The sequence below is a fragment of the Nesoenas mayeri genome, assembly GCF_963082525.1.
Source record: "Nesoenas mayeri genome assembly, chromosome: Z".
In the NCBI taxonomy this organism is placed as follows: Eukaryota; Metazoa; Chordata; class Aves; order Columbiformes; family Columbidae; genus Nesoenas; species Nesoenas mayeri.
Genome location: NC_137542.1, coordinates 40,911,258 through 41,346,526, shown reverse-complemented (window position 1 = coordinate 41,346,526; position 435,269 = coordinate 40,911,258). Strand labels below are relative to the sequence as shown.

The following is a 435,269-nucleotide window of genomic DNA, read 5'->3' as shown; positions in this document are numbered from 1 at the left end:
AACTACACTACTATACAACGCACACTGGGTTTAAAGTATTTGTATAATTTTTGTGCTGTTTATTACTTTATCACGGAAATGTAGGTGTGAACATAAAGAAATGTATGAGACTAAAAGATGGCAATCCTGAGAAAACAGCTGCTCGACATCACAGGTTATGGGCAGATGGACAAGGAGTCTGATGTTTTGCCCACTTGCCAACTCAGCATCAGGAATTTTTAAAAAATAAAATAAAATAAAAGAGAAAAATTAGAAATTGCTGTTATTCTGACACCAAACAGCTAAATAGTTTTACGGGATCTTCATGAATATTGAACTGTCGCTTGTTGTCTTTTGTAACAGATTGTGTTTAAAGCAAATAAAAATTTCAATTTAATTAAATACTATAGTAATAAAAAAGTCTGATACCACGATGCATTTCATACATGCAGAAAAACACAAGAAACCCATAACATATTAGATTAGAGTTACAGACAAATATTCTTTCTCAAGGGGTTGCCAGTTGCTGGTATTTAGGAGGAAGTGTAAACAAGAGGATGTAAGCAGAGCAACCATGTTCCAATGCACAGCTTCTTAAGCTACAATTTTCTTTTAGATCACAGTGTTTAAAAAACTCTAGTGCAGTGTGCAGTTTTCTACCTCTGTTTAAGCCATTTGTGGCTTTTTTTTTCAAAATATCCTATAGAAATAATTTTCTTTATTATCTGTTCATCAGATAAGAAAGAATTACTTTCTTTTGAACTTCATCCATATGCATCTTGAGACAAGTTGAGAACTATATACAGTTAGAAGCTAATTTGCATAATACTACACACACAGCAGAGAAAAACGTCAAAAGCTGTTTGATTGGAGAAGAAAGTGGGGTTTTATGATGTAATTGACATTTGGATACTTTTCAACAAACTTATATTTGGGATAAAATCTTAATTTAGATAGAAATACTGAATTCCATATACGAAATCATCAATGACATGGGTTTATGGCAAATGCACATGCAAACAGCCTGATTCAGTCTTGGTTCTGCCATATTCAAACATAACCTGTTTTATTGGGCAGATATGTTGTCAGTGAAGCTGCTCTCCTACCTAAATAGGGTATTTTATGATTAGGTCTACAGTTTGGTAATTTAACTGGCCTTGACTGGTAGGCAACAGTATGAGAGTAAAAAATCTCTCCTTGTTAGTTTTCTGATTAGATGTTTTTAAGCTTTACTGAAGAAGCAGCTTGACTTTTGAGAAGAAAATATCCCTTGTTATTTTTTTGTAGTGTGTTTGCTTTTGTTATTGTTTTTGTTTTTCCAAAGCTTTCAGGTATTTGTTAAAGATGAAAAAAAAAGATAGCCTGTACGGTAGTCACTGCAGTTTAGCGTAGACAGAGGCAAACTATTTTGGAAATCAAATTGCTAATTTAGTTTAGAAAATGCAATTACTAATTCCATATGAAGAACTTTAGAAGTATATTAGCAGATGCAGTTAAAAGCCAAATTAACAACTTTATTTCTATCAGGCTGCAGATGCTAATCCTTTTCTCTCTTCCCTATCCCAGTCTTCCTGATCTGCATACATTCCTCTGCTCAGCCACATATGTGATTTCCTCTACCTCATCCTTACCTGACCTGAGCCAGGGCTCACTGTCTAATTCCAGAAGCAGAGAGGCTGAGTCCTAAAAGTATCCAAAGGAGAGAAAAAGGATGAGGAAAATGAATGTGCTTTTGCTTCAGCACATTCTATCAGTCCCTAGACATACCTTCCTCCAGCCTCTCCCCTTTGCTCCTGTAATGTCAAATCCTACACATTAAATCTGTAGCTTATGCTAAACCGAAGCTGATGAGCATCAGTACTTTAAACCTGAATGGTTTGAATGATGGTGGCATTGAAGTATTGTTTCAGACCTTACTGCAAAATTGTCTCCTGAGAAACTCAGCAAGCTCCTGAACACATGCAGAGTTCTGTGGTGCAACACCTCAGCACCCACCAGGCAGAGCACTTCATGGCTCAACTAGGTGAAACAATAGCAGCTGTCTAGTAAAAATACCTGAAAAAATCAGTTTAGAATCCTGGGTCTGTCTTTTACTCTCACATGCATCTTCCTCTGTATGATCATGCTTTAATTTTTGCTGGCTTCCCAATTACCAGAGAATTTTCAGTCATGTTATAATAATCTGTTTGCCGACCAACGTGACCCTAGAAATACCAGAGGATTTGCTCCTTAAATAGTTAAACTCTTGTCCAATTTAGTTAAGCTCTAAGTCTCAAGAGTCCTTTTCTTTTTCTTCTTGTTTTTGCTCCAACTTTTCTGTTGTATTGCTAGTCTATAATGTAGTCAGCACATTTTCATAATTTTGAATGCTTCTTTTCTGTCTACCCTTATCTAATTTCTTTGTTTACGGCTCATTGCCTAAAATTCCTGGATGTGACATGCAACTTATCTGCTTTATACTGCTGATACTCATGTTGAAAAACCTCAAAGTTATTCTTAGGGGACAGATACTGCAGCATTATGTTACTTCAAGAATGATAAAAACTTTAAATTCAATTACATGCCTGGAGGGGAAATATAAATGTAGGAAGGAGAGAGAAGGAAAGTTCCTCATTATCACTCCTTCAAAATGCTGAAGTAAAATGGGAGTCATTGCAAAATCCAACATGAAAAAAAAAATCTCCTGGATTTATTAAAGAATTCTATTATACACAAGTCAGTAATGCAGAGAAGTTATTGTAGAGATATACTCAGAATAAAAGAATGAAAAGAGATGTCTGTGGAGGATAAAAGTAATAAACTGAGAAAAAAATACCCAGTAATCTCAGGCTTTTGACCAACAATATGGTTCCATGATCCCCAGCAAGGCGTTATTAATCCCTTCCTGTTAACCTAGAATTTGTTACAGGTCCTTAATGAGTTAGACACAAATTAGTATCTTTTTCTGAACCGTTGTAAATATTGGGAAAAAGAAGTGCTGTTTACCATTTTACTCATCCTTTGCCTACATACTACCAGTATTATTGTAAAGAAATACAGTAAAAAGTTGAAATAACTATACAAACTGTGTATTAAAGCACTGCAGCTTTTGTATCAGAAACAATACTGTTACTATCACTATTAAGAAAATTACTCTGGTTCTTTTATTACATATCTAGCTAATTGCATCATAAAACTTAGGCATGTTACAGGAATAAAACAAAGAGCATGCAAGTACAGAGCTGAGCAAACAGTGGAACTGTCTTTTGACCTCTGTCATACACATTCTACTCATGCAAAGCTCTCTTTGTCTCAATATTTCTAACTATAAATGGCGATATCAATACCTTTCTTGAGGGGTATTAGAAGGCATAGATTGTTAATATTTATAAAACATTTTCAAATTGTTGTATGGAAAAGCTAAAAAATGCAACTAATACTGTGCAGAATAGGATATTTTAATTATTCTAAAATTGGCCATAGAAATCTAATTTTCATATTCTTTCTACAGATTTTCATTATTACTTGCTATTTCCTCTTCTCTACTATTCTTTTTTCTCCCACCATGATTTTGTACTTCATATTTTGAATTTCAATGTCTGTTGCTATGACAACACCACGATCTGACTCGTGCTGCCTTCAGACCCTTTTCAAATCCATGCTGCACTATTTAAAATTAAACATTTTGCCTTTAAGGTGCCTGGAGATTTCCTTAGAATAACCTGACAGGGTTTTCCCAGTCATAAGCTTTAGTACCGGCCATTGCATTTCTATATTTCTGTACTTTGAATAATTGCCTTTCTAGGGCATGGTGGCTAAAGAGAAAGTGGTGGGATTAACAGGAGACATATTTGTCTGTCTATCCATATATATATACACATATTTGTATGTATATACATATACAAATAGGCAGGTACAGGTATATGTACTCATACACAATTTGTTTTTCAGTTGTTTGTAAGCTAGAATCTGCCACAGAAATTCTCAGACAAGTAAAAGAAGCCTGCAAGTTCTGTTTGATTTTAAAATAGCAAAACACAGCAGACATAAGGAAAGATTACCAATTATGTGAGTGAATTCAAGTCATAGTTTTATTCTTAAAAGGAGCTGATGATCCTTACTAGTGCCAGCATACAAAAACCAAGCACATAATGGAGGAGCGACTCATAATCTAAAGCTAAGGGCAAGCATTCAAATCTCTGATTTCCTAAGACTATTTAAATTCCTGATAAATTTATTGCTGTTATGATTAGTTGAAGTCATAGCCTGCAACCCAGTAGGTGGTAACAGATATACTGCTCAAGTACTGGAATGAACACACAGTAATCTATATGTGGGATCTAAATGATGCCCTGAATCAACTAGTGATAAGGGAAAGGACAGAAGTCCCAAAAATAAGTTCCTGAATACTTAGACCAATTTAAAAAGTAACTGGAGAGCTTATGCAAAGACATTAGAAACACTGGGCCCCCATTCCTAATATTACAAGCTTTGTTTTTCTGTTGCACATCAGATGGCATCACCGACTGACATACTGTTTTCATTTTCCGACCTCTAGCTGTATGGAGCAAGCATTGCTAATCCATAAAGTTATGGTCCTGACTCATTTAGAAAGAAAAAAAAAAAAAGGTGCAATCTGCTGTGAAAATTTGTTTCAAATTCTCCTTCAGTTGCTGTCTGAAGAGCTCATTATTGCTCTTAAGCTTGAGGAATAATAATGTCTCATCTAAATGTCTCTCCTTCAAAGTGGCAGGATTTATATCTTGCAGCTTACTTCCTGGACTGGGGAAAAGTGTGAATGTTAATGATTCACACAGTACAGAAGCCACCTCAAAAGAGTACAGTAATGTTAAGGCAAATTAATTTTGCAACTGTAAGAAAGCATGACAGCCATATGGTGATCTGCCTAAGTAAGTGCACACTGAGCTTTGTGTTGTTATTTTTCCTCAGACTGTAGATTTGTGATGCAAAATCTTTGGATACAATACTTTAAATCAGTACTGCACCTTCTGCCACCCTTCCACTACCATATTCCCTCCCTAGACCTAAGAAAGAAGTCGCACACACCTAGTTTGTGGAATTAAATTGATTTTATTTTAACATTTGTCTGGTGCCAAGGGTAATTTCAGTATTAAAACCTCTATAAATCTTTTCCTGACTTTCTATTTTCTATACTTTCAAGGTTTTTTTCTGAGTTGGGTATAAGTTGTCCCACATTTTAAAATGTTTGTTTTGCTGCCTGGGTAGAGCTCAAGGAAAGATCCGAAGTATTATTGTTGCCCTGATGTCAGAAACATCTTACTAAAATCCTGTGTCTTTTCATAATGGAACTCTCCTGTCTGGCAATATCTTGTGGTACCTATTAGTAAGTGTGCCTGGAGGGACACCATGTCATTGCAAACTACAGAGCAGGAGAATTTAAGAAGGGACAACACTGGAGTTCCCAAGGCAAAAAATGTCAATTTTGTCATTATTTATTTTGAAGCTCAGAACTTGCTTTAGAAGGTCTCTAAAATGGAATTTCTTCTTATCAGAAGCTGCTTTAGAAGTTTGGAGCTCAGTCCCCTGGAGTACTTTGCATATCATTACTCTTCTTGAAACTGTGTGTATTTCACAACTAAAATTTTATTTTAAGTGTTACACAGCACACCAACAATAACTGGGTACAAAGAGCTACCTCTCACGCAGTTTCTCTCAGAGTTTACCCTAGGCCACTTTCCAACTAAATAAGAGCTCACAGATCCTTGCCTGGAAAGACCAGCTAGTCAGGTCTGTGAATAAGCACACATACATTAACAAGCAAGTTCTCTCAGAAAGTTAGTTGAGGAAGAAAAAAAGAGTGAAAAGGGATCAATAGCTTTCTCAGATTTTAGCACAATACAATACAAAATTGAGTTGATTAGCTCATGTCCCTGGAACTTAAATTGGTGCTTCCTGGCATATCTAACATGTTGTGCCACTGGTTGTTCAATGAGTATTTAGCATGTTATACCATGTTTATACAGTTTAGATAGCCCCTGGCAGGCCTTCACAATCTTTTAAGGATGAGTGAGTACATGCACTCATTTTCATGAGACCTTTGGTCAGTGAATCACGCTGAAACAAGCTGTAGGATTTGCAAACAACTTTTGTGCAACAGCAATCATTATTCTACATAGTGGGAAGGTTTTCCTGTGAGGTACTGATACCCTGCATATTGAAGCCAATGTATATCGACATCAATGGAGTGGGGGCATATCCAACAGCCAACACAATGAATTCCACAGCTTACAGCCATACACACCAACAGAAAAACAAGCAGATAACTGTCTTGCAGCTTTGAACATCTGCAGGTGAAGCTGTAATAAATTGATTCATGGTTTTTACTTTTTTGTCCTTTTCTAATCAGCTACAGTGAATCAACTGTGCCCTCTAGAATCCAGAGCAAGATATGACAAGCTTCTGACTTGATCCAACTTCATTACTTAAATACAAAAGTCAGCAAAAATATTTTAAGGGAAAAGTTTATCGAAATAGTTTGATTTGTTCCATAAATGTTAACCTCATCTCTATTTTATTCATATTGTATGGAATTATAAATAGTGGTTTTTGTAAAACAAAAGATTTTCCATGCTCTAATATATACTCTAGGATTATGATGATACAATTTTAGTAGAAACTGCACTAAGTTCAGAGAATGAAATCTTGATAACTTATCAGCATTTCTCACTTACTGTTAAATACTAAATCATAGAAGTTGCTTGGCTAGTTTATATTAAATAGCTGAAACAGTGTTTGTGCTTAGCTAAAAAATAATATTTTTCCTTTATAAGAAATACTCTTTTGATCTGATTTATTATGATCCTTTTAGATAATTAGGCTACCACCTTTAAAGATACATTCAGTTTGTTTCATCTGGCTCTTTTTATGTGATATATAAATGCAACAACATGCCTAACTTGGAAAAGAGTGAGTTTAGCAACACTGGTCTTGCTGCATTATGATGAGTTTACTTTTTGTGGAAGACTAACTGGATCTTCAAATGAGTATACAATCCAAGATTTCTATTGGCATCACTTCTTTTGATGTAGCCCAAGATACAGTTGGCTTTCCCAGCTGTAAGTGCACATTGTCATTTCATGTCCAGCTTTTCATCCACCAGTACCGCCAAGTCCTTCTCCGCAGGGCTGCTCTCAACCCCTTCATCCCCCAGCCTGTATTGATACTGGGGGTTGCCCCAACCCTGGTGCAGGACCTTGCACTTGGTCTTGTTGAACCTCATGACATTCACATGGACCCACTTCTCAAGCTTGTCCAGGTCCCTCTGGATGGCATCCCATCCCTCAGGTATGTCAACCGTACCACTGAGCTTGGTGTCATCTGCAAGCTTGCTGAGGGTGCACTTGATCCCACTGTCTATGTCCTAGATGAAGATACTAAACAGTACTGGTCCCAATACTGCTTCCTTAGTGTACATGATGTGGCAACTTGAATGAGTTTATTTTAAGAAAGTTTTTTTTTATGCAATTAAATTAAAATTTACTAAGGTCACTAAGTTCTTCCCTGCAATGTTGTTTTTCTTGCATTACAGAAATAATTTCGAAACTTCAAATATAAACAGTAAAAACTGTGTCTTTTCTGGATTTTACCCACTCTTCAGCTTTTTAAAACAATAGCACTATCTAAAAATGTTTCTGACATTCATCTTGAAATGACATGTGAATATTTCAGCATGCAGTTTCAAATCTGCATACGGTGAGCTGTTACAAGATGGCACTACGGAGAATCCGGTGTAATTTTGGCTACAGAGTCATATTCATCCCTAAATCTAAATTCACTTGATAGCTTAGAGATGTAGCTGTTGTAAAATTCAGGAATAAATTCTTTGTTGCTTTCATCTTGAATCTTATAACTTACTTGGCACAAATTGGCTTCTGTACATAATGGATGTTGAGTCCCACCAGCGAGCAAGTTGAAAATTTCATTATCTGTTGTGAAAGTCTGTGACATTTCTCCAGAAGACCTGTAAAGGTTTGTGGTGTATTCACCTGGGTTTTGTTTTGTCTTTCTTTTTCTACCCATGGAAGAAACTGTTAGACAGCTACAATTGAAAATTATTATCTGGTAAACTGGATTTAAAATGATCAGACTCATTTGTATTTTACCTAACTAACTGTAACTTAACAAATTGAGAGTGAGTAAGGATTTTATGGGCAATAAGATCATGAAACTGTAAAATGGTCACCAGCTTAGGTGACTATCAAAAGTCCAACTGTTCACCTACTAAATTGCTTATTTTCATTTAATTGGTAGCCATTCTTTCAATTTTCATGTAAAGTCTTCCACACTTTTATTGAGAAAAGGGAAGATGAAATTTAGCTTAAATGAAATTTAGCTTAAATGAAATTTAGCTTAGAATCCACTTCTTATTTTACTAGGATAAATGCCCCACATTCCAGCTCTGTATTTAAATTTTTAAATTTTCTTCTCAAGCTCCTAGGTAATAGCTATGAATTTGGACATAAATCTCTGATTAAGACTGCCTAAATCAAGCAATGCTTTCTAGAATACTTTTAAGATTGTAATGCCTACCAATAAAATCTCCGGCATTTATGTAGCACTGATCGTCTCCCAGAAATGAAAAATGCTATAAAAACTGCACACTTAGTCTGCTGTTCTTGACTCACAGTAATAGCAAAACAGTCCGGACCTGTGGGTGAAGTCACTTATGATAAGCACTGAAGGTTACTTTCGCAGCTACTAAATCCTAAGGCTACAAAACTCTTTGGATATGCCTGTGCCAGTATACTCCCTGGCATATTTCCTAACATGGCCCAAAATTATCTTTGAGCATGATTTGGGAATCAGAATTTATGGGTGTCTTCCCTCCTCTGACAGGCAGTTTGCTTGTAGTCTGTCTTTTGGAGACCCACCTAGACACTTTACTAGAATAGCTGCAGTCATTTTGTATCAGTTGGCCATGACTTTAAGGAACTCCTCCCTGGAACATCCAATCTACTGGTGTGGATGAAGCCTCTGAGTATACTTGGTATTGGCTGTAGTAGCCCTTAGTGGTGTTTCAGGGTACATTTAAATCTGTAGGGCAGGAGAAAGGGAAGGCAGTTTCTCATTCACCGGTTTCTACAAAAAGGGACACTGATTTGTACATGCTGAAGGACCTTAAACTTAACCCTTGTCAAAATTATCTCTACAGAGTAGTATAAAAGCACATCTGAACTATTAATTCCCTAAATATCCTGGGTTGTGAGGCCCTTAAGATTTACCTATGTTGACCTCTCTCATTATTTGTTGGTACTGCAGCTGCTGAAGCACATCAGCATCTCAGATCACTCAGACAGCAGAAATCATCTTTGACTGCATACTCATATATTAAATACTACATGAAACCTTAGTAACGCACAAACTGTATGATGCTCAGGATCCCTGATGTATTACAGGCTTTCTACTTAGGGCAGATAATACTAATAGCAATGACAGAGTTGATCGTAAGCTGTTTTGCTTGGACGAAGCTGAGTCAACAGTGTTTACCTTCTATCCCTCATTTGTTAATGAGGCTTTTGAGTCACAGTCCCGATGCACTGCTCCAGCAGCCAGTGGCTGAACTACATAAATGCTCTTTTCCCATGGCCACATCCTGGGACTTTTAAGAAAGGCATGACAGCACTAGAAGTATCTGGTCAGGGGAAGTCTAAGATTTCTTTATGCTACCAGATTAGCCAAGGCCATCTTAACAGAGAAGGATCCAATTCCAGAAGTCTTTCTTGTGTTACACCTGAGGGAATGAACTCTGTATTAATTAATTATTTACTCCATTCTTGCATATGGCTGCTTTTAAACAAACAGTTGAGTGACACGAAGCAGTAATGCTTCAAGAAAATAAGTGAAGAATTTGCATACATTTGTTCGAAATTGTGAAGAGTGAATAAGGATTTTATGGGCAATAAGATCATGAAACTGTAAAATGGTCACCAGCTTAGGTGACTATCAAAAGTCCAACTGTTCAATGCTTTTAACAAGCATTCCAAATTGGAAACTGGTTAGTATGGCTTTTAATACTGGATCTCTTGGAAAAGAGAATCCTGTAATGGCAATAAGCTGTCATGCCAAATTGTTATGTGTCATTTTAAAAACCATACCCTTGAACTATATATCTCTTTGAATTTTGCACTACAGTACATGACCAGAAATATATTAGAGACAAAATGTCACTTCCAAAATCTCTGATACCATTTTATTTAATTCTTATTTTATTCCTCTTATCTCTGAAGAGAAGAACCTTTCTTGTTTCTCATGCAGCCAATTCCAGCAAGGAATATCATAGTCTGATATGAATTCTGAATATTTTAAGGGAAATTGGAAAGGTAAGGAAGAGCAAAGAATTAGTAGCAGTCAATGATATAAGAGTATTTTTCTGATGTATTTTATTTGCTTTTTGACTATGTGCGTTGATGGCATAACGTACCCAGAGCTATGCTGTTGTTTTGCTGACATAACTTCTCCAGCCACCGACATGTGACGAAAGTATCATTCTAAGGAAATTTTTTTTTTTTTCTGCTTAATTTTCTGCTTTATTGTATTTTTTTTTTTAAACCTTTTGCTTCACTTCTTCCAAACTTGATATTTGTACTAAATACCCACTATTTGTGTGCGTGTGTGGTTTTTTGGTTTTTGGGTTTTTTTTTGCTTGCACTCTGATTATACTGTTGGTTCACTGTTTTACTGTAACTAACAATATTTTATGGTAGCTAGAGGATTTTTAGATTGACTGTCATTCCTGATTTTTTTTTTTTTTTAAGAAAGTACTTTTCATCTATTGTTATCAGAATTGGTGCTGGTTTTATAGTGCAAAATTTATGTATCTCTGATTGATAGATTCAGGATAGCATACCTCATGTTACACTTTAGAAATCAAACTATAATTTTTTTCCTTGGATACCACCTGTTATCTGACAGATTTATATCTCTGCTGTTGTTGATCTCTGCGGAAGGATGCATCCTACTGAAATAAATATATAATCTTCGTGCTGTTCCACAGAACCATCATATGAACAAGATGCTGTATATTATAACAGTTTTATAAGCATTAGAAATATCAGGAAGAAATTTTGCTATAGAACATATTATGCATCATGTGCTTCACCAGCATCCAGTGCTTAGTCTTGTAACCTGATGTACAAGAACCTCCCATACAGGAATTCTGACCAAGCAATTTTCTATCTATCTTAAAATGGTGTATTTTAAAACAAAAAGTGAGCATAAGTGCTCTAAATCTCACACGAACTGCAGCTTACAAGGTCTTTGAAGAAACTTGCAAGGCAAGACCTTTTGGAAATCTGTATGTTACTGGATTTTTTTGAACCTAGAGAATATATTCGAGATTAGTGTTCAGGAGATGCTAGAAAATCTGGCCTTTGTTTCTGTGGTTTTTAGTAAGTTTATTACTTTATGAAGAGAGAATGCAGTCCTTGAATCCAAATGCATGAACACCCTCAGTAATACTATGGAGATCCCCTTTCAGACATGCCGAGGATAACCAAAAGTATCCATGGCCACAGAATCTTTAAAAAGCAAGGACAACTAGATGGCAAAAAATATAACTGAAAAAAGCTCAGTATATCTGGTCTTTTTTAGCCCATTAACTCACTGAAGGAATATTGTGCAAAATTACACTGCACAAACATGTAAATATTCTGTAGAAGCACTGGAGAGAAAGAGGATGCAGTTGGCTGCATTTTCTTTATCAAAATGACTTCTAGTAAGAATTGCCTGATTTATGACTTAATTGTTCATAAAAATTAAATTACGCATTAGCAGACTTAGAACAGGATTTCTTTGTATATCAGCTGTGCATAAAATCTTACAGCACTTTGATTATAAATAATTTTTTAAAAGTTTGTGTTGTTCCAGTTTTATGGAATAATAGGACAAGTGAAGCTTTGATACAGATATACTATGAGTATCCCTTTAATTTACTTGATTTGTTTGTACCCTCTCCATTCAAATGGTTTCAAAGAGCAAGTGCCGTGAGGTTGGAAATTATATGCTCTAGGTAACAGGCACCAGATCCAAATTTTAAGTACAAAATGTAGACTGAGCCTTAATAACACAGTTGTGTGCCACACCTTAATGGTGTGGTCTGTTACAGAAGGTTTGTGAAAAACTTTATACTACTTTATTTAAAATATAAAATGTTTAAACATAAAATACTTAAAATATCTTACTGCTATGTAGAGTAGGGATGTCAGGGCATTAGTAATAGAAGCCTAAAAAGATTCAGCTTTTCTGTTCACTTTCAGATAGCATTTAAAGATGGAGCTGAAAGAAAAGAATGAAAGAACATGAAATTTTGTTTGTATGCTATTTATTTTAAACTATTATTGAATGATTCCTCAAACTTACTAGTAGACAAGAAGATCAAGTTACGTGGAGTAGTTTTTATTTATCTTCCAGCTAGGAAAACAAGGGCACTGGCATTCTGAACTTCCCCTCATCTATTTCATTTGGCCTGCCTTTCAGATTTTCTGGGGTGAGAGTAAATGTTCATTATTGTGCCTGTTTAGTGCGTGTTTCCTCTGTTAAAGCCAGCCAGGCTACTTTGTCAGTTTGGCTAAGTAATGGAGACTCTACAAGCTTAAACCCAACAACTTAGACTTCTTTCTTTCATGGTAGTTATTTACTGATCGCTAAACAAGGCTAAGATCCCAAAGAGTTTACGAAGGTTTATGAATTCAGGGTCCATTTAAACTTTTAAAATATAAACTCTAAATGTAAGAGTAGCTTTCAACTAAAAAGCTAACAAAGCAGGAGTCAAAACTGGATCCACACATGGTGAGCTGCCTATTTCTGTGTCTCAAATATGTGAATTCAATTTCAAAGGAACACATGGTTTCAGCAAAATGTGATTTCTTGATATTTATACACACATTAAGGAGGATGTGAAAGACAGTCAAGAATGCTGCATCATTGTGATTTAGATAAACAATTCAGTTTTTAATATTCCACTATTTTGTCTTTTGTTCTACACCTCATCACAATGGCATTTTTGTTTGGCAAATGGGCTTGGTCATCTTTTTTGGAAAAGCAGGTAATTTCTACCAGTAGGAGTGTGAGATGTAGGTGCAAAGGAGATACTGACGGAATATCTTTTCAGATATTCTGTTCATTGTTTTCCGTATATCAGAATACATAGAACAATTACAATAAGTACAGCAGGTGTCACTAGTGAAGCTTGTGGCCTAAAACCCACAACAATTTGCATTATAGTGGAGATTAGGGTTTCTGCTGAGGTTTCTCAAACCTCCTCGTCCCCTCTGCCCAACGTGAAAAATCAGATCTGAATACTTGCTACAGAATTATATTTAAAAGAATTAAGCCTTTTGTTACACTTAACTGACTAAGAGAGATTTCTGAAATACACAGGCATGCTGATGCTCATCCAGTATGTGTGTCAACTTCTTAGCAAACATCAGTCAGCAGCTGAAATTCATGTCTACATCTCTAAAGCATTTAAATTTATCTAGAGCAGAGGATTTCTAAAATTCTTTTGAAATCTAAAGCCTATTGTCAGGGCAACAAAGAGAAATTATGAGAACTTACAACTCTATTATGGTAATTGTGCCTTGAAGACTAAATGATGTGCTGTATACTGTCACATGGTATCTTCTGGGACCCATCTGTTTGTACTTGGCATGGATGATGAGTTCAGATAATTCATCGTTTGGTTCCACACACATTCTTCTCTCAGCCTTTACTATTACAGCTGATCTTACGTCTCATTCTAGCCTCGCTTCTGGAAAGATGCCCAGTGATTCAGGTGAAGTTAATATACTGTCCTAAATTAGGAATACTGCTTGATATCTTTCAAAAATTGAACATTTCTCCAGTGAAGTGAGACAGGCTTACTTTACCATTATCTGCTTATAAAATCTGCTTTGACATCTGTAATTATGTTCTTCCTAGGTTACAGTTGTACTTGTTGTCCATGTGAGTCCTGTCAATGTGGGAAAGAAAAACATAAAAATGGAAGGCCACTAAACTCAGCAACTACCAGATGCCAGCTACAGAAGTGCTCATTACATTTACTGAGTAACTATGCATAGTCGTGAACTCCAGGTAGCTTTTAAGGCAGATCAATTAAATTCTCTTTCTCTACAATAATATTTAAAATATTTCTAACTTTAAAATTTAATCCCATATATAAATGCAAGGGAAACATAAAAGACTCAAATATATAAATTAAAATATAGCTTCCCATTATTAAGCCTTATCTACCTTGTGCCTGATCCACTTAATGCCTTATCAATTTGCCTTCATTTTGAAATGAAGCTTTGTAAAAACTACAAGACTACTAAAGAGGTACTTTTATTTAATAAACTAGTAATTTAACCTCCTTTGCCTTTGTTATTTGTTTCATAGGTATGAGAAACTACAAAATATTAAGATTGTCAAGTACTTTCTGGGAAAAATGATGTCCCAGGTTTACATATTTGTAAAAAACCCCACAAAATTGTGCAAAATTAAGGATAGATTTTTTAAATGTATGTAAACATCATTAAAAATATTTCCCTGTATTTGTTCTACAGAGATCTTCAGAACAGCTCTTCTGTCTGCTAAAGAATTTTTTTCACAGTAAGAAAAAGGAAATTTATTGGTAAAGAACCATAATCCTATATCTCTAAGAATCATTAGTCTCTGTTTTATTAAAAGCTTTCTGTGAAGCAAGAGGATACAGTCTATTAGGGCACTATGAAACCTGCAGAATTTGCCGATTGACTTTTAAGGGATGATACAGCAACCAGAGCAGAGAAAAAAATCAGACAATAGGAGCAATGTCAACAGAATTAGAAAGGCAGCTTTCTAAAGGCAAAACCAAACTGCAGATGTGAATTTTTAATCTAGTTTCTATACTTAATAAATACTGTAAGCAATCTTTTATTTGTTTAACTAAGACTGTTGAAATTGAAAAAGATAGTACTGTAGTTAGGCCTTATTTAGTCTTAGGTGGGATTAATATTCTTCAGATAATTCAGCTGGCAAATTTTAGGTTTCATTCATATAACTCATATTTGATTGATGCAATTAACTTTTTCTTGAGATTCTTTTAATAACATTCATTTTACATACTACTATTACCAAAAAATCAGTTGATTCTGATAGGATCCTACACATTTCAAAGAAAGTATCAAACTGACTTGAGAGGGGCAGAAAGAATACTACAGCAAATCTATTGAATTACAAGATCAGCTGTAACATGAGACAAAACTATGGCCACTGTCATGTCTCAGTGGAAGGAATTAAGATAGGTAGAGCTCTTTAAAGCTTTTCCTGTATTAATCATAAAAAATGTATTAAAAAAAATTGCCATTGATTTGTAGTCAAGTACTCAACTACTGGAATTGCCAGAATTCGGATTGCCCACTTACCTTTATTTCTCCATCTTCTGTCATGTATTATAAACCTGGGTTTAATTAACTGATCATAGACAGTCTGCTCTCCACTCTTCCTCTCCCTATAGGATGCTTGTCTCCTGCTGTGCACAATATATAGTTAATGCTCACTGAACGAGTAACTATTCATGATTTTGTTTCTGTTATTGTTCAGTGTATGGTCCCATGCCAGAATTCTAAGTTTTGCTCTGAACACAGAATTTTTAATTTCCTCCTGGGCTTTTCTGTGGTGCTCATCACTACAGTGTCTGAGTGCTTTATGAATCTTAATGAATTTATCTTCACTGCAGTTCTGTGCACTGAAGAAGAATTATTATTCTAACTTGACAGAGAGAGAACTGAGAAAGAATAAATTAGAAAATATCCACTATTTTTGGCTGTCAATTTGAGGTACTTATGAGGTGATTTTTCAGATGGTTTAGTACTACATGATACAGGATACATTCAATGTCTGTTGCCTATTTTGCAGGTGTAGGTAACAAATATTTTCAAACCACAGCAAGGGCCTAGAGTTGCAAGAAAGGAATATAGTTAGTGACCACTTGGAAAAGTTCTGTTTAAGTGATTTGGCTGTGAGAGATCCATGAGACTGGGAGCAATGCAGTTATTCAGGGCACCACTCCATCTCACTGAATTTTCAGATCATCCTTTCTTTTCATCTAGTTTGTACTGCATCCACCACTGCACGTCTTCCAACTTCTGTAAAAGTAGTGTAGGGATTATATAGCATCCCACTCTATAATTCTGATTTTGTCCCCAGCACAAGACTAACCAGAGAACACTAAATGAGGAACAAATCTTGTGTGAAATAAATTTCCAAATTATAATGCAAAGACAAAAGATGGATTAATTAAGTTTGTGTAGGAAACTTCAGTAAAGCTTTATGCTATGTTTTTGCATGTGACCTCCTGTTTTGTGTTTTTTGTTGTTGTTGTTTGTTTTTTGTTGGGTTGGTTGATTGGTTGGTGTTGGTTTTGGCTTGGTTTGCTTTAAAAAGAAAGGAAAACTGTGAACTATATGTCATCACACAGATAATCACCTGGCTCATGCTGAGCCTTTAGACAGCTCAGAACTGAGCTGGGGCAATAGTCTCTTTAAACAGTAAAGAGGATTTGTGAAGGATTTGCTGATAGCCCAGGAACAGTAAGATTTGGGAATTATAAGTTTAATCTAATTTCTAAAGGAGATTGTGCTACTGTGAGCTCATACTCCTTTTGCAAATTTGACTCTTTCTGGTGCTTTCCCTCGAGTCTAAGACAGATCCAGTTCTGTTGCTTTATTCCCATTTTGAGTTCTCACTTCCTCTAGGTTCCACTTTCTCCCTGTTCATCACAGTTCTTACAATTTTATTCAATCTGCTCTCTCCTCTAGGGTCCCTAATGAAGCCTTAGGCTTCACAGAAAGACCTCAGAAAGAATAGCTTTCGAAATATACTTTAGTGCAGTATTACCATAGTGTTGCTTTTAAATGATACCTGTATGCTCACAAATCCATTTGTTATACTCCTGTTTAATTTATTACATCTAAAAATACTATTGTTTCTATGTTATTTTAGCTTAAACCTTATTCCTTCTATTGATAAATAAGCTGGAAAAAAAGAAAATTAAAAAAAAAAAAAAGAAAGGAAAGAAAGATGAAAGATCCGTAAGATTACTAACTGAAGAAATTGTCTCTGGCTGTGAAACAAATTTCTTGTGTGTCCTGGATAAATAGTGTAAGTTCAGTGTCACTTTCTAGCTCATGGATAGAAGACAGCAATATTTTCATTTTTTAATCCACTATTTTCTTTAGCCATGTGTAACATGGATATGTTTAATGTTATTACTATGGTTAATTCCAATACTTCCACAGGGGCAGAGGCTGAAGGTTTTTTTTCTCCTTGGCAGTGCTTTTGTAACAGGATCCTGATCTCAGTTAGGGCCCTGGAAATCTATTATTGTCCCAGCAAATAACAGTAGAGTGGCAGTAGTTATTATATATCACATAAAGCATATATGGCACTGTGTGAAAGATTAGCTATAGCAAAATTGCCTTTTTATCCTGCACAGGACAATATGCAATGATTCAGCTAAAAGCCTGTTTGCTAAGTCAGTCACGATATAAGTGGATTTAATAATTTATTGCATTTATTTTAGATGGATAATGTTGTCTTTATTTTAGAAAGAGAACATACCTGACTCTGGCTTTGACAGTCATAATAATATATCCATCAGCAGGCATATGAAAAAATAAGACTGCTGAAGAACAAGAAAATTAGAAGCTTGCTCAAAGGAAGAAAATGGTTTAGGGAAAAGAAAAAAGAGCAGAAGGTACAGAGGAAAATTAGTCTCCTGAAATAGCGTAAATAAGACTTTAAGTTATATGTGGAATAAAAGAAGTGCATAATAATTAGGATATGTGTGTACATGTATATGTTGTTACTGTGTCTTGCAGATATTTGTTACAGATATTATAATCACTGAGTTCTTTAGTAAAATTCACTGATAAATTCCACAGTCACCATTGTAGCACCAGTTCATTCCAGTTTCAATAAGTCAATGGTTTTGCATGGCAGTGGGCATAACAACAGCTGCACAATGATAAAACATTATAAATCATTTAGAAGAAGAGCAGGACAGGAAGACATGTCAGGGAATTAATGCATGCAGTGAAAACAGGCACCCAGGAAAGTTTCTTTTTAACTATTTTTTCAGTGATATGTTTTTGATTTTATTTTACTGGAGGATGGGAGCTGATTACACCAACTCACACATACTAAGAAACAAACTATGGGAGATGCTTCCCCTCAGGCTGCAGCAATTCTATCTTATCATCATTGGCTGTCTGGATGTATTTTATCTTTCAACATAAGCAGTTAAACTCAATAATCCAATTACTGTAGCAAAGTAGGATGCAAGAATCCTCCACAGCAGAAAAAAAAGGCAAAACTAAATTAAATATATTTTGAGATACAAAAATATCTTTTAAAATCTTCTTTATGCAGTGTTACAATTTCTGCATAGATTTTTGTTATTAAATAAACAAGTGAATAATCATTAAATGATTCGCAGTTATTCCACCCTGAAGGATATTTGATGGAATTCTGTGTCATGGTTCTGATCAATACAAGTATCAGGTAATGACAGTTAGGGGAGTCTGTGAAGAAATTCAGGTAGAAACATTTTCAGGACAACAGCATGCACTCATCTTGTATCTGCAGCTTTTTCTGCACAGGCAGTGTGATCAAGCATCTCATTAAGAGCTTGGTAGAGATTGTGGCGTGGTTGAGAGTAAATTGATTTAAGTTCAGTCTGGATATTAATACTAAGATGCTGAGACTGAGGAAAGCAACCAGAGGATATGGAAAACATATCAGCCTTTTTATTGAGGATGTGCGTCCATCAGTTGTTGCTTGGCTGAGTTCTAAACTAGAGGGCATCTTACTAGATTTTCTATAGCTTTTACATCATCATGCAGCTGCATTTTATTTATTTTTACCTGGATAAGGTTACAATATTACAGCAGACTCTTCAGTTTTGGAACTGATAGAGAACTGAGCTGCTCATTTGTAGAGCACAGCATCTTTCTATGAACATTTCCCACAAGGTTTTTGTGCTTGTCTTCTGCAAGTGTGCTGATTTGAGCTGATAATACGGAACACTGAAGCTTTAATAGCATGGGATCTGACATCTGTTAGACAAGAAGTAAAGAGACTGGGAGGCAGTTCAGGCACAGGACCTGTGGACAAATCACCTCGAAAATAAGACTAGTTACTTATTGTGGCATTTAAACAACTTTACAGTCTTTAAATGGAAGGCCTTATGAATTTTCTAGGTTTCATTTTCTTATCAATAAAGGGCTGATCATAACAATATTTTCTATGGAGCTACATGATTATGTCATTCAGTGAGCTCTCCTGTACCTCCCTCATCTGAACAAGGTCTGTTTTGGGTGGAGAGCGGGCAACAACAGACTTACAGGCAGACACTTTGGCACTTTTGGCAGCATACTGATAAAAGGTCAGACCAGGGTATCAGGTCTCTGATGGTGAGGCTAGGATAGGGAAAACAATGTGTAAATGTATTGAGATATGTTTAACAAAAGCTGTGGTACATTTAGGAATTTGCTACTTTTAGTTCGGAGCTGTTACATCCAAATCCTTCCTTGGTCAAATACTAATGATACGCATCACAGCAAACAGTATTAAGGAATAAATCTGGTTGAATATGTATCTGTTTTTCCACGGTGAGTTTTCAGTTTCATGAGTTCCTTAGCCTGCCTCCCCACTTAGCTGCAGGAATGCCAGCATGTCTATGAAAAGTTTGTAAACAAATATGGGTCTAAAATAACTGTACAGCTGTCATCTCAGCAACATTCATTACTAATTTCTTTCATATTCCAGTATTTAAACCAGAGGCAAACATTTTTATCTGCATTGTTAGATTTTTTAGAATACCTCATTTCTATGTGTTAATGATAATTTTTTTCAAATAACTAGTCAAAAGAAAAATACAGGGATATCATGTCCATGAAAATATTAGAAACATTAAACATCCCATTAGAAAATATACAGTTCCTTTTCAAACTTATTAACGCTAAAAAGGAAGAAGGAAACTTCACTGTATCAATAACATAGAAAAATGCTGATTGCTGACTTGACGTATTTTCTTTCCCATACCTGAAAGCTGGTATCTCAGTCTTTATGTGACTGTCCTGAGAGCACAGCAAACAGAGGCAGCAGTTTGCACAGCAGCCTCTGGATTCTGCTTTGGTAGCTTCCAGACCTTTCAGTGATGAGGTCCAGGATCAGTGGGAAACATCCAGGAACCTCGGAGAAACTTGAGGGTGCCTGCTGCTGCAAGGTAGGGGTGAGGTGAGGAGAACCACAAGGCTGTGCTCCTATGGAAGCTGTAGCAGCTTCTAACAGACATGATAGCTGCCCTTGACCCAGGGTGCCTGGAGCCTTTGTTGCATCTGCTCTCCATTAGAGAGGGCCAAGTGCCCTTGAGCCAGTGTTTAAGAGAGGCCAGGCCCAGAGCACAGACAACAGTGGCAGCACTTTGCACAAAAGCATGCAAAGAAGGGCCTTACCTGAATTTGTATCTGCATAAACCGTTTCTGGTATGGTGGTGACAAGCCACAAGTTAGTCTCCCCAGCAGATGTTGGAGCTGCTACCCCAGCCATGATAGAGGCTTCCACACAGCCAGAACTCTGGGTGGTGGACGCAGCCCTCCAAGCCCCAGGCTGCAGGGAGCACCTGGTGCTGCGCTCTGATGCCAGAAGCAATGGCCCTCTGTCCTTCAGTGCTCTCTTAGAGGAACTGAGCTGCCAAGTGGAGGAGTTACAGGATGAAGTGAGCAGGCTACACAGTGTCACAGAAGACAAAAGGGAGATAGATAGGATTTTTTCAGAGATGCAACAGTTTGAAGATCCTCAGACTCCACCCGCAGCAGAGATGTAGACAGTGACTAACATTAACACGAAGGTAAGTGCAGCCTCTGGAGAAGATGAAGCTCGTGATTTCTGCCTCCCACAGGCATATTCCCACCTTACCTAAGGGCTTATAGCAACAAAACACAGTCACCATCCTCAAAGTGGAAAAGGAGCCTGATGTACCTTCAAGGAAAGGATCTGAGCCCTAAATTAGGCAAGACCACCAAGAAGAAGTGGTGAGTGACTGTAATGGGCAACTCCATGCTGTGGGAGACAAAGTCACCCATCTGCTGACCTGACCTGTCATTGAGAGTTTTGCAGCCTGCTAAGGGCCTGGATCCAGGATGTTGTGGTGGAACTGTGGAAGCTTGTCTGACCAAATGACTACTGCTTGCTCTTTTTCTTCCATATGGACACCAGTGACACTTACAGGGCAAACAACAAATGTATGAGGCCCTTTACAAACAGGAGCAGACTCACACTGGCAGGACTTTGTCCTCATGGGGAATTTCAATCACCCGGATATCTGCTGGAGGGACAACACATCAGGGTATAAACAATTCAGGAGTTTCCTGGAGTATATCAACGACAACATCATGACCCAAGTGACAGAGGAGCCAGTTAGGAGAAGCACTCTGCCGCGCCTCATACAGTGATGAGGAGCTCATGGAGGCTGTGAAGGCCAAAGGCAGCTTTGGCTACAGTGACCATGAGATAGCAGAACTCAGAATCCTGAGAGGAGGCATGAGGGCAAAAAACAAGATCACATCACTGGACTTCAAGAGAACAGACTTTGAGATCCTGGAGAGAAAAGACATCCAAGAAAGCAGGTTAATATTCAAAGATCACCTCCGAGCTCAAGAGCAGTCTATCCCAACAAGTAGGAAATCAGGTGGCCTACACGGATGAACAAGGAACTGGTAAAACTCAAACACAAAAAGGAAGCATGCATAGGGTGGAAACAGAGGGAGGTAATGTGAGATGAATACAGAATCATTGTCTGAGCATCCAGGGATGAGCTTAGAAAACCTAAGGTCCAAATGGAATTGAATCTGACTAGGGATACGAAAGGGAGCAGAAGGGCTTCTGTAAGTATACAAGCAACAAAGGAAAGGCTAGAGCACACTGCTGAGGGAGGTAGGTGAGCTGGTGACATAGGAAAAGGAAAAGGCTGAGATACTGGATGCCTTCTTTGCCTCAGTCTTTACTAGCAAGACTGGCCTTCATGAATCACAGGTCCCAGAGACCAGAGAAAAAGTCTGGAACAAGAAAGTTGTGGAAGATCCTCTTCCTTGGTGGAAGAGAACCAGGTCAGGGAATATTTAAGCAAATTGGACTTACGTAAGTGCATGGACTCTGATGGGATATACCACAAGTGGCTGATATCACTGTGAGGTCACTCTCAATGATCTTTCATCAGTCCTGGTGACTGGGAGAAGTGCCTGAGGACTCGAGGAAAGCAAACATCACTCCTCTCTTCAAGAAGGACAAGAAGTATAACCCAGGGAACTACAGAATGGTCAGCTTTGCCTTGATCCCTGGGAAGGTGACAGAGCAGCTAATCCTGGAAACCATTTTCAGGCACAGGATGGACAAGAAATTTCATCAAGAGTAGTCAGCATGGATTCACTAAGGGCAAGTCATACTTTACCAACCTGATTACTTTCTATAATGAAATTAATGGCTTGGTAGATTATGAGAGAGCAGTGGGCATTGTCTGTTTTGTCTTCAGCAAAGCTTTGACGATGCCTCCTGTAAGATCCTCACAAAGAAGCTGTTGAGGTACAGACTGGATGAGCAGACAGTGAGGTGGACTGAAAACAGGATGAATGGCCAGGCCCAGAGGGTGGTGGTAAGTGGCACAAAGTCTAGTTGGAGGCCTCACTAATTTTGTACCCCATGGGTCAATACTGGGTCCAGTCTTGTTGAACATCTTTATTAATGAGCTGTATGGTAGGGTAGAGTGTACCCTCAACAAGTTTGCTGATGTCACCAAATTGAGAGCAGGCTCTGATATGCCAGAAGGTTGTGCTACCATTCAGAGGAACCTGGACAAGCTGGAGAAATGGGCTGACAAGAACCTCATGCAGTTCAACAAGGACAAGTGCAAAGTCCTGCACCTAAGAAGAAACAACCCCAGGCACCAGTAGATGCTGGGAGATGCCTGGGTGGAAATAAGCTTTTCAGAGAAGGACTTGAAGGATCCTGGTGGACAGCAAGAGTTGAACATGCACCAGCAATGTGTCCTTGCTGCAAAGAAGAAGAATGGCATCCTGGGCTACATTAGAAGTGTTACCAGCAGATTGAGGGACATGATCCTTCTTCTCAGCACTGGTGAGGCCACATCTGGTGTACTGTGCCCAGTACTTGGCTCCCCACTACTAGATAGACATGGACAGGCTGGAGAGAGTCCTGCAAAAGGTCATGAAAATTATGCACAGGAGCATCTCTGGTTTTAGGAACAGCTGAGAGAGCTGGGACTGTTCAGCCTGGAGAAGAGAAGGCTCAGGAGGACTTCATCAATATATTATATAACAATGTATTATATAACAATACCTGAAGAGAGGGTGCAAAGAGGATAGAGCCATGCTCTTTTCTCTAGTGCCCAGTGACAAGACAAGAGGCAACAAGCACCAACTGTGAAGGTGACCAAGCACTGGCACAGGTTGCCAGGTGGTAGAGTGTCCGTCCTTGGAGGTATTCCAAAGCCATCTGGACATGGTCCTGGGCAACCAGCTCTAGGCAGCCCTGCTTGAGCGGGAAGGGTTGGAACAGGTGACCTCCAGAAGCCCGTGTCAACCTCAGCGGTTCTATGGTAAGACAAGGAATATATTGCACTGTATTTTCTGATTACTTTTCATAGCTTATATTTATTTTACAATGCATTATTATACATCAGGTACACAGAGAACTTCTATAGTTTTTCCTTACCCTGACAAGACACATTTTTCTTGTCTGTTTCTTGGAGCAGAAACTAGTGCACGGTACTATATGTTTTAAAGTACTTTGCAGTTCTTAAAATGAGCATAACAGGCAGGCAATTTAGAAAAAAAAAAAAAAAAAAAGTAATTCAGCAGTGCCATCTTTTAGTTCTTGAACATTTCCCTGTGACTGGTGTCTGGGCTTATGCTAGGTGAATGGGGCTGGTTATCTAGTGACAATATGAAAATGTTCAGCTAGATGTGAGGGAAGATTGCTGTGGTATGGTTATGAAGCTCAAGAAAGGACTACTCTTGTTGGAAGTCAGAAAGAGAATGCCAAGAGAGTTCAGTATAGGAAAAAAATGTTACAGGTCAATGTATTACTCTTTAAGTTCAGCGGATGAGTCCGGAGTGACGGATTAAGATCGACTGGTTGAAACCTGCTACATTTCACATTTATTGCAAATGGTGACACAAGATGGCCAGTCTGGCAGTTTTCCATTCTTCAGAAACAAAGATCTTCTGAATGAAAAAGAAATAGTTGGTTCTATTATAAAATCTTCTCACACTGAGTGTTTTTTGCTTTAAGATGCTGTGTTCTGGCCATCTGGCTGCCTCTCACTTCCTTTGGCTCTGTTATTGAAGCAAACAAGATAGACTGTTGAAAAGACCAATACTATTTAGTACATTATTGAATGCTGAAGACGTTCATACTCTATTTTCTCACTTTTCTGATAAGCTTTGTTGGAAATTAAAAATGGTGGAAGTTATTGCATATGAATTTATCCGTGTTCATTTACTGTGAGTGGAGTTTTCAAAATTTCACCATGTGCGAGCCTGAGTCTCTTTTCCAAAAATGATCTCATATTAAAACCAGATTGCCAAAGTTCTGAATATCCCAGATCCAAAAGAATATTTAAGCTTCTAATCCCTGTTTAAAGCCTCAATTTCTATCAACTTCCTTAGCCAGGTAGTAGGATCCTAAATATTCTGTTGGTTTTGTGACTAGTTATCTAATGACAGAAATAGGCAGTAAGTCCTACTTTGAGAAGAATCTATGTAAAGTATGTACCTAAATCTATAACTGCTCACCTGTTAGTGAAACATGTTGGAATGATTCATCTAAGAGATTAAAATCTGTTGTCGTAATCTATTTGGAAAATATTGATTGTTCAGAAAGGAATAGGTACTATATGACAAAATTGACATCAGTTGTTTCAAGTCATTTGCACCTGGAAGCAAGTTACCTTGGATGCATATGGATTATTTTCTAATTGGTAAAGCACAAACCAGTGTCTTTTATAGATCATATAAATGCTATATATCACTAAATGTCAGTAAAGTTCTGGGCAAGCAGCTCATTGCAGAACAACATGTAGTGTATAGGACTAAAAAAAAAAAATCAAAAAAACCAACCAACCAACCAACCAACCAATCAAAAAAACCCACACAAACAAACAAAAAGAACCTCGTGCACAACCAACCAACCAACCAACAAACAAATAAACAAAACCAAACAAAACAACAACAACAACAAACAAATAAAAAAACAACTCACAAAACAAACTCAGCTACCAGTCTGAGTAATATATGTTATGGGACTTTCCTACTGGTAGATTACGTTTGAAAACTTCAAAAATCTTAAAGAATAAAGTCTTGAACTTAATCTGAGATGAGGGCAGAGTATTCTGTATCAGACCTTATTTTGTAATGTGATATGTTTATTTGTGATGAAATATGAGTTTGGAACTGAATAGTTGCATATTATCTTTGATTATCCTTGCATAAAACCAGAAGTCTGTCCCACAACATATACTTCAGACTTCACAAATAGTTTTCTAGGTGTTCGTGGCTTCCATGCTAAGGCACTTCAGCCCAAAACTGTAGCCTTCCAAATTCCAGGTGAGCTACAGTCTATCACGATTTAAATTTAATGTCAATAAAGGTTGCAGTTGCTGATGCCAGCATGCACTGGGTACCTAACATTGATTTCTGAGTATTCTCCTCATATAGTTCAGCTTTCTCAGTGCTGACCAGCTCTCTGCCTACCAACTGCCAGAACTCCCTCCAGATCCATGGCCCAAACCTCTCAGGGGTGGTGATTGATCAAGTTATTGCTACAGCAAACACAGTCACAGCCTAAAAGCGATGCAAGCTTTAAGCACAGCAAAAGGGGCAGCAAAAGCTACTAAAATTACTGCAAGTTTGTGTTATACTTTGATGATGAAGATATGTACGCTTATGAGGGAGATGCTTGTCTGGATCTCCCTCAGACAGAAGAGACAGCCGATGCTGTCAAAGACTAGAGCATTTCCAGTAGGCTTTCAAAAAGAACACTCCTAATGAAGAAAGAGTAGGATGTATCTCCAGGTTTTCTGTCCACCTCTTATTCACTTAGATCCATGATAATACGTTTATCGAAATAATTAATTAAAAGCATACTATTCAATTGTAATTACATGAATTGCTTTGCAATTCAACTTAAGGAGCAACTTGAATTAGTCTTTCTTATCTGAAAGCTAGTAAAGCTAAGAAGCACTGTCCAGTGGGCACTGGCTATTGTATGTATTTAAAATTAAAGATCTCAAACATAAATGGCATTTGGGGCCCATGGTTTATGCTGTCGATCTTTCTAAAAGGTTACTGACACAGGCATCTTGCTCACTCAGAGCCTGCAAATTAGTCTCCAGGCAGTTTTTATACTGGTTTAACAAGTAATAAGATCTATGATACTTGAAAATTTAAAACATCTTTTTATTCAATTCAATTCTAAGGGAAAAAATCCTTTCTTTACTAAAGCAGTATAAAAGCAGGCTGGATACATTGGGATTTCACTCTGGTTCTGTCAAAAATTTTACCATACTGTCAAACAGCTACCTGTTAGGAAAAGAAATGGTGAACGTAATTTCTAAAAAAAAATTTTTTGATTTAAGAAATTGTAACCTCTATGTCAAGTCTTGGCCATCATTAACCAGCTGAAATGTTAAGCTTGTCTTAGTTTGCCGTGGTTTTAGTTAAAACAGGACCAGTTCTCTTTTAGTGAAGCTTCCTTTCAGTTAAGTTTATTCAAAGGAACTGCACCTTTCTGAAGCTGACTGCATGTTTTTCAGACAGTGTCCACTCCAGAGCTGATAACACCTGACGTTTAGAGTTTTACTGAGCTAACGGTAGGAATGCAGTGTGAAAAGGTCCTTGCTTATACCTATTGCTATAGCAGCCAAGGTCACTGATAGACCTCTTATGTCCCACAAGTCAGGGGTTTTAAAAGAGATGTACTTGCAGGGAGGGGACAGACAGAACAGGTCACCCAAATTGATCAATGAGATATTCCATGCCATACACACCATACACGGTTTAAAGCTGAGGAATCATGCAGGTCTCATTCTCTCTGTTCATGGTTGTCATCTGAAGAGGACCCCGCCTGCTGACCTCCTTGTGATCCTGATTCTGATTCCAATCCATACATTCCTAGATCCAGTTCCTGTCTAATGTGGAGTCCAGTCCAGGACTTCCTGGTGTCTGTCCTACAGCCTCTGGGGTGACACCAGCACACAATTCTGTGACCATCCAGGAAACCCAATGTTTCCTTTGAATATATTGCATTATTTCTCTTAGTATTATTAGTAAAGCTGTTTTAATTTTCTGACCCATAAGTCTCTCTCCTGTTCTCTTCTGTGGGAACTGTGGGTGTCAATAGAGAGTGTCTGTCACTCTGTTGTTGCCCTGCTTTAAACGGTGACATAGACCTACAGTACAACATCAGCCTCTAGCAAATGATTCTCTTACTGGCTATATGGGTCTGTCATCAACATGTAACAAATGCAAAAGAAAAGAGTTGGATTTTTCAAAAGCCATTTAAAATAGGTGTCCTTTGCAAACCTACAGTTTTTTTCACACCTATTAGATTACTTGGGTTAACTCTTTGCCAAGATTTGCTTAGTGAGACGAGCTGGCTACAAAAGGGTTACTGCATCCTTTGTACCCACTTGGAAGGATATGTCATCAGCTGCTCTATCATTTAAGTTACTAAAAACCAGGAATGGCTTCAATTTAGGCCAATTAACATAACATATTCAAATGAAGGCATAAGTAATCTATCCACAAGTTTAAGGACAGAACAGCCAAAAGTCTGTCCAGAATCTTACATCTTTCCAATCTTACATGTTTCCAAGCAGATGCATGTTCTCTTGCTTTCTAAAAGCATTTGTACACAGGTGTAGCTGTACTTCTAGTTATGAGCAGAAATGAAAGACAGGATCAGTTTCAATATCTCACTACCACTTTTTGGTCAGTGGTATTGAAAACTGCCACGATCATCAAGCTGGTCATATCAAGGCATATCAAGGATAAGAGGGTTATTAGGGGCAGTCAGCATGGCTTTACCAAGGGTAAATCATGCTTGACCAACCTCATAGCCTTTTATGAGAATGTAACAAGGTGGATGGATGATGGCAGAGCGGTGGTTGTGGTCTACCTTGACTTCAGTAAAGCCTTTGACACAGTCTCCCACAGCATCCTAGTTGCTAAGTTGAGGAGGTGTGGTCTAGACAATAGAGTAGTGAGGTGGGTTACAAACTGGCTTAAGGAGAGAAGCCAGAGAGTGGTAGTCAATGGTGCGGAGTCTAGTTGGAGGCCAGTATCTAGTGGAGTGCCTCAGGGGTCAGTACTGGGGCCAGTATTATTCAATATATTCATTAACAATTTAGACGAGGGAATAGAGTGTACTATCAGCAAGTTAGCTGATGACACTAAGCTGGGAGGAGTGGCTGACACGCCAGAAGGCTGTGCTGCCATCCAGCGAGACCTGGACAGGCTGGAGAGTTGGGCGGGGAATAACCTAATGAAATTTAACAAGGAAAAGTGTAGAGTCCTGCATCTGGGCAGGAACAACCCCAGGTTCCAGTATAGGTTGGGAAATTACATATTAGAGAGCAGTGTAGGGGAAAGGGACCTGGGGGTCCTGGTGGACAACAGGATGACCATGAGCCAGCACTGTGCCCTTGTGGCCAGGAAGGCCAATGGCATCCTGGGGTGTATTAGAAGGGGGGTGGTTAGCAGATCAAGAGAGGTCCTCCTTCCCCTCTACTCTGCCCTGATGAGACCACATCTGGAATACTGTGTCCAGTTCTGGGCCCCTCAGTTCCAGAAGGACAGGGAACTGCTGGAGAGGGTTCAGTGTAGGGCAACAAAGATGATTAAGGGAGTGGAGTACCTCCCTTATGAGGAAAGGCTGAGGGAGCTGGGTCTCTTTAGTTTGGAGAAGAGGAGACTGAGGGGTGACCTTATTAATGTTTATAAATATATAAAGGGTGAGTGCCACGAGGATGGAGCCAGGCTCTTCTCAGTGGCAAACAATGATAGGACAAGGGGTAATGGGATCAAGCTGGAACACAAGAGGTTCCACTTAAATTTGAGAAAAATCTTCTTCTCAGTGAGGGTGACAGAACACTGGAACAGGCTGCCCAGGGGGGTTGAGGAGTCTCCTTCTCTGGAGACATTCAAGACCCATCTGGACATGTTCCTGTGTGACCTCACCTAGGCGTTCCTGCTCCAGCAGGGGGATTGGACTAGATGATCTTTTGAGGTCCCTTCCAAACCCAAACATACTGTGATACTGTGATACTGTGATACTGTGATAACTGAGAACTGTTCTTACTAATTTTATGGAAGTTTCCATGGATTACTCTGAAGACATCTAAAAGCAAATTGCCAGTGGGCTAGGAAAATGAAGGTCTCTTGCTTCTTCAAGGATTGTTTCAGTAAAGGTCTATGAAGAGGAAAACATTGTCCCTGAAACACAAATTCATTAACTATTAAAGATAGGTGTTTTATTTTCTGCAAATTGAGTTCTAGCAAACCTTATTGCAATGTTTTAAAATGCTATTTCCCCACCTGTCTAACTGATCTTGTGCTAAAGATTATGTCCAGTAGCAGTCAGAAAACAAAAGTTTTTGAGCTTCAGTTACTCTATAAGCCAAATGGAAGGTTTGGCTGACAAAGGTGGGCTGTATTGTGGTCCTGACTTGTGAACAGCTGACTGTGAAGTATGTTGACTTTGCCACACAGAAGTGACTTACCAGAGATTTGGTGACAATTAACTGCAAGCTGGTAAAATCATAGATGACCACAGCTGTTTAATCACATTTCAGAGTTCTGAGTGTTTTCCATCTCAGGGATGCTTAATTTATCTTAAGTGCATTTCCCACTATCAACAGAACTCTTTAATGTTAAAATTAAACACAACTGATACACTAGTTGACAATTTCAAAGGAAGGATGAGTAAATTTAGAGACTGAGCTCCTCTTTTGTCTAAAATAGAGACAAAATACAGCTATCCCAATTTGCTTAGGTATAACAGGAAGAATTAAATTACTTTTCAACAGTTTTTATTCTAGGAAAATATGCTTATCAGAAAAGCATCTGGTTTGTAGTTCTTGACATATATGCCAATCTATCGGGAGAGTCTTTAACCGTCTATTCTAAGCAAAGACATTCACTCCCTTTAGTGCGTTAAAGAAAAGTTGGAGCAGGTACTCAAAGAGCTGTAAATATGAAAGCTCCTTTTGAACTGCTGAAGAGCTGATGAAGACGCTGAATTGTTTTTGTATGAGGCTTATGAGTAGACCCTGTCTAACACCAGGCCACAAAGGTGGAGACACAGGCACCATGAGCAACATGGATTTGCCCATTTTCTAAACGTATTCAGTTATTGGACCCAAGAAAGAGGGATCAGGCAATTCCTAAAAAGAGCTGAGAAATTTGAGCTGGAAGGGATTAATAGTATTTTCTGGCTACCTCTTCATTTTGTCCCAGAAGAGAGAGACCTAAAGGCGAAGGACTGTGGCTACCTGAGACTTACTTGACTGTAGATTACTTTGCTTACATTTGCTGTGCAGTTTTCATTTGAAGAAAGAAATGGAGGGAAGGGCCTGAATACATTTTGGGGGCTTCTGTTAATTACTGTTGCAGTGATAATGCCTAGAAATTTAAAGATTTTTCAGGGAACATTTTCTTCTCCATTAATTAGAAGTTGAACTTCTTCTCTGGAGACATTCAAAACGCGCCTGGACACATTGCTGTGTAACCTCATCTAGGTGTTCCTGCTCCAGCGGTGAGATTGAACTAGATGATCTTCTGAGGTCCCTTCCAATCCCTAACATTCTGTGATTCTGTGAACATTTGATACAAAATTCTTTAACGTGGTCTTCCCATGCGCAATATATCCCCAACCCCAAAAAGGTTACACTGGCAATCCATGAGAACTTTAAGAAAAAAATTAGAAATTCATCTTACTGGAGAGTTTTGTTGATTGTCTGTCACTTTGTGTAGCCAGTGAGTCCTTGCAGATCACAGAAAATGTCTAAAAAGAAAATCAGTCATTAATGCAATGGTCCCTGTATTCTTTACTATCATCACTGCTCTGCATAGTGTCTTTCACTTCCAGCACGTCCTTTCTATCTGCTCAGTATTGTGATCCTCTATAGACCTGGAAAGGCTTTGAGATGGGCAATATTTCTAAATAACTGTTTGTTTGGACCATGTTAATTTCCAAATATCATTTTTCGACTAGTGAGATGACCCAGCTTCCTCCAGAGCATGATCCTTCAGTATGTTTGACACAGGAACACAGACATAGCCTTTCCAGAGCTGACAATAAGATAATATAAAGAACTGTCACTATTGTTATTTTACTAGAAACAGGGAGAACAGGGTATTTTAGTTATAGTATGACTTCTTAGTCACTTCTGCCCTTCAGGGCAGCTACAGTACTTTAAAATTACTCCTTTTCTTCCACCTTTCATTATTGCAAAAGAGTTTTTCTAAAGTCTAGAACTTATACCTTTCTAAGACAGCTTATAAAAACTGTGAGGTTACAATGTGTAGTAAATTTATCTTACATAAGTCATGTCATCCTCCTTGCCAAACTGCCACATTAGCATATCTGTGTCCTGCCTTGCAAAAACTCCCTAAGTTCTTTCTTTACTAGGTAAGGATTAACCATACTCTCTGTGTTGCTTGTTCTTCTTCCTGGACAAGTTAAGAGCACACTTTTCAATTGCTTTCTGAGCTGTGTGCCTTAGTTTTGGTTGTGGTGTTTAGTCAAATTAGCAACTGTACCCTCTTGTCTTTGGCCTTTGTCAGGTCCTGCTCTTCAGTCTCAACAAGGACAGGCAAATGAGCCTCCCCCAAAGCCATGTAAAGTTTCTGCCAGGTACCAATTCACTCCTCCTACTTCTTTTTTTTTTTTTTTTAAATCCCTGTCACAGGCGAATCAGCATGCAGTATGAAGGAAGGTTCTTACTACTGCGGTGCAGCAATGTATTGCAGTACAGGTCTAGAATAACTGGGTTCTTGGCATATATCTCTTTTCTTTTTCTCTCTGATGCTGAGGATGAAACACTTTGGAAAATCCAATGGAGTCTAATAAGGCTGGCAAAAGAAAGTTAAGACTGTTCTTCAATGAGTGTTAACTTTTAAATCTGTTACTATGTATTTATGCTCTTCACTAGCTATCTGGTTTTTGCAACTATTTCAGGTAGGATATTGATCTAGTGGACCTTCAGTCTGACTGAAGAGACGTCTGCTGTGACATTTATATTTACATAGAAAATGCAAACCCAAATTATTCAGGAAAAAAAAAATAACAGAGCAAACCCCCAAAAAACTGTGATGAGTCTTCCTTTTATTACTTTTCATTTGAAAATTCGGTGCAGGTGAAGCTGAAATAAGAATAATTTCAAGTGCAAATGAACTCAGGGCAATTTCTTCATTTCCCTCTACCCCAAAATATTCTGAGAAGTTGTCAGGACTACAGAAAATTAAGTGCAAGTTCAAATCTTCATTTATTAATCAGTGGTAGATTTATAGCGTGTGTCCTACTGTAAGCTGTGTGTTTTCATGGTGCTTATTCCTTTGTCTCCACCCTGTGTGAATCCACCAATTGTGTAAACACAGCTAGCTGGGGAAGTAGGACAGCATGTACAGGCACTAATCTGAATCCCAAAATCTCTATTTTCCCAAGGTTTTGGTCAGATTAGTTCCCTGGTTTTACCCACAGAATGTTTGCACAGGCAGTTGTGCTGGCAAAAATAAGGATGTCGATGGAGAGGGATTCTGTGGGGCAGAAGTAGGGCTGAGTCAGTGTACTGGTTTTGGCTGGGTTAGAGTTAAGAAATGAGGAGCAGCTAAGTCAAAAGTAGAATCATATCACTGCTGACTGTAGACCTTTATTTTCAGGAAGGAGACCTTATAGCGAAATATGTGCAGCCTATGGAATTTCAATCATAGCAGTGGCTCTGATGCTGAAATTGAGTTTATAGGATCTATTGGCTTTTCCTCATATCAAACCTCATTAAGGATAATACAATGATTAATTTTTCAAGACAACAGCAGCCTTCTCTCACAATACCTTCAATTTGAAAGCTTTGCTCATAGATATGCTGTGACATGCTACAACATCAGTGCTGGCAAAAATATAAAAATGATGCCCACTGTTGTTGGATTTGATACAGATGTCAATTCTTTTAACTGGGCAACCAATCTGCATTGTTCACGGTGGGAGTAAGCAGGGCATTCTGAATGTTTACATCCTGCATTGGCTATCATGGTGATCCAATGGTTACCCAATTATCATTCAGTAACTTTAAACATCTGATAAAAAAAAAATCAGACATCTAACCTTCACCTTTTTTAACTTCCCAACACCCTAAATTAAATTGGCATATTCTTCTGGCAACTGAAAATCAGCCTGAAGGCTTAATGAACAGAGATAATTTTATCTACCAATAATGCATGTGAACAAATGATTCTACATGTATCCTGTTCCTATTTATCACATTATAGTTTAGTTTTCCACCTCTCTTTCCTGCTAGTGCTCTAAAGAAGTCCATTCCTGTACTAATAAAGGTGAAAGCATAAATGTAAGAATCAGTTGTTAAGAGTTTAATGAAATTTCTGCAAACCCGACAAAAGACCAGATTTAAACACAATGACAACACCTCACGTCTATTTTATACTATGCCAGTTCAAAATTAATATGAGAAAAAACAATGTATAATATGTAAAAATATTATTACAGTCAGTGTAATATCCACTGTTATGTTTATTTTGCATTTTATTCAAATAATTTCTACACTTTTGACCCAAGCACCTAGACAAAAGCCTGGAGTATTGCCAGTTGTTCTGATTACGAAAAAGAATGCTGGTGCCCTTCTAACAATTCTGTGTATTTTATTCAAAAGTTTTATTCCATGACTATAAGGTGTATCTGGCATCTTACTCACAGCCCATAACAATAGTGTTGGCATCTCCTGTTTTTGCAGTGTGTTGCTATGGAATCTCTCCCCGCACCTGGTGTGTGAAAACCCTGATGCAGGAAACCCTATGGCACTGTGATGCAGATAGTGCTGAGCATTCCAGCAGACCCCAGGCTCAGGATGTCCTGCTACCATGGCCCCAAAGGCAGCTGTTCACTTTTACTGATTTAGCTTGCTATTGAAATGTAGGTTACAGAGCATTGTTTGCCATGAAGAGATGAAAAGTATGCTACATACTGTGGTTGCTGAGCTGTGAGCTATATGAGATCCTTGATGAGTGTAAAGAATATCCTGAGAAAGGGCACAGTTGTCTGATCCCCACATCATGAGGATCACACTTGACTGATCTTTTTACTTCTAGCAGCAGAGAGAAAAAGGAATAACATAGAAAGAGTTATAGTAGTGGAACAGACAAAATGTGCTCAGAAAAAACCCTGAAATTAACCTATGCAAATAACTGTAAACTGAGTCTGGAATGCCCTTGCTTCCATTTGTTTCTCACTTAGACAAGATTGAGTGTAAGCAGCTGTTCCGTACAATGGAAATAGCTTGTAACAGTTACTGGCACATTTAGGGCAAAAACATTTCTAAATCAGCCTCTTAAATTTAAAAATTTTAAAGGAGAAAAAACTGTTTCTCTGTTGGGTGTGCTGTCTTGTGAAGGGGAAGTCATCCATTCAAGTGCCTGTTCAAAATCAGGCAATTAATGAATTTGATCTCTGTAGCCTCCAGTGAGGATCAACATCTGCCAGTTTTGCAGAATATGCCAGTGTGGGCTTCCCATTGTCTTGTCTGCTGAGGCTTTCCAGCTATATATGATATACTTGCATTTGGGAGCTCTTGCAACTGGAAAATTTCAATTTCAGTTAGCATTTTTTTTTTAATATATAGATATTAAAAAACCAAACCAAAACAAACAAACAAAAAAAACCAACCCAAAAAAACCCCAACCCAAACAAACAAACAAAAAGGTTCAACAGCTTTATCAGGAAGGGCTGTAAAATGGTTAATTGCAACAGAGCAACTAATTGACACAGTCCAAGTAGTGACTGGTGAAGCAGAGCTGGCCCACAGGCTGCTTGTATCCAGACTCATCTCAAGGACACCTGAGTGCCTGCTGGCCCAGTCACAGAAACGGAACAGTAACAGTAACTTCCCCCAAATAACCTTATTGTAAGTGTATTCAGTCATCCCTGAAAATGCAAACCCAAGCTTTTTATTTAAACTCTAAGATAAATATTCAAGTAAATATTTGTCATTTGCTTTTAAATTCTGTCTGACGTTTTCCTCGAAGTAATATACAAAAAAGGAATGATTGCCTCTATATTTGGAGCTGAAAAGACAGTCTTGCTTGTTACAGGATATAATGCTGAAATACAAAGAGAATGGTCTGATTTCAGTCAAATGACATTTTAATTATTTAGTCTGTTTAATCTATTATTGAAAAACTCTCATAATGAAGTTCTAGAAAACCTTCCTATATTAAACCGAGGGGTTTTTTTTCTGGCATCATATCAGAGGTTTCCAATATTCTTAATTAATCATAGCTAGGTTATATGCTTGTCGAGGGTTTAGATAGCGGGGTGACAATAAAACCCTGGCAGATGTATTGTTGACCCCCTCTCCTCCCTCACTTCCCCCTTTTACCCCTCCCTCTCCCCCCTTCCACTCAGGACAGGTGACTGGGAGGGAAAGAAGGACAGAGAGAAGAGAGTTGGAAAAAAATTAAAGATGTTTTACTAATGCTACTAATAAGAATAGAGAAAATAATACAAAATATACAAAACCAATCTTGAAAGTCTCAGCAACTGCAGAGCCGGCACCAAAAGTCCTGGATTAGACTCTGCAGCCAACCAGAGCTGGATTCAGTCTGTCACTAGGCCTCAGTTCGCAGGGACGACTAGCAAGGTCCTCTCCTAATGTCGGCCATAAGCAGAAGAAAAGAGGAAAAAGGGACGAGATCCTTGTGATCTCCCACTTTCATATGAAGTATTCACGTGAATGGAATGTTATACACAGTTGGTCAGTTTCTTGGTCACTTGTTTCTCGTCGCCCCTCTCACGAGATGTCCATCCATGCTTATCAATAAGTTTGCATTCCATTGCTAGGTTTACCAAAACATGTGTCTGGTTCTCCAGGAAAATGCAGTTAATATGAAGGCTTTAGCTGACAGGCAAAATTCACTGAAAGAGAAACTTGTTTTTAACAAAACCAGGACAATGCTCTATAAAATTATCAATATATGAAGTTCAATATTTTGTTTGACTTAGTAAGAATAGTTCACCAGAGAAAACCAAAGGTTTTCAAAACAGGTTAAGCTACCAAAAAAAAAAAAAAACCAAAACAAAACACTGATTTATTTTTTAAACCAGACCATAATTCTAAGATTTCTTCAGCACTTTATATAATTAGAATATTAGTATGCATATGTAAGATTTTATTTGAAAGTTAATCATCCCAAACCCACTTCTTATGGGAAAAAAAAAAATATATATATATATATATATCAATATTTACTGATTGTGCACCTATGAATTCTGTAAGGATTTGGAGGCCTCTAACTCTGACAAGGTTATTAGAAAGGAAGCTGATCCTTTAAATTCCAGCAAGCATATATTCTCATTCAGTCAAGGTCACTTATCAATCAAATGAATGTCATTTCATAAACACTCCTGAACAACTCTGTTCTATTATCTAAATGGGAAGGAAAGGTGTTAATGGGTATCTAAGGGATGAAATCAATTTAGCTTGGAGGCACTCAGCTGTTAGAACAGTTGTGAACATGTCTGGCTGCTAATATATGCTGATTAGTATTGATATCATACAATGTCTGAAACGCGGCTGGCATGACATTTCTAAACCAATGAATGGTAATTACAACTCTGTTTTCTTTATTCTCGTATTTGAGTAATTGCTTCTGGCTATGTGGACTATCAGGTCTCCGGCACTCCAGCACACAACAACAAAAGCTCAAACACTTTGACAATATCTGCACAAGAAAACAAGATATCTGCTAATTGGTGAGAATCAGTCCTTAAACTGTACAGAAGAAGACTGGGAATAATTGTAATTGAGTTTCCATGGAGGTAACCTTCCCTTCTGTATTTTTTAACATGGAAAATGTATACATCACATTTTTTCTCAGCCTAAGGCAGCTTGCACATGCATTCATCCTCTGGAAACCTACTCCAAAGAAAAAGTCTTTGCATATTCTGGTTTTTTTTAAATTAATCCAGCAATTTTGTATATGTAGTCAGAAGAATACACTTATGGGCTTGCTACTGGTACAAAACCATGCAGTAACCAAGACTAAAGCGGGTGGATTTCATTTGCAAACAGTTAAGGCCACTATTTATTTTTGCTGAACATAATGCAGATGAAAAAAATATTACTAATTAATTTACATTCAAAATACTGAAAATATACAGATTTAAGGGAATGGTGTAGGTAATTAAGTCATGCTTCTTATTCTAAATAATAAACATAATTATTCCTTTATTGTCTTTCTCTTTACAGTGAAACTGTTGAAACTCTAGAGCTTAGGAAAGACAGTGAAAACAGAACAGAAAATGAGATTTTAAGTAAATCAAGCAAAATAAAATTAAAGCAGGAAGAGATATTAAAAAAAAAAATCAATGTATGAAAAGCAACCTCATACTCTTATGCCAATATGGTAAGTTTTAGTAACATAATTCATGCATTATAAGATTTTAAAATTTAAATTTTTCAAAGATAATTAAGTAGAATCATAGAATCATTATGTTTGGAAAAGATCCTTAAGGTCATCAAGTCCAACCATTAATCTAATACTGTCAAGTCCACCACTAAAACATCACCCTAAGAAACTCGTCTACACTTCTTTTAAACACCTCCAAGTATGGTGACTCAACCACTTTCATCAGCAGTCTGTTGCAATGCTTGACAACCCCTTCTGTCAGGAAATTTTTTCTGCTATCCAATCTAAACCTCCCATGGTGCAACTTGTGGTTGTTTCCTCTCATTCTATTGCTTCTTACCTAGGAGAAGAGACCAATACCCACATCACTACAACATCTTTCAGATAGTTGTAGACAGTGAGGTCTCCCCTCAGCCTCCTTTTCTCCAGGCTAAACAGCTCCAGTTCCCTCAGCCGCTCCTCATCAGAATTGTGCTCCAGACCCCTCACCAGATTCACTGCCCTTCTCTGAACTCTCTCCAGCACCTCAACACCTTTCTTGTAGTGAGGGGCCCAAAACTGAACACAGTATTCAAGGTGGGACCTCACAAGTGCTGAGTACAGTGGCACAATCACTTTGCTAGTCCAGCTGGCCACACTATTCCTGACACAAGCCAGGATGCTGTTGGCCTTTTTGACCACCTGGACACGCTGCTGGCTCATGTTCAGCTGGCTGTTGACCAATACCCCCAGATCCTTTTCCTCCAGGCAACTTTCCAGCCACTCTTCCCCAAGGCTGTGGTGTTTTATGAGGTTGGTTTTATCCAGGTGCAGGACCCAGCACTTGGGCTTGTTGAGCCAATTTTCTTCATGCAGTTAGAAACCTTTCCTCTTCATAGCTATTATGGTTGTTATTTGGACTTAGTTTGAGAACAAGAAGATAACACCGCAGCACAGAACTAATGCTTTCAATTGCTCTGATCTGAGAGCCAAGGACACTCTGAGCGCTCTGCCCACAGGTGTGAGGCACGAGGAAGCGTGGCATGGATGGGGCAGAGTTTGACTGACATTCAGGCTGGTCAATAAGAGTATTCCATCCCATTAGCATCATGCTTCATATTTAAGGAGAATCAGGATCTTCTGGTCACTCTCTTGCTTCTTGGCCTTCTTTGCTCTTTTTGTTGGAGCTGGAGAAGTTCTGTTCAGGACATTTGGTTTGATCTTTTGCTGTTTTGCAGAAGTCTCTGAGCCTTTCTGCCTTTTCCCCTTTTTCCTCTCTTTGGGATCAGCTGTTTGGGACTACGTGCTGCTTCCTGGGACTGACTGCTGTGGATGGAGTTTGTGAGCAATTACCTTGAATATCTTTTATTTTATATTCAATTTCTATTTTATATATATATTTACTAGTAGTGTATTAGTAGTTTTTATTTTATTAGACTGTGTTTATCTCAGTGCAAGTTTCTCCCTTCCCTTTTGTTTCTCTGCCCTATTTGGGGGATGAGGAGGGAGGTGAGTGAGCAGCTATCATGGTTACATTGCTAGCTCAGGTTAAACCATGACACACCTAAAACACTACCTTCACTTCATGGATGTTATAAGTGGAATGAGCCCTTGACCTTTGTAAGTTGAAGTATGCCATAAAAAGTCTGGTGATTGCTCGGGTCAAAATTATCTTGTTGATTACATAGAGTTGAACTGCATTTTGCTTTTAATTTTTATTTTAAGTATTTCTTCTCACTCTGTGTAGACTATCAAATTTCATAGAGACATAGCAACATGATGTTTTGAGAATACTAATACTAGCTCTTTTGTGACTTTTTTTTCAAAACCTCAATAATTACAGACACTTGACTTTTTTTTTTTTTTTTTTTATTTTCCCAGTCTCAGAGACAATTACTTCCTGAGACATTGAGTTCCATTGCAGGAACATTTATATGGTAAGAGTGAGATTTTAAGAACGCAGCTCTATGTTTTACATTTTACTGATAGGTGGGTATCTGTTCTGCCTCCCTGAAGACCATGCAAAAGAGTAGGGAAAAAGAGATTCCAAACAAATCTTGTGGGACACATTGCCCTGGCTGACTGAGGTAGAATTACAGTTCCTAGTGAGGTAAATGGGTCCTGTATTTAAATGTCTTAATTACCAACTGCTTGACAATATATTTCTTAAATTTGGCAGATTTGTGGGGCTTACTTTCATTTTGCCAGGTGTTTATATTCTGTCTTTGAAGTTTTAACTCCAGTCTTACATTTACAGAGGCATTTGACTCTATCCTGTTTCACATTAAAATAAAACTTGAAACAACTCCCCCTGGGTCATAACTAGAAGAATGAGAGTGAACTAGTGGTTAAGTCTGACCTAAGAGCAAGGAAATGACCTTCCTTCCATTGTAGAGGCAAAGGATAAACAGTGTGCAGTTACACTGCCTTGCTACCTTTCACTCCTTCCCATTGAGAATGTATTCAGAAATAACTTGTGTAGAAAGAAAAAATTTCTCTGAAGAGCAGTCTGGCTAAAGAGGTTTTGAAAAACAGGAAGAAAAAGTAAAAACCAAGCAAACAAAACTAGAACATCTGCTTTAAATTCTGGGAACTTTTATTAAGCACATAAACCAGAAAGTCTGAGTAAGTAAGATGTTCTCCAGTACGATGAAGGTATGCTTGGAAAGATAGGAACTCACTGAGGAAGCGCAGAACACTGACACTTAGGCTTCTGGTGAAATAAGAGTGCAAACAGATCTGCTTCATGGTTGTGGTGGAGCTTGTGTGTGCACAGGATCCCCTGCCCTGCACCTGCAGCCTTCCCGCATACATCTACTTTTCCTCTTACTTCGCTATAGAGAGGAGATAAATGAAGAGGTAATTACATTTATACAGTAGTTACATTTATACAGTCCTAAGTTTACCCTCGGGCCTTTGAAGGCAACTGCCAGGCTGATGGCCCCCAGTGAAAATGAGTTTGACGTCCCTGAGATAGACAGTGAAAACATACATTCTCCTTACATGATGAAAGTCCTCCTTTTGAAATCACAATGTAGGCTAATTTCATTTTTTATTGTCTCTGTACTAGAGAGTGCTTCATCAGACAAGGGAACCCAGCCAACTTATTCTATAACAGTTATGTGAGCCAGTCTGCGAAGCACAGGGTCTGCCAGACTTTTAACATTTTTTGTGTTTAATTTTCTCTTTTCAACTTAAAGAAAGTCAAGTCAAAAAACAGTGGATCTGGCTGACTTAAAAAACAACAAAACCCAACCAACCAAACAAACAAAACCCAAATACCCCCACCAAAATAGCCATAATTTTATTCAATACAGGTTTTATATTTTGTTTGTAATATAATGAAGGAAAACTAACACAGCTGTGAGTGGAGTCACGTTGCATGATTTCTTGTGTGGACCAGAGTATCCCCTGAGTTTCACGTAAAGGCCCTAACACATTAATTTTCGATTGGTTTGGAGTGGGGGGGGTCTTGGTTTTCTGTGTTTAGTTTGGTGGTTAGTTTGGTGTTGGTTGGTTTGTTTGTTTTGTTGGTTGTTTTTTGTTTGGTTTGGTCTCCACTTTGTGAGGTTTATCGTTTGAGTTGGGTTTTTGTTGGATGTGCTTGTTTGTTTGGCTGGGTTGGGGTTTGTATGGGTTTTCTTTTTCGCTTGTGATTTCTGCTTATATGACCTTCTTGGAACACACCTGCATTTTAAATACTGTATGGCATATTCATTTTTGGAATACTAGTCCACCATATTTTCTTCTGAAGTGACATTCACAGTTCAAAGTTTCTGAAAATCATTCCACCATCACTTGTCTTTACTTTAAAATGGTGAATTATTTGATTCCTTCTCAGTATCAGTACAAGTGCTTATTTTTGATAACTTAACAAGTACTTGAGCAGTAAGGCTCACATATATTTTTTAAACAGCCCAGTGCCCAAATCAGTTTAGAAGTGGTGTTGCTGGCCACTGTTGGGAATGCCAAACAAATTACAGCCAAGTTTAAATACATATTTGCAGTCACAGCCAAACAGTGCTGAGGTGATAGTGTGTTGATCTTCTACTTCTGCACATGATGAAATAGGTAAAATTTTACTCCAGGTCTTCATTTTGCTGTTCAAGTTGATAGACCATTCATGCACTCTCTGAAAACTCAAAACAGATACTAGTATTCATATTAAGTTGGAAAGAGCTCTCTTACAAGGGAATTATTCTTTTCAAACTTTACATAGAAGGCTGAAAATCCAAGACAGATTCATTGTAAAGAGTGGATTCAATAATATTAAATTTCATGTTTATATTGAATATTAATGGAGTTTTTTAGGAATTAACTTAGAATTAGCTCACCCAATCACACTTCAGGTAGCCTGTGCAGTTGCTGATCCATAATGGTGGGATTCCTCTCAGCCATCCATTGTTGTGTGTTCTGAGTGATTCTAGGTCATTGATTTGCATAATGGAGATGTTATTATTTCCCTAGCTAGAAGGAAAACATGCATCTCTAAACTGATCACTATGATCTCACGACTCTGACTGGCTCTGAGGCACAATTTGAAAGCTTTTTGTTTGTTTGTATAGTCATACATTCCCTGTTACAGCTTTCCAGGAAGGTAAGGGTAACAAATGTTTGCATGAAAATAAGGAGATAGTTGAAAAGTGGAAAAAATTATTGATGTGAAAATTGAAAGAGAGTGACTAAGATTGGAAGCAACTCCTTTTAATACACCCTTTATCCCTTCTTTTTGTCCAGTTCACTTCCTACCGAATTCTGTTTTTATGGGTGAGTGCAGGAGTTCCCTGCAGGGAACTCTTGCTTAACACAGTTCTTCCTGTAAGAATCCCAGACTCACGATAAAATAACAATTGTCTCTAATAAACTCTCATTGAATTTTCTTTTCATATTTGATTCTGACATTTCCTTCTTAGTTGCACTTAGATGCTAATATATTATGCATCTTTTATTTTCAAAATAGTACACTTACATCAATGTTAGCATCAAGCCTGAAATGCATAGAATTAAGATTAACTTAATATATTCGTAACAGTCTAGACAGTAGCTTTAAGACAGAAACTGGAAAAGGTGCAGGAGAGGCCTACTAAAATGATCAAGGAAATGAAGGATCCCTATTACAAGAGGTTTCCGGAAGAGCATAATTTTTGCAGACAGAAGACCAAATAGTTACAAAATGCTCATAAGTACATTTAGACTGTCAACTAAAGGACTGTTTCTGCCTATTAAAAGCATTTTGCAAGAGCTTTTTGGAAGGAATAGCAAGCGTTTGGGCTTCTGTATGAAAGTGTTGGTATAGCATGCTTGTCTGAAATAGATGAGGACTGCATATGATGAAATTATTTAAACGCGTATCTTAAGTTCAAATCTGTCAGAACTGCTAACAGAGTAAGGAGAACACTGAAAAACTTGTCTGTTGCTGGTATTTTAAAACAATTTTATTTCCTACTGGCAGGAAGCAAGTATGTGAGGAAGAAAACCTAGCAGAGGTTTGTCAAGCAGAGAAGACCAAACTAAGTTGATACGTCTCTACTGACACACAGTCTCAGTGGGTAAAGGCAATGCAGCATATTTAGCATATTTGAACAAAACTTATGTAACTATATAGCACAGACAATTCATGCAAACAGCAAGAAAATACCGTCTTGCTAGCAGTATAGAATAAAAGAGTACATTTTTTTTGTATCAGACAAACTCACAGCAATGATTGTGTTGATACAAGGACTCAATATGAAAACAAGTGTAATTCATGTATTTAGTAATGACCTACAAGATTATGTAAATTGAACAATATTTAACTTTGGTAATGAGAAAAAGACAACAGTACAGCAAATACAACATGTTTAATATACACATAGTTTTATTTTTCTCATCTGGTTCTGTTCTATGCACTAGGCAAAGGTTAAATATAAACCATCTTGCTATAATTATTATTTTTCTTTGTAAAGTTAGATTTATAAAAAGTATGAGTACTTATCAAAGCTGTGCTAAACAAAGACTCCTACTAGTAAGAAAGGGCAACTAGTTTTTCCTTAGCTCTTTTTGCTGAACAGTTTTTCATATTTTCAGTTTTAAAAAAATGAGGAAGAAAAGCTAGATGGAGTTTCCATGTTTCTGCTTGAGATAGTTCTATGCAGGAATAGCTTCAGAACAAAGCTTAGAATCGAGAATTAATTAAAAATCAAAGCAAAGCACTGAGAGAGAAAATTTTCTGGTTTAGCTATATAAATATATGTGTATATATATACATTTGATAGCTTTTGCTGCCTGCTGTTTTATCTTTAGAAGGGAAAACTGAACCAATAAATATATTTGAAGAGTGTTTCTGAAATCTACATGGACAATCTTCATGTGACGTTGTGTTTGGACCAACAAGAATGAAAATAAATTCTGTGAAAGAACTGAGTCAGTTCTGACTGAAAACTAAATCCCCTGAAATGATTTCATTCTACAGAAACGTAGGCTAGAACCTCCTTATTTGGTGAAGATACTTACAACTATCTTGTCATGTCCATAAGCAGAAAATAGTCCCTGCTAGATAATGAATGTAGCAGTTAATCAGCTTTTCTTCTCCATATAGCTCTACCTACATGCCTAGCCTAACTCAAATCAACTTTGAAAAGTCATTCATATAATAAACATGTAGTGTATCCAAAGTAATATTTTCTATAGGACATCATACATTAATGACAAATTCTGGGCCACCTTCATCTAGCTGAACTCAAAGAAGTTTCTCAAATTGTTCTTTAATTGACTTTGATACTGTCTTGCTTATAAGACCTGTTGCTGGAGTATGTTGTGAAAACAGAACAAGCTTGAAGTCTGAACATTATCAGAAAAAGTTAAAAAAGCTCATCCATTACTAATGATTCTTGTTGAAGTGGCAACTTAGGTACAGAACAGTACTTAAGCAACAACACACGTATAAGATGAAAAATGCTGGAAAGAGAAAGATAACTTTTTTCACCTTTTCAAGGAAACAGTCTTTAGGGGTGTCATGACTTAATTCCAGCCTGTAACTAAGCACCATGGAGCCACTCACTTGTTTCCCCGTCATGGAACCGGGGAGAGAATAAGAAAGGTGAAAGTGAGATAACTCATGGGTCAAGATAAAGACAGTTTAATAAATAAAGCAAAAGCCACCCACACAATCAAAGCAAAACAAGGGATTCGTTCACCACTTCCCATCAGCTGTCTCCCAGAAAGCCAGGTTCCATCACACATAGCGGTTACTTGGGAAGACAAACACCATTGCTCCAAACATCCACCCCTTCCTTCTTCTTCCCTCAGCTTCATATGCTGAGCATGATGTCATATGGTGTGGAATATTCCTTTGGTCAGTTGGGCTCAGATGTCCCACCTGTACCCTCTCTCAAATTCTTGTGCATCCCCAGCCTGCTCACTGGTGGGGTGGTGTGAGGAGCAGAAAAGGCCTTGACTCTGTGTAAGCCCTGCTCAGCAACAACTAAAACATCTCTGTGCTATCAACACTGTTTTTAGCACAAATCCAAAACATAGCCCCATAGTAGCTACCATGAAAAAAAATTAACTCTATCCCAGCTAAAACAGCACAAGGAGATAGAAAAGAGCATACTGTAAATAGTTTATTACTTGATGCTGCTGTGTGATGCAAAAGAGCACTGATGCTCATGAGTCAGCAGTCAGCCAACAGTGCCAAATAGTTTACTGTAGGCCAATCAGTTTCTCCATTTGGAGACATTAACCTTTAGAAATACTGATGAAGAGAAACAGAGGTCAGTATATAATCTGCGGTTTGCAAAATGCAGGGTAGACTGAATAGGACAAGATACTGTCTTCAGGATTTTTCATTTCTGGAAAAGAAACAAACCAGCATTAATTACTGAATTTTCAATAAATGAAAAAAAAATGGAAATTTTGGAATGTTTTTAAGTTGGAAATTTAAGTAAAAGCCTCAATATTTAGATTGGTACGTTTACATTCTCTTTCCTCTTCACTTCAAAATTATTTACTTAGAATCTTTCCTCCTTTGTATCAACTGTCATTTCTACCCTGAGCTAAAACGCACTGGTGCTTCTAGAGCTAGACTCCAACCCAGTGTTTGGCAGACAGATACTCAGTTGGCACCTAATCCCATCATATTGAGTTTTCAGTCCCTCAAAGCATAACTTCTGACTTTTGGTCATGAGTGGAATCTAAATATTAACAATGCTAAGCTTCTTTGTACTGCATCACACATATACTAGTAGGATTTAAATACCGGATGCTCCTCTGCTTTCTCTCATTTGAGGCCCAATGACATAAGTGTACTACTCACAGCATGCTGATTTCTGTAAATTCCATTCTACAGGTTCCTAATCCTCTACATGCAATGAACAGGATAACTAAGGCACTTAATTCTAATTATCAATTCCATTGGAAAAAATGCTAGAGTCTTTAGATAATTTCATAAATTTTGCTTTAGCACTTTCAGGCTATTAGTTCAAGAAATAGCTTTTGACATTCGTGCAAACAACATTTTAATATTCTTTGGAAATGTGATATATCAAAAGGTTTATACTAATTTCCTGTATCATAACTTCAAACTAGCTGTAACTTTTGAATACTTATCTTCTGCTAAGTTTTGTTTTTTCAGGTACTAATCTTGGAATTAGGAATACTTCCATTTTTATCTCTGTTTTTAACATCTCTTGTTTCTTAAAGGGACCCCACAGAAAAGGTAATAATTCATTATACTAATATATGTTACAGATGGTCCATAACTTACCAGCTCTCATCCAGCATGTAAGTCCACTGTCCTGGGCAACTCCATATAGCAAGCAAACCACATTGCTAATTTTGTGACCCACAGAATCAGTTTGTCATCTTTCATCAAAAGTATCCTATCTTCTTCACATTTTGCTGTGACTTTACTTGCTTTACACAATGCTAAAGGCAGATGAATGCAGTGGCTGGCCAGTCCTGCCCACTGATTCTTCTCTTCATCTCTGTAAAACCATCACAACTTTCAAACTTAATACTCCTCTTTAACCTTTTCATGCCCTTTTCATGTCTTCCCACACTATCATGTACTATCTTGTGTCCTTCCACATGATGATGTGTTTGTTCTTCAAGAGTGTAATTCCTCATACGAGAACGGTTAATTCTTAGGTTACTATTTAGGCTCAATCTCTTCCTGAAACCAAAGACCTGAGATCTAAAGGACAAGTGAGCAGTATCTACTGCCAAATGACTGACAGAGAGACGGAATGCTTATCAAAGTGGGAAGGACTGTGTATTTTTATTTTTTTTTAATTGTAGCATAACATGGATGTTTTAAAAAATATTTCTTAGGGTACTAACTAGTTAGAACGGAGGAAATTATTCATAGCTGTTACACTGAGTCAAGCACAGTGACTATGTGAATTGCTTTGCTCAAGTTAGTAATGTTAGCTGGAGTGTATCTGTTATATTAACTGTATTGTACGATAGCCATTAATGATGAATTTGTAATAAACATTTTGCAATTGTAGTAAAATGTACATACCACCTACATACACAGCACACGTGGGGGGTGTTATGATTCCTTGGCTGTTATGTATTTTGTGAGAGAGTTTCACTGCTGGTGTAGCAGCAGCACCTGTTGCTGCTGGCACCTCTTACTGAGCTCCTCCACCTTCTGCTGTTGTGTACCTGCACTTTCACCAGTATGCAGGTGATATCTGAGAGAACTGCAAAGGCACAACATTTATGTTATACCTTTCATGTTTAATCTTAGTAGGTCACTGTCGCGTAGGTTCAGCCGTTTGATACCAGTAAGTTCTCCACTCTTTGAGAACAGCTATTTTGCAACTGTGCAATGCCGGTTATGACAGCAGTATTACTGCACATTTTCCTATTAAAATTTCCCATATTAAATGAAGTGGAAAATAATATTACAATTGCTTGGATACAGGTATTGGGCTTGGGTTCTTTCAGAAGAATAACAACTGCATGAACAGAAGAGGTCGCTTTTGCATGCCTCTGAAATGCTATCCTTCTCTTTCTGGAAGGAGGAAAAAGGAGGAAATTCCTTGCCTCGGTAGATCAATACTTCTGCAGCTTGGTTTTTGAAAACTTGCTGTTGGTGGGTTACAGATTGCTATGGGTAGTACTCTTCTGATAAAGTTTTCTGTTCTCTAACATCTTCTAAGGAAAAGGTCATTACAAAAAATTACCATACAAGGAATCATCTCAGATAAGGAATGTATCTCAGTCCTGCAACATGGAGGTTGGGGCGGGGGGGCAAGAGGAGGCAGCAGGGAGAGAGAAGAAATTGTTGTTTTCTTGTTTGGGTTTTTTGGTTTTTTTGTGTTATATTTTTAATTTTCAAATTTCTGGTTAATTATTTTTCAGGAATTTAGCACAGATGCTGTTGTAATAAGTTACTCTGCAAACTTCTGAAAAAAATTGGTGCTGATTTGAGTATTTTAAGAAAACACAGGTAGATAACCAATCCAGGGTTTCCTGGAGTCACCCCAAAGCATTTTATTTTAATTTAAAATAATTCAAATTGCCTAAACTTTTCTACTGATACTTTTTTTTAATCCGTCATCAATTAAAGATGTTGCTACTCAATGTGCAAACCCCCTCAAATTTGTAGGGTATTATAACCTTCAGTATGGTTACCGCCTGGGAATAAGGCTCAATGTTATTATAAGCTGGTACCTATATATTTTATGTTCTCTTACAGTTTTTAAATTGCCAATGCCTCATCTAAATGTCTCATACACAGAATATGGCTTTAACCTTGAGCTGACTGTATCTGAAGCAGTTGCTGTCATTGAATTTTAAGTAAACACAGAATTCGTGTTTATGGATAAGCTTATGGTGCAAATTGTCATCTCTCTAAAATGCTAAGCAGCATTTTTTCAAGATGAACCTGACAGCTTTTATGCAACAAACTCACAGAAAAATACATTTTAAGTTAATTACTCACAAATCTCTGATCCATTTCGGTGAGATCAAAATTCAGTCCCAGATGCATGTATATGATCTTTCATATAGTTCAAAGCCAACCTTTTCAACTTTGAGGTTTCTCCCTACATATTCTTATGTAGCCAGTAACAAAGCTGTTTGAGAGTTTCTAAATATAAAGGCTTTTTCCTTTTAAACACCAAAAGTCTCTTTTCTTGCATGCAATAACACCCTATTAGATGTATGCAAAAATGCAGAGATAAAGCTAAAAATAAGTAGTTGCCTATAGTGCTAATGACCCTTGTTGAATTTTACGTGTCTCATATGCACAGAATGCAGTGCCAGCATACAAAAAACAGGTTTCAATCTTCTAAGCTTACCATTGGCCGAGGATTTTAAAATTTTTCTCAGTAACTCAGTGGAAGTCAAATCTCTGCTGACAATCTTTGATGATAACACAGCAGGAGATGCTAAACTTGAGTTGAAATCACTTTCCTGGCCAAATGTTTGCATTCAATGTGAAGTACTTAGATTTCTGGTTGGTGCGTCAAGCTCACATACTGAGCAGAAACCAATTCACAGATCTGCAGTTTAAGAAAAAACAATGTTTTGCACCTTCCTTTCACAGCCAGAGGCAAACCTTGCTGGAAAGGCCCATGCAATGACATCTTGCTAGGAACACTCTGCAATTGCAAAGTTTGGGGCACACTTAGCATTGCTTTTTGACCATTCAGCTTTTCGCATGTGTGATATACTCCTGAAGCCTCTGTGGCCTGCCATCAAAAAATAGTTTGCACTGCAGGAGGAAAAGAGTGCAACTGAACCAACCATCAAAGCTGGTTCACATTGCAAAGAAGAAAGTACTTCAAACTATACAGCTAACTGTAATGACATCTCAGGAAAAAAAAAAATAAAATGCTGTATGCACAGGTCTGCAACCGAGTTAACAAGCATCTATGGTCAATGGGGTCTGGATTTAGAGTGAGACTCAAGTTTTGGGTTCTCAGCCTTCATCCACCTTTCTCTTGTTATCTAGGGGGAGACTAAGCTTTTTTAAAAAGCTGTAATAGAGGAGCAGACAATTCAGTAGTTGGAAAGGGGGTTGCTTGCTTTTCTTGTGTGTAGGTCCCTACTGTAATTCACTGTAAGTTACTGAGTTTAGCAGAAAATATGATAGCAGGCCCTGGCCTATGGTGTTAACTCCTATAATTTCTGAAGCTATAAATGAAATGAGATCATCCTATTCAGTTATTTTCAGCTGCTATGTTCACTAACGACTCTCCTATCCCTGGTAATTAGTCCCTTCAAAATGCCATATAGAATAATCAGGAGATGGACTACAAATAATAAATGCATGTTAAGCAAATAACCTTATTGATTTTTTTGAAAGCACTGTGACTCAGCAAGATGACAGAAGCAGCAAGTATATAACCTACCAAAGAATAATGCAAATTATAATGGGATCCTGGTTTAATGAGAATTTTGGAGTGGTTCCATGTGTAAAACAAAGTGGCTTTGAATGTCTAAGGTTGTCTTTCATTTAAACACAAACTAGGATAGAGCAAAGTTTTTGGAAAACCCGGAGAAAATGGAGACAGACTGAAACTAAAGGATTTATACACAAATCCTTCCTTGCCTTTTTCACTGTCGTGGCAAGGCAGTCCTCTCATTCAGGCTCATCTTGAGGTGAAAAACTCTTACTGTCCTCCTGAGTTGGCATAGACTTTCAGAACTCTGTGGAAAGTTGGTGTTTCTGTCTGTCCTTTGTCACCGCTCTCTGCCTGGCCTTGCCCTGTAGGCTATCATCGTCTTCTCCTGTCCCAGCCCATGCTGCAGAGACCCTGAGGGAGAGTATAATCTTCTCCCTCCAGGCACAGAGCAGCCTTGGGCAGAGCAAAGAGATTACCTTCTTCTTTGCTGCCCAGCCACCTCGTTGAACACACCCAGCTGTCAAGAATTTATATAGCAGACTCTGTGTGAAAAAGCAGCTCTACAGCTATGCAAAGCCTTAAAAAAAAAAAAAAAAAAAAAAAAAAAAAAAAAAAAGCTTGCCTGCCACCAGAGCAAATATTATAGTTGTGAGGACTGCAAAACAGAAACAGTAATGTACTTAACTACAACTTGCTTGATTTGCAGATTGTCTTCTCTGGGTATGAGAGACTAAAGGGTATGAGTACTAAAGCCACTGAAGAAATATTCATGAAAGAGTATATATTGTAAGATGATACCTTTTGGGCTGCAAGGAGATGCTGGTCTCTTCTCCCTGAAATCCAGTGACAGAACACCTGGGAATGGTTGTAAGCTATGCCCAGGGAGGTTTAGACTAGACATTAAGAAGCATTTAGTTACTGAGAGGTTAGTCAAATACTGGACCTGGCTTCCTAGAAAGGTGGTCGAGGCCCCAGGCCTGACAGTATTTAAGAGGCATTTGGACAAAGCCCTAAATTACATGCTGTGGCTTTTGGTCAGCCCTGAAGTGGTAAGGAACTTGGGCTAGATTATTGCTGTATGTCCCTTGCAACTGAAGTATTCTATTCTATTCTGTTCTGTTCTTTCTGTTCTAGGCTATTCCTATCCTATCCTATCCTATCCTATCCTATCCTATCCTATCCTATCCTATGCCATTCTATCCTATCCCATTCTATCCTATATGGGTATTTATGCTAGTTTCACACATTATTTCCACAAAATATATAAAGCAGCCTCTAATTTCTAACAGAGAAAGCAAAAGGTTCTCCATCAAGTATTGGACTGGGTGATGCTCAAGTACTGGTGGAGGGGGCTGCAGGTGTGGCCTCTTTGAGAAGAAGACGGTGCTACCCTGTGCCTGACACAGCAGATTCCATCCAGCTCCAGTGTACCCATTGTAGGGCTCAGTTGAGCCCCTTAGCCAAGGTGGTGGTGGCTCTGTGATAACATACTTAAAAAGGGGAAAAAACACTGCACAGCAGCTGTGAGAGAGAGGAGTGAGAAAAATGTGGGAGAAAAAGCCCACAGACACCAGAGGTTCCCCTGCAGTCTTTGTAGAAAACCATGCTAATGCAGGTTGTCCACCTACAGCCCATAGAGGTCCACAGTGGAACACATATCCACACTGCAGCAGATGGAGATGCCCTGAAGGAAGCTGCAGCCCACACTCCTGGCAGGGTCTGTTGTTTGTGAGGGACCCATCCTGGAGTAGCCCATTGCTGAAGGACTGCACCCTGTGGAGAAGTTCTTGAAGAACTGCAATCCATGGCAAGAACCCACTTTGAAGAAGTTCCTGAAGGATTGTATCCTGTGGGAGGAACTCCATCCTGGAGTTTGAGGAGGAAGGAGTGGCAGAGAGGAACAGTTATGGACTGACCACAGGCCCTATTCCGTGTACCACTGTTCTGCTTGGTGCGGAGGAGGCGGAAGAGTTGGGAATGAAAGAGTGAAGCTGAGCCTGGGAAGAAGGGTTGGAGGGAGGTGGTTTTAGTTTTCTCTTTGTTTCTCACCATCTTATTCTATTTGTTAAATCAGCAATAAACTAATTTTCCCAAGTCCAGTCAGTTTTGCCCATGATGGTGACTGTTAAGTGATTTCCCTGTCTTTAATCTTAACCCACAAGCTTTGCCATCTAATTTTCTCCCCCATCGAACTGAGAAGAGGGAGTGAGAGAGCAGCCACATGGGCATCAGGCAGTCAGCTAAGGTCAAACCACCACAATTACTCTCCACAAGTCCAGACTAGAACCTTTTTTTCCAGATATTTACTCCTATGAATAAGTTGCCTTTGCTTTTTACTTGACCCTTGGAGAGCTGAGGAGCAAGTAACATGATAAAGGCAACATCCTATTTGCACTTCCTGTTGATGTGGGCTGCAAGGACAGATGATTTGTGTGGCCACAAGTACTATTTTCAGATCTTGTGAGCAATATAATACTTGTGAAACAAAAGCTGGGAAATACTTATACAACACTGTAGAAGTAAAAAAAAAAAAGGCGAGGGAGATGGCAAATTATAGTAATGACTTTAAAACACTGTCACATTGAATGCAGTGCAGATGAGGAAAGAGGATGGGTTTATAATTTTCGATCTGCATACTAATTAAGACTTGATCTTTTATATTCTGGAGCCTTGCGTGGTGATAGATCACAAGCTGTATGTCAAGAAATAATATATAATTGTCTGAAGAACCAAAATAAATCTCTTCAAACTGGAAGCTGTTTCCTTTTCATCTCCAAATTATTTCACACATTTTGCATCATGAAGCCTTCAGAACATTTAATCCTATTGAAGTTGAATAATTTCAGACATTTTAAGACACTCCAGCATTTTAGGATTTGTCTCAGAGACAGTGTTACTCAGGGAAGCACAATGGTTCCAAGCACTTCTTCCCCGCTTCCCCTACGTGAGGTTCTAGTATTAAGGCATGGAACTTAATTCATTCGCAGCCCCCATTATGGGGGAAATGAGGTAAGTAAGGAGATTATAGGAAATGACTGGTAAGTTTTATATCCTATTTATTTTTCTGCAACAGCTTTCCTATGTGACAATAGACTGTCTTATCCTGCCTGGGCCTCATATTCCCCTTCTGTGCATATAGATAACAGCTTTTTTTTACTCTTCATGGTAACGTGAATCTGAATTCATTGGTCTTTAGAAGTTGCTTTCTCCTAGAAGACACTTTTGCTGTGTACAGCTCCCTCAGTAAACAGGGAAAAGACTTACATTGCTATATTTCCTTCTTTGCTGCAGTTTTTAAGCCAATGCTATTTCAATGTTGGCTAAGACTTCCTTTCCAAGACAGTAGCAAAGCCCCTGTCCTGCTCTCACCTGTAGCTGTGACCGTCAGTGTCAACATCAAGGCTGTTCCTTAAGAATAGCATTTGAGAACTGTGAACTGCAAGAAAGGGAAGGGGAGACTTATCTTTTTCATTAACTTCCAAAAAGATAAGTATTAGGTAACTGCTGGTTACTGCGGTACTGAGGAACTCATTTTCCAGTTCACCTATGCTGTTTCTAAATGTGCCCCATTGATGTGTATGAAAATTCTTAACAAATAAATATGGAAAGTGTGTTATATTAGGAACAAGCATAACAAATGATCATCAAACAACTGATTGCAACAGCTGATTCAGGTAGAAACATTTAAATGCCTTGGCTGGCAAGAGATCCAGGTTTTAATGCTTGATGGCTTCCTGGAGTGGTGCGCCTGTAAGTGGTGTGCCAGCTGAAATGAGCATGAGCAAACTCAAATAGTTGTATTTCACTGTTCTCTCACATTCAGGTCAAAGCCTTCATCTGCAGCCTCTGATTTTAATTATATTAAAATAACTAGAGAATTTTATATTTTTTTTTAATCTTGAAATACTATTCCTCTTAGAAAAAAAATGCTTTGAATGTGAATTACAGAGGAAAGCTGAGATTACTTTGTGCATGACCTACTACTGCATCTGAAGACTTAAATAATTGTAGGTAGGAGTAATTGACTTTTCACCAGCACCGATTCCCAAAGGGAAGGGCTTACCTAGCAAACACCGCCCAACTTGTACTGTACTATGTATCCCACCATAGTACTGACAATCCTGTATGAACAAGTATATAGACACTTTTAAAACAACGCAGAAAACAATAAAATTAGGTAGACCAAGTGCATCTTTCCTTTGATCTTAAGTCTATGATCCATTTTTCTTCCTATCAAAACCATAGCTTCACCAATCTGTTCCTACTAGTCCATCCATGATTCCTATGTCCTTCAACGTAACTACGCTTCATGCAATTAATAGATCTTAATTTTACACAGATAACTGCTAGCACCTACTTCAAGCCCCAGCACAGAAAGTGTCATGATACTCCTGTGACACCTGTTAAAATTTTTTGCTTTTCAAAGACCTGTCACTGCACAAAACATTCTGGGAGAGTGTAAGGCACCACAGGGCAACTTTAACTCTACGTTAATGTGACAACCTTGAAGTGCTCCCCCCATCCTTAGCAGAACAAAGGGCTATGTTATGCCTTAAAAGTCTGGTTTTTGTTACTTTGGGAAGAAAAGATAGATGACACCTCATCTTTCCCAAGGCTTTATGGCCATGGAGCAGACACCTTCTAAGATAAAGGCAATTAACAGTGTTGCTGTGAAAGGCCTCATGGCCTAATTGGGATGATAAAGATGAACCATCTCTTGGACAACCAACTACCAGAAGAAACCACGAACCAACAACTACCCCTGATGGGCAAAACAACTCACTTCTGGTCAGTACTGTGGACTTTCCCCTAGTTTGAAGACCCCAGTCTCATTTCCAGAAGAGTCTTCCTAATTAGCATGAAGAGCGAACAGAGGGAGGAGATGAACCACCCCCTCCTATCGCACATGTAAATGAACTGGGTTATAAAGCAACCTCATGCATTATATGAGTTGGTGGCGTGTGAATCTTCAACATGTCCCCCCGCTTCAGAAGTTGTCACGGGACTGATGTACCTGTGGAGTGGTGATATCTTACTCTCTCTCTCTCTCTCTTTCTCTCTTTCTGATATCTTAGTTTTCCTTCTCTCTCTCTTCCTTTTTCTTGAACATATAAAAGTAAAATAATTGTAAGTTCTGCTGCTGAAGTCTTGTTAAGTTTTGCATTATAGTTACTAATTGTTGCCAATCCACTATTTTAGAAGGGCTTTTGCTGTCAATGTATTGATAAGTTTTGTGTTATTATAATATACTTTTGCCAAGTCACTAATCGCTGTAATTTGTATTCCACGATGTGCTTTTAGTAAATTCAGACTGATTGTCTGTCATTCACTTCGCATTGTTGCACAAAATTACCCAGAGTTAACTCACACCTGATCTCATCTGTTGAGTCAGGGCACGTATCGTGTTCAGAGTTAACTCATCCTTCATCCCATCTGTTGGAACGGGACAGTTAATATTATTGAAAAGTGACTAGCTTATTTTAAACAGCCAAATTATGACCAAAGCATTTATTTGAGTAAAGAACTTCATTCTGAATATTTAACAGCAAACATAATCATAACCAATTCAGGTTTACTTCAGTGTACAAAGTGAAAAATAAGGCACAGAATAATCCACAGAGAACTGAGATCTTTAATTGATGAATATTAGGCACCACTGCCCAAATGAACTGCTGCTGAGTATTTCTCAATCCGTAAAGGAGTATTGTATGTGACAAGCAATTTCTGCAACTACTTCTAAGTGATACCACTTTGTAGCAAGACAGTTTGCAGGTTTTTTAAGAAAAGCTGAGTAAATATTAAATTTCAGAAGTGTAGCTATGTCATTGTGCAAAGTTATGTAGCATATGCCCTAGTTCTTGCAGCCACTGACATGCAGTTGTTGTACTACTGATTTCCTATAGTGGTGTGATGCTTACTGCAATTACTGTGACCATGCCACACTGTCCTTTGTTTGTAGTGCAAAACGCAACCACCTGTCTCTGAATCCTCTCAATGTACTAGCCTGCAGGCTAGACAGTGTCATGCACTGCACACACAGGTAGAAGAGGAATATACTGTACTTTATGGATTGCAACAATAGTATTAGGAGATGTAGACTTCACTAAAGAAAAAGTAAACACCACCCATCAGGGTTCAGGTTCCTTTATATGGGTGAAAATATTGGATACATTCATACAATGAAAGAACAGTTTCATGCTAAGGGAGAACACTCATGGTTTGAAACATTCTCTCTCTCTCTTTGGAAACACATCCATAGGAAAAGTTAAAATATCCACATAAAATGTGCAAAGCTTATTTTATGCATGTTTTAATTCAATCAATTTTGTTCCCTCCCATACCTCAGCCATGGGACGGCACGGAGCCTGAACAGGCTTTTGCACCCAGAAATGTGTTTCTTTTTCTAGCTAGGCTAGCTGATCCCATAATACATATCATATGTATTTCCCTGCTGTGGTGACAGATGGAAGACGTGTATTTCATTCAATATGGGTTAACTCTTTAGGAATATGCCCTATCTTACTAAAATGTGAAAAATGTAGAAATGTAAATTATCCTAACAGCAGCATTCATATAACCTGTCAAGGGGTCCCTCTTCTTCCTAGGCATTTTATATTTGCCTGTCAGATATTTATTTAATTTTAGGGATACGCATTTTGGAAGACTACAAATGTTTAACACAGCTGCTCTTATGGGAGCAAGATGATGAAATTTTGAGAGGTTACTAAGAGATGCAGTTTCTCTGAAATGTGGTGCTGCAGCTGCTGTTCCCAGATAAAGGACCAGTTTGCCTGTAGGTTTTTGCTCTCAGTAGTTAATATAAATTTTGGCAAAGGCCTCAATTTCTTTTCAAAGACAGAGACTGCGGGGAGTTGGCACTGCCTAAAAATGTTACTACAAAACCAAATACTACCTTTTCAAAAAACCTTTTAGCCATGCTTGACTGTATTTTTTTTTTATATGTATACATCTGCCAAGGTTATAAGTCTATACCATCAGTCTAATATATAGGCACTAACTAGGCAGAACAGAACAATACGGCAGTGGGAGTCATCTATTTTCAGCCATTCTGCTGTTTAGCTGCTTGAAATAGAAACATTTATGGGCAGTACAGAAGGATGAAGAAGTGTCCAGACAGGGAAGGAAGAGAATTTGACATGAATGACATTACTAATTTATAAATTTATCATAAAGATTTCTTACAAATTTTGGTTGAAGGTGATTCTTCAAACATCTCAAGGGCTTTCTTACTTGTTATCTTGGGGGCTGGCAAGACAAAATCCTCTTTCACTTGTCCCACATTTCTATAAAAAAAAAAAACAACAGAGAATCTTATTTTAGGAGAGGTTGTTCTCAGAAGGCTTTAGCACTTACTCGTATACCTAGATATTCTATACCTAGACAGATTGTATTCTCTCTCTGTGTGTGCCTGCAATCTAATTTTCCTAGAGTTTAATTTTCCTGCTCCTCTTCCTTACAGGTATGTGGGAGAATGGGGAGTGGCGTGGGTGGGATGTTGTTTGTTTTTACTTGGAGGTACATGTATGATTCCTGTTTGGGAACCATCTCTCAAAACAAATGTGTATATTTTGTTTGTTTGTTTGTTTGTCTTGGGTTCATTTGTTGGTTGGTTTTTTTTGCTGTTTTGTTTTTTAATTTCTCTCTTTTAACACTTTAAAATTACTGTGATTCATTTTATTATAAATCCCTTCCAACATCACTCTCCCAACACAGACTAAATGAAGTAAAATCTGCTGACAAGCCTTGATTAGAAATAATGATCCCAGTTAAAATCAGGAACTGCTTAAAATGTCTTGTTTATGTGCATTAAGGAATTTCACATACAGCTTCTACTTTCTTTTAATTTGTGTCCTTGAAATTACTGCGACCCATTTGGCCAAAAAACACAGATTAAAAATCCTGCAAAAAAAAAAAATTGCTCAGTTTCTGTAACCAGTTTCTGTAACAGTTCTGGTGTCTTGCCACATATTCAGGTGAAAAATTGGAGCATTGCTCCACACTTGCCAAAGGCTTCCACTGCTCAGTCCTACCAGTCACTTGGACTGGAACATCAAAAGTTGCAGATATGATGCTATCGCATCACTCCTTTGCACAGCACTGCTTACAGGAACTCCTAGCTTCAACTATTAGGTTTAGGGACTATATATACTCAGATAAAGTAAGTAAGCCTCTAAGTCTGGAAAACAGCTACTGATAAATGGTATGTCTGCATGGCTTAGTGCAGAATATCACTCTGCCCACCCTGGCGTGTGCTGGGGAAAGGGAGGAGGCACAGCTCCAGTCCTGCAGCAAGCAGCCCCTTGGTGACAGGCGGGGCAGACATGCAACTCTCTGCTGCTCCCTGCCACGGCCGAGGGGTAGTCAGCTGCTGCCTGCAAAAGCTACAAAGCCTGTCTGAAGGTGAACTCTGCTGATGTGACATAAACTTGACTGATACAGATTTGATCACACTTCATATTCTTTTTCAGCTGCCAGAGTCCTAAAAAGCTATTCTATTGCCCCTTTCCTGACATGCAGTATTGGAATGTGACAACAGGGACATGTTCAGCACATGCTACTACATCAAATGCATGCAAACAGTCAGTTATCTTAAAAGTAGCATAACCAGACACAGGACAGAAAGTAAACTTCTGACATAGATAATAAGGGAGGAACAGAAGATGCCGCATCTTTTAGAGGAAGTAAAAGGTCACATGCTTAGCCTTTCCCCCTTTAAGGGATTAAAGTACCTCTGTCAGGTTACCAAATTCTGCCATAAAAGATATACAACTATAGAACTGCATTCATGAGCACAAGGGTTTATCTCTGGTTATGATGAGGAGACCATTTATGAATCCAGTAGTGACTGGATTCCCCAATTTCACCTTTCTTCTGAACTTGCATACCTCATAACCCAATTTCAGAATCACAACTCTGCTTTGGAGAGCTATCATAAATAATAAAAAGTGACCATTTTATCAGAAACTAACTTCTCAAGTTGGTAACAAGCCAGGAGTATTGTAGTTGTGATGTCCACTTATGACTTTCACTGAACCTCAGGAGCATTGTGGAGTCTTTAATCAAAGAAATAAACAGATCTTCATACACCCATATAACTCAGTAAAACAGATGAACTGGGATGGTGAAAAAAGCATCTACACATAATACAGACAGGATTTCCATGAAAATAAGAATAGCCCAAGTATTCAATTTAAGATAGCTTTTATTTTGATTTGACTTGGTTTGTTTGGTTATTTACATAAGGTTTTCATATTATACTCTTGTAAAGAAGAGATTTGCTATGAGGCAACTGTAATGGTTCTGTGAACTACTGAAAGAAATCCAGAGGGAGTACTTAGTAAGTTAACAATTTTATTTTCTCCTAAGGTGGTAGCCTCTTCAAAGTTGCATGTAATTTTGACTTAAACATGGTACCTCATAGCTAGTCTTTAAATACCTGGATACAAAATTATTTTTAGTACTGTCACTTCAACGTCTTCTCAAAAACTGGAAAAAAGATATTAAATGTAAGCAATACAGCACTGACATTTTTAGCATCACCACTTCATTATAGGATAAATCTTAGTTGTCAAATGATTGAAAAAACAAAACACCCTGAAATGAAGAATTTCTTAGTAAAGTGTTGCTGGAGACTGGAATGCAGGTGCTGTAATGCCTGTGACTAGGTTATTACTACACATTCACTAGAGAATCTTCATGCTGAGAGAGAAGAAAAAATTGTAGCAGGTCAGAAGACTGTGAAACATGTGCCCTCTCTTTTCCGACCCTCCCTTTAATTATTGACAACCTGTCACTTAGGTGCCATGGTACAATGAATAATAAAACAAGATCCAAGCTGCAGGTCTCACTAGGATTTATTCTTCCAAATCAAACACCGCCATCTTCAGACAGACCATGTTTCCTGTTTACCAGTTCGAGAGTTGTTTGATTATTGAGTAGATCATCACCTCAAACAAACATAAAACTTGTTACTTTTATGCTCTGCCAGATAAAGGATTGATACCTTGCATAAGATGCAATGAGATCTTGAGAGGTTGCCTTCTACCCTGAGGTATATGGTTACTCCTACGTAAACACACCTAGCTGTTCTGTTGGGCTAAACATTAATGAAAATATCAAGCTATTCCCCTTGTTTTAATGAGAGATAAGCAGTTAAGATTATAGCCATATTTGAGAATTCTTAACTGATAAACAGTTCTGAGCATACATATTGCATATTGTCAAACACACAGGTCATTGTAGAAGCAGAATGTAAACTAGTATAAGTAAGTGGGTTGAACTTATGTGTAGTATTTACCCCAGCAAACAAATGAATTGTACAGTATAGACTACCCAAGTATTCAGCAGAGCCGCAACATTAACTTTTCTTTTGCTCTTATAGTACCCTGAAATTGAGATGACCTACTGCTGCTATAAGTTTCTCCCATGTCTGGCAGAGCCAAGGCCACACAGTTCTGAGATGGACCCACCGCTGGCCAAGTCTGAGCCCATCAGTGATGGTGGTAGCATCTCTTGGATAATGTAGTTAAGAAAGGGAAAAACCTGGAAACAGGAGTGGAAAGAGGAGTGAGATGTGAGATATGAGATGCAGACACCCAGGTCAATGAAGAAGGGCAGGAGGTGCTCCAGGTGCCAGAGCAGAGATTCTCCTGCAGCCTGTGGTGCAGACCATGATGAGGCTGGCTGTTCCCTGCAGCCCATGGAGGTCCATGGTGGAGCAGATACCCACCTGCAGCCCCTGGAGGACCCCACCCCAGAGCAGGTGAATGCCCAAAGGAGGTTGTGACCCGGTGGAAAGCTCATGCTGGAGTGGGCTTCTGGCAAGACCTGTGGCCCCGTGGAGAGAACTCCATGCAGGAGCAGATTTGCTGGCAGGACTCATGAACCTGTGAGGGACTCACTCTGGAACAGTCAGTTCCTGAAGGACTGCACCCCATGGAAGGGACCCATGCTGAAGCAGTTAATGAAGAACTACAGCCTATGGGAAGGACTCATGTTGGAGAAGTTAATGGAAAACTGTCTGCCATAGGAGGAACCCCACAGTGGAGCAGGAAAAGAGTGTGAGGAGTCCTCCCCCTCAGGAGGAAAGAGCAGCAGAAAAAAACGTGAACTAACCACAACCCCCATTCCCCATCCCCCTGTGCCATACTGGGGGAGGAGGTAGAGAATTTGTGAGTAAAGCTGAGCCCAGAAGAAGGGAGGGGTGGGGGAAAGGTGTTTTAAGATTTGGGTTGCTTTCTCACTACCTGACTCTGATTTGATTGGCAATAAATTAAATTAATTTCCCTGAATTGAGTCTGTTTGGCCCATGACAGTAACTGGTGAGTAATCTTTCCCTGTCCTGATCTCAACCCATGGGCCTTTTGTTGTATTTTGTCTCCCCATCCAGCTGAGGAAGGAAGTGATAAAGCAGATTTGGTGGGCGCCTGGCATCCAGCCAGGGTCAACCCACCACAGGATGGGATTTACATGGGGTGCAAGTTGGCTGGAGGAGCTACACAGGAATCTTTAAAAGGCACAACATAGGCAGGACTTTTAAAAGAAGACTTTCCTTGTCCCCCCACATCCTTTACCTCTGTCTCTTGGTGTGGCTGCAGTCCAGGGAGTTATTTGCTGCTCCAGAGTATCTTCTTCTCATCCAAGAGAGATTTTATGACACATTCAAGCAAAGAATCTGTCCAAAACACAGGTTTGTTTGTTTGTTTTTGGTTTTGTTTGGTTTTGAGTTTTTGTTTGTTTTTGTTTGGTTTTTGGTTTGGGTTTTTATTTGTTTTTTGTTGTTGGTGGTGGTTTTTTTTTTTTTTTTCTGATAGTATGACAAGTAATAACAGGACTGAGTGTTGGTGACCAAATAACACCCAAAGGCATCTAGCAGTCCAACACAAATCTGCAGCTTCCATTTATATAAAATTTGTCTGTACTTTTGTATCTCTCCGAAGACAGTTTTCTATCATCTGTTTACCTGAATATTATGGTCTTTATATGCGAAGCAGGCACTCAGGCTTCAGGCCTTTACTGTCCCACATGAACAACTCGTGCTGTATATTCTTCATTTTCAGAGCTGGTCTGCATATCCTTGTTGTATCAACATCATATATGTAGTGTGTACACGTCATTAATGCTTTAAAATTGCACATCTTGCTTATTTAGTCTGTTCCCAACTGCTTATCAGTCGTATGTGCAAGCACCCAAATGTGGCAATTGAGAGCGACTCATATGGAGATGCAGACAGAGATGCACAGACACAGAGTTCTTGTTAGCAACCAGAGCAGAGCCAGGCAGAGCTAAGCCCAGCGGAATTCAGCCTTCTTTGATTAGCCTTTCTCAGTTTATAGCTTTACAGATTTGGGCCTGGACCAAGAGGTTAAACAGGATGCTTTTTTCAAAAAATGTTATTCCAAACACACAGGCCCAGGCCCAGCATTCACACATCATACATACAGGGGTGGTTTTCTGACCCAAGATATCATTCTCACTGGCCTGGGCTATCAATCCTTACACTCATAAAAAACATACTTCTGTATAACCTGTTCAAGGATCTTTATGTTTTGACTAATTGCTGTAATTTAATCAAGTTAGTATCTTTTGTCCAGATGGTCATGTTAGTATTGATCTTCCTTTACCATACAGGTGGCTGGAGCTGTACGCCCTGCCGTTCCCACACGCAAACACATTACTTGCACAGCAATGATAATTAGATTTCTTGGTTTTCAGGTTTTTTCAGTGTTTTTTTGGCTTGCACTGAGCAAAAAGAAATTGCAAAGCATTTGACATGCTAAAAGGAAGCGAATAAGGCTCCCAGAACTTTGCAAACTAAGTTGCAGGTCTGGTATGAACTAACCATAAAAGGAGGAAACTGGGAGCTTAATTAATCATGCATAAATTTAATCTGAAAACAAGTACATGATATCAAATCATGAAAGTTGTGAGACTGTAGCATAGCTTTTCCATGGGTGTAGTCAGACCAAGAAAGATAATTATCTTTAAAATAGGGTTTGCTAAATGACATTAATAGGATTGTGCAATGTAGCTGCTCATGATGGCAGAATATGAATTGATTCTGGATGTATGTCTCAGCCTTATATTTTTATATACATTCTGAAAAGATGAAACTTGTTTAAATATATGTATATAATCAGAAAACAGGATATAGTCTTCAGTCTCTCATGTTAACACTAGACATCTTAGAACATAGATATCGTCATTATGCCTTTCACACAGAGATCACTGGTTCATCAGGCATTATGTCTTGCTGTTTTCAGATGTACAAATGTTCATTTGTAGGATGAGTTACTACTTTCAATTACAAACATTCCACTGTATCACACCACAGATTTCAAGTTCTTCAGAGCTTGAGGTACACAAAAAGTGCCTGGGAAAATGAGGCTTATATTTCTCTTCAGTTTTCTATGAGCACAATTCTAAGCAGACACATAACTTACTGTCGTGATAAAAATGTTGTAAGTTATCCATATTGTAATTATTATATATACATACTTATTTGGATGAAAAAGTTAAAACATATTATTGTAAAAATATGAATGAAAAGAGAATATACCAATAAAGCTCAGGTCTCTGTTTTGTATTTACTTTTATGCTGTTTCTAAGCCCAAGGTGGGAATTCTGCTACTTCCTTCCATTTATTTCTTAATGGCATTCCTAATGCATCATTTAACAGCTAATCTGTTCTTTAAAAGCCTGTTCTCATGAACTGGTAATTGTACAAACTGTTGGTGGGATCAACCAGCAACAAGCTATGACAATATGGCCAAAAATTTCTTATAGATCCAGCTTCCTGAAGGCCAGTCCTGAAATCCAGATGAACATGTACTTGTAGGTATCAGGGTGAGATACAATACCATAGCTGTTCTCTAAATTATTATTTCTAGTGTTCTTTTGTGGCTAAAAGATTAAACATCATCCTACTCTTGGGTCATCAGTCTATGTGGCCTATTTAAATATGCACAGAGATAACATTGAAAAATGTTCACAGTCTATTGCTATATAGGCATAATAAACTTTTAATATCATCAATTGAGAGTATTTTACTGCTTAATTCCTTCAGGTGTGTCAAACTCATTCTCACCAGGGGCCACATCAGCCTGGCGGTTGCCACTGTCCCAGATTGCATTAGACGTAGTAGTTTCAAGGCTTCCAACATTACTGGTTTTATGACTCCTAATTTCATGAAATATAAGCAGTGATAATGAAGAAATGAACTGTTAGTAATATATTCCTTCTGATGCTAATGCAGTGAAGATTTCACAGCTCATCAAGATATTTGGTCATGTAGTCGTTCATCCTGCCTCTATGGCAAGTCGGTACCGTGCTTCCCTTGCATGGAGCAATAGTGACATCCAGTGTTAAAACCTTTCTTGCACTGTCAAGAAGCGCCCTGTATTTCCTACATTTCTCACTTACCATTCAACGTTGCTGTTTAAAATTTGTTCAGCTCTTGCAGGCTATCAGAAAAAAGTATACCACCTCGAAAATAGCCTAATGCCTCCCTGGATATCTGTATATTTGTATTTAAAAAGTCTTGCCTAGATTACTAAAAACAAGCTAAAGCTTATGTTTGGTACTTAGGACCATTTGCCTTTTGAAATTACATGTTGGTTAGATTGAATTTCTTTCACAGTTCAGAAATTGTCGCAAATAGTATTTTGAGAGAAATGTATTTCAAGTTCAGATGGAAGAGTGAAAGCAATTTGGCATTCTCCAGCTGCCTATGAATATTCCAAATCCTTGGGGAACCCTGAAGACCTACTTGATAGAGAGGTGGATGACTAGACACAAATACGTGAGTTTAAGTAACAAAGATAATTGAAAATAACGACGATAAAGGGTGTGGATAAAGGTGACATCTGGCCACAGCAGGTGAGTCCCTGTCCTCCCCTGCCACCCTCATTGGGAACCCTTTTGGCCTCCATGGCACTCTGATAGCATCATTGTCTTGTAACTTGCCCACTTACAGTGTTCGAAAATGTTATTACATAAGGCAACTTCAGAACTATTATTATTTCTTGGATGGATTATGTCTGCTAACTCTTGTGTGACAGTGGCCCAGCTGTACAAAATGTTTCATTCTGAGATAACAGTGGCATAAATCCACTAAGAAAAACTGGGAGGTGAAATAACATACTGAACATATTTATGGCAAACATAGTTGTTGTGTTTTAATCCTGGCCAGCAAATAATCACCACACAGCCACTCAGTCATTTCTCTGCTCAGCACCAACTGATGCACAGCCCATGCTTTAGGAGCAGCCACTCACCAAAGTCTTCCTTGGTTTTATTACTGAGCATGGTGCCATGTGGTATGGAATACCCCTTCGGTCAGTTGGGGTCAGTTGTCCTGGCTGTGTCCCCTCCCAACTTCTTGGGGACCCCCAGCCTGCTTGTGGTACGAGAAGCAGAAAAGGCCTTGGCTGTTTCCAGCAAAAAACCCCAACACCAAGCCTCATACAAGCTACTATAAAGAAATGTGACTCTATCCCAGCCAAAACCAACATGATAGTGAAATAAATAGGATTTTACACATGGCTACATATTGATAGGTAAAAAAAACCAATTGCTGACACTCCATACATTACAGAGGGTCATTCAGCTGTGTAAACACAGGATGCTGTGGAGCAGCTAGTGCTCCTGCAGGCTGAAGCTATGCCCTCCATCGCATTCCCCAGCCATCTGAGGACAGCTCAGCCACTGGGTACACCTAAGAAAGTGCTACAGCTATTTCTGGGCAGTTGAATCCCGCCCTCTGATGTTGCATCCAGGAGACCTTTTCAAAGCATTTATCAGATGACCAAAACCACGGTTCTACATATTAACAATAGAATTGGCTAAATCCTGATCCTGATAGAGTGGTATCAATAGAGTGGTATCACTCTATATTAAAATATCAGTATAATCTGCAGAGAAGGCAGAACAATGAGCAGCAGCAAGTAGAAATTAGAATCTACTTATTACTTTAAAAATTTGGTAAGGAAGGTCAAAATCTTTAGGAGATCCTTGCTTTTAAGACTTACAAAAAGAAGATTATGATAATGTGCTACTATCATAATCAAAAGCCACTCAACCAATTGAATAGCTGGTGGTTTTCAATCTGACATCTTCAAGAGCAAAAAATTATTAGCATATACAATTTATAGGAGTTAATTTCCAAAGAGATTTCTCTCAAGAAGAATCTGAGGGAGCCAGAAAATTGAAGGACATTAAAACCAAGAATCGGCCTTTTCACAGATGAAGAGAATAAATTTGTCTATAGAAAAGAAATACTAACTACAAAACTGTATTTAATTTTCTACTGGGGAACAGAAGCAATTGATATTTCTTATGATTTTTTGTGACTATTCTGCCATCATTTGTCATCACATCAGAAATAGTTGTCCTATCTGTAATTTTACTGTCAGTGAATTTACATTTTACTCCCATTGTGGATTGATCGCAGCCAGCAATCATTCTTAACTACTGTAATAAAAATGTTGGGCAGTAATTTTAAAACCAGAGTTTCTTTTACTAGCTGAAGTAACTTCAAAAAGTTCAAGTCCAATGCATCTACTATTGGCAGAATTTATATCACATTAATTGAACAACCATAAACTCTGATGGGATAACCTGTCCCTTTTTTGAACATTGCCATAACCTCCATGTTCTTTCAATCTTCTACAAGTTACACTTGCTCTGTCTGATTTTAGGCAAAGGGCTTCATAGGTGGAAAAGCTTCTAGGAAAACCAGAAAATGTCCCTCTCCCAACTACTCCTATTCAAAGTCCTGAGAAGGCTGCTGAGTAAGAAAGTCATCCTTGGTGATTAATAGGCTCAGAAATAGTTCATCCTGTGCAGCTGAGATGAACATACTGTATTTTATTTAAATTTTCACATATATTATCCATACACTGGGTAACTAGCACACATATTCAAGCATGCACCTGGGAATTCTTACATTGCCTATTCAAATACAGTGTCTAGTTAATCATGTACTTTTCATGCATTTTACCTGACATATTTATACTGTTCAGCATTTTTAAGAGAATGCAAACAAATCATCATGCACGCTTTCTTTTATGCACCCATAATGAAATTTTGTATTTTGTAAGGTGGATCTACACTTAAACTTGGCACCACAGCCACATCAACTGCAAGAAAGGAGGTGAGGTCAGAAGGTGAGGAATACTCTTTCCTTACTTATAACAAGAAAATATTTAACTAGGACAGCAGAAATGATGTTCTGGCATAGCTCTAGTAAAATTGAGTATAAGCATTCAACAGCTTTTACAGATAAGTTCAAATTTGCAACATCTAAGAACAAGCTATGAACACTGCCTCAGTTTCCTAAACTTCATTCAAAATTGAGATAACACAAAATCATAGAATCATTTTGTTTGGAAAAGATCCTTAAGAACAGCAAGTCTAATGGTAAACCTAATACTATGAAGTCCACTGCTAAACCACGAACCTAAGTGCCATATATCCATATCTTTTAAATAACTCCAGTGATGGTGACTCAACCACTTCCCTGGGCAGCCTGTTCCAAGCCCTGAAAACCCCTTCCATAAAGACATTTTTTCTAATTTTTCTAAACCTTCCCTGGTGCATCTTGAGGTTGTTTCATCCTATTGTTTCTTACTTAGGAGAAGAGATCAACACGCGCACCACTACAACCTCCTTTCAGGTAGTTGTAGAGAGTGATAAGGTCTCCCTTCAGCCTTCTTTTCTCCAGTATAAACAACCCCAGTTTCCTCACCCACTCATAAGACCCAACTTCAGATCCTTCACCAGCTTTGTTGCTCTTCTCTGAACTGAACACAGTATTTGAGGTGCAGCCTCACCAGTGCCAAGTACAGGGGTACTATCACTGCCCTAGTCCTGCTGGCCACACCATTTGTGATACAAGCCAGGATGTTGTTGGCCTTTTTGGCCACCTGGGCACACTGCTGGCTCATAATCAGCACTCCTACGTTCTTTTCCACCAGGCAGCTTTCTAGTTACTCTTCTCCAAGCCAGCAGTGTTGCACGGGGTTGTCGTGACCCAAGTGCGGGATCCAGCCTTGTTGATCCTCATACAATTGGCCTCAGCGCATTGATCCAGCCAGTCCAGATCCCTCTGTAAAGCCTTCCTACCCTCCTGCAGATTAACACTCCCACCCAATTTGATGTCATCTGCTAACTTACTAAGGGTGCACTCAATTCACTCATTGAGATAATTGATAAAGATAATAAACAGAACTGGTCCCAATACTGAGTCCTGGGGAACACTGCTTGTGACTGGCTGCCAACTGGATTTGGCTCCATTCACCACAACTCTTTGGGCCTGGCCATCCAGCCAGTTCCTTACCCAGTGAAGAGTACACCCATCCATGCCATGAGCTGCCAGTTTCTCTAGGAGAATGCTTTGGAAAACGGTGTCAAAGGCTTTGCTAATGTACAACATCCACAGCTTTTCCTTCATCCACCTTGTCACAGAAGGACAGAAGGAGATCAGGTTAGTCAAGCAGGACCTGCCTTTCATAAACCCATGCTAACAGGGCCTGATCGCTTGTTTGCCCTGTACATGCTGCAGAATGGCACACAAGATGATCTCCTCCACAATCTTCCTTAGCACTGAGGTCAGACTCACAGGCCTGTAGTTCCCTGGATCCTCCTTCCAGGTCTTGTAGATGAGGATCACATTTGCTAACCTTCAGTCAGCTAGGACCTCCTCAGTTAGCCAGGACTGCTGATAAATGATGTAAAGTGGTTTGGGGAGCAACTCTGCCCTCAGAACCCTTGGGTGGATCCCACCTGGCCCCATAGACTTGTGTGTGTCTAAGTGGTGTAGCAGATTGCTAACCATTTTCCCTTGGATTATGGAGTCTTCACTGCTCCCCACCCCTGTTCAGGGGTCTGGGTACTCTAATAATTATTGATCTTAACACTAAAGACTGAGGCAAAAGAGACATTTAGTACCTCATGCTTTTCCTCATCCTTTGTCACTATGTGTTCCTCCCACATGCATTAAAGGATGAAGATTCTCCTTAGTGCTCCTTCTGTTGCTCATGTATTAATAGAAACATCTTTTATTGTCTTCTACAGCAGTAGCCAGATTAAATTCTAGTTGGGATTTGGCTGCTCTAATTTTCTCTCTGTATAACCTCATGACATAACCTTCTGAGTTGCATGCCCCTTCTTCCAAAGGCCACAAACTCTCCTTTTGTTCTTGAGTTCCAGCCACAGCTTTCTGTTCAGCCAGGCAGGTCTTCTTCCAAGCTAGCTCAACTTTTGACACATGGGGACAGCGTGCTCCTGTGCTTTTAAGATTTATTTCTTGAAGAGTGACCAGCCTTTCTGGACTCCTTCGCCCCTCAGGACTGCCTCCCAAGGGACTCTGCCAAACAGCCTCCTAAACAGGCCAAAGTCTGCCCTCTGGAAGTCCAAGGCAGCAGTTCTGCTGATCCCTCCCTTACATCTCTGATAATTGAAAATGCTATCATTTCAAGATTGCTATGCCCAAGACAGCTTCCAACCACCACATCAGGGCCAAGTCCTTCTCTATTTGCAAAGATATAAAGCCTGACCTAAGATTATTTTTCTCTAAACATTATTGTATCTGTTTCTCATGCTTGCTCAATGGACAGTTAAAACTCATTTATTGTATAGAGCAAACAAATCACATGTGGTACACTGAATCAGCAGAAGCTGTTCTGCAGATATTTATGGTTCTAACATCTGCAAATAAAACTGCCAGTGGAACAGCTCTGCTGTCATCTTTAATGCCAAAATCTTGGTACCAGCGAAGTGACAGAGCACTACAGGAATGAGTGGCGTATGAAAACTGACCATTTATGGTCTTAGTTTTCCTTCTTTCATTCTGCAATCTTTATAGCAACAAAAAACCCCTCAGGAACGGAGGCCCAAAGACCAAATTAGGAAAGATGTGTCCTTGTCTACGTTCCATACAAGTCAGCTTATTTCAAAGGAAGGTAGCAGAGATGGATCATCTAAAGGTATATATTAGAGTAATGGGAAGAATTCCTTGTATGAGATGTATGTGTGTCCATGGTGTATTTATATCTCAAAATAACAGGGCAATGTACATCAGACTATCGGACACAAACCTGATGTAAAGAAGTCAGATGTCACAATGACTATTTGGAAGCTGCACAGCCAGGTTTAAAGAGGAGATTTATTTCTAACTTTTGACATTGCAACCATTTATTCTGAATATAGTTTGGTTTGAAGGTTTGACTTCGACTTTCATCTTCTTTTCAAGTTGTCTTTGTTCCTTATTATTGAAATATATTTATGAAATCTGAGTGAGAAAAAGGCCTTGCCAAAATTTTGCAAAAATTTGCTGTAGTTTGTACTGATGGATCTCAGTGAGTAATAAATTCAGATAAAATATTGTATTACTCTACTTTTGTTGATTGGTATATTTAGCATTTTTCTCACAGCAAACATGTTTTTACTGAGCTATTGAATACTAATATTACAGGTAACAAACAAACAAACAAAATAGCATAATGGGTATTTTAATTCTAACGTAACTTATTCCTGGGCAAAAGGCCAAAAGATCTGGTTCAATGCATATAATACTGTGCATTTCCTCTGTTGCCCTTTGCTAATTGTTGTAGTACTGCACCACATACACTCTAGCTTTAACTTGCCTTTCCCACCACAAACACCTTTTGCTGGAGACAAAATTCCACATGTATTTAAACCTATATGTCATTTTTCCTTAATAATTTCAAATTGAATGCTGAAACATTGAAATGGGTTTTGCTAGGCATTGAGGAGAGTGTTAATCAAAGTATTACAGCCAATATTTGCAAAGATTTATACACATCAGGCATCTGCAGCAAGGTACAACACACTGCAGTTAGAAGTGAGCCTCTTCATGAACAGGGCATACGGGGACATGAACCCATATGGGCCCTGTTTCTGGCCAGACAATTATTTAAAAACAGCAGAAAGCAGCTATTTTCAGGAGCGCATTGGTGGGAAGGAGGTGTTTGTGGTGAATACTTGTGGGAATTCTTTCAGTGGTCTCAAAGTTTGTGTTACTCTGCCACTGCAAAAACCCAGCCACAGCCCTGCACAGCTGGGTACAGACACAAATCAGTGGACAGGAGCCCTCCCACCTTTCCCTATAAATTGTGATCAAAAAAAGTTTATTTCATGTATTAAAAGATACATTGTATATATACTATACATAAAGTGTACACACATATACTGGCTCCACTTTATACACCTGGATTTTTACGCGCAGTGTATGTAAATAAAGCACGTACACTGACATCTGGACATACAGAGGCACACACGTACGCCCACACGCGCAGTGTGTGTGCGCACGGGGGCTGCGCCTGCCGGGGAGCTGTTACCGGCGCCCCGCAACTGCCCGCTCGGCCGTTGCCGGGGAGGCCGCGGCCGTTGCCTCGGCCGCCGCAACGTCCCGCAAGGCCGCTCCTGGCGCCGCCGGCTCCCAGCGCGGCCGCCAGCAGCAATCCGGCCCGGCGGCGGCCTGGCGGCGGAGCACCGCCCCCGCACCTCCCCCGGGGGAGGTCAGGCCGGCGGTAGCGGAAGCTTCTCCCTCCCGGCTCCGCGTCCCGGAACCAGCCCCGCCGCCGCGTCCCGTCCTGGCTCGGCCCCGCCACCTGCCGCCCGCGCCGGCAGCATGACAGCGCGCGCCGCCGCCTCCCGCAGGTGACACCCCGCGGGCCCTTCCGCCTCGCCGTCTCCTATATGGGCCACCTGCTCTCGAAGGAGTCGAGCAGCCTGAGCCAGGACCGCCGCTGCCGCCGGGGGAGGACGGTGCCGCCGCGCAGCCGGAGCTGCTTCCTGCGCGGGCCCTGCATGCTCTGCTTCATCGTGCACAGCGCCAGCCCTCCCGTCCCAGAGCAGCCCCTACCCGCCAGGGACCCCCTGCTGCCACCGTCGCCTTACGCGGCTCTCGCCACAGCGGAGCAGCGCGCCGCCCGCCGCCTCCTCCGCCTGCCACCCGCCGCCTGGGAGCCGCGGGGCCGCTGCCAGCGCTTCCTCCTCTCGGGCCTGCTGCCCTCGCCCGTGCGGGGCCTCCTGGGGCCGGCCAGGCCGCCCGGCGAGGTCGCCTCCGAGATGGTGTGCAAGCGCAAGGGGGCCGGCCTGCCTGCCAGCCCGCCCTGCAAGCAGCCCCGCTGCGCGGCCGCCGCCGCCGCGGCGGAGCCCGAGGCCGCCGCTTGCCAGTGTCCGGGGGATGCGCAGCCCTGCTCTCTGCCCGCCGCCGACGGCTGCGCAGCGGGCGGGGGGGGCGCGCCGGCCCGGGGTGCAGACGGAGACAGCGGCGGCGGGGGGCAGCCCGTCTCGCAGCCGCCGCCCCCCGCGCCGGAGGAGGAGGGGGAGAAGGAGGAGAGGGGCTGCGAGGAGCCGCTGGAGCACCCTGGAGACTGCTGCCGAGAGCCGCTGCCGCCGCCGGCCCCGGACATTAACCAGTTGCCGCCCTCCATCCTGCTCAAGGTGGGTCAAGGCGGGCGGGCGTACTCCCTCCCCGCGGGGAGGCGGGGCGCGGTGGCCCGGGGCTGGGGCTGGGCCTGCCGCTGGGGAGGGCGCGGGGGCGCTGCGGCCTCGGCCGCGGCGGCCAGTTCTGCGCCGCTCCGCCCTGCCCCGCCCCGCCCCGGGGAGGTCTGGCCACCTCCAGCCCGGCAGGTGGCCGCATCTCCTCGCGCACCGCCGCCTGCGGGGCCGCGGGGTGGCCGCCGAGGAGCGCGATGCCCCGGCCACCGCGGGTGTGTGAGCACACCGGGAAAATACATAGGGTCGTGTGTGTGTTTTTTCTTTTAGTTTGAGTATTGTCTTTCCTCTTCGTTTTGGTTTGTCGTTGTGAACGGCATTGTGAGTCATTAACTGAAGACAAGCTCCAGAAGCTGCCTGTAATTTTGATTAGTACCGGTAAACTTCCTAATGTATCCTTCACAGGTAGCTTCTTCCATCGCTGATGGAATATTCAGCAAGGAGGACAATCACTATATTTAGTGCTTCTGTGTAGGTCAGAACAACATAGACAAGTTTTCAGTATTGATTGGGGAAAAATTGTATTACTGTGTATTTTGAGTCAATTTCAGCTTTACCGGTTCCACAGCCAGCCTGAATATCTGTAGCCTTCTTGAATTACATGCTTTCATAAGCTCTTACTCTGTATCTTCAAAGAACAGTCCTTTTCTCTTTTTTTTGTTCCCTTGATTGTCTTTTGGTTCCTTTAGTAATGTTCTCTTTGAGAATGACTTTCCATTTTTAAGCTACTCTGTTCATCTAGCTCTGAATTTCTTTAGCTAAACCGTAGCTAAGAAGATGAGTCTGGCTTGAACTGAAGCATGTGATGTTTTCCATAGTCTGATGCAAGTGTGTCTTTAAATTCTGGGGAATAGGGTTTTAGTATTACAGCAGTTTACTCTGGGCACAGATGGCTAAACTTAAAGCAAGGCATGGTAATGAAGGAGCTTGAGACAGATGACTCTTCCTGTTCTTCATGCGGTGCTAGTTGTACACGCCAATGTAGAAAGTACTTCTGTTACTCTTTTGTTATTAAACAATAACAATCTACTAACCTGTGTCTTGCACATAAGATTAATTCTGTTGGTTTCTTTGTTGTTGTGGGGGGGGTTTTTTGGGGGGGGTACACATGAATATGTTAGTAAGGGTACCTCATATTCCATAGATGCACTATTCAAATTCTTTTTTGACAAATATTTAAAACTCATGAACTATCATATCTGAATTAATCTCTTCTGTGATTGCAGAATTGAAGCTTTGTTTTTTAATTTCTTCTAAAAATAATCCATTTACTGCTATTATTGGATGGCATTTTTTTTATTTTTAATATTCTGTTGTCTTCGGATATGGAATCAGACTGAGTTGATTAGTATGACTTCAGTGCTTTTTCTGAGCAGTGGTATGAGCACTCTTCTGTGGTTACTTCAGTACTCCCTCAGTTTCACTTTTCTGAAAATACCAGTCTGTAACCCTGCTATAAACTGGTTCTTTTATTAGTTATGCCCATCTCACCTCTGGACTAGTTTAAATGTTTTTTTTTTATATGGTTTTCTATTTTACCTTGACACAGTAGCTTATCTGTATTTTAAAGGGCTTTTTGTTGTGTTCCTCGATTCCCCCAATTATTTTATCTCTTTGGTCTCACTATAGTCCAGCTCCTTCTGCAATGTTTTTGAAAAAGCCTGCCCTTAATTCCAGCAACTGGAACCAGTGCACTCACCTGTTTGGTGTGGGGTTGTTGTGTTGTTTTTTCTGTGGTGTTTTTTTTTTTATTATGTGGTGTTCCCCAGCTCTCACCATGCTAAAATTGCCCTTCAGTCCTTAGCTAGGCTTATGGGTTAGGTGGGTTTGTTTGTGGGGTTTTTTTGTTTGGTTTTCTTTGGCTGCTTGCATGGCTTCCTTTTCTGTTACGGGATTTTTAACTTAAGGTCTCTGACCAGGCTTCTTGCTAATTGGATTATACAGGTCTTCAAAGGCCTTCGTATGCTGGGTTTTGATACAGGTAGAACATCCCAAATATAATCTTTTCTCCGAAGGAGCCAATTTATTATGAGAGAGTGAGAGACAAATATACCTGAGGTCTTTACAAAACTTTTCACAGTAAGTAGTGGCGACACAAACCTTAATACAATGACAAGAGATTCCATCCTCAGAAGTCTCAGAAGTCAGATCCCGTGTGGGTTTTTTGTTTGTTTGGTATTTGTTTTTCTTTTTTGTTTTGTTAGCGCACAAGTGGCTCTCATCCTGTCTATACCTGGGCTGGAGACAAACCCAAAGAAGTATTTTAGGAACTCGTGAGTAATAGCTACTCAGCTAGAGGTGGCTGCCATGGGCTGCTCAGGTGCTGTTCTGTTGATAGGTGTCCCTTAAGTGAAGAATACCAGGCTGGATGGGAGGGCTTTTCAGACTGAACTTGACCCGCAGATCAGGGCTTCGGTCCTACTGAATCAGGAAGTTCACAGTGCAATTAGTTGCCAGTCGATCCTGTTCCCTTGGCAAGACCTGTGATTCCACAGATCAAACAAGCTTACAGGTTGTTTCGCTTTTCATTTGGTCACTGAAACATGTATCAGAAAAAGGTTTTATACAGTGCCCAAAATTTCATCTTAAAGCTTCGTAGATGAGGTCGATTAGCTTTTATTAAAGGGTAGTTTAAATCCGTTCTATGTAAAATTGGAGGGAACTAAGGAATTATAGTTCAGTCAGCTCGACTGTAACCTAGACAGATGTGTGAATGGAATAAAATAAGGGAGCTGTTTGTAAGCATGTGATGCAGAAGATTACAAAATCTTGTGCTATGTATCACTAAGTTTTCAAAACTTTGTACCATAAATCACAAATGTGTGCCTATTGCCATTTCACTGCTATTTGTTATAGAAAGCACAAATCTTCCTGTTGTACCTGTTACGTCTTAGCAGTGCTGCTGTTTAAAAAAAGTTAACTGATATGAAATAGTCTGCAGACTGAGTGAACTTAGTAATGCTGATTCAAACACTACACATCTTCTTTTGAGTTGTGTTAACAGAAACTGTGCATGTACAACATGGAAAAGAAGCTCTCTGCTGCGCTTGGTGCTTTTAAAGTCTCTGTTAGAGTTCCAAATTAGGTTGTGGGCACTGGTGTCCTTAAAAAACCCACAGACAGATTGGATAGGTGTCACAGGAGAGCCTAGAGGTTGGGGAAACATGGCCTATGTTGGTAGTTGCAAGATTCTCTTCAAATTGAATGACACTTCTATTCAGAAAGAAGACTGAGATGCAGTCTTTTGTTATGAGAAAATTGAGATAAAGTTTGTCTGTATTCTGACCTTTGTCAAATAAAAAGTTACATCAAATTAAGCTTATTATTTTTTTGAGGGAAAGTTAGGTGAGATACTTGGAAAATGATACAGTGTGTGAACATTAAGATTTGGCAAAGGTTATTTCCTGTCTCTGAGGTTGTGTGAGTAGCTGGGAGTTTTATTTATTCTTTTTTAGACAGTAATGGGGATGTGCTTATCAGGGATGTTTTAGCTATGCTTGAACTTGCTTTAAAACAGAGAAGGGTCTAGAATAGATGACTTTATAAAGCATGAACATATGCTGCTCTGTCTGCGGCAGAGACTGCCAGTTTTAGCTTAGTGCCGTATGAAGGGAAGTGGTTTTGTGTGTGGATATAATGTGTGTATATATTTTATTTAACTTAATTTTTCATAAATGTATTATTTGAGGCTTTACTGGTTCCTTTTCTTGCATCTTTACTCATATTTTTCTCATTCTTTCTTTGCTGTAATAAATTCCATGTTTGCATGTGATAATGTTGATCCTAAATGCAGTGCTGCTAGCAGTGTGCTATTAGCACTGCATTAAAGATTATCAGAGTGATCTGAAGTGGGTTTGATAGGCCAGATTTAGACCTTTAGTTTTGCTTTCTGACTTTTGAATGCTAGCATTCATTTTAAATAAACTTATAACTGAAATACGTGTGTTATAATTGCACTTTTTTTTTTTTTTCTATTCTAGCCAGGGGACAGGGGCAATCAAAATGCATCATTTGGATGAGACTTCATCCACAAGTTCATGGAATCATTGCTGTAATACTATATTTCTTTCCTTCTTATGCCGCTGTTCCCATCCATTTATCCTGTCTAGAGTTTTTGTTGAGCCTTACTTTTAGCTAAAACACTGAGAAAAATAGAAAGGGTTTTGAAACTTTGTGGTTGATGCAGGGAAGTGAACGTTCTACTCTTGCAATCTTTATTATTCTGCTCAACTCCTTTTTCTTTAGCAATGGATAACATAACTAATGTGTATATATATATATATACACGCTTTTTTTCCTTGTTTATATGAAGCTTGCTGTCACCCTGTGATTGCAGTAGGGAAATGAACTAGTTTTAATTTCACTGTGCTGTTGATGAGCTTCTGGAAGTGCAGCTGAGAGCCCCAGTTGTGAAGAAAAGGTGTGCTAGCAGACTAGTAACAAAAGCAAAGATAGTATATGGACGTTATTCCAGTGGTACAGTTCTAGAAGATGTCCTGTTACTTCTTGTGATTTGTTACAGAATTATAAAAATAAATAGGCATTTTACTTTCCACAGGTGTGTGTGAGATGGTGGCTTTCGTGTAAGCATGTAGATTTTCACATTACAGAATGAGTTGAGTGATGGAGGGGACAAATGTCTTGGAATGAAATTTCTGCTTTTCCTGAAGGCAGATGGATGCCTTGACACTCCCTTCACCCATGGCTGATTTCTGGTGATGTTGTTTAGATGTTGCTTGGCTTGGTCTGTATCCCTGAAACAATGTATTATTGCTTGGAGAAAACAGATTACAAGTTGTGCAGTGTTTGAATGAGAAGTAAATTAAATGTAACTCTTTCATTTCCTTTCATTTCTTTCATTTGTTTCTTTTGTTCAGGCTACCTGACCTGTGTTTGATACTTCACAAATTTGGTATGTTTTAGTGTTTCTGTTTTTAAACTATTGTGGTGATTCAGAAGCAACACAGGTGTCTTGCAGTGAGGACAGTTGGATATCTGGGAGTAAAACTTTATCAGCCTCTTCCAGTAAAGATAGTCTGCTTATTCATCAGAACCCTTTCTTTCCATTAGTAGGAAAGGTATGGTATCAGAGTCTCCTGTCACTTCTTATAGACAGAAACTAAAGTTGTGTTTTGCATTACAGCTAAGGCAATCTGTTAGCAAGTGGCTACTTAGGGCACTGTCTGTCTCCCTTTTGTAAGCTCTGGCTGTATATTCCTGCAGCTGATTTTGAGCTCTGCGGAGTGATCATGTGATAACAGAGTGAGTTGATTCGGATGGCTAATCTGACACCACTCTGACTTGCAAAACTTCTCCTCAGGATCTGCTGCCTGAAGAGACCTTCTCGGGTACAGTCACTATATCCAGTGCAATAATTAAGGTAACCAGGAATGGGGATGAGTAAAATATTCCTATGAATGGCAGCTTGCCATAAGAATCCTGGCTGTGATATGAAATCACACCATCACTTTTCATGGCTGACACATTTTTGTTAATCACAAGAGCTTTTTTAACTTGATTCCCTTTGTGGGTGTACTGAGGCTCCTTTCAGAGATATGTGCCTTGAGTGCTTCCATCTTTTTCCTGTACTCAGGTGCTCATTAATCATTCATGTTTCCCTTATTCAGTTGAGGTTATGTGTTGATGAAGTGATGAAACCTCTTAAAAACTAAGCAAATATTTCTTTGTCCTTCTGTCTTCCTTTCTTCTGTTGATAGCTAATTCTTTAATTTTCTGAAATAAAACAAAACATCCTTTCATAAACATAAAATCACTTGAGGCTTAGCTTCTGTATGTTTGAAATTAACAATTACTGTGTTTTACAGTTCAGAGCAAAGTGCATTTACTAAGCATATTTCTTTTATTGGATGGTACTTTAGAATTGTTTTTGATACTGAAACTTCAATTAGTTGCTGAAAAAATGTGCACCCAGTTGATGAAACAAATTAGCAGTTTTCCAAGAGTGAATGTGTCAAGTTCATTAGACACCAGGAGATGTGTAAGTTTACATTACATGTAAGGAACATTAAAATGTTCTTTATATGTACTGTCGTTAGTGCTTTGGTGTGAAAACAAATCTAGGTGATGTAATGAAAACGATTTCATAAATATCTGTTCTTCTTGGATACAAAATAAGCTCTGTAAAGAGAAGAAAAGACTTCATTCACAGAAATCTTTACTCTTCTAGTTAGACTGAAAGATCTTTCAAACGCAAACAATAGACATAAATAAGGGATACATGGTTCACCTTTTATCATCTGCCCTGGGGCCTATGGTCTATTGTTAGGGAACAGACTGCCTCAGCTTACTGAGTTATTTGGTATCCTGCTTCTTAAAGAACTTGCTTAGAAGCTGCTTATATAGACTTCATGTTCATAAGGCTCTTTTTCTTAAAGTTAGTATCTTTAAAGAATGGTATCACCAATCAACTGAATTTTCTTTCCTCTGTTCCTCAGGCAAATGTTTCTTAAGTCTGTGCAATCAATAATTCTGACTTCTTGATTGTGGTTTTTAAAATCCTTTTATTATTTATTTAGGAGAGTTCTCATAAGTTAAAATATTTCTTGTATTATGCTTATGTTTGCTTCATATTTGATTTGTGTGATGTGAGTTTTTGATTTTGGAAAACTTGGTGCTGAGGATGTTGTGTCAGCACATACATGCACAGTTTTCTAGTGTTGTACGTGTTTTTGTAGTAACATTCATGGGTGTGACTGACTTTTCATGATTTTGTTTGATTAGAAGAACAGTTAGGTATCTGCTTTTCTTGACTGAACTTTGAGGAGCTTGGCTTAAGACAAAAGTTATCAAGTGTTTACAGATAAATTAAGTTTACGACATGGATTTACGATATTTAAATCTTATGTTTAATCTTATAAGAAAAGATACTTATAGGGGTCTGTGTATGGTTGTTCGTGGGGAGGGGAAACAGTGGGGTGGTTTTAAGGGCGCGATGTCTGAAGCCCATTGCATGGGACTTGATGGTAAAGGAGTCAATTACACAGAAAAAACCCTTTTATTTCTAGCTTCTCTCATTGGACCCTTGAATAATATTAACCAGCAGCTGCTTCTTCCCTTTCGCATCAATTGTCTTACAAAATCCTTGTTCCAGGAGGTTGAAGAAAACCCCCAAACTTGGTCAGGCACTGTTTTTTGACAGGCTGAATTGTGCTGTGCGAGGACTTAATTTGGCTGTATTAAAATCAATCAGACCATCACCTGATCCAGAATTGTGGATTGCCAAAAGTGTGTACAAATACACTGAAGGTAGTACTGTGGAATTAGTTGTGTTTTGTTGCTTAAAGGTAAAACAACATGTTTGCATGGACAGTCTCCTGTAAGGGATTTGTGTGGTTGTATCTATCAAGGACATAAAATTGGACTGTTTGAATTGAGTTCAGCAGATTGAATGTGGTCTGACTGAAAGCTAGCTATATCTGTTAGTTGACTTTTGCTGTCCTGGGCATTGCATTTTTAGTTTTTCTTTTCACTATAGACTTTAATGGGTTTGTGAGCCCTTACTCTGAAGCAAAAGCTTGACATTGAAGAGCTGACTGTGTCTGGCAGGCATGATAAGGCCATCAGTATTGAACATTATGAGTGTTGGTCCTTAAACAGGATGTAGCCTGAAGGCCCAGAAGGTCTTTTGCATTCATTGAAGGCGAAGAAAAACCCACTAATCTTAACTATCACTTGAAAGGTTGAAGCAGGAGGCACTGACTTCTGTTTTAGGAAATGGAGCTGAAAGAGAGTGAGATGAGAGAGCAAGGAGCACAAGTAGGGGGTTTTGTTTCCTTGTTTTGTAGAACTCCGCTTCCTCTACCCCTGCCTCTTGCCAACAGAGGCAAAGTGTGAAATGCATCTAGAAAATACTATTAAACTTGTGTTCTTTTTTCTGTTGAGAGTGCAGAAGCATATTTCTGTGTCTCTGGTGCCTGGAAGGAGGATTAGACAGGGATTTGAGGAGGAAAAAGTGAGTATTGGACATGGAGGTGTACATGCTTGACTACAATTTTCAAGAATTAAATGTGCTAACTAGTGGACCCAACACCTGGAGAAAGTAATCTGTCATAAGCAGGAGTTAAATGGACAGACTTAGGGTAGGAGTGGTTTTAGCTCTCAGCTGTATTTATACAACCTTGGGAATTAGAAAAAAAAAAAAAAATTCAGGACAAGTAACTTACCATAGTATCAGTATATATCTAGAGAATGGAACTGAATTAAAGGGTGGTGAAGGTCATAAAAGTTGTAGCATTTTATGCATTAATGCAGTTGAGATAATCCGTTAATGTAAGGGTGATGTGCCACCAAAACTGAAAATGTATAGGCTTTGCTACTAAATTCTGTTTAGTGTACTTCAATACATCTTCTTTTAACAACTGCAAGCTCTGAAGAGAAACTGATGTTTTACATCACATTCTTCAGACTCCGTTTATATTTGGAATTTTATAGTCACTGGAGACAACAAAAACAGTGAGGCCTTGTCTTTGAACATGTACCACTTGTGTAACTTCTGTGGCTATGCCTGTCTATGCTGAAACTGCAATGACTTTCTCAGCAGCTGCTTTTCCCTCAGTAGCTTCGCTCTATTTCTCAAGAAGCTGATTTGCAACACCTGTACGCTCCTTACTTGTCTCTGCAATTACAGCATGGACTAAAACATAACCACAAATGCTTTCAGACATTCTTCCAGAGTAATATGTCTGTGCAGAAATACTGTTTGTGTCAACAACTGAATCAAACTTGCTTCTTGTTTTGTGTCTCATGCAGTAGCAAACCAGTAGTAGTAGGTTTTCTGTGATTTGTGAGGACTTTCAGCTTTTGCTAGGATGGTAGTTGGAACAGAAACTATTTAAGGGCTTTCATATTCCTAGTGGCAGCTGGATTAGCAACAGTCTTTGTTATTCTGCGTTTGCTATGTTCTTGTTTTAAGAACTGCACACTCTTGTTTCTTGAAGTGAAGGTGGTATTTCCACAAATACGCATGTATATTTCCCACTGCACCAAAAGATTAGTTAAAATATTTTATGATGCTGACCTTGGCATCCCTTCTTAATATTAACTGGAGTCAGTCTGGTGTCCATCTAAACACAACGTGGATCATATTGCTTTGTTACCTTCTGAGGTTTTTGTAACTGTTAAAGATTAGGTTGTCTGTTCATGCTGGTAGTAGGATCTCAAGTTTCCTACTACTTTTAGTAACTTAGAAGTGCTGAGAATCATCACACTGCCATATTTTTCTAATGCCTAGAATTACAATTTTGCAGTAGGACCATCAAAGGCCAAATTACCTCTTACTATTTAGTGCTTTTCCCCTGCTTGACTTGGGGTGATATTATTTTTTTTGGGTGCTGATCACAGCCACATCCGTGCATGGATTCACTAGTACAGACAAAGAACTGCAGGGAGGAAGCAGGCATTGATTGCTTCCTACACACTTACCTGCCTATGTTCAACTGATTCCCTAAAAAACATCCACTGACTCTGCTATTGGTTGAGTAAACAGGGTGCAAGCAGAATCCTTCCGCCCCTGTGAGTCTTACATAAGATATTGCGAGTTTTTCATGGCTAGAAGAAGGAGAGTGATAAGTCTTGCAAGCATTTACAGAAGGTGGTGAATTTGATTATTAGGTTTTTTTTTTTCCTTCCGTTATTATATTTTGCTTATTATATATTTATTTTAGAAGAGTCAGCCAACTCTCTTTTGCTGGTGGGCATTATAGGCATATACATACTTAAAAGCTAAGCAATCTCCTAGACAAGAGGGCAGTAATGTTTGTTATTGTTGACAGTTGATTGTCTAGTGCGTTCTAAAGGCTACCAGTGGTGGAAATTCTGTAAGTTAACAGGTATTACATTACATTACATTATCCTTAGTTTGAGACTAACTGTCCTACCCATTAGGAAGAAGACGAAAGTGGTGTTCTCTCTAGTTTGTTTACCTCTTTTCCCTCCCTTTTCCATGATTAAACAGCGCTGGTACTTTCTTTGAATGTTTCATATGTTCTAGACCTCAGTGCTTTCATGTGGACACTCTCCCAGTATTTTCAGATTTTCTTGAGCACATTGGCTGTAGTGCTTCTACTTAGTACTTTATGTCCTCATCAGTTGAGTGGGAGAACTGTTCCACCTTTTGCAGTTTATTCTTGTGTAGATAGCCTAATGCCACAATTGCCTTTTTTCATTATAGGATGACGTGTAGATTAAAGTTTACTTGTGGTTACAGAGTACCTTCATATGTAACTCTTGACAGACCACATATTTATATTTCTTAACAACAGTGCTTCTGAGGAAGTGCTAAATATAACAAATATAACAGCAATTTAAGGGCCTGCCATAAAGTTACAGTTTATTCTTCTTTTTTTCTTTTTTTTTTGCAGGCCGCTATTGTGCTCAAAACCTTGGGGTATAAAAAGCTAATTCTCTGCTTAGTTTCTTTGTATGACACTGATCCACTCTGCTGATCTGGTCTACCATCTCATGCCCTCTTCCCACAAGACTGGTGTTCTAGTACCTTTATGACTCTTATTTTTAATTCAGTTAAGAAATAAGAGGAAAGGTTTTCTATCTGAATCAGAATGGGAATGAAAACACCTTTTAAATGGCTTGCAAATAACATTGAGCTAATATTTGTATTAGAAATTCTTACGTATGCCATCTCAGAAGCACATTTGAAATCTGGTCTGAGAAATGAGTGCTTAAGTAGGATGCATTCTAGTTTTGGTTGTGCTGATGTGTCTTACTAATATTGTCAGATGTTGTGGGGTGCAGGATTTTTGGTATTGTCCTTGACTAATAAAGTTGGGGACAAGTTCTACAAGTGTGTGTTGCAATGCATGCTAATACTTTTTTGTCTTTTACAAGATGAGTTAATAATAAAATATTTCTGTCTGTAGAACAGGATTGCTTCTGACAAATAATATTTTTTTTCTTCTTTACAGATATTTTCCAGTTTATCTCTGAATGAACGTTGCCTTTCAGCGTCATTAGTCTGTAAATACTGGCGTGACCTCTGTTTAGATTTTCAGTTTTGGAAGCAACTGGATCTCAGTAGTCGTCAACAGGTATGAAGGTGTCATTGTGGAGAAATTGTGTTTTGATGACTCAGAATTTGTTCTCAGAAGTTATACTCTTGACAAAGGTAAACAAAGGAAACCCATAAAATGGTGATACCTGTGCTTTCAAGGATTTTTCTACTAGAGGCTGGACCCTTAGATTGACTCCTTTGAATGTAGCTTCTTGTGACTGAGGTCATTTGTTAAACAGTATGAGGACAAGTGCTGTTTGAAATGGATTGTGGGTTAGCTGCCTCAGGTCTGCATCAGGTAGTGGTAGTTCCATTCATAAGAACTATCAGATCTCATTAATTGAAAGATGTACATGAGCTTTTCTGAGAATGCTGTAGTTTGAAGAATGGTCACCTAACTGGTAACAAATTGTCTTTAATTTTTTTTAACTGATGTGCCTCTTACTCCTTGTATTTTTTAGGCCTTTGGCTGATCCTAGAATTACATATGCATGAGATTCATGGACTTCATTTAGTGAGATCCTTACAGAGCTCAGCTGTAGATTATTCAGGGTAACTTTACTCCTTGGAAAACTTTTTTGAGGATGTCCATGTTGTTTGGCACCCTCTTTAGGTTTCTTATTACTTAGTTACTTGTGGAGGTTTATAAAACAATTTCTTGGGAGTTTCGTGAATGTATAGGGTGAAGGAGAATAACCATTGGAGGGTCCCATTTGAAGCAGCAGCAACATGAACTTATCTACATTGGATATAAAATATGTACATGGGATGTTATATTCAGATCACCAATTCATAAGAAAGCATTCAAGTTCTCTTCCTTCTAGAGTTACTAGTTTAAGGTATTTCTGAAACATTATGGAAAAATTATGTAACAGATTGTCTAATTTTTCTCAAGTGGCACCAAAGCGTGCTCAGACCAAAGGTCCATCTTTTTGCTCTGTAGGTACGAGGTGTCAAATCAGCCTTCTTTGTCTTGAGGTGTAGGCTTATTTCTAGTACAAAGTTTTTTTAGTGGTGTTACCTATGAGATAGGTTTCTTAAGGCAGTGCCACAACTGATAAACTTTAGTGAGACCTCAACCTATCTTGCCAATTTTTTGTTAAGTTCCTAAGCTGGTATTAAGCACACATGTTATCCTTCTCTGTTTGTAGGGAGAGTTTGATGGTTTTGATATATGTGGTTATTGTTGAGGTATGGGGTTTTTGTGTTGTTTGTGTTTTGAGAGGTGTTGTTTGTTTAGGCATTGTTTGTGGGTCTTTTTTTGCATTTTGTTTTTTTTATTTTGTCATGTTTTCTAGCTAGCAGCTGCCTGATGAAATAGCAAGAAAAAAGACTTGCTACTAATGGAAAACAGATTGAATGCAGCAAAGAAAGTGTTTGTTTCACAACTGTGAAAGAGAGAAGCAAGAGATTCGTGTTGCTCTCTTGCCCTCTCCAGGCTTAAAGCTAAATCTCATCTATGCTAAGTGGTGCATAAGTATTTCTGAATGCTCTTGTTAGAAAGGCTTTCATCATATGTCACTTCAGGTTTCTTGAAACTGAGCTTTTAAAGTGAGGGAGTTCTGTGCATTGTGTTTTCTTACCTGCTTTGGCTTTGTTTGTTTTAACTTAAAAGGTTGAGCATGAAGAATATCTTACATTTCTTATGCTCTTTGTAGGACTGGCTTCTCTTTAAATTATTGGCATGTTAGCTACTCTGTTTACCTGAAAATAAGACAGCGTCGTATATTAATTTTTGCTCCAAAACTTTTTTACTTTTTTACATGTGTAGCTGCCTGCACACTATTTAAATTGACTTTTTAGTGAACTGTAACTAGGGCTTATTTTTGAAGCTAGACTTACATTTTCAGCATCTTCAAAAATCATGCTAGGGCTTATTTTTGGGGTAGGTCTTATTTTCAGGGAATGGGGTAACTGCAGTGTGTACAGGTACAAAGTAAATAGGACCTTTTTCAATTCAAAGAAGCTCTGCAAAAATAGTATGTGTACCTTATTCCGTGGTCTCTCATAAACTAACACTTAAAATATGCAAGTATTCTGTTCTAAAACTGAGCAAATAACAGGAGGAAACTTCTGGGGTTTAATTAGCTTTTTTTTTCTGTTACAGTATTCTTTCCTTCTCATCCGTTTCATTCACCTTAGGTTACTGTTTTCCATTATTAAGAAGCCCATTGTTACCTGCATCACTTTGGTGTTTCTTTGCTGGCACATCTTTTTGGATGATTTCCAAAGCCTTAGTAGAAACCTGTTGCATTTCAAAGACTTAAAAACCTTCTATAGAAGGTTTTTGCTGCTATAGAAGGGCAAGCAAATCCTTTTCTTCTAAAGGATGGCAAATTCTTTGTCTAAAATATGAAGAGGACCACTAACTATTATTAAGTGTTGGAGAAGAATTCTTCAAAGATAACTTTAAAACTGATTATACCAGTATGTTCTTATCTTGGAAAACAAGTATTTTCATTCTCCCAATAGCATATAGAAATGCATCTTACAAATAGTAGTTTTTGTGCTAAATTAAAGATATTTATGAAAATAATTCAATTTGAATATTTGGATTTTTTTTCTTTTACAGGTCACTGATGAGCTGTTGGAAAAGATAGCATCAAGAAGCCAGAATATTACTGAAATCAATATTTCTGATTGTCGCAATGTGTCTGATAAAGGAGTACGCATATTAGCAATTAAATGTCCTGGACTCCTAAGGTATACTGCCTACAGATGTAAACAGCTTTCTGACACCTCTATTATTGCAGTTGCCTCTCAGTGTCCTCTTCTTCAGAAAGTGCATGTAGGCAATCAAGACAGACTCACTGATGAAGGCCTAAAGCAGGTAACAATCCATTCCACAAATTTCTTTTGGAAATGTATCTTTCAACTTCTTAGCAAGTACTAAAAGGGACATGGAAGAAGTTAACCTCTTATTGGATTTAATTAAAATCAGATGGCTTCTTCTACTTTAAAAGCTGTTTTATGGAGGTATTTTCTTAGTGCAGTAAATTCTAGTCTCTAATGACTAGACATAAATCTTATTTTTTATATTTTTTAAAAATATCCAGGGATTAAATTATCCCTTTTATGATGAAATCTCTGATTTGATATCCTTCACCTCTGCTGACTGAGTTTTCCTAAACATAGTTGCTATTTGGAACCAGTGTTTAAGTAACTCTTTTTTGCGTCATGAAAGCTGAAGGTGACCAACATCTTAATTTGTTTGGCATGCAGGAAGGTTTTATCAACTCTCTTTCTTCTGTTAAATGAGCATTTAGGGTAAGCTGTGCAGTATTTAGGTTAAATCAAATATGCTCTCAGTGGTCTATCATACAGGCATTGTTAGCTACTTACATATATGCCCATAAAATAATTTAGTTCTTATGTGCTGCTCTTAGCTCTATTTTGTTGACTGTACTTAGCAAATTCATTTTGTCATGTATATAGTTATAATCTATCTTTTCTGTATATAGTACTTATAAAACCTGTAAAGAAAGATGATTTTTAAGGGGGAGCAGAGAAGCAGAAAGAAAATTCCCAACTCTCCAGTTCAGTCAAACCCTGTGTGTGGTGTGTTGTTGTTGTTGTTTTCCCTTTATTCTTAAATACTTTAATTAATTGCAGCTGGGCTCAAAATGCAGAGAATTGAAAGACATTCATTTTGGGCAATGTTACAAGATCTCAGATGAAGGAATGATGATTATAGCTAAAGGCTGTCTGAAGTTGCAAAGAATTTATATGCAAGAAAACAAATTAGTAAGTACCTGTCACGATTTTTTATTTCTCCACAGTGTTTCCATTGTCAGAGTTTTCCCTTGCTTTGTATCTGCTTAAAACTTTCTTCTGAATAGCTGCTTTTTGGCAGTGAATTGCTTAAAAATGTTCTCTAGCTGTGAAAACTTAGATTCTACAGAGATAGTTCAGAACATGAGTCAAAGTACAAGTTAAGCTAAGGCTATTACACGTATACATTAACTTTTGATTTTAACATGACATGCCAGGATTAATTGTTCGGGAGAGGCCTGATTTGTGTACAAAAATACTTAGTCTATACAGAATGTATCTTGCGTTTATGCCAGTATGTTTTTCTACAGTAAAACATGCAAACTTACCTGAACTAAAAGCTGTATGGAGGTTGGGTTCTTGACTACAAATAATACACTCACATAATCTTTTATTGAAATCTGTCACTTTCTCATCAGGATGCAGTAGTTTGCCTGTGGAAGTTGTTGAGGAGTAATAAAACTATCTTATGTCCTCATTATAAGCACTCTATGAAATGATGGTTTCTAATATCGAAAGCTAGTGTCTACTAAATGGTATAGTAGAGCACTGGCTTTTTTAATGTATTTTTTCTTGCAAGTAAGTAGAAAAATTTGCTTGCAGCTGAGTTCTTAACTGTCAGCTAATATCAGGGTTATAACCTTTAGTTTGAAAATTGCTGAACTGGAACAAATAAATGGTGTTTGTAAGAAAACAGCATACCTTGTATTCAGAGTCATTTGACGTTTGGCTTAAAATAGACATATGAATACTAATGCCTAAGATGGTTCATTTGAGAATGGTTTCTATTGAAAAAAAAAAAAAAAGGCACCAATTATTTGCTTTGATCACAATTGTAGGAAGTTGAGAAATAGGAGATAATGGCCAAAACTGACACCACAGAATAGTTTAAATGCAGAAAAAAGGGTGTGTCCCCTCCTCTTGTATCAAAACAAAATCTTTAGTACTGTGAAAATTAGTCCTTGTGATACTTACCTTAACACATGAAAAAATATTTAATTAAAAAAAAAAAAAGTAAGTTCTGAGAGGCCTGAAAGGAAAGCAGACTCCTGCAAAAATTAACTGGAGAAAGGCAAGGAAATTCAAACTATTACTTACCCTTGAATGAAGGAATAAAAACTCATTATACATATTCAAGGCTTGCATAATTATACATAAATGATTACTTAATTGTACATGAAGATTATTGTGTGTATAAATACCTGCGTAAGTGTATGATAATTGGAAAATATGCAGGCAAGGTGTTAATTTGGCCTTTTAGTTACATCTTCTTGCCATTAAAGTTTTTATTCTCATTATAGTCTGAAATGCTTCCTAAGAGGTTGACATTCCAATTGTTAGCTCTTGAAAGTTCTCTGTTTTTATTATCTGAAATGTCATCTAAGTTCTTAGTTGAAATTGGGCATGGGAAGTATCTTATTGTTTTTAAGACAATCAGGACAGATTTCACTTTTATTTTGTTTCGTTACCTTCATTATTGGAAATGTAACATTAATTTGTCATTTGAAATAAGACAAAAATATGTACTCTCAAATAGGAAACTTCTTTTAATTCTTTTGTCACTTAAAAATTGTCAAGTGGCTTATCAAAACTAATGCTTTGCCCAGTTCTTCATGCCTATATTTTTTTCAATGTCTTAATTTTATTTAGAGCTGCTCCCCAACCTTATTTTTTCAGGAAAAAATAAACTTGTGGCAAAGTTAATTTAGCTTGCTGAAGTCCACATTCAGCTCCTTAAATCTGGGTCTAGAATTGCAAACATGAATGAATTGTAAAGCTGTTATGAACTCCAGGGTGTTCCACCTTTAGAATAAAGTAAGACTTGAATTATTCCACTAGATGACAATGCTACAGAAATTGACGTTCTTTTCCCCTTGCTACAGGCAATAGACTTTCAAATCCTACTGGAAGTGTAATTTTTTTGTGATGAGTCAAGGCAACTTGAGTCATGCAAGTCTCATGCAGCTGTAAAATAAAAAATTTTACCTTAAACCCCCCAAAACCATGAAAACCCAACCAACCCAAAAATTCAACCACTACCCACTCCCCCACTTCCCCCCCCCCTCTCCCCAAACGAAACACAGGAAATGTTTAATGCTGTAGAGTTAACTTAAAAGAGAGTAGTGGTTTAATGCTTCGTGGCAAATGATAATGCATTGTTTGATTTGTCATATTTTGTGGGTTACTTTTCTTTTTAAGACTGCCTCTAAAATGAAACCACTTTTAATAGTTATTGTGACACATCTTAAGTTACTGCTGTTTTGGTGAAAAACGTGTTTTGAGGAAAGGTGTGTGTGTTCGTTTTCAAAATAAGTAAGTATTCATTCTCTGAAATGAAAATACTCTGTGGCAAGAAAACTGTACTTGACATATGAGGGCTTAGTTTGTGTCTTTGAACTTCATAGATTGTCAATTTGCTATAGGAACAAGACTTCTTCTGGCTTTCCCCCCTTTTTAAAAAGCTTCTGTAAGTTCTGTTTAAATACTGTAAATTGAATTTGTGTGTTGTGTTTGTTTTCTGGTTTCTTTCTTTTTCAGGGGTGTTCAAAATCACGTGACTCTTACAGGGATTTCTATTAGTTTCACAATGTGTAGTCCATTATAGATGGTGTGTAATGGCTTGGGTTTTCATGTAGGCTTGTCTCAGACTAATGGATTTCATACTTCAAAAATATATCTCTACAGAGGCAACCAGCAGCTAAATAATGCCTTTGTGAGTATTACTTTACAGTGAAATGTGTATCAGGCCATGCAGTTCTGTTGCTTCATCTGTTGCTAAGTAACGCCATTGTCAGACTGCTGAGCAGAAATAGAGAAAGAAGAATTTATGTTCTGATTGTTTAATACATTTGGCATTGCACAGAAAAACAGACCTTTTCCTTTCTTTGAAATGCTGATTATGTTATATTAATAAGTGAAAGCTGGAAGTAATAAACGGGCGCGAAGGATGTGTGAGGAAAAAGTTAACATCACAATGCTAGCTTCACAACACAAGGTGGTTGTTTGTGTGACTGTTTATGATCTGTATCTCTTCAAAATATGTTTATTTTTCCTCTGGCATTTGAATGGAATAGTAATTATGTACAAAGCCTCTTTTTTGAAGCATTGGAAACGTAGAGGAAAAAAAATTATAGAATTTCAGGATTTAGGAACAGTGCAAGTGTGTTGAGTTGTGTTTCCTTATCTGTCCTCAGGCAGTCTGACACATTCAAATAATCTCGCAGAAATTCAGTGTAAATGGAAAGGCAGATCATAGCTCTGTCCAGACAAAATTAGGAAATTTCCTAGCTTCTTGGTTGAATTTTATTGGACTTTTTCTTTTTTTTTTTTTTTTTTTTTTATGGTCATGGCTGGAATTGGATGCTATATAACTCTCATTTTTGCATCATATGATTGATTAATGTGAATGAAGCTGGCAGGAGATGAACTGTTTAACTTCTTGCTAACCCCTTTTTTGTCCTTCCACCCCAGACAGTCAGTTACATAGTTTCAGCTGAAAAATGGGAGAACTCCACACTAACATGCAGTATTCTAAGTGAGCAATGGGGCAGGGCTGTACTTAACCTGAATTGTCAAGGAAAATTAACCCTCTTCATTGGAGCCTTTCCTAGAAGAATTGAGCCCTAAAAGGTTTTAAAGGTATTGTGATGTCTTTGCAGAGAGTTACAGAGTAAGTTTGTGACTACAGTGCACCCAAAGAGAAGGATTGCCCCCAGGAGCAACTTTCTGCAAGCAGTGTGTAAAGTCTCGGTTTTGTCATTGTGAATAGATCTAGATATGGGAGCTCCATTTTAGAACTGGGAAACACCTTCACTTAACCATGTTGATTTTACACACTATTTTTTTTAATTGTCTTTCCTTAAGTTAGTGACTTAGTGGCTAAAATTATATTATAAAGGTTGCTGAAACTTAGCATTAGGGAGTTACAGATTTGTACCTCCCTGTTCTACTGAGAGTGTAAATGTTTTTTCATGGTCAATTAGATATGGATGAAAAGTAGCTTTTAAAGGTGAAGGTAGATGGAGTTTTAGGTCCTATAACAGGATGACAGCATTCCTACCTCTATGCTTTCTTCCCTTCCTCTCTTTTCTCCTTTTCAAGGTTGTAGAGTGGTGGATGGGAAGTAACACTGCAACTAAACTATTAGAGTTGGAACACTGATAGGATTTTTCCTGTTGCAGTAAAATGATCTTGTGAAGTAGATGGCTTGAAGACAAAAGAAAAGGATCGTTTTCCCACACTTCTTTGTGAATACTTCCCCCAAATACTTCTAACTAGCTTATTTAATAAGACTTTCCCCCCCCCCCCCCCTTTTTTTTTTAAATTGAAATCTCATGTTCTCCAGGAGACTGGTGCTGGTTTTGTAAGTAGACACAGCGTGCAGATATAGGACTATTTACTTGCTAAATGTATGTATACATATTAGGATGATGCCGATGCTGAGATTGATATCTCTACTGTATATCGTAGATTTAGACAATGACAGTTCATCTTCTGTCAAGTATTAAATTAGAGCTTTTTAAGACAAGAATTACAGGTGAGGTTGTTGGTAGTGTTCACTAGGAATGATAAGGTCCTTCTTGTATTTTATTGTATGAAACAAATTTTGTGGGATCAAAAACTTCTAATGTACAATAAAAATAAGGTTCAGTGCTTTAAAAATGCATTGAGTACCTGTACTGAAACTAAACTGAGATATGGGAAAACATGCTTTTGTAAGAACTGTTTGAGACATCTGTTCAGTATTAGAAGCTGCGTCGGAAAATTAGCCTTTCAATAAGCTTCCTTCCTGAAATGTTCACTTTTTTTCATTTTCATAACAAAATAAAACAGTTGAATAATTTGTTCAGAAGTCTAACTGATACAGCCTTATTTTTCAGTTTGAATTTTTTTAGTTCGTTTAGAACTTTTGCATTTTTGACTTGTCATTTTCTGTCATGCAGTACTTAAGGTAAAACATTCAAGCTGAGTTTAATGTTAATAGGAGGAAAAAAAATTGAGGTTGCATTCTTGTGCATAAATGTATGTTTGCTGTGGACGCATTTGGACCACTATGCAGGTGTCAGGCTTTTCCATGTCAGTGTTTATGTAAATGATGTGTCACTAAGCACAGTGCTCCGCCGTTACCAGCAGGTGGCGCTATTGACCGTGCAGTGGCGGCAGCACCTCCACGTCCTGGCTGGGGAGTCCCCAGCGCGCAGCAGGTGACACCCGCACTGGTGCCGGTCACACGCATCGTGCTCTCTCTTCGACTCACCTGCCACGGTCGCTGTCTGAGTAGTTCTTGAATGTCTTCAGACTGTTAGTATAACAAAGCCCATCCGATTAAACTGCGTTTTATGTGCATTCTTAATGAAGCATTTGAAGAGGTTTGCTTTGTGTAGTTCATTACATATTAAGAAAAAGGAAGGAGAAAACTGTTAGAATTTTGGGACATCGTGGGATATTTCATGTTCTTTTAAAATAGAATGATTTCAAAGAACATACAATGGAAATATGTGTATCTTGGAATGGGTTTCCCAGAGAGATGGTGGATGCCCCATCCCTGGAGACATTCCAGGCCAGGCTGGACAGGGCTCTGAGCAACCTGAGCTGGTTGAAGATATCCCAGCTCACTGCAGGGAGGTTGGGCTAGATGACCTTTGATGGTCCCTTCCAAGGCAAACCGTTCTCTGATTCTGTGATCTCTACTAGGTATACTGAGTATAAAATGAGTTGAAATTAACTGCTACTGGAGGCCCTGAGTGAAACACTGCAGAAAACCAGCTATTGTCCCTTGATTTGCTTTTCACTCGTTCATAGATAAGACCACCTTCTGCAATGATAATTCAGTTTTGGACTTCTGGCTTCTAACAACCTGAAATATCCTGTGGTACTAGAATATGTCTTCTGGGGATGTGTTTTTAAGTGTACACCCTGGCAAACTTTGCTTTTTGAAGCAAATTATTTTATGTGCATGCTTCTGTAATAGTGTGGATTTTCTTATTTGTGATGTTAATTTCATTTTTAATTCTGTAAAACAAAAGTACTTTACGTTTCTCTTCAGTTATATTTCAAGGCTATGCATCAGAAGCAAACTAATTTCTGTTAAGCCACTGGTGTCAGATGAAGTAGGAGCCATTTAAAGTAATAATTTTCAGCTTAATGCTTAACACCATATTTCGAGCTTTAAGTGCAGTTTCTTAAGTTATACTAAAAGTATTTTTGGATTTTATATTGTTCAAAGGCATCTCTGCAGGAGGAGATTTTACTCGAGAGTTAAAAGTTATGGTGGTATGCTGTGTTTTGGTTTTTGTGGTTTGTTTTGTTTTGGTTGGTTGGTTGTTTTTGTTTTTGTTTTTTTTTTTTAAATCTTCAGTAATGCTTTTGTCTTTTTGTAGTTTTTCTGTTCCACATCCTCCTCTCTCCAAATACTTGTCTTCAGTGGGGAAACTTCGTGTATTTAAAGAGGTGAAAGAACATTTCATTTTTACATCCATTCAGTGTTTGTGAAACTCTTTAGACTGACAGCATTGGAAACTGAAGTCCTCTTTTTGTCCACTAAACAGGTACAGCGTGAGCAGCAGCAGCAGTGCAAGCTTCACCCTACTGCCCCACCAAAGTGCTGCAAACCCTGACCTAGAGAGACACCTCTAGCAAGGGTTAAGAGGCTTGTTCAGTCTCCATGCTCACTCAGTCGTTACTGTGGCTGCCAACTGGAGTACCCATTTGTGATAGTGGATAGATATCCACATCACAAAAGCACCAAGAACTGGACTGAAAGCACCAGCCTGTTTTGTAAAAACTACTGACCATCTCTCAAATGATTTAACTTCAGTTACCACAGACCTGGGCCACTGGTAGGATTGAATGGCTCCATGTCCCATTGCCAATTCCCCTAGTTCAGTCTCTTTATAAATACTAGGGTAGCTTCTTTATACTATATACTGTGCAGAAACAAAATGTGTGTATGGACTGTAATGTTCTTGTAAAATTAGTGTGGTATACCCCTTTCAAATGCTTGGCTGTGCATGTAAATACTTACTAAGTTCAGCTATGTGGTTTCACTAGTCTGTGCTTTTTTTCTTTTTATCAAGTACTACATTTATTGAGCTTTTTAACGAACTATTTAATTTTGTGGGTTGACTTGTCATGTATAGTGTGAGTGTATGTGTGTATATATATGTTTTAAAAGCAACTAAGAACTGGAGTTGTAATGTGTATTTTTGCATTAGTTATGTTTTTGGTCTCTTGTTAGGTTACATGTGTTAGATTAATGGCTCTACCTACTCTACAGTTTAGAAAACTTTCAGTTGCTGTATTGATATAAAATTAGGTATTATACCACATACAATAATTCTTTAGGCAGTAATTTGTTACCTCTTTTTACGAATATTTTGTGTATAAAAATTTGTAGTATATGCACTGTAAATTAGCATAATGACGAAGAACTGAGAAATGGAATAAAATAGGAGTGGAAAAGTTGCTGATACAGAACTTTTTTCTACTTTTTGGTCAACATTACAACATGATAATTCATTTGATACTTGCAGATGTTATGTTTTGCATACTATTTTATAAAAGGTTAAATACGTTTATGTGTACATTCAATTCATGTCTGCTAATGCCTGCACATTAACAACTGGCATGTTCGTGAACTTGTACATCAAATTTACAAAGTACTAAAATCAAATAATATTCTTGATATTGAAGATTTGGTTACTAAAAATTTAAATGGATGGCGGTAATTTGAAAAACCTACGAACAAAGTGCAGCAAGATGGGCGCTTTAACTATAAGTCAATTTTTATGCTTTCTGTCTCCTTATTGAAAGAGCCATTGTATATTGTAATTGAAATAGATAACAAAGGCAATGGCAGTACAGAAATTAATAGCATGCATAGGGTATTTCTGTATTTCTATAGCATGCAATGTTTTGTTTTTATTAAGCGCTCTGTTAAACTGCAAATAGAAAGTTAAAATGTAATTAGTAGTCAGCTCAGAAGATGCCTGTGCAATTTCTTTACTGTTTGTGGTATTTTGTCTAATTTGACCTGTTAGCATTTTATGTAAAAAGAACAAATATAAGTAAAAGCAAACTAATAGAAAGTTGCAATAGCACATTATCTTCAAAAGAGGCTTTTACTGAAGCTATAAAACCTCTGTAATAATATGTAACTGCTATACTAAAAAAGCTGTATGCAGTGAAATTATTTTTTTCCTCGGAATTCGCGTAATTAATAAACTTTACAAGAAACACTATACTTGAATCTGCTTGCTGAAATATTTAGTTGTTATTGAACTAAGCAAAATGTTAGTTTGATTGTGTAGGGTAGATTTATATAAATTTCAATGGACATAATAATCTGGATTAAACCAGTGCAGGCACTTTTGTGTGTGTATTGTGGTAGGGTTTTTTTGCACTGTTGTTGTTGAACATGTTATTTGAACTTCTAATCTAATTTAAAAGCTTGGTGACCAGGGAGTGGTAGCTGGATATGGAGTCTTTTTGATTGTTTGAAACATCCATCTTTAATTGCCATTTGGGTCAATGGTCCAAGTATTATTGCACTACCTTAGTCACAAACAAAAATGAAAAAACTTTCAACTAAAATATATGTTTTAACAGAATGTGTGCTGCTAGATATTAAAGTCACCTAAACTGAGTTGTAACAAAAATCTTCAATCTCTGTAGGGTTTAGAGGGAGCTGGGGAGGGGCTTTATTTTTTTCTTTTTAATCTAGTGATATCTTGTGGCAATGAGACCAGTGATAAACTCTAGATGAATCAATTGTAGTCCTTCATTTGTTAGGCTGGTATCTTGACCCATGTTGTACTTTCTAAAAATCTTCAGCCCTTCACTTAGGAATAGCAATAAATCACGACTGATATTATTGCACCTAGTGAGCTGTGATACTTCTTACTGAAAGAGATCACAAACGTGATGCTGTGAAGCAAATCCTTAAAACTGTCAGTATCATTATTTTAAAATGGTGGGTATGTGCATCCATCAAAGATAATACAAATACTTTTTTATTTGTATAGGACAAAGACAAGATTATGTAAAAATAATGAATGACAGTCATGCATCTTTGTTTATATCATCTGTTCCAGCAAATTGCAGTAGAACTTTTTATGAAGCTAGAAAAATGAACTTGTCAAATTTCTGAAGCTGGATGAAAGCACTTTGTTTCTTAAAGAACATGACTGTAACTTTACATAGCTTATACTTTTAAGCGTGAGAGATCAAACCTTGTATGCTGTTAGGTGTAATGCAATTAAGTTCTAGAAATGTCTGTGTTCCCTCTCGTCATGCTGGTATAGTGACCAGTATCTGAGAACCAAACGTATTTGTGTTCTGTCACGGATATTGTGAGGTGCTTTTCCAGTGTTCAGCAAAATATTACATTGTTGGCACATGTCACAGAGTGAACTGACTGAGCATGGAAAATGAACTGCTTTAACTATCCTAACTAGTGTCTTTCTTGAGTCAAGGTTGAATTGTTGTAGCTTCTGAACTGCAACATCAGTGCACTAGATTGCATAAATTTTTGGATTTACACTTAGCTGAAGGTCTTTAATTGTAATTTTATTATCCATATCTAAACCTGATTTTGTACTCTTTCATCATCCTAGAAACTCCAGCCTTATTTACATAGAATTTGCTATGGTCTTTCTGCTGTCATTGTTCTTTTTATCTAGAATGCTAGTGCTTAAGAAACTGTGTTTGTCTGCGTTTTGGACATAGGTGCTAGCTTGGTGTTCTTTTTTCCTTCTGTTTTGCATATTTATTTATTTATTTTCCCCATATTAACCACTTGAAAGTTCTGCTGTCTGAGGCTTTCCTAAAGCTTGTCTTGCTGGTGTGGTCTTCTAACACCAACTTGTGACCATCTTCTTGCTGCATGGCATCCTAATGTTTTTTTATCTGTGTGGAGTTTGTACCTTCCTCTGACACTATGCAGAAGTTGTTTTTTAAAAAATACAAAATTATTTTTAAACCTTTTAAGTTTTTCAAGGGTTGAGGGTTATATATTCATGTTTGTCTGGGACTTGAATGCATGAGTGTAACTAGACTGACCGTCAGAATGATTTTTTGAGTGTACTGGTTTTGGCTGGGTTAGAGTTAAATTTCTTTGTAGCAGTGCATATGGTGCTAGGTTTTGGTTTTGTGCTGAAAATGGTGTTGAGAACTGAGCAGTATCAAGGCCTTTTCTGCTCCTCACACCACCTCACCTGTGAGGAGGCTGGGGGTGCACAAGAATTTGGGAGGGGGCACAGGCGGGACATCTGAGCCCAGCTGGCCAAGGGGATATTCCATTTCATGTGATGTTATGCTCAGTATATGAAGCTGAGGGAATAAGAAGAAAGGGGTTTGGAGTGACGGTGCTTGTCTTCCTAAGTAACTGTTAGGTGTGATGGAGCCTGGCTGTCCTTGAGATAGCTGAACACCTGTGTGCTGATGGGAAGGAGTGAATGAATTCCTTGTTTTGCTTCACTTGTATATGCAGCTTTAGCTTTACCTGTTAAACTGTATTTATTGTGGCCCGTGAGGGTTCTTAAGTGTTACCCTTATGATAGTCTTCCTCATCCCCCTGTGGGAAGTGCACAAGTGGCGGGATGAGGCTGAGCTGCTTGCTACAGCTAAACGACAGCAGTGGAAAACACTGGTTTGGTGTGCTGTCTCCTACCAGTTTGGTAAAATTATAAGAATGCTTTAAGAATGTTTCATGTCTAAATTATGAAAATGTAAATTAGAAAAAAATCTAGGTTACAAAATGATGGTGAAAAAGATCAAATATGAATGGGAAATAATTTTTTTTCCTTCTTAAATACAGAGAAAACATCTGAGCTCTGTGTAAGCTGAAATGGAAAACAGTAGTATCATTTTGAAAGGTGAGCAAAAAATGGTTGCTACTGTTATTCAACTAGTACTTAAATGTTATAGGACAGCTCGGTATTTGGTAGGCTAATCAAGAAATAAGAATGTTTGTTTCTTTTAGGCTTCAGAGTGGTTAATTGAGAATGAAACAAACACTTGCAAATAAATGCTCTGAAATGAACTTGCCTTACTGATAAGGGCTAAAAAAAAAAAGGCTAGCGAGCTTGTATAACTTTATATTCCAGCTCTTAGGAGGTGAATGCTGTATTGGGTAGAAGAGTAACTCTTAGCTCATTAGCTTCTTCTGTGCCATTTGTGAAAAGCAATAGCAAGCTATAGCTAAGTTCTGCAAAATGGGATTTGTTGCAAGGAATCAGTTCCACTGTGTGCTGCCACTTTCTTTCCATGTGCTGTCTCCACTGTTCTGACCTGGGTGATCTCAGCCTGCAGAGTGTTAAAAATGAGTATTTTTCTGCTGGGTTGGTAAGCTGAGCTTGCTGTGCAATGAGCTTGAGAAGGTAATAGGTCTGTCAAGCAGCATGGCTGATGTAAGGGCAGGAGCTGCTTGAGGGTGAGCAGGAGTGGGCAGCAGTGAACTGTTGAGATATCTTTACTGCTTCACCAACCAATAGCATGAATTCTGGAAACTTCCTCATCTTTCCTCCCGAAAGAAAAAAAGTGTTGTTGTTAAATGTAAGGCAATGGACCTGCTTTTATGTGAGTCAATGTGCAATTGCAGCTGCAGTTTTCCAGAAGACTTCCCTCTGAATGCTTCCAAGGATTTTTTTACATTTTTTACAGCAATGAACGTATGTTCAAACAGTGCTGCTGTTAAAGGCATAGCTATGCTTCCACTGTTGCCTCCCTTATTAGCACAAATGTCACATGCCCAAAGGATTTGTTTCTAGGCCTTGTGTGTTTAGAGGTGTTATGCTTCTGATGTATTGTCATTTTACAGTAGAAGTAGGGTTGGCCAGTTTACTGCAGTCAGGTTTTGCAACAAAGAATGTATTTGTTACAAAGGAGGTATTTACTTTGTACAGAGTGTCAGCTTTTCTCGCAACTCTTTGAATTTGTGCAGTGCTCTTTAATTGTGTTTCTAAATCTATTCTTCTTTGGAGACATTTTATAGTTTTGGAAAGAGACTATTAGAAAAGCAATTTTATAGTTGTCTTTAAAATAATTGTAATACTTTTTAATACTTGGGTTTGCTATTTAAAATATGTGAAAATTAAAGTTCTGGGTTGCATTGCAGTTCTCTTTTTTTTTTCTTGGAGGCTAGTGATAGCTCTTAATCTTGTGCACCCTCTTGAAAATACTAAGGACTGTAAGTATATAGAGAATACCTGCACTGTATAACATGAATAAAGTTTGTGATGGTATTCTTGAAATTGGATTATTTCAACACATACTACATAAGTCTACTTAAATACATTTGTTTCATGAAAATGTGAATTTCTAGATTCAAATAGTGTGAATTTCTGTGGTTTTAGGCATTTCTGAAAATACCTTAATGGTGGATGCTTTAGATATTTGTATTTTAGAGACATCAGAACAGCTGTATGTAGTAGCATTTCCTTCCATTTATAGTATTGCCCTCAGAATATCTTAGAAAATTTCTTTTTCCTTTCGTCTCACTTGGGAAAAGTGTTTCAAATAAACTTCTGGAAGGCTTGCTACAGCTGATTTTGTTTTTTTCATTTGTGACACTAGTCCTCAGTGAAATAACGTGAAATGGATGGAACTCTGGTAGTTGTAGAGATTGTGGTTGTTTTTTACCTTGTTGGGAATAAAAGAAATTTGGACAGTGAAAGAGGCTACTTTGATACTTGTGCCATTATACAAACTGAAAACAAAGAACATAACCATACTTTGGAGGAAGTTTTGTTTTTTTTTTTGGGACAAGGTAGCAACGTTCTTGTGATTGTATCTGGTAGGGCTGTGATGTCTCTACCGCTGTCCTCCACATTCCTCATTTCTGTTGTGGATAGAGTTACCTGGAAATCCAAAATGAGGGTAATTCCAGTGTTTTCATTGCAGGAATGACATTTCAGATAACATGGCAGTAGCTTACTTGTTGGTTTCAGGCAGATGACAATTAAGCTGCATTACTGTAAAGGACTGTGGGTAACATATACTCATGTAGGTAATTGTTTTCCTTTCCCATAAAGCACTCTCTCCTTGGACTGAAAAGAATATATAAACAAGGGATATCCTATATTGACATGGTGAGATACTGCTGGGTTTTATTTTCATTTGTTTCTGCTTTTACATGGGCGTCAATGGGTTCTTGGACTGTAGGAACAAGTCTAATAGATCTGTGAATCTACACCTTCCCTAAAATAAAACCTGGGTAAGGTGATACAAAAAAAGTTGCTGTGTTGGTTTTTTCCTCTTCCCGCCCCCCCCCCCCCCCCCCGCCCCCCCCAGTTACTTGAAATTTGCTAGTAATTTGCTCTGATTCTATGAAGATGATGATAGTATAGTTTGTACATCAAACTAGACACAAGTAGAAGATAGAAACAAATACTTCCACCTTCTATTCTCAAACTATTTTTAAGGAAAATTCCAAGTATATTTTATATAAGTCTTATGACAAGAAATAACTAAATCTGGATACGTATTTAGATTACTTTGATCAATTTTAAGGTATTTACTTAGTAATGCATAAAGAAGAGGTATGTTGTGATACTAGTTTCATTATTTGTAAGATGTAGATATTTTTACGTGTGCACAACAGTTTCTACTTGTCATTTAGTACTGGCTTTTCAGTTCGAAGATGAACAAGGTTATAGAAGTACTAAAGCATATTAAGCGTATTAAAGGTACACTAAAACAACTGGAAAATTGGTGTTTATTATAGTATAAGTATTTTTGATCCGAAGAGTGTATTTCAGTCAGTTTACATTCAGATTTTACTAGCTGCGCAGAAATTTTTGTAGTACAGTGTATATACATAAATACTCCGCCTTTTCAGCATGTTATTTGAAGAACAAGTATTCAAACATTTCATTCTATAATATTATTAGTTGTATATTTTTAAAGCAAATTTGCAAACAAAAATGTAATTGTTTTGTCCAGTAGTTGAAAAGAAATTTTAATAGATTCTTCTTGAATTAAACATGCTGTATATCTTTCTGTAGCTGGTATTTGTGGGAAATGCTGCTATGAAAGAAGATAAATTTCAATGCATAATAAAAGGCAACAGGCAGATCGAAGATTTAGATATCTTGGCTTAAGACTTTGTGCCTGAAATAAATTGTTCCTTTTATCTGGTAACTCTGTTAATGATGTCATTCTTTATGTATCGAATCTGCCGTCCTGGAATCATTGGTATGCTATGTCTGTGTTTACTAGGACAACTGACTTCTGCAATAGTTAGTGTTCATCATAGTAGGGTGTAATCCTCTTCCATCTGTCTAATTCTCCAGGAATATTTCTTTATGACAAATTTGACTATCTTAAAGTAACATTCAATTTCTCTGATTTCTGGAAGTTGAAATTAGATTTTACTTTTTTTTTTTTTTTTTTTTTTTTTTTTTTTTTTTTTTTTTTAAGTGAGCACTGCAAATTCTTTGCTGAACTGCATGGAAAGGGGACATAATGATTACTTTTATTACTGGTTAACCTGTTTGTAGTTGTATTCAGAAGGCATATGACTGTGGTTTTCTTAATTTAAGCTTGTCATGCAGAAAAGTTGGGCTCACAAGTGTAAGGAGTAACTGCTAGTCTCTTATACACCACAAAATCAGGATTTTTGTAAAAGCAGCTGTTGATTTGGAACACAAACGTTATTGAAAAGCTACCAATTAATTTAATATAGCTGTCTGTACAGTTTGTATTACCTACATAAATATAGCACAATAATTTCTGTTTTATAGCTTTATGTTTTCAGTTGTATATAACATTCCCTCCTTGATTACTTCAGACAGAAGTTTCCCTTCTAGCTAGAGACTATGAATGCGAGCAAATATTTTGCTTAAAAAGTTCAAATATTTCACAAAAAAGTAAGAAATCTGTATAAATGTCTGTTCATGAATTCTCAAAATTCAGTTTTTATGTACTGATTAGGAGTGGAAAACACCACAATAATGAGGGATGTGTTTTTGTTCTTTTATTGTCCTCTGAAAAATAGAACTTGTCTGTGTTCAAGCCAAGGATCAAAAATAAACTAACATTATTATTTTCTGCTTAAACATAGTGTCTATGTTAAAGATAGTCCATTTTGAGATAGATTACTTAGCTAAATGGATATAGAGAATTGTGGCATGACATGGCATACGATGAACATTTTGTTTGGGGTCTGAAAAGATATGGTAAGGCTACCTGAAATTTCTTTCCCTAGATGTTAGGGTCTGCTACAAGTGTAGGATCAAGCAGGCAGTTGTGGTTTTGTGTTGGCTTTTTTGTTTGTTTGCTTTTGCTCATCCTCTTTTTGTTCCTTGGTGGTTTTATGTGAGGAACATGGAAAAATAAGGAAACGGGGAGACTGTTTGTGCTCTCATGTAGAAAATGGATGTAACAGTTTAAAAAGAGGTCTCACACTTCTCTGAGACGCTTTCCATCCATGTAGCAAAAAGTAGTGGAGAGAATATGCTGAACAAGTCACAAATTCTTTTTTTTTTTTTTTTTTTTGGCAGCTTTAACTAAGATGACTAGCTTTTGTGTTGGTAAACATTAAGAATAAAGTTGCTTGGTGGTGGGGTCTGTTTGTTTGTTTCGGGGGTTTAGGTTGTGTGTTTGTTTTGTGGTTGTGTGGGGTTTTTTGTGGTGGGTTTTTTTTGTTTTTGTTGTTTTTTTGTGTTTGGGTTCTTTTTGTTTGTTTTGTTTTTTTAATTAATGATAAGTTGCAGAATATAGCTAAGGCTTTAAAAAGAATGAGAAAAGGTTTGGAAAAGCCTTGCTGGTCAAGTCCTTGAGATGAATAAACTAGACTTACTTTCCCAGAGGTCATATGTTCTGTGACATTAAGAAGAGACTTTATAAGGGGTTCTCTAAACTTCTTAATAGGTTTCTTGTTTGTTTGTTTCCAATGAATCCTCCTAAACTTGAGGCTAGACCTAATCAGAGGAGAGGTCAGTCATTAGTGCCACTGCTCTCCAAATCTGTCCACTCTTACAGCTTTTCTCTGCCAGAAAAGAATGGGAAGTGATGGTTGAACTGCTCCAAAAGCAAGTGGCGGGGAGGGGAGACATGTTTAAGTCATACTGTAATTAGTATTATTTCTGATAGTACATGTAAGCTACTTTTATCACAGGGAATTACTAATTCCTACTGCTCATGATGTTGTCTTAATAAATGTATTACTGAAGTAATACATGATTGTGGAATAAGAGGTGTAGATTATGAGCATCAGACTACCTTGGGAAAATTCTGAGTATGTTACATGGTGTATAGTTTCCTCCAAATGAATACGTAGGGGTGAATCACATCTGAAAACACTGAGTCTGCTGATAGGAATTATGAAAAATGGTTTTGGATTCATCTTGATAAGTGAAGTCTCAGACAGCTATGGAGTACAATGTGAAAAATCACTGCTGAGCTGGAGTGTTTTGCCATAGGTAGACTTCTACCAGATAGGTTGCAGGTTTAAATTGACAAAGATATTTTCCTGTTTTATCCTATACTAGCATGTCTCTTTTATGAGAAATTTCCAATTTCAATTATTCAAAACTGTCTTTAAAAAAGACAAATGTGTTAAGTAGAGTAAAGGCCAAGAAATGGGTAGTAGAGAGGTACCTGCTTAGTGATGGTGCCTCATTTATAACTTTTGGAACTTTTAAGTTAATTTACATGTGCTCTGATGTCTTTATGAAGTCCACTCTATTATATCAATACTGTGATTTTAATCAACTAAACCAAAACTTTTTATCAGTCAGTTTTAAAACTATTTCTGTATGAATCTGTGAGCAAGCAAGTGCCAGAATCAGTTCTTAGACTTTTCGTATGTGAATTACAGAGATAGCGAAGCTTTAAATTGCTCACTACCCGGTAACTTCTATTTTTACAGTCCTTGAATTACTCTTGGAATTGAAGGCATTTTGTCATGCAGTATTTGTATTGTTGCTTGTTTTCCTGCTTCTAAATACAAACTTAATATTATGTAAATAAGTTCAGTGTAGACTTACAAAGTGCTTAGATTTGCTATTTCAAAATTTACTTAGTTGAAGTAAATTGTTTGCATCTGCTTAGGTTGAAGAACTCTCCTATGTCAAAATTGTCACAATTCTGTGTTGTTGTTGTTGGGTTTTTTTGTTGCATTTGTTTTTGTATTTTTAAAAGGCCCAACACACAACATTATTTGATGAATCTCAATAGTCATTGATAATGTGTGAATTCTTATGATGAATTGAGGCTGACAATTTAGCCTCAATATTCTGTTCCTATTTTTACAAATGAGGTTTTTTCTGGCCACTATGGATTGCTCAAGATGAGGGTGAAAACAAGGAATTTACCTAATTATTGTATATTTCAGGGGGACTGTTTACTATTGTAGTCAAAATTGGACTGTGGAGTGGCTTTAGAGTGTCTTATCTTTTTCAGAACTGTCTTTGCTCCCTATCCAAGCAAACAAACAGAATTCCCAGGCTTCTGATGAAGGGAAAAATTGGACTCTTGTTGATAATTTTGTTTTGACAGTAGCAGCATTAAATACTGACCTTAATAAAAAAAAAAAAAAAAAGTAAACTCTTCTATGAAGTGTGGTATTTTAAAAAAATTATTTATATATTTTTGTATGGCCACATTTTTTTTTACCATTTCTCCTCTGAAAGCTAAATGATTTTTGCAGAGCTGTTCTCTTTGTTATTGAATCTAATCTAATTGTTAAAAAACCAGCATGCCTATTTTTTAGTAACTAACTTTTTACTGTATAGTGCAAGTGGTCTGTATCAAAAATGTTTATTGAAAGTTTCATTTGTTTTTAATTATTGTTTTGTCTTGCAAACTTTGAAGAAGATAGAGGGCTTCTGCCTGCAGCCTTAATTCCTCTTCAAATTTAAGTAATAGATAAATACAGTGTGGGGGACAGGGAAGCAGCAGAGTCTGCCTCGCACACAAACCTTGCTCCTGCCATCCGTTATACCTCAGGTACGCTCAAGGCAAATCCTGTGGGCCTGCGTATAAATAGAAGCAGCAGCTTCATGTTTGTTGGTTGTGGAATGAGAATGTGATCTATTCCAGAAACACAAAATTGCCTAGTTTAAAAGGAAGGATTTTGGTAATCAAGTAATTTTTTGGTAGTTTAGTTATTTTATTTATTTTATATTATCATCTTGGCTTTTTTGGGAAGTAGAAAAGTTTGGGTTGATACATTTTACTCATTTTAAAACCGAGTGCAGAAGTAGCTGACAATCCAGAAATGAGCAGGGGGATATTTGACAATACTGATTTGTATCTCAGGCTTGTTGTGCTCTTTTCTTCCTCAAATTGTTGATTTATTGCTTTCAACCAACATCAACAGCTGTGTTACACAGTTAGCTCCAGGTCCCTTTAAATTATACATGTCTGAATGTTCTTTTTTCTTCTGGCACATAATATATAGATATGCTCCAGTGCAGCTAAAAATTTCAGTATGTTTTGCTTTGGGAGAAAGTTCATTGCATAAGAAAAGTAACATTTGCAAATGTCAGAAGTACTAATTAGCTAATGATAGTTTAAAAGTGGCTGGTGATGGAGTAAAGAAACTGGTGGAGTTAGAAACTGATCTGGAGTGAAATTACACAGGTGCTTTTTTTAATTTATTTTTTGCTTATGCATAGAAAAGAGACTTTTTATACCCAACAAATGCTTGGTTTGCATGTTCTGGAAAAATGAAGAAACAGAGGGCTGGCTTGCTCCACCTGAGGGGGTCTGATATCAGGGAGGGAGACAGTAAGCAAGTGTCAGGCAGCAGGATGTGCAGCTGTGTGCAGGCAGAGTCTGGGCAGGCTGGCTGGTTGGAGGCTGCTCCCTTAGAATCATAAAACCATAGAATGTCCTGAGTTGGAAGGGTCCCACAAGGATCATTGAGTCCACCTCCTGTTCCTGCATATGACAACCCCACAGTTCACACTATGTGTCTGAGGGCGTGTCCAGTCTCTTCTTGAACATTGTCAGGCTTGTGGCCGTGACACCTCCCTGGGGAGCCTGTTCCAGTGCTCCACCACCCTCCGGGGGAAGAACCTTTTCCTAATGTCCAACCTAAACCTCTCCTGGCACATCTTCGCTCTAGTTCTGTCATTGGTCACCAAAGAGAACAGCGCCCATAATTTTCACCTTGTTATTATTCAGTGTTATTGAGATCCTTTTAAGTTGACAGATGTGGTATTTTTTTTCCCTCAAGCATTCCTTCTGTTGAGCTCTTTTCTCTTTGCCTGGTACGCTTTCACAGTTTATTTTCAGTTTTCACTTACTGGCACTAAGTTTGCTCAAGGTCAGTTTGGCTTGCTTTAATCCTGTCTGATGCCATTAAGAATGGTACACCCCCTCCACCCAGGACAAAACAAACAAAAAAAAAACAGAACCAAAAATTCAAAAAGATCACTGTTTCTCATCAGAACAAGAGTCTTAAGACTAATATGAAGAGGGAGAAGAAGTTACCAGCAAGGGTCCCTGAGTTAAGGGCACCCAGCTGACAGCAGGATCTGTCCAGCTTTGCAGAAAGCAGTTGTTCACTAGGATTTGATCTGTAGAGGACAAGCTGGTGTGTGTGTGTGGGGGGGGGGTTCTGCGTTGGGTGTTTTCTTCCTTCCCCCGCTTCCTGCCCTTGCTCCTGGTAAAAAGCAGAACATAAATAAAGCAGGTGCAAACACATCGTCTGCACTACTGTTATTGAGTGCATGCTGTTAGTACAGCACTGTGCATGTAGGCCTAGCTTACGTGTCAGACAGGCTTAGACTTGGCATTATGCTGACCTTGTTCAGATGCCCTCCATTTAATCTAAAGTAAAGATTAGCCTGAAATAAATTGCATATTGATACATCTTTATGTTCAGTCACTGTAAATGTACTTTGATGTCTAGGCTACAGAATCTGTACACTGTTCGTTACCTTGACAGGGAAAACATGTCTCACATTGCAGTTAGTCATCTGTTCCTGTGCAAGTTATAATTTTAGTGAACTTCTCAACTGTTTGTGGAAAAGTATCTAGCACTCTCTAAATGCCTGCTATCTTTCTAATTATTGCTTTGATTATTTGATTATCTTTAAAGATTGCTAAACTTAGGGTTTTTTTTCCTTTTCCCATTGTCTGAGGTTTTGTGTGTTGTGGGTTTTTTTTTTGTTTTTTTGTTTTGTTTTGTTTTTGTTGTTTTTTTTTTTTTCTTTAATTCCAGAATAGTTGAAGTATTTGCCTTCTAGGCTATGTTTAAAGGTTTACATAGGTTGCCATAAGCAAAGATGTCACTTCAGCTTGCTTCATGTACATTTGGTTATGTTCCTTTCAGATAAGCCACAAAGTATTGCAGATACTTTTTTTTTTTTTTTTTCCCCCTTGGGTCTTTAAAATCTTTTTTTCTGCCTCATGATTTTCCTTTAAAGGCTGTGGCTTTGCATATTAATTCAAATCAGAGATCAGTTCCACTTTAATTCTCGTAAATTATATAGTTGCCCTCCCTCTTTTATTTTGTTATGAATATCTACCTTGGATCCATTATATTCATCCAGTAACCCACGTTTTTGGTTAAAAAAAAACATTTGCAACAAAGATGTTGTAGGGATAGACCATGACATATAGGCTTAAATTGTCAGGCAAAATGTGATTATTTATTTGAAAATGCTGAATTTTGTCAAAAACCATGGTTATATGAAACCCACTGAGAATCATTGTCTGTCTTCCTCTTAAAGTAACCACCTTCCTTAAATACTGTCACATGATTGCAGTGCTTTAGCATTCCCAATTAGTAACTTGCACTAAGTCTGACAAATCCGTCTGCTCCTGTGTCTTGCTTTACCTGTTATGTGTTCTGTCTGATCTTTCAAGGACAGACTTCAGTAAATCATGATTATGTTAATACAGTCACTGAGAGCTTTTGGATGGAAAAGGGCTGAGCAGGCACCTCATTTTCTAGGCAGTCTTTCACTTAATTTCAGGATTATTCTAGGATGCATGTTGGGATGCCAGCAGGTTATGACACACTATTGCTGTGCATGATTATCTTGCTACATAACGTTCAGCAGGCATTGACAGATACACTGTTTCACCTTCTCAAACAACAAGTTAAATTTTAGAGTTTGATTATTATTTTTAAGAGGAAATAATTGGAAAAATGAAGGGTTTTTTTAACAGAACTTAGTTAAAATTTAAGAAGTGACTGGAGGTACTGCTTCTGGATCATGTAAGTGTTAATTAGACCTACAGCTCTTCAGAATATCTGATTTCGGTTTTGGAAATTGAGCAGTTTACACTATTGGGTTCACAAACTTATGCTTAGGTCCTCAAAAAGCTATTTCCAAAGACTTTCAGTAGGCTCAGTTTGTGTTCATTTTAAAATACGAGTTTGAAACACTATGTGGAAATCAATACTCTTTTATTTAGAGTGTCAAATTATATAATCTTTAAGAACAGATTCTGATCTGTGTCATACAAATCTGTATTTACATAGTAGTCGAAAAATAACATATCATTTGTGATGTGTGTTTTAGTCCTTCAGCTGGCCTTCTAGACTGAAATAAGTTTTTATATCTTTAAAACATACGTTACCACACTGAAATTCAAACAATACCATCAAAATTCTTGTAATTAAAAGCTAAAACAAAATAAATTTTATCTTATTTTGTGTAGTACTACCTGTGTATTTTTCATCCTTTTTTTAACATATTCTCCAACAAGACCTGATTTTAAATCCTCCTCTACTTCTCTTTATCTGCTGTTAAAGTGCACAATAGTGCACAATAGTGCACAATGAACCGTCAAACACTTTCTGTTGATATAACAAATATCATATCCTTCCCCTCTCACTTTCTCTGCTGTTTCAGTGCTACCAGCAAGCTGGCCTTTAGTGACCTCCTACAACATCACTCAGAAAACTTTACTAATAATAGTTGGAAAAAAAAAAAGTGCTTCTGCGTTAAACTAGAGGACTGGCTTTTCTGTTCCAGGGAAAGAGGATTTAAACAAACTTTCCATAACATTTGTTGGACGTGTATTTTATAGTAACCACCGTGAAGTTCAGTGCATTTAAGGAGACGATGAAACTGAGATGAAAAGATATACATTCATGAAGGCTCAGCTTCACAGCTGGTGTATAATCCTTTCTGTTGTTACTGGTGCCCTGGCCCCGGTACCCAGCAGAACAAAGGCAGCTGAATTGTAAATGGTGGGAGCTGGGGAGCCTTTCGCTGGCAGCACTTCTCATGGCCATAGGCCTTGTCAGGGCGCAGTGTGATACCCTTTATTCTGGGTGACAGATGCGAGGTGGGTTCCGCGAGGGGGAAGTCATTACTAGCGTGAGGGCAGTGTCAGATCAAAAGTAAGCAGCGATCAAACAAGGTGGAGGCCTGCGGAAGAGGCTTTCTGTCTGGCCCGAGCACCTGCCCGACCGCTGAGGGAATAGTTCTTGTGTGTCAAGGCGCATTGATGCCCTTTGATGTACAGTGAATGAGCGAAGATGGAAACTGAAGTGGAGAGGGAAGAGTTTTATTTCCCGTTTCCTCGGGACAATTAAAGGTGCTTTGCTATGTAATGCTGACACAGACTTTACAGCCAAGAAAAGCTCTGAAAGACCCCTGTTTGAAGCTAAATGTTCAGGACTTGGGTATTCTGTTTCCAGCTCTGTGTCTTACTGATGAATTTTTCAATGATGTTGCATTTCGATGACTGAGGAGAAAACTGACATTAATATTTTATTTTAGTTTCTTGAAGAAAATGATAAATTGTTATAATGCTATTACTTTTTCTAAGCTGTTTAATGAATTACTGCATACAAGAGATTAATACCTTGTGGATTTGTGCAGAACTGCAGGATTTAGATTTTTTTTTTCTTTGTTAGTATGCGTATTAAGGCATGTCTACGGCTCAGTTTTTGCATTCTGTTCAGAATTTCAGAAATCTATCAAAATTCCTTTAAACAGGAATGGAAATGTAGAAGCATGTGCTGCAAGTATACACATCATTATTTTTATGTATGGAGACTTTTACTGCCATTCAGAATATAAGGTCTAGCTAGCTATAAAATAACTATAAGTGGTTACCTATTAATATTTCAAATGTGATGATAATCTGCCATACTTGGTGTTCCACAAATAATGTTCCATTTGTGAAATATTTATATATATACACACCTGCAAAACGTAAGTGATTTTATAGCTTTAATGTTTTTTCATGGTGTTTCATGACATAATTTTGTAAATGACTGTGGTTTTTTAAGCAAAAATGTACTGGAGCTTAACCTAACTTACTCGTGTCTGCATCCTTTTTATTCTATTAAATTTACTTGACAATACCTTTTGCTATTGTGGGGTATCTTTACACAGCAAAAGTAATAACAAAAAACGTTTACTTTATTAGGGGGCATAATTGTCACATTTCAATTATAAATTTGTTTTTCAACTCTAAAGAAGTATCCATATACAACTTGTAGAGTGTGTATTATTGACAATAAATTTTAATCAAATCAACTATTCAAAATTATTCTCTAGTTTATTTAACAATTATGTAATCCTTTTTGCTGCTAACTATAAATTTCCAGTGTTTTCTAAAAGACATTCCCAAGAGATTCCCAACTTTTTTATTTTCCCCTCTTTTCCTAATGAGTTTGTGTTGTGGTGTTCCTTGTTAAATTTGGAAGTATGACTATTTATATGTTGTCAGGTATTTCAGAGGATAAACTGGTCCATTATTATCTCCCTTGATAACGTAGTATAAAACCAAAATGAAACTGCTTAAAAGACTCTAGAAGTTTTATCAGCTGGAAAAGCTTCACGTAGTTCAGTATTGAATAAGCAAAATTGAAATGTCTGTGCAAGTCTGTAAACATTGGAAAGATAGTGCAGAATTAAACAGTAATATTTGCACTGTTGCAATGCATTAAAAAATACTGGTGTTCTGAGATAGTTCTCTACATTTGTGATGGGCCTTTAGATTGCATAATACTTCAGGTTTCATGCAATTTCTCACGTTTTATATAAATTGAATCTTCCATTTCAAGTTACTGTGTGGTTTAAAATCAAAATAATTTTGGCAGATAAAATAATTGCAATCAGTGACTAGTATTCAAATCCCTTTGGGAGAAGAGCAGAGCATATTAGGTTGGTTTTTTATTTTCATCTCCGAGCTACAGAGAAATAACTGCAAATCCAACAAAAAATAAAATTCAAAATGCATTTTTGTATTCAAAGTGGAAGTTGCGTATGGTTTTCATCCTGTTGTAATCTAGGTAAATAGGAATGAATTTGCTATGCATGGGTGACTTTATGCCATTGTTATTATTAAATAGTGGCATTCATAATCTTAAAGTTCCTGTGAGCAGTAAAGTACAATACAACTTCAGCTGTGGTGCTGAGTCTTCATAGTAATCATTTTGGCTTAAAAATTTACAAAACCTCTCTTACATTTTGCCTATAAATTTTGTTCCTTTAACAGATTTATCATTCAACATCTAGCTTTCTGTCTGGATTTGCAAGCAATGGAGGAAAAAAAACAAAACAAAACAAACCTTGATACCCTTCTGAAGGAAATGGGCTGCTTGTCTTTTATTTTTATTTGTTCCTTTGCATCTCTGAAGACTCTACTAGAGTTACTAAATGATATACCCATTTTTAAGTTTTGTAGCTCTAGCTTTAGACTCTAATTAAAAACCAAAACAAACAAACTAAAACAAAAATCACAAAGGAAAAACAACATCAAACCAGAATCCAAAACAAACCAAAAAAACACTTCCCCCCCCCACCAAACAAATACCCAAAACAAACAACAAAAAAGCTACAACCAAAACCCCCTGCACCTCCTCCCCCCGCCCCCCATGGCCAAAAATGCAGACACCATAAATTGCCCAAATTTTATAGGTAATGGAGCCTCATGTTTTAGGCTTTGTCTATATGTAAGTTACATCTCATAATGCACTTTAGAATTGTAGAGATATTTTTCATGCATCTAGGAGTTCAGGTCTTTTTCACATTGAGTATTTATTCTGAATTGTTGTTCCACTTCTCTCCACTGGTGGGGTTTGGTTTTCTTTTTTTAAAAATTTTTTCCATATGAAAAGTCTTCTTTTGAAAAGTAATGTGAGCCTGTGCATCTACTTTTTAATCCACAGTAATATACATTTTGTTTCACATGCTCATCCAGCTTACGTCTAAAAGCATAATGACTTGTGACAATAAATGCATGATTAGTTGCAGGGAATATGGAGCTCTCCCAGCTTTACGTTCTTCTTTTGTGTAGTGACTCCCTCTTCATTTGTTTCAAATTTGGATGCCCTGATTTTTTGGTAACATTTCTACCTTGTTTAGGAAGGTAGAATTGAAGCTTCTTTCCATGTTTGCTTTTGAAACCTCTTTTCTCTAATGTGTAAAGAATTTGCTTTATATAGATTTACTTTACTGTTGGATCACATTTTTCCCCCTACATAGCTAAATAAATCTTTCTGAATCTTAGAAGGAATACTGAAATCATCTGAGCTTCTGTGGGAAGTTACTGTAAGAGAAATTTGTGTAGATGTAAAGCTCAGCAAAATATGACTAAAGGGTAGATGGATACTTTTGTTATATAAATGCAAGCTAATCAGAACATTAGACCTCAGAAAGAATAAGTAAGTCAATTAGCCAAATGATCAAATGAATAAAGAGCCCTCCATGACTGTCCAAGTCCCGAAACAGTGGTTTCTTGTTTTAGTGTGCTTTAAGTAGAGAGAATACCACATCACAGTGTTTCAGCTAATAGAGGTAGAGGTCTTTGAAGCTTAGAGGAGAGGAAATGAAGGGGAAGATAGGTTTAGAACACTGAATAAAAATACTTCTAGATACCACTGTATGAGAGAAGTCACTTAAAAGACAATAACTATTGAATTATGTACTAAAAGGTAGAAATCAACTGTATTCTTAAGTTTGCAGGTCTGAATCCTGAAGAGTCATCTAGTAGTAATATCTCACCTATACATTCCATATTTTTTGAAGGCATTAGTTGGCTTTTAATCTGGTATAAATCTTGTTTATACCGCTTACTGTTGAAGAGTGTTGCTGTGGTACAGGAACAACAGCAATAGTAGTCAAAATAGTAATTCTGTTCTACACCAGCTGGCTATGTAGCACAAAACTTGTCATAATGGCATTGGAATGTTATGTGTGATCTTAATCTGACGTTGGTATGTATGGAATCATTCATCAGTAATATGAGCATAAATTGTTTTACTTAGTAAATGAATTCAGAGGCTGTGCATACTGGTGTATGTTTAGTTTTGCATTCTTTTGAAGCTGGTATGAAGTGATTTCCTAGTAAGTTCATGGTGCATATTGTGTTTAACCCTTTGGAGCTATCTGATAAATGTATCAGAGTTTAAGAACATAAATTAAGTTATTAATTTGGTCTGATTGATTACTTTAGATGTCCTGAGAAATATTTTGCTGTGCCCATTGGATTTGCCTTTAAGAATTGTTTTTCATAAGGCTTCTCAGTATGTGTAAGATCATAATCATACTTCCAGTTTGTTTTTTCCTTTTAGCAAGAACTAGAGCATATCTTGTGCCAAGCATTGCTGAGTTAATGCTGAAAGTATAACTCTGTGTATGTGTGTTGGATACTTTAGGTACTTACTTCAATAAGCATTCTATGTTAGTGCTACAATTCATTTCATGAAACAAGGTACATTTATGTCACAGGACACTGTGACACTCTGTTAAAGCTCAAGTCCAGAATTAATGGTAATGGCTCATCTTAGGTTTTGAAGTATTTGAGGAAGATATTCAACAAAGGCTTCAACTGAAAACCAGTGTCATATTCTACTGATTTCAGTGTTTTGTGGGTTGGAGGTGTTTTGTTGTTTTTTTTTTTTTTACTTGGTGTGTGTTTTTTTGTTTTATTTTTTTCCTTAAAGCTACTATACTGGGTCAGAGTGCTTTATTCATTGTTGCTGTAAGGCATTTACACAAGGTATGGTCTTGTAAAGTAGGACAGAGCTTGATGCTAAGTGTTCTAACCTATTAAAAAACATCCATGAAATTTCAAGTGTGACAAAAATAACATGGGCATTTGGCATATGAGAAATACTGCAGATATTCAAATGAACATCTTCAATCTACAAACATGTTTTCAATGTGTTGGTGCTTTATGTGCTGACTAACGTTAAGGATACTTCTGTTTCACATACATTGTGCAGGGTGTACCGATGTATTGTAGTGGATGAAATAGTGTGTGTTACAGTGAAATGAACCTATCAGTAAATTTCTGTTGATGATTGCATTAGTAATGTATGTAGCCTGTACACATTTTTGAGGATTCAGTTAAAATGATTATTCTAACATAATTTCAGCAGGTTAGGAAAGGCTGCTAGACTAACTGTTTTATGAACAGTGGGTACAACAGTGGTAGTACTTCCAGCATAAGGAATGTATTTGCAGTTAGAAAAAAAGGCTGCAAACTGCCCTTATGAACTCCACTGCAACTGCAGTATATCTTAAAAATCCCTCTTGAGCCTTCTGTAGTTCTGTGCATAAAACAACTTTGAAATCCTGAAAAAGATTATTAGCATGTTTTGCACATTTTTGAATACTCTTTCACAGATGGTGCTGTATCGGTTTGCAAGAAGATGTCACTTAGGCAGTAAGATAAGACCCTTGAGGTGCACCAAAGTATTGACTACCACTTCAGTTTCTTATCTGTTTGCTAGCATGCAGAGAATGAACAGGAGGGGAGGGGTGGGAAAAGGAAAGCTTGGACAGTTTCCAAGGCCCTAGTGTATGTGGCATGAGAAGCTACAATTACAGGCTGCGAGGCTGACTTTTATTGGGCAGGCTTTTCTGGTGGGCTCAGAGCCCCCCTCCACCCTTTCCCAGGTGGTAGCTGGCTTTCATAGCCAGAACTGCTTGACATTCTCAGACATGGCTAAATGGGACCTCCGCCCCGGGGTTCACATGCTGCCAGCTGAAAGTAACAAATGAGAACAGATGACAAAACAGAAGTGCATAGTAAGAGAGAGAAAGAAGAAAAGCAAAAACAAAAGGTAGGAATAAGAAAGAAAAGGGAAATCATAGCAGATGAAGGGATGGCGAGGAAATGAAATGGTGGTAAATAATGAGCTCTGGGACATTGTATCTGTATGCTAGACACTCTTTTTTTTTTTTTTTTTTTTTCCCCAACAAGGAACGTCTTAGAGTTTGCATTTAATATTTTGATGGTCTTTGTACAGTGCTAGTGTGCTTTGTGATGATCAAAGTTATCTAGATGGTGAAATTTGAGGGGTATTTAATGGTATTTCTTCTCAAGGCCATGTGGTTCTTGACCCTCTTGTAATAATTTTGCAGGATAGCCTTGTTATGTTCGTTTTTGAAATAAGTTTCTTCAAATATTGTTTTAGCCTTCTTTCTTGCTTCTGTACACTATGAGGTGGCAAAATTCTCTGTAGACATCCCCTTGATTTGCAAAACAGATATTAGTGAGCATCATGAAAAATAATTTATGAAAAAGAGGAATTCAATTGAAATTAAAAAAGAGAGCAATAAATCCGAAAATGAACTGAAAGAAATTCAGCATTTAGCACAAATTTTAAATTACTTGGTTTTACATTACGTGTAAGTCTCTGTCTACTGTTCTGAATGGAAAGGATTCCTCTGTTTTTTAGATTAAATAATTTTTCACATAGCAAAACTTCATTGTGGTTAAAGATGCTGCTAATTCTTCTCGTGTGCGTAAACTGTATAATATATAATGTTCTATTAGTAATAAATCAAATCAGAAAGTTGCCACATATTTCAAGTTTGACAACTGATCTCATCTAATTGAATTTGATTCTTAAGATGAATAACCTGCTTTGATATAGCTTAAATATTCAATATCATAAATATCTCATAGGATTTTTTTTTTTTTATGAGGCAAAGGTATTTTGAGTCTCAGATGGCATCTGAGCATGGGGTATACAAAGTGGTGTGGGTACAGTCTGCGGTGGCTAATTTGAACCTGGTAATTTTTGTCCCTTATATTTAAGAGTATCTTGTAATATTGATTTCAACATGAACTGGGTTTATTACACGAAACTGATAAATGTGGAAGAGTTTAAAATAATGTAGAAGTAGTTACATAAACTTCTAAAATGTAAAAGTCAGTAGGTATTAAATAAACAAAAATGTAATGCATAACTTGACTTAGTTATGTTTTTTTCTTTAATGCCTGATGAATACAATCTGCACGTGCTTTGACAGTGATGTGACCCTCCATTAGCGTCTCAATTTGTAAGCCCATATACAAATCTTCGATGGTTTAAAAAACTCAGAAGATAACTAATGTATATTATTCTCATCCACTGTCCTTTTTTCTACATCAGGCTTGATGACCAATCTTATACTGGTTAGTCTAGCACTGCTGAAACACAAATAAAGACATTTTTAAGGATTGATTGAAAACGGCAAACCAGGAAGCTGAAATGTGAAGACAGTTGGGAATATGCAAATTAATAATTTTAAATTTACTTTGAGCATGAGTTAAGTAACATGAAGGATGGAACAATCGTGTTGCAACTAGTAGCACTCAAAAAAAAAAAAAAGTTAAAAAAAAAAGGTAGTTGTGTGTGGGAGGTGTGTGTGATCTGGCAGATGAATTTAAAAGTTGACTTGCTCTTCAGATTCTGTCAATTCTAATACTACTTTTTCTTCGTCCATTTTTCTATTTTTACTCTTGAAAAAAATGTAATAAACCTTATAGCAAAGTATTATGATAGAACATTGGTCATATAGCACTCAAGTTATTTCTGGGGTGCTGATTTCTGCTGCCTTGTGTAACACTAGCTTGTCATCTCATTAATATGTCTAATTACTATTACAAATTAGTACAAGTCATTTTCATACTGTCAGAAAAGCTTTTATAGAAGTTAAAAGTATTACCAAAGCATGTTTGTTTCTCATCTATGATTTAGCAGGAGAGGATTGGAACAAGGTCTTCCATTACAATTTCATTTCATTTACTGTACATTCACTTTCATATTCCTGGATTATCATTATATTTCTTATTTTCAGGACATATGAATGAATTGTTTATGCGAAATGGAGAACGTTTAAGAAAATATTTGATGTAGTAGTCATGCCTCCTCTCCTGCTATCATTTTTTGTGACAAACAAAGCTTTTTCTTGAACATGTTAGTAAGGTCACACTTGGCATGTTGTTCATTCGTAATGATTTGATCTTTATCCCCAGACTTTTACTTTCATTATTGTTCTATAGTTTTGATATTAAGTTTGAATTTGATAGCAATATATAATCACCTACGTTACTTATTAGGATTTTTTCTTGTCTGTTTCCCTGGAACTCACAGTGTGTATGCATTTCATACCTTTTGTTTTCTCCTGTAACTGTATTCTACACTTAAACAATTGTGGCTGTATATAACAAAGACACAGTTTTTTTAATTCTGATAAGCCTAATGAACGTAAATAACTAACTTGAAGGAATAAATATTTCACTTCTTTAATCACATCACAAATATCTACAAAGGAAAAAACAAGTACATTAAATCCTTCAAAGTGGATGTATGTTACTCTCTTTATTATAATTGCCAGTTCAGGAACATTAATTTGAAGCTGAATGCAAAAGTACATTAACTGCGTAGCAAAGCAATAATGGATAGAAATGTCCTGTGCTCACTTTTCAGCGCACTTTCTGTATTTTTTACTTCTTCTTGAGAAGGTGTTTAACTATTTGAAAAATTAAAATATTCTTTAAACCTCTTTAAGTGTAGCCTTTTGGGTCCAAGCTTTTATTAAGGAAATAGTGGTCAGTTTTAACTAGAAAATTCTTTTTATTTATCATTCAAGAAATTACTATTCTAAACAGTTTGATTGCTTTTTTTTTTCCAGAGACTCTAAAGGCTGTGCTAAGTTTACGGAGATGCTTGTTTTTAAAATTTAAATGTTGTTTTTCATTTAATATTTTTATTTGAGTGTATTTCTACATACCAATAAAAAAGGTTCTAGTTAGTGTTCAGTTTTTCATTTTAATTTTTTTTTAAAAATTATCTTAATGCATACATTAATGCTATTGTGTTCACTGACTTTGCCCATGAGAAAAAAAAATGTGTGGGTTAATACAATCTTATATGACAATATGGTTATGTGGCAACAACTTTGGGTTTTCTTTTTGTTTTTAATTGGAATATTGGAGGTCAAAGTAATTGAAAGGCTACATTTTGCTCAGTATGCTTATTCATACGTTTTGTGAAGTGATGAAAATTATGATGTCATAATCTATGAACTTCTAATACCGGTGATTATTGACTGGTATTTTAAATATTGGTATATGTAACAGCATCTGTTCAGTAAAGTGTTCTGCTTTTTGGCTCGTATGAAAAATGACCAAAATTATAGCTATATGCTATTAGAATAACTGTCTTAAAACAAATTAAATATTTGACAAGAAACACTGCGGTTTACAATCTGTGTATAATATTTGCAGTAAAATCTAAAAAAAAAAAAAAAAAACAAAACTCTCTTATTTCAAAATATTTTATATATGTTTGCATTTAAGTACTTAATTTAAGAATCTTCTCATTTATAAAAGGTGATATGCATGTGCCAGTGATTTTGCATAACAGAAGATATACAGTTTATAGTATTAAATGCATAAATTAATGTAAATTTGTTTATACAGAAGCTATTTAGCATTTGCAGACACAGTTAAGGTTATTTCTAAGTGTTATGCAGGTTTTATTAAAGACAGGAAAAAAAACTCTATGTAGTATTGTGAATGCATTATTGAATCCCTGACAACTCTAAGTTCAATATCTAGGCATGTACATGAAATGGGGCAGAGGGATGTGTATATACTTTAATTTTAAGCTTTGTGCATTTGGCAAATTCTGAGAAAAAGTACTTGTAAATGAATGCAAGGAGTTGACAATTAGTTTCTGATGAATTATTATAAAGAAATTGTTTTCGGATAAGTACAAGTCATGTGTCCATATGTGCATGCAATTTAATAAATGAAAACAAGTTGTAGGCATGGTATACCCTTTCTCAGTGAGATATCTTTTAATCACTGTAGATTCCCTGTGTAACAAAATATTTTTAAATTAATGGAAGTAGTACATTCTAAATAATAAAAAAATGAATAAAAAAGCAGCTAATTAGTCAGTATGTAGTACTATTCAGTTAATATTAAACATTATTTTTCTTTCAAAATTTCTCCAACTATTTTGAACAGTAATAGAATAAAAACGTAATAATATAAGCTTAGTATATTTGATTTCGTCCCTGACATTTGACTGTGACTAACCATTATGTGGTTTTTCTTCAGAATGATAATTTAATATATAATAAATGCAATCTATTAAAAATAGTAATAATTTTAATTATTATCAACAATACGGTTGCTTTGTAGAATAGAGTCATTGCTCTACTTTGAAATTGCAGAAGTACTTTCATACTGACCATTTGTATACACTGTTGTCACACAGTTTGCTTCTTAATAGTGCATATTCTGTGATGTTAATTTAAATTGTAGTGTTTATGAATTATTAGAAATTGGTATATGCTATGGCAGGTACCAATAGAAAGAATATCAGAATATTTTCTATCTCCTAAGTTGCATAAATAATCTTGAAGGACAGTATGCAAACAATTTTAGGTCTAATGCTCTATTGCTTTGTATTAAATGTTAGCTGTTTGTGCTAAAGTGTCTAATGTAAAATTGTTATAGCTGTAAAACATTTTGTGTGGTCATTAGTTAGTAATGTAATTGTTGTGAAGAACAGTTAAGGTGTTTTAATGAGAGAAACAATAGCATGATACCTTTAGTGGTTTCCTGAATCTTGAGAACATTAGCAAAGAAAGACCATTTCTTTTTCCTGTAAGTGTAATAGAAAATTGTTTTGTTCCTGTGATAAGATAGATTAGATTCTTGCTGCTGTGAATATTAAAGCAGTGTTATTTTGTGTAGCTGGTTTTAGGTATTCCTTTTTATTTGTGCTCTAGTGTAGCATCTCACTTTACGTTCACACTTCTGTGAAGGTTATTTACAATATATGTTTACTTTTGTTTAAGGTAAAAGTGACTCAATCTAGCTGAAAAGAACTAATTAATACTAAAGGTCAAGCTGTACAAGATAAAATATATCTTTACATGATTATCACATAGTACGTTTTTTTCGCAGTAGGTAAGTGTTTTGATTGTACAAGTCCCTTTTTTTCCCTATTCTTGGTTAGTGTTACACTTTATGATGGATGTAGTACTGAAAGGACTTCCATTTGCTCTACTTGTAGCTCAAATAAAGCAAAACAGATTGCCACCTTACTGTCCACCATTTTATCTCAATATATGCATAATAATAAATTAGAGAAAAAGAAAAAAGGCACATAAAAGAAAGCACCTCATCACAAGAAAAGGGCTTCTTTTTGCAGAGGGACTAATCAAATGACACTGATAAAAAGAGGTCTTTGAATCTTTATTATCTGATGTAGATGGCTGAGCTCCCAAATTTTGTACTTACGAGCCACATTTTTCAATGCAGTTTGTCAAACTAGAGTGTGATTAATCTATCTGGCATTCTGAATTGATATCGGGAAACCTTGTCAGAATGTATATAATGATGTATGACTTTCTAGTCTTTTGATAGTAATGTTATATTTACAACAACAGAATTTAAACATGCATCATTTTGTCCTTGAGCTTATTCTGTTCCCTTGATTTGTGAAAATGTGGCTCTTGATAAAAACAGCACTTTGCTGGAAAAATGTAGCTCATTTTAGCATTTGGCACTCATTAAGAGTGCATGTTGTTGCACACCAACTCATGTGTTAACAGTTTTTTGAAATTTCCTTAAAATTATTTTTTTCTGTATGTATCGCTTGAAAGAAAAAATATTTTAAAGTAACATTCATACTTTCAGATATTACCTAACATATCAAAATACTATTTTACAATTGTATTGGTCAGTCTTGTTCTGAAGACAAGCTTAGGACTGAAGGGACATAGGCAATATATAGACAACATATTTATTTGACTTGGAAGTCAAAGTGATTTTTTTCACTGCCGGCAGGAGCTGGCTAAAATCCTGCAGAATGTTGAGGCAGAGGAAATGTTTGTTCTTTTTCTCTGAAAAGCTTTTCTAGGTACTGTAACAGTAGAGTTTTCCAAGTAGGATGAGCTTTCCTTGTTGTCTTGGGTAAGTCACCTAACTCCTATGTGCATAGATTTCCTCATTGACACAACATTGCTAATAACAGCTACCTCATTAATTGTTTGAAGAACTGTTAGTATTTTCAATCTGCTTTAAGATTGAGACTTAAACTTCAGGGAATGTATTATGCGAATGGTTCAGGTTTGACTCTTGAAAATATATTCATTTTGCTGGGAGTCAGATTAGCTGTTAAACTATATGCTAAAAAATGTGTGGCAATAATTTACACTAAGGATAAAGAACCTACTCATACAAGTCCTAGCGTTGTCTGACAAAGTCACGTAGGTTGGAGTGGACTTCTAGAAGTTATCTAGTCCAGCCTCCTGGTCAAAGCTAGAGCAGGTTGCTCAGGTCTTGTCCAGGTGAGTTTTGAACATCTGCAAGGATAGAGATTTCACAGGCCCTCCAGGCAACCTGTTCCAGTGTCTGACTACCCTCCTGACATTTTAGTCCTGCTGGCATAGGCTGCTGCTCATTCCAGTGAGGCAAATACTTGGAATATCCGTTCATCTGGTCAGTAGTGATATTTTGTTGGAGAAATTACAGTCAGACTGTAGTACTTGATAAACTGAATAATTTTCCCGAAAAACAGGAAATGATTTTGAAATCAAAAGCATGGGTTTTATTTCTTCCAGACTTTGCATGTAAGTGGGCAAGAGCTCTGCATATCAGTGATTAAATAATTATTAACAAGAATGATAAACTGGACTGAGTTTTTTATATATTTTAAAATATTAACCTGTATTTATGTATATAATCAGTATATTGAGAAATATTTTAGGAAAGTAGCATGAAAGATGATGTAGTGATAAATGGAATGGAAAAAAGTAGTTGGAACTTGTAAGAATGTGATTGCCCGTTCACGTACTATGGCGTGTTATAGTCATGGAATCATGTCTGAATAGTTCATCTGGCGTTTTTGGGAATGTTGGTTACAATAAAGGCAAGTGGGTGAGAAATTTCTTGTGCTTTTTTAAGGCTAGTAAGCAAAAGATACTGGCCTTTTTCAATGGATCACTATGATACAGTAATGTCAACAATTTAGAGAAAGTTCAGTGATACTGCCCTGTTTGGACGACCTTGTTTGCTGGAGAAATAGTGTTGTAAAGAGCAGGAAACAACTAAGAAGGTAAGAAACTCTGAAAGTTCTCCATTTAGGTCCGGTATTGATTATAGGTCTTTTTAGTAAATGAAGCTTTTTGCATAGGCAGTAGCTTGTTTTCTGTCCATAAATTTATTGGATAATATTGCTATTTTGCTGTATGAATTTACAGTGAGAGGAATGGCATTTCTGAAGAAGGTTGATGCTATCTTTGTGTCTCTATATATGTGTAGGTGCCAGAAAGGAAAGTATAGCCTTTTGGCAGTGGGAGTTAATCTACGTGCAGATTATACTTTTAATGAATTTAATGATATTATTGCACAAATTTTCTTCCGCTCGCCATTATTTTTTTTCACTGAATGAACTGTTCTGTTTTTTGACAGTTTTAATATGAAATACAGGAAAGAGTGAACTTAAACCAGCTGAACATTAGAAAGGATGTGTACTGGAGAATATGTCATTCTATTTGCAGTTGACAAGCAGCTTTGTAAGGACATTGACCTGAAAAGAAATGGTAGGGAACTCAGATGCTCTTAAATATATAACAATTTTTAATGTAAAATAAGACACTCAGTTACAGCTTGCTGGAATTTAGAATTAGAATGTGTTTAATTATTTTATTGTATTTCTATGTATCTGACAAAGGAAAAATGAAGGGAAAATTATGTGAGTAGGTGCTTCTGCTATGGTTAGAGTAAGCTGTTAAGCTCAGTTCTCTGGATGGAGCATGTTTGTAATTATAAAATTGCAATGGTAGACAATTTTTTTTATGCTGTTGGAATAGATATAGGAATTTTTAATCTCTTCTTCTCTAACAACTGATATTCTGATTTTAAAGGAAAACTGTTACACTGGTCATTACTCTTTTATTTTCTGTATAGATAAAACTGTCATTTTGTGAGTAACCCTCAGTAGTTTTGGTTAAGTGAGATTTATTTAACGTTGTTCATTCATACCACTTTAGCTGGTGGTTCTAAATTTATTTTTTTTATAACTTTTAGCTTATTCCAGTTAGGCCGCAGTGTATAAAGTGTGTCTCTTTAGATATACTGCCATTCTGTAGAAGTGTTTTATGTAATAAAAACGTAATTAAAAAAAAAGTCTCAACGAATTAAAAGAATTTAAGGTCTTCCTTCCAGGAACTGCAGTCCAGTAATTTTGAAAATCCTCTTTTTAATGCATTTGAGTTGTTGGAAAAGGACAGTATCTTGTCTCTAGCTTATTGGCCAGAATGCTTTGAATTATAATACCTAGCTCTTACATAACTCTCTGCATTTTTAAAGTACTCTATAAATATGGAGTAGTTAATCCCCTTGAACTGTATCAATATTGAACAATGGAAAGCGTCATGAAACTCAGCCATTTTTTTGAGATACCTCAGATTCTCAGGCCCACAAGAATGAAAGCTTCTTTTGCCTTTTCACAGGATGTTTTTCTAATTGTATTTTGATGGCAAATGTCTGTAATGTGATCTCTTTCAGAATATCATAAACACATTTATATTCTAAGAATTCATTTACTTCCACTTCTTTTACAACGAGGGGATTGCATATATACTTGTAACTATAGAACTAACTGTAACAGAATAATGGCAGGGACTTGAATAGTACCTACTAGAACATTGGTTCAAATTAAAATAATGTAACAGATTTTGTCCTTTTAAGTCCTGTATGAGAAGACCACTAATACATGGAGATCTGTTTGTGCTCTGGTGCTGAAATTGTGGTGGCTTAAAAGTCGTGTTTACTAAGCAAGAGTGAAATGTGCCTATTTATGGTTAATGTGGTCGTCACTGAATGCTCTGTGTTTTTTATGGAAACTACCAAATAGTGTAGCTAGAATTGAATGCAAGTGTGTTCCCTGTAACTTTGGAGAGATGGTGTAGCATGATATAATGGTGATTCAGGATCAGGGGGTCGAACACAGTGATTACCTCTTGGTCCTGTCTGGAGACTGTCTTTGTAGTCTGCAGTACACTTCAGGAGCTAACCCTGGGGTTTCAGATGGACATTCAGAGCTGAAGAACCACTGTCAATAATATTGGTATTAACTGCTTAAAAAAAGCAATGTGCAGTCAGTGTATCTTCTGCCTCGTTAGGAATATTGGACTAGAAATATCATTCAAAAGGCTTTTTCCTGTCAATAAAAGATGCAGTTGTTTATTTTGATCATGTCACATCTGAATCATTCTGCCATTGTATAACTTTGTTTCCAAATTACCTTAGCTCATCTGAAAATTCGACATATCTGCGCCACAAGTTTCTTTGTCCACATTGTGTCCACATTGAATTCCTTTTTTTAGTTCTAAAGTGTTACTCTGTCTGGGTGCTTGCTGCTACCCTTTCTCCCCTACTTCTACCACCTTCTCAACCTCGAGTGCAGTGTGGTGAACAAACCAGGGAGAAAAATATTCTGTCACAGGAGTGAAGAAGTGTAGATGTACTGCTCCCAACTTTCCCAAGGCCTTTAAAAACATATTAAAGAACTCCAGAATTAGGAAACACATTTAAAGGACAGAAGCAACAGAAAATAAACAAGATGAAGTGTGATGTAATGAATAAATAGTACAACTTCGATTAATTCAAAGTTTTATCTGCTTAGAATTGATTTTGTGAAGCTAAAACTAATCATTTTAGTTTCAGAAAACTGTAACTTAGGGTTTCTTCTCTCCTTGAAAGCAGCTTTCTTAGTCCAAAGCTTTCAACAGTGTTCTATCAACATATGTGTCTTTAATACTAATTGTATTGTTATGCTCAGGAAGATTTAAAGGGTGAAGGAGAGATGAAAGTACTCTATTAAATAAAATATTCACAGTGGAAGATCTTAGAACAAAGGTATGTTTCAAAAAGCATTGTTACTGAGGTTTCTAAACATTTTCTGAATATATCTTTTTTGTTGTTTTGCTTAAAATAAAACTTACATCAGTTCTTTCTATATTGAGAATAACTGACTGTCTTATGTTTTGCCTCTGCTCTGCAGCAGAAGTTGTTATGGTAAAGTTTGCATTAAGCTCTGCACATGTCTTTAATTAAACATATCACATATAATAAGGCACTATGTAAAGCAGAGATTAAAGAAAGTAAAATAACTTGCCAGGCTACCACGGTATAAACATGAGAAAGATATGGAAAGTACTAGAAGTGGAAAAATTACTAGTATAAACTCGTAGAAGACAATTTCTTCAACAAACTGTGTTTTTCAAAGTATCATTTAGCTTTTTAATCAGTTCTTCAAAAATGACACTTATTAATTTCTAACATTGAAGGTGAACACTTCAACTGTCAGCGATTATTTGGCAACACAATGAAACACAATGAGCATCTCTGAAGAATTCTTTTACATTTCACTTTACAGTATTCTCAGGAAGACCAGACAGGCATAGCCGGGAAAACATTTAAAATAATGTTGGGAAAAATTATGCAGCTGTTAAGCCAAGCTGTTTTATTTGTATGAAGAGTGATACTACTTATATTAATGTTCTGCAACATACTTCATGTAAAGTTGAGAAATAACAATGTAATATTCTTTACAGTCTTACAGCAATGCTTAAAACGACTGTACACTTAGGATGTGTGATGTGTTTGTAATTTGGTCCTATCATTAGTGGCAAAGTTGCCAGGTCAAAAATTAGGAAAATGTGGTTTAAGGTTGTTTGTGTAATCTTAGCCTTCTTGACATGTCTGCTATGACACATTGGTTAATTTAATCAGTCATATTTTCCATTTCTTACTGCAGAACTTAATTTTATTTAAACACAAAATGGATGTTGCTTATATTAGTGGGAATTTAGATAATATTTTCTTTTCAATTATTTTTTGAATTGTGACCACTGGTCATATTTTAGTGTTTGCTCCCCAGTTCCTACGCTGTTCTGAAGACAGAACTTCTTCTTCTGTTCACTCACAGATGTCAGTGCCTCACAAATATTAACCAACTAATTAAAAAAAAAATGCTGTTGAGTTTAGGAGTAAGTGGGGAGAGGGTTAAGTGTAAAGGATCCAGCAGTTTGGGTAACCAGGTTGGTAACAACCATGACAATGAAGTTTCAGATTCTGTAGCAGTTGGGAGAAGAGAGTGTGAAAAATCTGCTGCTGAAGGATGAGGATGAAGTTTTTTAAGCAGAGAATTGGGTTTTTTGTGATATTAATGATTTAATATTTTAAAGGGGGAGGACAGTGTAAAACAAACAAAAGCTAGATGTGTTCCAATTTATGATTATTTCAGGGTAGTCTAACTTTCAGATGATCTTCAACAGAATTAGGAAACTATCATTGTAAATGCTTCAAGAACCAACAGTTGCATATTGTTAATATGCTGTAGGCTGGGATTCTGGGGTTCATAAATAGGTCCAGGATGGGACCAAGACTTAAATTATTTTTTTTTTTTTCTTCATGTTCATGCCAAGAGCATTTTGTGAGATTGAATGCTTCATGAAGAGGAGGCAGTTGCTGTTATAAGAGAGAAGAACTGTTTTACTACTGTGTCAGTTTAGGGGAAATAGTTTAAATGTTGATTTATTGTTGTAGAGTGTTTTGGCTGAATATTACAAGGTGTTTTAAAATAGTTACAAAAATCTAACTATAATCTAACTTATTTCCAGAATGACAAATTATGTTTTCCTATAAGAAAACTATTTTTTTTTAGGGAAATAATAGGTAGTCTAGGACAATGGATTGATTGTCCTTGCCTTATTGTGTTCACCTAAGTTGTGTTGTTGTTGTTGTTTTGGTTTTTGTTTTGGTTTTTGTTTTGGTTTTTTGTTTTGGTTTTTTGTTTTGGTTTTTTGTTTTGGTTTTTTGTTTTGGTTTTTTGTTTTGGTTTTTTGTTTTGGTTTTTTGTTTTGGTTTTTTGTTTTGGTTTTTTGTTTTGTTTGTTTGGGGTTTTGCAAACAAACAACAGAGTATCGGTAATTCAGGTAAATTGTATTTGATACATAACTCAAAAGATTCTAAATACTTGTTTTTCTCACAATCCTAAGAACCAAATGATTTCTCTTCTCTTCTCTTCCTGTTTTCATTCTTGACAAAAACCCCTGTAGTTTTATAGGGAGAGAGAAGTATGTCCCAAAAATGGGTTGCCACCATTTTGGATAGCTTAAAATAGCTTTAAACATTCAGTTTTATAAGCACAGCTGTGATAGGAAAGAGCTGTTTTCTCTTTAGAAGCATTGCAGAGTTGAGTGCACTTCAGAGAGCGTGTATTACAGTTCTTTAGTTCTTCCCCCCAACTGTTTTTGGCAGCGAGGTTCCACATCAGCCTAAATGGATTTTAGGTTTATGGTTCCAAAACAATGCATGAGATAGAAAATGGCTCTTAACTTCATATGCATAAGACAGGATGACATGGTTCAGAACAAACACTCAAATGTTAATAGGAGCTTCCAGAAATACAAGATACTTGACAAAAGGTATAGTTGAAGATATGGTGATGATAAGCTGATGATAATGTTTGATAATATAGTAAAAGTGCGTGACAGGTGTTACTGAACTACATGCTTAGAATTACCTATGACAAGAGGTATAATGTTCAATATTAGCATGCCCACAAATCTTTACTGTAATTATTCAAAACTATGTATTTCCTCTATTAGAGCTTTATTTTGGCATAGACATAACTCTTCAAACCCTCGTGTTATCTGCTAGGGTTTGAGCAAACAAATTTTGACACAAATCAGAAAACCATGACAGTTGAGTTACAAGCTGTTAAAGGTTCCAGATCAATTGTATAGTTTATTGCCTTAAACTCTTCTAAACAGATAAATATCAGAAAAATCCCTGAAATTAATCATTATGAATACTGCAGAAATGTAGGTGATTTAAGAATAGTAGATATTGAGGATCTTAAGGTATTTCAGAACTAGAAAGGATGTTGTAGTAATACTTTTATGGAAACCATGAATGCTAAATAATTCATATTTTAGGAATGTTAATTTGAATATTTTCAAAGATTGTAATAGAAACATTAGTTCAATTTTAGGGCCCAGAGGAAAGCATGGAAACTAAAAGATTAGTAGGCCATTTTCATCTCTCAGTCTTACAAATATTGTGTGCAGTAACCAGGTCTAATGTTTGAATACACTTAATGGAAAGGGTGAGTTTGACTGACTGCCAGTGCATTGCTGCTGCACTCTGCTCTTGGGGTTTAGCTGGGATGGAGTTAAGTTTCTTCCTTGGATCCCATATGGTGCTGAGCTTTGCATTTGTGGATGAACAGTATGCATAACACGGAAGTGTGTGGCTGTGACTGAACAAGTGCTTGCACAGCATCAAGGGTTTAATGTCCAACCATGTCCCTTCCAAAAGTCAGTAAGCTGGGGCTTTGATTTATTTTGGACAATTTCTAACCAAAATTCCAGCATCCCTTATTGTCTTTATTTTTTTTTAATTTTATTTTAAATTCTGAATAGGTGGTATCTGGTGCTAAGTTTTTAAATGATTTTAACATAAAGATTAATTTGATTCTTTTCACTTAGGGAAGCATATTAAAAAATGGGAACCAGATGAAAAGTAGTTTTCACATTATAGAAAAATTGTTCGGTTGATTTTTTTTTTTTTTTTCCTACTGCAAAGAATGTGTAACCTGCATGCAAGTTTTTAAAATTTTCACTCTGAAGGACTGACAGAAAAATTCTGTGAGTTTTCCAGTATGTTAGAACCTGGCTAGGATTTTTTTTTTCAGAAAGACTGAGGTGTAGTACATTGAACTTCTTGATGCTTTCTTTGAACTCCAGCTTTCTTTTAAAAATGCTCTCTCTTCATTTGGTACTATACAGCCATGAGAGAATGCACAAGGAAAAAATAATTCAGTGTATTTTTTGCTTTTAATAAAGTTCCGTAAATGAAGACATAGTCATAATGGACATCTTGTAACTTCAGTGGGAAGGAGGGCAATCAGGTCATGAAGGTAGTGGTACTTGCTAAGAGGGTTTCAGGTTGGATCAGTTTAACAAAGTGATCAACTCAGCATGCACAATTTTTATATGTAGAAGTGCTAGGCCTAGGCAGGAATAATAGAGTATAGTTTCTGGTTTCTGACAACTTGACCAGGATGGTGGCACTGCTGTAATATACTGAAAGAGATAATAAGAATAAGTATTATATAATGATCTTGAAGTATGGTAGTCATGGAATACAACATTTATGGGAGTATTTCACACTGAGGTGCAACTGAAGTGAGATTTATAGGCTCTCAGTGATATGTGAAAATTGTTTATGGAGTGTGTAAGAGGAGATATAACCAATGCCATAGTGCTGAGTAGTCCACAGGAACTGGTACAAAATCTCGCAATATGAACACCTGTCAGTAAAAGTGGCCATTACATACTGTTAATCACTATAAAAATGTAGGGCAAAAATAACCCCAAACCAACAGCAGAACCACCCTCCTGATACACACCTCTTAGTGTGCACAACTTCAAGGAAATAAGTGAAACGAAACATCGCATTGAAAGTAAGATAAAATGTGCAATAAAGAAAACTAAATCCATGTAGTCAGTGGAACATATTTAAGGAAGAAGAGGAAGCATACAATAAGAAAGACTTCAAAAATGGCAAAAAGTTAAATAGCATGTTCAAATATTGGTGAGAGAAATCATTTGTGGCAAGAATGCATGCGTTAAAAGTTGCAGTAACAGAGGAAGGAAACAGCATCATAAGATTTGGCAGATAAAATTTAAATACGTGGTTAAGCTATAAAAAGCAATGTGAAGAACAACTAGCAGAAGGAGGATACTGTTAAGGAACCTTTTGGCAGTTGACTGGGATGTGGGAACATCGTTGGAGAGGTTGTAGGGCCAGCTTGTACAGATGGTGAATGAATTTCTTACAATGCCGTTCACTGTGAATGACTCTCGAGGCCAATGCCTCCCTTCATAGAGAGCTTATCAGAGATTGTGTTTGAAATTGAAATGCCTACAGAAGTGTGGAGCATGTGCACATATGTTGACATTTGTAGTGAAATGAACAACTTGCTGGACTAGCTGACATTCACTGCAGAGTTCTTAAGAAACTCAAGCACGAAATATCTGAATTACTATTGGACATGTATAACTTCTTGCTTAGGGGCTGCCTGATCACCTGAGGACTACAGGGTGACAAATGCAACATTAGGTGTTTTGCTTGTTTGTTATTATTATTTTAACATTTCTGTTCATGACCTAGGGAATTATACATGACAATAAGCCGTGCAAGTGTATTGGACAAAGTAGCTGAAATGGTAGTAGAAAGTGGAATTTGTGGATACTTGAGTAAGATCCATTTGGGAAGAGTGTTTAAAAAGGAGAATAATTTTGAAAGGATTAAAAATCAGAGAAAAAAATGTTTTGGTTGATGTAGCCCTTTTGAATTTCCAGAAGATTTTTTTATAGCCTCCCATTAGAAGCTATTCAAGAGACTAAGCGTTAGTAGAATAAGAAGAAATGTTGTTGACTGACTAAATAACACTTTAAAACATAGGAAATAGAAAGGTAGGGGTAATGAATTGTCAGTGAAGTTTAAAAACTGAAGTTACACAAATTATTGAGCTTTGTATAACTTTTAAAATGTTGATTTTTAAGCAATAATTATTTAACATTTTGCTGTCATCCTCGTTAAGTAGAATGTAGAGGCCCTAAGAGCTGGAATTTATCTTATTAAAGAGACCAGAAAATCATCTGTCTGTTTTGTATGAAATTAAATATGTTGATTTATTGTCATATTTATCTAAAGAGGAATAGCATTACACTACTATTATGTAAACAAGGAAGTAATTTTTATGCCTTTGTTTTACAAGGCTAATTATGTGTGGAAGAATAAGTTGTTTATTGGTGATATTGCTCTTTAGTATGCTGTTGTATATTTAATGTTAGTTTCATTAAATGCTTTTTTAAGTTTATTTCCTTTTGTGTGAAGATATCATGTTAAGGCATACTGGCAAATAATTTAGTCAATTTTATTTTATTCAATAAAATAACTTAGCATATATTTATAGAGAATAGATGTTACCTAATGAAGAAAGTTTAATGGGGGCAATTACTTAGAAGTTGTGAATAAAAAATGTTTCTTTAAGTCTTTAATAACTTCAACTTATGCATGTCAGATTTTTTGCTTGAATTTTTCTGATGTCTCTCTTCCATTTTTGCTGCATTTTCTCTAAAATAAAAAGATAAGTGAACATATGGTAATACACATGAAGAGATTTTATTTACATTATAGCAAGGTGTTGAATAATACATTATTTATTATGAAATAATTAAAAAGACAGGTGTTCTATTTGCCCAAATATATGCTGACTTCAAAAATGCACTGAAATTATTAAGGACATTTGAGAGTTGTGTGTTTTCCTCATTAGTTAGTAAGCTTCTCACAGTATTAGGATCTTTACTAATAACTTTAATACTTTTTCAGTTTAGGGTAATATGCAACAACACTGTAGCATCAGCTACTCAGACACTTTGTTATTGGAAGATCATAGAATGGTTTGGGTTGGAAGGATCATTCAAAGGTTGTCTAGTCCAAACCCCTGTAACAATGAGCAGGGACATCTTCAACTAGATCAGGTTGCTCAGAGCCCCATCCAGCCTGGCCTGGAATGTTTCCAGGGATGGTGTATCTACCACCTCTCTGGAAAACCTGTGCCAGTGTTTCACCACCCTCATTGTAAAAAATTTCTTCCTCATATCTGGCCTGAATCTCTTGTCCTTTAGTTTAAAACCACTGCCCCTTATTACCCCGTATCCTATCGTAACAGGCCCTGTGAAAAAGGAAAAGGTCTGTTCTGAAATTTCTTGTCCTATTTAAGTATTAAAAGGCTACAGTTGGGTAAGCAGGAAGCAATGCACCAAAAAAAAAAAAATTCTTAGTGATTCTTGTATTTTTCACATACGAGAAGTTTGTGTTCAAAATATGAATATGTACAGAATTTAGTACAAAATACAATTGCATATTTTGGGTGAAAAACATTTTGTTTCTCAGAAACAATCTAGCTCTTGAGAAGAGGCTCTAAATCAAGTTTTCTGCATTCAGAAGCTCTGCAGAAGACTGTGATGCACTCTTCTGTTGCCTAAGAAAATTACCTAGCAGTGGACATTTTGGAAGAAAATCACTGTAGGCTTGTCACATAAACTCTTCCAGTGATTTCAAGAACAGGGGAAAGAAATTGTGCTTTTTTCGAAAGAAAGGCTTGGATGGTATTTCTAGTTCTTTGCTGTTGGTTAATGATGGGGGAAGGTAGTTCAGTCCTTCCCTGGGGCTTTATGCTGTCTTTTGCAAGTAAGAAGAGAGGTTTGTGTCCTTCTGCCTTGTATCTGCAGCAGTGAAAGGCAATATGATTGATTTGTTTGCAACAGTATGTCTTTCTGAAGTGGAAGGTTTCTCATATTTTTGTCAAAGGCATCTATTTCAGTATCCATTCAAATCTAATTACAGGGGGGGAATAGTGTCACTTCAAAATTGGCACTGATGTTGATCAGTCCCAGTAAACAGAAAATTAGTGTCAGGTTTCTGAGAGATCTGGTTGCGGTTCTAGCAGGCACAGTACAATGTGGTCCTATGTAGATATTGTCAGTGCAGTACTAGTTCTGTAACTATTTGTGCCTTTGAGTTTCATATTTTTAGCCATACTAGTTACCTACCAGCACTTGAGAGATGTAAATGTAGAGGGAAAGAATGGTTTCAGTTGCTACAAAGAAGGACAACTAGGACAAGATGCACAAAAGGTAAGTGACTTGATCTTCAAAGCCATAGAGCAAACAAGCAATGTTGTATTGATAGTAAATGTGTTTTTACTCTGTGTGCTGGTTTGACTGAAAATGAGTTAATTTTCTTCATGCAGTTAGAAACGTTTCTTTTTCATAGCTAGCATGGCCATTATTAGGACTTAGTTTGAAAACAAGAAGGTAACACACCGGACAGAGTCTCTCTCATGTTCTTCTTTGCTCTTTTTGTTGGAGCGGGGGGAGTTCTGTTTGGGACATTTAGTTTGGCCTTTTGCTGTTTTGCAGAGGCCTCTGGGCCTTTCTGCCTTTTTTTTTTTTTCTTTTTTCTTTCTCCAGGATCAGCTGTTTGGGGGCAGTTACAGTTTCCTGAGACTGGCTGCTCACTGTGAATGGAGTTTGTGAGCAGTTACCTTGAGTATCTTATATTTTATATTCTATTTCTATTTTATAAATATATTTACTATTGGTGTATTAGTATTTTGTTATTTAATTAAACTGCTTATTTCAATCCAAGTTTATCCCCTTTCAATTTGCTCCCTTATTGGGGGATATGTGGAGATGTTAGGAACAGGAGACGGTGGTGAGCAAGCGGCTATCGTGGTTGTATTGCTAGCTCAGGTTAAACTATGATACTCCCTTATTTTTGCATAACTTAGATAGAGATTTTAGATGAACTGTTTGGTTTGTTCTAGCCTGTGCTTTAAAGTCTGTGTGCCTGCTGGAGTTTCTTTTTAGCACTGTTTTACATAGCATGCACAGAGACAACAGGTTCCTTGAAATTGTAATCCCATTAGAAAGAGTGAGATCCTTTGAGGAACTTGGATTTGGAAAATTAATACAAAGCAAAACATAGTCATAGGGTATGCTGGCCTGTGTGAAAATGTGTGTCTTCCTTGGCTAATGCATATGTATGATGTATTTTATAATGTAGTGTATTTATTATATTTTTATAGTTCAAGATGTTATGTAGTAGGACAACAGATTTTCTTAGGCTGAGGTTTCGTGTATAGTTTTATATATAGCTTTGCAATGCTTTGTATAACTTCATATACTCAGGTATTCAGAAGTGCTAAAGGGGCACAGGTAAGCTTTACTGAAATGTGAAGAATTATTACTACCTTGAAAGACCAGGTTTTTTTAATATTAGGAGTTTTCATAGTTTTGCATGTAACTCCACTTTCTTCTTCTGTACTTTAGCTTCTGAAGATATGGCTTCAGCCATTAGAATAGCCTAATAGATGCATGTGAAATTGTAGTTTGTAACTGAAAATTGTTATCAATAGGATGCTGTGATTTGAACTAAGAAGTGTTAAAGCAAAGCAATACTTCAGTGGTAAAAGCAAAAGAGAGGTATTAAAGAGATTTGCAGTCTTTCGTGACATTTATTCAGATCAGGTCTGTCACATGAAGCGTTTGAATCTGTGTAATGGAATAATACTGCACTTACAGTAAAAACTGGAGATTAGCTAATGAAAATCAGACCTAGGTTGTATGATTTTAGCATTATAAACCTATAAATATAACTTCGCTATTTGTGTAGTAGAATCCAGAAGTATGTCTCAAGGCATGAGTTTGAACCTTGACTTCCTGGAATCTGAGAAGCAGTAATTTAGAAGTAGTCACTATTAAGAAGTCTATATCTACTTGCCACCTTCAGATACATCATATAATATCGTTATTTCGCTTCTACCTAGCTGTATTTGGCAGCCAGCCAGGGTCAGTGTCCGCAGTCTGTTTTGCTTTTAACAATTCAGTGTGCTATCCTTTGCATTGTCTGTAGCCGGTACAAATCAGTAGTTTGCATTTGGTGCCTGAACCTGTCGAACCTAAGTTGGAGGCTGCCCTCCTTTTGGCTCAACTTTTAGTGAATGAAGTTGGTCTGCGGAGGAATTCCCTTTTTCTGGCAATTCTCTCAACTTTGTGAATTATCAATGAGAGCTCCTTTTAGAGTATTTGGACCTGTGACATTAGTGAACCTGGCAATGAGAAAGCTTTCTGATCTTATACTGATTTGCTTCCAGAGTACCCTGTCCTGAAGTGTACTGTCAGCATGACCTGATTAACTGGGTTCCCATATGAATTGAGACATGCTGGTTTCAGAGACTGAAAGTAACACAAGCATTTCTGTCATGCCTAAAACCCAAATGCTCTTTTCTGGCTCCTTTCAAAGACCTGGTTATCATTGCATCATGTGATGCACCTGAACCCAATGTTAGCGAAAAACAGGTCAGGCATACTTCAGTAGCTCAGCAGGACAGACTGTGATCAGGTGTGTCTAGAATATATGTATTGATTACAATTTCTTTCTTAATTTTTTTCGTTTTAATTTTGTCTGTTGGGACAACCAAGGATCACCAGCACATGGTACTATTCAGAATCTGTGGTATTCTCTGGCTGTTCATGATGCTGGATATGTTTAAACTAGGTTTGGATATTATTTTCCAGTAACTTAGAAATCATGTTTTTTGCTAAAGCTGTCACAGCACCTCATAAGCAGAAAGATTAAAAATACTTGTTGTTAGAATGCAGTATTTTAGTCTTGTAAGTTATTGATCTGTAAACACTTTCAATCTATTGTAAGATCGCTGTTGGCAGAGTGAGGAAAAAATTAAGAAACTGCATTTGCAAAAGTCGTCTTTATAATGACAGGCAATTTAGTTTGAGGTAACTGGAGCAGTGAAGAATACAATCAATCATATTAGCAAGTATCTTTACAAATTTTATTAGTGTCTGACATGTTATACAGATCATCAAGGTCATTTCATTGTGAAGCTGAGATATTGTTTTTGTATTCTTACAGCAACAAGAGTGCTTTCAATAAACTGCATGTCCAGTTCCCCAGTGTTCCTGCAGTGCAGTGAAGCAATGAGACAGGAAATAAAAACAGCAGTCACTTTTTCCTGTTTGTGTATGGCACATTTTCAGGCTAACAGGCTAACTTGGAGGGAAAAGAGCTGTTTTAGTAACAGTGACTGCCACTGTTAAATCTTCCTGTCTTTCCTGTCCCTGTTAAATGACATTCTCCCAGTAAAGCACATTCCTTGGCCCTTGGGTTAAATATATTTGCACAGGACACTTACTGGATCTATGCCTTATGAGAAGATGACCCCCAGACTTTGTAGCATGTGGAAAAAAAATGTGCATCCCTGAGATAAGATCTCATAAAAATAAAACACCCAGCTGAAAACACAAAAGGTTCCTTAGTATAGATGCAATTCTCATTTTGGTAATATTTTGCAATGTATAGCAAGGATATTGTCCTTTTCATTCAAAAAGCAAAGTCTGTTCTTACTTCACTCCCTTAAAAGCATTTACCAAATAAGATTTTGATGTTGTAACATATGCATTCTGGGGAGATACCAAACTTAGTACTCAACCAACTATACACTTTTATTTTTGAAACAACTATTTTCCACTGGTTAGTTACTAATTTGTAATGTCTATAGTCACTCTGCTGGAAAAGACTCCTAACCTGGTACGTGTGGCTTGTGTTTGTGTTTGGTGTTTTTTGTTTTGTGATGGGGGTTGTTTGGTTGGTTTTATTTTGTTTTGGGTTGGGGTTTTTTGGGGGGAATTTCTCATTAAATTTCGAGGTTCCAAAAGTCTGTGAGACTTGGCTGATTATTTTAGCTAGTGAAGGAGCATAAGGAAACATATGCAAGAGACCTGTTGCATCCCAGGGTCTCATTACTTGCTACCATAGCTAATGATATGATTTAGGGCTGTTTGGAAGTAAATGTTTCAATGCAAAACATAGTTATATTGCGTACACTATTAATACTGGAAAGTTGAAATGCTGTGAAATTTGTAACTTTATTTGAATTACTAGTCTTTGTTATCAGTCTTTCCACAAAAGATTTGTTGTTGTTCTTAGCTAAGATATTTTTTCCTATGTTCTCTCCTCCTGGTGTGTATCTCAGTTGAGAAGTCACATCCCAGCTTTATCTTTGATAAACTGTGCTCTTTTGAAGTGTCTCATGCCATTCCATGATTTTGGTACCTCTTTTCTATGTTTGTCTGGTCTGAATATGAGTGAACAGAGCTGTAAAGAACTTCTACATACTTTTACTGAATAAATGGCAGAATTCTGTTCCTTCTCTCTTCTAGGAAAACCTTCCCTGATGCATTTTAGGGCAGTTTGTCTTTTTCATGGCTGAATCTAATTGGCGCTTGTACTAATCTGTAACCAGGCAGAATAGGAAGTGTTTTCTCCTCTGGTATGTTTCTAGCTGATAAGATCTGACTCTGTAACACAAGTTCTAGTGATTTTTATTTCTTTATTACATAAAACCTCTTCAGTTTCAGCCTGTTTGCTTTACTCCAGTCTTCAAACTCATCCAGTCCTTCATGAACAGGCTCATCTCATCTGTGTTGATTGTATGTCCAACTTCACAAGTAAAGTTCATTGCATTATGTTTTTTGGGGATTGCATATTATTCTTAGTAACACTATTTAATACCTGTTATTTTACAAGCTCTGCTTATAGCTGTTCAACCCACCCACATCAATTTTTCTCCTTTAAATCCAGTTCATTGCTATCTCTATTTTAGCCACTTCATTTCATGTCTTACAATTCTTATATTGATTTCCACCTTCCTTTGTTTAATAACTTATTTTGTGATATTATGTGAAGGGCCAACATAATATCACAAAGGCCAACATAAATTGTTGTTGCTGCATTTTCATCCAAGAAAACTCCCCCAAAGAGTTGTAAAAAACATAGATGCTAAGTTGTCAGTAGCCTTCTTTAGGTAATTGTGTGGTTTAGATTTTTCATTTACCTCTGCATCCGTTTTCTTTCCTTAATATTTATTCTGGTAATTGCTTGAATAATTTATCCTAAGGAGGTCAGAAGGAAGAGGAATTGAGTTAATGAGTTTGCCAAGCCAGACACGGTGTCTGCAAGTCTCTTCAAGTCTCATCTCAAGGTGATGAGACAAAGCTTATGGTCAAACCATCTAAGGATAAAGGAACAATGTAGGTAATTATTTTTATGGTTGTCCAGCTGGCCATTCCTTTTTTTCTGAAGAATGAGCTTGCCAAGGACAACCTTAAGAAGCCTGAGCCCTCATTTGTATTCTGCTGGTTCTGTAGATGTATGAGGATTGGAGAGTGAAGTTGGGGATGGAGAAAGACAAGAAACAAAAATAAATTTTGAACACCTTTCCAGATATTGCATTTGAGAATTGAAAGAAGATAATTCTTCTGTGTAAAGGAATTTTACTTCCCTAAGTTTCCTGCAGCACACACTTCAGGCATGGTTTCCAGAAATACCTCTAAAATAAAGAAATTATTAGCAAGTACAGTGTCAAGCAGCTTGCACTGGATGCCTCCTTGAAGAGAGGCCACCAGCAGAAATAAGCTTGGCCAATTATACCCCCACAATCCAAGCCCCCAACCCTCATGTGTTCTCTGGGCCAACTGCAAAATTAGATTCTGGGATCTCCCTGTTATTTATTTGATCTTTTCGTTTTTGTCAGGCAGGCTGTCAATTCAAGTTCTGATCTTCAGTCACTGTTTTGCTACCACAGCTGGAGAAAATAAGTTCTTTATAATAGCCAAAACATTATTCTGTCAGATGCCATTCTGTTTCTTTACTTATCTCCAAGGATGCAGCTCCCCTTATCTTGTAGATTGAAGATTCTTTGACTTTTTTTACTTAATGAAGCAGAAAGTTCAAAGGTTCACAGCTTGTTGAAGTTATGCTAAGGAACGCTTACTTACACTGAGTGCATTCTGTATAAGCAATTTTTAAACAAGTTCTACAAGAAGAGGTATACCCAATAATTCAATAAACTAAGGCAGTCTATTCCCTAACATCGTTTATACTTAAGGGTGGAGAGAACTTCCTTCTTGCTGTCTGTATCTCTTGCTTCACCCCTTCATCCTACTCTGCCCAAAAAATTGCTGATGCAGTACAACTGGAAGTCATTAAACAGTGTGCTTGGGCACTACTGATGATTATTTGAGAGATTACCTAATTGATTGCCTTTCTTGAATTTGGAGATGTTGAAGATGCATTGATTATGCAAAGCATTTGATATTGTACTGTTTGCTGTTTTCACAGAATTGCAGCTGGTTTGTGAAGGAAAAAATGTAGAAGGGTGGCAATAGTTTTTCTGTTTTTCAGTAACATAACATCTCATCTTCCCTTATCATTTTTTATAGCTTGTTTTATAGCTCTAGCATAAAAAATTACTTTTCTGCTTGTAATTGTCATATTTACCAGTAGGGAAGGGTGGGGCTAAGGTGTAGGGTGTTATATTGTCAAAGATTGGGGAAAAAAAATGAAAAAAAGCATTATTTCTTTCAAAAAGTCTTGTTGACTAGCTTGACTAGAAAAAAATACTTGATATATCTGTTACTGTATGTGTCTGTTGAGAATGGGGTTTATTTGTTTGAAGGTGTGTCAGTTTTGTGGTGGTTTTGCATTTTGTTCTTTTTTTTTTTTTAACCTTTAACTTTCTTGAACCAAAGTCAGAATTTCTGATAATACTGTGTGCTTGTTTTGGCTGGGATAGAGTTAAATTTCTTCATAGTAGCTTGTATGGAGCTATGTTTTGGATTTTTCTGCTGAACACAGTGTTCATAGCACAGAGATGTTTTAGTTCTTGCTGAGCAGGGCTTGAATGGAGCCAAGGCCTTTTCTACTTCTCACATGACCCCACCAGCAAGGAGACTGGGCATGCACAAGAAATTGGGAGAGGACACAGGTGGGACAGGTGACCCCAGCTGACCAAAAGGATATTCCATTCCATATGGTATCATGCTTGGCAATAACATTGGGGGGAAAGGAAGTTGGCCAGGTTGCCATTGCGTGGGCATGTCGGTCAGTCGGTCACAAGCAATTGTTTTGGGTTTTTTTTCATAATTTGTTTTATTGGTTTGGGTTTGTTTCTGTATTTATTGGTTTTTGTTTGCTTCTTCCTTTTCTTTTTTAAATATTAAACTGTCTTAAACTGTCTTTAATCAACCCACAAATTTTCTCACTTCTCCCATTCAGATTGCATCCCCCATCGCACTGGATTGAGTGAGTGGCTGTCCTTAGCTGTGTACCAGGGTTAAAACAAGACATACTGAATTAGTAATTTAAGTAAAGTTGAATGGCCTTCAGTTTTGGGGTATTTTAATTTTTTTCTGCTTGCTTGATTTTTTTTTTTTTTCTTGTCTTTTTAAAACTGAATTGCTGAACTTCAGCACCCCCTTGTGCTGGACCTGCCATTATCACACAGCACACAGGGGGCTTCACACAAGCCTGTCAGCTTGTGAATCCATGTGATGACAGGTTCTCCCGTTTCAGCCTCTACGTGGAGGTCTGCTTATTCAGGATTGTAGCCTGCTTCCAATCATAACTAATAGAGCAGTCCCACTTGCATTTCTCATCAGCAACATGCTGTTCTTGAATGCATGTGTGCAGTGATTGAAGTAATGTGGACATGTCTTTTGGATGGCTTTAGACAACATGTAAAGTTAAAAAATCGAATCTAACTCATGTTCACGTTCACATCTTATCACCTGCTTGCTTCTAATACCTTTTGTAATGTCTGCACCATAATTTTCTGGGCCTGTTTCATGTTCTGCCTTGACATAGTGACAGAGAGAAACATCCCTAATTTTTAGTTTCTGTACCTGTGTGCTTCTCTTGAGGCTGTAGATTCCTACTCTTCCACTTTCTGCTGTGCCAGGAAGGGCCCTTATGGGATGATTCATCTTCCTATTTTAGCTTTTGGCCTTGGAAATGTAAAATTGTTTCATCCAGAAGACAAAAAGGCAAATGACTATCATTAATATGTTGAAGTGCCTCCCTGACTGTATTTTATTTGTGCTTACTCTGTCTGCATGCAGACAGCCTCTTCAGACTTAACTCTGATAGATGAACATTAGTGATGTAAATTACATGAAACTGGTAGACTACTGTACATATGATTTTCTTACCAAATAACACTTTTTTGCCCATTTTTCAGAAAGGAAAAAATCAAGACTGCTCTATCATGAGAACAAATAAAGCAAAACAAAAAAATCCACCTATTTTTGTGTTTTGACAAACTACTTGGTGCAAAGGTCTGTTTAAAACAAAAAACAAATCCCAAACCAACCCAAACAAACAAAACCACAAACAAACAAAAACACCACGAAAAAGCAAAACAAAAAAAGCCCAACCTCAAAGAAAGAAGTCTATTGTGAAGAGTGGGTAGATTATCTGTAACCAGCTATAGGCACCTTTCCTTTAGTACTTTTTGGATGTTATTAATTTTCCTTGCTATTGTGATTATGACGAAGAAAAGGGTTGGTTTTTTTTTTTTTGTTTGGGGATTTTTTGGAAGTTTTTACTGCAAATATTAAAAAAATACAGCTCATTTTCTATTTTAATATTTTCAATTTTTTCTCACAAGTTATAATAGTGTATATTTGTGGCTGAAGAAATAAAGATTTATAAGGAATAAAGCATGTAATGTGCAGAACTTCCACTTAAGAGTTTTCTTTTCTGGGCTAGAGGTGATTGTTAGCTGAAAATCTATAAATTAGATTTCTACTGAAGTATATTCTAGAGTGTATGTATGTATTCTATGTGACAGTAATTTTAATTTTAACTCTTTTGAAGCAAACTGTGTTGCTTGGGTCTAAATCCTTGTGTATGTGCATATTAAAGCTCTGTTTCTGCTATGTTAATTTTTTTTATTGTTGCTGTGTTTGGAGGTCGCTCCTAACAGTTGCTGCTGATATCAAACTGTGATTGTAATGAAGTAGTCAATCACAGTAGTGAATGCTGAAGATTACCATTTTAATGAATAATTTTCCTGCAGCTTTTCATTGTAGGCCAGTACCATTCATGTAATAACTCTCACAGGGTGTAGCATGTTTACTACTTACCATAAAATTTCCTGAAGGAACTCTGTACCAATTTGTAAATGTAGGGATAAGACTCTAAAGCTCCTGTTAAGGGAATCATGATGTCCAGCATGTTATGCTAGCATCTTTGCTGAGCAGACCATATGTCTGCTGGCTGTGGTGCTAAGTAGATCACCAAGCATGAAAACAGACATATTTCATACAAGTGGAAAACTTCAAGCTGTTAAATCACATCTTCTTTCTGTTAGTCTTTCCATGCAAATTAAATTACTTGTGCAGTTCACTGAGAAAGAAATTACAAAGGAATAATCTCTTTGTATTGCTTATAATTATGAAGTGTGGTTCTGTTGTGTGAAGATCACTTAGAAATCAAACCAAAACCATTTTAGTTTCTGTGTAGTGTCTCACTATAACGGACAGTAAGCTCATGCTACATTTCCTGATTTCATCTGAACTTGTGATTGCTGTCTGTTCTGAGTACAGATGTTTTGAAAAAAATGTCTACTTCAGTTAGGACTGGGATTCTGCCCTTATGTGTTTTGTTTTGTTTTGTTTTTTAATAGGCTTAGAATGGTATGCAATATTGTAGATTTTTTTTATTAATGAACCTTGAAGTCTTGTAGTACTCAGATTGAGCAGGATCAATAAACATTACTACTGAATGCCTAATACCCTGTCTGTTAGCTAGTAATAAAGACATAATACCATGTCCATTAACCTGTATTAGAATAAACTTTTTTCCCCTACACATACAATTAATCTTTTCTTCTTTCTAGAGGACTTCTTGTAGTGAGAATGTAATTTCATTTTAACACTTTAAAAAAACAGAAGAAAATCTGCAAGGCTGGTTGCATTTTTTCAATTCTCTGTCCTCCCTAAGAGACACATTAAAATAAATACAGCTAGTAACCTTGTTTGTATCTGAAATTTAAGTGGTACGGTGTGTGTTGTTTTATTGTTTGTTTTAAGCATATTGACATATATTGTATAATAAGTGTGTTACCAAAGGAAGCTTGACAATAAGTCAGATTGGTTGAACAAGGTGTAACTATTTCAAGAAGCTCTTGTGGTATCTCAGTGAATGGTCTTGTCTATTAAAAGATTTTTATTGTTTTGTGACCTTTGCTGTAGAATGTTTTTAGATATTACATACAGAGTCCTTCAATATTTTTCAATAAAATATCTTCTCCCTTTTCTGCTTGTGGAATAAAGATATTAAAGTCTAGAAGAGTAAAAACAATAGTGAAATTACTTTCTTTGACCTATGAAGTTATAACCATAGTTATTCTACTGTCTTCATGTTAACTTTTATTTATACAACATATAGAAAATCCTCTCTTTTTACTTCTTCTTCTGTCTCCTGTGTGACATGGGTGGTCTTTCGCCAGTTAAGTAGCCTGTGCTTCATGTTGAAGAGCATAATTTGCCACATAACGCTTTCTAACATATGGTGACCATACTATTCAAATAGAATCCACATAATCAGAATTGAACAGTTCCCTGGGTGAAACTTATTTTGGTGGATTGGGCAGGCAAAACTTTCATACCCATGACCTATACTGGAAAATTTTGGGAAATCTTGTCTTTCTGTGCTTGAAAAAGAGGAGAAGGTCATGAATCTATAAACAGTGTATATGAAATGCCATAGGGCAGAAATTCTTGAAAGTGGGTTACAAGAAAGGTTTTGATATTTGTGCCCATTTTCAGTTTCTGCAGTAACAATCTTTAGATACTTGCCAGTGGCAGCCTTGACTCTGTATTACAGCTGATGATATCAGCTTTGTGGTGGCATACTGTATTTCCATTGTGTAGATTTGAGTATGGCAAGTATGAGTAGGTTTAACTTAAAAACGCAAAGATTAGTTGCATGTAAACTAATCTTCCAGCACCTCCAGCCTTGAAGTTGTGGAAAACAGATAGATGTGCCAGAATACATAATGTTAATGGGAATGTGTTGCATAGGTGAAGTGAAATGAAAGTTAATTTCTTTACAAAACGATTTTGAATGGGAGTTAGATCAGTTCTGTGATGGTGAACAATAAAACTGTTGAGTAAACGGGGTTTTTGAGTTGTTTTTCTACTCATGATACAGAATAGGAAATATGCTTGTATAGCTATGGGGCATTAAAAAGGGAGATAATGCAAAGTCATCTTCTGTTACAGAAAATATGAGTATTTGATTCATACACTCCTTACACAAGGAGGACAGATTAAGTGGCTAGATCAGTAAACCATGGACCTATTTTGCAGTTATATGGAAATATTTTTCTTCTTTTACATTCAGAATGATACTAAATGAAAATCCTTGCTATGTGTTTCTTAGCACATGGACACGTCAGTCTTTTTGATTCGTATTATGAATAAAAAAAGAGGGTCAGAATATTTTTTTATAAATTATGATGCATTATTCTGGTTTAAAAATGTGCTGAACAGCACTTAGTTTTCCCATAACCTTTTGTGAATATACGGTATTCCTAATGTGTGGTTCTCATTACATGATTTCTAATAAAGTGGCACTCTCTGTCTGCAAATAAGTATATTTTTGTGTTCTGAAATTTTAATGTTTATCGTGTTATGTATATATGCTCTTTGATGAAAGGTACTGAGTTTTGTTTTGGGTGCATTTTCTCATTCCAGAGTAAACACATTTTGATAATAAACTTTGTCTTTTGGTAGGAAGACAATATTGTATAAGCTGAAGAATTGGTTTTTGCATTTTACAACAAATAAATTAGCATGTGTTGATAGCCTTGATCAATATAAGTACATTCAGACTGTACTTCATTAAATTGTGAGTTAATGGGAATCAAGAGGTAATTTATATTGAGATAATTTATATTTGCTTCCTAACCCAGACATTTAAAGTAGTTTGAAGCTAGCAATTGTCTATAGTTATTTATTATTTCAAACTTAATATGTTCCAAGTGTGTTGCTTTGTTTATTATTAATTAATTCAAAGGATAAAATAGGTCAAAATAGAAAGAGGAACTCATCTGTTTTGATGGCTGTGTAAAGAGAATAAGATATACTCTGTGCCACAGAAATGAAAGTGCTTTGTACTTGCTTTGTACTGTCCTTAGCTGAGCTACTTAAGAGTTCTGTGTAAAAACTATGTTAGATGAAGTAGGAAGAATTTGTATAGGCTTGCACTGTTATCAAGCTAAAGGAGGAACACTGTTCTTTATAGTCGGTTGTCCAGTCTTCTTAAAAATGAGGAAGAAAGTTTAAATCCAAATACATTCTAAAAGAATACCTGATAAAATTATGATTCCCTTAGGTATTCAAGTGAGTATGCTGCAAAACCGTTCGGATTTTTTTTTTTTTTTTTAATATTTATGGTATTTTAAAGTAGTTAATGTTACTATAATGTAGTTGATGAGGCCAGCTGGTAAATCCAACGTAAAATAAAATACTTTCAACTCTTTATATTAGTCCTTACACTCTTGTCTGTCTTCTACAATTCTGTTGTGGGCAGACAGTAAGTCCTGAGCTAATGTGTAAGGATGAAAGAGAGCGGTGCCATCCTCTTGACTCTTATGTGTGAGGATGGGGTAGCAAACTGTTGCACAGAGTGCATTTTGATGAGGTCTGAGGTAGCCAGGGGTGCACAGGGTAGAAACTCCAGGCAGATGTCACATTCTCATCTCGAAGTGAGACAGATACAGAGTCAGTGCTTCACAGACAGGAGGCAGCCAAGTGCATAAAGACTACTGCCAGACCCAGTTCTGTACTTTGAGATGCTGCTTCAGGCAGGTAAGGCCTCCTCTGAGTACATGCTTTAATTGTTCTATGACTTGTATGCTGTGAGTCGTTGATTCTGATGGCATAGTTCGTGTCATAAGTTCACCTAAAAATACAGTCTTGGTTTCTATTAGTATATTTCGTGTTTGTATCTCAGTTTAAATGGTGAGACCCATTACAAGAAACAGGTTTCTGAAATAAATTAACATTTGGAAGTCGATGTTAAAAGAATGTAGGAGAGTTTTTGTTTTGTTTTCCTGGTTTGTAAAAAGTCACTTAGATCTATGGATTAACAGTCATCTCAGTTAATAATGAAACAAGTTTTACTGCCATTAGTAATAAGCAGTGTTCTATTTTCTGAAAGACTGCACATTTGTTTCATGTAAATATCTTTTTATAATGAAAAGAAACCAGTCAAATCTTATAAACCCAGATTGTGAAAAGACTGAAGATCTACCCTAAACTTTACTAATATATGTTAAGAAAGGGGCATCACTTCCTTTTCAGTTAGATTGTTTCCTTCAAAGATGAAGGGATAGAAATATTTGTATTTCTGTATTTTGGGTGCTCATAGAAATTGACAGCACTTCTTAAATCTTCCCATACTGCTACAAGTTAAAGCTGACAGTTGTTGAATTTCTTTTGTGATTAAGCAAATGGTTACATTTATCCATATGTGTTACTAAATGTCAAGAAATGTATAGCTTGTCCAGTGGTAGTTAGTTAAAATGAGCCTTGCCTTGCTGCTGTTCACTAATGAAATTTGGGTGTCCTGAAAACTTGAGCACGATGACAGATTATCTGTGCCTTATTTTTGGCAATGTTCTGTAATTGCAATAAGGAGTCATGAATTAGATGCATCTCTGCCAATAATAATTACTTTGTCTTGGCTGTTATGAAAAATATCATTTACATTGATGCTTGTGGAAAGTAGGCAATGTATCACTACTATTGAACAAGGAAAGTCTTTTCCAGTTTAAGTTGGAAATAAATCTTCTAAACAAACTTCATTTTTAACCTTTTATGCATTTTGTTTTCTAAGAGAGGAAAAGCAAAAGCAGCCCTTTATTAGGATTTGTGTGTGTTTACAATATATGTTTGTGCTGTATTCTCATTCAGTTTAAAATAATTTGGTTGCATATTCATGGTCAGTAACATAGTGTGATCTATTTCTAATAAATTGTTATTAAAATAAGGTTAGGGACTGATGCTGGTGAATGCCTGGGCCTATTTGATGAAACCTTAGCGTTAAATCTGTAAGTAAATACCTTGAGTATTGCAGCCTCATGTAGAAGTTTTAAAAATAAATTGAATTTATATTTTAATTCAGAGATGGTTAAATTGAAAAAATTTACTTGTTATTTCTTGTGCATTGGACTAGGAAGGTATATGTAATCTTAAATACTTGTAAGTTTTTTAGTTTAGTACTGTGAAATTTACTAGTATTTAACTTCTAGTGTAATATGGTGATCCCCGTTTGACCCTGTGTTAAAAAGTAATTTTGAAAGTGTTAGTCTAAAGAGAGACAATGTCATCTTTCCCTGTGTGGCAAATACGGATCATCTGACCATAATTCTTTGCAATGACTAGCCTTTATTTCCATCTTCACCCTTTGACAAAGTGCAATACATTCAACAACTTTTACCTTGCGTCTTGGCAAGCTGTTGGTGGAAGGGGTAGCAATGCAAATTTTAAGCTAAGCAGGAAGAATCTATGTGAAAACACACACCTGTCGTCAGTCAGTTTCTCTCAAAAGTATTTAATTCCTGGGATTTTTTTTTTTATTTTTTTTTTACATTTGTTTTTTTTTTTTATTTAGTAATATTTAGTGTCTTTTCTGCTGATAGAACAGTGGTAGCCTGGCTGCCTTTGTTTACACTAGATAGAGATATTTCTGTAGACAAGCAATTTCTTTTTGGTTTTTTTTTTTAATATATCAGGATATATACCTTTGATCTGTGTCATGTGCCTGTATCTTCTGAAATGGATACATTTTAGGAGTTTTGGTAAATGGAAGAAAAACGAAGCTATGTCTGAATTTAACCCAAATGCACATAATGGTCGTTTATGGCATGCAGGGATTTGGGGGAAAATAGAGAAGGGAAAATGCACATTGTTTGAGTGTCTGATATAAAACACAGTACTGGAGTACTTCATGCAGCACAGATCTCTGAGTAGGTTGTATGTGTGCCTTAGTCTGTAGTATAGAACAATGCACAGGTAAGGCAAGAAAGTTTTAGGACTGAATTAGCAGATTGGCCTTTTTGTAAACTGATCTCTTTTCAGACATAAACCTGAAATTTAGTAAGTCCTCCCTGACCCTTCACTTCTTCCTATGCTGCCCAAAAATAAGTATGATTAAGATTTGTGGAGTAAGGAAGTGTGGGAGAAAAGGGGATTTTCTACCATTAGTGCTGACTCCTGCAGGGGATACTTACATGTTACATTTATGGCAGACTGACTCGCTGCTTACATGAGAGCATATTTTTTCTTTGACAGAATAAAATTGGACGTGAGGCGGCAATGTGCGCTTGCAGCCAAGAAGGCCAGTTATATCTTGAGCTGCATCAGAAGGAGTGTGGCCAGCAGGTCGAGGGAGGGGATTCTGCCCCTCTGCTCCACTCTGGTGAGACCCCACCTGGAGCTCTGGAACCCTCAGCACAGGAAAGACATGGGCCTGTTGGAGAGGGGCCAGAGGGGGCCACAAAAATAATCAGAGGACTGAACAGCTCTGCTGTGAGGACGGGCTGAGGGAGTTGGGGTTGTTCAGCCTGGAGAAGAGAAGGCTCCAGGGAGACCTTATTTTGGCCTTTCAGTACTTCAGAGGGGCGTAAAAGAAAGATGAGGACAGACTTTTTGCAGGGCCTGATATGATAGGACAAGGAGTGATGGTTTTAAACTAAAAGAGGAGAGATTCTTGGTACATTTTCTACAATGAGGGTGGTGAAACACTGGCCCAGGTTTCCCAGAGAGGCGGTGGATGCCCCATCCCTGGTGACATTCCAGGGCAGGCTGAGCAACCTGATCTGTTGAAGATGTCCCTGCTCACTGCAGGGGAGTTGGACTGGATAATCTGTGAAGGTCCCTTCCAACCCAAATTATCCTATTATTCTATGATCCTTCTATGTGTCTTTCTCCTGAGGAATATTTTACATATTTTTCAAACTTATGTATCATATGTGGAAAAAATTGTGCATTAATATATACTGACATTGCAGTGCACCTGTTTAAATAAGAGAACATGGTGTTCATGCTATGTCACTTACTATTTATATTCCTATGACTTTTTTAGTCATTTCTGTTGTAGTTTCTGTAAGTCTTTACTAATTGCAAGGCTTTTTAATTGGAATTTAACTGGCTTGCATTGTTGTACCTCAAACTTTCCTTTTGAGCTACTGTCGTTGCTTCAGAACTCTTCCTCTTTGGTCCTTCTGTTATTGAATAGAATGTAAAATAAACTAATACTTTTAGAATCTAATTCAGAGTAGTGAAAATATTGAATTTCTGTAAAAGAATGCAGAACTGGAATTCATATATTATAGTCTGCAATACATAAAAAGAAAATTATTAAACCGTATTTCACTTATCATAGATCTTCTTAATAGGAGCGAAATCCATGCCATTAGTTCCAGACCGGCGTCTTTCCCATTCACTATGCTTTAGTGCATGACTTATAAATCTGTCCTCATCATCCTATATTACTTTTTCAAAGCAAGAGTAACATCAAGTAAGACAGGATGAATGAAAGTCAATGAAGGTCGACTAGACAATCCAATTATTATAGATTCTTGGAAGAACGGTATTGTGATCTATAAAGGAATTGGGTGTGAATTTCTCTATCTTTGACAAGGGTCATTTCTGTAGAGATGTGGTATATTTTGTGTGGTAATCTGTTTTTAAATTATGCTCATCTAATCTGTTTGTGCAGTGTGTCTGAATGTCAGTTAGTTTTCAAAGCCGCATTTATAACACACACTTCAGGTACCTGTTCCATCTCCTGAGTGGTGAAGGCCTTTGATGAAAATGTAACACACAGTTAGGTATAGCATTATGAAGAGAACAGTGTTAAGATTTCATAATCATTGCGTATGTGCCATTGCTAATTTTCCATGCATTTTTTAATCTGTCACTTGTCTTTCATTCATTCTGCAAAACAGGCCATCTCTTGGGAGCATAAAACACATCCATACAGTAAAATAGATTACTGCTTCTGGCACCTACTTGTAGTAGAAATAGTGAGCTGGCTTGCATGTTTTGAGTTTAAATATAAGAGCTCAGGTATGTATATACACCGTCTGTGCCAGGCACTGCAGATGATAATATAAAAGGAAGCCTAATTAAGCAGAATAGTTGTTTTCAGTCTTAGAAGCTTACTTGGGCTTTAATTTAACTTTGTTGCTTCTGTTTGAGATCTCTCTGAAGCTTACGTTCTTTTTCTTCCCACATAGAAATAAGTATAATACTTCTTCATACAAACTTTTTTTTAAATTATGTTTTTGAGCTACATATGAATAAGTACAGATAGAATTCAGTTACCCAGTTATTCTAACTGAAGATTAGGTAGTTGTACTTGCCTGTAATGCTACACATATGTTTATAAATAAATTCCAAACTACTACATGTTCTTACTATCCCCCAGCCCTGTAAAAAGGAGAACAAGACCTAATACAAATGTTGGTAGATATGTTGTTTACAGGTGGTTTGATCTGATATTTCTATACATGGTGTCCAATATTCATTTTATGAGATGCCATCTGTGTGTGTGTGTGTATGTGTAGAAATGTATATGTATATTTTCCTTCACAACTAGTACAGTCACAGGAATGTGATCATGTGTTTAGAGTAGCTAAGCAAACAGAATATAGATTGGCTTTCATTACAGACTGTCTGCATGGGAATCATGTTATTTAAATATCTATTCCTATAAATGACATGGGGTCTGAGAAATAAATTATATATTCTTAGACACTGGTTTAATAAAGAACACTGTCTCTGAAATTACAGTGTTGATGGAGAATATTTTTACAATGTTTCCCAGTAAAACTTGAAGTCAGCTTCTGCAGGTGCTGGAGTTTTGTTGGCTGACAGCAAAGGACGGGATCTGTTATTGGACTGAGATTAAAGACAGCAGCAGGTTCAATGCATTACTATTTTGTGTTTAGGTCAGGATTTAAGAACAGAAATTGCTGTTTGCAGTAGCAAAATGCCTATCTAAAGTGGTGGTTTCCACCACAGTAGTTATAAAGCATATTCAGGGAATGTCATGCAACTTTTGACAGATTGTAAATAATTTTTCTAGACCTGGAAAATCATGAGACTTACATGGCATACAGAGGTAATGAAGGATCTTTTTCTGACTAGACAGATGCTGCACATCTAGCAAACACTGAAAAGGTTCAATGCTGATCCCTAAACTATTTAGTATATATAATCATAATCTACAGTTACTAAATTTTACCAAAACAATTTTTTCACAAATTTAGTTTAGAACGCAGAAAATGTCATAATATGAACAGAAGATATTTTAAGACATAGTAATTTTAATATTTGCATTCAAAACTTCATTTTTTTTGAAGTCTTCATGCACCTAAATGTCAGCTCTGCATAAGAAATTATTTTATTTTAAATTTTTAAGCTCTATAATGCATTTGTGATGTTCAGCATTTTTATTACTGATTTTTTTATTACTGCATTTTTTTCTAGTTAGAGCAAACCTGTTTGCAATAGAGGATCATACTCTGCTCCTCTGTAGAGAGAGAAAGGAAGGCAAGATTGTAAGAGAGTCCTTCTCTTAGATCATTACATTAGCTGCAACAGAGGGTTTAGTTTAGCTTCTCCAGAGGAGATAATTTTTTTTTTTTGTCCCCCTTCTGTGGTGCTGGTAGAAGGCTAAATAGTGAAAATTTCTAAGTGTTTTACTTCTGATGGTACTTATCAAACATTTTTAGTAGTCCATATCATAAAGTTCCCAAAAAGTTGGTGTGGCTGTCCTCAGCTGAGAGGAGTGTGCAAAAATAAAAATGTAAGACTGTGTCAGATAAAAATCAAAGAAGAAATTTCTTACTACGCTGTTTTGTTTTGTTTTTTGTTTGAGTAGGCAGACCTGAGACATGGGTCCATGCAGATACAACATGATCACTACTCAATTTGTGATTGAATCTGTTTAGTTGGCCCTTTTCCCCTTCCTTTTGTCCTGTTTTCAGATTTATTGGCTTCTAAATCCATAATCCCAGAAGGCTTGACTTTTCTTTGGCAGATGTGCAACATTAGAAGTCTTTGCTCACTGAGAAACTGTTGCTTTGAAAATAGAACCATATTCCATAAACTCAAACCAATACAGCTTTTCTGTGTCACTGTACCTATAATCTTACCTCTCTTATCTGTGGTTTATGTTTTAAGAAATTATTTTGCCAGAGTCTTCATCAAGGTTGTCATATGCTGCCAGTGTGCAGTTAAGAGACATGTTAAGTCAGGTAAGTTGAAGCTGTGGATAAAGGTGATTCCACAGCAGGAATAATGTTCCTGTGTATGTATTCACCTGAGGCTCAGTTGTGAACTAGAGCCTTCAAAATTTGTTTTGCTTCTGAATTCTGTGATAACAAGAAGACATCCTTACAATCACACAATGTCCTTGGGATTCAGGATTTACGATTTCAGACACAGTGAGACATTCCTGAGCTGTTTGGCTGAAAAGTGCAGGTTTTGTCCCAGAATCAATATAGAGTTTTGCCTTACTGTCATTTGCACTGGGAATATATACTTCTCCAGAAAAATAACAAACCAAACTTGTCTAAAGGAAGATATGTAAATGTCTTATATGTGCCCATGTCAATATTCTTCACAAAGTCTACAAAACGTTGTCCTTTTGAATATTTAGTCTACTTACAAATCATTACATTTATGTGATGGATTATTTTTCATAGTTATTACATTTAATTAGACAAACTTAATAATAAAGAAAAATCATAGTTGTGGAAATAAATCAGAATAATAAGCTAGGTAACATCTCCGTTCAATTGATGACTGACACAATGGTATATTATCATGAGATACAAGTCTGATGTGGGAAACAAATGTAATAAAATCATAAATTGCATTATTTTAGGAAAAATGCTTAAAAAAGGAATTTAAACTTAAGATACTGCACAATTCAAATTCTCTGCAGGGTCAATTATGGGTGTATCTTGAGTCTGCAGGATGGCAATAGCATAAATTCGTTAGTATTTTCATGTTTGTGTATAGTTTCTGAAAACAGCGGATAGAGTGGTCTATTGAGTTATTTGCAGATGAACAGGACAATGATAATTGTATTTGTAACCATCATTCTCTCTTCCATTTCCTCTCTTCCCCCAAGAAGATGATCCCCCTCTGCCAAAGATTATCTTTTTTTTCTTCCTTTTCATGCACGTACATAGATGTGCGTACATACGCAATGTTTCCTCTCAAACTCTTGAAATAAATTATAGTAGTGATAATAATTATAAAAGTATTAATGAGCAGCTTGCCAATGTTACACAGAAACTGGTTAGACTGTATTAAGTATTTGCTCATATCACCTATTCAATTATTTCCTGTATATCTTTTCTATAGGTGACAGATCAGTCAGTGAAAGCTTTTGCTGAACATTGTCCTGAGCTGCAGTATGTTGGTTTTATGGGCTGCTCTGTTACATCGAAAGGAGTCATTCACCTCACCAATGTAAGTGTTGTAACTACTTTTATCTCATCATTACTATGTTTGACTATTACCACACCACAGATACCAGCCAGGATAAGTTTATACATATGATGAGTAACACTGTCATGGATAGAAATGTGACAAGATGAATGAACTTTGCATTACTTGAATAGACACATTCGGGTTTCACTGTGTAAAAACACTGCAGCAAAAATGTATTCAAGGTATGATACTTTTTCTCAGAAATAACAACGCTGCTCAGCTCAGAAGTCTTTAAAATGCCTAGTTGCATCAGATTCCCTTGCAAACAAACCAGAATTCTGTAAGTGAAAGTACAAAATTCTTAATGCAGGAGATTGAGACAGACCCCTTACTGCAACTGTATGTCTCCTTTGCACAGACATTTTCCACCTGTCCATCTTTATATTTTAATACAGATAGTGTGACAAATACATTTTATTTCCTTTCCTTTTTCTTTTACGTAAGATGAGTGATGTGTGGAAGAACTAACTTGAATGATCCTGCAGAAAATAACGGAAGCTTTCAATAAACTGAATGACTTAGATGACGAGGATGAACAGCATGTTAATTAAAATTCATAGGTGAAAGTAAATTCAGAGGTCATATAACATCAATGAGAACAGAGGAAATATGCATCTGGAATAGACAGACTATTGTCATTTTACTTGGAAAAGACCTTTAAGAACATGGAGTCCAACCAGTAACCTGACACTGCCAAGTCCACCTCTAACCATGTACCTAAGAACCTCGTCTGTATGCCTTTTAAACACTTCCAGGGATGGTGACTCAGCCACTTCCCTGGGCAGCCTGTTCCAATGCCTGGCGCCTTCTTCCATCAATAAATTGTTTCTAATGTCCAATCTAAACCTCCCCTGGTGTGACTTGAGGCCATTTCCTACTGAGAGAAAAAACCAACACCCTCCATGCTACAACCTGCTTCCAGATAGTTGTAGACAGCGATAAGGTCTCCTCTTGGCCTCCTTTTCTCCAGGCTAAACAGCCTCAGCTCCGTCAACTGCTCCTCATCAGACTTGTGCTCCAGACCCCTCAGCACTTCTTCATCCTCCTTTGCACTCTCTGGAGCACCTCAATGTCTTTCTTGCAGTGAGGGGCCCAAAACTGAACACAGTATTCAAGGTGCGGCCTCACCAGTGCCGAGTACCAGGGGACGATCACTTCTGTAGTCCTGCTGGCCGCACTATTCCTGATACAAGCCAGGATACTGTTGGCCTTTTTGGCCACTTGGGCACACTGCTGGCTCATGTTCAGCTGGCTGTCAATCAACACCCCCAACTCCCTCTCTGCCAGGCTGCTTTCCAGCCACTCTTCCCTGAGCCTGTAGCGCTGCCTGGGGTTGTTGTGACCCAAGTGCAGGACCCAGCACTTGGCCTTGTTCAACCTCATAGAATTGGCCTCTGCACAATGATCTAGCCTGTCCACATCCCTCATAAATAATAAAATAGTATTTATAGCTGAGAATTCTTGAAAAATTTGAAATGGGAAAATTGAACTTATTATAGCTGGTAAAGATGACTGTAGAAATGTGTATTGAATATGGTAAGTTCTGGTAAACATAAAAGTGGTTAAAGGGATTTTGAAGTAGCAAGTGGAAAGCATATTTAATGAAAATAGAGTGTGCTGGAAGAAAATACAGGGTTTTTTCTGCAGCTGTGCAGCCCTCTTATTGTCATGCAAAACCATTCAGCATATCTGTAAAACATTTTCATCAGTTTAGGTCAACTGAGTAGCTGAAGATACAGAAGAATTGAAAACATTTTGGAACATATTCAAAAAGAAATAACACAGAGAAATTAATTTGCATGGTGAAGATACAACACCTCAAAGGATGTAATTTGGAAAGGACTGTCTATGTATATTGAAATCATGTAAAAGGAGCATATATCTGTGGATGAGAGAACTAATACAATAACTTTCATGTCCTGTGAAAACTATATATGTATAACTATAGGTTAGATTTAGATATGCAACATAAATATAGGAGGTACATAATTTAGAAATCTGAGATAGGCAAGTTATGTAGCCCAAGGCTTTGTGGGAAGTTCCCACACAGATCACTTTTCATTATTCTGGCCTAGATTTATTAGTAATGGATGACTTATCCTTCAACGAAGTGATTTTATAATCCCATGTATTTGATAATAGTCAAGATCTTGATTTTTCTTATAATATTTAGTTCTGATTTTCATGTAGTTTAATGATAATGATTAGAAAACCCGACTTAAATAGGAGTGACACTGTTTTACATAGTCCTTTGAAAATATCTTTGAAAACTTTGAAAACTTCATCTGGTATAAGTAATTGGTGCATATGCTTTTTGTGGGGACTTGAAGACTTACTTAGTCCACTTTCCTTCCCTCAGGCTGTATCTATAGAAACCTTCTGTAAGCTTTGCACCATTGCAAACACAGTGATGTGACAATACTGAAAATTACATTTTTTTTAAATTCTCAGAAATAATTGAGGAACTTGTGTTTTTGTCCTTGAGAAAGGAATTCATTACTTAAAACATTCCTGTGAAGGTGCTGATTATTTACCATATATGTAGTATTGACTACTTTTTACTTTATTTATCCCACTTTTCATGATTCTGTCTTGTGCCTTCTCAAAGTTTTCTTTTTTGAAGTATATTGAAAATTTTTAGGGACAGGTATCCTGGGAAGAGTATAAGGATGCTGCCCAGTTGTGTAGGGATGGGGTCAGGAAGGCCAAGGCTCAGCTGGAACTGAACTTGCAAGGGACACAAAGAATAACAAAAAGGGCTTCTACAGGTATGTCAACCAGAAAAGTGAGGTCAAAGAAAGCGTACTCCCACTGATGGACACGACTGGCAAACAGTGAGTGAGGTACTTAACAAATTTTTGCCTCAGTCTTCACTGCAATTTCTCTTCCCACACCTCTCAAGTGAATGAACTACAAGATGGGGACTAAGGGAGCAAATTCCCCCCTACTGTAAGAGAATATCAGGTTCAAGACCACCTGAGGAACCTGAACATATATTAGTCAATGGGACTTGATGAGATGCATCACGGAGTCCTGAGGAAATTGGCCGAGGTGGTTGCCAAGCCACTCTCCATGAGATTTGAGAAGTCATGGCAGTCAGGTCAAGTACCTCATGAATAGAAAAACAAACTCTGCACGCATTCTCAAAAAAGGTAGGAAGGAGGACCCTGGGAACTATTGGCCTGTCAGCGTCGCCTCTGTGCCTGGGAAGATTATGGAACAGAGCCCTCTAGAAGCTAATGCTAAGACACATGGAGGACAAGGAGGTGATTTGAAACAGGCAGCACAGCTTCACCAAGGGAAGTCCCACCTGAACAACATAGTGGCTTTCAAGAATGGAGTGACTACATCAGCAGACAAGGGAAGAACTATGGATGTCAGCTGTCTGGACTTCTATAAAGCCTTTGACATGGTCCCCACAACATCCTTCTCTCTACATTGGAGAGATACGGATTTGATGGGTGGACTGTTTGGTGGATGAGGAATTGGTTAGATGTTTGCATCCAGAGAGTAGTGGTCAACACCTCAGTGTCCAGGTGAGACAAGTGGCGTGGTTCAGGGGTCCGTATTAGGACAGTGGAATCGAGTATACTCTCAGTAGGTTTGCAGGTGACACCAAACTGAGTGCTGCAATTATTTTGGAGATTATGGAGATTATTTTGCCTCTTCCCCACTGGTGAGACCTCACCTGTCCAGGTCTGGAGCCCTCAGTACAGGAAAGACATAAACCTGTATTGACCAGGTCCAGAAGTGGGACAGAAAGATGATCAGTAGGCTGGAACACCTCTCGTCTGAGGACAGGCTGAAAGAGTTGGGTTTGTTCAGCTGGGAGAAGAGAAGGCTCCAGAGAGACCTTATTGCAGCCTTTCAGTACTTCAAAGGGGCCTTTAAGAAAGATGAGAACAGGCTTCTTCACAGGGCCTGATATGATAGGAGGAGGAGAAATACTTTTAAGCTGAAAGTGAAGTGATTCAGCCTAGATACAAGGAAGAATTTTCCTACGATGAGGGTGGTGAAACACTGGCCCAGGTTGCCCAGAGAGGTGGTGGATGCCCCATCCCTGGAGACATTCAAGGCCACGCTGGACGAGGCTCTGAGCAACCTGATCTAGTTGAAGATGTCCCGGCTAATGGCAGGGTTGTTGGACTAGGTGACCTTTAAAGGTCCCTTCCCACCAAGCGTATTCTATAGTATGAGTTCTGTAAGATTTGCTAAGTATTCTTTCACGTGAGTGACTATCTGTGCACAATAGCAAGGTACTTTTTAGATTTATTACTACTTTAGATTGAAGTATATATGCATGTATTATAGGCAAGTGGGATGATGCCATATATTGAACGAGAAGAGAGCATGTAAGAGATTTTCCCAGTAATGCAGAGACTGGGATATTGTATTGGAATTAAGGCTTCTTTACCGTGAAGCTATTGAGAAGTGAAATCCGGTTAATCTTGCTGCAGTGACTTTAGTAGTGTTTCCACCTGCCTCCTCTGGCAGGGGTTACTGATTTGTAGTACAGCAGGCAATTTTAACTAAAACTCTTGAATTGCACTGAAGCATCCAGCATAGGTAGATGTTCCATTTCTACAGATTTTTTTGAGGAAATAAGTTCCCAATGGGAGTTAAAACAACTCTCTAGGGAATAGTAACGTTAACTGGTGCATCTGTCTTTTCCACAGTTCATCAGTTGATGACATCTCTTTTTGGTTTATCCATCATGTATTTCTTATTGTCAGTAGTACTTCGTACGTGCTTGCTAATAATTCCAGTCCCATGTGCTTAGAGAATGTGGAATCTGTTCCGTGCAGTACATGGCTCGTGAGCGTGTCCTGCAAGGCTGTGCAGAATTCCGAATTACAGTGCTGCTGAACTGCAGAGCTGTTTTAATAGCTAATCCTGAGGTATGGCAGTTAAAATGTTTTGTATTATAGTAAAATAAGAAACATTCAGGATTTATTTTCAATATTTTTCTATTGAACATAGTTACATTTATAAGATGGCTTCTTGAGCAAAATGATATCACACAAGTGTCTTTTTTCCCTGAGTTATTATAAATTAGAAAAAATGCTCCTAAGGTAAATAATTGTTATTGGACAAGATTAAGTCACTGCGTGTTAACACACGTCGAAAGAGAAAGGGGAAGAGGGAGAGTGTGTATATACAATTCACAGACTTCCAGTTGGAACCAGTGGTTTGTTCTGATGACCTAAAATATTTCATTTTGCTTTGTAGCTCTAGTGTGTGAAACATTGTCACAAAACATCTGAATGATGATCTTTTTTTCTCACTTGTTATTATCTTTCCCTGCATGATTTGTTTTTCTTGTTTTCTCTCTTTTTCCCATCCTCTCTCAAAAGTTTATTGTAGGTTATTTTTTTACTTTTCACTTTCTTCTTTTCCTGTAAGCACAAAAATCCATACAAAGGTGCAAGGTATCTGTGTATGTTAGGTAATTGCATTAAAGACTAAACAACTAAGTGGATATTTTTTATTCATTAAGTGTGAGTAAGAAACTCTATATGCTAACTAGTGGAGATTTTTTTTTTAAATTTTATATCTTTTGCCCCAAAAGTGGTGGTATTTTCTTCTCCTCTTATGGTAATTGCTTCTCTAATTGTTTCACTTCTAATAGAATTTTAACAGCTGGCATCAGCAAATCTTGACATTTAGTCAGAGCTTTATTTGCAAGCCACTTCTTTGGCTTCTTTCTCAGAGTTCTGACTTATACTGCTACAAAGCAATTATTCTTCATATAACTCTGTGCTTCTACAGCACATACTTCTGACAGACTATGTTTGGTAAAGTTCATTACAGGTATTTTTGTCTAAACTTGTGAATCCTAGGACGTCTTAATAGGAAAAAGTTCTAACTTATTCTTCTAATCACAAATACATGACGTCAGCTTATATCCAAAAACTTCTGGAATAATGTGATCTTTCTTTGTCTTATATTTTTTAGTCAAGAGTCATGTCCAATCTAATTGAGTCATACCTGTGTCTGAGTTGGTGTCCAATATGAAGTAAATCAAAATTCAGATTTTTAGAGCCAGTATTTTTGGGAATCATTCACTGCAGACATTATCAGCTTGACAGATATAGAATGATAATCCACACATTACAAGATTGATTTTGCAGGATCCTTTTCTAAACTAAGGTACTGTATGGTCCCTTTTTTTTAGTAACTGATTTGTTTTGACATGAAGTGCTCTGCTTTATGTTCTTGTTATGGTAATATTTTAGCATACCATCTAATCTTAAAGCTACTTAAGAGTAACTAACACAGAGTAAACTATAACTCAGTGATAATGTAATTCAGCAGTTACTTTTAGAGTTTATAAACTGGAAATAAGTCCTGTAATGTGGGTACTATACGTGCAGTTTATGTGTGTATGCAAGTAGCTCCTCTGCAGTAGGTCTTAATGTTAGAAAGGAAGGCAATGTATTTATTTTTGTAGCATAGCTTGTAAAAGCATGCATGCAGTAAATCAAAATACAAATTATTATTATCAGTCATCTTGAAAGGAGTAGAAGTTTGAATACAAATGTCATTCACTTTCCTATTGTGTCTTGCTGTGGTACATTACGAAACAAAGGAATCTATTGTATAAATTTGTTTCCTTAATGAACATAAATGTCTTCTCCTCCTTCTTTCTTCTATTTTTTCTGAGGCATGTTTTGTGGTGAGGTGGTATTGTTGTTTTTTGTGTGTGTGTGGTTGGTTGGTTGTTTTTTTTACAAATATTTACACTCTCCAAAACAAACTTTCTCTGTCTTGGTGGTTTTTGGTTGGTTGATTGGTTGGTTTTTTTGTTTGTTTGGGTTTGTTTTGGTTTTTGTTTTTGTTTTTTAAATGAGCAGTGCAAATTAAATCTCTGTGCTTATAACACTGGCTTTGAATGAGTATTTTGTATTTAAGCAATGGGAGCTTAATGTTCTGAAATATCTAACTTTAAGAAATTGAAGTAAGGTTGTGAATGTGCAGAACATTAAATCAGTCTATGGGAAAATAGTCTCTACTGTAACTATTCAATCATTTTCCAAGTCCTTAGACCATGTATGATTAGTGTTTCAGGAACACAGTATATCTCATAGTTCAGTTACTTCAGGTCTTAAGTAAAAGTTAATGTCTGTAACTTAACAAAAATAGTTTATAGATTCTATTGACATAATAATAAAAATAATGTGATTTTCAGTTTTTCCAGGTTGCTATTTTTAATCATAGATTTGCTTTGAGGGCCTTAAATCAGAAAGCAGTTTACTCTCTGACGGTACATATACACAGAGAGCGTCAAGAAAATTCAGCTTGATTAGCAAAATATGTGAATTTAAAACTCATTAAGTCCATATAAGTACTTTCCTTCAGAAATAATTTGACTTTTATTCTGGAGAGGTTTGATCTTACGTGAATTGCTTAGTGGTGGACTTGGTTTTATGTTTGGACTCAATAATCTTACAGGTGTTTTCCAATCTAAATGATTCTGTAGTTCTACGATTTTTAAGGAAGCATCTTTACAGAAATTGTGGAAGTGTGCAGGGAACAAAAAAAAGGGGGTGGGGAAGGAATAACTGCATACTCAGTATATTTGTAGTCCCCTATAATAACACCTAATTATTCACAGGAGTTGATACACCCAAACTGAAAAATTTCTTGTGATCCCAATGGTAATAGTTATTTTTTAATAATCTAAAGCATATGAAATTTATCCTAAACTTGAACAGTCTCAAATCAGACTTTTTTTCTCTCTCTTTTTTCGTTTTGTTAAATTTTTTTTCAAGTACACTAGCTTCTTGATTAGCATTGCATGTATTTTAATATTACAAGCTCTAGTAATCAAGATATAATTCTTATGAACTCTGTAATACTCAGGCACACAAATACTATGATAATTTCTGAATCTTTAAGTATATCAGCCTCCACAAAATTTCATTTAAACCAACCAACAGAAGTATCAAATGAAAATGATTTTATCATAATTTAAAATATTTGAGATCCAAAAGAGTGGGTACTTTCTTAAAAATGTTAGGATTAAAATTTTTTATTTTAATATCTTTTTCAAAGAATGGAAGCTCTGTGTTTCAGACTTCCTTTTTTTAAAAAAACATTTTGTCATCTAAGTGGTTCTTTTGCATCTGACATTAACAGAGGAATAATTCCTTGTCAGTACATTTTAAGAGGCAGTCTCTTCACAAAACCTTACATATTGGTTTATCAACTCTCTGCTAGTGGGACTGAGAGGAAGGGACCAACATTCTTTTCCCTGCTCATCTCATTCATCTTACTAGACACCCCCTGAAATTTGAAAACTATTATTATATTTTCGTGTACAATTTTAACACTGAGTCAACATTGAGTAATTTCAGCAAGCTTGTGTATATACGTAGCACACAAAATTGATTTGACTGTTCTTGCTTTCTCTTAATTATTCTATTTTATTTTCTACTTCAGATTTTTAAGCTCTCTACTCTTTGCATTGTCTATTTTATTGTCTAATTAAATGTTCATTTTTCAGTTCAAAGTTTAGATTCTGTGCATGTTTAGCATTCTTTGTAGAGCTGTAAAATTAAGAGTTGAATAGAAGTGTGAATATATGTACGAGAATGGCCCTGAAATTGATCAATAAAACATTATTGTTGCATGAAGAAAATTGGTTTCGACTGAAAGAAAAAGAAAAAACCAAAAACAAAAGCAAAAACAAAGAGAAAAACATTTTTTTTCCTGGTACCCTGAGACTGAGTATCTAAGTCACAGAATACCCTTTTCCTGTGGAAAAATGCTAATTAAAGGTATGCTATTTTAATCTGAAGTTTTATGCATGCACTGAAGATTCAAGCGACCCAACTCTCCAACTGTCTGCTTCAAAGAAGTTTAATTTTTGTTTTTATATCATACTACTTTTAGATGTGAGGGAGGATTAGAGGTAGAATATAAAACCTATGTATTTTGTCTTGTCTTTTTTTTACTAATACAAGTGATTAAGAAAGAATTCAGCATTGTAGCATTAACCCTTTACAATTACTTTTGGAGGTAAAATATAAAATAGGACATCTTTCAGTAAAGTATCCATCCCATTTTTTTAATGAAAAATTGTTACATATACATTTACAACAATTCTCTGACAGGTAATAAGATGTTCATACCTCTGATTTAAACAGGCAAAAAGGGATATTCATTTCATCTGTCATGTTCAGGTCGATGCAAAATCTTGTCAGAAGGTCCAGTACTCAAGAGTACTGCAACTCTTGAAAGCTCATCTGAAATGGCAATAATGGGGTTGTATAGATCACATTATACTTGAGGAGTTTGTATCAATCTGAAGCAGTCTCTTCAAACTTTTCTAAGTGAGGTTTTCTGGATTGAGTACATAGTCCCTGATAAAAAGAAGAATTAACCTGCCAAGTATGTCAGGTGCCAGTTCTGTTGTTTAAAATTAATGAATGTGACAGTAAAAGGGGCAAGTGATGGTTCATGTTCTCCTGTGGTAGTAGAGGATAAATTCTACCTTGGAACCCCTATTAATTTGGTCAGTAGGAATACTAGGAATTAAGTTTAGATTTTGAGTCTACCCATGCAATGTAAAAGTCTTTTTTTCCGGGGAAGCCACAAATTCTTTCTGCTGCATTCATCTTTGCCTCAGAGGGGCAGTGTGCTGGTTTTGACTGGACTAGAGTTAGTTTTCTTCACAGTAGCTTGCATGAGGCTGTTTTGGATTTGTGCTGAACACAGTGTTGATAGCACAGGGATGTTTTAGTTCTTGCTGAGCAGGGCTTGCACAGAGACAAGGCCTTTTCTGTGCCTCCCACAGCTCCTCCAGCGAGGAAGCTGGGGGTGCACAAAAAGTTGTGAGGAGATACAGCTGGGACAGCTGACCCCAACTGACCAAAGGGATATTCCGTACCATATGATGTAATGCTCAGCAATAAAATTAGGGGGAAGGTTGGTGGGGTGGCCACTGCTTGGGCACTGACTCATCGTCAGTTGGTTGGTGGTGAGCAATTGTTTTCATTTGTATCACTTGTCTTTCTTGGGTCCGTATTTTCCTCACTTTTCATTGTTTTCCTTTTCATGATTGTTATTAGTACATTTTAATTATTAAGCTATTCTTAACCAACGAGTTTTCTCACTTTTACTCTTCCAATTCTCTTCCTGTTCTCCTGCTGGAGAGCATAAATCAGTGGGTGCATGATGCTTAGTTTATGGCTGGGGTTAAACCATGACAAGTAGATACTGTTACCTCTTACCTAATTTGGAGCTGCATTAGTTAGACACTTTTCAAGAAACACCTGCCTCCATACACTGTTTTATCTTTGATGTAAGTTTTTACTCTGTAAGTAATAATCATGACCAAAAAGTCACCAGTATTGTCACCTGCTCATAAGAAGAGTGTTGTCATGAAGGAAGGCATGTTTTAGTTAATAATTCTGGTTTTTATAATGGGAAGATATTCTGCTTGTCTTTGAGGTCTTCTGGTGAATATTTGTTTACTGTCATAGAGCATATGCGTTGTTGAATTGTCCAGTAAGTTTATTTCCTGTGTCATAGTAATTGGCCATGCTGTTGCCAACATAGTATATAGGCTGAAGTATCTAATATGAATAGGTGTACAAAGGTAAGGAAAACTCAAGTTGCTCTGTGCTTCCCTTTCTTGACAGAAGAAATGCAGAAAAAAATAAAGGATTGACTGTGAGCTTTTTTTGATGCATTGTAGTAGGTCTTTTAAACTTCCTGCTGGAGCAGTATGTGTAAAATGCACCGAGACAGAGCTTGTAAAATCTGTCCGTTTTACCAACACAATATGAGTCATTATGTACTTTTCTCCATAGTAGGCAAGTAAGATTATCTGAAGTACAATGGGATTACAACAAGCACCTCCACAGTACACCTGTGGTAGTATCCTGATAATAGGAATGTTATTGTCCTGCTTCATGTAGACATACTATTGGAGTTTAACTCCAGCCAGCAAATAGGACCATGCAGCCACATGGCCACTGCAACCCCCCTTTGAGAGGAATGGAGGAGAGATTGAAAAGGGAAAGAAACCCCAAAATGCAGCAAAGCTCATGGGTTGGGATAAGAACAATTTAATAGGGCAGCAAAGGAAGAGAAAATAATAATAATAACAGCTGTAATAATAGAATATACAAACCAAGTGATGCGCAATGCAATTGTTCACTGCCTGTGACACCAATAGCTTGTCCATTCCCGAGCAGCCAGTATTTGCCCCCTGGCCAGCTCCAGTTTATGTCGTGAGCATGATATATGGTAAAGAACATCCCTTTGGCCAGCTTGGGTCAGCTCTCCTGGCTTTGCTCCCTCTCAGCTTCTTGTGCAACTATCACATCATGGGAAGCTGAAAGGTCTTTGACTACCTGACAACAACCAAGACATGGCACTATACCAGCTACTACAAAGAAAATTAACTCTGACCCAGCTGAAACCAGGACTCATACCCGGCAGTTGTTTCTCTCAGGTCAGGTCCCATAATTTTATACTTGTTCTGCAGAATTTATGGAAGCATATGTGGTTTATCTTCAGCTTTAGTTAGAAGAATGTTAAAAACTTCTGGAACAAAACAGCAGAATATTAGTTTCTGTAGAAACCTACATACATACATTTTTTTCTTTTTTTCTTTTTTTTTTCTTAAATACATTCACTTAATAATTAACTACTGAGGTGGACCGGTTATATGATCTCAGTTGTATGCCTTTGCTTAATCAAATCCTTAGTGACTTAAATCACTGAATAGGATTATTTTTTCCTCTCTTACAGGGAAGGTAAATTTAATTAAAGTGTCAGTAATACTTAATGCGATTATTTTTCCAGAGTATAACAGAGATTATTTCAGACAGCTTAAAAAGCAAACAGCACTTGGAGGTTATTGTTGACTAAATGATCTGTTATTTAAGGACACTGCAGAAACCTGTAAAATTTTTCTTCTTTGAAACCATAGCTCATAAAAGTAAAAAGGATTTTTTTGCTTTTGAAGGACATTATAATGATTAACAACAGTAATAAGTCAGATTAATCAGTGCATAAATCTTAATCATGTAGTTCTGTGTCTCCAGCTTCTGTTGTTTAGAATATCCAGGTTATTACTGATGACTGTGCAGGTGACCCTACAGTATAAATACTGTATTTTCCAGAGAGTTTGTAATATTTACCTAGTCTGAAAGCCTTAGACTGTGGAGTCTCTAATAACATGCATTTGAATCTAAGCACAAATGTGCTATCTCCTCTTCCTTCCATGCCTTGTTTTCTTATAATTGAGTGAGTTGCTATGATACCTTGGTGTCTTACACTCCTTACATTTAAAATGAGGAAGGCGTAGGCCCCAATTGTAGATGTATCGGACCATGAGTGAAAGTTTCTTGATTTCATGGAGTAACTGAGTGGCTGAATTCCAGTGAATATCTGTTTCCTTTTTGTGAAAAATAGAGTAATCTCAATTTTCTTGACTAGCTCAGACATACTATGCATGATTCCAAAAAGTTTAACAGTTTTTATAACAGTTATGCATGTGAAGAAATTTCAGATTATTTCTTTCTATCATATTTGTCTCAATAGCTAAGAAATCTTTCCAACTTGGATCTCCGTCATATCACAGAACTGGACAATGAAACGGTGATGGAAATAGTAAAGAGATGCAAAAACCTTAATTCCCTCAATCTGTGTCTGAACTGGATCATTAATGACAGGTATGATATGGCATCTAAAACCAGTATAAAGCAATTTAACTAGTTATATAGTTGAGGATAAATCCTTATGGCTTGGGGGTTGGAGGAAGTCAATAAAAGCAAACAGTGTTTTCTGAGTGTTTGTTTTTTCCTTGCTTTGGGTAAATCATCTAGATGCATATTTTGCAGAGTGTTTTTATACTTCTGTGGTGGAGAGTTTAGTTATAACTGGATGGCGGCACCGATCTATTTCATGTAGATTTCATGAGAGTATGCTGTTTACCATATGTAATTGAAATGTACAATTGCAATTATGACTCCAGTAAGTAGCTAGGATTTATATGCATAAAAACAGTTAAGCATATTTTTGACTGCATAAGGAAATATTAACTGCTTGTGGGTTAAGTAGTGGAATTAATGTTTTTTCTAGAAAGCAACAAATCCATCATTTTTTGGCAAATAGACTCGCCAGAATGAGACAGAAAGAATAACTGGGGTATTAACTTAGGCTTTTCTTTATGACCAGAATAACTCCTATCTTGCTGTATTCTGTCCTTTTGATCAAGTAATTTATTTAAACATTAAGTGCACACAAATGATATATAGTTATATTACGGATCAGGTGAAAAATTAAAATATTGATAATTTTTAAAGTGGAAGTTTCCTCTTAAATGAGAAAATTGAGCACAGCCACAACCTCAAGGTGCATAGGAAAGAACATTTTGAATTACTTTTAACATATTATATTTCTTCCTCATGATTACAGATTATTTTTCCAACATACTTTTTTTCAAGGTTTTCTGAAGTCTAAGAATGTACTAAAGTGTAAATGAGTTTATACTTCGGTGAATGTGTAATGTTCTAAAAATATGAAAATTTAAATGTGTTGAATAGGAAGTACCATAAGTACCACTGAAGTTTTACTAGAACTCCTTTTAACCTTTAAGACTGTTTTTTGGTTATGTAGGTTTAGGTCAGACCCTTAGTATAACGTCCTTGGTTTTGAAAGCATAGAGTTGCTCCAGATCTTGCTGTCTGTAGGACCTTATTTGGTTATGCAGAATAAGGCTACTGTAACAGAAAATTTTAGAATAAGTCAAGAAAAAATACTAAGAAGAAAAATATAAATTTAGGACAGGCACTTTTCACGTTTTAATTAAAGCACTTAGAAATGGTACAACTTTCTGCATGAATGGTTTGAGTAGGACAATCAGCTAAGTATCATCCAAACTTATGTCAAACTGTTCGTCAAATTACTTTTACTAGAATTATGAGAATAAGAAATATATATTTTAATTATATGCATATGACTCTAAAACTTAATATTGAATATAGTTAGAATTATGGGGCTTAACAGGAAAAGGAAGCCTTTTCCAGCAATGACAGCCTGCTGTTATATGTAAACTTTTAGGTCATTGACTTTTGTCTCTGTAGTTCTTCCCATTTTGTGTTTGTGTCTGATCATACCTTTCAGTACTTTTTCAACCTGTGACTGATAACTGAAACTTGACCACAAATTTAACTATTTAAATTAGCTTCTAGCTAAAAGCAAAGAAAGAAAAATTTAGAAAAGGGTTACTGCCTTTTAAAAATCTTATTCATGGGTAGTCACTTGGCAATTCAAGTATTTATCATATTTTACAAGCAAGATGAAGCTCCCAATATTAGTCTTAACTGAATAACGTAATTTCCCCTACTCCTCCTAAATGCTGAATTAAGAATTTCTGAAACTCATGTAAAAGGAATGTGATACAACCAGTGAGCTTTAATCAATGCAGGCACCAGTTCAGCCGAGTATTCACTTTGAGGATATTCACTTTGAGGTTATGAGTGATCCTTCAGGGCTGTTCAGGTGCTTGCCTTGGATAAAAACCCCAGTTAACTTAAACTAAATAAATCAGTGTATGAATGATTTAAAGCAAGATGAGCTCTTTTTTTTTTTTTTTTTTTTTAATGCTTTTTATTTTATGCTATTTGATGGCTCCTAGTCAGAGGGGATGTTGGAAGAGATTCTGCATTTTGATGCCTTTGAGTAACTCTTTTGTTTATCATTGTTTCCAACACATATCAGATAGTAACAGTCTAATGTTTCACCTGACTCCTGTTTTTAAGATAGAGAGATCAGTTTCACCACCTAACCCTAAGACCCTCTAAGCCCCCCCACCTCCTGTTGTCAAGCCTGCTTGCTTGTGAGATCCAGATACACAGGGCTTGTATTCTAGGTTTTTTTCAGACTTAACAAGATACTTTTTTGTCCTCCTAGAATGATGAAAATTGGGTGGGATTTTTTTTTCTTGGACAGCTGTTTTCCTCCATTCATCGTGCAGAATTGAGGGTAAAAGGAAACAAGAATGTTTAGTATAGCCTAAAGATGTATCCTATGAATTATCTTCTAAAGGTAGTTGATTACTGGTAGGTTTTACAGCAAAAGTAAATTACTGGTTTTAAAACTATTTTAGATTTCTTTATTTCCAGAAATGCAGAAAAAAAATCTTTCCTTAAGCAAAGCTGTGGCATCAGAACATTTGTAACTCTCTCTTGCTTGTCATGGTCTGTGACCATTGCATTTCTTGCTAAATAACTGGAAGGAACTGAAACAGAGTGCAAGATCTCTGTATGGCAGGCACTTGCTAAGATTTTGGGTACTGTGATTCTTTTGCACATGCAAACAAGAGTTATTATTTCTCTGATTTGATTAAAGCCATTTTTGTTAGTTTTGAAAGTATGCATCTAAGAGGGTTGTGTAAGGCAGTAAAAAATAATTTATTTTTACCTAAGGCAAAAATATGTTCAGTATGTTCAGCTGAGGTACTCTTAATGTAAGTTTTAAATTGAAAGGAAAATGGATCTCTTAGTGACTTGTAAAAAAGTCTGAAACTTGAGAATTAAGCAAGATTTAAAAAGACCTATTTAAGATATTTAGCATAATGATTTATTCTGTAATTATTACAGCTCTCTAAAAAGCTTCATATACTATGTATCAAGTTGGTTAAACGTGTTATACTAACAGTCCTACTACTTCTTTCAAATATGAACAAAATAAAACAGCAAATGCTTTTTGTATGCGTCATGAGCAGATAATCTCAAGTTTTTGCAATTGTAAAGGAGTAAATATGAGTTCTCCATACACGATGAGGTGAATAATATACTCCGAGACTTGTTTTAAGTAATCTTATCACGTTGAAGTTGTCTTAATGATCACTATATGTTTTCTTTTGAATTTCAATTGATGCAATAAAAGTAGAGATATCTAGAAATAAATCTAATGAAGGATTCAGGAAAATGTAGTATGGCATTCTGGCAAACTTTTCAGAGGTGTGTGATTTTTTCTAATAGTTTGAGGAACATCTGCCATGTATTATATCAGTAAATGATCAAGGATCAAGCAGCAGTTAATCTAACATTTTTTGGTAAACCTTATCACTATGTACCTTAAGTTGCAATTCACTTCATGTTCTGTATTACATAATTCTCCTGGAGATAGACATTTAAAAGCTGTGCATTGACTGAAGTCTTCAGAGTATTTCTGCTTGCTTAAGTCATCCCTCTTATTGAAATACTCCCTTAGTAATATTTGTGGAGAAGGTATTTCCCAGCCCCTGTTGTATCTGAGGTTCTTCTAATCCACATCATTGTGCAGGGAATAGTGCAGATAAGATAAGGAACTTGATCTAGAGCTACAGTGAGATTTTTTGGTGCCATAGCACTGCCAGTCATCTGGGTTAAGGTTCTACCTGCATAACAAAATTAATGATTGGTTGTGCAGTCACAAGACAATAATTTCCCAACTATTCAAGAACTTTGGTCTTGCCTCTGTAAGTAGTGCAAAGTGTTCTTGTAACAATGCCTCAAGAAAGCTGTATCTTTTCACATAATTTATCACACACTGATTATAGGTGACTTTGCTAGCGGGTGCTGAGATTTGCAGAGCATCTGGAGGTTGCTGGGAGTAAGCTATGGTTGTGACTTGGAGGCAGATAGGCAGCGTCTTCATGGTACAGTAAAACAGTGAATAATGTTAGTTGATGACCTTGTAGTGGTATTGCTTACTGCTATCAGACTTCTGATTAGTGATGTGAGGGAAGATGAGCATTATGTGTACCTACCTGAGCTTCCAGCACAGATTGGAAGCCTGGCTTGGGTCTAATTGTACCAGTTCTGAGAAAGCTGCTGTCCTTCTGTAGTGCTTTCATGAAATATCACTGTGAATAAAACAGAGTAAATGCCTCCTGTACTGTAATGATTAAGACTTGTTGAGACTTCTGTTTGGAGTCCAAGATGGAGGAAATTGGAAATACAGTTCTTTGACAGGAGATAGTATTCAGGGAGTCAAGATACAGAAAAAATTTAGAGCAAACATGGTGAATGGTTGGAAACCATAAGCCTGCAAACAAAAATGTTTGTGTAGCAGAATAGTTAAGAGAAATGAAAATTTCTCTTCTGAAGAGGCTCAGTCAGCTTGATTCTGCTGGGTCACTAATACAGCATCATTTTCTCAGAATTTGTGTATCTTACCTCTTGACATACAACATATGGGGTTTCTACATTGTTATTTAGCAGAATAAATTGTTTAATGGGGTCTTCCATATGCTAAAAGTGTATAAAAAAAAATTGTGTTGACTGCCTACCATGAGCTAATGTGAACGCATGTAATCAACCTTGGGAGCATCTGCTGTGCTCTAGGTGTGTTGTGGGTAGAGGATTGAACAGTTTCAGCTGGGGTGCTGAAGATTGTTTCAGCAGGTTATTAGCTAACTATGTTTAGTCCCAGATCTGCTGGTGTATGTGAATGCCTCAGCATTTTATTAGCAGACGCGATCATCAAGATAATATCTCAGTTCTCACAGTATATTTTTAATAAAATGCAGGATTAATGAATGCTAGGATTGTTTTCAAGAAAAATAATAAAATTAATCTTGTCTTTCTGAAAGTATAGGTCTCTGCATATTTGATGTGGAAATTATTTTAATAAAGTTATTTCTAAAATAAAATCTATAAAGCTTTCACCTTGCCTATGTTTTTGCACAGGCAAAAGTGTTCATTTTATCTGTAGCGACTACAAATGCTAATATAGTATTTTAGTATTCATCACCTTTGATCTGACTGAAGTGGAAATGTGGCTCAGGAGCACTGATACTTACTCCTGTCATTTTGTATAATCTGGACTTGGGGATATAGCAGAGTCTTCCAGAAAAGTAACTGTACATTCATATGATATTTGTCGTGAATCATTCTGGGTGAATACTAGCATTTCTTAATTCTAATTTTATTTCATGTTTTCAATGATATCTGAAAGATTATCTCCTTTGAGTTCTCTGCATATTTATCAGATGTTTAGTCAGCTGCATTAAAAACCTGAACTCCATAAAAAGTTATATAACGTAACACAAAATAATTTTACTATTAAAATTACTTATTCTTTTGAATGTGATACTTTTTAATGAAATTTGTAAGAAAATTTGCTTCACCCTGCAGATGCATTTTTTAAGCTGATTTGAGGCTGTCAGATTTTTTTAAATTTCAAAAGAAAGCATAGATGTTGGACAAAGAAAGATAATTGCCATCCTTTGGTGAATTATCTACTTAAAGTCTGGGTTGTCTCTTCTTTTTTTTTTTTTTTTTTTTTTTGTTGAAGTGATTATGAGAAAATGTATGAAAAAATAATCCTTTGTGGTTAGTCCATAGTGGTGGGTTAATGTTGGCTAGCTGCCAGATGGTTAGCCATGTGCTCTGTCATTGCTCCTCACCACTAACAGCACAGGAGAAAATAAGATGGAAAAGCTCAGTGTCAAGATGAAGGGAGATCACTCACTAGTTTCTGTCACAGGCAAAACAGACTTGGGTAGGGGCAGATTAATTTATTGCCAATTAAAAACATATCAGGGAAGTGAGGAAAAAAAGGGCAAAAATAAACCACCTTCCCTCACCCTCCCATTCTTCCCAGTCTTAACTTCAGTCCTTTCATTACCAGCTCATCTACCTCCTCCTCCTGAAGCAGTGCCGGATGGTGGGAAGCAGGAATTGCACTCAGTTCATCTCTGCCTCTCCATCCTCACACTTCTGCTCCAGCATAGGCTCTTGTACAGGATTTATGTTGCAAGGTTTTGGAATGGGGCTCCAGGGGTGGCTTTTGTGAGAAAATACCAGAAGTGACTCCTATGTTGGACAAAGCCAGTGCCAGCCAGCTCGAAAATGAAGAGGAGATGAGGAATGAGAATGTGTGAGAAACAGACAGCAAGGTCAGTGAAAGAGGAAGAGGTGCTCCAGACATTGGATCAGAGATTCCTCTACAGCCTGTAGTTACATAGGCTGTCCGCCTGCAGCCTGTGGAGGTCTGTGGTGGAGCAGATATCCACCTGCAGCCTGTGGAGGTCCATGGTGGAGCAGGTATCCACCTGCAGCCCGTGGAGGTCCATGGTGGAGCAGGTATCCACCTGCAGCCCGTGGAGGTCCATGGTGGAGCAGGTATCCACCTGCAGCCCGTGGAGGGCCCCATGAAAGAGCAGATGGATGTGCTCTGATGGAACTGTGACCCCACAGAGGGACCATGCTGGAGCAGGCTCGTGGCAGGAACTGTGGCCAGTGGTGAGGAGTGTGGACACTGAAGCGCGTTTTCTGACAGGACTATAGAGGGGACCCAGGCTGGAGCAGTCCATTCCTAAAGGATTGCATCCAGTGGAAAGGTCCTATGCTAGATTAGTTCTTGAAGAACTGCAGCCTGTGGGAAGGACCCACATTAGGGAAGGTCATGGTAACTGTCTCCTGTGGGAGGCAGCCCACACTGAAGCAGGGGAAGAGCGATAGGCAGAAGGAACAACAGAGACAAAGCATTATGAACTGATTGCAACCCCCACTCCCCATTGCACTGTGCCATTTAAGAGGATAAAAGACATGGGAGTGAAGATGAGCCCAGTGAAAAGGGGGGATGAGGTGTTTTTAAATTTGTTCTTGTTTCTCATTATACTGCTCTGCTTAATTGGCAATAAATTAAGTTGGTTTCTCCAAGTCAAGTCTCTTTTGCTCCTGATTGTAATTGATGAGCCATCTCCCTGTCCTTATCTCAACCTATGAGCTTATTTCATTTTATTTTCTCCCCTTGTCCTGAGGAGGGGGAGTGAGAGAGCGGCTGGGTGTGCACCTGGTGTCCAGCCAAGGTTGACGCACCACAGCTCTCCATAGCTACTGTCCTTCACAAACTGCTCCTTGGTGAGTCTTGCCCATGGTCTGCAGTTCAAGAACTGCTTTAATGTGAGTCTCTTCCATGAGGTACAGTCCGTAAGGAATAGACTGCTTCTAGCATGGGTCCCCCACCGACCACGTTTTCCTCCATGGGCTTCTCTCCATGAACTGCAGCTTCCCTCAGGGCATCTCCATCTGCTGCAGCCTGAGGCCCTCCATGGGCTGCAGGTGGGTATCTGCTCCAGTGTGGTCCTCCATGGGCTGCAGGGGGACAACCTGCTTCACAACAGTCTCCTCCATGGGCTGCATGGGAATCTGCTCTGGTACCCAGAACAGCTTCTCCTCCTCCATCTTCACTGGCCTGGGCATCTGCAGGGCTGTGTCTCTCACATTGTCCTGAGTCCTGTCTCTCACACTCAGCTGTGCAGCATTTTTTCTTTTTTCTTAAATATACTTTCCCAGAGATACCATAACTTGGCCTGACATAGCTCTACTAAAATATTTTATGTAATTTCTTTGACCCTAAACATACAAACAAACTAACAAAAATACTATTGTGTCTGTTAGCTATCTCTAGTATTTATATTTTGCCATAAATAACTCTAGTTTAATTCGTGTCCTAGGTTAGTCTTCTCTAACAGTCAAACATGCACCTAGCCACTCATTTGCTTCTTAGCAGGACTAGAATGGGGGAGGAAAAAATGAAAATAAAAAGCTCATGGGTTGAGATAAAGACAGGGAGACCACTTACCAGTTAATACCAAGGGTAAAACAGATTTGACTTTGAGAAAATTAATTCTAATTTATTTCTATTTAAAATAGATCCATGTAGTAAGAAACAAAAAAAGGAAAATATTTAACCACCACTATTCCTACCTCTTTCCCTTCATATCATCACTCCAGAGTCCTCTACTGCCCTAAGCAGTGCAGGGGTATGGAGAAAGAGGTGTTACAATCAGTACATAGTGATTTCTCAATGCTGTACCTTCCTCTCACACGTTTCCTCTGCTCTGGTCTGGGCTCCTTCACAGGCTGTAGTTTAATTATCTACTCCAGTGCAATGCACCTCTACTTCCTTCTTCCCTGACCTTGGTGTTCATACTGCTTTTTCTTGTGCTCTTTCTTTTCTTTCCTCCTCTCTGTGTATGGTGGGTTTTTGGCTTGTTTTTGCCCTTTTAAAAATATATTTTCCCAGAGGTGCCACCGTTGTGGCTGAGGGGCTCAGCTGTGCCTGGGTGTGCTGGAGCCGGCTACCTAGGGCAGCCCTGACCTCTCCTCACCGAGAGCATTGTGCAGCCCTCAGTGTCAGCACCTGGGCATCTGCACCCACTACAGTGGTTTTCATTTTCCAACAAGGAAAAGTTACTGGGGGTCAAGTTTTTTCCCTAACCAATTAAAATCTGAAGTTGTATGATCCTTCTTACAATGGTGATCAAAACAGGTATTCTGTGATATTTCGCCAGAACACAGGTAGCATCAATGCTGCAAAGTTTCAACCGGTAGACTTGGGAGTTGCCACACATATCTTATTTCAGTCAAGTGATATCTTACATAATTTACTTTTTGCTTCCCATTGTGTAAGAATGACATCTTAGATGCCCAGGAATGCAAAACGAACTTTCTGTGGAATCTAGCAGTAGCCACATATTTGTGCTATTCTGAATAACTTTGGTGTTACTTTTCAGTCCAGTCTGCAAGTTGTTTGAAAAAAAAAATTGGGGTATGATTCAACACATCTCACAGCAGTAATGCACCAAATCTCTGTCCTTATCAGAGTTAGTAGTCCTTTCAGGTTCTAGTTGTAAGCCCTGAGCTCACTTTATAAAGGCTTCTGAGAAGAATTTCTTTGGCATTGCTATCGAGTAAATTATTTTTTATATTTGATTGGAATAGGTCACTTTCATACTGCCTGCAAAGTTTAACTAATGATAAAAATCAGAATGCATTTTCTATAATTAAGCACAACTGTCCATTCATTGAGGTTTTAGCCTGCTAATTCTACTTCCCTCTATGATTGTTATTAAAATAGTTTTTTTTAAGAATCCTTTTCTGATGGAAATGGATGTTATCAGAAAGAGTAAAACTTTCAAGCTATTGTCATGATTTACCAACCTCTTGTATTTCTTTACATGCTTGAAAAGTGGGAAAAATAGTCCACTGTTATCATAGTAAATGATAAATGAAGCTCTGTAAATAGTGAAAATATGAGGAGGGTGATTAAGTCTGACAATTCTCATGTAAAAAACTTGAGATGATAAATATCTCCTGTGATCAGTTATTAATTTAGTGCAAGGGACTAGTATCAGCCTAAACAATTTTATGAATTGTGGCATAAAAAAAAATTGTGAGATAGGTATGCACTTGTTAAACCGAAGGAGAAATTGCTTAGACTTGATTGGTAATAATTAAAAATGGCAGACTTGACACAAATGTGGCTTGACTATTTTCTGTATGACATCCCTTACAGAAATTGAGATGGTGTGATGCTCCCTGAAGGCAGAGAAATGACAGTGTGCTATAAATCTGAGTCCTTAGTGCATCATGAAAACTGAAAGTTTTTGTATATATGTCATTTCTGTACAGATAAAATATTAGCAGTGTTATAATTTGAAGTAGTACAGAGAAATAAAAAAATCCAACCTACTAATGCTCAGGAAAGAAGATGTAGTCCTCATTGTGATTACCTTTGCATTCTAAGGTTACAACTTATAATTTACCATGTAGTCAGAATAGACATGGTACCTGGGAAGAAAAAAAAAAAAAGAGAAAAAGGGATGGCTGTCTCAGTGATTTACTGCACTACTATATTGTTTAGAGTCTGTCAGTATATCCATTATAAATACCGTTTCAAAGGAGCATAACCATGTTTTAAATATGCATTAGGTTGCTCCTTGCTGCATGGGTTATAAACTCAAAATTAAAACACTTTTGAAACTTTTGGGTGGGTTTTTTGTATGTAGGTGGGCATAAGTCCCATGTTATTGGTGGGACCATGCCATCATAGAACAGGAAATGTATCAAATGCTATATGCTAATTGTCTTAAATCCTAGTTAGGTTAAATCAATGATCTCCCTTTTTTCTCTTGTTAAAATCAAAGGCAGCTAGTATGTGTTGAATTTTCTGTGATGTTAAATGTAGTTATTTTTGTGTGCTTAGAATTCTAGATTGACCAGTAAGTACTGACTTATAAAGGAGATGAAAAATTAATGTACCTTTGAGAAGTTTTAGTAAGCTTGAAGAGGAAGATGGTGATGAAATTGAAGTTGAGATGACAGAATGAATGAGTAGGTAGTTCTGGAATTGGCAGTAATAATGCAGTGAGGAAAATAAGCAGTAACTTAAATGGAAAGTGATGATCTTGGTGATGTCTGCATGGCATATGCCGTGAACAACGAGTGACTTTGGCTTGGAGTCTCACTGACTCCTCTGCAAACCCTGTGATCATGATTTACTGTGGTGAAGTGGTCTGAGACTTCCCTCAGTTCATACGTCTACTTTTCAGACCCATGGAGTGAGGAGGAAACTGGGACATACCCACTTCTGTGTGCCAGAAGGGAACTCGGATGTAGCCAGCTTGTACACCTTACCTTTGAGGGACAGAATGTTTCCATGCCTTGCAATTCTGATAGACACAGAGAAAACAGGAAACACCCTACCTGTTCATTATATGTAGCCTGAATCTTTCACTGGTAGCCATGTTGAAAATCTGTGTAACATTCTCTAGCATTGTAAGCAATCTGTAGTATTGTGTCCATTTCTGGGCTTCTCAGTACAAGACAGACATGGACATACTGCAAAGAGTCCTGCAGAGGGCCACAAATGTGAAGAAGGGTCTGGAGCATCTCTCCTGTGAGGAAAAGCTAAGAGAGCTGGGACTGTTCATCCTGGTGAAGAGAAGGCTTAGGGGAATCTCATCAATTTATTAATATATCAATACTTGAAGTGAGGGTGCAAAGACAGAGCCAGGTTCTTTTCAGTGTTGCCTAGTGACAGAACTAGAGGCAATGGGCATGAACTGGAACACAGGAGCTCCCTCCTGAACATCAAGAAAGAACTTTTGCCCTGTAAGGGTGACCAAGCACTGGCACAGGATGTCCAGAGAGGCTGTGAAGTCTTCATCCTCGGAGACAAAGGCTACAGGTGGCTTTACTTGAGCAGGGGAGTTGGACCAAATGACCTCCAGAGGTCTCTGCAGACCTTATCCTTTCTGTGATTCTCATACTAACACTTGCTGTTAGAGAGAGTTTGCATTTTGATTATTCAGTTAAGAAAACTGGAGGTAAAATAAGTGAGGTTCACCACAGCAGCCATCTTCCTTGCTGACTCCTGATTTTTCAGTTTGTCAGCATGTGTTTGGACAGACCATTATCTCCTGATTCTGGAAAATGCATTGGCCAAGCAGAACCTAAAGAAGGTCCCCAAGGAATGTGAGACATGGTGACATTATCATAATTGATGTTATTACTTCCAGTGAAGAGTGAGAAAAATTTGTTTTCTGCTCTTATCATTTCAGTCTCCCCCAGTACCAATTACCTCCTCCTACTCTTTCTTATTTCTTATTTTTCCTATTATTCCCCTTCTGATTTTGTCTAGAAGAGTCGAATTTATCTAGCCAATGGCATTTAGCAGGTGATTGTGAATCTGTGGTAGTTTGAGGGTTAAGAACAATGCCCAAAATTGTGTAATGGAACAGGTTTGCAGGTTGTAGTCAATACAGACTGTTAAGTAGTCTGCTACTGTTGCAGCACAATTGAAAGCATTATTTCCAAAGGCAGAGACTGTTTTCTGTACATGGTGTCATCCCTCCTTTCCCCTCCCCAACCCACAGCAAAACTTCCCTACTTTTTCTTGCTTTCAAACAAAAATACAAACACCTCCTCAAAAAACAAAGCAGGACTAGGATCTTGGTACTATCATTAGTGTCTAATCTTAAGTAGCTGTTGTTTTTAACAAAAGCGGACAGCTAATAATATCTTTATATGACCTAAAAGATTGCAGGAAAAGCAGTTTGTTTATAAATTCTGTTTCTAAAGGGGTAGAGGTAAAATAAAATTAGTTTACAAGTACTTGGTACTTTATATTTCAGATTTTCATTTTTTATTGATGAGTTTAAAACGTTTTTAGAGGTTGTTACTGCCATTCACATGATCACTCAATATTTCTGATGAATATCCCATCTATATTTACATAAACTTTTCACTTTTACACAGGGAAAGAGCCATCTTTGCTTTTCTGGGTCTATATAATTCTTTACAATAATACTTCCATTTTCATCGTGAAATGAGATCATGTTACCTCTTGAGATGCTGCAACAATCTGGATTTCCCAAGACCTGCCAGCTTGTAGAGGCTTTTTCTAGCTCTTTGAAGCATATGGATCTCTAATAAAGGAAAATTTCCCCTAATAGAGAGGAACAGCACTGCCAGTAGTGTTTTCCTAGCATCTTTTTTAAGTTTCCTGCAGTGCAGTTAGAGGGAAAACAAGCTATAATGAAATATTAGCCTATTTGGAAAACTTTAAATTGTGTGGCTAGTAAAATAAATAGATTTCTCTTTTCTTCACCTTTAGGACAAGAGTCTTCACAGATAGATGTGACAGGTCATTAATGTTTAATATTTTAAGTCCATTCCTACAAAATGAACTAATATACTTTAAAATTAATGTTCTATAGAAGTCATCAAAACAACAAGCCATATACAATAGTCTGGCATCATGTACAGAAAGTTGTGTATTAATATAGACTTTGCACTTGTTGTCTGCGATTAGTGAAATTAAAGTCTTGGAACAGTTTCTGATATAACTTGATATTTTTTCAATTTCATTTGTCTTTGGTAATTTTTCCTTCAAAATGTATATATTTTAAAGTTTATGCTTTTTTTTTTTCATTGTTCTATTTAATATTTTTATCGTATGCAAATGTACACATACATCTGTAGTATGGTGTGTATGTAACAAAGAGAACTTTGAACACAGTATGCAATGTTATCTGGGTGAGTCATAACAGGTCGTTACAGTTGCATAGCCATGCTATATTTGTTGAATGAATAAATGTTCCCTAAGCCTAGATAAGAGTTACATCTACGTAAACTCCTAAATGAAGCTACTATAATTTGTTTGCTTCAGAAGTAACATATCAAACAGTAGTATTTCTTTAGTTGAAGTGACACTGTGTTCCAGTTTCAGCCTCTACCAAGATTTAGGCATGCTAAACCCTTTGTGCCAAATCCCTAGGCTAGATACAGGATCTAAAAAGCCTGGTTGCAAGAAAGGTGCATCATTTCCTGCTTGTGAGCATTGCCCACTGCAGAGCAGAACAGAACCCAAAGCCTCATTTTGGTCATCCACATATTATTAAACAAATAGGAATTTGTTTACTAAATTGAATTTCAAACTCATGGACGTATACAGATTATCTGTTAATTGTTGTGTTTCTCTCTGATTCTTTCTTGCTACAAACTCCTGTTAGCTAATATTAAGAGTTATGCAGCACTGCCAATGCATGATGCTAAGCCCCTTGGAAGTCTTCTTCAGTGTTACAGAAATTGCACAGCTTACTTAAATCTAGAAAATCAAGCATAAGTTGATTTGAAAAAGAAAAAAACAAAACAACAAAAATCAAAACAAACAAACAAACAATGAAAACTCACAACAAAACAACAAACAACACACACACATAAAACCCAATCAACCACCACCAACAACCACAATAAAACAAACACATACACAAAAAAACCAAAACCAAAACAAAACCAAGCACATACACCTCCTGCTGCCCCACCATACTAGATTGGAAGAATTCTGAGACAAATTCCACTTTCACAATGCTACCAGGAGACAAAAAGTCTTTTATAGTTCTCAATTAATTGTACACTTGGTATATAATATAAAACACATGCATTCAGACATATTTTCAACATGTTTGTAAATCATACATCAGTTGACCTAGGATCTAACAAACTCAGTTTTATATATTTTTGATTATTGTGACTGAGACGATACCTGTTTATGTAATTCAGAGGAAAAAGCAGCCTTAAAGTATTGATTTCCTTACTAGAATCTCTTCAGGTAAATTTTAAACACGGAGGCTAGAAATAATTTTATTGTAGAAGTTACTTTTCCAGGCTGATCTTCACAGCTGTCTATCAACAAGGCATAACAATATGCTTGTTATACTGAACAGTGAATAAAATATTACTAAGCAAGGCCTGTCAGATGGCATTCAAATATTCATGCAGTCTTTTCAGATATTGAAACTACTTTCCTTCTGTGAGTAAAGTACTTATAGCAGAAGGTCTTACCTTCACAATTTAGTAGCTCTGTTGTTTGCAATCTATGAATTTCTTTTGGCTGATAGTTTAGAGTGGATTCTTTTTCTACAAATCTGTATGCAGTGGCTCTGATTATTTTTTTTTAAGTGACCCTTTACATTTTGACATATGTAGGCTATATTGAGAGAGTGCTTTTCCTCAGGCATTTGATAAGGGCTAGACGTTTTGTTGGAGAAAAGCTAAGAACGTTAAATAGTTTGGTTCAAAATTTGGATTAATAATGTGGTATGACTATTATCTGTTGTATATGACCCACTTCACTAAAAATAGTTTATATAGATTGTTTGAATGTGTAGTCATTTGGACTCTTCTCATATAAATACGATTTCTGGGGTCTAACAATGTTTGAAACTTTTAACTAAATGAACAGAAATATAACTGATCATTGAGACTTTAAAACAAGTGTTTCTCTAATCTGTATTGCAAACTAGTGTCATTTCTACTTTCAGACATAGCAATTAAATATGGGCCAGCTGAATTTGGCTTAGGAAGTCTGTGCCATCCTTTAGCATTTCAGCAGGGGAAAAATAAAAAGTGTGTGCACAAGCTTTCATCCATTAGTTATCTTCTGACATGGGAGACTGTGGCAGGAATTTAAAATTATATTAAACACCCCTGGGGCAACCAAACAAGAAGGAAAATACATTCTGTGTGAAATAGTTGTGCTCAGTGGTCTCCATTTGCAGTGTTTTCCTGCCTGTTTCTGATCTCTTTGTAGCAGCAGAATTGATAATATTTGTTGTAGCTTGGAGCCGAACATTCCTGATTTTACATAATAGCAATAGTAGCTCAGAAATTTCAGGTTACCTTCAGCTCTCAATTCATCGCTGAACCACAAAAATCTGTTTTATTTTAATACTCTATAAACTTCAGGGCAAAATAATGTTTTTTAAAAATTTAGCATTCAGAAATCAAAGGAAGATAATTGCAATAAAACTGAAAACTAGATTTCTTACTTATATCTTGCTTCTCCAAATATTACTTTAAAACTAAGGCTCTTGCCTTCAGATAAATGCACTTCTTCAAGTCATCCCATATGCAGTTTCAATTAATAATTTTTACAAATTGTATTTTAAGATATTTTCTGTAGCTCAGTGAATTGCAGTCTGTATGAATGACATTTCAAAGAGTGAGTATAATATAGAAATTTTTTAGACAACTCATCATAATAACCTGTTCTGTACTCCCTCTTCTACTTATCTGTATAGCTAAACAATTATCTTACATGTGCTCTAAGCAAAAATCTAAAAGTTATTACAATTACTAGATTCTTGTGTCATTCTTTAAAAAGAAAAAAAAAAGGTTATTCTGGTTACTACATAATTGCTATAATAAAATGTAATTTGTTGCTGTGCTTGTCAGATTTCTTTTTCAAAGTAAAACATTGTCTCGTTTTGAAAAAAGAAATCTTATCACAGTAGTGAAAACTATTAAGAATTTGCTTAAATATTTAAAATCTTGGGGTCAAATTTTAAAATAAGCATTTCAGAAGAATTTTCCATGGCTCACACTCCTTTATTTTTGCCTGTAACATAGTTTTGATTCATTGATTTCCTATACAGTATTTGTAGCTCAGTAGTCAATACTGTTGAGTATTTGCTGAATAAAGTTTGTAAAAATGTGTCTTGATTAGCCCTGATCTAAATGGTGTTATATTAATATATCTGTGGATCTGAATACCTATGAGTTTTATGAAATAAATAAGGTGAAGTAGTGTGCAGCTATGATTATTTTCAAAAAGCAGTACCCAAGTTAGTTACACTGTCATATCCACTTTTTTTCTAACATATCAATCATAAAACATAGGAATTGGGGTTTGTTTGTTTGTTTGTTTTTTTAATTATGGACAGGTTGAATTCTCCAATGATTGTTCCAAATGAATGTACAAAACTGTACTGTAACATACAGTAGTATAAAATGTGTACCTTTTTGAAATCAAAGGAATATGCTTTTTCACCTTGATTTGATTTTGTTTTTTCTTTTTCCTTTATTTGTAAAATAGTTTTCAAAAATAAGCAGAGGGTAGACTTTGTAAAAAAACTCCCTGAAGTATTTTTTTTTTATTAGTTGCCAAATTGGAAACTGCCAGGGTAGAAATAGTATCAGGTGCCAATTTTTTTTTTCTTCTCCAGATCTTTTCGTATACTCTGATCCTCGCATTTACAGGCTTATTAAAACATTAGTTGTTGTTTATTCTGTTTTACTGGCTTCAGATTTGATTGTTCACACTTCCAACAACCATGGAATTTAGCCTTTAAGTTCTCAGAGTTTGTCCTGAGTTTCTGTGAAATTTTTCCATTTGTATAAATAACATACTGTATAGGATTTTCATTTTTGTTTGTTTGTTTGATTTTTAGTGTATAGATGTCTTTTGGAACAGAGATGATTAGTAAGATTATAAAGCATTATTCAAAATGTAGCTGAACAATTGACTTTCTCCTGGTACATTAGGACTTTTCAAACAAGTAATCATGCTTGAAACAAGAGTTATATCAGGAATTAAGCCATGTTGTGTTGGAGATAGTTTCATGTTATTAAAAATGAAATTGCACTCTGTGATCTTGCGATCTTAAGCAACTGTGACTACTTGCCTGGACCAGAATACTGTGACAGTGCTCCCACAGCTGGGAACAGCTTGTGGGCTAGATTTGCACCTTGGCAGGAGCTATGATCTGTTGGAAAGAATTGGGATGGACTTATGGGTATTTGGCTAACTCTAGCAACTCTGAATATTTTATATTACAGTTACATTATCTGATGCTATTCTGTTAATTTTGTTGCAGGGCAATTTTTGCGCTCTGGTACTTGGCTATTTCAAGCTGTCTTCATGCACTGTCCAGGTGCTCCCAGCGGCTTCACTTAATTATTCTTGAAAAAATGTTCACTTAGCAGCGATCATCTTTTCCAATTTATTTGGACATTACCTTTTATTTGTCTTTTTAATTTTCTTTATTGTTAGTATTTTGAGTCAAGCCTTTATCTCCTGTTTGTACAGCATTTAACACAGTCTTCAGTCCAGCCTTCATGTTGGCAAGACAACGCTGCGGCCATACACCCCAGCTTGTGAGTGATAAGAAGGCAGGCTGCTGCACCTCTGTGATTTAATAAATTTGTCCTTGCAGTCAGAAGCTGTGATTCCAGACCTTGGGTGCTACCATTGGACAGTGAATGAACAAAACTGGTGGTGTGCTATAGTTCACTGGTGATTTAGGTGATGATTTTCAATTAACCATTTCCCTAGATGTTCCCACAGCATATTTTTTACAGTCAGCAGGTCCTAAGACAAGGGCTCAAAAAATGAGCTTTCAGCTAAAATATGTGACTGGATCTTCAGTTTAATTTTGGGAAATTATTTTCTCACACTTCTCTTTGAAGCTTCACTTTACATAGATACTTTGAATACTCAAAAGGGTAATATGAAGTAGTATAGAGCAAAGTAAATCTTCTGAGACTGCAGAGTATGCTAATCATTGTATCAGGAGAAAAGGCCTTATAATCACACACGTTTGTTTGTATACTGCCTATTGCCTGTCACAATTAGTCTTTTTCAGCAATAGCCTTAAAAATGGCAGTATTAAATAGACAATTGCATCAAAGTAACTTTTGTTATAGTAAGTCATATGGTCATTAAAAGATTCATATATATTGTTCAATTGCATCTTAAAAGGGCTACAGGAAAAACAAATAGTTAATTTTTTAGGTGCTTTGGATGGGCATCAGCTCTCAGTATCTTAAAATCCACTGGTGGTATATTTTAAATAAGTAATCCAGCTGTGTTAAAAAAAACACGAATGTGCTTGTAGATGTCTAGAGACAAGAGTTGTACAAAAATCCCTCCACTTTTGGAAACAGAAGTTCTTTCAACAAATACACAGAAGGTTAATCATTCTAAGAAAAGACTTTCAGAATGTGAAACTTCCATGCGATTTAAACCATTATTTTTACTCACACTGTGTAAGTACAGTTGATGTTATACAATTTTTTACCATTAAAATTTTATCATCTAATGTAATATTTTGATGTTTCCCGAAATTTGAATATACTTTTTTGTACTAAAATGTGAAATACGTATGTATGTATGTACACATGCATGCATGTCATGCAGAATTTGTTTAGGACTTTTGAAGTGAATTTTTGTACAGAATTTTCCACAAACACTGTATATCTGAACATAGGAGGAGAGGTTTTACTGGTAAATGTACAGTGTGAAGACTTAAATTGTAACATCAAGATCAAATAGCATTCTAGAAATACTACATTAAAGCTAATAATATTATAATTAAATCTGTTTTATGAACTTAGTCTTAGAAAATTGATGTGATTTCCCCAATCTCATCATACTATCACTTTTAAAAAACAGGATTAAAATCCTAATTATACTTACACATTCGACAAGAAATTAATTTCACTGTTTTTCCACATATACATTGCTAGTAGCTGTCCATGGCTATCTCATTAAGTCATCCCTTCCTAAAACAGGATACTCTATAATTTCCTGTTAACAATCATGGGTATTTTGATTAATGGCATAGCAGAAAGATCAGAATATATTATTTTTGTCTCATCTTACCTTTGGCATCACAAAGTAAGTACAAAGAAGAGGAATGGATAATGAAAAATCTGGAAGCAGTTCTGATACTGAATTAGCTGATGTAAAATCCAACTGTTAGGAATTGCTAAGTCTTCTTGACATGCACAGGTGGTTTAGACTGTATCCATATAAAACTAGATACTCATTTTACTACTTACGAAGTGGGCTTTAAGTGAGCCAAAGGATAAGTGGAAGTATGAATTGCCAGGAAAAAAAGGGTTTATTATGGTAATAGTGGAGGACACAAATATTCATTTAGAGCAGAGTTTTTAGGACATTGGATTATGTAGAGTATTTCTAACATATTTGTAACTTTTCATTGTAGTGTATGATTTAAGACTTTTTTTCATTCCAGCTTTCACTCAGGAGTGCAACTGTGAAATGCTGTTCTGCTTAACATCAGCATGAAGAGATGATTGAGAATCCCATACTTTTGCTTTTTATTTAATACATGTGGGAAATGATAGAGGTGATCATTTGTCTAATTGCTTGACTGTAGTTGCAATTATAAAGAAAAGGTCAGTCTAGTCATTGTCAATTGAACTATGAAAGAAAACACACTTACAGCCCTAAAGAACCATTATGTCAATTTTATGCTGTTCATCAGTGTATAACATGTTTGCTAGGGTATATAAATTTTATCTTTCTTGGAATTACAGCAGACTTGCTCTATTACAGGCACTTGCTGTTGCTGCTGAGTAGAGATAACCTTCAATATTGTCTGTTAATTGCATATTCTTTCATTGTTGCCTGTTTCTCAAGATTTGTGTACAGTAAAACATTGCTACTTTAATTAATAGAAATGGATGTGCTAGATTACGATTTGACCCTTCTATTTTCACATAGTTAACACACAATGGGTGACAGGACAAAATCTGTAGCTTGTAGCTGCTATAGTTTTGTTGGCATCAACTTCAACAAGTGATTAGGAGATACTTGTTAAAATTGCAAATGCTCTTTTTTAGGTACTCTCCCTAAGATTATTATCTAGTGTGGATACTGTTATAGGGAATACTTACAACTTTTATAAGGAATCGGCATACTATATTTACTCTTAAGTGATAAGAAGCAAGGTGATAAGCAAGCATGGCAAAATAAATTAACCATGTGGATACAAATATTAAATGAAACTGCAGCCCTTGTGACTGGCCAGTATGCTGTCTTTCTGTCCTGTCTTCTAGTACGATTAACAAAGTGGCCTGCTTTTGATGTGTTCTTTCTCGTTTTCACTTCACTAGTTTGTTCATGGAAAGAGTTATTGCCCAGGAGCACATTCGGACATAATGAACAAATGCCTTTGTTGTAGTCTGCTATTCTGACACTTTTACAAATCCTGTTTCTGCATTTTGGGCTGTTATCTGCAGTGGCAATACTGTCTCCATATTGGTGTGACTGTCTACTGCAGCCACCTCTAACTTGGTCAAGTTTAGCTGCATGTGGGTGGGCAATATAAAATGAATTTGCTGTTCTCTGCAGCTTTATGGGGTTTTTTTAATCTCTTGTTGCTCTGCCAGATTAAGCTTAGATCACCTCTTGCAGTCAGTCTTCTGATCATAGTAATGCAGACTGACATTTTTTGATGTGGAAGAACTTGGTACAAACATAGGAATAATGGGAAGTGGTCTTGTGGGTTCAAGTTCTGTTAGTGCAAAATTTGTCATCAATAAACGGGAGCTTGAGAATAAAAAGTTGAATGTTTTCCAGCAGTACAGTGTTTACCAGTGTTGTCTGTCTCTTATGCAGCTTTTAGGAAGACTTTTTCAGGTGAAGGCAGTAAAAATGAAGAACATGGTTTCTTGTTAGTAGGTGCATAATAAACCTTTTGTTTGTCTATTCCACAGTTGCACAGAGGATGCAGTAGGGAGTAGGAGCAATAAAGACTAGGAAAAACAATTTACTTACACATTAAAATATGCAATATGATTTGATAAAGTTGTTTTTTCCTTGGTAAAGGGGATGAATGGTTTAATAGAGCCACTCTTATTGTCTTTAAGTCATTATTTTAGCTTCGTATAACTGAAGACACAGTCGTCTTCACCTGCTGTCAGATTTAGTACATAAAAATGATAAATAATAAACCTCGCAAAGACTTACTATGTTATTACACAAGGGTATTAGATGTATGCAATATTTTGAAATGTAAAGAAATATATAATAAATTAGCTAGTCTATTTTTTCTCCCCTCTGTGATATTTGCTGTTATTTGTGTGTGTGTGTGTGTTTTGGTGTTAATGCAATCTTTTACACACCATTAAGGCAATATTATGCAGGTGATGTTAGGAACATGAACGTCCAGTAATGCACTACTCCCTAAATGAGAGTATATGGGATGAAAACAACCAAGCAGCTCTTGATTAATAATAAAATGCTAAATATGTGAGTAGTAAATTTAATTCTAAATTAAACAGTAAAGGTTACTGAATGTTTCATTAAATCCATCTGAATGAAAGAACAGCATTTAGTAATGCAGTGCAAATTCTAATTCAGATTCCTACTTTACACAGCAAGGTGACATTGATATGGAGACTCATATAATGCAAATATAAGCTTATGTTGCATTGTTAGAAGGACCGTTTCTTTCATACTTATGAAGACTTTAAGACCTCTCTAACTTTTGTATTGAACTTGCATAATCTGAAATGGCTACAGAGTTACAACAAGTATCTAGATTATCATATACTCGAAATCTCAAACCTTGGTAATATGGCTAGACAAAAGTGTTTATAATGAATGGTACTGTCAAATGTTGAAATACTTAATTTTATGTAGTATATATCAAAAAAGACAGCATTATCGTAACCGTGACACTGCTTCTTTCTTTCCTTTCCCTACTCTGTTTCTTTCACCCTTGATCCCCTCCAGGATACACACACGAAACAGATCAGTTACCCGCATAGTTCAGTGTGAGTACACTCCCAACAGTTACATGAAGCGAGTTTATGTTTCTGTAGGTTGTCTTGTAAATGTTTTTTGCACTATGATATTGTTGAGGCCATTTTATTCAAAAAAGGTTCAAAAATTGTCAGTTTGTGGTAATAACTTATATGCAAATTCTGTTCTTATTCAAATAATCAGCATGGAATAAATTAATTTTAAGAAAATGTTCAGAAAGGGAAGAACACTAAAAGTTTCATAATATTACAAATAATTTAAAAGTAGTTGCACCAAAGTGGATAGGTTGTTGAGTGGCAAGAATACAGAAATGAGAACAAGTTCAGTGGAAACAGAAAAAATGTCTTTTAAAGTCTGACTGTTATAATCAAGGTTAAGGTTGGTACTGAAGTTGTTATTGGTTTTGTTTGTGAAGAGTTCAGTAGAGGAACACAAAATGATATAGCAATCTATGATTAAATATTTGTACATTTGAAGTCCTAATTTCTTGTCTTCAAAATTGATTACTCAAGATATAAAAATATGAAAAACAAATTTCTGCATTGTTGGAACATAATGATGAAATAGTTTTTCTCCAGAGAAGCCAATTGTTAATCCACATGCCTGGAAATACACTAAGAGAAAAGCTGATTCTTTCGTCATACCTCAGAAGGATTCTCACTGTGTCAGGCTACAGGTTGTTTTGCTAAGTTGTCAACACCTAACAGAGCTGTATATGTCAAATTGGAACATTGAATCAAAGTTAATAAAAAAGCAATCTAGAAATTGACTTAATCTCTCAATTAGGCCTTCAAAGAGTTGTTTTGTTAAGATATGATAGGAACATAGGAAATATGCATTTGAAAGGTAGATGGCTTTTGGCATACGTTCTCTCTGGCAATGTGATGGAGATGTTTGCGGAAGTATCCATAGGACTGGAGGTATCCAAAATACCTGTAAGGCAAAACAGCAAATACCAAGGCATGATATTTAGAAAGAGGATATAGAACAGTAAGAAGAGGCAGAGACATAGACAGCTACTTATATCTGGGCTCAGAAGAACAGTAGATGTAAGTCAGCTGATTTTTTTTTTTAATCCAGGTGTGTAGATTGGCATAATTGAAAAAAATACACATGACAGAATGGCTGTACAGCTGCTATTTCTTGTAGAGCTTCAGATCATATGTCATCTGACTGACTGCATCTTACCAGGCCCTCCATAAGTTTGTGGACAGCCTTACTTTGCTATAATTGGTTAGAGCAAGCTTTGGAGTTATGTTAGCATCCCATCATTTGTTGAGTTTTCAAACAACATTTTTGCCATTCAGCGATTATTGATCACTTCCTTTTGAGGGTTTATGGAGATATGCTCTTGAAAGGCCAAATCAGTTAGTTGGACCATGATGATCTCTTTTTCCATTCTCTATGTACCTCTGTATAGCATCTTTTTTTTGGTTGTGTTTATGGCTTTGTTTTGATTTTTTTGGTAACACATTTGATGAAATGGTGAGCTCTAATTGAGCTGGTGTTACTAGGAGCTATGCCTCAGACTTGCAGATATTGTGGTTGTGAAGTGGGAGTGGAGTGAAGGTCTTGTCAGACTTGAGCCTCCTGGTTATTTTCCAAAAGAAAGAATAAACTGATCATATGTAGTGCCAGGTACTATGTCTAAATATTTATATTTGTATTAATTTATGTTGTAAGTGAAGTTGCAACTGTTTGTCCCATTCACCCTATGTCTGTGTTATCATCTGGTTACGGACTTAAGTATACTGGCAGATAAAGCTTATTGCTTTCAGCAGGAAGCTATAGAAAAACAGTTGCAGGGAGAAGAGTCATGCCAGGGTTTGGAGGCACTATATCTTTGCACTTCTCTATTTTATGGAAAACAAGGGACAAGATGGAAGCCATTTAATTGATTTCATAACCTTTGAAAGGTCAGGGTATGTAGGGTATTTGTTTTTTGGTGGGCTTTGATAGACCTTGTAAAATAATTTTCCTTTACTTATAAGTGTGTTTCTGAGGATCCACAACAACGTACAGCCTGGACACCTTCAGTGCTTGTCTTCTGCTCTTGGTACACAGACCAGAGTACTGGACTTTTAGGGAGTATCAATGGATTGAGACACTGAAATTAGCAAGCTGAAATGGTGTTGTGTGTGATATTCAGTATTTCAAGTTCGATCCACGCTTTTTGCTAAATGTTATTCATTAAATAATGTATGCTCAAAAGTTCTGAAAGAGTAGTTGAATCGTAGACTTTTAATTTAATTTCACACTAAATAGCAAGTACCTGACTAAGAGATATTTTAACATCATCCTGTATTACAAGCAGAATAAGCTTTATACTTAAGAGAAAGAAGAAAACATTATGTATTTATTTGCATAATAGGTTTAAAAATAAGAGATGGTGAGATTTTGGGAAACTGTATGGTGAATATAGTAACAGGGTTGAGCGCTATTATAGGATTTACTGTTACTGTCTCTTTTAGCTTAACTCATTTAAACTCTCAATGAGTCCATTTCTTCTTTTATAGTATAAAGGCTAATGATTAGAAGATCACAAATATTTATTGTTTTCTCTACAAAGCACAGCTGAAATGGAGAGAGATCATTCATCCTTTAAATTGGGAACTGAATTTAAGAAAACCAGAAGTGGCTATATTTCAATATCTAATAATTTGATTATCTATCTTAAAGTTTCAGAGTCTGATACCATACGTCAAAATCCTAACATTTGTAGTTCTGAAGGATTCTTTTCATATATTGAAAAAAATCTAAATGAAGTAGAATGTAGTATCATTTACTTATAAAGACGACATTTTATAGATTAAATATTTACTAGATTCATTTTTCATTTGTGTTCTGGTTCTCCAAAAAAAAAGGAATAAGTATCTGTTATATACTTAACAGAGGTTGACATTTGTGGCTATAGGATTCCCTTCCAAGGGACATAACACTTGATTGCTTGGTAAGTTTCCTCTTTATGCTTCCTCGGTTGTCTAATAACTTTTTATTTTTTTTTCTCTCTCAAGGAATGGAATAGGGAGTTTGAAATAGTTATTTATTCATAAATTTGAAGAATAGTCCAGCTCATATTTATAAATGTAATTTTTATATCCTTCACAGTGAAGTGAATATAATCTTTCTTTTACTTTATAATCTTTTATTTTCTCCATGCATTTTGCTTTCTGATTTAGAACCTAGGTTTGTGTCATATACTGAAGGGGACTGGTGAGAGATCAACAGTCAGTCATTGTTTATATATGTATTTTTTAGGTGTATATAAAATTACTACTGGTAAAATCTGTGTATGATGCAGAAGGAAGAAAGTAGTAAGTAATAGTGAAGATAGACTGTTGATAGCAAGCTGTGTGGATTATTTTAGTGAACTAAGCCCATGCTGAGAAAAATGCATTTCAGTGTAGCCATTTACAAAATTGTATATTTAGGAATAAAGAATGCAGAATATAAGGACACAAGGGAGAAGGAGTTGCACCTTAGAGAGCAGTCATTCTGAAACAGATTTAAGGATTATGAAGAGTAAAGTGAACTCAAGTTACTATCTGAATATTGTGACAAAACAGCGTTTGTTGAAAAGGACTAATGTGAAGGACGTTTATTCATCTTGGCATATACCCTTAAAAATGATAACATCACAATGTGACAAACAGTTCCCATATTAATATTTTTTAAAATAAAAGAATATGTTTTTCTAATCTTTCAGTAAGATTCAAAGGCATTTGACTTGCAAAGCAGATGTAGAAGATTTTTAAAATAACCGTGAGATTTTAAAATCTATAAATAGGAATTAAAGAATTGTATTTGGAAATACACATTTAAATCTGAAATTAAATTTTACATAATTATGATATCTTAGAATGAATTACAAAGGAAAGCGAGTCTGCTGCTTCTTCTTTTTTTTTTTTTTTTCCCATTTTTAGGTTAAACTGACAATATCTTCAGTTTTTCATAAATCACTGGCTCTCTAGTATACAATACAATTGTAACAGGATCATTTAGCCTCAACCTCAGGAGGTCTCTAGTTGAACCTCCTGCTCACAGCAGGATCATGTGTGAGATCAAACCAGGACAGTCAGTTATCAAAGTCTCCAAGTATGCGGTCTGCACAACCTTTCTGAGCAATCTGTGTCACTGCTTGACTGTCCTCATGGGGAAAAAAAGCCTAAAGACAACACCCACATTGAAACTCTTGTTTCAACTTACACTTTTTTTCTCATTCTCCCAGCATGAATCCCTGTTGGGAGCCTTGCTTTCTCTGACTGATGGCCTTGTAGGTACAGGAAAGCTACTTGATGGTCCCCCAAGTGATGTTTCCTCCAGGCTGAAAATGCCCCTCTCCCTCGGCCCCTCCTCACAGGACCTGTGCTCCAGCCTCAGATGAGTATGGAGGGATACTGGTCGTTGTTCTTTGCTGCCCAGCTGCGCTGCTGGCTCATGCTCATTTTGCTGTCCTCTGTACCATTGCAAAGGGGTTGTTCCCCTTGCAGACAAGTGCAGATGAAGATAGCTAATAAATTTCAAATTGATTTACTGTAATGATTTCATTATTATAAACTCTGCTGATGCTTGAAAATCCTGAGAAACAGGAATTGTTTTGTAGGATCTTTGTGTGTCATAAGTGCTTTAGGACTGCTTGCCATTTATATCAGGAATTTGGTAGCTGCACAAATTTATCATGACTAATTTCTTTGTCTTAAGATAAGCTTGTTGAATGTTGCTCCAAATACTAACAGCTAGTTCAGAAAGCCCATAATAGTGTATTTTGGGAGGAAAAGAATGCCAATTCATTCACTGTTAGTACTGTGCCACAAAGGTTCAAGAGTAGGTGAATACAGAATTGGTTAGAGGTATAGAATGGCAAATTTCATTTTACTACTATTCATGAAAACTATTCACAATTTTTACATATCTGCTGCATGCAAATTCTTAGTATTTCTGGAAGTATTTTATAAATAAAAATATTGTACCAAACTCCTATCTCTTTTTTATTGGTAAATCCAGATTGGTTTCTACCCATTTTCCGACTCTTTTTTTTAATGTAGCATGGTGCCCTAGAACAGATGCCGTCAGTTTCCCTTGGACTCTCATGTGGCTGCCAAAATTGGACATGTAAATAATTTTATTTCTCCTCATCTCCGGTCATTTTTTTTTCTTTTTTGATGTAACTGAAAGCATTACTATAGTGGGTATTACATAACGTATAGTAACCTTTGAAGAAAGTTTCATATAAAATGTATGCTTTAGGCAGTGATTAGCCTCATAAATTCTGGTTCACAGTACATCTGTGCAATTATTGTTAAAGCCTTAATATATTAGCAGGACATTAAATAGACCATGTTTTTTCTTTACATATTGTGTGATGCTTCTGTAATGTCTCAGGAAAAGAAGAAAAAGGTATTTAGATATAATTAACCTAAAGAGCTTTTAAAAGATTACATGTTGAGCCAGGCAAAATGTCATAAGCCCTTCATGTTTTATTGAAGAGCCTTCTTGAATGGTTTGTACTATACCATGGCTGCAACAACTTAAATGTGAGATTCTACCTTTTTTACTGTCTATAATAATGATTCTGTTTCATGTTTTATGCAAGCCGTGTCTTATGTAATCTTTTGATTTGAGCTGTGTGTTTAACATATTCAGATTTGAGTTTTTCTCATGGGAAAAGAAAGAAATTTGGGAAAGAAGTCAAGTAACTTAAGTAATTTATTTGAAGAGGAGATACTTGACATCAAATTGTCAAGGTGTGAATGCTTTTAGTAGGGTTTCTGGATGTAAATGCTTTCCTAAATTAAAAAAAGGGAAATTAAAACAAAACAAAAATCAAATCAAATTAAGTATTTTGTTTTAAATCCTCACCTTCTGCTTATGGACATACTTGGTGCCTTATGTTATTCCTCCCTACACTTGCACTTGTTGAACTTCACCAAGTTTTTCTCTGCCCAGCCCTGCAGCCTGTCCAGGTCTCACTGAATGGCAGCACAGCCTTCTGGTGTGTCACCAAACTTGCTGAGGTTGTACTCAGCCCCTTCATCCAGGTCGTTGATGAACAGGTTGAACAGGACTGGACCTAATACTGACCCCTGGGGAACGCCACTAACTACAGGCCTCCAAACAGACTCAGCGCCATTGATCACAAGTCTCTGAGTTGTGCTATCCAACAGTTCGTGATCCATCTCACCGTGCATTCATCTGACCCACACTTCCTGAGCTTGCCTATGAGGCAAATCAAGACAAGAGGAAATGGCCTGAAGTTGCACCAAGAAAGGTTCAGGTTGGGTATTAGGAAAAACTTCTTCACAGAAAGGTTTGCCAGGCATTGGAACAGGCTGCCCGGGGAAGTGTTGGAATCACCATCCCTGGAGGTGTTTAAAAGGTATTTATATGAGGTTCTTAGGGACGTGGTTTAGAGTTAGGTTGGACTTGGAGATCTTAAGAGTCTCTTCCAACCAAAATGGTCCTTTGAGTCTATGATTCTAACTCTAAATTGAATTTTCTCCTCTCTTCCCTGTCACCAGAACATTATCAACAAAAGATGATAGAAAGGAAAGGAGGTGATAAGAGACATGGGAGGACTGTAAGCCCAACTGCATTAATTAGGCTGTAGGTTGTTTGAGTCAGAGTGGAAAGGTGATAAAGCGTCTGAACAAAACAGGTTATTCACTGATGTTATTAGAATCACCATATAAACTGGCTGCCTCCAGAGAGCATTAAAAAGGTCTAATAATTGTTTTTCATAAGTCCCTCTCACAGGTTTTTTTACTCTAGGATTGATTTTTTTTTCATATGTAGTCTTGGAACTTGCTGATTTTTTTATTTTTTTTTTCATATAAAAAGCACGTTGAGCTGTGAATTACGTAAATAAACATCAAGCATGCTGCAAAGTGCAGGAATACTGTGCAGCCTCCAAAAAAGGAGACAGAAGATTCAAAGTAAACACCTTTATCACATACTCAAACTCTAAGGCTCTGCCAACAAACAAGCTGCTTATTCTAGAATAAGTACAGTATGTAGTTTCCTTTGTCTTTTCTTCACATTTTATACCTGGAATTCACCTGTCTTGTTAAATTCTTCTTCCTCTACTGGTCACATATTGCTCCCACAGTGGAGATCAAGACTGATAGAGGTCATAGTCAGACTCAGTGCAACTTATTAAAGTTCTGAATGGTTCATAGAGCTAGCATATCCTTCACTGTTTGTGTGTAATGCTTGTCCCAAATAATTTATTTCTGTGTACATGTACAACCACAATTAAAAAAAAAAAAATGCCCTCAGGTGCTTCTCTATAGTCAGAGTTTCTTTCAAAATAAGAGATTTCTATGTCAGTACATATTGCAGTTGCACCAAATATTTTCACACCCACTTGGGAAATTGCGGTGCCTATACCTTCACAAAGCTGAGTGACTCATTTTGCCATTGGATTAGGTGCAGGCTATGAGATTTCCTGTCATCCTTCCTGCACTTTTTATTGATCTCAGGTATCTGATGTCGTGATTTCTTTTCTTATGCTTGTTCTGCTGCTGTTCATACCTTTTTCTTTCTCTACCTCATAATGCAATATTGTTTTCTTCTTGCTTTCCCTTTTCTAAATTTGTGCATGATGACCTATAAAGTTCTCTGCTGTTGCATCAACCTCCAGAACTTTGTGGTCTTTCTATATTTCATGACTAGTTACTGTTTTGAGCTGAGGAGGTTTTCTTGAGTAGTAATTTAAATAAACTTCCCTCAATTGATTAACATTCACATCCTGTATTCAAGTTTGTGTTTCAACACTTTTCCAGCTTCTCCCTCACACATGCAATTTTTCACATGCAGAATTCATCCCTTGTCTGATGTTCTTTTTATACCTTTTAATAGCACTATTCTTTGAAGTACCTCCTGTAACTTATACAATTCAAAAATGATACTGCTTTCTCCTCTCTACTAAATTTATTTTTATTGTTCCCCTCCATCACCTGCAACCGTGTAGATTTTGTGTTGCTCACTGTTTTGAAAATAAACTCATTAGAGTATATTGATGTTGTGGATCTTCTAACCATTGGTAGCTTATCTTAGTGATTCTAACTCAGGCAGTTGCATAATGAATATGTGACAGGATCACATTGTCTATTGAGGTTGTATTAGTGTGCTTATGGATTAGACCAAACTCTTCCAGCAAACCTAGGCTGAGACACTGGTGAAAAGGATTTGTGAAATATAGTTAGAAAAATTGATTTTTAGTGGCTAGTACAAGGGAAACTGATATTAGTCTTTTTATGTGGTCACAATCAGTATTTTAGGATATATTTTTTTGTCCATGTTGATATATTTGTTTGTGATTTCAGCTAAGTTATATGAAAAAGTAATCATCCATGTGCATCAGTGCCTGATTTCTTTCACTCTTTTGCACAAATTGTACTACTTCAATAAGCATAACAGACATTGCACTGATTTTGAGAACCATAGATCTCACACTTGCTGTCTTAAAATTTCTCAAAAAATTTGATTAAGGCTACATGGTCGCTTGGATCCTTTGGAAACACTGTGTGTGGAAGAGACCATTTTGACATCTTTGTGTTCATTCAAATATGTTAAAATATGAAATTTTACTTAGGAGTGTGTAATATCTTGCCATAACAGTCATGACATCAGCTTTTTGTAATGCTTGTTTGCATTGACAATACCACCGTTTTAGACCCATTCTTTGGCATCTTGCTTCCAAAGTGAATGAAGGCTGCGTATGAGGTGGAAACCCATTTAAGTTGTGCTTTTTCAGGTCTGAATTCCAGTTTCTCTCTCTCTCAGATGATATCATTGCTAGCTTTGAAAAAATACAGAATTCTTGCTTTTTCAACCAAAATCAGTCTCTAGGCCTGTGTAATCTTGACATACAAGAGAAAAAATGATTATGTTTGAAAGTCTAAAATAAGAGTAATTGAAAAGCTATGTAACTGCAGGCTGACTAAATTCTTATAAAAGTTTATGTTGTGGTCTTCCTTTTGAGTATCTGCTAAATTACAATGCAACACTGAAGACACTGTTTTGCCTAGTAATAAAAAATGGTCAATTCATAAGAAACCTTGTTCAAAATTGAGGAGAATCACTAAATTAAATAGATAGCAGCTTCTCAATGAAAGCCATGTTTCTTTTGGCACAGGTAACTGGAAATAACTAATTCTAATATCAAAGGAAATCAGATACTCTGACTCCATTTTTCTTTCTCTAGTCTGGCAATGCCAAAGTAATTCCAAAATATGTCAGTGTCTGTGATGATGTCCCAGTCTATTTTTATTGAGAAACTGCTACAATTGATTGTAAATGGTTGCCGGGTTGTGCCTTAGGTTGCATGTGTTAGAAAGCTGAAGGCTTGCATGTCTGTGGTTGACAGTCTTACGGTACATGATAGGTTTTACTGCCAGCTCTTGAAGTTCTTCCAGCTTGTGGTTTTTCCAGCACAGGCAGTAACATGTCTGTGGGACTCCACTGAAAACTTTGCATGGATTCTAGGGGATCAGTGCATAAGTGAATCCTTACTGGTTGCAAATCTAGTTCAGTGTTATTTGTCACACAGCAAATATCAGCCGTCGTAGATGTTGTGTAATGGAAAAGTAAATCCTACATTTGTATTTCTTTGTGTTGGTAAGTGGATTTTTTCAAAATAGCTTTTAAGTTTTACAGTAGAGATGTGATTCATCCAGGAAAGCTCTCCAGATTAACTGGTTCTTTCTTGTTAAATATCAGTGTGTCTTAAATTATCATAATTAAACATGGATGCAGAAATGATCATTGCTCTGGCATTATTTAATTATGCATTTTGTGAAAATAATATTTCTATGTTTTGTCCCTTAAATAATATATAATTTTAAATGTTTTACTGAATGTATGACTTCATATTCTGAAGCTTCTTTTGGAATCATCATCAGCTGTGTACTGAAGTGTCGCCCTGTTTCTTTTAACAAGTTATATCAGGGATCAACATCTCATTAAATTTTTAAAATGTACTGGAATAACACTATGCATGATTTTCAGCCCTGCTTTGTAGACTTTTACTGCATTTGAAATTTTATGAGTGATATGACAACCTCAAGAAGTTTTTTGTTTTTTGGTTTTTTTTAATATTGGAATACTAATTGCTTCAGGACAAATAATGAAAAAGTGGCAAACTGAAGTCAGTGTGATGTTAACCCTTTCATTTATCCATTTATTTTACAATGCTTTTGCTTTTACAATAAAGCAGTGACCAAGCTAGTTCAGCTGCAAATGTCCAACTCTTTACATCTGCAGTTATGAGATAGAAGGTATATCCAGTACTGGCTGGGTGAAACTATTTTCTCATTGCTTGTACATCAGAGCTCTTGTAATACTGTAATAACTAAGTCTATGGCTGACAAGTATGTATTTGGGAAGCACCTAAAGGAATTTTTTTGCTTCTTTAACAGGATTGTCTTGCTCCTGCTTTAGGATGTAAGAACTTCTGTCGTGTATCTTCATAATAACACTTAAAAAAACAAAACAAAAACAAAAACAAAAAACAACACACACAAAATTAAACAAACACAACCCCCTAAAAAAACCCCAAATCAACCAACCAAACAACAAAAAAATGGCAAAGAAACAAACAAAAAACTAAACAGCAACAACACAAACAAAAGCAATAAAAAACGTAAGTAAAAGCACACACAAAAAGCCCCAAACAAACAAAAAAACCCACAAGCAAACCAAAACACTCACCCTAACTTCTCCATAGCTTCTCCATAGTTACTTTATGTCACAAGAAGAAAATTTCCTAAAAGAATGCCAGGTCTTTCACATAATGACAGTTCAGTTTTGAGTGTATCAGGCTTTTATTTCTTTTACTAACAAAACAAATACATGCATACTGTGAAGACATGACAAAAAGGTTTTATAGATATGCTCTTAACTACTTTTGATTTAAGATTGAGCTTGTGTGTTACTGTTCCAAGCAATATTCTTGTCTAGTGGCCACCTATTTTGTTTCTGCTATGTCCAGATTTCTTTTTTAGATGAACATGGGCCTTTCTGGGTCTATAATATGTAATAGCTATGTTCCTGGTTCATAGTATCTCATGACTACTGTCACTCCAGGATACTTCTTTTAGAGACTCAAGAACCCCAAGAGTTGTTGGCAAAGTCACTGTGTTGGCAGCAAGCCTCAGATGAAGAATGGAAGTTTTTCTTACCTGAGTATTGAGATGTACCTCTGCCAATCTATGGCAGAGATTTTTTGAAATATTTTTCAAATTGGGTACTTGGTGAACCCTCAAATATCAGCCTTAAATATGATCAAATTAGAAGCAGATCTGGACTCCATAGCCAAGGGCTTATCTTTATTAATATAAGATTTAAGTAGTTGCATTGTGAGGCCTGAGAACTGGTATCCCACACCAAGGATCTTTGGTTCATATTAGCATGCAAGGTGCTCTGAATTTATGTGATAACATATGTCTAGCTACATCTCAGAAGCAGGCAGGCATAATTAATGAAGAGCAAACACAGAGATTTCTTCCTGGTCACCATAACAGATCTTTAGATGAGAATTTCAGTAGTGCTTTTCAGCTTTACATCAGAAACTTTCCTGGAAATTTTCTGTGTTGCATCTTTCCGTAAACAATAGATTGAGAGAAATAGCAGTTTCTGCCAAGGCCTATTTATTTCTGTTTCTATTCTGTCAATGTACTGCACTGAGTCCTGCTGGATTTCACTAGAGCCTGCATGAATTGGAGAGAGTTTTTGAAGTATCTTTAATCTCAACGTTTTAAAACGATCAACTGGAACTCCATGTGTACTTTCAACAATTTTTTTCAGCACAGAAGGTTTTTAAAACAGATGCCATGTCTGGCAAAATAATTGCCTTACTGCTCTTCATTCCATAATCTGAGTCTTACTCTGGCATTTTTTGTAGCCAACTACAGTGATATATACTTGCAAAGCTGAAAGAGGACATGTTTGGTTACAACCGCAGTTTCCCATGTATAATTTCTCATGGTGTCTTCCTTCTGTGTCTGATGCTCTGGAAAGCAGCAAGTGAGAAATATGAACCATGTTGGATAAATTCAGAAGGGTGGCTGAAGAAAATCGAGAGGCATGTGCATCTCTGTCTCTCTATTTCCTTCAGCCAGTCCAAAGAACTGGTTGTCCCACTGTACTTAGCGTTGGTGCAGCCTCAACTTCAGTACAGTGTGCAGTTCTGGGCCCCACAATGTAGGAAGGATGTGAAGGTCCTTGAATGCCCCCAGAGGAGGGCAGCACAGCTCCGGTGACAGGACACCTAGGAATGGTTCTAAGCTGTCTCAGACATTAGGAATAATTTTTTTACCAAGAGATTGGTCAAACACTGAAAAAGACTTCTTAGAAAGGTGGGCAATACCCCAAGCCTGTCAGTGTTTAAGAGGCATTTGACCAATGCCCTTAATTACATACTGCAGCTTTTGGTCAGCCCTGAAGTGGTCATACAGTTTAACTAGATGATCATTGTACATCCCTGCCTGTCTTTTTGCTTCCCCTTCTCACCACTGAAAAGAGCCTGGCTCTGCCTTCTTTGCACCCTCCCTTGAGGTGCTTATATACATTGATAAGATCCCCCTGAGCCTTCTCTTCTCCAGGCTGAACAGTCCCAGCTCTCCCTGCTTTTCCTCATAGGAGAGATGCTCCTGTTCCTTCATCATCTTCATGGCCCTTTGCAGGATTCTCACCAGTGTGCTCATATCTACCTTCTACTGGGGAGCCCAGAACTGGACACAGTATTCCAGGTGTTGCCTCACCAGTGCTGAAGAGAGAGAAATGTTCACCTCCCTCAGCTTGCTAGCAATAGACCTAATGCAGCACAGCATTCTTTGCTGTAGGAGCACGTTGTTGGCTCCTGTTCAACTTCGTGTCCACTAGGATCCACAGGTGATTTTCTGCCAAACCTGTACTAGTGCCTGGGGTTGTTCCTCTCCAGGTGCAGAACTTTGCACTTGTCCTTGTTGAACTGCATGAGGTTCCTCTCAGCCCATTTCTTCAGCCTATCCAGGTCCTGCTAGATGGCGGCACAACCCTCTGGCTTGTCAGCCCCTCCTCCCAGTACAGCGTTGTCAGCAAACTTGCTGAGTGTGCGCTCTGCCCCCTTCTCAATATCATTAATGAACATGTTCAAGAGGACCCAGTATTGACTGCTAGTTGTTCGCCTCCAACTAGACTTCATGCTACTTACCATCACTCCCTAAAGGTGGTCATTCAGCCAGTTTTCAGTCTGTTCCACTGTCTGCACATCCAGACCATACTTCACCAGCTTATGTGTGAGGATCTTACCAGGAGGCAGTGTTGAAAGCCTGAAGTTAAGATAGATAATATCCACTGCCTTCTACCAAGCCAGTTGTTTCATCATAGATGGAGATAAAGTTGGTCAGCCATGACTTGCCTGTGGTGAATCCATGCTAACTGTTCCTGATGACCTTATTGTACTGCATGTGCCTGGAAATAATTTCCAGGATTAGCTGTTCCATCACTTTCTCAGGGATAAAGCTGAGACTGACCAGCCTACAGTTTCCTGGATTGTCTTTTGTGTCCTTCTTGAAGGCAGGAGTGACACTTGCTTTCCTCAAGTCCTCAGGCACACCTCCCAGTTGCCATGATCATTCAAAGGCTATTGAGAGTGGCTTTGCTGTGACATCAGCCAGCTCTCTCAGGTCTCATAAGTGCATCCTATCAGCATCCTTGTACCTATTTATGTCAAGTTTCCTTAAGCATTATTGTCTTCCACCAAGGGTACATCTTCCTAACTCCAGACTTCCTGTCTAGTCTCTGGGACCTGGGATTCATGAGGGTCTGCTCGTAAAAACTGAGGTGAAGAAGAAATTTAGTACCTCAGCCTTTTCCATGTCCTGTGTTCTGGACTTCATTCAGCAGAGCGCCTGGAATTCTTGTCATCTGTGTACTTAGAGAAGCCCTTCTGGCTGTCTTTCACATTCCTGACGATTATCAATTTCATTTGGGCTTTGGCTTTCCTAACATCATTCCTGGATGCTCAGACAATGTTTCTGTATTCCTCCCATGTTACCTGTCTCTGCTTTCACCTTCTACATGTTTTCTTTTTGAGTTTTACCAGGAGCTCATTTTCCTATTTCACTTGTAGGAGAGACCTACACAGAACTGCTGTTATTCTTCTTGCTCATGCAGATCATTAAACAATTATCAGAGGATTTAAGCAAATGTACTTCATCCCATTTCTTTCCAAGAAGAAAGAATATTCCACTTGCTGCAGGAGGAATATTGAGAGCTAGCACCTTGTCTGCTACATGAGGTGCTGGATTTCCTGAGGCAGATTTATCAAACTTTTATATAAATGTCTCTGTGTGTGAGATTTCTTTGTTTGGTGTTTGGGACTCAATTTTATATTCTTGAGTATCTCAGCTTATTTTTATTAATCACAGGAAGTTGTGTGGGAGCTCATTTGAAATGTAGAATGGCATCAGAAAACTATGTATTTCTTCTTTTGGACACTTTTCTGTTTCTTTTCATAGCTAGACAAAATCTTCTGGTGCTAAGGCCAGCCAGCTTTTATGAGTACATGACTATTTTACAACAGGTGAGCATGAGGGGTAATAGTGCCTCATTTCTGAGAGCTGTACGCTTGTTCATATAGTGGCAACTCTTTCTACATTTTCTTTGAACCCCTTGACAGGGGTTCATTTTCTTTAGTGCCACGTGTGTGGGCATTTAGATCAGATGTTTTTTACTAGTCTATATAAACAATACTGTTCATAGGGAGAGCACTGAAAACATCTTTATCAGACTGTAAAAATAAAATGGCAGTGAGTGTAATGACTTATAAATGAGCACTGACTAGTAGTATTACGTGCAGGGGTTTGTTTTGTTTTGTTTTGTTTTTCCCTCAAGATATTAACCAATATAATAGACCACTATAGCTGGGACAGCTTCCTGAATGAGCTACATCTGTGGGAAAAGAGTATTTACAGTTCTTAAAAACAATGAGCTTTCTAAATGTATATTGGCTAGATTTTGTGTTGTCAGCAAGTGGAATAGTGTTTTCGGTTCTTTGTCTTGTAAATATGACTCAGGGACTTACGTACAGTATAATTGACACACACAAAAGATTTAGAATTTTATATTCTTTAGTTTGCCACTCTTATGTGGAATAGAAGAATGAGACTGGGAAATATATTTTCTTCTGAGAATTATATAGATTACTGCCTGAATGTTTACACCTCCTAAAGCTTTTATGCAACATGTTTTCAGACAAAGCTGGTTATGTAGCCAGAATATTATTGTACAATAATATTTTAGGATGGAAAAGACCCTTACAGTTGTTTTGTTAATAGAGTTTTAACACAAACTAGATTTATGTATGCTATTGTGCTCAAAAGATTATAAAAGGTATTTTGGGATAAGAGACACTATGCAATTATTCCTTGCCCACTGAGGGCATTGGTGTTTACCACATAAAGACCTCATAGTTCTGCTAACAAACCACAAACCCTTATATTGCCAAATAGTTGTTCTCAGTAGATGATCTGCTTAAGCGAATAAATATATCGCATGTGTGTGTAGGGAGCAAATGATGCCTTCTCTTTTTAACACATTCAAGCTTCATTACTAAAGCCATTCCTTTGCTCTGTTGTCAGGAAACACATAAAGTTTTGTCAGGGTGTGAAAAAAAAAAAAAAATAGGAACAATTACTAATTAACAGAATCTTTTGCCCATGCCAAGAAAAAAACTCTCAGATAGTGGCATGCATTGCATATATATATATATGTGCTAGTGTGTGAGTGGATTTGTTTGCGTATATACGAAGTATTTAATTCTCTTAATAGTATCATAGCATTTGAATTGCATAGGGATTTCCATGCAAATAAGTTCAGTGCCTTTTCCGTACATCAGAGTGATATACTGTTTTCAAAATGCTCCTTTCAAGGGCAATACAAACATCAGGAATTCAGAAGCAAGCTTAGCTGAGTCCTGTGCTGTAGAGTATGGAGACTGGAGTCTTTGGTATTAGGGTTGATGTGTTCTTCCTTTAGTTACCTGTTGCTACACGTATGTCTCATTTAAAGAGAATCAATATGACACCCTGACAGGATTGAAGAATCTAGAATAGAATGTAGATATACTAGAAGTGTTCTGTACAGTCGAGGAGGACCAATAGAAAATAATATAAGGTAGAAAGGACTCAGCGGGTACATATAGAACCCACAATATTAAATGTAAACCTAAGTACTGTCATACAAACAGAAAGACTTGTATCTGTACACTTGCCTAATTCCTTTAAATACTTTTGCCGTGTTGACCTGAGATGAAATAGAGAAGGCACTTTCATATTAATGAAGAGGAAACAAAATAATAAACTTGGTCATCATACGGAAACAGAAACAGAGGCTCACTTTCTAGAGGGGGAGAGAATAAGTAAGCATCTTCTGTCAACTCAGACCACACTGTGACACATCACTCAACAATTCATCATGGCTTTTGCCCCTTCTCCTTTGAATGTTCCCACAAAGTGAAGTAGCAGACAACATTATACTTCAGACTACTTTAAATGAGTTCTAGGTTTCGCATGTATTTATTGAAAAATTTTATCCAGGACAATATGTCATATGCCAGCTAATGAATTAGGTGGTTCAAAACCAAGGTAAATGGAGCTAACAAGAATAGACGAAAGAACTATAAGATGGATTGAATGATAGAATGCACTGAATTAAGACATTATGTATTTAATACTTTATAGAGAGATTTTTTCTGAGATAAAGAACTGTAATGGACTAATAGGTAGGTTTTAGGTTTACAATGACAACTTTAGTATTCTAGTAGTTAGGTAGAGTAAAAACATTGTAAACATTCTGCAGCAGAAACTGCTTAGTTTACAGATGGAGGCATCGCACTATGTTTTCCAGCACTGAATTTTCAGCGGTACGTTCCTCAATATTGAAAAGAAAGTGTCACAAAAAGCAATTTATTTTCTTTTACCTTTTCCACTAAGCTTGCTGATGAAGATAAGTGTAGATTTTTAATTTATGGGAGTTACAGTTACCTCTATCTATCTGCAATAAACATAGGTTGTCAAGTCTGTTTTTTCCCCCAATACTGGAGAGGAGTTGTACAAGAGAATAGCCTTATTCATGTATTTTATGCCCAATTTCCAAAGTTCCATTGAAGATCTTCTCTGGTCTCCTGTAATGCACTGCTATGTCATATTCAAGATATTCAAACCAGTTTGGATAGTTCTCAGTACAGGAAAATATTCCTGTTTAGCAAAGCAAGCAAGCTTTAATGTGAATGCAGTAACTTATAGTCAAGTGCTTAATTCAGTACTTTGCTGAACAAGGATGAAATTAAACATTGTGCTTTCCTGATTTCTTGCCCAATTGAACCAGAAGATCAATGTATGAACGTGTTTCTGTAATTCCAGAGTGTCCAGTACTCCTAGGTCTGTTTTCTTAAACATTTGGCCCATGTTTCTTCCAATAATGTCTGTAGTTCTATATCGCGTCTTTGCAATGTTAGCCCATTTCCTATCTTGTATTTTCCAATCTTTTTTTAAGTTTACTTTGTCCCTTGTCTTCACATATAGTAAATGAAGGTGTCTTTCCCAATTTACTTCATTTTCAGTTTAAAGCTCCCTCAAGTGATTGCAGGAAGTCATAGAAAACAAGTATGTCAAGAATGACCTTCTTTTTTGTGAGTGTCTTCCAAATGCTGAACTTCCAAAAAGCCCACGTCTTAAGTTCTCATAAATCTGTTGATTTTTCCCACCTTCTGTCAGAGCAGGAAGAATCTCTTATAATCATGGAGTTTCTGGAGGTGCCACAGAGTGAATTTTAAGCTTAGATTCTTTATCTTACATGCTACAGATTAAATGGAATGATTACAGTTTGATTTTCATACTAGAGCAGGGGTGTCAAATTCATTTTTGCTGGAGGCCACATCAGCCTTGTGGTTGCCTTCAAAGGGCCGAATGTAATTTTAGGACTGTATAAATGTAGGAGTAGTTACATCTTACACCCCTCTACTAGAGGGTGCATTTGTAGTCTTGGAATCATTTTTATTTATTTGTAAAATGACCAAACTTGTGAAATTTGCTAAGAAAAAATAACAAGTGAAAGCCACTAGGTCATTATTTGTAATCAGGTTAGAGTATTATCCTTCTCTAGATTATGAGAAAATTTCATAACACAGAAGTTTATGCTTCAGTGTTCCCTCCTTTGTGTAGTCTCCTTACAGTATCCCCAACCAAAAGGGAAAAACAAACCCAAAAGACAAAAAACCCAGATGTGTGAACGAATATTACTGTCTTTTGCTGTCACTTATGAACTCAGTACCATAATTTTTCAGCAGCGTTAAATGTGGGATATTGACTTCAAACTCTAATTTCAATAAGACATCATGAAACCTGTGTGCAACTGGGAATTTAAGAAGGGACAAGGAAGTACCTGAATGGAGTTGAGAGTATATTACTACTTTTTGAAGTACAGTGTTCCTGGAAACCATGCTGGGTTATGTGGTAAAGTAAGTTAAACAGTATCCCATACTGCTGTGCTCCTTGTAGCAGGCATTAGAGATAAGAAGTTTTATGTTCTAAGCACAAACGGAACTATTATGGCTCCTTGTACTCTTCCCACAGCCTGTGTGTTTCTCTTGAATAGCTGTGCCTGTATGAGCACTGTTCAGAAACTTACCAGTAGCACACTTTCAGACTCCGCAAATCCAGTCAAAATCACAGCAGATCCAAGCTCCAGGTTTCAACAGACACAAAAATTATGTTACAGTTATATACTGGCTACTTGTTAGTACTACATGTTGGATACCTTTCTGAATTTCTGTCTTCTACAAAACAAGTGTATATATGACTAGCTTTAATCTGTTTCTGTCTTACTTAAGCATATATTAAGAATTGCGGAGTTTTGATTATAACAGCTTTATTTCCTATTACAGACTAGAAAATTATTTTCTTGCCTAATTTGCTTCAGTCAAATGTTTAGTGATGTGTGTATGGTTGTACTTCAATAACAATGAAATTCAGTTATGACAAATTATGATTTATATTTAATTTCCATTAATTTTCATACTGATTGTGTAGTAATTTTAAAATCAAAGACCTTAAATAGTTTCAAACTTAATGCAATGGAATGACTCACTAACAAGTGAAAGCACCTTAAAAGTAAGCAAATTGTAAAGGTTGTGATGCCACGAAATATTTAAAGGGCACAATAAATCAATAAGCAATTGTACGGTTTCTTAGAGGTGGGGTAGTCAAAAATTAACAAATTTGTAATTGCATCATGAAGTGCCAACTCTTCCGTTAGGTTTATCGTTGCCTATTTGCTACAGTAGGAACAAACAGAAAATCGATTAACTGGCCTTCTCATTTGGCATTAGTTAATGGGAATTGTTGTATTTACTATTCAATACAGAATCTTTGCGAAGAAGGACAATGTAACTAAGAGACTTTGATTGAAACAACATTAACGGATAATCATGGGTGATTTTCTAGGAGTATAACTCAGATATTTGTGTAAGACATTGGATCAAATTTAGGGTCATCTGGTTTTGTATCCTTAGGATAAAGTATTTTTCTGTGTGAGTGGTTTGGTGGTTTTTGGTTTGGTTTGGTTTTTTTCCTTGTTTGTTTGGTGGTTTTTTTTGGTTGGTTGGTTTTGGTGGTTTTTGTTGTTGTTACTTTTAAGAAATTTTCAGTCTTCATATGATGAGATTTCATAGTTCTTTAAAATTAGCTGAGTATATCTTGGCTAAAGCTGTTTGTTCGGAACTATATAATGCATTTTTAAAATATATAATCCAGGCTGAGTTGCAGCTTGTATTTGTGCTGCTTTAAAATATCTACAGGTAATCTTTACTTTTTTTTTTCCTTTCTATAAAAGGTTTTTATTTTAAGAAATAAATTGAAAATAGAGATAGAAACAACGTTTATTTTAAGAGTAAATCTAATGTTTTAGCATAGCTCTAAACAATCTTTTAAACACTTTTTAGTCAAATCTGTGAACATATACAGACTTTGGCTTTTTTCATGTTCAGAAAATACATGTATTTTAATACTTCAGATAATTACAGTATTCTCAGAAATACATATTGAATAATAAGTTTATTTTGTTCCAACTTAGTACTGTAAGTTGTTGTGGAAGGCACAACACTGTTACATTAGCTCAAAATCTCATTTTGTATTTTCATTTATGTGTGTTAATTGCTTAAGACAAGTAATTAAATTATTCTAAAAATCATATTAGATTAAATCAATGAAGAAGGGCACCACGACTTTCATTTTTCACTTCAGACAGTTGAAAACTAAGCTATTCTTTAATTAGGCTTTAGTACCTTAACCCTTTTTGGCTTCTTTCTGTCTGTGTTCTGAAAAGCATTGTCTGCAGATAGTTGTTTATATGTATAAATTCACTGGTTCATTCTAGTGCAAAACAGGTCATTCTGGAACAGTGAGAAATGTTGCTGAATTTCAAGCAGTTTTTGCTGCTCAGATGGCTCTGTTGAAAATAAAGAGCTTAGATTAGTACTTGTTTGAGGTAGCTACATTGTCAAAGCTAGCAACATAATGCTAGTGTGAATTGTCACTGGACTGTATATGCACTATGATAAAATACACTGCTGAAACCAAAATATTTCACTACAATCATTTTGAAGGAGTAAAATGTCATCCAAAATTGTGAGTTTTTAATTTTCATTTTTGAAGAAAAATACATGCCATCGACACTTCCAGTTTCTATATTTTCTCCTAATTTTGAACCCCTAGTTTGCAGCACCTTTTGAAGAATGGTGACCATGTCTTCTGCATAATTAAAACTCTTACTTGAGTCCTGATTCTGTCATTCTTAATGTTAGAAGTCCTTGTGCCTCATCTTGAAATGCACGGCAGTTAAGTTTATGCACTTTTTCTTAATCGGTATAAGCTTCTATGGACCTCTTCTGCCAATGTTATTTGTGCATATGAATTTGAGAGTGGGAGGAGAGGATAGCAGATTACATGAGTGGGCCTGTTCATTTCACTCATGCTGTGCTCAGCATGAGCACCTCAGCTCAGCGTTTCTCATGAAGCTGGAAACCCAAAAGACTATGTGATACGCAGTTTATCTACCAAGAAGCTATCTTGTAAGCAAAAGCCTGTAGCCTCTCACTACCTAACAGAGAATACTGAAGGCAGATCAGGGACTGTGATTTGAGAAATAATTTGAGACATTTAAAATGAACTTTGTTTTCAGATTTAGAAGCTAATCTTAGGAAAGTATGTGATAGGCTATCTGTCAAACAATAAGGTACAAACCATGCCAGTTGTATAAACATATTAGCCACATTACACACATTCAGATACTAAAGGAAGTGCACAGTGTTGTGCACTTCTCGGTTTTCAGTTAGATGTAAAATGAAGAAGTCATACCAATTTCATGGTTCATTTGGGCTGTGCTTATTTGCCTGGAAGTTCTGGGTAATGAAAACTAACATATTGCCTACTTGTAAATAATAGATTTGGAGATTTTTTTTTTAGCATGTTCAAATATGATATGGAAGAATAGTCTGATTGTTTTTTTTCCCAAAGAGTATCATGAAGGCCCACCAAAATTAAGTAAAATCGTAACAAAGAGCAAGTGAATAGAGACTTTCAGTGTCTTTTTTCACTGTAATTACTGATTTGTTTTTCCATAATTGGATCAAATATATTTGTTAAATATAAAAATGGAAGCATTATTAAGAATCTGGAAGCCAAATACTTAAAATTCAAGAAGCCCTTCATATCACGTATGCATTTCTGTCTTAATCAATTTGCTTGTACTTATCCTCTAATGAATGACTTTTGTTTGTGGAATGAGTATTGTCCAAGTTCTGTGTACATTAATCATTTGCCACCTTCTTTTAAAAAGTGCATGAGTAAACCAGATATATTGTTTTTCATAGTACAACAGCTAAAGCTGCATATAATGCAAATGTAAGCATACAAAGTAAAAGGTGACGTGAACTTAATGAAACTTTGCCCTTCTGAAATGTGAAATGGACAATCTTTTTTATTTCAGTCATACCATTTGATTAATTGTAAAATTCTTTCATCTTTGTTATTTTTTGTTATAATTTTTTTTAAGAGAGCAAAGGAGATGAAGAATTCAGTTAGGATGCTGTCATCAGCAGATCTTCTACATAAAATACTCTGATGTAGAAATTTAGGCATGGCGTCATCTTTCCCAACCATTTCTGACTTAGAGAACTTTCAAGGCCCAATCTGTAAGATAGATTACTTGTAGTTACATTTCATATCTGTACAAATCTGAGGCTTTTTCCAGAAATGGGATGCTAACAAGCAGTGGCTTTGGATTCAGCTAAAGTATGAGTGTTTCAAGTTGACGTATTTAGATATCCCAGACTTTTAAAAACTACTCAAGTTCCTCACATTGCCTTAGTTTTGTTCTCATTTTTCAAGTCTTACTGACATGTATCAACATAATCTATACTGAATGTTCTAATCCACTCATGAACTGAATTTGCCAAGGACAACTTCAAGCCTCCTTTGAATTATATTAGTTTGATATTGCAAAAGAATTTTTTAGGTTTAGACTAAAACGGAGAATTTCCATGGAAAACCGAATGTCTGGACATTCCAAATAATTGCTTAGGACAGACTGTAATTTGGAGCTGAGCTATAAGCAGGCACAATTCATTGATAGGTTACTGGTGGTACCTCTTAGCTCTATTTCTCGTTTCTACCCAATAAATATAGTTTCAGAACTTATAGGTTAGTCAGATTGCTGTGCACGCTGCTGCATGGGATTTTTATTATCCCATTTCTCCAGTCAATAATATAGAAATGATTTGGTGCAAACTTTGGGGCTGGGCTGAGACGTCTAGTGTGGATATTACATATATCCCTTTCATATACCAGGAATATATTTTTGAAATAAAAAGGAATTAAACTGTCAGTCTTCTCTAGATCACAAAAAAACTATATATCATACTCTCTATATACTATAGTATATGTAACTTCAATTTCTTTTAAATTTGTCCTGATAGTATATGTGGTTTCATTTTCCACAGCCTGTTCTGTACTGTGGAGCAAGTTAAAAGTAAATTTTTTAGGGTAAGACTTCCATTTTCTCATTTAGTAATTAAGTATTTCCTCACTTATGCTGAGTAATACTGAAGTTTGAGAGAAAAGTAACTTGATGTAGTTCAAAAGCCACTTCATAAATCAGAAGAATTAACTGGGAGCAGTACTACATTAGCACATTATGCCAGCAGCTGAGCTCTGCATACAAAACACTGTCTCATGCACTCCTTGAGCTCCTTTGAGTGGACCTAGCATTCAGCTTGCACGGAATGGGCTCTGTCTGAAGCTTGGCAGGAACCAGAGAATGCTGGTATGTGTTGTAATTAATAGTGGAACATGGAAAGGCTCAAGTGTGTTGGCACAACCAGTGTCTCAGTATGATGAGCTAAATATCAGTATTGTTCACTGAGAAGTCTCTGTGTGTCTTTTGGAAATTAAGTCTCAGCCGATGAACACTGTGTCTGTGTACACATATAGAATTTATTTGTCTTTAGACTGTGATACTTCATTAATAATTAAATGTTTAAAGCAAAGTTCCCAATGTTTCTCAAATGCATTGTCCTTCAGCTATGCCTCAAAACAAGTTGTTGATATAAGGATGACATAGTCTCTCTCTTTATTTGGTAGCATTTTTAAATTCAATTCAACTCAATCCAGTTCCATTGAATTCGATTCACATCAAAAGCTTTAAGAACAAACTTACTATACTATCTACATTTGCTACTACAAACTAGCATAGAAATTTATGGCTGTTGGTGGTATTGTGCTTACAAATTCTGCAGTAAAAATCAAATTTGCAATTAAAGGTGTAATGTTCAGCACATTTATATCCTGAATAGTCCTGCATTTGCAGTCACACTTCAAAACCCACCTCAGAATAAATTCGAAGAACTGTCTTCTAACCAAAGTCTTGCTGTATGAGTACAGAAGAATATGAGAGAGAATGTATTGTCTAAAGTGAAGAAAAATGATCTGGTTATCATTTCTAAAATTCTCCTTCTTGAACATTTTCAGCACCGTTCCTCTTATCCCCTGAATTCAGTAACTGAGCAATGTAAGAGAAAATTGAGAAAAACAGTCAAGTTAATGGATACAGACCTTTTACTGTGCATGTCAAATATGATTCAGTGCTGTATTTACTGGTTCTGCAATCGTATAACTGTTAGTGGAAAGTGTCAGTCTTCACCAGATCACGCAGAACTCCCTAGATCACAGATCATAGAATAGATATTAAAGTTATTTGAAGGAACTTAAGTCATTACTATACATAAATTTTAACTCTAGCTAACTTCATGGTTGGAAGGAATTTGAATGTTTAGCAACTGTTCTTATAAGAAAGAGTACTACTTCTTCATGAAATAAATACACTTTTACAAAATGTGCCAAATATGTCTTCTCCAGAGACTTACTAAATGGATGAGGCTTGGAAGTCATACAGATACATTTATATTGTTACATGCCTCAAGAGTATTTTTCAGTTGCATAGGAAATGTTGCTGTACTTTGTTGCTTTGAGCAAAAATAGATTTGCCTTGCAGTGCTTCCTGTATAAATTCTAATAGTTGAACAATTATCCAAACAAATAAAAAGTTGCGGTTTTCCTCTTTTTACATATTGAAAATAATTAGTCACTTTTAGCAATCGTCAATGAATTTAACATCTCACAACTGCTTTCTAAAGTGCACCTTGCAGATTTCAAGTTCATTTCTTGCCATAAATTTATTTGAATTTCACTGAATAAGTTTGTAATATTGAAAGAAATGTATGTAGAAGGACTTACATAGACTGTAGACGGTCAACATCACATTAAAAACAGTTGAAATTCTATTGAACTGAAGTCCTGCTTTCCTCTTGCCTTGATCATTCTAAAATACCGTAGAAACATTTTGGTTGGAAAAGACCTTTAAGTTCATCGAGTCCAACTGTTAACACTGTCAAGTCCGCCTCTAAACCTTGTCCCTAGGAACCTCATCTATGCATCTTTCAAACACCTCCAGGGATGGTGACTCAACCAATTCACTGGACAGCCTTGTTGCAATGCCAAATAATCCTTTCCATGATGAAGTTTTTCCTAAATCCAATCTAAAACTCCCCTGGCGAAACTAGAGGTGGTTTCCTTTCATCCTGTCACTTGTTTCTTGGGAGAAGAGACCAACACATTCCATGCTACAACCTCCTTTCACATAATTGTAGAGAGCAATGATGTCTCCCCTCAGACTTTTCTCTAAGTGAAAGAGTCCTAGTTCCCTCAGCCACTCCTCGTAAGACTTGTGCTTCAGATCCTTCAACAGCTACATTGCTTCTTGTAGTGATGAGGGGCCCAAAACTGAACACAGTATTCAAGGTGTGACCTCACCAGTGCTGAGTACAGGGGGACGATCACTTCCCTAGTCCTGCTGGCCACACTGTTCCTGATACAAGCCAACATGCTGTTGGCCCTTTTGGTCACCTGAGCACACTGCTGGCTCATATCCAGCTGGCTGTCGATCAACACCCCCTCATCCCTCTCTGCCAGGCAGGTTTCCAGCCACTCTTCCCTGAGACTGTAGCACTGCCTGGGGTTGTTGTGACCCAATTGCAGGACCCAGCACTTGCCCTTGTTAAACCTCATACAGTTGGCCTCAGCCTAATGATCCGTCTGGTCCAGATGCTTCTGTATGGCCTTCCTACCCTCCAGCAGATCAACACTCCCACCCAGCTTGGTGTCATCTGCCATCTTATTGAGGGTGCATTCAGTCCCCTCATCCCGATCATTGATAATGAGATTAAACAGAACTGGCCTCAGTACAGAGCGCTGGGGAACACCACTTGTGACTGCCTGCCAACTGGATTTGAGTCCATTCTCTTTGGGCCTCTCCATCCAGCCAGTTCTTTATCCATCGCACAAAGTATGGCCATCCAAGCCATGAGCAGCCGGTTTCTCCAGGAGAATGCTGTGGGAAATAGTGTTGAAGGCTTTACTGAAGTCTTGGTTGCAATATCCACAGCCTTTCCCTTGTCCACTAAAGGGGTCACCATGTCATAGAAAGAGATCACATTGCTCAAGCAAGACCTGCCTTCCATAAACCCATGCTGACTGGGCCTGATCACTTGGTTGTCATGTATGTGCTGCATTGTGGCACTCAAGATGATCTGCTTGATAATCTTCTCTGGCACCGGAGTCAGACTGACAGGCCTGTAATTCCCTGGATCCTTCTTCCAGCACTTCTTATAGATGAGCATCACATTTGGTGTAACTTCCACTGAACCTGGACCTCCCTAATTTGCCAGAACTCCTGACAGATAATGGAAAGTGGCTTAGTGATTGCCTCCGCCAGCTCCCTCAGCGTCCTTGGATGGATTCCATCTGGTCCCATAGACTCATGGGTGTCCAAGTGGTGTAGCAGGTCACTAACCATTTCCCCTTGGAATATTTGGGCTTCATTCTGCTTCCCATCTGTGTCTTCTGGCTCAGGACACTGGGTACCTTGAGCACAACTGATCGTACTGTTAAAGACTGAGTCAAAGAAGCCATTTAGTACCTCAGCCTTTTCCTCGTCTTCTGTCACTGTGTTTCTCCCCACCTCCACTAGAGAGTGAAGATTCTCCTTAGCTCTCCTTTTGTTGCTAATGTATTTATAGAAACATTTCTTGTTGCCTTTTACAGCAGTATCCAGGCTCACAGCTCTAGTTGGGCTTTGGACCTTCTAATTTTCTCCCTGCAGAACTTTGTAGCATCCTTGTAGTCCTCCTGAGTTGCCTGCCCCTTCTTCCAAAGATTATAAACTTTGCTTTTATTCCTGAGTTCCAGCCAAAGATCGCCATTCAACCAGGCCGGTCATCTCCAACTCCACCAACTCATCTTCCAGCACACGGGGACAGCCTGCTCCCGCACCTCTAAGATTTTGCTCTTGAGGAGCAACCAGCCTTCTTGGACTTCTTTGCCCTTCAGGACTGCATCCCAAGGCACTCTATCAACCAGGCGCCTGAACAGGCCCAAGTTTGCCCTCTACAAGTCCAAGGTAGCAGTTCTGTTGACCGCCCTCCTTCTCCCAGAGTAGAAAACATGATCATTTCATGTTTGCTGTGTCCAGGGTGGCCCGTGACACTTACATCCCCTACAAGTCATTCTCTGTTTATGAATAGGTTGTGGGCGCACCTTCCCTAGTTGGCTCACTGACCAGCTGTGTCAGCAAGTTGTCTTCCACACACTGCAGGAACCTCCTAGATAGTTTCCTTTCCACTATGTTGTATTCCCAGCATGTTTCAGCAGACTTCTCTCTTTGGCCTGTCTTCAACATTCACCCAATATGTCTTCATATCATTTAAAGTAGTGTTCACCAAAGCAACGTGATTTTGTTATTTATTGCCAAGCTTTGTATTATGAGTAGTTCAAGATATTGTAGCACTGAGAATTTCTGTGGCTTAACCCCCTCTGGTTTTTTGTGGGTTTTTTTGTTTTATTTTGTTTTTCAATTGAACTGCCCCTGTGTAAGGTTGCTTTCACAATCTACATACCATGGAAAGAAGGAACGAGTGTTCTGTGTGTCTAACTCTGTGATCTTCCTTTACACTATAGTTTGTGCATGAGAAGATTGAGACTCAGTTACGATGCCCCTGTTTTATATTAGATGAAGTACAACCAAAAGTTGTTCTGACACATTTATTTAATTAGAATCAAGCAAAATTAGCAGTGTTGAATCAGTGCAGTGCATATTAGGGGGGGGAATTTTAATTGACAGCATTGTTCTTGATCACACAAAGTAACATTCTTTACAGACTTCGAATATTATATTATTTACTTATTTGTGGGCAAAACAGTTTCTAGAGTTAAGTTCTTTAGTGAATTTCTTCCCTTTCAAAAGCAAAGTTTGTTTTTCTAAAAGTGAATGGAAAACTATTTTTTTTTTTTTTTTTTTACAGGGTTTTATAATCATAAGTTTATAAATGGCATTTGGAGAGATTAAGCTGATAGTTTAAAATTTCATGAAGTTAAAAAAAAAGTGTTGGTTGCACTATAATTTTTAAAAAAATTAGACTCAATGTTGGCCATCCTTCTGCATGCATGGTGGAAAAAGGTGTGACTGATGTGTTCACCTAGGAATGAAGAACAGTCATTTTTGTGATTTTTTTTTTTTTTCTTATAAAACTGTTTAGAAGTAGTACAGATATTACTGGGTTTTACTCATATTTTCCCATACTATTTACCAAGTTCATAATTCGTCAGTCTTTGTAGAAGATTCAAACAATGACCGATGAGTATGTAATTCATTTTGTGTTTGAAAAAATCTAGAGATACTTTTAACTTGTGTATGCATGAGTATATTTCCCATGTGTTTTGAGTCTTTTTTTTAACTCAATAGTCTCATGGCACTTAATTCATGCAGAATAATGGGTGAGGGAAAAGCATATTTGAGTATTAGAGGTTAATTTATCACCCTTGTGCTTTAATGATATAAGTCAAGGGAATTTTTATAAGTGTCTGTTACTGACTAGTTCCAGATTGGCAGTACAATACACTAAATTCCTTACAAAACCATTATATATTTCTTCTAATTTACTCACCATTTCTGATAATATGGGCTGCCTACATGATTATAACACAGAACTTAGGGGTTAGTAGATTATACTAATGTACTGAGTAGTTTGGACATTCCACTTTATCTAATAATCTGTGGTTTGTTATTAAGCACAAATGGAATTTTAAATGTTCATTTTAAGAGCACCATGTGTCTTCTTCTATGTTGTCTAATCAATCTGATTTCATGTTTATTTAGATTACAGCAAACAATTCAACTGGGTTAGCTTATCGAGCATTTCAATCTAAAATAAAACTAACTTTAAGAGGGTGCCTTTGCTTTTTCCATGCTACCTGCTCTTCTACAATGAGACTTCTGTACGCCCTGAGAAGTTTAAAATAAAGAGATCTTCAAAGTTTAGGATTTGAGAACTTGTTGAACATTATTACAGTTACATATACATGTCCTTTTGGGTTACAGTTCTCTGCATAGTCTAATAAATCAAAATGCAGCGAGAGTGCTATTTTGGAAGATGTTTTAAGTTGTCAGTACAGCACTTAAAATAAGTTATGAAAATAATCCTGTTAGAATTTAAAAGTTGTTAGACTTTTAATTATTGGGGGTTATGTGAAGAGAGAGTAACACTCAATATAGCAAGGATTTACAATTTAAGAGCACATAGCAGTACAAATTGTGTTTGTGGCTTTTAGATAAATTGCAAATGGGTTTCCTACTCAAATTCAAAGCAATATTTTTTACCATCTTCTATCAGTGTGTTCTATTTGCATCTTTCATATTTTTTCTTACCATGTCAGATACTTAAAAAATGAAAAAGAACAACTAGCATGCTTTTTTACTTCGTTATTTACTTGCATTATTTGGATTGTATTTGTTTGAAGTGTAACAGTAACAAATTGCTATATAGTAGCAGGATGAATGGAAAAATAGGTTGAATTTTTCTTAGTTTTGTTTCAGATGTTCATGGGTTTATTTGAAGTCAAAGGTGGTTGTTACCTGCATTTATTTATTTTTTCTTCTAAAATACATTTTAAAATATATTCCAGTCCATCAGTAATATTTTGTTATCATTCTTACTCTAGTGAAACACCTCAAGATAACAATTACTCTGGTAAAATTCAGGAAAACAAAATCAATCAGATTTTAAAAGAATCAGTTTGTCAATATACTTCAAGACAGGAAAATAGTTTTTAACATAATTCAAACTTCTCATGCTTTATTTTTAGAAAACATTTTTTCTTCTAGTGTCAGTGCAATTGATGTTAGATCATTAAATGTTCTCTTACCTTCTGGTTTACTGTACCTCTTGCAAAAAGATTCAGTCATATGTCTATACAGGTACAGTAAGGACTCCTAAAAGCATACTTTGAGTTCAACAGGGAGCAAGTGAGTTCCTGTCTTCCTTCCATGAAAAAGACAACATCTTAACTGAGCCTCAGTGTGTGATACACAAGAGAGATCTCTCTCTCCTTTGCCAGAATAATTTGAGGGTTTGAAAAAAAGTGAGTAGAAAGGGCAATATCCCACCTCTGTATTCCATTGGAGAAATTGTGGAATATAGAGGCAATACACATGCTGTATGAGTATATTTTGTTTTGTAATTATTTTTACGAAGTCTGTCTTTTGTTTATTTCAAGTATGTATCACTACATGGGAAGGGCAGAAGTTATTACAATATGGGCAGAAGAAATGCTATCAAATGCACAGTTTTAAGGAATATAGGTAATGACTGACCACAAGTCAAGAAGGTTTTATTAACAGCATTTATTAAATTGATTGAAAATACATAATGGGACATGTGAGAAAATAGGCCATTGTAACCTCGTATAATGATACTTTAAAATATAATTTTATTTCTCTGTTAAAAAATTGTCATAGCAAGTGGATGAGATTGCAGGCTTACTCAGATTTATTAATTATACTATTTTTTTAGTTTTAATTAGAGTAGCTCTTTTGAGACTAAACCTTTTACCGTTAGGCTATTTGAAACCTATGAGATAAAAAGAAAGAGTTCTTTCAGAATATTATTTACATGATTTTAATTAATGATTATAATCTCCACGGTCATTTTTTAAAAAGAGCATTTAATCCCTTAAACAGTTTTCATGATTTGCATTTTGCAAAAACATGTAAGCCCTGCAGGCTTATTATCTCTGGTTTTTTTTTTAAACCAAAGTTATTTTTAGAGAATTTTATTTTGTTCCTGCTCCAAGCCCCTTTTCCTGTCATAACACCTGTTTCTCATGCAGAGTGAACTGATTGGTGGAAAAGTAAAGTTTGCTTCCTTTTGCCAAGACAGAACGTAGCCCTTGGCAAGGTTACCTTTGAAAACAGTTTTTCATGCAGAGATCGTATACAAGCACTCTTGCTGTTGCCAAGATCCTCTGACTAATGAAGGGTCAGAGCAATAGTGTATTCTTTCTCGTTGCTGGCAGCACGTATATGTAGCATTTCTACTGAGAAAAGGCACTCCAGCGTTTCAAATAGAAGCTAGAAGTTTAACCTTCTAGGGGGAAGGTCATTGTTAGTTTTTTATTGATAACATAGAAGAAAGCAGCTATATAGGAATATGAAAGATAAATTCTATGGCAGGCTGAAATTCTTGAAAACAATGAGTTTTCAAATGTTTTTAAACAAAAATCAGTTTGAAAACTTTCATGTTTACAAAGTTACTTGTTTGAATCTCCGAACAGGCTTATGCTTAGTGTTACATATTGATGGTTTGGGGAACTGCTTCCTAACTAGGAAAGATTAGCATATAGACTGAATGTAAAGGTCAGAACTTCAGGAGCTCACTTACGGATTATTTTTGTTATTTTTTCCACTTAATAGAAAAATGTGTAGCAAAAAAGATGTAATGTTCCTCTTAGTAACAATTGATTTTAGAAACCCTGGCTATTAAAATTTCTTTTTTTTCCAGGTTGTGCAGCAAAGAATCTTTTCTGTGACACAGAATGAATACTCAGGCATCTTCAACTCAGATTTTTAAATAAAAACTTCCAGTAAAACTTAGTTTAAATGGATAGGCTGTAATTTATTAAGAAGCCAGGAATTTCTAAAGTGAAATTTTGATTATATATGAAGTGTCTCACAGCTTTAGAAATATAGAGTAAATATATATTATAGCAACAAATGTGCAAATGAAAACAAGATGAGGGAAGTTAGTTCAGGTAACCAAATTAGCAGCTGCTCTGTGGATGTCCTGATAGTTAAGAACTTAACTCTCAGAAAGTTCCTAGTGAACTTCTTGTATACTAAGATTCTTAAGAAACCATACTAGTCCTTTCACATGGAGCACTCTTCAAGTTGAGAGCCTTAGTTAACTTAGTAGCAGCACTCACAGTGATTAGAATTGGCTGCATATTAACAGCAATTGAACTGCCCTTTTATAGCTATATTCCTCCAAACTGTTAACTAATTTCAAGGAAAACTTAGGTGTTTTGTCTCAGATTACACTTAACTGTTTGCAGGAGTCTTTACTTCATTTTTGTTTTTGTCATATCGTTATATGGCAGGCTTTTTTTTTTTTGCTTTGCTTATCCCAACTGTACATTTCTATGCCTCAGCTTGATAGAACTTCGATTTTGATTGTAATAGTAATCCAGATAACTTCATTTTCATTGCAAACATATTTTTGTAAGTAATCAAACCATCCCTGTCATGTATCTTAGCCTTAATTGTGCTTTGAAATTGACTCCTAAAATAAATTTTTATAAGGAATCTTTGTTTTTTTTTTTTTGTTTTAAATTGATATTTCACTTTTTAATTAAACATCAATACTGAATATGTAAACAGAGGAGTTCCTATGAGATATAATTTTGATACTGCACTTCTTCAAGTAATTGCAGATATTATCATTTCTGCTATCAGATACAGATTCATTCACACTCTTTGGCTCGTTGCACAGAAGTAGCACAATGGACAGACAAGTTAAAATTTTGCCATCTTTTAAATTGCCAACGTGGTGAAAGAGTCAACATTCCAACATACAGTGCATGTATAGTCATACAGTGAAATTAGCTGAAAACAAGGAGTTATCATCTTTAAACAGTAGTCCTGGTGGAGTATGCTTTAAGAGATGTTGTTAGGGGACAAAAAGGCATGCTAAAAGAGACAGCATGTTTTTAGATGCAAAGTGAATGCAACACTTATTAAGAAGCTGCAGAATGCTGTTTCAATTTGTTCAGGCTTGTCATTTGTTCTTTCAAAACAACGAACATCTCTTGTTCTGACGAAATAGAACTCTTTAATAACAAGGTCACGGATTGGCTGTATTATTTAATACTTCATTAAACCATGTGCCGTTGGTTTGAAACTGTCTCTTCTGTATTAACTTTGCATGTACATACCAGAAAGAGAGTTGAATGTGTCTAGAATAATTTTGAAGCTTCTTTTGCATGCTAGTAATGATCTTTCAAATTAAATTGACTTGGGTCTTGACTAGCAGGATAATTAGTTCATCTTTTCAGGGTTTTTTTCCAATAGAATTTGGTATTTATTTTCAAAATGGCTACATTTCTTTGTTTCATCGTCAGTGGGGCAGCAGACATGAAGTGCTTGCTTACAATGAGGCGTATCTATTCTGTTACATGTATAAAAAAATGTACTGTAGAATCTTGATCTTAGTATCTGGGCTTCACATTTTAATTGGATGTTTACTCTTGGGGCATGAGGCTGAAGTGAACAACACTATGGGAACACGACTGTTTCTTGAGCGAGGTTAATTAATCTTCCTTCAGTTTTCTTAAATCACTTCTGAGTAATTGTTGTGTAAATTGGACCCGTTGCTATAGCTGGGGGATAAACAAGGTACCACCCGTTATTGTGTAATAGGATGTACCAAACACTTGATCATTCTCAAATCTTAATGCAATTACCAATGAAATCCCTGTGTATATACAAACAAGTAGCAGGAGGAGTTGATTATGTAGTTCCAATCATTGTATTAGATGCTAGGTTTTGTCACTAAATGTTTTCTCATACAAAGTACACTACAGAAGTTTTTATCAATCTGGAATGCCAGTAACTAAAAGATAGTTCCTCATCAGCTCTTCAGAACAAAAATAATTATGTACAAGCCTAACAGAGAAATATCAGATTGATTAAATACTTTGGAAACTTCATATTTTGATAGTTTTCTACTGTGCAGGAATCGCTTATCTTCATGACTCTGTCTTTTCCCCACTAGCAAGTTGAGGTATGACCATCTTAGGTTCAAACAGAAGCTCATCCTTCAGTTATTTCACAGAACCAGAGAGAGATTTGGACCACAGCCGCTGGAATTAAAGTAATTGCTCAGCTGATGCAGAATTCCTTATGTAAGATTGGTTGCCTGTCCTTGGTTAATCAGTGGCTCATTTTTTTTTCTACAATCCCTTCTTGCTGCTGTTCAGACAAATTCAAAACTCTTAGCTTTTGCAGTTTCGTTACGTTATAGTATAGATGTGTACATGAGCTAATGCTCTTTTCACCTATTCACTTATTTAACTAATGACCTTATTTACCCTAACATAGCAAATGTATGACTCGGAATAAGGTGTAGCAGTCTAACTGAAAAACCCAAGCAACAGGAAAATATCCCTGATTATTTCACACTTTAAAATACAGAAGCAACACCTGTAGCACTTTCTTCTTTTACGTATTTTAACATTTTCTGCAAGCTTGTTCAATATAGTACATTTGATAACCATGGCAACTGGATAAACTGAAGTTTTCAATCATAAGGCCACTGGAATCTCAGAAGTCTGCAAGGATCTGTGTGGATCACCTGGTCCCACCTGCTTTGGAAAGCAGGGTCATCCTTATGGGAAAAGAATTTTTGCTCATGGCCCAGCAGGGCTGACCAATAGGGCTTTAAACTAGATTGGAAAGGGGAAGGAGGCAGTACCAGTCCAGTAAATGATGAGAAACGAGATGGCGCAGCAACACCAGAGGAGCTACGTCACAATGAGATTCTTCAGCCTGCACCATGAGGTGAAGGGCACAGTCAACCACACTTGAAGTGCTTCTACACTAATGCACGCAGCATGGGGAAAAAGCAAGATGAGCTAGAATCCTTGGCCTGTTCACAGGGATATGATATAATTGGCATTAGTGAAACCTGGTGGGATGAGTCCTGTGTGCCATGATGGACAGCTACAGGCTATCCAGAAGGGAGGGACAGGCAAGGTAGGAGAGGCAGCGGGGCCTGTCACTGTATGTAGCAGAAGAGCTGGAATGCATGGAGCTGGCAGTTGGTAATGGCAAAGTTGAGAGCCTCTGGATAATGATAAAGGGACAGACAAGTAAAGCCGATGTCATTGTGGAAGGCTACTGTAGGCCACCCAGCCAGGACAATGACACTGATGAGTTATTCTCTAGGGAACTAAGTGAAGCCTCTAAGTCATCTGCCCTTGTCCTTATGAGGGACTTCAACTTGCCAGATGTCAACTGGGAATATCACACAGCTGGTACAAACAGCTCCAGAAGATTCCTAAAGCATCTGGAAGATAACTTCTTGGAACAGGTACTAAGGGAACCAACCAGGAAAGATTCCTTCCTAGATGTGCTGCTCACTAACAGAGGGGTTCTTGTGGGTGAAGTGATGATTGGTGGCTCCCTTGGCCACAGTGACCATGAAGCAGTCAGGTTTTAAATCTGTGCTAACAGGAGGAAAACTGACAGCAAGATCTCATCTCTGGATATGAGGAGAGCAGACTTCAGGTTGCTCAGAGAACTGTGTAGTAAGGTACCTTGGGAAGAAGCTTTTGAAAGTGCTGGGGTCTAGCAGTGCTGGTCACTTTTTAAGTAACACCTACTAAAAGCGCAGCACCAGGCAATTCCAAAATGTCAGAAATCTAGCAGGCAAGGCAAAAAGCCAGCTTGGCTGGGCAGGGATCATCTTATTGAACTACAGCTAAGAAAGAAAGTATATGATCAGTGGAAGCAAGGTCAGATGTCATGGGAGGACTACAGAGATGCTGCTGGCCACAGTAGATAGGAAAATCATGTGCCCAAAGCTCAATTAGAATTGAAGCTGTCTGGTACTGTGAGGGACTATAAAAAGGGCTTTTAAAAATATATTAATGGCAAAAGGCAAACTAGAAATAACATTGGCCCATTACTTGTTGAGCATGGTGACTTCATAAACAGGGACATAGACAGAGCCAAGACGTTTAATGCTTTCTTCACCTTGGTCTTCAGCACCAAAGGTGAACTTGGGGTCCCCAGTATCCCTAGGCTAGAGAACTATGGCTGTGAGAATAATAAACTCCCAATGAATCCAGAATTTGTACGGGATTTGCTACTCCAGCTAGAGCCCTACAAGTCTATGGGGCCTGATGGGATTCATCCAAAGGTGCCTAAAGAGCTGGCTGATGTCATAGCAAGATCTCTTCGATTTTTCAACACTCTTGGGAACCTGAAGAGCTCCCAGTTTACTGGAAGCTGGCGAATATTGTTCCAGTTCTCAAGAAGGGCAACAGGGATGACCCCAGAAACTACACGCCAGTCAGTCTCACTTCTGTGTCTGGCAGAATCATGGAGAATATTGTTCTGGGAGTTATTGAAAAGATTACCCACCTAGCTGACCAAAGGAAGCCTGTTGATGTGATCTTTTTGGATTTCAGTAAAGCCTTTGATACTGTCTCTCACAGTATCCTCCTGGACAAGATGTCCAGCACACAGCTGGGAAAACACGCAATGCAGTGGGTGAGCAATTGGCTGACGAGCCAGGCTCAAAGGGTTCTAGTAAATGGGGTTATGTCAAGCTGGGGATCAGTCACTAGCGGGTTCCACAGGGATCCATTTTAGGGCCAACTTTCTTCAATGTCTTTATAAATGACTTAGACTCAGGACTTGATGGAATACTAAGTTCACTGATGACATAAAATTGGGAGGAGCTGTTGACACTCTCGAGGGCAGAGAGGCCCTGCAGAGGGATCTGGACAAATTGGAGAACTGGGCAATCACCAACCACATGAAGTTCAACAAGGGCAAGTGCCAGATTTTGTACCTGAGACACGGTAACCATGGCTGTACATACAGACTGGGGGACGAGATGCTGGAGAGCAGCTCTGCGGAGAGGGATCTGGGGGTTCTGGTCTACGGCAATTCGAACATGAGACAGCAGTGTGCCCTGGCAGCCAAGACGGCCACCCATGTCCTGTGTGCATCCAGCACAGCATTGCCAGCTGGGTGAGGGAGGTGATTGTCCCGCTCTGCTCTGCACTGGTGCAGCCTCACCTGGAGCCCTGTGTGCAGTTCTGGGCAACACAGGATAACAAGGATATTAAGCTACTGCTGAGTGTCCTGAAGAGGGCTACAAAGCTGGTGAAGGATTTGGACGGAAAGCCATATATGGTGCATCTAAAGTCACTTGGTTTATTCAGCCTGGAAAAGAGGAGAGTCAGGTGAGAAGTCATTGCAGTTTACAGCTTCCTCACAAGGGGAGGAGGAGGGGCAGGGACTGATCTCTTCTCTTTATTCACCAATAACAGAACCCAAGGGAATGGCAGGAGGATGTGCCAGGGGAGGTTTAGGTTGGACATTCCTGAAGTTCTTCCCCCAGAGGGTGGTGGAGCACTGGAACAGGCTCCCCAGGGAGGTGTCACAACCACAAGCCTGACGGTGTTCAAGAAGAGACTGGACAACACCCTCAGACACATGGTGTGAACTGTGGGGTTGTCATATGCAGGGACAGGAGTTGGACTCGGTGGTCTTTGTGGGTCCCTTCCAACTCAGGACATTCCATGTTTCTTAGCTGAGTTATCAAGTGCCATGTCAAGCCAGGTCTTGTTTATTTCCATTGGGAAAGATTCCACCACCTTTGGGAGACCTGCTCCAATGTTTAAATGCTCTCAGGGTTCTCTTAGTCATTTCCCCATGGAAGACTGAAAAAAATAGAGGAAGGAGAGAGAAGGCTGTGAGTTTTATCTCATTCCTCACCCTTCCCCTATCCACGTCCCCTGCAAAAAGAAAAGTCCTAAATTATAAAGCTCTTAACAATTAGCTAAAATGCATTCCAGAAGAAGCAGATTGTTTCAGTATTTCATTTGACTCTGATTAAAACTGCAGACAAGAAGTAGAGCTTGTGTGTTGGTTTAGTCCTTTGTGTCAGAAATGACAAGTTCAATCTTACTTTCTGTCATCTTTTAATTGTTAGAAATTCATCAAAGAAAAATCACTACTCTAAACTTTGAATGGTAGTTCTTCAGGGAATTTGCTGAGATCCTCTGAAGTTCAAACAGTATTGAATACCTCCTGTTGAAAAAGTCATTATTACATCTTTTTCCATTGTGTTTACAGGGCAGCCAAAATACTAATGAATTTTGAAAAACAGAGGTCATAAAAAGTATTCTTTTTAAATTTCACATTATTCAAACATGATTTCTTGTTGCTAAAACATATAATACAAATACAGCTTTTCTTTGCAAATTTAAAGTTGTTTTTCTGTATCTGAAAGCAGCAACAAAGACCAAGTCTAACTTAATGTATGATTAGTTGTTAAGAAATAGTGTTTTTATAACTTACCAGTCTTCCTGTTCAGTACTTTTATTTACTGCACTATACCGTAACAAAAGTTTCTTAATGAAGACATTGTTTCATTTTATAAAGCTCGATATAAATAATCGTCACATGCAGAAGCCCTTCATCTGAAGGTTTATTTCTACTGTTCTAGCTTACTGCTTTATAAGCCATCTATCCATAATGCTTTCTGAGGATTCTTGATGAGAAGCTGCTTTTATTACAGTTCAGATCCCTGCTGTGCTCCCACATTTTGACATAATCTTTTTGAGAGATTTTTCACAAGATAACTGAGCAAGGCCTGACTAATCAAGTCCAATTTATGATGCTGCTTTTAAAACAAAGTGTATGTGACTCTGAAAGCTTGTTCTGACCTCCTAATTTCCAGATAAATTCTCTAGCGTTCATGTTAACATTTTCTGGACACTCTGCATGTCCTTTTTAAAGGGTGGTCTTACAAGATGTTGTATAATGAAACAGCTCATTTTTCATACTTTAGCATCACAGCACCATGCTGGTCTTCTTCAGCCAACTACTGTTGTACTTCTGTATTATAAAAAGTAGAGCATATTCTAATGCACCCTCCACTGCACCACTGATGTACCTCATTGTGTTGGTTTCCCAAATAAAACCTATTGAGAACAGCCAAATCATCAGTGTTTTATCCCTGCAGCTATTTTTAGCTTGGATTTATGTGTTGTTGAAGAAAGGCTGAAGTACAAAATGAATTATAACTATTTGAGGGCAAGAGATGAAATACTTCTCTGTTGATTAAGTAGAAAAAAAAAAGAAGAACCTAGGGAAGTTTGAGTTCATCCTTTAACAGGAGGCATGGAATAATGGATAATTCAGAGAAAATGGAAATATTTTGTGTCTTTTACAAGAACTGGTTTTTATGCTTGAGCATAATCTGAGCCCTATCAATCAGCCTGAACATAATTTTTTAAGTTTAGCCTTTGTCTCCTCTGAATGGAGAAGTAATCTTATGGACAGGCTTAGGGACAAACTCAGTAGCTTCAGTAATCCATGAGAAGACCACATTTGAGGCCAGTGGACAGTGGGAGCTTGGGATCTGCAGCTATAGTGTATGAGCAGGCAAAAATAAGGGTGACATTAACACAAGTACTGGGTGCTCTACACTGGATAGGTTGGTTATCAGGGAATGAAAGGCAGGACAAAGGAGGTTTGGGAGTAGTAACCATTGGGTGAGACTGACTGTTGGGCTCTGATATGATTTAGGGACTTGTTCTGAAGGCAAATTCAGACCTACGGGTTGGAAGGATTGGGGAGCTCATGTTAATGCTTAGACAGTTTTCCTTTGGTGAGGCTAAAGAGACCAGGTGGTAGGGAAATTGGAGTCAGTTGAGATGTACACAGTTGTGTCTCTGCCTTAACTGTAGCTGCGCATTCTGTCATTATGTTGACACTGCATGAAAGCCTGGCATATCTATAATTTTTAGTTTGTGATGTGAGATAGTGCTAAAATAATCTAGATGCTCATTCAATACCTTCTCATATGGTACATAAAATGAAACGTTAGTACATTTCAAATTTCTGTTGTAAGGAAAAGAAAGGCCTGTTTACAGTGGGTTTTCTGCCATTTTATAGCTTACTGTATTACTCACCTCTTGTCTGCCTCACGTTTTTCTGTTGAATTCTTTCTTCCTTTCCTCCTCTACTTCCTAAACTTTGTGCTACAGCAACATGACAAACAAACAACAACAACAAAAACAAAAACACTGGTGTGCTTCTACACATCTTATAATTTTTCCAGCATAATACAGTGACCCTGAAAGTCTTTTACAAATGTGAACTGGTGGAGGCCAAAGCACTGACACCTTCTTGGAAGTAGCATAAGGTTCTATACCCTGTGAAATCATCCAGATTGTTACAGTGGTTGCTATTCAGACATTTTCAGAGCCACACACATATAAGCTGCCACAGACCCATAGAAAAATGAGGCTTGAAAAGCATCTCTGGTTGGAAGTATCCTGGTGTATCTGGATCCGTCACATTCTTAAAAGTTCCCTCCTTGAAGATTTCACCTTATTCCTAGATAATCTATTGTAGTGTCTTGTTTTCTCACCAGTGGAAAGCTTATGTTAACATTTAAACTGAATATTTCTTACTTCAACTCAAGGCCACCTCACCATTGATCACAAGCAGAGTGTATATCCTGTTCTTGTTTGCAGGACTTGGAGCAGATGAGTGTATTTAAGTCACCTCTTCCCAAAAAACTCCAGTTTCAGTCCTTGCAGATCACAATTTCTAGACTTTTGATCACTCTTCCTGCTTTTGTCTCATCTCTGGAGCAATGTGGCCACAACTTTCTTGAAGTGCATGGTTCCAAATTTGGTATGATACTTTTTATGTAGTGAATAAAGAGGAAGAATTAGTTGACAAGTCTTATACACAAGTTTATACAATCTTACATGATGATTGCCCGTTTTACAACAATGTCCTAGTATTCGTTAATCTTTACTTTATGACAAATTATAGTTTACAGGGTTGGTTTTTTTTTTCTCTTAAGTTACTCCCTACTCTGTATTTGCTCTGTTGATAATTCTGTAGTGGATTTAAGAGTAATTATGGGAGCTATGTAGATTTGACTGTTCCTAAACAGAGGACCTTTCACTTGTCTTCATTGAATTTCATTATGTCTTTTAATACCTTCTATAACTGCTTGTTATCATTCTGAATTCTAATTCAGTCATCCAAACCACTTTTTGATTTAAAGAGCACACATTTTAGTCCATTGTCCAGATTAGTCTGAGGCTTTGTTATTGTAATTTAGTTAACCATATGGTCATAGGTGATTCCTTTTCTGAAGCCTGAAGTAAACAGGACATTTAACTGGTCTTTCAGCATCGTGTGTTGACAGATTTCCTTTGATACTGAATCATCTAGCAACCCTTTCCCCACTCTTCCTGTAACTACTGAGCACACTTGCAGCATAATTTCTGTTCTTTGTCTCTTTTTGGTTTTGTTTTAGCTTATACTCTATCCTTTCTGGTTTCGTTCCTAAATATTCGGTCTGTTATGATTAATTGTTTGATACAAGATCCACTTTTATTTAATCACTTTTGAGTTCAACATCACAGAAGAGTTATCATTTATTCACATTGGCTTATTTTTGCAATTCTTCTGCATTCTGTGCTTGTTTGACCAATAGTTTAGTTTCCCTAATGACTGGAAAGAAAGAAGGAAACATACAAAGAAAACAGAACAGTTAGTTCAAGACTTGATATACTTGGAATATAACCGGTTCATAGTGACTTTCATTTGGCCTCTTATTTGATAATCACATTCATAAAGTTGTCTCCGACTTCACATTCTCAGCCCTCTAGTTAAAATGTGTGCTAAAAAGTCTGAGTTCCAGTTGCCTCCTTTGTCAAACAGAGCCACAAGCACTTTAGAAAACATTTGAGAATTGTCTGTTCTCTTCTGCAGTTGACTGAAGTCTCCTTTCCTAATTCAGATGATCCTTCTCATAAACAAACTTATTTGTGATGTTGCTCTCTAGCAAAGTCCTTGTCCAGGCTGATTCTGTGTTTCAGAAGGTTTCAACTGAATAGTCCTCATTATAGCTAGTGTTTCTATTCCTACCCCCCCCACCTCCCCACCCCCCCCCCCCCCCCCCCACAGTAACATTAAATATTTTCAGAACGTGGAAATTAATTATTATCTTATAAGATCAAAATATTTTAGTTCAGAAAAAAAAAGCATTTATGTCCACAGTAACTGTCATAATTTTCTGTGTGCTTTTAAACCTATTTGACATACAGCATAAGACAATACCATAGCTTACTACACACATATTTGTAATCATTGGTCTCTTGTGTTCTTTATAACCAGTGAAAAATCAGTAATTAATAGTTTATATTAGTATGTGATTAACTTTAAGTAAATAAAGCAGCTTACTCAAGTTAGCAGAGAGTTGTTGATGAAGTTGGTCTTGCTAATGGAATCTATCTTAAACACTAATTAAATAACTGTGTCAGATGGCCCTAATATGGTGAAAATACAGCTAGGAAGCTCCTTTTGATTCCAGCATTAGTGAGGTGTGGTAAATTTGCATTTCCATAAGAAAGGCATTATTCATCTTTAACATAATTTGTGTGTTAATGCATTTTGTTTTTCATGTGGGAGTAAATATAATAATTACTTCCTAAATAATAAAATAAGTATTTTTTCAGTTAAGAGATTGTAGATAATATTTTTTCCCCAGATGAATTCATAGTAAAATTTCTACTGTCATTTCTTGTCCTAACTTAGTGCACTCAGTGATTATTTTACCAGAGTTTTATTATAGTGCAAAACTTAAATTCTTACATAACCTATATTTAATTGCTTTCAGGTTAAACATCATATCTTTATTAAATAATGTCCTGGAGTTAAATGCTATTTGGGTTTTAAATTTAAAATACTTCTGTAAAAGAATATTCCTCCCTAATCTTTAAATATATTCTTTTAAGGTACTTATCTACAGGAATATTTTTGTCATTTGTATCCAGATACAAACCAGTTGTTCTTAAGTGGAAATTGTTAATTATTGAAGGGTTTCTGCCATTGCATAATACAGGACTGAAATAAGTGGGTGTCATTCTACTTGAATTTAGAGGCTCTTTATGTTACCGAAAAGGGTATCTTCAGGATCTTTTATGTATTATAAAGCATAGAATTAAATTATAAATTAAATAAAACCATTATATGTGCCTTAGTCACACAATAAAACTGATCTGTCCAACAAACCAGTCAATATGGCTGAACACTGGTCCAGTAAGTGTTTACTAACAAAGTTATATGTATGTATGTTTCAAACAGTAACTCAGTTACAGCATAGTATTTTTCTGTGGTGCTATTTAAGATAATACAAGCTCCATCTTGTTAAGCATTGTGAAATTAGGAATTGGAGATTACAAAGGCTGGATTTTAAAAATTCATTTAAAGTTAAAATTTAGACTGGTTTACATTTTAAAAATACTGAAAAGGACAAAAAAAAAGTGTCTATGTGTATATACACTGTATGTTCTTGTATGGATGTACACAAGCAGGAATTTTAAAGTGTCCAGCAGACTGCCAGTGGTTCAACATATTTCTACTACCTACTTTCTGAAGGAACTTTTTGTCTGTTGCTGACAGCATCCCTCTCAGAGAAACCACTTCCCAGACAGAGAGCTTGAGATGGTCACTAGTAAGACAGGAGGGGTTGTTAAAAGCTGGACAGCAGTTTTGCAGCCTAGGAGAGCAAAGCTCCTGCTGCAGGATGCAGAACAGGACCCCTTCCTGCATCACCTCCTGCAGCGGTTGTGGTGCAGCAACCCAGGACCACCAGGAGGGAGAAGTGCTTTTGGCACAGCAAGGGGATACCGTGCCACAGGCTGATTTTCCCCAGCTCCCTGGACTTGCAGTGGCAGCTGAGGTGCTGGGGTTACAGTGACACTGCTTCCACGCTTGTGATGAGGATAAAGACAGAGACTAATGGGAATGAACTGGTACACTGGGACGCTTGTGCCAGTTCAAATTTCCCCACTACGGTCAACAAGGACAGTGAGGTTTATCTGGAGGTATAAATGTATCATCACTGTCTTTTCCTTTCCAGAACCATTTTTTCTTACTTTCAAGACAGGTACAGTATTTTTATGTTGTTATTTTGTACCGCTTCTAAGTTTATTGTTAGCCTTAAAGAGGTCAGGTGTTTGGTCTGGGGAGCATAAAATTTGAATGTTGGATCTGATAGATAGGTTAGGGTAAAATGTACGGATGGACACAAGGGCACAAGAGGAATTGCTCTTTAACTTAAATGTATTCTAATGTAACTATATGTTTGTGTATGTGAGGAGATGAAACGACCCTGGGAACTAAGGCCGTTAGGTAACTAATGTTACCTCATTAAGCTATAATAATTTGTATTAAGCTTGAATGGAGAACATCAAGTTCAATGATGCTGTTGGTGAAGAAACAGAAGTGTCCCAAGGTGCTGTCAGCATAGGCAGGGAGGCTGGTACAACATAGTCCTGATACTATGGTACTGTACACAGGTACTGCAGCCTCCCCCTTTCCAGGGCTTCAGAGCTGTGATTCCAGTCTCACCTCCTTTCCTCCGCTTTGTGATGAGCTTCTCCTAATAGCTCCTGCCTGTGTGAGAGAACCTCCCCAGGTCAATGTCGTGCCTGTCTGGTGCTAAGGCAGTCTTTAGAGTTTCTACGGAACAGTACTATAGGGAGCAGTCTTCCTTTTATCCATCATTAAAGCTTCCAGAGCTAAAGCTGTGCCTTGAAGGGGATCCACACTGAGACTCTTAGTGGGTTGTGGTGCTCATGCAACAGGACTAGACTGAAACAGGAAAAAAAAGTTTTAAAAAATTATTTAAATTATAGTAAATGGGGTGATAGAGGGCAGAGTCCCTGTGTTTATTACTATTATTGTGTGCCATAGGTGCACAGTAATAAAAAGAATATAATTATGGCAGTGATATTAACTATGTAGTTTCATTTAATTTGTACTGTAACATAATTTTGTATTCAGTAATGCCTTCAGAGACACTACCTTCAAACCTTTAATTTTTTACGCACATTGAGGTTAAAAATAAAAATAATTTATTTCTGGAGTTATTAAATTTATAATGCTTCAGGTATCCTTGGAATTTCTTAAACAACTGTCTCATAGGTATGTGGCACTTATGTATAGCAATAAAAAAAGAAAAATAGAATAATAGCATTTTCTCTGCCATTAAGGGAATCTGCCCCAAAGGTTGTACGCGTTTCTCAGATATGCCACAGAAGTTACAGATGCATTTTGTGTTGAATGTGTTTCTGTAGAACAGTAAAATATTGATTTTGCCTCTGGCTTCCATGGGATTGACTTTTCATCCCCAGAGTTATTGTTAAAAATAATATTGGTTAAAGGCCACCTCATGGTCTCTTCTTTTAATTGTACATCTGGGTACACCAACTTACACTTTTAATGTCGAAGCTGCAGTATGGTTACCTCCGTCTAAAATATTAACCAGATAAGTCACTTCTAACCCTATACTCGCAGTGCAATGGTCTGTCTCCTTTGATGAAATACAAAATTAAAACCATTACTCAAGACAGAGCTATAATAACAGCATGTATCATTTGACATAAAGTGCTCAAACTTTGTAAAGCACAGAAGTAATATCTCTCTTTGGTCTTCACTTAACAATCGTGTGCTTTCACAGGCTTTTCAGGAGAACATTTTAGACACTGGAAGTGCCTGGAAATGAAATCTTTATTAAGTATTTATGGGAAAGGACACCTAATGACTTCTAGGGAACCCTGTGAAGATATTCAGTATCCATAGAGTGCACTTATCATTGTTTGTTGTTATTATTGTTGTTGTTATTAATTATTTAAGTGCTGGCAATTTGCTCAAAGCTGTACAAGGCAGAAAAGATTTTATTCCAGCCTTTAAAATCTTTGTCTCAATCGAACCAATGCGTGAAGTACACTAACTCACTATGGAACAGATACTTCTGAAAAGCAAGCCTGCTTACTGAGGAGAGCACCTTTTTACATTGCCTCATATTGCCTCTTCTTTGCTTCTGCCATCCTCACTTACCTGCCTTGCAAGAGCAGAAGTTGCTGCAAGAGGCAGATGCGTGATGTTGGAGAAGGAGTAAACGACAGATGCTGTTTGCTACTTCACATTTACGCTAACTGCAGGGACAGCTCTTCTGCTATTTTTGTTTCGCTGGTGGCATCTTGCTGGAGAAGATGGGAGGAGGCACTGTTACTGTCTTCTGAAAGAGGAGGCCTGTGTACCCAGAGGTTGATGGACCTTAGATGAGTCAGGACAAAAGAAAATGGGGGTAGAGTTCTTTGTGGACTGGGCAATTTTAGAGTACCTTTTCCGCCAGAATAGAGTTAATACATTTAGTGTGCTATGCATACACTGGCAGTTTCTGGGAGGTGGTGAAAATAGAAGAGTTTGGCTGCTTGGCATACTGGTATGAAGTTGTTGTTGCATACATACAGGAGGATACAGGAGAGAATGGTGATAGCTGAAGGAAAGAAATACAAAAAAGGCATAGTACACAATGCTGCTAGTAAAAAAGGGACTATTATTTTTAAGACCTATTCAACATCTAGGCTAAATCATAAGATTTTTAAAAGACAAAGCAGACTAAAATTATGAGGAGGCTTGTTTTGAAGGACAATACATTTTGGCAGAAAGTTGTTTGTTGTAGAATGTGTGTTTTGAAATAATTAGTTGGGATTGGTGCCAAACAAGCAACTGAAACATTTTTATAGATTGTATGGATAGACACAGGGAGGACATGACACTGATTTAAAACCTCTGACCTTAAATAATGAGGAAATTGTGCAGAATAAAGTATTGTTATCTCCCTTGAATAATATTTCTGTAGATTCAGACTTCTGTTTTGCAAAACAAGCTAGCAGAGAAGAAAGAAACAGAGTGCAGAAGGAAGTTTGAGAATCATCAGCATGTGAATGAATTTACTCAAGAACAGAGGACAAAATGACAAAGAATTAGAAATAGGAACCACCAGTAAAAGAAAATTAGAAGAGAAGGCATCAAAGGATATGGTCACTGAAATCCCAGTGCCAAGGGGTGTTCAAAACTTTTAGAGAAAAAAAATTACTGAGAACAAAGTGGCTTCAAGGATTTTCTAGGACAGGGAAACAAGAATCTGTGAGATTACTTCGTTTTAACTGAGCTGGAAACAGAGCATGCTGAATTGGATTGCAAGCTGTTCAAATGAGAAGCAGTAGCTGGTAAAGAGGTGGGTATGTGTGTTTTAGTTCTTGCATGTATCTCCTCCAGTCTGGGATCATGACAAGTTATGATCAGCTCAAGCCATCGTGTATATCAGGTCTTTTATGTTAATTAGGAATTGATTATGGTTTACTAGCACGGTCCCAAATTCTGACTCAGCTACAATGGTATAACAGATCTCTGTGTGTTGTTTAATGAATATCTGTCAACTGGTAAAAGAAAGGCTTCAATCTAACTCATTCAATAAAGCATTTGCAGTTTGGTGCAGTTACTTCTAGTTTTGACCATTATCTGATTTTTCATATAATATTTAAATATACAAAGCTTTAACTTTTTAACATAAATGGATTCCTGTTTCAGTTTATTACATGTTTCCAGATACTTCAATGTTGGAGAATATTTACTTCTTTAAAAACAGATACACTAATTTTTAATTTTCCTTTAGTGTCTAAAGGACAACAATATCCACAGATTTGAACTGTCTTTCCTGAATTTAAACAATATAAGGTTTTTCAGATGTTAAATGCACTTGAAAAAAATAGCTCCTGAAACGACAACATATAAAGAGTCATCACTTCTAAAATTGAATATTGAAAGTCTTAGTTTATTGCAGTTTTCCACTGCAAATAAAACAGGAGCATAAAAAATTTAAGTATAATCTTTTGCCTCAAAGTTAGCATGATGTTATACGTCATGCTAGTTACCTGATATAATTTTGTACCGTTATGTACATGTAATAGACTTTGGAATACAGTGGGGAAAACTATGGGGGAAAAAAAGGAAATTGTGATAATTTTAGTTTGATGATCTCCATGATAACTAATGGAAGATGAGGTGCTGTTCATGAAACTTCTGTTCATGAAGTTTATCTGGAAATGAATATGTTACATGTTGGTGTTTTACAAAACAGCTTTTGCTCCCATGTGTCATTTTGCTTTATAAGGAAAGGAAGGCAGAAAGCAGTTACCAAGTTTTGAGAGATGAAATTAGAAGTCTTTATGAAAATTATGGGATCATAAAAATGTAAATCTGGAAGCCTAATCATTTATTTTAAATTCATCCTCTGTTCTGAGGCAATTATCAAATGTACCAGGAATATGCATCACAAAACTATGCCTAACTTCCTATACTATGCTACTTCCTAGAAAACCTGGTTTAGTACTTAACTATTCTGACAGTAACATGGGGGAACACAAGCAAATTAGTCTTTGCTACTAGTGATTTCTAACAGATCACAGAGAACAATATATCATCACATTTTTTAAGAGCTACATTCGACATACTGGAAATCTGTTGTTATATGTTTCCATCTTAGCCTTTTTATCAGACCACCCAAAAACCAGTACCTTCAACCTGTCATTTAATTGCTAAGAATCTTTCTAGATCTGATTTTGTCCATTTTGGAAATGACTGTCCGGAAGGCAGTGTGAAACAACAATAAAAGTTGCCTTTTGTGCCTCACACATCTCAGTCTTAGTTAATACAATGCTGAATGAGATTCACTTGCATCATGCTGTTGACTCTTTAATAGTCTGTAATAAGTTATTCTAATGATCTTTGTCCTGTTTGCTATTGTCTTTACCAAAACAAGAAGAAAAAATCTCTGTCCTTTCTGTCTGCTTTAGTCTGCAGAGGGCGTAAAAAATTGTGTGTATTTAGAAAGAAAACGATGTTGAAATAACAAATTGGTTTTACATTATAGTATCTTGAGAAATAAATTATTTTTAATTAATCACAGTTTCCCAATGAACTCCCAAGTGCTTCTGGGCATGATCTGAATTACAAGAAAAGTGGAAAAATATTTGTAGCATTTTGTCATATGTAAAATATAGAGTTTAACTCCATAACCAAAAAGGGCAAGGATGTGATTAATAGAAGTTTTGTTGTCAGTTACTTCTGAGAGGGTGTGTAAGAATAATTTTTGGAAAATAAATGTAGTGGAGCATGAAAATTGTCTAAGTAGTTTGTAATCAGAAATCTTGAGTCATGCAGTTGTTAGTAGGATATTAAATCTATCAAATATATATTGCTACTACAGCTGTCAACCTTCCCTGTTCCGTTTTCATACCATACAAACTCCCTCACTCACTTCTCCTGTTTCTCCTCGACTCCTTCCTCCTCTCTCTTTTCCCTTTTCTCTTTTTTCCCCTTTCTCTCTCTCCCCCTTTTTCACCTCATGTCTCTCTTTGGGTACTAGTCATCAAAGCATGACAATTTGTACCTAAGAGTTTGAGAAATCTGTGTTTATGTGACACAGTGCAGTAAGCTAGGTCACATCCTACGTTAATGCAGCCCTCACCGTGGCCGATTTGTCCTACGAAGGAGTGTTATCTGCATCTGCACAGCACTGCATTGTACTGTGTAGATGGCACCTATTTTTTTTTTATTTGTGAATTAGGAAGATATGCTATATTTATACATACCGAAGTATTCACAGAACTCAATATGCATTTAATTGGATTCCTACTATTTACATTTTATTAGAAAACAGTTTAAAGCATGAGGGGTTTTTTCTTTGCTGGTAGTGTTTGGAAAGCTATATTTGGATGAGCATTGGTTTTATCTGAATGCATAAACCAACATTTTCTCATCATTTGTAGTGTAGTTAGTAGTTTATAGTAATCTTTGCTCTTGATTTACATCACATATTCATAGTTAATTTTAAGACATAATTGCATTTTAAATAAATCAGACAAAATAATTTGAGATTTATGTTTATATATGATTGTATCTCTATCTAGACATATCTCTAAATATATTTGGAAATTTAAATAAAATCTCCTTCTCCATGCTGAAAAATACAATTCATAGAAGTGTTCAGCCCAAATTAAGGAAAATCATGCAACATCAAGTTGCATGATGTACTGAGAGTGGTTTCCCTGTACAGAATCAGTAAGTATGAACTTAGAGTTATTTAGATGTCTTGGAAAAGTTGTTCTCTGCATACGGCGTGGGTACAAAACTGCCTTTTAAAAGTTTCAGCCAATTGGCTCTTGCATTATTTGTTACTATTAGACATACTGTATTCTGTGGGGTGCTCACGATGTGTGAAAGAAATGCATGCTAGAGGAAGCATTGTGTTAAGAAGGAATGTGAAACCTGAGATAGTTTATGGTTAATGCTTTAATGACAGAATTTACGAAGTTAGTTATTTAATTGATCTGCAATCCTTAACAAGTTTTGAGGACACATGTAGTTACTTGTTGGAGAAGATCACACTAAGAAATACAAAGTTATTTCAGTACATACTTGAGGCATGTCAGATTTACTCCTTGTCTTAAAATTTTTTCTCCATTATTGATGCTTCATGTACTATCCCTTGATATTGACCCCCTGACAGGTTATTGCCTTGTGTCCTGTTTCTGTTTCTCTGATTCTCACCACTGGAAGGGCTGTAGTGAGACAATTCTTGCTATGTATTGCTGCCCATAAATGTATGTGAAAATAATCAGTTTAGATGCTGAAATAGGTGTGGAAGGGGTACTGCGTTATTAATGTTGTAGGTGATCTGGGATTGCTACAGGTCAGGCAAACTGCTGAAAGTAGCAGATGTGTCTGTTTTCTTTCTGTTCTGTTGACTGGAGATTGTTGATTCATCTGCAGGTCACACCTCTAGAAGGACGGAGAATTACTTGGATGTGGTTTTGTCTCTTTAAATCTTGTTTTGGAGATTAATGATAAAGTGTTCGTGATCCCTAGAAAAGTTCACATGCATGTTTCTGTCTTGTGGTGCCTGGTTTTCAATATTAAGCATTTCATGAATAAATAAACATAGACTGTGGTGGTTTCAGTACGAATGATTTTACTGTGGGTTGAATTAAATGCAAGCACAAGTGACAACTACAGAGATTTAGTCAAGGCAAAAGTGAGCTTGGATAAAGAAGCAAGCGCAAGGCAAAGCAAGACATAATATTCTTCAGATATGTGTCTGCCGTCATTGATCAGTTTAAACTGATTTACTTAGGAAATCAGTCAATGCCAAGCTGGTGACTGAAAAGACTGTAATCTTTCAAATATTCTCTAGTCTATAACACTCACCAAATAGGATACAGTATTTTATTTTAAAATAGGAGGTTTTTAAAATTATACAGTATTTTTAAAGCTGTGAGCATTGTTTTGTTTGGAATGCCAGGGGCAGTACCTTCATGGTGTTGAGTGCCGCTGTCCTTACTATGCTTAATTTATCTTAGAGAATTCTTTGGCTCTTTTGAAACAAAAATGAAGAGATATGAATACTGATGTTTTAAAAAAAAAAATTGCAAACTTCTGTTTGCATGTTTATTCTTGATATTTTGTTCATGCTTAGTGTTTTGGTAGCCAATATTTGTATTGAGTCATCATCTTCTATGTAGTTCTTTCATAATTTATTTTTTTCCCTACAAATTAAGTGTTTAAAAATATTATTGACACAGGTATTAAATTATGTGAGTAAAAGTTGTATTAATGAAAAAGGTTTTCAGACAGTAATGGTAATTAATCAGTTCAGTTAGCATTAAAGATTCAAACAGCCGTAGTATCCAAGTCTTGCCCAGTAGCTTTATTAAAAAAAAAGAAAAAAAAAATTAAACCATTCTGCATAGGATGAATTGCTTTTATCATCTGTCATTAAATAACTAAAAGAACAACTTCCAGCCCATTCTCAATGAGATGACTTTAGAACGAAGGTCTGTTAGAAGAGATCTCTATAATTTAATGCCTAATCTCAAAGATATTATCATATTTTTGTATATATCAGTATATCACATATATAAAAATAGTTACACTTAAAAAATATTTTTACTGTTACCTGGAGGTGCTAATCTCATGTTTCTCTAGGTTAATTCTAATTTATATTTTTTCTGTCATATAATCGTATTTTTCTATCATTTATATCTTGTCCTTCTTTCAAGGTACACTTACAATTATGATAATATAAGAGAGGATGCAGCAAGTAGTTGTTTTGTCATGCTTTATGCATTATTTTATGTCCCCACTTTAAAGTTTTAATTAGCTCAATAAGCAAGTTATCGGCATTTTTAAATGTGACCATAACACTTTGATTCTGCTGTTTAGTTTTAGTGGACTTTCAGTGATTAAAAAAAATCATTTTTATGTTAATTAATTGCTTCATAATCAAGTCATTATTATCTGTTTACTCAGAATACTGAATGGATAAAATTAGGACAGGTATATGAAGTTATGCTTTCTGTTTTTCAGGCAATACAGGAAGTTCATCATATGACCTGATTTTGTCTTTTGTTGCCAAGTAAAAATAGTTAAGAGCAGTGGCTACTTTATTCACCAAAAAGAGAAATTTAAGCTTTTGTATTATACAGTGTTTTGTTGTTTGTTGGTTTGTTCTTTTGTTTTTATTTTAACACACTCATATTTATGAGCAGAGAATCTCTCAGGTAATCAGTTGGACTAGACGAGTCGTGCCCTGTTTTTACTGAATTGTATACTTGCTTCTTCTTCTATTGACATAGCATTATCTGTACGTTATTAAGAACATTGTAAGATTTGAGTACAGTTCTGTTGTATTCTGATATGGGATAAAACCTTTATACATAGTGACAGCTACTGATCTCTGGTAGCAGCTTTGTTTTAGTATGTCTAATTTTATTCCCCACAAAATCTGTAGCTATTTTTGTGGCCTTTTCCCCAGCAGCTCACACCAGATTCAAAGGGACAGGTTCTAAATGCTGTTGCTAGCCCAGCAGTGTATGAAAGATATATATGAAGTGTAGGATTGCAGGTTTTCTACTATTGTGCCAGAAAGTGTTGCAAGGCTGGAGTCTAAGTAACTTCTTGTTTTCTGAGGATGGAGAACTCAACTATATAAAAAATCTTCATTTTGATGTCTGTTGTATGAGCATGGAATCTCACTGTATATTACCGTACATGCTTGAACTTCCAGTGGTGCAGTTGGCTTTTAGAAACTCCTATCAACTTACAAGTTCATGTATACAGGCATTATTTCTTAGATTTCTCTAGTTTGATTACACTTCAGTATTATTTTATTTTCATGTGTTCTGTAATAACTTAATCATTCATAGCTGCTTTGTAATTGACTAGCAAGTAAAAAAGGGCTGTAATGTAAATTAAATTATTTTTCTTATGATGTATTAACCTGTATAATTTGTATTAACCACTACAATCTTTATGGAAAGATTGGCCCTTTGTAATCTGTCTTCTGTCTAGGGCAGGAAATAATTGCATTGTCCCTTGACCAGAAAGGAGGATATGTCACACTTAAACCTGCTTGCCCTTCCTCTTCCTGACTTTCATGAATACGTTTTTAACAGCCAAGAAAGCTGAACAGAGCTACTATTTTATTTCAGAATTTTGTTTCACAGTTTCTTATGCAGCTATTTGATGATGCTGGTGATAAAGCTTATTGAGGTATGAATGAGAAAGGGCAACATTTCTTAGGTCACAGAAATTAGTGAAAACACATCCATGTTTGAGGTTTATTTTAAATGTGACTGTGGGTAATATGTCCTAGTGGAAGTTATTTTTGCTTTTGTTTATGAAGCAGATACTATATTACAAACTGTCTATGTGTTTTGAGGGGTTAAATTTACACACTGTTAAATGAACTACAGCAGCTTTCATAGATGCATTAGTTCAACAAATGCATTTGTGGTTAACTGCTCCCTTGACAATAAAAGGAATTGAATTGCCAAGGCTCAGAGCTAAAAACCTCTCCAGATCTAGCCAAATAGCCAGTGCTTTGTAGCAAGGAGTTCCAGCAGCTCATAGCCTCTGTGTATTGGGACAAAGAGAGACTTGTGTTACAGACATACTTTTGGAATAGATATCCACTTATATTGGAGCCATGATGCAGATAGTCATCTCCTGGAGACATTGGCTTGTCTAAGTGAGGGAACAACTCTTTTAGTACTGTGGTGGCCATCACAGTATGCCCACAGTAGTACAGCAAAAGGATGTTTTGGTGACAGTGTTTGGCAGTGGAAAAGCTTGCTCATGGATGGAGCTGTCATGCACACCAGGTGGCAGCTAAATACACTGTTCAGGATACCCTTTAGAGAAGCTTTCAAAACAGCAAGGATGTCATGTTCAGACATCTGAAAGTATTGTTTGGCATGTCAACTTCGCCTCGTAAGGGCTTCTGTGCACAGTATATGCAGCAGTTCTTGAAATGACAGAGAAGCATTACGGGTTTTGTTTATGAGGGATTACTGGCAGGTTGAGGGCTTTTTTTTCTGTAAGCATTTCTGTGGTGGGTTTGCCATGCTATGCTGAATTACTTCTCTCTAGGGAAAATTACTATTTTATCAGCACTATCTGGCTTTGAGCACTTTGGGATTTATTTTAAGTGGTAATTATGTACAAAGAAAAAGTGCCTGATTTATTGTATAAAAGTAGAAAATGTGTAGCAGGGTGTGACTCATCATTTTGTAATTTCTCTATTTTTTAGTAATTCACCTGAATTGCTGATTTTAAGGGGGGCAAAAACGCTTTTGAGGAGGGAATATAGGTTAGCAACATTTCAGTGTGTTAAACCAAGTGATGTTCTTGCTGGCTTTTTCTGCTTATGTTTTAATCACCTTTTCAAAATATTCCACATCCTAGGCCTCAACATTTTAATATTATGCATGTTGTCTTCTTTTCAAAAGAACATATTTACAGTTGGCACCTGTGGTCTTTCAGGAACACGAGGAATTTGGATGCAAATAGTGGAGGTAGCTTTCACATCCAAAGACTTAGTTGTATAGCTCCATAAGTCGATTTAGAGGACCTATTAAAGGGTAAGAACCTCTAGATTGATTGATGGATTGATTGAAACATTATATGCTATGTTTGACAGGAAAAAAAGTTATATCTGGAGTGTGAGCTTTTATTCTGATACTTTTTTATTCTTGCTATTGTCTGTAAAGAGGATAACATAGTTTTTGATGGCTGATATTTAGGAGCACTTTGGCTTGGATAATTGAAGCTACAATTTGGAGGTCAAAATTTTTTTCTAAATGTCCTTATTAGTCTCTTGACAAGCTTTATTCTTCAAACTTTCAGGACAAGGTGATTGACTGAGCTGGGCTTTTTGACTGCATTATTGAGGATTTTCTCTAAGTAGTCCTAGACTCATGAAATAAAAAAAGTTTTCCTTCTCAAGTAGGATCTGGGCATTTGATGACTTTTGTCTGAGTTATTAGTGAAGGGTTTAACAACCTAGGGAGATATTGTGGGCTCCATACTCCTCTATGGAAAGAGCCACATAATTGTTTTTTAGGTTCCAGCTTGTTAGAGCACAGATGAATAGGTTGCTCATACCAGTATGAAGCTGGATTAACTGTATATTTGTTTTTACTGGCACAGGGGAAGCTTCTTTATCATTCACCAGGAGTCTGAACCAACAACAAAGTAAATCCATGAGACACTGAAGGTCAAATTGTGGCATTCTTTTTATATGTCTGGCAGGAACACTTGTCAGCAATTGTCTTCTCCATCTTTCTACTCCATCCCACTTTATATCATAGAATCAAAAAACAGAATCACTTCTTCCTGAGTTTGTTTAGGAAAGGGCAAACAGCCAGATGGTAAGGTGAGAGGAAGAGAATACAGCAGGCTCAGTAAAGTGTTGATGAAAAGCTGCGGAGAGACACTGGGTTTTTTGAATATTTTTAACTTGTTGGTGTGACTAAATATTTGAAAAGGTAAAAGTGTAGCATTCAACTTGGTTTTGGAACCTTTAACTCTGGTGGAAGGAGAAGTTAATCTCTACTATGGTTCTTAAACAGACTTGAAATCTCTAGGTGAGGGTCAAGGGTCCTTTATTTGCAACGTAGTTCCTGATTGTGCTCAACTTTATATTGTGTTGGTTAATTACAATGCTGGCCCTCAGTATGGCACATGCTTCTGTGTAGGTGTTGTCATTTTGCTGGTACCAAAGTTAATCAGTGCTGACACACACCTTGATACATACTATACCTTGATATATATTGTACCTTGCTTTATACCCTATGGATTTTTTTTTTTGTAGCCTGGATAGCTAGGTTAAGTGCTATCCTTGCACATTCTGAGTGGACTGTGTTTGTCTGGAGGCATTGTTGCCCTTTCTGGTAATGAAAAGTAAGAAATATTGGGAATCAAACTAAAAGAACCACTTAACCAAAGGAATAAAATAGGGAAGGTATGCATATGACATGCTCCTTGCCCTGGATCATGTGCCAAAGGATCTGTACATCAGAGTATGCAACACAATACAGGAATCGAGTGTGGGAGTCAAAGTGAGAGCCTTATCCATTCTTTTCTGTAATGCTGAAAAAAGTTAAGATTATTAAATCCAAGACACTTGCGTAACAGAAGGATGAAAGGAAAAATCTATTTTTTTGCTGAAAATCTGTGACAAAGTACTACAGCAAATATTTTTGACAAGGTATTGGGAATCATTTTTAGTTTTCTGGGAATGTTCTGACTAAACAGGAATATCTGGTTACCTTACTTGAAACTTAAAGCTCAGTATAATTGTAGCTCTTAAACAGTACTGATATGAAACTGTATAGAAGTGTACATTTGTAGCTCAATACCCCACTTTCTGTAGCTAATGCTTCCCCACATACCCTGAACTGTTTGAAGCATTTGACGTTTGTATAGTTTACCACAAAACACTGAAAACAACATGTTTTCAATACCCAGCTGCAGGAAAAACTCATCTCCTTAGGAGCATAGATGTCTCTAGAAGTTACTAATTTATTTTATATGGCTTCCTCTAATGAAAGCCAGTTGTCAATCCTATTCTCAAATACAGTTTGTACTTATGTGGAGTTTTATTAATTATTCTTTTCAGTGCTAAAGATCCTTCCTGCCTTATTACAACAGCCACTGTGCTGTTAAAAATGAGAATATTCTTAAGATTTCAAAAATTCATGGAAGCGGCTCAAGAGCATTCTGCTATTTGGCATTGTATGTTGAACTGTCTTCTTAATTTTGTTGCCATAAACTGCTGTTGTCAAGAACTTTCTATACAGTTCAGCTGGCAAATAACCATGGTGTTAGAAATATTCCTATTTTTATACATAAGGCAATGTATTTTATCTCAGTTATAAAAACCAGACAGCTGAAGCATCTGCTTTTAATACACTTAAAAGAGGTTTTGTTGCAGAAAGGACAAAGAACATGTATTTTTCATATGTGAAATAAATGAACTGATGTTAAAAAGCTGTGATTTTTAAAAAGACATATGTAGAAGTGAAATCATATTTGTGGTATTTATTTCTGCAGTAAATTATTATTGGCTCTGACACACGTCTAAATGTATGATACACAATGTGCAGAGGTTCATTTGGAATCTTGATTTTTACTGACTTTTCCTAAGAGTTATAAGGGTGCTCATGCTCCCACATGAGGGTTATCTGTATGAATGAGGCGACCTCTAATTCATGTCTTGAAGCCCTTTGATCTTCTACAAATAGCAGCCTCTATCATTTATATTGAATTTCCCACTTATTTTGGAAAGCTGTACTGATTTTCTTCTGTCTCATGCATTCCCACTAGGTGTTTTAAGATTCAGAATCTTGGCTGCTTTCACGACTACTGATTGCTGCCAGTTTTCTGAAACATCAGTGTCAGCGTGAAACACTTGAGGAAGTGTTGAGACATCTTTCTGTAGGACCGAGGGGAAATCTTACTCACTTCTGAACTAAACAATAATAAAAACCCACTCAGGATGCTGTTATGCAGCAGTTTTCTGCAATTATCTGGGTTTTGAGCTTGAATATAGTGTCCATTCCTGCCTGCCTGCCTGCCCATTACTTTTAGATAAATGCCAAAGGCAGGCAAGTTCATGTAAAATTCTTCAAATAAATTTAGTTTTGCATCTCACTTGTGCATGTTCTTTTTTTTTTTTTTTTTTTGGGCTCGTCACATTTGACAAATTAATCCATGTAACTGTGTATCAACTTACATTTTTTGAAACAAAATTCATTATTAAATTTGGGTGTAGTGTCATACATATTTTTCTGGCTTTTATTCATAGGGTTGTTTGGGAAGCTATGTATCTATTTGCAACTACAGTCACAGGTGTACAAAAGTAGATTTTAAAGTTAGTAGTCAGATCAGACTGCTGTCCAGAAACATAGACTGTTAGTATATTAAGGCCTCTGTAATACATATTAATAGCATATCTTATTATAACTACTTGTATTTACTGTTCAGTGATTATTATCTTAATTACTAGTATTTTTCCCCTTTGTTTTCTGTATTTACATAGAAAACTAAAACAACTATTTTGAACTTCTTGCAACATTAAAAAAGGCTTTGTTGTTTTTAATTTTCAAAGCATCTAACTTCTTATAATTTATTTATGAGATCTGTAAATCCATTTTTTATTATTCCCCCAAAATGTAAGTTTTTATTTTCTTCTTGGAAATGTTTATAGTATTTTGGGAGGTGCTTTATGTTGTTATTTGGGGGGCTCGGGGGTTACTTGCATTTGTGCTTAATACAAGGAGCTTGAACAGCTGTGAACAGCTATTTTTTCCCTCTATAAGGTCTTAAGAAGAACCCTGCAACAGTTGATTAGGCCTCAGGATGTTTTGAAATATATGGATATACTAAGTAATTGCAGGAAAAAATCTGCATTGACAATACTTTTCACAGAATCACAGAATGGTTGAGGTTGGAAGGAACCTCTGGAGATCATCTAGTCCAACCCACCTGCACCTGCTAAAGCAGGTTCACCCAAAGCAGATCACACAGGAATCTGTCCAGGCGGGTCTTGAATGTCTCCAGAGAAGGAGACTCCACAGCCTCTCTGGGCAGCTTGTTTCAGTGCCCTGCAACCTCCTTCTACAACAAGGTGACCCACCTAGTAGATGAGGGAAAGGCTGTGGATGTTGTGTACTTAGACTTCAGTAAAGCCTTTGACACCATATCCCACAGCATTCTCCTGGAGAAGCTGCAGCTCCCGGCCTGGATGGGTGTACTCTGATGGATAAAAAACTGGCTGGATGGCTGGGCCCAAAGAGTTGTGGTGAATGGAGCCAAATCCTTTTGGCGGCTGGTCACGAGTGGTGTTCCCCAGAGCTCAGTATTGTGTCCAATTCTGTTTAATCTCTTTATCAATGATCTGGATGAGGATATTGAGAGCACCCTTTGTAAGTTTGCAGACAACACCAAATTGTGTGACAGTGTTCACCTGCTGGAGGGTAGGAAGGCCTTACAGAGGGATCTGGACTGGCTCGATCATTGAACTGAGGCCAGTTGTATGAGGTTTAACAAGGGCAAGTCCTGGGTCCTGCACTTGGGTCACAACAACCCCAGGCAGCGCTACAGGCTCAGGGAAGAGTGGCTTGAAAGCTGCCTGACAGAAAGGGATCTGGGGCTGTTGGTCGACAGCTGGCTGAACATGAGCCAGCAGCGTGCCCAGGTGGCCAAAAAGGCCAACAGTATCCTGGCTTGTATAAGGAACAGTGTGGCCAGCAGGACTAGGGAAGTGATCGTCCCCCTGTACTCAGCACTGGTGAGGTTGCACCTTGAATACTGTGTTCGGTTTTGGGCCTCTGATCATAAGAAAGACATTGAAGTTCTCAAGAGAGTGCAGAGAAGGGCAGTGAAGCTGGTGGGGGGTCTGGACCACAAGTCTAATGAGGAGTGGTTTAGGAAGCTGGGGCTGTTGAGCCTGGAGAAAAGGAGACCGAGGGGAGACCTTAGTGCCATCTACAACTACCTGAAAGAAGGTTGTAGCATGGGGGGTGTTGATCCCTTCTCCTAAGTAGCAAATGATAGGACAAGAGGAAATGGCCTCAAGTTGCACCAGGGGAGGTTTAGATTGGATATTAGGAGAAAGTTCTCCACGGAAAGGGTTGTCAGGCATTGGAACAGGCTACCCAGGGAAGTGGTAGAGTTACCATCCCCAAAGGTGTTTAAAAGGCATTTAGACAAGGTTCTTGGGGGCATGTTTTAGTGCTAGAGTTACATTATGGTTGGACTTTATGATCTTGAGGGTCTCTTCCAACAAAAATGATTATATGATTCTGTGATTGGTGAATAGGTTGAACCAGAATGCACCCAGTACTAATCCCTGGGGAGCACTGCTAGCTATAGGCCTCCAACTAGAATGCGTGACTGATCACAACCTTCTGAGCTCTGCCATTCAGCCAGATTCAGCAAATACAATACAACATAAGCATTTGGATTGTTAACTGGTGGGTTCAACACATAAGTTAAAACAGCCTGATTTTATCATTGATTTTAATATTGTTTCCAAAGGTGTTCTTTTAAAATATGGGGTTTTCTTAAATGCCTTTTGAACCTAGAGAATTCCTTTTCCTATGTAAAATGTTTTCTAGCTCATTTATTTTTATATTAGGAAATATGTTTTTTCATGTTGTCTTAATTTAGTCTTTTCTGTTTATTTTTCTTGTCACTTGATTAATGTATTACAGTGTGTTATTTACTTCAGTCTGCAGTTTTGGAAGCTTTTTATGGATTATATCTCTCCTCCTATTTTCATTCCCTTTTGTATGAAAGAGAAAAACAACTTCTTTTTCTGCCTTTTTTTTTTCTTTCAGATGCTCGTATTTGACTGTTTGTAGGGGATTAGAAAGTATGATAATAAGTTGTTAATTACATCACTGTGATTGTCTTCAAAGACCACTGCTGAAGTGTTTGAGAATCCTTAAGAACAGCTTATATGCCTTTGACCCTAAGTTGAGTGCTTTTAAAGATTAGTGGCCACTTCTGTCTTCCTTGATCTTGTTGGTTTGAAACGTCTACAGAGAATTATTTGAATGACTGAGGTTTTGCTGGTTTACACAAATCACCAAGATCATAGCTGAATCATTTTATGTGAGGCATAAACAAAATTTGGAACCATGTTATATATAAACCCAGGGAGTATTTTCTTTTTCTTTGTTCCTTTTGTCCTGTATTCTGTTATAGTAAGAAGAAAAATGGATTTTAAAAGTTCTTGGATGTTTGCAAAGCTTTTTTTTTTCCATGACTTCAATACTTCGAGAATTTGGGAGAAAAATCTTTAATTATTTGAGTTTATTGCAGTAACAGCAAGTACAGTGAACTTTACCTGTCTTCCTAGCATTTCCTTTAAGTGTCTGTAGGCATAAATTCTTCTTCTATGACTCTTTTTCTAATAGACCTACTAGGTTAAGGAAGTTCTCCAAACTGTGTGGGAAATCAAATGCTTCCACTATACAAACATAACCCGAAAATTCTCTGTCACTGTGTTTGTCAATTGTCGCTGTTTTAACCTTAGCTGCCCTCAAACCTGACTTGAGCTGTTAACTTGATATTACTATCTCGTATGTTAAGCAAAATTAGTCTGGATAAGTACAAATGAAAATAATTTTGAGTGTAAGTCAACATAAATTTACGTGGACACTGGAGGGAGATTGTGTGATCTCTGTGTGGAAAATAAGTAGTTTCCCATCCTGACTCCTCCAAGTAGCTGACAACTCATCCTAAGCATTTCAGACGATAGCCACCTGTGTGCAGTGATTTAGTTACCTTCTTCATTGTCAAGGAGTATGGTACAGCAGGCAGTGTTTATCTAAGAAAAGAGAAGGAAATGGACACAGACACTGAGTTCCATATCAAGAACTATTCCTCTGTTGCAGCCCAAGCCTTTCTGTCTTCTTGACCATTTTCTCTTTGTTTTTATGTGACAAAAACATAGACCATTTAAGCTTCTAGAATGTTTGACAAACAGTATCATAGGCACATACTTACTAGGGGAACCTATGTTGGTGGAACTGTAATACTAGGTAAAATAGCAATGGACTCTGAGGACTTTGGCTCATCAGTGAGTTTTCCATACTTTTAACTGAAATAGGAATGTAAATGGTTACCTCTTAGCAACATGTTCTCATCTGCACTCATGAATCAGTTGTGAAAATTTTGATTTTATGATCGTGTAGGATCATCTTACTTTTGGGGATTAAAATAATTCTTGGTTCTTGCTCTTGGTTTTAAATTTGTGCTGCAGTCCAGGCAGTAGATCTGTAAAGTCATTTGACAAATATCTTTTTCAAGGAGAAAAGTGCTATGTAAGTAGATACTACTATTGTTAATAAGTATGTGCAAGATGGTGTGTGTCAAGGCATCCTGAAATCCCTGTGCCACAGCTCATAGTCTTATTTTTGAAGTAAGTAGCCCAGAGGGTGGCAGTGAAGGCAAAGTTATCCGGTTTTGTCCAAGCATTTCTCACAAAGACAAACCATGCTGAGAAGTAGAGACATTTTAGAAATCACCAGGTTACCACTGGTAAAAAGAAACTGCCTGAGGAGAAAAGGGAAATTTCTTTCTGCCTCCAGCTGCCTACGAGAGAGACACACAAGAAGCCAAGATCTGAAATTACTGTAATCACTGTGGTATTTTGTGAAGGGACAGACCTTGGTTTAATAATCTCTCATACTGAAGGAGAGTGAAAATAGTTCAGAATAATGTATCAGGAGTTGATGGTAGTTATGATAGCTGAAGTCAGCTGGTGGGCAAGAATCATGGCTGTTTCTTTATTCCTATGCTAAGGAAGTTATTAAAGGACAGAAAAGTCTGCAAATCTGGATTCAGTTTCAGAGGTACCTGGATTTCAGTTAGATGTCTCTCACATATATGTGCTTAGCACAATTTCAGTTTCTTATATCATGATGCTAAAGATTGTGGATTATTATTCTAACAGCATATTACAGTAAGAAAGGCTTATGGATTATTTTAGTGTGCCTTTTATATTGCATTCATTTCACTGAAACACTATTCTTCTGAATTATCCATTAGTAACTGTTTTTTATATCCAATATAAGATTAAGTAAAATTGATTTTAAAAGAGGGGCTACTTGTTTCTAAACACTGACTCTTGACTAATTGATATTAGCTTATTATCTGGATTTGAAATCAAGGAAATCTATAGACAGAAGATTCACACATCCTATAGAATGTGTGAGTCGAAGTGACTGAAAGACATACACTTCCGAAATTAATCATTTCTGATAAGTGCTAAGAGGAATGATCCAAAAAGCATTTCTTGTCAACTTGTGTATTAGTTGCAGCTCTTTTTGCTGTAGTCAGAGTGTGACTGCAACCATACCCATGCCTGATGTGAAAATTTTTTTATTCACATTTGTGGCATTTCACCTTAAGAGAAAAATAGCATCATTTTATGTACTGGCTTATATTCACATTATATATATCTAATTTATATACACAAGGTGGCAGTGCTTTGTTTGGGGCTGATAGTAAGGGGTGGAATTAGATCCTGTAAAAACTTTTCCTCTCTCCAGTATATCAGCATACAATATGCTACTGTAATATAATTAGCATTATTTTCATATTCTTATATATAAAAAAAAGGAAAATCCTACACTAACAGAAGTATAGAAAAATATGCAGATATTGTGTATCTGGTGTTTTTTCATCTATGTTATTAATTAGAAATATTAATGCATTAAAATATATTAAAATACATCTCTGAAGGCCTAACCTTGAAATATTTACAGTCCAAAAAATTTATTTATCTTAAAAACTTAGCATTAATGAAGATCACAAAGAAAGCGAACTATGCCATAATAATTACAATTTCTATCTAAATTGATTCCTATTTATGATTGTAATCATTTAAATTTGCCATTCAGAGGTCTCAATGCTGCAGTGACAGTAACCGACTCTTTAATGTTATCAGAAATATCTAAATCTTTAGCAAAACATGTTAATCCTTATATGGAGGTCTTTAAAATGAAATATAATTACTGATTCAAAGATCTTTTCCTTGTACCTTGCTGAGCCAGTGTTCTTAATGTAAGCATGTCCCTCTGCTTGTAACTGTATCATACAATAGTAGGGAACCTTTGTCAACCAAGATTCATCAAATATACGTTTTTAAGTGAAAATACAAACTGTAACCAGGAATCAAGAAAAGTCTTTTAGGAAAATTCCTTTAGGAAACAATCACTGTCAGCACTATTGGCAGCTTTGATAGATCCTGAAAATCTTATTTTCTAATATTCAAATATGTAAGCAACCTATTTGTAAGAAACAAATATTGCAAAATCTTCTTTATAAGGTACAGGTATGTAATGAATTTAGTGGAGACTGAATTACAGATTAAAGGTATGGATACAAATATGGATACAAATTTTATTTGACCACATACTAGACTGAGAACCTGCTGAACTGAAATACATGACTGGTCACAGCCCGAGTTACAGATTCTGTCTGTCTGTTTGGGTCTATAATAGATTGATGTAATCTCAGGAAAGGATATGATGTTGGTTTTCCTGTGACATGTAACCTGTACTCTTCATGTTATGCTACTTCAGCTGGTTGCTCCACTTAGCAGATAAACATTATTTTACAGTCATCTAGGTTAAAAGCCTCATTGCTGTCTCAAATCCAATCACAGAGTAGGTAGATTTTATTCAGGAGACTAGAGGGGATGTGTTAGCTTCAACATCACAGAATCACAGAATGCTCAGACCTTGTTTCATCATGATGATGAACAAAATCATATCTTGAAGTGCCTAGGATACGGTGGTTAATTCTGCCAGAGCCACACAAGTCAAACAGGAGAGGGTGATCACATTAAAATCAATGGAGGAGAAAAATCTCAGGGTGCATGAGCTCTGCTTACTGCCCTTGGTTTTGCTGCAAGAGAAATAAGCAGTACAGATACTGAAAAGAAGTTTAGCCATATATGTGAAGAACTCATACTGATGCCAGAAGGAAATAAGTGAACTCTTTTCTAAATCTAGAATTAAACCCAAAGTCACTGAAATAAAAAAAAAAAAAGACATTAGGATTCCACTTACTAATGGAGTTGCCTTACTGAAAACTTCATAAATGCGATTGTGTGACAACTGGCTAGCACGTGAACATGAAGAGTCTGGCTCTGCTTTCTGTGGCGTAGTCTGGTAGTTGTTTACTTCTTTTAGAAGAAATGGGTATCTTATCATTGAGTGGTTAAATAATGCTAGTTCTTTGCATTCATGGCCCCAAGCAACAGACCAGTATTGACTAAAATGTATCTGCATAAGCACATGTGATACTAATTAGTAAAGGAAATATTTTAAGATCTTGTCAACACTTTGAAGTAACCAGTAGTGGAGTTAATTTAACATGTCATCAAGCCAGTTTGAAGGCCTGTTTCTGGCCACATCCCAGAAAATATGTACCTGGAGTTACAGATTCAAAACTACTTGCTGTGGCAAAGAATTTTACATGTATGATATGACTTACGGATAAATGTCATTTTTCTTCCATGAGGAAGATCATTCTCTCTAAACCAGGATCAGCCATGTGCTTCATGCTGAAAATAACAAGTATTAGACAAAAAAATGAAATTGGAGCATCAGGTAGAAACTCAGCTTTCAACCCAATGCGAACAGATTACCTGTGTTTTGTGAATTGCCTTGGATGCTTATTCACCTCCTAAAAGAATTCCAATCCTGCACTTAGAAAACAAGTTTTCAGGCCTCCTGTAAATTCTGGGATCTAAAGACAAACAGAAGCTAAAAATTGCCTGTGTTTGTCTTAGATACACACAGTTTAGTAAGAATATAAAGAAGGCTTTTATCTAGATGAGAGTTTGAATTTATAATGTGTTACTAGACTATGTGTAGCAATGAGTAACAAACTCCTTTATGTGTTCTGCCAATAATCTGGGAATTCCTTAAAGCTTCCATGTGAACCTTGAAAACTACTAGTTTAATCAGAACTAAGAGGGTGAGAGCATAATCTTTTGCCGTGATCATTGTCAGTATGGCCTGTGAATGTTTTAGTACAGAGTAGATGCCACTGAAAGCAAATGTCCTCTGACATGATATTTATCCCTGAAGTACAGAATGTGCTTGTATTATTTTAGAAATTCCTTCTTATAGTTTTTCTAATGAGCTACAGGAAACGGGGTGGTAGCCACAGAAATTCTGAACACAATAGATGTCAGAACAACTTTGGCAAACTGTATCTGTTTTGAATTAATTTTTTAATAACCTGAAATGTGTTAAATGGTGGACATGTTTGCTCCAGCTGACCATTAGCATGCTTCTGCTGTCTGGGTTGCTTAGCTGTCTGGAAATAAAAGTGCAAATTGAGCTTCTGTCTTCTTAGTGCTATTCCTTCTATGATTTCTTAAAGTTGCACATATGGAAAATATGTAATATTTTCCTGCCCCCCACTGTTTCTGTCAAGCACAGACACTGACTACTTTCCTTTTCCCCATTTTCCCTGGTGAGTGAAGAAATGTGCCTGTGTTGCTTTTATACAGAAATTATTTCTTACACAGAGAGACTGGCAATTCCAACTCTGACCTGGTTTAAGTGTCTGCCAAGTTTTAGAGCTAAGACTAATGTGATAACACTGTCCTTTCCTCAGAAAGCTTCAACCATCAGCAACGTTTATTACTTCAATGCCATATATTTAGAATGAAGAGGTATATCTTTAAAGTTGTAAATGAAATAAATGTGGTTTACTCTAACCGTAATTTAAACATATACCTACGGGAAAGCAGGGAAAGACAGATCTGCAGTTAAGTGATTTCATAGATCTTTTATATTTTATTAATGATGGTTTATTAAAAATTCTATGGAATTATAGTTGTGTATAATGATTTATGAATACATCACAGAATTGTTGCCTGAGTACTCCAGAGAGGCAAAAATACAATGCATGGATTGTTGAATATGTAGATTTTAATTGACTACACAATTTCTAATGGTTTAGACAGTTGCACCCCTGTGGGTCCAGTTGGATCAGTTTAAGAAATAATTTGAAGCTGTTTCTGATTGTCTTGCAGCAGAACATAATGATCACTGTCATAGCTGAGATGCCATTAAGGAATTAGATTATTATTTCTGTTCTGTTTCAGTGTGAAGTTAGCTGAGGCTTGCCGGAAAGGCGTCTAAAACTTAGACTGCCAAGGTTTAGGAGATTTACATCAATGACCAGAGAAACTCAGATAGAAGATTATATGAACTGTTGAATGTGATGGTTTGATAAATGCTTCTGATTAGGAAGACAAAATTATCAACCTCATAAAATTTCAGTCAAAATCCTTCTACTTATTCTTAAGATTTTTCACTTGTTTTGGTGAGAATTTATTATATTTTAGCAACTAGATAACTTTTAGGGTTGCCAATGAGACAACACTGTCTGCAGATGCAAGTGCAGGCAGGTAGCACTAAGTGTTGTTTCTTTTACAAAAGTATAAATAATGCTATGATACACCAAATATTAATAGCTACCAGCATGCTCAGTGTCCTAACAAAATCAGAACCATCTCAACAAGACTCAGGGGACCCTAGAACAGGACGGGCTGAAACAAGTTTCTTCACTTATATCTTACTGTGTGAAGCATCTGTCATCACATTACATAAACCTAATTTATAATCTTGTTGTGCCTTTGGACTTCTGAATGCTGCAAAGATGTTCAAGGTGCCAAAATTGTTCTGTTGATGGATAACTGTCTGGGAAACTGCATTTTCTGTGAGATTCAAAGTGGTCACCTGTTGTCAGTCTTTAGGCTTGGTTAATAAAGCTAATTTTTGCTAATGACATATATACCACATAAAAATGTAAGTCCTTAACTTAAGTATAATGTCTCTTAAGGTTTAGTTTTAGTTTAGAGATTTTAACTATGAATTAACCAACCCATTCAAAGTTTTCTATTTTTACCTACAGCAGCAATTTAGACTAATTTTCTAATTGATTTTTTGGTGATACTTTAAATCAGAAATAGAAACAAATGTCTCCTTTGTTTCATTGTGTTTGTAGTTGCTTAGTTCTGAATTTTCAAGCTACGGTTTGAAAGGACACAGTAGATCCTAGTATTTTGTCTAGCCAGATTATTTTCCAGTGAGATTATAAAGTTACTCTGTTAAGTACTTTTAAGAATTTAATATTATAATATTAGGTGAAGTTCGTACATTATTAGATGGTATTAAAATCTGTATTTACAGAATTTAATTGGCAATCTTCTGAAATTAAGACACATTGAAAGAAATACTGCTCTTTCAGTTTGTAATAAATATTTTTGCGAGTATCTTGTCTGAGTTAAAAGTAGGCAATTTTACTTCATACAGAGCACAAATAGTACCATCAAGGGGTTTTTTTATTGCTAGCCAGACAGCCTTATGTGTACTGGCCTTGCCAGTACTGTACCTTTGTGTACTGGCCTTGCCTGAGAACTGTAAAATTCAGTTATTGCTCACATTCTTTAATCACTCTTCTTTATAGCATTTGTCCAAAAATGCATTGAGCTTGATTTTTTCTTTCATCAGTTTTAATAACATCGGCAGCATTACATTAATGTAACAGATCTACCAACTTGCTCTAATTCTTAAAGTATGAAGATAATTAGACGCCAAATCAATTCCAAAGATATATGAATTATGATGATGCTGTATTTTTTCCTCTGATTATCTTGGCTCTTTTTCTGCTCTATCATCCTTTTATATAAGCAGAAATTCTCTACAAACTTGAATGTGTTTCAGCAGTAGAGGAAAAAGATCAGCTCTGACCATAGGACTGTTTTGCAGAAAGCTTCCTTATGTCCTGTAAAAGAATTTATTTTTTTTACTATCTAATGAAAGAGGTTACCTCCCCTTGTAAATCTTGTTCATCTCTTAGACTATGATAGCCCTTAACAATACTACTGCTCTAACTAATAGGATTGAGACTGTTTATCAAAAAATTTAAAAAAAAGAAAAATATTTACAGAATGTGTTTCAATTTTGGAAAGAAGAATCTGAGGCAGAGGTTTTGCTCTTTTTTAAAGATGGTGGGAAAGACCCTGATGAAGTCCCTTCTCAGTCCACATCACCATTGACCATAATCTGTACTGTCATTCCAAGAATAGATAGTCTTAAAGATATACATAAAAGAATAGCTGGTAGAGGTTATGGTTCTATCTGGATTCTCGGATGTATTATAAGGGGGGTGGTTAGTAGATCGAGAGAGGTTCTCCGCCCCCTCTACTCCACCCTGGTGAGACCCCATCTGGAATATTGTGTCCAGTTCTGGGCCCCTCAGTTCCAGAAGGACAGGAAACTGCTGGAGAGAGTCCAGCACAGGGCAACAAAGATGATTAAGGGAGTGGAGCACCTCTCTTATGAAGAAAGACTGAGGGAGCTGGGTCTCTTTAGCTTGGAGAAGAGGAGACTGAGGGGTGATCTCATTAAGGTTTATAAATATATAAAGAGTGAGTGCCACGAGGATGGAACCAGGCTTTTCTCAGTGGCAAACAATGATAGGACAAGGGGTAATGGGATCAAGCTGGAACACAGGAGGTTCCACTTAAATTTGAGAAGAAACTTCTTCTCAGTAAGGGTGACAGAGCACTGGAACAGGCTGCCCAGGGAGGTTGTGGAGTCTCCTTCGCTGGAGACATTCAAAACCAGCCTGGACATGTTCCTGTGCAACCTCACCTAGGCGTTCCTGCTCTGGCAGGGGGATTGGACTAGATGATCTTTTGAGGTCCCTTCCAATCCCAAACATACTGTGATACTGTGATACTGTGATGGAAAGGGCAAATCTCAGTAGATTAGTTTAGCTGTCTATGTGCAAAACTCAGTGAAGTGTATGTCAGCCTCTGTGGTATGAAAATCAAGCAGTGAATGTGGTGAAATCTTCTTTCATATGTGCACACTCCTTGTTGAGATCAAGAAGTACAGAACTGTATAAACACTGAATATCTTATTTTCAAAATTTCAGGTGAAGTTTTTTGCATTTTTGTAGAATTATTTTAAAGTTTATCGAGGCATTCTGAAAGGACAGTCTAAAGAATATTTTTGAGAAGTTAGAACACAGCAGTACAGTTCTCATTTCTTATTTTTACCATTAAACTTGGAAGCTTTATTTGAGGAAAGAAGGCTATTTTGCATAAAATAAAACCAAATTAATTATGAGTACTCTTACTCCATATACTGTACATTAATGGGATGGCACAAAACTAGTTAAAAAAAAAAAAAAAGTCTATCAAAACTGAGGCTAATGTAACTCCAGGAATAATCTTGAGGCCTAAAACATGTAAGTATAATCTCTAAAACACCAGGAAGAAGTAAAACTACTTCTGCTCAGAGCCCAGTCTTTCCGTGAAAGAAATGGTGCAACTGTGCTTTTGTAAACCCTTGTGTACTAAGAGAGGGAGTTATACCAGTTCTTTGGCTTTCCTTCTCCTGAATGTCTCTCTCCTTTGCACTCCTCAGAAATTGCAGCTGGCATGGTGGTCTGTCTCTGAACTTCTTTCCACATACAGCATCAATTACTAGTCATTTCAAGTAAAAATATGGCTAGAACACACATTCAGCATCCGAATGTCACCACACTGTCTCTGTGCACTGCAGTACACTTGATGTAAATTAGAATGAGGCAGTGGGACATCACGTACCTTGATTGAATTCACAAGGATTTGCTTATGTGCATAAAAATAGAATCTACAATTTGCCAACTCCTGATCTTGTCTATAGCAACAGTGCAGTCATTATTTTCTAAATCTGTACATTTTTGCATTTGCAAGTACATAACATTAGGATAGTTAGCTTTAAACTTGTCTTAGGAAAAGCCATCATGACATTATGTGTGTGAAGAAGCAACATGTATGTAAGCAATTCCGACACCTATTTCTACACCAGCACCCCAGTATAGCAGAGTAATCCAGCTGTATCATACTAGTAAAGCAAGTATTTTACCGGTTTTCCAGTGGAAGGGCATAACTGAAACAGTTCAGAAAAGAAAGCATTATTTGCTTCTATAATACAAAACTTAATGTTTGCTAAGAAGTGTGCATTGGCTTTCTGATAGCTAGCAGTTCCTTGGTTTTGCTTAAGACAGTAAACAAGTCACCACAGTGGATTCAAGAAATTGTATTTGAAGAGCTGTATCAAGTATTTTTTTTTTTCATCTCAAATCTGAATTCCAAAATATTTCAAAGTTCTTAAAAAAAATAAGAGATACCATTCAATTGTCTTCCAGACTTGAGCATAATTAGCTATGGAAAATCAGATCCGTGAGGGGTTTACAATAAAATTATTTTTCATAGTTGGCTTATTTCTGTTAAATCAGGGGTGTCAAACTCATTTTCACTGTGGGCCACATCAGCCTCCCGGTTGCCTTCAACAGGCCAAATGTAATTTTAGGACTGTGTAAATGCAGGAGTAGTTACTAAATTATCTAAAGTCCTGACACCCCTATGTTAAATCATTTACAGTATCTAGTTCCTCCAAGTCAGAGAGGAACCAAAGGCTACCTGGAATACTACTTCATGTAAGTGTCAGATAGTGGAATTAAACAATTTGCTAAATCTCTCCTTTCTTGACTTAATTGCTTGCTGGATTTACATGCAGTTGAGATAACAGGAATTATAAAAACATTTAATTTTATAAAAGACTACTAATAAATATTTGAAAGTAGATATTTATTGCTGAAAGATGGGGCATAACAGCTTAAACATAGTGCTGATTAATTTATCTTTGTGACTCTCTGATTGGAGTTTGCTTGCATCTGACTAGCTCAGAGCACAAGCAGACACTGTGGGACATGTCTGCCCTTGCCTCTGTAGTTTGTGAGTTCCAATGTGAAAAACCGCTTATCTGTTTGCCTGTGCTGTAAGTGACAAGACTGTTTGGCAAACCTAATTTTAAATTACATTGATTTTCTAAAGAATACCTCCCTGCTAATCAGAACTTAATGACTGCCCCAAGATAATTGCTGTTAACTGGTACAACTATTAACACTTTGCATACTGGCTCCAGACAAAAACTGCTTTTCAATTCAGTGTGTGCTTTTGATTGAAAGTCTTATTCTGTTTTGCTGGCTCTGTGATTAATATCGTTTCTTATAGATGCAGTTCTTGGTGTTGAAATTATAAACAATTTTAAAATACATACTTCGAATATGACTGGAATGTTAAAATGCTGGTAAAACTGTGTACCAGGATAACTGAAGGACAAGTAAAAATTATACCACTTATTAGTATGAAATGTTAGGAAACAAATATATTAAAATAAATCCATTGTTCATAATGTAAATAAAATGATCACTGAAAGAGAATCCTGAAACAAGAATATGTATCGATCAGTGTGTGAAGTTCATCATTTATTGTTATGACGTTTTGCAAGAGTTTATAGATCTCTTATTAAAATGCTAGTCTTTTCACTATTTTAGCCTTCAAATTATTCCTTTTGAGTATAGGAGGCCTCAGATTACATAAATTTCTTAAGAATCTGAATGTGGTTCTGTGGTAAGAGGTTTTATTTTATTATGAGGGATATATGGTTATTTATTATTGCCTTCCATAGGAATGTTTAAGTCATCAAAACCAATTACTACGAGTATTATTTTGTACACAACTACTATTTTCTGCCTGAATTTAATATTTTAAACACTAATTTTGAGGACCTCTATATACTGATTTGTGAAAGGTTTCTGGTATTCCATTGTATGTTTTAATGTTCTTTCCAGGCTCTCTTTGGTTCCCAGTAGTGGTCTTGGTTATGTTTTGAAGGATAGAAAGGTGTTCACTTTACTGCTTAGAGACAAATGTATGCCAGTCAAACGTAAAGAAGACTTGTAAACAGTCTCATATTCATTTTGGATCTTACCAAGTGAGTGTGTTCATGTTTTGGATTTTTTACACCTCTATGGTGAGTGAAACTCACTCCTCAAGTTGTGATCTCTTAACCAGTATATGACAACTCCAGTCAGCTTCACTCAGGGCTCAAGAGCATATCAGACTGTAACAATATCTCCTGGGACTACTTATACCACAAATATTGTAGTGATATTTTCTCATTAGTTCTTTTTGTTTGTCACAGATATGATTTTCCAGTGTTTTTAGAATTAAACCGAAACCACAAAAGCTGTGTGTATATGTATGTAGAAAAGACAATTATTTTCCGTAACTCAAGGATCTTTTGTATCTTTTCTTACAGGTAGAAGGTTGCACAGTTTAATTCATTAAACTTAAGCTTGAATTTAAGTCAAAGAATGTAGGATCAGTTGAATAAGAGAAGAAAATTACAGCGTTTTGATTGGCTTAATTTCTACTTTGTTTTCGGTTGGTTGTTTGGTATGGTTTGGTTTTGGTTGTTTGTTTTGTTTTTCCTAATTATTTTAAGCATTTAGATTTTGCATTACGTCATGGAAAGAGAGAACCCTTGGCTTTGTGAAATCATTGCACAGATGCAGAAGCCATCAAGATGACGGACCTACATTCAAAGTTTTCAGTAGACATATCTATGTCTCAGTCATGCAGTTTTGTTACTTTTGAAGAAGAGGCTTGTTTGCAGAGAAGCTTTCTACCAGTAAATTGTGCACTTAAGTCATTTTTCTGGTCATATATGTAGACCAGATGTGAAAAGCAGCATATGCAAGTACATGTTAATAGGCAAATTTCCACAGTTTCTGTAACCCAGATTGAGACTTGTTTCCTGATATTAATTGCTAAAATTTTAGAAACATTATAGTTATATCCTTTTCTTCTTGAGATTTGTTCAGCTTCTCAAGTAGGAAGGCATTTTTAGAAATTATAACTGTAAGAGGCAATCTTAGGTTTATTAGTCTCTGAACATAATGAACTTTGGGATGTTGGAATGATGATGTCCTCAACATCACAGCACTGAGCAAGCTGTAGTTGTTTACAAACATCCGTGGCCTTGCAAGTCTGTTTTGTATTGTCAGTAGGTAGGTATGTTTTTAGTTATATTCTTGGTTTCTGAAATACTGTTTGATTGACTTGTTTATGTGAAATCAATTTATGCTCTTCACCTTTTTCTTGCACCTGATTGCACTGTAAATTTCATAGTGTGTGATATTAATTTCTTAATTTTAGAACCAAATGCAATAAAACTGAATTACACATCAGTCTATCAAAGAATAACATTCATAAAATATTGAGTAGATCAGGGGGTTGCTTGGCATAAGAATTCGTTAGATAATATTTTAAGGTTTAATGAATAAGCAGCTTTTTCCTAAAATAAGTATTTCTTTGGTTTTACATTTTCATGTCTTAGAGGGATCTAAAGAATACTAATTTACAAAGTAAGAAGTGAAGAGATTTTATCTTTGGACAGCTCTGATCCAGACTTGCATAATATCAAGGCTCTAATTATAGTCTTATTTCTTTATTCCTTGGCTATTGAACCATTGCCTCATTTTAAGTAATAACTTATTCTGAGTGTAAAAACTGCTCTTCTTTTTGGATGAATGTTTATATTTTAATATATTTTGAGGAAAAAATTAAAATAAATTTCTATGTCCCTGTAACTTTCACAGTTAGATTTTGCATATCTTTTTGTTATCAAAATTAGTAGGATGAGCTGATGGAAGCCTGTTCAGCAACCTTGGGTTAAGAGATTTAAAAAGATCTTCTGTCTGCCTTGGCACACAGCTGTTGTTACCATGTCCAAGAGGTATCATGTTAGCTCTCTGGCAGATAGAGGTTAGTCCCCATTTTTTTCAGGGCTCAATTATCTGTTTTGCTCACTTCTGTCACTTGCTGCTTCTTTAAGTAACTTTGCTTTTCTTACTTACCAATATTATGCTGATGTGTTTAAGAATAGGCTTGTCTGCTGTCAAATTCAGCAACATTGTAAATAGAAAGACTTCCAAAGATAGATATGGCAATAATCTGATATAATTTTGATGGATTATTACAACAGAATTAACATGATTTTTCCTTGCTTTGTAGGAAAGGTTAATTTCATTTTGTTCTTTTAACCTTTTTCTTTGCTGTCATGTTTAACAAAGATTAAAATGTAAAATAATAAAGGCACAACTACTCTTATATTTCCTTGTGTTGTAAATAAATCAGTTGTTACTAGCAATCATTTATTATGTGGCCATCTACAGAGCAAAAGCTTGTGAGGCCATATAAAGTGTTTCTTCTGTCTCTGCAAGTTGATTTACATGGGGATGATCTATATTAAAACTAATTAGATTCACATATGCAAGTTACAGAAGGCAGACAAAAAATATATAAGTTCCATATTTGAGCTATATTTATTTTTTTTTCCTCTGAATGAGATGTGTCATTACCTCATTCTTTCAGATCCTAGGTCATTTTAATATTTAAAAAAAAATGAGACTGACAAATATTTTTTTTGCCTTTCTTTTTCCTGTTTAATGGAAATAACTAAAGACTAGGAAGGTTTTCTTTTCCCATTAGGAGAAAGTGAACAGTAGTTAATTTAGACTACAGGATGTCACTGAGAACAAGACTGAAGGCACTCAAGTCACTTGAAAAAACTTTAACCCTTAGAGCTGTCACTATATGGATGGATTAAAGGATATAATTAAAAAGGGCCACACAGGCAAATACTTCTGTCCTTTGTTCCTGGAACTGAGCGACTGACTGCATTGAAAATTTCTTCTCAGACACTTCATTTCTTGCAGTCTTTTTCTGTTCAGACAAGCTTGTAAATATATACAAGCACCCTTATGGAAGGGGGAACAGAAACTACAACTTCCTTTCTTCAGAGTTGAACTGTTTTTATTTGAAGCCAGAGAATGGCCAGCATCCTGAGATTTAACTATATAAGGATGCTGAAGGACACACATGCAGATATGTCTATGTGGAGATAATACAGATTTAACCCTGGTGTCTTAGGAATTTGTGTAACCGAAGTAAGGGGAAATAAGGTAGCCTTTTGTTGTAATTTTGACTGTCTTGTGGTGTTGTTAGACATTGATTGCTGGGTTATATCTTTGATCAATTAATTGTCTCTTAATAAGTAAAAATTATCAGAAATTATTTGAAAACTTGTAGAGTCATTAGATAAAATTTACAAAATATTTTTTCTAGATTCTGAATTTTTATCCAAGGTAGGAAGTATTTCATAATTTCAGTAGTATGCTGAATTATATATGCGATAAGAATTAATAATAACTTCTTTTAACGGCAATGTCCATTCACTTTTCAATTACATCTTTTTTCCTGATGTGTCTAATGAACATACTATCTAATATGATAATGATTTTCTATTTATTCATGTTATTAATATTAGTAATGTAATCTCATTTTTAGGAAGTATTTTTCTGGAGTAAATAAAAAAATCTTTCTCATGGCCTAGCTAATCTTGATAAGCCAGTTAACAAATATGAGATTCTTGTTCAAAATTATGTCTTACAGGAATAGAAGTAGTTTTCCACATACACACAGTGTGTTTAATGCTCTAAATCATAACTAACTTTTCATAAAATAACCTGATGAAAATGTGTAATTCTGAGGTTAGTTTGTATTAGAATGCATAGTCGTGGTGTAACTTCTGAAAGAAATATAATGATCATTCTTGCTAATTTTCTTAGCAGAAAAGTTACAAGTTAAAAAGATAATCTAATCTGGAGGTTCACCCTGTTTTTCTTCCATGTCAGCAGTTACCGTGTTATTTCTCTTCTTTCTTTGTGTATTCATAAATTAAGGCAACTTTTTCTTAATGACAAGCATTTCAAAAATATTCTAAATATTAGGCTTCAGTTTTCAGGGGTTTAAAATTTATAGTAGCGGTAAAGGAATTATGATTAAGGTACTATGTCAGAGGCATGCTAGTTCATTAGCAGTAGTGAATTCTTGTTCTAGATTTTAGAAGAAGGCAGCAGAGAGGGGAGAAACAGATATGAAGGGCTATAGTTGAGTTATTGTAAGCTATAAGGATTAGGTGATTGCTTTTAAAATCTAAATTTGTCAGCATGAACAGTTAAATCAGATTGGGAGGTAATCTATTGGTGGTGATAAGGGGATGAAAAACGTCCCTGAGGGTGTAGCTGTATTTTCCAAAAGTTATGACAAATTTAACAATACGTATTTTTTCCAAAATTGACAAGTAATTTTGTATACTGTAGGAGGGTTGATTTAAGAGGCATAGTAGATGACTGGGTAATTGATCTGAAAATTAAAGAAGAATATGTTGGATCAGATGAAATTCTTAGAATTTATCCTCTTTTAAAAATGTCTCAATATAGAGAACAGCACAATATTCATGTTAGCTGATCTAATGAACAGTGGTACATTTTACATTAATGGGACCGAAAATATATTTTATTAACTATATTTTTGAGTGATACACTATGAACAATGCAGTTGTAAATATAACATTAATATAGACTTGGCTGCAATATACGGTAATGTCCTATTTGACAAGACAGTTTTCATATTAATTCTCTTGCTTGCAAGAAATCAAACAAGGAGATTAACTGAAAAGAACTTGTGTTTCATTGCAAATTCGTCATAGTTGTGACAAAGGAAACAAATGAGCTCTCTTCTCCTATACAAACTTCTCCAGCAACATACTGCAACACCAATGGCATGTAGCATTTCATGACCTGATGAAATGTTGACTCCTGCAATAACCATTGAAGAAATATAAACATGAATTTAAAATTATATTTTCATATATTTTGTCCTCATTACAGTGCATTTATAGTTCTTGCCTAGAAAAAAATTCTCAAAGCTCAAGTCTTGCAATAGAAACTTTCCAAAGTTACACAGTAACTTTGTAATACTGAAATAGAAATTCACATTTGTATTATTTTCCAAAGGACTTGTCTGTGTATATTTCAAGCAACTCACATATTCAAAGACTTACGGGAATATTGATCTAAAATCATTCAATGTAAATTAATATTTTTCTCCAGTGTATATGTGGAGCCATATGCATTTTCAGTGAATTGTGTGGAACAATTCACAAAAGGAAGAAATCGAGAAAGGGTACATTACACTTGTGGATTGTGTGCTTGCTATTTTAAAATGATCTATTATCTTTTAACTGTGATTTTACTGTACATGTCTTCCAGATGTGTGGAGGTGATTGCCAAAGAAGGCCGGAATCTGAAAGAGCTGTATTTAGTATCCTGTAAGATCACTGACTATGGTATGTAGTATACCTGTGTCTTTTTTTCTGCAAAGACTGAGCTCTACCAGCTTTGTACAGAGACTCTTACATGTATAGAAATGTATAGATAAAAATGTTCAGAACCTTTATGCAAAAAAGTTGTAAATGTACAAGAAGTGTTTGACATACTTAAAAATATCAGTTGTTGGATGTATGAAAGCCAGTGTATGTATGTGCTGCAAAGCATTTGTTATAGAACTGACAGTTACTGGGCAGACTGGGTAGAGCTCCTTTTGAAATGTCCTGGAGACCAGGAGAGCATTTGGGAGAAAAGCCAAAAATACACATGCATTTTTAGATGTTGTACAAGCATAACTAAGTAATTATAAGTGTGGATTGATTGCCTGTTATAGGCCATAACATTTGAATGAATTTGATGATCCCTTAAAAATGCTGTTCTGATAGAGAAGCACATTAGGAGTTAGTCTTTCTGTCTGATGAGCCACATAAAGGGACAGAATTTGTATTTAGTATAGGAAAACTTCTTAGCACTTGAGTATGTTTGCAAAGGCATTTATTTCTGCAATGAGGCCAAATTCTCAAGCGTCTGTCTCAAACTTACATGCCTAAATTTTAGTATGATTTATAAATATCTTTAAGATGTGCATCTGAGGTTTTCTGATTTTTTTGTTTCTCATTCACTCTGGTTTTTATTTTAACTTTTTTACTCTGTAGCCTTTATGAAGGATTACTATGTCAAAGTGATATATTACCTTTCCAGTGGTCACAAACTCATTCTTTTATTTTCCTCTGCAGATTTTGCACTTCACTGGGGTTTGCATGGGTACATTCAAGGGTATGTTGATTTGCAGAGTTCAGCTCGCCTCATGTCCACAGTATTTTAACATGAGCTCACAATACAGCTGTAGCACTTGTAGGAGCTTTGGGCCATCACAGAGGAGAGACACCTTGGACCCTCAACACTCTTTTCTCTAGTTTGCGCATGTTTGTACTTCCGTGTGCAGAACAGATCTTGCCACAGTTGAAAACATAGATTTTCTTGGCTTGATACTGCTTGGCCAAGATGTATTTGTGAATTTGGGAAATGCAACCTGTCTGCTGGAAATTGAAAGAGGGGAATTGTCTGCGGAACACAAAGTGACAATGAAGATGCTTCTTGTCATTGCTATAGGGTCAGAGGTGCAGGACCTCAGTTGGAAGTGAAACTGTCCATTTGTGTGTTATAGATCTACTAGCTGTGCTTTTGTCCCTTCTGATTTCAATAACCCACATAGAAAGAATTATCATGGGAGTAATGGAATCCACATCTTGAGGATCACTAGTTTCTCAAGCTGATTTTACCTTTCATTGACTGTGGTACTTGAGAGGAAAACAGAATTTCTCCCAAAAGTAGGAAAACATGCACTGAAACTGAAGCAAAAAGACCTGATGATAGGGAAAGTCTTGCTTATGAGAGAATGGAGAAAGGGCAAAGCAATTGTCCGTGGCTAGATAAAAAGTGGGAAGTGTGTTCCATAGAATGAATTAATTCCGTCGAACCTGAGGTCTTTTCTGCGGACTAAGGCTCTCCTGTCATGAATGAACTGGATTCCACAGTCATTCAACAATATTGCAGTCAGTTACTGGCACTTTGAGAATGTTTTCAGTTGATAGTGTTGATACTAGGTATTACTGTTCACTTAAAAATGTGTCTATTTATGCTAATAAGGATCAGTAAGACATCCAGAAAAACAGCTGTGATACTGACTGATTTTTGATACATTATTAAGACTAATTGATTATCATCGTAATCTTTAGCATATCTCAATATACCAGGCTGGCAAATATATTCATCTGATTGTGATATCTGAGCTGAAAATGCAAAATAACCTGGAGTAAAGTAGAATTTATAAGCATAGATTATGCTTTGTAAGGAAGTAAAAATTATGCCTTAGATTAAAAATGTGATAGCAAATGAATATTAATTAGGTTAACAAGAGTGTTGCAGAGTGAAGCAAAGCTTCCTCCTTTTTCTTTTTTCCTTTTTAATTTATTTCCTCATACTTCAGTGTAAGACTTTCCCACATTCGTTTGTGGTGCTGTTAGGTTAAAAAGCGAGCTCCTTACAGTGCTGCGAGCTCCATTTGTTGTTGAACTTTATCAAAGAAGCTGCCTCTCCTCTATAAAGGGAAATGAGCAGCCATTATCTCCCTTAGAGGCTTTTCAAGCCCTCCTGTCCTCTGCACTTTTGTATCTGCGGCAAGTAGAGGAAATCAGCTGAGAAACATATGCCAGATTTATTGTGGGATCATTCAGATTGTTCTGGCTCTACCAAAAAGCAGGTAAGTAGTGTCTGAAGCTCTGTGAGGCTGTGACTGGGTAAGACCATACAGCATACTGTGCTTTTTTGTTTGATAATCTGGAGGGTGAAGCATAATTGTCCTTGGTTTGGAAATCAAAATCTTTGCGCCAGTTTTAAATGGTAACTGTACACAATTTCATTGAGTATTTTAAGCATACGCAGAGCTGGCAACCAGATTTCTTGCAGCTTGATGGAGTGCAGCTGCAGATTTTAAAAGCCTTCTTTGAAACTGTTCAACAACAATTTTTGATGGTACAGCGGTTAGTGGAGTTTTGATGTCTGGGGCAACGTCATAATTGCTCAGAAATTCACTGTAAAAAAATAAGTAATGTTGCTAGCATCCAACAAAATTTGTAATCATTTGAGATGTTAATTAAGCAGTAATAATAATAATTGCAGTAAATAAAGAAAATAATTACAGCAAAAACTGTTATTGTTGGTCTGTAATTAATGCTATAGGTATACATATGTGAGATAATTTAATGTACTCTAGCGAAGGCTATGAAGTGTGAACTTCGTCATTTTATTAACTTAATTCTTTTGTTTTCCAATGTCTGCAATAAGACAGTATGCAAAACTACCAGAAATATATGCTGTCTGCAATAAGCTTTTTTTTAATCACACTAAAATACTAAAGTTTATTTTGAAGCCTAAGAGATTAATTAAAAACCCCTACAGCCTGATAATGTAGCCATAGGCAGTGTTACTTTCTCTGACATTGTGCTGCCCTGTTTTGTTATATTATATAAAAAACACAGACAGAAGAGGATTCGAAGACAAATTCAAGTGTGTGTACATACTAAGAGTTGTTAACTTTTGAGGAAAAAAAAAAAGTTCTGTTTCATTTACAGTACAAAATGATTAATTTTATATTTTTTGTATGCAATGAGGTATTTTTTGTTTACTTAAAAAAATTTCTAGAATAATATCTTCATTTATGTTTGTCTAGCATGATTTTCTAAAATTCCATTTTTAATTAGTGATGTTTGTTACATGGTAACATATTAGGATGCTTAAAATGAGTTTAAAAGTTTCTTTCCATCCAGCACATTGTTAAATGCTAAATTATCACTAGAATTTACCGATACTGACAAGAGAGACTGAGTTAGTATAATCTTTGAGATAAACAACTGTTTGCCCAAGAACACAGAGAGAGCGAAGTCAAAGCTTACATTAGTTCTTCATATCATTTTGCCCATTTGTTAAACAATAGTTAATTAAGCATGGATTGTCAGTGTTGTCTTTGAATTTCCTGCCTTTTGTTGGTTTGTGTCACAACCTTAACTTCACTTGAACATAGGCAGTCTTGTATTTAAGCTTTTACTAAGAACTAGTAAGAAACCTAGGCTTTCTCAGATATGGGGAGATGTGTCAAAAGAATTAGGCTGATGTGAAGATCTATAGCAGGGAGCTAGGGCAGCGAGCACACAGAGAATTGTGTAACTGTCTTCTCAATTTTATGCTCTAGTTCTGGGTTTTATTGATATCCTTAGTTCTGGGAATTTGTTTTAAGTAAATTATTACTTATAAAGTTTATGGTGGTGCAGAGTCCTTTGCACTCTGAAACACAAAAGTGAGATTTTGTGTTCAAAGATGAAAAGATTTGATGAAACTAGCTTGAGAAAAAGGACTGGATGTTTTAAGCGCCTGATCTTGCAATAATGTTAAGTGTAAATTTACTAAGAATTACTTAAAAATCACATTCTCATCAGTAATGAAAGAGAAAAGTCTCCAATTCTTTACTTCCACTTTAGACCTGTGGTTTTTGTCTGTATATGCATAAAGTCATGTCAAGACAAGCTTTAAATTGTAGGCCTCCACTAAGTCAGCGGTGGGAGGGGAGAAAAAGTTTGGAGCTGTTCAAAGTCAGCACTTCGTACAGCTACATCAAGAGAAATCGCTTAAGAAATTTCCAAAAAGACAAAGTTCCCAAACTGTCATTAGTAGGAGTGTGGTTAGCACAGTTTGAGGAGCATGTTTATCTCATAATGATTCTTGCCAGGTAACCTGTGAAGATGACAGTTGTCTCCATAGTTGTCTCGTAGAATTTCCATTACCTAGTAGTTCTCGATTTTAGCTAACTTAAAAAGTCTCTATTTCTAGTTGTAAAGTAATTGCACAAATTGTTTCAGATGAAATGGTTGACATAAAGACCTGAGATGAACTGTGGTATTTTGCTGATATCTTTCAGAATTAATATTGGAAAAGAGTTCTCTAGATATGTAGCCCTTCTGTTTTCTAGAATTATGGCTATTCCTTTTTCATAATTATTCTTTTCATCATTTACTGATATGTTTACTGCCTCTGAGGGTACATGATTTTTTAAAAGCTTTTCTTCTGTGAGAATGTTTGCTGAAGCAAAAAAATTAGTTTCAGCAAACTGTAATTGAATTATATATTTTTTTATTTTAAAATGTTATAGTTGGACATAGCTTTTACAAGTAGGTTTCTGGAAGAATAAGGTAGTGTTTATACTGAGTCAAGTCCAACTGTCACAAGACGGAACATAACTGTAAGTTGCTTTTTTTTTTTCATAACTGGGTTACGGATTCTTTCCTGAGAAGCGAGTTACAGTTAACAATGTTAAAATAGTTTTCCAAGATTCTGTTAAACTCTAATGTTCTAAAATTCAGGCTACATATGCTTTCTATTTTGAAATAGAATATTTTAATTATGAAGGTATCAGGTCTGCCTACTGAGTAATACAGATAAGTCCCATGAGAGTTGCTTAAGTTTTCTCTACAATGTTTGGCACTTGTCATGCAAATCATAAAGAATAAGCATACTATGTATTTTTCCTCACAAAAGAATGTTTTGTTTCTGCTTCTCACTTGGATTAGCAAATCTCTCTAACGCTTGACCTCACGGAAGCGATTTTTCCCTAATTTTAGACTTTTAAAATCTATTTTTAGAACACCACGTCTTTTGTACACTATTAGTCAGAAGGGAAATAATACTTTTTTTGTAGGATAAATCCAGCACTTGTGGATAGACAGAATGGAGCAGGTAATGAATACATTTTTGAGTTAAGAAGATTTCATCCTCACACATTACTGGTTTGCAATCTCTTTCTTAATTTATTACATTCAATTAAATATAGCTTTCAATTTCTCTTTCAAAACTATTTTGAATTGCTGCTGTCTTGAGTTCCAAGTTGCCCATATTCTCAGAATCAGTCTTTCCCCTATTGTTTCCTTATCCTGTGCATATTTGTTTCTGTTTTGTGCTCTTTTAATGACCCAATGCATGCAAACAGTGATCACACGGAGAACTATGTTTATGGTTGTAGGGAAGTCTACAGGTAGTCTTCTAAGGACCAGGGCCTCTGTTACCTTCTTTTGTGGTTATGTATGTTACATATATATGGACGTTTGTATATATATAAAACAGTGGTATTATATTATCTAATTACTTTATATATTTATTGCTGTATACATGTGAAAGAAAAACAATATATTTATTGCTTTCTTATAAACTTATTGTCCTTTCCACAAAAGCATTTTCTCTCTGCTTTTTATTTTGTAACTTAATTATTCAAAAATCTAAACTCACTGAAGTAAAGCAGCAAGATTTTTGATGTTTACTGCCAAATTTTGAGGTTCTTTGCTTACTTTTAAGGTTCTTTGTTTGTAGATAGGCTGCAACTTTAACTCCAGTAGTCTATGAAAATTAATTACCTGAATAATAAGTAGGTGGAAAGCGATCTGTACCCTATTGCATGCATTGATGATACTTACTTTGACAAAATCTCTAGCAGCTAGTGAAAGTGGTTTTATTTGCTTTTATATTAAAACATTAATTCTTTCAGAATTCTGAAGCAAATGTTTCTATAGAAACTCTGGTAATCATAAGGATCAGTGGAAGCTAATTCTAGCAATAGGGATGAGTTACAGAGTTTTATGTAGTTTAACAAAGCAGCAGTACACAGTATAACTTACTATCCCTTCCTTCATTTAAATGACGTTACGGTTTATGTTGGAGTGTGCAGTGAAGATATGGAGTCTCTTCATGTGTTCCAAAACCTCTGTACCTTTCCCTCTAGCTAGGAGAAAAATTATATAGGGCTTTCATAAGGATGTTTTTCAGCTTGTTTGTTCTGATTTTTTATATTCCTTTGATATTGTTGTTTTAGTTTGGAGTAGTTGTTCACATACTACCTTGCATGTAATGACACCTAACTTTGTTTCCTTGAGGGATCCTGATGACAGTGAAACCAAGAGGATAATAATGTGAGGAAAGTTAGCTGTATATTCATGTGTTTTGAAATTAGAACCCTGTCAGAGGATATCATCTTTAGTTCTCTTAAGAGTGTTCAAGGAGTGCACTTTAGGGCTAACTTTAGTCACCCATCTGGAGTTTCCAGTAGAAATTGTTAATAAGAAAAAGTCAAATTTAAACTTTATTAGAAGTAGTCTGTGAAGCAGAAAAGAGCCCTTGGACAATCTGTAAACGCTATATACAATTCATAACTATTCAAAAAAAAAAAAAAAAAAGGCATAAGTTTCAGCAGTATTCCTATTGTCGTGAAAATTCCATGCAGTTTTCTTTGAAAGTTGATTTGACCTACCACTGTGCATCTTCAAGACCCATACAGTGAGATAAATTACTCCAATAGCATATTTCTCCATAAGCAGATAGTTGCAAATCCTTTGTCCTATAGTGCACAATAAAGGATTTTCTCTTTGTGCAATGAGATAAGACAAATTTCCAAACTATTTTTTGTCATACTAGAAGGTGAATTGTCTCATTTAACCTGTACCCTCAAAAATAATGTAGTATAGTAGCAGAAACTGGATATAGATGCACTTTTGAATCATCAAGATGAACGGAGCAGAGCCTATGATTTGTACACAGTTTGTTCCCAGGTGGTTGTTTTAAATGTGGAAAATGGAGATACATTGTACTTTGTGTTTGCATTCCCTTGTACAGAGATCCACAGATACTGTTCCCTTAATTTAATGCCTTCTGTGGGAAGCTTAGTGATTTCAGTTGTTATTTCAATTCTTTGGTGACAAACTTGGTTGTAGTTTATCAATCATGATATAAAGTTTTATTTTGTGCTGTGTTTTCTCTAGAGAGAGATGCTTCTGGTAATCTTAGGAAAAACCCACCTCATTTCTAAGTAGCAAAGCACGAAATATATTTCTGATACAACCGAAATTGAAATGTCCACAACATCTGCCTATGTTGCCAGAAACACATTTTCAGGTTCTTGTTTATTCATTTCCTATATTTACTGTGTTCAGAATCTATATTATAACACTGAACTTTCATTTGACCCAGGACCCAGCTTCTGTTCTCGTGTGATATTTGTATTTCCTGTTTTGTATGACCTTTAAAAAAATAACATAAGGATTTATTCCTTCAGTGCACGTATTAACCCCATATTGAAAAGTGTGCTAGCTGCCTCTTCAGTGAGCTACCACACAGCAAAAATATTTTTGAAATTATTATTTCTAAAAGCTTGTTGTTTGCAGATGGTTTAAAGTGCAAATAAATTAATACATTTTACTGTGTAATTATGATCATGTTATGAGCATTAGGGTCATTGCATTTTGGCTTTGTGTTTTGATAAACACTCTCAAACTACCAAAGAAGTGTATTGTCATTTTACATTTTTGCCTTGTCTTTTGTATCTTTTAATTTCACACTGCAATGGAGAATACTATTCCCAACAGAATATTTGATTTGCAGTCAGAGGTAGAATTATTTGATAAAAACAACTGTGGAACTTGTATTTAAGATGCATCTATTTCTGACAAACACCAGTAATAATAATTAACACATAGTTACTGTAGTCCAGTTTTATTTTTTAATTCGTTGAACTTTTGAATTAAATTAAAGTTTATCCCTAAACCACTTAATTGAATAGCAATTACCAGTATACTTCAAATAATCTATACATTAGCTATATTTAAAATTATTCTTATAAAACCTTCTACTAGTCTCACTGGGGATTATTTAAGGATCCCTCTTATAATTCTAAATTTAAAAGCAGCATTTGTATTTTTCTTAAGTGGGAGAAAACAGAACTCAAAAAGGAAAACAGAAATTTGCTGAATCTTTTTACATTTAATCAGCTGTGATACAAAACTCTGGCTGATATATGTAATCATGCAAGTAGAGACTCGTACCATATTTTAAAGTGACTGTGCTAGATTATAGTTGCAATTTTATTTCTTCTGAATTCTAGGAGCTTATTTTATGATCCCCTTTTTCACACACTATTAAAAATATATTTTAAAATTAGTATGTTACTTCAGAGTTGCATAATTAAAAGTGATTGCTTTTTCTTCAGGTGGCATCCATAGGAGAGATTTTCGTGTTTAAATATTCTAAACTTCTTAGCAAGTAAAATAGTTGTTTGAGGATAATTACGCAGACTAAGTCTTTAAAAATATTATTTTTTGATGGTTGAATTGCCTTTCTATATTCTGTTTTGTGACTACTCTTGGCTGCTTGTTGAGTTTCAGTAATACTCAGATTACTGAAGGGAAGGCTCATTTTGACTCTAATGTGACTTTCTGCCTGCCTTAAAAAAATATATGGAGTACTTCTTGTGGGTACAAATAATGCTGTTATTTTTAATGCCTAAATTTACCAAAAAAAAAAAAAAGAAAAGATATGTAGTCTTTTAATCATTTCCATACTCCCAGGGATTGTATTAAGAGACTCAATACTTAGAAACATTTTTTTTTTTCTTTAAATCCTTGAAAAAATACTAATATTGATATAGTTCACTAGAATAGAAGTAAAAGCAGATGGCTGATATCACGGCAGTGTGATAAATTTTTGGCTAGAACCTTATTTTTTAATAAAAATAAAACCCAAAACCAGTTCAACAGTTACATGTTTTTAAGAATGGAAAGGAGAATTCTATTCTAAAGCTATGGCATCTGTGCATTGTGTTGTATTACTGAGGCCTCATTGTGTATGCATATGTTATGTTTAAGCATGGCATCTGTGGCCAGTATTTAAATTTCAAGAAGTAGGGTCTGTGTCATTATTTAATTTGTATTAGTTTGAAACATAAATTATGAGTCAGCAGCAAAAACAGTAATACAAATTCTAATAACATGGATTTTTATCAACTTGTCTAAGAACAGACAATGCATCCAAAACATATTCTGTGTTAAGTAATGAAGTGGAATGCATGGTGCTTCTGTTATGCATTCCTTTAATGGTGGTGATTCTGAGTATAGCTTTGCTGTCACAAAAGCATTTTATTTTTACTTCTGTAATGAATTATACAAAGTTCATGTTGCCTTTGTAAACTGTGAGTTCTTTGAACACCACAGTACAAAAGAGGCCAAATACTGTTCTGTTACTGATGTACGGGACAGGCTGCACTTCATAAATAATCTGAAAGGCAAGTAATCATTGTGCTTTCAAAATTAATAAATTGACATCAAAATTTCAGTTTGGTCAACTTCAAAGATTTGAGGAGTTTTCTAGAAAAAATTAGTCCTAAAGTAGCTTTTAAGTTATATATTTAAGTTCCTCATAAGTCAAGTGGGATCATTTTAGCTTTTGAAATGTCAAGTATTTTTCCAAAACATTCAGACAACAAGACTGCTTTATTTGCAGTTCTCTTTGGCTTGGTGCCGTTGCTCCTAGATTTTAGCTATACAATACCAAACCATATTACTTCTAATTACAAGGTGCCTAATACAGAAGTGTAGTAAAGTATGTCCAAAAATACGTAGGTACAAGGTTGTTAGTACAAAGAGAAAGCAATACAACTGGATAAAGGGAATTATTGAATAATGTAGGGAAAAAAAATTACATATATGATTTTTTTTTAAATATGTAATTTGGATTCTTCCGTTCATTTTATACATATTTTTATTTTGTAACTGATAAATGAAATAACTTCCATGATGTCAACCAGTTTAGATGCTTGGAAAAAAAAATATTGAGAATGTTTGAATGTTATTAGCTAGATATAATGTTCCTAAAACTCTTCTATAATCTGATGGTATTAACACTTTTTTTTTTTTTGGTCCAGATCAATGTTTTGTTGTTTGGGGTTTTTTTAAATTTTTTAACATCTAATTTATGTTATACATAATGACTGTACTCGGGAAGTTCAGGAACTTGGTAGTTCTGCCATGTATGGATATTAGAATGAAGATGAAATGTGAAAGAAATTTTCCATGCTACCAGAATTTGAAAGCACTGAAATTGTAGCTTATGTTTTGCATAAATCATTATAATTTGAAAATGTAGTAGCAGCATCTCTCTCTGCTTCGAGTATAGAAGCGTATATGTTCCCAACCTAAACCTCACAAGCCACACTTGTGTGGTCGTTGACCTTTTTACCTCTTTTGGTGAGCTTGTGAGTCAGTGTTGATTCCGTCACTTTCATAACCACAAGTACAAGTCAACTATTACCATAGTAGTGTACTTGTAGGAAGAAAATATGTGGGTTATTTTTGCACTTGAAATGAACCTGGACCTTAGTAAAATTGGAAATGACAAATGTTAACAAATACTCATTAAAAGAACCTTCTATTTCTTGGTTAGCCAACCAATTGCTTTTCCTATCAGGATCTTATTATGCTGCATGTTCATCACATTGAGTTTTTCCTTAGGCACTTCTTTTGGTATTTCCTTTTAACTTATTAACTTATTATTTAGAGGGAAAAAAAATAATAATGCCTTCTGAATTAATTTTATTTTTTTTTCTTTTGCAGTTACCTTGAATTATCATTAAAAGTCAGTGACAATGTTGCCTATAGGTTTATTTTAAACCAATGGGGATTGGTTAAGTTTCATTTTGTTTTAATAGTAAACAAAATGAAGAAAACTCCTTATATATATGAGTTTTTTCCATTTTCTCAGCATATATGTATGTAAACAGCCCCATGGGGACCCTGAAAGAAAGAAAAAGACCTACATGGAGTCATTCCAGTACAGAGGCTCAAAGAATATATATATATATCATTCCTTATATAAGCAGCAATACAGGTTAAGGTTCTCTAATATCCTAACCTACTAGCTGTGCTCTGCTATGAAAAGTGAAAGAGAGGAGATCATAGCATTAATATTTAATGGGTGCTGCGTAAAAGAATGCATAGTGTAATTGACTTAAACGAGTTGCTGATCTGGTGCAACAAATCCAAATAATGTGTATTGTACATCTCCTGTATTCGTCTCACTTTTGATCTGAATCCCTGCTACTTCCCTAGAAGCAGAGGTTTGTATCTCTTTTGACCAATAAAGTGGAAAATAACAGCCAAATGCAACCTTTACTGTTAGCCTACAATTGGCTGTTTTCCTCTACCACCATAGAACTTTGTCTGACTCAGTGTAGCAGTTTTTCTTGGTTAATGTTAAGGAGGAACAAAAACAGTGTAACAGCTTGGAAGCTATTTCCAGAGCCAAACTTGGGGAGTTCAGGTCATAACTAATGTCTTAAAGTGGCATTGCTGTACCTACATTTTAGGAGCTTGATCACATAGAGGAACCCAGAAATGCTGATTGATATCCTTCAGGTTTTTGGGTACTTCAGATGGCCAGGCAGAAAGATGCCACTAAATGGAAAATCTTTTGGAGTTACATTTTTAAGGAAAAATGAGCACAGTAACATATTTAAAATTTCACTCCCTTCTCTTTTGTTTGTGCATTTTAGTTGCATCACATTCATCAATCAGAGTCACAGTGGCTGGTGTGTTTTGTGCTGAATCTGATGGCACCAGCACATGTGAGGAGTTCTTTGAGCCCCTGTACTGGAATGACTCCATGTAGGTCTTTTTCTTTCTTTCAGGGTCCCCATGGGGCTGTTTACATACATATATGCTGAGAAAATGGGAAAAAAAAAAAATGCTGGTAGGGAATTTTCAATGAAAAACAGGTACTTAATTTAGGGTCATACTTCCAGCAGCTACTAACCAGTATACTTATTTGATGCAAATCTTGAAGCATCCTTTCTGTTACCTGCAAATACTTGAAGTGATGCTTGTGTCCATCAGTGAAAGAAATTATAATACCCACAGATTTCACTTTGACTTCTTAAATGATCTCTATTGCTTCTCTTTGGTACTTTAGGAACAAATCAGTTCTTTATTTTGCATAGATGTAGTTCAACAATTTTATATAAACAGAACATTTTTTCCTCTGTCATGCTGTGTTCTTGTCAGATAATTAAAAGAGGAGGATCAAGAAATTATTCTGATCAAATGTTATTATTACAAAAAAAAAAAAAAAAATCTATTTTGTCCTTTAATCAATAAATGTACAAGTACACCTTGAAACTAATACTGACTGCAAGCTGAAAGAAGCCTAATTTATTGAGGTCTCTATTCCCCCTGCAATCCATAGTTTCTTCTGAGCTATGGTTTATGACCAGTGACGTTTTGCTCAGATTTTGTCTGCACAAAATCTTTCTGTGATCTTATGTAGAGGAGTTTGCCAACAGCCATGTGTTTGCACTTGTATATGTTTAACCATACCTGCATGTACATGTACAAACGTACACCAAAAAAAAAGACCTTGAATGAATGATCTTTCGTTGTATTTGTTTCTTATATAATCATAATTGAAAAGTTGCCTTTAGAGTACAGGAGTAGTGCACATCTTACAAGGGTATCTTCAAGGGAAAAGAAAGATGATTGAACAGCAATTAATATAACTTTTATACATATCTGACTTATTTATAATGCAGCTGAACATTTTGTTAGTCAAGTGCACAACTGGTGAATTTCTTCGTATGTGTTCCTGTTATTTTGTAAATCAAAATAAAAAGGTCAACAATGTAGTTTTTCTGGTAAAATAAAGGACAATTTGATTACTTTCTGCTAATGCATAATACCATTTAATTTGATTTTGGGAAGAGGAAGGTCTCTAATGGAAGGGAAATGAACTGTATAAATTAGGTGTGCCCTCTTATGTTTACCTCTATTCATGCAATAGTAAATAATGCTATAGTGCCAAACAAAGAAATAACAATACTTCAATTGTAAACAATTTTGAGAAATATATATGAAATGTGCAGTCACAAAACCTGTTTCCAGTTTACAAAGTGCTTGAATCTAATTGAGTTTTCTGTATGTGCTGTGGTATTAAAACAAATAATTTTTTTTAAAAAGTAATTCTGAAAGCTCAACCCATCACACAAAAACCCAGTTCCCCAGTTCATGGAGATTTGATTAATAATATGGGTGCTGTAGAAAGAGATTTGTTTTTTCCTTCCAGGTAACATAAAGAAACCTTGTAATACTTTTTTTTTTAGTATAGGTGCACATAGCTCTTTCTCCAGATGGGTGAAATTACCTATCCACACATCTATGCTCTGTTCCTTATGTAAGATGCTCATGATTCTCTAATCATCATAGTTGCAACTTGGTGAATTGTCACTCATCTGATTACGACAGATTTCTGTACTAGAGATTTTGAAGCACCTCGCAGTTTGCAGATAAAATGTCCAAAATCTTGAATCAAGATTAACAAAGAAGCATTTGTGTAGTTCCTATGGAAAGTGGCTTAAAACTGCACACAGAAAGTTAAGCTTATTACTGTACTTGATAATGGAGCTACTGACAAGTCTTTTGTTGAATGAAAGGTGGTGCACATCAGATTGTGAAAGATGGGAAGCTTTATTATTTTTTTGGCTGACATACACTTTAAATCTTGAACATCTGATGATATCACATAGGGGATAAAAGCAGCTTTAGATGTATGGGAATGAAAGCAAAAGAATTGAAAATAAAACCAATCAGTCACAGCACTAACATGTACAGCCACAGTTTAGGAAAAAAATCCTTGGATTTTTTTGCTGTCAGCTGGAACCTTGATGTGTTCTGGAACTCAGAAAAGATTCTCTTCCTTTTCAAAGTTTTAATTGATTATGTAAAGTATTTTCAAATTCTGCTACACTGAATACGGTATGAATATGGTAAATTTCAACTCTATTGATGATCTTGAGGCAAGCTTGATCTGTTTTGCAGACATTGGCCTTCACTGTTATATTCCAAAATGTTTGGGGGAAAAAAGGAAAAAAATAAAGTGTTAACTTCAGCCATTCCAAATTTTGCATATGCATAGCTGAGTTTCAGACACTTCGTATGAGGAGTTCTACTGTAGGTGCCCTGTTACCTACGCCTGGTTCTATTAACTCTCCTAATATTTTTGTAAGAGCAGCATAGGTATTTTGTATCTCTTCCAAAGTTAAGAGCGAAACCACCTTTTCTCTGAAGGGCCAAGCAAGATAGCAGGCTCTCCTAGAAGCCACTAATAGGTGCTGGTGGCCCTTGGGAATGACGGAGAAGAGAGGTCCAGGGATTTGATTGCTTCAGCAGTTTGACTGGCCCACATGGAGTTAGGATGTAGTTTCAGCCAGGGGAATGTGGGCTGTGACATGAGAAGCTATGAGGTGAAACCCTCAAGAAAACTGGTGAGTAGGGGGTTCTTGGGCTGGAAAGTACACATGTATTAAAGCATAGATAATATAGCCTCAGGAACAGGAGAAATAGCAGGTATGGATGGTAGAAGGTCTTCAGCGAGGGTTAGGGGATGCCCGGGCCACCTCTTTTCTCGGGAAAAAGAATACACACAGAGGCAAGTGGCCTTATCCTTCTTGTTCCCTGTACAGGGATGTTAATTCCCAAGCATTTAGTTTCCCTGTTGCTACCAGAAATGTGATAAAAGTGCTTTTAATAAGCATACCATCTCGCCCCCAAAATTTAAACATTTAGCTAATCCTCATCTCTACCGTTATTAAATTATTTTCCAGGTGAGGACTGAGAAGTAGAAAATGGTATCAATTTGCAATGATGGCACATGCATCATATATTCAAAAGCTTTTCTTAGACTCAGATACTTTATATGAGAGGTGTTTCTAGGGGTTTAGAAGAAAAGTTGCAGAGAGTCATGTCTATGTTCTGAAGCCATGGAATCTCTTGATGTCTGATGCATTGTACAGCCAGTATTCATTTAATTTTAAATCTCTGTGTAACAGCAAGTATTTTTTTCTTAAGAAAAAAAACCAAAACTTCGTATTTTGAAAAAAAAAGAATATTCTAGACCATCTGGTACAAATACCAACAGAAAGAAAATTACCATGCAATGGTGGGATATTGGAGTAAAATATTTACAGAAAGTCAGACACTTCATTTTTTTTTCATTCTTCATGACTGTTGTAAATTCAACCATATACATTCAAAAACTCTTTAGCTACATTTCCACTTTAGACCTGCTCAGTAATTTAATAAGTAGTTTTGTGTGGCTAGATATGAAGAATCTCTACTGTATATTCTTAGAGTGGAAGTTATAAGAGATGTCCATCTCTGTTTTCAATTTACAGTGGCATTACAAACATAAGCTTTACCACACGTGCTTGTTTATCAACTACATAATTTATAGAGCAACCATTTCTGCTTACTCTCTGTTGGTTTTGTTGTTTTCAAATTACAGTTTCTCTAGTTTGCCGTTGTTACCTGCATATTTGCAGGAAATTATCGTAGGTTTTGTAGATTTAAACCAGTTGTTCTTTAGATATGCCCCATGCCCTCAGTTTTAACTTGTTCTTGAAGGAGAAGAAACACCTGTTAAAAATGGCTAGTTTGTGATAAGAGAGAAACTTTGGGGATTTAATTTGTTCTTTCCAGATACATGCTCTTGTCTAATTTCACCTTTCAATACATGGTACTTATATTTACCTTTTCCAAATGCATGTTTTCCATCTTACCGCTTAGTGTAGGAGCAAACAAAGCAAATACTTCCATGTTTTAGCTGTGACAGTGAAGCCAGAATGCATCTGAAGTTGAGTTTTGTTTCTGTTTGCAGACAGCAACAGAATACAAGGTACATTGTTCTGTTTTTATTTACATGTGGATTTCATTACCAGAAAATCAGTAATCTGATTAAAACTAGATACAGTATTTATGGGTTCTGCATGAACTCTTGGGCTTGCAACTTTCAAGCAGATTTCAGAAATATTGTTTGTGTCATCCAGCATTTCAAAGGTGTTTTGTGAGCTTCTTGTGAGTATTAGGGTTGTCTGTTTAAAACTGGAATTAGCTAACAGACATTTTAAAACACTCTGTCTATCCAAATAGCATCTGAGCACCGAGAGAGCAATATTGATTGATAAAATATTTGTTTCTCTGTCTAGAATCTTTGGCACCAATTCATTGTTCTTACTGAAGAAAGGATAGGCTAAAATTACATAAAACTAAGTTAGGTGGGAAAAATAACTGCATTTGTGGTAGGGATACATAATATACTTGGAGCTGTTTTATGTAATTATGAAAGTATGGATTGCTCTTTTAAAGTATAAGTAGTCAGAGTGACATTTTAAAGGGAAAATGAAGATTGAAAATGAAAAATGGATATAAAAGTGATATGATCCAGAAAGCTCACAAATTGATCTGCTACTGTAATAGTTTAAATAGAGAACTAAAAGCTTCTTTCTAGTTTGATTCATGAACAAAGGAAAATTTAGTATAGGAAGATATGAAACATTAGAAAAAGCTCTCTCTATTGAAAGGAACCTGAGAAATAATTCTCTGACTGTCAAGCTCCAGGAGACGTCTTTCGTATCCTGTAGGCACAGGTAAGCCTCAAACTGATAGCAGATAAACAGGGAAAATTATGCACAAAAAATATGTCTGCATTGGGCTCCAAATTAGGCAGTCTGACCTGCAGAGTCACCACTTAAGAAAGAAAAATTGACACAACCGAATGTAAGAAGCTTTTCAAATGTGTTAGAGAGAAGTCACCAGGACAGGACTGAAAACAATGAGCAGCAGAGAGAGGGATCTATTTTCTCTGCTTCGTGGAAATTAGCTTCTTGAAGTTTTGGTTTTGAATATCATAGAAGACTAGAATTATATGCCACTTATCAAATCCCTCACCACCAACAAAGTAAGCATTAGAACATATGGTATAAAGAAGCATACAGTTTTTATGAGAAAGGCCACAATATTTTGTACCTGGAAAATGCTCTTTTTGTAGTCCCAGATGCTAGCTACACTATACAGGCACAAAACCATTTATCCATCCTGCCTAAGTGCTTCTCTGTTTTCTTGAAAACTGACATCTGTTATTTCCTGTGAAGATTTGCATTAATTATTAGGCCAAGACTTCTCCTTTTCGTAACTCTGGCTTCCTGCAGAATTCTAACAAAATGAATGATGAAGCAGGTTTTTGTGGTGTTTACACTTGAAAGATAAGGTTGCTTGAAATGATGGGACTGGAAGAACCTTGAGGTTTTATTCTTCAGGTCTTTTTGTTTTGTTGTCTATTGCAGTGGAAGCACAGTTCTAAAGTCCCTATGCCTTGACATAAAAATCAAAGTCTGCCTGCCTGCCATGATTTCATGGTTGTCTGTGCAAAGTAGAACATTTTGCTCAGTTTCTAGTATTTTCTTTGTGCAGAGAGTATTTTTAGTCAGGTTGTTCATTCAAGCCCCCTATTACCACATTTGCCTTCCACTCAGCCTCTCTTCATGTGGGTGATGCCATTTCCTAGATTTCTCTTTTGCTGCCTCTGGAAGGAAGGATAAATTATGCACATTTTGAGATGCAGAATAACTGTCTACTCATGGAGTTAGTGAAAAATAAGATTCACTTTGCTCTCTCTGTTGAGAGTAATTTTTGGCTTTCTGTACCAGAGTGAGTCAAAAGAAGGGGAGAATCAAGTCTTTGGGAGAAATAAAGGTAGAGACTGAGAGTAAAGCTTTGAAGAAGCAAGAGGTATTTAAAGGAAGGTGGAGGAGGGAAAGAAGGAGGAGGTATAGAATAGATTACTAGATTGAAAGAGATTAAATTGTGCTTTAACATGTAATCTAACCTACTTCTCTGCTTTTGAATTGTTTTCCCAGACTTGTTACTTACTAGAAAAGACAGATTCCAAAATCGACTGCTGTCACATTTCCCTTTATTCTAGTTATGCTGAGGAGAAAAAAAAAGGAATAAAAATTTGATGTTTGGGTTTATTTATATCTCTTGTAACTCATGTAATAGAAAGTGTATGTCCTCTATTGTTCCTAGTACTTTCCATGTGCTATTCAAGGAGCTTTAAATGCTTTATGTTCTCTATGTGTGAGACAAGAGTGATTATGCATACTTTGATATGCAGGAAAATTGTCTACTGAAGGAATTAATGAAGCATAAAGAACAATTACTAAATTTACACCCTGAATTATTTTTCTATAGCTTTCCTAGTAGGCAAATCAGAAGAATTTTAGAGCTATCCTGCACCTTCTGGATCATTACTGTATCATGGACCATCTGCAAGGCAACAATCTGACCTACATCATATGTAATGAAATGGTTTAATATCATCTGTTAGTCCTAGCATATAATGAACAAAACCTTCCACAGGTTCGAATCATAATATATTTTAAATTAATGTTTCTGTGTTATGTTCACAAATAATTAAAAAAAACTCTGTCTAACTTTCATAAGGAAATCTTATGGAACTACATGAAATCTGGAAGAGAAGATACGAAAGAAAACAGTAAATAAAGTATGAAAGCTTTTTGTAATGTTTTTCATTTCAAATGCCTAAAAGATTTTTCTGCAGAATTTTTATTTTGTTGTTGATGGTCTTTTTTTTTACGAACAGCTGTCACAGCGTATGCTAGAATAAAGCCTAAGCCCCTTAAAAAAAACTTTAAAATGGAGTGGTAACTTAACTGGTCAGCAGCGTTTTGATTTCATCACTTTGTTATCTCATAGTCTCTAGGGAATACAGATGCATTAAATTGAAAAATGGTATGATGATTTTATCAAATAAGCAGTCTAGTAATTGTGAGGCTTCCATGAATGCTTCCAGTTTTCCAGACATGCAGTGATTCTTCAGCACATTTCTGCCTTATGATTTAGACAAGTAGAAAAGCATTTGTTGAACTAGCAAGGAAAAAGACCAATTTCTAGTATTATAGAAAACATTTTTCATACAAATAAATGATCTATACTTAGGTAGCAATTTATCTGGCATTGAAGAAAACAAGCTGTTTTCAGGAATTTTTAGCATTTGAAAAAAATGATTAAAGCTAAAGGTCTTCATGCATTGTGTTCACATCACCAGTCCTACTTCTATTTCCTGCAAATACAGTTCAGGAGAACATCTGTGTTCAGGAAAATATGGAAAAAACAGCTATGAATAGAGATGGATCTAAATGCAGGTTTAAATATTATCTGAAAGAAATGCTACTCAGCAATTATTGACTTGCATGTGTTCAAGTAATGATATAATGTGAGGTACAAGGAAATGGAAAGAGTTAATTAGCAAAGATGAAAACATAGATGCCTGTGTTTAGATGTCTTGAACTCAGTAGCTGACACATTAATTTTATATCTTGTTTTTTGTTTCAGTGAATATTATTTTTGATGTGTGATAGGTAGTACAGGGCTACGAGGTTGATTAGGGACTGGACCACCTTATGAGGAGAGACTGATAGAGCTGGATCTGTTCAGCCTGGAGAAGAGAAGGCCTCAGCCTTCTGAGCCATGGATAAGGGGATCTTATCCATGTTTCTAAATATCTCAAGAGTGGATGTCAGGAGGATGTGACCAGATTCCTTTCAGTGTTGCCCAACAATGGGATGAGGAGCAACGGGCACAGACTGAAGCACAGGAGGTTCCATCTGAACATGAGAAGAAACTTCGTTACTTTGAGGGTGCCAGAGCACTGGCACAGGCTGCCCAGAGAGGCTGTGAATTCTCCTTCTCTGGAGACATTCAAAACACACCTGGACACATTCCTGTGCGATCTGCTCTGGGTGAACCTGCTTTAGCACCTGCAGGTGGGTTGGACTAGATGATCTCCAGAGGTCCCTTCCAACCTCAACCATTCTGTGATTCTGTGGTTCTGTCTATCACTTGCTAACTTGGGAGAAGTGATTTTATCAAATATTCTCTATAAATATACTCTGTTTATATTTTTTTTTATTGTGGCAATCGTAACTGCAAAACAGCTTTGCAAAATTGTCAACATCATTCTTTACAAAAAATGTCTAAGAGCATTTTTAGTATAAAAATATGTGTGGACTCATTTCCCCTCCTACCCAAGCAAGCATGCATACTGCATGCAGAGTCACCCCAGGGCTATCCTTCTGTAGCATCTTAAAACTTGTTTGCCTAGCTGTGTCTGTAGATATTTTGTTCCATGTGCACATGGTCTCAAATGCATACAAGCGTCTCTCCATGCTTTCTTATGCAAGCTAAAATTCTCCTTTTTACCTGTCTATATCATGCTTAACCAAGACAACCAACCTATCCCACTACCTATTTATCCCTTATTCTGATTGTGTCACATGTACACCATCTATTTAAGTTGCTACTTGTATTCCTCCATATGAGAAATATTTTCTGTTTTCTCCTGTAGGATATACTGGAAAATATCTAAATCATTATTCTGAATATTGCTCAGGATTTCGTTTCTTGCTGTAGGGAAAGATTAAGAGAATTTGCTAAGAGAAATTGGATGCAAGACAAAGACTTAAATAAGCACTGTCTCAGCAAACAAGTACAGTACACAAGTTAGCCATACAGAAGTTAGCTGCTTGATGCCAGCAGTTATTTTTTAGCTGATTTAGAGATTCTGTAGGGAGCATACTGTCTGTTCCTCATACATGTGATACTTAGCTTCTAGTAGTTACCTAGTATATATATGACCAGCTTCTACCATTAACTTTGCATGGACTGCTGATACTATTGCTGTCAGGGCTATATGCTGTAATGATATAGGCTGTCCATACCTACTTATTCTCAGTGCAATAGCTGTTCATTTTGTTTAGGTGGTTCTTTATGAAAATATGAGTGATATCGACATGCAATAGTAGGTTTTTCAATAATATCTTAAAAGCTGCAGAAATAACTTCTCACTTTAAGCTTACTAGCAGTCTACTTTTTGGAAGTAAAGAAATAATGTATAATACCAATCGATTGTTTATAAGCCTGGAATAGTTGATGTTACATCAATAAAAAATAGCATTGTAAGTAGTGCTCTTTGCCACATTACTGTGTAGTTTGTAATATAAAAAGAGAAAAAGTTCAAGAGACCAAACTGAGATGCTTCCTAGCACAGTCTCAAACGTATCAAGGAATGACACAACTTCAGAGGAGTCAGACTGTTCTCCAAGGTAACCCAAGAATAGTTACACCATCTGTACCTCATGTACTGGATTTTTAGTTTCCTCTTGAGACAGCCGGCAACATGCCAGAACAGCCCAATGCCAAAAGTAAATGGCTCATCATCCCTAAACACCCTTAATATCAGCTACAGAAGTGTGTAGAAACCTTTAAAAACTGGAAATCTGATCAGAAGACTGACATTTTTTTTCAATAAGTTTGGTCACTGGAGTTTATCAGTCATCTTTATCCTGTCGCAAGAATTTGTGATAAACGAGTTTCACATGGATAGACCTAGTTTCATGTGAAACTAGAGGGCAATGGTTTGTTTTTTAGGAATTTTCTTTTTGATACTTCGGACTTTAAATTGTCCATGTGGTTAAAAAGAAACCTGACATTTGCAAAACTGCTTGAGGAGGAATTGATTTGTACCCCTGGTATAATATCATAGTATTCTTCATGTTAATTTCTTCTAGTTCCATAATAAAGTTAATTTGCTCTGGTTCTACAGTGGATTATGTTTCTTGGATGAAGGAGGGAGGGCAGCATGAGGAGAGAGAAGTTGTAACTCTTCGTGTCCTGGTTTAAACCTTTTGTGTGTTAAACCTTTTGTATGTTAAACACTGCTAAACACTGTCATTTATTTAAAATTAGTTTACCAGAGCTTACAACGTATTTGTTTTGATTGGGACTATTTCTGTGATAGAACGGTCTGGAATGGATATGGATGAAAACTTAAGTAGACATTAATTTTTTAATAAGTTAGCATCCTGGTACTTTTGTCCAACATCTTGTTCTATAAGAATGAACCCTGCTTTTAATGACGGTGCAGAATGTTCGTATGATTGTAGCTGCTGCATGTATAACCTATTTTGCAAGATGTGTGCACTGGGCCAACTGAGCCAGAAATGTTAACGTGACCTTTTTATTGGGTATTAATTAACCAAGATTTGAGTTTCAAATACAGAAACCTCAATTGACTTAATCCCATGATACATAAACTACAGAATTCAAGACAAATTCTTAAATGTCCTAAGGCTACATGTATGATTGTAAGCTATAGTAGTAGGCCTTTTGTTTGGATAATTTGGATTTGTCTCCCTTTTGAGTCTTTCTCACTTAAATTTAATGTTGTAAGTTACTGTAATGTTTTGTAAACTTTATTTTTCTTTCCCAATAATATGATTACAACTGAGTTAAATATATGTGGTCAAGGTTATTTCAAGAGATGTCTGTATCCAAAAATGTTATAAAGAGCAGATATTTGGGAATAAGGAACTCCTGTCTGATGGTGTTACTTAAGCATTGCTGGATTTCTGCAGATTTCACTTTTAGATGTGGAACCTCAGTACAGCTTAGCTTAGGTCCTGTGTTTGATTTCATCAGTCTCCTTACACCAAAACCAGGGGAAAATTGTTATGCAAGGAAGATGGAAAGATGTTTGGTGAATCTGAAGAATATCAGCATTGTAGATGGAGATACTTCTTGAAAAATACGTGTTTCTGTGAGTAAGTTTGTCTGACAACTTAATGAGGAGCTAGTAGTTGTTTTGGGTAGTTTTAAAATTAATCCTTCCCCTATTGGTACCGTTTGTTACTAAAACTCATTATGTGCTACATGCTCTATGAGTGCATGCTTATTATTTAAAAGCCAACATTCACAAATTACACATCTAATAATTTATGCCTGATGTCGGTAGAAAGTGAAGGTATTTTATAATGGAACTATGGTATAACTTTAGCTGGAAAACCTGTGCAGGGCATTGGTGTAATTCATCACCTGTTCTGTACTTTTGGGCTGTTTTCCAGAAATCTGTTAAATATGATAGGAAGATGGATTGTGATCTATTTCTGAATGACATTATAATCAGTTCATATGGTAATTAAGAGTAACTTATGGAAATGTTGTCTGCAGGGTCCATCAGTTGTCTAAAAATCTGGAGTAAACTGAGGTAGGTGGAACCTAGTAATTTCAGAAGAGCTTCTTGTTATAGAAATACATTCTGCATAGAACAAATATTTTTTTCCAAACTTCTGATTTCTGTTAATATACGTGTCATTTCTTCAGAACATGTTAAAGTTCACAGGAATGTTTCTGATGCTTAAATGTGAACCAAGGGGTTTAGAGCAGTAAAATCAAACATCCATTTGTAACAACTTAAAGGACAATATTGCTGTTTAACTGGTGATAACTCCTCTGTGAGATTTCTGTATTACTATCTCTCAAGTGGATACCAAATGGCACAAAAATTATTGTTGTCATCCTATTCTGCTTTCTTTAAGGAGACTCTAAACAAAACACAGAAATACTTTATATTTAAAGGAGATGTGACTGTAAGTATATAGTCTATGCCATAAAAACACCTTATCAACTGGAAGTGCAGATATCTGAAAAATGTATCCCTTTTGCTTGCAAGTGTAGCTTGAAAAACAGGCGGTAGAGTATGTGTCAAACTACAGCATGGCTGAGCAATGACTCTGCAGTTGTTACGCATCAGAGGAAATCCACACAAGTTCGTGCACTAACCATGCCATTGCTTTCATGTTTCCATAAATGTTAGTGTCTTATGTAAGTTAGAGTGTCAAAGAGGTTGAGAATTATTTACAAAATGCACACTATGAGTATGAATGTGAATTTGTTTGTATTCTGTATGTGGTCTATACCCAGCCATCAAAAGATGTTGGAGTGCTGCTTTACATCACATTTTGTTTACATTCTTCACAAATCTTTGAGGTAGTGCTCAGCTAAGCTGCTTTTATTTGAAAAGAAAAACTTGGCAACTAAAAACATATCCAAGATCTGAAATGTGTAGTCTTCTATAATATTCTTTCTGGCACATGTCACAGGAAAATTGATGAGTAGTTTTATTAACGCTAAGTATTTTGAACCTGAAAGAGAAGCTTCAAATAATCTGTTCCTTTGTAATCCATACCCAAAGAGCAGTTTGAATACAGCAGGGATTTTTCATTGTTTTGGTTCAGTTTTTATTACTTGCAGCAAGTCCCTATCATGAACTAGGATCCCGTAGTAAGGTACTGCAAGGCCAACGTTTACAATTTAATCTACACAAAACAATAGAATTAATAATAAAACCAAAGCAAAACAAAAGGCGGATTGTTATTATCATGGTCATTAAATTTTACACTCAGAAAAAGCAGATGAAAGTTTATAGGTGGGAGTGGTAGTAGCCTCTGTTACTACAATATCTTAGCATTCATAAAATATGCTTCAAATAACATTTTATGAAACAGTAGCTTTAGGATTGAAATTTTGCCATGTTTAATATTCATTGCAGGCTAACCCTTTTGCATTGGTCAAAATGGTTATTTATTTTGAAGGACAGTACAAGAAGAAAAATATTGCTTTCCCTGTTTCAAATGTTTTATAGACCTTTTTCCTTGAAATAATGTGACACCTGTGGACTTTGGAAAAGGGACTTGACATTTAGAAGAACATGGTCTTAGTATCAGAGACTACCCTCCTCTGGAAAATCCACTCAGTTAATCTGAGTTATAAATCTTTGGAGCATTTCAGCATATACAAGCTTCTAGAATTTGCAAGAGTGAAAAATCTGAAGCCTTATTAGTATTAGGCTTAAGTCCCCACTGCTCCGTGAGCTGGCCAGACCTCTCATGGCCACAGAACAAAGAACAAATCAGGGAGAGCGCTTCAGCACAGAACTCATCCTGCCTTGCCTGCTCTCCCCGTTTGTGGGCTGAGCTAGGGCTGGGCATTGTAATTGAAAGTAGCGCATTTGTATGTTCTTTGCTGGCAATAACCCTTTTGCTGACAATTTGGTATGATGACAAAGAAAGCTCTGTTTCCAAAGCTGGGCAGCCAAAATTCTACTGAAGGGAAGGAGATGGGAATAGGAAACAGTTCAAAGAATTGAACTGGAAGCTGGAAAAAAGCAGAACCCAGGAGTGACAGAAAGGAAGGTTGAAACTAAGAATACAGTGATAATTAAGGAAGGATCAAAACCAGCAGAATTATGACCGTAAAACTGGGTAGTCATCTTGGGAACAGAGGGGAGACCAAGTGTTGTAATGAAGAGTTCACAGCTGCATTCAGGCAATCCAGACTCACAGCCATACTGGCTGAAGCAGAAGGAAGCTCTGAGATTTAAATAGTAAGGTTTGTCCAGCCATGCCTAAGAGTGAGTTGGGTAGGAGGTGTTTAAAGAAGAGGAAGTGGGCTTGATGGGCAGCCAGGTTCAAATGCTTCTGAATCAATTGGACAGTCTTCTGTGCCACCTAATAGGGAACATGATATGTATGGTGAACGTGAGATGGGAATGCATGATCATGCAATTCTCCTTCCAGGCATGATAATACAGTCTCCTTAGACAACTCACATTACTTAGAGTGAACTGGTAAGAGCTGGTAACTCTTGATAGTCATTCTCTGGGTGCATGTACATGTATACATATATATGTGTGTATGTGTGTATAATCTTGTAAAATCTCTCTTGTGGCTATGTATGTGTGTATATATAGGTGTATACTCATAAAATCTCTGATGCAGCCCTGCCTCAAGTACTGTGTGCAGTTTGGGGCACCTCAATATAAGAAGGACATCAGTCTATTAGAGTGTGTCCAGAGGAGAGCAACCAAGATGGTGAAGGGCCTCAAGGCCAAGACTTAGGAGAAGCAGCTGAGGTCATTTGGCTCATTCAGCTTGGAGAAGAGAAAGCTGAGGAGTGACCTCATCACAGCCCACACATTCTTCACAGGAAGCAGCAGAGACAAAGGTGCTGATCTCCACTCTGTGGTGACCAGTGATAGGAGATGAGGAAATGGAATGAGGCTGCATCAAGGGAAGTTCAGATTGGACGTTAGGAAAAGGTTCTTCACTGAGAGGGTGGTCAGTCACTGAAATAGGCTGCCCAGGGAAGTGGTCACAGCATCAAACCAGTCTGAAGTTCAGGAAGTGTCTGAACAATACTCTTGGTCATATGGTTTAGATTTAGGTAGTCTTGAGTGAAGCAGGAAGTTGGACTTGTGATCCTTATGGGTCCTTTCCAACTCAAGATATTCTATGATTCTATGCATCTACAAATATTTATGATTTTAGGGTGGATAGCACATAAATTGTGACAGGCTCCGAGAGTGCTGGATCTCATGAAGAGCAGGGCCTTACTGAGATGTGCTGTGGACCTGGCACCCATTCTCACCAGGGATGTTGGGTGGGAAATAGCTGCTTTTAAGTTAGGACAGCTCTTTGACAAAGGAGTTCTGACTCTTGCTTTGAAAGCGTCAGGATATTGGTGGAGATAGAGCAGCATAAAGTCACTGCCATCTTTTCAGAGTGACTTGGATTGAAAGTGCTGAAGATCAGGTACTACCATGTGGTTCTGGGATTAGGAAGCATCGCCAAGAAGCGTCAGTGTGTTGGCAGCCAAAGGTGTTCAAAAATTCTGTCAAGCTTTTGATGAGGACAAGGCTTTTCTTGCTCCTAGGAAGGTGTTTGCAGCTTGGTAGCCAAATAAGTATGTGTCAGGCACTATTTGCCCAGAAATTAGGAATACAATTTAATTGTGCAAAAATTAAAGAGGCTTATCAAAACATATTTAATACTAAACAGGGACATTCTTTAATCTCTAGCTAGGGGAGCATACACAGTTCCCTGCCTACGTATTACCACAGGTACCAAAAGATGAAAGAATACCAAATAGTAGGACTTAAAACATGGTAAAACAGATCTTAAACTCATGTTTACCTTCTAAAATAATTTCTGTTTCTTTTGAGTAGATACAATCCCCATATGAAGAAAGTAGAGAGTTTCTTTGTTCCCTCATGTTTCCATCATATTTTCCTATTGGGAATGTTAATAAGGTTGTGCAGGGCATTCCTTTTCTGTTCAAGAGTTGTCCATAGTACAGTGCACTTATTTTTATATATGAAGGTGTTTTTCATTAAGAAGTTGTTAGATAAAAAATAGAAGTGTGTTTGTATGCTCTTGAAGCATGTCTGGGCTTTAACTCTGAAGTGGTGCTGTACATACCAGGACATTACAATTTATGATGCTTATGATACAGTAGCTTTCCTTTTCCTTCTGACAGAAATACATAATCTGATGTTCATTTGGGAACTTTGCTTTCTTTCCGCGCAGGGACATTTCAATACAGCAAATAACTTTTAGCCCTAGTTTTGCTTCTGCTTTTTAAGTAAATAGATGGCAAGCAGCCTTCTGTATTTTCCGTTGAAATATTTGTGAAAAAACACCATTCAGTGTTTAGGGAGTGCTTACCCTAAGGATGCTGCATCTTAGGGTGAGCTTCCTAAACCCACTGTCCATGTAGTTAGGCTAAGTGACAGACTTACAGCTAGACTTTGGATTAAAGAATGGAAGGTTACTTTCACAGATAAAAGCCTCAACTTTAAACTACTTTCTGGAGTTCTTAAAGAGTCTGTGGACTTGGCTCATCATCAGTTATTTGATCCAGGAGAAGTGGCAAACTGCACTGTGGGTCCAGAAAGACTTGGCTTTGAGGATTTAAATTGCATTGTTACAACATTTGGAAAGTCCTGGTGCAATATAGGAAGAGGCTATTGAAGGGCTTTATAACCCACTGACTGGTGCTTCGCTCTTGGCAGTCACATGATATTAATTTATTGAATATAATATTATTGTGATAATATTGTCATATTACTATGATAATATAGTCATATTATTGTTTCTGGGCATCTTCCAAGATACTGATGCTATGACAGAATTACTTTTCTACCATATGCAGGTATTACAGCATGAAGCATTTTACAATATTTGGTTGATTATTTCTAAACGTTAGTTAGTGCCTATCACTTCTGGGACAAAACTGGCTGAAGTAACCCCACCTTCAGGAGACCCCTCAGTAGGTCCTACTAGGGAGCTCATCTTCCTGTGCTTTGCAGCACCTTGTCATAGCTTTTGCCGAATACTACTGGACTTTTGACTCTTCCTTTGAGGATCTGTTGACTACCAAGATCTGAGTCTTGATTGGTCTCCTTAGATCTGCTTGCAGTACAACAGAGCTGGGAAAGAAAATCCTAGTTTCTTTCTATTTTTCGTCTGTCAGATTTTGGTAATGCCAATTAAAAATTCAATTTAATGCATTAGATTGCATAATGCAGCCATTCATACCAGGATTATGCACTGTCTATCTAATTAAAGAGAACTTTTCAGGTTCTTGAGAAAAAACACATTTGATAGGCTAAATTATCATGGTTTTTCTTTTATGTAGATAATACTGGAGGATTTTTTTGAATTCTTATTATCTCTTATTTTCTTATGTGGAGTTACATGTTTTAAATCAATTTTGACTAAAGTCAGCAAGGGGACAAATAACCTTGAGATACTGAAGGCTAATCTAATCCCTGGTGTTGTTAGAACGAAAAAGTATTGTTTGTGGCTGGTAACCAGCCTTGTAAGTCAGACTGTCAGTAGACCTGACTAACCTTGAGATAAGTATTTCAGAGGGATATTTTGCAAAGTGCTTGATGATCATCAAGTATTCTTCATTGTGGAGGCCTGGCCTGGGTAGTAACACTGAGAAAAGGGAGAGCATCCATCTTCTTTTCACATATGCAAGGAGTTGTTAATGATAGGATGTCATCTTTGTATCTGCCATTTATAAGTTTATTACAAGGTGCTAAAAAGACAGGAAGATGGGGGCTGAAGTGGTGGAAGAGTGGAAACCAACGAATGGGGTGGAGTGCAATGCTACTAAAAGCAGTTGAAAACCTGTCCACCTCATCAGTATTCTATCAAAGCATTCGATTTTGTGGAACATAGTGATAGACCGTATCAGTGTCATTAGTAGTGACGCACCTTTTGCTTCCAAACCGAATGTGTGCCATTTACGTTTATTTCTAATGCTTGTTACTAGAGTTAATAGGTAAATGTTATTTTAAAAGATGCCCCTAAAATTTAATTATTATTTCAGAGCTGTTTTAATCATGTTTATAAATGCTAAGATGTTATGAATTGGACAATTGAATGAATCATTCCATCATTGTATGATTAAGACTGACTAAAAGTAAAATTATGTTTTAATGGCCCTCTACTTTTCCCATTGAGGCCAATGGCAAGATTCCCATTGACGTCAGAAAGTGCAGGATTAGACCTTAATATGATCTGCCTTTTTTGTGAGTAACCTCAGTATAAAATGCTCTGTCTTTCTTTGAAAGATAAATGTTTAGCAGACTGTTGAGTCTCTTGTTCAAAGCTTGTAGATTGAAAAGCTTCTGAACTAACATGGATATTTTTCTTAAAATCTAGCAAATATTATCTTTTCTTTCACCCCTGAAAACAGATTATTAAAACATCAGTGCTGTTGTCTGACATTTCTATATCTATGTCTGATATTTCTATATCTATGTCACTAAATGATACTAAAAAACTAACTTTTTTAGTCTGTATGGAATTATTTCGTGGGAACAACATTAAAATTACCTGGCTTGCTTTGAGATGCATCCATCTCTGATTCTGTTACAGTGGCACACCACTGAGTCAAGCTCTGTGCCATTTCAAAGCAACAAGCCAGACTTAGCCATTTTGGGCTCAGCTCAACTCTTTAACTGTTGTTGCAAGTTTGGATTCACAAAAAGCGGAAATCTCAGTAGAATATCAAAGGCATAACCACAGCAGGGTGAAATTTGTCGCAAAGACACTAAGAATATCAGGCCAAAGGACTGTAATAAAGTATGGAACTAAGAAGAGTAATTCAGGGGCTCACAGTCCTCCTGTCTTTTAACACGTGCTCTGCCTATTAGTATGTGAATTAATTGATTATGGGGTTTTTTTTAACTCCTGAAACAGAAAAGACAAATGCTATTTTTTATTTAATGATCTGAAAGAAAACAAGTACTACATTTGTTTGATGCTGTGTTACCTTTTTGCTGATGATTCCTCTTTTGTATTTGTACAAAATGCAGAGGAAGAGAAGATACCTGTTTATAACACTCCAAAGCTGGATTTCTCACTCCCTTCTAATGATGCATCACTATTTTTCACAAATGACTAAGCACACATTTAGTGTGTAAGCATTTTATACAAAATTAATCAGATTCAACTAGGAAGAATTCAAAAATATCAAATGTTGAAAATTCTGTGTAAACAGTGGTTAAGTTTTTATCTGAGAATATAAGAAGTTTTGTTTTGAATTCTTGGCCTGAATCAGGTGGACTTCAGAGTTGTGCTTTCTGTATCATGGTGATTTCTTGAGCTGCAGAACTAGGAAGGACAAGGAAAAGAAACAAAGTAAACACTAACTGCTTTTCTGACAGCTTTATGCAAACAAAATGCCAACCAAAACCGCTGACGTGTTCACAGATACTTTAAGATGGTTGAAACTGTTTTTTTCTAAAAGGTGCTCTATTTGTCAGAATGTTTGTCTCATTTCTAAATACAAATACTTACCTCTTATGAATCTTGTAACATAAACATTGTAGATATAGTGTAAGCAAAGAGTATTGTGCAGATCTCTTAAGTGTCTTAATTAATCTAAATATTATTTTTCAGTAGTTGATGTTCGAAATTTTTTTCATGTTTTTGAAAGGTATTATGTCTGTGAGAGATTCTTTAAAATGAAATAAGAAATAGGGGTAGGACATTTTTCCTGTGAAGTGGAATATCAGTGCATAAAATAGTTTGTGTCGTTGTGTTACGGAGATTAAATTTGTGATGAAAATGTATGTTACAAAGAGCTCTTTCTTTCCACATACTTACTATGAAAGGGCATTGCTATATGCATCATTTTGTAGCTGTTGTAGTGTACTACATTCAGTTAATCCCTTTCATGAAATACGTTTTCTTCTTGTGGAACACTAAAAAAATGAACATTATTTGCAGCTGACTCTCACTGCTACTGTGGCGTTAATTCTAAGCCTGTATTTTTATGTGTAACCCAAGACATAAAGAATACCTGCAAGAAAGCTTGTGGCAGAACTGACACAATCTCTTTGTAGATGGCAACAGAGGGCTGTAACCCAGCAAGAAAATCCAGAGGTGTAAGAAGTGTAGCTTAGGGAGAAAAGTGGTCAAGACAACTAGAAAAATAATAATTTGTTTAGTTCGTTATTCAGGGTACTTCTTATGGCAGACTGGGAAAAAAAAAATCAGCTTTTTGCAGTTCAGTATGAAAAAAGAAATCTGAAAGAGCAATATAGTGTAATTGTAATGTAGTATATTATAATATTTCCTCTATTTCTTTGGAATCAAAATTTTAAAAACAGTGGTGTAGGTATCCACACAAGCTCTTAAACCTAGATAATTTGTTTCATCTGACTTTAACATGTTTTACATATTGTGCATTTAATAATGAGCAAAGTAGCTAGGCCAATAATAAACTAGTACAATATAGACAAAAGAGAACACTGATTTAAGGTCATTGTGTCAAATGCAGCAAAATGATCTGTTTATAGCATGTCAAGAATGGCTTCACAATTAGCACTAATTACTGAGAAAAAAAAAATCAAAACAACAGCTTTAAGGAAGGACACTTTTCAGTACAAGATCAAAGCCATGTCTCTACAGAACAGCAAAGCTATTTAATTGCACTGAAGTGCTAATTGGATTTTGAGGCTCTTTCATGTGTTTCCCCCAATTAGCCAGTCATCCCTGACCAAATCCACCTAAGAAGAGATTATGAGTTTTAAAACTTTTGTCTGCACTGTTGAGACTGGGAGTACCTGTGCAAAAACAGCAGTGCCTTCTTTTTATGTAAATCGATGTCTTTTAGGTCATATTACTAGCCTTGCAGGGATGAATAAGGAGCAAAGCAACCCTACACTGTGTGGTAAACAGTTATCTGGATATTTTGCCATCTAGGTGTCAGTGCAAGAAAACAGAAAAGCTACAACTTTTTTGTTACTTAGTTTATTGGTACATACTGTTTAAAGAGAGATTTTGTTGCCTGAGGAAAGTCTTGTCTTTAGAGTTTTGATCTGTGCTCTACATTTCTGTTAATTACACAGAATTATTTACTTTAAATATTTTTTAGGGAAAATTTACACTATTTTCCTAACTTTTTGAGTAATTTAATTTGTATTTTTCATATTTGTAAAAATTACTGTAATGATTTTTTCACTGGCCCTATTAATGACTTTTAATTAACATCATACACATGTACAGAAGCACAAAAAGTCAAGATAGTGGTGACAATTGATAAAACTCACAGAGTCTCAGAAAAACTATCATTTGTTAGTAGTTGAATTATGTCAGATACTCATAGACCATAATCTCTCCAGGCAAAGTGCAGATGCACTGTTTTCCTAACAAGATATTTTTCTGTGTCCTCAAGAATCTTTCATTTTCCTCCTCCAGATGCTTAGACAACTTAGTGCTATCCAGTCATAACTGTAGAGAGATATTGAGGAAGCAGAGACTTTTCAGCCTGATGGAAGAGAGGCATAAAACAGATCTGTTTAAATAGGAACATATTGAAGCCCTAAATCAATATGCCTTTTTTTTTCCTGTGAGTCACTGAGTTGGAAGAGTGACATCATGCATCACTGAAGAATGGTATATGAAATCATATCAGAAATTGCTCATGAAACTCCTATTGAGAATTCCGTGTAACAGAGGAAAAGGACTTATCTAAACCAGAGTCCACGCAGATTACCAAGATCTTGCCATGCATTATGGTGGTGGAATTCATCACATAGCTACAGTGCAAGTTACCCTACCTGAATTCTGAGTATTTACACTGTAAAGCCCCGCTTTTGTAGTCACAGTGTCCTGGCTGGTGCTGTCTTCCTCCCTGTGTGCTACAGAGACCCTGGGATGCATCCACTGTGTTTTGTACTTCCTTGGGATGAGTTTTTTCTCTTCAGTTAGTTGTAGCAGACTTAGAGCCCTTTGTGTGTCCAGTGGAGTTATTACGGAAAGGTAGGGTGAGATGATCAGTAGCCAGGAGCTTTAAGGTTAGATGCAGGAAGGGACTTGGGTGCAAACCAAACTGTGTGCTGCAGCACCTGCATTTTGAAACCCTGTATAGAAGAGACTGAAGATTCATGGAATTAGACAATAGAAACCATCAGGGCTCTGTGACCCTTGGATTAGAGGGAAAACATTTGAATTTGGTGACAAGTAACTTCCTTCCCTCAAAAGTGTGTGCATTTTACATTAAACATCAAATTTGTATTAAACATGCACTGATACAATATAAAACGGATGCAGAGTTTTTCCCTCAAACTTTGGGGTTTACTATTACTCTTGGTTACTTAGTAAACGATGGGGTTTACTATTGCTCTGATGGTTGCTCAGAACTGGGGTACTCTGTCAAGCAAATACCTTTGACATGTCCTCATGCTACACACTTGACATTTTATTGCTATTAAGGTCTTTCACCCAAGGCTCACATAATTTAAGAGGTAACATAAGCAGCAAGCCTGTCATGCTGATTTCAAGATTGCTTTTTTTCTTTCAGACCGTTGCAAGACAATATATTCCTGATTAGTCATTTTTTTGACCTTAAAGGAACGTACAGTTCCCTTGAAACCATTTTCGTTAAAGTTTTTGGGTTGAGTTTGAATTTGAAAAACATTTACTGGTTTTAGAAGCTGTTAACTTTACCTTGTAAGACCTAGTTTCATTGCTTCTTGACAGTAAGAAGACACCCAACAGACTTTAATGAATTCACTTTAATGAATTGCATCGGACTTGCATGCAAAATACATACTTGCATGTGAAGTGTTCTTAAGTTGTTGTTCATTTTTATTGCTTTCAAAGAAAAAGATACTGTGCTAATTAAATGTGATAATTTCAGGGCCCAAAGTACATAATTTTCTTACCAGATTAGAGCAACAGTCAAATAAATCCTGCGTCTAAGAATAATTGGGTTCACATGCTTTACAGCAAGATAAAAAGGAAATATGTTCATAGAGGAAGATTAATTCTAACTCCAGCCTGTTAGTAGTCAAGCTCTAGCATTTTCTAAGTTGTGACTTCAGAAAGTAAATGCCATACTGTAATGTTGACATAATCCAATTGTTCATTCAAGTATTTTTGTCATACTTTTCTGGTAACTACATATTTTATGTTTACAATGAAAAATAATGTCACGAGTTTTAAAAGTACTTGGCAAAGTATTGAGAGTATACACTCTAGCTGTGTGAATGGTATTGTCACTAAATTTACCACTTCATGAGGTTTTTTATTGTATTTTATCAGCCTACAGTTTTTGTTACCGTACTTTAACAGGAAATTGGTTTAAGAAATTCTTCTAGCTTTTAGATAAAACATACTCTAAATATTTGCATATATAAATCTGACAGTATGATCTGTACCCCTACCACATGCTGTGTGGCTATGTTTTTAAAAATTAGAACTGTTACTTATCCAAGAATCAAGTATCATGAAAACAGTAGTTCCAATATAAACTTTCAAGGAAAAGGCTTGTCCCATTTTGGTTTTATTTCCTGTTGAACTAGTCCTTTTTTTCATAAACAGTTTTTATATTGGCTCAGCTCTTGGCCTTTCCTCAACTGAGACTGGAAACAGTTAAGAACATGTAATTTAGTGACCTAAGATTATTTGTTAAGCAATTTTGAAGCAGACCTGAAAATTCTCAGCATTAATAAGAGATTGTTTCAAATACAGCTGGGACAGCAGGCATACATTTTATATTTAACGCTAATTCATTTTATATTTTACACTTATTCTGCTTTTTCACATGTAAATAGTTAACGCTTTGTTAGTACAGAATACATGCTTTGCACCACAGCTTTTATATCTATTAAGGTGTTGAAGTGAAGTTTATCCACTGTTAGTGCCTGAGTTCAATCGGAAACTGTGTCCTTGTATGACCTTGGTCATTGGCATTTTCATCCTTCTTTGGTGTTCAAAAACATATTTTTAAAGGAAACTTGAAAAGCATGAGGTTAACTGGAGCTATAGTGTTTGGGAAAAATTCTTTCTAAAGTCGATGAAAAAAAGTTAGCTCAATTTGCATTAAAAGACTGAAGTGTTCCACTCCTTTATGCCTTTCTCCTTCTTAAATGGTCCAGTTTTTCATAGTGTCTGTGTGAACATCATTACCATATTGCTCTCAAGACTTCACATCCTGCCATGGTCTGAGCACAGTGAAATACAAAGGAGGGTAAGAGTGCTTTGCAACTTGTAGGAACAGCCTTTTTTTTTAAAAGGCTCTGAGGATGAGCATCTCCTTTTTTGTTTTGAGTTCCGTGAGGTCATGGTCCTTTTCAGTTTTCACGTCCCTATCCTATGTGCTGAAAGACTGGAAGTGGTTGGAAGTAGAGGCCGTAATAAGCATTCCTGTATAGTTTTTTATTCTGATTAATGTTGGCTGTTGTATTTTTTCTTCTTTTTTTTTTTTTTTTTTTTTTAAATATAATTGTGCTCAGTGTATTTTGAAGTGAATTGACTTGCAAGTAGTTCCTATGACTCCTGAAGAGGATCTATGTAAGAGTAGGTATAGAGGGAACTTAAGAGGACAGATCTGAATACTATCTTCAGAAAAATAAGCTCACTTTCAATGAAAAGATAGGTTTCAAATAAATAAGGTACAGATGATGTTCTGTCACTACAAGGCAAATTTTTTGCTTAAAATAATAAATTACAGTTTTCCTACAAGTTGGAGCATTTTTCATGGAGAAGAGCTTTTGGTGACACTTTCTAAAGTGCTGCAACATTTTACTAATTTAAAAAAGTCTGCCTCAGATCGATTGCGACCTTATCAATAGGATAGTCTCATTCATCTCCTAAGCAGGCTGCTGTCGCATTGCACGCTAGTAGCTTTCAGCTTCAGGTACTCCTTTTAGAAGATTCAACACTTAGTAATGCTTTCAAATGAGCTTTAGAGAAGGTGAAGCAGTGGTGATAACTTCCTTCAAGAAAATGCTTTTCACTATTAAATTCCTAAATTGCACACGTGACTTACTAAACATTAAATTACATGGAAGTAAACTGTTTTCTTAGGGGTGATTAAGAAAAATGTGGTAGATTTGTAGTAAATAAGGTTTTCTGTGCAATAATTAATACTATCAATAACATATTTACTTCAAATTGTTTTCCTAGTTATAGGTGGTAAATATAGCACAGTTAATATTAATAAAAATGACTGTTTGGCACTCTTCATTAGATAGCTGGTTTCAGTTTCTTACTATTTGTCCAAAGCTTTGAGGTGAATTTCTCTGTGGGAGATGCATGTTTCAGTTTAACTTTCTGAAAAATTTTGTTCAAGCAGTTTAGCAGTTTTCAAGAATTAAATTGGTTGCTTTATCCACATTAACCATTTATAAAATATTTTCATCAAGTAGCTGTCATGACTTTGAAATGATATGAAGTTTGAAGGCAAGATCATACTGCTGTAATTTCTCTCCTATACAACTTCATGTACATATGGCTAAATTATATATATTTTTAAAAAAAAATCTGCTTGCATATAGTTAGACAAGAATTATTAGAGATTGGCAGAACTCAGTCTGTAGTGGATATTGTGTATCTCTTCACAGCTCTTCACTTAATTGTCTTCAAAGAGTGAACATTTAGTAGCACAAGCCTGCAGGGTCTCTCAGCTGCTAGGGGCAACTGGAAAGTAACCAAGCATGTCCCCAGTGGGTGAAGTCAGAGATCCAGCATTCTGGGTCCTGGAAAACCAAAAAAAAAAAAAAAGGAAATTATTAGGAATGGAGAGGAAAGAGCAGGAAGGTTGAAAGTGGAGGTTAAGGGAGAAGACATGCAAACAAATACTGGGAAGAAAGGAGAAGGTGGTTGCTGAGAACGTGGGAAGAGGGTAAAATAAAAGTGAAGGGGAAGAATTAAAAAAGGAAGAGTGCAACACCTTGAAGGCTAAGAAGAAGAGGGCAGAAAATGTCAGGCAATAAGAATCAGGAACTGGTCAAAGGAACAGGGGACAGCATGAACTAGAGACAAGTAAAGAAAGGATCAGGACAAATGAGTTTATGCTCCTTAGAGCATACCGCTTCAGAATCCAGAGATCTGGTGTCAGCTTAGTCTCAAGAAAGAGAAACGGGATGTTGCATGTTTGTACAAGTCCCATTGATGGTGTTTGAGGATTTTTTTATTTTATAGTTTTACAAATCTTAAGAAAACTGTGTGCAAAAAAAGGTATTTACATTTAAATATTGCAAGTACTTATTAAGATCAAATGCACTGGTGAGGAAAATTCTGAACTAATAGTTGCTTGGTTATTTTACATACATTGCATAATAGATTTTAAATATCTGTTGCATAATGCTTTTGGTTTTTTCCTTTGAACAGGGTGAATTGTGTACTGAGGACACATTGGGGTTGCAATGAGACTGTTGTCTGTAGTAGATCTTTTTATTTTATTGCGGAAGCTGGAAAATATGTAGTGGATGAATTGGAGACTGTAGAAGAAAGTATAGTTGCATGCTAACGCAGCTGAATGCTCTGCCAGAGAACTGAATTGCTGCATGCCTCTGCCAGAGGGTTCTTGTGTGATGCTGGGCAGAGGATTTATCTAGACTTTTTACAGGCTCCTCTCTGTTCCAGTGTATCAGCCTGCTATATTTGGGATGCATAGGTGAAGTCAGGATGCTCACAGGAGGTTTAGTGAAAACTTCTGTTGTCAGACATTTCAGCATTATTTGATGGTTTCAACCCTCTGGCTGTTTATAGCTTTAATCTGTATCTCAGTTCCTCATGTGTAATACTGTGATGATAATACAATTCCATCTAATTCACATTATAGTTATGGACATAACAGAAGATATTAGTTTTTGTAAATGAAAATATATATTAGCAGTATCACAGTATCGTAGGTTGTAAGCATAAAAGCATACTGTATGCAAAAATAACACAGTACATTTTGAGATTAGTAAGAAATGTTACATAGATTCTCATTCACTGTCAAAAGATCTATTCAGCACATTCAGTGGGACAGGGTTTTGCTGGGATCTTGTGTTTAATTACGATTCTGTCATCATCACATGGAGTTATGAAGGATGAAATTAAAGTAAGCAACTAACCTCTGTACTAGTTTTACTTCAGTTTGTGTGTTTGGATTTACAGTGTTCCTTATCACTCTGTATTTGCTTACGTATTTGCATCTGTTTCCCCCCTCATATATTTTCTGGGTTTTGGCTAATTTCAGCTAAATCTCACGTGTATTAAATTAAAAAAAAAAAGTCACAAAAACAATCTTTTTGGTAAACAAGATGAGCACCAATAGTTGCACCACTTAGCAAAATGTCCAAAATTACATTTATAAATTTTTATTAGATGTCCAAAGATCCAGGTAAAATAGAGCTACTATGAATTCTCTAGTTGTTTGAGTGAATGCTATATTAGATGTCAGAGTTCCTCATCCTCAGTCAGGGTTTCTTTTCCAGTTGAGTTTTTTAGTTCTTGATGGCTTTTCCTTCCTACGTTGATTCCCTGATACATAAAAAATTAAAGGTTTTCCTCTACTGTCTTAGTATAATGCAATTAAAAACTCATTCAGCAACAGTACAAATCCTTTGGAAATCAGCCTTCATTAATTCATAGTATGATCACAGTATGTTTGGGATTGGAAGGGACCTCAAAAGATCATCTAGTCCAATCCCCCTGCTGGAGCAGGAACGCCGAGGTGAGGTCGCACAGGAACATATCCAGGCGGGTTTTGAATGTCTCCAAGGAAGGAGACTCCACAGCCTCCCTGGGCAGCCTGTTCCAGTGCTCTGTCACCCTCACAGGGAAGAAGTTTTTTCTCAAATTTAAGTGGAACCTCTTATGTTCCAGCTTGATCCCATTACCCCTTGTCCTATCATTGTTTGCCACTGAGAAGAGCCTGGCTCCATCCTCATGGCACTCACCCTTTATATATTTATAAACATTAATAAGGTCACCCCTCAGTCTCCTCTTCTCCAAACTAAAGAGACCCAGCTCCTTCAGCCTTTCTCCATAAGAGAGGTGCTCCACTCCCTTAATCATCTTCATTGCCCTACGCTGGACCCTCTCCAGCAGTTCCCTGTCCTTCTTGAACTGAGGGGCCCAGAACTGGACACAGTATTCCAGATGTGGTCTCACCAAGGCGGAGTAGAGGGGAAGGAGGACCTCCTTTGATCTACTAACCACTCCCCTTGTAATACACCTGAGGATGCCATTAGCCTTCCTGGCCACAAGGGCCCAGTGCTGGCTCCTGGTCATCCTGTTGTCCACCAGGACCCCCAGGTCCCTTTCCCCTACACTGCTCTCTAATATGTAATTTCCCAGCCTATACTGGGACCTGGGGGTTGTTCCTGCCCAGATGCAGGACTCTACGCTTTCCCTTGTTAAATTTCATTAAGTTATTCCCTACCCAACTCTCTAGCCTGTCCAGATCCCGCTGGATGGCAGCACAGCCTTCTGGCGTGTCAGCCACTCCTCCCAGCTTAGTGTCATCAGCAAACCTGCTGATAGTACACTCTATTCCCTCGTCTAAATTGTTAATGAATATATTGAATAATATTGGCCCCCGTACTGACCCCTGAGGCTCTCCACTAGATACTGGCCTCCAACTAGACTCCACACCATTGACTATCACTCTCTGGCTTCTCTCCTTAAGCCAGTTTGCGACCCACCTCACTACTCTATTGTCTAGACCACACCTCCTCAACTTAGCTGTGAAGATGCTGTGGGAGACTGTGTCAAAGGCTTTACTGAAGTCAAGGTAGACCACATCCACCACTCTGCCATCATCCATCCACCTTGTTATATTCTCATAAAAGGCTATGAGGTTGGTCAAGCATGACTTACCCTTGGTAAAGCCATGCTGACTGCCCCTAATAGCCCTCTTAACCTTGATATGTCTTGAGATGGCACCAAAGATAAGCTGTTCCATTACTTTCCCAGGGGCAGAGGTGAGGCTGACCGGTCTATAATTACCCAGGTCCTCCTTCTTGCCCTTTTTGAAGACTGGAGTGACATTTGCTTTCCTCCAATCCTCAGGCACCTCTCCCGTTTCCCAAGACTTGGCAAAGATATGGAGGGTGGTCCAGCAATGACCTCAGCCAGCTCTCTCAGCACCCGCGTATGCATCCCATCTGGAGCCATGGATTTATGGATGTCCAGACTATTTAATTGCTCCCTAACCCAGTCCTCATTGACTAAAGCAAACTCCTCCATTGACCTGGCTTCATCCGGGATCTCAGGGGTACAGGGCTCCCCAGGACAGCCTCCGGCAGAGTAAATAGAGACAAAAAAGGCATTCAGTAATTCTGCCTTCTCTGTATCTTCTGCCACCAGGGCACCCACCCCATTCATCAGTGGGCCTACATTGCCTCTGGTATTAATCTGCTATGTATTTGAAAAAGTTCTTTTTGCTGTCCTTGACCCCTCTCGCCAGCTGTAATTCTAAGGAGGCCTTGGCTATCCTAGCTGCCTTCCTACATCCTCTAACAGCAGCCTTATATTCTTCCCAAGTGGCCAGCCCCTGCTTCCATGACCTGTAAACTCTCCTCTTCTGCTTGAGCTTACCCAACAGATCCCTATTCAACCAGGCAGGCCTCCTGGCTCCCTTCCTTGACTTCCTACGTGTGGGGATGCTCTGATCCTGAGCTTGGAAGAAGCAATCTTTGAATGCAATCCAGCTACCTTGGGCCTCTTTTCCTTCAAGCAGTCTTGCCCATGGGATTTCCCCCAGCAATTGCTTGAAAAGGCCAAAGTTAGCCCTGCTGAAGTCCAGGGTTGCAATTCTACTTGCTGTCCACACAAGATGCTGAACTCCACCATCTCGTGGTCACTGCAACTGACAGTGGCTAGTTGTTTAATTTTATAATTCTGTTGCCTTTTTTTTTTTTTTTTAAATGTGGTTTGAAAATACTTCAGGAGAAACACTGAAAACCCTTTTGTAGTAACAGACTGTGCCACTGCAAAACCTTGTGGTTCTGTTGTGCACACTGTGACTTAAGGCCAGTAGATCCCATCATCATCATGCACATCCCATCTGCAATGTGCGACTCCTAAAGACTGGGTCTGAGCCCACCAACAAACTCTGTCCAGTCTGTTGACCTGACAGAACATTTTGTGCTTTGTTACTTCTAAAACCAGTACCGATGACAAGGTTTCTATTCCCCTTACAGTGTCCTCCGTAAGCAGCTGGATTCTGGGACCATGTACTAGTGTATTTGGCACAGTATAACACCAAAAAAATTAAACTTGCCACATTTAAAAGCATTTATCTTAGTTTATTGAAAAAGTTTATTGAATTTTTTGCTGTGTGTGTAAGGTATGCTTTCACTTTATGAAGTAATGCCTGCTATCGTGATACTGTTATTCCCATTCACACTGAGCTGCACAAGAGCAGTCATTAATCTGAAGTGTTACTGCACTGTTTATCACAGCACCACGAGTGACTGCAAAATCTCTAGCAGCAAACTGGGGAATCCACTTATACAAGGCATTGTTTAAAAGCAGAACAAAAAGGTCCCTGAGGTCCTTGCTCTTCAGAGTTTGTACTCCATGTATAAAACTGGAGACAAGAGGTCAATACAATGAAACCAGAAAATACAGAGTCAATGAGGCAATCCTGGTCAACATGAAAGACAGCAGCCCGAGCATGCCAATTTTGTGACATTGATGGTGATTTTTGAGAATCTGTGATACTTAGCAGGCTTAAAGTTGCAAAAGTTACTAAAGACCAGAGAGAAAGCGATTGTAAGAGAAGTAAATGATGAGGCTTTCCAACAGAATTCTGAAAATTTCCTGTGTGTCCTTCAAACTACCTCCCCTTTTTCAGATTTCTGCTACTCATATTCTTGGTCAGGTGTTTTCAGCATGTTCAGTTTAGACAGCGTTGGTTTTTTTTTACAATGGAAGAAGTACCCGCTGTTCCTTATGCTTTAAAATATTTAAGATGTCCAGTTCCAATCTGTCTTAAAATTCCATATTTTTCTGGTAAAAAATCTGTTTGCTTTCAGTAGACAACAGAAATACTGAAGAGATATAAACAACTTAGGAACTCTTCACTGTAATAAAACCTCAATTACTGATGTTTCAGATACTCTTTCAAACCTGAGTGCACCTAAATATATGGAAATGTATACTGGAGATAAGAAATCCTTCCTACATGAAATCTATCTTACATGATTGTCTAAAAAAATCATTAAAAATAAGATAATGGCTTTTTTTTTCTCTCAAAGAACATGAAAGAAATATAATGCCTGAGGAGGCAGAAAGATACAAAGATGAAACCCTCATTCGCGTTGCTAGAGAAGATAGTGTTTGAGATTGAAAGCAAAATGGGATAAAATTGGTCAGTGAGTCTTGAAATCAAACAGAAATATGAAATTAGACATACACTATTTTTAGGACAGAAAAAGAAATTGAAAAAAGTATGTGACAGAATCTGGATAATTTTCTGGAATATATTGTCAGTACACATAATAATAAAAGTACACACCTGTGTAATCCAGCTAACTCTAATCTTGTTTTCCATATTAATTTTTTATTTCAGAATTCTCGAAAACATTTTAAATAGTGCAGATGCCTTGCAAAAACAATCCTTATTTACTTTCTTGTGGAAAAACATTATGGTTACATTGTGAGTGATCAGAATTTTTGAAAATATAGATTAACACCCTAGCAAAAATGTGCTGCTGGACTTGGAAAACAGGATTGTGAGAAGTAAGTTGAAATTCTCAAACATATTGCCCCGAGTCAGCAATAACATTTGCCTTATGCCAGTAACCTATGACTTCATGCATGGGTAGTCTGGTATCCTGGTGGTATCCTCTGTGTGCTGCTTGCTATGAGGCAAAGGTCTTGTTGGCTTCTTCTGCTGTAAATATGACATCAAAAACAGTCAGTTTTTCAAATGTTTATGTTTGTTTTACAGAGAAAAGATAATAGTTTTGGAACTGATTATTATAATTCAAACATCACCTGTATTAGTATGTGGCATCTAGAATTACAGAAAGTAAGTTAATTGACTAACATTCCTTTATTTACATGTGAGAATTGTCACATACAATGACTCATGAATCACTGCTCTGCATGAAATACAGCTTACAATTATTACTAATAGTCTAATTATTTTCTGAGTGTTCGATGTATTTACATCTCTACATATTATACAAAATCATATATTTAGAAATATACCTGTACATTCATAAGCTCCTTGGCACTATCCTTGTGTATTAAATATCTTAAATTCAAGGAAAAATATTTCTAAAATTAGGGAGGCATTTGGTAGTGTCTGTGGACAGCACCAAGACAAAATTCTTGAGAATAAATTAACTGCAAAAAGGCAAACAAATTTCTACATGTAGAAAATGCTAAGCATCTTAAATTAAATCTTTCTAGCATGCCCAAAATGAAGGTGAGGGGCATATGTATATAAATGTGTGTGTCTGTGCATATATATATACGTATAGACATCAAAGTTCTCAAAATAATAATTTTGTAGTTGGCAAAGTTTGATGGTGGTAATTTTGATTAAAAAATATTTTACTATATCTAAAAATTAGGGAAAAGGGAAACTTTTATGGTAATTATCTTTAAACTGTCTTAGAGCCTTTTGCTGGTTTTATGCCATCAGCAGTGTCAGCCATACCACCTCAGAATATCTGATGGACTTAGGACATAGTACAAATATGCTATATTCTGGAAAATAGTTAAGATTTATGTTCATGCTGTACTCCAAAATTATGCTTTCTCAGTTTTTACCAACCTTGATCAATTACTTCATGGCAGCAAGTGTTACGTACCAGCCTATATGGCAAGATGCAAAGTGAGTCTTGTGATACACTGTAGGTGCAGCCCTGTTGTGAATGGTAGGAAGTTACGTCACAGCTGATGGGCTTGTATAGCAGCGTTAGCTATACTGATGATATCTGCTCAATTTCCATATATATACCTGCTTTTTTTGGTTTGGTTTGGGTTTTGGCTTTTTGTTTTGTTTTTGTTTGTTTGCTTGTTTGTTTTCCTGGATCAATAAGGCATTTAGAAGAAAAGGAAGAGTGAATTCATTCTTCTGAACTTTGCTCCCATGTGAACATCAGAGTAAAAATCATGGGATAATATTGGTAATAATAGCTTGAATACTGAAATTATGTTAGGATAGGGAGTATCAATTCCTGTGAACTTTACCACAGAGCCATTGTTTACTCTGGGTTAAAATGGCCGTTATTTAACATTGGATATACATCCTCTGTGAACTGAGATTTTATGAGATGTGACTAGAATAGCACTCCTTTGTGCATCACTTCAAAGATACCATGAAGAAATCTCAAGATTCTAGTTTAGTTGTTATGGTTTTCTGTTCCATTCACTATTTGTATGTTACAGTATATTGGTTTTAGAAAACAATTTATTTTCTGGGTGGCACATCCAATGAGGTATGGTCTCCTATAGATTTGCATTTGTAAGCTGAGCTCATGTTGGGCCCGTGATGTCTAAAAATAAGGAAGAGCTTACACTGCAACTGTTTCCTCCATGTGAGCACTTATGTGTTCTCAGAAAACAGATCTGAAAAACCTCATAGGAAGTTATCATCGTTGAGACTCCTTGTCTGTCAAACTTGGTTGGAATTGAGCAACAAGTCGTGTTCAAGTGGTACACTGTGCTTTGCAGGTGTTACTGGTTTGTGGAGGTTAGGGAAAGGCAAACTCAGGCACACAGACAGGCACTGAATGTGCCCAGTTTATCCTCCATTTCCTTAGGGCAGCAAGCCACAGACCCAGTGCCAGTTGTTAGCAGGTCTGATCTGAGTCCAACTGCCCTGAGTGACCATGCTGACAGTGTACGTAGGTGCACAGTCCACTGCAGAGAATTATGAAGCCTGGAATTTAACACAGTACATTTCCTGCAGTGATGTGACTAAATATGGAAAGTAGTATGTCATGTCAGTCTTCATATCCTGTAATCTGTTCTTTTGTCCAACTAAATGAATTCTGTAGTCAGCTCTGCAATACCTCTAGTTTTCAAAGTTTCCCTTTTGGAACTGAGTGGATTTAGTGGCATTTCAATTGTGATACACAACTAGTAAGAAGACAGAATAATAACCATTGTTAAAAGAGCTGAAATTAAAAATCCTTTAAAAAAAGGATTGGAACATTCAGGAAAAATGCAGGTTAAGGGTTTTTTTGTTGTTGTTTTGTATATTGGATTGTAAAAACATAAAACAGATGGCAGAAAAGGCTGTTACTATGATACTCGTTAGATTTTCTTCTAGTAAATTCCAAGTTCATTGTTTATTCTGTACTAATTATTTTGTTTCTGAAATAAGTTTTTCAGTGCCATATCATGCAGATTGATCACAGATTATAAGTAAATTCAAAATCAGCAGCCAATAAACTATTGTACACAATTTTCTTTATGGCTATATTTTATAGATCTAAATATTTTTTAAAATCTTATTTTAGTAAAGTACTGAGTTATTGTAGATGAGATTGGTAGTAACATTTATCTTTTATCTTTTTAGTACTCAAAACAAATAAAGCAGATGTCTGAAATCATAACATATTGTGTTAATTCACTTAAGGGCTTTTCTATGTAGTGATGAATTAGTGCATATAAACACACATGAATGTGGGAAGTATAACTCAAATTAAATTTATCTTCTGCTGCTCGCATAAACCAAAGGCTGAAGATAAATAAAATCACGTTTTATATAAGATTGGGTTATATATATTTCATTTCCATACTTAGAGTTTAATTTTGCAGATCTCTTGCTATTGTAGTCCCACTGAAGTATATTATTTTCATTGTGCAAAAAGATGCATTTATATGCTTTTATAAAGTAGCTGCAGTTTGTGTAGTTAGATGTAGAGCGTCTGCATGTTTTATGTTTACAATCATGACCTAAATTGGACATTTGTACTTCTTTTTGAAAGCAGTGGATAAAAGTATAGAGGGAGACATGAGTTACCAGGCAAAGTTACCTTGTCCCTTAATATCCTGCACTTTTATTATAATTTTCACCTAGTGTGTGCACTATAAGGAAAGAACATACACTGTCTGACAGCTAGAAAGCTCTCAGTTTATGAGGATGGCTATTGTAGCCTGGTGTGTTTTAGTTTAATAAACAATGATCTAAATCAACTGAAAGTGAACTAGCTGATATTTCTTTTAATCCACATGTTTTTCAAATAATACATACTAATTAACTTAAAAGAACTGTTTTGTGTTTCTAAATAAGGACTGCGACTGCTGAGATTAAGCATCTTACTAAGTGCATACTAAATAAACTTAAGATAAACAGATTTTCTTTGATCACTGTGGGAACAGATCAAGCCATAGAACAAGAAACAGTGACATAATACTGAAACAGCATGAAAAATATAATGGTTGATCAATAAAAGAACATCATGCTGTGAAAATGTTATTACAAATGGCAGTAGAGAAAAGAGCTTCTGACTAGCCTGTTTCACTGGACAACTTCAATTATATATATGTTTAAAAAATCAAAAGGAGTAAATAAAAGTGTTTAGAATGAACTTGCAAAGTCAATACTAGTCTCATCAGTTCTCTTTTTCTTATGAGTATTCCTCAGCGACATGGAGGTTCCTCTACAATTGGATTTCAAGATGAGGGTTTGAGTTTTAGGGGTTCTGAAATACTCATCTCCATGACATCTGTTTCCTCAGATCTACAGGAATCTTATAAGTTAATGCTCGCTGTCATTAGTAGCCTAGCCATCTTCTATGCCTGTAGTGTGTTTGAGTCTGTAGGAAGAGCCAGAGCTATATGGAGACAGGACAGAGTAAGACGCCATGTGAATTACATTGGTTCCAGCTGTCTCTGCCAGCCTGCATGTGAGGCTTGCGGGGACTCCTTAACTAAAGTGTCAGGCTGCTCTTGTGGCCAAGACTCCTGACTGGAGTAAAGCAGAGAGATGTAAAGTGAAGGAAGAACAGATGGAAAGTACAATCCTCTTAAAGCCCAGTCCTGGAGAGTACTGTTTTTAAAAGTCTCAGCCTCTTAGCTGGAGCCTGGCCTGATAGGCAGGATGGATATTCAAAGAGTCCCACAGTACTCTAGAGCAGTGGAGTACTGAATCACCTTTAGCGGACTAAATTCAAGAGTGAATCTTCTTTATTTTTGCTCTGTATTACATGTAATATATACCACTGTTCTTAGGAATAAAAGGAAAAAGTGTGCATGGTCAACACTGAAGTCAATAAATATTTCTCCTTCTTTGAGAATCATTGCTGAGAACAGCCAAGAGTGTGGAAGCACCTATAATGATAACAGTGCACAGAGTTCAATATAAGAGTAGTTATTTTTGTGCTACTTAATGCCCACAGGTATTTCAAATGCACAGTAAGAATGGCTGTAAAAATACAAGTCTTTAAATTATACAGGTTTAAAAGTGAAACATATGGCTATTTCCTAGAAGATATGTTACTAGTAATATAGCATACGGATGTCCATATGGAAAGGATTGCACTGCCAGTGCTGTAGAGATTAAACTAATATATCACTACTAAGGAGATACAAAAATGTGTCTTAGTCACTTGGTGATTATCAGTGTTGGTAATGGAAGGTTTTGTTTTGTTTATTTTTTTTAAGCTGCAGGGTAGAAAGAGTGATTATTTGCAAAAGCATAGATTATAAAATTCTAAAATATAGCTATAGGTTATTGAGATAGATTCATAAGCTGAATCTAATTCAATGTAACTGCATTTCCATAACAGTATGCTTACTATACTCTGCATCAAAAAATAAAACCATTTATATATTCATTGAAACAAAGCTGTTCCTTCTATAGTGATTCAGTTCTACTCCATGGCTATGTTTCTTAAGGCACTCCTGAAGTTCTTTCATTTATTCTGTCCTTTTACTGGGAAGGATTAAGTGGCGCATTTGTGGGCTCTCCCATGTTCATACCTGGCAAACAACCAATCCTCTGCTGTAATGTTTTTCTCTACCTTATTTTTTTTTCCTTTCTTGTTCAGACTATACTCATCTTTCTTGCTATTTTCTGTTGTTAACATGCGAAGCAGAAGGGTTTTCTTCTATGTGTACTGAAGTAATTAGGAGAAAACACCCAGACTGCCCTGATACAGTGCTATGTCAAGAACATTAGCATTTCCCAGCAGTGTCTGGTCCATCATTTGAGTTAAAAATTTTGAAGACTAAAATTTGTATTTTTATATGTTTGATCCATCATAGACAGCAGGTGCTTCAGAAAGACATGGTGATCTGGTACAACACATTCTTTCTTATGCCTGGGATGGATATTCTCCAACAAAAACACTTAGCTGTGATTAGTTGCAGCTGGACTGATTCAGATATTATTCACTTTTCTGTCTACTTTTATTTTCAGCAACTGGGGATGTTAGTGAGGTGGCAAAATCAAGATTACTGGCAGAATTTTGTAGCACTTTCATTAAAGATCTCTATAAGAGTTTTTGTTGGCCTGGTTAAAGTTTTCAGTAATTGAAATCATCTTATAGTAAGGCCATCTTGGTAAGAAGCATTCATACGATTTTCTTTTAGGTATGCTTGAAGGTATTTTTGCACATGAGGCTAAGAAAAAGTAATAATATTCCAGTCTGGCCAGTACAGAACAGAACACTAAACTGTCAAGTACTGTGAAGTGCATGTTTCTTTTTTCCTTTTTTTTTTAACCTGTGTTAAATTAATTATGTATTCATCTGTGATGTATATCTAGACAATAACTACCTATAGCAATTAAAGAAAAAAATGCTTTTGTGGCATCCTAGAGAAGTGCTAGTTACACAAGACTTGCTTTCAGTGCTAGTCTTGCAGTAGTTCATGCAAAGTCTACAAAAGTACTACACAGACTGTACACAGGTGGACTCAACGATCTTGAGGGTTTTTTCCAAGCAAAACGATTCTATTTAATATTTTCATCAATGACATGAACAGTGGGATCAAGTGCACACTCAGCAAGCTTGCAGATGACACCAAGCTCAGTGGTACAGTTGACAGGCCTGAGGGATGGGATGCCATCCAGAGGGACCTGGACAAGCTCGAGAAGTGGGCCCATGAGAACCTCATGCAGTTCAACAAGGCCAAGTGCAAGGTCCTGTACCTGGGTTGGGGTTAACCCCAGTACCAAACAGGCTGGGGGATGAAGGGATTGAGAGCAGCCCTGTGGAGAAGGACTTGGGGGTACTGAAAAGCTGGACATGAACGGACAATGTGCGCTTGCAGCCCAGAAGGCCAATCGTATCCTGGGCTGGGCTGCATCAAAAGCAGCATGGCCAGCAGGTCGAGGGAGGTCATTCTGCCCCTCTGCTCTGCTCTGGTGAGACCGCACCTGGAGTTCTGCATCCAGCTCTGGAGCCCTCAGCACAGGAAAGACATGGACCTTTTGGAGGGGGTCCAGAGGAGGGACACCAATATGATCAGAGGTCTGGAACATCTCTGCTGTGAGGACAGACTGAGATAGTTGGGCTTGTTCAGCCTGGAGAAGTGAAGGCACCAGGGAGACCTTATTGCAGCCTTTCGGTGTTTAAAAGGGGCCTATTAGAAAGATAAGAATAGATTTTTTAGCAGTGCCTGTTGTGATATGACAAGGGGTAATGGTTTTAAATTAAAAGAGGGGAGATTCAAGCTAGGTGAGGGTATTAAAATACTAAAACAAGTTGCCCAGAGAAGTAGTAGATGCTCCATCTCTGGGGACATTCAAGGCCAGGCTGGCTGGGGCTCTGAGCAACCTGATGTAGTGGAAGATGTCCCTACTCATTGCAGGGGGGATGGACTAGATAAGCTTTGAAGGTCCCTTCCAACCCAAACTATTCTATGGTAAGATAAGCAACAACATGAAATATAGCAATATCTATACTAATGAAAAAAAAAAAAAAAAAAAAAAAAAAGGTAAAAATATGCAAAGCATACTGAATGATTAAAGCTCTCTAAATTACAGTAATGTAAGACACAAGGTGAAAAACAATTCTTTAGACAAATTTTAAATTAGGTTGTTTTAAGTAAGCACATTTGCCCCTTTTATAAAAACCCTATCATAGACAAAGTTTAAACCTGCAAACTTTTTATTACACATTCGTTCATATGCATCACTAGGAAGTATCATATTTTACTAATGTATATTTTGTTGAGTGAAAACGAAATAAATTGTATTCATAATAATAATACTTTTAAAAGTATGGCATCAGTATATTACAACCATTCCTTGTGTTATGACCATATACCAGTAACAGCAATTTTCATTGAAAATATGTAAATAATTGTTTAAGCTGCTTACATTTGCCTTCCATGTTTAGTCAGATATCATGGGATTCATCTCACTTTGTGTTAGCCCTGAGCCTAAGCCATTTGTACCTCTCCAGCTGTCAAGGAGCAAGACCTGTGTCCGCAGGATGACTGATCTGTTTCACGCATCTCCAGAAGTATTCCTCCACAGAGCTTAGTTCAGAGCTTAGTTGGACAGCCAGCAAGGATAAGACTTCTAACTTTCTATGGCTAAAATAAGATGAGATTAATCCATCCTTAACTTTTACTTTAAATTGTGTAACTGTGTCTTTAAAAAGACAATACGGCTTTATGCTGGCAAAGAATTTATAAAATGTTCAAGTGTGAAAAACACCTGGTGATATCATAAACAAATGCAGTCCTACCTTTCATACTTAGCAGTATCAGTGGCATTTAACACTAACCTTAACAATGCAGTTAGTTACCTGATAATTTGAAAGCAGCTTACCAAACCAAGGAATGCTAGGACAATCAGGCAAAGACAAAGTTGCTTCATGAGAAAGCACTAAAAACACACAGCCGGCTTTTTAATCACTTTTTAAAATTGCAGATATATTTATCTGTATCCTAGTAAATCACCAAATCAACACATACTGTAGCGTTTTTACAGAGTTCTTTCTAAAGCACTGAAATTCAGGAATTCTGAATTTTCTTTCAGAAATTTTAACTATGTTTATTTCTTTCATCCTCTAAAAGTTGAAAGACAATATAATATCTAGTTCAGCTGGGAACACCTTAACTTTATCTAAATGCTTCAGTTTTAAGCTTATGCAATCACTAATTTAGTTGTGCGTTTGCGGTGGTTTTGTGAGAAAGGTAAATTTGGATGCTAAAAATTAGACCAGCTGAGACTAAACAAGTTGTAGTTATGATCTTGGGTGTCAAGGGAGAGATTCAGAAGTGTATCCCACTGATAATGTCTTAGCTGGTTCATCTAGTAGGACTGGGGTCAGAAAGGCAAAAAGGTGTTTAAACAGCTTTTTAGCTAGAATCATGGATTTGCATTTAGAGTGCCAGTAAACTTCAGGAAGAAGCGAAGGATAGCTGTGAAATCAAAAAGAAACAGCAGGAACTATTCTGGTGGAAAGAGAACATAAGAGAAGAAGTATCGCATACAACTGTGCCAGCAGTAGTGAGTTTAGGTTAGTGTCTACTTTGGGATACTTGCTCCACTGATTAATGGGAATGAAAGCCTACCTACTGTAGCTGCCTTCTGTATTCTAGTAGTTGCATATTCCTTTAAAATCTTAAGATAACAAAGTTAAGGATCATAAAGTTAGAAGCTGTTCATGTGGTTTTGTGCATATGCCTTCAGTACCTCGAGCTGCACAGATTCTGCCCATATATCAAGGAGGTGGAACAGATGTTTTTATGAGACACGTGGGTACACCTATGTTATTGCAGGCAGAGTAAGACACTGTGTCACTTTTGGACTGCACAGGCTTGCTCCCTGGGCACAAAGTGCAGAGGACTTGCCCTGCACCTGTCTGCAGATCCATGCCTCTCAAGACTACCAAAGATGATGTGGTATGACAGTATACTTAAAAGCATACAGTGGCTACTGTTTTGAAGCCTTTTGCCACTGGTCATCACTCTTGTGAGGCTCACTTCGAAATGTATGTGGTGGAGACTACCACACATACACACGAGGAAATTTCCAGCCTAAATGAATTGATATGTGAAAGATAAACTCTTTTTGAATACTGTGCTAGTATTTTTCTAATGTGTCAAACAGATGTACAAGCTTCCATTCTGAGAAGTGCCATTCTTCTTGTATTATATTTCATTTGTACCCAGATCACATTTCTTCAATTCATAGCTATGTGTTTTGGGCTTTGGTTGTTTTTTGGTTTTGGTTTTGGTTTTTTGTTTTGGGGGGTTTGTTTGTTTTTTCCTTTCTCTTTTTTTCTGCTGCTCCTGCAAAATCCTTTGGTATCTGAACATTAGTCTTGGTTCTAGTGTGTCTCTTCCCAAATGCTAGTTACACGGTATATATACCCTGTATCAGCAGAGGGGTACCCAAGTGGAAGCCAGGACTGATTTCAGTTTGCATGCAATGCAAATATATATGCTGCTTTGCTTCTCTGCCTTGGGGATTTAAATCTTGCCCATATGAGATGTTACACTGTTTTAATTAAAATGTTTTAAAGTCAATATAGTTAAATCTGTTCAAACTCCTTATACACAAGCACTTAAACCTGCTTAACCTTTGCTAGAATTGGCTTAGCTAACATTGATAAATTGCTGAAGTAAGCTAAATCAATTTAAGTGAGGTCTTAGCTGGGGTAAGTGCATTTACATTAGATGTTTGCAGCACTTTAACTGGATTTAAAATCAATCAGTTTAGTTAAATCAATGCATTTTTCCTTGTATAGGCATGACCTTAGTTAAATAACTTTGTTGTTGTGTGAAGCATGGGTCTTGCAAAGAAAAAAAATAAAAAACACCCTTTTCTGAAATACTTATTTTTGTTTCTAAGCAAATTGGCTGAAGGTTTGAGTACATAGTTGAGTTTAGGACAGGTTTTTGATACCTGTAAATCATGTTTCAGTTTCCTTGGTGGTTCTACTGAGGATGGCTTTATTTTAGAGGGAGGAAACTATTCACCTTTTTGGAACTGGGAGATCTAGAATCTCTACCAGGTGAGCTTGTAGCTTTTCTCGGTGTTTCAGTCATGATGATGTGTAGAAAATAACAAACACTAGCTCTCTTTGCTTATTTGCCCAGAAGCAAAAATATATGTCTAGAATGTTTTCACCAAAAGAAGCTGTTAAAGGTATTGAAGAAAATAAACCGTACTGTTCTGCATGCAGGCATACAATTTGAAATCATTGATCTTTTTAACTATACATTTTGTAAGTTAATAAAAAAAAATTAATTGCTGGAATTTGTGTTGAAAATATTTCAACATTTCTGCTTTCTGGTCCAGTATCAATTACTACAGAATTATCTTGGGAACTCAAGTCCAATCCCTTAATGTCCTTTTGCATCCAAAAATAAATCTCAAATGTCTGAGGAGAAAAAGGTGATGGGCTATGTAAATGAGATGTGTTATCTAAATATTGCTGTACGCCTTGTCAACAATTAGAATTTTATGAGTTTTTTAATGTGCTTGGGGTAAAGTCACACTTTTTCATTTTGACAGAAAAAAGCTGAATTAGAAATATAATTAATTTTATGTGACATTCTTCAGATAACAGTTTGGGAAACTGTATTCAGCTTTTCTTTGTAATCCCAAAGTAGAGCAATGTACATAATGGTGAACAGGAAAAATAATTTTGGGGTTTTTTTTAAATCATCCATCCCCTATAATCTATTAACAAACATCTAGTCATATTTTTTGCAAGAAAGTGAACAAATTTTGAACTTTTAAGTCAAAGACTTAACTAAATGCTTTTATTTTACATGCCAGAAAATATATTTAAATTGTAGTTTTAACAATAACATTTTTAGTAAGTATAGGTTGCATAATAATGTTACATGTTGCTGATCACCCACCTATAATACATGTCAGTATTACTGAGCAAAGTTGGTCTTAGATACCTGTGACTCCTAGGTAAAAAGGCAAGAGGTACTTCGCATCAGCTTTTATAATATGTTGGAAGATAAACAATGTGGTACTTAAAAATTGTTTGTCTCACTGAAATTGCCACAGCCTGCATAATAAAACTTCGAATTTGACATACTTAGTTCCACAAAAGAAACACATAGGCAGTGATCCTTTCTTAGACAAAGATTCTCAGGGGAAAGTAATAGTAATTATGGAGTAGCATAGCTCTTTGGAAACAGCATTTCCAGGAGAATAGAGAACGTCCATTAGTCCATGCAAATGAGTCTAATCTCTCATAATACTCCAAGGATTCCTCTGTTTTTATGGATAATCCCCATAGTTTAATTCACATCAGATAAAATGGTGGAGCCCTCACAACTGGAAGACACTGGGGACCCTGTGCAAAAGGATTATAGTTTGGCGTTTTGTTTTCTTGTCTCATGAATTACCATTTGCAGAAATGAAAAAAATTGACTAGACTTAACATCTTTTATCAACATAACCTCAAATCTGTTATTCATCTTAGAGAAAGTATATTGTTTTCCTGAAATAAAAGCTTTTTCTTTTTGTAGATTTCAAAATAGATCTGTAGTACTATCAGATTGTAAGTCTTACGCCAAATTAATATATTCTCTCAATTGTCCATTAATGTAATTAAGTTTCCATTCTATAACTCTTCTTAATGGGCTCTGGATACTATGTGGTATATGCTGGGTACTGGGCTTTTGCCCAGTAAAGCTTGAAATCGAACTATTACATGAATGATCCATGCCTTTTTATTTTCAGAAGATGCACCTGGTTAGGATTTCTGTTTTCACATGAAAGTTCATTACTAGGAGTCTGCTTTGTTTGTAATGCATTTGTGCTGATTTGTGTTCTTTGGATTCCTTAGGTACTACCATGCTGAAAGACTTGAAAATGTTCCAGTGAAATTCGCAGCTGTACATATATTCATAGCATGGCTAGGGAAAAAAAAAATATGAAAAGACACTGGATTCATCCAGTTTGATCCCAGACGTGGTTAGCATCTGATTCTTAACTTTCATAGTAGATTTCTGCAATTGGTTGTGAAGGTGTAGCGAACAATTTGAGATTGTGGCACACTCTGGCATGTTTGTCACAGTTATTTTCCCAGCTGTTTAAATCTGCCTCTGCCAAATACTCATTGTATATGTATGAATGTTTTGATATAGCTTGGGGAGTGCTCTCACTATATGCCTGTCTTATTACATCTAATTACACTAAACTGTAGTCTCAATATTTTGTTTTTGTTTAGCACATAGTCTTACAGGGAATTGGAAGGCAGACCACTTAGCTATGCATTTACTTGAAACTGTCAAAGCTGGTTACTAATTCATGTACTGTTTTGGAAAAAACTCCCAGGACATAAACTATTTTAGATTCACAAAACTGATGCATGTAAGAGTTGTGAGTGATAAAATGTTTTGACATACAGCCTCCGAATTCCTTTCTTCCCAAAAAGTGAAAGATCACTTGCTTGGGTACAAAGTGCTAGAACCACTTATTGTGTTTTCACTCATCAGAGTGCTCAATATCAACAGTCAGGTGGGTTTTTTGCTGTTGATATGGCAAGATACTTAGAGGGACCATATACAGAGAGAGAGAGAGAGGGGAAGATTTCACCTTCCATTGCTGGTATTTTTTACCCTCCATTAAATAATAAGCCATAAAAGATTGTGTTTGACACAATTTAGTCCTTAATGTCTCAAGGTATTCTATACTTCTGGTGTATAAGTGTAGACATTTTCCAAATAAACTATCTTTGTGAATAAATCAGTTTAAAATAGATGGTATTTTAAAGTGTGATGCTTTAAAGAAGTATCTATGTCCTGTTTGAATAATTGATGTAATTACAGGTAGGTATGCAAATAAAATGTGAAATTGCTCATCTTAGAACTGGGAAAAGATTGATTTCTGTTCTCTTTGTAAGAAGTAATTCTACATCAACAGTAAGCCTGTTAACGAAAAGAGATCCTTTTTCTGAAAGCATGAACTGTCTATCCAGCTGCTGTCAACTTGTTTTAATGCCACTGATCAAAAAAGGCTTTTGAACTAAGTTCATTTTAAAACATTAACATTTACTGAAGAAATAAAATTGCTCTTTGTTTAAAGACGGTGCCTGTGTCTACAGGTAAAATGCGATTTTATTGTTATTGTTTAGAAAAGTAATCTCTATTGAAAATGAAATCAACTTCCTGCTTGCCAAATCAAATCATAAAACAAAACTATCTTACATAAATACAGCATTAACAAAGTTTTAGAGCCCTGAGTGGAACGGATTGCTACTGTATACTCACTTCACTGCAAAGCTAGTCAAAGGCTTCAGTTTCATTTCCCTGTTTAATCTTGTAAAAGCTATTCCTGAGAGTTTGAACGTGCACCATAGGTGTCCTCTTTTCCCATTATTTGCCTCTATATGCTTCTTCTCTTCATGAGACTTCATGATACAACCAGGTTTCCTACACCAGTGGTCAAAGAGAAACAATATATTCTCACACTTATTATTATTTAGAATCTCTTTTGTTATGGATGAGAGTATGTCCAAAGGCTGCTTTTCCCAGGACAACGCTAATGTTTTTAAATGGCCTCTGCAGGCAACCGGAACTTCAGATCTCTGAGAATGACACATGCAGCCCTGAAATACTTTATTTTCTGCACTTAAATGCCAAAGAAGGTCAGGAAAAAAAAAAAAATAGGTAGAAGAAGTGTTATTCATGCTGTTGCGTGGGAAGAGTGGTAGTGCTTGCAGAACAAATGCTCAGCTTTGAATTAAAAACCACTGCTTTATTATTGCTTCTTTATTATTCCTCTCTTCCCTTTCTGGCATTCTGCAGCAGAACTTGGCATGCTATAGATTGGTTCTAAAGATGCAGAAATTGTTAAAGAAAAACATTAAAAGCAATGAACAGTGCATAATAGTGCCCTAGAATTAATGTCAATTAAATTTGATTTTATGTTTGTATTGCATATAGAGAAGGCAATGTGTCAAAAGACTAAATAAACTGGGGGAAAAACATCAGGAGATCCGTGCTTTGTTCTGGCCCTGTCACAGATTCCTTTATGGCTTAGGAATTATACTTAATCTGTCTTATTCTGTCTTCCTATCTGATAAAAATACCTTTCCTGAAAGGGCTTCGAGATACCTATGATACCAATGCTACAGGCAAGCCTTTATTCAAGCCCTTTTTATTCTAATTACGTATTTGCATTGGAGCTGTGTTTCCAGAGCCTTACCGGGACTGAAATTTCATTTTGGTGCGTCACCAGAAAGTGCTCCTAGTATAGACATAGTGAAATGCTTTGGCAGTGCAACATAGCTCATGAACAGCAGACTCCTGTCAGTTGCTGCAGTGTAAACATGGAGTTTAGATATGGGTTTGTTGTTGTACGTATTTCTGTTTTCTGTGTGGAAATTGATCTAGTGAAGAAAATGATAGAAAAAGGATAACAGAAAAAAATGGTGGAAAGTTGTTGTCAGGTGGATTACTGTGTGCATGAAGACATACTCAGACTTTTTATATCATTAAAAGTGAAAAATAGGGACCAAGTTTTTCTGTATGAGGAGTGCCACCCATCATTCCCAGTTATATGGATGATACGTGTTATTTGATGCACTGCATATGCTGTAGGAAGACCCTTGTGTAAACTCCTTAGTTAACCTTGAAAAGCAATGAAGTTTTTGAAGAAGGCTCAGAACAAGTGCATTATGAAAAATCTTGAGGTAACTTGTCCTCTAATAATGGGGAAAATTAACTTCAAAATTATATTTGATACTTACCTTTTTAAAAATCTTTTTTGATAGTTACTGTATTTACTAGTAGAGCTAGTATTTACTTTTATAAGCCAGATGAGTTGATATTCTTTTCTAAAAGTTAAATTGTAGTTTTTAAATTATGTAAAATAACATTCACTTTGTCTTCATAACAGAAAAAAAAATAATTAATACCACAAGTTGATCAAATAGTTGGGTTTTTTTATTATTCTTCCTGGAAGCAGAACAGATCTCTCTAGTCAAAATGAAGAGGACTTTATCCCATTCTTTTCAAAAACATCAATGGAAACTTTATAGCTGACTTGGAGAGGTATTGACCCCAATAGTGCTATGTAGCACTATTTTTGTAAAGTGATTTTCAGAACTCTGCGCAATAGTTCATCAGTTGAGGAAAAAGCCTATAATCACAACCTATGCACATACACAAGAGGGAAATCAGCTTCATCCTGATTCTTTGACGTTTTCTTTCTTTTGAGTAGTTATAAATAAAAGTGTGTGTATCAGCTTTTCACTCGTTACCCTGCAATCAGCTGGCCTAAAGAGACATTTCACAAGTTACATTTTTCATCATTTTTTCATAGAACATTACACTTGGTCTTTTTCTCTCCCTCTGTTTCTGTCTCTATCTACGTATATTCATAAAATAGAAGGATGAAGGCACAAAAATGTAATTAACAGAGATGAGTTAACAAAATAACTTGTAAATTGTTATACTTTTTTATCTATTACTAATGCAACTATTTGACAATAATTCTCAAGTTTGCAAATAGAGATTTTTTTCATCTGTGAAAGCTGTTTTATAAAAACATAGCTATTCCTCCAAAATCTTGTTTAAGTAGCTTATTCTGATTTAATCTATAGGTATTTTACATTTAGATTTAAACTCTCCAATAAGGAGAATTTTTATTTCAGCATTTTTCTGAATGATATAGATTGCATTTGAAAAAACTGCATGTGCAGGTGTCTCATTTACAGTCAGAAAAATACTACTACTCAGGAAAAAAATCAATATAACATTTCATAATATGTTTTGAAATAAATTCTATGGGCTACTTTCTTATTCTTCAGTTAGGGAGCTTTAAAATACTATCTAAGTTTTTGGGTTTATGTATATAAAGGTCTTGGAAAAATCAGAACCTTGATAAAAGCAGTGTGTTTCAGAAAAAAATCAACAAATTGTGCTAAATGAGAGCTGCCTGTGTAATAATCCACATCCCAAATTGGTTTTAAACAAGCTACTATTTTTTATAAATATTCTCCATTAACTTCTCTTTTGGTCAGCTTCCTGCACTTGATTCAATTGATTAAACAGGTTTCCCAGTAGTCTAGGCAGTATGTAATCTGTTCTAATGCAAGTTGTAAGGGTAAACTCTTTTTTGCCCAAGAATCTTTTCATCTTCATTTCCACACCCCTTTGGAAATCATTTCAATGAAATTTACTGTGAATGCATACATACCTGTTACATCAGTAAACCTGGACAAGCATTAAAGTATTTCTTCCACGTTCTGGTGTCTTACTCTTTACAGAACCCTGAAAGATGGATCACCCTTTTCAATAAGTTATCACAAATTTTCTTTTCTGTAATGTTATTTTTTTTCTTCTGTTTCATTATTTGTTTGTTACGCTCCACCAGAAATTGTTTGCCCAAGACTTTAATTTTTGCTATTTTAGTATTTTGTACTGATACAATACACTTACAGCAGAGTGAAGTCTTTTAATGGCGATCGTTGCTCAGGAAATAAATGTTGGTTTTTCTGTGGTCTACTTGTCTGTAGTGAGTGCTCCTGCCAGCCTGTAATGCTGAAAGTAACAAATCGTCAGCGATGATTTTGTAGAGTATGTCCTAAGGAACAACTTATTTTCCTTTGGGAATAACCTTCACTTGTTGCTGAGGAAGCTATTGTCTGACTACATCCATAGATTTTCTTTTGGAAATTTTTGTATAAAATATCAGTGCCAGAAGAATTGTCATTTTTGTCATACAAAGATAACATGTAAAAGAGAATTGCTTTACACAAATACAAAATATCTACACACAAGGATTTTATTATGAGTTCTTGAATCCTGGGGGAACATTTGTGCTAAACTCTCTCAGTTTTACTGCTCCCTTGGCCACAAAACTGATGCTTGCTACTGTAGGCCATCAACCAAACAGAAATGGCCACTGTTATCTCTGCAAAGTTGCTTGAAGATAACAACATTCTGTGAAAGTATCTAGGCATTGATTTCTTGATAATGTGTTATGCAAACTGAGGGCAACTGCGTGCATATTAGCTGACAAGTTGCTGCAGTGGGAGTTGTACATCTGGCACCATCACTCCAGTGACCATCATCTCACTTCTGTCGTGTATCTGGTCTATAGTAATTCAATCTGAGCTGTCAGTTTACTTCAGAGCTGAAGTATTTCCCACATGGCAGAGCAATTTTCCAAGTGTTGTTTCAAAAAAAAATTGTATTTTATATTTGCTAAATCAAAAAAAATGAGACAAATCTTATTGCTTTGAGTTAGGAAACATCCTCTCATTGAGGTGAAAAGCTATAAAATCATATTAAATTATTTTTGTAATACCTTTTTTTCACACTAGTATTTGGTCTACCTAGTTCAGGGACAAATATATGAAAAAAAATAGATGACTAAGGCAGATGTCTGTGCTCACCAGTATAATTTGGTGTCCTAGTATCATGGTTAACCCACTTTTGCTAAGATTTTGTGTGAAGTTTACCTGAGGATAGTGTCACTAGCTAAAAGATTTCAGAAGTTAAAGAGAACCATGTGAAGTGGATTCGTTAGTCTATACATTTTATAATCCCTGTAGAAATAGAGTTTGCGAATGGATGCAGAGGTTAATTTGGCCTTGTATCTGAACTTTCTAAATCTGTTGGCAGTGAACACATATTCTAGGGAGATGGGCATCATCTAACTACTTACTAAAGCTGCAGGAAGTGGGAAATAATGTTAAACCTATGCTTCAGTCCTGTGGAACTGGCAAGCATTTCTTCTAGTAGTTCTGACACAAGGAATTTGTACAGCTCCTAGTAGAGCTATGCAGCTATTTCCATGGCTTTAAAGTTGCAGCAGAATCTTTTAGCACTGACAGATTATGCTTTGGAGGCCTGTTAAGCACTTAGCGGCGGCGAACACTAAATATGTTTCAGCAACAGGTTTACTGCTGTACGAGGTACTTGTTTCAGATGACTAGGATGTATGTGTAGTTTTGATCTCAACTGGTGAGCAGTTCAGTTGATTTACAACAAGTTATTATGGGCATCTAATTTCTGAAAATTATCTCTGAAGTCTTGCAATGTAGAATACCTATTCCTTTCATAAATAGTTTAACTGTAATCTTTAACAATATTTTGGCTACGTGGCTGTATTTTCTAAACTTTGAGCAGCAAATCCGTTAACATAATGCTTAAGTAACTGGAGTTTTTTGACTCCCAATAGTGTTTCCCATCTTTGAGGTATTAAAGTAAACAGCAGGTAACAGATCGAAATCTAGAGGTTTTTTTCCACTGATGTCCACAGATTGGTTAACATAATAAAGTAACTCTTCTTCTAGAGTTAATCCACTCCCTTCTTTAAGGGTTGTCAGTGTTTTCCTTTAATCAGTGGAGAAGATGCTTACATTTTGGTTTATAATAGAACACAAACAATTAAAGTCAATTTTACATTTTTAATCAAGATGAAAGAAGAAAATTTTTTCAAATTCAGGTGTATAATAAGGACAGAGGTACAGAAAAGGGCTGCCTATGTAGTTATCAAGTTATAGTATGTAAAAGTGATAATTTTCAGCAAAAGCAAATTAGTTTAGAAGAAGCATTCAGAGAATTGATTTTACACTAGGTGATGCTTGTATTCGCTGCTGAAGTGTATGAAAGTATTTCAAAATTCTTTTGTTGTTCTCTGCTTTGAAATTATTAAATAGAAGTAAACAAGCAGGAATTTTATTTGGAGAAGAGGCTTCAGATTTTTTTCCTGGCTGTGCTCTCCACTCCATTAACTCTTGTCTTCATCTATTGACTTGAGAGTATATTAAGGCAATATGCTCTTCTTCAAGCTATATCTGAAACCTGTTGTGAAATTCCATCTAGAACAGAATATTGCTGCCTGCTGCTTCAGTGGATTCTCTCTGCAGACCTTTTAGATAGATACTTCACAGCATGCTCTAGTTTTCAGGTAGTTTTTAACTGCATTCAAGATGTTGATTTTACTGTGAGACTTTGTATGATTTTCTTCCAGATAATTTCTCTAGGCATGTTCTGGCCTATAAGTTAAATATAGTTCAACAGCTAACTTCTAACAACCAGAATAGACAAAGATATTATAGTATCTCACTGTAAAAGACCGATGATTTCATTCACTGTCTCAGGATCCTGGACTTTAATCTCCCAATGAACCATAGATTGTCTGTCTTTGTAAGAGTAATGTTCCCATTTTCATCTTTCTATTGAGTCTTTTTAAAGAAGGAGTGGGTGTCTGTGGAAGGCTTGGGGGCAGGGAGTGTTTCTTTTAAATTTTTAGAAGTTTTGAGCCAAGTAATGAAGCAACTGATTCTTTGGGTACATTGTTAATCTTTTTAAGATGTCCATGCAGATTTGTTTAGTACTTTTATACATTCATGCATTTAACTAATGCATGCTTTTGTTTAAAATTAAGTATGTTTGATATGAATAATATGGTGTACTTGCTGCTTTAAATGTGATAATAAAATTGTCAACAAACTGTTTCAGACCTCTAGTGCATTTATACAAAATATAAATGTACTTTTCTTGTAAGTATACCTGCATCAATGTACCTATTGATTCATACTAGTGGTGTTCAGCCTTCTTTCATATGGGATATCTAAAACTTTTCTAATGGAAATGTGGATGTTCTAGAAATATGTAGAGATTACTATATGTCATATTTGAGCCTTCACAAGTATTGCAGATTCATACAGTTCACAGAACACTGAAAACTACTGCATTATGCCAACAAACAGCTAATCCATGTTCATTCTATCTTAACCAAATCATGCAGCCATAAATTGAGTGGTATTAAAGAAACATGGATTAGTTCATTGTTGCATTTGAATAATATGAAGTAACCTTTGCATTATAAGCAAAATTACTTTTTGTGACAGATTTACAGTGTAGTTCTGTGAAAACTCTTAATCATCTTGGCTATACTGTTTTCTGTTTGTGTTATGCTGTCACCTCTGGCTGTTAGAAAGATAACGATATTCATACCTGATATAATTCAGACTTCTGCTTCTCCTTTACTGAGTTTAAAACTGCAATCAAGATACAACTTGATATGCAACAAGTTATACTTGAATATGACTGGATTTATTAAATAACAGTCTGTTGCTTCCTATACTGTTTATCAACCCTTATAGGTAGCATCTGTTTATGATATAGTTATTACTTGTCTCCTTTTAATTCATCTACCATTGTTAGAAATTTCAGTGTAATTTTTGCCAAGAAAATAGAATCTGTTATGGTTAGTTTGCTTTTTGAAGTGGGAATAGGAGGAAGGGTTACCTTCCATTTACATAGACATCATAGAAAGGGGATATTTATTTAAAACCATTTGATTTGCATGGAAAATTAAATGTATTCTAAGACAAAAAGAGACCATGAATTAGTGATGTACCTGTAATTCTTATTTTAGACTAAATTCCTAACTTGCAGTCTCAATGAAAGGGTTTCAGTAAAGGAATCTAAGTTATTTTAATGATATGTGATAATGCCATTTGCTAATATTAACTAATATAATTAGTCAGAAATATACTCCCATTTTGAATAAGAGGATAGGTGAACTGAGACTTTTTCCACTGAAACTGTTACATGAAAGTTAAGTGTCTTTTTCAACACTTTCACTGAAGTTTAGAAGACTGAAGAAGAGGTCTTACAGTTTGTTGAAATTTTCTGCCTTCTTAAAGGCTTTAATGAGAGACTTTAGCATAAAGTCTGTGGAACCTGGTAAACAGAAGAATAGAGAAATTTTGACATCTCCAAACCTCCAGCTAGTTTTTTTCTCATTTTCTTACCTTCTTTTTCATGGATTTATTATCCTTTGAATAGTAGTAAGCCAATAGCAAGGGAGAAAAGACCAGAGATATCTTCCGCTTAACAGCAGCTTGGTGGCAAAAAGGATTAGTGAGTAAATGAAGGTCATCAGCCATAATGGAGTTTGTGTTTCCCACCACCAGTGAAAGTTAGCCACTGTACATGTATAAAACTTTTTCTGTACATGAATAAATATTATTGTTTCCCTCCAAGATAAGACTGCTTTAGTGAAGCAACTTCAGTTTCCTGAATTTTTAATGTGGCTGTGTTGTGGAGTGCAGTGAAAGAGGAATTTGTGGGCATAATTTGTTTGCCAAAGCAAATTAAAAAGTACGTGTATGGATAGTTTTTAATTATCCTAATTTTAGTGTCACTTACATTAGAAGTAAGTCGGTAGTTAATAGTATATGCTCGTTGTTCATTTGGGTTTGGCTATTATTTTGGGTTTCATTCCATGTTGAATTTTACTGTTTAATTTACAATGGAGCACTTAGTTTTCATAATTACTTAATATGTTCTTGAGTATGTGGTTCTGAGCCACAAAAGGACTGAAAGAAAAAACAAGGTAACAGGCAGAACTGACAGCAAATATTTGAAATGCCTAGCTTCAGAAGGCCAGAAAAAGGACTGTCACATGTAGACTTATCAGAAGATGCTGTTATGTAGCAGTGTCCTGACTGGTATCTTAGCTAATAATGGATTTTACAAGGTAGGTTCTATGCAGCATCATTTTTTTTTTGAAGGACCAAAAAGTTTAAGTGGAAGGGATAGAGGTTTACAGCAGTAAGCACAGACTTCTGTCGCAAGTTCTCTTTTGGATGAAAAGAACTTCAAACTTTTTTTTGAAACAATTACTGTCAATATGATTGAAGACAGAGATAGTGAGGCAAAAAGCAATAACAACAAAATGTGGTGAAAGTCCATTTTAGGTTTGGGGATGTATTGTCTGCAATATAGTAGAACAAAAGACATCCAGAATAAAAGCATTGCTCACAGGTGAGAAAAACAGATATATTGATCTGTTGCAAGGATCAAAATTATTTTTTTACACTACATGCACAAAGGTGTGTTTGGTGTTGAAAATTATCTGTAGCAGCCCTGTTGATATTTATGAATAATGTTCACAGAAACTTATGGCTAACGTGCTTGTCAAAAGATTGTCTTGCTTTTTTGCCTCTTACTGTTGAAGAGGAACTATGGATTTGAGTTTAAATGTCATTATATTGACATTTTCTTTTTGTCTCCTTCATGCCTGCTCAGTGGTTTTTGTGAATATACAATTCAGCTAAATAGTAGTAGTTTGAGAATTTCACTAGCATGCAAATTAGGTATAAGTTTGGAAATAACTTACTAACATACCTTCCACAAGAAAATTGCCTTTATGCGTGCATACACTTAGAATTTCTTGACCCAAAATGTTTAGTGAGGTCTGGGGCCCTCTCACCTGTGCACCAAGTGGTCTGTAATGGAACATAGAGCAGTACAGTCCCTGTAAAAGCTGTCAGAGGACAAGCCAAAGAAGAGTGAATTTATCTGCTGAGATCATGTATCTGGAAATTTCAGTTAGTAGCAGTTCGGCTTTCACTTTCATTGACACTGTTATGCTAACACTACAACTGCTTACCCTTCTGGGTTACAAAACAGAGAATGATTCACCACCTCATAAATTTCTAAAATTCATGCTCAAAAGTATAAATAATATTCAAAGGAATTATTCTTCCGTCAGAAAGAGCAAATGTGTTTCTTCACCCTGTGTGACTGCTTACACATCAAGAAAAGACTTCAAAACCACTGCAGATGTGCTATAGATAAATGCTTGCCACTATCAAATTTCTTCATATGCTGCTCATCATTTGGATAATGTTTGAATGTTCGGACCCTTCCCAGGAGCTAACATTTGCTTAACTTTTAAAGAATCTTACCTGATAATAGAACAGACAGCTTTGACATTCCCAGAAAGATTGTTCTTATAAAAGTCAAGATTTTTTTGTCTGAATAATACCCCTGTTGAAGGGAAGGACTTTTCCTGCGACAAAGTGAAACAAAGGGTTTCCTGAAAGACTCAGATGTAGATTTTTTCATAGCACCATTTTTAGATTGCAGATTTTAAACTTTGTTAATGAGTAAAGATACTAGAACCTGAAACTTCTAGTGTTTATCTGACTTAAGTTGTGTTTCTGTGACTGTCACTGTCATCACTAAGATGATTTGTCAGCTAAGCTTGCACTTGGTAGTTTATTAATTTAAGTGTATACCTGTATATTAATGAACACATGCAATGTCATTTAGAAACTTCCAGACATTATTGAGTAATGTCATATCCACGTTTATTGGGGACATTTTATTCCTCCCAAGCTTTATCACAGATAGTACTCATAGACATTGCCTGTCATTAGTGGCAAACATGTATTTAACATGATTTTCAGACCTGCATAAATAAAATGTAGTACTTTGTATATCAAAATTTGTTATTGCCATGACAGAATAAACTATAAAGAAAGCAAATTGCTGACACATATGTACACTTTATTACTGAACCATGTGGCTCCCAGTATACAGCTATGGTTGACCTTATACCACTGGTTATATTCTAGTTTGCAAAGAGTGTCTTTTACAGTATTAAGGCATTCTGATTTTTGGACAAATTAGTACTTGATACAAAATTGGAGAAGTTTTTTTCTTTTAAACTAGTGGTGCCTGGGTGCATGCCAATTCTCTATCCAGATGATTAAAAAAAAAAAAAAAAACTTCATTAAAAACTTGATTTTAATGTCAGTTTTTAGTTTCTTATGAACAAGGTGTCCTGAATTAAGTTATTAGGTAAGCTATTGCATTTTTACATTACAACATAAAAGGAAGAAACTTCCATGTTTATGTTGAGCAGCCAAATGGAAGATGAATGCCCACTAAGCAACTTAGATAGGAAGTCACTTTAACAAGTGACATGGCTGTGCATTTTTGTTTTGTTGAAACCATATTTATATTGTAAATTTTGGATTTTATTAATGCCTACTACCAATTATTAAAAATTATCTAATTGGCATAAACTTTTCTGTATTTTCTGATCTGGTTAGATAAAAATTTGGGATTTGTCAGATAGAAAAGGTTCTACTGTGTTAAACTGCTTTCCTGCATAGTTCCCAAGAAAATGGCGTTTATTATTAAGGGAATAGATTACATGCCTGAATGTGAAATACACTGGAAAAAATACTTCATAAAACAAGTCTTTTTCAAGCCCTTAGGAACTAACATTTTTTGTTTGCATTTCATCATGCTAATTATTGTTTAAATTGCTCCTTAGGTGGTTAAACTCAGCTAATTTTATGAAGTTTCCTTCTATTCATTATACAGGACAGCTAATTAATGCTGGAAATGTTATTATTCTAAGGAAGATTGCGTAACCATACAGCTACAAATGTCTTGCATGTGTACTTTAGGTATCATTATTTGAAGGCAGTTTGATGATTGCACTGGAATATTATTTTAAGAAATTACAGATAAATTTATCTTTTGATGGAAACTCAGCTTTAGCTGTCATACTAGAATATTCACAACACATTTCAGATATTTAACAAGGAAAGCAGTTCCTTCATTATTTTTCAACCTTGCTTGTGGTAGTTCACAGTATGGAACCTTTTTAAATTATCTTCATTCCTCCCTGTCAGTTGTACTCACCCTCAGCATCCAGTTATATTGATTTATATGAACAACCTCAGTTTCATTAGTTATAATGAAGTTAATGGCAAGTTACATCACTTTTCTCTGTGTTTTCCAAAGCAGAACAATATAACTGCATTGGAACATATTAACTGTTACGTTAAGAAACACAAAATCCTGTGTTAATGTTAATTTATGTTGAGCTGTGGAATGATACATGCTGACAAAACCAGAAAAATGCAAAATTGAGGCTGACAGTCTGTCCTTCCTTGATTGTAGAGATTTGTTGCAGCACACGCAGTATATAACTTCATGCTGTGATTTGGGACCTAAGCAACAATCAGCACAATAGAAACAGAACAGTCTGTCAACCGCTGCATCAAATTTTATTGTCCTTTTCGGATACCTTTAAAGACCTAAAGGATAGTTTCATAATTTACTTTACCTCATTGGTTTTAAGTCAGTTTGGTTTTAAGTGGTTTTAAGTCTTAAGTCAGTTCAAAGGTTTAGCAAAATAAAGTAATGCATATAAATTATGTATCAAAGCATCTATTTCAATCTTATTTTTAATAAAAAAAAGTGACATAGGGTTACGTCTTGACAATGGCTTAAAATATCATTTGGCAAATATACATGTGATTCTGTTATGTATTACTGCACATCTGGAATGTCAATTTGGACTTTGAATTGGTTGCGTGAACCCTCTTCACACCTTCTTCCATGGGTGTTTGGTCTCCTCTGTTTGGGAAGATTCATCTCTTCCTGACAAAATGCAGTTTTTGTACTTCTGCTGATCACTGCAAAGCCGTTAAGAACAAATGGTATTCCCAGAGCTGTCTTGGAACACTCATGTAGAAAAGTACTCAGGCATAATTACATAAGAAGTCTGCACAAGCCTAAGGTTGTAAAATAGATACTATCCCTGCCTATATTCGTATCATCCTGCCATATCCTATCTTCATATCCACTCCTATCCTACTTGGTTGTCCACCATCAGCAGTGAAAATAGAATCAACATTGTTCCCACTGTACTTGCACTATATGTATTACTCCTCTGTAATCACATTAGCTGATGACTATTTTGAAAAAAAGTTGCTGGTAGTCAGATTCAGTTTGGGAAGAACTATGTTGTTCCATAGCTATGGCTCTCCAAATACTTTTGAATCATAGAATCATTTTGGTTGGAAAAGTTCCTTAGATCATCAAACCCAACTGTTAACCTAACACGGCCAAGTCCACCTCTAAACCATGTCCCTAGGCATCACATCTACACATCTTTTAAATAGCTCCAGTGATGGTGGCTCAGCCACTTCCCTGAGCAGTCTGTTCCAATGCCTGACAACGCTTTCTGTGAAGAAACTTTCCTAGTATCCAATTTAAACCTTCCCTGGTGCAACTTGAGGCCGTTTCCTCTTGTCCTATCACTTGTTACTTGGGAGAAGAAACCAACACCCTCCATGCTACAACCTACTTTCATGTAGACATAGTTGTAGACAGTGATAAGGTCTCCCCTCAGCCTCCTTTTCTTCAGGCTAAACAGCCCCAGCTCCCTCAGCTGCTCCTCATCAGAATTGTGCTCCAGACCCCTCACCAGCTTTGTTGTCCTCCTCTGCACCCTCTCCAGCACCTCAATGTCTTTCCTGTAGTGAGACGCCCAAAACTGAACACAGGTTTTGATGTGCGGCCTCATCAGCTCTTGGTCTTTAGAGAAACTTTCTACATATAATGCCCATGTTAATGTTAGGTCATAGAATGATTTGGGTTGAAAGGGACAGTAGAGATTATCTAGTTCCAGCCCCTCTACCGTGAGCAGGGACAATTCCCACTAGATTGTGTTGCCATAGGTAAAAATTTGTTGTGGCTGAAAGAAGGCAAAACTGGTGTACAGAATTGCTTTTCTCCAGCTAAATAAAGTAGAAATTAAAAATGAAAATAAATTATCTGAAAAGTAAGAAACAGTTGAAGCACTAGTGGTGATGCACCTGAATTATTTTGTCTGAATGCTGTATTTCAGACTTCCTTTTTTAATGGTGTGAAAATGTCATAATAGTATCTCAGTCACATCACTAGGTAGTGTCTGCTATTACTGCTATTTCTTCAGATTGCTTTTCTAGTATAAGATTAAGCATATCTTCATTTCTTCAATATGTTTTAGACTAATTCTGACTTTCTTAGCACCATCTGAAGATGAATAATTTATTCTTTCTCTTTGTGGACTTCTTGAATCTCCTCTTTTTTCAAATAGCAGCTTTCCTACTGTCGTCCTCAAGACTGTGGGAAATAGCCATTGGACCACTAGTAAACACACAGCTTTTACTGAAAAATTTGACAGTCAGGATGTGCGATGGTTTATCAGATATATTGAGGCTTGGCATTGAAGTGGCTTGTTCAGTCACATTTTTAGCAGCTTACTGCACAGCCAAGTTATTACAGATGTGCATGGGGCAAGCAAAATATGCTTGATGCCAAAGTTTGGGGGTCTTTTTCAGGAAAAAGTGAAAAAAAATAAACCCCAAAGTAGTGTTAGAGGAAACATAATGTGTCAGGGAATGATATTCCAAGGCTGTAAAGAGTTTTAATAAAGATGTTAATTTTTTCTCTTATAATATATTCATGTATATATGTGGGCTGTACAAGTAGTAAGGAGAGTGAATGTGAATTGGCTGAGTTAGAAAAATAAATATGCAATTCTTCATGAAAAATAACCCGTACTCCTAAAGTAGAGGAGTGTTAATACTGTATCAATATCTCAAAACGGCATTGAGTGTGTTTCTGGGTGTTAAAAAGTACTGCCCACATACTTTTGTTGTAGTGCATAAACAGTCTAGTGTAACACCTCGTGCTCTATGATATACTTGGTTTTACTGCCTGTTACTTTTTCTGTGTTTTGGTGAACAGTCAGATATCTGCCCTTTTGCTGAGTGCTGGATGGTTACACACTGGGAGTTTTACAATGAAAGCCAAAACTTTTAAAATCCATTTTCTTCGATTTTTAGATTGTATATCTAAAATTTTATTTCTGTAAGCAGTTTTTATCATCTAGTATTTATTTTGCTCCTTTGGCTCCACATGATTAAATTTTATGTACTAAAAATTTATCTGTTGTATTCTGTTTGCTGCTAAGTTTATAAAAACCCAAGAGCTGTTATACTGAACCCTGGTTTAAGTAGCCTTTGTTCTCTTCTTACCATCAAACAGTGTGAAATTCTTTAGTGCGTGACACAGAAGTTACATGTCATACATTTATTAGATGTTTTCCTTCCTCCAATCTTCTAATCTTTTTGATGTGTAGTCTTTCAAATTGATAATTTTGTGAGTCCTCATTTTTGAAACAGCAGATTGCACAATTCCATTGTTCTTCATTTTAACACCTCCGTTTTCAACATTTTCCCTCTGTGGCATAATGAGTCTAGACCTCTTTTATAGATGTCATGCTTTGTCTCAGCAAGTATTTGCAGATCATCAAGCAGCCTTTTCAAAGTCAGTGTTTATTAATCAGAGGAATACAGTAGCTAGAGTCCTTAGTGAAGAAAGACAAAGCTAAATTTGGAAAAGGCTGTGTTCCCACATCATTTAGGATTACTTCTGTCATTCTCCAAAGAAGCGCTGTCTTATCTTGGCTGATTCCACAACGGAACAGGCTAAACAGTTAAATTCTTTCACTGTGAAAACATCTCCTTCTGTTTCTACCCCCTCTCTTGCAGTCCCATGTGACTAAGAAGTAACTAAAGTTTTGCTTTTTTGACAATCAGCATCTCAACATCCTGAGTTTTATTTCATCTATGAAATTTGGACTTGCCAAACCCAACTCATTCACAAGAAGTATGGAATAATAAGATATGTTTAATAAGTGATTATATCTATGCATGTTATGTGTGTACAATTATATACCTATTATAATATACCTATTATTATGTAATAGGTTGTAGTTGTATATTGACAAATATATATGTAAGAAGTGATATAAAGTGAGTTTTCTAGCTTCTGCCAGTTTATTGTCTCAAGCTGTTCCAGCAAAACATTAAGTGAACTTTACACCTTGTCTGTATGTGACATTCTGCATTCTGTCACTATAGCCCCTGAAATGCTCCAAGATTCAGCTTTTTCAGAACATTCACAGTTTCATAAGCAGTGCATGCACCAGTTCTCCAACAATGCAGATTTCAAAAAAAGATTATTTCTTTCATACCTCTCTAGATTAAAGTGTTGCATATACCTCACATCATTCAGAGTTACAGGCTTTATTTTTAATTCTGTCTAGATTTGAGTTTTCTCTGTGATCACTAGTGACTATCACCTCTGAATGCTACTAAGTCCCTGGATGCAATAGTATCTTGGACTAAGAGTTTTCATAGGATAGGTACATGTTGTTTAAATAAGTTTAAACCCCATTATCCATTTTGAAAAGGTTGTACTTAAATTTTCTTGTCTATCTCTTGTTCTTGTTTTAAGGCATTAAGGTGATTTTTGGACACAATGTGTCCATCTGTGGACCTGAAAAAGAAGCAGTCATCTTTGAGAGTCTACAGCACTTCACAGTATTCTCCTAATTTAAAAAATAAAATAAAGTAAAATAAAATAAAATAAAATAAAATAAAATAAAATAAAATAAAATAATAAAATAAAATTAGCCTGTCCCTTGTCCACAGAGTGAGTTCTCTCAATTACAGAAGGGCAATCAGGTTGACCAGGCTTGCTTTGCACATGGTAGGTCTGTGCTGGCTGTCTCCTGTCATCTTTGTGTCCTTCAGGTGTAGCTTCCAGGAAAACTGGCTCCATGATTTTCTTGCAGATCAAAAGTCAGGCTTACTGTCTTCCATTTGCAATCAGACTGTGTCTGTGGTGCTGAATGAAATTACTCCTTTGCAAAATAGTGCAAAGAAAACAAGTAATGTTTTCCTTGGGCAAGTGAAAATAGAGCAAATCTGCTTTTAACAGCTTGGTCTACAGAGGCTATTTTGTCTTAAAACCATGGGATTAAAGCCAGCAGCTACTACCACTTTTGCAATCCATCTCTGAAATGGGTATTTTTTAATATTTTTATGAGAGATCTACAGTCAGGCAGAACTAAACATGCTGCATGCCTTTCATTTTACAGTACCAGTATCTTCTTGCATCCTCATACTGAAGATTTTGGGATTTTCTTTGGTTTGGTTTGTGTTTTGCTGTTGATATGCATTGGGTAAAAGATGTTGAAATGGCTGAAATGTCACAGAGTCTTTCTTCTGCACTGCTAGAGTTTATTAAGAATATAGATATATTAAGAGTTAATTCATTGTTGTCTGTGTTGAAATTTCTTCCTCAGAATCCTGTATAAAATACAACACTTTTGTATTATTTTGTCCAGAGTTTAGCCTTGTTCTTAGTGAGGACTACTGCAGAAACAGCTTGTTATGTTAAAGATTATTCTGAAAGATCACACTTCTCTGCTTTTGCAATTTCATTTCTAGTTCATGGCGAAGTTTTTGTTACATTGTAGGACAACACGTAATTTTTTTAACAACCTTTGTACAAATGTACTATTTTCTGTATGGTTTTATTCTGGCCAAATATGCAAGTCAAAAAAGTAAAGCAAGCACCAAGATTAATTCTACCTGGGAAATACTAGCCCTCTAATAGCATGTATTTCCACAGGTTTGAACTGTAGGACAAACATTGATTTAACAGTTACCTTTTTTCTACGTACCAGCTAATAAAGTTGGCATTGAGTACAGCAGTGTATACTGTACCAACATAATAACCATAAACCACAACAAGACCATAGCTGGCTAACTGTATACCAGCCACTTTCATGTCTTCTACAGAAAAAAATAAAATATTTGCCTATATTAAATATATTTTATATCAAAAAATAAAATACTTTTTCCACAAAAAAGCTGCCATCATTCATCTTACAGGCATTAAGTCTTTACAGTTCTAGCCTTCAGGGGTTTTTTTTTAAGCTTCCTGAGGTAACCAGTACTTTAAATAATGAGATTTTATTTTCAAAAGGGAAACCAGAAATACATTGTTTTAAAATGTATGTGTTATATCTTTCAAACAGATTTTTAGTCAAAGTTGTGGTAGTATCACTAGTTGAGTGGTTTGCCACCATGCTTCCAAATAAAGGTCAAAATATTCATCCAGAGAGAATGGATTTAACTAGATTTCCTAAACTCCTGGAGAAAACAGGTTTGCTCAAGGGATACAGTCTGTCTCCTTTTCATTTCCTTGAGGCATCTTATTAGATTGGTTTCCCAGTGTGGTCATGCCCCTATATCTTTCTGCATTTTATTGCAGTCCCATGCTTCATTCTCAAGAAATGTTGCCCATAGCCACATATGCACAAAGGTATAACAATAAAATTATCACAGGAGACTTCAAGCAGCCTGAGGCAGGTGAAGACGACACAAAAAAAAGGAAATCAAATATGTTAAAATTCAGGCTTGCCATCGAGAGAGATGGTACAGCATTCTATCAGGAAAAATTTCAGGCTGGGCAAATTTTTTTCTAACCTTCTTCAGGGTTTACAAAAGTTTAGGTCTTTACCTATTTACATATCTCTCTAGTTGCTGTCTTCTGTGAGAACTTGACATAAATATGAAAATACCACTAGTATAAAATATATTTAAAAAAAAAATCTCCCTTTAGCCTCACTGCCAAACCATGAGGGAAAGGACTTCATTGCTTTCCTGTTTACTTACTACGTGGATGTATGTACTGTAAGGGAAAGTAGTTACAGAATTAAGGTTGACATTTGATTATGAGAACAGTGAAGTTCATGGTTACCTCATCTACTTACGCATTTACTTTTATTTCAAGGGAACTGCTCGTACAGTTAAAACCAGGAATGTATTTAAGTATTTGATTATAAATGGAATTGGCTGAGTTCCCTGATGGAAAGCCAGTTCTTGTACAAATCCTGTCTCTCTTGCTTTTCTATTTCACGGTGGCACTGAAATGTATCTGTTATATGAAGTCATGATTATGAAAGAAAAAAATGCATGTCATACTACCTGTCAGCCGGACATGAAAAAGCCTGAGCTGAATTAGACTTTTGACTGGAAAACCAGCAAAAACTGAAAGTGATATACCCATGGTAGCTTTTATTTGGTAGCAGATGATCTGCAGTGCTTGATACATAATTGATATCAGTGTATGCTAACAAAGTACTCAGTCATTAAAATACCGTTATGAATTTAAAACAGGAGTAGATTAATTGTTTAAGAAGTTATCATGCAGAGAGTTTTATACAATTGTTTTTCATTTAAGGCAGAAGCAATATGAATTGCGAGCTATGATTCCTCCACTGTGTGAGCAACATAGCCTAGAACTCAAGCAGTGGTTTGTTCAACCACTGTAGTTACCCCAGCAAAACATCTTTTGACACGTGGAAATGGGATTGGGCATGTAGTCAGCCTCTGTACAGAACAGATTAGCTGAACTGGAAGACCTCATGTAATTTGCATGGCAGATAACCATCAGCCTCGTCAGTGCAGGGAGTAAACATAAATCCTATCTATTCGGGTCACATGGGCATCAATATTTGCTTTGAATAATAAAATTCTGTTGCCTTAATTCAGGGAAAAAAAGTGAAGTCACTGAAAATTTTGTGAAAATAATTTTTTATGTGTATGTACTGGTAAAGAAGAACATTTTCTATGTATAAGCAATATTTATGTTGACTAAATATTCAATACTTAATCTGTTGCATACTGTAGAGGATATTGTTAACACATATAAGTTAATGTTTTATTGGTAAATGTAATATATTAAAATTATTTGGCTGTATATTTTCTATATAGTCAGCTGTAGTTTACAATTGGCAAGTGTTTGTGTCTAATGGCGGGCTAATTTATAAATGCTTTTCCACAAATCACTGGAAATGGAATATCAAACTAATTCTGGTGACTGGTAAAGCATCAATGCATTCAAATGTTTGTCATTTATCCGCTTCATTTACGTATTTCTCTTTTTTTTGTAATTCAATAGAATAATATAAATGAAAGATAGAAAAGACCATTTAAATTGGCTTGTTCAGTCTGTCTTGTACTACATTTTCTTTATAGCCTCTCCAGAACTTTGTCCACACATATTTTAAATAACTCAAGCAGATGAGAGTAACTCTATAACTCCACCAACAGAAGGAGATTATTTCACAGTTCACTAAGATGTGCTGCTGTTACACCATTTTTTAGCATCTAAATACCTGGTTTTCTTTGCTCATTTTCTTTTTATTACATCTGCTTATTGCAGTTTTAAATTTCATAAACTTCTGCCTGTTTTTTTTGTACATTAGGCTATTCAGAAGCTAGTAGGTAGCTATCAAAGCCACCTTAATAGCTTTTGTCTAGGGACGGTAAAAAAATAAAATGGGAAGTTCCATAAGAAGACTGTTACTTGGTAATACTTTCTTGACTGATTGATTTCTACTCTGTGTAAAACCTCAGAGAGGATGGAAATTTTAAATTCTAATTCTTGCACATTTAAATGCTTTTGAGATTAATGATAAAAAGAACTTAATAAACAAATGCTAAAATGTTTTTTGCATTAATGCATATGTATGTGTAATGCCTTAGTATCAGAGTGATGTCAATCATAATCAATTTTTTAAAAACATTTCTATCCAGTCCCTACTGAATGCTGACCAAAGGCGGTGTCTTTTACATACAGTATGTTAGCTGATGATAGGAGAAAAACAGCAACACAGTTAAACCTCACAGATTTTCCATTAAATTGAACTAGAATGTATTGATTAATTAAGTACTCCATTTTGTAGTAGGTGCATGTCAGTAAGAATATGCATAACTGGATGTAATTCTGCTTAATACAGGAGATTCCCAAACAATTCCATTTGGTAAAATTATGCAAAACCTGGAGTATTTGTTTCCAGATTTAAAAATACATTTAAATTAAATTACGAGTGGGCCAAATATTGGATGTTGTTCATACCAAGGATATGTATGTATTTTTTTCTGTTGTAGTGACCTTATACTTGGGAATGGTCATGACTAAATTATAAATGTTAGATTACTGATTTTTTAAAACATATTAGTGTAATATCTGTTTCTGACTTTTTTTTTTTTTTTTTTTTTTTAATAAAAAATCAAGGAGAAAAACCGCAGGATGATACGCTGCCAACTGTAGTTGCCCCAAAACAGTCCTGGAAAACAAACAGAGCAGTCTCACAGTCACATCCACTCTGATTTGGTTAGATGTGAGAGCTCAATGCTTGCTTAGAATCACAGAAACATTCCAATTGCAACCATTGGTTTCACAGTTTACATGCAGTTCAACGGAGACCTTCCTCTCTGACTAAAGCGGTCTTTTCTGCCTGTAGTATAGGAATATATCACAGAATCACAGAATGGTGGGTGTTGGAAGGGACCTCTGGAGATCATCTAATCCAACCCACCTGCTAAAGCAGGTTCACCTAGAGCAAATCACACAGGAATGTGTCCAGGCGGGTCTTGAATGTCTCCAGAGAAGGAGACTCCACAATCTCTCTGGGCAGCCTGTTCCAGTGCTCTCGCAAGGAAGTTTCTCCTCATATTCAGATGGAACCTCCTGTGCTTCAGTTTGTGCCCGTTGCCCCTCATCCTGTCATTGGGCACCACTGAAAGATATGTGGTGCCATCCTCTTGACATCCATCCTTGAGATATTTATAAACATTGATGAGATCCTCTCTCAGCCTTTTCTTCTCCAGGCTGAACAGACCCAGCTCTCTCAGTCTCTCTTCATAAGAAAGGTGCTCTAGGCCACTAATAATCTTTGTAGCCCACCACTGGACTTCCTCCAGTAATTCCTTGTCCTTCTTAAACTGGGGAGCCCAGAACTGGACACAGTTCTCCAGATGCAGCCTCACCAGGGCAGAGTAGAGGGGGAGGAGAAACTCCCTCGACCTGCTGGTCACGCTCTTCGTAATGCATCCCAAGATACTGTTGGCCTTTTGGCCACAGGGGCACATTGGTCAGCCTGTTGTCAATAACTCCCAAGTTCTTCTCCGCAGAGCTGCTTTCCAGCATGTTCACCCCTAGCCTGTACTGGTGCCTGGGGTTATTCCTCCTCACCTGCAGGACCCTACACTTGCCCTTGTTGAACTTCATCAGGTTCTTATCTGCCTAGTCCTCCAGCCTGTCCAGGTCTCACTGAATGGCAGCACAGCCTTCTGGTGTGTCAGCTCGTCCTCTCGGTTTGATGTTGTCAGAAAACTTGCTGAGGGTGCACTCAGTCTCTTCATCCAGGTCATTGATGAACAGGTTGAACAGGACTGGACTCAGGACTGACTTCTGGGGAATGCCACTAACTACAGGCCTCCAAACAGACTTTGCACCATTGATCAGAACCCTCTGAGGTCTGCCATCCAATCAGTTTATGATCCATCTCACTACGAAGAAGGCATTCAGTAACTCTGACTTCTCTGTATCATCCATCATCAGGGCACCCTCCTCATTCAGTAGCAGACCTACATTTTCCCTAACCTTCCTTTTGCTGCTGATCTACTTGAAGAAGCCCTTCTTGTCCTTGACATCCCTGTCCAGATTTGCTTCCAAGTGGAGCTTGGCCTTCCTTGTTGCATCTCTATGTAGTCTAACATCCTCCTTGTATTACTTCCAGGTGGTCTGTCCTTTTTTCCACATCACATAAACATCCTTCTTCCCCCTGAGTTTTGACAGAAGCTCCTTACTCATCCATGCTGGCCTCTTACTCCCTTCACTTGATTTCTTCCTCATAGGGATGCATCAGTCTTGAGTTTGGAGGAAGTGAAGTTTGAATATTAGCCAGCTCTCTTGGACCCCTCTACCTTCTAGAGCCCTGTCCCATGTGATTCTTCCGAGCAGGACCTTGAAGAGGTCAGAGATCACCCTGCTGAAGTCCATGGTTTTAGTCCTACTTATTGTCCTGCTTCCTCCACGCAGGATCCTGAACTCCACCATCTCATGGTCGCTGCAGCCGAGACTGCCCCCAACCATGACACCTCCAGCCAGTTCTTCTTGGTTTGTCAGGACAAGGTTCAGCAGTATGTCTCTCCTCATTGGCTTCTCCACCATCTGTGTCAAAAAGTTGTCATCAATGACCTGTAGGAACTTCCTGAACCGCACGTGCTTAGCTGTGTTGCCCACACAGCAGATGTCAAGGTGATTGAAGTCTCCCATGAGAACCAGGGTATGTGATTGTGAGGCTACTTCTAGCTGTCTATAGAAAGACTCATCAATTTCCTCCTCCTGATCAGCTGGCCTGTCGTAAACATCCACAACAGCATCCCCCTTGTTAGCTTGTCCTTTTATTTCTACCCATAAGGACTCAACTCATTCATCATCCCTCCCTAGGCAGAGTCGTAAACATTGGAGTTGCTCTCTCACATAAAATGCAACTCCTCCACCTTCCCTTGCTGGCCTGTCTTTCCTAAACGGTACATAGCCTGCCGTGGCAACATTCCAATCATGTGAGCTGTCCCACCACATCTCTGTAATAGCAATGAGACCATGGCCTTGTGAATGCATGTAGACCTATAATTCTTCCTGGTTATTCCCCATGCTACACATGTTGGTGTATAGACACTTCAGGGAAGTACACAAGCATGTGGGTTTCTCATTATGCATTTAGCTATCAGTTACTGTTGGCTTTTAATGGCTGTGCACTAAGGACAAAATTTGTCTTATTCTTCCAACTATTCCAGCTGGTCGTGTAAAAGATGCTACCTCTGCCTACAAACCTGGTCCTGCATATGTCCTTTCACTTCCTCAGTTACAGCAAAGTATTACAACTGGAAAATATTTTTGCTTAATGTGGCTCAAGGGTGTGAGGGCAATTTTCCGATTCCAGTTAGAGACTTTACACTTTATCTTCTACTGCGTAGGAGCTGTACATCAGTTGATGTCCATTCCACCAACCTAGTGCTATAAAAATAAACACAAAATCTTGTTTTTGTCAAAATAAATGGGAGAGAAAAGAATTTGATTCATTGTTAAATATTCACATACAGAGAAGTTCATACGTCAAAGCCAACATGTTTAAACTACTTGATGGATTTTTGTGTACCCACCTACTTTAAATGTATAATGTTGTTCTGTATGGTCATTCAGTATGTTTTTAAGCCTGGTTGTCATTAGTATTGAAACATACCTTTGACTGTTCTTTACTGCTGTTTGTGCTACTAGTTCCTAAGTCACAGAATCCAAACTTGCTTTGTAAGGCTTTTAATGTATATTTCCTTGTTAAATTACTGTCAACCTTTCTGAAAATAGCAGTATATTCCGATTATTGTGGGCAAATGCAGAGAGGAATAATAACTGCTGAGTAATGCAAACATTTTCTTAGCTGAAACTTGTGGCTTAAAGTATTCTACTCATACAAGCAGAAGAACAGTGTGTACGCAAGACTTCTAAAAGAACTCAAGGATGAAATAGCCAAGCTCCTAACTGTACTTCACTTAAACCTGCTCGGACTGCTTGGCAGAGGTATTTAAAAAAAAGTTTCAGGGAAGATCAGAAAAATATTAACTGATAATCCTGTAATCTGTATAAGGTAAATTAGTAATAATACAGAATACGATTAGTGAACACATTAATAAATATGATACATTAAGGAAGCATTGACAGAGCTTTTTTTAAGAGAGGTTGTGCTTCATAGTTTTATCAGACAGTATTTTGGAGAAGTCAGCAAGGAATAGGGAAGATCTGGTTGATACCGTCTGTTGGGATTTACGGAAAGCATTTGCAAAGCAACCAAGCAGATATAAAAGGGGAATTCCTGGATCAAGTTTTAAGGCACGTTCAAAACAAACAAGGGGCAGGTGGTTTTCAAAACAAAAGGTAGCTAAACTGAGGGACTCCTTGCCACAGGATGTTGTGGAACCTAAAAGAGTTTGTGGATGACTAGACTGATCAGATAAATTTACAGAAGTACAGTGGCATCAACCCTGATTCAGAAGGTCCCTACACACATTTTTTTTTCATGTGAGGAAAGTGTTCCGGAAAAGTATTGTTAGATTTTCACATGTTCTCATGGCCTTTGTTTATTTCCCACTGTTGAGTGCTGATAGAGACTGAATAGTATATCTTTTCTCTGACCAAGGGTGTCCTCGTGAGGGTGCAGATGCACACATTGGAATTTTCTGAAAGTAAGGTCATTAGTGTTTTAAAATGGCATACCCCCTATGTGTTTGATAGATGAACTGTTGCAATATCTGCCTATAGTGTAACATTGCACACTCTTGTCAAAATATATGCATTTTTCAGAAAGACTTCTGCTAAACTGAGGACAAAGAGTTGCAAAGTGCAAAATAAAGACGTTATTTTCTACTAGCTTATGACAATATTTTAAGTCTTCAGCCATCTGTAATGCAGTAATTGATTTCTAGTGTCATTTGTAATTAAATTAGAATATTGCTTTCAATAGTTTCTGTGTATTAAAGAATACCCAGCTATTTCATACAGATGAACAGAAAATCCAATATTTGCATATGACATTTGAGGACTCTGTAGGAACAGTTGGGGTTGAGGCAGTGATGAGGAATGCTGCAACAGAAAGGCTAGCCAGACAAAAATACTATCCATTCAGCAGTCACTAATCTAAAGTATACCCCAGCCATAGTTAGCCTAAGACATACCTGATGAACAGATTAGGCACACAGGTTGATTAAAGCATAAAATTCAATTGAATTATTTGCATATACACAAATGTGGAACACAGGTGAAGACAACAGATTAACAGTTGCCTGAAGATCCATCTGGAACGTTTTAGCTGCAAAAGGCATTCATTTAGAAAGCCCTGCTCCTGAAATGTCACAGTTGGATTTTTTGTTTGTTTCCACTCTATTTTTAATGTATAATATTGATATGTAACATCCTGAGATGGTTTTATTCCACTTTGTATTGGTTTTATAAGTATTGTTACTTGTACCAAAAAAACGTTGTCGTTGTCTCATAGTATTTATTGTTACAGTTGTGTTCTCACTTTCCTGATAATCAATAGAATATAGAAATGACAATGTAGTCTAAAAATCATACGTGTAGACTTTGATGTATGGAAACTTACTTAGCTTTCCAAATCTTGGGGATGATCTTCATCGTTCTTGTAATACCTCAGAGAAGTCACACTAGTAACAGCTGGCTGGTTAACATATAGATGTTCAGAAACAAGCAGTGAAGGCCAGTTTTGCAAAGAGCCTTAATGATCTGTTATTTGATAATTATTTTGTAATTATTTCAATAATTATTAAGTCCTTTTTTCATTATTTTAAAAGGTAAAAATATTTTTATCTTCATATAAAAATCCATAAGACTTAACTGATATTCAGTTAAGGTCCTACTGTAGAAATGTAATGCTTTACCAGCCAAAAAGTGAAAATACAAAGAATAATATATCAAATGATGAATTAACACATTTTAAATTATGTTTTGTTATAAAATGGTTTGCTGTGAATATTCTGTTACAAAACAGTGTATCTGAATAAGACAGAGAATCTTTTATTCTTGAATTTGTTTAGTATGTGCATATGAATGAAATTTCGTGCATTAGTCATCTTTTTGCCATGTCCAGGGCAGCTTCTTGGACTGATGATGCTCAGGTTATATTTTGGTCTTGGGCATTCAACACACAGTGTAACACTGTTTTCTAGTCTTTCAACAGCATTGTCCCCTACATTCCCTCTAATCTGTGTATTTTAATGCCTTTTCTAGGAGAATCATACACTGGTGTGGTCTGGTGATATTTTATGTCACTTCTAAAACATATTCTCTGCTAATTTTCTTCCCTTTATTAGTTTTACATTAAGCATTGAGAAAGACAGAATATGATTGTAACTTTACAGAAAGTAGCAAGATTTTTCAAATCTAAACACTATTAAAAATTTTGTTTAGCTGACAATATTCTAATCTAGCGGCAGGCTTTCAGTATTCCTGCACTACTTCAAGTCTGTAACATTTTGTGTGGAGTTACAATAATCTGTAATTGCTACAGGTCTTGTTATTGCAAAATATATACAGAAAGTTTTTGATGCTATAATTTTGGAAGGGCTCTGTAAAAAGTACTATGTTCTGTTATATATATAATATATTTGCATATTTGCAAAATTAGGACTTATTTTCTAGGGATGAGCGGGGAAGGTAACAGGAAGTTGGTATTGTCCTAGAAAAAGCAGTGAAACCATAATGAAACTACGTAGATGATTGTATCATAAATTCATTATGTCAGTTACAAAATTCTGTTATCATTGCCATTTGGTGAACTGCTGCAAGAATAAAAGGATGTACTACTGCAAATTCCACAGCTTCTGAGAATGTACTTGAACCTCTTTTGGCTGATTTTGTTTGCAAATCAAGTCCACCTAAATATTCCATCTGAGTATGAGGAGAAACATCTTTACTCTGAGGGTGCCAGAGCACTGGAACAGGCTGCCCAGAGAGGCTGTGAAGGCTCCTTCTCTGGAGACATTCAAAACCTGCCTGGACACATTCATGTGTGATCTGCTGTGGGTAAACCTGCTTTAGCAGGTGGGTTGGGCTGGATGATCTCCAGAGATCCCTTCCAACCCCAACCATTCTGTGATTCTGTGATTTATAAATTATCAAACTGTCCTTATTGTTGTCTGCCGTCAGTACGGGTCTTTGCAGAACCACTACAAGGTCAGGTGGGTTCTTTGTCTTTGCTTCTAGATCTCAGTTACACCCTGATTAGCTAAGATTGACATCTGGCATATCAAGAGATACCAGCTCTTCATAACTCCGTTTTTGCTGTGATTTTGTTGTTGTTGGGGTTTTTTTTGTCAGTGGATTGTGTAGCATGAACAGCTACACAGTGTCCCACAGCTGCTGAAAAATCATCCCTTTAAAGATATTTGCATTATTTGGACCAAGCCTGTATTTTCTGAAAAGTGTTCTAGTCCCTGGTGACCAGGGTGCTAGTGATTTCTGTCCTTTCTGTCATTCCAAACTAGGCATGTCATGACAAAGCCTTCCCAATCTGCTCAGATGCCTTGTGGTTTCTCCTGCCTGTGATTTCAGTCCTTTCAGAACTTCCTCTTTCCTTTTATAAAGGCTCAAGCTTTTATTTTAATTCCTCCTGGCCTTTTTATTTTAATTGGAAGAGTGTTTGTGAAGAAAACATGAAAGTAAGACATACTGAATACATAGGAAGGTCTGTTTATCTGTGCATTTGTGTTTGCATGTGTACGTCTTATTTGAAGAGACAGCTATTTCATAGTTAAAAATGCTGAAATACAAGATCTTTTACAAGATACATGACAACTGCTTCTGAAAATTTCATTTCAATGTCATTTAGTGTATACATGGAGCTGACCTTACCATCTCCATGAGCTATATAATTCGTATCTTTAATATCTGTTTTTACAGCTCTGATAGCCATTGGACAATACAGCGTGACAATAGAGACAGTGGATGTTGGATGGTGCAAAGAAATCACAGACCATGGAGCCACCCAAATTGCACAAAGCAGCAAGTCTCTCAGATACTTAGGGTTGATGAGATGTGATCAGGTAAGGTGCATTTACATGAACTGGTGCCTCCTTCTGAGCATATGTGAGAGTGAGTGTTCATATGCGTCTGTGTGAGGGAGAGAAATAGGAAGATTTATTGATGTTTTTCCATACAAACAGATATGGTATTTGCTACTGTGCTACTCTCAGTGTACTGCGTTCACACAGTTCTGGAGAACTAGCAAGAGCACTATAAATTTTTGCTGACATGTATTTGCAAATGCACCTGCAAGCTACACCCACAGCCTGAGATGCTCACAAAAGTTTTATGTGAAATCTACCCTCTGAGGGTTTTGAATATTTCTGGCTAAAACTGTTTTGTATGTCATGTGTTACTTCAGTGTTACTTTCAGTGTCTCTGTTCATGCTCATATATAGTGGTTTTGAAAACACAAGGGCAATGATTTGGATAAAATCATAGTGTTAACAAAAGAAAAAAATACTGGGTTTCTTATAATATAGCTTTCCTCCTTGGAATATGTTAAGAATACCTCTAAGTTTAACACTTTATCTTTAGAAGAAGAGAGGACAAGGCAGTCCAGCTCCACCACAACCAGTATATAGGCTTCAGGAATCATGTCTCTGTTGAGAGAAGAGAGATCAAGAGGCCTGGAAACACAGCAGAAATAGCTAAAAGTTATTGGAGCTTCAGAGTCTCTGATCTCAAGACTTCAAATATACCTGCAGGGATTGTTTCTTTTCCAGCCATCATGAACAAAATGTCCAGCTTGTGGTGCCCATCATAAGCTTATCTCTCGGGCTTGTTAATTTTTGATTGGATACAGCCTGTGGAAACATAGATTTTTAGTTTGAGAAACTTGAGGCTCAAAACCATTACCTTACACCCCTTGCAGTGCTTTATAGAAGACAGTTGCAAAACCCAGTATTTCAACTGAGAAAGAACGATAATTTCCAGGTCTGTTGTAAAGTTAGAAATAGCATTTTGCAAACCCAGCCTTAGACAGTTTCGAGTTCGAGAGCACTTTGGAAGAATTGCTCTGTCTATTAAAACTGACTCCACTTAATCTGCTAAACATTAGTGTTTTGCAAGAGCCAATAGACAAAAAGTGTGTGACTCTCTTTGATGGATTGTGGTAAGATTATGTACTTAGAGGATGTTCAAAGAGGTTATTTGAACTTGGGAATTAGATCTGACCCTGAATCACCTGATCAGTTTTAAACATATATTTATTTTGCGGATCTAGCTAATGTTGAACCATCAACAAGGCTCTAATATGTGAAATAATTTTATGCTGTCTTCAGCTGCTGTAGAAAATCAATTATTTCAGTGCTGAAAACACATTTTACTACCTCATCAGTTAAACTATATGTACTACAGTCTGTATTCCTCTAATTGCTGATTAATGCTTTCCTAGTTCTTCACAAAGGATTATACACCATCTTTTGTGTTATGAAAGTAAGTCAACTGCTAAAAGGCAAAAAGAAGCATGGAGCTGGGGGAGATTGTGTGTATGCATGCAAATGCGTATTCAAAGTATGGTAGCTAAAACTTTTTAAGAAATAGGTAAATGCTGTTACAGCAAACACTACTAGTAGGACTACCACTGGGAATTATTTTCTTGCTTGCAAATCCTTGATGGGAAAAGTAGCTCCTCGGACAGAATGAAGTAAATATCCTTGACTTAAGAGCTTTTGACAGCTAGAAGATGCCAGCTCCCTTTTTCCACTGCAAATGAACAGAGAAATTACTGAACAAAATCGTCTTCAACTGTCTCTCCACAATATCATGCAGAACTAATTTTTTCCAATGGCTGCTCTATTAAATTAAAAATGTCGGTGCCCGGCATGTCATTAAAGAGAATTCTTGGGTGGTGCAGAAGGGTTTGTTTACATGCCCTGGTGACTGAAATTCCTGTCTTTGGTCTATTGTCAGCTTGCAGCGAAGAGAGGGTTAGAATATTTGCCACTTCTAACCAGCCTGCATTTAGTAAGGTACTGACTGTTATCCTAGTACCAGGTACCATATATGCCTTTCTAGGAATTCCTAGGAACTGGAGGGTAAGTATTTAAACATAGTTACATAAGGAACATAAGTAAGTAGACTTCAAATGGTTACCACTAAAATATGCTTTATGACCCAGGCTCTTTGGAATTTCTTTGATATTCAGTTGACATAAATTAGAGGCGTCAAGGGTCCTCCCAAGAAAGATCAGAGAGGCTGCAAGCCTGGGTAAAGGCAGGCTCTGTTTTATGCCATTGATTATCTGAGTGCCTCCAGGCAATGTGTTTCAGTAGATGCAGAGCATTATTGATCCACACCATGAAAATAATCAAATTATTCATTTCTCCTCAAACTGCTGTTGCCATGACCTTTCTTTTTATCATGTCTCCTACCATCTAACATGCACACCTAAGGTACAATATGGTCTTTGCCTTAAAATAAATGTCATTCTGTCTAGGAGTCTCATAAAAAATGTTGGCTTTACCATGAGATCATCATATTGAGGCCATATATTTAAACTGGAGGTTTTCTAATAAGAATTTTAACATTATTTTTCAACATTTTAATGTTACTGAATAGCAACACAATCACTATTTACAAGTCACATACAGAAAATGTCAAAGATTATTAAACTCTGAAAGTGTTTCAGAACTGTCCATAGTAGAGTTTTGGTTTAGGAAGCATGTTTGCGCTTAGATATGCAAAATCTAAATAACCTTTTCAATGTAAAAATATTAGAGGTAAGGTTGCTGAGCAAATGTCGTCTTTTCTTTTTTTTTTCCCCTTAGCACTTCCATGACTGACTTAGGCAAATAAGATTTTCCCTGCATTACACAGCAGTGTTGTCTGAGGCCTGGAGAGAGCTCTGAACAAACTGGTACCACTGGAAAGATGCAGGGCAGTGTGGATATATGGGCATAAGTCCTGATAGCAGCTTACCTGACAAAGTACAGCACCTTGTCTAGGAAAATTAGCACTCAGCAATGATCATGAGATACTGTCATACAGACGGGGTGGTATAACTTATTGCTTCCATTTCCATGAGTAGCTGCTCAGGAAATGCTAGCTTGATCTCTACAGGGTCCTGCCTTGTACAGCATAGGTACAGTAAAACACATACCATTAGTCTTCTATATCAGATAGGCTTCTCACAGACTATGATCCAGAGCTCCAAAATGATTTAGGCATTCAGAAAGTGGACCTTAAATATTGTTAAGTACCTATATTTTGGACAATGAAATTATCCTGTTACCTGCATACAAACATCAACATGTTCTCAGAAGGAGCTAGGACCCTTCTCCCTCTGATCTTTCTCAAACTACAGGTTATTAACTGTTGCAGATATGTATTTGTGTACATATGTATCTGTAGGTCCCTACCGGTACCTGACAGTACTTGGGACTGAATAAGTCATGCATTTCATTAAAAGCAAGTGTTGCCATTCTGAGTGTCCATTTATTTTGAAAGCAGTAAGAGATACAATCAGTAGTTATTTAAGGCCTATGCAGGACATTTTAGAGTTTTGTAATTGGAAAAGGCATAAAAGACATAGTATTTCTGTTTTGCATTATGTTGTTACTGCCGCCTTGTCACTGTGTCCCACTCCCAGGGGTGCTGAGCCAGGCTTCATTCCCTTGTGTCGCATCTTCCCGATGCTCTAACAGCACAGCAAAACCACAAACTCCCAGTTCCTCTGCATAGCAGAGTGCTGCACTGCTGTGTGCTGCAGCCCAAGGTAGTGTTTTGGGACCTGACATGGGTGTGGGGGAACACGTTAGCTGGTACTGCCAGGGTACACCGAAGCTCTGATTTGTCATCTCTGTAAATACTGAGAAAGGCACAGAGTTGTCTCCAGAACCAGGGGTTGTATTCAGTTCACCTCAGTTCATTCCCCCTGCAGCAGAAAGAGAACATGACTATCCATTCTTCAAACCAAATCTTAATAATACTCTGTATTTTTTTAATCACAGCCTAGGAGATTATATGTTTTAATTTTTCGTTTCCTTTAAATACTTTGAGAGAGGTGTCAGCAATTATGGAATACTTTCTTTTCTTCCACAAACACAGACATCGTAAGAGCTGGACTTGAATCCTAAGAGCATAAAGTAATGCCTACATCACATTCACAGATTCAAATCCACGTTTCAAGCTGCTTTTTCTGAACGCAAATCTGTACTTTCCTACCCCTAAACTGATCTGTGTCGTATTTACTTATTGTAGTTACTTTATTTCTAAATATTTCATATTTCATATTTGTAAAATAAATTGGAAAAAGAGGGCAATGTTGTCTAAGCTATTTATTGCTGGAACTCATTTTAAAGATGTCTTGGTAGCACTTCTTTATTGTGCTTTCACAAAAACCCAAACAGCCTTTAAATAATGGCGGTTTGAAATCTTCACCTTAGTGGAAAACAGCTGGGTATCACGTAGGACCTAGTGGCTAAAAACTTGATCCCTTTTCTGGGTGATAGCTTGACTGGTTGAACATGTCACGATAACTTTCCTGTGGACTTTGCAGCTTTTCTCACACAGATTTTCTTATTGCAAGAACTTTTCTTATAGCTGTGGTGCTATTTTCAATGGTTGTCAGCAGCGTTGCGACATAAATGCAGTAGACTTTTCTTAGGAGAATATGCAGAAAAATGACACTGAGAAACAAAGGATGCAAAATTCAACATTCACAGCTATGTGTGAATGATACGAAGTAAGTCTGACAAAGTTGGTTGTCAACGGATACGCAGCTTCACATAATAAATCATAACAGCCTTTTTTCTTTGCCTCTTTCTTTTTCTTTTTTCTTTTTTTTTTTTTTTTTTTTGAGGAATTCTGGTTGCTTTTTTGTGAAAATACTTCTGAAAGCCTGTAGCTTATTTCCATTTACTTTCTTCTGTTAATTTTAGCATGTATTTCCTGTTACAGTTTTACTGAAATGTTAGAGCACACAAAATGATGGTCAGTACAACCGACAAAAAGACAAACTCTTTTATATTACTACAGAGAGGAAGGAAAATAGATAACCCCTAAAAATAAAAACAGTCTACTAAGAAATCATTTGCTTCTTAAATAACAGTAAGATTTTTACAAAATTAGTAGATTTTTGAAATAATTCATCACTTCATGTTTCTGTAAGATCTGTTTTAGAAATATGTGTAAATACATATCCAGTTCAAACTGCAAATCATTAGCCTCACTGGGATACAGTTCCTGTTGTATATGAGGAAATGCCAGCTTATGAAAAAATTTAGCAACTCAGAGCAAAAAGAGTTTTCTGTTTAATGGATATATATTAGTAAGCATGACTAGAAACATTTTTAGCCTTCATCCACAAATTTTTAATCTACATATATAGTCTGTAACTGAAGTTAAGTAAGTGAAAAAGAGATAAGACCTTAGTTTCTAGAGATACGTCTTTAAATTTCAAATACATTTTTGAGCTAAACTGTTCTTAATCAAAAGTAGAACAGCAAGAGTACAGAGCCATGGCTTGTTTTAATATAATTATCACAGCAATTTGCCTTCCACCTTCAGAAAATGCTAACTATCATTAGCCTGATCAAAAACCCTGACAAATTGCTACCATTTCTTCTTTTATATTTTAAGGGGTTCATTTTGAGATTTGAAATTATGGTTTCACGGTATTGAAGAGGACGGAAAATATCCAATCCTTCCCTTTAAGAAAAATTCTATAGCACTTATTTTCTCTTAAATCACTGTAATTTGTTCTAGTTACATTGCTGCATATTAAAAAGGATACGCTGTATTTTTTTAAGTTTTATATGTATAATGTAGGAGCTGCCATTGATATGTCTCTATGAATAATGAAGCTTTTAGATTCATAAAATCTGTGAATCCCATTAGAAGGAAACTACAGTTATCCTTGCTAACCCACAACAAAAGAAAAATAGCGTTTATTTCACTTTGCTTTTCAATACAACAATTTTAGAAGACTGAACAATGCTTTTTTTTCCCCCCTAGCTAACTAGAATAACAGATCCATTACTTGTGTGATCAAAAGCATCTGCTAAAATAGAAAAAAAGGATTCTTTATAGAAATTGAACTTTTTGTACTCCTAGTTTAACTGTTTCTTTACCAAAAGTTTTTTTTATTTTCCAGGCTGATAGTTCAGCAACATATTAATAGCAGTAGGCTGAAGATGGAATCTTCCTGTGTAAGTCTGTCCCCATTTTTAAAAAGCAACCACCTGTCATACTGTAACAGAAATATGGGACCTCAGATACCGATCAATGGTTCAAAATCAGCATGACACCAACAATTAAGGAAAAATGCAATGCGAAGTAGTCAGCATTTTTATGATTTAAAAAAAAAAAAGGAGAAAGAGAAAATTTTTTTAGAAGCATTGTCCCCAGTCATTTTTTCCAACTGGTAAATTTTTGAGAAGGATTACTCTGTTAATTTTAAAGGCTGTCATTTTGACAAGTATTACAATACTGTGCTCAGATTATTGTTAATGTAGCAGAATAGGAAGGAAAATATCATTGCTATTAATTCAACAGGCAGAAAGTAATCTGAAAGAATATTTATCACTATATAAATAACCACTGTCATTTCACTGCATATGCGTCTTTATTAACTGCAATTTTCATAAGTAAGAACAAAGCAAAACACAGAGTTTCATCATAAATTTGAAATACTTATGATGCTGGTAATATTTTTACCTGGAAATCCTGTATAGGTTCAGTCTAGAAGTTCATCTGATTAAAATGAACAGAATTAGCAAAGCACCCAACCAGAAAAAGCTCCTTCAGAATGGTTTCTGTGATTTAATGTAAGAGTAAGCCTTCACAATAAGCAAAGATAAATGAGAATGAAAATTTCATCGCTTATACAATTTTAATATTCAATATGGTGTTGGCAGTAATGATTCAGACAGCAAGCCCTAAAAAGATGTCTCTGCTAGAAAACTGTGCGAACTCACAGAGACCTAAAATGGATTATTTTGTTGGTTTGCAGTAATGCAGTGATTGCAGTGATTGTACAGAGACTGGCAGTTTGAGTCAATAGCATTCACCTGTGTAAACAACCACAAGAATGAATTTCATCCCTCTAGTACTCTACTTTTCTGTGAAGATTTAAGAAAATAACTGTAAAGGGGCTATACTTCACAAGCAACCTTGCTACATTTTCTGAAATCCTTCCAGAAGTGCTACTGTTAAATATTAGAAGGTTTGTGTGTTCCATTTATTTCACTTCACCTTACAGAAAAGATTACAGATATTTCTGTTTACCCGCTCCTTCCCCTTTCCAAATAAAAGTGGTAAATTAATTGCTAAGATTTAACACAAATTGTTGAATGTCATGATAATAATAATACATCAGGCTATAGTTGTAAGTTTCATTATTTGTGAACCCACAAATACAGTGTTTGCATGTGTGTGCATGTCTGCTTTTTCTTTTTTTTAATAACAGCATCCATTAAGTCAAAATACATTCTTTGTTGAAATCATAAGGGACTCTGTTTGGACTACAAGATATTGTGCTAATGTTGGCAGTGCTGTTCTTTCACTAGTTTTCCTAATAAAATTTACTAATATTTCCTAAACAAAGGTTCTGCCCCTAGGCATGAGGGCAGTCACTGAAACTCTGTGGAATATGTCTGCCTTAGCTGATCAAGTGCACTTCACACAAAACGTTTCCAGAAATCTTTAATTTTGTTATGGCTACAGGCAACAGTTATAATTGGGCCACCTGAGAATATAATTTGTTCAACTATTAGCAGAAAAAAAGTCAAAGTGCACTTTTTTTAAGACACTGACTTGAGGAAGCAAACCACAGCTTGGAGAAGAGAACGTGTATATGAAAATGTGTTTCTTAATAACTCCAAGTATGTACATTTTGGATTCTATTGTTAAAACATCAGAGAAATTCGAACATAAAATGTGTCCAAAATCTGTCACTATGGATACACACAATGAGTCTCAGAAGGAGAGTGTCTGTGATATCAGGACTCTCTAAAATCATCTAGCCGCATGCCTCTTGAAAGAACTAGTGTAGATACTATGCAAAAATTATTTCAGCAGTCCGTCCCCGTATGATGTTACAAATCAATGAGGAGCACAGGCAAGTTTTCCAAAGAAGTTCTAATAAAGCACCTTTGCACTAATCCAGTTTTGCAAGTCTGAGGTTTTCACATGTGAGCCTAGGTTTGGGGGCTCTTTTTTTTATTTTGTGGCTGCTTGTTGATTTCTGTTACTAAGCTGGAATGGAGATAACTTTTTATTTTCAATTATCAAGGGAACTGGATGTTTTCCTTATGTAGGAAGCCTTTTAGATTAATGATGAATACTTCTTCACTGTGTAGAGAAGCATGAAACTTGCAGTTCAGGTGATGACTCTACTCTTCCTTTTTAATATTGCTCTAAATGACGAAGCACAGACAATCCTGGGACATTTTAGTAGCTTTAGAATGAGAACTGCAGTCTGAGACTGCTTCATACACCTATAGGAGGAGTTTTTGAAATAAGTAGGCAGTCTTAATGATTCTTCTTAGAAGTGTTATAGGTGAGTTCTCTCAGTTAAAACTAAAGCTTTTTAAAGCCCCATTAGGTGCCATTTGATGAACTAATCCAAGAGAAGATCTCCTAGACATGATATCAACTAAAGTCAAGTAAACTTAAAGTAAGTAGGAAAGTCCTGTTTAGGAAAAGTCCTTAAACCTCAGTTTCTATTCATTATTTGTGAATCATAGAATAGTTTGGCTTAGAAGGGACCTTCACAGGTCATCTAGTCCAGCCCCCCTGTGATGACTAGGAACATCTTCCACTAGATCAGGTTGCTCAGAGCCCTGTCCAACCTGATCTTGAATATTTACATGGATGAGGCATCAACCACCTCAATGAGCAGCCTCTTCCAGTGTTTCATCATCCTTCTCATAAGAAACTTCTTACTTATATCTAGGCTAAATCTCCCTTCTTTTAGTTTAAAACCATTACACCTTAGCCTATCGCAACAGGCCCTACTAAAAAGACTGTCCTCTCTTCTGCCTCTCTTCTCCAGGCTGAACCACCCCAACTCTCTCAGCCTGTCCTCATAGGAGAGGTCTTCCAGCCCACTGATCATTTTCATGGCCCTCCTCTGGAACTCTTCCCACAGGCTGTTGTGCTTTGTTACGCAGAAGACTCCAGAGCTGCACACAGTACTCCAGATGGGGTCTCACTAGGGCAGAGTAGAGGGGGCAGAATCACCTCCCTTAACCTGCTCGCCACACTCCTTTTGATGCAGCACAGGATATGGCTGGCTTTCTGGGCTGCAAGTGCACATTGTTGGCTCATGTCCAGCTTTTCATCCACCAGTACCCCCAAGTCCTTCTCTGCAGGGCTTCTCTCAATCCCTTCATCCCCCTGTCTGTACTGATACTGGGGGTGGCCCCAACCCGGATGCAGGACACTTGGCCTTGTTGAACTGCATGAGATTCACATGGGCCAACTTCTCGAGCTTGTCCAGGTACCTCTGGATGGCATCCCATCCCTCAAGTGTGTCCTTTGCACCACTGAGCTTGGTGTCATCTGCAAACCTGCTGAGGGTCCACTTTATCCCACTATCTCTGTCATTGATGAAGATATTAAACAGTACTGGTTACAGTATGGACCCCTGAGGGACACTACCTGTTACCTGTGTCCATCCAGACATTTTGCCATTGACCACTACTCTCTGGGTGTTACCATGCAGCCAGTTCCTCATCCACTGAACATTCCATCCATCAAATCCATCTTTCTCCAATATAGAGAGAAGGATGTTGCGGGAGACCATGTCAAAGGCTTTACAGAAGTTCAGACAGATAATGTCTGTAGCCTTTCCTTAGTCCGCTGATGTAGTCACTTCATCCTAGAAAGCCACTGTGTTGGTCAGGCAGGACTTGTCCTTGGTGAAGCTGTGCTGCCTGTCTCAAACCACCTCCCTGTTGTCCATGTGCCCTAACATTAGCTTCTAGGAGGATCTGTTCCATGATGTTCCCACAGAGGACAGGCTGACAGGTCAGTAGTTCCTGGGCTCCTCCTTTCTACCCTTTTTAAAAATGGGTGCAAAGTTTCTGTTTTTCTAGTCATCAGGGACTTCACCTGACTGCCATGACTTCTCAGAAATCATGGAGAGTGGCTTGGCAATTACACAACCGGTTCCCTCAGGACTCTGTGATGCATCTCATCAGTTTCCATAGGCTTATGTATGTTCAGGTTCCTCAGGTGGTCATGAACCTTATCTTCTCTTACAGTGGGAGGGACTTCGCTTCCCCAGTCCCTGCCTTGAGGTTCATCCACTCAAGAGGTGTGGGAAGATAGACTGAAGACTAAGGCAAAAAGTTGTTGAGCACCTCTGTCTTCTCCTTGTCTGTTGTTAGCAGTTTGCCAGTTGTGTTGATCAGAGGGAATGAAGCTATCAATCTCATTAAAAAGAAATGTCTAGTTCAACTGATGAATAGTTTAAAATGTAATCCCTAATTTGTCTTAATGGGTTTAGGAATACTTGAGTCCCTTGAGTTTAGTAAGACCTGTCCTAGGAAAACAATGGAAGTAAAAAGTAAAGAAAAATAGAATCTAGCCCTTTGGAATAATTTGATATATTTAGATTCTTGACTTTAGAATCTAGAAATGGTAGAAAACAGTGCTGAAATTACCACTAGAATTCTGACAAATTACATGGCATCTTTAAAAGCAAAACCTAAAAATATTCTAGTGACTATTTATGCTTGCAGTTTGAATTTTTCATGAGAACTCATGAAAGATGTCATGAAAGAAGTTACTCTTGGTGGTCTGTGGCAGGTGTAAGTGGTGTACCAGATCAGAAAATACTGGCAGTCAGACCAGATGAGAAAGTCTAGCATACCAGATCAAAAATCTGAGTTATTATTTTTCTGTGAGTATCTTATTAATTGAAAACTGTCATTTCAGTTTATCCTAAACCTGAAAAATCAGCTCATGAATGCCAGTTACAGACTGGAGGGCTTTTCCAACTTTCTATTGTAGGTAGACCATTTTACCTAAAGAAAAGAAAGGGTTTTGAACACTGATTTCCCATTTTTCTCAATATTTCGCTTACATTGTGTCTATACCTAGCAGAGTGAGATTAGAGTCCTCCAAAGGCGCACTCCCAAAACCCTTTTGTGAATGTTCTTCCACTTCACATGGGCTAGATGGGTACTCATGTTCATCTTTCCTAGATGAATTCCTATTTATCACGAGGAAGTATTTTTTTTTTCTCTAGTGCAGATAATATTTAAATATCACTGCACAACCACACTATCATTATCAGATGAAATTAAGGAGGTCCCACCCGAGATAACATTTGTCATAAAGTCGAGTATACTCTCCTGGGAAATAAACTATATGTGTTCAGATGTCTCTAAGGAAAAAGCACACAAAATTGTGACTCATAGGTAGCTGCCCTGATTGAGTTAAAATGAGCTGATATCGCTTGGTCTTCTCCTTTGTTGGTTTGAATTTATTCTTTGGCCGGGAATAAATTATTATTTCAGCAAGAAAAAATAAGCTTCAAACTAATCTTTGTTGTTATTTTCTTTTTTCTGTTTGATGACCAGGATTCACACAAACCTATTACTTTGACTTTAATGATAAGGACTGCATTCTTTCATTTTGTGTTAAAACATAATTGAAGGGCTATTCAAATGCAAATGAATGATTATGTATTAATCTAACTGGTTTATCATCAGAAAGTTGTCTTCCTTTTGACAACTCAAAAAATGAAGATTAATGAAAGTTCTGTGAAAGAAAAATATAAAATTTTAAAGTATGTTAAGATGTGAAGATTTTTAGTTTTCATTCATTGAACAAGACTGTTCAAGCTCAGAAGGGAAAATTGCTGTTTGTGGAATGAATTTATTTTGGGAATGACATTCAGTACTTTTGTTTTATCACCAGCCAGACTGCCTCTTAACGAAGAGACAGAAGCTTGTGTTCTAATGGTTAGGCATAAGAATTCTTTTCATCTTAATCCTGCAATTATGGTAACTGATGACAAGGATAGTGAGGGAGTTGACTGAGATATTTTTATCTCATTCATTAACATAGAACAAAATTTTGATTTCTCTGTTTTCATAGAATCATAGAATCGTTTCAGTTGGAAGAGACCCTGAAGATCATCAGATCCAACCATAAACTAACTCTAGCACTAAACCAAGTCCCTAAATGCCCTTTTAACACCTCCAGGGATGGAGACTCCACCACTTCCTCGGGCAACCTGTTCCAATGCCTGACAACCCTTTCCATGAAGATTTTTTCCTACTATTCAATCTAAACCCCTCCTGGCACAACATGAGGCCATTTCCTCTCATCCTATCACTTGCTACTTGGGAGAAGAGACCAATACCCTCCATGCTACCGCTTCCTTTCAGGTGGTTGTAGAGAGCAATAAGATCTCCCCTCAGCCTCCTTTTCTTCAGGCTAAACAGCCTCAGATCCCTCAGCCGCTTCTCATCAGACTCATGCTCCAGGCCACTCACCAGCTTCATCACCCTCCTCTGCACTCTCTCTTGTACCTCAATGACTTTCTTATGATGAGAGCCCAAAACTGAACACAAGAGTCAAGGTGGGGCTTCAAGAGTGCCAAATAGAGTGGCAAAAACACGTCTTTAGCCCTGCTGGCCACACCATTTCTGACAGAAGCCAGGATGCCATTGGCCTTTTTGGCCACCCAGGCACACCGCTGTCGATCCACACCCCGAGATCTTTTTCTACCAGGCAGGTTTCCAGCCACTCTTCCCTGAACCTGTAGCGCTGCTTGGGGTTCTTACGACCCAAGTGCATGACCCAGCACTTGGCCTTGTTAAACCTCATGCAATTGGCCTTGACCCATCAATCTAGCTCATCCAGATCACTCTGTATGGCCGTCCTACCCTCCAGCAGATCAGCACTCCCACCCAATTTGGTGTCATCTGCAAACTTAGTAAGGGTGCATTCAATCCCCTCATCCAGATCATTGATAACGAGATTAAACAGAACTGGCCCCAGTACTGAGCTCTGGGGAACACCACTCATGACCAGCCACCAACTGGATTTGGCTCCGTTCACCACAACTCTTTGGGCCCAGCCATCCAGCCAGTTTTTTATATCTCCTCTTGTTGCTGATGTATTTATAGAAACATTTTTTGGTCTCCTTTTAGTGCAGTAGCCAGGCTGAGCTCTAGTTATGCTTTGGTCCTTCTAATTTTCTCCCTGCATAACTTTACAGCATTCTTGTATTCCTCTTGAGTAGCCTGCCCCTCCTTCCAAATAAAATCTCTTTTTATTCCTAAGATCCAGCCGCAGCTCTCTATTTAGCCAGATCAGCCTTCTTCCCCACTAGCTCGCCTTCCAGGACATGGGGACAGCCTGCTCCTGTGCCTCTAAGATTTCCTTCATGAAGAGAGACCAGCCTTCCTGGACTCCTTTGTCCTTCAGGACTGCCTCCCAAGGGACTCTGCCAGCCAGCCTTCTGAAAAAAGTCTGCCCTTCTAAAGTCCAAAGTAGAGGTTCTGCTGACCATCCTTGTAACTTCTCTGACAATAGAAAACTCAATCATTTCATTATCCCTGTGCCCAAGGTGACCTCCAACCGACATGTTGCCCGTGTGTCCTCTCTATTTACAAACAACAGATCCAGTGGCGTGCCTTCACTAGTAGGCTCACTAACCAGCTGTGTCTGCAAGTTGTCTTCCATGCAGTCCTCCTGGACTGCTTCCTCTCTGCTGTGTTGTATTTCCAGCAGACATCTGGTAGGTTGAAGTGCCCTTTAAGAAGAACGGGTAGGGCAGCTGCCTGCAAAATATTTCATCTGCCTCTTCATCCTGGCTAGGTTGTCTGTAACAGACCCCCACCAGGATGTTCACCTTGTTGACCTTCCCCTTGATTTTGACCTATAGACACTCAACCCTATCATCACCCTCATCAAGCTCCAGACAATCAAAACAGTCCCTAACACACATGGCTGCCCCACCTCCACTCTTTCCTCGCCTATCCCTTCTGAAGAGTTTATGGCTATCTAATGCAGCACTCCAGTTATGAGAGTCATGCCACCGTGTTTCTGTGATGGGTTCATTTTTCCTACCTTTTAGATGGGACAGTTTTAATCCAGTACTACAAAAAGTTTAAAAGACTAAAAATTTAATAGAAATTAGTAATGGTTGCATTAAATATTATTTTATGCAGTAATAATTGTATCAGAAAAAACGTAGGACAGATGACTAGTGCTGGATGGTTTACCATAGATTTCTTCATAGGTTTTAAGACTACAAGATACCTTTGTAACATCATGGGCTATGCTATTTCATTTAAGTGATGCTTGTAGTAAACATGTTAGCTACATCTGGCTAGACTGTAGCTTCTCTAAATGTGTTCAGTCTTGAGTCAAAGACATGGAGATCATGTCCACCAGAATATGGAGATCATTACCTCTTTTCTTGTGTTTCAACATCGTCTTTGTAAAATATTTGCATTATTATTTGTTTCCTGTAACAGAAAATCGGCTTATGATGTTGTCTCTAAAGCCATAATATGCATGCTATTCTAACAAATAAAGCCCAACTATGATGCATCAAAAATCATAACCTCTATCTACTAGTAATATTTGCAGATATAGTAGATAAACAATATCTCTTACTTAGTTTCCATTAAGAAAGAGCAGAATGAGCAGCTGTCTGTGGTAAGCATCTTCGTTTTGGCTGAGCTAACCCTTAAGAGAGAAGTTTCTAGTTGTATGCTACATAACTGCCATGACTCTCTGCACCACAAATTTAAAGAAAATAGGCTTTTCACTATTTTTGAATAGGCAAAAAGTAGCAAATACAGCTACTTTAGAGAATTCTTCCCTTCCAAGCAATATTTCCATGAAGTGTTGCTGACAGTTTGAAAGTATGTATTCAGCTATAAGTAGCATATATTTTTGAGGACTTTTGCTATCCCTGATTTCATTTTGATTTATTAAAAGTCACTTCTTGATTTTCAGCACTGGAAGATGTTATTGTAACATAGTCATTTGCCAAAAGAGTACAGTTTGTGCTATGAAGGGAAGTTAAACCAGTTTTCTATCCAAGTCAGTCTCAGCTAGATGAAACTTGCAGTGAATATTGAGTGTTTCTATTATCAAAGTAGAAGAACTGGATATTAAACCTTTCATTTTTCCTTGTCATTGGTTGTAATCGCTGCTCAGAAGGATGCGCTCCTTGTTACCTTTTAAGGACAAAAACATTAGACACTCTGGTCACTGTGCTTTAAAATATTATTCCCAAGATGGATCTTTATAATGGTAGTAAACACTTTAGTCTAGTTTTTTTACTCTTGGCCTTGAATGTGGAACACCATGGGGAAAAAGCAAATGAAGGTATTTATTGTACATCCTACTGATCTAGGTGGTTCAGTATTTAAATGTAATATCGATGCATTTTAAAACATCCAAGTGTTCTGCAAAGATTTCAAAGAGAGCTACCTGTAAGTTATGGTTCTTAGGTTAATCTTTTATTTATCTAAAGGCCAAAGAAAGCTGTCTACTTCTGTGATACGAACTGCAATCAGCTTAAAAATAATTGACAAATTAATCCCCTCACAGCACTGCAATTGTAAAGGTGTTAGGTTTAGCTAGGTTTGTCTGATTGCCTTGTCTAATCAAGAAAAAAGGTGCTACCTCTGATGTCTAAGATTTAGGAGAAGCATCCCAAACCTGACAGGCTTGTACGTTTTAATTATTGATCCCACCATTTCTGCCCACAAAACCCTTTGTGCAGTGTTAGCCTCACACCAAAAGGCTAAAATAAAAACTTCTACCAGTAGTGTACGTGAAGACATGTAGGACTTTTAACCTTTGGAAAAGTTGACCCATATTGGGAATTCATAAATTGGTAAATTGTTCTACCTGCAGTATAGAATCGTTTGCATTCTTTTGCCCATGTTTAGTCATGTTATCTCTTATTTTTCATTGCAACCACATTGACAGCTACCATATAGTGCAACTTCATTTCAGTAAGGTTAATCATGGAGTTACTACTTAGTATGCATGTGAGTATCATAACTGTGCCATAAATTAATTAATAGATGTAATCAATTTTCATTTTCCAAAGCCAAGAAAATCTTATATTTCAAACTTACGTCTGCTTGAGCAAGTTTGAATAAATATGCACATATTTCAAGATAGAAATCTGTACTATGGGCAGCACTTTGTTAAACAGGATGGCTTTTCTTTGAGTAATTATTAATAGGTTCATGGCTCTGTGAGTGGCCAGCATAGTCAAGCATGGAATGGAAATAGTTAAATAGATTGTTAAACATTGCTGCCGTTTTCTAAACAAAGCTGTTTTCAGATGGAGGCTATTTGGCCTTCTGCTTTCAATCACGAATAATCAAATAATATTTACTGGAATGTTATATAAAAGTACTCCCTTTACAATAAAATGAAGGGTGGGTGGTTTTGCTCTAACAGAACATTATATTCTGTATATTTGTTTTGTGATAAATGTACCCAAACTTACAGCATCAGTGAAGAGCCCAATCCTGCAAGTCCTCCCAGGAGTCCAAAGTTACATCATTCATTTAGCTTCCATAATGTTGCCCTTTTTATTCACTCTTTGAACATCACAGATTCTTTGCTTTGATTGCAGGTGAATGAAGCCACAGTGGAGCAGCTAGTGCAGCAGTATCCACATATAACCTTCAGTACTGTACTACAGGATTGCAAGAGGACACTGGAACGGGCTTATCAAATGGGCTGGACACCCAACACGTCTACTGCCTCTTAACGTCCCGTACCATCATGACAGTTCCAGTCTGCTGCATTCAGTAGATATCATGGGGATTGCAGAGGGTTCACAACCTTTCATATGATGCAATATAATTGTGAGTTTACAGAGGTTACAGTAAAATGACAAAAGCTGTACACTGACTTTAATGTACTGTACAACTAAGTACTAATATTGAAACAAAACTTTAGAAGTGCATCATATTTTTGTTTGCATAGAAGATATAAATGCCTTTGGCAGATTTCTTGAAGTGGATTCCTACTAGTTCTTGGGATAATTTGAGTTATAGAGATGTTAAGCTTGTTTTCCTCTGTTTACTTTGCCCTGGTCAAGTGTGTTTCCTTTGATTTGTAAACGGTAACTCAGTGCTAGCACCAAGTCTGGTTCAACTACAGAGGCCTGTGTTGAAACTGGGACCTAAACTTCATGCTTACTATTTACTAAAGCTATGCCAAGAGCTTTAAAATGCACAGTAATAAGGAAATCTACAAATAATTGTGATTTTCTTATGAACACTTTGAACAGAAGTCTTAGTAAATGATGATAATGACAGAGTGGATATCTAATGGACAATCTTCTTTCTGTCAGTCAACATAATTGATACCTTGCTGGGTTTTTTTTTAAATGCTATGGAGTTTTCCAAATCTCCACATTTCCGTTTTTACAATAAGAGAGTTAACAGTGCTTAACCTAACACTAATAACCAGCTCCTGCTTCATAAAGTCAAGCAGTAATTGAATACACCAACTACCAGAAATAAGTTAACAGTCAATTACTTTTTTTTTTTAAGTGAACTTTCTCCTCTGACTACACTCTCACATTGCTGAATTGGGAAATTCAGATGAGTGAGTATAAGCCAATAGTAGGATTCCTCTTATTCCTTGTGCGGTTATTATTTTACAACAGATCTTACAGTGCAAAGAGCGCTTACCTTAAGGAGGCCATCTAAACATGAGTCCCATCACGGGTATCATTTTGTAGGATCCGATGCTTCATAAAACAGTGTATGCAAGAAAATACCAAGACTAAATACATAAAACTATTCATTTTCTTTGTGTCACGTTGCATTATAAGGAGTTAAATTTGACATGGGGATAGTGAAAATAGAGACATTATAGCTTCAATTTGAAGTTGCATTAACCTTTAGAATATTACCATTTGATTAAGAATGTTTTCAGATGTGTAACACTGGATATTTGTTTTTCAAAGGTTACAGCATTTTAATCTGAAGTATGAAATGCTTAAGCTTCAGCTGAAGAGTTGCCATTATTGTCAAAATGTTTTGCTAATCCAGAAGGTCTAATGCAGCGTAACCTAGAGGCTTGTTTAGTGTGGCTGTATAACTCTGTAAAACCATCTGTTGATTTCCATAGCATAATTTTTTACAACAGAAACATCAGCTCACAGTAATTCCAGTGAGGTTCTCAAATGTTTTCTTATTAGACTTTTCAAAATGGGGATGAAATAGCTTCTCTGGAAAAAAAAATATGGTAAAATTTTTGCTTTAAATAAGTGGTAAAACATGTGAACATGTGTAATGCTAGGCTTTTTATTCACTCCAAAATGGCAACAATATTTTCAGAATAAAGCCAATGGATTATATTGCTGATATAGTAGAGAATTTTCATCATTTTTCATTTGATGTCTTTTTATGAGTGCATTAAAACTATTCACACAATTTGTAAGTTTCTATTTTTTCGTGAAAACTTTGATCCTGCAATGGGTTTTAATAAAAGAAAAAATAAAGATGTGATGTCTTCTGTTTATCTGTGCTGCTACTTGTACTTAGAATATGCTAACAGAAAGACTGAAATATCCATCCTTGAATACGCAGAACTCATCTGGGGATTGTCCTGAGTGAACTGATCCAAGCTGGCCCCATTGTGAATGACAGAGTTCACCTACATGACCTCCAGAGATCTTCCTCCATCTAAAATACTCTATAATTCTAAGGAGTTTTAGATATTACAGATCTAGTTGGTCATCTCTTTTCACTTCTGCCATTAAGTCACTTCCAGTAACTTTGCTTCACTTCCACTTTTGCATTTTACTGAATATTCATCTCTCTCTTATTTTTATGAACGTATTAATCATTATAGATCTCAGTGTGGCTAATTAATTTCCATGCATGTTAGCATTTACATAATTTGGAAGTTTATGTGGTATAGAAATTCTAGATCGAAATATGTTCTTCTAACCAAAGTGTTGCCACGGATAGCTCTTTAATTTCTTTCTAATAAATCAATGTTTTCTAAGTAGTGTTATAGGACTAAATAGCAATGTTACACAGCCTTTAATTTTTGAAATGTCATGTACGAGAAATACCATTTAGGGGAAAAAGAAAAGCTATTGCTTCTTGTTAGAAGAAAAATTACACCTCTTTGCTTTTACTCAAAACTTACAGTGGATTCAGAAACACACAAAGAGCTTGTGCTGGATTTCCAAGGTTCTAACAGGCCTACTTTACTGCACAGTGTCTTTGTTCCTTCGTGATCTTTGTGGGAACCTGCTGTTAAGGTAAGTGACCTGTGGGTCAGTGTTTGCCTTATCAGAGACATTTCTAGGCCAGAGGACCTGGGCTTGTTTAACCTGCAGAAGAGGACGCTAAGGCCAGCTCTAAGTGCTTTCTTAACTAAGCATTAGGTGGTTGTAGAAAAAAAGACAGATAACCTGTATTTTCAGTCATTCACTCTTAAAATCCGTTTATAATTTTGTTTTAATGCCTCTCAAATAGTTCACTTGATGGTCACTCTATATACCATTAAAATAAAATAAGGCAATGTTACTTTTTTCATCCTGTAGTTGTTTTCCTCCCAGCCTTCTCCATGAGTGACCTGCTATATTGGCAGTATAGGTGACTGAGGCTTTATTTGAACTTCCGGTAAGTTTAGAAGCACAGTTACCAAATTGCATTTTTGAACCAGAGACACCATGGGAGAGGCTCCAGGCATCTCCAGCATGCAGTCTCCCATAGATTCGCACCACTTAAAACACAAATAATGCTTTTTGAGAGTAGTTATATTTTGCCAATCTAAACAAGGTGAGTACTTGGGGAATTTTTGTGACTTCTTAGTTTTGCTGTTTGGGTTTGAGTGGGGTTTTCTGAGAAACTATAGAAAATATATTCATTGACCGAAGATTTTTCTTCTCTCTTCTCAGTCTACCTTTTTTATGCTTATAATTTCTTTGTCTTTTTTCCTGTGGGTATCAGGTAGGGAAATGCAGAATAAGCATATTATGGCTGTCTTCAATGAAAATGTTGAGTTCATGAATTCATGTGGCAGTTCCCATATACGATAGTGTTATATAAGATTATAATAAATGTAGACATTTTCAAATGTGTACTTCTTTTTTTTCTTCAATGTCACCTGTTTCGGTCTGCTGACCCTTAACGCTACAATTGAGTCATCTGATGAGGAAAAGTAGCATTAGCTCTTAGATTACCTATTGGTAACGTGATTTCTTTGTACAAAACTATATCTGAAATAATTTTTGTCAGTATCATACTTGATGTTGAGACTACAGAATATGATACAAGTTTTATAAAATAGGGGGTTTCTGGTTTTGAAAAATTTTTCAATAAGGTGAAAGGTTCAATTATTAATTTCCTCCTTTCTTTAGCTTGTGTAGACACATTGATCACTAGACATTTGGTTTTGATTGAGAAATATGTGAAAATTCTGCGTTTAATTCATTTTCAAATTGGAGGAGAAGAGTTGGAAAGAGCTCATGTTTGCCCAAATACTGAATCAGATTTGCAAGCTAATAAAACTGAGGCTACTTTCAGGTTAGGAACAGAACCTGTATTAGTTGAATTGTGTGTTTTCCCAGTTCTGCTTGATACATTATAAACAGCTCCACTTGTTACATTGCCTGCAGTTCTGCTGAGGAAAAGAAATAGACATCTAACTGCAAAAATCTATCAAAATTAAGCTAAGGGCTTACTGGTAAATATTTAAGCTCCCAAATCCTTTTAATCTCTTACACTTCAGCTGTTCTTGAGCTACTATATCATCTTTTCTCTGCTTCTAGTCAGTCTCACCCTGGCAAGTAGCATTGAGCTGACAAGTGGGTGTATGCAGAGCAAAACATTGAGCTTTCCAGACAGCTGCTTATTGATCAGACAACTGCACACAAATCCTTTACCTTTTTTTTTCTTTTTTTGAGAGAAATGCAGAAAATATGGACATGAAGTCCAAAGTAAATAAGATATTCTAATTTTATGTTATAGAATAAAGATTTCTAAATTAGATAATTTTTTTTAGATATGTATAATATGTTTTTTATATATCTCATACTTGCAAGACTGAATTTAAGCAAGAATGAAATAAAATACTGTTTCATAACTACAGGTCAGGATGATTAGATAATGAGAAGAATTTCTGAAATTTCATTTCTGAGTTTTTTATTATAAAGCCAAGAAATTTTGGCCAAATTGACTGCCCCCACTAAGTATGTTCAACAAAACACAAGTATCAATAACGTCAGTGTAAGCAAATTACACATATGTCAAATATCCACACTTCAGACAATGAAACGATTCATTTACTACTGTGTTTCTGTGACATTCTTTGCTTATACTCTTTCAGTTATTTAAAAACATAATATCCTATTATTGAGCACTTCTGCTTTACTTGATCTTCTGCTGCAATGCTGCAGGTCAAAAAGGCGAGAAGGTGACTATGAGAACAGAGCTGTCTCATGGATGAGATGTTACACAGCAGTTAAATCAGAGAACCCAAACATTTCATATTACAGCATGAAATATCTCATTCTAACTTTTCATACAAATGAAATGGGCTGTTTCTGCCTTCAGTAGAGAAAGAAGAATAGAAAATGGAAACAGTATTAAAGTTAATTAAGATAATTTATTGGCTGTTCATTAAACAGTGTTTATACCAAGGGTGTCTGTCCTGTTTTTAGAAAACAGCTCATTATGTTATGGCTTCTTTATATTTCCAAGCCTTGGTTTACACAAAATGGCACTAAACGATTTGAGATTCCTTACTCTCCCTATGCTTGGCTCCTTACATGTATTGTCCACAGATGCAATCACTGTAGATGATCTGAGTTGCTAAAGAATGGGCATATAACTCAGCTATTCCTCTAGATCTTTGTCTGCATTGGGCTCAGATTAACACAAATAGGTAGGTTAAGTCCCACCACTGCAGCTGTGGTTGCTTGACTGGAGACACTTTCACAAACTGAAATTAAGGTAGCACTGAAATGAAGGTCTGTTTAACAGCTGCATCTCCACAGTTGTTAAAAAGAAACTCAGGCCAAAAATGTTTTAATTAGGTTTTGAGTTGGGGTTTGTGTGGTTTTTTGTTTTGGTTTTTTTTTTTTTTTTTTTTTTGAAGGCTCTTAGGATTACATAAGGCAAATCCAAGTCTTCCAGCTTTAAATATAAAGTTATAGTAATGGGATTACTTTTCAAGTTTATTTCCAGGAAAAAAGTCAACTATAAAAGAAAGCTGAGCTGTTTATATTTCCACATTCAAGGAGGTCTCTCTATATATAGCTTATGAAAAGCATTTGTACATAAATAAGGCTTAGGAGTCTTAAAATAAAATTTTTGCAACCAAGATTATTGGATATTTCTGGCTGCTGTGAACCTATAAAGGCTTCTGGACTCAAAATTTTGTAATCTCATGGTTTCATCAGGTACTCTATGGCAAAGTGCTACAGCCTTTGGTGTTGTCAAAATAACCAATTATTAGAGAAAGCTGTGAAGAATTTTTTAGCAACAGTAACTTCCAGTGAGCACAGTTAACTTGTCCCAGGTGCCTTGCTCTGGATTCTCCTGGAATCAAGATCAACATCTCAGTCGTTACCTTTGATGAACTAAAAGATTGTCTCCATGCTATTGTTTCAGTCTGTGGTCACCTCTGGACCACAATAAAGCATGTTGTGTGAGGTATGCTCTCTGAACCAATATAAACTAAAAAATTCTCTGCTCTAAGGGATGGATAATATTTTTTTTCTCTAAAGTAGGCAGCAATGTAATGTTTATCTACAAAACAAAATGTTTCATGTCCTCTCTTCCTTGGAGACAGGTGAGAAACAAATGTAGTCAATGTTATTCACCGTGCTATTGATACTTTCAAAGATGTTCAAGTACTGAGGTGAATAAGCAAGCTAGAAAATAGAAAAAAAAAAATCTTTTCTTGAAGAGTAACTTGCTACAGAGGAACATTTCTGATTAGGGAGCAAATGCACCTGGGAAGCTTTAATGGCAACCAAAAAGGTTGCAGCTAAAAATGACTTTCTAATGATTCTGCAGAAGTGTAAAGAGAATTCCAAAGTCCAAATGCTTTCATGTTCTTCTCACCAAATACAAGGGAAAGGTTTGTTTATTACATTTTCAAATTTTACTCTTTTTCATTAAAAAGAGGGGCCCCAGCAACAAATAAAGATTAATACAGTATCTTTGAAGGAACAGAAGGCATGGCAGCCTAGGGAAACTGCAGAGCGTTCAGACCAATGTAGTTTAGAATGATGGTAAGGCTGAACAGGAATATAAAGCAGATCTGAAAATCAGGAGATCCAGCTTCAGTCTGGTGGTGGCTCTTGACTAGGCACGGTGTATTTTTCAGCATGTGACATTAGTTTTGTGGCTACACTTCTCCTAGTAACGAGTGGTGCCAGGAGCACTACTGGGCTGTCAGTTCACTCCAGCAGTCACCAGCACACTCTTGACCCATGACTACTGACTCTCTCCTAAACAAGTTTGGTGTTCGTGGTGCCCAGTAGCTATCTACTTAGTCTCTCTGGATGCAGCCACTGCTTCCTGAGGGCAGAAAAGTTTAATAGCACAGGTATGCACTGTCCTGTACTCATCAGCTTGAGCACAGGAAGCTTTCCTGGGCAAGACTGATTTACTCATACAGAGATAACGTTCATGGCTCATCTGTTATTTGCAGGTCATAGTTATCTATCAGGAGCTGCTCCTCTATGTCATCAGTCCCAAAGCACAACTGTGGTCCTGTCCAGCACCATGCCCCAGAGCATCAGCATGTCACCGCAGTGGGTCACACTGCACTGCAGGACAGCAACTCTTTTCCAGACGCGTGGTGGAGAAGATGCCAGGGAGAGCCCCTCAGCAGGGAGGTGCTGTGGCCCTGTCACACCCCTGGCACACAGGTAACCACAGACCCGCTGCCCATCTTGCCTCTCTCCCCCACTGCCAGTCAGTCAAACAAGGATAACTGCGGGATGGGATGAAGGCAGCGGCGGTACTGAGGCAGGCTGACACAAAGTACTGCAACGAGGTGGCATCACCATGAGGGCTCCTGGATTCTTGTGCAGGAAGAAACTGCTGGTAAACTGAAGCCTGTAACTTTATCCCCACAGGCTGTTCATGTGTTGAGCTTTCCTGCTCTAGAGCAGAAGTTATCACCAATTCCCTCTACAGTCTGAATGAATCAATACTTTTTAGCAAAATTTTCTGAAAGCAGAGCTTAAATTAAGGAATGTTTCTGTACTTAGCACTTCTTGCAACAGTACAAGTATTGAAGTCTTTTGCTAGTATAAAGAACAAATGACCTGATGACCTTTCTGTTTGAATATATGCCATTTCCTTTAAGTTCTCTTTTGTGTGTCTTCAGAAATAGTTAACAGTAGGAAGACTATTCATATTGCATTAGCCAGAGATAGAAGAAAAATGCATTTATGGATCAGTGTAACCCAGTCATTGGTTTATGCTTGTGAACTCCTTTAGGGACTGTCACAAATTCCCAGCTGTCTGTGAGTCCTACATTTTACTATTGCATCTCTGAGCTATCTGCAAGGCAAGTAAAGTAATATATATCCGAGCAGCTCCCTGTGACTTTGCATCTGCAGGGGCTTGAGAACTATGCCAGCAAGGATGTGCAGTATATTAAGAAATTTGCCTGAAAATAGAATTAGCACCTGAAAAATAAAGATCTTGGGCAAATCTTCCATGGATGGAAGCCTCTTTAGCAGAGGTAGTGTGAAGCAAATGCAGGCAGATATTAAATACTGAAATTATTACCAGCCCTTAAAAACTTATTTTTCTGACCTTTGTATGTTTCTGTGGGTACGCATCATTCTAAAAATTAAGTTCTGTTAATATTATTGAAAACTGTAGAGAAATATCACATTTGAATCCATTAAAAACAAACAAACAAATCAATATTCTATAGTACAATATACCATGACATAAGGATAGGATTTGGTACTTGGCAGAAACAAAGATGCCTTCAGGAGAATCTTTGCCAACATGACAGAATAGTTTTGGGAAGTGGCAAAGGTAACATTAAAAGGAGAGAGATTCTCCATATGTAAGATCAGCCCATCTGTTCATCTGTTTGTTGCTAGTCTGGGAAGTTGCCCATTATATCTGAGGGAGGAGAAAGGTGTATTTCCATACTGTGAACTTGTGAGATTAAGAGAAATAAAAACAAAACAGAACAAAACAAACAATAAAATAAAATAAAATAAACTAAAATAAACTAAAATAAAATAAAATCCACCAAGCTTAGCAGCTAATGACCATAATGGTAATGCTTTGCATCATTGGAGTGTAAAAAACAAGAATCACAGACTACTACTGTTTTTTATATAAAGGGCAAGAATTTCAAAAGCCTCTTTGTGATTTAGGTGACTAAGTCCTTAAGGCATTTTTGGAAATTTAACAGAAGATGCCCATAGAAATTTCTTTTGCTCTTCCTATTTGTAAGTTAAGCCTGCATCAATATAAGGAAAAATAAGGACTTTATGACTGCATATACATCTGCCCTTCCCTCCCTTTGTTTGATGATATCTATTAAAGGAATTATTCTTTTCCCCTTCCAGAAAGCACAAGTATTTTTACTAAAACCAATAAGAAACAAGTAATATGTAGATTTTGCTTCCTGTGTGGAATTCTGCAAAAGAATCAGCCTAACTTGCTGTCAACTACATTGCAAAGACTGGTTTTCAATTTATTGACTTTCCCAGAGTCACCCCAACTTATTTTTTTCAACCACCATCTTCATTGTTTAAGGCTCAGTTAAACCCACTTCTAAAGCTATTGTTACTACATTAACATTTTTGTATCAGTTATAACATGAAGGACACTTCATTTTCATTACATTAATCTATGTACTTATATACATGTTAATGAGATTTATTATCTTACACCTTGTTCTTGGTGCTTTGCTTAGAAAATACTGTGCTAAGTACTTAGTGCACAGCATTAGCATTTTTACTAGAAATAGTATTAGTGCTAATACTCAGTTACACTGAATCTTCTTTTTAGGTGAAGTCACAAACCATTAAGATCAACCAAAATTGTCCATAAAAGAGCAGAGCTGCTACATTTCTAATTTTGAGCAAACTTGGATCTTAGGCTTTTGAATAAAAAAGACATTAGACACATAAGATATATTTAAAAATTGTTTTGTCTGTTGTAGTTTCCAAGTAAGTAATATACAGGAGCTATCAGCTGGACTCAGTAGCCAGTAATGTGCCACCTCTGTACTAGGATAAGTGGATCAGGCTTGAAGGAATGGCTGAGGGCTAACCATTTGGCAATATCAAGAATCTGGGCCTCCTTAACCCCAGTTACAGTCTTAATACTAGCACGACCTTGGAATTTACCTCCTTACTCCCCTAGGTTGGAATTTGTTCCTCTAAGTATATATAGTCTGAGCTGAGGACCTAAAGAGTGCCAAAGAACATTAAAAATCCACAAACATAAGAGTTTCTACTATTCAGTCTAACTTGAGTTCTGTCAATTTCTGCAGACTGAGGAGGCTGAAGTTTCTGAAGCCTGAGAAAAAGCTACTGGAGACAATAAATAACATTTCCTCATTGAGAAGTACAGCTTTTTTAAAGTGCCTGGTGCTGGAAAGAGCAACAAGGTCTTCCTCAGGTCAATTCGGATGTGAAAAGAGAGTTAATACTACTTTTTTATAAGTTTCCAATGAGACTTAACAGTGGCTTACACAATAGAAAACATTCAGAAATAATTTTCACTCCGAAAATACAGCTGGCTCTGGTAGCATTGCAAGACACAGTAATTCAGCAGGTATGTAATGTGAATTACAGCTAATCTTTACCTTAAATCTTCAGACCAAGGACATACTGTTAATCAGAAGAGAATATTTTAAAGTGATGTGTATTTAAAGAGTTGATTGTATTTTATTCTATCAAGAGCTGTTGACGCTACGATATTAATGCTTCTAACAAAACCAACAGAAAAACTTCTGAATGTGTTGCTTGTTTGTATTTTAAGTGGTTGTAGAAGTAAGTCTTCTTACTTCAAGTTGTTCTAACAAGCACAGTAGAAAATCACTTAATCCCTTCTGAATGAAGAAAAAACCAGCTGTTTTCTTCTGCCCTCTTCTTAGACGCAATCTTTTACAAAATATTCATAGTCCATAGAGGTTTTTTTAAAAAAAAAATCACTCTGTTACATTGGTATTCCATTCTTCATTTATCAGTATTTTAAAATTAATTTTTATTTCTCATCTTTGGTCTTTTCAGTGGAAAAAACAAACAAACAAACAAACAAAAAACCAAACAAAAAAACTATAACACAGACAAATAGAAAAGAATCTAGTGTAAAGCCTAATCCCACTGAAATCAACAAGACCATGAATTCATCAGCAAGATCCATCACATGACCCACACCTGCTCCAAATCAATAGCAAACAAACCACTGTGGCTACTGGGACATTCTCTATAAGTTTGCTGGTTAACAGAAAGCCATGTTATTGCTGGTACTCATGCATTTACTGATAATGGACCTCTTAAATAATATTGCTGGGCACTTGAACTGTAACACCTATTAATCTAAATGAGTCTTGTCACTTGAGCACTGCTAGGCCACTGCTAGGCCACATTCCTGCTGCTCTTTCTTCTTACTTTCAAGCTCACTTCAAACTTCAGATATAACAGATTTGTGATGAAAAAATGCATTTTTTGTTCCAAAGCTGCATTTAATAAAGTAATGTAAAAGCAAAAGCTGAAGTTCTCTTCTCCAGCCATATGGAGTTGAGTATCTCTCTCTTAAATCCTGCTGTACCTATCTTCAAAGTTAAATGTGTTTTATCCCCTGGATTCTTTAGCATCTTCCCTTCCTATTCCATTCCTTCTCCACCTCCTCTAGCATAAAAAAAAAAAAAAAAAAAAAAAGGTAGGCAGAAGATAGAAATGTTTAGTGTGAACTCAATACAGCAGTATTTCTTCCCTTTCAAACCCTACTCTTTTCTGCTTTGTGGCCTATGGCTGTTAAAAGGGACACAGTTACATGTTTCTAGTGGAATAAAAATGATGGTGTGCTGCTTTTTACTACCATTTCTTCATCCCCCCAAAACAGAAAAACAACAGGTCTTTGCCTCAGAGAAATTATAGTGGAGACTAATTTGGCCACATGTAATGAGATGAGCATTTTTCTCTTTTTAACTGCACAAACATTATTTTCTTTCCAATGAAAATTTTCAACTGATGTTTCTATAGCATTTACATTGATAAGCAAGTGGGCTTTTTTAATAATTTAACCATATTGCTGCAAAAGGGGAGGAAGGATTGGAAGTTTAAAACATGAAGGAGAAAAGTTAATTTAAAATGATGTTTGGTAAAAAGTCCCCTTTGAGCTCCTGTTGTGTAATTGAACAGATTAAGCGAACTGACAGTAACTTCACGGTATGCCTAAGTGGAGGTCTCTACGGGTCAACTCTCGGATCTTGTGCCGACACGTTAAACAAGTTTGTCAATTTTCCATCAGATTGATTTTTCTCACAGGTCTGGAAGCCTCGTCTCATTTCATCTTGTTTCCACAGGGGTTCTTAACATTGCAAACTGCCATTTACTTTTGTCTCAAAGTGTGAGGAATGATTTTTATCTCCGAGTGGCAATCACGGCAGGCAGCTCCAGCTCTGCTTATAATGTCACACATTGTCCTCCCTCACCAACTGGGGTTTCTTTTGTGTTTTTCCCCTCTTTGGGAATGATGTGGATTTTTAGAATACATACAAAATAATTATTAACAGAATGTACTTAGGGCAGATGTCTGTAGTCTCTGAAGCGAACAAAAAAAGCAACAGAAACCGTGGGGCTTTTTCTTTGCAGTTTTCAGCATAATGAGGGGTCAGCTTGAGAAAATACGATGTCTCTGGGAAGGTCATGGGGAAGAGTATTAACCTCTCTTTACATTTCCATGTCTATTATCCCCTCCTGTTAATGTCAAGGGAAGTTATGTGCACAAAATAAAGAGAGAGTATGCTTCTGAATAGATGAATGCTGCTGAAGATTATAATGTTATATATTTGGATTAATTGCACTAATGACAAGAATTTACTCTTATGCTACACCAAGTTAAATGAGTGCAAAATTTGTCTGCAAGCCTGTAGGACATGATGATACCCTCATATGGTTGTAAAACTATTCAGACCCCCTGACTCAAATTAAGGTACTCTGAATTTAACCACTTGATTGACCTAATGACCTCTTGTTGGAAAAAGACTGCCATTTATATCAGTCGTATGAGGGTAAAATCATTGGAGACCCTCAAACACCATGTTTTCTCTTGCCTGCAGCTCTGGTAGTCATCTCCACTTATGAAATCTAGCTGTAGTCAATTATTAGAGCCATAATAAAAGTGTTTTGTAATAATTTATTGCAAGCACAGAACAATGAGCCTGATTCCTGTTTTCCTTGATGCTAGTTGCATAGTTCTATGAATAATATAGAGATAGTCATCATCCCTTCTTTTGAAGACTTGTATAATGTCAGTTTTAATACAAATGTGAATAAGGCCCATTATTTTGTTCTCTGAAATATGATATACTTGACCTAATTACGTCATCAGAGACAATGTGAAAAGTTACCAAATCATGTGGTTATAAACAATTCATCACTATTTTAAAATATTTGCCATGATTTCAGAAATCTATGTTAAAAATATGAAAAACAAACCAAAACAAACTTGTAGTGATTATTTTTGCCATCAGCATGATTAGAAAGCAAAGCAAACCTGGAGACTGGGGCTGCTAAAGTGGTGGCCCGTGGGCTAGTTCCATCCCAGAAAGAACAACTAGATGTCAATCCAGCACTGAGCACCTGGCATGTGAGATACTTTCTCCTGTCAAAAGCCTTTGCACAGAGCATGTGTGCTTGTGGCTGTGCTGGTTGCTCAAAGTGTAATGAAAGAGGTGGTTAACCCTGGAAGGGCCCATGGAGGAAGAGACCTGGCCACCACTCAGGGGGAGCAGTGCTGCATAGCAGAATGCTATGGCAGGATGGGGAGATGCCCTTGAGGTCAGCCCGTGGGGCATGATGATGGGGAGCCAAGGGCACAAGGGCAGGAGCCAGAGTGGCATGGTATTGAGGATGTGACAGGCTAGGGCTGGGAGTGGTGTGAGTGGTTCTGCCCTTCCTTCCTCCTTCCTTCTTTAACTTTAGTGGACAGTCATGATCCAAGGGTACTTTTCCTATGAGAGTGGTTACTCTTTCCACAACACACACAGGCACAGATCTTCCTATGGAATTGATTTGCCAGAGACAGAAATGTGTCTAGTGACTGTCCTGGTTTTGGTTAAAACAGGGCCAACTCTCTTTTAGTGAAGTTTCCTTTCAGTTAAGTTTCTTCAAAGTAACTGCACTTTTCTGAAGTTGACTGCATGTTTTTCAGACAGTGTCCACTCCAGACCTGAAAACACCTAATGTTTAGAGTTTTACTGAGCTCATTGTAGGAATGCAATGCAGAAAAGACCTGTGTTTACATTTATATACACTTACATACACCCTATAGCAGCTAAGGTAGACTGATAGACCTACGTTCCATGAGCAAAGGGTTGTAAAGGGTTGTACTTGCAAGAAGGGACAGATAAAAGAGGTCACCCAAAATGATCAAAGAGGTCACACGTCATACTCAGTTTAAAGCTGAGGGATAATAAGGGGTTTGCTCTCTTCGTTCATGGCTGGCATCCAAACAGGACCCTGTTGATTCTCCTGCTTGCCATCGTGATCCTGGTTGGATGCTAGATTGATTTTCCATCTGATCTGGAATGCAGTCCAGGACTTCCTGGTGTCTGCCCTACAGCCGCTGGGGTGACACCAGCCCCTGCAGCCTACAATCATCCGGGAAAGTCAGTGTTGGTTTTGTACATATTGCATTATTTCTCTTATTAGTAGTATTATTAGTAAAACTGTTTTAATTTTCCAACTCATAAGTCTCTTTTCCTTGTCCTCCTCCCTGGTGGAAAGGGTGCAGGTTAAGAGAGAACATCTGTCATTCAGTTTATTGTTACCTGCTCTAAATGGTGACAATGATTTAGCCTTAAAAACCTCTGCTGAACATTGCAAATAGCAGAAAGAAAGGTATACCTAACAGATATCTCTTTTTTTTTCTCCCAAAAGAAACTGATCTTTCACTAGTTCTGTTTTACATTCTTTCATTACAGCAAATAGATGCTCAAAAAAAACAAACCAAACCAAACCAAAACCAACCAACCAAACAAACAAAAAACTGAGCAAAATTCTTTCATTTTGACAATGTATGTGAGTGAGTTACTCAAGCAGAGTGAGGGGATGACTTTGCTGTGTCAATGGTCATGTTCGTGACAGGCCATTTTGGTTTGGACGGATCAGGTTAGCACATGTTATTTTTTGGCAAACCCTGTGGAGAGTCTTCTGGGTGAGCGCTTCCTTTTTGCCTGGATTTGCAGAAGGTGGGAAAAAAAAAAAAAAAGGCAAATGGCCATGTTGCTTTGTTACAGCTTAATATGAAAATACACAACAGCAGACTGTGTTAGTAGAAAGGCATAAAAACAGGCTTTTGATCATGATGTTGATGCCCCTAAAAACACTGCCTGAAAGGATAATGTCATAGAGATTTAATAGATTAGTGAGATAGTTCAATGAGCTTCAAAACATAAAAATAGCTTTTTTCAGCTGTTATCAGTTTCTACATAAACACTTTCCCAAAGCTGAGCATTCACCACATGAATGAGGAACTGCTGCCACTGCAGCTAGGCCGGCACAATGGGTCAGGTGTGCCAGCCTACCTCCCTTTTCCCACCTACCTTGTCAACTTTGCCCAAGGGAAAAAGCCCCTTCCACCATGTCCATGCAATAGAAATAAGAAGACATCTTGCCCAGGCCCTGGGCTGGATTTTAAGAACGAGAGAATATTTTTTTGTGGACTCCATGTGTACCTCAGAAAGAGAAAAACACAGTCTTCTGGTTATTTAGGCATTTAAAACCTAACGCAAGTGTTTAAAAATATTGTGAGAAGTTCACTGCAAAGTTAGCTTAATAGACACTTCTCACAACTAAACATTTTAGACATCTTAAGTTTTTCCCATAATTCCAACAATAATTAAATCACAATATGGATTAATTTCTTGTCACATCCATTTTTTAGTGGGAAGATGCTTTGAGTGAGCAGAACACAAAAACAAGTTGCTGACATTTGTAAACTCTCCCTTTTGTTGTACACGTAAACATAAAATAGCTGACATTTGGCTGTTTCATCCTTCCTTTCCTGCTTGTTCAGTGCAAATATTATCCAGTCAGCCATGTTAAACAAATATTATATTATCTACAAACACAGATATATAAATCTCATTGCCCTGATCAGCAGCTCAGGACCAAACTATCCTCCTGAACAAGTCTGATATGTAAGTGACCTTGAAATAATTGCTTTCCCACTCTGTTACATGAGAGTCACTGTACTTTCTAATCTTACAAAGTTTATTTTTTTCTCAGTAGCAATATTGTATCAATACCAAAAAGGTAACATCTAAATTGTATTCAAATATTTTTGTGGAGTGGAATTGCAGGATGATTTATAAGCACATTTATGACACTGTTTTCTGGTCACTCTAATTGTACAAATGTAATCAGCTAGAATGATTTTTTTCACTTATTTTTGGGTGGGATGGGTTGCTGAAGTTGACAATTTTCTGTCAGTGACAGAGCCACAACCTCAGAAAATCAGCAAGAGTCATGCCTGTTAAATCACCGTACTTACCACTGCAAATGTCCTCAGCAGTGCATTTCTTCTGCATTTCTTAGTGTTGTCATCTTTTAAAAAAATCCTGCAGGAGAGGTGGCTTGTACCAAAAGTGTCTGTTCTGTGCATTCATTGCTGAATACTAAATGATCCAGTCTCTCAAGACCCCTTTAAATGAGAATACTGCTATTTTATGCTTTAAGATTTTTGTTAGTATGTGAAAACATTAATAACCAGATAAGCCTATTCTTTGCTTTAATGACAAGCTGCGTGGTGACTTCTGTAAGGACTGCCAATGATCAGCATATCCCAGGAACAAACATCTCATGAGAAAGGACCAAATTGATCCACCGTTTCCCGCTTTCTTATTGAATGCTTTTATTTTCTTTCATAAGCAAGTAAAACTCCAATCATACAAAATGAAGAGGTTATGGAGAAATGGCAGAAGTAGCTAATTAGAAGAGCCGTTGTCCTCTGGGAGCTGATTCTGGAAGAACTGCACAACTTAAGACCCTGATTCAGGGAGATAAGTCAATACTGTGGATAGTGCTTAATCATGAAATCGATACTTCAAATTAAGCCCACGTGCTTACCACTTGACCAGGAGCTGGTTTGCAATAGAATTTCCATACTGTTTAAGAACACTGTGCTAATTTCTTTTGAAACATTTTCTTATCATCTTATTATTCATCTCTCTACAGAGCTGCTTTCCCCTTATGAGCCTCGGTAAAATCTGAAGAGATTGTTACCAACTGTCACTTTAAACTACTTGCAGAGGGGAAACCTTTGGTGAAATATTTAGCTGTGAATGGTTTTACAAGTCTTCCAGACTCTTCCTCAGCAAGTAGACATTGGTTGTAGTGGAGGATTCTTGAACATGTTTTCTTGTGAGCAGAAAAACTGGCCAGGATCTACTTATGTTTGGGATGTTTTTTTGCCTTTCTGATGGTATCAGCAGGCAGGGAAAAATAATGTACATGTTTGGCTCACTTAGGTCTTGTCAGAGTCTGGGCTGTTCAGACAGCGTGGCAGGGCAGCAAGGATACACCGAAGACTGAAAGGCTTTGAGCCTTTGCTAAAATTGAGCAACAAAAGTAACAACTAGAAGAAAAACAAACAAACACGATCAAACAAAACACAAACAAACAAACAAAACCAAAACAAAGTAAAACAAACAAACAAAAAAAACACAACACAAGCAACTATGAGAGCAAAAAAAGCAAACCAGAGTTTTGGGTGCTGCAACTGACCTATAGATTTTCCAAACTGATCTGTGTTATACCGGGGCTTTTTTCTTACTTTACCAGACCTTGGCAGCCTTCACTATCACACACTTTTTTTATTCTGAAAGTGGACAATGCAGTGCATTACTCCATCTTGTAGATGCTGGTCTGACCCTGTGCTAGTCAGGAATCCAAGGCACAAAAGTTTTACTGCACAAAGGTAGGCAGATGGGGAAAAAAAAAAGTGCACACTTTTTCTAATTCTGGACCTTGGTATCTATGTAACAGAAATTCAACATGTGATAACATTTGACTAAGATAAATACATGTGTGTATAAAGATATAGGGCGATAAAGGTACACATGAAACACAGGACATCTGACATATGAAATAATGAGCCACAATCAGTGAGAATAGCAGCAGTGATAAGATAAATATTTAGACTACACGTAATGCTAGGAAAAAACCACTGTTCTTATTTATTGTGGGCAAAGCTGACTTCTCTCAATAAATCATTTTCTCAGATACAGTTGTGCATGGAAACTCTGATAGCACGCAGATTAAGTGATATATTTTATGGATGTCTGTAGGGCAGTGTTGTGGTTTAACCCAGGAGGCAGCAGAACACCACACAGCCATTCATTCACTACCCCCACAGTGGGATGGGGGAGATAATTTTTTAAAAGGTGAAACTTGTGGGAGAGATAAGATCAGTTTAATAAGACAGAAAAGGAAGGGGAAATCAGTAATAATAACAGAATATGCAAAACTAGTAATGCACAATGCAATTGCTTGTCACCCACTGACTGATGCCCAACCAGTCCCTGAGCAGTGGCCACCATCTTCTGGCCAGCTATCCCCAGGTTTTTGTTCAGGATGACATCATATGGTATGGAACATCACTTTTTGACCAGTTGGGGTCAGCTGTCCTGGCTCTGTCCCCTCACAGCTTTTTGTGTATCCCTAGCCTCCTCACTGGCAGGGCAATATGAGAAGCTGAAAACCCCTCAATTTAGTGTAAGCACTGCTCAGCCACAACTAAAACATCAGTGTGTTAACAACATTATTCTCATCCTAAATCAAAAACACAGCACTATACCAGCTACCAGGAAGAAAATCCAGAAAGAAATATATCGCAGCCAAAACCAGGACAGGCAGCCACTCTTTCCCAAGTAGGACAGTTCATTTCAAAGTGGTCATTGCAAGAAGAGCACATGTAACTGGCTTACTGTTCATATCATGCTTGCAAACATCCTTGCTCTCAGTAGCCTGACGCTGGATCTCCACCTTCTGAAACCCAAGCTAATCCTTTACAGTCTTGCTTCAAACTTAGCAAGTAATTCATTCCAGCATGCTAGCAGTAGCAGAATACCAGCCTGAGGACACTTGGAGCAGCATCTTCTAGAGTGAATTCAATACACAATATGTACTAAATGCAAGTCATAATCTCACAGCTCCAATAGTATTAATGGTGAAAAAAAAGTAGGATTCACTGGCATGTAAAGCCCACCCAGAAAGACTAGTCTCTGAAAAAATGTCCCTTGCATGTTTCCAGGGACACCGAGCTGTGATGAAGCCTTCAGCATAGCCTGTGAAGATGTCATCTTACTGGTAGCCTACCCCAGCCACTTGTTGTCTCACCATTTGGAAACAAGCTATGAAGACCTCATGCAGAGATGCTATATGCTTCATCACTATTAGTTTATGATTTTGCTGCTGTTGTAGTTCTAGTGTCTTCTGTCATGTTGTTGTACATACATGCTGGAAGTCAAGGAGCAGAGCACAGATGTAGTGAACCGTACTTCTGTAGTGGAATGGAACTGCAGCTCTGAAACCATCCACTGTGGGCTTCAGGGTTGTCTGTGAGGTGAAGTGGCTGTGTTGGGCTGACCTTTGCTGGATGCCAGATGCATTACATTACACCTCAACAGGACAAGAGGGAGACAATAAGACAGAAAATCTTGTATGAGATAAAGACAGAGAGATCACTCATCAGTTATTGTCAGGGTCAAAACAGACTCAACTTGTGGAAAATTAATTTCATTTATTGCCAATTAAAATAAGTTTGGAAAGTGAGACAGAAACTAAGAGACCTTCCTCCCCTGACCCCTTTGCCCAGTTTCATCATTCTCCTTCATTCCCAACTCCTTCACCCCCCCTCTGCAAGCCGCATAGGTGGATGAGGATGAGAAACTGGGCTTGTGGTCAGTTCACGACAGCTCCTCTCTGCCACTCCTTCATCCTCAGGTAGCTTTCTTACCTTCTCTCTGATGCAAGACAGGCCCAGACTGTTTTCAGCCAGCCACCTGAGCACATATGGAGGCTGTGTGATGTCCCTGCCAGGGAAAGCAGCATATGCCTTACAGACAAAGACTTAATCAGTCCCAGCACTCCCAAGAGCCAATAGGAGCCTAAAAATGGATGTGTGCACATTTCCTTCCCTTCTGGGTTCTGCAGGGCTGTTTGCAAATGGTTTGGAGAAGTGGGTTTTCCCAGCAGGGAGCAGACCTCTGGTTCGCAATCAATAAATTAATCCTTTAATATTCCTCTGACTGGGCAAAAAAAGAAGTACTATAAATTTGTATTGAAAGGACACTGTCCTTGTCCTCTGAGGAAGCACTTGTGATAGAAAAAGATGGATAAACAAATAATCCTCTGTTTTTAATGAACACATCCATTATAACAGCAATAGTTATGGCAACAGGAATTATGTACTTTGAGGCAGCATCTCTTGTGCCTTGTAAACACCTCAGCCTTCTGTCAGGACTCCCGCTGGGGCTATTTACAGCTTCAATATTACAAGGTAGCTACCATCTAATTATACACAACTGGATTGGTTTCTACCACTCAGGTTCTTGGTTAACCCTTAATAATAATTAATTTTTTACTGTTACACTGTATATCAACCTAAAACTTTCAAGATGCTAAAGTATCCCAGTAGAGTAGAAAACCTATTAAGATATCAGGACATGCATGCTTTGCAACTTCTGTTTTCATTAGTGGTAAATGGCTCCATAAAAAAAAAAAAAAAAAAAAAAAAAAAAAAAAAAAAAAAGGCGTAACATATTGCAACTGGGACTGGGACTCAGAGGTTATACAAAAGCACTACAGCACTTGCAGTGCAAGAGGCCTGTTGTTTTCATTTACTCTTAGCGTTTTGCCTTTTTTTAACAAAGAATTAGCCTGCATTCAGCACTTGGTTCCAATGTGCGAGTGGGTTAATCAGATCTACATTAAGCAGCCAGTATGTGACATGTAGCCCTGGCTCAGTTGATTGAGTTTTCCTTACTGCTGAGCTTAGAGGGATTTTTGTTTGTCTTATCAGTGCAGCCTGCAAACTTTATGTGGGCATTTATTTAAGTCTTCTTGTAAACAGAAATGACCCGCTTAGGGGAGATGAGGTGAAGAAAAGGGAATACATGCTGCTAACATAGCACAGTTCTTCATAGTGATGTCCTTTGAACCAAATGATCGGAATTACTCTCAGGTCCAGGACAAGAGGGCAATTAGGAACTTCTGCTCAACCTGCACCCACAGAACACACTTTCATGCTGGGAAAAGTTGAAGCAGTAGAAAAAACCTCTTCTTTATCTCAGAACTCCGCTTTCCTTCCCATAGTATTTGATGAAAACAATAGGTTGGGCTATGTTTTATTTGTTACAGGCTGTCATCAAGCAAATAAGGGAATATGCATTTCTCTCAGTCCAGGGAACATTTGAGGATACAAAAGAACAGCTGGTGAGAAGTGAGTGTGGAGCCATTTGACAGGAAGGAAGATCTACCCCTGAGAGCAATTCCAGAGGAAATAAACATAAAAATGAATGACTTACAAGGCACTGTAACCTCATTTGTTGGCAAATTGAATAATCTTACCACACATATAAATATTCTTCAGCAGAGATCAGATCTTGTGGGCTCACAGCTATTAAAGCAGCACAGTTTTAACAGCATGGAAGGAGAGGTTGAACAAACAGCTGTAAAACTCATTAATGAGCCATCATTAAATGGTAAATTTGAGAGTATAAATGCTAGAAAATCAAGTCAGGTCTCACTGTATTCACACATGGATGAACAGAGGAAATAGCAGGGAGAAGAACACGTCAGATGGGGTGAAATAGCTCTGCTGGGTGAGCTGTAAAAGGACAAGATGCTCCTGCTGTACAGAACAGGTTGTAGGTGCTCTTCAGGAGGAGGCTGGCATACAGACGATGCATTGCTCAGACCTGGAGGGTTTGTATGCAATGCACAGGCCTTTGGGGCTGGTCACTGCTGCAGTTTGATAAGCTCAGAGTACAACAGTGGGGAATGACATGCATGTCCAAAGCTGAAACTAGGCAAAAACCAGATGGACTGGCAGATTCATAGCACTATACCCTAAGTGGAACTGTGGTAGATACTGGAATGAGAGACTGCTAAAACAGGAGGGCTCTCAGTTTCTCTCGCACATGCCATCAGGCTAAAGCTGACAAAACGTGCTTTCCTTTATCACCTGGAGGGAAAGAAATTAAAGGCAAACCAGGCTATTTTGGATCTCTCCAGGAAGAGAAATACAGATTAAGAACACACTTCATTAGCTCTGGGAGTAATTTCTAGAACTCTGTATTATAACCAGGAAAATTATTACATTATTAATAAACTTTTGGGCATTCATTTAAATTTGCTTTTCCTCCGTTGTGTTTAAAGCTTCAACAACTGTAGAAAACACATGGAGAGGTGTGTGTCAGCCTGAGAATACAATTTACATGATGCCGTGCTGCATCCTCTCTCTTTAAACGCAGGAGAGAAGGTTGTGATTAATTTAATGGTAAGGTTTCCTGCATATATCAAAATGACTAAAGCTAGGGTTTTTTCTGTGGACACATGAGCACAGGATGTTTATTGTCATATTTTCAAAAGGCATACTTTCTAGAGAGAAAAGACTTCTCATCACACAGTTGCTGTATTTCTGGGCCTAGATCTGATAACATTAATTGTATCATTGCTCATTTGTCCATGCAAATGTGGCCACTGGATGTCCACACTGGTGGATGAGTGTGAATGTATGCAAAATGAAAATGATTACAAACTCAGCTTAATGTACTGGAAACTATACAAGAAAGAACAACTATCTTTACAGCTCTGTCTTACTACGTATTTAGTTTCTATTCATTTCATTCATTACAGGGAGATACTGCAAGGTTTATGAGCCTCCTTAAATTTACTAATGGACTTAGCTGTTAAAGCAGGCCCTTGAAATATGCATGTTCATCTCTCAGAAGTAATGTTCTTTGCCACTTTCTTCTTTGCAAAACTGCATATTGCTTGCATTTGTTTAGCTCATGTCCAAAATATTTTTGTGTTGGTTTTAATTTTTGTTTTGTTTTTAATTTTTGTTTTCTATGATGTGGGTCAGACATGACAAGAAATAGTTTAGCTGTCCCTAAATATTACCTAACAAAATTTTAGACCAACATACCAAACAAAAGGCAGGATAGAAGGAGGACTGAGGCAAAAATAGCAAAAAAAGCAGCCCCAGAGTGTCTGGCAGTGATACAGTGTGAGCTTTACAATGCCATCATACTCTCTTAGCACGCTGCTTTATGTAAGTTGAATGTGGTTTTATGCCTTCTCAGTTGCAACATGCAAGGAAAAAACAGTGTATGGCAGACTTTTCCTGTGAAACCTCTTTTTTATTTTTTGGCAGAAAAGCTTCAGATATTGTAGTTTAATTTTTTTTCTTTTTTTAACTTTTTTTTTTTTGCTTATGCCTAGGCAGGCTCATTTTTAATGTTTGCATTTGTGCTTTTACCTTTCTCTACCATTCCATATTCCATACATTTTTGTGCTTTGAAATGTTACATGGTGACAAAAGAATGGAGACGCTGCAGAATTTTTATTCCACAATTTGAAAACACTGCAGAATATTTGGAAACTGGCTGAGTAAAAAAGGGTGATGAGATAAAAACAGAATGAAAAAAAAAAAAATACAGAATCAACAGAGGAGAAAAAAGAAAATAAATACTGTTTTTTGTTTTGTCTTTAAATACTACAAAAATGTTTCTGTGCCTAAATGTTTCCAAATTCCCTAAGTAAAAGTCAACACTGACATTTATAAACCAAAATAAATCTATCTCTGAAAAAAGTTCTAGCATGAAGGGAACATTTAGTTGAAAACCCTTAATCCTTCTCACTAAAACCTCTTATTCCAGTCACTAATACCTACATTTTCAATCAAGCTCCTACTTCTGCGGTCCAACTGTAGCTGCTAATCACAGGTTCAGTGGCCAGTTAAAACCATATCCCCTTTGGTAGATACTGGTATGGAAATGCTCCATGGCTCATATTATGGATAAACTGTGGCCCTGCATTACTCTTAAGCAAAAATCAAAGCAAAACTTATTGTATAGTCTAATAAAGTGCCAAGTCATAAATTTTTAAAATGTTTTATTGCTTTAAAAGTTTATTTAGGCAAAAATTTCTATAGGTAGTCATATAATTGTCAAGTAAGAGAGTTATCATATTGCAGAGCTTGCACTGTAGTTTAAGATGCCAGCTCAAGAATCAGACAGTCTAATGTATGTGTATCCTTAGTTTTTGTACAGGATTCATCACTGCATTCTGTAAACTCCACAGAGTAATCTCTGTGTGCTGAAAGTCAGCTCAAATCAAAACACATCTCTATAGCCTGCTATGCATCATGGATCCTCAGCTTTCATGGGTCCTCAAATGAAAAAGCTCGTTTTCAGGAGTATTTGGGAAAACAGAGAAAGGCTTAATAACCTAGACAACCTTAAATAACTGGGTGTTCATAAGGAGACTATTTCAAGCACAGTACACTCATCTATGAGTCAGTTTTGGGGCTGGCAGGTGGCACAGGTATGGCATTGCTCTGCTGTCAACCCAAGTTAATAGTTGATTTGGCAGCCTTGCTTCTCACTAACCACGGGTGACAACCTAGCCCCATAAAAGCCAGTGGTAAGATTCCCACCAGCATGAGGGGTTTAGGTTATGTTTCTGTGTTGAAAGGTCAAAGTTTATACTCTTATTGTACTGACTGGACCTGGGAATGAGATGCTGGCAAGCCTACCTTATGTCCTGAGCTTGGGTTTTCCCTATCTTGCTGCCATAGTCTATTTGTTTGTAAAATAGGTGTAAAATTATCTACTTCATATGGATCTTCACTGCCTTAAGTTTATACCTTGGGATGAAAATGGCTCTGTAAATGCCAAGTAATAATAATCATGTGAAAATTTCAAATTCTACCCTCAGTGTTCATATTTATGTAGCAGCAGGCTGAAAATATCACAAGATAAAGAACAAATATAGGTCTCCAGAACAGAAGTCAGTTTAAACCCCCATTCAGTGCATTCCCTAGCAATATTCCCCTATTGCTCTGCTGGGTGCTATTAAATGATGTGACAATCAACAAAGGCACTGGAAATGGGGTGACAGTGAAAAAATCAAGAGCTCTTCATTGTCATATGAAAAAAAAAATATCCCCCAGTGTTTGAAATAAATTCTTATCTCATTAAAGTCATCTTTCTGTGAGATGTATTAATATATTTTTTAAAACAAGCTCTCTGCTACACTGCAAGTTCCTTGTTCACTCATATGGTGGCCCCCGACAGAGCACAAGGAGAGCTTTATTTGGAAGGATGCTGAGGGGTGGGGCAGATTTAACAGGCTTCTGACCACATTTAATTTTCTCTGGTTTGGGGCGATTTTGCACCTTTCTTGGAGATTGTACCAGCTGGGATTAGCACATTCCATTTTCTGCACTCCTCATAAGGCTGAGAACTAAAGAAAATTAAAATCAAGGTCAGTGAACTTGGCTACACATTTCTCTTTGCAAAAATTTGTCCATATGTTTGCTTCTTTTTCCTTTGATCGCCTCTTGTTTTGGCAGGCTGTACATATGCATGTATGTGTACAGCTTTCATGTTTTTCCACTCTACTACATAACCATTGTGGAGATTCATCAGAATTTAGCCCATTTCCATCCTTTTTTTTTTGATGGAAATGATTTGTGTTTAACTTTGCTTCCACTCTTTCATCAAACTTGCTCTTACTCAATGACTGAGCACAAGTCAAGGTGCCCCTTTGTCTGGCTTTGAGTTGGCAGTGCACCCTTGCCCCTTGTCCACCCCAGGAGAGATGTCCTATCCTGACAGCACTGCTGGGCCATGCTGTCCTGCCCATCCTGCTGTGGCACAAGCAGGTGCCATGGGGACACATGCACATGGATACCTCATGGGCTTGCCTAATAGGCCCAGTGCCAAAAGTGCTATATGAGAAACCATCTAGAGTCCCGGTGGGAGTCTCCCTCCTGTCAGCCCACCTTGTCAGCAGTGAGATTTTGGGGGCAGACCACTTGTTTTTTTTGTTCTGGACCAAGGGCACCAGACTCATGTCACCCAGCCCACCAGCCAGTCACTTGGTAGTTAATTTTGGTCATTTGAACCAACTGGCTTTAAATCAGTAAACTAGTGGTCACTACCAAATTCCTGAGCAAACTGCCAATCTTTGGATATTTATGCACCTACTTTTCTTACCAGAGTTCTGAAAAATACACAGAGAACTTTCATATATATATATGAAATAATAATAATAATAAATAAATACACCAACACCCACTTCTTGAAACAGATCTGAGATCAGGCCTGGCAGCTTTAAACTGTATTTGCTGGCTTATTTACACACTTTGGAAACTACGTGGCAAATGCATGATTGATTTCTGTTGGCAAGGTTTCACAGTGGAAAAAACCCCAAGAAGAGGGCAGAGGAGGCAGCTCCTCAGCTGTGCTCATGCAAACCAAGGGGAGTGAGCGAGCATGAGGGCTGCCTCAAAAGCACCCACAAACCCTATGCAAAAAATTCATCTCCAGGCCCAGGATGATAGCACACTCCCCTTTGCTTGCCTGGAGTACATCACCATTGCCATTTAGTTGTGTGTTTGGAGGCTTTTTGCCAGTTCCCCATTAGTTTATCCTAAAAAGGTTCAGCTTCTCTCTGATTTCCACAAGCATAAGAGCCTAGAAGAAGTCAAGTAAGGGCAGATACTTTATGCAACTGGATCTGAAGTATGATTGAGCTCAACTAAACCTAGAGGGGACAGCAAAGGGTAAAACAGCTTAAACTGGACAGGCCTGAGTGTTTTTCTTCCTCCTGCCTCTAATTACATATTCTAAGCATCTTGGGCCTACAAAGAGATTTACAGCATTTGGCATTAGACCTTCTTTTCATTTGATTTTTCCTTTCTCACTAGTATATTTCAAATTAATTTCAAGTTAAATCTCACTAACTCTGAGGCTCACAAAGCAGCTTGGCTGTACTCGCCCAAAAAGCTGTAACTTGTCACCTTTCCCATTCCCAGGCGAGTGAAAAGTCACAAGAACACTGTTCTCTAGGATATACCACGCTTGTATTATAGGATATACCACATAATTTGTAACATGTTGCATCTTGAAAAGTACAAAACATGTGGCTCCCATGGCTACAGTTCTTGCTTCTTGCTTTATAGCACACTTCAAGTGAGCAAACCAATGCATGAATTTGCAATCTGTAATTCCTGCTTAGCTAAGAGATTAAAAAGGAAGATTAGGATCAGAGCAAGGGAGATTTGCAGGTATTATGGGCAGAGAAAATGTTAGATATTTGAGTAAGTAAAATACGTAAATGAATGTATTTAGAGTTTAGGACTTTACTTAATCTAACATATGTCAAGAATCTTTCCCAGTCAAAATTTCTGTCAGCAGTTCAGGGGTCCAATAACAACCACTGAAAATTGCACTTCAGTACTGCAGGAGATTAGAAGCAGTTTGCAGACATTTTGTATTCAAGGCCTACTTACCCACTTCAGTTCACGGAAAACCTGGCACCAGGCTGAGCACCATCTGCGAAGCTCTGCACGACAGCGCTCTGGTGAGGCGCTTGGGAAGATGTCTATTTCTTATCACATGTGTAATTTTTACTAGAAAACAGGCTGTGGGAAACCTGCAAATCATCAAAACATATGTTACCAGTGGAAGGCAGGAAAAACACTGCCCATGTTCTATTGCTTGGCTAGACACTCTCCAACTGTAACAAGAGAGGTGAATGTCAAGGGGATGGCTACAAAAAGAGATACCTGGAGCACTAAATATTGAAATAATGAGAAGTAAAGCATGCGTACAATACAAGTGGACCATTACCAACACACTGTTCAAAGTGCTGAGGCAGGGCTGGTGGTGTAAATATGTTTTGTGGTTGAGAATATAGGTGGTTGAGAATATAAGAATAAGCAAGAATACTGAAGTGTTTTCATTGGTACGGATGGCACTATGAGAGACTTCAGAGGGCATGACAAAGCTATGGTAACGAACAAATGAAATTAGCTGGTGGAAAACATATACTGGATGGAATTTTTGAAACACTTGTGCTAGTTGTTATGTTTTACAATGCAAGCACAGCACATCAGTCTGATCAGCTCACAAAAACCTTTGGTTACGCAGCTGCAGAGAAAAAGGCAGACTTTGAATGCGTAAGAAATGGAATAGAAATTAATGTCTAAAATTTTATCATGTCACTATATACAGCAGCAGTGAAGCACCTTCACTTGGTATGCTGCTCTGCTCATTTTCTTGTGTCAGTTATACAGCAGAAATTGATAAAGATGCAGAGGCTAGATAGGAACTAATATGTAACTGTCCTCACACTTCTGAGTTCAAGTGACAGGCTCTCCTTTTGACTTGATGGTGAACTGATTAATTTAACTATTAATGAAAAGAAAATGAAGCTGAGTGACAAAAGAGTAATGCTATCTCTCTCTTCCTCATCTATTGAAAAAATTCTGTTTTCAATTACATAGATTAAACTATGGCCACTTCTTTTCCCAGGTCAATGAACACCCATGCTACCTTCTTCTTTCCAGTCTCCCCAGTTAAGACGGAACAGAGCACTGAAAAAAAATAATATGCTTCATATGCCCCTACAATGTTAAAAAATTATGCCATAAAAAGCTCTCTCAAAAAGACATTGTTTTCACTGTAGACTCATGCAATGGGCTGCAGAATACTCTTAGAAAGGGTGGCAGACAGAGTCTCAGTAATTGGAAACGGTGATGTGGATGATGGTGGTGATGCTGCATCACAGTGTGCTAAACTCATGCCCTTTACTTACCACAGCTCTTGAAAAATTCAGCTATAGCAATCACATATACCAAGAGTCTTAGTGCAGCCAAGTGATAAATAGGGCAAATTGGGTGCAGATCAAAAGGTCTTTTGCGGCGTTCATTCACAGGCATGGGCAGACAATGGCTTGCTAACTAAGGACGTCGCAAGGCATGTGTGAAAAATGATTTCTCTGGTAATAATTCTACCGTTGAAAGATAATCAGAAATTTAAATGTTATTCTCGTCTTCTGAGAATTCCTAAAATAATGGAGGATGCATAAAACCATTTGTATTTGAAGAGAGAGGCTAAATAATTTAACATTACAGAGCAAGATGCACAGCACCAGGCAGATAAATGATGAAATCTCAGTGCCGTCTATCTTGTGCAGTTGCCATACTAATTACAGATCAATTACTTCCCAGTTGTTTGCAACCTTATCAAAGAATAGTAAATTTACTGAAAGCAAAATGTGATAAGATGTCTTTTCATTATTACAGTAGATTTGTTGAAACAGCTCTGACGCTGAGATTAATAAAAGCTTTCCCAAAGGTAATACGATATGTATGTATATAGTCAGAATTTTAAAAGCTGAAAACTTGATCTTAGGCACTATCATAAAAAATTTCGCTCTATTAATTGTTATCCTGCGAACACCCTTAATACAGAAGAGGTGGAAGAAAGAAGAAAATGAGTCTGATGATAAACTGAAAACTTGTTATAAAAATATAAATACACCTTTTGCTTTCCACAGATCAGATAATGAATGAGAGTAAAGTACACAAAGAGAGAAAATCTGCAATTCATATTTTAAGGAGGTTTACAACACTGAAAAGGGAGTGTAGGGAACAAGGGATGACTTTTAAAGAATATGAGCATGGAGAGAAGAAAGCAGTTAACCTAGAAAATGTCAAAATGACTGAAATACAGTTCTGTAGTTTAAGAAGAGCCATTAAACACCAAAATAGCTTGACTTTTTCCTCCAGAATTTCCAATGTCTTGAATGAATTCCCCCAGAATTTCCACTGACTTGCTCTGTAAATCCTGAGAGCTCTCTCTGCATGAGTTTTCACATCAGCAAACACTCCCAAAACTTGTTCTGAAAGTAAATTTATAAATATTGACCAATCTCAAGTTTTGAGATTCTGGAGAATTATTATGATTGCAGTGTTATTCTCTTTCAGTTCTTTTACAGACTTTTTGCAGGTGTTTTGGTTTGGTTGGTCTTGTTTTGGTTTGTTTTGTTTTCTGACAAAATCAGCCAGACTTAGAGAAAATCAGATTTAGCTTGTAGATATCTGACTGCAGTAATTTAATTGTTTTGTCATGATGACAGTTGTTTAAAATACTGGAGCTGTTACTTGATACTGTTCTGCTCCTCTGGACAACCCAGGCATTCTTATCAGAAGTGGATCCTGCTATACTATCTATTACTCTATGATGGTATTAAAGAAGCAAGTTTAAATGAGACTGAAGCCTAATTTGTAGACTCTCCAATGGGACTATGGGTATGGGGCTGCTAGTCTAGAAAAGCTGTAACTCTGATGGTGTTCAGGAGAAGAGATACAACTGGCCCTAACTGCTTTCCTGCATGAAAGGGGACAACTCTTGGTCTACTCTTCTGTAGATAAGCTGAGGAAAATTCTGGGCTGTGTGCCTTCTTTAAGTTTTGGCTTCTGGAGGAAAAACATGGCACACAGGCTTAAATGGAGCTGGACAATTAGGAGACCAGGATCCCATGGCTTACTGCAGTGTTCTCCCATTACTCAGACTAGACATTTCTGAGTGTCAGTTCTTCTAAGTGGAAGCAGCAGCACTCCAAGATGAAAAAGCTTTTCAGGATGCCAAATTGCTGGTGGTTCAACAAGTCCAGTTCAAGTAACAGCAGATTTTCCCCAGACCTCTTTATTTTTTGCTAATATCAGCTCTATAACTTTTTAATTTTTTCCAATTGTAATATATTCAGTAGAAAAGTAAAGGTTTACTGGTTTCTATTGGAGTTGGATCAAGTTCTCTATTTAAAAAGACTCTTTCCATTAACTGACCACAGAAATGATTTGTATATTGAAACTAGTAGTCCTGGGTACCATGGCTCTGAATGTTTGGAAAATAACAATAGAATGATTAAGGGTTTTTTTGTTCCATGGAACTCTGCCATTTATGAAACAGCAATAAAAATTAATATGTTAATGGTAGTAAAGTGTTTTAAAGCAAAGAAAAAAAACCCCAATTGATGTATTGAACAATACATTTTTCTAAAGAAAATTAATTAGGAAATAAAGTTCCCTATTATTTTAATTAACACACAATCCAGAAAATAGAAAGAGAATAAGGGTCAATTTAATAGGTATTTTTAATAACAAATGCAAATATGGCTTAATATGTCATAAATTTATGAAAGAGTGATTTCATTTCTTCAATAAATACAGCTTACTTTCAAATAAATTAAAATAATTTTATAGAAATATGCAAAATCTGGGAACTTTGAAATTCAGGCTAATTCATATGGCTTTGCCCATGTTTTATCAGGATGTGTGGACCATGCTAGGAGACTTTGAAAGAAGCTTCAGGGTGAACACTAAATGGAACCAGGTCCCTGCAATCCTCCTCAGCATGTCTTGTTTCATTTAAACAAATCTTTGTCACAGTTTTAGATCAAATTCTCAGGTGCCTGATTCTTCTGCAGTGAATTCAAGCTTTCAAGAGAGGGTTTAACCCATGAAAATACCTAGGCTAATGTTCCGAAAGATTAATTGTTGATATGTGCCCCAGTCTCTCCTATAGATCTATCCCCTAAGGATTTGGTAAGGTAACCTTATCAAAGTAAATGTGATTTCTGCTGATGAACCTTGATTTTGAAAGACAATAATGCAGTCATGGTTGAGATGTCATTATTAGGATGTAACAACCATGGGCAATCAAGACACTTGTGCCTCTGAAAAAGGTGAACACTAGTACTATAAATACTACATCAATGTGCAGAAAAGGTTACTTTTCACCTCTACCAAGCTGCGGAGGATGTATCTCACTTCAGGTATTCTCAGAGGGATTAATCACCTTTTGGGAACAAGAGCTTGTGTAAGTAACTGGGACTGGTATCTTTTGCCAATTCTGCTCAAGGATCCTGAAGAATCACACTAATTTCAGGGACTTAAGCAACCCCATGTGCTGTCCTAATTAATTTGTAAATAGCAAGTGTAGCTAGTGACAATTTTCATGTCTTAGGATCACTCTTTGCTTTGCGTAATTTTTTTCATTTTTATACTTCGGAATTTGGCAGGTTTTGGAGGAATGTTCCATTCTGACTCCACAACTGCCTATTGAACTGGTTAGAGCTGTGTTGTGTCTGCCCCACAGATGCTAGTAAAAATTATTACAAAAGAAAGCAATAGTAAGAGTTTCATAAAACCTGAGAGAGACAACAAAAACTGTTGAAAGGCTGGTAAGACAAGAGAGGAAATCACATAGAATAAAATTATTTAACTAGACACAAAGAAATTATAGTGAAAAACTGGCATTTTTCAAGTCCCTTATGCAAATTATAGTAAAACTGGAAACTCTTTTCTTCACCTTTGTCCCACAGCATGATATTATACAAGGAAATACAAGTACACTCAGAACACAAACAAGGAAATCTTGACTCTTCTGGTGAGCAGCCAGTTCACGGAGTTTGCCGACGTGGCAGGTGCTGGAGTTAACTGCTCTCAATACTTGAAAGATCTTTATAAACTTATCACAACTCACCATATTTATAGACCTGCAAATTAGAACAGTGATAGGCATATTATGGAAGCTTTGTGAGACAGAAGACGGTCTCTTTTAATTTCAATGTACTTGGAGCATCTCCCCTGCTCACACATAGGAGCATGGAGCTCATTCTGGAGTCTCTGGTGCAGACTGTTGAATGAGGAGGTAAATCACTGTCAACGGAACAGGTTCCATGATCCAAATCCTGTGCTGTTAAATCAAGGCTTTAAAGTGATTTCTTAGTATTTAGAGAGGCCTTTCCTTTTTAGGCAACAATGGAAAATAATCTGGATAGACCCTGACCCTTAACCCACAACAGTGAATGTCTCAAGCATGGTACAACGGATCAGAGATGTTCTTCGTGCCCTTTGCCCTTTAGCATGTCTGAAAGGCAAACTTCTCACAGAATCTGAGATAATCACTCCTGAATGATTAGCACCCCTGGGGTTTCAGCCTCAGGGCTGGGGGCTGGGGTTGGAAAGATGACCTCCTGAGGACCCTCCAGCCCTTTTCCTTATAATTCTGTGGCTCAAACTGTCAACCAGAGATATTGCAATGAATTTTGAGCTGAACACAAGATGAATGTGACTTACTAACCAAAAATATTGCCTAAACATTACTCATTAGCATGTAACTTCTATTAATGAGCCAAATTTCTTTCACTGGTTTTGTCATTCAATGTGCTAGAAGCATCTCACACTGAGCAGATGTTGATTCTGTGCATGGCAGGGTCACTTCACACCCAGGGCACTGAAAACATTGTTCAGAATTCTCTAAACAGAGTCTTTGATGATAAACAGATGAATAATGGTCTAAAAGTCACAGATACGATTAAACTGTTTCATACGTATTATCTATTACACCATTGCATGCAATCACCCTGCCCCAGGGTTTGTCTAGGATTTCTGGAGTTTCCCAGGTATGGGAGGCCAGATGGAGAACTATTTAATATAGGTGGAGGACAGCCGACTGCCAAAAGCATTGAAAATAGTGAGCCTGCATCTCAATTCTCTTCTGCAGTTGTTTTTGGTTTGTTGTTGTTTTGGTGGGTGTTTTTTGTTTGTTTGTGGGTTTTTTGTTTTGTTTTGTGGGATGTTTGGTTGGTTGGTTGGTTTGCTTTGTTTTTTCATCACAGTGCTCTGGAAGTCCTCAGTCTCAGGTACATGAGGAACAACATTTATAACTGAAATACTCTCTTGTGAAAAAGGAAAGCTACACAGGCCCAGCATTGACAAACACATACCTAAGGCCTAATGATTCAAGTCTCCAGAGGAGTGCTGTGCTGGTCACCCTTGCTTCCCTGCTGGCTTGCAGCATGTGCTGGAAATTATCTTCTGTAAGCAAAAATCTGGTCAGGAATAACTATAAGCATTTTTCTTCCTCTTAGGAAAATTAAAGAGCCTGACTTCTGCAGTGTTTAGTAGTGCTGTTTGGCATGGCACTAATACAGGAGGGAGGTTCCTTTCCTCCCTGCCCTGCCATAGGTAGCTGTCAAATTGCTCACCATGGAGTGGATGGTGGCTGCTTCTAACGAGTCTGGAATGTACACAAGGTAATTCCTCGATAGCTCTACACACTTTCTTTTCCAAGTGGCCTTGAAGAGTATACCATCAAAAACTAAAGACTAGCTTGTTTTTCACATTTTCACAAGCAAGTTAGAAGCCTACATGTCTCTTTTCTAATGTGCCTACACAAATATCCTTCCAGGTAACGGCTGTACTGGTTTTTGTGACCTGTCTTAAAGAAGGGAGCTCTCGGATAGTTGATCTCTTCAGAATTTAAGTCTTTAAATTCTGCCTACTTCCTTGTGAGAGGCTGTGGGAAGTGCTAGGATAGTCACCAAGGAGTAATTCAGAGGACCTGCATGAATCCTGGGCTTGGAAGGTTCCCCGAAGATCCTAGAGAGACAGATGGGATTTGAACTGTACCACTGCGACCCAAGGTTTGTAGAGTTCACTGTCCTGGGGTTTGTTGCTGTGAACTTTCACTCATAATTTTTTTTTTTACCAGAAAGAAAATCACTATAGAATTAATGTCATGTAATTAGAAAGTTTAATATCCCTAAGCTCTCTCCATTAGATTTATGTATTAAGTTACCTAAATGGACCAGTGTCCAGTCAGGACAGCATTTTCCGGACTTCTGACTCACTGGCAGTCTGGGACTGAAGTGAGCTAAGTAATATTGTAATAATTCTTACAAATTATTTAACAAATATTGAATTATTTTCCTGAAAGGCTTCTTGTGCCAGTGCTGATTTGTATCATGGTGCCTGAAGTGCTCTGCTTCCATTTAAAGCTTTTTCTTCCTAAGCCTCTGCCTTCTGCTACCCTACCTGTCTTGATCTTCTGGCAACTGCAACTTCAGAATTTAAGATAAGGGGCCATCTCACGTAGCAGCTTTTTTTTTTTTTTTTTCTTTCCATGGCCATTAAAGTTTTTTCTTTTTTAGTGCTTCTTTTTTTTTTTTTTTTTTCTTAAAAAGGTACCTTTGTCTATAGCTTCCTGCTACCACTTCAAGGAAGAGGCATTTATCTATTACCTTACTGCCACACTGTGAAAGTCATGAATTATGTTCGTCTACCCGGATAGATTTTCACCCTGCTTTCAGTAGGTCTCCATTAACCCGCATCTGCCAAATTAAACTGACAGGTTTAGAAAAACTTGACACAACAGATTCTAAAATTAGGTCTGCTACAAAAATCAGAGGGATTGAGACTGTGGTTTCCTCCCTCTGTGCAGCTTTAGTTGAATCAGAGTGACATGATAATACAAAGAGGTAAAAGGGAGAAACAATGTTTCAGTCCTCCTTTATAGTAGGGTTTTGTTATTCTTGCTTTAAATTTCAGTGAAAAAAGTGGTTCAGAAATCACTAACAAGAGTTCTCTGACACAGATGTGCCTTGTGTTCCTTTACTGGAGGCTTTATTCCTTTTTTCTTTTTTCTTTTCTTCTTTCCTCTTTCTTTTTTTTTTTTTTTTCCTTTTCTTTCTTTTCTCCCCACTATTCTGAGGACTTCCAAGAATGGTATGTAGAGCAACTGTTGAGAAAGAAGGAAACATCATTTTAAAGAGAAATTGTCAAGCTTAATTGGCAAAAAATTGACACAAGTTGAAGTTCCAAAAAATGCGATTCCTACATCCAGTGTGCATTCACTGTGAAGTGCAGTCAGGGAAATCAAGAATAATATCTCAAAAAGATGTTGGCCACAGTTCCCAAATAATCGGCTGGTTTAGCTGAAGTCCTGGTAGTGAATCCACCAACAGGCTTGAAAGCCTTCTCCATACTGAGAGCACTGGGGTGAGCCTTGTGTTTGCCTGGTGCATGAAGACCCAGGGCAGGAACAATTCCTGGGGTCTTAGTACAACTCTGCTGTGCATCTACTGCCAACCAGCCAGAGGTCTGAGGTCTTCCTCTCATCAGCTCCCCTTCATAGGAGTTACTTCTTCTACAGAAAAAAAGGGGGAAAAAAAAAAAAAAAAAAGAAAAAGAAAAAAAAAGAAAAAAAAAAGGAAGAAAACAGATTTTCGTGAACTATTTGATTGCAAGCACACTTGCGTGTTGAGCACAGTGGTTTCTGTTGAACATGAACTACACTTCATTGATATGAAACATCGGGTCACCTCGATGAGATTCTTCAAAACCATGCAAGAGGGGAATAGTGGTTTTGGCTGAGATTTACTGTCTTCAGAAACTAAAGGAAACAGAGGAGCTGCCATAGCAAATCCAGTCTACCCCAAGATTACACACACAATTTTCTTTGTTGATACTTCCTCTCATACAACTCCAGAAGGACCTGCTTGATAGGAGCACTGGCTTAACAGATGTACAGAGACAAACTTTGCACTTACTCAACATCTCTAAATTGTTATCACAGAGTTCTCTGTGGAGCACCCCTTCTGATGAAGCCTCCTAAACCCTGAAGAAAATGCAACACTTCTTTTCTTTTCTTAAAACTTTACAAACACCAAACCAGACAGCACTATCTAGAAATTAATATTTAATACAAAACAGATTACTATAAATTTTCCTTCCTGAAAGTGAAAATCAAAAACAAAGGACAAAAACAGGTAATTTGCTATGTCACAAGGCTCAGTTTGAAATAGAATTTCTAAACAATGTCTTTTTTAATCAGGTGTCCAAGGAAGACTCCCAGAAAGCTGGGCCTGTTTGTTGTTTTCTTGCTTCAAGGACCACCAAGATTAGTAAATCCAGAGAACCCAACTAAGCCTCCCCCTTCTGATTGTCTTCTGATGTTGCTGTTCTGGAGTTTCTAGAGGGAGTGGGACCTGGGAATCTCAGTACATCTACCTAGCAAATTGTTTGGCAGATTGTGTTTCTGTGAAGGTGAAATCCACCACTTCACAGAGGGCCAAACTGAAGCTGTACTTCAGAACAGGGAAAATACCTTTTTATTCCATAATACCACTGCTTTCACTGAACAGCAGTCTTGCATTGTTCTTCACTTGGCGTGATCTTTGATGCACTGAATGACAACATTTTAGCATGTTTATATTTTGTGTAAACTCATTGTCAAAATTTAGTTAGTTTTACAGGATCTAACATTTTATAGCAGTGACAGGACCTCACGTTGCCATGTGGATTCCCTGCAGATGGCTATATTGATACAAATGTCTGCAGCCCAGAGGTTTTAATATTTTAAAATTAATATAACACATGTCATTATAGCAGGCTATTGGAGTGATTCTAGGTTTTTTTCATCCTAAACAAAACATAAAGCTGAACTTATGGCTTCCTTATCAGACTCCATATAAATAACATCAGCATTGAGTCAATGAATTTTTGGTGATGTATGCTGCAACACAGTCTCACTGGATGTGTTTCTCTGAGATCACCTAACATTTTCCACTGGGTATTTCTAAATACTAAGAAATGCACTCAGAGTTCTGCATCCCTCTAAGAACTATAGGAAGTTTTTATGCTAAAGCAATAAATCTACACTCATCAGACTTTTTTATTGGTGGGTTGGTTGGTGGGCTAATTTTTGATTGTCGGTTTGGCTGGTTTGTTTGTTTTCCAAAAATTAGTAAGCAATGTGTTGGGGATTCTACTTTGGTAAGAGATCAGTACCAAAATCCTAGCAACTCATTATAATAATTTAACCAAACACCTTCAAGAGCAGATTGTTCTGTGTTATTTTCCTGAGTGGCCTGTCACGCCCCATGGTACATTATAGCACATGCAGATCTCAGTATGTGCACAGATGTTCTTGTGCACACGCATACAAGTAACTCGGTCTGCAGAGATGTGCGTGATTTATCTCTAACAGGGTTGTACAGGCTCAAACAAAGATCTTTAACCAAGAATATGTTAGTAACCTCTAGAATAGTTGAGATTCAGACCTACTGAAGCCAAAATTCATAGAGAGGGATTTTTTTCATTGTATAAAATGTATCTCCATTATTGTGTTGTAAGGACACCTTCCTACAGCCCACAGTATATTTAATGTGTATTTTATTTTATGGTTTTTGTCGTGTTTGTTTGTTACAAAGCCATATTTGCACGTGCAAACATTATAAAAGCTATACACAGTAGGTTTATTTTACAATTCAGTTAATTTAAAACTCCTGTGTGCTGGCCCAATTTAAACAACTGGAGGAGATCAGACTGAAACAAACAGAAAAAAATTACTTACTCCAATGTCAACTTTCAAATTGGTTGAAGGACCCCAGAGATTAAATGATAGATGTTTGGTATCTCTCTGTTAGGATTATTTTTTATTTTTAATAGAAAATTTCTGACTGAGACAAAAAGGCCAGGCAAGTTAGTGCCTAGCAAAGTATATCTCATGTGGATAAGGCAACGGGAAAATAAAAAATCCCAGGCATCATACAACACCTCAATCCATCTACACAAGCCAAGCATCTTTGAAGCCAGTAGTAATTCATCCCTCTATGGATCTATGTCTGTTAGCTTAATAGGTGACACAAGGCTGGATTTTAAATTAGTCTAACCCAATAACCAGTCTTATGCAACAGGCTTTTCAGGAAGACAGAGAAGGAAGCCTTAATGTTAAGAAACCCTAGCTCAAAGTATCAGTTCCAGTAGCTTCAGTGGCTAACATTAAACCTTTCTGTCTGTCTGTCAGTATAGCTTTCCTTTGTGGTTGCTTTAGTCTGGCTATCACATTTGCACTAAGGCTCCTTTTGCCCTGCTGTTCACCTATGTGAACACACAGGTGTGTGCATAATACATGAATAAAGAAATACCACTGTTTCAAAGAATTTCTTTCTCATGATTGTTGCTGAAAAAAAAAAAAATGCACATCACATGCAACTGTTTTTTTAGTTGCTCCCAAAACATTACTGGTAATATAGGTCCTGCTTTCTCAGACTCCATTAAAAAGCACAGTAAGGAGTGAGTTTCTGTAACTTGGTTGCTCGCAATGAAGGTTGCATCTTGCTTTCTTTTACAAGGCTGATCAGGCAGAACATCATTTTCTCTTCCTATATGCTGGTCTAACTCAATTGACATCAGAAGAATTACTCTCGATTTATTCTGGTGAGAGATGAAGAGGCTGCTGGTTTTCTACCTTAGATGAGTTGCTGGCACAATAACAAAAATATTATATGTGTTGGAGGAAAAAAATATGGTGTGCACAAGCAGAATGTCCTACACAACTCAGTTAGTTTAGCTTAAGAAATGTTTTCTCTCAGAAAATGCCAATAAACTAGAGCAACATTTTATTTAATGGTGTGGAAAAATTCCACAATATAGCCATGTGAGAAATGTATTTAATTTTCTTTTTTAAGTAAGTCAGCAAGTAAGACAAGAGTGCATATTACTAAGTTTGCTAGCACAGCCTAGAAGTGCATATTGAAAGATCCCCTGTAATGCACAATTGGATGCAATGCTAAGATGGAGTGCTTTGTGCAGCTGCAGAACACTTTGCTGAATTGACTGGCTTCAGATGCTGTGAATCTCCAACCTTGTCATTGCCAGACATTAAAACAACAGCGCAAACCTTTTGTGTCTTATTTTGTCCTGATTATACAGGACATGGTAGGACAGAATAAACATAGCAAAGCATTTTTGTGCTGGAAATGGTTTCAGCAATAAATACAGTCCTGGCATAGGGAGGCACAACTCCTATTGACTTCGGTCAGTGCTACACTAGATTACTCTCACAATGAGTTTGATCCTCAGTTTCTTTCTAGTAATGAATCCTCTGTCAAGAGCATTAAGCAACACAAGCACAGAATTAGCAGCTCCAGTATTATCCATGTTATCAACAGACAAGGAGAGCAAGAAGGAGGCAGAAGAAAAGTACTGTGTGTGCCTTACTGGTTTGCAAATATACACTGACTAAATCAGCAGCACACAAAGTTAGGACATTTTTTTGCTCCCTTGTAACTGGACATAAATAATACATATTTAATATAGTTTAAGCATTTATTTGGATGCATTAACTGCAAGGAAAAGTAGGTGGTTAAATAATAGGAACTGTAAGAGTACTGGATGTGTTGCTGTCTGAGAGGTATTCACAGTGTTGAAAAACATTTCACACATAAAAGTTACAAAGTAGTATGTATCCTACCTTGAAAGTAGATTGTTAATATCTGAACATGAATAAGGAAGCTCACATTGGCAGTACAAGAAGTCTGGGAATGTTTATGTATGTTCTTTTTAAAACTAGTGTGTTTAATTCCTGTCTGAGCTCCAAGTAAAGCCTTTCTATTCAATATGATTTTATTTCATGATGAGGCAAGGAGGACTACAGTCTGAAAGGAAGGACTAAATTTTAATAACCCACAAATAGAAAAAAAAAAAAAAAAAAAAAAAGGTATTGAGAGAGAAAAAAAAAAAGACCCAGCAGCAGGCATCAAATGAGACAGAAAGAAGTAACAAAGAAATTGGCAGCCAGAGACAGGTGAGAAAAGAACAGTAATAGGCATACCAGCTTTTCAGAAACACGTCCTCTCTCTCTCTTTTTCTCTCTCCTCCACACACTTAGCAATGACAGTGCTTGCAGCCAGAATAACCCCTGCTCCTGGTGCATCCCTCTGGCCTGGGTCCAGCGGGATTTGGACCAAGCCAAGGGCCTCCATTGGCACAGGAGAGGTAGCTGAAAAGGTACTTCTCTTGAGTGCTCCTTTCCCTCTGCCTGTGTTATGGCAAGTGGCTGTGCTTTGCCTGTGGGTCCATGCCTGTGCCTAGCAAAGGAAAGTCTGGGTATTCCACTTCATCAGTGCTGTCTGCTGGGGACACCGCACCTGTACCACCAGGTCTTATTCCCTGCCCCTGCACCAAGCAAAGCTTAGTCCCAGAGAGATCTGTCTTTGAATTTCTGTGCCATTCTCTGTTCTTCTTTCCTCTGTTCTATTTGCTCTTTTTTTCTTATTTTCTTTTCCTATTTGTGTCTTAGAGCATGGGCCTGTTCAGTTCCCCACATTTCTGCACTGTCAAACACTTCCTGTGACGCTGAGTAAACAACAGTCTTCTGAAAAGTCCTTTTGTGGAGTGTGGAGGATGGCTTGAATAAATTTTTCTTCTTCTTTTTTTTTTCTTTTTTTTTTTTTTTTAAAATTTGGGTGTTAAATGCAAATTCCTCCCCGAGTTTTGAGTTCAGATGTATATTACAAAAAACTGAAGACTCCTCTTAAAAGTCTGTGGTCTAGCTATGCACAGATTTCTGATTAAGCTGAAAGAAGTCATATACTGAAGACAAATGCTGTTATACATTTTCAAACAGAGACAATATAGCCCTAAGGTTTGTTAAATTGTAACACTTAAAAAGAAAGTGTTACAGCTGAAACTAGTTCCAGAAAGTGTTACAGCTGAAACTAGTTCCAGCTAGTTAAGATTTGTTACTAAGCTAGACAAAGCTATGCAAGCTATAAATGACCAGTAACGCCTTTTCAGTGTAACTCCACTGGGAAGTTATTCCAGGTATGTCTGTGGACTCCGTTTTGTGAATTTATCTGTATAAATGGTTTATAGAAATAAATGTCACATTCTCTGGTAAAATGAGAGATACATGGAGCTTCTATTGTGAATAATGCAAGCTTATCAGAGATAAAAGAACTGATGAATTATAGCTATAGTTTCCATATTTAGTACTGCAAGCTCATTTTTTTAATCCTAAGAACAAGTAAACTGTGAAGGGATAGATTGATTTCTGATAAAACAAGAGCTGATAAAAGCCCTGGTGCAGAATGAAGTATATTTGGGTTGTTTATAGCATGCAATTAGTTTTTCTCCCTAATCTCTTGACCTTTGCTGCTGCTACTAACTCAAGACTATCCTCTGAAATGAAGTGACACTGCAAAGCAAAATATGCACTTCTTTCTGGCAAAGGTGATATAGGACAAACCAACATGAAAATAGGTTTTATCCTGAGCTATAAGTCTTCTGCCAAGTTACAGAAGCATAATTCCCTTGCTAGTCTTTCCTTTAAGGCAAAGGAGATTTAAAAGAACACTCTGACAGTAGCTTCTGAGCTTAGTCCATTTTGATGCAGTGGAAATCAAGTAACTTACAGTGTGTGAAGAAAATTATATACTTAACCTTGAAGTAGTCATTGATTCAGAGAATGTGTGTTGGAATGTTCTTCTGGAAATCATATAGTTCAGCCTCTCTGCAGCAAAATTATCACCAGCTGTAGATCAGGTGAGGCCTGACTTTGACCTGTCATGTCATGAAAATCTCCAAGGGTCAAGATCCTACAACCTCTGACTATTCCAGTTCTGAACTTTGATTTTTTTAGGAATTTTTCCCAAACTTTCATTCTGAACCTTCCAGTGGCAGTAAGTGTTCATTGCTTCTTTTGATGTTATTTTCTTCTAATGGAAAGATTTTGGCTCCATCAAATCACAAATTCCCCTCCAGTAGTTGTTGGCTGTTATCAGATAACCTCTGCATCACACCGAACAAGCCTATCTCTCTTAACTTCTTCTGGAAGGTTAGATGCTCTAGGCTCCTATCCTGGTAGCCTCTGTTTGATACTCTTTCTCCTTATCCTTCTTGATCTGGAACCCAAAACTGGACAAAGTATTCTAGGTGCAGCCTCACAGGGTCCAAGAAATTATGTACAGTAACTCCCCTTGATCTGCTGGCCAGGCTCCTCCTAATAGGCCAATACGTTCACCTTCCCCCATTTGTGATCGATGTGATTGCATTGTTGGTTTATATTTCGCTGGGTATTCACTGCCATTTCCAGGCACTTATGTCAGGGCTGCTACTAAGCTAGTCAATTCCAGCCCGTATTTGTGTATCAATTAGGCTTTTATGCCCACTTAGAGAATTTACGCTTCTTGAACTGCATGAGATATCTGTTGACCAACGTTCAGCCCTCTTGAGGCCTATCAGGACTAAGGTTTTCCTTTCCAGCTTAATAATTCCTTCCCCTTCTTTACTATAATCCACAACTTGCTTTCTTAGCATCCAAATTACTGATTAAATTATCCAAGAATATGGGCCTCAACTCCATTTGTTCCTAGCTGCCAACCAGATATCAAGCTATTGATTACTACTCATTACATTGTCCTCCTTGTTCACCAACAGGCCTGTGTTTTCTCCAAACTTCATTACTAGCATACTTAGCTAAGTTCAGTTATTCTGTAAGTTTGGGCCTGGGTTTATCTCTACCTGAGCTTTGGCTTTCTCCCTAAGTACCTGAGAAAAAAAACTTACATTTTTCCTGATCACTACAGGTGGCTGAGGTGTGTAACATATTTTTTCTAAACTGTCTTCCCCATTATATCCTCATAATATCCTCAGGGTTCATTGGTCTTGATCCAAAGATGACCAAAAGATGAGCCTCTGATTTCATACTGGAGCTATACCATCAAGAAGCTCCTTTCTACAGGGTGTAATCTTCTCTCCTCTTCCTCTCTCCCCAAAGAAGCTCATGCCCATGGTGCATGTGCAGTCCCACTCTGTTGACTGTGGTCATTCTGTAGACTTGCAACCAGTAATGACTTGCAGTTCCTCCTGACTGTTGCTCAGGCTTCGTACACTAGTGTAGAGACACTAGAGGTAAGTCTCAGAACAGAAAGTATTCAACACTGGCCAGCACACTGTCACAGAAATACACTAGCTGTGGCAAAGCTAATCAAGAAGCTGATCAAAGATTGGAGTCTTGATAGAGAAACACACTAAATGATAAACAGTAATCTCTTTTTAAAGGACAGCTGTGATCATTCGCAAATAGTCACTGGCTCTGGATAATGACTGGTCTTGATCCTACAGAGATGGCAAATTTTATAATGTATGCACCACTAATATTGCAGGTGGCTGAGGCATGGGACACTTTTTCATAACCTCTTTCCCTTGCCCCTTAAATCTCTGTGTGCTAAAACTTGAGAGCAGACTGCCTATCACTCGGACAACCATAGACATACCATTAAGTCACAACATGCATCAGCTCACCTTCCCTCTGGGCTTCTTTCTGTGACCCCACTCAGACAATGAATTCTACACGAGGAATATACAGGGTGCAAAGGAGCTCCTTCTTCTCTTGCTCTGTGTTTACTGGTCATTATATTCAGCTCCCTCATTGGTGTTTCTACTGTTTCACACTTGATTTCCTTTGGTACTCTTGGATGAGTTTTATCTGATCCCTGTGATTTGCTGTACTTGAATTGTACTTGAATTACAGAAACTGCTCCCTAGTATTCACTGCAGTAATATGTTCATCACTCCAGTACTTATGTGCTGAGGCCATTACACTCCAAAATCTGAGTCCCTCTTTTTTCTCTATAACTCTTTTGGCCATCTGTCCAATTGACTGTGCTCTATTCCAGCATGTTGTAGCCACAGTATTCTCCATGGTAACATCTCTGTGATAGCCTCCATTTTCGCCAAAAGACCTGTTGGGATGAGGGAAGTTTGCCCTAGTCCATGCTACCTCAGACTGACTCTGTAACAACTGTTTCAGAATCATTAACCTATTCACTTCAGCCCAGTCCACCAAGCACATTGTAAAGAACAACCTCTACAAGTATTCCTCATTATTCTCAGACAGATTTTTCAGAGTATCTGCTTTTTAGCTACACAGTCTGTAAATGTAACTGTATCCAAGGTCCTGTGATTTGTGGTTTCCATCTCACCAAAGAAATAAATAAAAGTTTGCCTCACTCTAAACCGTTGTTGGCACTTATTCAAAAATGATCACCCAGCCCAACTTAAGTAACAACTGGTGAAGACTTACTAGAAACATGTCAATTTATACAAGCAAACAAATCCTTGAAGCAGTTTCTTCAAGACGTGTACTCATCATTGCTGTGGTTTTCTGACTGATTTAGCAGCTATTTACGGAGCATTGATGTTCCTTTCTAAATTGCATGATTTTGTAAACAAATCTTATTTTCATCAGGCAATACTCAGTGGTACTTCGACAAATCATTTCTTTTTAATGAGAACCCTGATAAAAGTATACAAACCTCAGCTTTCTCTGGCATCAATTCCTCTACATTATGTTGAGAAGACAGCTTCAGCGTCTATCACATCCCATGAGGCATTACAATGCACCAACATGAGGAAGGTGCCCAGCATGCTTACACTATGTTTCTAAGTAACTTCCCTTGACATCTGCTTTTGATTGATACGGCTGTTGACAGAATTGTTGACAGAGACATGGTTTGGTCTGATCTAGAAGGACTAATTTTGTCTTCTTACATTCTTGACTTCACGATTCAAAGCAGAGCCTGAAAGGGTAATGCAAAGGTGCCGTCTGCTACATACACTCTTTCTTACTGTGAGCATTGCAACCTACCAGGTTATGCTCTACTTCCTAGGTCATCAGGTTGCTCTCTGTAGAATTACAGTTTTATAAGGAAAACAAATGTCAATGAGCCGCTAAATTTACTCCTATCTGTGTTAAAGGTGAGTAAAGCCACAGCAGGAGAAAAGCTGCAGAATAGGGGAGAGTGGCTGCAGTGACAGAAGATGGCATACATTGTTCATCTAGCCACAGACATGGTGGGAGCTGGGGAAGAAGTTGAAAAGTAGTGCCTTTTAGTCAAAGGGTGCTGCCAGCATGATCAATAGCTGTAGAGATAAACCAAACTGGTGTGGACTGCTAGCAACAAACATAAACTTTCTCCATTCAGATAAATTCCCCTGAGTATAAGGAGTCTATTTGATTTAAAATATGCATTCTTTACATTTCTCTGTGCCTGTTGTGTTGAAATAGTCAGTATCCCTTCTCATTTTGTGGTGTAAGGCTTTGGGGCTAACTGATCAGAAGACAATACTGCAGGTATAGTGTTCTATTGTATTCAGATAAATTATTTTCCTTAATATTCAGATATATTTGCTTGGGAAAACAGAACTACTTGTAAAACATAAAAATGCAAGTCAAACAATTTCTTCCCTCATTAACTTGAGATGTGGCTGTTGATCCTCAGGTTTTCTCATTTAAGACTGATTTATTGCTTTATGAAATGTTTATGTTCTGACAGTCTTCCCCTATGGGTCTCTCTAATGCATATGACAAGTCTGTGTACTTTTTTCGCTCCGTGTTGAGGATTATCCTTTTATAGCAGAAATAGCAAGCATTATTTGTGCACTGGAGTAGCTCATGCTTTTTGATGGTTTAGAGTAATGCAGAGTGAAGGTGGCCCAACTGTAAAAGCATTTAATTTATCTGCTACAAGGCAGTCTATCTACAGTATGTTGCACTGTCAGCAATATTATTGTTTCATGCACTGAGCTGACTGTGTGTACCAATTCCAGCAAAATGTTTAAATACCCATACAAAAAATATGTTCTTATATGATAACAACCCCCACCAGTTACAAAGCCTTAATACTCTTTGTTATGTTTTCCCTTAAAATACCTATGAATGAAACACGGGATTTTAGAAACATTAGATCAACAACCCAATGACCTGTGTTTTTCTACTGAAATGAACAGGAACAGCTACTGAACAGACACAGGCACTATGAAAAGCTGGACATGCTCGTAACAGGGAAACCAGAAAGCCTGCAGAAGTTTCCAACAGCCCCTACACACTCCTTTTGTCTTGTCTGTCTGAAGCAAGACCTCTGCATAAGCTACTGAACAGCTGATGCAGCTGAAGACTTGGATTTTATTTGAACTGGTGGCCATTGCCTCTGAGCACTCACCTTCACTATTACAATGCAAGCTACAAATGGAAACTCACCTAGGGTCAGTTTCTGAAAAGACACTTTCCCAAATTCAGGTGTTCCTGAGGATTCACAGCACTGCTTTTACTCTTTCATAGAATCAGAGAATCCTAGTTGGAAGGAACACACAAGGATCATTGAGTCCAACTCCTATCCCTGCATATGACAACCCCACAGTTCACACCATGTGTCTGAGGGTGTTGTCCAGTCTCTTCTTGGACATTGTCAGACTTGGGGCCGTGACACCTCCCTGAGGAGCCTGTTCCAGCGCTCCACCACCCTCTGGGGCAAGAACCTTTTCCTAATGTTCAACCTAAACCTCCCCTGGCACATGCCCCTGCCATTCCCTTGGGTTCTGTCGTTGGTCACCAGAGAGAAGAGATCAGCATCTGTCCCTCCTCCTCCCCTTGTGAGGAAGCTGTAGACTGCAATGAGGTCTCCTCTCAGTCTCCTCCAGGGAGAACAAACCAAGTGACTTTAGCCTCTCCTCATATGGCTTCCTCTCCAAACCCTTCAACAACTCTGTAGCCCTCTTCAGACACTCTCCAGTAGCTTTATATCGTTTTTATCCTATGTTGCCCAGAACTGCACACAGGGCTCCAGGTGAGGCCACACCAGTGCAGAGCAGAGCGGGACAATCACCTCCCTCGCCCGGCTGGCAATGCTGTGCTGGATGCACACAGGACACAGTTGGCCCTCTTGGCTGCCAGGGCACTGTTGGCTCATGTTCAACTTGCCATCGACCAGAACCCCCAGATCCCTCTCTGCAGAGCTGCTCTCCAGCACCTCGTTCCCCAGTCTGTATGTACGGCCAGGGTTGCCCTGTCCCAACTCTTTCACTGCCTGTCTGAATGATATTAGTAGTATGGTCTTGAGGAAACATTTCCTACCTCTGTATTCCTCTGTAGATATATTAAAGGGTCACAGCTCCAGATGCAACCTTCTTGAAGCACAAAATCCTCAGGAAAAAAAAGTACTGTTTTTTTTTCTTTTTTTTTAACAAGGAAGCAGTCAGCTGATAGCTGATAAACACACACTGGGCAAACAGCTGGCTCAGTGTACCAACACTCCTGCCACAATAATAGCATAGATTTAGAATATGCAAGAGTATATTTATTCACTGTGGCTAGGAAGAAATGAGTCAAGGTAACAGAGAGCCTCATTTTGTGCCTGGTAGGCTGGTATCTTTTTTGCTGCTGTCTATTATTGACTAGATCACTTTGACCATGATGCTTCAAACACTGTAATTCATCAGACAGATGCTGACTAGCTACTTGTTCATTGTTTATTTATGAGCAGGGCAAGATTTCCAAAGGTGTTCAGATAATTTAGAACCCAGCAATCAATACATATATGTGGTTTTTTAGGTTACAAAATAATAAACCTAAGTTAAATTATATTTTGTTGTACAAGGGGGAAAAAAAATGAACCCTCAAGGGGCAAACAAACTGTTGTTACTGAAGGAATTACCCATTCAGGATAAACTCAGCTGCCTAATTCATTAACTATTTATTAGTTCCTTGGAAGGAAAAATCTACTATACAGTGAATTCCCATCAATATTTAATATAGCAGTGCCTGGAGCGCCGGACTGAGTTTCTCACTTGTGCAGACAGCACAAGCAAAGTGTATACTGCCACATCTCTTAATGGGGGAAATCTCAGGTAAATCCCAAGGCTTCTTTCTTTTGTTATGGTTTCCTTTATATACTGCTTAGAATTGTTAATGACCTGTTGCTGAGTATTTCTACAGGGTTCATGCCAGTCTTTTCCTTTCACATACACAGCAAGTGTGTTTATTGTTCATCAAGCAGTTTCATCTGAGAGCCAAATATACACCATATTGACTTAATGCTACCATCTTCTGGTTTGAAAAGTACTTTTGCCAGCCTCACTAGTTGTCCATTTGTTTAAATCTTCCTATGTGATAAAACTATAATATCTGAGGTTTTTCTGTCTTACTGCCCTAGTCTTAGTCCCTGATATACAAAACACACACTATAAAAATAATTGGCAGTCTTCGTTAGTATAATTTTCTTTCAGTTTCAGAATCATCTATCACAGTCAGAAATCTTCACCAAAAGCTTGCTAGCTCTTTTGCTATAACTTTTGCTTGCATGTCCATTTCCTAATTACAGATATTTTGCCATCACAGTTAAATTTTCAGCTGCCCAATTTACAGCTAAATTGGTTTTCATCACACTTGTAGCCAAGCCTCAGTTTTCAAGGTCTTCCATTTGTCACTGTCCAGGGACAGTTCCTGACCTAGTGTGACACCGCAGCAGGGAGAAAGGAACAAATTAGTGTTTTACACTGGCAGTGTCATACCTATCTAACCTGTCTTGAAACACAAATGTAGGAACTTGTTTTGCACTGTTCTGTGGCAGAAGGTTGCCATGACTTGGCATGCTCCACATGACATTTGTGAAGCAGGAACTTCACAAAGATTCTGCCTACAGAAGAACTCTAAACAATCTTGGTCTTGGTACTCACAACTATCCCCAAGAAAGGTAGTGGACTTTTTTTTTTAACCTTGAGGCAGCAGAGACCCATGGACCAGCCATGGGTAGAAGACAAACAGTTAAATGTTAAATTTCTGAAAGACTAATAAATTAATCTAAATTAATACTATTTCTAAGGTTACCAAAACTGCCTATTATTTTCTTATGTACTCAGTCACCTTGTTCACTGCAACCTAATGACTCTGCTTTGAAGTGTCTGCAAAAACTCACTGCTCTGAGCTGAAGATAACCAAAATATTATTCTTCCCAATAGACTTGTACACAGTAGCCTTCTCATTTCCACTTTGGCATGAAGTGATCTCCATTGCCTAGCTGCTACAAAGAGGCAACAGATCTAAAGAAGACAAAGTGATTTGCCTGTTCTCAGAGCTATCTGTCATACACAATAATCTGCTAACGCCTTAGCAGCCAGTGTGATGTGATATGAATTTGGCCCTTTTGATTTGATTTCTCTTACGGCCTCAAAATATTTTGCCTTTAATTCTTTTTTCTCTGGCTGCTCATATTGCTTGATGATGATCAGGCATTCTGTCTTTGTTTAATTTTGCAGCCATGTGGCAACATGCCATGAAGATTGAGCTTATTCCATTTCATTCCACTTACTCAATGGTTCCACTTCATTCTTTAGTCTCCTCAAGATTTATTAGAAAGTTTTATCTTATGTAGTGCCCAGTCCTTCTGCCAGATGTAAACGGAAGCTCTTAAAACTCAAAGTAAAACTCAATCTGTCTGTCAAAGGAGTTGCCAATGACCTTTTTACAATGTTTTTGACCTGTTAATCTAGAGCCGTCACTCAGAATGCAGAACTCGTATTTCTGGTAGGAGATTCCCCAAAAGCACATGGACAGACAAAAATGGCTAGAATGAACAAAACACACAAACCATTTTTTCGCTACCATTAGAAACAGTAGTAGCTTACAATTTTTTTTTTTTTAATAGTATTTGCCAGTTGCTGTGATTTATTTTCAAGTAAGGGACTGCACTCAAAGGTAGTAATGTTTACACTGCTTTTTACATAGGTGTTCTTTGGGGACAATACAGTGCATATACAGCAGACAAATCAAGCCTTCAGTTGATTATGCTGTATTTTACCAATTTGAGTTGTTGGCTGGAGAACTTTGGACTTAAACATTTGTGAAAAGACTTACAGTCAACTGTAGACAACAGGAAATCTTTTGAGGGTATTATCACCAGTGTGCATTTCTACTGAAAGTCTCCTCCCCATTTGCAACCCTATTTGCTAACTGTGTTTTGTAACACAGACCTTACATTTATGTATACCTGTTCACTTCTTTCACAAATCCACTTAAGTATTAATGAAATGTGATTGTATATGTGTCATGGTTTAACCCAAGCTAGCAATAAAACCATGATAGCTGCTTACTCACCCTGCTTCCCACCCTCTAAATAGGGGAGAGAATTGAAAGGGAAGAGAGCAACTTTGATTGAGATAAACACAGTTTAATAAAATAACAAAATACTAATACACTACTAGTAGATATATTTATAAAATAGAAATAGAATATAAAATAAAAGATATTCGAGGCAATTCCTCATGAACTCTGTCCGCACTGAGCAGTCAGTCCCAGGAAGCAGCACCTGGTCCCAAACAGCTGATCCCGGAGAAAGATAAAAAAATAAAAAAGGCAGAAAGGCCCAGAGGCCTCTGCAAAATGGCAAAAGGCCAAACTAAATGCCCCAAACAGAACTCCTCTGGCTCCTACAAAAAGAGTGAAGGAGAACATGAGAGACATAGAGAGACTGGGAGATCCTGACTTTCTTTAAATATGAAGCATTATGCTAATGGGATGGAATACTGTTATTGACTAGTCTGGATGTCAGTCAAACCCTGCCCCATCCACGGCCCCCTTCCTCGATGCCTCACACCTGTGGGCAGAGGGCTCAGAGTGTCCTTGGCTCTCAGACCAGAGCAACTAAAAACATCAACTCTGTGCTGGGGTGTTGTCTCTCGTTCTCAAACTAAGTCCAAATGATGACTGTGCTAGCTATTTAAAGAGAAAGGTTTCTAACTGCATAAAGAAAATAAGCTCATTTCCAGTCAAACCAGCACAATATGTTAGTTATGATGCATATTGAATATTTGCTCATCTTCTTATCTTCTTATCTTTCCCTCAGATGGTGCCTTATAATATGCTGAACAATTAGTTTTCATGCACAGCTCATTAATTTGGAAGAAACTTGAAATTATTGTCCTGGTTCTATCATTTCAGATAAGAGGGTTATTAGGGGTATATGAAACTGTACTGCATCTGAAGGATGTGGGAAGAAGAAAAGTCTTGTGAGATGGTCTAGATCCTGAAGAGTGGTTACACTATTCACCCATGAAATACCATCTAACTCCCATGTCTGGTGTGTATAGCTGGGAACTGGAGAGGACCTACACACTGTGCTACAGGAGGAGGATGGGAAGCAGCAGTGGAAAGGGAGGGTCATTTTTTCTTTGTGAGGATTTTTGCTTTTTTGTGTTCAACTGAGACTTATTCTGTGTTCACAAATACAGCTTTTTAGAATAGATTCACTTGAATATAGATACAGAAATATATATATTGACATAATTTCTAGTAACAAGGTTGTAACCTCACTGAGGTAGCAACTCTGGCTAGTTGTGTTTGTGTAGCACTAATTCACTCAGACATTACATGTATATGTTATGGTCAGGTCTTCAAGCCACATGTAGTAACAGTATGATGTCAGAGTTTGGTGGAATAATTCATTTATCCTATTCATACATTTGTAAAGCTATTAGAATAATTCAGAGTCAAGCGTACTTCAAAATGGAATGTTCTAGCCTTAGATCAGTATGTACTTTGAGATACTTGCCTGAAATGAGTTAAAATAAACCTTAGCTGGATCTTGGTTTGTTCATCTCTGTTGTTTAAGTTAATTTAAGAAAAACAGCCATAATCTATTTAAGGATAGTATCTATTTCGCAAGATTTTTGGATTAAAACACTTCTCAAGCTTGACTGACGCTAGCTAGTGGTCCTGGTGATGTTTCTGTTACATTAAGAACATAAGAACAGCTGCACCAGGTTAGACAAAAAGTTTGTCACGTCTAGTGTTCTGTCATGAGAGTGTCATCAGGGACACTTAGAAAAAAAACTTCAGGAAAGGACAAGCATAAAAAAATCCCGGATGGCAAATCAATTCCTACTTCACTGCTAGAAGTACTTAGTCTAAGGTATAGATCGCAACTGTATTTTCATTATGCTACTTGCTTCTTCAGAATGGCGTGATATGTATATAACAGCCTTTGCCATCCCTGCTGGTTTCATTCCTGATGACCTCACTAGTGCATTAGCTAAAGTGCGTGTATCTTAACATAATTGCTTTCCTCTCTCTGTGGAAGTAACTGAAAAATCACTACAGGTCAGGTCACATCAACTGTAGCTCATCAACGAACCCCTACAATGGAAGAAGGCTCAGAAGAGATGGGCAAAGACATGCTCATGAAGCTCAGGGAAGAACACAGGGTGTGACCACAGCCGTTGTAAAGAAAGCTGAACTTACCCCAACACAAAGGGGACATAAGGGTGGTTTAGATCAACAGCTCTATCAGTTGAGTGTATCAACTGCTTGTTTAAGTGGCCTTCCCTGAGTTAATCAAAAAGGTGTGAAGGTCTTCCTAAACTAGTCAGACTGGCATGGGGAACTGTACAAGTGGTTCAGCCCAACATAGACTATAAAATCTGAGTAACCAACAAAACAAACTTTAAAGAGTGTAGCAGGCTTGAGCTGGCTGCAACCCATGTATTCCCTCCCAGCAACTGGGGATGCCCAGCACTGCGATAGTAATCACCTATAGGCTGGTAACAGGAATCACATTTTTATTGTTATTCCATTGAATATTGCAATCACTTTATTATTTTTGTGTTGTGATTTCAGTGTATTGCTGTATCACTCTGCTGAATCAAAGTCCCATGTAATGTCAAATATCTTAAAATAAGTAAATTTGGCATTAAAATATGAAAAAACTCCATGTGTGGAATATCTAAAAGAACCTGGTCAGAAAGTATTGGACTTGAACATCAACTTAGTCCAGTAAGACAGACGCAAAACTAATTTTCATACTTCTAATTTGAAACATTTTCTAAATAAATTCCAATACATGCATTGCAAGATTGTGAATCCCACGAAGGGAGAGCAATTGTTTATAGATACAGCTAGCAAGGATGACATAAGATTAAAGTACGAGAAAATGTATTTTGAATGTCACAATAACAATCTTCATGGTTAGATCTGCAACATTATGAAACAGCTCCTGAAGAGAAGGTGAAGATTCAGCATTTGGCATTTGAAACTCCACTGGCAAAATCACTAAGGAGTTGTTCATGTCTGTTTTCTACAGCGTGTACTTTATTTTAAATCTACTGTATATGCTGATAATATTGCTTCCTTCTAACAGAGTCTTTGGTTTTCTTGTCACTGATGTCATTACTATTACCTTAAAAACCGGACAAAGAAAGTCAAGAATATAATTTATGTCATTAAGTGGGAAATATACATATTTTCAGGTGGAAAACTACAGTGATCTAACTAATGCAGAATAAAAAGAACCAAATAAAATGCAGTTTACTCATTGCTCAGTTAAGTATAAAGATGGAGGTCCCATAAGAACAGAGTAAGGAGACACAGTTCTTAAGGATTGTTCTAGTCAATTCGAAAGAAAGCAAAATGCAAGAAAGGAGGAGAGGTAAAAATTGTGGAAAAGAAAAAAAAATATTCTGTGAAAGAAATTCTTGCAAGATACAGTTATTGCCTGGGGATCACAGAGGAGCTAAAGCATGTAAAACTACAAAAATATGGTACACAGAAAGGCTACTGACTCATATACCTTTAGTCTTTCAAAAATTTTAAAAGTATCGCTGCAATAAAGGAACACATAGATTTTCACATGCTGCTCCTGTGATATTCCTACATATGATGCTTGAGTGTATTAAAATGTTGCGAAGTATTCATTTATGCTACTCTTATTTAATGCACAAGCAACAGAATAGACAAAATGTTGGTGATTTTGACAGACCAATAGGCTGAAAGTCTTCTTTAAAACACACTTCTCTTTAGAGTGAGTAATCAAGGGTTTATGAGCCTCTTTGTTTATTTGATTCAAATTTACTCATATAATTACTGCAATAGTCAGAGCTGTAGGTAGAGAAATACCTGTGAGAAGTGAGAGGATCTGCTGGCTTTATGTGGCTTGCTAAGTCCATTTGCATCCAGTTCTAGTATCCACACCAAAAAAATGCTGAAAATTATGAAATTGTTCTGTGAAGAACTACAGAAATGAATGAAACACTGAAAGCAGGTTATTATTGAGCTCCTAGAGTTGGTTCAGTTTATCAGACAGATTTTTCAGTCACAGTGAAACATAAGCATCAACTAGAAGATACAGGATGATAACAGAGCACTTATACATAGCAGACAAAGGCTAGATGAAATCAAAAGGGACAAAAGCTGTAGCTTGGCAAATTTGATACAGTTGTGTAACAACTAGCTTTATAGTATCACCAGGTTACAGCTGTCCAGGGATATCGGATTGTCCATCCTTCAAACTTTTAATATCCAAGACTAGACATGATTTGAGAAGAGAGACTCTTCAGCAATCACATAGCTAAATGCATTGAATGTATAGGGACTCAAATACTTAAGATCAAACAAATTATTACAATAGTCCTTCTCAGCATTTAAAATTCTGAGCCTAAAAATTTGTTCCATTTTGTTTCATTTTTTTAATTTAGTGCCTTTCATACAAGGGATTTAAGTGCTTAAAAAACACTAATTAATCTCCTCCACACTTGTGAAAAGTAGGTAATTATTACTAAATCTGCTTTGCAGATATGTAAGCTGTGGATCAGAGAGGTTAAGTGATTTGTCAAAGGTGCAACACGCAAATATCAGATCTGGACTGCTGGACAATCTGGGTTGTGAGTGGTCTTATAACCATGAAAACTACTATATTCTGGATAGAATGCTGATCTTTTCATTTCTGAGTGGCCAGGTGGCGTTAACTAAGTATTTGTAATGGTAAAAAATCAGACCTGAAGAGAGGATATGAGGGACTGGAGTGCTGATATGTAAAGCTGAGAGGTTAGTGAAAAGTTACCAGTGAGAGAATACAGTTTATTTAAGAAAACCAAAACCAGTTGATGATATCAATAAACTTTAGGTTATAGTGCTCTTCTCTTGTCTAAAAAAGATAGTAGGACACATTTGTTAAGACTCTAAAAGGCACTATTTATTGAAGCTACTCACCACTGACAGCATGCTCTGACTTTCCACTTGCTAACTGATTAAATACAGCTTTGTGCTGCTTGGTATCAGTGTGCAGGGTGTTCATAAATCCTGGCCTGGATTACTCTACATTAAACTGGGCAAAATTCTGATTTCAATGAAATAGGTAGTAAAACTCTTCCAGACTTCAGTTCTTTAATTTGTGTCACTCCAAACTCTCAGGCCAAATTAGAGTTTTCACTGCTATTACATTTTATTTCTCCCCTTATGCTTGCCTGGTGAGTAATTTCTTCCTCTTGTTTGCAGCATCCTGTTAAATTGGCCCATGGAGAACTTGTGAAAACAGAATGAAAGCTCTAAGGCATGCCTTTCATGGTGTTTTCTCTGCAACATACTTCCCAAACTGAGGAACTTGGTCCTAGTGCAGTTCCTAATAGAAGGATATTTTGAGTACTGCTGTAGAATGAAGTTAGTACTGCAGTGTGCCACAGTTCTAGTTTCTTAATGAGGTGGCTCCTACAGAAACCATTTTATCATTGGGCATGTTTTCCTGTTGACTATTCAAGAACAGCTGATGAAAGCACACAAAAAGGAACAGTAGCTTTCAGAACTACAAGATAATGATGTTGTATTTGTAGGTAACAACCTGCTGAGCTAGCAGTGATATGTATTGCACAGTCATCCCTAAATTCAGGGGCCTAAAGAAGAGTCACAGCTACTAACTTGAAGCAAATGCCCGTAGAAAAGTGTCCAACTCAAATGTTTCAGACCTCTCATCAAAAAAGGCTCTACCTTCCTTTGTAAAATACATTAAAATTGCTGAGTATGTAAACATGACACATTATAACTTCTGTTTCTGTGAGGCCACTCATACTTCAGGGTGTATTGTGAGTGTCCAGTGGTGATTCTTAGAAACACAAGAATACAACAAATGAAAGGATCTCCTAGGACTGAGACCATGAATTAAATGCCTGGCTACTGCAGGCAGCCTTGCTTCACATTACTGCTTGAACAACCATAGGCTAGTTCATCACTGCTAGATTGTTATGACTTCTATGCCTGCTTGAATCACCTCCTGTTTGCATATAATGTCAAGTAAAAATGCTAATATAAGACTGAATGTAATTAATTATTACATTCCAACTCACATTCAGCCTCATACATTTTCCTTTGTTCATAACTAACTATATTTTCCATATATTCTCCCGCACGATCCTTGACTAAGCAAGATTTATCTTCATACCTGCAGAATGCAACAAATCAGAGAATTTTCTTTCAGACTTTGGAGTGAAATTTGCATGCTTCTGGAATCTGTTAAACTATATACTTTTTTTCCCCCCTGTTATCTGCAAATAAAACACGATTATGATAGGAGTTCTGACACAGTATTCTGATATTTAACACTATTTAGGTGGAAATTGCAGACATAACTCTTTGGTTCTGTTAGATTAGTTACTCCCTGTGAGTGAAATCCAGATGTCACTGAAGTCCAGGAGGAATTTTGCCTCTGTCTTTCGGAGAAGACCAAATAAAGAACTCCAATGGTCTAGACCCATGCATATGACTGAGACTTTATTAGCAAGCAAGGCTGAATACTTTCAAACAATTGTTATGCATATGTGGTACAAACAATAGTATATTGTGTATTTGGAAACTTCGTGCAAGTCTCAGACCTTTACTGCTTCTGTATCTTTTGATGTTAAACTGCCACTTCTCTTAAAATGCATGCTACCTAATCACAGCCAGCTCTTATAAACCAGTAACAAATGCAAAGAAAAGCTAGAGAATACCAGGGTAATATGAGTGCAACTATAGATTTTCAGCTAACTTGCTTTTTAAGTGCAGATGTTTAAATAGATAAACACAGCAGATAAGGAAAAGGGTGAAGGAAAGCAGAAGTATCTTGGGAAAACAATGCAACAAAGCATCTGGTTCTTTAGTTCTCTATAGGGCTGACATGCAGGGTACTGTTGTTTTCCAACCTTTTTACTTTTTAAATGCTTCCAAATAGGTTTAAGATATTCCATCTATGCTTAGAGAAAATAATGAACTGGTGAGTAGATGATAACTTTGAAGGGATTAACTGACTGCTGTGGAACAAACAAGATCAACTGCAAAATAAGCCCAAAACTTAGTGAACTTATTATTTATAGGTCCTTTCCAACAGAAAAGCAATATAGTCAAAATTAAGTAGTCTTTTTTTTAAAAAAAATTGTAGTTATTTTGATAAACAGTGCTGTCAAAGCAACAAATGTGAATGCCACAAACTCTAGATTGTTCGCTTTCATGTAGGGTTTACAAGGTTTCTTCAGAGAATACTTCATAGTTAAAGTATGTCTTCCTTTGGGGGTCACACAAGCATTTAATTTTTGTTTTGGCATTGGGCCCATTGTGTTTATGAGGTTCTTTGGAGAAGTGGAATTGATGACCACAAAGGAAAAAATGAGAGTTACTTATTTTAAACCATGATTATAACCTTTCAAGATTTTCAGAAAAAATACGCTTTCTTCCAGTTATATATGTATAAAAAGGGACTTTGTTGCAAGAAAGCTTTAGAGTTCCATATTTAGCCTACTAATATAAACAGTCATATCAGGTTTTATGCTATAGGGTTATTTATCATTCTATAATTATATCCTTTGCTGTTTTGCCTAGTTACAGTAAATACCATGTACTACAGTTTCTTGATCTACCATGCACAGTATTTTGTTTGGTAAGCATAAGTTTGCAGGTAGAATTTCAACTCAGTTGACTATTTGATTTTTCACAAAAGCTTTTCAATTATTAATGAAAATTTATCATACACTTTATTATTCTTGATTTCTTGACTACTACATATTTACATTTACATTACATATATGAGAATCTCTTAAGTCCTAAAGCCTATGCAGTATCTTATAGATACAAGCCATGCAAGTTAAACCCTGCTGTGGCAGATCTGCATGATATTGGCAGGACTGTGTTAAGTGTGTTGTTATAGCTTTTCTTATAAGTGACTTGCAACCTAATTTTTCTGACAATTTGCATGGATTCTGGGCACAATCAGTTATGTTTTCTAATGACGCATTGATTTTCTTCTCATGGAAGATTTAGGTGCCGTAGGCTTAGTCCTGTTGAATTCAGTCCCGTACAACTTTGGGCATCCTTTACTGCACTGAAGATAATGAGAAATGAGTATGCTCAGTGTGTGAGAGTCTCACTCAGCGGCTTCCAGAAGCAAGAAGTTTAACTGAGCATGGCTATTACAGCAGTTGCAATGTTAGTGGTGCACTGCTTGAATAAAGAATATCCATTCTGCTACTTATTAGGTCATGCAGACAAATGTGGAATTTAACCTCAGGGATCTGTTAAATGGAAAGATGTGGCAATAAATTACATGGCAAATTCCTTCTGATAAAGGTCTGATATTCTAATACGTGTTAAAGAAAAGTCAAACTGGTGAAATCCTATGTAACTTAGTAATAAAAAGTCTCACTGTGATGGCTGACCTCAGGCATTGAATGTCACATTCTGGTTTGACTTGTCCAGTTGTTTGTTGTTTTCTTTTCTTTTTTTTTTTTTTTTTTTCCCCCCACCCCCCTTTTTTTGTTTCCTCTCTGAAGTAAGGCTTAATAGTTATACAAAATTAATTGTTACTCCTATGTCTTCGCTCAGAGAAGAAGCAGTGACATTTGCACAGCAGAAAAAATAAATTGTCACTCAAAATGAAAACCTTTTTACTGTCATAAGTGATAGCAGATCTGTTGATTTCATCAGCAGCCTCTACAGTAACACGATTTTCCATTCTGTTTCTGCCATATGCCTGTTGACAAAGGAATTCAGAAGTATAAAACTATATATATATATACTATATATACTCTATATATATATATATATATATACTATATATACTATATATATACTATATATACTATAGTATAACTATTTTTTCTCTTTTGTTTATGCGGAAATGCTAAATGCTCTAAGAAAGAAAGAATACATAGTGTATCTTACAAGATATTAATAATTCCTTTCAATTTACAAATCTTCTTATGAATTCTTTTCATGATCATATTTCTACCCTTTTATGATTTATCATTAATTGCTCAGTTCTTAACTTCGGCATTTTCCCTCCATAACTGTAAGATAGACTTACATTTCAGAACTGTTCTTTAGGCATCGGTTAGCTGGATTGCATGATCTCCTCTGGTTTCTTCACTTTGAAATGGAAGTTGGATATAATCAGTTCTGAGAACACCTTTCCAATGTCAAATATAAGATGCATGTATTTGAAGTATGTATGGCAAAGGTCCCAAATGAAGGACGGTAAAAGGAAACGATTGCCAAAAAGATGTGAAATTAATTTTTTAACTGTACAATTCTTCTGTAACTTCAATTTCAAGAAGTAATATTTTCATGAACAATTTTCATTAAGCAGTGCAAAGTTAAGCTAAGCTGCAATGGAACATGTAAAAAAAAATCATAATGAAACAAGAGGGATCATGAGTGCCAAAAGAGTACTTCCTCTCATCTAAGTTTTTGACATTATAATCTAAGAAAATAAAATTCTCATATTTTCTTCTCTAATGGTACAACAATTTGCAAGGCTATGCCACAGCTGATGATAAGGAGAATAATATTATCTTATAACTGGTTCAAAGCAGACTATGTCATTCAAACTTTCACTATGTTTTCATAAATTCATTCTCCAGTATATTCACAGCAGTTTCACTGACCATCAGACTATAATCAAAGTCTTCCTAAGCAGCCTTAAAAAAAATTAACCTTATTCCTTTCCTACTTCTGGCTTTCCAAGACAATTATCAGACTGGCATTTGTCAAGCTGATGTCTATTTTGTTGACATAGATCACACATGGCAGCTAATTTTGCCTTGTTCTTGTCTGGCTGTGTGTAATCCATCAGAATTCAAGAGTCAGCGAAACTTGGTATGCTGTGTGCAATGTAAAAGGATGCATATGAAATCTACAACAGAACTGCTATGTTAGTGGTCTTCTCAGGTTTAGAAATAAAGAGGGTTAAGAAAATGTTCCACTACTCCCTTCTCTTACGCTGCTGTCTTCAAAGCTGTGGTTCAGTTGCTTTCCAAAATGTCTTTGCTAGATCTCTTCTTTCTATTGTGTAATGGAATTTACACAAACACAGGACTGCAAATGCCCAGTTATAGAATCAGAGATCTGAAAATTAAAAAACACTTAGGGTTCACTCTTCAAACTCTACTGTGCAAATTATGCAGAAATGTATTTTTTAAATGAAAGGGTGGATTTTCTCTTAGTCACATCAGTCTAAGAAATGTTTTTTTCATTAAAAACACTGTTGTAGTACCAACACTATAGCTAAAGAAACTGCAAGTATCTTCAACATTACATGAAGTAAATGCATGTTCAGCATTTAATCACTAAAACAGCTGATTTCTTTAATCCAACTCAGACCTTCCCAGCTGCATAGCTGCACACAGACTTCTCCGGAATTTGCTCGCTAATTTATTGCAACAATATATATATCTTGTTTCTATTTGTTCTTTTAACCAGATAAGATTTCCTCCACAATGCTAAGGACCTTGTTCCATTGCTGCAGTACCAGTCGAACTGTTGTTCGACAAAGTAAACAGCACTGGTGAGAAGCTACACACCCTACATCCACTGAGGCAACCTTTGTGCCGTGCTGACAGCCATTTTGAAGACCACCATCTGCATAGAGCACGTGCCATCTGTGGCACATAGCAACTCACCATTAGGTCTCTTGCTTCTGTGAAGAAAGCAGCTCATTTGCAAATGGCTCTCCGTGTAATGCACACAAAGCTTGCATTAGCAAGGAGCTCTTAAGTTTCCTAAATGGAAGGACTATCTTGGGCCATTTAGGTAGCTTTGCATACAAACTCCTTAGAGCTGTCTTTAGACTATAACTCTCTGTTACTTGTGCTCCGTATCAGGGTAAGTGCCTCCAGTTCTAACAGAGCAGAGCTGTAGCGTGGTCTGTAATAAACTACTTCGCAGCTCTTTGTTTTTCTATTCCGCCCCCCCCCCCGCAGGTTTATTTTCACTATTATGAGTAATATTAGCTGACGGGTGGTGATGTGTGAGGAGGGAATGGTGTCAAAGTCTAAGACTTTGCTATGCATTGGAAGATATGCACAAGCAAGCACCAGTTTTGCAACAGATAAAACTGTTTACGATTTTATGGTTTATGATTCATATGTGAAATGGGCAGCAAGAATAATGGTTGCAGTTTTGCAAACTTAAATTGAAAATGATCCTGAATGTTGATTAAATTCTGAAAAGTGTTAAAGGGTATCTTAGGATTTTTTTTTCTCTTGTAAAGTGCATTATTAATAAAAATTAATAATCATGTTTACTAGATAGGTCGTGAAGGCAATCAAATACACAGTTTTCATCGTGTTTCCAGATGATAACAGTAGTCCAGTCTTGCCTTGATTTTCTAACTTTTTTTTCCATTTATCTGAACATAGACAGAAAAAAAAGCATGCTATCTGTCCATCCCATGCAACAAGACTTAGCAAGGCACAAACAAAAGACAGCAAGCCCATAAACAACATCAATTATTTGTCCCCTAATGAATGTATTGTTACAAATTCATGAACCACATATACCTGCAAACACCCATTTCTTGTCATATATTATTTTGAATTCAGTATTCAGTTTTAGCAGCAGGTCTCTTTTTTTTTTTTTTTCTTCCCCTTTCCCTGTTTGTCTGTTGTTTTCTTCATCTCCTTCTTTCTGTTTTGAAGACTACTTAAAAACAGAGTTCCTAAGAAAACATTGATGTTCTAGACCACCAGCTGCAGTCACTCAGTGTGGAGAAAGTATCCTGAAAAGCTAACTTTCATTAAGAGAACTCCGGCAAAATACAGTCTTGGCATGGGCATTTGAACAGCAAGCAACACAAAATATTGTTCAAAAATATCACAAGGTCAAACTGGATTATTATTTACTTTAACTGGTTTCAATCCTGCCATGTCATCATAGGAGATGCAGAGATGCTGAAATGAGAGCCTGCTCATGTAACACAATCTGTAATGTGTATCTACTCAATACAGAGGTTTTTGCAAGAGTGAACAGGAATTTTGGGATAGTCATACTCATGCTGTCCACTGTATCTGATTGTTATTTTTTGTCTGACACTTTATTATTACAGCATAGTATTTAATCTTTATTGCAAGTATTTATTCTTTCTTGACCTACAATCTCTAAGTATTTGTTTCCACAGTGATAATACCAAAACTGGAGGTTTGGTAGAATATTGACTCTATAATAAACTAAGACTGATCAACAGCTTTCGAAAGTCTTTTTAAAAGATCTTTAAATTAATATATTTAATTTAGAGTGTGAGGAAGAACTGGAGTGGATGGCAAAAAGGAAAGCTATACTTTTATTCTAGGAGCATGGTTTTTCTTACTTTGGCTTTACCCCTGGGCTATTTCAGTGATCCTTGTTATCTCAATATTAATGACAGATCAGTGCAATGGGATTTAATTTTTGTAAAGCCAGAAACTGTACATAGGATCTTGACTGGGTACAAACAAATGCTTTTATTTGGACTTTCAAAACAACTACATTAAACTTCACATAGACTTATAAATTTAGAGCTCTTTAGAGGGTGTCAACAAACAAATTGCTCATAATGAAGACATTTAGCAAACATGAACAAAAGTATTTGTAAAGACAAATGAACACGAACTTGAATGGCAACACACTGTATCTGTGATTACCTATATACATGGAGGAAACATCACACTGAACTTCACTGAATTATTTTGTATTGTCTCAGGGGCTAGATAAATACCCTGCTTCATTTATGTTTTTTAAAACCTTCCTTGTAATTCTTTAATCATAAACTTAAAAAAAAAGAAAAAAAAAGTCAATAGTTAGGACATTCTTTTTGTTTTCCTCAAAGTTTTCCTCAATGTATTAAACTTCTGAGGTTTCCAGGCTAACATCCAAATAGTTACATGCTGAAGAGGTCTTGCATAACTTGTGAGCTGAAGGTCTTTCGACTACTCAGCTGGACACACAGATTTTGAACTGACAAATTGAAATGGAAGCAAAGCTGATAACCGTAGGTAATTTTCACTAAAAACAACAGCAAATTCTTAAGAACCATATGCAAAAATAAATATTTAAGATTTCTGGACACAATAACAAGCCTGAAGATGTCTCTGGATGGTATTTCGCCAAATGTTGCCTAGAATTCATTACTGGTTTTTTTCCGTTTCAGCATTTCATTTTCTTACACAAGGATCTCAAAGTTACTCCTTTAAACATCTAAAAACATGAAGTTATCAAGCCTCATTACATCACAGTAAAGTAAGCATATATGTTATCTCTGACTGGTAGAGTGGAAAATGAGGGTTAGAGAAGTGAGGGAGTTGCCAGACAGTTTAATAAAAAGAATACCAAGAATCATAATTTAATTAGTCTGTTCTAACCAGCTGAAAATAGTCATATACACAAGTAAATACTGGGTCAGGTTTGTCCACAGCCATTTAATTCTGTTCTCTTCCATATATGATTTATTCAACTCAGGGAAAAAGAAAAAAAAAAATCTACGTATGCAGTAAACACACATAGTCTCTCATATGTAAATGTATCTGAGAGGGAAAAATATCTTTAAATTGAAGAAATCACCTAGAAAGCAAACACTTATTTTACTTGAGAATATTTGCAATGAAACGATGAATACACTTCTCTAAAAGGAATTCAGTTATTCTCTGTAACAGTATTATTTGTGCCTTTGGTACCTACTCCTCTCATATGGAAATTACTCTAAGATTTTGTTCTGTATTAAAGTTTGACAGCTTATAGTATCAGAAATTACAGTAAAAGATGAGAGAATTTGTAGCGATTAAGCATTCTGTTCAGTCATTAATTTGCAAAACCTGAAGCTGAGATTGCTTCTAAACCATTTTTTTCAGCAAGATATTTATGGGAACAGAGAGTGCTTAAAATTATAAGAAAGAATGATGCTCTCAGGTCTTGAAAAACACATTTCTAGGGGTGCCACTGATAAACAAAAGGCTCTGTTTTTGTACAGTTCTTTTAACAAAACATCAAAGATTATTTAAACACAGACCAACCAGAGGATTATTTATTTCTCTGCCCAGCTACCTTTAAACATATTCTATTGAAATGGAAACACACAGTTTAAAAAATTACATTTTCAGAAAATTTAGAAAAACGTTTTGAAATGCATCTATATTCTTTACTGATTTGCAGTATGCATCCATTTTTTCCAAAAATGTATTTCCTTAATTCTCCGGATTTTAACAAAAGGAAAAAAAACTCAATGGGATTGGTTTAACTCCTTGAAGTCACTGGCATTAATGTCAGGACAAGCTAGACTGGACCCTACTAGTTAGTTTTACTTCTGAAGCACTACTCAAATTTATAAAAGATAAAAATATCACACACAAGCTATAGGAAAATGTATAGAGATATCTCTGCTGTTTTGTTTCATGGGTGCTAAAGTATCTGTGAATCGCAAAGCAAATTATTTAAATTACCTTAACAGTTCTACTTACATTGTAATGCTAGAAGTAATTTTTATCTGTTTAAGATACTAAGTATTGCTGAAAAACGACAGAAATACTCTGTGTTTGGAGGGAAATAAACAAAAAAAAAATCTACAGATACATCATTTTTCCCTTCAACTGAGTCTTAAGCTGTGCTTAGTTTAATTATTTTGAGGTACATGATCAACGAGTGTAGTAACTGCAGCACAGCATATCAATACACTGAAATTCTGTGCAACTACCAAGAAAGTACATGTTGTACAGTGTATTTTGAAGACTCATTTATGCTGTAAACCTGGAGATCCAGGGCCCGCTAAAGAGGCTTGTCAGAGGCAGTTTCAGATGCTTACTGTGCATATATACTATTTATTCTGAACACTGTATTCAAAACAGTTTAACTGATGTTGAATCACTTCTTAAGTCTCTACCTTTCTACCAAATGAAGGCCAGAGGCCACTGGTATACAGAAGAAGATTACAACTACGATATCAATAATTATTTAATAATGTAATCACCAAAATGGAGACTGGACTAGAAGCTGGCATGCTTCTGGTTATTAGGTATTTGATGAGTTCATAGGAATTGGTTATGATGTAACAAAAGGCTCACTTTCTGTTCATTAAACTATTATTTTTTCTACTTAGATAATTAATTACTTCTTACGCTGAGTCCAAAGGATTTATGTCTTTGTATTGTTTATAAACTAATAAGATACAGTCACCTACAACTTGCTTGCTAAGTAAAGCAAAGAAAAAGAGATAGCTTACCGCTATAGTTAGTATGTTTTTCCAGTTATTGATACTTTGACTTCTTCTCACAGTTTTGTGTGTGCGTTAAAGAAAAACCCAAGTACTATGGTCCTGCAAGGGCATTTAATATACTAGGTTGAGCTCTGACTCTGCTGTTAAAAGGTGTTATAAGTTATACAAACCAACCCCTCACTCTCTGTGATGCTTCTCATGAGGCATGAACAAAGAGAAAAAAAATCATGCAGCTTTCCTTACAAACGTGGGTGAGGAGATTTTTGAAAAAAAAAGCCCCCAAAGTGTTATTGATTCTGATTCCTGTAATGGCAGTGATTTCCATGTATCTGTCTGTGCTGAAGGGGAAAAAAAAAAAAGGAAAAAAAAAAAGGAAACATTGGATATGCCCATTCCTATTCAAAGAACCCCATTCAAAGACAGCAAAAAATGGGAAATGCTGAGTTTTTTTTAATGACAAGGAATGAAAAAAGTTTGTGTTTATGGTGCCTGTTATACCTGGGGTATTCAGCTGATGTACTTCATATCCTACGAAGACTAATTTACAGACTTAAACATAATAAAACTAAGGATGCCTGAAACCACAGGGAGACAAAATTTAGGCAAGTTTCTAGGCCTTTGATAATTAAGATTCGAAAATCGTACAGATCCTTAGCGAAAGAAAAAAAATCAAGGGATTTGAGTGTTTATTTTTAACTTCAGTCTGTGCCCCCTCGCTTCAATCGCTTTCGAGGTAAAGGCAAGGAGCAGAAATCCCACTGTCCTCCCGCTAGTGGCCGGAGAAATTAGGTGATCCGGCCGGCGAAGATTAACCTGGAACCTCTCTCCATGCTGGGAAAAACCACACCAGAAAGAAGGAAAAGAGAATGGAAGAGTCCCCCGGCCCCACATGAACGACGCCGCGAGGCGAGGGCCGCGGGTGCTCGGCCCGCTCTGCCCGCGGGGGGCTGCAAGCGCCCCCGCCCCTGCGCCGCGGGCCTCCGCCGCTGGGGGGAGTCGGGGCGCTTCCGAACGGGGCGATGCGGACCCGGCCCAGCGGTCCCGGCGGCGGGGCGCCCGTCAGGCCGCTGTCGCCCCGGCAACGCCGGCGGGGCGGGGGCGGCGGGAGCGCCCTTCCCCCGGAGGAGGCCCCGGCCACGCGCGCGCCCCGCCCCTCCCGCGGGAGCGCTCACCTGCGCGCGCTGCGGGGCGCCGCGGCTGCTGGCGGCGCGTGGGTGGCGGCGAGCGGCGCCTCGGCGGCGCCTCGTCCGCGGAGCTGCCGCTTCCTGGCGGCGAAGCGCGGGGCCCGTGCCCACCCGCCGCGCGCCCCTGCCCGCCGCAGGGCAGGCGCTGGCGGACCCGGCGCGGCCGCCGCCAGAGCAGTTCCGGCTGAGGCGGGTGAAGGGCGAAGCGGAGCAGAGCGGAGCCTCCCTCCCGTCGGCGGAACAGCCGCCCGCGTTTCGCTGGCTCATGCAACGCTTGAGCGTACGGTTGCGGTCTGCAAAGCGATGCGGCCGGTCCCCCCGCGCAGCCCGTGCCGGGCATGCCTCGGGGCATGCGAGCCGAGCCCCACCGCGCGGGAAAGTGGGGAAGAAGTTTTATTTTACGTTTGAATTACTTGTCATATTGTTTTCCGTGGCAGACGGAAACTCATCCGTACACAGCCCGCGTAAACACTATCGTAGCATCCGGCGCCGAAAGGGTTACATGTAGCAGCAAGGCTGCGCAGAAAACACTCCGATGTCTCAGTAATTCAATTAGTCAGGTTTCCAGAAGGTGGGGTTGGGTATGTTTTTGGCATGGAGGAGGAGAAGCCTGGGACGACACCTCCTTTCTCGTCTTGCAGGCCAATCAGGTCGAGGTGTAAAAAAAAAAAAAGGCAATCTATAAGCAAACAGCAGGCTGTCCCCTGACTGGCTGCGCTGGCAAATCTCTCCCCCCCCGCCTTTCCCAAGTAAACTGCATGCAAAAATCCCACATGATCAAGCAGCCACGGCCGTGCTGCGAGCTGGCTGCCTGCACCTCCTCCTCGCCTTCATCCCTCACACACATCGGTGCCAGATCCCGCCTCGGACACACGCATGTACATGTATGTATGCGTGTGTACCTCTATACACCGCGTATGTATCTCTGCGGCTGCTTGTCGCACTCACGCATGCACAGAGACAACCCAGCACGCCAGGCTCCTAGCTTTTCCAGGCTGCTGATGTCGGATTTACACGCAGTGAAGGGACCGGTCATTGCAAAAGGGGGCGTGACTGCTTAAAGATTTTTTTTTTCCTCCCATAAAGCTTTTTTTTTTCCGAAACTGACTTTTGCCCCTCCAATCCTCGTCGCTCTTTACAATCCCTCCCTGCCTGCCGCTGCATTCAAGTTTATTTATTTGCCTGCTGGCCTAGTATATTTTTCCGTACTGCTCTTGCTGCTGCTTCAGAGGCAAAAGGGGAGCAGCTGTTGGGGAAGACCAAGAGAAGAACTGAGGGCTTTTTTCTTCAGTCACCTTATGTAGTCATCTAAGGGGTGGATTCTTTTTTCTCTCAGGCATTCCTGCTCGTTCAAACTGTTTTGTCCTTCCGCAGAAGTTGATGTTCCCGGGACTGGGCCCTGTTTTACCACAGAGAGGCTACGGGAGGCTGAAGCTGGAGACTTCTGCACCTCGTCGTACCGCGCCGTTCGTCTCCCAAGCTGGAGAGGCCAGCCAAGACCAGCATCATCAGCGGAGCTCACAAGCTTGATTTACCACTTCTCAGAGGTTTTGCTTTTTTCCACGCCCTCTCATAAAACATTTTTTTATTTCCATCTCCTTGGTTTCCACGCCGCAATATTTCTTGGATTGGCCGTTGTTGTTTTTTTGTTGTTGTTGTTGGTTTTTTTTTTTTCTGCCCGCACCTTTTTTTTTTTTTTTCTTTCCGCCTTTGCTGTTGCTCAGTCCTTGGTGCATCCACCGCCCAGGAACAGGAAGGACAAGAAAACCACTTCACAAAGTCTCCTTCAAGACACTCTCTGTGCTGCAGGACAGGCTCCCCAACTCCATCAGCGCAGCAAACAAACTCCTCAGGGCTTTTGCTTCTCCCCCACTTTTTATTCATATTTTTCTCCTTTTTTTTTAATTTTTTTTTTTTAATTGGTGTGTGTGTGTGTGTTTTGTTTTTCATTTGCAGGGGGAGGAGGGCCAGGAAGGAAGACACAAACTTTGTACTTTAAGATCTGGTGGTACTTCTCGCCCCTCTTCCAACCGGCGGCCTTTAATATACTACCAGGACCCCCCGTGGGTTGCCAGGGGGACGATCTCCTTCCCATCCTCCCTGCTTTTCTCCCCCTCTCTCCTTCCATCGCCGCGTACCCCGGCCGCC

General features: G+C 37.0%; 1 protein-coding gene across 1 annotated transcript; it reads left to right on the top strand.

Moving 5' to 3' along the window:
• Positions 1-71,687: 71,687 nt before the first annotated feature.
• Positions 71,688-366,711, top strand: FBXL17 (F-box and leucine rich repeat protein 17; the record flags this gene model as incomplete). The annotated part of the gene is made up of 9 exons (XM_080363002.1): positions 71,688-72,541; positions 83,536-83,658; positions 86,194-86,451; positions 87,234-87,365; positions 153,521-153,628; positions 166,208-166,338; positions 265,877-265,953; positions 349,872-350,014; positions 366,574-366,711. The coding sequence occupies exons 1-9, from the start codon at positions 71,792-71,794 to the stop codon at positions 366,709-366,711; spliced, it is 1,860 nt and encodes a 619-aa protein (XP_080219128.1). The 5' UTR covers positions 71,688-71,791.
• Between the last annotated feature and the right edge of the window lie 68,558 nt (positions 366,712-435,269).